General features: G+C 39.2%; 6 protein-coding genes, 2 long non-coding RNA genes, 1 other non-coding gene and 1 pseudogene across 48 annotated transcripts, besides 16 other annotated features; 6 read left to right on the top strand and 4 right to left on the bottom strand.

Moving 5' to 3' along the window:
* Positions 32,729-33,928: an enhancer, noted in NCBI's record as "MED14-independent group 3 enhancer chr5:36442158-36443357 (GRCh37/hg19 assembly coordinates)". NCBI's record gives its function as "activates an origin of replication core promoter dependent on BRD2, BRD4, P300/CBP and CDK7 cofactors, and independent of MED14, by STARR-seq in HCT116 cells {active_cell/tissue: HCT116}" and the evidence as "EXISTENCE:reporter gene assay evidence [ECO:0000049][PMID:35650434]".
* Positions 52,151-53,350: an enhancer, noted in NCBI's record as "CDK7 strongly-dependent group 2 enhancer chr5:36422736-36423935 (GRCh37/hg19 assembly coordinates)". NCBI's record gives its function as "activates an origin of replication core promoter dependent on BRD2, BRD4, P300/CBP, MED14 and CDK7 cofactors, with strong dependence on CDK7, by STARR-seq in HCT116 cells {active_cell/tissue: HCT116}" and the evidence as "EXISTENCE:reporter gene assay evidence [ECO:0000049][PMID:35650434]".
* Positions 56,183-56,477: a silencer, noted in NCBI's record as "tiled region #12809; K562 Repressive DNase matched - State 8:EnhW". NCBI's record gives its function as "represses a minimal TATA promoter and a strong SV40 promoter by Sharpr-MPRA in K562 cells {active_cell/tissue: K562}" and the evidence as "EXISTENCE:reporter gene assay evidence [ECO:0000049][PMID:27701403]".
* Positions 57,255-58,454: an enhancer, noted in NCBI's record as "CDK7 strongly-dependent group 2 enhancer chr5:36417632-36418831 (GRCh37/hg19 assembly coordinates)". NCBI's record gives its function as "activates an origin of replication core promoter dependent on BRD2, BRD4, P300/CBP, MED14 and CDK7 cofactors, with strong dependence on CDK7, by STARR-seq in HCT116 cells {active_cell/tissue: HCT116}" and the evidence as "EXISTENCE:reporter gene assay evidence [ECO:0000049][PMID:35650434]".
* Positions 115,935-116,770: an enhancer, noted in NCBI's record as "NANOG hESC enhancer chr5:36359316-36360151 (GRCh37/hg19 assembly coordinates)". NCBI's record gives its function as "activates a minimal SCP1, AML or CMV promoter by ChIP-STARR-seq in naive H9 embryonic stem cells {active_cell/tissue: H9 hESC(naive)}" and the evidence as "EXISTENCE:reporter gene assay evidence [ECO:0000049][PMID:30033119]".
* On the bottom strand, positions 124,873-234,082 carry LOC124900962 (uncharacterized). Of its 3 annotated transcripts, XR_007058732.1 has the most exons (4): positions 151,142-151,912; positions 148,169-148,340; positions 131,858-139,926; positions 124,873-125,252 (listed from the first exon to the last, which is right to left on the bottom strand). It is a non-coding gene; the product is annotated as an uncharacterized LOC124900962 (long non-coding RNA). The 3 variants fall into 3 exon arrangements; XR_007058733.1 differs by lacking the exons at positions 124,873-125,252; positions 151,142-151,912 and adding an exon at positions 233,956-234,082 and having other exon boundaries at positions 134,562-139,926; XR_007058734.1 differs by lacking the exons at positions 124,873-125,252; positions 148,169-148,340; positions 151,142-151,912 and adding an exon at positions 144,074-144,298 and having other exon boundaries at positions 134,562-139,926.
* On the top strand, positions 174,082-229,071 carry RANBP3L (RAN binding protein 3 like). 13 transcript variants are annotated; one of them, XM_006714453.5, is made up of 15 exons: positions 174,082-174,658; positions 204,673-204,731; positions 205,994-206,033; positions 206,577-206,594; positions 207,717-207,791; positions 210,464-210,535; positions 210,886-211,025; positions 213,942-214,045; positions 215,120-215,204; positions 218,428-218,530; positions 218,913-219,043; positions 220,394-220,514; positions 222,195-222,337; positions 224,485-224,671; positions 227,213-229,071. In XM_006714453.5, the coding sequence occupies exons 1-15, from the start codon at positions 174,568-174,570 to the stop codon at positions 227,341-227,343; spliced, it is 1,500 nt and encodes a 499-aa protein (XP_006714516.1). In that variant the 5' UTR covers positions 174,082-174,567; the 3' UTR covers positions 227,344-229,071. The 13 variants fall into 13 exon arrangements, with proteins under 13 accessions (XP_006714516.1, NP_001310204.1, XP_006714515.1 ...); NM_001323275.2 differs by having other exon boundaries at positions 226,287-229,071; XM_006714452.5 differs by having other exon boundaries at positions 206,517-206,594.
* Positions 233,535-233,734: an enhancer, noted in NCBI's record as "active region_22478". NCBI's record gives its function as "activates an Ori minimal core promoter by ATAC-STARR-seq in GM12878 lymphoblastoid cells {active_cell/tissue: GM12878}" and the evidence as "EXISTENCE:reporter gene assay evidence [ECO:0000049][PMID:35858748]".
* On the top strand, positions 233,705-283,395 carry NADK2 (NAD kinase 2, mitochondrial). Of its 8 annotated transcripts, none has more exons than NM_001287341.2 (13): positions 233,705-233,888; positions 248,419-248,507; positions 249,421-249,509; positions 250,361-250,442; positions 256,305-256,388; positions 258,100-258,236; positions 264,062-264,140; positions 267,294-267,359; positions 268,719-268,814; positions 274,823-274,878; positions 275,704-275,757; positions 278,320-278,443; positions 280,702-283,395. In NM_001287341.2, the coding sequence occupies exons 4-13, from the start codon at positions 250,372-250,374 to the stop codon at positions 280,838-280,840; spliced, it is 906 nt and encodes a 301-aa protein (NP_001274270.1). In that variant the 5' UTR covers positions 233,705-233,888; positions 248,419-248,507; positions 249,421-249,509; positions 250,361-250,371; the 3' UTR covers positions 280,841-283,395. The 8 variants fall into 8 exon arrangements, with proteins under 8 accessions (NP_001274270.1, NP_694558.1, XP_024310128.1 ...); XM_024454360.2 differs by lacking the exon at positions 233,705-233,888 and adding an exon at positions 233,965-234,021; XM_005248241.5 differs by lacking the exon at positions 233,705-233,888 and adding an exon at positions 234,059-234,485.
* Positions 233,975-234,994: a silencer, noted in NCBI's record as "silent region_15972". NCBI's record gives its function as "represses an Ori minimal core promoter by ATAC-STARR-seq in GM12878 lymphoblastoid cells {active_cell/tissue: GM12878}" and the evidence as "EXISTENCE:reporter gene assay evidence [ECO:0000049][PMID:35858748]".
* Positions 235,085-235,154: an enhancer, noted in NCBI's record as "active region_22477". NCBI's record gives its function as "activates an Ori minimal core promoter by ATAC-STARR-seq in GM12878 lymphoblastoid cells {active_cell/tissue: GM12878}" and the evidence as "EXISTENCE:reporter gene assay evidence [ECO:0000049][PMID:35858748]".
* On the bottom strand, positions 254,083-254,929 carry NADK2-AS1 (NADK2 antisense RNA 1). The gene is made up of 2 exons (NR_170324.1): positions 254,575-254,929; positions 254,083-254,446 (listed from the first exon to the last, which is right to left on the bottom strand). It is a non-coding gene; the product is annotated as an NADK2 antisense RNA 1 (long non-coding RNA).
* SKP2 (S-phase kinase associated protein 2) lies at positions 282,454-323,873 on the bottom strand. 5 transcript variants are annotated; one of them, XR_001742203.3, is made up of 11 exons: positions 323,714-323,873; positions 322,942-323,213; positions 312,228-312,339; positions 309,322-309,465; positions 307,537-307,671; positions 305,542-305,640; positions 304,251-304,381; positions 298,968-299,019; positions 298,692-298,799; positions 297,174-297,386; positions 291,955-292,144 (listed from the first exon to the last, which is right to left on the bottom strand). XR_001742203.3 is itself a non-coding variant. In XM_047417536.1 (10 exons), the coding sequence occupies exons 1-10, from the start codon at positions 323,719-323,721 to the stop codon at positions 283,285-283,287; spliced, it is 1,140 nt and encodes a 379-aa protein (XP_047273492.1). In that variant the 5' UTR covers positions 323,722-323,873; the 3' UTR covers positions 282,454-283,284. The 5 variants fall into 5 exon arrangements, 4 of the variants coding, with proteins under 4 accessions (XP_047273492.1, NP_005974.2, NP_001230049.1 ...); XM_047417536.1 differs by lacking the exons at positions 291,955-292,144; positions 297,174-297,386 and adding an exon at positions 282,454-283,363; NM_005983.4 differs by lacking the exon at positions 297,174-297,386 and having other exon boundaries at positions 291,665-294,166.
* On the bottom strand, positions 320,764-320,864 carry RNU6-1305P (RNA, U6 small nuclear 1305, pseudogene; annotated as a pseudogene).
* Positions 323,567-323,756: an enhancer, noted in NCBI's record as "active region_22476". NCBI's record gives its function as "activates an Ori minimal core promoter by ATAC-STARR-seq in GM12878 lymphoblastoid cells {active_cell/tissue: GM12878}" and the evidence as "EXISTENCE:reporter gene assay evidence [ECO:0000049][PMID:35858748]".
* Positions 323,830-324,813: an enhancer, noted in NCBI's record as "H3K27ac hESC enhancer chr5:36151273-36152256 (GRCh37/hg19 assembly coordinates)". NCBI's record gives its function as "activates a minimal SCP1, AML or CMV promoter by ChIP-STARR-seq in naive H9 embryonic stem cells {active_cell/tissue: H9 hESC(naive)}" and the evidence as "EXISTENCE:reporter gene assay evidence [ECO:0000049][PMID:30033119]".
* Positions 323,830-324,826: a biological region, named in NCBI's record as "H3K27ac hESC enhancer GRCh37_chr5:36151273-36152256".
* Positions 324,027-324,166: a silencer, noted in NCBI's record as "silent region_15971". NCBI's record gives its function as "represses an Ori minimal core promoter by ATAC-STARR-seq in GM12878 lymphoblastoid cells {active_cell/tissue: GM12878}" and the evidence as "EXISTENCE:reporter gene assay evidence [ECO:0000049][PMID:35858748]".
* On the top strand, positions 324,097-377,577 carry LMBRD2 (LMBR1 domain containing 2). Of its 3 annotated transcripts, none has more exons than NM_001007527.2 (18): positions 324,097-324,428; positions 332,578-332,808; positions 333,385-333,482; positions 334,782-334,877; positions 338,543-338,710; positions 339,465-339,675; positions 351,719-351,793; positions 353,023-353,136; positions 353,521-353,704; positions 358,068-358,249; positions 359,391-359,524; positions 360,864-360,969; positions 361,463-361,560; positions 364,726-364,829; positions 365,993-366,039; positions 367,345-367,450; positions 370,787-370,916; positions 371,878-377,577. In NM_001007527.2, the coding sequence occupies exons 2-18, from the start codon at positions 332,635-332,637 to the stop codon at positions 371,936-371,938; spliced, it is 2,088 nt and encodes a 695-aa protein (NP_001007528.1). In that variant the 5' UTR covers positions 324,097-324,428; positions 332,578-332,634; the 3' UTR covers positions 371,939-377,577. The 3 variants fall into 3 exon arrangements, with proteins under 3 accessions (NP_001007528.1, XP_011512464.1, XP_047273833.1); XM_011514162.3 differs by having other exon boundaries at positions 324,097-324,896; XM_047417877.1 differs by lacking the exons at positions 324,097-324,428; positions 332,578-332,808; positions 333,385-333,482; positions 334,782-334,877; positions 338,543-338,710 and adding an exon at positions 339,761-339,932 and having other exon boundaries at positions 339,584-339,675.
* Positions 324,767-324,826: a silencer, noted in NCBI's record as "silent region_15970". NCBI's record gives its function as "represses an Ori minimal core promoter by ATAC-STARR-seq in GM12878 lymphoblastoid cells {active_cell/tissue: GM12878}" and the evidence as "EXISTENCE:reporter gene assay evidence [ECO:0000049][PMID:35858748]".
* Positions 327,996-328,092, top strand: MIR580 (microRNA 580). The gene has a single exon (NR_030306.1). It is a non-coding gene; the product is annotated as a microRNA 580 (primary transcript).
* Positions 396,520-396,569: an enhancer, noted in NCBI's record as "active region_22475". NCBI's record gives its function as "activates an Ori minimal core promoter by ATAC-STARR-seq in GM12878 lymphoblastoid cells {active_cell/tissue: GM12878}" and the evidence as "EXISTENCE:reporter gene assay evidence [ECO:0000049][PMID:35858748]".
* UGT3A2 (UDP glycosyltransferase family 3 member A2) lies at positions 409,102-440,963 on the top strand. 4 transcript variants are annotated; one of them, XM_011513988.2, is made up of 8 exons: positions 409,102-409,288; positions 411,634-411,735; positions 420,923-421,003; positions 424,000-424,114; positions 426,564-427,095; positions 436,276-436,507; positions 437,968-438,187; positions 440,010-440,963. In XM_011513988.2, exons 1-8 carry the CDS (start codon positions 409,195-409,197, stop codon positions 440,284-440,286), a joined length of 1,653 nt encoding a protein of 550 aa, XP_011512290.1. In that variant the 5' UTR covers positions 409,102-409,194; the 3' UTR covers positions 440,287-440,963. The 4 variants fall into 4 exon arrangements, 3 of the variants coding, with proteins under 3 accessions (XP_011512290.1, NP_777574.2, NP_001161788.1); NM_174914.4 differs by lacking the exon at positions 420,923-421,003; NR_031764.2 differs by lacking the exons at positions 420,923-421,003; positions 426,564-427,095.
* Positions 415,539-416,039: an enhancer, noted in NCBI's record as "H3K4me1 hESC enhancer chr5:36060047-36060547 (GRCh37/hg19 assembly coordinates)". NCBI's record gives its function as "activates a minimal SCP1, AML or CMV promoter by ChIP-STARR-seq in primed H9 embryonic stem cells {active_cell/tissue: H9 hESC(primed)}" and the evidence as "EXISTENCE:reporter gene assay evidence [ECO:0000049][PMID:30033119]".
* Positions 434,721-435,221: an enhancer, noted in NCBI's record as "H3K27ac hESC enhancer chr5:36040865-36041365 (GRCh37/hg19 assembly coordinates)". NCBI's record gives its function as "activates a minimal SCP1, AML or CMV promoter by ChIP-STARR-seq in primed H9 embryonic stem cells {active_cell/tissue: H9 hESC(primed)}" and the evidence as "EXISTENCE:reporter gene assay evidence [ECO:0000049][PMID:30033119]".
* Positions 440,964-474,961: 33,998 nt separating the features above from the next.
* On the top strand, positions 474,962-524,978 carry UGT3A1 (UDP glycosyltransferase family 3 member A1). Of its 10 annotated transcripts, none has more exons than XM_047416708.1 (8): positions 474,962-475,016; positions 478,695-478,745; positions 487,433-487,534; positions 507,851-507,965; positions 510,067-510,598; positions 518,565-518,796; positions 520,120-520,339; positions 521,506-524,978. In XM_047416708.1, exons 3-8 carry the CDS (start codon positions 487,501-487,503, stop codon positions 521,780-521,782), a joined length of 1,410 nt encoding a protein of 469 aa, XP_047272664.1. In that variant the 5' UTR covers positions 474,962-475,016; positions 478,695-478,745; positions 487,433-487,500; the 3' UTR covers positions 521,783-524,978. The 10 variants fall into 10 exon arrangements, with proteins under 10 accessions (XP_047272664.1, XP_047272663.1, XP_011512261.1 ...); XM_047416707.1 differs by having other exon boundaries at positions 478,660-478,745; XM_011513959.3 differs by having other exon boundaries at positions 478,655-478,745.
* The last annotated feature ends 7,216 nt before the right edge of the window (positions 524,979-532,194 follow it).

Genomic DNA, 532,194 nt, shown 5'->3' with positions numbered 1-532,194 from the left:
TTATAGTAGCATGATTTATAATCCTTTGAGTAATACCGAGTAATGGGATCACTGGGTCAAATGGTATTTATAGTTCTAGATCCTTGAAGAATCACCATACTGTCTTCCACAATGGTTGAACTAATTTACACTCCCACCAACAGTGTAAAAGTGTTCCTATTTCTCCACATCCTCTCCAGCATCTGTTGTTTCCTGACTTTTTGATGATCGCCATTCTAAGTGGCATGAGATGGTATCTCATTGTGGTTTTGATTTACATATATCTGATGACCAGTGATGATGAGCATTTTTTCATGTGTCTGTTGGTTGCATAAATGTCTTCTTTTGAGAAGTGTCTGTTCATTTCCTTTGCCCACTTTTTGATGGGGTTGTTTGTTTTTTTCTTGTAAATTTGTTAAGTTCTTTGTAGATTCTGGATATTAGCCCTTTGTCACATGGGTAGATTGCAAAAATTTTCTCCCACTCTGTAGGTTGCCTTTTCACTCTGAAGATAGTTTCTTTTGCTGTGCAGAAGTTCCTTAGTTTAATTAGATCCAATTTGTCTATTTTGGCTTTTGTTGCCATTGCTTTTGGTGTTTTAGTCATGAAGTCTTTGCCCATGCCTATGTCCGGAATGGCATTGCCTAGGTTTTCTTCTAGGGTCTTTTATGGTTTTGGGTCTTACATTTAAGTCTTTAATTCATCTTAAGTTAATTTTTGTATAAGGTGTAAGGAAAGGATCCAGTTTCAGCTTTCTACATATGGCTAGCCAGTTTTCCCAGCACCATTTATTAAATAGGGAATCCTTTCCCCATTTCTCATTTTTGTCAGGTTTGTCAAAGATTAGATGGTTATAGATGTGTGGTGTTATTTCTGAGGCTTCTGTTCTGTTCCATTGGTCTATATATCTGTTTTGGTAACAGTACCATGCTGTTTTGGTTACTGTAGCCTTGTAGTATAGTTTGAAGTCAGGTAGCGTGATGCCTCCAACTTTGTTCTTTTTGCTTAGAATTGTCTTGGCTATGTGGGCTCTTTTTTGGTTCCATATGAACTTTAAAGTAGTTTTTTTCAATTCTGTGAAGAAAGTCGTTGGTAGCTTGATGGGGATGGCATTGAATCTATAAATTGCCTTGGACGGTATGGCCATTTTCACAATATTGATTCTTCCTATCCATGAGCATGGAATGTTCTTCCGTTAAGCAGAGGTTTGTAGTTCTCCTTGAAGAGGTCCTTCACATCCCTTGTAAGTTGGATTTCTAGGTATTTTATTCTCTTTGAAGCAATTGTGAATGGGAGTTCACTCATGATTTGGCTCTCTGTCAGTTATTGGTGTATAAGAATGCTTGTGATTTTTGCGCATTGATTTTGTATCCTGAGACTTTGCTGAAGTTGCTTATCAGCTTAAGGAGATTTTGGGCTGAGACGACGGGGTTTTCTAAATATACAGTCATGTCATCTGCAAACAGGGACAATTTGACTTCTTCTTTTCCTAATTGAATACCCTTTATTTCTTTCTCTTGCCTGATTGCCCTGGCCAGAACTTCCAACACCATGTTGAATAGGTGTGGTAAGAGAGGGCATCCTTGTCTTGTGCCAGTTTTCAAAGGGAGTGCTTCCAGTTTTTGCCCATTCATTATGATATTGGCTGTGGGTTTGTCATAAGTAGCTCTTATTATTTTGAGATCCATTCCATCAATACCTAGTTTATTGAGAGTTTTTAGCATGAAGGACTGTTGAATTTTGTTGAAGGCCTTTTCTGCATCTATTGAGATAATCATGTGGTTTTTGTTGTTGGTTCTGTTTATGCGAAGGATAAAGTTTATTGATTTTTGCATATGTTGAACCAGCCTTGCATCCCAGGGATGAAGCCAACTTGATTGTGGTGGATAAGCTTTTTGATGTGCTGCTGGATTTGGTTTGCCAGTAGTTTACTGAGGATTTTTGCATCGATGTTCATCAGGGATATTGGTCTAAAATTCTCTTTTTTTGTTGTGTCTCTGCAGCCTTTGGTATCAGGATGATGCTGGCCTCATAAAATGAGTGAGAGAGGATTCTCTTTTTCTATTGATTGGAATAGTTTCAGAAGGAATGCTACCAGCTCCTCTTTGTACCTCTGGTAGAATTCGGCTGTGAATCCATCTGGTCCTGGACTTTTTTTGGTTGGTGGGCTATTAATTATTGCCTCAATTTCAAAGCCTGTTATTGGTCTATTCAGGGATTCAACGTCTTCCTTGTTTAGTTTTGGGAGGGTGTTATGTGTCATGCCAGATTATTTTTAAGACTCCAGGCAATATTGAATTCTGCTCCAGTATATTCATGTATTTGAAATGACACACTGATATTAAAAGACACTACCTATTTTGTGGCCACAATCCATACCTATCAAACTATTATTTCCCATAGATCTCATGGTGACATACATTTTATTTGCCATTGAGTCCTGTTTGGTACTCTGCAAACCTACCTGAGGAAGGAACAGCATTCACAGAGTATCCGTTATATCAGGAATATATCCTCCAAGGAACTGCAGTTCTTTTGCGACTTTTTATTAGTGGAGTATTTACTTTCTGCCAGGGACTTCATTAGATACAATGAAGGTACCTGGGAGAACAAGACAGAACAAGATCATGGAGTTCATATTCTAGTTTAGCCAGGCAAAAATGACAGTGTGCATAGCAGATAATCAAATGTTCAGGCAAAGATTGTAAAGTCAAGAAAGAAAGGAAGAGCTGAGACAGAGGATAAGGTGTATGTGAAGTTGTTTCCTACTTGAGGTGAGGTGGCCAGGAAGGAAGGCTGCTGCAAGGTGTAAGGATATGTGAACTGAGGTGAAAGGATGACAAGGAGCTGGCCATGCCAGGACAGGTAGGAAGAACACTTATTTCAGGCAGAATGTTTATGTTTCCAATGTATTGGAAAGACCAATGGCTTAGTGGCAGGAAACTGCTTGCTAAAGAATTAAAAGCACATGGCTGATCTGTAGTCTTCATAAGGGCCACAAGATGAGGGAAGGGTGGCAGTCAGTGTGGGCGCAAAGCAAATCATTCAGGGGTTTTGAGGCCATGTATGGACTTTAATTGAGAGAGTGACGTGATCAAACTTCTGTTGCAAGGCACCTCTTCCAAAGCAAAATACACCCCCAAAACACTAACAATTTTGTTAAGTGAACAATGGGTATTAAAAAACACTTTTAACTACCTGAAAAATACAGATGACCTATTTATCCATCTCCCTATCCCAAATGCACAGTAGCCTCCAATGTGAACCACTGGGCCTTGATGAAGTGTTATTCTATTTTATATTTCATACAGCAGTCTCCACAGCTAGGGCCTCTATAGTTCTATGTTGGGGAGAACACTTATAGCCTGGGGCACATGTGAAGATTTTTAGGGCAGAGTTTACCCCCAACAGTCCTGAAGCTTCTTTTGAGGGCCTCCCCCATATCCTCCACCATGACCTCTGTTCTTCCAGGTCTCCAAAGCTTCCTCTCATCCATTCTACCCATTCTTTCATTTTTACCTTTTTAATTTTAATTTTTTAATTGATACATAATAGTTGTGCATATTTTCATGATAAATTTTGTGATAATACATTCACATAATTTGTAAAGATCAAATTATTGTAATTTGGATACCTATCATCTTAAATGTTTGTCTTTTCCTTATGCTAGAAACATTTGAATTATCCTCTTCTGGCTATTTTGAAATATGCAATAGATTATTATAAGTGGTAGTTAACCTACCGATTTATCAAATCCATTCTACCCATTCTTGAGCCTGGTTGCTCACACAGAATCCCTGTTCAAATGTTATAGATAATTATGGTGTGAAATGATCCCCTGAAGTGTGATCCCCACCAAAAGCATTCATACTTGAAAGATAATTTTTTAGGGCAATCCTGGCATTGGAGGTATAGTGAGAAGAACCGGAGGGTAAGTAGGTGAGATACACCCTCTCAGTGAGGCAAGAGGGGCTTCTGCCCTGAGTGCTTTTTGAGGGTTCTACATATTAGAAGCTATTACACTCAGAAAAGAGTGATTAAATCATAAGTGAGTGTCTTCATCACTTGGGATCCTGTGCTTGGTGCTGGCACCTTGCAATTCATAATCCTAAATACTGACTCTCATGACTGACACTGCTAAGGCCCCAGGGAAATGCTTGTCCACATTTCTTGGCCTGGGTGCCTGAAACAAAGGCAACTGGGTCTAAAGGTCTGTGGGTTGTTCTGCTGAAGTTAGAGATGGACACTACTTTGAAGTGCAGGGAGGAGTAAGCGACGGAAGATTTGAAGTAAGACAAACCAACATTTCAAATTTCTCCCTTTGGAAAACATGAATTCAGAAGATTGTTTCCCAGTAGTGCTGAATATTCATTTTCTTGCTCTTTTGTGTGCTTTAATTAGTGGCTCTGGGGGTACTCATGAATTAGCTTACAAACCGCAGTTGAGAGTATTTATAACATCAAACAATTCATATAACTCTGGAAGATGTATTTATGTTGGTATGGACACAACATACTTGAAGAGTGATAGTGATTCTCTTTTTTTTTTTTTTTTTATTTTACTTTAAGTTCTGGGATACACGTGCAGAACATGCAGGTTTGTTACATAGGTATACATGTGCCATGGCAGTTTGCTGCACCTATCAACCCATCATCTAGGTTTTAAGCCCAGCATGCATTATGTATTTGTCCTAATGCTTTTCCTCCCCTTCCACCCCACCCCTTGACAGGCCCCAGTGTGTGACGTTCCCCTCCCTGTGTCCATATGTTCTCATTGTTCAACTTCCACTCATAAGTGAGAACATGTGGTATTCAGTTTTCTGTTCCTGTGTTAGTTTGTGAAGAATGATGACTTCCAGCTTCATCCATGTCCCTGCAAAGGACATGAACCCATTCTTTTTTATGGCTGCATAGTATTTCATGGTGTGTATGTGCCACATTTTCTTTATCCAGTCTATCATTGATGAACATTTGGGTTGGTTCCAAGTCTTTGCTATTGTTAAGTAGTGCTGCAATAAACATACGTGTGCATGTGTCTTTATAGTAGAATGATTTATAATCCTTTGGGTATATACCCAGTAATGAGATTGCTGGGTCAAATGGTATTTCTGATTCTAGATCCTTGAGGAATTGCCACACTGTCTTCCACAATGGTTGAACTAATTTATGCTCCCACCAACAGTGTAAAAGTGTTCCTATTTCTCCACATCCTCTCCAGCATCTGTCGTTTACTGACTTTTTAATGATGGCCATTCTAACTGGCATGAGATGGTATCTCATTGTGGTTTTGATATGCATTTCTCTAACGACCAGTGATGATGAGCTTTTCTTCATGTTTTTTGGCCGCATAAATGTCTTCTTTTGAGAAGTGTCTGTTCGTATTCTTTGCCCACTTTTTGATGGAGTTGTTTGTATTTTTCTTGTAGATTTAAGTTCCTTGTAGATTCTGGATATTAGACCTTGTTACATGGGTAGCTTGCAAAATTTTTCTCCCATTCTGTAGGTTGCCTGTTCAGTCTGAAGATAGTTTCTTTTGCTGTGCAGAAGCTCTTTAGTTTGATTAGATCCCATTTGTCAATTTCAGCTTTTGTTGCAATTGCTTTTGGTGTTTTAGTCATGAAGTCTTTGCCCATGCCTGTGTCCTGAAGGCATTGCCTAGGTTTTCTTCTAGGGTTTTTATGGTGTTGGGTTTTACATTTAAGTTTTTAATCCATCTTGAGTTAATTTTTGTATAATAGGTAAGGAAGGGGTCCAGTTTCAGTTTTCTACATACGGCTAGCCAGTTTTCCTACCACCATTTATTTAATAGGGAATCCTTTTCCATTGCTTGTTTTTGTCATGTTTGTCGAAGATCAGATGGTTGTAGATGTTTGGTGTTATTTCTGAGGTCTCTGTTCTGTTCCATTGGTCTATCAGTTTTGGTACCAGTACCATGCTGTTTTGGTTACTGTATATTTGTAACCAAATAGTATATTTGAAGTCAGAATGATGCCTCCAGCTTTGTTCTTTTTAGTTAGAATTGTCTTGGCTATACGGGCTCTTTTTTGGTTCCATATTTAAAGTAGTATTTTCTAATTCTGCAAAGAATGTCACTGGTAGCCTGATGGGAATAGCATTGAATTTATAAATTACCTTGGGCAGTATGGCCATTTTCACGATACTGATTCTTCCTATTCAGGAGCATGGAATGTTTTTCCATTTGTTTGTGTCCTCTTTTATTTCCTTGAACAGTGGTTTGTAGTTCTCTTTGAAGAGGTCCTTCACATCCTTTATAAGTTGTACTCCTAGGTATTTTATTCTCTTTGTAGCAATTGTGAATGGGAGTTCACTCATGATTTGGCTCTCTGCTTGTCTATTGTTGGTGTATAGGAATGCCTGTGAATTTTGCACATTGATTTTGTATCCTGAGACTTTGCTGAAGTGCTTATCAGCTTAAAGAGTTTTTGGGCTGAGACAATGGGGTTTTCTAAATATACAATCATGTCATCTGCAGACAGAGACAAATTGACTTTCTGTCTTCCTGTTTGAATACCCTTTATTTCTTTCTCTTTCCTGATTGCCCTGGCCAAAAGTTCCTAACTATGCCGAATAGGAGTGGTGAAAGAGGACGTCCTTGTCTTGTGCTGGTTTGCAAAGGGAATGCTTCCAGCTTTTGCCCATTCAGTATGATATTTGCTATGGGTTTGTTATAAATGGCTCTTATTAAGATATGTTTCATCAATACCTACTTTATTGTGAGTTTTTAGCATGAAGTGATGTTGAATTTCATTGAAGGCCTTTCCTGCATCTACTGAGATAATCATGTGGTTTTGTCATTGATTATGTGTATGTGATGGATTATGTTTATTGATTTATGTATGTTGAACAAGCCTTGCATCCCAGGGATGAAGCTGACTTGATCGTGATAGATAAGCTTTTTGATGTACAGCTGGATTCAGTTTGCCAGTATTTTACTGAGGATTTTTGCATCAATGTTCATCAGGCATATTGGCCTGAAATTTTCTTTTTTTGTTGTGTCTCTGCCAGGTTTGGTATCAGGATGATGCTGGCCTCATAAAATGAGTTAGGGAGGAGTCCCTTTTATTCTGTTCTTTGGAATAATTTCAGAAGGAATGGTACCAGTTCCTCTTTGTACCTCTGGTAGAATTCAGCTGTGAATCAGTCTGGTCCTGGGCTTTTTTTGCTCGGTAGGCTATTAATTACCGCCTCGATTTCAGAACTTGTTATTCATCCATTCAGGGATTTGGCTTCTTCCTGATTTAGCCTTGGGAGGGTGTATGTGTCCAGGAATTTATCCATTTCTTCTAGATTTTCAAGTTTATTTGCATAGAGGTGTTTATAGTAGTATTCTCTGATGGTAGTTTGTATTTCTGTGGGATCAGTGGTGATATTCCCTTTATCATTTTTTATTGTGTCTATTTAGTTCTTCTCTCTTTTCTTCTTTATTAGTCTAGCTAGTGGTCCATCTATTTTGTTAATCTTTTCAAAAAACCAGCTCCTGGGTTCACTGACATTTTTGAAGGGTTTTTCTTGTCCCTATCTCCTTCAGTTCTGCTCTGATTTTACTTATTTCTTGTCTTCTGATGGCTTTTGAATGTGTTTGCTCTTGCTTCTCTAGTTCTTTTAATTGTGATGTTAGGGTGTCGATTTTAGATCTTTCCAGCTTTCTATTGTGGGTATTTAGTGCTATAAATTTCTCTCTTAACACTGCTTTAAATGTGTCCCAGAGATTCTGGTATGTTGTGTCTTTGTTCTCATTGGTTTCAAAGAGCTTATTTATTTCTGCCTTCATTTCATTATTTACCCAGTAGTCATTCAGGAGCAGGTTGTTCAATTTTCATGTAGTTGTGCGGTTTTGAGTGAGTTTCTTAATCCTGAGTTCTAATTTGATTGCACTGTGGTCTGAGAGAATGTTTGTTATGATTTCCATTCTTTTGCATTTGCTGAGGAGTGTTTTACTTCCAATTATGTGGTTGATTTTAGAATACATGCAATGTGGCACTGAGAAGAATGTATATTCTGTTGATTTAGGGTGGAGAGTTCTGTAGCTGTCTATTAGGTCTGCTTGGTCCGGAGCTGAGTTAAAGTCCTGAATATCCTTGTTAATTTTCTGTCTCATTGATCTGTCTAATATTGACAGTGGGGTGTTAAAGTCTCCCACTATTATTGTGTGGGAGTCTAAGTATCTTTATAGGTCTCTAAGAACTTGTTTTATGAACCTGAGTGCTTCTGTATTGGGTGCATGTATATTTAGTACAGTTAGCTCTTCTTGTTGCATTGATCCCTTTACCATTATGTAATGCCCTTCTTTGTCTTTTTTGATCTTTGTTGGTTTAAAGTCTTTTTTATCAGAGACTAGGATTGCAACTCCTGCTTTTTTTTGCTCTCCATTTGCTTGGTAAATATTCCTCCATCCCTTTATTTTGAGCTATGTGTGTCTTTGCATGTGAGATGGGTCTCCTGAATACAGCACACTGATGGGTCTTGACTCTTCATCCAATTTGCCAGTCTGTGTCTTTTAATTGGGGCATTTGGCCTGTTTACATTTAAGGTTAATATTGTTATGTGTGAATATGATCCTGTTATCATTGTGCTAGCTGGTTATTTTGCAAATTAGTTGATGCAGTTTATTCATAGTGTCATTGGTCTTTATATTTTGGTGTGTTTTTGCAGTGGCTGTTTTTCCTTTCCATATTTAGTGCTTCCTTCAGGAGCTCTTGTAAGGCAGGCCTGGTGGTGACAAAGTCCCTCAGCATTTGCTTGTCTGGAAAGGATTTTATTTCTCCTTTGCTTATGAAACTTAGTTTGGCTGAATATTAAATTCTGGGTTGAAAATTCTTTTCTTTAAGAATGTTGAATATTGGCCCCCACTCTCTTCTGGTTTGTAGGATTTCTGCAGAGAGATCAGCTGTTAATCTGATGGGCTTTCCTTTGTAGGTAACCTGACCTTTCTCTCTGGCTGTCCTTAACATTTTTTCATTTGTTTCAACTTGGGAGAATCTGACAATTATGTGTCTCGGGGTTGCTCTTCTCGAGGAGTATCTTAGTGGTGTTCTCTGTATTTCCTGAATTTGAACGTTGGCCTGCCTTGCTAGGTTGGGAAAGTTCTCCTGGATATTATCCTGAAGTGTGTTTTCCAACTTGGTTCCATTCTCCTCATCACTTTCAGGTACACCAGTCAATTGTAGGTTTGGTCTTTTCACATGGTCCCACATTTCTTGGAGGCTTTGTTTGTTCCTTTTCACTCTTTTTTCTCTAATCTTGTTTTATTTTAATAAATAATTTTGACTACTTCAGAAGAAAATAACATCTTTCAAAAACTTATGAAAAACATTTTTACCTTATTTCAGTAAGTTGATCTTCAATCTCTGATATCCTTTCTTCCACTTGATTGATTCAGCTATTGATACTTGTGTATGCTTCACGAAGTTCTTGTGCTGTGTTTTTCAGCTCCATCAGGTCATTTAAGCTCTTCTCTAAACTGATTATTCTAGTTAGCAGTTCCTGTAACCTTTTATCAAGATCCTTAGCTTCCTTGCATTGAGTTAGAACATTCTCCTTTAGCTCAGAGGAGTTTGTTATTACCCACCTTCTGAAGCCTACTTCTGTCAATTCGTGAGTCTCATTCTCTGTCCAGTTTTGTGCCCTTCCTGGAGAGGAGTTGTGATTATTTGGAGAAGAAGAGGCATTCTGGTTTTTGGAATTTTCAGCGTTTTTGCACTGGTTTTTCTTCATCTTTGTGGATTTATCTACCTTTGATTTTTGAGGCTGATGACCTCTGGATGGGGTCTTTATGTGAGGGTCCTTTATGTTGATGTTGATGTTGTTGCTTGCTCTTTGTTAGTTTTTCTCCTAACAGTTAGGCCCCTCTTCTGCAGGTCTGCTGCAGTTTGCTGGAGGTCCACTCCAGACCCTGTTCACCTAGGTATCAGCAATGGAGGCTGCAGAACAGCAAAGATTGCTGCCTTGCCTTCCTCTGGAAGCTTCATCCCAGAGGGGCACCAGCCTGATGCCAGCTGGAGCTCTCCTGTATGAGGTGTCTGTCGACCCCTGTTGGGAGGTTTCTCCCAGTCAGGAAGCATGGGAGCCAGGGACCCACTTGAGGAGGCAGTCTGTCCCTTAGCAGAGCTAGTGCGGTGTGCTGGGAGAATCGCTCTTGTCAGGATCAGCTGCTCTCTTCAGAGTTGGCAGACAGGAATGATTAAATCCGCTGAAGCTGTGCCCATAGCCGCCCCTTCCCTCAGGTGCTGTGTTCTAGGGAGATGGGGGTTTTGTCTGAAAGCCCCTGACTGGGGCTGTTACCTTTCCTTCAGAGATGCCCTGCCCAGTGAGGAGGAATCTAGAGAAGCAGTCTGGCCACTGCCACTTTGCCACACCCAACCCAGGCTTCCCAGCCTCCTTAGCACTGTCGGGGGGAAAACCGCCTACTAAAGCCTCAGTAATGGCAGACGCCCCTCCCCCGCCAAGTTCAATCATCCCAGGTCAACTTCAGACTGCTGTGCTGGCAGCGGGAATTTCAAGCCAGTGGATTTTAGTTTGTTGGGCTCCATGGGAATGGGACCCACTGAGCAAGACCACATGGCTCCCTGGCTTCACCCCTCTTTCCAGGGGAGCGAACAGTTCTGTATTGCTGGGTTTCCAGGTGACACTGGGGTACGAAAAAGACTCCTGCTGCTAGCTCAGTGTGTGCCCAAACAGCCGCCCAGTTTTATGCTTGAAACCCAGGGCCCTGGTGGTGTAGGCACATGAGGAAATCTCCTGATCTTCAGATTGTGAAAAGCAAAGTAACCCAGCTGGGTAGTACAGTCCCTCACGGCTTCCCTTGGCTGTGGGGAGGGAGACCTCTGGCACCTTGCATTTCCCAGGTGAGGCGATGTCCCACCCTGCTTCTGCTCATCCTCAGTGGGCTGTACCCACTGCCTAACCAGTCCCAATGAGATAAACTGGGTACCTCAGTTGGAAATGCAGAAATCACCTGCCTTCTGCATTGGTCTCGCTGGGAGCTGCAGACTCGAGCTGTTCCGATTCGACCATCTTCAAAAATTCCCAATAGTGATTATTTTCATTGGCTACTGGACAGATAGCAAACGGCAAACTCAAGAATAGCAAAAGTTTTGTTTTTATTATAATAGTTTATAAGATTTATTTAAATTATCACAAATGAAGAATTTTACTTTTATTTAAATAATTTTAATTTTAAATGTTGATAATTGTAATTTGTATTTTTATTTTAATAAATAATTTTGACTACTTCAGAAGAAAATAACATCTTCCAAAAACTTACAAAAAACATTTTTACTTTTCCAATTTTTGCATTTAATTTACAGATTTTGATGAAGGTCTGTTTAAATTTGTAAACTTTTGAATATTATTTGCTTTATTTGTAATCCTTTAGATCAGAAGTCCGCAGCCCTCAGGCCTGGACCAGTACTGGTATGTGACCTGTTAGGAACCAGGCCACACAGCAGGAGATGAGCAGCGGGCAAGCATGCATTACCACCTGCGCCCCACTACTGTCAGATCAGTGGGGGCATTAGATTATCATAGGAGTACAACCACTATTGTGAACTGCACATGCGAGGGATCTAGGTTGTGCTCCTTATGAGAATCTAATGCCTGATGATCTGAGGTGGAACAGTTTCATCCCAAAACCGTACCCCTCCCTGTCCCCTGGAAAAATTGTCTTCCACGAAACTAGTCCCTGGTGCCAAAAAGGTTGGAGACTGCTGCTTTAGATCATTGGGAATGAGTACAATTTGCAATTGTGACAAATTGAAAATACAAATGCAGAGTTCAGAAAAGAGGAAAAGCTGTAAAGGAAAAACAGTAAATCTTCAAAGAAGCAGTCTGCTTAAATTTTTAAAAATGACTAAAAAGGAAAGTGAGCAGGCTTTTATCAGGTATGACCCACATAAAATTTGCAAATACAACATTAACAATTCTTTTTACTAAAGTCAGTTTTTTTAGGCATCATTTACAGATAGCAAAAGTCACCCATTTTAGGTGTTCAGTTTTACATGTTTGACAAAATGTATACTATTACATAACCATGGCCACAGTCAAGCTATGGAATATTTCATCCAACCCAGAAAGCTCTTCTGTGCCCCATTATAGTCTATCCACACCCTCACTCCCCAGCCCCCAAGTCCTGGCAAACTTTTGTCTGACTTCTGTCTCTATAGTTTTGTCTTTTCCAGAATGTCATGTAAATGGAATTCATACAGTATATGCTGTGGTCTTTTGTGTCTGACATCTTGTGCTTAGCACAATCCTGTTGAGAGTCATTCATGTCGTTGCAAGTATCACCTGATCATTTCCTTTCATTGCTGATGTATTCAATTCCATTCCATATTGCCATATACTCTATTTTATAAAGGTATCCATTCACTGGTTGCTGGGCATTTGGGTCATTTCCAGTTTTGGATGATTATGAATAAAGTTGCTATAAACCTTCCTGTACAGGTCTCTGTGTGCACATATGTTTTTATTTCTTTCAGGTTAATACCTAGGCATGCATTGCTGGATCATATGGTAAGTATATGTTTCACTTTGGAAGAAACTACCAAAGTATGCTCCAAAGTGGCTGCACCATTTTGCACCTCTGTCAGCAGTGTATGAGGGTCTCCCTCTGTCTACATCTTTGCTAGACCTTGGTATTGTGAGTTTAAAAATTTTTTTTTCAATTTAGTGATTTTAAAAGATAGAAAATTATCTAATTACTGATCAAAACAATTAAATTGAGCAACAAAATTATTCTCATCAACAACACAACTCAAATAGGTCAGATACAATCCGGCAGCTTCATATTACTGGTTAAAATTATAAGAAATGTGTGGACCTCAATTAACATTCTTGCCCAGGGTCTACTATACCCTTTCCCCCTGCTCTGCAGTTTCCTCTTAGGGGAAGTGTGTTTACTCTTTGGTGTCTGTCTGAGACTCTGCCTTGTGAAGGACAGCTGGTACCTCACTCTGCAGCTCCTGCTAGAAGGGAAACTTCAGGATTCAACCTTTCCTCTCGTGCTACCCTGTCTCCTCCACACTAGGGATGAAAGAATAGTCAACACACCACTCTGAGAGGCTGCCAGCCACTAGTCTAGCAAATAGGACCTATGTTTAAGTCGCTTTTTGTGTAATGACCTTCCATGCCTCCAATGCTGCATGATGTAATAGTGACACTGAGAAGAGGCTGTGAGCAGTGGAGCCTTCATTCTGAAAGCTGTCAGTATGAGGAGTCTCATGGGGTGTAGCAAATGGTAGCATGCTGTATTCATCCCATCACTGCTGAGACCCTGAGTAGGGCTTCCAGTCTGTGATGAGTTCAGCTTCCGGATTCTTAAATCCTGGGGTGTGGGATTGGAGAAGATTGGTCTATGACTGGCATTGGTGGCCTTTCCTAGTAGGAGAGTGAGTAAGAGTCAGAAACTATCTAATTAACCTTGAATGACTCTATTAATCTTTTCAGTAGATTATAAAGAATACCTCTAGGGGAAAGTGTATTTCCTCAACTTCAGATTCAGCAAAAACGGCATTCAGTAGATCAAGATACTGCCTGTTCCTGACCACAAGAATGTGTCCTCACAGGAGCTGTGGTGTTTTGTGATCTACCAGCTGCAGGCTGGGGTGTAATATTTTCTGATCTGACATTTGGAGAACCTTCAAATATTTAAGGGCACTCATCTTTCCTCTCAGTTATCTCTTCTTTCGAGGATCATAAAAACCTTGAGAAATGTCAAGCTTCTTTTTCAGATTTTCTTCATTTAATGCAATATCTCATTTTGGTTTTTTAGCCCTTCTAATGAATTTGGGCTATCATCTTATATCCATTAGACTGGGAAGTCAACTTTTCCAGAAGGCTGACTATATGTAAAATATTCACAGGCAACTATATATTTTGTATTCATGTAATATACCTTAGGGATTGATCATGCAGGAGGTGGAGTTGGACAACCTGGGTTCAAAGACTTAGGCTATCATGCTGTCTTTGAACCCAGGTTGTCCTATCATACTGTCTCTTAAAATGTGAATGTCCTACAAATTTCCTTATTTATTTATTTTGGAAATTTCTTGACTGTTGATGTTATTACTTTCATGTACACAAATAGTTAAAAAGATAAGTACTTTAAAAAGTAAGTACATTTTAATAATTAGTCAAACAGTAATTTTTGTTGCATTTTCTTGCAATAAAATGCTGTATAATCTTGGGCAAGAAATTTATCTTCAGGGATGTTTTCTTTTTTTCTTTAAAAAAACTTTTAAATTGAGGTTCAGCAAGTATAAAGTATATTAATCATCAGTGTATAGCTTGGTGAATTGTTTTATGCATTCATGTAATCACATTAATTATTGTTACATTTTAGTGTCAGAAAAATACATGTACATTAAAACCCTAACTGGCTGGTAGAATTTCAATATGTAAAGCACACAAGGAGTGTTTTACTCAGTTACAGCTAGAATACTTAATTATATTTGAAAGTAAATATTCACATAATGCCAAAAATCCTCATGACAAACTTTGTATGACACACATTGTTACATTGATTCTATATGATGTTAACATAACATCATATGTTATGATGTTAATCTTGGTCTCTTGATTAAGTATACTACAAACTCTGACCAAATATTTCTTTTCTTATTTGTGTGTTCCACTGTTCAAATATATGATCTACAAAGTCTTAAATGCTACTACAAAGCCATTATCATATCAAATGTCTGTAAATTATTGAATCATGTGGCAGCCCCAAAGTAGTTCAGAACATATTCTGGTTCTGCCCGATTAACAGATTGTTGTTTGCTCAATTAAACTGTTAAATTTAATTGGCTTAAAGTTTTTTTTTTTTTTTTTTTTTTTTGAGATGGAGTTTCACTTTTGGTGCCTAGGCTGGAGTGCAATGGCACAATCTCAGCTCAAGGCAATCTCTGCCTCCCCCGTTCAAGTGATTCTCCTATCTCAGCCTCCCAAGTAGCTGGGATTATAGGCACGCACCACCATGCCCAGCTAATTTTGTATTTTTAGTAGAGATGGGTCTTCACCATGTTGGCCAGGCTGGTCTCAAACTCCTCATCTCAGGTGATCCACCCGCCTTGGCCTCCCAAAGTGCTGGGATATAAGGCCTGAGCCACCGTGCCCGGCTTTTTTTTTTTTTTTTTTTTTTTTGGTAGTAGGAATAAAATATCTCACTCTTGCTTGGAGGATTCAAGTCACTTTGGCACAGGGCAGTGGCCTTTATTGTCTACTCAGATGTTTGGCAGATAAAATGTTTGAATGCAGCATTTCACATTCATCTTAACTTTGTAGTTTCTTAGCAAACAGAACCCTTGGTTTTCTTTGCAGTCCAGACTTGATGTTGACTTCTTTGAGTTTATCAAAATATTACTCAGATAAATTTTACTTAACTCTACCCTTCCCCAAAACCCTGTTTAAAAATCTATCTTTTTTTCTCATTTGATGAGACGTCTTTCTGCTGTGTGGTCTTTGCAAAGATCGATGAATCTGCTCTGTTGGATTACATGTCTTAAGCTAATTATGGTAGGACATTAGGTTTTGTTAGTTATGTTTTTAAAGATAAGAAAACTGAGGATCAAGAAGATTAAATGAAGTATTCAAGATGTTATGGTAATACGTGGCCACAGAATTCAAACCGAGATCTGAAGCATAATGAAGCCCAATCCTTTTCCACAGCGCCACTCTGACCTTCCCCCTTTTGCCTTGTCTAGCTGATTATTGCATTACCTTTGTTTAACAACCACACTTGCTGTGAAGCCACAAAATCCACTCCAACCACTTTGCTCTTTCTCATCACAGTTAGTGTCCAGTTTGGATATAAGCCTCTGTTTCTCAAAGTATGGTTTCAGTTTCACAATGCTGCTCTCTGCCAGGATCCCTAATGAACCATACAACCATCTAACACTTAGTTCTGAGTTCCTTTCTTCCTCAGCCACACCAATCAGCAAATATCTCTACACACTCTGGATCTTCACACATTCATACCTGTCCTCGTGCTGTTTCCTGACCTTGCAATTCCTTTCCCCAAATTCTCTGCTTATACAAATCTTTTTTTTCCTTTTTAAATATCATCAAGCTTCCTTGCTGCAAACACCACATGCTAGTCTGTTTCATTAGATAAGTAATTTATAAAGGATATTAGGTATTTCACAGAAACTTTTTTTTTTTTTAACTTAAAGGCTACTTTGCAGGACTGGTCCAGTGTAGATAGCACTCCTGGTGCCTGGACGCAAATAACACAGTTTTCACCTCTGACACTAGGAGGTGCTAGACCATTTCCAGCTGCTGTATTGGAAGCTTGGTATCTCTGCTACCACCCTCATCAGGACTAACCAGATCGGTGCTTCATCTACATTATGAGCCTCTGAGGGAAGTCTTGCATGGGTACATCTGACTGGCAGAGCCTAGGTCACATGCCTACTCTGCAGCTACAAGGGAAGCTGGGAAAAGAGGTTTTTGTTTCTGTCTTAAGGAGACACATAACTCTAAAGTGGGAAAGTCCCTCTAAACAGGAAAGGCATTCAAATAGCAGAGATGCCAGGTAAGAATGATAAATGTTCATTACACTGGGGTCGAGTCAAAAAAATTTCCTGAATTGTAAAGTCTCTATAACAGCAAGACTTAAGAGCTCTTTGTGTTGTCCCTCAGGTATTCACCTTTCTGCCGAGTTACAATTGTAACAGATGTGATTCATACCTCTCCCATATCTCCTCATCCTTATTTCAGTTCATGATTTCCAACTGCCATGGCAGTACTTTTTTTTCTTGCCTGAGGGCTTTTTCTGGCCATTTAGCTTCATTACATTTGCCAGTGCTGTAGGCTGAAAGTATGGGGGAATTGACACAAGCCAGGAGCTGCCCTCAACCAATGACTAGGAGATGCTGGATAAATACCTCAGCTACGTTGCACTAGGGTGGGATAGCCCTGAAGCATGTGTTCAGTAATACCCCCCAGCATTTCCCTAGTGGGAATAAGCTCAGACACCTACACTGGCAACTGGCTTGATAACTCCTTTATTGGCTCTCTTCCCTTCCTGTCTCAGTCCTCTGTCAATGTCTCCTTCCTGTCCCAACTACTTGCACTTGAACTTTTGTTCCAGAGTCAGCATCTGGCTGAATCCTGAGTAGACAACTCTCTTCCTCTCTCTCTTTCTTTTTTTTTTTTTTTTTTTTGAAACGGAGTCTGTCTGTTTCACCCAGGTTGGAGTGCAGTGGCATTATCTCGGCTCACTGCAACCTCCACCTCCTGGGTTCACGTGATTCTCCTGCCTCAGCCTCCTGAGTAGCTGGGACTACAAGTGCACACTGCCATGCCTGGCTAATTTTTGCACTTTTAGTAGACACAGGGTTTGACCATGTTGGCCAGGCTAGTCTCGAACTCCTGACCTCAAGCGATCCGCCCACCTCAGCCTCCCAAAGTGCTGGGATTACAGGCATGAGCCACTGCACCCAGCCTTTTCCTTGTAATATAGATAACTCACTACTCATTCATCTCTCTTGTAAGATTCTTGATGGAAAAAAAAAGCATTGCCATTTTTTCCTGTCTCACACAATACGTAGTACAGGCCCTTGTATATAATAAGCACTAAAGAAATATTTGTTTGCATTTGTTGAGTTGAATTAAAATAGGGGTGATGGTCAGATTTTAAGTTTACATCACTGTATAGCCAAAAATTTTACTCTTTCCAGAAGAAGTCACACGTATGATTAATAGTGGTTATTTTTGATGATAGTGATTAGAGTTATGTTGTTGAACTTTCTAGAGTTATGTTGTTGAACTTTCTAACCTTTGTCCAGGTATTTTTATTGCTCTTGAAAATGTCAGCTATCCAGGAGGGTTGTGGCACCTTGTAACCACATACTACTGAATTATCCTATTACTCTGAGCCCTTCAGGGGTGAGTGGCCTGCCAAGACCACAGTCTTTGTGCAAAACGCCTCATGAGAAATGTTGGAAACAGCCAAAGGGATTTGACTGACTCTGTAGTGGCTCCTTAACCCTGGAGCCTCAGCCTGAATCCATGCCTGAGTAGAGTAATTCCTTTTCCCAGCTGCTTTCCTTGTTCCACAGGATGCACTCCCTACCCTAAGGAATAGCTCCCAGATCAGTGGTCTTCCAGTTATTTCATTCTTGAGTTTTTTGGTTTTGAATATGGGCCCAAGGGTCTTTGGCCAGTGGGTATCATTCCAATGGTTCTGATGGGTAATGACAAATAAAACAAATGGTGAATATTATGTAACAGCTGGCTGGCTCTGAATGGTTTTGGCCAAGGTTCTGGAAAAGAATGCAGGAGGGAAGTGGTCAATATACAGGAATGAAATTGGAACGAAGCCATTTTACATTCCTTTGGATGTCAGTCTTTCAGTAGGAGGTTAGAGTAGGATAGCACAGGGACCAATTGAGTGCCCCTCCCCCAGTCTTCCTGCCTCCATTGCAATGCTGAAGAAACTCCCAGACTTTCTTGCTTCTTTCTTGCAGGACCGCTGCTCATCCCTATCCATTAATGCCCACAGTCTCCATGGCATTATTTTCCTTGAGATCCTCTGGACTAATCTCATTACAGCCTTCAGCTCTGTGTAAGCCAATTACCACTTGAAGCCCTGGACTCCCTGGTCATTCCTCACCCCCGAGATGCTCCTTTCTAATAGATATGTATATCTGCTTTATTGACGCCATATCTCATCCCTCTGCAGCCTTCAAAACTCTTCCCTTGTACCTCTGGAATTCAATGTATAGACATGAAACCATCTCCATTCTTTTTTTCTTTCTTTTTTTTTTTTGGAGATGGAGTCTCCTCTGTCTCCTAGGCTGGGGTGCAGTGGCACAATCTAGGCTCACTGCAACCTCTGCCTGCCTCCCGGGTTCAAGCGATTCTCCTGCCTCAGCCTCCTGAGTAGCCGGGACTACAGGCACCCGCCATCATGCCCAGCTAATTTTTGTATTTTTGTAGAGATGGGGTTTCACCATGTTGGCCAGGCTGGTCTTGAACTCCTGACCTCAGGTGATCTGCCTGCCTCGGCCTCCCAAAGTGTTGGGATTACAGGCATGAGCCACCATGACCGGCCTCTCATTTCTAAAATACCTATTTCATGTCCTTGTTCTAACTGGCTCCTCCCTCAAGACACTGCTCCCCTGCAGCCCTCTATACAGGTCACTGGTTTTTCAGCCACGTGCCTGGCGCCACAGGGCCTGGAATAGGATGAGTGTCTTCCTTGCATCTCAGTGCTGCTCCCAAGCCATTGTCCCATATCCTCCATAAAAACACCCAGTTTCAACATGGGACTATGTTGTCTGCCACCTTCCTTCCTTTTGGCAACCATCTGCTGGCTCTAACATCACTTCCCTTCCCTCCTGGATCACCGTCATTTTTCTATCACTACACCCATTGTATTTTTGGTGATTTCAATATCCACACAAATAAGTCTTCCCATACACTGAGCTTTCAGTTTCTCAGCCTCCCCTCCTCCAACATCTCATCCTCCATTCTACCTCAGTCACTCACTCCTATGTTCATGCCTCCTGGGCCCTGTTTTTATCAGTAATCTTACCCACTCCAGAATCTCAACTTCAAGAATCCCAATATTTGACCACCATTTCTTATATTATTTGTTTTATTTACATCTACTTGTTTTCCTTTACCACATCATTTCCTTATCCCCTCTGCATGAAGAATTACTATCCCAAATTTTATGCTTTTAATTCTCTTGATTTTTAAAATGAATTTATCATATATGTATGTATTCCTAGGCAGTAGAGTGCTTAGTTATTTTGAACATCATAAAAATGATATTGCATGTAGTCTGTTGTAGTGCGTATTGTCTACTATATGCATGTGGTCTATTGTAACTTGCATGTTTTACGTATCATTATGTATGATACGTAAAAACCATACACACATTACGTATACTATATATTGTATTCATGCATACCATACATACAACATCTCCATGCTGTTGTGCATAGCTGAAGTTTGTTTTTACTGCTGTATAACATTCTATGGTGTGAATTTACCAAAATATATTCACTCATTTTTTTTTTCTGTGTACCATTTCCACATTTTTGGTATCATTAACTCTTCTTCTGTAAGTAACTTGTACTTGTCTCTGGTGCATATTTGCAAAAGTTTTTCTAGAAGCACAGTTAATGAACCAAAGAGCATAAGCATGTTCAATTTTGCACAATGATGTTACATTATTTTCTAAAATAATTGTACATCATTTTTCATTATTCCAGGTCACTTCCACTAAATTCTGATTTTTTTTTTTTTTTTTTTTTTTTGAGATGGACTTTCACTCTTGTTGCCCAGGCTGGAGTGCAATGGCACGATCTTGGCTCACCGCAACCTCCGCCTCCCGGGTTCAAGTGATTCTCCTGCCTCAGCCTCCCGAGTAGCTGGGATTACAGGCATGTGCCACCACACCCGGCTAATTTTTTTGTATTTTTAGTAGAGACGGGGTTTCACCATGTTAGCCAGGATGGTCTTGATCTCCTGACCTCGTGATCCACCCGCCTTGGCCTCCCAAAGTGCTGGGATTACAGGCGTGAGCCACCGCGCCCGGCTAAATTCTGATTTTTAAAAGCCTAGCCAAGTCTAGGACCTATAATGATTGATTGCACTGTCTTTTTACACTCTTCATTTTCAGTGTACCAAGGCTATATTCCATGGTATGTCATAATATTTATTCTTTTGCATACACCTTCAATTTCCTTGCCTCTTCTTCCTTTATCGTGCTCACCTGGCAAAACGCTAGTTCCAGCGACAGCCAAATCTCTGCTGGCTCTGTGCCTGCACTCACGCAGGGGAATATGGCTGCAGGTAACTACGCAGCTATGCTGACTGTTCTCACATTACATTTATGGCCACAAGTATCATTAGCCTCTAAGATACTTGTCAATCAGACTATACTTTCCTGGTCCATTAACTCTCCCATGCATCTATTTGGTATCTTCTTATTTCTCCTTAACCTCTATTACATCTTGCTGCACCTTCACTGTCAGCTGATGACCTTGTCACTGAGAAAATGAAAGCAATCAGAAAAGAACTACCATTGGCTTTGTTATAAATAAAGTTTCGGTGCTGCAAAAGAAATAGCACTTGAATATAAAATTTTCTTTTTAATTCTCAGCAAGGCAAGTTACTTCTATAGAAGGGTGCGCCCTTACAGATGGAGCAATGGTGAGTGCACACTTGGACAAGGGAGGGGAAGGGGTTCTTATCCCTGACGCACATGGCCCCTGCTGCTGTGTCGTTCCCCTATTGGCTAGGGTTAGACCGCACAGGCTAAACTAATTCCGATTAGCTAATTTAAAGAGAGTGATGGGGTGAGTGATTTGGGGGGATAAATGGTTATGACAGAGCAGGTAATGAGTCAGGGTTGAGCAGGTAATCAGAATGCGTCAGGGTGGAGCAGATAATTGAAAAAGGTTGCTTTATAAGGAAGTTAAGTTTAAAAGTAGAAGGCAAAGTATTGAACATACTGACATATTGATTTTTTGAAAAGAAATTTAGACCCCATATCTAACAGCTTCCACTTCTATATGGACTTCTCTACCTTCATCTGTGCCCATTGTGTTTTCTATTGCTGTGTAACAAATTATCCCAAAACTTAGTGGCTTAAAACAACACCAATTATTATCTCATAGTTTCTGTGTGTCAGGATCCAAGGCACAGCTTAGCTGGGTCCTCTGATTCTGCATCTCCTGGTATCTTTCTTTTGCAGCTGAGTGCCAGTATGCTTTGACCATTAAATAGGCAAGTTACGCCCTGGCCATTAAGGAAGGACTTACTACTAAAATGGACTGGATGGGAAAAGACACACATCTTCTCATCTTCCTATAGAATACACACTGGGTAAAAGAAATATAGTACTTTTAATAAATTATAAAACTCTTTGAAGTTAAACTATTTTTTCTTAAATTGTCTTTGCAGTATTGGGAAAATCTAAAAGACATCTGGAAAAAAGAAAATGGAATTCTTGCCTCAAGTAAGGCCAAAATTATTTGAAGATGGATCAATGATTTAACTAGAAAAAAAGAAAGTATAAAATTCCAGAAAAAAAAATTTTTCTAAATTATCTCACAATAAGAAAATTTTTCTTCCAAGTAGGACAAAAAACCTAGGAGTCATATAAAAAGGATTGATAAATTTGATTGTATAATAATAAAAATATCTACATGGTGAGAAAAAAATAAACAAAATGAAATGAGAAATTAAAACCAGGATAATATTTTCAATGCATATCAAAAACAAAGGGCATACACATAATTCTAAAAGAAGTGACAAATCAGTAAGTCAAAGATCATTAAACTAATAGCAAAACAGACAATTGAGAAGATGCTCAAATTCATGTATAATTAGGGAAATGAAAATTACAACTACAGTGAATATACTTACTTTGTGTTAGATATAATTTGCAGAAGGATAGCAGAAGTGCAAGAAATGACATAAGTACAAGGATATTCACTGGAGAGCCTGGCACAAAGTGAGTACGGGTAAGTATTGGCTAAATAGATGCTGTTTGTAATAGCAAGATTAGAAACAAACTCCATGATCTCCATGTTCCCAAAGAGGATACTGACAACACATGGTACAGTTCAAAGAATGAGGCACTGAAAGTACTGATATAGAATGATTTCCAAGGTTGAAAATTGAAAAAAGCCAGCCTGGACAACATGGTGAAACCCTGTCTCTACTAAAAATACAAAAATTAGCCGGGCATGGTGGCGCACATCTGTAATCCCAGGTATTCTGGAGGCTTAGGCACAAGACTCACTTGAACCCGGGAGGCAGAGCTTGCAGTGAGCCGAGATTGCGCCACTGCACTCAAGCCTGGGCAAGACTGTCTCAAAAAAAAAAAAAAAAAAAAAAGAAAGAGAAAAATAAATTGAAATTGAAAAAAGCAAGATGCAGAAACATATGTATAGCATGCATATTAATTACATAATAGAAAAGATATAGGCATACTTGTAAATGCATGGTCTATCTCTGGAAATATTCACTAGAAATAAGGAGGACTGCCTCCAGGGAGAACTAAGTGGCTGAATGACCGTGAAGGAATGTAGAATACTTTTCATTGCATACACAGCCCCGCTTTTGTCTTTCATGTGCATCTGTTATTTAAATGAATGAAAACACTTAAAAGTCAAATAGTTATCATTTTAAAAGAACTGAAGAAAAATAGTCTATAAGCAACAGCGTAGGAAAATATAGTATTGCTGAATGAGTTGCTACTTAATTTATGTGTTTAAGAGGACAGGGAGGAGTGGTTTTATATGGAAAAACACAGACATTGCCTAGGGTTATACAGGATGGAAGCCAGATATTCTGAATCCACCTCTTGCTTTTGACTTGGCTGCTGGAGCCTGAGGCAAGTGAATTAAGCCAGTCAAATCTGGATAATAGTACTTAATGATCAAGCTCTCCACTACATTGTGAAAATCAATTACTTGATGTTGGTAAAACGCTTTGAAGGTGTCATGCTCCAAGGTGCAAGACAGAGCCTGTTCAGACCTGTATGCTGTCATGGGAACTGAGGCTCTGGAGTCAAGACTTTGAGGAAACTTCCAATCACTGTTCAGTGAAACCAATGTTTTTAAAGTGCCAGTGCTCCCAAATGTGTCTTCCATGTGCGTGCCCAGAGAATCAGCCTATTTTATGTGTTTTTTTTTTCATTCCTGTCTTACTTTTCTACACAGTGCCAAAGGTCCATTAAGGAAATTGTAATCCAATGATTTCCAAAAAATGAGTTATTTTCAAAGAAGAGAAGCAAGGGTTAAGACCAGGCTGTGCAATTCAGTAAGAAAATTACAAACCCTTCCAGAAATTACAGCGAGTTAGGGATTAATGTCGGCTTTTGAACAATACGTATTAAATTAGTCTGTAGAAATACAACATTCTCAGAGAAATGCACAGTCTAAGAAAAGCAGACCTGTGGAAATGAGAATGTTAGTAGATAATTCTCCATCAGTCTCTCACATTTCTGTACATCTTGCAAGGAATGCGCTGATTATCCTCTTTCCTGGATTATCTTTTCAAATACATTTTTATAGTTAACAGCCTTAGAAAATAGAGTTAGTGTCTTTCTCCAGAGCAAATAGTAGGTTTGCTTACTGCACTTCATAAAAGATTTGAGTTCTCTACATTCAAAGTTTTTCTCCTGTAATGCAATACGCTACATGTATAGGTGTCATCTGGCCCTGTGGAAATTGGGGCTTGGTGAGGTGGTACAAATATGCTGATACTCTGGCTACCGCTATTGCTGTCAGTTATAAACTATCCTTTGTCTTTGACACAGGAGTCTGGTGTCTTCTACCGGCATCCATGAAACTGTAGATGGGTGACTTCTTAGCTTGCAAGTGGGATAAAATCTCAAACTCTTCACAGTTCTTAAGAAATAATTGTTCTCTAGACGACTGCTATGTGAAAGAAATACAATGCAGGCCACTCATGTGAACCAAAACATAATTTTAAACTTTACAGTAGCCACATTAAAAAGCTAAAAGAGGCTGGGTGCGGTGGCTCACGCCTGTAATACGAGCACTTTGGGAGGCCAAGGCGGGTGGATCACCTGAGGTCAGGAGTTACAGACCAGCCTGGTCAACATGGCAAAACCCCATCTCTACTAAAAATACAAAAATTAGCCAGATGTGGTGGCACACACCTATAATCCCAGCTACTTGGAAGGCTGAGGCAGGAGAATCTGGGAGGTGGAGGTTGCAGTGAGCCAAGATTGCACCACTGCACTCCAGCCTGGGCAACAGAGTGAGACTCCGTCTCAAAAAAGAAAACTAAAAGAAACAGGTAAAATTAACTATAATAATATATTTTGTTTAACACGATACATCAAAAATATTGCCATGTAACCCATATGAAATTATTAATGAGCAATTTTACTTCCTTGCCTAGCATGAAGTCTTCAATATCTGGGGCATTTTTTATACTTACAGCTCATCTCCACTGGGACTAGCCACATGTCCAGTGCTCAAAAACCATGAATGGCCAGTGGCTTCCATTAAGAACAGTGCAGCTCGAGTTTACAACATACAGTAAAATGAAAACAAAAGTTTGAAGGCCTAAAATAGGTTTTCCTTAAAAAAAAAAAAATCAAAGCCAGAATGTCAATGATATTGTTCACTGGGCCCATTGCTCCTGAGACTCTGAGGCATGTTCTGCATGTTCCAAAGTTTAAGCCTGACAGACTTGTCAGGACATTCTTCATCCATTACTTAATCCTCCTGTGCCCTTTAAGGTACATTCAGGATTGTTGTTTCTTTTGCAGCTGACTGTAATAAGATAGGAATGTAGGATAAGAGTCATTAAAGACAAATTTAATACCAATCTATCAAGCCAGAGATTGAAATTTAAATGTACCTTATTTCCCTTCCAGTTTTCTCCTTTGAGAGGTTTATCTACCCAGACAATGCGTGGGAGTGGGGGCTGGATAATCCTAACCTTAGCTCAAATTATATTAATGTTTGAATAGGAAATTGGGTATTCACCCAATTTTGACAAAGGAAAAATTTCAGTCTCAGAAAGCTTAGTCTCAGCTTGCTCATCTAACCTGCCTTGTTCACAGGATGACCACGTGATCATATGAGTGAGTAGCAGTGATGGGCATTGACAAGGGAAGACAGCACTTGACATCTAAGGTGCCATGATGCTGAATATAATGATCTGTCCTTACTAGAATTTTTTCTAAACAGCATTCTTCAGGACTCAGAATCTTGCATGGATTTGATTATGGTAAAATAAACAGCTGCCAAAACTTTTCATCATTTGGGCTGAGGAGATGTCAGCCCAAATAATGCCAGCGTTTAAAAATAAGAAATATGAGTTTATAGGAATCACATGCATTGCTCCTCACATGCTTATATCCTCCAAAGATGGCAAAATGGTAGAAGTTAAAGGAATTTTTTTTAATCCTCAAATCTCACAAAAATCCAATGTTTGGAAAAGACTTGGATAAAAATATTGCAATATTATAAGATTAAGTTCTAAAATATATACGACAGAATCCTTTTTGAGACAAAATTCACATAGGGAAGAGACGCTTCAGTTTCTTAAATAAATAAGCAAATCAATCAGTCAATCAATCTCTTTTTAAGGGTCCCATAACATTGGTAGTGGTTGAGTTAAATAATGATATAAAATGGCCAGGTGTGGTCAGGCACCTTGGAGAATAAATATCACCCTTTAGATCCTGGGCCCCAGACACTGCAGGGCCTCCCCATGGGTAGGTGGAAGAAGGAATCCTGAGTCCCAATCTGAGCACTTGGGAGGATTCACCTCCACGTATGTCTTCTACCTACCCATGATCTATCATTACCCACGTCATCCTGTCCCATTCATGAAGCCAGCATTTGGCCTAAGACCCTCACAGAGGTCCTGCCTCTCCCTCATACTTCTACTCAAGAATTATTATCAAGTCCCCTATGTCACATTTTGTGCCCTTCTTTTTTATCCAGTACCCTGACCAGCCATCGCTTGCCTCAAGTTTCTTACCATGTCTTCTACTGCCCTGTGTCCCAGTAGCACCAGTTTGTGTTTCACGCGTGGGCTTTGGCCAAATATGTCCCGTGTTCTGGACCACTCATCTTAGCACCTGGCCTCTTCCAGACTCAGCTTGCCCTACTTACAATTTGCCTTTAGTTACTGTGTGTCTGGGTAAGAGGCACCTCATCCTGAATCACCATCTAGTTGGGTATTATGGTAGGTAGCTATTGACTTTGCTGGTAGTCATTTGTTCCTAGTATGAGACAATGTTTCTCCCTCTCTTCTCCTCTCCTTTTCCTCCATCCAAATGACAGTGAGATCGAGTAAAAAGTCTATGGAATTTGGAGTTAACAAAAATGGTGTTGAATTGTAAAATGCCACCTTGGCAATTATCTCTAAGCTTGGTTTTTCACCTATAAATTGGGGATGATAACAATTAGTGCTCAGATACAGGTTTTTTTATGAGAATAAAAACATGTGAGGACAAGTGTGCAAGAGCCAGGCATAAAGTGATAAATGAACATGGCACGTTTGAGTGGCAATAAGCTTGGAGTCCTAAACTCCTTTGGCTTTTTGTCTGTCTAGCTCTGTTTGCCTGGTCTGTATGGTTTGTTTATTTTTATTTTTTAAAACATAGATATATACCTTGTAATAGATATATACCGTGTAATAGATATAAACATAGATATATATCTTCTGCTATATTGCATTAAGAAATCTTTGAGGCGATATACTTTATCATTCATATTCCTATCTTGACCATTATAGTCATGTATTTCTTGGCTTGGGTGGAACAGAGAGTTCCTGTTTGAGTTCTACACAGAAACTTCCCAAAGGAGAGCTTCAAATTTTGGGAACCCTGTTAGATTTTCTGGGAAATCCATCACATGAAAGTGGATTGTAGGAAAGTGGGTTGCATTTAGATACCACCTGGAATAGAACCACCTGGAGGCAGAGGGCTAGCGGTTGGAACGTTTGGCATGTGTGGCTCTTCCTCCTGTTGGTGGTGAGGTTTTCGACAAATTGTTTAGCTTGTCGGCTTCAATTTCAGTCAGCTTACTAGAGATTATAATGATATCGACCCCAAAGTGTTGATAGGAGAGGGCATGAGAGAATTCAGGATACTTGATTCTCAGTGTCTGGCACTCAGGGCTTGCTCAATACACATTAACGATGATGGTTTTAATATTTCTTGCAAACATCTTCTGAAGCGCTTCTCAATCTAGAGTGATCCTACTAAAATATCAATCAGGTTATGTCACTCTGCTGCTCAGAACTCTCTGACAGCCTATTCCACTCAGAGGAAAGGTCAAGATCCCTGCTCTATTTCCTTTTTCCCCTTAGCATTTAAAACCTCTTTAACAAACAAACAAACAAACAAAAACCTCTTTAACAAACATTTAATTGACTTACTTGATTTGCTTATTGTTTATACAGCCTGTCTCTCCCTGCTAGCTTGTGAGCTCCATGAGGGCGGGTCTGTTTAGTTCACTTTGCAGTTCAATGTCTTACACATTGAACTGGCCATACTAGGTACTGTTTATTGAATGAATGAATCACCCACAACCAAGATGATCTCTACCTCTCCTGAATTCCCACATTGCTTTGATGGCTATTCTTTTATGACACTTATTATAGTCCTAATACTGTACTTTTTTTTTTTTTGTTAGAGGGAGTCTCACTGTCACCCAGGCTGGAGTGCAGTGGCCCGATCTCAGCTCACTACAACCTCTGCCTTCCAGGTTCAAGCGATTCTTGTGCCTCAGCCTCCCAAGTAGCTGGGATTACAGGCACACACCACCATGTCTGGCTAATTTTTGTATTTTTAGTGGAGATGGGGTTTCACCATGTTGGCCAGGCTGGTCTCAAACTCCTGACCTCAGATGATCCACCAACCTTGGCCTCCCAAAGTGCTGGGATTACAGGCGTGAGCCACTGCGCCCAGCTATGTGTTTTTTCTTTTCTTTTCTTTTTTTTTTTGAGATGGAGTCCTGCTCTGTCACCCAGGCTGGAGTGCAGTGGTGCAATCTTGGCTCAGTGCAACCTCTGCCTGCTGGGTTCAAGCGATTCTCCTGCCTCAGCCTCCTGAGTAGCTGGGATTACAGGAGTGCACCACCATTCTCGGCTAATTTTTTATTTATTTATTTTTTATTTTATTTTATTTATTATTTTTTCTTTATTTTTGTAGAGATGAGGTTTCACTACGTTGGCCAGGCTGGTTTAGAACTCCTGACCTCCAGTGATCAGTGCCTGCCTTGGCCTCCCAAAGTGCTAGGATTACAGGTTTGAGCCATCGCACCCAGCCATATACTGTACTATTTTGATATTTGCCTTAGTCTCTTTACCTCCCTGAGTTGTAAGCTTTCTGAGTTGGAAGAATGTCTTATTTCATTTTGTTTTACCTGAAAATCATGGCACACAGTCAGCATTCATGCTCCTACTGGGAGAAATACAACTGGAATTCTGAGCTGTATTTCCTGTTTTCACCCACTCCTCTTGTACCATCTTTTCATTAACATGAAACTTTATTACCCATCAAATATTTGTTAAATATTTGATCTTTAATTTCTAAAATAAAATGCATTGAATAGACCGGGCGTGGTGGCTCACGCCTGTAATCCCAGCACTTTGGGAGGCTGAGGCGGGCGGATCACAACGTCAGGAGTTTGAGACCAGCCTGGCCAATATGGTGAAACCCCGTCTCCACTAAAAAAAAATACAAAATACAAAAATTAGCCAGGTGTGGTGGCGTGCGCCTGTAGTCCCAGCTACTTGGGAGGCTGAGACAGAAGAATCCGTCCCAGGAGGCGGAGGTTGCAGTGAGCCGAGATCACGCCACTGCACTCCAGTCTGGGCGACAGAGTGAGACTCCATCTCAAAAAAAAAAAACAAAAAAACAAAAAAAACAAAGAAACAAAAAAGAAGCATTGAATAAATGTCACTTAATCTATTAGTAAGTGTTCACACTTAATTTCTGAACATAATACAATATTTCCATTTTCTCATCAAGAGAAATACAGATTCCTGCTAGGATCATCTCGTCTTTAATGTGGCAGTCAGCAGTAGAATGACAACTCCCAGGTCTGTGGTGCAATGGAGTTGGTGACAGAAGAGGCTCAGCCGTGAATCCCACTCTCTCTGCTCCAGGCCTTCTTGGTGCGGCCAATCACAAGACAATCTGGCTTTAGGGCAAACTTAAAAGAAGTAGGTTAGAGCCACTTAAGAAAAGAAGCAGATGGAAAGACAATTTGTTCTTTTTCAAATTACTTATTGAGACATCCAAGTATAAAAGGTTCTCTGGAGAATCTCCGACAGGCCTGCGCACTGGGAGAAGACGGGGTGGAACCACAGAAGTTTGCGCCTTGCGGCGGGGAGGAGCCTGGCCCCTAGTGTTCCTGCGTGGGAACCTGGGAATTAGTCTGTGAGATGAGGGCCTGTTAACAGGAACTCCTCTCTCGCTTTGCTGTGTTGTTTCTCGTTTTCACCCGATAAATTCTGGCCCCCTCACCCTTCAAAGTATCTGCATAATCTTTCCTGCTAGTTTGACAATAACCCGGGTTTTCCTACAACAATATTATGTTGGTAATTTTAAAAATGTGCTTCAATGGACACTTGTTATTTGATCTGAATACTAAATTTCATCAGCTTTTAGCCCAATTCATGATCCCAGTTACTGATGTCTATTGAAATTGAGGGTAGAGAATGTCATTTTGGCTTGCGTAAATCTAAGAAGAAATTCCAGAACGGGGTTGGAACAAGCACCCCACACAAACAGTGCAGACATGTCCCCAGTCAGCTTCCTCTGCGGCACGGAGAAAGGGAAGAAGGCCCTCTCTGGCGCCTTGGACACAGCCATGGGAGGAATCCCTGAGGCCAGACCTCATCCGCCACAACCCTGGGGGCCTCCTGGGAGGTGACGGGACAGGCTGGTGAATATGTGGACACCATTTATTCAGCTGCTTGAGTCCTCAGGTTCTTGACTCTGAAGCCCTGTCACTTTTATGTGATGTTTCTCTTTAAAACTCATGGGTTCTCCTTGAGACCCTAAAGGGCACAGTGAGGTCTGCACACTTCCTTTTGCCCCTCCGGGGTACAGTGCTGTCTGTGACATGCAGGGGCGCACTCTTGGAGCAACATCCATTTCCCAGGCTGCTGGGCAGGATTCATGGCCAGAAAGGCTGCTGGCTTCAAAGGCCCAGAGGAGCCCCTGGAGCAGGTCAGACCCTGCAAGCGCCTCTGATGTGAACAGGCACCTGGACAAACAAAGAATGCAGGGTGGTTCTTTATTCCTGCTACACATTTTCCTGAGCAAAATGTGCCAGGACTGCCTTTTCATGCCTCACATCTTAAAGAGGTGTTTGTGTATCGGGGGCTGGGGAGGATGGTGGGTGTTGAATTAGACTCTCAGGGCTAGGTCTTTCATCTTCAGATACTCAGCAGGCCAGTACATCACGGTAGTCCCATAATCCTTTCCCTCGTCTCAGCTAACTCTGCCTGTCATGGGACATTCTCAGCCAAGGACCCATCTACTGATCTTTCACAGAACGCGTGTGTGTAGCTTTTCAGTGCTTGATTCAGTGCCTGCTCTTGTAGGAGCAAAACAAATATTTGTTGAATGAATAAATGAGCTACTTGGATCAACTGTAGAACAAAGCTATATCTTTAGAAGCGGAACCATTTCTCTCATTTTGGATCCCCACCAGAAGCAAGCTCTGAAACACGGATTTGAGTCAAAATAGTTTATTTGGGAAGTGATCCCAGGAAACACCAGTAAGAGAATGAGGAAGTGGGACGGGCAAGGGAAAGCAGCCAACAAAGAATGCCTCATTCAGCAAATCACCACTTTGGGCAACTGGGGCGTGAGCTGCAGGGCAACTCCAGGAGCCAGTGAAGAATACCTACCCCAGCACTACCCCATCCAAAGCGTTAAGGAGCCAGAGTGTGGCAACAGACTGCTTCTGGGGGGTTATCAATTCCAGCTGCTGTGTGCCCAGGCAGAGTAGGCACTGGGCACAGTGAAAACCTTCAGGCAAAGGTGTGCATTGGCAGTTGGAAGTCAGACTGGAGGTGCATAAATGATGGAGGGTGTTTGCCATGTCTCCAACACGATTCCACCAACTTTGGTTTCCATTCCCTCCATTTCTTATGTCAGTAGGAGACTGACAGAAGCTGTCAGGAGGAGACTGGGGGTTGCTGGTTCCTTCTGCCCTAGGGACAATAGTTAGTACTAGAGACTAGCTTAGCTCATAATCTCCATTATCTTGTTACTTGTTAGCTGTGGGCCCACGTGGACATGGGTTTCAGCAAATCACACACACTAATCTTGCAGTACATTCTGGTTGCCTGTGATTCTCTTGGCCTTTGTTTCCAAATCGCATTTTTGGTGTCTTAGTATGCATAGGATAGAGCCAACAATGACTGTGTTTGAGACTGAAGGGGTTGAGAAGTTTAAAGAACAATAGTGTCATAATTCAGAGTGGTTAAACTTAGTTAATGATATTGTTGTAAAACTTGTCACAAAACCTGGTGCGTTAGACCCATGAAGGACCTTAGATACCACCTCATTCAATGAGCTCATTTTACAGATGGTGAGACAGAGCAGCAGAGAGGTGAAAGGAATCGTCCAAGGTCGCACAACTGGTTAGAGTCTCCAACCCCAGGGCTGATTGCCCTCCCATGCTGCTGCTCACACTGCCCATTCGCAGGGGCTCTGGAGAACGCTCTCCGGAATGTATTGTGCAAAGTGTTAAAGAACATGGGACAAGTGCAAGATGGGAGCAAAGGATTTAAGGGGTGGAGAGGGAAATGGGGCAAGAAAACAGGAGTGTGGGAATCAGCAGCTGTTGAGCTCCTACTCTGTCAAACACCATGCTCTGTGTCTTACAGGCATTATCTTATTACTGGTCATGAAATCACTGGGAAGCAGGTGTCATCATTTTTAAAACTGTGTTTTAAAAGCTTTTCAAACTTTTTTTAAAAAAGTAATTTCTTGGCCAGGCACAGTGGCTCACACCTGTAATCCCAGCACTTTGGGATGCCAAGGCGGGTGGATCACCTGACCTCGGGAGCTCGAGACCAGCCTGGCCAACATGGTCAAACCCTGTCTCTACTAAAAATACAAAAAATTAGCCAAGCATGGTGGCAGGTACCTGTAATTCCAGCTACTTGGGAGACTGAGGCAGGAGAATCGCTTGAACCCAGGAGGCAGAGGTTGCAGTGAGCCGAGATCACACCATTGCACTCCAGCCTGGATGACAGAGTGAGACTCTGTCTCAAAAAAAAAAAAAGTAATTTCTTTAATTTTTTAGAGAAATGATCTCACCTCATTCTGAAGCTTCATTCCTACACAGAAGCAGGAAATAAAAAAACAAACAAAAACAAAGATGGAAACAACAACAACAGCAAAACCCAAAACCTGAACTTGTGAATGTAAAGTAGCTGGGTTGCCCATGGATTGACTCATGAGGCCGATAGTTTTACTTTGGCAGCAGCCCAAGACAACTTATTCACATTTCCTCTGTGCATGGATAAACACCTTCACTGGCCTCTAGTACACCAAGGCAACTCTGAAAATCTCTAGTCAGCAACATCTACTTTGAGCATCTTCTACCTCCCTGGATAGTTCAGGTCTCTAGTGACAACATTGGAGATCTGTTTAACATGAAAATACAGTTTTTGAGATAAGCATCTTTTTGAATAATTGTCATCCCAAAACACCACTAAAAGAATGAATTTATAAGATTGGGCCAAGCAGAGAGCTGGCTCTCTGCAAAACACAGGACCCGGGGAAGAGCAAGGGGGTTGGAAGCAGGGTGAGAGTGAGAGAGGGGAAAGAAAGAAACCAGTCAGCAGGCAGTTAGGGTGAGTCCTCGGTTAAATTCTTTCAAACAAACACCCTGCAGGCACAGATAAGGGAACTTGCACAGTGGGGCTTACCTAAGACATGCCCACAGACATACAGATAAGAAAGGCTACACAGGTGACTTGCCCAGACATGCCCGCAATGGAAAATTCCATCTCCTGACACATGCACAGTAAGGCGAACAAAGCAATATGGAGTAACTCAAACTAAGGGCCTGCACGTGCACTAGGAGAGAGGGGTATAGCTACCCGAAATTCGCACCTTATATAAATAAGATGCCCAGCTCTCATCAGTGTTTTATTAAAACCTTTGCATTCAATTGTAAAACAACAACCCTCTTTCAGGTCCCCTCTCGGCAGTGGAGAGCTTTCTTCTTTCACTTATTAAACTTTCGCTCCAACCTTGGTGTCTGCACTCCTTAACTTTCTTGGTCATGAGACAAAGGACTCTGGGTACTACCTCAGGCAATGAGAGACTGCAACAAGAGGGGGAAAGAAGAGGTGTGTGGTGGTTGTTCAAAACATGAGGGATTTCCAAGAAGGGCAAGCATAGCTGGGGCTGTAGCAGAATGTAGCATGAGGGCTCTGGGTACCTGAGAAGGAGCTAGGATTAGGATTGGAATCCAAAGGCACATAATATAGCCACTTCCTTTCCTAGTCTAGTGGCCTTTGGGGAGGGTATTCGCCAAGTGGGGAGAACAAATGTTGAGGCTGGTGCTGACTATCTTCAGAGCCAAAAGGTGACCTTCTTGTCCCCTCTGCACTCACTGAATCATGGGGACCACATCCCCATCTTCTGATCCCCATCCAAAGCTGGTTGTGCCAGTCACAGATCGCAGAGCCCATCAGTGCCCCAAGGGCCGAGGGGTACATTTCAGGCCTTGTGCAGCCTTCTCTGAGCTGTACTTTCCTTTGATTCTGTTGTTCTTGTTCCATCCGAGTGGGACCTCTGTTCCTATTCTGAAGGCCACTGTTAAGTCCTATTCACTCTGAATGGCTCATTTAGTTCAGTGGGGGTTTGGGTTTTTAGAAGGTTTTCTCTTTTAAATTCCTTTTTTTCCTTTTTTTTTTTTTTTTTTTTTAAGAAAAAGGGTCATAAAGAACTTTAAGATGCCATGCATGAAAAGCTCTGGATAAATGCAGCTTGTACTGGATTGTAAAATACTGTATTGTTCCAACCTTAATTCCTTGTGTGAGACTGGAATTGGTAATTTCCTGGTCCAGGGCAGAGGCTGAATACCAACAGACTGCAGACTGGAAGCAGGGGCGCTGTGGCCTGGGAGCACTTGGGGAGAATTTATGGGGAAACCAGAGGTCTCTACAAGAAATTCTCCTTTTGGCCCAGATTAATTTTCCTGACTTTTGCATTAAAGTAAAATAACATTTTTATGAAAAAGCACATCTCTGCTCTCTGCAGTGGCATTTGGGGGCTGGGGTGTGCCGCTGTCTGGGGTCACAGACCGTTATAAATCACATAAAAAGCTTCCTCAGCTCTTCTGCTCTGAAAACTCACTCTATCTGGGGTGTGAGCATGTTTGCTTAGCGGGCAGTCCTCCTTCTCTGAGCTATGGAGACTGTTTTGACCTTGAATCTCCCTCTCACCTCTCTTGATGCTTAGGTCCCAGAATCACCCAGTTTCATGCCAGCAAGACCGAGAGCCCCTCACATTCGCCACACGTGTCCCTGACTCCTCGTACCTGCCTCTATGCTTCCCTGGAATCCTCCGCTTCCCATCTGTTTCTCTGTAAAGACTGATCATACTTCCCTGCTTCCAAGCCATCTCCTCCTTAAACTATGACTACTTGCAACTTTGTTGGTCTCCCTGAGTCTCTGATCTCTATGGTACTCATAGTCATGAACACACATTTTAAACCCCTTTTTTGGTTTGAGTTTGGTGCCCAGGTTTGATTGTAAACTTCTTGAATGCCGTTCATTTCCTGTAATTTGTATCTGCCATATGTGCTTTCATATGAGCCCAGCATAAAGCCAGAGCCTCATAAATTCCCATTGGTTGGATTTCTGATTGATTGGTTGGTTGATTGATAGATACCCAGGCCCCATATGCCCAGATGTCTGAGGTAGTGCTTTGCTCATGGGGCTCCAGGAGTCAGCAGAGCTGTCCCTGACTCCTGTATTCACATGAGCTGATAATTTCACTCCCCCACCCCCACTTCATCTTAGGAGCAAGATACAGCCTCTGTTCTGGTCCCAGAAAAAAAGTTTACTCGCGCCACAGTTTTGTGAGGTTTCATAGACTTTTACTAAACATTTGCGTAGATGGTCGGGGAGCTACTTTGGCAGGGTGTAGCATCTCACCATCTTCCTTCTGTGTAACGATACACAGTCCTTGTGCATGAGGCTATGTGCTAGCAACCACCTTAAATGACTTATTAAAGTGTTTCTTCTGAACAAATACCATGCTTAGTCAAAGAATAATTGCAATAAATTCTCATTATTCTCCTGGTTTTTACAGCAGCAGTACCCAGAAGCGTTGAGTTTGCCCTCTGTGGATTCAACTACTAAAAGTGTTCATCAGAGAATGCAGCCACTAAGGGAACCTGGGGTTAAAGAGATTTCAGATATTTCCAAGCCTCCTAGTCAGTAGACGGTCACCCTGAGCCTTTTGCCCCTGTCTTAGCACTGTGGGAGACCAAGAGTGAGGTCTGGGTCCCCAGTAAACATTGCCAAAAGTGCCCCTCAAGATCTGGGCATGAAAAAGTAAACAGATCTCCCAGGCAGAGCTTGGCAGCTCAGACCCCCACCCCTCCCTGTCAGGAGCTGTTCACATGGGTGTCTGTGCATCTCTGGCCCCAGGCTGCCACTCTGCCCCAGCTTCCAGCCTCCTGCCTCATGGATATAGCAGGTTTTTAGTCATATACTTTCAGAACAGCATAGATTTCACTTTAAGGAAAAACAGACTTGGTGCTTGGGTCATTGCTGTATCCTTGCTATTACACTTGCCTGAAAGAGTCCCCCTCTCAACTTCTGCTCCCAGGCTTCCCCCTCTGGCTTGGCCTTTTGTGCCACTCTTCTGTTTTTTTTGCTCCTCAGATGTGCACACATTTTAAATAACATTCCTTCCTGAATTTGTCCCTTCATTTCCCCAGCTTCTGTGCTTGGGGACTCTCCAGCTCCCATTCTTTTTCGCGCTAATGTTCTCTTCTCCATCCTTTGTTGACATGCCAATTTATTCAGCGCTTGGCTTCCCCTTCCTCTCCTCACTCTTTTCCATTCCTTACACTTCTCCTAACTGACAAACACTCCCCAACAGTGTGTCTGTGTGTGTTTGGGGTCTAGACGAATAAACCTATTTTGGCCCTCATATCCTTGATGAGGTGGGGAGACAGGTTTCTTGTTCCCCCATATATTCTCCTAAATGTCAGTGCGGTCAATCTGGGCACAGAGCCAAGTTTATGCACAGGCCAATGACTGTGTGCTGTGCAGGGTGCTGGGAAGGCCATGGTAGCAGTCACTCTTGGTTCTTTGCCCACCAGCCATTTTGCCTTTCTTCTTCCTAACTGAACCCTGATTTTGTTTGGGCATATAGCCACCTGTGCAGTCATATGTTTCAGGGGAGGTGAGCTTCATGCCTATTCCTCAGCTGTGACTCTTGATTGTTCTAAGTAATCTTGATTGGTTTAGGCATAAGTATGAGAAACAGTCTAGCCAATGAGAAGGAGAAAGAAGCCTTCAGGGTGGGTTGAAGGAGGGGCATCTGCAAAAGGCTGTCCTCTATCTTTAAATGCTACACTGGGGAGTTAAAGTCCTTCCAATGCCCTGTATGTTGTCTCAAGGCTGGGATGGTGAAATCTACTACAGCCCTCTTGCAAACATGAGAGGTCAAGCCTCAGAAAACAAAAACAAAAACAAAAACGGAAACAAAATATTCTGCAGAGAATGGTAGAAAAGAAATATGAAAAGGAGCTGTGTCCTTGATGGCATCTTTGATCTGCTGAAGCTGCCTTACTCTGAACTTGTTGTGTTTAAGATAATAAATTTCCCTTTCAAGCCATTTGTCCTAGGGCTTATTGTTTCTTGCAACCTAAAGTATCTTAACAAGTAGCTCTTCTGACTGAAAAGATTCCATCAAAACATACTTCTCTGTTCACGTGGGTGTCTGTGCATCTCTCTGTTGCTTAGCTTGTCATACACAGATCATCATCAGCAAGTAGGTACACATTTCATATCACTTTTTATGTGCCAGACACTGTTCTAAATGCATTGCATAAGGTAAATAATCCAACCCTTTCAAAACATTATGAGGTAAATACTCTAATTATCCCCATTACACAGATGAAGAAACTGAAGCATAGAAAGGTTGAGAAAATTGCAGGGTCCCCAAGCAAGTAAGAAGCAGTGGTGGGATTTCAATCTGGACAGTCTAGCACCAGGGCTTATAATCTTAAAATCAATGTTAAACCATCAACTTTGAGTAATTCTAGACCCTGCTAATCCTAGGAGGGGGCACATCTTTCCTGTCCCCATGCAGGTTCGAGTTAGCCGCCTTGCCTTGAGTGTAGGGCACTGTCCACACTTCCTCCTGTGTGTCTCTTCTCCAATGGAAAGAAACTAATGCCAATTTTGTTGGACCCAGAATTGGTGGCTACCTCATCTTTCCACAGCTGAAGATGCCAGGAAAATGCCCCTAAGGTGTCAGGGAAATGTGTCCCAGGGGTCACCATTCTCATGCATGCTTTATTGCTGGTGCAACCAAGGGCTAACTTGATTAAGCCCCCCAAACTTAGGTTAACCTGTCTTGCTTGCTTTTAATCATCTGCTTCTAGTTGAGCTGAAAACCTGTATATACGGTTTGGCTAAAAGTCATGTAGCCACACAATACATAACAAACACCGCCACTAGATTCCATATAGGTAACAGCTCTGATGTATATGGCACTACACTAATGGCTGCTTGAAGTTGTTTCTTAGGACCTAGTTGTTTCTTAGGACCTAGCTGTTTCTTGTCCAGTTTGAACCAGTTGAGACCACCAACCCTTCAACTGGGCCTGTGCAAATGCCTAAGAGGTGACCTTTTGATGTCAAAGGGCCTAAAACTCTTCCCTCCAATCATGCTAACATCACCATTTTCTGAACATAAGTCCTGTGAAGAGCCATGAACATCAACTATGCTTGTGCAAACCACTAATTACCTAATTTTTCCCCACTACCAATCACATTTCCCCACACCTTAGACCACCCTGCTTCTTTACCCTACAAATAGCCTTAAGCCCTGTCTTCAAGGAGGTAGATTTTAGACCTGTTCTCCCACCTCCTTGCTTGGCTCCTTGTAAATAAACTCTTTCTCTGCTGCAAAACTCGTCTTCTCAGTGATTTGCATGCTGTGTGATGGGTAGAATGGGTCTGGTTTGGTATCACTGGCAGGATTGCACCAGGATGAGTAGAACTGGACACTGGGCAGCTTGAAGGCTTGCCAAGGGAAGGCAGAGACTGGGAACCTCCCCACCTTCCCCTGGGCCTCACACTGGCCCAAGTTCAGGTTATCTCAAGTCCCTTCTGCAACTTAGGGATTCCTGGCTTGGGAGAAAATTGCCAAGGTTCCCACAGCTAGGAAGAAGCAACTGTGGGATTTGAATCTTGTAGACTGGATTCCCAGTGACTGGATTTCCAGTGAATCCAGTGTACAAGAACATGGACATTTGTTGTCGAAAGGATTTTAATAATCTCCTGGTCCTACCCTCTTCCACCTCCTTGATAGCACTCAGTGTCAGAAACCACACTAATTATTTTGACAAAGAACATTTAATATGAATGATTATATTCTTCAACTAGGGTTGAAGAATTGAAAAGGCAAAAAGATGTATCACAGAGGAGGGACTGCAGGAAGCAGCTACCATCCTTAGGGCTGTGGAACAAAAGAAGAGATTGGAATTTCTAGAACTTAGAAACCTAGAGAAAAAGACATCTGAGATTGGAGTGCCTGTCTGCTGGTGTTGATGGGGAAAAGAAGTGTTGTTAGGGTTGTGCTGGCAGGACCATGAAGCCCATGGAAACCCAACAAGAAGCCATAGGGAGAAGCAAGTCAGTTCTTCCTCTGCCAACTTTGCAGTCATCCTCTAGTGCTAGCTACTGTAGAGTGTAACATGGTGTCAGATGACACAGCAGCATCACAGAACATAGAAGGGAGGGTTTGAATCTAGAAAACAATAGCTAATTCTCTCTCTGTCTCTCCCACAAGAGAGAATAGCCAAGACGATTGCAAGGGAGATGTTTATCAATGGGAATTCAATAAAGTAAGAAAGCTCTTATTTAACTTCCATCTCATTTGCACTGGAGGCATAAGAGGAGCAACCACGTGAGAATAATGCTCTAGAAAAGTCGGTGTGCATGAGGCTTAAAAGCCACATGGTAGGAGCAACTTGTATATGGTTTGTTGCAGGAAAGTTTAGTGTTTGCTGAGGGGATTGTCATTAGATCTTTTCTGAATTTTAGGTAAAATAAAGAAAGGAATTGGATAACATTTGATTATCTTCTTATTTCTTCCTTTGATGCCTATTATTCCCATAATATTAGCATTGTCCTTTAAAGGATCTTCTCTTCTCTCTGAAAAAATGCTGCCCTCATCTCTTGAGAAACTGGGGAGACTTCATCTCCACTTCTGGGGCAAAGAGTGATGTGTTCCTGGATGAATGAACACTTACTAAGGACTTTCTATGTGCCAAGCACTTAGAAGTACTCTTACCACTTACTACCAGTGTAACCTTGGTCAAATTACTTTTCACACTTATGAAATGGAGATACTGCCTATTTCATGGAGATAGGAAGAATAATGGAGACACTGGAAAGCTCCTAGCCCAGTGTTTCTCATGCCTTGTATCTCATTGTTTGCTTATGTGCTTAAACTCCTTTGATCTCAGCAGTCTTCATAACAACTTGGTGAGAAAAAGCATATCTACCTTCATCTCGCAAGTAAAGAGCCTGAAGCTCCAGGTAGTTAAGTGACTTGCTCAAGACCGCACAGCTGAGCCAACAAAGTGCAACTCGAATCCAAATCTTACTCTTCTAAAATCTGAGTTACGCTGAGGCCAGCATACCACCTTCTAATGACCAAATTGGAACTCAGATTACTGCTACCTATAGAATTGATCTAGAAGTAAATACAATTAGCCCAGAATAAAATGTTCATCTTCCTTAGTAGTCAAGGCAATGCAAATTAAAAGAGAAGCCATTTTTTTAGCCTTTTAAATTGGTAAAGATTTGAGGAAAAGTAGAGCTGGTTAAAATGCTCTGCTTCTGGTGTTAGTTGGCCTGGGTTGAAGTTTCACCTCTAGTACTCACTGGCTGTGTAGCCTTGGCCAAGTCCTGTAATCTGTTGAAGACTCAATTTTCTTATGTGTTAAAGGAAGATTATGGTTGTACTTATCTGATAGAATTGTAGAATTTAAATGAGATTATCTGTGTAAAGAGCTTAGCCTGGGGCCTAGCATATAAATATTTAAAGAATGTCAAAGAAAGGAGAAAGATATTTGATACTAGCGTTGGTAAATGTATAGTGGGACCTGTATTCTCATTTACTGGTAAATGCTCAAACAAGGGCAAGTTGGTCTAACTATTCTGGAGAATAATTTGCACTTTGTATAAGAACTTTAGATGTTCATATTCTTTGACCAAGCAGTTTTACTTCTAAGAATATGTTTTAAGTAAACAATTGAATACGAATGACGTTTCATTTATATAGATGTTCCTTTTAGTGTTAGACAAACAAAAATGGAAACAGTCAAATATCTAATTATTGAAAAAGTATTAAATAAATGTTGGCATTGTCACAGGTTGAAATACTACACAACAATAAAATGATGTTTATGGGACATTTTTAATGATGAAAGAAATACACATATTGTGAGAAAAAGTAAGATGAAGAGAAAGAGCATATGTTAGAATTGTCTTTTCAAATTAGAAGAAAAGGAAAAATTCGATAAGCATTATTAAAATAGTTTTTATCTTACACGTACAAAAATGTTTTATCCTATACCTTATCACTAAATTAAATGTACAAAATTAAAATGTACAAAAGATCTAAATAATGAACAACTGCTCAAGAATATTAGAAGGAAATATCAGCAATTTTTTATGACTTTGGTGTTTATAAATTATTCTTAAGACACACAAGAGCAAAAATCATTAGGGAAAAGGTTACTAAGTTTGATTACATCAAAAATTTAAAAATTCTCTTTAAAACAGAAGCATTCCCTTAGTCAACAAATATTTACTGGGCATCTATTATAATGCCAAGGACTGTTGAATATTCTGGGATATAGCAGATAATGTCTCTGCTCTCTTAAAGCTAATATCTAAGAAGAAGAGGTAGAAAAAGAACAAGTGATAATATAAATATTGAATTTGTTGAGTGGGAGCAAGAACTACTAAAAAAAACACATTAGAGTAAGAAACATAGCAGAAGTGACAGAAGTGAAGATTACTATTTTATTGAGTGAGCAGGAAAACCTTCTCTGAGAATACGACATTTGAGCTGAGGCTTGATGAAATGAAGGAATGAAACATATGGGTATCTTGAGGAAGAAAATTCCAGGCAGAGGGAAGAGCTAACGAAAGCCCTGTGTCAGGAGTATCCTTTATATATTTGAGTTTAGTAAAGAGACCAGCGTAGCTTGAGCAGAGTAAGCATGGGAAAAAGTAGGAGAAGATAAGGTGGGAGAGGTAGAAAGGTGGCAAGTGACACTGGATATCTGGTCCTTTGTATGAATGTTAGGTTTTATTCTGAGTGAGGTGGGAGATTACTGAAGAGAGAAACAGAATTTGGCTTAGGTACAATGAGAGTCACTCTGCCTGTAAGACTAATCTATAAGGTGGCAAGGGTGGTCATAGAGAGACTAGTTGGAGGAGACTGGAAATAATCCACATGACAGGTGATGATGACTTGGCCTAGGCTGACCATGGTGAATATGTTTTAGCTATTCTAGCTCATTTGCTCTTCCATATAAATTTTAGAAACAGCTTGTCTATACAGAATCTACAAAAAATCCTGCTGGTTTAATCTTTAAAGATCAATTAATGGTCTAACACTTTTTCATGATTTAAAAAACTCAAGAGAATAAAAACAGATGGGAACCTTTTCTACCTAATAAAGGGCATCTATGAGAAACCCACAGCTAGTATCACATGTAATGGTGAAAGACTGAGTGCTTTTCCTCTAAGATCAGAAACAAGACAAGGGTATCTGCTCTCACTGCTTCTATTCAACACTGTACCAGAGAATCTAAGCAGGGCAATTAGGCAAGAAAATGGGATAACAGTTATCCAGATCAGAAAGGAAGAGGTAAAATTGCCTCTATTCACAGATGGTACAATCTTGTATATAGAAAATCCTAAAAAATACACACACACACACACACACACACACACATTATTGGAGGTCATAAGAAATTTCCACAAGGTTGCAGGATACAAGACCAATTACAGAACCAGTTGTATTTTTATATTTTTATATATTTTTATACAATAGAATAAAAAGAATAAAACACTTAGGAGTAAATTTAACAACAGAAATGCAAGGTTTGTGCACTGAAAACTGCAAAACATTTTTGAAATAAGGAGTAAATGAACGAAAATGTGTTACATGTTCATAGGTGAGAAGACAATATTGTTAAAATGACAATACTTCCCAAATTTACCCACAGATTCAATGCAATGCTGTCAAAATCCCAGTTGACTTCTTTATAGAAATTGACAAGCAGATCCAAAAATTCATATGGAAATGCAAAGAACCACCCAGAACAGCTAAAACAACTTTGAGAAAGAACAGATGTGGAGACTATCACTACCTGATATCAAGATGCCCATCTCTCTAGGCTCGACTTATTCCTATAAGATATTTTAGCTTTGGGGGAATTGTTGGACCTGAACTCTGCAGGGAGGTTTTGCCCATGAGACGGGGCCATTTTGACCTGAGCACCCCTTGGTCTGCTGGCCTCTTCTGGGACCCAGCCTGGATGTGCCTGCTTGCAAGGCAGCCTCTGGTGCCTTGGGGGCCTGCATCATAGCTCCTGTGCTGATGGACCACCTGACCGGCAGAGTGCTCCAGCAGAGTGGGCCCCATGAACATGCACCAGCTCACCTGTGCTGCCCCCGATGCAGCCTCCCCCTGTGCCACTTTGCCTGCATGCACTTGCCCATGACCTCCCTGCACCATCCTTTTGCTGGTATGCGTACACCTGGGGCGACCTTGTCTTCCCTTCCCAACCAGTGTGCATGTGCACGTGCATCCTGCTGGTGTGACCATACCTTTCTTCCTCCCCCCTCCCCTCCCCCCATCCACCTCCCACTATCCCAATCCTCTGGCCACACCACCACTGTCATCAGAACTTTGGTGGGCATGGAGCCCACCAGCCCCATGCCTGCCAGCACCTGTCCCTGAGCCAACACTGCCACTGGTGCAAAACGAGTCATGGAGAACAGTGGACCCAGCCACTGCTGCCTGTGGGAATGCTCACAGAGGGTGCACACAGTCTTGTGCCCACCAGCACCCCACCCCTATGCTAACACCACCACAACTGTGAACACGTGCACAGTTGCTAATGGCATCCCCACCCAGCCGTGCTGCCCTGCAGCTGCTGTGAACACCCTCATGGAAGCCAGCAACCCAGCACCCACTAGCACCCAGCCACAGCTGATGAGCATGCATCTTACCACTTTTCTGCTGCCACTGCTGCTGGCACATGTGAACAAGGACAGATCCTGATGCCATCACCCTATGAAGTGCTTTGCTTGTCACCATCCATTGGCATGGATGTTGCGAATAGCCATTCAGTTTGGAAGCACTTTGACCCCTCCAGTGCAGCATGTTCCTAACCTTGAGGAGCCAGAGATAAAAGCCAGGCCCTGATACCAGTCCCCCAGAGTAACGGCATGCAGTCCAGGAATCCTATGCTGAGCCTGGGCCCCTTAAAATCTTCCAGAAATGAGACCAGTTGACTGAACTCACCTTATATCACAATCAAGCCTCCAATGTCATCAAGTAGGATAAAAGAAAAAAAATATCCAAAGGACAGCACCTTCAAAGATTGAAGGAAGATTGGCCCACAAAGATGAGAAAGAACCAGCACAAGAACTCTGACAACTCAAAAAGCCAGAGTGTCTTCTTTTCTCCCAGTGACTACACTACCTCTCCAGCAAGGATTCTTAAGCGGGCTGAGATGGCTGAAATGACAGAAATAGAATTCAGAGTATGGATAGGAGTGAAGATTATAGAGATTCAGAAGAACATTGAAACCCAATCTGAGGAAGCTAGGAATCACAATAAAATGATACAGGAGCTGGCAGACAAAATAGCCAGTATAAAAAAGAATGTAACCAATCTGATAGGGCTGAAAAACACACTAGAAGAATTTAATAATGCAATTGCAGATATTAATAACAGAATAGACCAAGCTGAGGAAAGAATCTCAGAGCTTGAAGACTGGCTTTCTGAAATAAGACAGTTAGACAAGAATAAAGAGAAAAGAATGAAAAGGAATAAACAAAACCTCCAAGAAATTTGGGATTATGTAGAGACTGAATCTACAACTCACTGGCATCCCTGAAAGAGATGAGGAGAATGGAAATAATTTAAAAAACATATTTCAGGATATCGATGACAACTTCCCCAACCTAGTTAAAGAGACCAACATTCAAATTCAGGAAATGCAGAGAACCCCCACAAAATGCTTCAAAAGAGTATCTCCAAGACACAAATCATCAGATTCTCCAGTTCAAAATGAAAGAAAAAAACATTAAAGGCAGCTAGAGAGAAAGGTCAGGTCACCTAAAAACGGAGGCTCATCAGGCTGACAGTGGACCTCTCAGCAGAAACCCTACAAGCCAGAAGAGATTGGGGGCCAATATTCAACATTATTAAAGAAAAGAAATTCCAACTAAGAATTTCATATCCAGCCAAATTAAGCTTCATAAGTGAAGGAGGAATAAGATTATTGTCAGACAAGCAAATGCTTAGGGAATTCATTACCACCAGATTAGCCTTGCAAGAGGTCCTGAAGGAAGCACTAAATATGGAAAAGAAAGACTGTTACCAACCACTACAAAAATACACTGAAGTACACAGACCAGTAATGCTATAAAACAAGTTGGCATAATATACAGCTAACAACACAATGACAGTTCAAATCCACAAATATCAATACTAACCTTGAATGCAAACAAGCTAAATGCCCCAATTAAAAGGCACAGAGTGGCAAGCTGGATAAAGAAGAAAGACCCATTGGTATGCTGTCTTCAAAAACCCATCTCACATGCAATGACACCCACAGATTCAAAATAAAGAGATGGAGAAAAATCAACCAAGTAAATAAAAAACAGAAAGAAGCAGGGGTTGCAATCTTAATTTCAGAGAAAACAGACTTTAAACCAACAAAGATCAAAAAACGGCAAAGAAGGGCATTACATGGTGGTAAAGTGTTCAATTCAACAGGAAGACCTAACTATCCTAAATATATATGCACTCAACACAGTAGCACTTACATTCATAAAGCAAGTTCTTAAAGACCTTCAAAGAGACTTAGATTCCCACATAATAACAGTGACAGACTTCAACATCCCACTGACAGTATCGGACAGATCACTGAAGCAGAAAATTCACAAAGATATTCAGGAACTGAACTCAACGCTGGACCAAATGGACCTGATAGACATCTACTGAACCCTCCACCCAAAACCAAAAGAATATACATTCTTCTCATAACCACATGGCACATACTCTAAAATCAACCACATAATCAGACATAAAACAATCCTCAGCAAATGCAAGAGAACTGAAATCATACCAACCACTCTCTTGGACCACAGTGCAATTCAAATAGAAATCAAGATGAAGAAAATAGCTCAAGGCCGGGCGCGGTGGCTCACTCCTGTAATCTCAACACTTTGGGAGGCCGAGGAGGGTGGATCACCTGAGGTCGGGAGTTCAAGACCAGCATGGCCAACATGGAGAAACCCTGTCTCTACTAAAAAATACAAAATTAGCTGGGCATGGTGGCAAATGCCTGTAATGCCAGCTACTCAGGAGGCTGAGGTAGGAGAATCACTTGAACCCGGGAGGCGGAGGTTGCGGTGAGCCAAGATTGTGCCATTGCACTCCAGCCTGGGCAAAAACAGTGAAACTCCATTTCAAAAAAAAAAGGAAAAAAATCGCTCAAAACCATACAGTTACATGGAAATTGAATAACCCAGTCCTGAATGATTTTTGGGTAAATAATGAAATTAAGGCAGAAATCAAGAAGTTCTTTGAAACTAAGGAGAATAAAGATACAACATACCAGAATCTCTGGGACACAGCTCAGACAGTGTTAAGAGGGAAATTTATAGCACTAAATGCACACATCAAAAAATTAGAAAGATTGCAAATTAATGACCTAACATCATAACAAAAAGAACGAGAGAAGCAAGAGCAAACCAAAGCAAGCAAATGACAAGAAATAACTGAACTCAGAGCTGAACTTAAGGAGATTGAGACACAAAAAACCATTCACGCCTGTAATCCCAGAAGTTTAGGAGGCCAAGGTGGGTGGATCACTTGAGGTCAGGAGTACAAGACCAGCCTGGGCAACATGGTGAAACCCTGTCTCTATTAAAAATACAAAAATTAGCCAGGCATGGTGGTGCATGTCTGTAATCCCAGCTTCTCAGGAGGCTGAGGCATGAGAATCACTTGAATCTGGGAGGCAGAGATTCCAGTGATCTGAGATTGTATCACTGTACTCCATCCTGGGTGACAGAGACTCTGTCTCAACCACTGCCTGCCACAACTGAAAAACAAAATTAGAAAGATCAACAAATCCAGGAGCTGGTTTTTTGAAAAAAATTGATAAGAGAGACCACTAGCTAGACTAATAAAGAAGAAAAGAAAGAAGACCCCAAATAAGCACAATTAGAAATGACAAAAGAAATATTACCACTGACCCTACAAAAATACAAATAACCATCAGAGACTATAATAAACACCCATATGCACACAAACTAGAAAATTTAGAAGAAATGGATGAATTCCTGGACACATACAGCCTCCCAAGACTGAACCAGGAAGAAACTGAATCCCTGAACAGACCAAGAGTGAGCTCTGAAATTGAATCAGTAGTAAATAGCCTACCAAAAAAAAAGTCCAGGACCAGACAGATTCACAGCCTAATGCTACCAGATGTACAAAGAAGAGCTGGTACCATTCCTACTGAAACTATTCCAAAAAGTTGAGGAGGAAGGACTCCTTTCTAACTCATTCTGTGAGGCCAGCATCATCCTGATACAAAATCTGGCAGAGACACAATAAAAAAAGAAAACTTCAGGCCAATATCCTTGATGAACATCCATGCAAAAATTCTTAACAAAATACTGGCAAACCAAATTCAGCAGCACATCAAAAAGCTTATCGACCATGATCAAATAGGCTTTATCCGTGGGATGCAAGGTTAGTTCACTATATGCAAATCAATAAATATGATTCATCACATGAAGATAATTAAAGACAAAATCCATATGATTATCTCAATAGATGCAGAAAAGGATTTTGATAAACTTCAACATAATTTCATGTTAAAAACTCTCAATAAACTTGGTACTGAAGGGACATACCTCAAAATAATAAGTGCCATCTATGACAAACCAACAGCCAACATCATACTGAATGAGCAAAAGCTGGAAGCATTCCTCTTGAAAATCAGCACAAAAGAAGGATGCCCTCTCTCATTAGTCCTATTCAACATAGTATCAGAAGTCCTGACCAGAGGAATCAGGCAAGAGAAAGAAATAAAGGGCATCCAAATAGAAAGAAGGGAAGTCAAACTATCTCTGTTTGCAGACGACATGATTCTATATCTAGATAACCCCACAGTCTCAATCCAAAAGCTCCTTCAGCTGATAAACACCTTCAGCAAAACTTTAGGATACAAAATCAAAGTACAAAAGTCATTAGCATTCCTATACACCAACAACAGCCAAGCAGAGAGCCAAATCAGGAAAACAATCCCACTCACAATTGCCATGAAAAGAATAAAATACCTAGGAATACAGCTAACCAGAGAGATGAAAGATCTCTATTATGAGAATTATAAAATACTGTTGAAAGAAATGAGAGATGACACAAACAAATGGAAAACCATTTCATGCTCATGCATAGGAAGAATCAATATTGTTAAAATGACCATACTGCCTAAAGCAGTCTACAGATTCAACACTATTCCTATCAAACTACCATTTACTTTGTTCACAAAAACTAGAAAAAACTGTTTTAAAATTAAGATGGAACCAAAAATAGCCCTTATAGCCATAGCAATCCTAAGCAGAAAGACCAAAGCAAGAGGCATCACACTACCTGACTTCAGACTATACTATAGGGCTACAGAAACCAAAACAGCATGGTACTGGCACAAAAACAGACACACAGACCAATAGAATAGAATAGGGAGCCCAGAAACAAGGCCACACACCTACAACTATCTGATCTTTGACAAAGCTGATAAAAACAAGCAATGAGGAAAGGACTTCCTGTTCAATAAATGGTGCTGAGATAACTGTCTAGCCATATGCAGAGATTGAAACTTGACCCCTTCCTTATACCATATACAAAAATCAACTGAAGCTGGATTAAAAGACTTAAACGTAAAACCCAAAACTATAAAAACCCTGAACAATAACCTAGGAAATTTCATTCTGGACATAGGAATGGGCAAAGATTTCATATCAAAAATGCCAAAAGCAATTTAAGCAAAAGCAAAAATTAACAAATGGGATCTAATTAAACTTAAGAGTGTCAGCATAGCCATAGAAACTATCAAAAAAGTAAACAGACAACCTACAGAATGAGAGAAAACATTTGCAAACTATGTATCTCAGAGAGACCTAATATCCAGCATCTATAAAGAACTTAAACAAATTTACAAGAAACAAACAGCCCCATTAAAAAGTGGGCAAAGGACATGAGCAGACACTTTTCAAAAGAAGACATACATGCTGCCAACAAGCATATGAAAAAAATGCAAATCAATACCACAATGAGATACCATCTCACACAGATCAGAATGGGTATTATTAAAAAGTCAAAAAATAACAGTTGCTGGCAAGGTTATGGAGAAAAGGGGACATTTACACACTATTGGTGGGAGTGTAAATTAGTTGAACTATTGTGGAAAGCAGTGTGGCGATTCCTTAAAGACCTAAAAACAGAACTGCCATTCGACCCAGCAATCCCATTACTGGGTATATACCCAAAGGAATATAAATCATTCTATCATAAAGACACATGCACTCATATGTTCATTGCAGTACTATTTACAATAGCAAAGACATAGAATCAACCTAAATGCCCTTCAACGGTAAGCTAGATAAAGAGAGTGTGCACATATAACCATGGAATACTATGCAGCCATAAAAAAGAACAAGATTACATCCTTTGCAGGAACATGGTTGGAGCTGGAGGCCATTATCCTTAGCAAACTAACACAGGAACAGAAAACCAAATACCACATGTTCTCACTTATAAGTGGGAGCTAAGTTGTGAGAACACATGGATGAGAGGGGAACAACACACACTGGGGCTTACCTGAGGGTGGAGTTTTGGAGGAGGGAGAGGGGCAGAAAAAAATGACAATTGGGTACTAGGCTTAATAACTGGGTGACAAAATAATTTGTTCAACAAACCCATGTGACAGAAGTTTTCCTATATAACAAACCTGCACACACACCCCTGAACCTAAAAGAAAAGTTTTTAAAAAATTAAGAAATTAAAAAAAAAAAATACAAGTCCCTCTCCACATTACCTGAGTTTATGCGAATGAAGTGACTCATCGTGAGGCCCCTAGATAGCTTCAGGATGAGACTGGTTACCAGAAAGACCAACACATGATTACAGGGTTGCAACTTTCAGTCTCTCCCTTCCCAACACGCCAACCTCTTGGGAGAAGAGGGGACTGGAAATTGAGTTCAATTGCCAACAGCCAATGATTTAATCAACTATTTCTGCATCATAAAACCTCCATTAGAAACCCCTAAACAACAGGAGTTTGGAGAGCTTCCTAGTTGGTGAGCACACTGAGGTGCTGGGAGGGTGGCTCTGCCCACCGCTCCCACCCCTTGCCCTACTCACCTCTTCCGTGTGGCTGTTTCTGAGTTGTTCCCTTTATAATAAATTGGTAACCGTAAGTGCTTTCCTGAATTCTGTGAGTTGTTCTAACAAATTACAGGACTTGGAAGGGGGGTTGTGAGAATCCCTGAACTTGTAGTCAGTCTGGCAGAAATGTAGTTGCCTGAGGACCTCATTTGTAGCTGGAGTCTGAAGTGGCAGCAGTCTTGTAGGATGAGTTCTTAACCTGTAGGATCTGTGCTAACCCTAGGTAATTAGTGTCAGAATTGAATTGAATTTTTGGACATCAAGTTGGTGTCTGAGAACTGAAGAATTGCTTGTTGGTGTTGGAAAAAAACATCACAAAGCCAAATATCCACTAATAGATGAATAGATAAATAAATTGTATAATTATTCAACAGAATACTACTCAGCAATAAAAAGAAATAAGCTATTGGTATAGGTTATCAGTGTCGATGAATCTCAAAAACTTACACTGAGTGAAAGAAGCTAGACAAAAAGAAATACATATTCTATAAATCCATTTATATAAAATTATAGAAAATGCAACCTAATCTATAGTGGGAGAAGGCAGATCAGTGTTTGCCTGGGGATGGGGACCAGAGGGAGCGCTTACAAAGGGATATGAGGATTTGCGGGGAGAGGTTTATGATCTGCTCATTATCTTGATTGTGGTGATGTGATAGTTTCACAGGCATACACACAAGTCAAACTTATCAAATTATACATTTTAAATATTGCAGTTCATTGTATGTTAATCATACTTCAATAAATCTGTTAAAAATGTTGAATAACTGGAATAAATTGTATTTTATGGTTATCTTTCGGTGGTGGACTTTGGGGAGTTTTTTCTTCATTCTTCATACTTTTCTCTATTTAAAAAATATCTTCCTATGAGGCTTATGGTAGAAAATGAATGTATAAGGCTGGGCATGGTGGCTCACACTTGTAATCCCAGCACTTTGGGAGGCCAACATGGGCAGATCACCTGAGGTCAGGAGTTTGAGACCAGCCTGGCCAACATGGTAAAACCCTGTCTCTATTAAAAATACAATAATTAGCTGGGCATAGTGGTAGGTGCCTGTAAAATCCCAGCTATTTGGGAGGCTGAGGCAGGAGAATTGCTTGAAGTCGGGAGGCAGAGGTTGCAGTGAGCTGAGACTGTGCCATTGCACTCCAGCCTGGGCAACAAAGCAAAACTCAGAAACACCATCTCAAAAAAAAAAAAAAAAAAAAAGAAAGAAAGAAAAAGAAAAAGAAAATGAATGTATATAGTGAAAAAAGCAAATGGTATGAACATATACAGGGCTAAGACAAGATGATTGATTTTACAGTAACATTGTGAGTTAAGTAGTCCTTTTTTGGCCCATCTGGGAACCCCATCACCATTTATAACTAGGCTGCTGTGCAAAAATGTGCTTTTCATTCCAAACACTGATCTTAAATTGAACTCTCAGAACAGTTGTATTTTCTTTTTAACTCTCTTAGCAGCAGGATCCCTTGTTGCAGGTTTTGTTCACAAGTTTCTCTTATTTCCTTGGGATTTTTTTTTTCATAGTAGAGTAAAGTCATTCCTGAAAAATTGAAGCAATATTTGGCATGGGAAATACAGGAGATGAGGATTGAGGCCTGAGAAGTTTTCTGCTTGATTCTCCAGGAAAAGCTTTCAATGTGGTTATGGTCAGAAACAAGACTATAAACATTTCACCTTATTACCGCAAATGCCTGCTTCCTTCTTTAGGTGGCCCTGGTGACAGAACTGCTGGCGAACTAACTGCCTTCTCTCCCTACACACAGCTTCCCTCAACCCCTCAAAGCAGCAAGATTTATGCAAGCCTCCTGTGACAGCAGAGCTTCTGTCCCATCAGTAGCCTTATCAAATCTGTCCTATAGCCCCATCAGACCTGAGCGAACACCTGCTTTCCAGGTAAGTTCTTACCATGGATCAAGGCAGTGGTGCACAAAACAAAACAGGCTGAACATTTCCAAATTGTTGGGACTCATGCCACTTCTTTGGGAGGGCACAACAATCAAATCCAACAGAATTTAGGCTTGCTAGAGCCTAAACAAAAATTCTTTAGTCCCTTTGGAACAGGAAAACTTAGGGAGCACTAAGAAAACTTTGCACAAACATTACAGTGGCTTTTTAGAATAACAAAGATAAAATTCCATTTCCCACTATTTATTGCCTTGGAAACCTCACACACTCTCAGAGACACAACCTGACCACACTTCAGTCTATTGAAAAAAGTACAACCCAGATGATAAACATTTTTCTCTGATTACCCAAAATAGGCTGAACTTGTTGTTTCTTCCTGCTGCACTCTTGTAACACTTACAGCATTATGTTAAACTTTCTTGCTTACTTCAAAGGGAAAACCAATCTCTTTCTTCTATGAATCAGCCCCAACATCTAGCAGTGATAATGACACATAATAGGCATTCAAAAAAGTACGTATGACTTATGCATACTGTTTTGTTGACAAATTCCAACTGCTTGATGAAGCATAAATAAATGCATCATTAAATCCGTCAAAGTAACTGATGGAATAGTGGAAGAATCGCTCAAGGGATTTCTCATTATTTAATATTATCCTTGTTGCTGTTACTTTTGCCAGTTTCTTAAGGTGCTAAAGGGAAGTAGAGTAAAATAGTTACATTAAGTTGTACATTTCAGCATTCTGTTCCCCTTCTCCCAAATTACCGTGACAGCTAACTTTTCAAGAAGTACTTTTTTGAAAAATAATTTCTGTCATTGTATCCATTTAAGAAGGGTGATGTTTGTGTCACCCAGCTTTTCAGTTGTAAGCAATAGAAACCGCTTGTAGCTAATTTAAGCAGAAAAGGAATTTATGAAAGGATATTGGTAACTTGCAGAATCTTGAGTTGGGCCAGAGAATCAGCCAAGGACAATGCTCAAAATGCCACAGTAAACCTCTCCCTCAAAGAGACCACGGTCCCTGGAATTGGGCCCACATGCTGCAGACTGTACAGCTAACATCTCTAATGCACACTGGGCACTGCTATCAAAACAGCCACCACTGCAGCCTCCGGAGGCAGATGGGAGATGTTGTCACTGTGGCCACGTTCGCCAGGACATCTTGCGAGTGGTCTTGCTCCTTTGTGTTACCAGTTTCCAATTCTAAATCCAGGGCAGAAACAAAACTGAGATTCAGGCCCTAGCTGCAAAGGTGCTAGGAAAGTGAGTATCTGGCATATTTGCTCTGTAAGTGGAAGGTGTTTGTGCCCTAATATCAGATGCCAGGGCCATGAATATCCTCTACAAGACTGTTTGGTTATTACTCTCTCAAGGAATAGAAGATTGAAAAATATCTTTAATGTGCAGCCGCTAAGCACTGTTAAATGTTGTCTCTGTGACAGTGACACAAGAAAAAATAAGTGAAACTTAGAATGTGTATAAAGGCAAGCGTTGGACAGTCATGTATAGAAATGAATAGATGGACATCAGGGAGCCTGTGAATGCTCTGAAAGTTTATATTAAATTACGTGTATTTCAAAGACATCTGTTGTTCAAAGAACTTTAGATCCTAGATCTAGATTCTGGTCTAAACCATCTCTACATAGAATAGGCCAATAAGCGAAGTGTCAGAGACAAGCTTATTCAAAGAGGCACAAGGTACCCTAGTAGAGGAAGGCCCAGAACTCACACCTCTAAAATTTGTCTACTGCACATCTTCTGAGTACAAGGCATACTTTAAGATGTGTCTGTCTTAGAACAACCATGTCAATTTGCACCAAAATTATCACATATTTAATGTAAATGCAGAAGCCTATTCCCAGGCTTCAATTTTAGCTTTGCTTTTTATTAGGTTGTCTTGTATTGATACGAATCTTACTTGCTTTCCTTACATTGCCTACCGGTGATGTAGACACATCATCTAAAAGAAGGAGGGAGATGAATCAAGCCAGAAGTTAGAAGCCCCCAGGTAAGGTAACCCCAGCAACACTAGCCATGTGCTGGCTCCTAAAGGGCTCTCCCAGTTGAAAGCATGTGCATAGCTATATAGGTCTTATTTAGAGGACTTTGCTTCCTGTGCTGAAACCACACCACCTCTCATAGCAAGTGGACTACCAGTAAGATTGCTAATTGCATTGTCCAGCCATTTGTCCAATAGTCCAGGTGTTATAAACTCAAATGTCTATTAGGGTGCCAAACAAGTAACACAAGTGAAGCTCTCTAAGGTAAGACAGTTGAAAGTGGAAGGGAACTGTAGTAAACTGAAAGCAGCTGCTAGAAAAAATAGATGCGTACCTTACTTTTTACACCAAAATAAATTCAGGGAATCAATTTAATCAATTTATATCATCAATCAATTACATATCTATCAAAGCAACAACTAAGTCTTTTTTAAGACCTACGAAATGAAGATATCCACAAGTAGATAAAGCCATGTTACATTTTCTTTATTTTTTTTGAGATGGAGTCTCATTCTGTTGCCAGGCTGGAGTGCAGTGGTGCGATCTCGGCTCACTGCAACCTCTGACTCCCTGGTTCAAGAGATTTTCCTGCCTCAGCCTCCCAAGTAGCTGGGATTACAGGCACGTGCCACCATGCCCAGCTAATTTTTGTATTTTTAGTAGAGACGGGGTTTCACCATGTTGGCCAGGATGGTCTCAATCTCCTGACCTCGTGATCCACCCGCTTCGGCCTCCCAAAGTGCTGGAATTAGAGGCATGAGCCACCGCGCCCGGCCCCATGTTACATTTTCTTACTGAGATACATGTAAAAGGATTGGCTGCCATACTCCAAGTGGTCCAACAGAAGGCAGGAAAAATGTCCAGCCCCTTAGAATAGATGAAACAAATTTCAAAGCAATGAGGGGCTGACTTGACTGATGTATGGATCAGGCAGGACCATCATTAAGGCACAATGTCATGATTTTATTGGAATTTTTTTTCTTAGTGAACACAAAATAATGGTGCATCTTGCAATTGATGGTGTCTTAGAAATACTGCATATGTTTTTGTAGTGTGTGGATGCAATACCTTTGAAAGGACACATAAGAATGGTTGGAGCAGTTGCATCTGGGGAACTGGGGAACAGTGTGTATAGACCATTTCATATCTTTTAGATTTTATGCCAAACACAAGGACCATCTATTTAAAAACCTGATACAAATAATAATAATAAAAATAAAATGGTAGCTTTTTATATGCTAATGGAGAATGAAATCTAAAATATACTATAAAAATTTTTAAGTACATACATAAATAGGCAGCACTGCTTAGCTCCAATTTAATTTGCAATGCAGGAATGTAGAGCCAGTGTGCCCAGATCTCATTTTTCAAGAAAAGCTTGAACTCTAGATTTTGTATGAAATCTCCTAATTTTTAAGGTTGACAAGCAATTCAAATTCTTTCAAACATCATTAGGGATAACAAAACCCATCTGTGGGTGGGCTGGGGCCCCGGACTGTCACTTTGGGACATTCACATTGTTCCTGATGGTGGCCCTGTTGCATACACTTATGCAGGTTGTTTGGGGGTGTCTGCCAACAGGACAAGTCAGAAATGAAATACAGACCTGTGCTTTTTTTCACTGAGATATGGACTGTGGCACAGAGCTGCGTGATCCTGGAGCAAAGGACACAAGCGTTACAGTCTGCTCACCAAGCACTGCACCAAACTCACTAAGTTTTCTCAAAAGGGGTGTCTTCTTCTAATTCAAGAAAAGGTGGTCTGTAGGTTTGTGATGGCTTTGCCTGATGAAGAAGTTCAGGAACCCTAGTTTTTAAAGATGAAACTGAAACCCAGATCTGTGTGTGTGTGTGTGTGTGTGTGTGTGTGTGTGTGTGTGTTTCCTGCTGTAAAACAGATAACTTATCTCTCTCTTGGGTTATGCACTCTTTGAGGTGAAAGATTTGCTAGCTCAGAACCAAGTGTGGTTCCTCCCCATGGCTGCATAGGGTTCTGAAGTCCTGTGACTGTCTTGGTTCATCAGGAGTTGACCAAGACGGACATGCAGGTTGTCAAGGAGACAGTTCTTTTTGCATTGTTTGATGAAAATCACCTGCCAAAACTTTTAAATTTATTCCACCTGTCTGTAGCTGAGTGCCCAGCCCTTAGCTGTCACCACTACCTGCTCATTTCCCCACAGGCCAATACGTTACATTGAAGCTAAAGGAAAACAATTTAAATTGGTAGGGCTGTTTGTTGTCCTGAGAATTAATTGAGATAATGCACCGAATGGGTTTGGCATGGTGTCTAGCACTTAGTAAACTCTGAAATGGTCACACTTTAAAAATAAATTGAGATGTAGGCTTCATATATAAAGTGCTAAAAGTCTTCACACCTTATCAAGTTAGAAGCAAAAAATCTTTTGCTATTAGATATCAAAACCCTAGTCTGCCATCCTAGACTCCCCCACACACTGGTTATTACAAGTTGTGGATTCACTTTAATATGGAGATTTCAGTCTGTATGCCCCTTGGTAGCACTGGAAAACAGAGAAGAGCAAGGGAAAATCAGAGGCAGAAAAGTTACTCCTGCCTTTTGGCTTTTTTCTCTCTATTCAACAGTGTCACCTCTACCCACGTAGTGCCCAAATTACTAAGAAACTGGCAATGGTGTAAGTTGAGACATTGACTCTGGTTTGGGACAAAGCAGTCTCCAGGTTTGCCACATGCTGCCTGTGGCACATCCCACATCAACAGGGTAAAAACCAACCTGCATTATAGCATAGTGGCTTCAAGTCTAGATCTTTCTTCATGTGAAAATAGTGATGATTCAAACAATAATGATGGCAATAGTACTCATTTCACAGGGTTGTTTTAAGGAGTAAATGCAGTAATACCTGTAAAGTGTTCAGCATACTCCCGGGCACTGGGAGCTATTATTAGGATCTGAAAAGTAGGACTTATGAAACTTTATTCGTTTATCATACACTAATCAGGTGCCTTTTGTCTCTCTCTCTGCCAGGCATGGTGCTAGAAAGAAGGGAAGACTGGGCCTTTGAGTAGTTTATGGCCTAAGAGATAACAACTTAGGATAGGACAAAAGACAGAGGACATGGTTGTATCTTCATGAGCCACCATCCAAAGGCAATGGGAGTGTGCCTGGCCTATGGGAATTTTGTGTTTTGCACAATTGTACACGGATCATGTTGCTACCTGTACTATAGCTTGAACTTTGCCTTCCATGTGGAGCCAAGTGGGATCAACAATTGAGTAATTTCGACGAAGCTATGACTCACAGAATGAAAGGAATCGAGCTCATTTACTTCATTCCTTGCACTAGTCCTCAGGAAGGTCAATGCCCAAATTATCCAAAATATCTAGGGCTGTCTTTTTCTTCCCAGGGCTGTCTGTGGTGGAGACTTAACTGTTCTCTCTGGAAAGCCACTTGTTTAAGAGCCTCCAATCAAGGGTACTTCTTTCTCATAAATAATCTCATTTTCCTGAAGTGAATCAAGCACATTTTCTCTTAATGAAGGGAAGTGAGCCAGGCAGAGTTTCTATAGGTCACAGGTAGCTCAGCACCCTTCCCACTCCTGCTGGTATTCATCCTCAAGAGCAGCTCATGGCCTTATCACTTTCTCTTTGAGGGAGGCATTAGAGTGCCATTCTGCTGCATTCCACAGGGAGAATATTCAGGGAAGCCCTTCCTGAGAATTTGGTTAAAGGTTAAAGCTTAGTTAACCTGGAAACACCCTATTGTTTTTCAAGAAGTCTCACTAACTTTTCACTACCTGGGGCGAGGGCGGGGGTGGAATCTGGGGAATCTGATTTCCTTTTTCCATTGGTTTCTATGACATAATTAGGGCAGCATCTGCAGGGGCACGGATCCGCAAGGTTAAGGAACCCCTCACTCATCTGTCTCTATCTTAGCCAGGGAGCATGCATACTTCTTGAGAGGGGGAGATCGCTCCTTCCAATAGATATTGTTTCACTTACCACCTACAGTTTTTTAAAGCATTAAACAAAATATTACAAATAAGGAAGCTAGGACATAGTACGCTTCAAGTAAATATTAATTCCTTTTCTTCTAGGTTGGAAAGTTCTTCCCTAAACTGATCTGAATTCAACCTCTGTCTTGCACTCAGATTTTTTCTCACTTCACCTTCTGAGTCAGCATGAGGCAAGCACACTTCTCTACATGACAACTCTTGACGTGTTTGAGATAGCTGCCTTCAGTCTCTCCACCATCTCCAGCCATATTTCATGCTCCTCGCTGTCACTATCTCAAGCACAGCCTGTTCTGAAAAGCCCAGCTAAAATAGACCCTCCTTTGCAGTTATTCTATCAATTACCTTGTTTGTTTTCTTCAAGCACTTTCCACCATCTGAAATTTTCTTGTTCATGTATTTGCTTATTTCTTTATTGTTGATGATAATAGGCTCTTTGAAGGCAGAGATCTTGTGTGTTTTATTCACTACTGGCTTTTGTGCCTTAAACTGTGACTGGAAAGCACTCAACAAATATTGGTTAGTTATTCGTTGAATGAGTAAATAAACAAGTCTGAAACCAAAGTCTTTCAGCCATTCCTTATAAAATTGGACTGTATTCTATTTCCTTGGCTCAGGTAACCAGGTAGCTCCATCCTGTAGATGGTAATGAAGGGTAAATGAGCAAAATCAGAGCAAGGAGCATCTGCTCTCCACTTCTCATTCTTCTTCCTTTGGATGCAGTGTGATACTGAGAATAGCAAAAGCTGTCAGAAATTCAGATCTGATATCTGCTGGTATTTTACTGTGTGACTTTGGAAAAGTCTCTCAACCTTTCTGAGCTTCAGGTTTTGCATATAGTGTGATGGTTAATATTGAGTGTCAACTTGATTAGGATTGAAGGATGCAAAGTATTGTTTCTGGGTGTGTCTGTGAGGGTGTTGCCAAAGGAGATTAACATTTGAGTCAGTGGGCTGGGAGAGGTAGACCCAGCCTTAATCTAATCAGCTGCCAGCACAGCTAGAGTAAAGCAGGCAGGAGAAGATGGAAGAGCAGACTTGCTGAGTCTTCCAGCCTTCGTCTTTCTCCTGTGCTGGATGCTTCCTGCTGTCAAACATCAGACTCCAAGTTCTCCAGCTTTTGGACTCTTGGACTTATTCCAGTGGTTTGCTAGGGGCTCTCGGGCCTTCTGCCACAGACTGAAGGCTGGACTGTCGGCTTCCCTACTTTTGAGGTTTTGGGACTCAGACGGATCCACTACTGGCTTCCTTGCTCCTCGACTTGCAGACGGCCTATGGTGGGACTTTACCATGTGATCGTGTGCGTCAATTCTCCTGAATAAACTCCCTTTCAGATATCCACATATCTTATTAGTTCTGTCCTTCTAGAGAGCCCTGACTAACACATATAGAAAACCTAGAAGTCAGACAACTTGGTCTGGAAGGTGCCCTGGGGCTCAGAAGTTCTGTCAATGGAAATAAAAATGCCACACAGGAGCCCCAGTGTGGCTCAAGTGCACTTATGATCTGGTCATTCTCCAGTAGCAAAGGATCAGTGGCTCCCAAACCCAGATGTATGTTTGAATCACCTAGGAAGTCTGTTTTATTAAATCAGCTTTATCAAGGTACAATTTATGTGCAATTAAATGTACATAGTTTAAGTGTACAGTTACATGAGTTTTGACAAATGTATACACCCATGTAGCTGCCACTCCAATAAAAATGTAGAATATTACTATCACACTGGAAAGTTCTCTTATGCCCCATTACAGTCAATCCACCTAACCTCCTGCCCTATACAACCACTGACCTGATTTCTATAACTATTGGTGAGTTGTATTCATTCTATAACTTTATATATATATATAATATATATACTCACATACTTTATATGTTATGTATATGTGTGTGTATATATAGATATGCGCACGCGCGCGCGCACACACACACACACACACACACACACAGTGTGTACCCTTTTGTGTCTGGTTTCTTTTGCTCAGAATCTTGTTTCTGAGATTTGTTCATGTTGCTGCTTATATCAGGAGTTTGTTCTATTTATATATCTGAGTAATCGTCCATCCTAGGAAGCTTCTTAAATGTAGATTCCTGTGCCCCGATGACACTCTTGACATTAGGATATCTGAAGTCCAGAAATCTGTGAGTTTAACATGCTCCAGAGCAAATTGTTATGCAGAATTTGGGCTTAGGTGCCTTTTAATTAGGGGATTTTTCTCTCAAGTTCAAATAGCTCCCACAATGCAGGTGTTTATGGCTAACAGCAACTTGGTCACAGGTTCTGCGCAGGCCTGAGAACTCTCATTTTTGTTGAGCCATCTTAGCTAGATTTAGTGGCCTGTCTTAGCTCATGAACTTCCTTGTGCCTGTAACACATCCCAGAGTGTAGGCTCTGCAAACACTCTTTCAGCTTCAAGGTATCTGTAAATTGAGTTATAGGTCCCAGTGTTCGCAGGTAAGTCTATAACCTTAATTTATAAAATCTCACCCCTGTCATGGAAAAGCAAAGGTGTTCTGAGTAGCTGTCCATTTCAGCTCAGCTGCTGGAATTACTCATGACAGTTTTATGAGATGTTTTACTGTCCGGGAAAGGTTTTTTTTTTTTTTTTTCCCTTAACAAATGAGGGAAGCATTCTTTGACCATGGTACACAAACGCCACCTTCAGGAAGGAAATATAATATTCTTATTAGACCACAAGGAACATAGTTCATTTTCTTATATGAAAACTTTCAAAAAATTCTTGAGTTTAACATGCAATTTTAAAAAATTTTATTCCAGATTTTTAAAATAGGCTTTCAGTTTTAGGTTCAGAGCAAAATTGAGTGGAAGGTATACAGATTTCCATATCCTCCCTGCCCCTTCATACATAAAACCTCCTCCATTGTCACCACCCCTCATCAGAGTGGCATATTTGTTACAATCAATGAACCCACATCATTATCTCTTAGAGACCATAGTTTCATTAGTGTTAACTCTTAACGTACATTCTGTGGATTCTATAAATATCTAATGACATGTATAATATCATACTGACAGGTGCACTGCCTGATATGGTTTGGCTCTGTCCCCACCCAAATCTCATCTTGAATTCCCACGTGTTGTGGGAGGGACCTGGTGGCAGGTAATTGAATCATGGGGGCAGGTCTTTCCTGTGCTGTTCTTGTGATAGTTAATAAGTCTTATGAGGTCCAATGATTATACAAGGGGGAGATTTCCTGCACGAGCTCTTTGCCTGCTGCCATCCATGTGACATGTGACTTGCTCCTCCTTGCCTTCCGCCATGATTGTGAGGCTTCCCCAGCCACATGGAACTGTAAGTCCAATTCAACCTCTTTTTTTTTGTAAGTTGCCCCATCTCAAGTATGTCTTTATCAGCAGCATGAAAACAGACTAATGCAGTGCACTAAAAATTCTCTGTGCTCTGCCTATTCACCCCTCTGTCCTCCCTAACCCCTGCTAACCACTGATCCTTTTACTATGTCTATAGTTTTGCCTTTTTCAGAGTGTCTTGTATTTAATAGTTGGAATCATACATTATGTAACCTTTTAAGATTGGCTTCTATCAATTAATATGCATTTATGCTTCCCTTTTGCCTTTTCATCGCTTGATAGCTTACTTTTTTAGTACTTCATAATATTCCATTATCTGAATGGACAATAATTTATGTATTCATTCACTTACCAGAGGATATCTTGGTTGCTTCTAAGTTTTGGCAATTATTAATAAGGCTGCTATAAACACTCATATACAGGTTTTTGGAAAAACACATTAAGTTTTCAACTTCTTTGGGTTAATACTAAGGATCATGATTACTGAATTGTATAGTGACAATATGTTTAGCTTTGTGAGAAACTATCAAACTGCCTTCCAAAGTGGTTGTACCATTTTGCATTCTCATTAGCAATGAATGAAAGATCCTCTTGCTTGACATCCTTGTCGACATTTGGTGGTTGTCAGTGGTTTGCATTTTGGCTATTCTAATAAGTGTGATATCACTGTTGTTTTAATTTGCAATTCCCTAATGACATACTATGTAAAGCATCTTTTCATATGCTTATTTGTCATCTGTATATCTTCTTTGTTGAGGCAACTGTCAGGTCTGTTGCCCATTTTTAAATTTGGTTGTCATGTTTTTTATTGTTGAGTTTTAAGGATTCTGTGTATATTTTGGATATCAGTCCTTCATCAGCATGTCTTTTGTATTTTCTCCAAAATTATTGCTCGCTTTCTCATTCCCTTGAGAGTGTCTTTTGAAGAGCAGAAGTCTTTAATTTTAATAAAGTCTAGTTTATCAATTATTTCTTTCATGGACTGTGCCTTTTGAAGTATCTAAAAAGTCATCACCATACCTGAGGTAATCAAGATTTTCTCCCATGTTATCTTCTAGGAGTTTTGTAGTTTTGGATTTTGCATTTAAGTCTGTGATTCATTTTGAATTTATTTTTGTGAAGGGCGGAAAATCTATGTCTAGATTCTTTTTATTCCTTGTGAATGTTCAGTTGTTTGACTCTATGTTGAAAATACTCTTTGTTCCATTGTGTTGTCTTTCTGGGGTCTCTCTTCTGTTCCATTGATCTGTCTATCCTTTCCTCAATACCCCAGTGTCTTAATCACTGTAGCTTTATAGTAAGTCTTGAAATCTGGTAGTGTCAGTCCTCTGTCTTTTTTTTTCCTCCAATTTTTTCTTTTTTTTGCTTCTTCTGGGTCTTTCACTTCTGCATGTAAACTTTAGAATCAGTTGGTTGATATCCACAAAAGAAATTGCTGGGACTTTGGGACTGCTATAGCAAGTAAGGAAGATCTGGCATGTTGGCAATTTTGAGTTTTCATATTCCACTCAATGTAATTTTTATTTCCTTTTCTAGTGTTATTGCACTAGCTAGGACTTTCAGTATGATGTTGAAAAGGAGTGATGAGAGGGGACATACTTGCCTTGTTCCTGATCTTAACGGAAGAGCTTCTAGTGTCTTACCATTAATTATGATGTTAGATGTAGGCTCTTTGTAGATGTTCATTCAGTTAAAATTGCTCTACGTGTCTTAAATATTTGGAAATATTACTCAAAAGTAGAAGCAACGAGCACTCCAGGCCACACTGAATTATGTAAAGAGATTTATCAAGCATCCCTTTTATAATTCAAATGGTTTGTTGTGCTTTAAATCAATTAAATAACAATTGCTCATAAGTAATTTCACACTCAAATCCAGAAAACACACTTCCTACCTGTCTGGTCATTTCATTTATTTTCTTTATTTCTTTTTTTTTTTTAGTACTGTATTATTTTTTCGTTAAATTTTAAAAAATTTTTATGGGTACATAATAGGTGTATAGATTTATAAGTTACATGAGGTATTTTGATACGGGTATGCAATGCATAATAATCCCATCAGGTTAAATAGGGTATCCATCACTTCAAACATTTATCCTTTGTGTTTCAAACAATCCAATTATATTATTTAATTATTTAAAAATGTATAAGTATGAAAAAATGCTCATCATCACTGGTCATCAGGGAAATGCAACTCAAAACCACAATGAGATACCATCTCACGCCAGTTAGAATGGTGATCATTAACAAGTCAGGAAACAACAGATGCTGGAGAGGATGTTGAGAAATAGGAACACTTTTACACTGTTGGTGGGAGTGTAAATTAGTTCAACCATTGTGGAAGACAGTGTGGTGATTCCTCAAGGATCTAGAACTAAAAATACCATTTGACCCAGAGATCCAATTACTGGGTATATACCCAAAAGATTATAAATCATGCTACTATAAAGACACATACACACATATGTTTATTGTGGTACTATTCACCATAGCAAAGACTTGGAACCAACCCAAATGTCCATCAATGATAGACTGGATTAAGAAAATGTGGCACATATACACCATGGAAGACTATGCAGCCATAAAAAAGGTTGAGTTCATGTCCTTTGCAGGGACATGGATGAAGCTGGAAACCATCATTCTCAGCAAACTATCATGAGGACAGAAAACCAAACACCACATGTTCTCACTTATAGGTGGGAATTGAACAATGAGAACACATGGACGCAGGGTGGGGAACATCACACACCGGGGCCTCTCGGGGGCTGGAGAGCTGGGGGAGGGATAGCATTAGGAGAAATACCTAATGTAAATGACCAGTTGATGGGGGCAGTAAACCAACATGGCACATGTATACCTGTGTAACAAACCCACACGTTGTGCACATGTACCCTAGAACTTAGAGTATACAAAAAAAGAATCAAAAAGTGGGAGAAGGATATAAACAGACACTTCTCAAAAGAAGTGTTTATGCAGCCAATAAACATGAAAAAAATCTCATCATCACTGGTCATTTGAGAAATGCACATCAAAACCACAATAAGATACCATCTCACGACAGTTAGAATGGCGATCATTAAAAAGTCAGGAAACAACAGATGCTGGAGTGGATGTGGAGAAAAAGGAACACTTTTACACTGTTGGTGGGAGTGTAAATTAGTTCAACCATTGTGGAAGACAGTGTGGTGATTCCTCAAGGATCTAGAACCAGAAATACCATTTGACCCAGCAATCCCATTACTGGGTGTTTACTCAAAGGATTATAGTCTATTATAAAGACACATGCACATGTATGTTTATTGTGGCACTGTTCACAATAGCAAAGACTTGGAACCAACCCAAATGCACATCAATGATAGACTGGATAAAGAAACTGTGGCACATATACACCGTGGAATACTATGCAGCCATAAAAAATGATGAGTTCACGTCCTTTGCAGGGACATGGATGAAGCTGGAAACCATCATTCTCAGCAAACTAAGACAGGAACAGAAAACCAAACACTGCATGTTCTCACAAGTGGGAGTTGAACAATGAGAACACATGGACACAGGGAGGGGAATATCACACACTGGGGCATGTTGTGGGTTGGGGGTCTAGGGAAGGGATAGCATTAGGAGAAAGACTTAATGTCGATGACCAGTTAATGGGTGCAGCAAACCACCAGGGGACGTGTATACCTATGTAACAAACCTGCACGTTCTGCACATGTATCCCAGAACTTAACATATAATTAAAAAAAAAAGTGAAGAAAAAGAAATATATCTGGTATATTATGGGAAAATAATTAAACCAACCCGAGGGGTGTATTAAAAAATGTACAAGTACATTGCTATTGACTATAGTCACCCTGTTGTGCTAGCAAATATTAGGACTTATTTATTCTTTCTAACTATTTTTTTTACCCATTAACCATCCCCTCTTGCCCCAACTCCTTCCTGAGTACCCTTCCCAGTATCTGGTAACCATCCTTTTACTTTCAATCTCCATGAGTTCAATTATTTTAATTTTAAGCACCCATGGGTAAGTGAGAACATATGATGTTTGTCTTTCTGTGCCTGGCTTATTTCACTTAACATAATGACCTTTGGTTCTATTCAGGTTGTTGCAAATGACAGGATCTCATTCTCTTTTGTGGTGAAATAGTACTCCATTGTGTACATGTACCATATTTTCTTTATCTATTTGTCCATTGATGCACACTTAGGTGGCTTCCAAATGCTGGCTATTGTGAATAGTGCTGCAATAAACATGAGAGTGCAGATATCTCTTCAATATACTGATTTCCTTTCTTTTAGGTGTCTATCTAGCAGTGAGCTTCCTGGATCATATGGTAGCTCTATTTTTAGTTTTTCTGAGGCACCTCCAAACTATTCTCCATAGTGGTTGTGCTAATTTACATTTCCACCAACAGTGTTCCCTTTTCTCCACACCCTCACAAGCATTTGTTATTGCCTCTCTTTTGATCTAAGCCATTTTAACTGGGGTGAGATGATATCTCATTGTAGCTTTGATTTGCATTTCTCTGATGATCAATGTTGTTGAGCAGCTTTTTGTATTCTTGTTTGCCATTTGCATGTCTTCTTTTGTGAAATGTCTATTCAGATCTTTTGCTCATTTTAAAATTAGATTATTAGATTTTTTTCCTGTAGAGTTGTTTGAGCTCCTTATATATTCTGGTTATTAATCCCTTGTCAGGTGGGTAGTTTGCAAATATTTTCCCTCATTCTGTAGGTTGTCGCTTTACTTTGTTGATTGTTTCCTTTGTTGTGCAGAAGCTTTTTAACTTGATATGATCCCATTTGTCCATTTTTGCCTTGGTTGCCTGTACCTGTGGGGTATTACTCAAGAAGTCTTTGCCCATTCCATTGTCTGGGAGAGTTTCCCCATTGTTTTCTTTTAGTAGTTTCATAGATTAGAGTTTCAGATTTAAGTTGTTAATCTGTTTTGTTTTGATTTTTGTATATGGCAAGAGAGAGGGGCCTACTTTAATTCTTCTGCATATGGATATCCAGTTTTCCCAGCAGCATTTATGGAAGAGACTGTCCTTTCTCTAATGTATATTCTTGGAAACTTTGTTGAAAATGAGTTCACCGCAGATATATGGATTTATTTCTGGATTCTCTATTTTGTTCCACTGGCTTATGTGTCTGTTTTTATGCCAGTGCCATGTCGTTTTGGTTACTATAACTCTGCAGTATAATTTGAAGTCAGGTAATGTTATTCCTCCAGTTTTGTTCATTTTGCTTAGGATAGCTTTGTCTATTCTGGATCTTTTATGGTTCCACATAAATTTTAAGGTTATTTTTTCTATTTCTGTTGAAGAATGTTATTTGTATTTTGATAGAGATTACAGTGAATCCATAGCTTGCTTTTGGGGAGTGTATTAGTTTGCTCTCATGCTGCTAATAAAGACATATGTGAGAATGGGTAATTTATAAAGGGCAGAGGCTTAATTGACTCACAGTTCAGCATGGCTGGGGAGGCCTCAGGAAACTTACAATCACGGCAGAAGGGGAAGCAAACATGTTCTTTTTCACATGGCAGCAGCAAGAAGTGCAGAGCAAAGCAGGGGAAAAGCCCTTTATAAAACCATGAGATCTTGTGAGAACTCACTATCATGAGAACAGCATGGAGGTAACCAACCCCATGATTCAATTACCTTCCATCGGGTCCCTCCCATGACACGTGGAGATTAGGGAACTACAATTCAAGATGTGATTTGGGTGGGGACATGGCCAAACCATATCAGGTAGTATGGACATTTTAACAATAGTGATTCTTCCAATCCATGAATATGGAATATCTTTTCATGTTTTTGTGTGTCTTCTTGAATTTCTTGAAGTAATGTTTTACAATTTTTATTGTAGAAATGTTTCACTTCTTTGATTAAGTTTATTCCCAGATATTTTATTTGTAGCTATTATAAATGAGATTACTTTCTTGATTTATTTTTCAGATTGTTCACTGTTAGCATATAAAAATGCTACAGATTTTTTATGTTGATTTTGTATCCTGCAAATTTACTGAATTTGTTTATCAGTTCTAATAGCTTTTTGGTGGAGTCTTTAGGTTTTTTCAAATATGAGATCATATCATTTGTAAACAGGGATAATTTGACTTCTTCTTTTCCAATTTGGATGCTATTAATTTCTTTCTGTTGTCTGATTGCTCTAGCTAGGATGTCCAGCAGGATGTTGAATAACAGTGGTGAAAGTGGGCATCCTTGTCATGTTCTAGATGTTAGAAGAAAGGCTTTCAGTTTTCCTGCATTCAGTATGATACTAGCTATGGGTCTGTCATATATGGCTGTTATTACGTTGAGGTATGTGGTCATTTCATTTTAATCCAGTCTTTTGGATTATAAAAAATTTATCTTAAATTAAAATGAATGTGCTGGTTTCTCTTTAGTCTATGTGTTGTTACATAAATTCTTTCTTAATTGGCTACCATTAAACATTATGAATTTTACCACTGTGGTCTACCTTTTTGTTCACTGTTAGTTTCATGACGGTTTCAACCATTTGTCGTATCTTTCAACATCTTTTATGTGGCTAATACTATAATAAAAATACAAAGGAGTATGAGTTACAGCTTCATCCTTCCAGGAACTTAGAGATCCATTGGGGAGTCAGGAGAGACATTGAGAATAGCCAAGAGACATTGCAAAGCAGAGTGTGATTAATCACCAAAATGAATAATGCTGGTTATAAGTGCAAAAGAATGTCTGGGAAATGGCAGAGCAGTGTGGTTTGGAGGTATTGGGGAAGGTCTTAGAATGAAGGCAGTAAAGAAATTGGTCCTCATGGGGTAGGCTGAATTTGCAACTGTGTGAAAGGAAGAAGAAAAGTAATTTCTTCTGGTCAGCATGAGCAATGACTTGGAGTTGGGAATAAGCATGGCGTGGGTAAGAACAGCATAAGCAGAGCATGAAAGGAATGGTCATGGGGTCTCAGATGAATGTGGAGGGGGTAAGTCTCTCCTTGAGGTGTGGTTCTTCATGGTTTTATTTTCTATAATGATAAAAGAAGGAATTTTTTTTACATTTTAATAAAATAAACCAGAACTGTGATTTAGTTTCATATAATATGTGGCTCATTAAAAATAATTATAGCTATCAGAAATATAACAGAATGATTAAATTGTCCTCCCTTAGGAAGTTGGGATATGGGATATCCTTTCCCTCTTTCCTATTACATTTTCGGAAAGTAGTAAGAGTGTTGGCCTGGCTGAAAAGTGGACTGCTGCATCGTATGTAGGAGGTAGGCAGATCCTATATCCCATTAATAATAACTGGCCTTCACTACTCCCATTTCTTCTGGGAATCCCCTTGCCCACCCATGAAGGAAAGGAACTACTGCAGAGAATGCGAGCCCTTTCCTATTGTTATAAAGACAGACTTGGTTGCTGCATCCATAGAAAAATGTTTAGTGTACTAAATATAAATACCTTTGAATTTCCTGCTGCTTTCAGTTGAGCCTCAGTTCCCCATTTGTCTGCTCACTGAAAATGTACTGCATATATGGCTTATCATTATCAGGTTTTAGTGCTACTAAGGAAACCTGCATTGTAGGGCCTTGTGGTATTAATGCCAGAGGTTGCTTCTGCTACCTATCTTTGGAGTAACATGGTAGAACGCATTATGAATGGTGCTCTCTGGGGTTGTAGGACACAGATCATCTCTGTAGTTCCTAGCCTACTCTGGAGAAATTTAAAAGTAGCAGCATCAGTTACAAAATCTATACAAAAGTTTTAATCTGAACTTCCAAAACCACTGCCCTTTTTCATAAAACAGCACAAGTATATTTCTCCCTCTTCAGCACTGACCACTTATAAAATCTCCCACTGTGAAAGATAATATTAATAATATGTGTATATATTCTCTTGAAAAGCTTTCTTGTTAATGTGAATTAACAATGCCTTTCACTTATTATTTTTTAACACATTCAACAAGTGTTTATTGAATACTCACTTTGCAAAAAGCCCATGCTTAGTGATGGGAGTACACCGGACAGCAAAACAGATAGTCATTACTCCCAGGGCATGTAGAGTTTAGTAGGAAAGGCAAGAAATACACCACAGCAATAAAATGCAACAAGTGCTCATATGGGAGGAATACAAGGTGGGGGCATATCAAAAACCTGTTCTGATGGATAAATAAGAAATTAGCCAGACAATGGGAAGAGGAAGAATGCTACAGGGAGAGTAACAGCCTGGGCAGAGGACCAGTATTGCTGGAGCAGAGAGTGTGGGAGAAAGGGGTGCAAGCCAAGACCAGAGAGAGGATCAGGGGTCTAATTATGATGGCCTCTGTGAGTCTTCTGCAGGAGTGTGAATTTTATCGAAAGGGCAATAGGAAGCCGTTGAAGAATTTAAAACAGAGGAGCAAAATGTGCATATTAGAAAAATGTGCCTTGTACTCCCTACTGAAACAGAGACACTGACAAAGGCTTGTTTATAAACGCTAAGCAGCAGCAAACATCCATATTGAGTCCCAGTTGTACCACATATTGAAATAGTCACCTGTTAGCATTATTTTTCTTTTCTTTTCTTTTCTTTTTTTTTTTTTTTCTCCGAGGCAACATTTTGCTCTTGTTGCCCAGGCTGGAGTGCAATGACCCAATCTTGGCTCATTGCAACCTCTGCTTCCTGGGTTCAAGCAATTCTCCTGCCTCAGCCTTCTGAGTAGCTGGGATTACAGGCATGTGTCACCACGCCCAGCTAATTTTTTGTATTTTCAGTAGAGATGGGGTTTCGCCATATTGCCCAGGCTGATCTCGAACTCCTGACCTCAGGTGATCTGCCCGCCTTGGCCTCCCAAAGTGCTGGGGTTACAGGCGTGAGCCACCGTGTCTGGCCAGCATTATTTTTCATTTCGGGTCAGAGTGAAATATGGAAAAGGAAACCAAAAGTAGTATTGGTACTTGGAATTCTGTGGGATTCAGCGATTTCTATGAGCCAGGAGAATTTAAAATGAGACTGATGCTTCAAAATCATGAAGGAAACTGTTTCGATAGTGTCCAGATCAAAAAGGGTGAAAGGAAACAGCCATAACATTGCCAGTGGTTATCTCTATTATGAGTGATTTTGTTTTATGCTTTATATTTTTTGGTAGTCTCCAGATTTCTATATTATTTTTATAATTGGAGAAAACATTACTTTCATTTTGAGTATGATAATAGAAATGAAGTTAAACTTTCCAGAATTTTTCTTCTTTCTTTTATTCTTTTTTCAAAATTTCATGTTTGCATATCCTCAAGGTCATGGAAGGCATGTTTAGATTCATTATTCATTACTTAGGATCCTGGGATTCTAGAGAAAAAGTCCTGAGAGGTCAGACTCACACAGAGGTGATAAATTCCAGTTCACCATTGATTTTTATAGAAGCTGCCTTCCTTCAGCCTCTTCTTCCCCTAAGCAGCATTAATAAGGGAATTCATGTCTTCTTTCAAATTTTAATGTTCAATCCTAGCCTGTCACTGAAGTAGGTTTGTGCAACTAATACAGCTTTCCTTCTAAAATCTTATTTTCTGAAATATCTCAGAAAACATATTTAGAGGAGGTGGTAAGGGATGGGCCGTTGTCAGATGTGCAACTTACTGGAACAACTTGGATGACTTGGTAAAGGCCTTACTTGAAAGTAGTGATGGGGGCCTTCATTTTATCAGAAAGGAAAATGAGACCCAGAGAAGTTACACAACTTGACCAAGGCCATGGAGCTAATTACTAGCAGAACTGGGTCTAGCTCACATTTTCCTACTCTTAGAATATTGTTCTCCCTCCACTACATTGCCTGCACATTAATGGTGTCCACCTGGGAAGGAGGTTTTCATAGGGGTAGGATGACAGGCTAGTCGTCTCATAACAGGGGCCAAGAGCACTAGGGAAGTGGAAGGAGTAGGGATGGAAATCAACAGGATAGGGGGATAGGTGCCAACCTCAGGGCAAGGCGCAAACAATGCAGTCTAATCCTAACCGGGCTGGCAAGCTGAATTTGATGGGTCCATCCGGCTGAGTTGTCCAAGCTGTAGTCCCTCCACTGCACCCAGCTGGCAGGATAAAAACCATTTGAAAAATATCCGGAAATTGCTACACACCAGGGAGCATCTGTGAAAAATACAGACCACAAATGAGCTGGCAGGGGCTCAGGGACTGCCAAGTCACCCAGCCTTGGCGGGTTTGTCTGAAGGGGTTCCGGAGTTGTTTCCCAGATGGGCTACTCGGCTGCTGAAACTGCTTGGGCCTGATGGACATTTTTTGCAGAATGTTTCTCTAATGCAGAAGATATGTTCCTGAAAATCTATGGGTATACCAGAATCTCTGACCTAGAATCATATTTTTCAAATGTAGTCATGAATAAGCCTGTGGTGATGCTCTACAGTTCTTCCTCTAAAGTGAAGAATTTTTCACAAATAATTTGCTCTTTCATAAATCTGTGTTTTTGATGCAAAATCCACCCAGGGTCATCTGAGTGAAGAAATTCCAGAGCACTGAGACATTTTGTGCTTTTTTATGTTGCTGCTGGGGAATGGGAAGGGAGAAGCAGAATTAGGCCCTTTTCCCAATGGGCTGGGATCAGGGGGATTGCCCCACCCTGTTGGGAATTTGCCCAGTTTCTTATTCCAATGGCTGCTTAAGAAATCAGAGCTGGAGATTCCTAACCCCAACACGTTAGCTCATCCTTTTCTAGCCCAGGCTATTCCCAACTTCCTTCGGTGATTTTTCTTGTTGTCTACACCATAATGTCCCCTCCAAACTGCCGATAATGTCCTCAACGAGATATGTAAATATTTTGGTTTGAGATCAGAGTCCATGGTCTTTTATCTTGTTTGGGAATGAGACTGCCTGCTGACATCTATTGATTGGTTGTTATTTTCTCTGATCCTTTCACCTGCTGGGTAGGATCAAGCAGTTCACCAGATAAGGGTGGTCTGAGTTTTAATAAAACAGTTGAAATTAAAAGAATAAAATGTGGCCGGGCACAGTGGCTCACGCCTGTAATCCCCAGCACTTTGGGAGGCCAAGGTGGGTGGATCACCCGAGGTCAGAAGTTCAAGACCAGCCTGGCCAACACGGCGAGACTCTGACTCTACTAAAAATAACAAAAATTAACTGGGCATGTTAGCTGGGCGTGGTGGCGGGTGCCTGTAATCCAAGCTACTCGGGAGGCTGAGGCAGGAGAATCGCTTGAACCAGGGAGGCAGATATTGCAGTGAGCTGAGATCGCGCCATTGCACCCCAACCTGGGCAACAAGAGCGGAACTTTGTCAAACAAAAAAAAATATTTGCTCAAATACACCAGCTGTTTTGTTCGTGAACTTCTACCTTCTTAGTGATCTGTCTGGTGGCTTCTGTTTATTTTAATCAGGTGCAAGACCATAGAGGCTGAGAAGGAAGAGAAGTCAGCAACAGAAATAACCTCACTAACAGCAAGACCCCCAGAGAAGCTAAAAACATTCCAGGCAGGGCTCACAACAGCTCTCAGAGCAGAATTCCCAAGGCATCACTTATGGTTTCTACAAGAGCTTTTGCCTTGCTGTTCCTTCCCCTACATGCGACCTTTCAGCCCCAGTGAGTCCAGAGGCTTTCTGCAGAGAGAACTGAGTCAGACTGTGAAGAAGAGGCTTTGGGCAGCTAAGAGGTATGAGAGAGAAAGAACAAGGGGAGAGACGATTTTAAGTAGTACTTAGTGACAGAAATGGAAGCTCCCTTAATTTCTTTAAAAAACAAAAGTAAAAAATGGAATTTCTTTTTATTACTTTTGGTTCCCGGATGTTTCTGAGTGCATCTAAGTATCACCTGAGCCATATGGGATTTCGGCGTTTATTCAATTTATATAAAAAATATTTTCTTTTAATAAAGGAGGTTGGGAGTGGGGATGAAGGGTTATTTTATTTCAGAAATCCTTCAGAGACACCGAGGACTCAACCCACTGGGTTTCAGTGAAAGCCCCATAGGAGACACTGAGTTTGGCAGAGACTACTTTGTCCCTTGTCAACACAGCCCTCAGATGGGTCCAAGCTAACATTAGGAATTCATCTTCCATCTTAGCCATGTGTTCTTCCAAATCAAAGAAAATCTAATGGTTGCAAAAAAAGGGCCAATCACCTCACTCCTTTATAAATCACCACTAGAGAGTCCCACTCAGAGGAATTTTCAGAACCTTTCAAAGGGGCTGTTACAAGTGTCCACTTACATTGCCTAGGCCAGCCCTGCCAACTACAGGATCCTTTTTTTCTTTTTTCTTTTTTAATCATGGTTTCCTATGTGATTGCTGCTAAGTTTCCTTGCCAGAACCTTTTGCTTTTCTTACATTACATCAGTATTGACAACCCCATTTCATTTAAAAATATTTCTTATTTATGTGAACTGACTCTAGTTGCCATCCACCAATGTGGATTTCACTATCCACATGGCAACTGCCATGCCACTTAAGCATGGCCTGCTTTAGTCCAGAGCCTCCCAAGCTTGAGTATGCATCAGAATCATCGCTGGATGGTGTGCTCATTTAAAAGTAAGGATTCCAGGTCTTATCCTAGGAATTCTGATCTAGGTGTTCTAGGGTGGGGCCAGGAATTCGCATTTTAACACAGCCTTCCACTGATTCTGATGCAGGTGGTTCCTGACTGCACTTTGAGAGAAGCTGCTAAGGGTACTTTCCATAGAGCCCATCCAGACACACCTGGTGAATCACCCACCTCCCCCAGGCCTGCAACCTGTGCTTGCTAGCATAGGTGAACATTCACAAAGGAAAAAGCAATGGCCAACTGGGGGTTCACTGCCGTGTTTTGGTGCATAACAGAGCACACGGAAGGCATATCCTATTTGGGTCTAGCTCAGCATAAATTCAGGAACCTTCTGGCTAGATAAGATACACAATTCATGGCAAAGGATCCACAATTAAAAGATTAAAATCAGGCTTCCTTTTTGCTTCCTGCAAGCCGATTGGTCATGATGGCATGGAAAAACAGCTACTTGGTGAGGGGTAGACACATAGTGACTGTCTTCATAAGCCAAGGGCTGATTTTGTGGAAGGGGCATTAGTTATCCCGTGTGGCTCTGGAGAAGAACAAGGAGCAGTAAGTAGAAGTTGTAGGGAAGTAGAGTTTAGATCAATGAAAGGAAGTTGATGATTGAAGCTCTTGAAAATGAAGTGGCCTCCACTATGTGGCAGGGAGCCATATTTGTATGTCTGTCATTTGAGAGCCACAATGAAGAGGTTATGTTAGTTAATCAACCGCTTTATGTATCCCACATTTATTGACATAATATGGGGGTAGTAGAAAGAGTCCTGGACTTGGAATCAAACCTGGACTCAAAATCCTGGATCCCTTACTTACTGTGTGGCCATGGGAATGTAATTTAACCTTTGTAAGGTTAGTGTGATAATTGAATAGATAGCATATGTCATCATCTGGCGCTGAGCAGGTAGCACCTGCTCATATGCATTTGCTCCCTGCTGCTTTCTTCTGTGTCTGGCATTGTTCTAGCCATCAGGAAAATAAGGATGAGTAAGACACTGTGTCTCCCCTCCAGGAGCTCCCCAAATAACAGTGGGAGACAACCAGCAACACAAATATGGCTTGAAATTGTAGTTGGTGTAATATAGTGCAATGTGGAAAGGCTAAAGGAGGCCCAGGATCGGGAGGGACTTGCAGGTCTCTGGGAGCTGATGTTTTCTGTCAACTCAGGCTCTTGGTCCTGTCATTTGAATTCTGCTTTCCAACTTGGAATAACTTCCCATCACTGGGAAATGCTAAGGGGCAAAGAGAAATTGTGCTATAAACCAAAGGTAAAATTCCCCTTAGTTATTTGTTTCTTTGAATCCATAAGCCCAGCAAAAGTTTTCTGAGCACCTACTGATGCCAGGCAGCAGCTTGGAATGTGGGACTAATAGACACAATTCTTGGCTGCATGAGGTCCACAGTCTAACTAGGGAGACAGGCAGAGATGGATAAATACACTCAGTCCACAATACCCTAATGTCCATTTCAACCAACAATGTCTTCTTGCTGTTCCACATTATTGTTAGATTTAATATCCTGGGCCAGCAAAACTCACTTTGGCCAACATGGCACTCCCTCTTCTAATGATGCTAAACTCACAATAGAACTTTTTTATTCATGGTTTGGTTCAAAAACTTTATTCTTGGAGCTTTATAATAGTACTATTCAAACTCTTTTGATAATGTATTTTTCTTAGTAAATAATCTTTGAACTTACATATATATATATAAGTTCTTTATATGTATGGCTACTATTAACTAACTTCTCAAGGCACAATATGCACTGCAGGCAAGGTCATCATTAGCAACAACATTTATCAATCTGTATATTAAATCGTCTTGATTACTTCTATTTTAGGACATTCAATTAATTATTAGATGTTATGAGTTGGTCATTTTTTTTCTTTGTATTGTTTCTGAAAGGGTCACATTAGGAGTAAATGAACCTCTGCCATTGTATTTTGATAAGTTTATGAGATCGCATTATTGCAAATATCTTCAACCCACAGTTCCATGTGGAACTCCACTTTGTGAAGACAAGCTTAGTTAAAACAAGATGATGCATTTGTGGAGTCACTTAACTGGGCACACAAAAACTGCAAATGTCTCAGCAGCTCCAAAGCAGAGGAAGGATGAAGGGTGGCTGCCAACCCCACTGCTTTGTGGAAGTTCCACACCTTGCTGAGGACACCTCATGCCTCTCATAGGATCCTGACCTGCTGACGTACAGACAGAATATGTGAGAAATACAGGTAAAGTTGGTTGGTTTTCAAATTTTAGATAAACAGAAATAGAAGTTCCAATTTTTTCTTTCTGCTTCCTGCTGGATGATCTTGTGCTCCCTCAGAGCATATGCTACACACTTGGAGCCGACTCTCCAGTCCATCTTGTTAAAATAAGCAGCTCCACACACAGACTGTGCTCAACAGTAGCCCCCTTGCTTGCCCAGGAACACCATAGAGCTCAGGTGTGTTTCTGCTGTTTCTAATGTAGAAGCATTTTTATGAATGATGGGAAATTTGCTAGTCTTTTCTTATTCCCTTTGTCAATTGCAATTCAGTGTCCAGGAATTATTACCTGATATAAAAATTAAAAATGAACTTCATAGTTTAAAAAAGACATTTTTTAAAAACTCAACTTTGTGGTGGGGGGTAGAGGGAGGGAAGTGAAGGAAAAAGGGGTAGTTCCCTTGACACAGTTTTGGGGTCCATTTTCACGAGAAGAAAAAGGAAAGACAAGCTTTGTACATTAATCATTATATAATATCAAAACATTATTTTATATTAAAATACTCTTGCCATTTAACTCTATACACAAGAACTAAAAATCATTATTTTAGTGAAAGAGAGATGTAGTTCTATATATTCTTTTGTCCTCCTCTATCCCTTTTAGAATGCATCTAGAACAAGCATTCTTAATCTTTTTTGTACCATAAACCCATAGCTGTTTCGTTGTAAACTATAGACAACTTCTCAAAATATTCTTTGTGTGCCAAATATTAATAATATATATAGATTTTCAAAGAAAACCAATTATGCTGAAATATTCAAAAGTCATAAGGTTAAAATAGCAAATATATGAAATACTAATGCACGTGTTTTATACTAACTCATTAAGTAACGAGATCTAATGACAGGTCTATCAGAATTTCAAAGTAATGGTGAGTGTAAACAATACTTTTTGATATCTGCAATAATTATAATGTGATTTTTTAAATCTATAATTTCTACTGTTGACAACATTACTAATAATACTACTATGGTTAGTTGTCCATATTCATAATTGAAGAAAATCCTAAATATTAAATAGCAGTTTATAGAAATAAAAATGCAAGATTTTGCCCATCTAACTTCATGTACCCCTGGCCTTCTCAATAGTGGACCAAGGGAACTAACTTGTGGGTGTAATAGTCACATGCTTTCCAGAAGGTGTCAGACTTGCATTTTGGAAAATTGAAATCTACTTCCTTCTCTAATCCCCCCAAACCAACAAGTCTCCTGACTCACTTTCAAGATAGGTAATCCAGCAGCTGGAATCATTCAAAATTAGATGAAATATGCTTATTTCAAAGACAGACTAAGCACTTCAACAAAACAAATTCTACAAGGGCTAAGAAAGTGCTGTTTAAATGAAGAAGTTTTATAGCAAAGAACCGTCTAAAGAAACAGAATTGTTTTCCGGTCTTTTCAGTATGAAGAAAGGATTTATGTTGTCAGCAAGGATAGACATTGTGAAGTTTCTGAAAATACATCACAGAAAACTTATGGCTGAAGATAGATAATTTATATCCTCGTAGGAGTCCATACAGAGGAGGATTATAGAACAGAAGAGATACTGAAAATCCAGGCTATAGGCAGAGGCTTCTGGATACAAAGCAGGGATTAGGCTATGGCTCTTCCTTTCATCTGAGAATTCTTCACACTCTTCCGGAAAACAAAAGAATTTATTGGAAATCCAGTGCACGGAGTGAAAGATGCTTCCTAAAGAAGTCACTGTTCTTTTATGAACTACATGGGCTTCTAACATATCTAAGGCATATATTATGAATTATTTAGTGGATTTTCTTACATGAATGGGTAATCTACAAATGGGTAGATTCTGATTATGCATGTTGAATTTTGGGGAACTACTTCCCTTTCCCCCTGATTTTTGTATTACAATTTCTGACTGATCTTCATTTGAAAATGAGCCCTGTAATGGTCTGCACTGTTGTTCCAATGATCTGCTGACTCTAGAAAGGACTAATGTCAACTAATGTCAAGCTTGGCCAAGTGACTTGATTTGTTAATGAAATCTAAGCAGCAAGTGACGTGTCAGGCCCAAGCAGAAGTTTTAATAGTCACTGAGTATCTCTGCCATCTCTTTTTCTTTTTCCTCTGCCTTAGGAATGATATATCCCAGATCAAACTGCTTCTTAAGCTCGTGTTATGGAAGAAAAAGACATATGCAACATAATGGCAGCTCACTGCAGCTGAAGTAATATAAGTAAGGAAAAAGCCTTTATTGCTTTAGGCTACTGATGTTTGGAGGTTGGTTGTTTCACAACAAAGCATAGCAAAAACTGATTAATATAGACTCTAACTCTTTAATTTTCCATTTTCTCCCTCCCTTTCCTGGTTCAAGTAGTTATTTTATTATTTTTTTGTTTGAGAAGGAGTCTCCCTCTGTTGCCCAGGCTAGAATGCAGTGGCTCGATCTCTGCTCACTGCAACCTCAGCCTCCTGGATTCAAGAGCTTCTCCAGCCTCAGCCTCCTGAGTAGCTGGGATTACAGGCATGAGACACCAAGCCCGGCTAATTTTTGTATTTTTAGTACAGACAGGATTTCACCATGTTGGCCATGCTGGTCTTGAACTCCTGATCTCAAGTGATCTGCTTCCCTCGGCCTCCCAAAGTGCTGGAATTACAGGCATGAGTCACCGTGCCTGGCCTCAAGTAATCTTGATCTATAAACAAAACAAAAAGACAAATTTATTATGAGTGGCTCTATTTAACAACCACTTCTAAAATAAATAAGAAGGCAAAATCTTATCTTTCTCCTTCTTCAATCTTTCTGTTTCTTTGAAGTTTTATTTGCTTGCTTTTTTCCCCCCAGTCACTAAATCCCATCTGTTAGTGTGTGATTGGCTGTGGAAACTTTCTGGGTTCTTGTCAAAGAGAACATAACTATTTTATTTGGGGACAAGTTGCTGGCTCCTAGAAAAACCTTCTAGATCTCTTAAACTGGGCAGTCACAGTCTTGCTCTTTTTTCTATCATCTATATCTATAAGTCTATCTAAAGATAGACTTTTTTTATAAAGAGACAAAATTTCACTGACTGTATGTTCTAAATTTCAAGGCAGTCCCTATTTCAAATATCTCATCTTATTGACTCAATGGTAAGCACAAGCACCCAATTTTTTCTTCTAAGAATGCTTTAAGAAAATGTATGATTTGGCCAGGCACGGTGGCTCATGTCTGTAATCTCAGACCTTTGGGAGGCCAAGGTGGGCGGATCACTCGAGGTCAGGAGTTCGAGACCAGCCTGGCCAACAGGTGAAACTCTGTCTCTACTAAAAATACAAAAAAATTAGCCAGGCGTGGTTGGGGTGTGGGAGGCTGAAGTCACAGCTGCTCAGGAAGCTGAGGCAGGATAATCGCTTGAACCCGGGAGGCGGAGGTTGCAGTGAACCGAGACCACGCCACTGCACTCCAGCCTGGGTGACAGAGCGAGATTCCGTATCAGAAAAAAAAGAAGAAGAAGAAGGAGAAGGAGAAGGAGAAATGATTCTACTTATATAAAGTTAAAAAATATGCCAAATGAAATTATACTGTTAAGTAAGCACAGTGTTTATCTTTTGAGGAAGGACTAGAGTGGTAATTGGGAAAGGGCATGAGGGGGCTTTGAGCAGTGGTAGTGTTTTATTTCTTATCCTGCACGGATGGACAGATGAGTGTTCACTTTATAGTAATTTGTTTATATTTTTCATTTATGATAATTCATATATATATATAATAGTGTATTTTTCTGCATGATATATGACACTTCAGAATAAAAAATTTTAAAATTATAGTAATTATAGCCAATAGTCTACTGAAAACACATGAAATTAAATGCTTGAGAATTAACAAACTCTAACTTAGATGCCGATTTTGTTGTGTAACAGAGAAAAACACAATCTCACCCATCCTGGCTTTCTTGAGCTAGGAATCAAGCGTAGTTCAATTTAGCACTCTTTTTTCTATATTGAGTGTTCTTGGTTTCTTACAGTTTATGTTTTTTTTTCTTCTACAGCTTATCTGCAGGAAAAACACATTAGTTATGTAATTATATAATAGGTAACTATATATTGCAGTGGATAATTATATGTTGTATAATTAGGTAATTATATATACTATATAATGAACTACACATGTAATAAGTACAGGTGGCCTTCCACATCTGCGGATTCACCCAAGCGTGAATCAAAAATATTTGAAAAAATTGCATCTGTCCTGAACACGACAGACTTTTTCCTTGTCATTATTTTCTAAACAATACAGCATAACAAGTATTTACATAGTATTTACATTGTATTAGGTATTATAAGTAATCTAGAGATGATTTAAACTGTACAAGAGAATGTGTGTAGGTTGTATGCAAATACTATGCCATTTTATATCAGAGACTTGAGCATCCTTGGATATGGGTATCCACAGAAAGTCCTGGAACCAATTTCCTGGGGATACTGAGGAAATTCTACTATTAAATACAGAGTACTGGAGATTTTAAACCTTATCTCTGCCCTGCTGTTATCAGCTAGCAGAGGAGAAACAGTCTAACATATATAACACTCCAATCTAGAAGAGAAAACAATTGAATTCATTAGTTTATTAATAAACTAATTATGTGTTAATGTAATACATGTAATAAATTCTGTATTAAGTACATTAATAAATGATCAATTTTAGAGGCAAAGCTAATGATGCCACACTAAGAGATGCAAAAAGTTTCAATTCTCCCCTTGCCTCTGGATGCTCCCACCATTGCTATCAGAAGTCATCCAATTCTGGGCAGAATCTGACTCTTCAGGGCTCACTTTGATCTTCAAATCTCTTCCATCTGTCTTTTCACACAAGCCTCTTTAAACATGGCTTCAGGCTGACTCCCAGAGCCCTCAGCAGAATGCAGTTCTTTCTATAACTACTAAAAAACTGAGAGCTGACTTTCAGAATTTTTCCTCAGTATGAAGTCAACCAGCTCTGAGCTTTTTGGACAGATCTGTCAGGCGGCTGGAATTCTATCTATGACACAGACAGCCGGGCCTCGGAGGCTCTGATGGTTAGAGGAAGGGAAGGAAATAAAGAGAATGGAGAGAACTGAATTCCCACCTCCCGAAGTTCGCTGAGGACCCATTTCCCAAACATTTTCCCCTACCAACCAACCAAAAAAAAAAAAAAAAAAAGTAGGTAAAGAACAGTCCAAGTTGTGATTTTAAATGAATTAAGCTGGGATCATGCAGCCCATTAGAAAGACTATCTTTCCCAGTCTTCTTTGTAGCTAGCTATGGTCATGTGACTAAATTCTGGCCAATGAGATGAGAGTGATTACATGAACCTACTCATCCCTCTCCCCTTTCTTCCTTCCTGTTGATTGGATGCAGTGGCAGACCAACTTGGACCAGCCTAGAGAAAACCCTGTGGATGGTAAAACAACAAGATAAAAGAGGTCTGGGTCCTTAATAACTTGATAGAGAAGAGCTGCCTTATCATCACTGACTTTGATATAAAAGAAAATTTCCATCCTGTATTTGTCCTTGTTATTTTCAATCTCGAAAACATGAAACCAAGCCTTTATTTCAACTGGTCGGAAGCTATCTAGCCCAGTGGTTTTCAAGAGAAGAGGGAGGTATAATTTTGTCCCCAGGGCATTTTTGGCAATCTCTGGAGACATTTCTGTTTGTCATACTTGGTGGGGTGGGGGTGGAGGTTGCTGCTGGCATCTAGTGGGTAGAGGCCAGGAATGTGGCTAAGCACCTTACAATGCACAGGCAGCCCCTGCCCCCGTGAAAGAATTATGCAGCCCAGAATATCAATAGCACTGAAGCTGATAAGCCACTGAAGCATCTCAATTAGTAGGGAAGAGAATCCAAGACCCAGAGAGAGTGAATGACAGGCCTCGTGAGCCACACAGTTTACTGGGGCTGGGCCATTGCCTTGGTCTCCCAATGCCCAAGCCACTGATTTTTATTTGTTTAATTTTTATCATTATTATTATTTTTTGAGACAGAGTCTCCCTCTGTCACCCAGGCTGGTGTGAACTGGCATGATCTCAGCTCACTGCAATCTCCGCCTCCCGGGTTCAAGCGATTCTCCTGCCTCAGCTTCCGGAGTAGCTGGAACTACAGGCATGTGTCACCACGCTCGGCTAATTTTTGTATTTTTAGTAGAGACAGGGTTTTGCCATGTTGGCCAGGCTGGTCTTGAACTCCTGACCTCGGGTGATCGCCTGCCTCAGCCCCCCAAAGTGCTGGGATTACATGCATGAGCCACCGTGCCAGGCCTTTAAAATTTTTTAATTGCACCATTTTACCAGCCCCCAAACTAGACCCATTTTATCCTCTATCTTGCATTACTTATTTAATGAGAGTAAAAAAAAAAAAAAAAAAAAAGGAGACATAGAGCTCAAAGACCTGAAAAAAAGTCACACTTTTTCTCTGCCTAGAGTCAGCAGTGTTTTATTGCCCAAATTTGTGAAACATCTGTTTGGTATGAATCCCTAGGCTGGATGCCAGTTTTAAACCTAGTTGAGGAATTAAGGCCTATGTAAAAACAGAGATCAAGCAATGCAGTGGCACAAATGGCAGTGCCCAGAGGGCTTCTGCTGTGAGTGGGTGGGTACTGAGAGGAGAGAGAGATTATAGTGGGCTCTGATGGGCAGAGCATTGGTGACAGAGTCAGGTCTTCCAGTCCTATGGACTTCTGCCTGGCAGTGATGTCTTTTGGATCTCAGAGCCTTTATCTGGTTGTAAAATTATCATGCTCAGGCCCTGGGCACAGGCTCCTTCCCTATAATTTGTAATGGGTGTTTGTTATGTTGAACTGCTCAGCACTTTTCTCCCTTTTTATGGTAGGAGCAACCTGCTTTTCCTTTGTAAGTCTTCTCTTCAAGATTCTTTATTCATGCTGGGGATGTCAATCATAGTACTCTATTGAATATATTCTAACTGCCCTTTCAGATCCTCTCTACACCTTCCTGGCTGGCACGGATGCATCAAGGGGTCCCATTCTCTCTGGCTTCCCTTTGGGTTTGAGCATGAAAGCTTTTGGCAGGAGACTGGAGGAAGGAAGAAGAGGGAGGTAGAGATATTTTTTTCTCCTAGTGATTTCTCTGCCAGCTTGGGGACAGTTGGCTGCGCTTTTCTACTGAAGGCCACAGCATCTGTCTGTCAGGGAGGCTTTCCATATGGTTACCTCTCCTCGTTCCAGGAACTTCCCCATCCCCTTGACCCTCAGGCTTCAGGATGGTAAGAGCTTTCCAGCCTTGAGATTCTGCACTCCCTTGGCTGGCTTCCTTGGATGCTGGCAACCTTTGTGAGCGGTCCTGTCATTGAACGATTTTGAAGTTCCTTAGTCTGAGTGAGCCATCTATTTACTGCTGGGAACTTGACTACCCTCATCCCATAAGCAAATACACATCCCAGTCTGGCCAATTTGAGTATTTCATGAAATTTGCTGCAGTGGTTGGTTCAGAGGCTGGATATCTGACTAAAACAGAGCTATTCAGAGCCCTGCCCTGAAATTTTCAGTATGACACTGGAAGGTGGCCGCTCTCTGCTTCCTCCAGGGTCACTAACTGGAATAATGTAGGCCTGCAGCCATCTGCAGGAGCTCATATTTAGTCGGAGAGAATGAGGCCAATCCAGACAGAAGCAGGGCATTGAAATGGACAGAGATCTGAAAGCATCCTCTAAATTTCTGAGTCTAGTCACTCTTGAGGTCCCCGTTCTTTCCAGTTGAGTGAACCAATACATTTATTTTTTGCTTATTTTGGTTTGATTTGGGTTTCTGTCACTGACAGAAAGAATCTTGTATATGTCATATTCATCCACCTCTTGGTCAAATGTGGCCTTTGTAAAAACCTCATTAGGCCATTGGTGCTAAGGAAAGTCTTTTTAGAGTCTTTGGGATAGCCCAAGCTATCCAACTTCCTTCAGAAATATCCCTGAGGGGGATACAACCCAATCCTTCCAGAGGAAAACAGGATAGCAGGAGGCAAACACTAATGAATTTTTAATTTTGCTCTGGCTAGCTGTAGCTTAGGCTGAAATGATGCTTCTCCTGCACCTCTAAGTGTCCCTGCGCTGCCCATCCACAGTCTGCCCCCTTTTTCCCTCTCCTCACGCACAAGAGCTGGCCTGATAAATTCACACTGAAGCAATAGGAGCTGTGCTGATGAGTAGAAAAAACAAAACAAAACAAAACAAAACAAAACAAAACAAAACAAAACACTGGCATCCATGTTGAAAATCCAGATCCAAATGCCGATTCTCTCAATGAGCTGCCTACCCTTTCTGAGCTTCAGTTTTTCTCTCTGGAGGTATGAGATAAACTTAATCCCAGGAAATGACTTTATCATGGGGGAGAATTTCAGGTGTCTAGGGGCTGCTGCTGCTGTTGCTGCTGGTGGGTGAATATTCTTTTCCTTTGGTGGTGAGTGGAGGTCTGGGAAGGTTTTGAAAAGGTTGATGTGCAGATCCACTTACAATTGCAGACCACAGCCATTTCCTGTCACACAGCTGATAATCCCGACTTGATTTGGAGGAAAGTTTAAAGCTGATGGCAGACGGAATCTGCAGTACTAACCCGGGGCCATCCCTGTGCAGAGCCAGCCTGCCAACTGCAACACGCCCCTCAACCTGAAAGAATGATTCTGAATGTGCTTCCAGCTAGGTCCCTCGCTGTGCCTTTGCGAGATTGGCCCTGGGAGGTACCCCCGACCAGGAAAGCCTGTAGCCTCCCCACCAACCGCAGGGAACCATGTTCCCAGAGCAATACGAAGAGCTCCAGAAGTTGTTTCATGTAGTAATTGCCCAGAGAGGAAAGCAGAACATTTCCTGACACTTCAGTCAGTTCCCCAAAGACCAAGACAGCAGCCCCAGCAGGTCAGGCAGGTACCTTCCTGCCTCTTTTCCATTCTTTCCCCTTTAGCCAAACTTCTACTCCACAGCTCTCCCCTAGACTGGCCCTCATATTAGCCCTAGACAAACTGGCCCCTACAGTTCCAGGATGTGCCATTTTCCTATTCTCGACCACACCCACAACCACCTGTGATTTAGCTGTAGTCTTCACCCTGGTCGGCATGCTCCTAGAGAAAAGGTAGACACTTATGGAGGCGTGTCTATTCTTTTTGTCCACACTTATATTGGTATTTATGTTCTGCAATGTTTGTCTTAGTGGTGCTGCTTCCCAAATAGAATTTAAACATGCCATATTGATATTTTTGTTTCCCAAACATGACTCCCTAAGGAAAAGAACCATGCTGTTTCTTAATTTGCAGGCCATGACTATAGTAGGTAACCACTGTATTCTTTTTTTTTTTTTTTTTTTTGAGAAGGAGTCTCACTCTGTCGCCAGGCTGCAGTGCGGTGGTGCAATACCGGCTCACTGCAACCTCTGCCTCCCTGGCTCAAGTGATTCTCCTGCCTTAGCCTTCTGAGTAGCTGGGACTACAGGTGCGTGCCACCACGCCCAGCTAATTTTTGTATTTTTAGTAGAGATGGGGTTTCACCATGTTGGCCAGGATGGTCTCTATCTCTTGACCTCGTGATCTGCCCGCCTCGGCCTCCCAAAGTGTTGGGATTACAGGCGTGAGCCCGCGACCGGCCACCACTCTATTCTTTATGTGGTTGACCATACATTTTTAATCCTAAAGCCAGACTTTCTAATTAGCTATGTGACCTTGGGAACATTGCTTCTTTTCTCTGTGCTTCAATTTCATCATCTATAATTTAAAAAAGGGCTTCGGTTCAAGTGCTATCCTGGGTTCCTAAGGGTTTGAACTATCATTCTGCATAAACTGTCAACTGACTTGGATTAATATTTCCTTTGTTGATACAAGCCAATATATATCTTATTATGCTTTTCTAAACACGGTTTCATTAATAAGTATAATAATGCATCTGCAATGGAGGTATTAATAGTCAGATAGTGGGAGTAGAGACATGTACCACAGAACATTGATCATATGGAAAACAAGCCACGCAAGGGCCCTCTGGTGACTGCAGGAAATGCTGGAAGACAGAGGAAGCTGGAAGGAAAACAGAACATGACACAGCATTGCGAAGGGTTGCTGAAGAGGCAGCACACATACACACACACACACACACACACACACACACGTGGAGACAGTACTTCCCCACTGTACAGCCCCTTCCACAGCAAAAGAAGCAGTGGAAATTTCCAGCACAACTGATAAGCAATTTCCAGTTGTTAAGTCTCTGCTTCCTGAACTTTTGCAAGGTTTTACGGTATTTGCAGTCTAACTGAAAAGTTAGCTTTAGAAATTGTAAATTTTCCATGTCCCTTTGCTATCTGAGTGTTCCTTGTAGTTTCTTCATGTTGGAAAACTTTCCTTCATAATATTTAAGCTTAACTGTCATTCTGTTAGAGACTAAAATGAGATAATTGGACAGATTTTTTAAAATTATATTTTAAGAACACTCATGTATTGTAGGAAATAGTAAATTTAAAACTGTGCCCCATGGCTCCTAGTATTGGTGTCAGCTTAGAAATGAGAATGTGTATTTTTGAACCAAAGAACAGACTTGAACAAAACTTTCACAATTATTCAGCCAGCTTCCCCAGTGGGAAATGAAGGCTCACTGAGGTTTCATTAATAGCTTTTTAATTTCCCTCCTTCCAAGCAAATAGCAGCTTGGGAGTGGAAATGGTCTGAGCCTTGGTTCAAAGCGCTCCTGTTTTCAGCTGCTATTGTCAAAGCTTTCTGGCCATGTGTAAACAGAGATGGATGATAGAGACAGTCATCCTAATAAAAACTATTAAAAATGATAATGATTGAACGTTTACTGCCAGCCACTGTGCTAACTAGTTCATAAGGTAGGCATTATTATTCTCATCCTTATTTTACAGTTGAGAAAACTGAAGTTTAGAGAGGTCAAATAGCTTGCCCAAGATAATAGTAATTTCAGTGCGGATCTGGGCTATGTCAAGGCCAGAGATGACTGAGGTCTTCACCATCCTGCTATGCTGTCCGTATTGAAAGCCTCTTAAAAAGCAAAAGCAAAAACAAACAAACAAAAAAACCCAACTTGTCAAGTAAGCGATTTTCAGCACTTCCCCTCTCCTTTTATGCCCTACGCCATCTAGTTATGCTAAGAATGAGGACTGAACCAAACAATCAATTCTATTTAAAAAAATATTTATTGAGCTCCTACTGTGTACTGAGCACCTTGCTAAGCTATGCCATGGGACCACAAAGATAAATAGCCAAGATCACAAAATATGCAGTCTTATGGCAGGGAAAAACAAATATAATTACAGCTGGAATGCAACTGTCTGCAGAATGTGATGGTATGATAGAAATAGCAATAAGCGGCCAAGAAGAAGAAGACACACGTTCGAATGATAGAGCTGAACTGTTTTCAGGAAACACTTGAATTGGATTTTAAAGGACGGGTGGGACTTCAAAATTCAGGGCTGCGTGGGGAAGGCCTTTCAAGAAGTAGAGCAGGAGCCAATGCCCCAGGGGCACAGTTGATCCCAAGCTTGCAATTGGGACATTCTTCTCTAGATTGGCCTCCCAAATAGGTAAACTCAGCAGTAATCTACAAAGCATGTTACATGGGCCAATTCATGAGAGAAAATGCAATGATTACATAAAATCCAGGATGCTGGAGCCAGGGGGAAACCAAGGAACCCCCTACATAAGGTGGTCCTCAGAACGATAGGGCTCTGAGCAGAGTTCCTTCCTCCCATCAGAAGCCACAGTGCTCTACGAACACCACCCTTGCGTGTGGCAGGCAAAACTATAGACCGACATAGGTGGTAAGTCATCTTGGTCCTAGAATCTCACGGGCTGCTCCAGGGACAAATAGGCCTCATGGGTAGCAGGACCCAGCTGTGTGGTACACCAGGTACCCTTGTATGCACTGTTGGCAGCGATTCTGATTAACTGGGCTTCTGTTCTGATTGGTAGGGGCTCAGGTAATATTAATTTTTAAGTACTTTCAATAGTCGGGGAGGGTCCCTTTTAAGGGGATCACAATATTCTGAAGTGAAGGAAACCCAGGCAGTTAAATTTGTTTATTATTTGTAGTTTGTTTTATATATAATACACACATATATACATATTATATATATTTATATTATATGTAAATATATATGTAAAACAAGCTACAAATATGCAATATATATATGAGCTTGACTGCTTCATAAAGTCATAGAGTTAATTCTATTAATGCATAGTTTGCTTATTCAAATAATTCTTTTTGTTGTCTTTATAGAGTCCCAAGTTAAAGAACCGCTTTAAAGGGGGGATAGGAATTGCATTTGGTTGCATGTGCCTTTAAAACGTCTGCACTGATTCACAAGAACATAACAAAAGTTACCTGATGGGGTGGGGGAAGTGGTGGTATAGCATGGAAACCAGGAAGAAGGCTAGGAACAGGGCTGGGTGCGTGACTTTTCACTGGTTATCTCTTAAATTTGTTAATTTTTGAACCACATGGATGTGATATATCTGAAAAAATAAGCAAATAAGCCTATCAAAGACTTCCAAATAACTCTGACTCTACTTTTGAAAATGCATAGACATCTCTGGAAGATGGATATTTAAGAAACTGATTGGTGGCTCACACCTGTAATCCCAGCACTTTGGGAGGCCGAGGTAAGCGGATTATGAGGTCAGGAGTTCAAGACCAGCTTGACCAATGTGGTGAAACCCCGTCTCTACTAAAAATACAAAAATTAGCTGGGCGTGGTGGTGCGCGCCTGTAGTCCCAGCTACTCAGGAGGCTGAGGCAGAAGAATTGCTTGAACCTGGGAGGTGGAGGTTGCAGTAAGCTGAGACTGAGCCACTGCATTCCAGCCTGGGCGACAGAGAGAGACTCTGTCTCAAAAAAAAAAAAAAAGAAAGAAAGAAACTGATAATAGAGGTCACCTCCAGGAAGAGTGTAACCAGGGAGTGGGAAAAGGAAGCAGGCTTACATTTTATTCAATCATGTGAGGTATTTTGAATTCTGTGCCATGTATATGTATTATCTGTTCCTGAGTAAACATGTGGGAAAATAACAGTAACTGCATTAGAAAGATCCTTCTGATGACCGAAGTGAAGGGTTGGAAGCTAAAGGACCATGCAAGGAGCACTCTGGCCTTCAGCAAAGCCTGAAGCTCTTGTTTTTTTTTTTTTTAAGACAGGGTCTTGCTCTGTCGCCCAGGCTGGAGTACAGTGGCACTATCTCAGCTCACTGCAAGCTCCACCTCCCGGGTGCAAGTGATTCTCATGCTTCCACCTCCAGAGTAGCTGGGATTACAGGAGTGTGCCAGCATACCTGGCTAATTTTTTCTATGTTTAGAAGAGACAGGGTTTCAAGGTGTTGGCCAGGCTGGTCTTGAACTCCTGACCTCAAGCGATCTGCCCTCCCTGGCCTCCCAAACTGCTGGGATTATAGGTGTGAGCCACCGCGCCTGGCCCTGTTGCTCATTTGGGAAAGGCCTCCTCTGGCCTGAAGAAACAGCACCTGCTCCGATGGCTGCTGCCCAAATCCCCCTAATTTGAGCTTTACTTATTTTTTTTCTACTTTTTATTGATATATAATATTTGTACATATTTATGGCTTGCATGTGATATTTTGTTACATGTACAGAATGTGTAATGGTCAAGTCAAGGCATTTAGGGAATCCATCACCATGAACATTGATCATTTCTATGTGTTGGGAACATTTCAAGTCCTCTCTTCCAGCTATTTTGAAATATATGATATGTTGTTGTGAACTCTAGCCACCCTACTTGGCTGTCAAACATTAAAACTTATTCCTTCTATCCAACTGTATGATTGTACCCATTTACCAAACTCTCCTCATCTCCACCTCCCCACGCCCACCCCAAACCCACTCCTTCCCAGCCTCCGGTTACCATCATTCTACTTTCCACCTCCATGAGACCAACTTTTTCAGCTCCCACATATGAATCAGCACATGCAATATTTGTCATCTGTGAGATTCACTTATGTTAGACATGACTTCTTTCCTGTTTTGCTGGAACAATCACATATTGACCTGTGGTGACCATTTACATCCTAGTAAACATGTGAATGTCACAGTGGAAAAATTTCAAGAAAAACAGAAGTAACAAGGAATCCTCCCCTGACCCTACCTCATCCCCTCACCTCCTGAGTTTTGGGGGTTTCTTTTTAAGGGAGAAGAAAAGGTCTTAGAAGAGGGCTGTATTGTATTTTTTTGTGTATCTCAATTTTCCAGGTTCCTCCCCACCCCCATGTGAGCATCTCCAGGCATTATGTGAAATAGTTAATCATATCCTTTTCAGGGCAGGGTTTAAAGCAGGATGTTAGGGATAGAGGTCACCAGACCCCTGGATAGGGAAGGGACCATTGAGAGACAAGGTACATAAAGGGGAGGGGATTTACTTTGGGGGAGCTCAATTGTACTGTTCTCAGAACAGTGTAACTAGAAAACAGGGTGCACTCAATTCGTTGGGCAAGAAAATCCTGCGTGTGTTGCAGGGGTTAAGTGGTTGAAGGCCAGCACTGTGTTGATCAGTGGGTGGGAAATGGGGAGGAAACTACACACACCCAGAAGATCCCCTGTAAACAAGCCCGGGCCCAGGAGGAAGGAAGTGGCTGTCAGAGAATTAGTAAGGATGAAAGTTGCCCTGGAACATCCTTGTGTTTGAGTTAAAGTTGATGTTAATTTTAATATTGAAGAATAAAATAGGTTTTTTCTCCAATACTAGGTGATCTTACTGTTTACTCCAGGAGCTAAAGACTTTGGCTAGAAATAGTAAATTCTGTTAAAGGCTCAGATTTCCTAACTGGCAGAAGAGGGCATATCTTCAACAAAGGGTACTGTGTTTGTCTTTAAGGGATCTACCTTTACACTGGGGAATAATGAGGGGAAGTGTAAAAACAAGCCTACATCATATCATCTGAAATATTTCTTTCTATTCACATTTAACTGGGCTCTCTTTCCTATTAAATCAAACATACTGTCATTTCTTACTTGCAGTGTCTTCCATAATCTGGCCCAGAATGTACTCAATCTCATTTCCCAACTTTATAGCAGGCAATCCCTGCTTCAGTCTTGGTCTCCTCAATCTCCTGAAAACCCACTTAGCCCTGTTTGCCAGCCATATCCTCTTTTTGCCTTTTGACTTGTCCCTCCCCTTCCTTTTGAGGACCAAGCCAAATCCTAATTTCCATGAAGACTGCCTCAAGAAGTGAAGGCTTTTTGTCCCTCCTCTGAAGAGCACACAATGCACGCATCTCTTCTGAGACTAAGACGCACCTACTTGGAAGATTCTGACATGCCTGTGTAGACAGACAGCTGGGTAGGTCTGTTTGCATGAACTAAAAACATGCTGCTTAAGAGAGCAGGACTGGAGTGCCCTGAAAAAGGTCAGAGTCGAGGCAGACAGACAAGGCTGGCTAAACCTTGGTTCCAGAGGGCAAAGGCGAAACTGGGAATGGCAACGTGTCTGCATTTGCATTTTTATTCTGGCTCAGCTCCACCCCCAGAACTCAGGGCTGAGTCTCAAAGAGGAGTGGCTAAAAGCTAAATAAAAAGATGTTTCATTGAACATGTATTAAGACAGTGAGGCACAAGTGACTTTTCTTTGGGATTGCATGAACATAGTAAAACAAAAGGGGAAGAGAGGTGTTCAGGGCAACCTTCTCATTGAACATCCTGGTGCTGTGGCATTTTGAGGTCTCCAGGCCACCTGTGGGGGCAGTTCCTTAGGGAAACAGTGGTCCCCGGAGGAAGTTGTGGCAGCACCCATAGAAAAGGTTGCCAGATAAAGACACAATGCCCACTTAAATGTGAATTCAGAGAAACAGCAAATAACTTCTTAGTATATCTCATACAACATTTGGGCATAGTTACACTAAAAATTATCTGTTGTTCCTCTGAAATTCACATTTAACTGGGTGTTCTATATTTTTATTTGTAAACCTGGCAACACTAACATAAGGGATGATTGTGCCTGAAAGAAGGTAGAGTGTCCAGGCCAAGCACCGTGGCCTGTAATTCCAACATTTGGGGAGGCTGAGGTCAGTGGATTGCTTGAGCTCAGGAGTTCAACCAGCCTAGGCAACATAGCAAGACTCTGTCTATAAAAAAAATTTAAAAAAATTAGGCGAGCGTGGTGGTGTGTGCCTGTGGTCCCAGCTACTTGGGAGGCCAAGGTGGGAAGATCACTTGAGCCTGGGAGATCAAGGCTGCAGTGAGCCATGTTCAAGCCACTGCACCCCATCCTGAGTGACAGAATGAGACCCTGTCTCAAAAAAAAAAAAAAAAAAAAATGTCCAGTAGGGTCCAACTATACTTGGAGGAGGGAATTCTAACATGATGGCTGGGTATTGGCAACTTCCCTTTCTCAAGAAAAAGACGAGGCATTGAGAAGAGAAAGCCTTTTGACCCTTCCACTTGCTTCATACCTTTCAATCACTCCTGATGCCTTCAGTGATGACAGCTGTCTAGAGGCTGTGAAGTACAAGCAGGAGGATGAAAGGCCAAGAGGCCAAAATGGTGAAGCCAAAGGTTGAAAAGAGCCTGGGTCCTTAAGGACGTTGCCAGAATCCATCCAGGGAGGCTCAACCTTTCTGAGATACACAGCTGCACAGGGCTGGCTTCAGACCTAAAGAACATTTGAGTTCTATTAAGAAGAAAAAAGAAGGGAATGACTGCTGGGTAGGCCGTCAACAATGTGACTGACAATCTAACCAGCAGCCACACAATATCCACAATATGTAGACATTGATTCTTTAAAGCTCTGATTATTGACCACATAACAGAGTTTTTAAATATATACACAGATATTAGGAGTCTAGGAAGAAAAAGAAGATAGGAAAGTATAGTGCAATAAAAGTGCCCGTACTCCCCTTGTTTGTTTTTTTCAATTGACTACCAATGTGGTAGAATGTCAAGCATAGTAGACATCCTTTTTTTTTAAGTACCAACCTAGTTTACGTATTCCCTGAAAGATCAGTGCTCATATTCTTTCTTATCTGCAACCGGGTCACTGGATTCCTTATTTCCCGTCTTCTCCCCTATGTACATGCCTGTCTCTGGAACATATTCTTTCAGTAGTCAGGGAGAATTTAAAGACCTATAACCTCATAGCCCCAGTTTAGTCAACTTTGCCATTTATCAGTCATTCTTAAACCCACATTAAGCTTTGCATCTGCTTGCCTCCAGATTTCTCCCGTTGTGAGACATTTAATATTTTTGTTGCTGGAGACACTATCGGATGCTCTATTACTTAGGGCCAAAAGAATGCCTAACTGATAGAGAAGCTGCAAGGATTTATTGATGACCTCACATGAGACACCTTTTTCAACTTTCAGAAATGCTTAGGCGAAACTTTCCAGGCAACTGCAGTCCTAAGGTATCAGGTCAAGGAGAGGGCCAGCCAAACGTAGGTTACACTTGGCATTTATCTTGAGAAGTTAATGATACTGGATGTGAGTATGCAGTGAGCCTCCATGTGGACTTCAGCTCCTGAGAGCTCAGAGGGTCTCCTTTATACTTTCCCCTGCTGCACTACTCAGTGTGTGATTATTAATTGACTACTTAAAGTATGTAATTGATTCGTGGATCATATCCAACGTAAGCTACATCTGGAAGGAGGGACTTGGAAGATGGTGTGGAGTAAGGAGCACATTGTGGGTTAGAAGGTGAGAACAGAGGTCCTGGAGCAAGTCATTAGCACAGCACATTTGGTGCATGGGGGGACTGGGTCACCTGCAAAGCATTGGTAAGGGCTTTGGTCTGTGGGGAGCAAATGGACTGTTGGACATGCTGCTGGGAGTTTGGAGCTAATGCAGTGGAACACTGGGAGCCACTGCAGTCCTTGAATAGTGGAAGAATATAAAGACAGAAATATCTTAGGGGAATTCATTAGCCAGCAGCCTGTAAGAAACATAAAAGTTAAAAGAAAGATATTAGAGGCACAGAGGGCAGTTACGAAGCTCTTAAAGTAATAGAGGAATGTATTAGTATGGTGCTAGGGAAGCAGGAAGGAAAGTAGTGAATATTAGAAACAGTTCAATTGAATAATTGACAGAAGGCCAGATAAGATAACTGTTATTTGCTTGATGTCTACTCTGTGCTAAGCACTTTACATATATTGCCCAATTTAGCCCTTGTGAGTTGTATTATAGCCCCTATCCAGTGGGTAAGACCAATCTGTAAACAGAACAATATTACAGAGTGGCAGCAGTTCTAATAGAGGTGGATATAGGAATACTATTGCGGGCATTCAGGAAAGAGCCACAGGTCTGGGGAAGGTCTGAAAGATGAGTGGAAATTTAACAGATGGAAAAGCCAGGAGAGACCATTCTGGATAGATAGGTGGCATATGTAAGGCATTTCTTTCACAAAATCCTTCCATGTCTTTTGCAGAGTCAAAGGAGTCCCTCTTGCATCAGGAGTCCCTTTTGCATCAGTACAAAGGAGTCCCTCTAATGATGAGATATTTGTGAGATACCAAAAGGACTTTTTGGTGCCCTTAAGTAATACCATGTAGGTAGCTGCCAGTTGGTCATGAAAGAAAAACTATAGCTATAAGCCAGAAGAGGAAACATCTGCAGAGATTCCTGCTGGAGTGCGAGCACTGCGATGTGGTGATGTGAGAGATGGAAGAGTCCTGAAGTTCTTCCCAGGTCCCTCCTACCTCCATCCTTCCCAGGATCACCCAGGGCCACCTGACTCCCCCACTGTTCCAACCCCTGCCTGTTCTCCTGTCCACACTAGGGCTACATGTGTTCTGAGCACAAAGATAGAACCAGCATCCTCTGCATCGCTCACCTATTCCCTCTGGAGGCTGACTGCTCTGGGGTCTCAGGGAGACCGGGAGGCTGCAGCTCTCTCCTCTGACACCTTTCTGAATAGCACAGACAACTCTTCTCAAGACTCTCTGAGGCTGAGGCTTTCTGACATTTAGTCTAAGGTCCCTGGGACACAACAGCAGAGGCTTCCTGCCCCTCACCTTTCAGTCATCAGGACAATGTTTTGTTGCTTGTTTGCTTCCTCAGCCACCCTTGGAGATAGGCAGGAGACCTCAGATAACCCCAGTTGTGAGAGAGATCATCGTGGTCTCAGAGAACAAATGCTGCAGATGCTGTCACGTCTCTTGCTCGACTGGTTAGAACCTTTTGGTTCCTTTGGGGATGATAAAAACACACCACGTTCTCCTCTTCTACAATTCATTCAAAAAGTTAGCATCGGTTTCCATGTTTTTGATTCTGCCACCACTGCGAACCTATTCTTCCAAGTGCCACAAATATTATAATAACATTTCTCTTCCTATTACTCTTCCTTCAAATAATTTCTAAGGAACATACCCAATAGCACAGGAATCAGGTAGTCAGGGGAGCCAGGAGCCTGCAGACCTGCACTTTGCTTTGGATTGTGGCTCTATCCATCCACTGTGTGCCCTTGAACAAGATACCACTCTTGTCAGCCTCGATTTCACCACTTGTTAAAGAGATGTACCAGAGTTTGCTCCCCCTTCCTCAGTCTTTCCTCGAGGACTGGACGAAGCCACATATATCACAGCGACATGGGATGTGCAGGGTATGATACATGCGCATTGTCATCAGGCAGCAGAACAAAATAGTTAACAGCGCAGATGCTGGAGCCACACTGCCAGTATTCTTCTCTGGAAAATCAGGATAAGGATGTAGATTGAAAGCTCTGAAATCCCCAAAGCCCAGAAAACCAAAAGCTTTTTCATAAGTGGCATACTCAAACTTATTTGGTGTCACATTCAATGTGATGGTTTTGGTGGGCTTTGTCTAGCCCACTGGCTGCAGAAATGTCCATGTGCTTGTTTACTAAGTGCTGCCCTAGACCCCTCTGGGAATCATTACACAATACACAGTGTAGGCACCATATTGTTTTTCTATGATATGAACAATTCAGTATTGGAAACACATTTGGCCTCAAGGATTTTGGATATAGGATTGTGGGCCTTCAATACTGAACTCACAGGGCTGCTATGAGCAGTCAGTTGATTCAGGTAAAGCTCTAATAAGAGTGTCTGGCCCACAGTAGGTGCTCAATGGATGTTACCTGCCATTACTGTTCCTTCTTTTATGCAACCCTGAGCACCTCGAACAATTTCCACATTGCCCTGGACCTCCTATTTGTGCCCTGGAACCATTAATGTCTGGATTTCTCTCTATTCAATCACACAGCACCAGACTCACCTGAGGTTCTGTCTTCTCAACTCTCCACCAAAATGCTCTCCTTGTTAGGAATGTGGAAATCCTCTCGGTAGCAACCCTCACACCCTTCCCTCTGCCTTCTTGGTAGTGAAGGAGGCTGGGAGAGGGCTCTGGGAAGAATCCCAGCAGTGTCTCAGACACCTAGCTCACCCCGACATACCTCCTATGGGCTGCATGGCTGAGATCCCATATGTGTGGGTGCAGCTCTTCTTCCTTTAGAGAAATTAATCCCACCTTTCTAGACCTCTGTTTCTCATGAATAAAACACAACAGTCAGCCTAGATGAGAATGACATGCCTTCTGGCCCCCTGAAATCCTACCTCCCGGACATCTTGGATGCCACTTCAGCAGTCAGGTGATGTGAGATGGGGGATGAAAGCTACCTCACTTCAGCTCCAAGTATGGTAGTACATCCAGCCCCAAGAGGGCCAAATGCAAAGCATTCTGGAACTTTGTTACCACAAGACATTAGATCCTCTTTTCCTGACTCCTGGGTACTGAAACCAACCTGACTGTAGAAACAGGCCTTTGGTCATCCTCTGGACAAGTTCAGACATGAACTGGACAGTCTCACATTCAAGGAGGTGCAGCTGGGAGCCAGAGGGCTGCAGGCAAGGATGCCACACACTGATTCAGGCAGAGACCAGGCAGCACACTGACCAGTACCGGGATCTGGTCCAAAGACAATAGAACCCTGATGTGGTGGTGAGAGAGGCTGAGGCAGGAGCAGGAGAGGGACTTTGGAGAGTGACTGTGGTTCAGGGTAGGGTTCTAGTTCAGGAGGGAGACACATATGAGGGAGGGTGTGTGAGGAGAGGGGAAACATGACAGAAGACTGGTGCTGTAGACTCGGTTACCCAGAGGTGGGGTGAATCACCATGACCCTAAAATCATGGGCTCCCAGGGCTCTTTCCTAGAGCACCAAATGCTGCCATATTGTGACAAGACACTGTTAGATGCCAGTCTCACCTCCCTGTTATCCTTATGAAAAGAACCCAATTTTATTTTAGAAACAGTCTAACTGATTAAAAACACTTACATCCCCAGAGTCCCAGGTATGTTTAGTAAGCTAAGCAGACATTCCTGCAAAGGGCTGCAGGAAAATGTGTTAAAGGGGTCAATTCAGTTGGCATTTGCTTTTCCCCTTTATCCTTTCCCCCCTTTTTTTGTGCATGGAACTCATACAGGATGCTGAAAGAAAAAACAGCCGTCTAGTGAGCAGGAAGCCCCAAGTCACAGGCTCAGCCTGGGGGATCTGAAAGCTAAAAGAAGCCGAAGACCCTGATGGCTCTGGAGAAGTCACAAGACAGCCCTGAATGCTCTTGCAGCCTCCTGTCATGTGAGAAAGATAAACTCTTCTTTGGTGAATCTATTGTATTGGGTTTTTGTTTTACACAAGCAAACCTAATCCTAATAGGCACACATACCTACCTTACACAATTGTCATGAGGGTTAGATGTATTTGGAGACTCTGAAGGGTTGAAGTGAACCCAGAAGATACAGCTTATCACCCAGAATCCTGCTTTGGAGACTTTATCCTTTCTTAAGGCCCTGTAGGTGGTGGAGACTTAAGCTACTGATAAACTTCCTGCCTCCAACATGATCTACTCAAGACTTAGTGGGGTTAGGGTAACCCTGAGACCACACTGGGAAGGTGTCAGTAAATCTAGCTGCAGGAAAGCGGTTAAAAACAGCAGGAGAAGCAAGTTAAAGGATGACATGGTGGCTTACTGCAAATCATCTGCACTTCTAGAAAAAATGTTTCTGAGTATGTCAATGGTGGGTCATTCATTGTAGCACCTTCATATTCCAAGCACACGTCATTCATTCACTTCCTGAATGTCTGTAGCATGTCAGACACTGTATTAGGTGCTGGAGAAACAAAGATGGATAAAAATACAGTCCTTGGCCTCAAGCATCTTCTCTGGGTCTCACACTTTTGGGGAAATGGAAACCAAAAGATGAAGGGTCTATTTGAGTTAAATATGAGGAAGAGAAAAAACTCTGAATACTGAAATTGCTGTCATTTTGCATCCTCTGGCTGACGCTGCAAAAATAACATACCCCAGCTTTTAGGAGGTGAGGGGATATTTCCAATCTAGACTGAAGTGGAAAGTTACTAGGATGCTAAGAAATCAGCTTACATAATTATGGGCTGATGTCAAACAAACTATAGAAGGTTCTTAATTTCTGGTATTTCCTTGGGCTGTAAATAAACTACCACTTGACTCAGGTAAAATGTGCTGTCTCCTTAAATGGAAAAATACTCAGATGGTGGGAATTTTATGCTATTTATCAACAAGAAGCTGTTGGGTCTTCAGTGATACCCACTGTACCACATTCTGGCCAGCTGACTAAGGTGGCTCCAGCCCACCATATTTCAAATAGCTGCTCCTGACAGAAAGGCATTAGAGTATACAGTATATCTGCTCTGTTCTAGGGCATTAAAAGGAGAGTATGCAGTGTAGGCCATGCTTTGGAGTTCATGCTCTGGAGTAAGAACACCTGACTTTGAATCCTAACTTTGCTACCTATAGCTTGTGAGAAGCCAGGCAATTCCTTGGCATCACTGAGCCTTGGGTCATGAATGGCATGGATATGATAATTCCTACCACATAGGCTTGTTAAGATGATTAAAAATATTGTGCAAAGGATGTTCAGTGCTTGGCATAGATTTAGAGCTCAAATGTTTTGATTGTGGGGAAAATGAGGTGGGGAAGCAAAATGAGGGAATGCAAAATCTTTTCTCAGAGGAATCATCCAGGCTGGAGCCAATTTACCCCAAATGGACCTCCTCATACCAGGCGTAGTCATATTCTCAACAGACCTCAGAGCCAGTTCAACCTCTGTTTTCCCTCATTCTGCCCCAGTCACTGTGAAGCTGCTGGAGAATGTGTGAGTCCCCAGTTATTTAACCAGAGAGCTGTATTTAGGTGGTGCTGAATGTTCATTGTGAGGGCAGACATGTGGGTAGTTCTGTAGGGTCTGTAGAATGAGCAGGTAGGTCCAATGCTCCCTGGGATGATTCTGCTTTGTGATGCTATTTAAAGGTTTTCATGAAAGGCTTCTTTATATAAAGGCATTGGCTTTCTCATATCTTCAGTGGAGGTGATTCTACCAACCTCATCTGATCATCATGGGAATTAAACCAAATGAAAAAGCACCCAGCATGCTGACTGGGAGGAAGTAGGCACTCAATAAACATTGCTTTATCCTTTCTCATGACCCGCCCTGGTGTCATGGTGCCCTCAACCAACAGTATTACTGTCAATGTGCTGACAATGTGTGGCAGGAGAAATAAAGGAATCTACTCTTAACCACTTACACTTTAGTTGGAATTACTCTTGCGAGCCAGGTCATCATTTCCTAATTCTTTTTTTTTTTTTTTTTTTTTTGAGGCGGAGTTTCGCTCTGTCGCCCAGGCTGGAGTGCAGTGGCGCGATCTCGACTCACTGCAAGCTCCGCCTCCCGGGTTCACGCCATTCTCCTGCCTCAGCCTCCAGTGTAGCTGGGACTACAGGCGCGCGCCACCATGCCCGGCTAATTTTTGTATTTTTAGTAGAGACGGGGTTTCACCGTGTTAGCCAGGATAGTCTCGATCTCCTGACCTCGTGATCCGCCCGTCTCGGCCTCCCAAAGTGCTGGGATTACAGGCGTGAGCCACCGCGCCCGGCCTCCTAATTCTTTTTAACTCTGGTGCACATTAGATTTACTGGGCAGAATTTTTAAAACTACTGATGTCCAGCACGCACCCCTCCTCCCACCCCAAGAGAATCTGATTTAATGAATGGCTCCTTAAAAGAATGAGCACTTCTCTGGCATTCAGTTTGTTTCTCTGTAAATTGAGAGGCAGAAAGGTAGAGCAACTTACCATGTCGCACAACCAGAGAACACCCCAGGTCCACTGGAGCCCAGACAAGGGTGTTCACTGCAATGGATACTGTCTTTAGTTACAATTAGAATATTTTGTCTATCATGGATTTTTTGCATTAATTTTGATTTTTAAAATATTGCATTAAAATATTATTTATCTCGATGATGGAGTTTTTTTTGGCACCCTGTTAATTTGCACTTGAGGCCATACCCAAATGTTGGGGGAAACTTAAGAAAAAACTCTCAGCCCATGTGTCTTCAGTCTTGATTCCCATCTCCTCACATATCCTCTCTCATGCTTGTCTCCCTCCTGAACTACAGCCCTAGCCTGAATCCCAGCCGCTCCCCAAATCCCTCTCCTGCTTCCCCATCAGCCCCTCTCATCCGTGTCCTTTTGTCTTTGGACCAGATTCTGGTACTGGTCAGTGTGCTGCCTGGTTTCTTTTATTTATTATTTTGTTTTTTTAAAATTTTATTTTAGAGACAGTGTCTCACTCTGTCACCCAGGCTGGAGTGCAGTGGCACAATCCACTCACTGCAGCCTTGAACTCCCAGGCTCAAGCGATCCTCCTGCCTCAGCCTCCCACGTAGCTGAGACTACAGGAACATGCCACCACACCTGGCTAATTTTTAAACTTTTTGTAGAGATGTCTGTCTCGCTATGTTGCTCAGGCTGGTCTCAAACTCCTAGCCTCAAGAGATCCTCCCACCTCAGCCTCCTAAAGCATTGGGATTACAGGCGTGAGCCACCATGCCTGGCCTGGTCTCTGACTTTAATCAGTGGGTGGCATCCTGGCCCACAGCCCTCTGGCTCCCAGCTGGACCTCCTTGAACTTGGAACTGTCCAATTCATGTCTAGGAATTACATCTAAAAAGGAAAATGAACTGGACATCCTGTCCTTTTCCCTTTGGAAGTTCATTCTAAGCACCCCCTTCAGTTTTGCACTATGTTACCAGGAGTGGTGATGACCAGTCACAAGAATGAGGATGAGCGGCTGGTCTGTGGCTGAGTGGGGCACAGGCCAAGTGAATTCCTGAGGCTTCTCTACAAGAAATCAGTTGAGAGTAAACTTAAGACTGGTGAGATTTTGGCTGTGTCTCTTTAGCAGCTTAGGCAGCAAATGAAATGGAAGAAGTACTCATTCTTTATCCTGCCACTGGCTTAGAGTGAGTTTTGACTTTTGGTAGCTTGAAATTTGCAGCCCTTAATAATCTGAACTAGGAAAGAAAGGAATGGCAATACTGGAAGAATGCCTTCAGATGTAATTAGACAATTAGCTAACTGATTTGTCTGGCAGGAACACAATGCTTATCAGGTTAGGAAACAAGTCAACAGTTTGCAAAGAAAGATTCAGAAAAAGTGGAGCCAGAACCAGGTAAAGCCTCTTCCTGGCAGGGTAGACAGATACTGGGGCTCATAGGAAAAGCCATACCCTGTCTGACATCATCTGCCTCACAGAGTCCTCCAGTACCCTCAAGGGCACCACTGAATTCTCCACAATTTCTCTAAACTCAATTTTCCTTTCCTTTGGTTTCAGTTCCCACTACAACAGAAGCTCCTTTAGGACGAGGACATTCTCAGACTGTGTTCAGTGCTGTATTCTTAGCGACTAGGATCATATCGCCCTCCTGATTATAACTTTGCATGATTGTTCCGTTTCCCTCAGAAGTAACACTGAAGTCCTTATGTGGCCTGCAGGCCTGCATGATCTACCCCCGCGTACTAATTCAACTTCCAGTCAAGTCACCTTTCCATCATTCACTATGCTGCAAGCTCTGCCCCACCAGGCCTTTGCCTGTTTTCTCCAGCCAGAATTCGCTTCCTCCCTATGAACATGTGCTTTCCTGTGTGCATTGACTCACCATGTTGCGCAACCAGAGAACACCCAGGTCCACTGGAGCCCAGACAAGGGTGTTCACTGCAATGGATACTGTCTTTAGTTACAATTAGAATATTTTTGTCTATGATGGAATTTTTTGCATTAATTTTGATTTTAAAATATTGCATTAAAGTATTATTTAACTGGATGCTGGAGTTTTTTGGTACCCCGTTAATTTGCACTTGAGGCCATAGCCAACTGTCGGGGGAAACTTAAGAAAAAACCCTCAGCCCATGTGCCTTCAGTCTTGATTGCACATGGACACGCATGCACACATGCACAACATAACTAGCTTCTTCTCAGCCTTCGTGTCTCTCTTTAAAGGTCCTGTCTCCAAGAAGCCTTCTCTGATGACCTGACCCATCCTATCCCTCTTCTCCTTTACTCTCATTTCTACATTTTGTTTCTTTCATAGCACTTTTCTCAACTTGTAATTGAATATTTTTAAAATTTCTTCCCCTGTTTATTGTCTGTCTGCATATTTGATTCAAAAATTCCCAAGGGAGAGACTATGATTCTGTCCTGTTGGGGATCAGAAAATGATACCCCCAGATGAAGGCCTCTAAAGCATCCCCCAGAGTAAAAGATTTTCTCTGACATTTTCCTGCCCTCCTGTCTGTGGCCTCTCATCCTCCCCCAAGACCAGACATAGAAACTAGAATCCATCTTCCCCAAGGTGGATTGTAGAAACCAGAGCCCCTTTTCCCCAAAGCCAGCCATAAAACCTAAAAATATTACTCTAACTTCCCCCCAGCCTTTTTGTGTAAAAACTGGCCATAAAAAAAAAATCGTCTAGGCCAGGCGTGGTAGTGGCTCATGCCTGTAATCCCAGCACTTTGGAAGGCTGAGGCAGATCACTTGAGCCCAGCAGTTCAAGGCCAGCCCGGCCAACATGGTGAAACCCTGTCTCTACTAAAAATACAAAAATTAGCTGGGTGTGGTGCTGTGGGTTTGTGGTCCCTGTTACAAGGGAGGCTGAGGTGGAAAGATCGCTTGAGCCCTAGAGGTTGAGGCTGCTGTGAGCTGAGATCACACCACTGCACTCCAGCCTGGGCTCACTGTAAGCTGGTGGCAGGATAAAGAATGAATACTTCTTCCAGGAGGAATTTCATTTGCTGCTTAAGCTGCTAAAGAGACACAGCCAAAATCTAACCAGTCTTAAGTTTAATTTTTAAAAATTTTTAAAAAATGATCTGACTTATCCTGTTTGATTGTAGGTCATAAGACCCCCATTTCAAGAGGGTCCTGCTGCATACCCAGAAGGAAGGAATACTGCACAGAGAAGCTAAGAGGAATTTAAACAGACAGACCTTGCTGGACTTTCCTACTCAGTCTATTAACATTAGATCATACCCTTTCTGCCCAGTTATTTTTCTCCATGGCTGTCCGTACTTCATTGAACCCAAGCCTAAAAATGGGCAGTTTCCCCGTATCTTTGGGTCTTTATTCTGAAGGCTCCGTGTAAAACTGTAATCAAATAAATCTGTATACCTTTTCTCCTATGAATCTGTCTTTTGTCAGTTGATTTTCAGTGAACCTACAGCAGATAAAAGGAGATTTTCCCCTGGCCTCCACAGTTCCAATATATCCATTCCCCTCTCAAAGACCCTGACATAGAATAGGTACTTACAAATTACTTGTTGAATGGATATGTGAATGAATGAATGAATGAACTTTTGTAGTATGTATGACCCTGTCCTAGACTAAAATATGAAGATGGGTCTCCCCATGCTCTCCCTAGTAGGTGTTCTTTCCTTGTTTGTGCCAGTGGCCAAACACTGCCCATTAGCTGCCTAGGCCTCCTTAAATGCTCCAGCCTTGGGTTTGACAGTCTAGATAGTGCCCCCATAAAATGCTAAAAGCTGAAATGTGAAGTGCTGCACATAATATTTAGCTTTTAACAGATGTACACCATTCTAAATACTACGGGAACATAGGGCATCAAGATAGTTTATGGGGAAATGATTTATGCGCAGACGTGAGTGGTCATTCACCCTACAGGGCAGCCACCTGGCCTGTCATCTGTGCAAGGGGCAGATCCTGGCATACCGATTATAATCCATTTAAACCGAGTTCATCTGGGGTTTTCATGTTCCCTTGATCATTCTGAAGATATATTGGCTGTCTTGCACTATTTTCGTTTCTAACATACAATGGAAGAGAAATAACTGAAAGAGCATATGTCACAATGTCAATAGTGCTTACATTTAGATGTTGAGATAGGAGTGTTTTTAGCATTTCCCTCTTACATGTGTCTATTTTTAAATTTATCTTTATTGACAATATATTATTTTTATAATTTTAGAATACTTAAAGTATTACTTCACTTGTTCTCTTTTGTGTTTATATATATTTCAATTGTGTAAAGCTGAGCTGTCCAGTAGTATCCACTAATAGCATGTGAGAACTTAAATGAATCAAGATGAAATTCGCTATAAGGAACTTAAACAAATTAACACGTGAAAAACAAATGACCCCATTAAAAAGAGGGCAAAGGACATCAAGAGATAATATTCAAAAGAAGACATACATGCTGCCAACAAGCAAATGAAAAAATGCTCAACATCTCTAATCATTAGAGAAATGCAAGTCAAAACCACAGTGAGATACCATCCCATCCTAGTCAGAATGACCGTTATTAAAAAGTCAAAAAATAACAGATGCTGGCAAGGTTGTGGAGAAAAGGGAACACCTATACACTGCTGGTGGGAATTTAAATTAGTTTATCCACTGTGGAAAGCAGTTTGGCAATTTCTCAAAGAACTTAAAGCAGAGGCTGGGCGTGGTGGCTCATGTTTGTAATCCCAGCACTTTGGGAGGCCGAGGCGGGCAGATCACGAGGTCAAGAGATTAAGACCATCCTGGCCAACATGGTGAAACACGGTCTCTATTAAAAATACAAAAATTAGCTGGGCATGGTGGCACGCACCTGTAGTCCCAGCTACTCGGGAAGCTGAAGCAGGAGAATCGCTTGAACCTGGGAGGCGGAGGTTGCAGTGAGCTGAGATTGTGCCACTGCAGTCCAGCCTGGTGACAGAGACTCTGTCTCAAAAAACAACAACAACAACAACAACAAAACAAAAAACAAAAAAAACAGAACTACCGTTTGACCCAGCAATCCCATTATTGGGTATATAACCTAAGGAATATAAATTGTGCTACCATAAAGACACATGCACATGTATCTTCATCGCAGCACTATTCATGACAGCAAAGAAATAGAATCAACATTAATACTCTTAACAGTAAACTGGATAAAGAAAATGTACATATACACCGCAGAATACTATGCAGCCATGAAAAAGAATGAGATACTATCCTTTGCAGGAACATGGCTAGAACAGGAGGTCATTTTCCTAAGTGAACTAACACAGGAAGAGAAAACCACACACCACATGTTTTCACTTATTAGGGGGAGTTAAACACTGAGTACATATGGACACAAAGAAGAGAACAAGAGACACCTGGGGCTACCTGAGGGTGGAGAGTGGGAGGAGGATGAGGATAAAAAAACTACTTGTCAGGTTCCATGCTCATTATCTGGGTGACAAAATCATCTGTACACCAAACTCCCATGACACACAATTTGCCTATATAACCAACCTGCACATCTACCCCTGAAACTAAAGTAAAAGTAAGCAAAAAATGAAATCCAATTAAAATGCAGTTCCTCAGTCACAGTAGCCATGTTTCAAGTGCTCAGTAGCACATAGAGCTAGTGGCTAGTATTTTGGACAGTGCAGAATAGAATATTTCTATTAGTACAGAAAATTCCACTGGAAAATTCTGGTGTAGAGTGTGTAGGTTTTAGCCATTTGAATATAAAGATAGAGACTTGCAGGTGGTGAAGAGTTATGTGCTGCAAACAAAGATTTGAAAAGAGCAACTGTCTGAGTTCTTTGTGATCCAAATGCAGTGGTATTGATTACTCATTGAAGGGAGACCTTGTTATGCTCACCAGTGTCCTTGGAAGGGTGCTTGATGAGGGAAATGTGTCCCTGAAATTTTATGGTTGCAGAGGCTGATAACTGAGTTTAGCCTCCTGAGACTTTTTACAAGGCAATCTGAAAAGCCTGGGCAAAATGCCCACCATGATGTGTCACTCCTAGGACCTAACTTGCTATAGGAAATTCCCATAGGCTTACCTGAAATCAGATTCCCTATTTCCTATTCCCATCAAAAGGCTTTTAGCGTCTATTCTTGGATGACTCCCTTTTGCTAAACTACAGGATAACCTAATGCTAAAGCAAATTTATTGGGCAACCAGCCCAGGAGGTCATGCTCAGTAACTTGTCCAGGCTTTTCTTTGAAAGACTTAGGGACTAAGTGACCTTTGACACAACAGAGCAAAATGTAAGCAGCTCTACTTGCTCTGTAATTATCAAAATTTGTTTGGTTTCAAGATGAATCCTCAAACCCACATTCTGGTGGCCTAAGGAACGCATCACATCTGCCTCAGCCTTTGTGAGAAAAGGGCACCTAAGTTATTAGCTGAGAAGTATAAGGATATAGGCATTCATGGTTTTTTTTTTTTCTCCAACAAATGTTTAGTGAGCCCCTGCATATCATGTGCTAGGGCAATAGGGCAGTGAATAAGACAGACCTGGAGACTGCCTTACAGAGTACCACCTCAAATCGTCACAACAGCAACTTTATCAAGGTTAAGAATAGTCTTAACCAGAAGTGAGCTGACACCCAAGGGTCTTTTATAGGCAAGAGTCAAGAGCGTCTCCAAAGTGCAGTAAAGATAAAACCCTAGCTACATGTCTAAAGCAGGAAGTTACAGAATGTATGGCTGTGCTTTCTATCAATTTGAGCTTCTCAAGGGAGCCCGTAAGCATCATTTAGGCCTGTACAAGAGAAGAGAGTCAAAATGTTTCTGTAACAGGGGTCCTGCAGGGGACATTAATTGCTGTTGAAACAGCGCTGTGCAGTGGACTGCCAAGGTCTACAGTGTAGCTCACTGCCCTTTCTCCAGGGCCCTAGGTTAACATGGCACAGGGAAGATCTACCGAAATGTCCATGATGAAAGGTCGAGTTTCTTCAAATAAATAAGATTATGGAAATGGCGTGGAGAATGTGTGGCAATATGAAGACAGAAGGACACAGCAAAATAAAAGGATGTCTTCTTAAAACATCTTCTTGCATATAAAAAGCAAGAAATCAAAGATTGGATGCCAATTCTAAGAAACAGACACTCAGAGGATACCCTGCAAAGTATATCTAATTGGCTAGAAAGGGTAGACTAGTAAATTTTACTGTAAATCTCTCCTTTGGTGGTGCAAGCTTTCAAATCACACACTGTATTGATTGATGCTGCAGTGATACCTGACTGAGGCACAGAGACAGGGGAAGGAGGAAACGACATGTAAAGGCCCCCATGCTCCTGAAATAAACTTATCTGAGGAAAGGAAGTATATGGACTGATGGTTAGAAATCAGCATCAGGCATGGTGGGGGAGAGTTACAGCACATGTGAATGTTGCTAGAAGCTCTTTCATACCAATTCACACTGGCTCAGTGGCTGTGCTTTGGAAAACATTTGTTAAGGACAAGAGTATGTAATGTTGAAACTCAAATGTAGGGAAACTTGTGGCCTGGGAAAGAGATAATAGGAATCATCAGTAGTTGTTATTTGTTAACACAAAGAGCATGCATGAAATCAGTGAGAAAGGGTGACACACAATGAGTAGATCCAAACATGAACAATTGAATATTCCCCAAATTTAAGGACAGGACAGAATGAATGGTCAAAGAGAACCAGAGAGTGTACTGTCAGAGAAGCCAAGGAAGTAAAGAATTTAGAGAAGAGACGCTTGGTTAAACACAGCCGAGGAGCACAGCCAGCTAAGGACCATAAACTGCTCCTTGGTTTGGCAATGTTTGCCAGAGAATTTGGAATGGAATGATGTGAGCAGAATCCAGATTGCAAGAACTGAAGAAACAGAGAGATGAGGAAATGTGAACAGGACCAACAATTGTTTTCTAGATCCCTGAAATGAAGACCTATGTGGATGTTGTTAATAAGCTCTTTACCTGAGGAACCTGGTTTGCTAAATTGCAGAGGTTTATCTTCAGAACTGACTTACCTGAGCTACAAGGGCAGGAAATAATTACATCTGACCCTTTGAACTGAGGAAGTGTTCAAATAACAAAGCATTCTGACCTTGATCTTATTTGATTATTAAAAGCGTTGTTTAGCCCTTAGAGAAATGATTTTTCTTGAAAATGTTCTCCATACCAATTCTTACCCTTTCCTATAGCGTAAAAATTCCCCACAAGAACTAGCTCTGCAGAGTTCAAGGAAAATGAGTTGGTATCTTTTCCTTTGAAAAGTGAGCTTTAGGGGTTAGTCAGAAATTGAGCCTTGCAAAGTACTTCCTGCAGAAACAGGAAAAGGTTATCCTTTTCTACAATACACAGACACTAGGCCCTATGTAACCTTTGGGTAAATAAAGATGACCAACAAGCTTCAGATCTGCAACATGATTAGAAGGCTGTGCATAAACAAACACCCTGGAGATGTTGGAAGGCAGATCTTGCCTCCTATTAAACAGTCACAACCTCAAGGTTGTTCATGTAGACCAGTTGTATAAATGCCAAGAAAAATATTTCAATGATTATTTGTTCTATTTCACAAAGCCAAGAGTCCTCGGCTATCACAACACCCTAGTGTTTTCAACTTTTTCTTAGCATTAAATTCATTTGGTGACCTCAATTGTTCACAGGTTGTGAATATGTATATTAGACAAAAAAGCTGGACTGCTGTGGTTGAAGCTGGGTGAGGAAGGGCTAAACTTACCTCCCTGAAACGCAAGATGCAATTTCAAAGCCTTAGCTCCAGAAAAGTGGTTCACAGCCCTGGGTATACATGAGAATCACCTAGAGATAATCCTAATGCACTTAGGGATTCTGATTTAATTAGTCTAGGTGAAAGTGCTCTGGGATAATATGTTTTAAAAGCATCCCGGATGATTCTATTGTGCATCAAGGGTTAAGAACTGTTGCCTGAGAGAAGGACTGTTTATGAGAAGCTTCATTTGACTAAGAAGGTTCTACTTGTAGTAAAATTGCTGTCAAACCAGCAGTTGGGGGATTCACTGCTGTTGATTAATCAAATAGTTAATTAGATTTGGCAAGTTTACCATGAATCAAAATCCATTTCACATGGAATTATAATACAATAGTATACATATATTACAAAATTCAGACTGAATATTTCATTCAGCCAAGATTCATTTAGAAATTATATATTTAGTGGCACACTCTGTGTAAGGTGTTAAGAGAGAAACGCAAATGATTCTTCTTCCAATCTTTTCTCCTAAAGAACTATTAAGTATTCTGTGCAAAGTAAACATTTCTAATATGAAACAAAATCTAAAAACCAAGAAACGTTGAAGGATCTTACATATCCTTGAAGTCATTGTCAGGTCATTGGTGGATTAAAAATGACCACAAATCCTAGCCACCCTTCCTATCAAAAGGTAGCATCTGTTTTCCTCTCCCCTCATATCTGGGTTGGGCTTATGAACTTCTTTGACCAAAAAATACAGCAGAAGTGATTCTGTGCTAGTTATAGGCCCAGGCTTTAAGAAACTTGGCAACTTCTACCTTTGTTCTGCTGTAGCCTTCAGCTACAATGTAAAGTTACTTTGCTGGAGAGAACATAGGGAAAGTTAGATGCCTGGCTAATGTTAGGATGTTAGCCATCCTGAACAAAATGCTAGATATGTGAATGGAGCCATCTTGAAACGTAGCCTTGAGAGCACTGTGTGAAGGAACCCGTGTTAGCCATGTGGAACAGCCATGTGAGAACTAAGGCATCTTGGCCAGCAGCCTTAGATCAACTGCTAGATCAACACAGTCTCATAACTGAGTAAGTGAGACCACTGGAAGATCACTCTTTCAACTCACTAAATCCTGAGAAACAATATATATATATATGTAGCTTTTTAAAAAAGACATTAAGCCTCAGGGTCTTTTGTTATACAGCAAATATAACTGATGCAGAAGTTGGTAACTAGAAGTGCAATGCTGATGTAACAAAAACCTAAAGCAGGCCAGGTGTGGTGGCTCATGCCTGTAATCCCAGCACTTTGGGAGGCCAAGGTGGGGGGATCATTCAAGATTAGGAGTTTGAGACCAGCCTGGCCAACATGGTGAAACTCCATCTCTAATAAAAATACAAAAAATAGCCAGGCGTGGCGGTGAGTGCCTGTGGTCCCAGCTACTCTACTTGGAGGCTGAGGCAGGTTAATCGCTTGAACTCAGAAGGCAGAGGTTGCAGTGAGCCGAGATCGTGCCACTGCACTCCAGCTTGGGTGACAAAGAGAGACTCCGTCTCAAAACCAAACCAAAACAAACAAACAAACAAACAAAAACTAAAACTAAAACATGTGGCATCAGTTTCAGATCATGTAGAGTAGGCAGAAGTTGGTAGGATGGCAAGGAGACTACTAGTGGAGGTTGGAAAAGCAGTGAAGTATTTGCTATCAGAAGCTGGAGAAAGCGAAATTTATGTAGTGCTAGAATTGTTTGGCAACATTGTTGCCTGTGGTTACCTGGAAGATAGAAAACACATCAATGAATTTATGGATCTGGCCAAGAAAATTTTGAGGCAAAGTGTCAAAAGTGAAAGTCAGCTTATTTTAGCCACCTATAACGAAGCATGGGAAAACAGAAATGAGCCAAAGAAGAAATTATTCCTTTTTAAAACAGAATTGAGAGAAAATGTTTCCATCCCTGGACGTAGTAGTTTGGAAAATAAAACTGATTTTCATTGCATCTCCATGAGGAAAAAAGTTCCCAAAATAAGGAATGGTCTCAGGGTAAAGATTAAATACATGATGCTGACACTAAAATAGTCTCAGAGTAAAGATTGAATCAAGGTTATATGACCTTGACTTGTGATTGTGCAACCCTTTGATAAGACTTCAGAAAAATGTAAGATCCTTAAGAGCATTTCCCCACAGCACCCTGACTTGCGGTTCAAAGGAGGGAAAATGTCTATTTTGAAGATGTTTATAGGTGTGATTTTTTTTTTTGAGACAGAGTCTTGCTCTGTCACCCAGGCTGGGGTGCAGTGGTGCCATCTCAGCTCACTGCAACCTCTGTCTCGCGGGTTCAAGCGATTCTCCTGCCTCAGCCTCCCAAGCAGCTGGGACTACAGGCATGAGCCACCACGCCCGGCTATTTTTTGTATTTTTAGTAGAAACGGGGTTTTACCATGTTGGCCAGGCTGGTCTCGAACTCCTGACCTCAAGTGATCCGCCTGCCTCTGCCTCTCAAAGTGCTGGGATTACAGGCATGAGCCACTGCTCCCGGCCAGGTGTGATGTTTATTTAATAAAGTGAATTTGCTATTTGATGAATAGAAAATATACAACATTTTAAAGAGAATTTTATTGGTAAAAGCCTTACCAGTTTTGACTAAAAGGGACAGAAAAGTACAAAATAAAATGAGGCTTCCAGGCTGTAAACTTTACAAAAGCAGAAACCAGGCAGAGAAGTTTACTCAGCTGTTAACAGTAGATTGGGAAAAATCAGCCAAAGAGCCAAATGAGAAAGGAGAGAGCAGACATGGGCCCTAATCAAGGAATAGTCTCCGTGCTGTAGTAGGAGACCTGACAACCTCTCCCCAGAGGGATTTCATAATTACTGTGGGCCAGAGGCTGCTATGTGCTTCCCTTTCCTCCCTTTTTGAATGGGAGTACCCATTACTGTGTCATCTTTGTAGGCTGAGTGTCTGGGAAGAAAAAGAACTTGTGTTTTTAATTCAGAGATCTTTAGATAGAGAAGAGCCACAGTGATTGGCTGTACTCAGGGAACTGCACCTTCGGAACCCCATTTATATCTGGACCTGATTTAGATGAAAACATTCTGGATCTTAAGTATGAGCCTGATGCCATAATGGAATAAGCCTTTTGAAGATGTTAGGAAGGAATAGTGTATTTTGCAGATTAGAGGAATATAAATGATTTAGATTTAGAGCTACAGAGATAGCCACAAATTCTATACTTTCTTTCCACTGAGAGATGGAGCTTATTTGTCCCTCCTCCTTCAATCTGGGATGGTATAGTGAATTTCTTTGCCCCACAGAATGTAGCAGAATCAATTCTAGTTCAGGCTAGACTTAAAATAAGCAGCCTTTGCTTTAATGGAGTTTTGAGCCACCATGTAAAGAGGTCCAGGTACCTTGCTTGGGAGGACACATGGCTGATTTCCAACTAGTCTAGTTTCCCAGCCAAAATGCCAGACATGTGATGAAGCTGTCTTGGAATGCTGTTTGGAAACCATCATGTTGTGTGGAAGCCCAAGCTAGCCATAAGGAGAGGCCACATAGAGGAGAATGAAGGTATCACAGCTGACAAGCCCCGCCTGGCTCCCAACTGACTGCAGTTACAGAACTGACCCCCACAAAACTAGAACTATTTATTCAACTCACAAAATCATGAGAAATAATAGATTATTATTGTTTTAAGCCACTAAGTTTTGGGGAGATTTGTTGTACAGAAATGGGTAATTTAAACAGTTATGAGCCACAACTGGAGCACTCTAGATACACAGAGGAATCTTAAAACATAGAATCCTAGTTGAGAGGCCAGTTAAACTATAGTGGGGGTTTTTTTTTTTATTAGCAGATTTTTTTTCTTTATCTAAGGATGACATTAATAAAAGCAATATTAGGATGCTTTCAAATAAGTAAACCAAAGAGCAATGCAGCCTAGAGAGAGGACTTTGATTCCACTTATTATGTAGTTATGTCTAGATGGGCAAAGTGCTGGAAAAACTCAATAGATATTTATCAAGAATCTCTACTATGAGTGTCAGTATAACCTAAGGAGAAAAACTTATCACCAACTTCTAAGGAAAGGTGAAATTTTTAACACTTAAATAATAATTAAAAAATTAGCCAATTTTAAAGTTTACCTAGCTCGGAACATCAGAGAAGTGTTCTCTTCTTCTATTTTCTGAAAGAGATTGTGTAGGATTGATGTTAATTTTTTATTAAACATTTGGTAGAATTCTCTCGTAAAACCATCTGATTCTGGAGTTTCATCTTCTGGGAGTTTTGAAATTATGAATTCAATTTCCTTAATAGTTAAGGGACTATTCAAATTATATCTTTCATGTTGGGTGAAGTGTGGTAATTTGTACTTTCCAAGGAATTGGTCTACTTTATCTAAGTTGCCAAATTTCTATGTAGACTTCTTCACAGTATTCCCTTATCATTATTTTGATGTTTGTAGGGTCTGTAGTAATATTCCTTATTTTCTTTCTGATGTAGGTAATTGTGTCTTCTCTTTTTCTTTGTCAGTCTTGCTAGATCAATTTTATTGATCTCTTCAAAACACCAACTTTTTATTCATTGATTTCCTCTATTCTTTTTCTGCTTTAAATTTCATTGATTTCTGTTCTTTATTTTCTTCTTTCGGTTTGCTTTGGAATGATTTTGTCCTTATTTTTCTAGTTTCTTGAAGCCTTTTATTCTACAGGAAAATACTACTTCAGTTTATCATCTATGTATGTGTTTTACTACATTCAGCACAGTCATGCACCGAAGAATGACGTCAATGGCATATATGGACCACGTATACAATGGTGGTCCTATAAGATTATACTGGAGCTAAAAAGTTTTTATTGCCTAATGATGACATAGCCATCCTAATGTCATAGCATTATGAACTACACGTTTGTGGTGAAGCTTGTGTTAACAAACCTACTGTGCTGCTACCAGTGGTATAAAAGTCTAGCACACACAATTATGTCCATGACATAATGCTTGGTAATGATAATACATGACTATGTTACTGGTTTATGTATTTATTATACTATATTTTATTGTTATTTTAGACTATACTCCTTCTACTTACAAAAAAAAAAATAACTGTAAAACAGCCTCAGACAGGTCTTTCAGGAGAGATTCCAGAAGAAGGCATTAGTATAGGAAAAGACAGCTCCATGCATGTTATTGCCCCTGATGACCTTCCAGTGGGACACGATGTGAGGATGGAAGACAGTGATATTGATGATCATGGCCCTGTGTAGGCCTAGACTAATGTGTATATTTGAGTCTTCATTTTTAACAAAAAAGTTTAAAAACTAAAAGAAGAAATAAATTTATAAAAATAGAAAAAAGCTTCTAGAGTGAGGATATAAAGAGGGCAAATATTTTTGTGTAGCTGTAAAATGTGTTCATGTTTTAAGCTGTGTTATTACAAGAGTCAAAAAGTTAAAAAGTTTGTAGAGTTAAAAAGTTACATTTAGCGAAGGTTAAGTCATCGTTGAAGAAAAAACAATTCTTAAGTAATAAATTCAGTTTAGTCTAAGAAAACAATGTATGTGAAGTCTATAGTAGTGTACAGCATTGTCCTAGGCCTTCACATTCACTCCTCACATACTCACTGACTCACCCAGAGCAACTTGCAGTCCTGCAAGCTCCATTCATGGTAAGTGCCTTATACAGTCTAGCATTTTAAAAAATCTTCTATACAGCATTTTCACTGTACCTTTTTGATGTTTAGATGTGTTTAGATGCACAAATTCTTACTATTGTGTTATAATTGCCTGCAGTATTCAGTATAGTAATATGCTGAACGGGTTTGTAGCTTAAGAGCAAAAGGCTATCCCATTTAGATTTGTGTAAGTACGCTCTATGATGTCCTCTCAATGACAAAATCACCTAATAACACATTTCTCAGAACATAGTCCCATTGTTAAGTGATGTATGACTGTACATATATTAGATTGACAAATATCTAGCTATCTAATAATTATGATTATCTAACAACTATATACTTTCACATAGCCCATATAACATGCTTCCCCCATATTCTTGTGAAGCCACCTAACTACACCTGAAAATAATAGTAAAACTCACAAAATGTGTGTGGATTAAAAAAAAACAAACAAACAATCAGACTAGCTGCTATATCCCCAGTGTGCTTAGAGGTGCCAATCATGACTTATGCCAGTAACAGGAGCAAATCATCAATGTTTTTTCCTGCTGCTCTAAAATTTTCCCCTAAGCAGTAACCAAGCAGTGGAAAATCCCCAGCATAAGGGTTCATACAGGAAGTGCACTGGTCACTAGATTTATCTTTCAGTGATGTGTTTCCAATAATAAATGGCTCTCAGAATAACAAAGAACCTGAGTGTGAAAAGGCTTAGGTTAGCCACGCAGCTGCAGAAAGACCAAAGTGTGGTTCAAAAGTGATGACTGCCATATTTTCTTCTTACATTTGTATGGTGTTCATTTGAAATTACCTGGTGTATTTTTAAGAGGCATGCAACAACTCACCCAATTGAATTTTAAAATCACACAATTATTTTTACAGATGTACAGACGCCAAGAGGAATCTGAGACCAGAGTGGTGAAGTGATTTACCCAACATTGTCTACCTGGGTGTCAGCACAGCCTGAGCTCAGACTTCCCTGCGTGGTTCCATCGTTTAGTCAACAAATATTTATTGATTGCCTACAACATCACACAGACCATTTAGGTACTAGGATGCAAAATTTTTTTAAAAAACAAAAAACCTTGGCCCCACAGAACTGGCAGAGGAAGAAACACAATAAACAATTAATGAATTAACAAAGTAAATTACATAGTATAAAAGGTGATGATAAGTGCTCCAAAAAAAAAAAAAAGTTACAACAGAGGAAGAGGAATTGGGAGTGCTGGCAGAGATGCACTTTTTGTAAAGGGTAAATTCTAAATAGGGTGGTCTGGTAGGCCTCTTTGAAAAGATGTGGAGGTAAAGTTAGCCTGGGGGTAATCGTGTTGGAGAGAACATTCAGCAGAGGATAGAACCAGCCCAGAGGCCTCACAGCAAGTGTAGGCCTACAACAGCTTCCGGGATGAACCTGGCATGCTTGAGGAACAGAAGTCACCTTTCTGCGACATGTCCTCTAAAAATCACAGAACTATAGACTCTTGAGTTGGGAGAGCCTGAAAAATTGTGCAGTCCAACCTCCCAGCTGAAGCAGGAATGCTCCGGGCAGTAGCACAGATCTGCACTTGTCTGAGTTTGAGCAAATCCCTCTAGGCCACGAACTCACTGGCTTGCAAAATAGCTCATCCCATTTTTTTGGCCACCTCCCGTGGTTAAAAGTCTTGTCTTACGCTGAACTGAAATCTGCCTCCTTTGGCTTCACCCTGTGATTCCACCTCTACCCTTTGAAGCGACACAAAATCCCTCCTTTCAACCAATGCATATTATTTCTTTGGTCAAGGGCGCCTGGGAGGCAGTTTGGCACAGAGGCAAGAATGTGAACTCTGAAGTCAGGCAGGACTGGGTTCAAACCCACTTTCCAGCTGTGTGGGCTTGAGCAAGTTCTTTCATCCCCTCACACTTTGGGGTCCTCATCCCAGAAGACTCTTGGGGGCGTTAGAGACTATACAAGTGCACATTAAATGGCAGTTGTTCTGTATATTTTTTATCTGCAGGGTGACTTATCTTTCACTTAAACGCTGTCTGCAGGGCTTAGCATATACCACCCTTTGAGGAAAGCTAATTTAGATTCAGAAAGTCCCTGAACGTTTCCCACTTGTGCTCTCCGTATACTGGCTGACCTTAAGGAAAGGAAAATCAAGTGGTACCTGCCTGAGGTAGGTCATCTGTGATGGCAAAGCACATAAACCAGATGGTATCCAGCTGCATTTACCAGTTAGTTGGGGCAGAAGTTCTGAAATCAGAAGCCAAAAATCAATGAAGAAGAAAAAAGCCCTGTGGAGTAAAAATGTTTCAGAGTAAATTTGCTGGGTACTAGCACATACTAGGAATTTCCTACGGGAAGAAATGCAGGCAAAACAACTAGACACAGGGCCAATGAATCGGAAGCACAGGATTATCTACCCAGATGCACTAATGCCCTTGCACACTGGAAGGTCATGGGGCCACCCCTGCTGACCAACTTCTTCCAGGAACTCAGGTATGAAGTTGGCTGAGCCACTTTAAGAGAAGTCTCCTAGCAGTGATGATGCCATGAAAGATTATGCATCTGCAAATAACAGAAGAAGCTATTATCATTTACTGGGTCCCACCTGTATGCTGGCATTATGTATAATAAACATTCTCTCACCTGGAAACAACAGGTACCTGACCTTTTGTTTTGGTCAAATTGTCCTTCTAAGAAGTAGCAGCCAGCAGTCTGAAGACAGATTTACTAACGACCACCCTAGCCCCCTCTCCCCTTTTCCAAACTCTTTCCAATCGTCTCAGCCCTTCTTTCCACTGGGAAGGTTACCAAAATTAGCAAAGCAAGGCTGAATTCAGCCGGATTAAATCAGTCCATATAAAACCACTCGGCATAAACAAGTGTGGCAAACACTTGCCATGCTTAAATATCTTTGAAAGATAATGCTGGGTTTAAAAGAATCATTCTAGAACTTTCCATGCAGCGTATACGCATTGCAAAGTCACCAAGCGGTGATGTGCAAATATAAATCTCATTTTGTTTTTATCAGTGTGCACATTTCTTTGACTAGTCCTCATATCTGCCTAGAGAGAGGAAAACTGAATTCAGGACAATTTAGACAGCTGAGGCCAACCCTGTCATTTTTTTAGCCCCTTTGAACTGAACTGTAACAGGATCTCTCTCCAGTATGCATTCGGTCAAGTACAGGCATTATTATTATTATTATTACTACCAGTTTTCATCTAGTTTAACACTCCCTCTGAGTTTCTGCTTGCCCCTTCCTCCCGTCTGACTCTTAAGCTCCCACAGGCCCTCACTCTGATCATTTCCTGGCAGCCTCAGCCTCAGAAAAAGAAGGAAGAGGCCTCAGGAACCTGGCTGAATATTGGTGATGGGGAGGTTCTGCATCTGGCTTTTGGTCTGCTTTTTGGCTGCCTCCAGCCGATCTGTCCTTGTCTGTTGCAAGCTGTAATGTGTGGTGCACTTAATGTGCTCCTCTGCATAGCTTTTAGATATGGACAGACCCACAGGAATGCACTTCCTTCCCTTGCCCCCAGAAACCCATCTCTAGTCATCCCGCAGCTATAGGCCTGGGTAGCAGCCAGATTCTAGGGCTCACCAACTTCTATAGCTCATGCTGAGCCCATGGAAATCTCACATGCCTTTGCCACACCGCACAGTGGGGACGTGGGCTATCTCAGACATGTTTTTCCTGTCTCTCAGCTGTACTGGCTGACACCAGCTTTTCAGAGGATTCAAGATGAGAAATGCACACCAGCTCTATCTTCCAGAATGCTTCCTTCAAAAGTCTCTGGGTGGATTCTCCTGGTGCCTCTTCCTTGAGATTGGGCAGGTCCAGTGCCTGCATCCTTCCATAAGGCTAGAAGGCTCCACAAAGCCTCATCTGTCCAAAAAGAGCCAGTCTCATCCCTCCCAGTCCCTTTGTATAGATCCTAGTGGCAATGCTCACAAACCAGGTCTTCTTGTTTATGCAAATAAATTTTGTTTTACACTTGGCAGGGTCGCCACTGAACCTGGCCATTGATAACCTAGATTATTTGTTCTTGGCAGTCACGATGGAATGGTAGAGTGTGGGGAGTGATGACAAGGAAGGAAAAAGAACAGAACTGTGCTTTGGTGACTTGAGTCATTGCCATATGTAAAAACAAAATACCTAGCAGGCCCCTACCTTACACACACCTATATTCTACTCTTCCATGGGACAAGTGGCTACTCACTCTACTCATTATGATTATGAACTCAAAAACACTGCATTTAAAAAGGACTTTAGAGATAATGTAGTCTAACTTCCTAAATTTGCAGATAAGAAAATTAAAATCTATATGCATGAAAATATGAAAAACTTGTTTTCTCCTATAGCTTATTCCTTTTGCCAGAAATTCTGGAGCATTTTAAGTGGAAGAAAATAGGTGCTAGCTATTTTAGTACAATCTGCAAACTCAAGATAATTAAAATTACAGACAGAAATATTTTAGGCTGCACTTATAAACTGATTATTTCCAAGTTCCTGAACAAAACCTCTTAAATTCAAAGAATTTATCTGAGTGCTGCATTTTCCTTTGAAGAAAATCTTAATTCAGCTGACAGAGGTAGAAAAAAGTACTTGGAAAGCTAGACAGCTCCTTAGGGACACCTCTGTCCTCCTATTTGGAGAGGCTCAGTAAAGGGGAAGTGTGATTTATTAATCAGAGGATGTGATGGTTACCATTACGTGTCAACTTGTCTTGGCTATAATACACAGATATTTGGTTAGACATTGGCCTAGATGTTGCTGTGAAGGTATTTTTAAGATATGTTTAACATTTAATTCAGTAGGCTTTTTTTTTTTTTCTTTTTTTTTTCAGAGATTGGATCTCGCTATGCTGCCAAGGCTGGTTGCAAACTCCTGGCCTCAAGTGATCCTCCCACCTTGACCTCCCAATGTGCTGTGATTATAGGTGTGCATCACTGCACCTGGCATTGATTCAGTAGACTTTGAATAAAGCAGATTATTCCCCAAAATGTGAGTGGGCCTCATTCAATCGGTTGACAACATTGAGAAAAAAAAAGGTCCCTCAAGGAAGAAGTTCTGCCTCCAGACAATCTTCAGGCTCAAGTTGCAACAGCAATTCTTCCCTGAGTCTCTAGGCTGCTGGACTTCCCTGCAGAATTCAGATTTCCCAGGCCCAATACTTTCATGAGCCAATTCCTTAAAATAAATCTATCTATTGATTGATAAATTGATCCATATCTATCTATATTATAGCTCTATCAATATTATACATATATATAAAGACAAATATCTATCTATTATCTACATATCTGTCTATCTACACATCCTATTGGTTTTGTTTCTCTGGGGAAGTCTGACTAATACAGGGGGTATCACAGTAACTTGATCAATTTGCAGTGAGTGACTCACACTAAGCCCAAAGAATGGTTCAGTCCTATCTGTTCTTATCACCTGGAGAGACTCTGACCTTCCCCACAAGGTCAGCAACAGGAAGTGCAAATTAATAAGACTGAGACTCACCACCTGGCCAGAATTCCCAGGGAAACCTGAACATCATAACTCATTTGCCACCCTTTGTGCCAATGATGGTGTTTCTGAAAAGCTACTAATTGTGAGAAGGAAAAGCCAGGGAAGTCGTAAAGCTCAGGGCTAGGGTCTTCTATGCTTACCGTCAATTTATCCTCTCAAGACTCAAAATCAACTAGCCCACTGTAGTGAAGACCCTCTATTTTTATAGAAACCAATATGAAATTTTATAGAAACTAATATGAAACAAGCTCCATTTGGTGCTTTCTCTGGTTTTTGAGGTGCAATGGTGAAGCCCTGCTCTTCTCTGTTTCACGCAAGGCTCATCCATACCTGGCTGGGACCTCCAGGTTTAATGAAGATAAGGCAAATGTGTGAACTGAAGGACCAGATATAGAATTGCTCTGTGCTTTGGACATGAAGACCATTTTCTCCTGAAGTTTAGTGATGCAGAAAGTGTCACAAAGTGAAGTTGGCCTCATTTCAGAGGTTCAACATTGTCAGGACCAATACCCCTGGGATTCTTTTGACTTTTCATCCATGGTCACAATGTGGCTGCTTCCATTTCAGGCATGACTTTCACTTTTAAGGCAGGAAGGAAAGGCACAGAACAGCAACAGCAGGAAAACAAATGCTTTCCAATAATCCCAGCAGATAGTTGCTTAGGTCTCATTGGTCAGAACTTGGACACCTGGCCCCTCAGCTGAATAGCTGTAAGGGAGTCTGGCGAAATATTTAGCTCTTCTAATCTTGTTAGTAGAAGGAAGAAGAAGATTATAGTGTATTGGTATTTGATATGAATCAGAATTATATATATTTTAAGAGCTATGATAAAATATTTTTGCATATAGTGGAGAAATATTTATGTAATACAACTCTCCCAAAATAAATGTTGCTTTTAAGGCCACCCTGTAGGTCAGAGTTTTCCAAATTGTGGGTTATGAAATGTATTTAGTGGGACTCCACTAGAAGGAAGAGCAGGAGGAGGAGTAGGAAGAGGAGGAGTAAAGAAGAGGAAGGGAGAGATGGAGGACAAGGAAGAGGAAGATGATGAACAAATGGAAAATAACAATAGAAAATATCAGAGTGAAACTTTTGTTTCAGATATGTTTTTCTTACTCTTGGTTACTGTCAACAGAGTTTGAAAGCTACTATTATAGAGCATGTGATTAGCAGGTTTTAAGAGATTTTTGCATACACAGCTTTGCTCTTACCACAGCGAGTTTATGCATGTTGAACGCGCCCTGCACTTGTTTAGAATCTTTATTCTTAGCGTCTTTCCTGGTCCCTTCTTCAAATATGTATTTCCTGCTTAAACATCTGCTTGATCCTGCTACTTTCTCTCCACTTCATTCTTTCCTGGAGCAGTCGATCACCTATAACTGAGTAGTCTACGTTCACAACATCTTTTCTTCTGCACTTCCTCCTTGGAAATTGGATTCTGTTCCCCACAACTCCCACCTCCCTTCTCCCATACACATTCTCCAAAGATCCTTAATGCTAAGTTCAGCCTTTCCTGGCCAGCCAAAGTTCTTCATCACTTTGTTGAAGGGTGTGTTTTTTGGCCATGTCCTCCTTGAAACTCTCTCCTCTCTCTACCTCCTCCTGACTGCCTTTCTCCCTCCCTTTCCATCATCGACTCTGTTTCCTCCTGTCCCCTGAACCTGGGAAAATATCCACAGAACACAGCCTTCTGCCCTCTGCTCTCTTTTCTTGCAATCTCTCTCTGCCTCTTCCTCTCTCTCAAAGATACAATTATCATCACCTTTAGCTAATGATTCTACTCCTGCATTTGCAGTTCTGATCTCTCACTCTTACAACCTGTACTCCACTCTTGCAAGACTTGAACTCAGAATATCTGAAAGGAGATGAATCACTTCCCAACGCAAAGCTGCTTTTTTCTACAAATTTTTCTGTCTCTGTAAACGGGACAACAATTCTTCAGTGATCTAGGTGGACATTATCAAAACCGTCTTCACCTCTTTGCTCTCTTATCCTTTATTTTTTATTTTTATTTTTATTTTTATTTTTATTTTTGAGACTGAGTCTTGCTCTGTCATCCAGGCTGGAGTGCAGTGGAACAATCTTGGCTCACTGTAACCTCCACCTCCAGGGTTCAAGCGATTCTCCTGCCTCAGCCTCCCAAGTAGCTGGGATTACAAGCATGATTTTTGTATTTTTAGTAGAGATGGGGTTCCGCCTTGTTGGCCAGGCTGGTCTCAAACTCCTGACCTCAAGTGATCTGCCTGCCTTGGTCTCCCAAAGTGTTGGGATTACAGGTGTGAGCCACCGCGCCCAGCTTCTTTTATCCTTTACATCCTTCCCCAAAAGCAGTCCATGCTGGGGGGAACAGAATGCCTTCCACTTGCCGCCTGTCCTGGGCTCTGGTAAGAGAGAAATATTTGAGGGAGCAGGCGCTACCACCCCGCCTTTTTCTCAGCTAGGTTAACGCTTAATTCCTGGAATTTCTTCTTTGAACAGAATCATTCTTTTTAAATTTCTGTATGTTGAATCCATTATTTTTTAATGAGAAGAACATCATTTTTTTATTCCATTAAGCATTTATTTTCAAAATTTAAATCAGTGCTGAGAGGCATTAAACATGTAAATTATTTCTCTCCATTTAAGAAATGATTTGGCAATGCATCTACAGAACCATGAAAACATTTATACCACTTGATATAATAATCAAAATTCTAAGGAAAGAAAAGGCTAGAATGCAAAGGTGTTCATTATATATCTATGGAAAAATCAAAAGCAGCTTAACAGTTTAACAATTAAAGAATGGCTTGGCAAATTATTCTTAAGAAATTATCACTTTCATTAGCTATGATGCAGCCATTAAAAATGATCATTACAGAAATTATGTAGCAATCTGGAAACATAGAAAAAAGCAGAATATAAATTGCATTTCTGCTGCGATTATAGCTATGTTAAAATTAGGCATGTCTTTTGGCAAGAACTAGAAAGAAATGTGAGTAACTAGGAAGAACCATTAAAACCTAAGCTTAATCCTTAGCTTGCAGGTACAAAGCTGATTTTTTTCCAGAGTTTTCTGAAGTAGTTAGGATTAGATGGACTTAGTCAGCTGATAAAATGCAGAAGAGACTCATGCCAGAAAGCTAAGTTAATTACTTGCAAAAGGAAATTACCAAGCACACAGGAATAGCATTATTGCTTTTTCTGCCTATGAATAAAGTTATATGAAAAGCCAAATTGTAGTCAAAATGCTGTTTTCTGAGAATGGAATCAGAGGAGCAACTGAATGATCTCAATGGCTATTGTCAATAAAGGCCTGGCATGTCATCTCCACCTGGGTGCGTGCCTACAAACCAAACCAAATACCCATGGTCATCAGTCAGCGTCTTCTCCACCTGGTGCTAAAGAGAGATGACGCTTTGTTAATTTGGGGGTTTTTCCTTTTTTTTTTGATTCTGTACCAACCTCTCTCATCTCTCTATTCATACTTGTTTGCTCATGTTTTCTTCAGATGCTAAAACCAGTCATGTTATGCAAAGTACATCCCATAGAATAACACGTAAGCTTGGAAAATTTGGGGTTAAGCAATGTTAAGTGCTTATTCCTGCAAGACTTCTGCAGAGTCTTTATGTATTGATGTGAATTATGAACCTACTTCATGGCATGTTTCAAGCTAATCTGAGCACCTTTTATTTCTCAAGTAATTCCCTCAGCATGAACAGCAGTAGAAATGCTGGGGTCCAGTTTTCTGGCCTTCACATTTGTTTAAGTCTTGATTACATTATAGGTCCTAGTCCCACATTCAGCCTGAGGAAATCCTACTTTGTTGGAATCACTTCTGTATAAAGGTAATCTTACCTGTTTTATATTGAATCCATTGTTTAAATTTCTTAATTGTGGTGGGGTCACCTAACTAACGTATACACATACTAGCTATTTATTATATAATTTATATATATATATACATTATTTTTACTAAAAAGGGTTAGTGACATTTGAAAAAAATTAGCAGGAAAAAAAGCATTATCCATATCCCCACTATCCTAATTTGACTATGTGCAAAAAATGCAAGGATTTATTTTGTATATTCTTATAGTTTCTCCACAATTAATAAGCTTTTAAAAAAATACCTTCCCTCAGCCGGGTGCAGTGGCTTACATCCATAATCCCAACACTTTGGGAGGCCAAGGCGGGCAGATCACCTGAGGTCAGGAGTTCGAGACCAGCCTGACCAACATGGAGAAACCCCGTCTCTACTAAAAATACAAAATTAGCTGGACGTGGTGACGCATGCCTGTAATCCCAGCTACTCAGGAGGCTGAGGCAGGAGAATCGCTTGAACCTGGCAGGCGGAGCTTGCGGTGAGCCGAGATCGCACCATTGCACTCCAGCCTGGGCAACAAGAGCAAAACTCTGTCTCAAAAAAAACAAAAAACAAAAAACAAAAACCCAAAAAAACACCCTTACCTCAATCATTCATTTAAAAATATAATTAAAATCAAAAGTACTGAGTGTTCATTGTTTCAGCATTCATGTCTTCCTTTAAAATTACCAATTTAAAAATAAGTTCCAGGAGGTTGTCTAATCCTTTCCCATGCATATAGAAAATAGGGTGCCTAATCCATTTGAAATATGATAACCTGCTATTATATTCAAAAACTTTTCCAGGAAAGAGAAAGATACAATAAGAGAATGTATCTCCTCTCCCACAGTGGTTACCTTCCTGCAGTATTTGGGGAAAAGACAGCATGTCTCACGTCCTCATCTAAGTAAGTCAGTGTGGCTTCTCCATTGTTCTCTGGCTCCTACCCACAATTTCCAGGGTCATCTTGCTTATTTCACTCTTGGTCGCTAGAATTCTGGGCACCAGCGGGGTCAAGTTGAGGAGGCTACAATTCCCTTATTGCTATGCAATAGAATTTTACTGGATGTTTGCAGGTTAAAGAAAAAAAAAGAGAGAGAGAGAACAGAAATTTCAGTTCAGGACAAAACAGAAAACAATTTTAAATTTACAATTTTATTAGACATTACTCTTCTTATAAAACCAACGACTTCCCTATCACTGGGATTTTCTCAAACTAGGCTTGGTATGTTGCTGGAAGCTAACCTCTTCCTTACGTTTCTCCCTAGATGCCAGGTTAACCTCCCCAAATTGCTGTTACTTTCTAGTGCTTTCTAACTACAGTTAGGCAGTTAACCCGTGTAACCCAGTGGTTCTTGACTGGGGGTAGTTTTGCTCCCTTGCTCCCAGGGCACATTGGCAATATCTGGAGACCTTTTTGATTGTCACTACTGAGCAGGGAGGTTCTATTGGCATCTAGTGGGTAGAGGACAGGGATGCTGCAAAACTCCTACAATGCATAGGACAGCCTCTCATAGCCAAGAATTATCCAGCCCCAAATGTCAATAATGTGCAGTCGAGAAACTGACCTAACTACAATCCATTGGAACCAAACTAGGATCAGGTCACTTGTCTCCAAATCTGGAGATTGATTAAGGTGTTTTGTTAAACAATTTACTCCAAGACCATCTCTAGCAATCTAAAGAATCAGTGAACATTTTGAAATTACTTGTCTTTCTTTAGAAACTCCTGATTCCATTCTTGAGCAGGATTATTATACCTACCTATTTCTGGAAAGTAAGAGGGGCAATAGAAATATTTATTCTTCCCTATTGAGAAAAAGTCCCTCAGAATTGGGGATATTTTATTCCAGTTACAATTACATCTAAACTACTTTTTACGTTCCTTTTTCTAAAGCCTTACTGATATAGAGCATTTTGCTGGTGGCAGAAAAATGAAGACAAGGCTCATTGTTGGGTGGCTCTGCAGCTGTAGAAGTCAGAGGATTGGTGTTGTGGTTAGAAAATGGGTCACCTGGCCAGGCATGGTGGCTCACACCTGTAATCCCAGCACTTTGAGAGGCCGAGGTGGGCAGATCACGAGGTCAGGAGTTCAAGACCAGCCTGGCCAACATAGTAAAATCCCGTCTCTACTAAAAATATAAAAATTAGCTGGGCGTGGTGGCACGTGCCTGTAATCCCAGCTACTCAGGAGGCTGAGGCAGGAGAATTGCTTGAACTGGGACTCGGGAGGCGGAGGTTGCAGTGAGCTGAGATAGCCCCACTGCACTCCAGCCTGGTGACAGAGTAAGAATCCATCTCAAAAAAAAAAAAAAAAAAAAAGAATAATAATAAGAAGAAAATGGCTCATCTTTGTGTTAATAGTTTATTTCGTGTGAGTATTGTGCACCTCTCATCATGATGCTTGCCCTGTTGTGTTATAATTTCCTACTTACCTAGATGACTTCAGTACTCCCTTGACCACATCTCCCCTTAATTTTTAAGGTCCTCAAAAGTATCCCCAATCCTAGCATAGTGCCTGGACCATAGTGACCCTAAACAGTTGTTTGGTAAATAAATACATAAATAATTACTCAATGGAATCAGGTAGAATAAAATAACATAATTCAAGTTGAGGTTGAAATATAAAGAAGGACTTGAATTAATATGCAAATATGGGGAAAAATCACTAAAAGTTCCAGTCATATGACCATGAAGTTTCATAATACTAATTTCTTTAAAGAGTCATTTTTAAAAAGTAATTTATAAAGGTAATTTTTTAAAAAGTATTTTTTAAGTGTAATTTCTCCGGTCCTATATACTCAGATAAACAAAATGACTTATGTGTAGATACAAATATATTTTCCCTGTGTTTGGGACTGTGTTTGGGACCCTTAAGGATCTCAAAACTTGAGTGTGTATCAGAAATGCATAGGATGCTATTAAAATACAGATTTCCAGGTCTCAACCCCAGCAATTTTGAACCATATGATGTGAGGCCCAGACATAGGCATTTTAAAGAAACTCAGCAAATGATCCTAAGTTTGGTTAGAGTCTTATTTTAAGAAACATTCTTGGCTGGGCGCGGTGGCTCACGCCTGTAATCCCAGCACTTTGGGAGGCCGAGGTGGGCGGATCACGAGGTCAGGAGATCGAGACCATACTGGCTAACACGGTGAAACCCCATCTCTACTAAAAATACAAAAAATTAGCCGGGCGAGGTGGCGGGCACCTGTAGTCCCAGCTACTCGGGAGGCTGAGGCAGGAGAATGGCGTGAACCCGGGAGGCGGAGCCTGCAGTGAGCCGAGATCGCGCCACTGCACTCCAACCTGGGCGACAGCGAGACTCCGTCTCAAAAAAAAAAAAAAAAAAAAAAAAAAAGAAACATTCTTTATTATAGCATACTTCTAAAAATAACAACAATAATAATAATATACACCCCAGACCTTAGCCTAATGATATTTATTTTCATTCATCAGTAAAATATGACTTCAGGCTGAGTCCTGGGTGGAGAGAGGTGGCTAGAATTTCTTAAATCCTTAAATACTGTCTGAATTGGTCATGTTCTGGAATGAAAACTGGGTAAGTCTGCAGGTTGATTTAAGTGGTCAACTTGGGGAAGAGGGGAGCCAATGAAAGTATGATAAGGAGTCAGATGGAGACTTCCTTAAGGAGAATTCTACATGCCTGTCAGGGCTTTTTGGTGAGGTTGCTGTCACTGTTTATTAATTTTAGCTAATTTTATTTCAAAACACAGATTTTATTTGGGCTTTAAAATGTTTTATTCATACTACTCTAATGTTTAAAAGCCATCAGTAGGTGAAATGAAATGAAATCAAGAGGGAAGTGAAGAATAAAAGAGAAAGGAAAGAAGTTTTTCTCCAGTAAACAGGTAAGGGCTGGTTTAAAGAAAGAAAGGTAAAACACGCTTAAAGAGAATCTGCCTGGAATCAGTTTATGAGCGCTGCAGCCCAGCTTGTCTCTGTTGTGGTCCCTACCCTGTGAGATGAAAACAGTGTTACAAAAGTGAGACACCAGCTGAAGTCCCAGCAAAAGCTTGTCTGCCACTCTAGTCCTAAGGAACCTGGATCCTTCCACTCCACAAGGCTCCCTACTACGGACTGAATGCTGTGTCACCCACACCCTAACTTCATATGTTGAGGCCTAATCCCCAGGGCGATGGCATTTGGAGGTGGGGCTTTGGGGAGATATTACTTTTAAAAATTGCTAAAACCGAAATTACTTTTGCAACAACCTAATAATTACATCATGGCAGTGAGAAGACTGCCATCTGCAAGCCAGGAAGCAGGCCCTCGACAGACATTAAATCTGCCAGCACCTTGATCTTGGATTTCCCAGTCTGCAGAACTGTGATAAATAAGTGTTTGTTGTTTAAGTCACCCAGTTTATGGTGTGTGTGTTATAGCAGCTCAAATGGACTAATACAGTCCCTAGGACAGAACTGAGTACATATGAACCCCTTCCTAATGTATGGTTGATTATTTACATTACTTCACACTCATCATCTAAAGAAAGCTCCAAAGAGCAGGGACTTTGTCTGCTTACTGCTGTATCCTTAATTTTTAAAAATTGCCCAAAGATGTAGTTCTTGATGTTTTGAATAAAAGATTATATAAACAGCAAATCCAACATCTCAGGAGCTCACAGCCAGGAAGAAAGATGTTGTTTCAAGCAACGGGCAGTGAGTTCTGACAGAGACAGCTGGAAAAATATGAAAAAGACCATGCTTTTCTGGTAAGCTTTATTTTTCTTATCTCTAGTATAAACATACTTAATTTGGTAAAGAAAAACTGAATTCTAGCAACTTATAAATTATATGCCGGCATGTACAAGTCTAAAGAGCCAAAGTCATTGTAATATATGCTAAGGGCAAAGGGAAATAGTCAATAGCTTTGTTAGAATGTCTTCAGGTCTTTGAGTTTGGACAAGGTAAACCTCAATATAATAATATTTTCTGAAAAGTGAACTTCACAAAACAAATGACAAAGCAATGATTCATTCATATACTTCACATTCAGAGTTTATTTACAATTGAATATGTTGACATTACCTCTGCTAGAATGGCTTTTTAGACTTCTTTGAGAGGTCTGTGAGAAACCTGTTTAGATGAAATGAGAATTTATGCGGTCAAAAATATTTTTAAGGCCTGAAGACACCCTTGATGCAGCCCCTTTCCTTCATCACTAAAATGTATCTCTGTACTTCCTGCTTCTGGTCAACAGCCAGAGAAAGATGGGGCAAAAGGTGTTGCCCCAGCACAAGCAGAAGGCAGTCAGTAATTGAAGCTGTGTAAAATGCATGTTCTGCCTTACAGTCTTTCTTAGTTTAATATTTAGAATCCAGGGCATTACATTTTCCTGATAACAACAGCAAAATGGGCGTTTTATACAGGCTTGCAGCTAATCTTATTAAAATGAGACAAAGGCAAAATTTCCACCTATTTTTCCTGGAAAAGAAAATACCTGGAGAAACTGTACTTAAAGATGTAATGCAAAAGCATTAAATAAAACCATTTGGTCAATAAAATTTAGCAGCTAAAATTAAGGTGTGAAGACACATTTGCTGTTTTTTTTTAAGTGCAGAAAAGATTTAAATATTTTGCAAAGTGTTCTTTCCAGTAGAATTGACAATATAGACCCCCTACAAATCATAGGGCTGTTACTGTTTTGTCATACAAACTAGACATCTAAACATTGTCCTAGACTTTGTTTCTGGAATTTCTAAATTTACATCCCTTCTATTGGGAGAATTTAGCCCTGGTTCAGGCAATAATGCTTTAAACCTGAGTCCAATAGCTAGCCAGACTGGTGTCGTCCCTGCTAAGATCCACAACCATGGTGTGTACAAAGCCCCAGAAGCTTTGCCAATGATACATGGATGGACGACCTAAAAGTCTCTTGTGTCATTGAAGAACATAGGAGCAACAGGACCTCCAGACCACTTAGTCCATTAACTGAAGATTACAACTCTTGTAGAATCCCCAAGCAATGGGAGAATTTGATCTAGGCTTCTTGGTTCACAGTAATTTTTTTCTGCATTGCCTTACGGTTTTCCTTCCTAATATCTGTGATTGTCATAAAGTAATGTAGCACTATAATACGAAGTATGGGTAATGAGGCCAAATATATCCTCAGTATAGATCAACCATTCAACCCATTGATTTTTGACTTTTCAGTTATACTTTACTATCTTGAGGATTTCTTACTTTATTTTATTTTAGATTCAGAGGGTACGCATGCAGGTTTGTTTCTTAGCTGTTGTGAACACATCCTCTCCTTACCTACAGAGAGAGAGACAGCGCAACAGTGAGGGTAAAGTAGCAAATACTAGTTCAACAGGGATTTTTACCTTATTTTTGAGCTCAGGAGGCTATTTGGAAGACATAACTTACATGTTAAGAAAGTGCAATTTTAAGAATATTCTCGGCTTCTCTGCCTATGGAGTAGTCATTCTTTCATTCCTTTACTTTCTTAAAAAAAGAGAATATTCTCATTGGCTTAAGAGGATTGGGGCAAAGTATTTTTAATTTTAATTTACTTGCATTTTCTGGATGTGTTTTATATGCCATATTATGCATATGATGACTTCAGGCTTCTCTACATCTTCCACATTCCTGTAGATGAATGATGCCCTCCCCATTCCCAACTCTCAGGGATGTCCTTGATGTCTTCATGAGTGGTACACAGAAGTGCTGAGCACGTGTTTTTTATCGGTATTTGTCTACTCTTCAAAAAAGCTTTTTTTTTTTTTGCATCAGGTTATTAAGTAGCCAGTAGAATATAAGATATTATCAAATACATGTTAAGATCCAACTCATTCTATTAACATTCTGCATATCTCTTTGCAGTTGACTTGGCTAAAACTATTATTTTAGTGAGTAACTATATATTTGTTTATTCAGTTTTAACCCCAATTCTAATTGTTATTCTTCTATTTTCTTGTAGCCACAATAGTTTGAAAATTGAGGTAGAGTTTATTTGCCAAAAATTCTAGGTCTAGATTGTCTTTTCCTAGTGATTTGTTTTTTTTAAAGACTTGTTTTGCAAAATTAAAATTAATCCTAAAAAACTGGTTGTTTTCTTGTTATTAAATTTTGAGAGTTTCTTATTATATTCTTATACATTCTTTATCAAATATATGATTTGTAAATATTTTCTTCCAGTATGTAGTTTGTCTTTTTATTCTCTTAAAATCTTTTGAGGAGCAAAAGTTTTTAATTTCGAAGTTCAATGTTTCAAATTTTTCTTTTATGGTTCATGCTACCTTTCATATCTATGAAATCTTTGCCTAACACCAGGTCACAGAGGTATTTTTCTATGTTTTCATCTACAAGTTTTATAGTTTGGAGTTTAGCTTGTCAGTCTATGACCATTGATGTTAATTTTTTTATGTAGTGGAAGATATTGATCTAAGTTCATTTATTTTTGCCTATGGATATTCAAATGTCTCAGTACCATTGTTGAAAAGGCTGTCTGCAATGGATTGAATGTTTGTGTCCCTCCAAAATTCATATGTTGAACTTTTCATCCTCAGTGTGATGGTATTAAAAGGTGGTGCCTTTGGGAGGTAATTTGATCTTCAGGATGGAGCCCTCATAAATGGGATTAGCACCCTTGTAAATGGAACCTCAGAGAGCTCTCCTGTCCTCTTCTACCATGTAAGGATACATCAAGAAGACAGCAATCGGAAGCCTGGAAGAGGGCACTCAGCAGAATCCAACCATGCTGGCATCCTGATCTCAGACCTCCAGCCTCTGTAACTACAAGAAGTAACTTTTTATTCTTTATAAATCACCCAGCTTGTGCTAATTTGTTAGAGCAGACTTAACTATTCTTTCCCCCACTGAATTGCCTTTGTACCTCTATCAGCAATTAGTTGTGTATATATGTGTTGGTCTATTTCTGGGCACTTTATTCTATTCCATTGATCTGTTTGTCTGTATTAATGACAATATCTCACTGTCCTGATTTCTGTAACTTTATAATTAAAGTCTTGACACCAAGTAGTGTCAGTCCTCTATATTGTTTTTTTCTCAAAATTATTTTGGCTATTCTAAGTCCTTTGCATTTCCGTATGATTATTTATTTATTTGCTTTCCACCTTGGTTGAATGCCATCCATATGACTTTAGAATCAATTTGCCAATTTTTATTAAAATGTCTGCTGAAATTTTGATTGGGATTGTGTTGAATCTACAGATCAATTTAGAAAGAATTGCAATTGTAAAAATATTGAGTCTTTCAACTCATGAACGATAATGTATCTCTATTAATTTAGGTCTTTAATTGTTTTTAGGCAATGTTTTGCAGTTTTCAGTGTATAGGTCTTTCACGTATTTTGTCAGATTTATACAAGAAATGTATTTCCTATTTCTTGATACTATTGTAAGTGGCATTGTCTTATTTCAATTTCTAATTGTTTGTTGATACGATATAGAAATACAATTTAATTTGTGCATCAATCTTATATCATGCCACCTTGCTAAACTCATTTATTCATTCAAGTAGTTTTTTTTGTAGATGTCATTATATTTTCTACATAAAGGGCCATATCATTTGAAAAAAAATAATCTACTTCAACCTTTTCAATCTGGATAACTTTTATTCCTTTTTCTTGCCTTATTGCATTGACTAGAACATCCAGTACAATGTTGACTTGAACTGGTGAGAACAGACATCCTTTTCTTTTTTCTTATCTTGGGGAGAAATTATTTGGTCTTTCATCATCATGTGTGAGGTTAGATGTAGGTTGTTCATCGATGCTCTTTATAAGGTTGAGGAATTTCCTTCTATTTCTAATTTGTTGAGTGTTCTAAAATCACCATAAATAAAAATTGCCTTCTCTCTTGCATTGTTCCTAATATGGAATCTACTGTTATCTTTATTTTTGCTCTTCTATGTATAGCATGTGTTTTCTATCAGAGTGCTTTTAAGACTTTCCCTTTATCACAGGTTTTGAATAATTTGATTGTGCTGTGTGGGTTTGAAACTTTCATCAAACTTGAAATAATTTTAGTCATCATTTTTTCAAATATTTTCTCTGCCCCTTCCCACTCTCATCCTTCTGAGTGATTCTGATTAAACATAAATAAATCCACTTGAAGCTGTCCAATAGTACACTGATGTTTTGTTCATTTTTATAAACATCTATTTTCTCTATATATTACATTTTGGATAGTGCCTATTACTCTATCTGAAAATTCACTACTTTTTTTCTTTTCTTATGTTCAATCTTCTGTGAATCTCATCCAGTGAAGTTTTTTCATCTCAGAAACTGTAGTTCTCATCTCTTGATGTTCTATTTGTTTTTTAAAACCATCTTTTGTGTCTCTGTTTAACTTTTTTGTCTGTAAGCAATACAGTTGTAATCACTGTTTTGTCTGTTATTTCTTCCATGTATCTAGATCTGTGTTTATTTTGGTTGATTGCTTTTTTCCTATTATAGTTTATGTTTTTCTTTATCCCTAGTGATAATTGGCATGCCTGGTAATTATTAATTCGATGTAAACAATTGGGAATTTTTGTTTGTTTGTTTTTGTTTTTTTCTTTTTATTTTTAGTTCTGGAGTACATGTGCAGGATATGCAGGTTTGTTATGTAAGTAAATGTGTGCCATGGTGGTTTGCTGCACCTATAAATCCATCACCTAAGTATTAAGTCCAGCATGCATTAGCTGTTTTTCATAATGTTCTCTCTCCTCTCACCCCAACCCTCAACAGGCGCCAGTGTGTATTGTTCCCCTCCCTGTGTCCATGTGTTCTCATTGGTCAGCTCCCACTTATAAGTGAGAATATGCGGTGTTTGGTTTTCTGTTCCTGCGTTAGTTTGCTGAGGATAATGGCTTCCATCTTCATCCATGTCCCTGCAAAGGACATGATCTCATTCCTTTTTATGGCTGCATAGTATTCCACGGTGTATATGTACCACATTTTCCTTATCTAGTCTATTGTTGATGGACAGAGATATAAATAGACACTTCTCAAAAGAAGACATTCATGTAGCCAATAAACATATGAAAAAAAGCTCAACATCACTGATTATTAGAGAAATACAAATAAAAACCACAATGAGTTAACATCTCATCCCGGTCAGAATGGTGACTGGCAGATGCTGGCAAGGTTGCAGAGAAATAGGAATGCTTTTACATTGTTGGTGGGAATGGAAATTAGTTCAACCATTGTGAAAGATGGTGTGGTGATTCCTCAAAGATCTAGCACCAGAAATACCATTTGACCCAGCAATCCCATTACTCAGTATAAACGCAAAGCGATTGGGAATTTTACCTTGTTGCAAGCTTTATATCTCTGTAAATATTCTTGTGTTTTTGTATTAGTTCATTTTCATGCTGCTAATAAAGACATATCCAAGACTGAGTAATTTATAAAGGAAAGAGGTTTAATTGAGTCACAGTTCTGCAGGGGTGGGGATGCCTCAGGAAACTTACATTCATGGTGGAAGGAGAAGCAAACATATCCCTCTTCACATGGCAGCAGCAAGGAAAAGTGCCAAGCAAAAGGGGAAAAGCCCCTCATAAACCATCAGATCTCATAGAACTCACTCACAATCATGAGAAAAGCATGGGAGTAACGGCCCCCATGATTAAATTACCTCCCACTGGGTCCCTCCCATGACATGTAGGGATCATGGGAACTACAGTTCAAGATGAGATTTGGGTGGAGATACAGCCAAACCAAATCAGCTTTGTTCTGGGACACAGTTAATGTATGTGAAAATAGTTCAATCCTTTCAGGTTTTGGTTTCATGATTTATTAAATGGGACGAGAGCAGTCCTCGTATTACAGGGCTAATTATCCCCCATTACCAAGACAAGACCTTTCTGAGTATTCTACCAAATGCCTTATGAAACATGAGGTTTTCCAGTGTGATTTCTGGGTACAGGCACTATGTTGACTCTGTGTGAATGCCAGACACTGTTACCTCTGTCCTTCCAGGTGATTCTGTTCCTGGCCTCAGGTAGTTTCCTTCCATGCATGTGCTAATTATTGCTCAGCTTAAAACTCAAAGGGAGTTACAGATCTTCAGATATCTTGCCTGGTAGACATTCCAGTGACTCTTGTCACTTTATTCACTCCCAACTTTTAGCTCTATTTCTAGTCAGGGAGTCTTCCAGGCTCGACTTGGGTTCTTCCCCCCTGCACTACAGACTGGACTCTCTCTCAAAACATTAAACCGGGGTAATCACAGGACTCACCTCATTCATCTCCTGTCTTTCAGGAATCACTGTTTTTGTCTGATATCCAGTGTCCTGAAAACCATTGTTTCATATACTTCTAAAATTTATTGGTTAAGGTGAGAGGGTAAATCTGGTCTTTTTCTCTATCTTGGCTGGAAGTGTAATTTGATCATAGAATATTTATTTGGAGAATGAGAACAGGTACTGCTCATTAGAAAGAAAAAGAAAGGGAAAAAAGAGAAAAGAAAAAAGGAAGAAAGAAAGAAACAAAGAAACAAAGAAAGAAACAAAGAAAGCAAGCTTTAAACAAGAAAGGAAAAAGGAAGTAAGGAAGGTTTCAAACAACTGCTTGTTAGGAAGCAGCAAAAGGAGAAAAAAATTGTATAGTTTTTCATGAAGCTAAATTTATTTAATTTAAATTGCAATTCCTTATACTGAGATGATCTATTTGCTACTTTTTGTGTGTCAAAAAATCTTTCATTTTGTTTTTTACCTTGCACAATTAAAACTGGTAACTCTTCTAACTAAAAAGATTACTGACCTCTCAAATTCCAAAGTCTAGAAAAGAGTCGTTGAAATTCAGGGGCTTTTAAAGTCTTAAAAGCAGTCTGAGAGAAAACACATGCTATATACAGAAGAGTAAAGATAAAGATAACAAGATTCCATATCAGAAACAATGCAAGAGAGAAGGCAATTTTTTAAAAAATAGGCAGGTGAGAAATTGATTTCCGAGGTGATAAAAAACTGAGAGTGCTTTGAAAGTTGTTGTTGTTGTTGTATCTGTATTTATCATTTTATTTCCAGTGTCCAGCACATAGCTGGCACTAAATATATGGTTGTTGAGTGAATGAATGAATTTGGTGCCTAACAACATAACACCCTAGGTCTGGCAGGCCTGGGAATTTTCCAGTGCAGCTCTCCTCTTAATTGATCTCCTTTATTAAAGTGGAAACAGTGTGACTAATTGGCTTTGACACAGGCTAATTTCCCCAGGTCACTGATGTGGCTGTCACATACCCCTCAGTAAACAAGCTCTTGTGCAAGGCACCTGAGGCAGGGTCTTGGACCATGACAACACAGCTAGGGAAAGAGGAAAGAGTACAGCATTAACTGGTGAATCTGTGAATATCTGACAGCACAGACACAAAAGTGGCAAACAATTGACCAAGCAGGTATCTCCTGTGGGTTACAACACCATTTTCTCATTAGAATCACTAGGGTTGCTTTTAAGACATATAGAATCTGTACACAGAGAGATTCACACTCAATTATTCTGGGATGGGGCAAAATTGGAAATTGAAACATTTTTAAAGCTCTCAGTTATTCTATCGTGCAGCTAGAATTACAAGTCACTGCATCAAGCCAACAAATGAATAATCCCAATCCTTCTATCTTTGATGATTTCAACAATTAAAAAAGTGTCCTATTTTCTGGCATGGTGCTACCAGTAGAAGGTAGGCATTAGAAGAACCCAAATATCAGCAAACATGAAACACTTCATTTTGGTGCCCATTTTTCTTTTATAAGTTCCCACTCATGTTCTATAGCAGGAAAATACTGCAATCTGTTAAGCACTGGTTTAATGTAATATATCTGTAGTCAAATTCAAGTATTATCATTTCAATTACTATCCAGTTCAAAATTCTCTCTTCACACTGCCTTCACTCCCTGCATTCAACTGCAATTCAAACTGCATTCAACTCTTGGTGAATTTCCAGGGAAGGAATCTCATGTTTGACTTCTTGTGAAGGCAGCAGGGAGAGGGGAAGATGAGGAAGAATGAGCTGACTGGTGCAGGCAGTGGGGCAGGTGGAAGTGGAATAGCTGATTTCAGTCACCTCTCTGCTGATTCCAGCTGCCAATATCATCACCCAGTCTGGTCGATGGGTACCACCTGCTGGCTCAGTGATCCTTGGATGCCTATGGCATTTTGACATTCACTTCGGCTTCATCCAGTCTCAGGATAGTGGTCTACCGTGAGCCTCTACAGATGGGATTCCTTCATGTCCACCCAAACTTTACAAGGCATGGAGCAAATGGAGACCCCATTCCCTAAGTATATATTTTTTAGAATTATAAATCAAACTAACAAATTGCTAAATGAAATATGTCCTGTCATCCTCACTTGACACACATACCTTTATGAGGACAAATTAGAAAAATATATATAAAGCCCAGAATTAGCAAAATATCAAAGACTATTGAATTTAATTTGTATTGCATGTACCTGGGCATTCTCTTCATGGGCTGGCAATGTTTGGATGAGTAATAATTCAGAAATTAGTATGTACTTACTTGCTAGAATCAAAATTTTTTGGTCATTTCTAGCAAAGTCACTAATTGTGTTGATAAAATTAATATTTTCATATATAACTTGTATTCTTGTGTCAGCAGTGATCAAATGGATTAAAAATTAAATGTAATTATATTAAAAATATATGCAATTTGAATGCATTAAGAAAATTTAAATTGGAGTAAACAAATATAAATAAATTTACTTTTCCTACATTTCTGAATAATTAAGATTTCATGTCAAATATTCAAGATTTATTAAAATTAAAAAGCCTATTTTATAAAAAAAAAACTATTTGCAATTCTAGGATTTAATGTCCATCAAATTGCCATAGTAAAGAACAGGAATTATGCTTCAGGCATATAACTAAACCTACATATATACATATTTAAGCATAATATGAACAATACTGCTATCCTCTTCACACTCCAAAGCAGCCTCTGTAGCAGCACAGCCCATAAACCTTCAGAGTTTTGCATATAACATCTTTTATTTACAGGATCTAATGCAAGTGGAGATTTCCCTGGGGCCTGCATAATGTCAGCTGGGAGAGCAAATATTTAGAGTTTTAGGTTGGTCTGTGCCAGCTCTGAGCTCTGATCTCAGACCCAGAATGGCAGCAATGCGTGTTCTTTAGTAAATGTATTTGTTGGCAAAGGCAGGACCCTGTAAAGCATGGGGTCCAGGACAGGGGACCCTTTAGCCTGAGACTAATATTACTACTGAGTCCCTTTGCTTCCTGTGTGTCCAGGGAACGGAAGTTTGCTTAGAATTCAACCAGCCAGTCAGCCATCTTATGGGGCCTCTCGGGCCCCAAGAATCTTAGACTCCCTATTACAACCACCTTGGGTGTTTGAAGAACTGGGAGGTGATTTGTGCCCTCTCCTGACTTGTTCTGCCCCCCTTTCTGAGGCCCTCTGCCTATGTCCAAAGCTCTCTGGTGGCCTTTGCGTGGGGCTTGGCATGTGCCAATGGGTTCTGTCACTTGGCACACTCCAAACGAGAAACTGGGGCCAGTCCCTATGTTCAGATGTACCCTTGAGCTTTGCGGGATTGTCTCTAGGGATCCTCTCTATGAGGGACCATGGCAAATGATCCCCTTTCTCAAGGAGCGAGGGTGTGAATAGAATGACTCTAATATCCCAAGATGTCTTCAAGAAGTCTCCCCAGTCTTACTCCTAAATCACTTCTAAATCACCACCTTTGGCAGGTAGGAGGAGGGCAAATCACTTCTCCTGATACACTCCAGTGTTTTTGTATCCTGCCTGGTGTGGTCCTCATGGAGCCTACACATTCATATCTATGTCTATTCTGGTGACCCAGGAATGAGTTTGGAGCAAGGAGAAAAATGTAAATTGAGGTCTCAGTTATTGTCATAGTTAATAGCGTATGAACTTCTCCAGAACTTATCTTTGGTGGGAAGATGACAAGAAGCAAAAATTTCTTCCTAAAATAGCTTTGAGAAGTTGCTATAACTGGCTAGATGACTGGCTTGAATCAACAAGTAATATTTGTGATATTAGAAAATAAAACCCCACCTTTCCACAAAACCTCTGGAAGGATACTTAAAATTTTTTTTAAAATTTTCATGGGTACACAGTAGGTGTATATATTTAAAATGGAGTACATTAGAAGGATATTTTAAAATGTGATTCTTCTTTACTGCTATTTGTTTAGTTGAGAGGGTCCCTAAAAATCCCTGGGAAAAATGTTGCAATCTTGCCACTCTGAGTAATCTTCCCCAGATTTACCACTTTCATTAGTGGTGATATCTTCATTGATATCCAGAAACTAAAAGAATTGAAAGAGAAGTCTTCATAATGTAGCATTCTTCACTGAAGTACGAATTCTGTTCAGGCAAGCCAGATGTTAAAAATCTTTGCTTTTCCCAAGCATCTCTTTGGCAGGATCGAAGAAAAAATAACTGAATATAATTGTTATCACTGTGCCATTAAGATAGTGTCTGCTTTTAAAATAGGAGTTTGGGAAAATGTGCTTTTCAAATTCAACTTTGGCTTCAATATCCCGGGCTGGGGGGCCAAGAGGATGGTAGGAATTGCTGTGTGTCAAATCCTCTTTACTTTGTATTCTGTTTTGTTGTAAGGAATCGTTAGGTATGGTCCTGCATGTTGAGGGGAAAATCAACCTACTGTGTCCGATCGCGGCAAGGCTCCAAGCATCAGCTCACTGCTCTCCCAGCTCCCAAACTCTCATCAATTACCCTGCTCACTCATTTCAGCAGCACCTAGGAGCTGGAAGGTGTTAGGACAAATGGCAGAAAGAACAAAAGCACTGTAAGTGGAAAGTGTGACAGATATCTTACTTCTTATAAGCATTTTACATTAGACATTAAAATTAAAAAAAAAATCCCTGAGGACTTGTCTGGATTGTGAAGCAGCTAGATGTATCAATCCATCCCTGCAGGCTTCCTTCTTGTATCAATATAAAAAAATCTCTGCATCTCACAAGCTTCTGACTAAAAATCAAGGTCACGTGTGCATTGAATGCCTAAATTACTATGGCTTAAGTTCCCAGCAGGTTGATTTTGAAACATTATCCCCCTTCGATTGAAGTTCAGTCCAGAGTTTTGTGCCATGTCCTAGAAATTAGCTGCAATCAAGTCTATGGGGATTAGATTTAAGAATGAGGAACTCACACTTTGGCCCAAGGGCGAGTCAGTGAGTGCACATGTCAGGTTGGGTGTACTTCATCTTTTTTCTGTGAAGTAAATTGGTGCATCCAAAGATGACAGATCATCCTCCTGTCATCTTTGGATGCACCAATTTCTGAGTCCTGTCCCAAACCCTCCCCTTTCAGATAGGTAAGCACTTTTCTAACCCTTGTGATCTCTCCTCTCACCGCCATTCTCTTCCACTAGATTTTCAGCCAATGACTGTCCTCTTCGGTTTGGCTGAATTAAAATGTCTAGCCAATTTTAAGGAAGCTTCCATGTCTATGTTCACAGTTCATGAAATTTTAACAACTCACAGTGCTATCCAAAGGAAATAGAATGTGAACCAGAAATATATATCACCTATGTAATTTTACATTTTCATATAGTCACATTAAAAAACTAAGATGAAGGCTGGGTGGGGTGGTTCATGCCTGTAATCCCAGCACTTTGGGAGGCCGAGGCGGGTGGATCACCTGAGGCAGGAGTTCGAGACCAGCTGGCCAACATGGTGAAACCCCGTCTCTACTAAAAATACAAAAATTAGCCAGGTATGATGGTGCATGCTTGTAATCCAGCTACTCAGGAGGCTAAGGCAGGAGAATTGCTTGAACCCGGGAGGCGGAGGTTGCAATGAGCCAAGATTGCACCATTGTACACTCCAGCCTGGGGAACAGAGCAAGACTCTATCTTAAAAAAAAAAAGGTGAAACAGGTACAATTAATTTTGATAATATATTTTTGTTTAATCCAAATACAGCCAAAATCTTATTTCAGCATTTAGTCCAATATAAACATTATTAACAAGGATAAGTTTCCCAGGAAGATTAATCAGATAGCTAGTAGTCTGAGTTTCAGAAGGTCATGATTTTCTCTCTCATTGCTTTAAAATATTTTTAAACATTTATTAGGTTTGCTTTGAGAAGACAGAGAGAAAAAGAGTGGCAAAGAGCTCTTTCAGTCTTTATCCTTTTTTTTTTAAGTCTTTTTAAGGCATTTGGACGTTTTCTCATGATGCATTTACAAAAATTCTGGCATAAATGCCTGTCTAAATAAAAATGTCCCCTAGAAAAATGTGGACAACAGCTTTAACTGACTTGTCTCCATAAATCCTCTTGGATTCTTTCCCAAGAAACAAGGTTTACTACTGTGGTAATCTTTTCAGTGTAAGACAGCCCACAGTTTCATCTCTAAGAAATTTAAGAATGAATAATCTAGAGGCAGAGCTACTCTAAGGATATGCAAGGCCCAGGCAAATATTTGTTGTGTGGACCCTGTTTATCTAAATAATTTGAGTCACTCAAAATGAGCACGTCGGCCGGGCGCGGTGGCTCACGCCTGTAATCCCAGCACTTTGGGAGGCCGAGGCGGGCGGATCACGAGGTCAGGAGATCGAGACCACGGTGAAACCCCGTCTCTACTAAAAATACAAAAAAAAATTAGCCGGGCGCAGTGGCGGGCGCCTGTAGTCCCAGCTACTCGGGAGGCTGAGGCAGGAGAATGGCGTGAACCCGGAAGGCGGAGCTTGCAGTGAGCGGAGATGGCGCCACAGCACTCTCGCCTGGGTGACAGAACGAGACTCCGTCTCAAAAAAAAAAAAAAAAAAAAATGAGCACGTCAGCACCATTCTGTAGGCATACTCTCCCATGATCTCAGGAGAGAAACATTTTTGCCAGTGGTGGGGGCAGTCTACTGGCCAGGCTCCTGGAACCAGTCTACCCTCCTGGAACCAAGGCCCTGGGATGACCCTGTACATTTGAGTCCTCGAGCTCCTGGAGGCATCTGGTTGTGCCCCATGCAGGGTAGAGTGTTGAGGAGGGAAGAAACAGAGGTTCTACCCTGGGCTCCAGTGCCACACCCAGAAGGCCCTGCCATCCCCAGTTGGTCACAGGCACTGGAAAAGATGGGAAATTTTGAGAAAGGCACTCCCAAGTACAGGGTCCTACTTGTCTAGGTCTAAGTGACTAGTATGCTAACTGCCATGGGACCTAGTTAAATAAGTGCACATACATATGGACAAAATTTAAAAAGGAAAAAAAAAAAAGGTGCTTGGAGAAACAAAAGGAGGACTTGCAGCAGCTACACTGCAGATCCCACTTTAGAGGGAAATCTTTGGTTTTTTACTATGCTTTGTTCAACCCAATACCATTTCTCATGTGCCATGAGCTGGGTATTATACAGTACATGCTTGATGAGCAGTGGTGAATAAGTGTGCCCTCAAGATACTCTAGTGTTGTGTTTCTCAAGTCCAGGTGTCCATTAGAATCACGTTGGAGAGCTTTTAAAACACTGTTGTTCTCAAGCTCCACCCCAAACCAATTTATTCAAATTTCCTAGGGTTGGGGCCCAGACATCAGAATGTTTTAAAATTCTCCAGGTTATTTTAATGTTCAGCCAGGCTTGAGAAGTCCTGGTCTAGTGGATGACTAGTCCTGGTCTCTCTCCTGCCTCTGTTTTCCATGGCCTCTGATCTAACCCAGCAGATGCTGAATCCCTTTAAGAATTTAGACTGGCTCGGGCTACTCTCTTTGAGTCCCCTCCCTTTGTATGGGAGCTCTGTTTTCACTCTATTAAATCTTGAAACTGCACACTCTTCTGGTCTGTGTTTGTTACGGCTCGAGCTGAGTTTTTGCTCGCCATCCACCACTGCTGTTTGCCGCCATCGCAGACCCGCCGCTGACTTCCATCCTTCTGGATCCAGCAGGGTGTCCGCTGTGCTCCTGATCCAGTGAGGCACCCATTGCCGCTCCCAATCGGGCTAAAGGCCTGTCATTGTTCCTGCATGGCGAAGTGCCCGGGTTTGTCTTAATAGAGCTGAACACTAGTCACTGGGTTCCATGGTTCTCTTCTGTGATCCACGGTTTCTAATAGAGCTATAACACTCACTGCATGGCCCAAGATGCCATTCCTTGGAATCCATGAGGCCAAGAACTCCAGATCAGAGAGCACAAGGCTTTCCACCATCTTGGAAGTGGCCCACCGCCATATTGGAAGCAGCCCGCCATCATCTTGGGAGCTCTGGGAGCAAGGACCCCCCTGGTAACATTTGGTGACCCAGATGGGACCTCCAAAGCGATGGGAAGTGTTCCCCCGAAGGCAAAAACACCCCTAAGATGTATTCTGGAGAATTGGGACCAATATGACCCTCAGACGCTAAGAAAGAAACTACTTATATTCTTCTGCAGTACCGCTAGGCCACGATATCCTCTTCAAGGGGGAGAAACCTGGCCTCCTGACAGAATAAATTATAACACCATCTTACAGCTATACCTCTTTTGTAGAAAAGAAGGCAAATGGAGTGAAGTGCCGTATGTACAAACTTTCTTTTCATTAAGAGACAACTCGCAATTATGTAAAAAGTGTGATTTATGCCCTACAGAAAGCCCTCAGAGTCTACCTCCCTTCTCCGGCATCCCCCTGACTCCTTCCCCAACTAATAAGGACCCCCCTTCAACCCAAACGGTCCAAAAGGAGATAGACAAAGGGGTAAACAATGAACCAAAGAGTGCCGATATTCCCCGATTATGCCCCCTCCAAGCGGTGGGAGGAGGAGAATTCAGCCCAGCCAGAGTGCATGTGCCTTTTTCTCTCTCAGACTTGAAGCAAATTAAAATAGATCCAGGTAAATTCTCAGATAACCCTGATGGCTATACTGATATTTTACAAGGGTTAGGACAATCCTTTGATCTGACATGGAGATATAATGTTACTGCTAGATCAGACACTAACCCCAAATGAGAGAAATGCCGCCGTAACTGCAGCTTGAGAGTTTGGCGATCTCTGGTATCTCAGTCAGGTCAATGATAGGATGACAACAGAGGAAAGAAAATGATTCTTCACAGGCCAGCAGGCAGTTCCCAGTGTAGACCCTCATTGGGACACAGGATCAGAACATGGAGATTGGTGCCGCAGACATTTGCTAACTTGCATGCTAGAAGGACTAAGGAAAACTAGGAAGAAGTCTGTAAATTATTCAATGATGTCCACTATAACACAGGGAAAGGAAGAAAATCCTACTGCCTTTCTGGAGAGACTAAGGGAGGCATTGAGGAAGCATACCTCTCTGTCACCTGACTCTATTGAAGGCCAACTAATCTTAAAGGATAAGTTTATCACTCAGTCAGCTGCAGACATTAGAAAAAAGCTTCAAAAGTGTGACTTAGGCCCAGAGCAAAACTTAGAAACCCTATTGAACTTGGCAACCTCGGTTTTTTATAATAGAGATCAGGAGGAGCAGGCGGAATGGGACAAACGGGATTGAAAAAAAGTCCACTGCTTTAGTCATGGCACTCAGAGAAGTAGACTTTGGAGGCTCTGGAAAATGGAAAAGCTGGGCAAATCAAATACCTAATAGGGCTTGCTTCCAGTGCAGTCTACAAGGACACTTTAAAAAAGATTGTCCAAATAGAAATAAGCCGCCCCCTCGTCCATGCCCCTTATGCCAAGGGAATCACTGGAAGGCCCACTGCCCCAGGGGACGAAGGTCCTCTGAGTCAGAAGCTACTAACCAGATGATCCAGCAGCAGGACTGAGGGTGCCTGGGGCAAGCGCCAGCCCATGCCATCACCCTCACAGAGCCCCGGGTATGCTTGAACATTGAGTGCCAGGAGGTTAACCATCTCCTGGACACTGGCACGGCCTTCTCAGTCTTACTCTTCTGTCCCAGACAACTGTCCTCCAGATCTGTCACTATCCGAGGTGTCCTAGGAGAGCCAGTCACTAGATACTTCTCCCAGCCACTAAGTTGTGACTGGGGAACTTTACTCTTCTCACATGCTTTTCTAATTATGTCTGAAAGCCCCACTCCTTTGTTAGGGAGAGACATTCTAGCAAAAGCAGGGGCCATTATACACCTGAACATAAGAGAAGGAACACCCGTTTGTTGTCCCTTGCTTGAGGAGGAATTAATTCTTCTGAAGTCTGGGCAACAGAAGGACAATATGGATAAGCAAAGAATGCCCGTCCTGTTCAAGTTAAACTAAAAGATTCTGCCTCCTTTCCCTACCAAAGGCAGTACCCCCTTAGACCTGAGGCCAAACAAGGACTCCAAAAGATTGTTAAAGACCTAGAAGCCCAAGGCCTAGTCTTTATATGTCACAGAAAAAACAGGAATAGCTCTAGAAGTGCTTACACAGGTCCAAGGGATAAGCTTGCAACCCGTGGCATACCTGAGTAAGGAAATTGATGTAGTGGCAAAGGGTTGGCCTCATTGTTTATGGGTAGTGGCAGCAGTAGCAGTCTTAGTATCTGAAGCAGTTAAAATAATACAGGGAAGAGATCTTACTGTGTGGACATCTCATGATGTGAATGGCATATTTACTGTTAAAGGAGACTTGTGGCTGTCAGATAACCGGTTACTTAAATATCAGGCTCTATTACTTGAAGGGCCAGTGCTGCGACTGTGCACTTGTGCAACTCTTAACCCAGCCACATTTCTTCCAGACAATGAAGAAAAGATAGAACATAACTGTCAAGAAGTAATCGCTCAAACCTACGCCGCTTGAGGAGACCTTCTAGAGGTTCCCTTGACTGATCCCAACCTCAACTTGTATACTGATGGAAGTTCCTTTGTACAAAAAGGACTTTGAAAAGTGGGGTATGCAGTGGTCAGTGTTAATGAAATACTTGAAAGTAATCCCCTCACTCCAGGAACTAGCGCTCAGCTGGCAGAACTAATAGCCCTCACTCAGGCACTAGAATTAGGAGAAGGAAAAAGGGTAAATATATATACAGACTCTAAGTATGCTTACCTAGTCCTCCATGCCCACGCAGCAATATGGAGAGAAAGGGAATTCCTAACTTCCGAGGGAACACCTATCAAACATCAGGAAGCCATTAGGAGATTATTATTGGCTGTACAGAAACCTAAAGAGTTGGCAGTCTTACACTACCGGGGTCATCAGAAAGGAAAGGAAAGGGAAATAGAAGGGAACTGCCAAGCAGATATTGAAGCCAAAAGAGCCGCAAGACAAGACCCTCCATTAGAAATGCTTATAGAAGGACCCCTAGTATGGGGTAACCCCCTCCAGGAAACCAAGCCCCAGTACTCAGCAGGAGAAATAGAATGGAGAACCTGACGAGGACATAGTTTCCTACCCTCAGGATGGCTAGCAACCGAAGGAGGAAAAGTACTTTTGCCTGCAGCTAAGCAATGGAAATTACTTAAAACCCTTCACCAAACCTTTCACTTAGACATTGATAGCACCCGTCAGATGGCCAAATTATTATTTACTGGACCGGGCCTTTTCAAAACTATCAAGCAGATAGTCAGGGCCTGTGAAGTGTGCCAAGGAAATAATCCCCTGCACTGCAGGCCATACATTTCAATCCCTCTATCTTAAACCTCCTTGTTAAGTTTGTCTCTTCCAGAATCAAAGCTGTAAAACTACAAATGTTCTTCAAATGGAGCCCCAGATATAGCCCATGACTAAGATCTACCGTGGACCCTGGACCGGCCTGCTAGCCCATGCTCTGATGTTAATGACATTGAAGGCACTCCTCTCGAGGAAATCTCAACTGCACGACCCCTACTATGCCCCAATTCAGCAGGAATCAGTTAGAGCAGTCGTCGGCCAACCTCCCCAAAAGCACTTGGGTTTTCCTGTTGAAAGTGGGGACTGAGAGACAGGACTAGCTGGATTTCCTAGGCTGACTAAGAATCCCTAAGCCTAGCTGGGAAGGTGACTGCACACATTTAAACACGGGGCTTGCAACTTAGCTCACACCCAACCAATCAGGTAGTAAAGAGAGCTCACTAAATTGCTAATTAGGCAAAAACAGGAGGTAAAGAAATAGCCAATCATCTATCACCTGAGAGCACAGTGGGAGGGACAATGATCGGGATATAACCCAGGCATTCGAGCCGGCAATGGCTACCCTCTTTGGGTCCCCTCCCTTTGTGTGGGAGCTCTGTTTTCACTCTATTAAATCTTGCAACTACCAAAAAAAAAAAAAAAAGAATTTAGGCTGGCTCTGTTATTGGGCTGTTTGCTTGGTCATTTCTTTCTGTTACTGGAGGTGGACAAGGTCTCTCCTGTGCCATTAATGAAACCGTCCAAGGACTGTTCACCAGCTGACTGTGGTAGACTAAGCCTGACATCACATCAGGTCACTGAGGTAATCACTTCTTTCGTGATTCTTTTTGGCCCAGAGGCTAGAATCAGGTTGACTCCAGTCTCCATGAATCAGCTTCCCAAACCATACACAGACTTTTTTGGAACGTGATAGCTCACCTGAAACAAACATGAAACCAAATTTTTGCCATGTTCTACTAAACAATATGGGTGCCTTAATTTTCTGTCAGCCTTGGGAATTTAAGTAAATAGGACTCTTTAAAATATAAAATACCTGCCTAATTCTAAACTCGAAATGACGTTTAAAAAGTTTGTTTCAAGTGGGCTTCAAAAGAGGAAAAATATATTTTTACTTAATAGTTGTTAGACAGTTCCCACTTATGTACACAACTCTATTTCATAATTTTAATTCCTTTTCCTAAAAAGGTTTTTTTCTCATATCAAGCATGACTGATGCTCTGCAATGCAATGCACATAATATTGTTTGTTATCTTCCAGGTTTGTAATTTTCTGGGGCTGCCAAATGCTGACTAAATTATTTGTAGTAGTCAGTTCCCAGTGGGGTTTCTCCTTTTGAGTTCAGACGGGACAGCTATCTCTATGTTTTCATTGTATTTGTGTACTATCTTTTATGCTTTGTGTGATTTTAAACAGTATTTTGTCTAGAATTGTATAAATCATAAAAATGACAAAATTTTAAACATGCAGTTAGTAACCCACAAAAAGTCAGCATAAGAGAAAGCAAAAATACCTGTATTTTTGGAGGAGAAGCAATTCTTTTTATATTCTTCTCTTTCTTTTTTTCTATTTTTTTGGATGGGAAGAGTGTAGGTGGTTTCTTATGAAGCTCTTTCTCATGCAACTGGAAAGCTCACCCAGCTGAAAGGCTGGCTGTCTCTCAGTCACAAAGCTGAAAAAGTTTCCTAAGATTGAGAGAAAATGGGAATGTGACGAAAGTCAAGAAAAATAAAGTCCACTTGTTTCTTGCTTGATGTTTATGCAGGTTTTAAAAAGATGACATTAGAGCAAAATTCTACAAGGAGTTCTGGGCTTTGCTGTTGATGTAAATTTCAGCAGTTTGGCTCAGACAGGGTCTTAAGTGTGGTTTCATGAATTTGTTCTTCCAGTGAAACTCACTGACCACCTCTGTGCCAGTCTCTGCTCCACACTTAGGACTTAATGTTAAATTGGACAAGGTCCTTGCCCTCAGCGAGTCTTCCTGTCATCTTGCAGAGGTGCCTATAATCTACAGGCCTCAAATTACGTGGATGAGAAACTGTATTTTACCAGTTTTCCCTGGAATCTTCACTGTATGGAGAGTTGACTTATCCCAAACAAAATCCCAACAGACTAATTATAAATCAGAATATGTGAGAGCTGGTAGAAACCCTTTCACAACTCATTTCCTACTTACCTCCCAGGCCAATTCCACTTACCCTGATCTAGTGTCCCACTTCCATCATGGTTCCTCCCCAGATCCCTGGGGAGAATACACACACACACACACACACACACACACACACACACACATATATATGTTCTAAAATATAGATAGACAGACAGTTAGATAGATAGATAGATAGATAGATAGATAGATAGATAGATAGATATTTAAGTCAGTACTTGCTATGCATGGAAAAAGAAGCTAATATCTAAACATCCAAATGACCTGGGCCTAGCATTGAGCTAGGTGTGGTTATCTCATTTAATGTAGACTATATAACAACTATAAGGTAAGTATTTTTATGCTCATTTCATGTAATGTGGAAACAGAAGCCTGTAGATGGTAAGTTGCCCAAAGTCATAGAGCTGGCAAAGGGTGAAGCTCAGATTCCAGCAGGCTTGTCTGATTTCAGAGGCCTTCCAATTTCATGATCATAATCTCATTATTAAGATCATCTTTCCCTCTTAGGTCAGTAGCAGTTAATTCTTTCTACTTATTCCAGGTGTCAACTACTTACTTAAAGTCATCTAATTTACCTGTCCCAAACAATTTTTCAAAAAAAAAGTCAAATGCATTTCTTCCATTTGGTTTCTTAACCATGGAAACAGCAGACATTTTCCCAACTTGGGGCATAATTTCCAGGATCCAAACATACCACAAGTTGGTTATTTCGTCATGGTCCCATTGAGCAAAAAAAGGAAAAAGAAACCATAATATTTTTTCCTTTTTTCCCTTCCTCCTTCCTTGCCTCCTTTCTTCTATTCTTTCTTGTTTCATTTCCTTTCTTCCTTCTATTCCTGGTTTACTAAGCACCATGTACTAGGCAAAGTGTACTCATATCTTGGTGTAAAAAAACAAATGCAAACATATATTTATCAGGAAATAGGATATGTATAATAATAGAAATACACTCAAAATATAGTTCCAGCCTAGATGAGGATGTGATTAACTCCATTCTGGAGAACATGGAGCCAGAAAAATTTTCACAGAGAAGATGCTTGATCTAAACATTGAAGGATGAGTAAGCAAGAGAAAGGGTGGTTTAGGAAAAGAGGACAGAGTATAACAAGCTCGGGGACATCTCTGGTGGCTACAGATTCCTATATTAGTGACCACTATTACAATATCAGAAGAAGAAAGAGGATATAGAAAGGTTAGAGCTGAGCAAATATTGTATTGCTGTTGTCAAACACTGTATTGCTAATGGCAAAGTATCCAAAACCAAGTATCCTGTTGCTCTCAGCACTATTACAGTGAAAGGTGAGGCAGCAGCAGGAATGGCAGCAAGCCAGTCCATGTTGCTGGAATGGCTTTTCTTTCCTGGAAATTATGATATGAAGTACTTAATTTTTATCAGAATAATTTCTGTTTGTTATAAAAAAGTCAGTCGACATGGTGCAAATTAGAGCAAGGCTGTATTTCAGAGCACTTATTTTCTGGCAAATATTTGTTTATGTAGCTGACATTTCAAAATAAAATCTAAAAGTTACTTTTATGTCAGCATTATCACTCTTGTCATAACTTTATATTTTATGGCCAAAAAAAGTAGGTCTCTATTTGCTGTAAATCAACTTAGGTAGGCAAGCTATGAAAATTACAGTAAATGACTATACATCCAGAACATAATATATTGTATTTTCTTTAAGCCATAGTAATTTAAATTTTCTGGTAATGGTAGACTAACTTGTTCCAGACCAGTTTTTTTTACTGAGAGTAATTATGAAGTTCAACAAAATATAAGACATCTGTTGGAAGGGAATAGAGAGCTACTAAAGTAACAAGGACTTGGGAGCACAAAAATCTCAGAGAGAAGGCAAGGTCAAAGGAATGACCCCAACATTCAGTGTAGCTAAGTGGTGGACAAGAGGTTGAGAGCTGAGCAAATTCTAGGGACAGGGTCTGTAGGGATCACCTAAGAGGATCCCTTGATTTTGGCTGATACCACCAAAGGTCTTAACTCTAAAAGTAGAGTTGAACTGGAAATAGACTAACACTCACAAAGATAGTGCTCAGATCATTTCAATTCTTGGTATAAATAAATAATCTGCATACCAAGAAACAAGATGATCTGGCCAAAAAATAAAAAATAAAAAAATCCCAGGAAGAAATGGACAATGGAAACAGCCCCACATGGATCAACATGTTGCTGCTGGGAGGCAGAGCTAGACGGTGGAAGAGAAGACTCCACCAATTGTGCCTCCCTGCAACACCAATTTAACAACTATCTACACACAAAAAAGCACCTTTATAAGAACCAAAAATCAGGTGAGCACTCAATACCTGGTCTGGTTTTGGCTTCATATCACTGAAGGAGGCACTGAAGAAGTAGGACAGTCTTGAATCACCAGTGCAACCCCTCCTCCATCCCCTGGCAGTGATGGTGTGGTGCAAAGAGCATTTCTGTGCTTTGGAGAGAGGGAGAGCCAGCAATTGTGAGGCATTGAACTCAGTGTGCTTTCCTGTTATAGCAGAAAGGAAAACCGGACCGCACTCAGCTGACACCTGCCTACAGAGGGAGTATTTAAACCAGCCCTAGCCAGAGGGGAACCACTGATCCCAATGGTCAGAATTTGAGTTCCCGAGAGGCTTGCCACTGCAGGTTGAAGTGCTATGGGGCTCTAAATAAACTCAAAAGGCAGTCTAGGACACAAGCACTGTAACTCCTAGGCAAGTCCCAGTGCTGAACTGGGCCCAAAGCCAGAGGACTTGTTTGGGTGCAGAGGACATGTGACCTATTGAGACACCAGCTGGGGTAGCTAAGGGAGTGCTGGCATCAACCCTTTCCTAACCTAACCCCAGGCTTCACAGTTCATGGTCCAAAAGAGATCTCTCCCTCCCCTTTAGGAGTGGAGAGGGTAGAGTGGGAAGCGCATAGTCTTGCCTCCTGGATACCACCTCAGTCCCAGCAGGACAGGGACAGGACAGCCCTCAGAGTTGTGAGGCCCCCATTCCAAGCCCTAGTTCCTGGATGACTTTCCTAGACACACCCTTGGGCCAGAAGGGAACCTGCTGCCTTTAAGGGAAGGACCCAGTCCTGGTAACATTCATCACCTGCCAGCTAAAGAGCCTTTGGGCCCTGAATAACCAGCAGCGATACCCAGATACTACATCAAGGGCCTTGGGTGAGACTCAGACTTATTGGCTTCAGGTGAGACTTGGCACATTCCCGCCTGTGGTGGTTACAGGGCAAGACTCCTGCTTGAGAAAAGCAGAGGGAAAAGTAAAGAGGACTCTGTCATGCACCTTAGAGACCAGCTTGGTACCTAAGGTGACAGACAAGTGGGCTTTTGGGGACCCTGATTTCAGGATTTGGCCCTTGGACAGCATTTATGGACCAAGCCCCAGGGCCTTGAGGGGACACAGACAGCAGCCAGGAAGTGGTTAAAGCAGGCCTTGGGTGAGACCCAGTACTGTGCTGGCTTCAGGTCTCGCCCTGTGGTGGTGGCCATAGGGGTGCTTGTGTCACTCCACCCCCAGCTCCAGGTGGCTCAGAACAGAGAAAGACTCTGTTTGTTTGGGAGAAAGTACGGGAAGAGAATGAGAGTCTCTGCCTGGTAATCCAGACAATTCTCCCAGATCTTGTCCAAAATCATCAAGACAATAGCTGTATGAGTCTGCAGGACCACAGCATTACTAGGTTTGGAGTGCCCCCTAAAACAGATACAGTTTAGATCACAACACCCAAGTACTTTCAAATATCTAGAAAGCCCTCCCAAGAAGGATGGGTACACACAAGCCCAGACTGAAAAGACTACAATAAATACCTAACCCTTCAATGCCCAGACACAGATTAACATCTACAAGTATCAACACAATCCCAGAAATCATGACTTCATCAAGTAAACTAAATAAAGCACCAAGAACCAATCCTGGAGAAAAAGAGATATCTGACCTTTCAGACAGAGAATTCAAAATAGCTGTCTTGAGGAAACTCAAAGAAATTCAAGATAATGCAGGGAAGGAATTCCAAATTATATTAAAGAAATTTAACAAAGAGATTGAAATAATTAAAAAAGAATGAAGCAGAAGTCCTGGAGCTGAAAAATGAAACCGGCATACTGAAGAATGTATCAGAGCCTTTTAATGGCAGAATTGATCAAGAAGAAAGAATTAGCAAACTTGAAGACAGGCAATTTGAAAATACAGTCAGAGAAAACAAAAGAAAAAAGAATTAAAAAAAAATGAAGCACACCTATAGGATCTAGAAAATAGCTGCGAAAGGGCAAATCTAAGACTTATTGCCCTTAAAGCAGAGGTAGAGAAAGAGATGGGGGTAGAAAGTTTATTCAAAGGTATAATATCAGAGAACTTCCCAAACCTAGAGAAAAATATCAATATCTGAGTACAAGAAGGCTATAGAACACCAAACCTGTCATGCACCTTAGAGACCAAGCAATTTAACCCAAAGAAGACTACCTCAAGGCATTTAATAATCAAACTTCCAAAGATCAAGAATAAAGAAAGGATCCTAAAAATAGCAAGAAGAAAGAAACAAATAACATAAAATAGAGCTCCAATACATCTGACTTTTCAGCAGAAACCCTTTAGGCCAGGAAAGGGTGGGAAGAAATATTTAAAGTGCTGAAGGAAAAAAACTTTTTACCCTAGAATAGTATATCTGGTGAAAATATCCTTCAAACATGAAGGAGAAATAAAGTCTTTCGCAGACAAACAAAAGCTGAGGGTTTTTATCATTACCAGACCTATCATATAAGAAATGCTAAAAGGAGTATTTCAATCAGAAAGAAAAGGACATTAATGAGCAACAAGAAATCACCTGAAAGTACAAAACTCACTTGGTAGTAGTAAGTACACTGAAAAACACAGAATACTATAACACTGTAACTGTGGCATGTAAACTACTCTTATCCTAAGTAGAAACACTAAATGATGAACTGGCAAATCAATAACTACAACAACTTTTTTTTTTTTTTTTTTAATTTTTTTTTTTTTTTTAATACTTTAAGTTTTAGGGTACATGTGCACATTGTGCAGGTTAGTTACATATGTATACATGTGCCATGCTGGTGCGCTGCACCCACTAACGTGTCATCTAGCATTAGGTATATCTCCCAATGCTATCCCTCCCCCCTCCCCCGACCCCACCACAGTCCCCAGAGTGTGATATTCCCCTTCCTGTGTCCATGTGATCTCATTGTTCAATTCCCACCTATGCGTGAGAATATGCGGTGTTTGGTTTTTTGTTCTTGCGATAGTTTACTGAGAATGATGGTTTCCAATTTCATCCATGTCCCTACAAAGGACATGAACTCATCATTTTATATGGCTGCATAGTATTCCATGGTGTATATGTGCCACATTTTCTTAATCCAGTCTATCATTGTTGGACATTTGGGTTGGTTCCAAGTCTTTGCTATTGTGAATAATGCCGCAATAAACATACGTGTGCATGTGTCTTTATAGCAGCATGATTTATAGTCCTTTGGGTATATACCCAGTAATGGGATGGCTGGGTCAAATGGTATTTCTAGTTCTAGATCCCTGAGGAATCGCCACACTGACTTCCACAATGGTTGAACTAGTTGACAGTCCCACCAACAGTGTAAAAGTGTTCCTATTTCTCCACATCCTCTCCAGCACCTGTTGTTTCCTGACTTTTTAATGATTGCCATTCTAACTGGTGTGAGATGATATCTCATAGTGGTTTTGATTTGCATTTCTCTGATGTCCAGTGATGATGAGCATTTTTTCAAAAATCAATTCAAGATGGATTAAAGATTTAAACGTTAGACCTAAAACCATAAAAACCCTAGAAGAAAACCTAGGCATTACCATTCAGGACATAGGCGTGGGCAAGGACTTCATGTCCAAAACACCAAAAGCAATGGCAACAAAAGCCAAAATTGACAAATGGGATCTAATTAAACTAAAGAGCTTCTGCACAGCAAAAGAAACTACCATCAGAGTGAACAGGCAACCTACAACATGGGAGAAAATTTTCGCAACCTACTCATCTGACAAAGGGCTAATATCCAGAATCTACAATGAACTCAAACAAATTTACAAGAAAAAAACAAACAACCCCATCAAAAAGTGGGCGAAGGACATGAACAGACACTTCTCAAAAGAAGACATTTATGCAGCCAAAAAACACATGAAAAACTACAACAACTTTTAAGACACAGTACAATAAGATAGCAATAGAAACAACAAAAAGTTAAAAAACAGGGAGACAGAGTTAAAGCATAGAGTTTTCATTAGTTTTCTTTTTGCTTATTTGTTTGTTATGCAAACAGTATTAAGTTGTTATAAGCTTAAAATAATGGGTTATAATATAGTATTTGCAAGCCTCAAGATAACCTCAAACCAAAAAACATACAATACATGCACAAAAAATAAAAAGTAAGAAACTAAATCATTTCACCAGAGAAAAATCACCTTCACTAAAAGGAAGACACTAAGCGAAGAAAAAAGGCAGGTAAGACCACAAAAGAACCAGAAAACAAATAACAAAATGGCAGGAGTAAGTTCTTACGTCTGAATAATAACATTGAAAGTAAATGGACTAACCTCTCCAATCAAAAGACATAGGGTGGCTGAATGGATGCAAAAACAAGACCCAATGATCTGTTGCTACAAGAAACATATTTCCTCTATAAAGCCACACACAGAATGAAAATAAAAGGGATGGAAAAAGATATTCATGTCCATGGAAACTAAAAAAGAGCAGGAGTTGCTATACTTACGTCAGACAAAATAGATTTCAGAGAAAAACTTTAAGAAAAGACAAAGACAGTCACTATATAATGATAAAGGGGTCAATTCAGCAAGAGGATATAACAACTTTATATATGTACCCAACACTGGAGCACCCAGGTATATCAAGCAAATATCATTAGAGCTAAAGAGAGAGAGAGAGAGACTATAATACAATAATAGCTGGAGACTTCAACACCCCACTTTCAGCATTAGACAGATCTTCAGTCAGAAAATCAACAAAGAAACATTGGATTTACTCTGCACTATAGACCAAATGGATCTAACAAGTATTTAGAGAGAATTTCATCCAAGAACTACAAAATACACATTCTTTTCCTTAGCACATGGATCATTCTCAAGGACAGACCATATGTTAGGTCACAGAACAAGCCTTAAAACATTCCAGAAAATTGAAATTATATGAAACATCTTCTCTGACTACAATGAAATAAAACTAGAAATCAATAACAAGAGGAATTTTGGAAACTATACAGATGAATGGAAATTGAACAATATGCTCCTGAATAACCAGTGGGTTAATGAAGAAATTAAAAAGAAAATTGAAAATTTTCATGAAACAAATGATAATGGAAACACAACATACCAAAACATACGGGATACAGCAAAAGCAGTACTAAGAGGGAAGTTTACAGCTATAAGTGCCAACATCAAAAGAGAAGAAAAATTTCAAATAAACAATCTAATGGTGCATTTTGAAGAACTAGAAACGCAGGAGCAATCAAACTCAAAATTAGTGAAAGAAAGAAAGAAAGTTCAGAGCAGAAACAAATGAAATATAGAAAACAATATAAAAGATCAATGAAACAAAAAGTTGTTTTTTTGAAAAGTCAAAGAAAATTGATAAAATTTAGCCAGACTAAGAGAAAAAGTGAGAAGATTCAAATAAATAAAATCAGGGATGAGAAAGGAGACATTACAGCTGATACTTCAGAAATTCAAAGGCTCATTAGTGGCTTCTAAGAGCAACTATATGCCAATAAATTGGAAAACTGACAAATTCCTAGATACATACAACATACCAAGAATGAACCAAGAATCAACCCAAAATGTGAACAGACCAATAATAAGTAATAAGATAGAAGCTGTAATAAAGTCTCCTAGTAAAGAAAAGCCTGGGACCTGATGGTGTTACTGCTGAATTCTACCAAACATTTAACCCCTTTAATGTTTAGAAAAAAAAAAAAACACAGCTCGCTGCCAACAGTAATTTAATTTTACATAAATACACTCTTTGAGGCTGAAGCAAATCTGACTGATTTTCAATATGAAAGCTTTTGTTTGTCTGGGAAAGACTTTATTTCTCCTTCATGTTTGAAGGATATTTTCACCAGATATATTATTCTAGGGTAAAAGTTTTTTTCCTTCAGCACTTTAAATATTTCTTCCTGCTCTTTCCTGGCCTAAAGGGTTTCTGCTGAAAAGCCAGATGTATTGGAGCTCTATTTTATGTTATTTGTTTCTTTCTTCTTGCTATTTTTAGGATCCTTTCTTTATTCTTGATCTTTGGAAGTTTGATTATTAAATGCCTTGAGGTAGTCTTCTTTGGGTTAAATTGCTTGGTCTCTAAGGTGCATGACAGGGTTGGTGTTCTATAGCCTTCTTGTACTCAGATATTGATATCTTTCTCTAGGTTTGGGAAGTTCTCTGATATTATACCTTTGAATAAACTTTCTACCCCCATCTATTTCTGTATCTCTGCTTTAAGGGCAATAAGTCTTAGATTCGCCCTTTCGAGGCTATTTTCTAGATCCTATAGGTGTGCTTCATTTTTATTTTCAATATGAAAATAAAATATGAAAACTGTTCTTGGAGTTATTTCTAAAGAGAACTAACATCAGGATCATCAGAATAATATATTTAGGAAAAATTGGATTCATCAAATCAATCTTCAGCCAAGTATTTGAGAACAATGTTAATGTCACACAGAGGAATGCTACATTTTCTAGGATATGACATTTCAGCGATTGAGAATTACTATATTTTGTTAATAAAAAATATCATTACTAAAAACAGAATGGTATAAATAGGGTGATGTCTTTTGTTTCCAAAGTAGGTATACTAAAGCAATATGAAAATCATAGTAAAAGTGAGATATTTCATGGCAAAGTTATCTCGGGGTAAGTGCTGCAGCCACAAGTGCTGCTGGCAAGTATTCTCAGGGAAAATGGGGAAAGGGTTAAAGAAGAACAATCCTACTCAAACTATTCCAAAAAATAGAGAAGGAGGGAATATTTTCAAACTCATTCTAGGAGGCCAGTATTCCACTGATACCAAAACAAGACAAAGACACAACAACAACAAAAAGAAATCTATAGGCCAATATTTCCGATGCACACAAAAATCCTCAACAAAATGCCAGCAAACTTTATTTGATAATACATTAAAAAGGTCATTCATCATGACCAAGTTGGATTTATCCCTGGAACACAAGGATGGTTCAACATACATAAATCAATCAATGGGATTCATCTTATCAATAGAATAAAGGACAAGAACCATATGATCATTTCAGTTAGTGCTGAAAAAGCATTTGATAAAATTTAACATCCCTTCATGATAAAAACCTTCAAAAAACTGGATACGGGAGAAACATACCTTAACATAATAAAAGCCATATATGACAGACCTACAGCTAGTATCATACTTAATGGGGAAAAACTGAAAGCCTTTCCTCTAACATCTGGAACATGACAAGGATGCCCACTTTCACCACTGTTATTCAACACAGTACTGGAAGTCCTAGCTAGCACAATCAGATGAGAGAAAGAAATAAAGGGCATCCAAATTGGAAAAAAAGAAGTCAAAATATCCTTGTTTGCAGGTGATATGATCTTACATTTAGAAAAACATAATGATGCTACCAAAAAACTATTAGAACTGATAGACAAATTTAGTAAAGTTGCAGGATACAAAAGCAACATATAAAAATCAGTAGCATTTTTATATTCCAACAGTTAACAAACAGAAAAAGAAATTAAGCAAGTAATCCCATGTACAATAGCTACAATAAAATACCTAGGAATAAACTTAACCAAAGAAGTGAAAGATTTCTATAATCTAAACTATAAAACATTGCTGCAAGAAATTGAAGAGGACACCAAAAAATGGAAGGATATTCCATGTTCATGAACTGGAAGGATCAATATTGTTAAAATGCCTGCACTACCCAAAGCAATTTACAGATTCAATGCAATCTCTATCAAAATACCAATAACATTCATCACAGAAATAGAACAAATAACCTTAAAATTTATATGGAACCCAAAAGACCCAAAGTTGCCAAAGCTATCCTAAGCAAAAAGAACAAAACTGGAGAGGAATCATATTACCTGACTTCAAATTATACTATACAGTTATAGTAACCAGAAGAGCACGGTACTAGCATAAAAACAGACACATAGATGAATGGAACAGAACAGAGAACCCAAAAAACAAAACCATCTACAATGAACTCATTTTCAACAAAGGTGCCAAAAACATACACTGTGAAAAGAACAGTCTCTTCAACAAACAGTGTTGGGAAAACTGGATATCCCTATGCAGAAGAAGGAAACTAGACCCCTATCCCTTGCCATATACAAGAATCAAATCAAAATAGATGAAAAACTTAAGTCTAAGCCTTCAAACTTTGAAACTACTACAAGAAATTTTTGAGAAAAATCAACAGGGCATTGGCCTGGGCAAAAATTTCTTGAGTAATATCTGAAAAGCACAGGCAACCACAGCAAAAAATGGACTAATGGGATCACATCAAGTTAAAAAGCTTCTGCACAGCAAAGGATACAGTCAACAAAGGGAAGAGACAACCCATAGAATGGGAGAAAATATTGGCAAACTACCCATCTGACAAGGGATTAATAACCAGAATATATAAGGAACTCAAACAACTCTACAGCAAAAAAAAAAAATAATAATAATAATCCAATCAAAAAATGGGCAAAAGATTTGAATAGACTTTTCTGAAGATATACAAATGGCAAACAGGCACATGAAAAGGAGTTAACATCATTGATTATCAGAGAAATGTAAATCAAAACTACAATAAGATATCTTCCCACCCTAGTTAAAATGGCTTATATCCAAAAGACAGGCAACAACAAACGCTGGTGAGGATGTGGAGAAAAGGGAACCCTCGTACACTGTCGGTGAGAATGTAAATTAGTATAACAACTATGGAGAGCAGTTTGGAGTTCTTCAAAAAGCTAAAAAATAGAGCTACTATATGATCTAGCAATCCCACTGCTGGATATACACCCAAAAGAAAGGAAATCAGTATATTGAAGAGATATCTGCACTCCCATGTTTGTTGCAGCACTGTTCACAACAGCAAGATTTGGAAGCAACCTAAGTGTCCATCAACTGATGAATGGCTAAAGAAAATGTGGTACAGATACACAATAGAGTACTATTCAGCCATAGAAAAGAGTGAGATCCTGTCATTTGAAACAACATGGACAGAACTGGAGATCATCATATTAAATGCAATAAGCCAGGCACAGAAAGAAAACATTGAATGCTCTCACTTATTTGTGGGGTCTAAAAATCAAAACAATTGAACTCGTGGACATAGAGTTCATAGAGAAGAATGGTTACCAGAGGCTGGGAAAGGTAGTGGGAGTGGGTGTGGGAAGGAGAGTAAATGGTTAATGACTACAAAAAAATTAGAAAAAATAAATAAGACCTACTATTTGATAGCACGACAGGGTGTCTATAGTCAATAATTTAATTGTACATTTTTAAATAACAAAAAGAGACTAACTGGATCATTTGTAACACAAAGGATAAATGCTTCAGAGGATGAATACCCCATTCTCCATGGTGTAATTGTTATGCACTGCATGCCTGTATCAAGACATCTCATGTATCCCATAAATATATACACCTACTATGTACCTACAAAAATTAAGAATTAAAAGACATTGCTTGCTGGTACAAGAAACAGAAGTTAAAATAGCCATGATTCATATATTCAATAATTAGAAAATATGATGGGAAACTCCAGCAGATAAATTGTTTTATGGGAAACTGTAATAATAAAAAATCTGAAAATCTTCAAATTAAAATACAATAACTGAAACTCTGAGCTTAAAGAGAGGTTTAACAACAGGTTGCACAGAGTTGAATAGAGGTTTAGTGAATTGGAAGATGAGTCAGAAGAAAATATCCAGGCTGAAGGACAGAGAGAAGACAGAATGGAAATACAGAAACAAGTATAAGAGACATATAAGACGTGATGTTAAAAATCCCACAAATGTAAAATAATTATCTGTTAGAAAAGAGAGAGAATAAGCTTAAGAAAATATTTGAAGTAAAAATTTTCCAGAATTAATAGAAGACATCATATCATTGGTTCAAGAAGTGCTATGAACCTCACACAGGAGAAATACGAAAAATAAACCGCACACACTAATTTACATTTTGGTAAAACTGCTGTTAACTAAAGAAAATGAGAAAATCTGAAAAAGCAGCCAGAGAAAAATCACAGATTACTTTCAAAGGTGCAACAATATGACAGATGACTTCTTAGAAATAGCAGAAACCAAAAGCAATATAATGACATCTTCAAAGCTGTAAGAGAAAATAAGTACAATCAAGAATTCCATACCCAGCAAAAATTCTTTGAAAGTAAAAGTGAATAATTAGATTTTCATGAGAAAAAAAAAGTAGAATCTGTCATGGTCTGACCCCTTCTACAGGAAGTTTTAAGGAAAGTTCTTCAGGGAGAGAGAAAATTTTTCCAGTTGGAAGCATGAAGATAACAGGAGGAAATAAAGAGCAGCAGAAAGGGTAAATATGTAGACAAATCTAAATATACTGATACATAAAATCAATGTATTATAAAATAACAAATCACACATTGTAGGATTTAAACTATATCTGGTATTAAAACACATGGAAACACTAGCACAAAAGGCAGAAGGTGCCTACATGAAGTTAAAGTGTTCCAAGGTTCTCATATTGTACAGGAAGTGATAAAGGATTAATTTATATCAGGCTTTAATAAGTCAAGGGTGTATGTTATAATCTTTAGAGTAACGACTGAAAGAATCATTTCTGAAAGCTAACTAACAAGGTAATAGGAAAAAGTGAATAATAAGCAATCATTAATCCAAAAAGGCAAGAAAGAAAAGAAAAAGGAACACAGAACATGTTGGAGAAATAGAAAACAAATATTAAAATCATAGTTTTAAAAAATGTATATACATGAATGACATGAAAATCTAGGACTAAATGCTCAAATGAAAAAGATTCTCAAACTAGGTTTTAAAAATAATTTGTACATTGCTTATAAGGAATATACCTGAAATATAATGATATCGATAAATTGAAAACAAAAGTTTGTGGATAAAAGATATACCATGCACACCTTAACAAATACAAAATGGAGTTACATTGAAAGCAAATGAAGTAGAATCTTCTAAAACATTTCCAGAGGTTAGAAAAAGGACATTTCATTGTTAAAAGGGTTACTCCATGAGAAAACAATTGTAAGTGCAAAAGCAATTAACAGAGCCTCAAAATATAAAAAGTAAAAATTAGGAGGAATGAAAAGAGAAAGAATAAAAAGGGTAACCATAAAGGAAATTTTAATATTTAATTTAAAGGGAACTCAAGAGGATATTTTAATATACTTATCTCAACAAATCATCTATGATTTGGTCTAGCTGACCAAAAATGTCAGTAAAGATATAGAAGATTTAAAAAATATGATTAACTGACTTGACCTAATGGACACATATAGAATGTATATAGAGCTAAAAAACTCTAGGATACATTCTTTTCAAGTATATAGAGAACATTTGTCAAAACTGACCGTATGTTGAACTTAAAATACATAAAAATTTCAAAGGATTAAAATAATACAAAGGATATTCTCTGACCACAGAATCAATAGCACAAAGATAACTTGAAATTCTTTGCATATTTGAAAATTAAGCAATACATTTCTCAATAAGCTATAAATCAAAGAAGATATCAGAATACTTTAACTCCTATAATGATGTGAAAGAAAACAAAGCTCTCAAATATTTTTATAACTAACAGTTTACCAAAATCCTGGGTATTCTTTCTTTAAGATAATGACTTTTGTGCCATCCTTCTCTTTCTATTCCTATTTCTACCACCAGCACATCTCACACTTATTAGTTATTGAGATATTGCTTTGTGCTAAACACTGTGTTATTTCATTTTATATTCACTACAGATCTATGAGGGAATAGATCTGAATATTCAGGGAATATTCATCCCTGTTTTGAAAATGATGAAACAGGCTCAGAGAGATTAAATAACTTCCCCAAGGTCTTAAGTCCAAAAGCATCAAAGCTTGAATTTGAACCTACTGTCAGACCCAAAGACTATAGCTACATGCAGGTAGGATCTATATCTGTATTACTTACTACTGAATCTCCAGTACTTAGTTCAATGTCTTAAATACAGCAAATGCTTGCCTCAGAATGATTTTGACTGCAAGTAACAGGATATCTTACAATAAGTGTTTATGATCTCACATTACATTTCCAGAGGTAAGTGACTTCAAGATGGTTTTAGTGGTTTAACATTCTCACGAATAACTAGAAAGAAACTACCCATCATTCTGCCTCAGTGTCCTCAGCACATATCTCTCATAACATTGCGTGATGGCTACACCATCTGAAGCATCACATTCTCACACAACCTCATTTGAAGACTAGACAAATTTTGGGTGAAATCCTTCCCATATGTTTTCCTTCTTCTTCTTTTTCTTTTTCTTTATATCATGGAAAAAATATTTCCCTCAATATCCCCAGCAGTCTTCCCTTGTATTTCATTGACAAATTCAATCTTATGGCCTCCCCTAAACCAAACACTGGCAAAAGCAAATGGAATTATAATTATTGGCTTTGGCTAAGGTACCTTCCTTGGCGGCTATTTCCACTCAACATCTGAAAAAAACAGGGGTTCTCTTGAGGAAGAGGACGTGGCTGTTGGATATCCATCTATAGTGTCTATCATGGTGCTCAATAAATTCTTATTGAACAAGCATAGAAATCTTCACCACTGAGCTACACTGCATTCTGGAATAACAGAAAGGATATCTGGCCTAATCTCCCTGACACACCAGAGCTTATACAGCAATAGGCAAGCTCAGGCCAGAAAGAATTCCAATAGAAAGTTCAGCTCATCAGAACTGCAGCTGGCAGATGTCTTAATTCAGTGGTCAAATCCAGACAAGGGTAAGAGGGTGCATGCTGTGCTCCATTCTCAGAAAACTGCTTGTCATCTGTAGACTGCCTCATTCTCTTTCACGGCTTTGCCCAGAATGTCTCTATCCCTTCCCCTCATATTGTCCATTTGACAAATTCTTGTTTTTTTTTTTTTTAAAGATACAGTTCAAAAGTCACCTCCCCTGAGAAGCTTTTCTTGATAGTGGAAATCTTCTCTGTTCTCTATGGCACTCTGTAGTTCAGCACTTACCACATTATAGTGTACACGTTCCTTTTGCCTTGAGTTCACAGTAAAAAAAAATTGAGCCCTATAATCAGAGTAGGAAAGAGTATGAAAATATGAACCTATTATCTTTGACTAAATTTTTAAATTACAATAGAAATAGTGAGTTTACTGTAAATAAAATTAAATAAGCGTAAGTATAATAGGAAATTCATCCTCTCCAGTTTCATTCCCCAGCGGTAATTGCTAATAATAATTTGAGTATATACTACTGAAGACAAAGATACAAATAAGCACATCATTTTTGGAAAAAAAAAGATCCTACCCTAGGTTTTTATCCCAAATGGGGAAAAATACTCATTAAGAAATAAATACCTTGCAAACACACACACACACACACACACACACACACACACACACACACACACACTTGTTTATGTTGGTGTTCCTCTTGGAATTAGTCCTACATATTTTTCTCCCCCTCGATATAAAGAGATTTATAATACCCTCACGTTTGGCTACCATGCATAGGAAAGCCTATGGTTAAGCTAGTAAGTGTTGTTGGTAACTGACTTCCTACTGAGTCCTCTCCAGTGCTACTTTTATATATTAGTTTCCTGTGGCTGCTGTAAAAAATTACCACAAACCTGGTGGCTTAAAACAACAGAAATTTATTGTCTCACAATTCTCAGGAGCCCCGAAGATCAAAATTGGGGTGTTGGCAGGGCTGTGCTCCCTCCATAGGCTCTAGGGGAGATTCTGTTTGTGCCTCTTTCAGCTTTGGGGAGTGGTTGGTATGACTTGGTGTTTCTTGGCTTGTGGCTGCATCCTTCCAGTCTCTGTCTCTCTGGTCACAATGCCTCCTCCTCTTCTGTCTGTTAGATCTCTGGGGTGTGTCTCTTACAAGGATACTTATCATTGAATTTAGCACCCTTGCCCTGCCGTAATCCAGGAAGATTTTATCTCAAGATTAACTTAATTGCATCTGCAAAGACCATTTTCCAAATAAGATAACAGTCACAAGTTCCAGGAATTAGGATGTGGACATGTCTTTTTGGGGAACACCGTTAAACACACTACTTTTTAGTAATCAGGTAAGGAAAATGCAACAGAATTTTTAATAAACTGACAAAGAAATATGCATTGGTTAGGATGCTTTTAGTGACAAGCAAACTTAAAGTTGAAGCTTCCACTTAAGTACATAAGCAATAAAGCAATTTATCATCTCACATTAAAAGAATTCCAGAGGTGGGGCGGCGCTTAGGTTGGTTAATTTTGTGGCTCAACAGTGTCATGCGAAGACCCAGGAATGTCCCACCTTTTCTTCAGACTAGGTCCCTGTAAGCCATTTTAGAATTTCATATCCTAATGACAATATCCAGAAGCAGAAAAATGAACCCATTTCTTCTCATTGCCTCCTTTTTAACAGTGAGAAAACCTTTCCCAGAGCTCCACCACTTAGTCCAGTAGATTCCCTTCTCATATCATTGGCCCGACAGCATCCTATGTCCTGCCTAAACCAGTGACTGGCAAGGAGGATGGGGTCTTCATCATGAGTCAGACCAATCCCTTTTGAGGGGATGAGGACCACCTCTCCTGAAGCAGATGGCTGCACAAGATCAGAGTTCTATCCGAAAAAAGGAAGTAGGAAATGGCTGTTGGGCAGGCACTCAACAATGCCTGCTTCAGGGTGAATAAGATTATGAAAGGAATATCGAATAGACATTTGCTATTAGTACAAACAAGGCATCTATGTACATATGAATAGGTGCACCTTATATTTCTCTCTCTTCTTTAGCACCATCCATGTCATTATAGGTTATATATAATGTTTTGGTGAAAACTTTTTGTTTGTGTCTGTTTTGTCTTACCATATCTCTATCTATAATTTTTAAAACAGTGCATGATAAATTTTAAGATTGCCTGTAATCCTAGCATTTTTGGGGGGTCGAGGTGGGTGGATTGCTTGAGCCCCAGAGTTCGAGTCCAGCAACTGGTGAAACCTGGTCTCTACAAAATATACAAAAATTTAGCCAGGCATGGTGGTGTGCCTGTATTCTACTCAGGAGGCTGCAGTGGGAGAATTGCATGAGCCTGGAAGGGAGGCTGCAGTGAGCCCAGATTGCGCCCCTGTACTCCAGCCTGTCTTGAAAAAAAAAAAGTCATATTTTGTTGATTTAAAGGAGTACAGATTTAGTGGTTTTATATTTCTATTTATCATCTACTGGATGCAGGAGATTTAAATTTTCTCTAATTTATTTAATATATCAGTTCCCACAAAAGGAAAAGAATTTGTTTTCTGGCAAAGACAGTAATTTTTTAAAATCCAAAATATTAACAATAAGTAAATTTTTTTGGAGCAAGAAAATAGAAGCAACCAAGCTTCCTGGATAACTTTAGATACAGCCACCTATCCACTCTGGACCACTTGAACATCTCTGGACTATTTTGTAAGGAAGAAAGAAAAGTTTATCCTGTTTGAGCTACTGTGTTTTAGAGCCTATTACAATGGCTTTTTGGGAAGGAGGTACAAGTAGGGGGTCTGATTTTGTGATGAGAACCTGAAATTTAGAATTTTATATAAAATCTATAGGTCTTTAAAAATATTCATTGTTAATTGAATATTATTTGAAGCTCTGTTTAGGCTAAAACAATATGTCAGTGGATTACCACTGTCCCTGTGGCATTGTCTCTTGTCTCTAACATTTCTTGGCTGTGTGATTAGATGATTCTATGTTTGTGCCTTTTGTTTCCCTCTACTACAGGTGCAGCAATATTTTTAGGGAGAGAGAGAAAGAATCCCTGGCTAACATTTGAAAGGAGGGATGGAGGGTAAGATGCAGACTCTATGTGACTCATTTAGTACCTTGTAGAGAAACTAATTTATCGGATGAAACCACTGCAAAGCACTCAGCTCCTGAAGCCAGGGTTATGGTAGATCATGGCATCTAGAAATATATCCATCAGAGGTCTTACGGCACTTCTGGCTCTGCTTCTCTTTCTGGTTCCTGTTTAAATCCTTTCCCAGGCAGATAACTCACATTCTTAATAAATAATTGCCAGTTATCCTACAGATAAACATGACTGTTTCACAGGCATTTCTTTCATTAATATGCAATGATATGCATACTTATTGGCTCCGAGCATTTTCTTTTACTAGTTTATTCCACTCTTATTGTTCAGGTCCTATCTCTTTTTTACTTTAGTAAGTCCTTTTAATGATCCAATGATGGCAGATACTTAAAGATAACTTTCTAATGTATGTTCATCTATATTTTTTATCTCTCTGTATAACTTTTTATATCATTTAAATGTATTTGGAAGTCTATGCTCAGCCTGCTATTTTGATTAGTTTTTCCAGTGAGTAATTTTAAAACACCTTTTCTCTACTGCTTTATTAAAATTTCTATTTAAGATTCAATTTCTCTTTTTAGTTTTATTTTAAGTGACACAGGATATTGTATACATTGTATAATGATCTCCAGGGTCATCTGTTTTGTTTGCTTATCCTGATCCTAAAAACATTTTTTACTTTGAAAAGCTGACAATGAAGAAGTATATGTTTGCTGATGTAGCTGATATCTGTAAAACACAGAAAAGGGGAGCAGAAAAACATGCAGTAGTTTTGTCTTATTGTGCCAATAACACTTAATTCTAGGTTTCAGAGGTCCTGGGAGAGCTTCAAGCTCTATTTGAGGAGCAATTTAAAGGATTATAAGTGGAAGGTTGATTCTTCCTTGATTTATTCACCACCACTTTCATTTGGTTACCCATACTGGACCACTAAGGACATGAAAAGGATCCTATATTCTGACCCTTCCAGTTTCTCCAAGCCCAGTCTCTCTGGGTCCTCATTGAGCAATGAGGGAGGACTTTGATGGCCATGCTACTGATACAACTGTTCAAGGAGCTTTCTTGCGTTCCTAGGATTTCTCACCTGCAGCTCATTAGGCAATGTTGTTGTTTGAAGCCAAAGATCAATATCTAAGCTACAACACCTAATCCTCACATGCCGGTTGCAAATGCCAGGAAGAGAAAAGGAGTGTGTGTGTGTGTGTGTGTGTGTGTGTGTGTGTGTGTGTGTGCGCGCGCGCGCACTCATGTACAGTATCTATGGGCTAGGATGCAAGTAGTTTTAGTTCAAGAGTAAGAAGCTAGGGAATCTAAAGAGCTCATAGACATTTTTTTCTTCAATGGCCCATTATGGAGCTGAATTTGGATTAAAAACTCTCTTCTACCCTTGAAAAGGGAACTTGTTAAATACTAAATCTTTTGTGCCCTCTCTCTCAAATTATTACATTGAAATCCTAATCTCCAATGTGATAGTATTAGGAGGTAAGCCTTTGGGAGGTAATTAGGCCATGTGGGTGGAGCTCTCATAAATGGGGTTTGTGCCTTTATAAAAGGGACTTCAGAGAATTCTCTGACCCTCTCCCCATGTGAGAATATTAGAAGATAGCAGTCTTCAGTCTGGAAGAAGGTCTTCACCAGAACCTGACCATGTCCGTGCCTTGATTTTGCACTTGCCAGCCTCCATAGCTGTGAGAAATAAATTTCTGTTGCTTATAAGCCACCTTGTCTATTATAATCTTCTATAGCAGCCTAAACTGGGTAAGACACAACCCAATTTTATTTTAGAAGTAAAACTGATAAAGTACTAATAAAATTAGAAGAAGGATGTAGAAAAGAATAGCTACACAGTTGAGAAGGAAGAAGTAAAATGACGGTTTGGTTTTCTTTAAATGAGTGCATCATCCTCCCATAAGGTTCAGCCTTCTTCCTCTCTCATGGAGGTCTCTGAACTTGATGGTCATGCACCCCTAGCAACAACAAATGCTTGAGAATATACCCCGATGTGGGTTTGTTTGTATGTTTATAAATCGTATTCATGTAGTACTGCCACACTAATTTGAATGTTAACATTTCAAAATATTTTGTGTGTGAATTGTATAATGTAAAAAGTAAAAAATTAGGAAAAAAATAAAGAGTTTCTGTACACACTCTGATAAATCTAGCACATTGCCTGTTCCTTGTACCCTTTCAATCAGGTTCACTAAAAGTAATTATATTTTAAAGTGCTTTATCACAAAAATTGTAAAAATATGCAAAATTAGACATGAAAGCATTATAAATCCCCATGCACTCATGACTCAGTTTTAATAATTATCTGTTTATGGCCAAATTTATTTCATCTCTATCTCCCCAAATCTCACTCTCCTAGGCTATTTTGAAGCAAATCTCAGATATAGAATAATTTTATTTTTAATACATCAAAATTACATTATAGTCCGCCTAATTAATATAAAAGAAAATCAGTGAAAGAAGAAATGCAAAGAAAAAAGGAAAGAAGGAAGGAAGAAAAGAAAGAAGCAAATAACCAATAAACCAACTAAAAAGGAAAGAAGAAATTATGAGGAAGGGAGTGAGAAACATGGTTTGCTATTATTTTATTCCTGTAAATGCCAATTCAAATGAAGTAGTAAAATTTTGATTTGGTGCAAGCTAATTTGCTTTATTTTGAAACTGATCCCAGTTAGTGCATATTTACCTTCAAAGAGTTAAGTTGTGCTGTAAACCCATTGATTCCAATTCCCAGGTGCTTCAAACACTTCTAGATGGAATTCAGACTCTGTGGGATCATCTGTTCCTACCCAGAGGGTGGTCATTATAGAACCAGAACCACCTTACTCTAGGTTTCCTTGTCACTAAAACAAACAAATAAAATAAAATCTGGCATTTTTCTGACCTATGGTTTTATTTCGTTTTGTTTTCACTGTAGCTAAAACACTTCAATAAAGATAGAAAAATGTAAAACTTCAGAAAGTTAAATACCAGCACATAGCAGTAATCACATTTCACTTACAGGAGGATAATCAGGTAACTTTCCTCCAACCTCAGATACAGACAATCATCTTCTAAGCTCACAAATACAGGACCCCATTCTTGTGGGCACTGGATGAAAAGACATGGGTTTATCTTGTGCCAAGGCCAAGGCTATTTTAATATTAACTGACCTTGGACTCTGCCGACCTCCAGAGGGAGCCCTGAGGCAGCCAAATCTAAGGCTCAGCAGCAAAAGGGCCCAAATTAGTCTGAACTGCCAACGCAATGTTTATGTAGTGAGGCAATATTTATGATAAACATGACCCAAATGTTGGTGTTCAATGGGTTAAAGATCAATTGTAGCAATTTCAGGATAGAGAGCAGCTTTGATAAGTAAGCAGTTTGGTGCTATGCCAGTGTAGTCTCTTGAATCCACGGACAGGAGCAAGTATTCAAGTGAAACTATCTCTACCATTATTTGTGTTTCCTATGTTTTTACAGATGGCAGTTATGGGAATCCAGCCAACAGTGCCACCTGGGAAACTCTATGAGCTAAACACTATAGTACATTGGGGTAATAACATGGCTCTGAATAGCCACGAAAGCCTACCTTTGTGGAGGCTTTACAATATACACCATACATAAGCCACTGTGAGATCCTGAAACTCAACATTCTCATCTATAATATATCTGATTGTGTATTAAGGAAGAGTAATCTGGAAACAAATCAACCACTGCTTGATATAAAGGAGCAGGGGATCTGTTTTTTAAAATCAACAGAAAATCTAAAATCTTGACACTAATTCATCAGCCTTCAACTATAATGATCATTTAATAATTCCTGTAGTACTTTGGGGATCATAATGAGGCTAATCCCAGCCACAGTTTTCATGTTTGCCTGCTGATAGGGGTCTTTAAACTTATTCTCTAAGAATGAGAGTGATAAATTCAATAATATTGCTTTTTATTTATATAGCACCTATCATTCCAAGCAGTCCAAAGGCCTTCAAATAATAGATATACTTGCAGACTAGACATCACAAATGCTTTTGAAACATGGCAGGTTATTAACTAAACAAGTAACTCACTTGTGGACTAATTTTAAATGCATGTGTCCTTGCTTTTTGAATATGGTAACTGAGAAAAGTAAACCCTCCTGTAAACCTAATACCATTTAGCTTGTTCAGCCACACACTGTGCTTTTTGAGGTATAAATTCTAGCAATAAAATATCAATTTTTTGAAGTATCGACCCCCAAAGTGCCAGCTGGTATGATTGATTATCTGTGATGCGCCATTTCACTCTACTCTTCCGGAAGTACAAAGACACAGGTTAAGCAGAGAAGATATGGCAGATAAGGAAAACCCCAGGAAAAGGAAACCAGTGGTATCCTTTTGTGGGGATCACAGAGACTTGATAAGGGAAGAAGTTTGGCCTTTATAGGATTCAAATTCATTTTTAATCAATTGTAAGTAAAAATGCCAAAGATGATTCACCTCTTTCTTGACCCAGCCAGACTTCTGCAATCTGATTTCTTGTTTTCATTTATGCAAAAAAAAGGAACAATATGCCCACTGTGAACTAATTTGGTGATGTTTCTGGAAAGTAAGTGGGGAAAGGGGGAAGCAAAGTAGTCCCCCATCCCACTGTAGCTGATATATCTGAGGTTATCTTATGTACTCCTGTAACGTGCTGCTTTCTGCCATGCTGGATGATTTCCAGTGGAAACTGGTAAATCAAACCAGAGACTCCTTCGAGAACAGCAATGGAACTTAACAGGCAGTGTAGGAACCCAGGATTCCCTTGACTCAGCTAATCCCTCACAAGGCCACTGCCTGGGACTGCCTCGTTGATGCACGAAAGAGGAACCAGTAGCATTCCTTTGTATCCTCCCTGTCCCCTTACGTTGTGGCACTTGAAATTACTGTTTAAGGAGGGTTTGGTTTCTTCGGCCCTCAAGAAAGATGTAATGAATGAAATAGTGGAACAAACCAGCTCCGTTTAAGCAGATAATGCTTGTTTATTTAGACTAGAGGACTTATAAAAATATATAGATTCCAGATTGCACCTTAGGCATCAGACTGTGCAGTTGGGGCTCGGGAATCTACATCTTTACAATATGGCCTAGGTAATTATGATTCTTAGCTAAGTTTGAAAACTGAGGGACTAGATTTTCAAATATACCCCTAAATCCTACCCAGATTTTAGTTTTAAATCTATTTCTTTCTCCTTAGGCTCTAGTCAGAGACAAAGTAGGATACTCCTCCCTTTCCCAGGCCTTTATATCCATAGAATGAGTGTTGAATAATTTATCCCATTGCTTAGCAAACATTTGTTTCATATGCTAAATGAAGACACAAACCCAGAAATGTTAAGTGGCTGGGTCAAGGTTGCACTGTATATGAATGAGAACACCATGGCAAGAAAGCTGGATGTCTTAGCCTCCATGGCCAGATGACCACCCTTTTTTTTTCTCTTTTTTTCCTGAGTAAGAAAAATGGAGGCATCTAGGGGGCTTCCTTGAAAAAATCAGACATAAATTAGGGTAAGTGTAGATGTTCATCTCCAAGCAACATTTCTCTCTGAGATGAACCTATAGATTAAAAAAGACTTGAGAAACATATCAACCAAATACAATGTGTGGACCTTTGGGTCCCAATTTGCAAAAAATGTAAAGATAAAAAAGTTTATGAGACAATCAGGAAAATAAGAACACTGTGTGGATGCTTAATTACATCAAATAATCATATTTAATTGTTATGTGCGTGACTATCTTATTATGGTTATCTATTTTTAAATCCTCACATTTTAGAAATATACACTGAAATATTTATTAATGCAATGATGTCTGGATGCTTCAACTCCAGTGGTGTAATAAGGGGGAGAACAGCTATAATGAAACACATAGTTTTAAGACACGATTGTCTATGAGTTGATAATATTGAAGCCAAGTGATGAGTATGCAGGGCTTATTGTGCTATTCTCTCCTATTCATGTATTTTTAAATTTTTTCATCATAAAACATTTTAAATGTATTTCTCAAAAGGGCTGGCTTACAGTTTTGTAGGTTATTTAACTTACCTGTATAATAATATGCTTATTAGTGAGGTACATAACTTGATAGAATAACAATAACTTTACATATTCAGGAAAAATCACCTTGTCTCTCCACCATGGCTTTTGTGGAAGATGAGATGAATAGCAGACATTTAAAGTAGAAACTATGACTCTCCAATAACAAGACTCTCTTTCAAAGTAGCACAACACTTCTGTCATCTGTTACACTGTGATTAGCCTAAAACTGCAGTAGATAGACTACTGAAACAATTAAAGCATTCAAGAATTATAAAAGATCAATCACCTACTTCATAAAAATTTTCATAAACCAGACTATACTTGGGGAATTGTTAATTGCCTCAAAGTAAAATGAGGGCAGCCACCCAGATCTGGTTAGGAGGTAAATTCATTACAGTGTCAAGTTTAACACCAATTTCCAAATGCACATAAGAAGCTGCAGAGTCCAGACTTCGAGGCTAAACAGCTCTGCCTTTCTCCTTAGTCCTGCCCACTACCTTCTTTCTGAATCTGCGAAGAGCTGTGACTCTTGAAGGGCAGGACCTACCAGCATTCATTATGACTTCAGTTATGGCAAGCTCTCAAGTTAAATTAATGGTGTTTGGGGTTTATGTTTCCAAACAGTAAGGAAATAGCCAACGAGTAAAACTGGAAATTACTTTCTCCTATGACCTAGAAGTAGCAATAAGAACTCTAAGTGGGAAACAGAAATAGGACTCTGGAAAGATAATGTTTTGTGTGTTTATTTTTCTTCCAGAACTCCAAATAGTTGCCTTGGCAGGAAGGCTGCCCTCTAACTGCTCCCTTCCGAAGACTAGGAGGTGTTTACAGAAATTGAAAGTTCCAGCAGTACATTTCCATGAGCTCATTACCAGTTCCATTTATACCTTTTAGATTTCACATGCACAAATGAATGTCCTTGCAGTATAAACTCCTGCTTTCAGCTTGCATTTTAATTACAAACAAAGTAGCAGAAATCAGGTACTCAGTTACTGTAACATAAGGGCAGGGCATCTTTAGAATCTGTGCTTTGTTCACTATTATTCAAAGCAGCTCCAATGCCCGTCTTGCCTGCCTCTTTATGCTAATCATCCTAGCCCACTTTGCTCCTCCTCCTTCCAGAGTCCCTTAAGAACTGTACACTTTCAGCTGTCACAGAGGGTAACTCAGATCAGGCTTAGAAATCACTTGACTTAACTCAGCAGCACTTTTTCTTTTCTTTGTGTCTGTATTATTTTAGCAGCCTTCTCTAAATACTGGAGGCATTGGATTTCATGTCGCCAAAAGGAATTTAAAAATGACAAAAGTGTAATCTGTTAGAAATAGTTAATTTGTAGAATTTTACTCTATAAGGAGGTTTAGTTTCAATTTGTTTTGAAATGAAGGAATTAAGTTGTGTTTTTAACCAAATGAATTGGCATCTTTATATTTAGGAGAAGTAACATTGGTGATTATTTATTTCAAGAATCATGACTGGAAAAAGCTTGGAAGTTTAGTAGAGGAGTATATGTTGTACATGCAAAGACAAGATCTGCATGAATCTATGTATTTCTGGGTGTCTGGTGAAGGCCACTTTAGGTGACTGGCCAGAGAAGGAGGTGCCCTAGTGATCCTTGAGTCACAGCCATACTGCTAGGACCATGACTACCATACCAAGAAAAGGCAGCAGCCACCTGCCTGGCAGTTTGCACACCTGTAAACTGAAGCTGCAGGAGGACCGGCGACAGCAAGGTGAGTCCGTCCAGCTCATGAGTTGCATATTCTGTGACCTTCTGTGCATTTGCATTCCAGGAAGAATGGTGGGCTGGTGAAGGACCCGGGGAAGCTCTGACATAATAGTGATGCATAAGGGTGGGTTAACTTGGATTCACTATTGATTTTTAGAGGACTATGGAAGACTGTCAAGAATGCATATTCCTTGGAGCTGTCATTCTGAAACTTACATGCTTAAACTTCTAGCCACTGTGTTTTTTAGAGTATGCTAGATTTTGTCTAATTCAAAACACCCATCTGAGCAAGGCTGAGTCAGCTACAAGGGGGATTTCAGCTGAGAGTAGCTTTAAGTTAGCCTGGAGCTTTCTCTACCATAGTACCACTGGTGGGACACTTTTTTCACTTTGTTTAAGCCTAAGTTTGTCTGGATCTCTGGCTCATTCATTGTGGGAAAAATAAATATATTCTTGACTCTTTCCTTTTTATGGTCCAGGGACATCTGGAGACAGTCAGGGAAAAGTGTCACATTTCACTTGCTGGGCACTCATTCAAACTAAACTATCTACCTCCCAGCCATTTTCACCATCAGTCTTTTTAAATTTTCAAATCCACTCTCCAGCCAGCTGAGTTAGTGTCAGATGGTTGACATGAATAGACAAGATGATCCCTCCAATCCACCCTGTCAGGGACAGCAAATGACACTTGTGGGAAAGGCTGGGTCTCTCATGGATGACATCATCACTCCACAGAGGTTAAGGATTCACCAGACACTTCTAACTTCTCCTCAATAACCTAGGATAGATCTTTTTATGTGTAGGTCTAGGCAATGAGCTCTTTAATTATTTTTCTGTAGACGCAGTTTTAGATTTCAGTGGTGTGGAGAGTGTTGGCTAAAGGGCCAAAACCTCCCATTTCCAAGATGGAATCTGTGTGCTAACAGTCACATGAATGTGTCAGGCCACCTCTCTGCATCGGTTCCTGGAGCTGTATAACATGACTTCATGCTCTACAAGGCTTAGCATAGTGTCGGCAGAAAATACTTCATGGTAAATGAAAACAATGTGAACTTTTAGACCATGCTTTACTACTAGTGCTCAAATAAATTTTGAACCAAGTACCCTAGAATGTAAAGTCCTGGAATGTGTCAGGGTTAAGGCATAGCACTGTAAAATGCTCTTGCTTCTCTGTTAGTAAACAATTCTAGTTTATCAGAGGTTTTTGTTTTCTGTTGACTTTGTATGAAATGTTAAAGTGACTTCCCCCCACTTCAATTGCTAATATGATAATTTTAATAGAAAATTTGGTGGGGGTGAGCCTAAAGAAGTCACCTGTAACCCCACCACCCAAAGATAATTGCTATTAACATTTTAATGTATAAACTTCTAGACTTTTCTTCTATGCACTTGTATGGATTATTCCTTTGCTTGCTTTTTAAACAATATAGACTTGTTCTGGATACTTTTGTAAACAGTGTTTTGTAAACTGCTTTTTAATTTAATGACAGAGGATGAACAAATTTCCAGGTCATTAAATATTCTTCTACAACCTTATTTTTAACAGTTGCACACTGTTCCTTTATATGGATGTAGCAAAATTCCCTTAGGCAATTCTCTACTGTTAGATATATTATTTATTTCTAATATTTTAACTATTATAATTAACACTGGACTGCACCTAAACTAATGAATAGATCTTTGCACTGATATGGGATTATTTTCTTCGCATAAATTCTTAGAAGTGAAATTGTGGAGTCAAAGGATTATACATTCTTAAAAATTGTTTTTGGCCAAGTGACCCTCCTATCAGCAGTGTTGGGGTATGTTCTCAGTAATACTATTATTTTTTAAACTCCTTCTCAATTTTATAGGTGAAAAATAATACCCCACTATTGTTTTAAGCCAGGCTATCCTGAAGATCTCTCCTTTACTGGCTGTATTAATCAAAGTTCTCTAGAGGGACAGAACTAATAGGATATATACACACACACACACACACACACACACACACATATATGTATGTGTATATATATACAGATATACGTATGTGTATATATGTGTGTATATGTATATAAAGATGAGTTTATTAAGTATTAACTTACACAGTCACAAGGTCCCACAATAGGCTGTCTGCAAACTGAGGAGCAAGGAGAGCCAGTCTGACTCCCAAAACTGAAGAACTTGGAATCCAATGTTCAAGGACAAATAGCAAGAGAGAAAGATGTAGGCTGGGAGGCTAGGCCAGTCACCTTTTCACGTTTTTTTGCCTGCTTTGTATTTGCTGGCAGCTGATTAGATTGTGCCCACTAGATTAAGGGTGGATCTGCCTTCCCCAGCCCAGTGACTTAAATGCTAATCTCTTTTGGCAACGCCCTCACAGACACACCCAGGATCAATACTTTGTATCCTTCAATCCAATCAAGTTGACACTCAGCATGAACCATCACACTGGCAATATCCAGAGAAGCCTGGAAATAATCACTATGATGACATACTTCCCAAAATACCCACAAGACTGGTCTTCTTTCTCAGACTTAGCTTTTTGCCTAGAATGTTTTGAAAGCAAGCATATTCTTCCACACCCAAGTCTCAAAATATCTGCCCACATAAGCCACAATCCATAAAGTTGTGAAGCATGCTAATGCAGTCCAGACTGGCCATTGATTGCTGCAAGAAATATCATCTAGTGATTTGAGCTGGGTAGTATTTGCTGTGTTGCTAAATTGCATTCCAGTTACTGTCCTGGAGTTTTAAAGTATTCATTCAGAGCAGTGGCCCTGCTTTTTCCTCCAAGCTATTTTTGCACCTTGCTATTATGTGAAGTTCAGCAAAGGTCCCAGGAAGCAAAGCCATTTGTTTTAGAGAGTGAGGTCTGGCTTTATTCATGGAATCATCCTGGGTTCACGGCTTTGGCCTTTCCCCAGCCAGCCTAAAGTTCTGCCTCTATTATTTAGCATACAGACTATGATTAATTGACATTCGACACTTCTGTAGGCGTGACTAGCTTCAACACATACATATTTTCTTTTCCTTTTTTTTTTTTTTTTTAAGATGGAGTCTCACTCTGTCACCCAGGCTGGAGTGCAGTGGCATGATCTCGGCTCACTGCAACCTCTGCCTCCCGGGTTCAAGTGATTCTTCTGCCTCCGTCTCCTGAGTAGCTCGGACTACAGGCACACTCCACCATGCCTGGCTAATTTTTTTATTTTTAGTAGAGACGGGGGTTTCACCATATTGGTGAGGCTGGTCTCGAACTCCTGACCTCATGATCTTCCCACCTCGGCCTCCCAAAGTGCTGGGATTACAAGCATAAGCCACCGCACTGACCTCAACACATATATATTTTCTAACCCCCCATGCCATATGCTAAAATGCTTCGTGTCCTTCCACCTAGTCACTCACAGAAGTGTAATTTTGAAGTGATTACATAGATAAAAATCACTTATTCTTCAGCAGTTATCTGGGCAACAACAAGGTGCAAAGTGTTGTGCTAGATGCTGAGTATGCAAATTGAACTAAGACAACTAAGCCATGGTTTTCTGTCCACGTGGAGTTTACTATGACAACAAATGCTCTATCAGTCCAGAACACAAGTCCAGGAGGCTCATCTCCCAACTTGTTGCTATCTTCTAGCTTCTCCTGTGATATTTTTAATCCATTTATCTCTAATATTGATTCTATGAACACATTTGTAAACGTTAATTTACATGTCTATACAGCCTCAGCAAAGCTCATTACACATTACATGTACTAGGCAGACAACCTTCCTTATGTATTATGGTGCTTTAAAATTTACAAATGGTCTCATATACATTATTTCATTAATTTTCACAACAACCAAATGAAATAGTGTAGTCAAGCTTCTTCAGGGAAACAGAACCAATAGGATGTGTGTGTGTGCGTGTGTGTGTGTGTGTGTGTATACAGGTGACTCCTGAACAACACAAATTTGAACTGTTCAGATCCACTTATATGTGGATTTTCTTCCTTTGCCACCCTTGAGACAGCAAGATCAACCCTTCCTCTTCCTCCCCCTCCTCAGCCTACTCAAAATGAAGACAATGATGAAGACCTTAATGACAATCCACTTCCACTTAATAAACAGTAAATATATTTCTCTTCATTATGGTTTTCTTAATAACATTTTTCTCTAGCTTATTTTATCATAAGAATACAGTATATAACACATATAATATATAAAATATGTATTAATCGACTGTCTTATGTTATTGATAAGGATTCTGGTCACCTCTAGGCTATTAATAATTAAGTTTTGGGAGCAGCAAAAGTTATATGCAAAATTTTAACGAGAGAGAATAGAGAGAGAGAAGAGAGAGGGTGAGAGAGAGGGGGATTTATTTTAAGAAATTCACTCCCACAATTATGAAGGCTGGCAAGTCCAAACTGCAGTGTAGACTGACAGGCTGCAGACCCAAGTGAAGAGCTAATTCTGCAGTTGAGTCCATTCTTGGTTGCTCTGGGGTAGTCAGTCTTTTGTTCTATTCAGGCCTTTGACTGATTAGATGAGACTCACTCACTAATGAAGGGCAATCTGCTTGAGTCAAAGTCTACTAGTTTAAGTGTAAACCTCATTCAAAAACATCCTCACCGAAACATTCAGAATGTTGACAAAATATCTGGGTATCATGGAACAGCCAAGCTGACACATAAAACTAATAATCACGAGCAGGTATTGTTATCCTTATTTATAAAGATGTGGAAACCGTGAATCTTCAAGGTCAAGATGACTCTTCCAAGGTTACACAGTTATTAAGAGCTGCTTTCAATGTACTTTCTGCCACATACAGCTGTCTCGTAAAATCTATGATTTCTAGTATTACAATGTTTAATTTTTTTAAATTGATCTATACTAGAGAAACTTCTCCATGGATAACCAAGACATGTTGGAATTCCTCATGATTTTCTTTTTGTCTTCTGACACTTATTCTCTGAGTGTCGTACAATTCAATTCAATTCTGACACTACCCAGAATTAGTGAAGACCCACAAATGAAGGACTTAGTCCCATAAGACTGCCCCGTTTCAGATTCCAACAACAAATTTCAGGTGTCCCCAAGCAATCTGCACTTCTGCCAGGACAATTACAAATTAAAGACGTCCCACAACCCCTCAGATTTGATAATTCACTAGAACAACTCACAGAATTGAGGAAAGCTCTGTACTTTCAATTTCCATTTCATTATAAGGTATACAAATGGTCAGCCAGATGAAGAGGTACATGGGAGGAGGACTGGAAGGGTCATGAGCACAGGAGCCTCTGCTTCCACAGAGTCAGGGTGTGCCGCCCTCTTAGTATCAGGAAGCTCCCCTGAGCATGGTGTCCAGGGTTTTTAATGAGGTTTCATTATGTAGGCATGATTGATTAAATAATTGGCCATATGACTGAACTTAATCTCCAGTTCTTCTCTCCTCCTAGGAAGTTAGGGGAATGGGGTGGGTTTGAAATTTCCAATCTCTAATCACATGTTTGGGCTTTTTGATGTGACAGCCCCTTCCTTGGAACTATGTAAGGATCCCTTAGATAGTTCCATAATAAGCCTTCCTAATAGAGTCCACTAGGAAACAATAAATAAATAAGTTTAATGGCTGAAACTTCATTTTCCCACTTCACAAATATTAGGATGGCTACTATTTGAAAAAAAAAAAAAAAAAAACAGGATATAACAAATGTTGGTGAGAATGTGGAGAAATTGGAACCTCGTGCACTGTTGCAGGAGATAAAATGGTGGAGCTGCTGTGAAAAGTACTATGGCAATGTATTAGTCTGTTCTCATGCTGCTATAAAGAACTCCCTGAGGCTGGGTAATTTATAAAGGAAAGAGGTTTAATTGACACACAGTTCCACAGGGCTGGGGAGGCCTTAGGAAACTTATGATCATGGCAGAAGTGGGGAAGCAAACGTATCCTTCTTCACATGGTGGCAGGAAGGAGAAGTGACGAGCAAAGACGGAAAAGCCCCTTATAAAACCATCAGATCTCATGAGAACTCACTATCATGAGAACAGCATGGGGGTAACAGCCCCCATGATTCAGTTACCTCCCACTGGGTCCCTCCCATGACATGTGGGGATTATGGGAACTACAATTCAAGATGAGATATGGGTGGGGACTCAGCAAAACCATATCACGCAGTTCCTCAAAAAATTAACAAATAGAATTACTATGTTACCCTGCAATTTTACTTCTGGATAAAATCCTAAGAGAAGTAAAAGCAGGGATTCAAACAGATACTTGTGCACCTATGCTCATGGTAGTATTATTCACAATAGCCAAAAGATGGAAACAAACAAATCTCCACTGACAAACGAATGGATCAACAAAATATGGTGTGTATATATATGTGTGTGTATATATATGTATACATACATATATAATATGTAGTGTACATATGTATATATGCATATATTATATATGTATATATACACACATATATGTATATATAGTGTATATATACACTATATATGTATGAGTATATATATGTTTATATGTCATATATATGTATATATAAACATACATACATATATACACTATATATATACACTATACATACACACTATATATATACACACACTATACATATATATATATATAAAACCAAATAATTTTCAGCCTTAAAAATGAAGGAAATTCTGACACATGCTAAAACATGGATGAACCTGAGGACATTAAGTTAAATGAAATGAAGGCAGAAATAAAAATGTTCTTTGAAACCAACGAGAACAAAGGCACAACATACAAGAATCTCTGGGACTCATTCAAAGCAGTGTGTAGAGAGAAATTTATAGCACTAAATGCCCACAAGAGAAAGCAGGAAAGATCCAAAATTGATACCCTAACATCATAATTAAAAGAACTAGAAAAGCAAGAGCAAACACATTCAAAAGCTAGCAGAGGGCAAGAAATAACTAAAATCAGAGCAGAACTGAAGGAAATAGAGACACAAAAAACCCTTCAAAAAATTAATGAATCCAGGAGCTGGTTTTTTGAAAGGATCAACAAAATTGATACACCGCTAGCAAGACTAATAAAGAAAAAAAGAGAGAAGAATCAAATAGACACAATAAAAAATGATAAAGGGGATATCACCACCGATCCCACAGAAATACAAACCACCATCAGAGAATACTACAAACACCTCTACGCAAATAAACTAGAAAATCTAGAAGAAATGGATAAATTCCTCGATACATACACTCTCCCAAGACTAAACCAGGAAGAAGTTGAATCTCTGAATAGACCAATAACAGGATCTGAAATTGTGGCAATAATCAATAGCTTACCAACCAAAAAGAGTCCAGGAAGAGATGGATTTACAGCCGAATTCTATCAGAGGTACAAGGAGGAACTGGTACCATTCCTTCTGAAACTATTCCAATCAATAGAAAAAGAGGGAATCCTCCATAACTCATTCTATGAGGCCAGCATCATCCTGATACCAAAGCCGGGCAGAGACACAACCAAAAAAGAGAATTTTAGACCAATATCCTCGATGAACATTGATGCAAAAATCCTCAATAAAATACTGGCAAACCGAATCCAGCAGCATATCAAAAAGCTTATCCACCATGATCAAGTGGGCTTCATCCCTGGGATGCAAGGCTGGTTCAATATATGCAAATCAATAAATGTAATCCAGCATATAAACAGAACCAACGACAAAAACCACATGATTATCTCAATGGATGCAGAAAAGGCCTTTGACAAAATTCAACAACCTTCATGCTAAAAACTCTCAATAAATTAGGTATTGATGGGACGTATTTCAAAATAACAAGAGCTATCTATGACAAACCCACAGCCAATATCATACTGAATGGGCAAAAACTGGAAGCATTCCCTTTGAAGACTGGCACAAGACAGGGATGACCTCTCTCACCACTCCTATTCAACATAGTGTTGGAAGTTCTGACCAGGGCAATTAGGCAGGAGAAGGAAATAAAGGGTATTCAATTAGGAAAAGAGGAAGTCAAATTGTCCCTGTTTGCAGATGACATGATTGTTTATCTAGAAAACCCCATTGTCTCAGCCCAAAATCTCCTTAAGCTGATAAGCAACTTCAGCAAAGTCTCAGGATACAAAATCAATGTACAAAAATCACAAGCATTCTTATACACCAACAACAGACAAACAGAGAGCCAAATCATGAGTGAACTCCCATTCACAATTGCTTCAAAGAGAATAAAATACCTAGGAATCCAACTTACAAGGGATGTGAAGGACCTCTTCAAGGAGAACTACAAACCACTGCTCAAGGAAATAAAAGAGGATACAAACAAATGGAAGAACATTCCATGCTCATGGGTAGGAAGAATCAATATCATGAAAATGGCCATACTGCCCAAGGAAATTTACAGATTCAATGCCATCCCCATCAAGCTACCAACGACTTTCTTCACAGAATTGGAAAAAACTACTTTAAAGTTCATATGGAACCAAAAAAGAGCCCGCATCGCCAAGTCAATCCTAAGCCAAAGGAATGAAGCTGCAGGCATCACGCTACCTGACTTCAAACTATCCTACAAGGCTACAGTAACCAAAACAGCATGGTACTGGTACCAAAACAGAGATATAGATCAATGGAACAGAACAGAGCCCTCAGAAATAACACTGCATATCTACAACTATCTGATCTTTGACAAACCTGAGAAAAACAAGCAATGGGGAAAGGATTCCCTATTTAATAAATGGTGCTGGGAAAACTGGCTAGCCATATGTAGAAAGCTGAAACTGGGTCCCTTCCTTACACCTTATACAAAAATCAATTCAAGATGGATTAAAGACTTAAATGTTAGACCTAAAACCATAAAAACCCTAGGAGAAAACCTAGACATTACCATTCAGGAGATAGGCATGGGCAAGGACTTCATGTCTAAAACACCAAAAGCAATGGCAACAAAAGCCAAAATTGACAAATGGGATCTAATTAAACTCAAGAGCTTCTGCACAGCAAAAGAAACTACCATCAGAGTGAACAGGCAACCTACAAAATGGGAGAAAATTTTCGCAGCCTACTCATCTGACAAAGGGCTAATATCCAGAATCTACAATGAACTCAAACAAATTTACAAGAAAAAAACAAACAACCCCATCAAAAAGTGGGTGAAGGACATGAACAGACACTTCTCAAAAGAAGACATTTATGCAGCCAAAAAATACGTGAAAAAATGCTCACCATCACTGGCCATCAGAGAATGCAAATCAAAACCACAATGAGATATCATCTCACACCAGTTAGAATGGCAATCATTCAAAAGTCAGGAAACAACAGGTGCTGGAGAGGATGTGGAGAAATAGGAACACTTTTACACTGTTGGTGGGACTGTAAACTAGTTCAACCATTGTGGAAGTCAGTGTGGCGATTCCTCAGGGATCTAGAACTAGAAATACCATTTGACCCAGCCATCCCATTACTGGGTATATACCCAAAGGACTATAAATCATGCTGCTATAAAGACACATGCACACGTATGTTTATTGCGGCATTATTCACAGTAGCAAAGACTTGGAACCAACCCAAATGTCCAACAATGATAGACTGGAGGTAAGAAAATGTGGCACATATACACCATGGAATACTATGCAGCCATAAAAAATGATGAGTTCATGTCCTTTGTAGGGACATGGATGAAATTGGAAATTATCATTCTCAGTAAACTATCACAAGAACAAAAAACCAAACACCACATATTCTCACTCATAGGTGGGAATTGAACAAGGAAAACACATGGACACAGGAAGGGGAACATCACACTCTGGGGACTGTTGTGGGGTGGGGGCAGAGGGGAGGGATAGCATTGGAAGATATACCTAATGCTAGATGACGAGTTAGTGGGTGCAGCGCACCAGCATGGCATATGTATACATATGTAACTAACCTGCACATTGTGCACATGTACCCTAAAACTTAAAGTATAATAATAATAATAAAAATAAATAAGATACAGCTAAAACTGAAAAAAAATAAAAATAAAAAAATAAAAAATTAAAAAATAAAAAAGTTAAATGAAATAAGCCAGTCACAAAAAGATAAATACTGTCTGATTCCACTTACATGAGCAATTTAGAGAGACAGAAAGTAGAATGGCGCTTCTAGGGTTTTGGGGCAGAAAGGATTGAGGATATGTTGTTTAATGGTACAGGGTTTCAGTTTTGCAAGATGAAAAGAGTTCTGGAGATTGGTTATACAAACATGTGAATACAGTTCACACTACTGAGCTGTACATTTACAAATGGTTAAAATGATACATTTTATGGTAAGTATATTTTACCACTACAAAAAAGCCGGGCCAGGCATGGTGGCTCACGCCTGTAATCCCAGCACTTTGGGAGGCTGAGGCAGGTGGATCATGAGGTCAGGAGATCGAGACCATCCTGGCCAACATGGTGAAACCCTGTCTCTACTAAAAATACAAAAAAAAAAAAAAAAAAATTAGCCAGGCATGGTGGCATGTGCCTGTAGTCCCAGCTACTCAGGAGGCTGAGGCAGGAGAATCGCTTGAACCCGGGAGGCAGAGGTTGCAGTGAGCCGAGATCGCGCCACTGCACTCCAGTCTGGGCAACAGAGTGAGACTCCATCTCAAAAAAAAAAAAAAAAAAAAAAAGCCATGGTTGTCCAAGGCCATCCCTAATTACACTTTTGAAGTTGGACTTAACACACACAAAATAAAAAAAAAAATCCTTTATTTTTCCATTCCTAAAAACAAAGTCATGAGAAAGTAGTCTGCTCCTCCATGATTCCCCAAAGCTACTTCTTTCAAAATATTAATAAAATTAATAAACCCCTACCTAGATTAATCAATAAAAAGAGATATGGCCGGGTGCGGTGGCTCACACCTGTAATCTCAGCATTTTGGGAGACCGAGGTGGGCAGATCACTTGAGGCCAGGAGTTCAAGACCAGCCTGGCCAACATGGTGAAACCCCATCTCTACTAAAAATACAAAAATTAGCCAGGTGTGGTGGCATGTGCCTGTGATCCCAGCTATTCAGGAGGCTGAGGCATGAGAATTGCTTGAACTGGGAGGTAAATGTTGTAGTGAGTCAAGACTGTGTCACTGCACTCCAGCCTGTGCAATGGAGTGAGGCTCTAAGAAAAAAAAAAAAAGGTGAGACAGAGAGAGAGAAACCACCAGTATGAGGAATGATGTAGAGGGTGTCATTACAGATATTAAAAGGATTGTAAGGGAGTGTTATGAATACCTTTGTGCCAGAAAGATGTAGAGGAACATAAAATTCAACACCAACTGATATAAAAACTCAAGGGATTTGGAATAGAGCAACTTCCTCAACCTGATGAAAAACATTTACAAGAAACCCAGCAGCTAACACTACTCGATGTAGAAGATTGCACATTTTCCTCTTAAGATTAGGAAAAATAAACAGAGATGTCCATTATCATCACTTCTATTCAACAGTGTACTGGAGATCCTAGCCAGTGTATTACGTTAAGAAAAAGAAATAAAAGGCTTACATATTGGAAATAAAGAAGTAAAACTATCTTTTTTTTTTTTGCAGATGATTGATGGTATTTGTAGAAAAATCCTGAGAAATCTATCAAAAAATGCTAGAACTAATAAATGCATTTACTAAGGTATCAGGCTACAAAGTCAACATACAAAAAATATCGTATTTCTATATATTAGCTGACAACAAGTGGAAATTAAAAATATTAGAGTACTCATTTAATAGCATAAAAAGGAAATACGGATTAATTTAACAAAATACGTGCAAGACTTGTACACTTAAACATTGCAGTGTGAAGCTGAAGAAGACTGAATTATAAGAAGAGATACATCCCAAATTCATGAATTGGAATGCTCAATATTGTTAAGATGTCAATCGTCCTCAACTTGACCTATAGAGTCAAGGCCATCTCAATAAAAATTACAGCAGATTTTTTGTTTTGAAATTGACAAACTGATTTTAAAAGGATAAGGAAATATTAAGGACCTAGAATAACTAAATCAATCTTGAAAAAGAGTACAAAGTTGACAACCTACATTTTTGGATTTCAGGCTATAATAAATCAAGATGATATCAGTGTAAGGATAGAAAAATCTATTATTGGAACAGAATATAAAGTCCAGAAATTGATCTATTAGTACATTGTCAGTTGGTTTTTGACAAAGTTATCAAGATAACTCAAAGGGAGAACGGATAGCTTTTCTGTAAGAATCCTGGAACAAATGGGGAAAAATATTTCTGAAAATGAACCACAATACCTACCTCACACAAAAATTAGTTTGAGATAGAATATAACTGAAACACAAAAGTTAGATATACAAAGCTTCTAGAAGAAATGTAGGAAAATATCTTCACCATCAAAAAGGCAGCTTTTTAGACTGACAAAAAAGCACTGACCATAAAATATAGATAAGTTAGACTATCAATATTAAACATATCTGTTCTTCAAAAGATACCACCAAGAAAAGACTGGGAGAAAAATGTCAAATATATATTTGAAAAAGAACTTTCAATCAGAATATGTTAAAAACTCTTACAGCTCATGATAAACAATTTGATTTAAAAATGGGCAAAAGATCTGGCAAACACTTCAAAAAGAAAGTATATAAATGGCCAAAAGCACATCAAAAGATGTTCAACGTTATCAGTTATCAGGGAAATCCAAAATAAAACCACCATGAAATGTCACTTTACATCCACTAGAATGGCTAAAATTTTAAATGGTGATAACATGATGCTTGGAGAAGATGTGAAACAACCAGAACTCACTCGCTGCTGGAAAGTGGTAAAAACCACTCTGGAAAACAGTTTGGCAGTTTCTTATATAATTAAACCCAAAAGTACCCTGTTATCCAACAGTTCCGTATTTAGGTATTTTTCCAAGAGAAATAAAAATATATCCACGAAAGCCTTGCACAAGAATGCTCGTAGCAGATTTTATTCATATGAGCCCCAACATGTGAACAACCCAAAACTGTTCATAAGCAAGTAAACTGGTAAGCAAATTGCGGTATATTAACACACTGGAATACTACTCAGTAGTAAAAAGAAATGAATTACTGATACATGTAACCATGTAGGTGAATCTCAGAAATGTTTTATTGAGTGAAAATAAGCCAGACACAAAAGAGTACATATTTCTACAGGCAAAACTAGGCCATGGTGATAGACATCAGAACAGTTGTTGCCCAGGGAGGAGAACTGGAACAGGACACAAGGAACACACTGGGGCAATAAAAATGTTTTATATCTTGATAGGGTTTTGGTTACTTGTGCACACACATTTGTCAAAAATTCATCTGTGCATTTTATTCTATGTAATTTAGGCCTCATTTTCTAAAATGTGAGACTGCCTAGGAGGCCTCAGACTCCAAATTTTCCTCTAGGCCTCTACTAGTAATTCCACAGAATAGTGAAGAGACTGAAATATCTCAATGAATTAGAATAACTTGCCCAAGAACATAACGTATCCTACTGGCAGAGTACCCACAGCTCAGGAAATATCACACCTTCAAGAGAAAATGTTAGTATAACTTTAGTCAGCTTTAATAATAGTGGTATTTTATTGTTGCTTTTATTCCTAAAGCTTAGAACTTCTCTATTAATAACATAGTCACCAAAAATTAGCTAATCAATGAGATTAGCACAGGATAAATTGAGGTATAATAAAAAGAACTATCTAACACCTAGGGCGAGACACTAACTCTTTTTGTCAAGCATCTGTCTTTTCATTATTGAACATCCTTTAGAATCAACGATTTATCTTAATTTTCTTTAGAATTCAGTGTTGTATTGTTTTAAAGCCACAACTGACTCATGAGTTATCGTTTAATAAACACCTAAAATGGACTACTTCATGAATATTTTTTCACCCCATCTCTACTTCATCTTGTTTGCATTTACATAGCACTTCATTTATTTTATTTAACACATACTTAGTGGCTGCCATTTATCAGGCACTGTTCTCGACTCTAGTGAACAAAGCAAACAAAAAATCCTGCCCACAAGGAGCTTATTTTCTCAGAGGCAGAAAGGCAAACAATAAAGAAGATAAATGAGCAAAATATATAGTGCAAACAGGGGTCCATGGCCTGTTAGGAACTGGGTCACACAGCAGGAGGTGAGCAGGGCGTGAGTGAGCATTACCACCTGAGCTCCGCCTCCTGTCAGATCAATGCACATTAGAGTCTCACTGGAGCGTGAACCCTATTGTGAACTGTGCATGTGAAGGATCTAGGTTGCGTGCTCTTTATGAGAATCTAATGTCTGATGATCTGAGGCGGGGCAGTTTCATCCCCAGAACATCCCCACCCACCTTCCCACCATCTGTGGAAAAATTGTCTTCCAGTCCCATGGGCCAAAAGGTTGGGGCTCAATGGTGTAAATGATAATAATGAAGATAGGAATTATGGAAAAAAAATTAAGCAGGCAGCATAGAGTGTCATAATGGAGATCTGATTTAAGCAGGGTGCTCAGGGAAGACCTCATTAAGAAGGTGAATTTGAGTAAAGACCTGTAAGAGGTGAGGGAGTGGGTCATGCCACATCTAGGGGAAGAGCAGTCCAGGTAGAATAAAGAGTAAGTACAAAGACTGAGTTTTAGAAATCACACTTGGTCTACATTTGTTCTGACGTGGTTATTGATTCATTTCAGTTAGAGCAATATTTTTATCACAGTTATCTAGGTTAGTGATTCTCAAACTTTAGCATCACCTGCAGAATCACCTGGATAGCTTATTAAAACACAATTGCTGGGTCCCATTCTGACTTTCTGATTCAGAAATTCTGAGGGGAATGGAGGGAAGGAGTCAAGAATTTTCATTTCTAACAAGTTCTCAGAGAAATGCCATCATTGCTGCAGTTGCAGAGATCACACTTTAAGAATGACTGTGTTGGAGGGACAAAAGGATGCCAGTATGATCAAGTTAGCTTAAGTGAGTGTTAGGAAGTGATTGAGAGATAAGGGAGAGGGGAGAGGAAAGAGCAGTTACATGGTCATGTCTGCCCTGGTAAGTCCTTTGGCTTTGACTGTGAGAGAGATGGGAAATATTACATGCCAATTTGAGTTAATTTGATCATTTACACCTTTCAGGTTCTTTTGGGGAGCTAGAAATAACCAACAAAAAGTTAGGGATGCAGTAAAAGTAAGCTACTCCTCTCAACCTCAATACCATGTTAAAATAAAGCAAATCTTAGGGTAAATTCTTCCAAATGGACAGATATTTACTAAACAAACATTAATTAGCAAACAAGCATAAAACACTGCATACAATGTCCCAAACTCTTTGTTCCTTAAGGTTTGCTCAGACAAAACGACATTCCCCAGGCAGTATTCTGTGTAGTCAGCCAGTAACCACGAATTATCCTGCTCATTAATGGACACTGGGACCTTTCAGTATAAAGCTTTGGGCACTGTACTTAAAAGTACAGGGTACAGGTCTTGCCAGATTCTTCTGTCCAGGTTGTGTAAGACTAGCAAGTGTCCTTAAAATATTTCAGGCAATCCAAGGTCTTGAATGCCATTAATTTCACCAATGAAAATTCATTTCTGATGTTGATGATGCTAAATCTCAAAGGCTCGGATATTGATTGAGAAGGAAAGATGACAACCTTGTAATAAGAAGCCTCTGAATGTGGGTTTCCTGGTGCTGGTAACCATACCTGAGGTACAAATTCCCCACTAGGTCAATAGATACAACTTTAGATGGTATAATTTAATCTAACATTCACATACTAATTATGCTGTCTTTGCTGGTGTCTTCTAAAGTCAATTACAACTGTGATAACCAAAAGCAGCACTTCTCTACATTTTTTAACAATAAGGCATATGTTAGAAATGATACAGCACTTTGAGGTAAATTCAGGAGGCTGATCCTGTGGGATGAAGGGCCAAGATCCTGGCACACATGTAGCCTGTACACTAGTGTGCTCCACACATGAAGTAAGATCTGGCAAGAGCAAACATTTGAACCCTTATTGATATTCTTTGTTATGGAAGGCCATCTACTGAGGATGCTCTTGACACCTTAGATGATAAGTTCCACTAGGAGACCTATAAAATCACTTTCAAAACTGAGATTCTGAGATTTGCCAAGAATTATTCTTTCGTGGTAATGCTGCCTCAGTTGTGTTGTACAAGTTATTTGAGACAGAAAAATGGATTCATACCCTAGACCATACCACAGTGCTAACATGTCACTTACAAACAAATCACATTTATGAAGTGTTTGTTATATACCAGACACTGTTTTTCAGTACTTTTGATGTATTAGCTCATTTCTTTGTGAAAGCCCCAGGAGGTCTCAGAGCTGGGGTCTTCAGCCAAGCTTGTAATCCAAGATCCGGACTCCGGAGACTGCTTTCACTCATGCTCACTGCCTCTTAAGCTGGTACAAAATAGATGTTCAGCTAAGTACCTGAGAAGGACTTGGATGATGGCTGGCCCTTAAACTCAATTTGTGGTTCAGTTGTTTAGAATAGGTTGCTATTAAATCACTGGTTAATTTCTATATGAATTACCAACTACATCCAACTGTCTCCCAAAAGGGTATATTTGACTGGAAAAGAAACAGTTGCAAAAATACAGATGTATCAGTGCACACCTAGCAGCTCAGAGCAAGTGGCTTACTGATTAGGCTAGCAGTTTTTGCTTAACTTTAAATAACTGCCTAGCCCCTATGTCCCACACTGCATGAAATGAGAAAGATAGCAATGTACCATTTTTGGAACAGGACTGATACAGCCTTGGAGAGCAGTTTGGGTTTTTGACAAAATAAAGAGGCAGTATGCAAAACCTCAAATTAAAAAGGGCTAAATAATAGTCACTATTATAATTCACTTTGTATTTAAACTAGGACTTTATTTCACGTGGTGGCTCAACTATTACACTAAATCATTAACTTGACTTAAAATTTTAATTAACATTTAGGGAAGGTAAGTTTCACACCTGAGTTGCTTTTTAATGAAGTCTGTTGGCAAATCTAGCAAAATATTCAAAAGTCAGGATTTAAAATGCAGTAAATACCTGTATTAATTAAAAAGCTGCATTCCTTCTACCCAATGATCACATACCTCACACCCTGTGGATGGCAATAAACAAACAAAAGGTCATAGGAATAAGATCTAGACTTTTAACAAGGGATGCTGGTGTGAAGGTATCTTTTGATACTAACTAAAGCCACCTCAAAAGAACATAAAATGTATGTCTGTGAGTTGATTCAGAAGGAGAACAGGGTTTAAAATGGGAAGTGAGCTACTTAGGAGGCTGAGGCAGGAGAATCACTTGAATCCGGGAGGTGGAGGTTGTGGTGAGCCAAGATCGTGCCATTGCACTCCAGCCTGGGCAACAAGAGTGAAACTCCATCTCAAAAAAAAAAAAGGAAGTGAGGAGAGGGAACCCAACCTATATACTCAAACAGGAGAGATAAAGAAGAGATTTTTAAGTATGACCTGTATCGTGGCAGGATGGGCTGAAGCTGAAATAACTCAATGCTAATGAGATTCAAATTTATTTCCCTCATCAGATTCAGAGAAACTTTCAAACCTGCAGCAACTACAGCTCAATAACATGGTCATCTCTCTGGAGTGGGGCTCCATGTAGATGTAAAAACCATATTTCAGATTTTTATAATGACCTGTTTAAGGAATTGTTCTAATAAAAGGAAGGATATTGCTATTGAAAGAGTAAGAGTAAAGAGGAAAGTCTGTGAATGCTGAAAATGGATTATTTTGGTCTACGATTGGCTGTATTCAACTTTACTTGTCTGCAGAGACATAAAGTGGCAGATAAAGATGTGTGTGTGTGTGTGTGTGTGTGTGTGTGTGTGTATTTTTATATACAGAGCATAGGCAAGACCCATACCAGTACTACAGATTATGAGGTTCTGTTTATTTAACAAGACAAACTTTTGTTATAAGAAGCTTCATTCTCAAATATGGATTAAAATTTTGGTGTTTTTTTTTTTTTGTAACATTTTTCATTTTGAAAACTGAGTAAGGTTAAATTAACGTGCTGGGTGTGGTGGCTCATGCCTGTAATCCCGGCACTTTGGGAGGCTGAGGTGGGTGGATCACCTGAGGTCAAGAGTTTGAGACCAGCCTGGACAACATGTTGAAACCCCATCTCTACTAAAAATACAAAAATTAGCTGGGCATGGTGGCACATGCCTGTAATCCCAGCTACTCAGGAGGCTGAGGCACGAGAATTACTTGAACTCAGGAGGCAGAGGTTGTAGTGAGCCAACTGAGCTAGCCAGGCATCCTCAGAAATAGATAAATTTACAGGACTGTTTTCAGTTTTCCTGGGAATTTTTCAAGTCATATAAATTTTAAAAGTAAAAACTTTTCTCTGCTAATTTTTATTAGCTTGGTGAACAAAACGTTTCTGGTAAGTGTACAAATTACTACCTGGCCTTTACTTCCTCCAAACTAGTTCTGATATGGTGCAATAATATATATCACTGCAGAACCATCTGCCACAGGCATCATGTTATTCCTGCTACATTTCTATGCCTGAGGGCCAGGAGGGCAGTTCAGCCCTCAAACACAAGGAGAAGAGGAATGATGGGTCTCCTGGGGGTTCCCTAGAGGAGAATGGGGACCAGGCCCCTCCTGGGCTAGTCGGGCTTTGGATGGCAGCTCAGCTCCTTCTTCCTGAATAGACTGCCAAAGACTTGTTCTCCGTGGAATAACATCCACTTATTCCTGTGGAAATGGAGAAACAAGGAGCTTTTTCTTCTATGTGCTCAAAGGCTCAAGACAAAGAGGAATTAGTTTAAAGAAATGAGTTTTAGAATTGGAAGAAGTTGGAATCAAGCTTCTCCATCCGGCCTGTGTCCTTGGAATCCATGAAGAAATTTAAAAATAGTATGTTTCTTCACCAAAGGGGAAGGATTTAAATTTATCTGGACTCAATATATGAAGCTATATTTCAGCTGTATTAACTTATTAGTAGTCTTTTTGAAGAGTGATTTAGTTCTTACTGATATGATATTTTGTGTCAAAAGTACCTCTTCAATGTTAGCAGTAATGAAAAATCTACTAATTATTATTTAAAATTAACTTTGAGAAGACACCATTTTAGACTTGCGTATGTGCCTGCTCAATGCATATTTCCAACATCCCATGAAACCTAGACTTTGTTCCCCACTCCCTCAGCGAAGCAGAGACCCATTTTTAACATATGGGAGCATTTTCACACTGCGAGTTATTCTGAGTGAAAAATATGTGATTTACAAATGCTGTCAAATTAAATATGTATTTCCAAATGGTATCAGGTTGACCAAGCACATCCTAGGACACATTCTGCAACTTTCTGAGCCCTTGGGCCTAAATAAGGGAGTAGTGTAGAGAAAGAGCAAACAGTTCTTTCTGTCATTATCAATCCAGAAGTCCCACATTTGCTCCTAATAAGCATATTCAAGTAAACATTGCAAGTAAATTTTGTCACAAAAGAACACAATAGTCTTATTTATAGACAAAGTAACGCCTTCAAATTATGCAGAAATGGGTGTGCCCTGTCAAAAGTAACACATTCTTCTTAGTTATTGCTGCCAGTGTCTGAAAAGAAATATTTACATGGAGATTTTACATTGCTAGGATCACTATGCCACTTGCCTGCAGACATTCTTGATCAAATCTCTTTAGAGTCAGAATGTGTACAAATAATGGCAAGAATAACAGAAGCATCTTGCAGTGTTTTATAGACGGCAAAACTGAAGTGCAGGAAGACTCACACAATATAGGATCATGTCCCAACCAGGTTTATACAGAACCATGAAAGGCAGGAAAGAGCCATCATAGCCCAGGCATGTCACCTTTCAGAAAAGAAGAAGCTGTAAAATAGTCGTTTAACTCACAATGGAAGCCAGGAAGAAAGCTAACTTAGAGAAAAAAGATTTGGAGTCAGCTCTCATGCATTATAGTCTCAGATATCTAAGAATTATCTGTGTGACCTGAGACAGGTCCCGTAATTTTAGAGCCTTAGTTCTCTCATGAGCAAAAGGGTTCAATAACTAACTTCTTGAGGATCATATCATGTAATAAGAGCTGCAGCTTACTGAGCATTTCTTATGAGGCAGGCACTGTGCTGAGTGTTTTACATACATGACCTTGCTGAATCGTTACAACTCTATAAGGTAGGTCTAATGATCCCCATTTCACAGGTGAGAAAACCTGGACTCTAGGGTTCAAATGACATGCCCCAGCTCACACAGTAACTTGAGGAGATAAAATTTTAATCCAGTCTGTTTTTCTCCAAAGCTCAGGTTTTTAAAACCATACCTCTAGTTCCTAGCAGTCATTCTTTTATTTACCAAATATTAATATATGTAAATATGTCTTATAAAGTATGGCACAAATGTAAATTTTTATATTATGCCAGGGCATAAAGAAGCATCCTTGGTGATCAGCCAGATCTAACTTTTCATGGTACTTCTTAAAGTCATATTAAGTTAAACATTTCAAAAGGCAAAAGAGTAAAGACTAGTCATGATGGGTATATGCATTTCATATGGTAGCTATTATCTTTAAGAAGAAAGAAAAAATAATAATTCAAAGAGTAATGTCCTGACACTAAAACAATAGTAAAATATAATGGAGCATGCTGTGATAGTCATTGAAAAAGATCTATTAAAAAACAAAGAAAGTCCTTATAAAACCATTCTAGTCCCTGATCACCCCCAAATAAAAAGCTAGCACTGCACGTGATGATCATATCTTTGGGGATCAATTACAAAACATTTTCAAAATACATATATAAATTCAGTTTCTTCAGTCACCACTGTATTTGATTGATAGGGTGATCTGCCTGATGTTCTATGTGAAACGATTTAACAAAAATTCTGTTTTTAGGACTCTGTGAACTCCATAAAGATGTTAGTGAAGTAAATAACTTTAAAAAATGAGAAGAATTTTTCTTCAATTGAATTATTGCTGCTGAAGATCCCCAGTTTCTTAAATGCAAATGAAATTAAGTCACTGGCTATGGCCCACTATCACATGTGGCTGGATTATAAATGAAGCAGCACAGTTTGGAGTTACGTTTGGGGTGAGAAGTGCCTTCAACCCAAGAGTTTTCAAGGGTTTGGTCCTGCTTTCAGAAGGGTAGCAGGTCTGTGTTTGATACAACCTATGAGTCTTCTTGCCTCTTGTTCACATTAGATATTTTCTTATCTCTATGTCTTGGTTTTTCAAAATTGTTCAGTGTCTAGATCTAGAACAATGTACAAATCAGTGGAGGAGAGAGTTGAGTCTTTAGAACTTAAAATGAATGGTTCCCTTGAAGATTATCAGCATGAGAATCAGATGTGTTCAGAAAATGAGAAGGATTAGACAAAGCTCTGGATAATAATGGTTGTAATCAGTCATATTGACAGAGAGTTTTCTCATCTTCTCCAATTTCTTCTTGTGAAATGATTTCCATTCTGAAAATAACTGCTTTCTTTATCAGCTTGGTATTGATGAGAAAAGAGGAATAACTTTCCTTATTTTTTTCACATGTTGATTCTTTTTTCTCTAGTGGGTGTTAGTCATAAATGAATATAAACTAAGAAATGCTAGATTTCCCAGAGTTGGCAGTTTATAACTTCATTCTGATAAAAACTTTAAAGCAGTTAAGAACAAGTATAGTTAAAACTGCAGTTAGATCAAAAGGGATAAGTGTTCCTACCCTTTTACTTCATATACATCTGGTATAAAGATCTGAACACAAAATTGGTTACATCTTCAACATGTATGATCAGGGCTGCAATCGTTTCAGCAGGATCCATTCATCTTGCTTCTCCAGTTGAGCTAGTGCTTTGTGAGTCAGCCTGGAAACTTTCTGTATAAATTGCCTCTCTTTTCCCCAGAGGCCTCGTTATCTTACCTTCAAATTGGTACAAAGTATCTCAGGAAATAGAACCAGAGTGTCCCATCACAGTTAGTAATGTCATGCTGTGGCCCTACCACCTCCTTCTGTAAAACATACTTTTTAATCTTTTAGTAGATAGTTTGTTGTTTATTTCATTAAAAAAAGTTTTTTAGAGTTCCCCCACATATGGCTAGAAATAAGTAGAAACAAGTACAGAATGTCTCATGCTTGTGGTTCCTTTGTGAATTGGCACACATTCCTTCTTCCTCTGGGGATACAATTTGCCCCTTCTCTAACTATCTTAAAATACTTCAACATAGGTTGGGTTTTTTGTTTGTTCTTTTTTAAAAAATCAAGATCGTGATTCTGACTTTCTGTATCTCCTCTTCCTTGGGCTCCATGCAGAGATTGAGATCCCCTGCTATGATTTGTCTATTTTTTTTCTGCAGATAATGTCAGTTTTTACATTTGAAACTTCAGATGTTTCAAATTTTTGTTGAGGAATTTTAGAGCTATGGCCAATGTTTTTGATGTAGTTTATGCTTCCAGCTTAAATTTTTGCTTTGCAGCAATGAACATTTTAATCACCATTCAATAATCTCAACCGGTGACCTTTTCCAAAAAAATTTGTTCATGTAAATAAGTTAGATTTTAGGTATATCATTAAAACAGAAAGCGAACTTTTGCATGTGAGAAGAAATCATTAATTGCTTCAAGCAGAATATCCGAATGACTAATTTTAATATCAATATCAATATTGACATTTCAATATCCTTACCACAGAGATTTCTTTGCAAGTACTTAGGGTAGCCCTTGACTTCACCTTACACTGAATTGTAGTAATTATAGTATACGGTTTGAATAGTAATTATTTTCACATTAATTGTGAGCTTACTCAGAACATCCCACAGGTTTAGTCTCTACTAGTTAGTAGTCACTACTCTAACTAGTGACTACTAGAGTAGTCCAGGAATCTTTACTGCCATTTTCCTAAATTTGATCTCAGTTGACAGAAATCTGAATGTGCTCTAGAGGACTGCTTATCAAGTATTAGCATGTCTACAAATCACCCGGGAACCTTATAAAATGTAGCTTCTGACTTAGTAGGTCGGGGGTGGAGACTGAGATTCTGCATTTCTCATGAGCTCCCTGTCAATGCTGCTGGTCCATCTGGATCACACTTTGAGGAGCAAGGATCTCTAAGACTATTTATGGGCCACATCTGAATTTGGAAACTTCCTGATATCAAAAAATAAAAAGAATAAAAAAGATGGGAGAGAAATGAGAAGCAAGCTAGGGGTAAGCATAAGGTAATGAGTGAAAAGAAAAAGAAAGACTTTTGGGGAAGAATGAGGCACTTCCCCCAGAGCTAACATAGAGTAGGTAAGTGATATTGTTTGGCTGTGTCCCCACCCAAATCTCCTCTTGAATTGTAGCTCCCATAAATCCCATGTGTTGTGGGAGGGACCCAGTGGGAAATTATTGAATCATGGGGACGGTTTCCTTCATGAGCTGTTCTCGTGGTAGTGAATAAGTCTCACGAGATCTGGTGGTTTTATAAAGGGAAACCCCCTTTGCTTGGCTCTCAATTCTCTCTTGTCTGCCTGCATGTAAGATGAGCTTCTCACCTTCCACCATGATTGTGAGGCCTCCTCAGCCACGTGGAACTGTGAGTCCATTAAACCTCTTTTTCTTTACAAATTTTCCAGTCTTGGGTGTGTCTTTATCAACAGCGTGAGAACAGACTAATATAGTGAGTGCATATCACACAGGACAGCAGAGCAGGAGGGAAGTGAATCTAACTTTTATTCAGTGTCTCCTATGCAGACTGTAGCCTGACATATTGCTACATGTTTATGTTTATGTATGTGTGGATAGATGTCTACATCTGGATATATGGAGAGAAGTGTGCATATACAGAGGACAGATGAATAGACAGATACAGATAGATATTCTGCTTTGTTTCAAAAGGTTAGAAGAAGAAGCTGTAGGTGTTCTGGCATGCATATACTGCTTAAATCCTCATAATAGTTCACACACACACACACACACACACACACACACACACACACACATATATATATATATATATAGAGAGAGAGAGAGAGAGAGAGAGATGAAAAAGCTGAGGCTCGAGTCCTTTATTTAAAATACAGCTCTAGGACCATCTAACTTCCAAGCTCTAAAATCCATGCTTTGACAAGCCAAAGAACCAGACACGGTGAAGAAGGGTGAGAAGACAGGGACATAAAGGAAAGTCCTGGAGATTGGGGTGAGACAGTGCACAAGGAGCAGAAATTAGAGAAGAGGATGTGGAAGAGACATGTGGAAAGGGCCAGGAAGAAAGGGAGAAGAAAATGCAGGGACTGCCAGGGCTACAGTTCAAGTGGATAATTCCAGTCCTGGTAGCAATTAGAGCTGACCCATTTGGCAGTGCCTGCCCCTCTGCAGGGGTTTGTTGCCACCCTCTTTCCTGCCAAGACTGTTTACACAACCTTTTTTAGCCCTGGCTAGAGTAGCCTGGTTCTATCCAGCATGGAGAATTTGGTTTCCACCTCTACTACACTACCAAGTGGAAAGAAGAGGTGTACTGTAATCTAGGTGGGGGAAGCTGTGTAGCAGAAACTTGGGGACTTCTAGAAGCTGCCTGTCCCTCATGCCCCCTGGAGTACAATGGAGCCAAAGGTACTCCATTCTCAGCATCTTACTCTATCTTTGACATCTTCTTTTGACTCAGTAGATCCTTTCAAATCCCCATCTCTGAGAGGATCCAGCAAAAAAATCCTCCAGTTACTTTCCCAGTTGAAATAGGTTTATTTGTCAGAGACCAGGTGTCAATTAAAGATATGGAAATAAAAGGTAGGGACACCTTATAACCCACCCAAAATTAGGGGGGGTATATAGTACATAAAATAGAAAAAAAAAGTTTATTGTAAACATTGATTGTGATAGTATAATACTTTAAAATCCTGGAGGACAAAGCAATTAAATATATGCATAGCATTCAGCTGAATTTTTTTTCCCCTATACATACCTATGATAAAATTTAATTTTCAAATTAAGCACATCAAGAGATTAAGAATAATAGTCTAGGACAATTTTAACAATATACTGTAATTTTATGTGAATGTTCTCTCAAAATATCTGAACTGCAGTTGACCATGTGTAGCTGAAGTCACAGATAACAGGGACCACTGTACTGGGTTTTCTTCCTAGTGAATTCCTGTCTACAGACTCAGATGAGTGTTTTGAGTAAAGGTGAAGGCCAAGAACTAAAGCAAATGTCTTTCAAAGGTTTAGATGGCATCATAAAAAGCAGATCTTCAGTTATTCTGGGGAAGTTTTGATTGCTTTCTGAACTCAGTGACTCCATCTTACTTATACCTTTATTTCCACTTATTTTAATGTGAAGAACAGTTAAGCCCAGGAAGCAAGGTACTGTATGCTTGCTGGGCAGGATAATTCAATAAGAAGTCTATTTTTGGCAAGCAGCATGGGGTTTGTCCTCTAATTCTGGGAGTCTGACTATGGTAGAAAGGGGATTATTTTTTAATTTAGTTTTTATATTTTCAAAGTTATACATATTCATGTGATTTAAAGAATCAAATGGTTTTATGAGGCTTTTCTGGAAAAACAGGAGACTCATCCTTGTCCCCTCCTTTGCTCTCCCTTTTCTTGATCCCCAGAGACAACTATATCCAACTCTCACCACTGTTTCTTTCGGCATTAATCTCCGTATCTCCACACACCACGGTATTTCTTTATTTTTATGTTTAAGCTCTATTAGGCTGCAAAGTCAGTTACCACTTGTCCTTCTGCCTCCCAGCTTCCAAAATTTTGTTGCTATTATTTCTCTTCATTTTTCCTTGTATTTGTGGTGGCTTCCTCTTCCTCCCCTACACCAAGAAAACCTTATTATTTTGTGATTTCTGATTTAAGGAGGGAGTCGAAGTTCACGTGTATGGTCAATCAACTTTGACAAAGCTGAAAGTCCTGTTATTTTATACTGATTTTTCCTTAGCATAGTGCTGGATTATGTCACATATCATACATTTGGGACTAATATGTGCCAGTAGAGCCATATAGGATAATACATGAGTATGATGCATTGAAGTTAAATCAATGGTTTTGGAGGCAGGAGGCCTAGATTTAATTAAAGGCGTTGCCACTTACTAATGGTATGCATTTAGTGAGGCACTAAACCAAGCCTTAGTTTCCTCATCTGTAAGTGGCAGAAACCATATTTAATCCACAGAATGATTAAAATAATTAATTTAGACCAGATGATGGATAAAAGCACTTGACCCACAGTGTACCTCCCTTGTGGAGCAGAATTACAAGTGAACTGAGATTGAATTAAATAGATAGTACTTCGTGTTCTTTCTTGTAACAAGTACTCAATATAATATTTGTGAGGTGAATGAATGTCTTCTCTTAATGAAGTATTTCAGAAAAAAACAACATTGAATATTGAGATTCATGAAATGCTACATGAATCTCAAAACAAGCAAAATAGCAAAATTAACCTTTAAGTTTTAAAGTATTTCTTTCTAATCCCCTCATTTTCTTTCACTGCCACAGAAGACTGTATTTTAATCTTTTAATTATTCAATTTCTCTAAAAAAAAAGTCATGGATGCATGATTTTAAACAAAGAAAAAAGAGCAGCCTCATCAGCTCTTTTCTAGAACTTAGACTAGCCTCTTAATTAGATTCTTATTTCCTCTCCCTTAGCCCCTTCCCCCCAATACCCTTTCATCACCGCGGGAGGGGTGATCTTTAAAAGAAAAAATGCATATCAAAGCAAATCACTCCCCTGCTTAAAATCCCTCTTCGACATCCCATTTTTCTTGGAATAAAAACAGAACTCCCTGATAGAACCTGCAAGGCCTTGCAAAGCTCCAGCCTCATCTCCAGCCCTGTTTTGTAACCCTTGTCCACTGTTTTCTTAGGGTATCAGCTACACTGGTTCCTTTCATTATTAAATGTGCCAAGCTCCAGCCTTCCTCAGAGACTTTCCTCTTGCTTTTCCCTCTGCTTGGAATGTCCTTCTTCTACGTTTGCCTGGCTAACCTCTACTCATCCTACAAGTCTGTCTAAATATCACCTCTCCTGGAAACCTTACCCTGACCCCAAAAACTAAGATTCTCTTGTTGGTTACCTGTTGAGAGCCTGGTACTTCCCTTTGATAATGCTTACCCCAGTTGAACTTCAATAATTGCGTAATTAATTACTTAGTTCTGTTTCTCCTCCTCAGTGTAAGCTCTATAAAAGGCAGGGACTACATCTGTTTTCTTTTCTGCTTTATCCATGTTAAAGGAAAAAGTTTAGAAAAATTAAATTTCTTAGAGTTTAATCGAGCAAAGAACAATTTACGAATCAGGCAGCCCCCAAACCATAATGGGTTGAGAGAGACTCTGGTGCTGGCGTGTGGTCAGAAAAAGGAAACAGAAAAAGGAAAGTGACCTGCAGAAAATGGAAGTGACATACAGAAACAGCTGGATTGGTTACAGCTGGCTTTTCCTCTATTTGAAGAGTTGGCCTCCTGTGATTGGCCAAAACTCAGCGATTGGTAGAGGAGTAGTTTCCAGTCTGTTTACACATCCAGTTCACTATGAACAGGGAAATCTTTAGGCAGAATTTATAAGAAGGTAGCTTTAGGCTAAACTTAATTTTAACATCCACAATACCATGCAAAATGTCTTGTACATTGTCATTTCTCAATACATATTTGTTGAATAAATGGATTAATGACTACAGTAGAAAGGAAAAAAGGCTACATTTTAAAAATATAATTTTAAGGACTCTGTTTTTATTTTCAGATTCTCCTACTGGGTCAGGTAAAAAAATCTGCTGTAGACCCAATGGCTTGACAAATGCTTACTTTTGACTCAGTCTTTGGAGCTAAGAGAATTGTTTGGGAGAAGGGGAGAGCATCTAGGTGGAAGAAGTATGAAGGTTATCTCTTTGCTAACCAAGTTCTGGGCAGTGTCAAGGAGGGAAGGTGGCTCCGCTGCCACTAATGCACCTTCAATTAGACCATGTGTCCCTAGTTCCCAGCACAATGCTTGCATAAAAAAGATGCTCAATAAATATGTGTTGAATTAATGGATAAAGGTGGCCTTTTTACTTTGCTATATGCCCTCCAAGCTGCAAGTACTCTTTGTGACTTCCTCTTTAATGTTGCCATTGAAGATCACTTTTGCACATTTTTAGTTATATGCTTGGATAGAGGGAAGGTCAACATATTATTTGTGTAGGCTTAGATCAAGCCATGCTGTTTAGGGATGACTGTCCTAAGCCCAGTTTAGAAGAGTCACATTTATTATTCTAACTGATAAATATTCCACTGCACATTCACGAAAACTATTTCTTTTTCAAAGTCTCTGCAAATCTCACTGCTTAAATCTAACATAATTTCCGGAAAAGGAGCTTGTCTTGAGAAACAACAAAGAATTGAGCTATAGTTTCATATGAATGGTAATGCCAATATATTAGTGAAGATTTTCTGCTGGGGATCACTTGGCTCCAAGGGAAGACAGCATGGTAAGTGCTTGCATAAAAAAACTACACAAGGCCAGGTGTGGTGGCTCACACCTGTAATCCCAGCACTTTGGGAGGCCAAGGTGGGTGGATCACCGAGGTCAGGAGGTCGAGACCAGCGTGGCCAACATGGTGAAACTCCATCTCTACTAAAAATACAAATTAGCTGGGTGTAATGACACATGCCTGTAATCTCAGCTATTCGGGAGGCTGAGGCAGGAGAATCGCTTCAATCCGGGAGGTGGAGGTTGTAGTGAGCCAAGATTGAGCCATTGGCCATTACACTCGAGCCTCGGCAACAAGAGCAAGACTCTGTCTCACAAAAAAACAAAAACAAACAAAAAAACCCCACTAAACACAAAACAGTTTATTTCACTGGACTGAAAAGAGGTATCCAAATTCACATGGCTCTAGGAAATTCACAAAGGGTGTTTGCAGACATTATGAAACTCTTATGAGATAAGATTGTGGAGAAATGGGGAATCCCTTTCTGGCATTTAAAAGTTGTATATGTCTGGTAGTTTCTTGAAATTTGTCAGCTACAGCTTTATTTATTCAGCTCAGGGATGGCAAATTACCTCAGTGTATGCCAAGACAATATGTTGGTAATGGTTGCTATACTGAGAAAAGTTCTGAGGTCTTACTTGGTCTCATCCAGAATGTGTTGTCATCATTTAGCAATGATAGCTATGAGTTTTAGAATGGGGATTGGTGGAATGCCAGGTAACCTTTCTTTAAGGCTTTTTTGTTTTTGTTAAAATTTAAAAAATTATATCTAAAAGTCTCATTTAATCTTCACATAAACTCTATGAGGTAAGTACTGCTTTAATCTTGATTTTTTTTTTTCAGATGAGGAAACTAAGGTAAAGATACATTGTTTCCCAAAGTAGTTAGTCAATTAGTGATGTAACTTATATTTGAACACATGCCTATCTAAACTAACTTCAGAGCCCAAGCTCTTAACTACCACATAGTATTTCTTAAGAATTCTGGAGCGTTGATATTTAAAGCTGTTATCACTTATGTATACCCTAGAATGAATGAGTTTCTCTCTATTGCCATATCTAAGATAAGAAAATACAAAATATTAATAAGGCTGGCAAGGTTGAAGACAAATTTTACCTACTTTATAACACTGTGTAAGACTAATTTTTTATCTAAATATTAAAAATAAAGTGTGGTGTATGACTAGTGAAGAAAATATGAATTATTTCTGGATATTTTAAGGTTGTAATGCAATGCATACATATCATTTCTACCTCCACATCTAACCTAAGTGGAAGTACTACTCCTAGATTAGATTTTTCACTCATTGAAACTTTTTATTCTTAAAGCAATGGTGTTAATCGCTATGCTCTGATGAGATTCTAAAGGTACATAATTATATTTTGTTTTCCTTAAACACTTAAAGCATGTTCTTTTAATGGGATTATCTATTTATGGAAACATACTGCTATCATTTCCCCCAAGTATTTATTTCTGTAATTAACTGTTAAATTATTTATAAATGTGCAATTGATAGTATTCATGTAAAATAGCTTGGCTTTTACCCAAATGCAGAGAAAACAAAAAACAAAAAAAAAAGTCTTCAAATATTTTTAGATGATGTAAGAAATGTCAGAGTATGCTTTGATTTCTTGCCTGTTTTCTTTTTTTTCACAGAAAAATCTGTCATTGCTCAACCCATATTTGTTTTTGAAAAGGGAGAACAAACTTTTAAGGTAAGATTGACTACTTCTTTGTTCAATTTTACTTTGACAAAGACAATTATATTTCAGGAAGCTAGTTATCCTGAAAGATATCACGGCTGCATAGGTTTATCCTGTTCTTTACTAGCAGAGTAGTGCCTCCAGATTATTTATATAGTCAGGATTTACAAACTTCAGTTTGGCTGGAATGGGAAGCCAGAGGCCTTGTCTTGCAGCTATGGATAACATACTGTTTCGCTATGGTAATATCTTTATTTGGAGTAACTTGAAAAGGGGAGGAGCTGAAAGAGATTAGGAGGACTATAGCTCCTCATATGAGTCCTCACCACTGACCTAGCCTAAAACTCGGTAAAAAAACACATTCTAAATTACAATATTTGATTTAAAAGGGATCTTCTGAACTCTGTCTGCTTTTTTTGGCATCATAATAAAATCATTCGTTTTGAAAGACTAACAGTAAGATTAGTTGCTGGGCATGATGGCTTGTGCCTGTAATCCCCGCATGTTTCGAGGCCACGGTGGGAGGACTGTTTGAAGCCTGGGGTTCGAGGCCAGCCTGATCAATAAAGCAAGACCCCATCTCTACAAAAAAATAAAAAGAAATTAGTCAGGCATGGTGGCATGTGCCTGTAGTCAGTCCCAGCTACTTGGGAGCCTGAGACAAGAGGATTGCTTGAGCCTAGGTGTTAGAGGTTGCAGTGAGCTATGATTGCACTGCTGGTACTGCAGCCTGGGTGACAGAAAAAGACCTCATCTCTAAACAAACAAAAAACTCCACTAGATTCTCATTTTACCTTATTTCTTGGTATTCATTCTTACCCATGCAGGTAATTTAACCTACTACCCACAAAAACACTAAACAAAAGAAACACTCAACCTCCAAGCCCTTGTTAAAAAAGCAGATTCCTGGACCCCATCCCAGAACAACCACTTCAGAATCTTGAGAATAGGTGCCTCAAAATCCACATTTTAAACTAACTTCCACAAGCGAATCTGCAGCCATTGAACTATAAAACCACTGGACTAGACGTTGTTTTTTCTTGACTATGTGCTGAACAAAGGAAGGTGAACTGCTTTGTCCTGGCCGGGCTTATTAGCCCTGGCTTCTGAGAATTCTGTAAAGTGGCAGGGTGGAAATCTGATGTACTAGGTTGGTGCAAAAGTAATTGCAATTTTTGCCATTACTTTTAATTGCCAAAACTGCAATAACTTTTGCACCAACATAATACAAAGGCAAATACTCAGCTCTCCTCAGTGGTTTTGTTTCCTTTCAGAGACCTGCAGAAGACACCCTGTATGAAGCAGCAGAACCAGGTAATGATTTTCATCCTGTATTCCAAAATCAATCTTTATACAAACAAAATTAGCAGACACAAGTATTTTGGCATGTGGCACAGACTATGTGAAAGTTAATGTTTTTTCTTTTTTTAAATATGCCAGTAGATTCACTTTTGTTTTGAAAGATGACATATAGGTCCCTGAGAACACTGATGTTAGTGACTAAAATTCATTGTGCTCCACTCCCTGCCCCTTAGCCTATCAAAAGCATTCTCTGTAGACCTCAGAATGCATATACAAATTATTGCTGACACCACTCATTTCTAATTGTTTCATACTAGTATGATATGCCTATAGGTTTATAATCAATCAGCAAACTATTAACCCCAATATTTAAAATGTGCTATCAAATGATGGTCTGTGTAGACAAAAGAAAATTCTGTTTATCCTACCCTATCATGAGTTGAGGATAATTTATTATCACAAGTAATTTTAGCCTTTCCATTGCTTTTCTTGCAGAATGTAATGGTTTTCCAACAAAGCGTGTACGGTCTTCATCTTTTACTTTTCATATTACAGATTCTCAGTCCCAGGGAGGTATGTATAGCCTTGACTGTTGACTATTCACTGTTATGTTTATTCTGAATGCAAAATTACTGAGAAACTTTTCAAAAGGGTAATGTTAAAAGCTTGCCAGCTGAATAGTGTTTATAATATATTGTTACGTGAAAACAACAAGCTATACAATGGTACAGTTAGTCAGTATTTAAACATTCCATTTATCAGCATTGGAAAAAATACCAAAAGGACATAAGCCACAATGATAGCAGTGGTTATCTTAAGTAGAGGAGTTGCAAGTGATTTGGTCTCCTCCCTGTACCCCATGCCTCTGTATTTTGCTATGTTTCCAAAGTTTCTGCATTGAGCTTGTATTAGCTTTGTAAGCAGGAGAAAAGGCCATTTTTAAAGTAACCACAGGCTGGGCGCGGTGGCTCATACCTGCAATCCCAGCACTTTTGGAGGCCAAGGTGGACAGACCATGAGGTCTGGAGTTTGAGACCAGCCTGGCCAACATAGTGAAACCCCATCTCTACTAAAAATACAAAAAAAATTAGCTGGGCATGGTGGCAGGTGCCTCTAGTCCCAGCTACTTGGGAGGTTGGGGCAGGAGAATCTCTTGAACCTGGGAGGCGGAGGCTGCAGTGAGCCGAGATTGCTCCACCGCACTCCAGGTGGGGTGACAGTGTGAGACTCCTAAGAAAAAAAAAAAAAAGTAACCGCCTATTTAAATAAATGGATGCCTACCCCTTGAAAATAATTTTATCATACACTGTATTCTGAGTAAACCAGTAACTTAGTTTGCTTGTCTTCTATGCTGAAAGCACTCCAGGGATTCCTTTCATAATGAGCTCTATGCCTTCCACCTTGTAATACAGCATCTATGTATATATTTTTCCTCCACTGTGAGTTCCTCGAGGTCATCTTCATGGTTGATAGTGTCTTACATATGGTGACCACAAAATAAATATTTACTGTTGAATGGAATTGAATGGAAATTAATTTATCATCTTCATCAGATGTACTCATTTTTATTAATAGAAATAAAAAGATTTTTCTAAATTAGTGATACAGAAATTTTTCCAAAACAGCAAAACTCCAAATGAAAACAAAACAAAAAACCCACTTTCTTACTGACTTTAGTTTGCAATCTGCTTTTAGTGTCAACCTTGTCTCAGAAGCAAATGAGATGTTCATCCGTCACTAACCTCCCAACCTTCCCCCATTCTGGGCCAGGTAATAAAGAGTTTCTAGAACCTCAAGCCTGACACTGACTTTTCAAAATCATTCTTATTAATGATGACTTTTCTTTTTTAGCGATCATAAAATGCTGACACTTTAGAAATAAACAGAGGCCTTAGCAAAGTATGCATCGAAGAATACCTTATGAATTCTAACTTCACAAATTCTGAGTATATGTTTTTACCTTTGGTAGAAAGTTTGAACTTCATGTTTTTTTAGGATTTCACATTTATAACAGTATTATTTTATTTAAGGCAGCCCTATAAAAGTAAAAACAATTTGCATTATTTTACTTACTATTGTCCATCTACATAGTTTATAATGTAATAGCATTTAAAACATGCAATTATGCTTTAGATTCATATTTTAAGCTTAGCATAGAAATCCATTAAAATTTCCACTAATTAAAACATTACTCCTCTTTACTTGAAATTTATAATGTTTTGCTTAGTAAAACTGTTTTATCATAATAAAATATTTGAAATGGTTGGCATTTTCTCCACATTAAAATGATCTCTATTCTCATGTTTTTATTTCTACTAAACAATCAATTGCCTTTTCCAAGTTAAGTTTGCCACTAAGAAAGAAAAATTACAAACTACTCACTTCATTTGAATTGATCCCCCTCTACCCAGGAACTACAGAGTTTTTTCTTTCTTTCTTTCTTTTTTTTTTTTTTGAGACGGAGTCTGGCTCTGTCGCCCAGGCTAGAGTGCAATGGCGTGATCTCAGCTTACTGCAACCTCTGCCTCCCGGGTTTAAGTGACTCTCCTGCCTCAGCCTTCCAAGTAGCTGGGACTACAGGCGCACACCACCCATGCCCAGCTAATTTTTGTATTTTTAGTAGAGATGGGGTTTCACCATTTCGGCCAGGATGGTTTTGATCTCTTGACCTCGTGATCCGCCCACCTCGGCCTCCCAAAGTGCTGGGATTACAGTCGTGAGCCACCATGCCTGGCCTGAACAACAGAGTTTTTCAATGAATAAATCTGTATTCTTATTAATAATTGCAGGCATGACTGAGCAACAGTATATCAAGTAACTTTCAGATGCAGAAGAGACACCTTTTAGTGTCTCTAGTCCTTCTAACCTGACTGACAAGCTCAGACATTAAGAGAAACAGAGATCCTGGCTGGGCGTGTTGGCTCATGCCTGTAATATCAGCACTTTGAGAGGCCAAGGCAGGCAGATCTCTGCAGGCCAGGAGTTCGAAACCAGCGTGGCAAACATGGTGAAACCTGGTCTCTGCTAAAAATACAAAAATTAGCCGGGCATGGTGTTGCACGCCTGTAGTTCCAGCTACTTGGGGCGCTGAGGCAAGAGAATCGCTTGAACCCAGGAGGCAGAGGTTGCAGTGAGCCAAGGTCATGCCACTGCACTCCAGCTTGGATGACAGAGAGAGACTCAATCTCAAAGAAAAAAAAAAAAAGTGAGAGAGACATAGAAATAGAGATCCTAATCCCAGAGGCAAAGGTGTTCTGTTTTATTGTATTTATACATAAAACAAAGGAACGACTTTAAGTTATCTATGCACGTGCTTTAATTCATTTTTTACTGGACACTCACACAAAAAGAAAGATTATCATTCTGTTTTATGTTGTGCAGAATGTTAGTGGTGTTCAGCAGGAGAAAAATATGGCTCTTTTTTTGTTGATGTTCAATAATAAAGATCATAAAAAACATTAAATTGAACTCTGAAGTAGAGAAGGGATTCTACCCCAACATTTATAACACCTTAAAGAATACTTTGAAGAAGCAATTATTCTTTTCTCATTTTCATTAAATGCCAAAGGTTGCTGTTTCTGCAATTTGCAATGAAGAGGAGATCCCTTTGAAATGTATAGAAATTCTATACTCGGAGCCACCACCACAGTCTTACCCCACCAACATGTTTGTAGAAAAATAACTTAGCAGATTTGTCATCTTTACTTCTTTCTTCAGGTATACTCATTAAAAAGTCAGGGAGTGTGGGCAGACTTTGCTAACAGTTTTATAATATTCTATAAGAGCTATATATTAATGCCGGAGGGTTCATTACCAATTCAGATTTTGTAGTCTGTAGAATTTCTGACAGTGCACTATTTAAAGATTCAAAAAAAAGACTGCCTTTTCTGCTAGTCACCTAATTTTCACTTAGATATCTGAAAGTAAACAGAACTATGTAGCAGGACGCATCCGGCAATATCTTTTTTTTTTTTTTTTTTTTTTTGAAATGGAGTCTCGCTCCTGTCACACAGGCTGGAGTGCAGTGGTGCGATTTCAGCTCACTGCAACCTCCACCTCCTGGGTTCAAGAGATTCTCCTTCCTCAGCCTCCCGAGTAGCTGGGATTACAGGCACCTGCCACCACGCCCGGCTCATTATTTTTTGTATTTTTAGTAGAGACGGGGTTTCGCCATGTTGGCCAGGCTGGTCTCGAACTCCTGACCTCAGGTGATCCACCCGCCTTGGCCTCCCAAAGTGCTAGGATTACAGGCGCGAGCCACCGCGCCTGGCTGGCAATCCCATTTTTCGCAGAGCCAGTGCTCCAGAGGGCACTACCTACTACTCTGTTAGTGCCAATTGCGACATCTGCTGGTGAGTTCGGAATGGGATTGTTAAGCCCCAAATAGTGTAGAATCTGACACTCTTCTGTATTTAAAAAAATTTAAATATTTTTTCTTACAGTGAGGAAAAACAATGTTTTTATGACATCAGCTCTTGTGCAAAGTAGTGTTGATATAAAGAGTGCTGAACAAGGTATGTAGCTTCTATTTCAAGAACCTCAGAAATTGTATATTTTACCACCTATATTTTCATCTCCCTATATGTGTGCGTGTGTTGGGGGCATGGAGGTAGGTCAGAGTGACAAAACATGAAGAAATAATGCAAGTAAGCCAGGTTTCATGATCAAAATGAATAGTTATTGGGCAAAAGCTAGGCAGGGTGTGAATGTTGGGGAACTCAATGGTTATTTTGACTTGGATTAATTAACGCTAGTCCCTCATTTAAACATGACTTTAGAAAATAAGAATTATATTAATTAAAAATAGGGAGTAAAGGAATATTTCAGTAAACATATATTTATCCTTTAATTCTATTCTTTTAAGGTCCTGTGAAACATTCTAAACATGTTATTAGACCTGCTATTTTGCAGCTACCTCAAGCTCGAAGTTGTGCAAAAGTAAGAAAAACATTTGGACACAAGGCACTGGAATCTTGCAAGACTAAAGAAAAAACAAATAATAAGGTGAGAAAGCCCAGGATAACGGAACTGACCTCAATCCCTCATCTTTCTTTTTGCAGGTTGTTTGGGGCCCCCATATCCAGAAATAGGAGTTGTCTGAGCTTTGTTTTGTTGTTGGGCTAGATAGCATAAAGCCCTTGGTAAACTTTTCAAAGTTGTACTCTGACATTGGAGAGTTGTAGTCTCACAAATCTGTGGTCTCTCTAAAGTTGTAAAGTTGAGTACTGGGTAGTGGAAATCTGGGGGTCTTGTGCCAGAGCAATGACCCTGTGTGAGAATGGGGACAGCAATGAGGGAGCCAGGGGCCAGAGTCAGTAGTCAAAAAAGAGGCAGGGATTTTCTCTACATCGCCAACTGGTCAACATCACAGTGTATCGTTGCCAGTTTAGGTCATACCAGAGGTTCATTTCAGAGCCAAATTCCAGTATAACAGGAGCAGAGAACTCCCTATACAGTGTAGTTGGGAGGGTTTGGGAAGCCTCTAGAGACAGATAAGAATTCTAACTTCCAACTATGTAGTGTCTGAATCACTCTTTGTAGGCCTTTCTAAACAGACAGTAACTTACACAAGCCGTGCAGATATGGGTTTGGGGATATATTCAATTGCTGTAGTGCTACCTGTCTTCCAGCAGAAGCAGACACAGGAGGAATAGGACTCAAGATAGGTAGGTTGGAATTTGAGAGTTATTCCATCTTAGCCATTTGTTTCCAGCTGAACTACTGAGGATTGGTCACATAGTTTCGCTTTGTTTTCCCTTAGTGAACATAAGGACAGAAACACGGAAGTGTAAAAAAATACCAGATTGGTACTAATCTTGCCTCTGCTGCTATCTTTGTTTATCTAAACAAAGCACCCATTCAACATCTTTTTATATCAGCAAAGTAAGGGACTTGAACTTGATCAGCACTTTCCAATATTTTTATATTCCTAAACTCTTTACTTTGTAAGATATTATTTGGAGAGATCCATTATGAATTTAAAAAATCATTTCATCATTTATGCATGCTATATAAGTAATTTTTAAGTAAAACATGTCTTCAATTTTAGATAAGTATATTATTGTTTTCACTTAAATATAATGTAATAATTATCACCATGTTACATAATTCCTTACTTTTATTTAAGAAGTGAAGTGGCCAGGCGTGGTGGCTCACTCTTTTAATCCTAGCACTTCGGGAGGCCGAGATGAGTGGATCTCTTGAGCTAAAACGTTCCAGACAAGCCTAGGCAATATAGTAAAACACTGTCTTTACAAAAAATACAAAAATTAGCTGGGCATGGTGGCATGTGCCTGTAGTCCTAGCTTGAACCCGGGAAGTGGAGGTTGCAGTGAACCGAGATGGTACCAGCCTGGTGACAGAGCCAGACTGTCTCAAAAAAGAAAAGAGAAAAAAGAAGTGATGCATGGTGTTTAACTTGTTTTAAATTATGTAATAGAAAGTATAATATGTTGACTAATTTCTAAAAAGTTATATTGCATTTGATTTTAAAATGGCATGCACTATAAATATAGAGCAAGATTTTAATTACATGTTATGACATCAAAAATACATCAATATTTCTTTCTTGGCAGAATTTTTGTAAATATTGCATTGCATATTTTAAAATAAAATTTATTAATATATTTCTTCCATTTTCTTCTTAAATGATCCAAGCTTAAGAGAAAATTTCAAGCTATTGTTTATATTTATTTTTGAATAAATTATAAGGTCTAGGGAATAAACCTTATTTCCAGTTATTGAAAAGCCCTACTGTATATGCCCATCATTAAAAAGAAAATTTAATGCCCATCATTAAATTTTCCATTTATTGATCTTTGAAGATCCAGAGACACACTGTATATAAGATCCTATGTAAGAATTTTGACCAAATGAATGTAATTTAAAGATTTTGTGAAAACTATCTCTAGGTGGATTTTGTAGAACCATTATCTTTATATTTCTTATTATCTTGTATATCAAAATCAGATAAATTATTTTCATCCTATCATTAATCAATGGTTACTTACTATGTATAGATTAAACAATATATGCCTAAATAACTATTTTAACCAACATAGGAGTGAAAACTACCATTTTGGCTGAGAGATACATTATCTGAATGACTAGGTAATGAGCATGTACTTCGATCTTTGCCAACCATGGCACATGCTCTCTTGATACATATTTGTCAGTTGTCAAACTCTTGTTAAAAAAGAAAAAGTACTCAAAATTATTTTTATTGATTGAAATAAAAATTTAAGTGGAAACATAACCCATCTGGCTTTAAAAGACACAAACGCCCTGAAACATCTTTGCAAATTCCTGGTCGAGGAAGGAATTGTAAATACTAGATCAGATAATGTATAGGGTTCCTTCCAATTCTAAATTTCCTCACTCTTACATTTATATATTAATTCAGGTATTGTGCATACACATATGTACATAAGGCAAAGTAACTGGATAAGTTACTAGTTGAAAATTTCAAGATAAATAGATGAGTGGGGTTTTCTCTCACATTGGGTGACTAGGATGGTGACATTCTTAGGGTGTTTCCCAGGATTAAATAGTCCTGAAAAGAGCTTTACTAATCCAGAAATGAGAATTAACCCAATTTGACTAAAATGGCAAAAATAAACAAAACATGGTGGGATTTCTGAATATTATGATATTCCGGTATTAGACAGATCGCCACTGTATGTGACCTGGGCAAATTATTTAAGTTTTTTGTGTCAGTTTACTCACCTGTAAAATGTGGACAATAGAATTACAAAGTGTTAGAGTTGTAAGGAGTAAATGAGATCGTACATAAAATGCTTAAGGCAGTACTTAAACATAGTAAGCTTTCAATATATTTAACTATAACTATTGTTTCCTTGTCTGATGGTCCTATAGTAAGGTAGTCTTTATAAACTTTTTGATGGATTTCTTTACTTTCAGATTTCTGAGGGAAATTCCTATTTGTTAAGTGAAAATTTATCAAGGGCTAGAATTTCAGTCCAGCTGTCTACTAACCAGGACTTTTTAGGTGCAACATCAGTAGGGTAAGTTAATGAGAAAATAGAAGCGTTGTCCTTTCATTCTTGCATTCTTTCATTATTATAACCATTCATGGAAAATAATTTTCTGACCTTGTACGGATAAATTGCCAAGATTCCCATTTGAAAGGAGATTTTATAGGAAACACAAGTTTAAAATGTTTTTAAAAATATTTCGATTCTTAAATATTATCATATTAATACTGGATTGTCTTCATTGTTTCATTAACTTGGGTGAGAACTTTTTGAAAATGTATGGCTAAACTTTTATTTAGTTGGACATAAATTATCTGATTAGTAGATTAGGCTCTCTTCCTCTCTCTCTAGCATTTTTTTCTTTTATTTTGGCATTATACATTATTTATTGGCATAGGTTAGATAAGCAACAAGGAAAGCAGTATAAATCTGCAATATTTATTAGTATTACTAGTGATGGATAAATGTTTGATCTGAGAGGTTAAAACTAGCTGTGGATATAAACTGACTCACATGACTGGGCTCTGTCCAGGTGCGGTAGCAGGTGCCTTCTATGTGCATTGGGGATGCAATGCCGAACCCTGAGCACATCTGTCTACAAAGAGCGGGCTTCCGGTCTTCGAGTTTCTCATCATGAAAAACACTTTTAACATTAAAAAAAAGTTTCTGGGAGGCAAAAAATTTAAGCCAATGCACACTCAATTATAACAGACAGGGTTTCGCTTTTGCCCTGGAGATCTCTGGTTGCTAAAACATCAGCCACTTGAGGAAGAGAAGAGGGGAAATTAGATACTAGACAGGGTGTGTTGGAAAAGCAAAAGGGGTTGGGAAGCCCTCCTGGCTGACCACACAGCCAGTGCAGTGATGGGCATGAGGCAGTCAGGACTGGTCTCTGCCAGTGCTGTAAGAGCTGGAAACTATTTTGACAATCACCTCTGGATGCCACTATCTGAATTTTTCCTTCATTTTTCATTAAATTCACACTAACAAAAGTGAGCAGTAAATTTGATTTACATAAATCTATTAAATTATCTGATTATTTCAAGGTTTAAAATGGCTTTATCTATGTATTTAAAATAGTAAATGCTTATTTCATTTTCTTAGATGTCAACCAAATGAAGATAAATGTTCTTTTAAAAGCTGCAGTTCCAATTTTGTTTTTGGAGAAAACATGGTAGAAAGAGTTTTGGTAAGATTTTGGTATATGTTTCTATTACTATATACAGAGCTGTCACTTTAAATTTCTAAAGGTAAATTAATTAAAAGTAATATTAAATTGAATTATACTTTTTAACTCCTGAGTTCAAACGCACATTTTCTTTCTTTAACTGGAAAGATTCTCCTGGGAAGCATGTCCTAGTTGTTAAAATAATAGAAACCCACAGAGGAAGGGAACTGTATAATTATAACATTATTACTGATGTGAAATATTAAATAGTTCTTTGACTTGTGTTAAACCAAAAGTACCCAAGGAAATCCCAGAATCATCTGCAATAGTTAGATAAGCTCAGTTGGTAATGATAGTTTAATAGTTTGTCGATGTCATCATTTTGTAACAAGATGCATTTAAAATTATTTGCCAGTTTGGTTTTTTTTTTTTTTTTTTTTGAGACAGAGTCTCGCTCTGTCACCCAGGCTGGAGTGCAGTGGTCCGATCTCTGCTCACTGCAACCTCCGCCTCCTGGGTTCAAGTGATTCTCCTGCCTCAGCCTCCTGAGTAGCTGGGACTACAGGCGCGTGCCACCACACCTGGCTAATTTTTTTTTTTTTTGTATTTTTAGTAGAGATGGGGTTTCACTGTCTTAGCCAGGATGGTCTCGATCTCCTGACCTCGTCATCTGCCCACCTCAGCTTCCCAAAGTGCTGGGATTATAAGCTTGAGCCAATTTGTTCTTATCAGTTAACCACAACCCTAACTTCAAGCTCTTACATCAAAAAGCATTATTATAACTTTCTTTTGCTAGCTTTCAGAGAAAATTCATAGTGCTTTACTTGCCTAGGAGAATATACTTGCCTAGTGAAAACCCCTCACGTTATTACCATCATCCTTATTTAATGTTCAGCATCCTCTTGCAATGAGGTAACTGCTTCTCTGATCCCCACAGAACTCTGATCTACAGTGGAAAATTTTACAGAAAAGTGAAAGCTGTGGAAAACCATGCCTATGGTTTTATCTGGTCCATCACATCTTCATACCTTTTCCAGCTTTCACTCAAGTCAGGAAAGTGGCTGAGATAGCTCGAACGTGCCTAGCTTGTCTCAGGGATACCAGTTACATGAAGAATCCCAAAGAAGCTGCAGAGATTTAAAAACCCATGTACGGATTTAGATTAATAAAAGAACCAACTCGTTAAGCCAGTTCATTCCATTTTTTTTTTTTTTTTTTAAGATGAGGTCTTGCTCTTTCACCTAGGCTGGAGTGCAGTGGCACGATCTCGGCTCACTGCAACCTCTGTCTCCCTGGCTCAAGGGATCCTCCCACTTCAGCCTCCCGAGTAGGTGGGACCACAGGCACGTACCACCACACCTGGCTAACTTTTTGTATTTTTGGTAGAGACGGGGTTTCACCATGTTGCCAGGCTGGCCTCAAATTCCTGAGCTCAAGCGATCCACCCGCCTCAGGCTCCCTAAGTGCTGGGATTATAGGCATGAGACACTGCGCCCAAACTCATTACAAAATTTTTAGGGCTTTCATATGTTAGTCATTTTAAAGGCTTAGTTTATTTAGGAACCCTTCTGTCATTCCCAAAATGAAGGTCAACTCACCAATCCTAGAGCTGTGACCTATGCCTTTGGATGTGAACCAAAATGGACCAGCCTCCATGGTGAATTTACAGGCAGTATATTTAGGCACATTTATTCCATATCATTTATTTCTAAGTTTGACACCAGATTAGCCACAGTGTCTGTAAAATGTCAGACAATGCTTTCCAAACCTCACAGGATCAACTTAACATTCAACTCAATTTACCAAACATGTACTGAGTTCTTACGGTATATAAAGCATTGATCTCAAATTTGGCTGCCTGTTAGAATCATTCTTTTAAGGATTTCCTATGCCTGGCCTCATCCCAGACCAATTAGCTCAGAATGCCTGTGGGTGAGGCCAGGTGTCAAGTGATTCCAATGTACAGGCAGGTTTGAAAACCACCTAAGTGGTTATGCAAGCTAAAGGAGACACTGGGCCCTAAAGGTGCTTATAATCTAATAAGAGCAGGCAGAGAGATACCTATACAAATAAACTATAGTCAGGACTACGGGTTTTGTTTGAGAAGGCACTTGTGCACATTTCCTGTGGGCATTTTAAATGCTTAAAGGAACCTCAACTTATAAAGGCTTATAAAGGAACCTGAACTATCTCTTTAAGTTGGTAATATCTTAAGGATAACAGGAATTATAGAGATAATTTGTGTTTGTCCTCTAATCCTGTAAATTTTTGGCCTTGTGATTTGGGGGCCAGGATGCACTCTTGGCTTATTGGCTGACTATGTGTTTTTAGAGTGAGTCATTTAAACTTTCTGTGCCTCAGTTTCTATTTTCTTAAAATGGAAATAATTATACCCATCTCTACCAATTTTGAGGGAATATCTTGATGTCTAGTTAAGTAATGTGAAAGAATTTTCAGTTCATAAGGGAAAAAATGTAAGCCTAAGTTCTTAAGTATCATTGTTCCAGTTCTCTGTGTTTTGCAGAGGGCTACACATTATCACAAATGTCATGTCAATTAGTCTTTTTTTGTGCAGGCCTTGATTACAACAGACATACAGAGCCCCAAGTAGCCTTAAAAGCTACTGTTGGCAAAATCGTCTGGGAGGAAAAGTTAGGATTTTTTCTAAAAAGATGTTCTCTGAGACATCTTGTGGGGGTCTCTGGATAACTTTTTTGTTTTTTTCCATAAAGTGGATAGCAAGAGTAAATTTCTGGGGATACTGAAATACCTTGGTATATGTTTCTATTACTATATACAGAGCTGTCACTTTAAATTTCTAATGGTAAATTAATTAAAAGTAATATTAAATTGAATTATACTTTTTAACTCCCGAGTTCAAAGGCACATTTTCTTTCTTTTCTTTCTTTTGTACCTCCTGGGCATCAGTTTAGTCTAGTGAGAGTGTGGAACATCTATTACCTTCTTTTGTGCCCTTAGACCTTTCCCATTGCCTCCGGGACTAGATCCCACCTGAAGTAGGCTGGTGGTAACTAGATTATGTTTTCTGAGGATTAGAACTAAGGCTTTCTAACAATAGAGACGATTTCTCTGTTCAGCACACAGAAAGTCCAAAACAAAAACATACCAGCTAGGTTTGCTTGCTGTGTTGAAACAGAAAAACGGAAGTGTCTTACTGCAAACATAGTAGGGATAAAATTAAAACTTTTATTAAATAAAATAATGCATCTTTTTCCGCTCTCAGGGTACTCAAAAACTCACCCAGCCTCAACTTGAAAATGATTCATATGCCAAGGAAAAACCATTCAAATCCATTCCGAAATTTCCTGTCAACTTTTTAAGTTCAAGTAAGAATTCTTTCATTTGTAAAACATTAGATTCACCTAGTTTGTCTCCTGTTTTTTATTTATTAACATTAATATTTAATATAAGTAAAATTAATATTTACTATAAGATTTAAAAAACCAATAATCCAGTGTTTCAAATATTTTGGTAAAGGTTAAAGCATATAAATATGATTATCTGATATATAAGCTTTAAAAATTTTTTGAGTTAATGCTATGGGGGAATTGATAAGGAGATTTTACACCAACTCAAGCAGTCTGAATTTTTAGAATCACTTACTACTAGAAGAAGCCAAGTAGATATATGTGGTAATAGGGGCAACAAAGAACTTTCACAGTAGAGAAAATGGGGACTTTTAAGTGTTTTTTCCCCATTTTCTCTTAGGAACAGACTCTATTAAAAATACTTCCCTAATTGAATCAGCTGCTGCATTCTCTTCCCAACCATCACGAAAATGCTTGCTGGAGAAAATTGATGTTATAACAGGGGAGGAAACAGAACATAATGTGTTAAAGGTCTGTATATCATGTTTTACTCTTTCTGGTAGCATTTACATACTTGGAATAAAGTTAACATGAGAAGAGGCATCTTTAAAAATACAGACAGAAGTATAGTTTTCATGGAGACTAAGTTGCTTAAATAAAAATGTTGGATGCTCTCAAAAATTGAACCAATAATTTATTTTCTTCTTGTGTTTGTATGTGTACCTGGCAGGAAAATGGGTTGTTAGGTTTACAACTATTCACATTAGTCCCTTAGAAATAAGACAGCCAAGTATCCTGCTTTAATACTTGCTTTTACAATTGGTGCTATTATTGTGATTAAATAATTCTACTTACACGTTTAACAATGTTGATAACTTGATTTCAGTCCAATAAGAATTTCGTTTTCCTTCTAAAAAAGTTTAGAATTTCATATAAAATTTAGCTTCCTTTAAAAAAGTTTAGAATTTCATGTAATTCAAGAATTTCACAGATACACACTACAGTATCACAGGATTTTAATGTTGAGTAGTATCACCATCAGCACAAGCACATGAAATGTAATTACTACAACTTTACCCTTTCCCAACAAGGCAGAAATTTCCCTTTGCCTTTCTCCATCTGCTTTTCTCTAAACTCTCTCCATTCCTCTCCACTTCCTCTATGATCTACAGACACTTTTATTTTAAGTGTGTCTCAAAGCATAACCCTTGGATTAGATTAATTCCAGTCTTATTGAAGTAATTGTTAGGGGTGAGGCTCCAGGATGCTATATTTTTAACAGGCTGTCTAGGTGATTCTTGTACACAGTAGTAATGATTGCAGTAGGGTAACCTGTGGTATCACATCCTACTTCTCCACGTTATCATGCTCTCTTTAAAAATATTGAAGCATGCAAATGGTTCAATGATTCTTTTACTTTCAAATAACATTATATAGCTCAAATAATTAATATAAAAATTGATGTATATATAGACATAGTGTTAAAAAATCAGAAAGTATGTATGGCATTCTACCATTGACAGAAAAAAAGAGGGGGAACATTTATATGTATTGGCATGTATGTATGTACAAATATCTCTGGAAAGATAAACAAAATATTTACACCAGTGGTTACTTGTTGCAGGGGTGGAAATTGGTAGATGGGAAATAAAAGCTGGGGGCCCTTTTCACTTTGTATGTCTTTTTACTTTTTGATGTTTGAACTATCCGAAAGTTATATGTTTCTAAATGTTAAATATATTTTAAAAGCTGGTTTATAAATCATTAACAAAGATTATTTTGGTAAAAGACTAGACACATATAAACGTGTCATAACATAGGAAATAATTTACTTTGAAAAAATTTTCTATATATTTGACATTTTAAAAAATTGTCATTTAGATAAACTGCAAGCTTTTCATATTCAACAAAACAACACAATCCTGGATTGAAAGGGGCAGAGGAACGTTGAGACTGAATGACACAGCAAGCACTGACTGTGGAACATTACAGTCAAGACTAAGTAAGGAATCCTTTTGTAAAGCAAGCCATAATTTGTCAGGATTTCTCCTGTGTACTTATAATAATATAGGTACACATCATTTTCTGGAGATGTGCTATAAAATACACCAAAAAATCAGACTGTTGAAAATATTTCTATAGGAGCTTCCCATTTCAAGTAGGCTCTCCTGTTAGACTGCATGGGCTCCAGTTCTGGCTCCAGCAGTGACTAACTAGTGACCTTGATAAGTTTTTAAATCTCTTTCTCTACTCTACTTATATCAATTTAAAATGGGAATAACTGTAGTTCATGACTTATTGAGTGACTGAGAGATTTCAATGAGATAAAGCATGTAAAGCACTTATATCAGAGCCAAGCACATACCTAAATAGTAATCTTATTATTATTTGAAAGAATATGATGCAAATTATTTTGTGAAGTGAAAAGATCTTCTAAAAGAAAATACTTGTCCCATAATTTATCCTTGGCATCCCAGACATGGGATGGGGGTCGGGATGAAGGATTAGTCTCTAAGGAAAGAGATTAGTTCTAAGGTGTGTAGTTATTGAATCCTGCAGGCACAGTGATGTTCAGAAGCTGGAGCCAGTCAAACCTAAAAATACAAGAGAGCTAGCATTCAAAATAATGCAATGGGCATTGTTCAGAGGTCCAAACTGAAAGAGAGCACAGGGAGAGATCTGGGCAGGATGAATGGATTTATTGGTCAATTTTGAGAGGTCAGGACTTTGGAGGAGACCACAGGTAGACACTGGATCCAAGAATAAGGTTATTTGTTGAGTTTTGGATATCAAACTCAAGAAATGGTTAAGAGATATAATTCAGATTAAAAGGACAGAAAGTGTCTTCAGTTCTGTAACTGGCACACAGATTTCTAAATCACCCAACCAAGTAATAGTCCCAAGGCAGGTCCAAGTTATTTACTACTCTGGTTTGATTCCACTGCCTGCCAAAGAAAAAAAAATACCCCCAAAGAAAAACAAAAAACAAAAAACAAACCCCAAAAGAAACTTTCTTTTTATTATGCAGGTAATACACATTCATTGTAAAAAACAGAAAGCATGGATTGAAAAAATTTTTTTTAAAGTCACTTAAAGGCCTATCTTCCTGAGATAACATCTATTAACAGAATATATTTTTCTGGCCTTTGTTTTCTGTATATATAGATGTACACATAGATTGTAAAAGTTCTGATTCATGGTGTTTATTTTGCTTTGTAGCCTAATTTTTTCTTTTACATATTACACCATGATTTTTCACATCAATAAATTTATTTTTGCAGTATTCTTAATGGGTTCATAATATTCTCTTGAATGACTACACCACAATTTATTTAACTAATTCCATTTTTTGGACACTTAAGGTTTTTGTTTTGGTTTTCTTCATTGTAGACAATTCGTGGACAAATATTCTTCAGACCATCAGTTCTTAAAAGGAGTTCTAAAATTTTAACCACTTTTAAATATTACAGTAAAAAAGTGTAATTTCAGCATTTAAGATAAAAAAGTTCTCCCAACATAATAAAGTATGATTTGAAAATCAAGTTTTAATCTAGTCAAATCACAAGTTAGTATTGAATCTACAGTCTGAAAAACAACTACAAGATTTATTTTGCTTTTGAAAATGGTAAATTCCTCCGTGTCAACTGTTCTGTGGCCTGATGTAGTCACCTTCCTATTTTAGTTATGCGCAATCAAGGCAGTCTAAGGCTGATCCTCAACAGCAAACTCTGGGCCCAAATGAAGATTCAAAGAGCAAACCACAAAAATGTACGAATAACAGCTACTGATTTAGAAGACTATAGCATCAAAATATTTTTAATTCAGGTAAGGGAGAAATTTCAGTGATAGAAGATTATCCTACTAAATTAATAGACGTCTGCAATTACTAATTTGTTTTTTCATTAGGTATAATAATCTGTACCATTGGCAAAAACTCAGCCATTCATTATGTCTGTTTATAGCATAAGACATAAATTTTATGTGAAATTCAGAAATTAACACCAAAGTCTATGTAATCAATTGGTACTCATTCCAAGACATTTGTGTGATACATGCCATCAAATCTCTAGCCTTTACTTTACTATTGAAATTTTGTGAACAATCTTACTGTTACCAAAGTGACTATTGTCAGGAATGGTTCCCAGGAAGAGGTTAGCAGACTTTGAAGCCTAATGCTTATCCTGCAAGCTGAGATTGAAAAAAGCCTTTAGGTCACTGGAAAAGAACCAGTGGGAAATGGAAAAACACAGAGCTAGCAAGTTAAAACAACCAGTCCAACAGCAAATTCCAATTCTGGACATGAGTAAATCTCCAAGGTAACAGGATGGGAGCACAGCTTTAGCTGTTCCTGGCAGAGGAATACTTGACCTCAAATACAAGATCCAGACCCAAGAGAGCTGGCAAGAATAAAGCTTAAAAAAACAAAACAAAATGAAACGCAAAAACAAAACCACAACCTCCCCTCAAAAAAAACTGGATTTCCCCATGGACTGACTGGAGAAGACTGATTACCCAAGTTCAGGCAGAAGGTGACAATACAAATAAATTGGCTTCCATGTAGTAATATGGAAAAAAACCTGGCAGGTGCCTGTGATGAAAAACCAAAGTTTATTAGCTACCAGTAAGTGTACTGTTAGGTGTAAGTGATATTGAGCATTAAAATGTTCTGGTAAGATGATGTACAAACCCCGTTTACCATTTAAGGTATTAATACTCTTGCCAGTCGTCTGGGCCAGATTCCCCCTTGGTTTTAGGTGGGTAAAGTAGCATGCCAGAGACTGAGCCTGTTAAACATGACTAGATTCCATCTTCAGAGATGGTCACTATTAACATTTTGGTCTTATATTTTAGTATACACATACAACTGTGTGTAAGAATATACATACATACATATATGTAGCATAGCGTACATACCGTATAACCTTCGGGAAAGCTACTTAGCCTTCTTTAAACTGATTTTATTCATCTGCAAAATGATGGTAACAATAGTACATTTTATTTATACATTTTATTATTGGCTTTAGAAAAGCTGCTGAGATTAAATAGCTAATATGACTGTGAAATACACATGTTATTTTACTTATCAATGTTAATGAGTGTCTTCATGACATTAGTTTATTCTTCAAAAATTGTTTCAGTAGGTGAAATAATTCTATTCTATTATGGACCATAATTTATTCCATTAATCCCACTAATGCGAATGATAAAACCTGGGATTCAACTTTCAGCCAATTTGCTGACTGGCAACTCAGACAAGTCATTTTACCCTTCTGAGCCATAATTTCCTCATTCATAAAGGGAAGAGGGAAACAAGCATATATTTAATACCTGTGCTGCTTATATTTTGCTAATATAAACGAAATTAATAACCCACAGTTTTACTGAAGGAATTGAAAAAAAGAATATTTTAACAGTAAATGTTATGCCAACTTTATTGTTACCATCGTTTTTATATTTTCATATGAATAACAACCATTAAAATAGCATAGGAAAATACTGAAAAGCAAGAACTTCTGCTGTATTTATGGTACAATACCATAGACTGCTCTAATGAGCTCAGCATATCCACAAAGCTATGTAGTTTGGAGGAATGTCCAAGCAAAGTGATGGACAGGAAATGGAAGTCTTTATTCTCTGCAATCCTACAATTTTCTATAGTGTAAAATAGTGAAAGAGGGATGGTCTTAACTAATTTAAATTCAAAAATTCAAATAGAAATTTTATATAACAAAATTTCACTTTCTAAATTTAAAATGTGTACATTGGGATTGCTTATAAAAGTATACATTTTAGGATTCAATTTGGTTCAAGATTGTCTTTTTACTGCTTAATTTTTAGGGTTGTTAGCACCTATGTACACTGTAGATTTATGCCATGTAATTCCTTCCTTATTAGTAGTGAAAGATTAAAAATCTGTAAAATGTAGCTAACATATTAATGATTTTCTTAACAATTTAATGTTCCTCATGCAGGCCAGTGCCCAAGATACAGCATATTTGTATGCAGCAATACATCATCGTCTTGTTGCACTTCAAAGCTTCAATAAGCAGAGAGATGTCAATCAAGCTGAAAGCCTGTCAGAAACAGCCCAACAATTGAACTGCGAAAGCTGTGATGAGAATGAGGATGATTTCATCCAAGTCACTAAAAATGGATCAGGTAAATAGCTTTTGTTTTGTTAGTTCAGAGGTTTAAAAAAGAATTCTTAAGCACGATCCTAATATATTAGGTAGATTTTTTAACAAGTGGAACTGCTCTGTTTAAAGTTAGTGGTGGCTAGAGCCTTAGTTGTTTGGATCTGAGGAGTGGGTTTGAAAATCACTGTCTTCTATAAGTGGTCTTCATTTTATCAAGTCAGCTTCATGGTGATGCCTATGTCATTTGCTTATAAACTGCATAAAAAACTATTACATTGCTACCCTGAAATTAACCCTTCATTTTTATTTCTCTTCACTTATTTTCATTTTATTATTGGCTATACTAGGAAGAATTATAAATACATATAATAAGCCCACTTGGTAAACTTGGCTTGATACCCTGAAAATTCGTTTATTCCCTTTTTAGAATTTGACTGCTTGTAAGAATAACTAGATTGTACAAATACTATTTTCAAGGACCTATTTTATCTAGGGGAAAAAGTACTATTTCTTTTATTGTATCAGGATTCACAAATAAAGTAAGGTTGAAGTGGAATCAGTGATAAACAGACTGTTAGGTTTTAGTGCTTATCTTGATATGTGGATTTAAAACTAATATTCGTACTTCTCTTTGGAGAAAAACAATGTCAAACATAGTAAGCTCAACTTTGTTATACAGATGTAATTATTCCAATAAAAGTCATCCAAGCGTTTTCACTAACAGTTTCACTTAGTCCTGAATTCTGTTTTACAGAGGACTGAGTAATACAATTACAACGATAGTGTGGTAACAAGCATTTTTTTCAACTCTTAATCATTTTGAAATATTAAAGCTGCTTTAATCATATGTAATTTAAGAATCTATCAAAGAACGTACATAACTGGATGAAATATCTTCCTTTGCTTAATATTAAAGCTATAATCAAAAGGAAAAATACACAAAACATGCAGATCAGTATTATAACCTGCTTGACCCAGTGATTCAGAAAACTAAGTGAATATGATTTTTTTTGCTACTTTAAGCAAATCTATTAAACAAATGGTTTATTAGTCTTTAAAACATATAAAATAAAAAAATCTTTTATTTTATAATAATGTTTACACTGCCAACAATAAAATGGGGTCTATCAGAGAACTAGTTGGTACACATTAACAATGTCAATTTGAAATAAGGATTAAATAGCAAATTCTCTCACTAACTAATGACACATGTTTATGATATCTATATTCTGTTATATTCCATTTTAGGAAAGGGGTGCTATGTAACTATCTTAATAAAAAACAATGAAAATAAGGCAAAGCAAATGTCAATCATATGAACCCCCTTTCCCCTGCCATTTTTTCCCATTTTCACTTAGTATCTTCTCCAGGAGGCAGTAAAAACAAATGCTAAAATGTTATGGAAGCAATAAAAGGTCTAATTTTTTGCACTTTGTTGCTTATAAATTATCTAAAAGAGGCATGATTAAAATTTTAGCAACATCTCTAAATGTTGCTTGTAAAAATGTATATTCTGTAGCTTTTATTTCATCACCAATGAGTATATTCATTAATATTCATGTTTAGTTGCATTCAATATTAAAAATCTACCCTAAATATAATATTGTATAATAAAACATTTTAAATTTATATCACAGATCCTTCTAGTTGGACTCACAGACAGTCGGTTGCCTGTTCATGAATACTACCTACTATAAACATGACATCTACAAAAAGAGGGGTCACCCTACTGAAAATACTAAACCACCCTAACTAATGAGAAGATTCTATTCATTCCTTGAAGAGTTTTTATAGAAAAGTTTAAGAAATGTAATTTGTTGCAATTAACATTTTTATGTTTTACATTTTACATTTTGATTATTGTGCAGAAACTGACAGAATTTAAAAAAATGGACTTCAGAAGTTCAAAATTTATCATTTTTGAAGAAGTTTATTTAGAATAGGATTTTATAACTAATTTGGACTCTTCATCACATTGATGGATATAATACTTAGAATTATAAATTGCTAGATTTGATAAATACCTAACAAAATGTTTATTTTTTTCAGTCATACTTGACCACAAAACAAATATTTTACTAAATTTCCAGAGTCATTTCTCTGAAAAATAGTATAATGGCATGATAACATTTCACTAAATCCTATTTATCTTCTGGGAAATATTTTAATTTAGCTTTTGGATTTCCTAATATGATAAGCTTATATATTCATGGTATGAATTCCTTTAAAAAGAGCATCTGCTCTTGGACTTGTATCTGTTGCATCTTGTCAATGTTTGACTCATGGTCAGCATCCAATAGTTGTTAAATGAATAAATAAAATATAATACATTACCTATGTATCAAAAAGCATGTGTAAGAAAGCCAAATATGTTAACTGTTCTACTTTATTTATGTAATTATATTTTCATTAGTATTTTAGTAGATGGGGCTGTATAGAAAAACAAATGTATCATATGTAGCCAAATGAATCTTTTTCTTAAATGATATTATTATAGTAGGCTACAGTAATTTCAACAATTTTACAATAGAGTTTTGATCCTCTTCTTTGCGATTTGTTTCAGAGACACCTCATGAATCACACAAGAAAATTAGTCTCAGTACTTATAGCCCTATTTCATTTTTCAATTCAGTTTTATCACACCATGGCTTCGAAGTGACTTTGATTGTGACCCCTAAGCAATTATCTGATTAGGGGATAAAAATTCATAATTCCAAGATGTTTCTGAAAATGTTCTGAACAATGACAACATATTTGGAATGAGGGCGTAATTTCACTAAGTGATGCTTCGAAGAACAATATTCATTTGGATATGCAAACACACATTTTCAAAAGTTATATTACTGTGTTACCATACCTGTTATAAAATAATAAAAATATATAAGTATTTATTAAGTCAAACTTCAGCTACTGCCTGAAAGTTTAGCATATGAAATTTAAATTAAGTCTTTCAGATTATGATTATGACAATTGTTCAACATTTTGTCCTTCCTTATAACTGAGAAAGCATAACTTAATATAACTACTAAGAGAGGCCCATTCATTCTTCCAGTGATTCTAGAAGAAATATGGCACATAATATCCTTTACTTCTAAATAAAGGAGTCAATGACTCAGAAAATAAAGAGGAAAAATAAAGTAAATGTGAGAGAGATGAAGAAAAGATAGAAGGGGAAAAAGAGATTTAGTACGAAAGAAAGGACAAAAAGAATGGACAACAGAAATACTCTTTTTTAAAATCAAGAAGAGTGACTCTGATGCGGAACACACTCAGCAGAAAATTTTCATTAGAAACATAACACAGAGAGATATTTGGAGAAGATAATAAAGCACTGGTTCTCTTTTATTGTTAAGATCTCAGCTGATGTGGGAACATTGTGATTGCACTATAAATTGCTAAAGTGAAGAAGAGAACAAATAACTTCATTTATTTATTTTGTTTGTTTTTTAGACAGAGTCTCGCTCTGTCACCCAGGTTGGAGTGCAGTGGCACGATTTCGGCTCACTTCAACCTCCCCCTCCCGGGTTCAAGGGATTCTCGTGCCTCACTCAGCCTCCTGAGTAGCTGGGATTACAGGCGCCCGCCATCATACCTGGCTAATTTTTGTATTTTTAGTAGAGACGGGGTTTCACCATGTTGGCCAGGCTGGTCTTGAACTCCTGATCTCAAGTGATACACTTTGCCTCAGCCTCCCAAAGTGTTGGGATTACAGGCGTGAGCCACCACACCTGGTCATCTTTATCTTTTTGACATGTTCATCCTCGTCCCCACACTAAGGTAGAGATAAAGCAATTATCTTCTCAATGCTTGAAACATTTTAAGTTGAATTCATTCTATGATTTTCTTTAGATTTCTCCGCATATATCAATGGAAAAAATTAACTATCTTAATTTCTCATCTATATAGAAATGCCAGTGCAACAAAACCAAATGTAGGGTTAGAATATCAGCAAGGCAAAGAGAGAAGAGAAAATTCCCAGATTATGAAATGGAGAAGAAGAACAGAAACATGATATTTAGCTCACAACTCTTTCAACCCATTTTCTATACACTCCATTATTCTTTCTTAGAATTCTTACACAAATATTTAGTACAATTTTGGAGGAATAGTAGAAACATTTTATAGTTTTTCCTTGTCCTGTATCTTCATCTAGCCTTCTTTTCAGCTTTCCTATGTCCTTTGTTCTCCTTTTATAAGGAGAGATGAGTTGTACAATAACATCCATTTTCATAAGTTATTTAGGTAAATTATTTTGAAGTATACATGTTGGATTTCCAAAGCAGCTGTTTTTAATTAAAATTTAATTAACTAATTTATGTCATTATATATCTTGTGTTAAGACAACCTTAACTTTCTTTTAGTAAGATTTTACCCAACTGTTTACCCTAATTATAGACAATTAAAATGTTCTCTCTTAAAAAATATTATTTTCCATCCATTACTGCCAAAACAAGGAACGCTTTTTCGCCAGGAGAATACATCCTATACAGCAGTGGTAACCAACCTTTTTGGCACCAGGGACTGGTTTTGTGGAAGACAATTTTTCCACAGGCTAGGGGGTGGGTAGGGTGGGGGTGGTTTTGGGATGAAGCTGTTCCACCTCAGATCATCAGGCATTAGAGTCTCATACGGAGCGTGCAACCTAGGTGCCTTGCATGAGCAGTTTACAGTAGTGTTTGCATCCTATGAGAATCTAATGCTGCCTCTGATCTGACAGCAGGCAGAGCTCAGGCAGTAACGCAAATTATGGGAAGCAACTGTAAATACAGATGAAGCTTCACCCCCTTGCCTGCCGCTCCTCTCCTGCTGTGTGGCCCGGTTCCTAATAGGCCAGGGACCGATACTGGTCCACAGCTCGGGGGTGGTGGACCCCTGCTATACAGGTCTTAGAGTATTTGAATGTCATAAAAAGAGGTATATATGTCTTTCATAGAGTCAGAATGAACATGAAGTGGGGGTGGGAAGGGTTCTGGGGGTTGGGAAGGATATATTTTAAAACCTCTGTAAATCTTCAAGTTGTGAATACCACAGTGATATATAATTTTCCCCATAAAATGTTGAGAACAGTTAAGCTTGCTTGAGATATGGCTATCACATGGTTGGCTAGACTCATTTACTAGAAAAGCACACCAGCCTCACCATAGATGGAGTCTGAGTTTAAAACTCAAAAATCCATGAATGCCAGCAGTTTTGTTTGGGAGGGTGAGGTCGGCGGATTGCCTGAGCCCAGGAGTTCAGGACCAGCCCGGGGAACATTGCACAACACCCCATTTCTACAAAAATTTCTAAAAATTAGCAGGGTGGCTGGGCGTGGTGGCTCACGCCTGTAATCCCAGCACTTTGGGAGGCCGAGGCAGGCGGATCATGAGGTCAGGAGTTCTCAGGACCAGCCTGGCCAGGATGGTGAAACCCCGTCTCTACTAAATATACAAAAATTAGCCAGGCGTTGTGGCATGCACCTGTAATCCCAGCTACTCGAGAGGCTGAGGCGAGAATTGCTTAAACCGGGAGGCGGAGGTTGCAGTAAGTCGAGATGGTGCCACTGCACTCCAGCCAGGGTGACAGAGCGAGACTCCATCTCAAAAAAAAAAAAAAATTAGCAGGGCATGGTGACACGCATCTGTAATCCCAGCTACCTGGGAGGCTGAGGTAGGAGGATTGCCTGAGCCTGGGAGGTTGCAGCTGTGTGAGCCATGCGGTGCAGTGCCACTGCACTCCAGCCTAGGGGATAGAGTAAGACCCTGTCTCAGGAAAAAAAAAAAAAAAAGATATTTGTAAACTATGGCACTGGAAGGAAGAATTATTGAAATGATTAGCTAATGTTTAGCCTAATCAAGACTTGATATGGATAAGTTTTCTAACAGAGTGTTACCAAGATTTCTTAATTTCTACCAATCTAGTGGATATAAAATATTATTTCACAATGACATTATTTGTATTTCTCTAATTTCCAATAAGGTTATCTTTTCAAGTATTTATTCACTGTTTGTGTTTCTTCTAAAAAATTCCTGCTCACGCCTGGGCACAGTGGCTCACACCTGTAATCCCAGCACTTTGAGAGGCCGAGGTGGGTGGATCATGAGGTCAGGAGATCGAGACCATTCTGGCTAAGATGGTGAAACCCTGTCTCTACTAAAAATACAAAAAATTAGCCAGGCCTGGTGGCACGCACCTGTAGTCCCAGCTACTCTGGAGGCTGAGGCAGGAGAATCCCTTGAACTCGGGAGGCGGAGGTTGCAGTGAGCTGAGATTGCACCACTGCACTCCAGTATGGACGACAGAGCGAAACTCCATCTCAAAAAAAAAAAAATTCACAATTTTTGCAAAGCTAATCATGTCATTTTCTCCTTTTGGTTGCCTCCTAATATATGCAGGATAAAAGGCAGGTTCCTAAGCATGGATTTAACATTTTCCATTGTCTTTACCCTTGTCTACCTCTCTAGCCTCACTTCCCCATGTTGCCTGCCTCTCTCTAAATTCTCTAAAATTTCAAAATTGCTAGTTCATTGCTTCTATGCATTTGTTCATGGTGTTTCTTCTGTGGAATTTCCTTCTCATTCTTGCTGATAATGGCTAATATTGAATTCATTACTTAAGGCTTAGCTCTTCACATTCCCAAAAAGCCTTCTCTAACTCTTGTTAGGTTGACTTGAGACTTGCTCCTCCAAATTTCTCAGCATTCTGTGTATAACTCTATCACTGCATAGACTTTAGGCTCCTCAAGGGCATGGAAGCTTTTTATCATTTCATCTGTAGCACCTAGCAGGATGCCTGGCCTACAGTGACACTCAAATTTAATTTAATCTCCACGAATGTGTGTTACATGTGTAAGATTTAAGAGACATTATCTAAAAGGAAACTAGATAAGGATTGGAAATTCAAGAGAAAGATCTGGGCTAAAGATGCCAGTAATAGCTGAGGTCATGAAAGGGGCTAATATTTGCCAAGTGTCTACTGTGTAATGGGCACAGTGCTAAGCATCTGTGCATATATTCACAATTTTACAAGGTAGCAATTATATTTTATAAATGCAGAAGTAGTCTCAGGAAGGTTAAACAACCAGTTCAAGTTTCACAAAGCTAATAAACAATAAAACTGAGATTTGAACCAAGATCCTTCCATTACACAACACTGAATGAACTCAGGAGCGTGTGTGTGTGACAGAGAGAGAGAGAGAGAAGGAAAAAAGACGGAGAAGAAGAGACAAGGAGACGAGGACAGAAGACATCTTGGAGATGGGTTTAGGAAGAAGTCAAAAAGGGACATAGAGATGGGAGAAACACTGTTAGGGACTGGTATGTTGGGAGACAGTAAAAGATTTCAAGAAGAAATGATAACCATTTCAAATTCTTTGGAAAGATCAATCAATTAAAGAACTGAAAAAAGTCTTTTGAGTTCCAACAAGATCTTTTGGTCACCTTGGAAACAGCAGTAATTAGCAAAGTAGTGGGGAGAAGCTAGTGTACAACAGGTTGAGGAATGACTAGGAGGCAGGGATGTGGCAATGATGAACAGACTACTCTTTCGAGAATCAGCTGTAAAGGTAAGGCAGGCAATATGTAAAAACAAAGGCTTAGAGGTTGTTTTGTTTTTTTAGAAAAATTTTAAAGATGTCATAGACATGAGCATATTTAAATACTGAAGAGGCAAACTCATTTGGGAGGGAAAATTCAAGATACCTGTGAGAGGATGCCTTCAGAAACACTATTTTTGAGGAGGTGGAAGATGAGACGCAAAATAACTATGGACAAAGGGCTATTCCAACTGAGATGTCAATGTATATGTTTGCAGCTGAAATGAGAGTCAAAAATCTGGGTTTTTATCTGTGAAATGGGAAGAAATGAGGTCCGAGATTTCAAATATGAGCAACAAAACTCAGACTTTGATCCCAAACAGTTTCTCCCTACGCATTTTTTTTTCTCTATCGAATGGATCAATTAACATTCCCCTGTTCACCCTGGCCTCAAACCTAAGCGTCATCTGTGATTTCTCCCTTTTTTTTTTCCTTCCTAATGCTAATGAAGTTTAAAATAGTAAGACTACAAAGGAGTCTGAGGATAGTTATAGATGTTACCTCTAGAAGCTCAGGTTATTAAGGTTGTTACACTACACGTCACTATTAGCAGCTGCTGTGAGGGAAAGTTCTTGGTGAGAACGGGTCAGTGGTAGAACTTTACCAAGTAAACACCTATCGGGCTTCATTGTGTATGCTCCCAGTCCAATACACTACCTGGCACACAGCAGGCACACCGCGGGAACCCACGAATGAACGCTGGTGCTGGTGGGCCCGTGAGGAGAGTCATAGATTCACTGAATCGATTTGGACTTGGTAGAACCTTGGGGTCACCCTAACCCCCTTTTTACAGATGAGGAATCTGAGGCCCAGAAAGATGAGGTAACCTGCCCAAAGTCCAGAAGCGACGTAGCGCCAGGACTACAAAGGAGCAAACACAGTGCCAGGGGAAGGGGATCTAAGGAGCTGCGGAATTGAACAGCAGGATGTGCACTGCCATGTGGTTCTCCCCTTACAATGGGACGTTTCCTTCTGTTCTCGTCACACCCCAGCCCAGGTCCTGATCACTCCACGGGTCATTATCCCAACAGCATCCCTTCCTCCTCTTCTTGCCTCCCAAGCTACCCAAGATTCCAAAGCCAGATCAATAGTCATCAAACATTGCTTTAACTCACTCCTTTCCAGTTAAAAGCTTTCAAAGAACTAATTCATTTGGACTTTGTCCTATAGGTAGGGCTCTTCGGGGGGGCAGGGGGCAGCGGGGCGGGCACTGGGTCCCACGCCGAGAGGATTTCGTGCCAAGCCACGCACACGGTGCAGCAGGAGCCGGGTCCGCCTCCTCAGCCCCCAGCCCGGCCCCAGACACACCAGCTATCACACCGACCCTGGTCAAATAAACCAATGGGCACGTGGTCGGCCTGCAGAACAGAACCCAAGCGAGCATATGCCAGGAACCTGCCTTCCCGCCAGCCGCTCAAAACCCCACCCGCTGGCCCCGCGCCGCCTCAGACCGGATCCAGCTGGATTCCTCAGGGCGACGCAATCGCCTAACAGAATTCTACCTCTTTCTCAGGCCGCAGCCAATGGCGCGGCCCCTCGGATCCGGAGCCGCCGCGGGCTCTGATTGGCCGATAGAGTTAGCCTGGGGGCGGGAGAAGAGCGACCTCGGGGAAGCGTGTGGTGCGGGGAGGTCGCCCCCGGGCGGCGAAGCAGCCATTATGCAGGCGTGAGTGAAACGAATAAACAAACAAACAAAACCCACTAGCTGGGGCCTCCATTTCTTCCCCGCCCACCTTTCTCCCGCGTGGGGTCTCCCGTTTCCCAATCGCCACGCTTTCCCCGCCTTCGTCAACGCCTGGGTACGTCCCCCTAGCCGCGTGGGCCACGCACGTCCTGGCACTTAACCTCTGCCCGTCCGGCGCGAAGTTAGAGGCCCGGGCGGCGCGGACGGCGCGCACTCCCGGCGGTAGGGAGCTGAGGCAAGGGGCCCGAGCCCAAGCCCGCGGCCGCGGCCCGGCCCACGATGACTTGCTACCGAGGCTTCTTGCTGGGCAGCTGTTGTCGCGTGGCGGGCGGCCGGGCGGCGGCGCTGCGGGGACCGGGTGCGGGAGGCCCCGCCGCGCGGCCCCGGCTGGGCGGTGACGGTGGCGGCCGGCGGCACCTGGGGCAGGGGCAGCCGCGCGAGCTGGCGGGCTGTGGCAGCCGCGCGGACGGCGGCTTCCGCCCCTCCCGGGTGGTGGTGGTGGCCAAAACCACCCGGTACGAGTTCGAGCAGCAGCGGTACCGTTACGCGGAGCTCTCGGAGGAGGACCTGAAGCAGCTGGTGGGTCCTGGCTCGGCCCCGCTTCGCTCCCGGGCTCGGCCGGGGCTCTGGTGGCGGCTGCGCCCCCTCGGGGGGACCTCTCGGGACGACTCTTCCCAGGGCACCGCAGATGCCGGTCCTGCCTCTCTCGCGGCCCCCAGGTCCTCTGGCTTCTCCCTGGGCCTCCTTTGCCTTTGGGCGTGTGTGCGAGGGAGAGGCAGGGCCGGGGAGAGGGGGAGAGAGAGGGACAGTGGTTCATGCAGGGACTTAGGAGGCAGGGGCGCCGCGGGGAGGGCGAAGAGGGGCTGCCGAGTGGCCTCAGAGTGAGGGGTTTGAGGATTCGTTGGTGCCCTCGCCGCCCCCGCCCTCGTTCCCTGGTTGGGACCCACTCCAAGAAAGTGAGCCAGTGGCCTGAGGTCTGGACGCCCTGCGAACAGCTCCCCTGGCCGCCGCGAGAAAGGGGGCCCAGGGCGCCGCTGAGGGCTGCCGGGGGAAAAGGGCCGAAACAACCGCGGACACACCCCCTTTTACTCTGCAGGACTGCGAGGCCTAGGGCACTCCGGAAAGTCCTTCAGCGTGAGCCTTTTCCTTGCTGGAACGTGGTCGTTGGACACTACGAGCTTGTTTTAAAAGCACAGGTCTTTGGTGCTAAGAAGGAAAAGGGAGAAAATTTGACTTGTATATGTACGTTATTAAGGAGAAATGTCAGGACAAGGGGCTGGTATACTGGGTAGTGTGTGAAATAAAAAAGCCTGCGACTCTTGTGCAGCAGTATCTCCACAATATACCATATTTGATATGTTTATTAATATATCTGCAAAGATACAAATCCAAGGGAAAAACCAGAGTTTGAATCTTCCTGTTGTCATCCCCCCCCACCAACTTTAAAAACAGTTTCTGATCCCATACCACCATCCACCAACTTTAGGAAAAGGAGAGTGCCCGGTGCTACCATGAGCAGTATGTCCAGAAAAATATATTGGAAATCTCTTAATTGTTGGCACTGTGCACCAAAAGGTTTTGGAATTAATTGCACATAACTGATTTAGTTTAATTCTGTGCAAGACTAGACAACCTGTTGGAAACTTCTGGTATCGTGTGATCTTAGCGAAGTTATTTTGTAGAGGCATCAAAATGAAATTGTAAATCATCTTTGCTTAAGTGCTGAATCTGTTGTCAACATTAAACATCCTGCTTCTTTGTTGGGTTTACTGAAGAGGGCTCCTGCATTCACCTGATGGGAGTCTAGATGTGTAGATTTGTTTTCTTTTTCCTAAGTGTTTGAAAATGACTGTTTATAGAATACACTTGCATCATTTAAAGAATAAAGGGTTTGAACAGGAGGTTAGAGTAGTTGAGTTTGTATTAGGGAGTGAAACTAGAGGTGAGATAGGGACTAGTAATGTTCTAAGAAAGCACAGTGTTACTATTTGGGGAAAGTGGTGTGCCCTTTGGGTTGTACTAATTTTGCAAAGTCTAGCTTGTAGGATTTGTCAAATGCCATGTATGCATAAATATGTGCATACAGTTTTATCGAAGCTTCCCACAACAATTTAAAATAGCTCACTTGGCATGTTCAGAGTGTGGGATTAAGAGTGAAGAGCTCAGTTCTAGGCCCTGGTTCTGTGTGGTTAACTTCCTATGTGTGTTCTTCTCTGGGCCTCATAGGTGGAAATGATACTTTTTGTATAGTAGTGTCAGTTTTCAAAGTGCTTCACCTAATTCAGTATGTGAATTGCAGAGGTAGTACCAGATAGCCTCCAAGGCCCTTTACAGTACTGGCATTTTGAAACTGTGGATAACGTTTTCAAGGCCTCAAGAAAATGGGTGGCATCTCAGTTAGGATTAACTCTTGGACCTCTGAACTAGATTACCACTTAATAAAAAAACTTTTAAAATGTAGGGAAAATCAATAAGTCTTAAAAAGTCAAACTACCTAAGTGTACCCGTTCTGAGTGGAGAAATCTCTAATAGGTAAATATTTGTCTATTGCTAGGTAATGCTGTTTGGGATAAGCCAGCTTTGAAGTAAAACTCGTGGGCTGTAGAATACACAGTTTTGTAATTGCCAGGCAGTGGAATAGTTTTTGTTGGTGGTGTTGTCATTACAGTTTTATTGGATAAGTTCCTTACTGATTTGAATTTGTGTTATAGTTTATATAAAGGCCCATACTCAGAATGCAATAGCATTAGTTGTAGACCAGATGAGAGATTATTAACAGGCCAAAGAATACTGGGCTGTGTGAAGCTGTCCTAAAATGGGATTCTGTAATAGGAGTGATAAGATGATAAGTATTATTTGTTATATTGCTGGGGTAGAAAATACTAAGTTATGTGAATCATGTGAATTGGATGGATATAAAAGAAAGTGGCCAAGTGCTTGAGTCTCACCATGGCTGCTGTGTCTATAGTGTCATGGTAACTTGGTTTTTTGTCAAAGCATTCTCTTTTGTTGTCGTGGTGGTGGTTTTTTGATGTAAAACAGGTCTGTTTTAGGCTATTTGTTAAAATGCAAATGGAAGATGAAGGATAGAGTGCCAGTATAATTTTATACCCTGAAGGCTGATGATTTTCTAACTTTGTAGAAATGTAAACAATTACAGGAAATATTTTTTAGTTGATAAGGCATGCACAGAATAGGTTTACAACCTTCAAGCTAGTCAAAGTTTTGACTTTTATTTACCGTTTCATATTGGTTACATTGCTTTATTTTAAAATCTTGTCTTTTTCCCCATTGATTGACCAGTGACTTATTTTGTGATATCAGATTTCTGGTCAAACATTTTACCTCTACTGTCTCATGACCTTTCAAAGGCCAGTAAAACTATTATTACAATTTACTTGCATCATTAAGAGATGTAGCTGTTGGCAAATGTGCAATTGCTATTAACAGGGTCCTTGACACAAATTAGAACTCTAGATGAAACAAAACTGACTTGGAAAGGATTTTGACACCAGAAACATACCTCATTGGTCAAAAAAAGGTTTTATTTAAAGCTCTTTTTCACCTGTCACCAGGGATGGGGAACTGAATAAGGAAAAAAAATTTTAATGTAGAACAAATAAGAAGTCAGCAGTTTCTGCCCTCCTCTCCATCATTCCAGGTCTCACAACTCGGCAACCCTTTTACTGGTTCCTATTTTTAGTTTTGTTTTTTAAAATTCATAATGGGATAGAATAATTTCATTTAACAGTCTGCCGTGTTATTGGATTAAACTAGATGACTTGGAAGGTGTAGCACCTTGGATTTCCCTTTTGTTTTCTGAAGATTTTGTGGCTTAGGTTGTAGCACTTGGGCAGATAATACTTTTGCCACAGGGTATGCAATAAGCGTACCATGGTATACTTTTGTCAGGTGGTATACTTTTGCTACATTGTATGCAATAAGTATATTACATACAATATGATTGTTAATCAAATTAAAGAGCATGATTTGGAGTACTGCCAGAGCTTTCTAACTGAATCCTTGCTCCTCTCAAATCTTCTAGACACAGTTACCAGAGTGTCTATCTAAAGTGAACATCTGGCCCTTTCTCTCTTTTGCTTGGAACTCCACAGAAGCTCCCTGTACCCTTTAGTCACCAAGAGTACTTGTTAAAATGCAGACACCTGAACCTTAGCCCCGCAAGACTCTGACTCAGTTTGTGGAGAATTCCCAGACTTTGGTTTTATGAAGCACACACCTGAAATTAATGACTCCGGCTGAATTCCAGGGATGTGTTTTATCCCTGGTTGGCATGTGGTCCCCAGTTAAACTGAGAAACACAGTTGTGGGCTCAAGTTCATGATCTTTAGAATGGCAGATAAGTCCCTTCATGAACTGGCTATCTCTTGAGCTTCACTTCTGATCACTTCTTGTCTTAAATTTCATATTCTAGCAATTTCAAACTGTGTTAATTTCCATTAGATGTTGTACTGATTTAGTTTAATTTATGGATCAGTAGCACATAAAATGATTCAAAATATAAAAGATACAAAATATTATACAAAGAAGTCTTTCTGTTACTTGTCATTTGTCATTCAGTTTTGTCCCTGGAAGTAACTGTTATCAATTTCTTGTGTTTTCTTCCAGAAGCAACCTATACCTACAAATCAGCACAGTGAAATATTCTTTTTCTTTGCCTCATCTCTTTTTATTCAATGATAATATACTATTTAAGCTATTATGTGCCTTTTTTTTTAGCCTAACAGCATTTGTGGAGATTGTCATAAAGAACATTCCCATTCTTTTTAAAAATAGTATGTATGTTACTTTATTTTGTGTCCTAATTTATCTTCTGCTATTAAACACATTCTGAAATGAATAACATTTGTGTTTATATGCATGTAAATCAAGCTCTAAGACAAATACCTAAAGTTGAAATTGTTGAGTCAAAAGCCTTGTGCATATAAAGTTTTAACAGATTTGGCCAAATTGCTTCCCTTAGAGATTATACAGATTTTTACTTTCACCAGCCCTGTATAAGGGGACTTATTTTTCCATACATAGTTCATTAAATTGTTGGGTCTTTGCCAACCTGGTGGGTGAAAGATGGTATTTCAGGGTGGTTGAATTTGCATCTCTCAGTGTCTATGTGTCTACTTTTGTAGCCTCCTTTGATTTGAATGCTCTTCTTCCTCTATCCAATTCCTGTTTTTTTTTTTTTTTTTTTTGAGGTTAAGCTCAGACATTACTCTCTCAGGATGCCATCCTTGGTAACCTTGCTGTGCCTCTGCCTTTCTCTGGCTACCAAGATTGTGTTAGGCATTCTTCACTTCATAATACTTATCTGTGATTATTTTCTTTTCTAAACTGTAAACTCTTTGAGGGCAAGAATTGCATCTCCTTTATCGTCCTCTCCACCCCCATACTTCCACTAAAAAAAGTAGTAAAATGTTTCTGATGTTCTGTTAAGATCATTTTTAGGTCTTTTCTCCTTGAGCCTGGGGACCAGCTTCCTTCTAGTCCAGGGCCTTATTACCAGCTGTCTGTCTTTCCAGATGTTAGCTGCTGAAAGCTTAAGTCAGAGTTTAAGCCTTAAGCTTTGGATTCTTTGATAGAGGTTTCGGGTTAAATGTCTTTGAAAAACATGAGCCCAAGCAAAAGATGATTTTTATTTGACTATGGGATTCTTTTTGGTGGGAGGGAGCAGAAAATGTTTTAAATTCTGTGGAACACAACTTGGAAAACAGAGGTTTAAGGTATACTCCCTTTCTATAAATACTTGCAGTTAAATAGGAAACTCACAAAGATGTAGAAGAATTAAATATCACAGTAGCTGAAGTGTCACCATTAGAGAATCATTGACCAACATGCTTCACAGCCCTGATGTTCAGCCTTCACTGTATATAAGCATTATCTAGGGGGAGGTTTTAAAAACTACAAATATGTGACCAGCCATGAGATTGCAAATAACAAAATTTTTCACTGTTATCATTTTACTATATTTTTAATTATATAAATTAACTTCTAATAGTTGTGTTTGATGCACATTAATCTCTTCTCAACTAGTAAAGTGTAAATTGACTTTATTTGTCACTATCAGTGAACTTTGTAATGTACAACGGAAATATATAATTTCAAAATATCAGCAAGTGTGCCAGTTATTTCACGCTTTAGGAAAATTTATTTTTTATATATATATATATATATATTTTCTTCATAATAAACCACTAGATATGGATTATGCAGGAAAATAGACCAATCTTTGTAAAACATTTGCATTGAAGGAGGGTTCATCCAATTGGCTCTCCTCTTCCTAAATGAAAGGTGGTAGAATTAGGTCCTGATAAAGAACAGAATAGTTGTTGAGTTATGTAACTTAGTCATCACAATTGAGGCTTAGTGGCCTAATGAGTATTCACAGTTCTCAAGCAGGAGTAAGATATATGGCTAATGTAGGAATGTTAGTAGTATGTGGCTGCATGGATATAACAGAGTAGACAAATCCTGCTTTAACAGCAGAAGATCAGAGTTTTGATCCTGAAAGCACAATCTGATGTCTTTGTAATCTTGAGCAAGTAACCTAACCTCTCTGAATCAGTCTCTTTGGCTTTGAAATATTTATAGTAATACCTGCTTTTCCTTTCTCACATAATTTTTAGAAAGGTGAAATAATTTACAATTTACATAATTTAACTTAAAGCTGCATAATCTAATTCCAGTTTAGCCACAATAATGATCATTATGTAAATGTTACATATATTTAAATTATGTACCTGAAATAGCATTGATTTGGTTAACTCCAAAGTAGATTCCTTTACTAAGATAGATCACTTAAGTGAACTAAAAATATGTTGATTTTTAACTCTGCTTGCGTAGTGTTTTTTTAACCAAAATTTTAAAGAAGTTATCATTTCAAAGTAATAGAGAAAATAATTACAAAAATTATGATCTGCATTAAAAGTACTTGCTACAGTGTCACTATTGGCAATATCCAGGAAGTCTGTTAGTTAATTTGTTTAAAGTGTCACTTTTAAATATTTGTTCACAAAACCGTTTTTTGAGCCCCTGCTAACTGCTAGGCATCCTGCTGGATCCTGGAGAATCAAAGATTAGTAAACAGTTTCCAAATACATGGGAAACATCTATTACATTATATTATAAATATTTATAAGTGATCCATGGGAGTACAGGGAAGGGAGAGAACAATTTGGGAAGGGTAGGGATGAAGGGGAGAAAAGACTCCCCCACTCCCAACTTTTGAGTAGATTTTCAGTGATCTTTTTAAAGTTTAGATTTTCAGTTATGAGATATTTCAAACATATAGAAATGTTTCAGAAAGTAACAAGACACCTGTGTATTCAGCTACCTAGACTTAACAGCTATTAATATTCTGCCATATGTGCTTCAGAATTTTAAAAATGGAAATATTACAACTAAAGCCTTATGCATCCAACTTTTCCCACTCCCTACCTCACCAGAGGTAACCACTGCCTTGACGTTAAGTGTATTGTTCTCATACATATGCTTTTACATTTATTAATATGACAGTATCCATAAACAAGTGTAACATCATGTGTGTCTTTTAAAAGTTAGTCAATGATAATTCTGTTCTTTAGAATATGTGCCTATTCTTTAGAAATTTGCTTCTCTTATTTACTATTGGTTTCAAAACTTATCTGTGTAGATACGTGTTAATTCATTTTTTTTTTTTTTTTTTTTTTTTGAGACGGAGTTTCGCTCTGTCGCCCAGGCTGGAGTGCAGTGGCGCGATCTCGACTCACTGCAAGCTCCGCCTCCCGGGTTCACGCCATTCTCCTGCCTCAGCCTCCCGTGTAGCTGGGACTACAGGCGCGCGCCACCATGCCCGGCTAATTTTTGTATTTTTAGTAGAGACGGGGTTTCACCGTGTTAGCCAGGATGGTCTCGATCTCCTGACCTCGTGATCCGCCCGTCTCGGCCTCCCAAAGTGCTGGGATTACAGGCGTGAGCCACCGCGCCTGGCCCATTAATACATTTTAACTGCTGTGCAATATTTCATTGTTTGGATAATTAGGTTAGTCACAGTTTTTCCATTATTAAAAAAATATTGTAATTAGAAGTACAAATAATTTTTTCCATAAGCATTTAGTGGGTTCCTGAACAGCACTTAGTAGACTTTAACATTTTTGCTAATATGAAGGTGAAATGGTATCTTTTAATTTCAGGATGTTTGAATTAAATATTGAAAAATACAGAAGAATTTTTATGTGTGAAGGAGAGAACAGCAAGACTTGCGTGAAGTTCATCTTGTAGCCAACCAAAAGAACTCAAAACTGACTGTGATCCATAATCAGAGATCTCTTACATTGTGACTCAGTACATAAATTTGAAATAAAAGATAACAGGGAAGAATTTAGCCTTGTATGTTTTATAAAAACATCTTTAAATAAAAGATAACAGGGAAGAATTAAAAATATATTTTAAATAAAAGATAACAGGGAAGAATTTAGCCTAGTATGTTTTATTTTCTAGTTAATGATAATGCTGGCTGTGATCGTTAAATTGTGACCAGCTTATAATGCACTTTAAGACAATTTGAAAATCATAGTATATTGAGGCCAAACAGGTAGAGTGGACCTTATAAAGGTGGTAAGTCTCTTGCCAAGGAGTTAGCTTTATCTCCTAGTGGTTTTCAGACTCTTTATGGTAGAACACAACCCTTGCTCAGCCTGTCTTTCTCCATAGGAATTGGGTGATGAGGGTCAATTTTTCTGAGATTTCAGCATTTTGGACGTTGTATGAAAACTGGCTTTTGTTTTCATACGACGCCCAAAATGTGGTGGTGTTAAGGTTAGTTAGGGGATGGGAATTAGTCAAAGACTTTTGAATAAGGAACTAGTTTAGAAAATCTGGAGGCAAGCTTTTGCATTAGACCAGATAAGAGTTGGTGTTGTCCAGAACTCAAGCAGTGGCAGCATGAACTTAAAGTACATAGATTGTCAAAACACTTCACAGATGTAATTATTTGACTTCACTACTGACTGGCTGTGGACATTGAGTGTGAGGAAGAATTAAAGGTGACACGGATTTATTAAGTTGCTCATGTAAATGATGCTATTGTTAACTGATAAATTGGACTCAGAAGAGCAGATTTGAGGGGGAGTATATAATCAAGTTTTGATATTTTTGGAGAGAGGTACCTGAACTATTTGTGGATGGATGTAAAGGTAGCATTTGAAAATTCAAGGCTGTAGATCAAGAGACGTGGACTAACAGTATAGATTTCAAGGTTACTGGGATATACTTGGTAGGTGAGTTTCCTGGAGTGGGGCGATAACTCAGAGAAAATGAAGTGAGAGCAGATAAGAAAACCAAAGTTGGAACCTCAAGCAATATCAAGGGAGGAGGTCAACAGAATTAACAGAGGAATGCAGAAATAGAGAACGTTGGGGAAAATAAAGGTGAGAGCCTGGGAGAAAGTAAGTGGAATAGAGATGATCTAAGATAAATACCAAATATATGTGAAGAAGTCTTTAGGGTTCAGTGCACTAGGTCTGATCATGTTAGGTGAATGGTTGAGTATCTAGGTGTTGATTAGGTGCTGTTAACCTTTTTAAGGCAATTTTGAGTAACACTTAGAGTACCATTTAGTTAAATGTGTATGCTTTTAAGGGTGCCTAAATTATGCCTAGTGGATTGACATACTGAACTGTCATTGTCTCAAAAGTTTGTGCATTTATTATGTGTTAAATTTAAAAAAACTTAACTCCTTCCCTTATTAAGCTATCATAGAAATTACATAGAGTACAAAATAGCAATACTCAACTGACTGGTAAAACAAGTCTTAAAAATTTGTAATTGCAATAAATTTAGTTTTAGATAAGTAAAACCATCTGTGATAATTTAATAAAGGTGTTATAAACCATTTAGGTAATAGCATAACTATCACATCTGGATCTTAAAGTGTGCTAAATCTATCCATTCAAAATCTTGCTTTTTTCCTTACATGTTGTGCTTTATTTTAATATCAGAGCTGTGTGGGGAGACATGATCTTGGCTTTCGGAGATTCTGTAGGAGAAACTCTTGCTTATATTGAAATGTGTCTGTCTGTCTGTAGATCTCATGGAGTCACCTGCTTTTTCCAAGTGTCCTGGTGAATCTTTATTTATTTATTTATTTATTTTAATGGAGAGAAGAATTAACAGGTTTTTGGGGAAAATATTAAAGACTGTTACTAATAATGTTGTGTAACATTGCAGAGAATTGGGAATGTGTTCTAAATTTCAGTAATTTCTCTAACCTTTTAATGGTAAGACATTGTCTAAGAAATCATGTGTTCTTATTTTTGTCTGATTAAAGGAGTGTTTTAAGATATTTGAAGTCATGTTATTTTCAAAGGTTTAGCAAGAAATTCTTACCAGCTTTTGCATATGCCTTTTAAACAAATATAATTATTGGACTTCAGTACTCACTGGCTGTGGCGATTGAATGTAAGGGAAGAATTAAAGCCAGTTGAATAGTGATTTAAGCCTTTCTAATTGATGCTGTTTATTAAGTGATTTTCTTATTTTTTATCTGTCTCATTTAGCCAGTTCATGTTAATAAAGCTTAATAGCCCAACCAGCGAGGCCTTTAAAGAAAATAAGAACTTACATTCTCTAAATGAATGTTGAGGATGACTTATTAGAAAGTTAGTTCACAAGAAGAAATTTGAGTGGGAATAAGAATTTATGAACTGACATTTCTGCTTCAATGTTAAGTATTCTGATGCTGCCTGAACTTTGTATTTAGATTTGGAATTTTAGGAATTTTATTATTGTTAGCAATCATAGAAAACTTGAAGTTTTTTGTTAGTTCTCCAAAACTTTTTCTCCCACAAATTCAGACCCTTTCGCCATCTCAAGCCAAAGTTCCCTAACAGTCAACGCCATGTATCTTATTTTCCTGGGGCTTGCCGAGAGCCAGGAAGTAAGCATAAAAGTTTCTGAACTACCAGACTAGCATTTACAGGGCTTACACAGTAAGGTTTATGTGCTTTTTTCCTGGGTACATGTTCCATATTGTCCAAACCAAAATTTGGAACATAAGGTAAAAATCCTGGATAGGGAATTGAAGTATGAGGGCCAGCTACCCTTGAAGTTTTATTTAAAGTAGAAGTGGTAAATTAGATATAACTGTTGTAATAGGCTTATTGTGCATTTGAATTAGTTATCATTGTCTTTGGCAGTTTGCAGTGCCTTGTTTAATACATTTGATTAAGTTCAACTAGTAGTTAAATGAACACAGTAGTAGGCAGTCAAATATTTAGATGAATTTTTTTTAGAGCTTAACTTCTAGCTGTGTAAAGTGTTCACGCCTAAAGTGGAATTGTAAGAGATAATTATAACAAAATAATATACTATAGTAACTAATCTAACTCTCCTCAGTTCTAAGGGTTGGTTTGCACACTGTTGTCACTTTCTGGGTTATCTTCTGTAGCATCTGCTTCTGCACTATTCTTGCTTTTCTGGAAAATGTATGCATGAGTTCATTCAACAAATACTTAGCTAGTACTTAGGCCCTGAGGAACAATGGCAAACAAGATAAGTAAGATCACTGTTCTCCCAGCACTTATATTCTAGTAAGGAGATTCAAAGGGATTTTTTAAAAATACCAGGAAATTTTAGGTGTGGTAAATGCAAAAAAGGGAATTAACAGGTGTTGGGATGGAGTAATTGGCAGTGGTGGCTGTTGCAGCTGCAAGGGCAGCACTAGCAGCAGCTGTTTCAGCAGTCCTGGCACCCCAGGGTTAAAAAGAGTCAGAGTTAGGTGGAGGGATGGAAAGCATTCCAGCAAGTACAAAGGAAGAGCTTGGTGAAAATAGACCAAAGAGATTAGAGTGTTGGGAATGGGGAGGAAAAATGAGGTAGGAGAAAGGAGCAGAAGTCAGGTGGCATAAGCCTGAGAGTTGGTAGGAAGAAAGTGCCATTTGTAGAAGGGCATTAAGCTGAGGAAGAGACATGCTGTGGTCTCTCTGGTTTCTGTGTTCGGAATAATCTATAGGGTGCCAAGAGTGGAAGTAGGGAACCCCTGTCAGAGGCTTGTGCAGTGGTTCACGTGTGAGATCATGAGTGGTAGAGGGGAAGAAGAGAAAAGTGCTTGGATCAAATATAAGATTTAGTAATTGGATGTGGAAATAAGCAAAAAAGGAGGCATCGGCTGTGACTCTAGACTGTTGGCTTAAGCCATAGGTGGGGAATTCTTGGGCCAGAAAATCAAGGGCTAGATATTGAACATGCTAGATACTGAATGAATAATAATAGCATTTCAAGTATTCAGTATCTAGCATGTTCAATATCTAGCCCTCTAAATTTGAGGTGCCTGTTAGATAGCCAAAGAAAGATGTCAAATAAGCAGTTGAATAAATGTATTTGAGGCTCTAAAGATAGGCCGGGTTGGGAGATAGCAGTTGGGAATCATCAGCATCAGCATATAGATCTCTTTTAAAGCCGTGAAACTAGAGATTGCCAAGGGAGAGGGTAGTGGTCCATACTCACTGAGAGGTGGTTAGTGCCGTTTTAGTCAATCTGTAGCTGGGTAATGATAGTGGTAATCTGAATATTCATGCTCTGTTGGTCCATATTAAGAAATTCTACTCTAAAATAGTTTTTCAAACCTTACTGACTCATGTTGATTTGTTGATTAAATTAAATGAAGGATTTTTCTAGTTATTATCATAGTCAGTGCTTTCCTTTAAAAAATTATTGACATTGGTTGCTTAGTCTAAGTTTAATGAGGCTTTTGGCTAGGCATTAAATTTTGGCACAGGCTGTCTAATCTATTATAGTATATCTTGGTAAGTTAACATCTATTAATTAATTTTCACAATAGCCAAATGCTTCCTCAGCTTCTCTTTTGTGAGAACATAACGAAAATTACAAAGCAAGGACAAAACTATTTAAAAACTCTTAACCCAGTATTCGTAGGCAAAAGATGGGGAAGGTAGGTATCAAAATATTAACACTAATGATTTTGAGCCATAAGATTATATTTGATTTCAATTTTCTTTAAATATGCATTTTCCATATTGTTAGTGTTTTCTTTATAACCTTTAAAAAGTAAAATATGTATTAAAATGCTGTCTAAAAATTAGTTTTACTTTATAGTTCAGTAAGTAATGATTTAAAACAAAATATTTGAGATTGTATATTAGGCTGGGTGTGATGGCTCACACCTGTAACCCCAGCTTTTTTGGAAGCAAGGTGTGTGGATTGCTTAAGCCCAGGAGTTCGAGACTAGCCTGGGCAACATGGTAAAACCCCATTTCTACCAAAAAAAAAAATAAAATAAATTAGCTGGTTGTGGTGGTGTGCACTTGTAGTCCCAGCTGCCTGGGAGGCTGAGGTGGGAGGGCGGCTTGAGTCCGGGAGGCAGAGGTTGCAGTAAGCTGAGATCACACTACCACACCCCGGCCTGGGCAACAGAGCCAGACCCCGTCTCAAAAAAAAAAAAAATCATGTCTAGACAGGTATTTGAAAGACTGATTTTGTTACATAAAGAGGAAAGGTATAAGCTGGGCACAGTGACACGTGCCTATAATCTCATCTACTTGGTAAACGGAGGCAGGAGAATCATTAGAGCCTAGGAGTCCAAGACCAGCCTGAGCAACATAGCAAGACAGCATCTCAAGAACAAAAAAAAGAAAAGAAAAAGGGAAAGGAAAGGTATAAAGGAATTCGGAGGAGCAAAGAAAGTACAAATAACACACTTTTGAATTCTAGCATTCACTCTAGTGGACAAATTTCCTACTTGGTGATTAAATGGGTGTTCACTAAGGATATTTCTGAACTTTTTTCTCTACATTTTACTTTATGGATTATTCATAAGAAACATAGTTAAAAAAATTTTAATGGTAAGATAGTTATAAAATGTTACTCCAACTAGGAAAAATAATTTTTGAAGGATATATGTATATATAAGTTATCCTTTCTAAGGGAGCTAGTCAGCCCTTTGTTTAGATTTCGTAAGGTAAATTCCAAATAGAGTTTATAAATCTGAGAACAAGAGAGAAGCAAATCCAAGTGGAACAAAGGTCATCTAACCGCCTCTACAAGTATTAGTTTATCTTTGGTCATCAAGTAGCCATATGCAGTGTGTTAAAAAGTCATCAAGGCTGAGGCAGGAGAATGGCATGAACCAGGGAGGCGGAGCTTGCAGTGAGCCGAGATCACACCACTGCACTCCAGCCTGGGCAACAGAGCGAGACTCCATCTCAAAAAAAAAAAAAAAGTCATAAAAAAAATAAAAAACTTAAGCTGTAAAACATAAGATTTTGAGATCCTGGTGACTATATGATTCAGAAAACATAATGCTGTATTTGGTATTAAAGCCAAATTATAATTTTCTGATATCAGGCTTTCTAGTTCAATTTGTACTTGTAGGTTTCACAGGTAGTTATTAAAATATATTTTCAAAAAATTATATTTTATACGGGGCTTTTAAAAATCATAATATTAGAACATCATGTGTAATATATATTAGTAAAACAACGTTTCTTTTGTTTTGATATAGCTTGCATTGAAAGGCTCTAGTTACAGTGGACTTCTTGAACGACATCATATTCACACCAAAAATGTAGAACATATTATAGATAGTTTACGGTAAGTCTATGGGATTGGGTCTTGGGTTGGATTTTATATTCAGGACTTCCAGTTTTTATTTTGTACTAGCAGCCCATTCTTAGATTTTTAGTGATGATTGTTATTATAAAATCATTTTCAGAAAATTATATCAAGGTTAATGGATCTGATTTTATAGCATCTTTAAAGAAAAATTTATTGTTCTCTGAAAATGTCACAGGTGTTTTCAATTATTTGGTCTTCCAGAGAAATGCATCTTCTGTAGAGTTAATTCAGTTACACAGCTGGCTTCAACTGTATAATATTTTATTTATTAAAACAGACTAGTGGATTATATGAGTGTTCATTGTAATAATATTTTTGAGTGTTTGAAAATTATAGAAACTTCTGTCCAAAAATTACAGAAACTTCAGTTAATTCAGAACTAAACACAATTATATGTGTACAAGAGAGTCAGTGTGAGAAACATGCGAATTACAAAGTATTTAGTCACTATTCCGGTGTCTGGTACTCAATGAATATTTGTTGGATTTAAAATAATGGCCATTCAGTTTTATAGTTTAAAAAATTGTCACTCTAAGGTGTTAGTCTTCTGGACCATTTTTGTATTATGAATTTAAGCATTAGAAGGAGTAGAGAAAATGAAATTCTAACCAATATTGCTATTCACTAGTGGTTATAAAAGCTTTTAAAGCACATGGAGATTTGGGATATAACTTTCGATTTATTCATATGCTTCCTTAATTATCATAGTTAATTGGCTGTTGTAATTAAATGAAAACAAAGATAATGTTATAAAGCTCCATGTAAATTTGTTTATAAGACACAAATTTATTTTACATCTCTATTGTAATCATCTGCCTCTCAGAAAACATACCCCTGTTATATATATTATTAGTGGAAATTTCATATAACCTTTCCTTTTTTATCCTAGGAATGAGGGAATTGAGGTTCGTCTAGTAAAGAGGAGAGAATATGATGAAGAGACTGTTCGATGGGCAGATGCTGTCATAGCTGCAGGAGGTAATAATTTGACAGAAGTAAAGATGTTGGCATATACAAATGTTTAATACACATTATTTCCAGATACCCTAGGGTCTAGCTATATTGAAGCCTTCAGAGTCTTACCATTAAACACATTTTTGGATTGTTACGATCAAGTTTAAAACTTCTGTTTTATACAAGGCTACATTTTAAATGAATGACGTTACTATGAGGTTCCTTGTGCATATTTAAGGTATGCATTTAACTTCAAATATGATTCAAAGGATCAGTTATTGTATTTTGGTATAATTATGGCAGTTTTAAGAAAAAAATGAAGTTGATAAAGAGTTTAATGAGATGAGGTAAATTCTATTCCTCTTTGGTCCCAATATACTTGTACTTACTTTTTTCTGAACTTTATCATTAAGTTAATGGCTACTGTTTCTAAAGCTTTAAGTTGACAGCAGGTGTTGAAGAGAAAAATTTGAAGTTGGACACATTGGATATGTTTTTATTAAAATAATTTGTGAATTTGGACTGGTGTTATGGGAGAAGGAAAGAAGATTGGCTAATAGAAATTTTTGGATTAGATTAGTGGTTACTAACTGTGGGGTGCTACTAGTATGTAAAGGGACTACCTCTAAAACATTCTACAGTGTCCCCACAACAAAGAATTATTCTGCCTAAATGTAATCTTGCCACTTATGAAATCCTGGATTAGAGTGGGAGAGAGAATCCAAAGGTATAATAGGTAGAAAGGGAGTGGGATAGGCTATAGCGGTTAGCAGGGTGGGGTATGATTGTTAAAACTACTGATTTTCAAAATGGCCAAAAACTAGATTTATAACAGAAATTTGGTTATGTCTTGTATTTTGTCTTATGTTCCTTAGGTGATGGCACAATGCTGCTGGCAGCGAGTAAAGTCTTGGACAGACTTAAACCAGTTATAGGGGTAAACACTGATCCAGAACGGTAAGAAAGAACGTATACATTTTGTTTGATTTGTGTGGTGTGCTTTTTAAGTTTTTTTTTAGGTTATACATACATGCATTTCTGCTTTGATTGCATAGTATCTTTTTATGGTCTGTCTTAAAATTTGGAAGCTATTTTTTATTTTCTTGACCATGTTCACATTCTTGGGCTCTGTTGCTACAGACATTTTACTAGGTGTATGGTGTCTAAGTGGAAGCATCATTGTTCCTGGCCACCATGAACATTAGAACCATGTTCCAGAAGCATTCTAGTAATCAAATTTAGGTATGTAGAACTGAGTAGGATTGTCTTTTATGTAGTTGTTTTCAAGGATATAGCTCTAGTTTTAAGCTCAGGCATGAAAAATATATATACATCTAGCTGGCATTGGTGGTAGGAAATTATGTTATAGGATGGACCAGTTCTCACATTTTAGCTTCCCAGGTAGTTTGGGAGTAGGATCTGTGGCATAATAGACCTGAGTTCTTGACCCAGGTGAGTGTTGGGGACCTTTGGTATTGCTGAGGAGGGACAAGTTAATAATGATCCATTTTCTACCCTTCCTTATGGCTTGTATTTATATTCCTCATTATGCTACCACTGATTTTTTTGGGGGACAGTGACTTTACTGACTTAATAAAAAGACCTATCTTAATAAAAAGACCAATAAAAACACTATTGGCACTTTTTGTTTCCTTCCTTAGCTTCGTGATATTTACCCTCATTCTGTTCTAGCCACCCACAGCCATGACTGTACCTGGACTTTATGGTGATCTGGAATTCCCTATCTCTACAATCCTAATTAATTCCACTCTGACTGTAGCCTTCTACCTTAACAGCAGCCTTATTACTTTATCCCACTAAATCTGCCCTTTGACTTTCAGTATTTTGATCACCTCCATTTTCTCCACTTATTTCTTCCTCACTTCATTCACTTTCTTAAATATTTCTTTCTTGCTTTCTTTCTTTCTTTTTTTTTTTTTTTGAGACAGAGTCTTGCTCTGTTGCCCAGGCTGGAGTGCAGTGGCGCACTCTCAGCACACTGCAACCTCTGCCTCCTGGGTTCAAGCAATTCTTCTGCCTCAGCCTCCTGAGTGGCTGGGACTATAGGCATGCACCACCACACCTGGCTAATTTTTGTACTTTTAGTAGAGATGGGGTCTCACCATGTTGGCCAGGCTGGTCTCAAACTCCTGATCTCAAGTGATCCACCCACCTTGGCCTCCCAAAATGCAAATGTTTCTTCATCATTATCTTTCTGCACAATTCTAGATCAATCTGACCATCATCCTTTCTACTTCTGCATCAGTACTGCTATGGTCATCTGGGGAAAAAAAGATCATTGGGTTTGGTGGCACTTCCAGTTTGTAGTCTTCAGCACTTGGCGGTGGACTTAGAGTTGCACACAAACTTCCTATGTAGCCCTACTCATCTCTCTTCCCCATTCTCTGTGGTGGCTGCTTCAGTAGTTCAACTTTTGCATTCACTTTGCTTCCCTTATCCTTCTTTCTTCAATAAACCCACCTTGTTTTCACAGAGGAATTGAAAGTCACTGGATTAGAACTACTTCACCTTTTCTCTTGCTTAAAAAAATCTTGTCCTGTCTTGTCTTTTTTTTCTCTCCCTTCACACTTGACTCCTTTTAGCCTAAAAAGACTTGTTCAAGACTCCTGTTTTTCAAGAAAATTTTAAAAATCCTTTACCCTGTGTCACTCTCTTGGTTATTATCTCTTTTCCTTCCACTTATCCCCAAGCTTGGTATCGCCACTCCTTCAGTTCTCAGTTATTTTCTAAAACTTTGCAGTTTTTTTATGGATTTGCCCCCAACCAGTTCATTGACGTTGCTTTTGCCTTAGAGATCAGTGATATCCTACTTACCGAATCTACTGGATATTTTAGTCCTTGTCTTACCTGATTTCTGGGAAGTTTTGGTGCTAACTGCTCCCTTATTTCAACTGTACTTTGTTGGCATTTATGATACCTTTTTCTTCCTATCTCTGTGACTACTTCTTTGTCTGTATTTCTTTTGAAGGATCTTACTATTTGGTTACTGGCTAAATACTGGTGTTTTTACATATTGTGCTCTGGGCCATCTTTTTTCTTCTTCAATTCCTATATTGTCTCTAGGGAGGCTGATTAATACTGTGGTATTATTGGAGTCCCCTGGGACTCCAGAATCTTTATTCCAACACTGATCTTCTTGCTTCCATTCTTACCCTTATAGTTTCTTAGTTCTTCTCCCCACTGCAGCCAGCGTGATTATTTTATGGAAGTTTGATAATATTATGTAACTTCTCTGCCTAGATTTTTTTTTTGTCGTGGCTCCCCATCTAACTTAGGGTAAAATCTACCTTTTTACTATGAATAGGGTGACAAACTTCTCCTGGTTTTCTTGGAACTTTCCTGGTTTTAGCACTGAAAGTCCTGTGTCCCAGGAGAATGTCAGTCCCAGGCAAAGCAGGGAACAGTTGGTCACCTTAAATGTGACATACAGGCTGTACATTATCTGGCCCTTTACCAGTTCTGTCCTTATTGCCTATTATTTTTCCCTTCATTCTATTCTAGCCACACTGGCCTCTACTTTGGATATATCCAGTGGTATTAAAATTGTAACATGTACCAATAAACTCTCCTTTCCTCTCTCCCATCATTCTTGATGAATGAAATCATCTGTGCTGAAGCTGTAACTACCTCTCCCTCACTCTATCATCAAATTGGTCCTAAGTTCTAGGGAACTTACTTTTGAGTCCATCTCTTGCCATCCTCGCTGCCACTAAAAATAGCTCAGCCCTTTATAGTTTGTTTAAATTACTGAACTAGCTTACAGTCTCTCTCCTTCTAACTCATCCTTTACACATTGCCTTAGTCTTCTTTCTAAAGTGCAGATCTAATTGATTATATCCACTTCTTATTAAATCTTTTAGAGTTTCCCATGACCTTCAGGATACATTGTAAATTCCTTAGCATAATACATATTATCTTTCACTGTCTCTTGCCTGTTTGCTTTTCTAGTTTCACCTGTCCTCATATGTCCACAGGCATGACACATTCTTTAGCTTAAAAAATATATTTTTGGAAACTTTTCTAGGATCAGCCTGGGATCCTTTCTAAAAGGCTGTTCTTAACTGCAAAATGTAACTATATGAGTGTCCACCAACATGCTGGTTAGAGGCTCACACAGGGATGCTTTTACTCTGGTGGGGAGCTTTGTTGATATGATGACCCAAGGCGTGATTTGAGAGTAGGTGAAAGAGTTCTCCAGAAGGCCTATGTCCCCCTAACCCACCCACCCATGCCTTTGTATGTGCTTTTGTCAAAAGTTCCCTTATACCACTTACTCACTTCTGTGTTTCTTGTTTGTTCAAGACTGGTGTTTCTCCTGGGTTGTAATTCCCTCTACAGAAAGCACTTATCCCTATATATTTATTTTCTGTTTCTTTTTCTCTTTCATTAGACTATAAATTCCTTGAGTATAGGACCTTGTATTTTAATTTCTCTGTCACTAGCATAGTTTTATACATAGCTGGTAGGCAATAAATGAATTGAAAAATGAATGATTGATTCAGTGATTTTAGGGAATAGGGATAGAACCCCAGTCTAGCTGAGTAAATATTCCCTGAATGTAAATAATAGAGATCATTGGTTCAGTAATTAATTTTTAATTGCCATCAGTGTTGATGCATTTGGGTTTTAGAACTTCTTAATGGCTTATTTTTATATCATTAAGGTAAAAGATCACTTTAGTGATCATATGTTACACAGTTTATTGAACTATATTTTCTTTTGGAAACTGGCTTCATATTCATAAATTTGTGGGAATTTGAAGCTGGCAAGCAATTGTTAATATTGTCATCTCTTCTCTATTTTCTAGCTAGAAGAACAGGTGTTAGAAGTTCTTTGGTTTCTCTTCTTGCCTCCAGGCAGATATGTTAAATTGCCTTCTGGTTTTGTGTATGCTTCAAGTTGTCTGATTTCTTTATCTTAAATATAGTGGTGTCTCAGTCCTTAAAAAAAGCCCAGAAGTTAATGTTCAACTTAAGTTTTTTCTCCTATTTATTAGTTGTCAAATGCTGCATAACTAATCACCCCAAAACTTAGAGGCTTATGACAGTAACAGTGTATTATTTCTTACGGGTTGTGCATGTCGGAGTTCAGGAGCAGTTTGGCTGGGTGGTTTTGGCTTGAGATCTCTCCTGAGGATAAGTAGATGTCAGCTTGGTCTGTAGGCATCTGAAGGCTTGACTTGGGCTGGAGGATCCACTTTCAAGATGGCCCACTCACATGGACTCATCTAAATCAAATGTGTAATTTCTATCCATCTCTTCTGTATTCTATAGCCACTCTACCGAGCCTGGTAAATAATTACAACATTTGAAAGCTTAATATTCAAAATGGGATAGAGGGCATGTGGTAGTCAGCCTCCAAGGTAGCTTCCTAGTATTTAGGTACCCTTTAATGTACTCCTCCCTGCCCCCCAATATTCAATCAAGGATGGCCTGTGTGACCAGTAGAATATGATGTGAGAATGTGTAGGTTCCAAGGCCAGGTCATAAATGGTATTGCAGCATCTGTATTGGTCTTTAGGATTGTTCATTGTGGGGTAGGACAGCCACCATGATGTGAGGATACTCACAAGCAGCTCTGTGGAGAGGCTCACGTAGAGGGTGATTGAGGCCTCCTGCCAATGGCCAGCACCAATTTGCCAGCCATGTGAGTGAGCAACCCTGGAAGTGGTCGTGCTAGTCCAAGTCAAGCCTTCAGATGCCTGCCGCCCTAGCTGATATCTGACTGTAACCTCATGAGAAAGTCTTCTCTCTGCAAGGGTTTTAGACTTGCAGTTGACCTCAGCAGGTATTATTCTATCAAATGACTGTTGATACCTTTTATATACTTAACATTGTGTGAACTATTACAATGAATATAAAAATTTAAAAACCTAGGCCTTACGCTTTCTTAACCTCAGTGTTGACCTGCTTAGATAAAGAAGTTGACTATTCACAACTTTGTAAAAACACTTTTCTGTGCCCTTCACGCTTACAAGTTGATTTACATTTATTATCAGGAGTTTGTTTTGCTAAGCCTACCCTCAGCCTTTTCTTCAAGATTGGAGTATCATTAAATGATGATGACTGAGCCTTCTGGACATCTTTAGGTGCCACATACTCTCATCTACACCAACCAATAGGCAATCTTACCACCTTATAATTTGCAATGGTTTGTTTTAATTTGTCTTCCACATCAAGCTATGAACTCCTTAAAGGAGTTTCATTATTTATGTATTTTTGAATAAATGAAGGATTACATTGGATTAAGCTTTCTCAGTTCTTTTTTAGTGACTTAGGATATCTTAAATGACATTTCAGAAAGGATTATGGTTCAAAACATTTCACATAAATATTTTGATTCCTTTTGAGATTGCTGGTTTATCCTGATTTTGGAGATGAGGAAGCTGATGCTAAAGTGACTTGCCCAAAGTTAATAGTTAAATAATTTAAAGGTTAGAATAAAAATTGGAAGGTTAGTAGTTAAATAATGATTTGAACAACACTGTACCATTAAATAACTTTACAGGGTAATTAGTAGCAGATTTGCTGCTATTTTTAGTTTCATTGTAACGTAGAAACTCACATATTATTATGTATTATGGCATTAAAGCTGGATGTAGACTACTAATTCTATCTGGTCTTTTTTGTTTTTATTTAAAGAACACAATTTTGTGGCAAAAAATGGAATATAGGGTAGACATTTTTAGAATTTCATTTCTTATTTTTATAGCTTAGTGATACCTTTTGATTAAATTTTTTTGCTTCACCTTTTTTCTTTTCCTCTTTATATCACCAAAAAATTCCTGTTAAAATATAGGTCTGAGGGTCATTTATGCCTGCCCGTTCGATATACACATTCCTTTCCAGAAGCCTTACAGAAGTTCTATCGTGGTGAGTTCAGGTAGGAATTTCTTACGGTTGTTCTTATGTAAGTATCTTAATAAGTATGTGCCATTAATAATGCTGTTAAAAAACAGAACAAATCAGGCAGGGCACGGTATCTCACGCCTGTAATCCCAGTACTTTGGGAGGCCGATGCGGGTGGATCACTTGAGCTCAGGAGTTTGAGACCAGCCTGGGCAACATGGTGAAACCTTGTTTCTACAAAAAATACAGAAGTTAGCTGGGCATGGTGGCAAGCACCTGTAGTCCCAGCTACTTGCGGGGCTGAGTTGAGAGGATCACTTGAGCCCAGGAGGTAGAGGTTCCAGTGAGCCGAGATCATGCCACTGCACTCCAGCCTGGGTAACAGAGTGAGACTGTGTCTCAAAACAAACAAACACACAAAAAACCAGAACAAATCAGATAATGTTTGGATTACTCCATAGATATAACAGTAGCCATTAAAAGTAATGTATTAGCTGAGTCACAAATAGGTCTAATTTACCTTCTCCTAGTCCAGTTGGAATTGTGGAGAGAAACCCTGACAAATATTGGTTGGCCTATAATATAACTGCATATAGAAATTTTTTTTCTCCTTCAGTGAGATAGCAGGCATGTCTCTACTTTCTTAACCTCGTTACATGTCCTTATCAGTTTAGTGGAAAGGTAATTAAAACTTTGGCTAAAATTGTTTGAATTTTCAGATTTTATATTTTTTATCTTTATCTCCCATCTAGTAATGATTGAGAGCTGGATTTAATCCAACCATGCTGAGATTCCTGGTATCTGTCTCACATAAAAGTATTTCTTAAGCAGTGGGGATGGGATTTTTAAAAGTTTCTTTTACTTAATGTGTTCAGTGGTCAGACCATCAGGAAAAGAGGAAGGTGGAGGAAGGAGCATGAGGTTGGCCAATTATATTTGAGAGAGCTAAGTTGGACTACTTTTTATTTCCTGACTTGGACTAGATTTTATAGTTGGGGAAAGCTTTTCCCACAGATGTTTGTGAAGTTGTATTAGATCTTCTTTTCAAGAATCATTTCATTACCAGTAATTCTAGTTTCTAGTCATTTCAGAAGTTTGACAAGAAATGGCTAATTTATAGCTACCAAGTGGAAGTATATTTTTGTATACTTACCTAGCAGAATCTGTCCCATTGACTTTCGATACATTGATTATCAGTTTTGAAATCAATTAAACCTGATTGTTTTTTTCCTTTTACCAGAGATGTTATTTAAATTTTTAGGTGTAATCAACACTTTTATTTATTGTTTCTTAATCCTTTTTTCCTTTTATTGTTTTAAAAAACCTCCATTATAAAATTTGTGGAGAGGGATTTTTATCTAATCCAGCCATCTGAACACAATATTATTTTAATTTAAGAATGCTTTCCTTTTTGTATAATATTTTTTGCTGAGCAAAGCACAAGCTATATCTAGCTCAGTATCTTGGACTTTATGGGTTCTTGATAGAGTTTGACTTAATTTAAGTTACTTGGGAGATTTTGTACAAGCACATTAGGTGTTTCCGTTATAATTGAAAAGAGAATAAATATTCAAATCTGTCATTGATAAGGAAGCTATAGGCTTTAGGTGTTTCTGATATAATTTATTCATGGAATAACTGGTAACTAGTTTTTATTAACTATTTAATTTGGTTAAATTATTATAATGTCTACTCTTTAATTTATTCTATTTTAACATAATTTGCCTTTTCTTCATTTTTCTAAGGTGGTTGTGGAGGCAGAGAATCAGGTTATACCTTGAAGGGACTGGCATAAACCCTGTACCTGTGGACCTTCACGAGCAGCAGCTAAGCTTGAATCAGCACAATAGAGCCCTTAACATTGAAAGAGCTCATGATGAAAGTAGGTGGATTGGGCATCAGATGTGTTTGGGGAAATATTTAACTCATAGCTCCTTTGACCTCAAATTTTTTGATGTAATAATTTACTTGTTTTTAGTGTCATTAATAGCACTTAACAAAGTACAGTGAATTACTTCAGTTGTAAAGTTTATTAGAATCTGAAGTAAATAATAGCATATTTCTAGAAATGTTTTCTAGGACAGATTTGAAAACTAGCTGATTAGGGAAGGATTGTAAAGTATCTGATAAGATAGTTGATGTTTGAGAAAAGATTCTTGGCCTTAATCTTTGAAATGTCAAAAAAAAAAGCAGTAGAGATGAAATGAGCTAATCTGTGGAAGATTATGATGGTTATACATGTTATATAGTTATACTTAAATATATTTATTGGGAAATTTTGCATTCCAGCCTTAGGATTTGTGCTTGAAGTATTTGTGTAGCTTAGAGAATATTAGCATAAGGTGATTTGGCAGCTTTTTTTGTTAGGAGGGTTAAAGCAAATTCTCCATTTTGAGCCATATTTTCCCACTTTTTATAGCAAATGTAGGACTTTATTGATGCAAGAATATCCCAAGAGAAATCTTAAATATTTGTAGACTGTTTAAAAAGATACAGTTTTCTCCTATGTTTTATTTTCTGGATAAATTTATCAGGAAAAGCTACTTTTACATTTTTGCTTTCTGCCTCTGCTCTCTCATGGTACCTGATGTTTATATCCCCTTATTCCAGAGTTTTTCATGGTGACTTATAGCTTAATAGGTTAGCATGTTTCTAAGATATGTGTTTATGTTGTGTTTTAAAGGTTCTCCTCCAAAAAAAGAATTCTATTTAAAAAAATCTTAAGAAATTATATGCACATGAACTTCTATTACTGTTTTTGAAAGTCTGCAATAACTATTAAGTACAATTTAAAAATAATAGTTAGAAATTTTAATCCCTCACTGAAAGAAGTTACTTCTACCACTAATAGATGGTAGATTTGACTGTCTTCACCAGCAGTCTTATAAAAAGATATAGATTGGTATATAAAGAGTCACTGCTCAGATTCCTCAGATTCACTGTGTTTAGTTTATAAATGAAGTTAATATTTCATATATAGAAACATACAAACTTAGTGAATCATAGCTCAGCATCTAGGATGTTCACATCTGATTAATGGTAGTTCGAGAAAAAGAACAGAAAAATGTTCAAAATCAAAAGATTATACATGATGATTTCTCAAAACAGGCAGGGGAAATTATTCAGCACGTTGGTCTAGGCAAAGATTTTATGGCTAAGACTTCAAAAGCACAGGCAACAAAAACAAAATAGACAAATGGAACTATATTAAACAAAAGCTTCTGTATAACAAAGGAAACAAGAGTGAAGAGACAGCCTATAGAATTGGAGAAAATACTTGCAAACTATTCATCTAACAAGGGACTAATATCCACAATATACAAGAAATTCAGACAACAAACAAACAAATAATCTCATTAAAAAGTGGGAAAGTCTCTGAATAGAAGTTTCTCAAAAGACATACAGATGACCAACAGCTATATGAAAAAATGCTCAACGTCACTAATCATCAGGGAAATGCAAATCAAAACCACAATGAGATATCATCTCTCCCCAGTTAGAATGGCCGTTATCAAAAAGACAAAAATAACAAATACTGGCAAGGATGTAGAGAAAAGGGAACTCTTGTACACTGTTGGTGGTAATGTAAATAAGTAAAGCCATTATGGAAAACAGCATGAAGGTTTCTCAAAAATCTAAAATAGAACTCCCATACAATCTAGCAATCCCACTACTGGCTATTTATCCAAAGGAAAGGAAATCAGTATAGCAAAGAGATACTGGCGCCTCATGTTTGATGCCGCCCTATTCACAATAGCCAAGTATGGAGTCAAAGTGTCCATCAGTAGATAAATGAATATGGAAAATGTGTATATATACACAATGGAGTACTCTTCACCCATAAAAAGAATGAAATCCTGAGATTTGCAGCAACATGAATGGAACTGGAGGTCACTATGTGAAGCGAAATAAGTCAAGCATAGAAAGACAAATATCATATGCTTTCATTCATATGTGAGAGCTGAAAAAGTTGATCTCATGAAGATAGAGAGTACAGTGATAGTTACCAAAGCCTGGGAAGGGTGAAAGGTGGGATAAACAGAGGTTGGTTAATGGGTACAAATATGCACTTAGATGGAAGGAATAAGTTCTAACGTTCAATAGCATAGTAGGGTGATTATAATTAACAATTTATTGTATATTTCAAAATACCTCATTTCAAAATAGCTGGAAGAGAAGATTTGAAATATTCCCAACACAAATGACAAATATTTGAGGTGATGGATATCCTAAATACCCTGATTTGATCATTATACATTGTATGCATGTATCAAAATATTACCTGTTCTCCATAAATATACACAGTTAGTATGAATCAGTTAATACTTTTTAAAAATTTCAATTAGGAAACTTAGGCAAGAGTCTTTGAATTGAAAGGACCCACAAAGTGTTTCACATAATTAATGGTAAAATGTTCTACACCAAGGTTTGTCAGAATACAAACAGCTACTGCAAGCTTCCAGAGAGGAGGAGGAGATGACTGGAGCAGATTATTTCATATACACTTATCCCTTGGTGTCTGAGGGGGATTGGGTCTAGGACCCTCTGCAGATACCAAAATTCGAGGATGTTCACATCCCTCATATAAAATGGCATAGTATTGGCATATAACCTATGCACATCCTTCCCTATACTTTAATAATCTCTGGATGATGTATAATACCTAACACAATGTAAATGCTATATAAATAAAGACTGGTTTTATTAATATAGAGAGATGAATTGGTTTAATAAACAACCCCAGAATTCAGTGACTGAATGCAAAAGCTTATTTTTAACTCATCTCACTGTCCAAGGAGTTTTCAGGCAACCAAGGCTGCTGCCAAATAGTGGCTGCTACCGTATTTTAAGGCCTCTGAGTCTTCTGTTGGATCCTCTGCATCTTGTGGGGAGAAAACAGAGAACATAGAAGATCTTATGGGAAGTTTTAGGAACTAGGCCTTTTCATTACTTTTGTCCACATTCTGTTGGCCATTACTAGTCACATGGCTCCACCTAGTGCAAGTAGACCTGGAAATAAAGTTTAGCAATATGACAGTGTGAGAGAATTACACAGTGTAGTAGTTTGTGTCACTAGTATTACACTTCTGTGTTTAAAAATACAAATTATAATTTTGTAATCTATTCTCTTGGATAAAAAAGTAATCAGTGGCTGGGCACGGTGGTTCACGCCTGTAATTCCAGCACTTTGAGAGGCCGAGGTGGGCAGATCACCTGAGGTCAGGAGTTTGAGACCAGCCTGACCAACATGGTAAAACCTCGTCTCTACTAAAAATACAAAATTAGCCAGGCGTGGTGGCGCATGCCTGTAATCCCAGCTCCTCAGGAGGCTGAGGCAGAGAATCTCTTGAACCTGGGAGGTGGAGGTTGCAGTGAGCCGAGATTGTGCCATCGCACTCCAGCCTGGGCAACAAGAGCTAAACTCCATCTCAAAAAAAAAAGTAATTGGTATGGAGTCTTATCTTTTCATGTCCCATTGTGGCAAGTTTTAAATGAACACAGTTCTGTGATTAGATAAGGTTTAGTAGTCAATTAGTATGAAAAAATAAGCAGAATTAAGATGATTAATGAGATTTGAAACAATTTTATTTATTGTCAAACTCATTTGACAAAAGTTTTGAATTGAAATTGAACAAGCACATGTAATAAAAATGTAATATGGAGAGATAAATTAGGATGAGGGAAAATGGGAATAGAGGTGGAAAGTCAAGACCGCATAAAAGGGAAACATGGTTACAGTTTGATGGTGAGAGCTCAAATTTACTGGTAATATTTCATGAGTACCTATTGTTGAGCATTTGTAGGAAATCTGTGGGGATAGTAATCTAAAACAAATTTCATTAGTAATTAAGGAAAAGTAATTTAAACAATAAATTTTAGCCATTTATGTTTGTAAAACTGTCAAGAATGAGAATGTGAATATATGTAGTACCTAAGACAGTTTAAAGCCAGTTTTATTCTTATGTGCAATCAAATTTGATTAAACATATCAAATCCATATATATATATATGCATGCATATATAGCTTTTTGTATCAAGGTCTTTCTCTGTATTATGAAGTTGAGCTGATAATTTAGGTAAACAACAAGTGCTCCAAGGGTACTTGGTATTGTAATATCAACTTGTTATATTTGAAAGAATAATTGGGTTGCCTTTAGGCAGTTATAGTCCAAAAGAAATGAGAAAAATATAATGTTCCATTTAATAAACATAATAAACAGAAGAATATAATAATTAGGCTACAAAGTCAAAGGAGAAGAATAGATCAATGTTGTCTTGGTGACAGTGGTGGTTTTATTAGTGTATTTGGTAACTATAGTGTATTAGGTAACTATTGTTGTATAACAAATCACTCAGTTTAGCATCTTAAATGTAAATATTTATGACCTCACACAGATTATAAAGGTCAAGATTCTAAGAGTAGCTTAGCTAGTTACTTCTGGTTTAGGCAGGAGGTGACAATCAAGCTGTTGGCCAGGACAGCAGTATATAAAGACGACTGGAACTGGAGAACACACTTTTTTAGCTCATCACATGGCTTTTGGCAGAAGGCTTCAGTTCCTCACCATGTTGGTCTCTCCAAAGGGTTGTTCATGTTATCTCTTCCTCTAGAGCAGGTGATCTGAGAGAAAGAGAGTGGCCAAGGTGGAAGCAATAGTGTCTTTTCTAACCTGATCTCAGAAGTGATATGTCATCACTGCTGCCATATTCTGTTGGTCACATAGAGCAACCCTAGTATGATGTGGGAAAGAGAGTGTGAGTATATGTATTCACAAAATTGTGAATACCAGGGAGGCAGGAATCACTGGGGACCAGCTTGGAGCCTGCCTACCACAATTGGGATGGATTTTTAAACATTAACTTAGTAGGAATTGTGGAGGAGACAGAAAAGTGAACTTGTCTGACAGCAAACTTGTCACAAGATGCTTGCCTAGTGGGAGATACTTGAGTCCAATAAATCTGATAGTTGTGACATTGAGGATACAGAGTTGCCATTTCCAGTTGGAAACTAATAAAAGAAGTAAAGGGAACCATTTGAAGGGGACAGTCACAAATTTGAACAAGAAAGCACTGGGAATCCTTTGGAGGATTTTATATGATGGTGTAATGTTTAAGTAATTATGAAGGAAGATTACTTTAACTGTGCACACAACCCTATAGATTCAAAAAAAGAAAACATTTTTTTAGGAGTTATGAAGGGGGATGTGGAAATATTCCACCAATGCTGCTGTTGCTAAAAACACTCTTGAGGTTTCCTTATTTGGAAAAAAAAGTCTGATTTCTTAACATACCTGATTTGGTTTCCATCATCCAAGCCATGCATGTCATTTGCTGCTTAAATCCAAAATAGTTCTCTTTTTAATTGGTAAGTTATATCTCTGAAGCTTCCAAGATAAAATTAAGTGTAACAACAAGAATCTTTTGAGATGGATAAATATAGTTCATCACTCTTGAGAAATTGCTTCAAGAAGAATTAAGGTTTATTTTGCAGAGAGAGGGCCTTCATTACAGGTGTAAGTTTAGGTTCCTTTAAGGTTTATATTGTGGATGCTTTAAGTAAAAGATAATTTAAATGTTAACTGTATTAAAGTATGTGATTCTTTTAAAAACAAAAATATAAAAGTTGTAGTGTTTTATAAAATTTTTATAACATTTCTAGAAATCAAGGAGCTATCTTGGATTTTCTTTGTCTTAAATTACATGCAGGGTCTGAGGCTTCAGGACCCCAACTTCTGCCAGTGAGAGCACTAAATGAAGTCTTCATTGGGGAGAGTCTGTCATCCAGGTACTTTTAAACCTGTGATCTTGAGCATGGAATTTAATGTTTTAGTGCTTTTGGATATTTATTCAGTTTCTACAACCTGGCTAAGATTTGTGAATAATATTTTGCAAGTAATGGCAGTTCATTATTTAATGAAATATTTCCAAAACCTTCATAGATGTTAATATGTATTAAGGGGAAAGAATATTCTATGACAAAAAAGTTTGTGAAACCCTAGATTAAATAAAGTTATTGTACTGTGTCCCAGAGCCTTTAATCTGTTTATATAGATGCTTTATTATTTTTTTTTTTTGAGACTGAGTCTCACTCTGTCGCCCAGGCTGGATTGCAGTGGCGTGATCTTGGCTCACTTCAACCTCTGCCTCCCAGGTTCAAGCAATTAGCCTGCCTCAGCCTCCCGAGTAGCTGGGACTACAGGTGCATGCCACCACACCTACCTAATTTTTTATTTGTAGTAGAGATGGGGTTTCACCATTGTTGCGGGAAGTCAGGGACCCTGAACTGAGAGACCGGCTGAAGCCACGGCAGAAGAACATAAATTGTGAAGATTCAATGGACATTTATCAGTTCCCAAAATTAATACTTTTATAATTTCTTATACCTGTCTTTACTGCAATCTCTGAACATAAATTGTGAAGATTTCATGGACATTTATCACTTCCCCAATCAATACTCTTATAATTTCTTAAATATTGGGGGCTGGTTCCCCTGATACACCATGTCGGCCAGGCTGGTCTCAAACTCCTGACCTCAGGTGATCTGCCTGCCTCGGCCTCCCAAAGTGCTGGGATTACAGGTGTGAGTCACTGCGCTTGGCCAGGTGCTTTATTAATGTTTTATTTTTATTCTTTAGAGATGGCATCTTACCATGTCTAAATGTTGCCCAGGTTGGCCTTTAAATCTGGATTCAAACTATGCTCCTGCCTCAGCTTCCTGAGTAGCAGGGACTAGATGTGCATGTCACTGTTCCCAGCTTATAAATATTTAAGAGAGTAATATAGTAAGTATAAATTTGCAGTTGATAGAAAACTTTTATAGGCAGTTCATATTAAGATTTCCTATTAGTGCTTCTTAAAGCTGATTTGTTTGCTTGCTTGTTTTTATAATTTGTTTACTTGTTTTTAACCAGGATCCAATTAAGGATCACACATTGCATTTGGCCATCATGGCCTTTTAAATTTAAGAACACTTCCTTAGCTCCATCCTGTTTTGTCATTCATGATATTAATATTTTTGAATGGTCTAAGCCAGTTGGATTGCAGAATATCCCTTATTTTAAATTTGTATGATTTTTTTTCATGTTAGATTCGGACTAGGCATTTTTGACACAAATGCTCCATAGGTGATGTTGTATCCTTTTTAGTGTAACACATCATAAGGCAAGTGCATTGACAGTTCAAGATTATAACCATTATTGCAAAAATTAAGGTTAATGTAGTTCCTCATTAGGAGTGTAAAAATGTGTGTGTTTCATTACCGGCAGAAGCTGTTTTGTGGGACTTGAATATAACTTAGGCTTACATTATCAACATAATTTTTTTGGAAAACATTTTTGTGGAACACAGTGACGAGCTGTAAAATGACTACTGTGATATAAAGTTAACTCTTGGTAGTACTTTAGAACCTGGCTTCTCATCCTTGTAGATGTAAGTAAATTAAGGGTAGAAGATTAGAGATGAGTTTTATTTGCTACTTTCCTGCTACTAGAACCATGTGAGTGGCCCTTTGAAGATTATGTTGTTGGATCCCTAGTTTACTAAGAGTTCCATAAATTCTGAAATTTTGTTTGCTGGAAGTCATATCCTTTCATAAGAACTTTAATTATAGTGAGAAAAATTTGTCTTAACTAAAAAAGATATTCACATTGTAGCCAATGACTCAACTCGGGTTGTGCCGAAAAAGAGTTGAAGTTTGATTCAGCGGAAGGGTTTGAACAGTTTCTTTGATTTGTAATTAGTTTGTTTATGTAATATTTAACAAAAATACCTCATGCATGTGCTATGTGTAATATGTGAGTCACTAGGGATGTAAAGATGAATAACAAAGATAGTGGTATCTTAATTTTTTGGAGAGTAATACATAATTTAAAAAAGAGTTAAAAGTATAGTAAAGTATAAAAATATACTTTAACACAGCAAGACTTATGCTATATATAAAGTTTTCTCTTTTGCTACATATAAAGTTTGAAGCAATATGGACATGAATTATAGATACTATGTGGTAGTTGAGAGAAGAAAGAAAATTTAACTCTACTGATACAATCTAGTTATTATTCTAAAGACATAAGATAGAAAAGAGAGGAAGAACTTTAAATGAGATTGGAGAAAGTCTACCTTAAATAAATGCAATGATAAAAATGTTTTGTGAGTTTATGCTTACTTCAGGGAAGCCATTTAATGGCTTATTTTATTCTGTTTGTGTATTTTAAAGGTAACTGCTGAGAGCTAGCTTTGCTTTATAATTTTGTACTTACTAAAAAATTAAATAACTTATAAATGGAGGAAAACTTGGATCAGTTGATAGATTTTGGGGGAGTTAGTGAAATTTCTTGAGGGGATTTTCAATCGAATGCTTTTATTTTCTGTGGCAGTAATGATCTGGTTGGTTTATCTCATAAATAACTGATGCTGCTGCTTTTTGTGTTCTTTGATGTCTCACCTTATGTTTTTACTAAGTAAGGACAGCAATGGATTGGCTTCTGATGCTGTTGAAAATAGTTTAACTACTGCAGGTATTAGAACTCACTTTTAAAGATTTTATGACATAGACCATTAGGCAGAAAGGAAATGGACATTTATTGGATGCCTGCTGTGTGTCAGGCACTGCGTATATTGTGTATGCTATCTCATTTAATGCTCATAGCAAGCCTGTGAGAAAGGTGGTTGTATTTATTAGTGACAAAATTGAGATTTGGAGAGTTCAAATAACTAGCACAAGGTCATATAATTAGCTAGCATCAGAACTGTAACATAAACCCGGTGTTTCTGATTCTAGATCCTGTATTGAGGCTTCACTATGCTCTGAAAACTTAAGTGCCTTGCTTGGAAAATATGAAGTGCAGCAATATTATTCCTGCCTCATTTATAATGTTCTTAGATTTAAGAACATTTTAAAGGCCCAATTTTGTTTTCTTTTCTCCTATTTGTTCTAACCTAGAATGTCTTATTCTTGGGCTGTAGCAGTGGACAATTTAAGAAGAAGTATACCCACTCTAAAGGGACTGTGAGTTTTATTGCTGCCTTAAAAAAATAATTTCCCTGAAACAAAAATTCTATGAACTGACTAATCTTGATAAATCTTGCATGTGAGAATGACACTAAATTTGCTCATTATTTTGGGCTGAGCATCTCTCACCTGACTGTACTTGTCTTTCTCTCTGCCTCTGCTTCTTTTCTACCCATGCCCCCTTACCTCTAATCTCTTTTGTTTCTACTTGATTCTGGCATAGTAGCAGCCACTTCTATGGATTTGGCTGGCTTGTCTGTACATAATAGGCTCCTAATGTGTGTTTTCTAGGAAGACATAACAAAGCTATGAAATAGATTAAATGTGAATATTAGGCCTGCTATCTTTTATTTTTAATAAGAAATTCTGACTATAGAGAAAAAAGTGAAAAGGAGTTGTATTATGCAAAACCCTTACAAATTAAGAGCTTACAGGATAAACTGTAAAGGTTAGAATAAGAGATAAATTATCCATAGTGTTAGTGTTTGCAAGCATGTCCAGTAATTATTTTGAAAAGTTGTATTTTATTACGGTTTTATCGTAACTTTTTTATTTGCTGGAGAAAAAAATTCAGTGTTGATCAGTGACACCATTATTTTAAGATAGAGTTTACAAAATAGGCTTTTAGACATTGCAAAAGTTCTTTGAATAGTTACAAATCATTTATGTGTTCATGGAGTTAAAGAATAGTGCCATTTTTGCTGGTGCCAGAAAACCCATTTGATTTCATATTAATGAAATATTTTAAGAAATGTAAATCCCAAGAAATTTATAGTTCTGGTTTATTTCTAGTTTTGTCCACTAATCCAGTATTGGTTGAGAATTTTCTTTACAGCTTTATTATCTAATCTCTGTTAGCTTACTACCAATTCAAAAGGTACATTAGCATGTAACTTAAGAAACAAGAGTTTAGTAGAAACTATTAATAACTTTAAGAATTAGAATCAGCTTTAAAATATATCAAGGACTAGCTACCAAGAATGAAACTCACTTAAGAATAGTATTTTCTTTTTTTGGATTCAGAAATGAGGCTCTGTATATGTTAGATTCCATAAGAGCAAAAGCACAATGCTAGCTAAAAATTTGCAAGAAGCTCCTATTTGAAATATTAAAGTATTGACAGAAAGGAATATATAAATCAGACAGGCATGCAGACATGTAGTTTTTTTTTTTTTAATTTCTTCTAACTTTTTCACTTAATCAGTATTGGAATTAGCATCATGATGTGTGTGCCTACTAAGTCAAGTATTTCTTGGGTAAGCTGACTTACTTAAGATTTCCTTAGTTCTGAAGAAGACTCTCTTATTTACCTTGAACCATAAGCTCAGCAAACAGTTTTATATTCTCAATTCACAGGGCTTCCTACTATGAGATTTCAGTTGATGATGGTCCATGGGAAAAACAGAAGAGTTCAGGGCTCAATTTGTGTACTGGAACAGGATCAAAGGCCTGGTGAGTAACTTGGGATGTTGCTTATCAAGTTTTGTGAAATACTTTTAGTAATGTAATATTTTGGCCCATCTAAGGCCTGTAATATGCAAGAGGTGTCCTGGTGGTGTTATGTAGGTAGGCCAAGTTTCTGTTTCATTCATCATTTGGGTCTAGTAGTCCTGCCTTGACTTCTTGGATTACAGTTACAGCCTGGATTTGGTCATTATTGAGCACTAGGTTTGCAAAGGAAAGGAAATGAGAAGTGGTTTTGGGACTATCTTTTCTTAAAAATGAAAAATATTTTAAATAACTGTAAGGAAATGAATACAAAGTACAATAAAAAAAGTAGGCTGGAGGTTTGTATATTAAAAGCCTAACTGGAGATAACCTGGTGCATCCCTATGTCCTGTTTACTCTATAATCTCCCTCTGGGTAATCTCGTCTACTTCTTAGTACATTCCACATAAATGCCTCCCAAACATACCTTTTCTCCTGAGTACAAACTCATATTCTAAAATTACATGCCAGATAGGATGTTAGTAGCACTTCAGATTCAACAAATTCAGAACTGAATTTATTGTCTTCAGTTTTTCTTTTTGTGTTCTTTATATTGATGAATACCATCAGCATTTACCCTGACTCCATGCTCTAGAGAAAAAAAGCATTTTTTTTTTCCATTCTTCATTCTCCCCTCTATATATCCCAGTCTCTAAATCCTATTAATTGTACTTCTGAAGTCTTAGTCCACTTTTTTGGGTTTCTACTGCTGCTGCTTTGGTCCAAGCCTGCACCTTTTTAGTGAATATTCTTTGTGCCTCACCTTTTATTCTTCAGGCTGTCATCTGCACTACAACAGAGTAATATTCCTTTTTTTTTTTTAACTTTAAAAAAAATTATTATTATACTTTAAGTTCTAGGGTACATGTGCACAACATGCAGGTTTGTTACATAGGTATACATGTGCCATGTTGGTTTGCTGCATCCATCAACTCCTCATTTACATTAGGTATTTCTCCTAATGCTATCCCTCCCACAGTCTCCCACCCCACAAAAGGCCCCAGTGTGTGATGTTCCCCTCCCTGTGTCCATGTGTTCCGATTGTTCAGCTCCTACTTATGAGTGAGAACATGCGGTGTTTGGTTTTCTGTCCTTGAGATATTTTGCTGAGAATGATGGTTTCCAGCTTCATCCATATCCCTACAAAGGACATGAACTCATTCTTTTTTATGGCTGCATAGTATTCCATGGTATATATGTGCCACATTTTCTTTATCCAGTCTGTTATTGGTGGACAATTGGGTTGGTTCCAAGTCTTTGCTATTGTGAATAGTGCCACAATAAATATACATGTGCATGTGTCTTTATAGTAGTATGATTTATAATCCTTTGGGTATATACCCAGTAATGGGATGGCTGGGTCAAATAGTATTTCTAGTTCTAGATCCTTGAGGAATCGCCACACTGTCTTCCACAATGGTTGCACTAATTTATGCTCCCACCAACAGTGTAAAAGTGTTTGTATTTCTCCACATCCTTTCCAGCATCTACAACAGAGTAATATTTCTAAAATGTAGATAAATCTGTCTCTCTTCTCTGCCTTATAACTTTCATTGACCTCTGTTCAGATTGCTTAATCTGTCATTTGAGGCCCTTTAACATATGACCTTAGCGATCTTATTGGCCTTATTCCTGCCCTACCCTTACCCCCACCTATGGCACACTAGAATTGGCACAGCTACTTGCAATTCTCAGCACACTTTTTGTTCTCGCTTGGCTTTTTATTTTTGCTCAATGCAACTTCTTCCTGCCTTGAATGCCTGAACACTCCACTTTCTATCCACTGTCTGAAAATCCAGTCTTGAAATGTCATTCTCTTTAGCAAATCCTTAACACTCACCTGTTTCATAAAGACAGTGAATTAATCATTTTCATCCTTCCCTAACACTTTTTCTCATAGCACTATTATAGCCGCTATTACATTATTAGTTATCTAATATGCTAGTACCCAGCTAGTTAAAGCAACTTTATGGATTTGGGATGGCGACTAGAGGGGTTTTTTTTTCCTGCTTAATCTTTTTATGCACAGTACCTTATATATATTCACTCAAAAAATATTTTTTGAGTAAATGACTATATGCTCACAATTGTATATAGCTAAAACAATGCTTATCAAACTTTTAAATTTGTATAGTTTAATTTAGAGTTTTATTTCCTACTTGTTTAACATGACTTCTTAAACTATTTTATTATGCAAAATTTTTAATATGTATAAGAGTGACAAAATAGTGTAATGAATCCCCACATACCATTAGCTAGTTTCAGTAATTATCAACACATGCCCAATCTTGTTACCTCTGTACCCCTATCTACTTTTGTCCTATTTATTCTGAAGTTATTTTCAGATATCATATCATTTAATTCATAAGTATTCAATAAAAAAACTTAGCCAAATAGTCTTTTTGAAAAAATAAGAAGTATCATTTAAAAAGATAGGTTAATAACTTATTTTCCTGAGGGCCAGTGAAAGGAACATTTCTAAAATGAATTTTCCAATAATTTTATGAAAAAAACTTAATCCTTTAATATGTTATAAAATTATTTTGTAACCATCTTATAGATTAAATTGAAAACATTACAGTTAACAGCTTTCTGTCATTTATGATGATAGTATTTTTCCTGTTGAACATGCTATGCTACTTGTTGAAAACTAGAGTGAAATTAGAAATAGAAATGGAAATTTCTGTTAGAAATAGAGATTGTATTTACCCAGTATTCTTACCATAAAAAATAGGCAAAGTGGTATAATTGAAAAGAGTACTGGCCTGCAAGTTATGAGACCTGATTAAACCACAGACTAGCTTTACAACTATGTACAAATTCCCTTGCCTGCCAAATGCAGGAATTGGAACTGATAAAATAGTAAGATTACTTTGCCTTCTGAACTTCTGTGATTCTGTATGTTTATTTTTTATGCATTGTAATACAAGCTATCAGTTATATAGCCCCTGCTACTTTGTACTGTGCTAGGTACGTTTATATATTAATTAATCCTTTTAGAAATCCTGGAAGAAAGTAGTAGCATTCCCATTTTATAAAGGAGTAAGTTAAGGGTTAGCAAGGATAAATATTTAGGCCAAAGTTATACAAGAAGTAAGAGTCAGAACCTGGATATAAGCACAGGTGTGCTGGACTGCAAAATCAGTGCCCTTTTCACTGTCATTACTACTTGTGCTGCTTCACAAGGGAAGGTCAATTTTTAAATGGAGAGGGAGAGGGGTTCTGAGGTGTCTATAGAGGTCACATAGTTGAAAGAAAAGTCACTACGTTGTACTGAAGAATTATCAAGATAAATTTGCTAATTAATCCCAGTGAAGTAGTGCTTCTGCTAGAGGCAATGGGGCTTCTGTCTGGGGAGGGGTGTAATTTTGATAGATTTTGATAGTTCAAGTTTTCAGCCTTTCAGAGCATAAGGAATGACAGCCACTACAATGCTTTTAAAGCATTCCTCGCCTCCCACATGCACCCAGTAGTTGAGTCCTGTGTTGATGTTGCATTTCGATAAGTATGGGTTAGATTAAAATCTCAGCCTTCTCTATGTTGCTTGTTAAAGTCTTCTATTATTTCCTGTGCTCTAGTATAAAAGTCTTTCTCACAAGCTATATCCTATCCCTGACACCTTCGTTGCTCAGTCTCTTCTCTACCAAGCCCCATGCAGCTTGCTTGCATCTAACATGTTCTCCCCTCTTCCATTACTGATGATTCTTTTGCTATGATTGCAATTCCCATTCATCTTTTGTCCTTTTTGCTTCAAAAAATGTAGGAAGAGAAGAGAAGCCGAGGAGCCAGAGGGGCTGGGGAAAAGCTGTATATTTCTATACATTAATAATTTTTGTTTTTATCATACTACTATCTCTGAGCACATTTTTTGTTCCAAGCTAATTAGATGATCTTGTTTAAATTCTCACAAATACTCTGGAAGTAGGTGATTTTATTTTCATAAGTAGAATCCAAAAAGTTTCATAAGTTAACTGACTTTCCCAAAGCTATGTGGCTAATAAATGGTGAAGTCGTGATTTAAATTTTAAACCTATCTGTAAACCATAGACCTCTGAAGAATCATTGGAAAGAAAATATTAGGATAGTCTATTTTTCTCTCTTTTAATTCTTGATAGAGAGGGGCTTTTTTTCTTGTATGGAATTCTTTAATTAGTCTTTGCTTTCAATATGAAATGTGGAAATGTATGACTCATGGTAAGCTATTTGTTATAAAAGATAAACCACCAATCTCAGTGGCTTAACACAGTATAAGTCTATTTCTTGTTCTTGTAAAGTCTGCAGTGAGTATTCCTGATTGGCAAGTGGCTTCCTGTAAGTGGTTATTGAAGGAGCCAGAGTTCTTCCATCACGTGGCTCTACCACCTTCTAAACATAGCTCCTCCGGTTGCTGTGCTACAGAAGGTGGAAGAGCATGGAGGGTCCCCATGGGAGGCTCTGAGCCAGGCTTTGAAGTATTGTTTATCATGTCCACTCTGATTCCATTAGCTACAACTCAGTCACATGACTATATGGCATGAAGAGCTAGAAAATATAACCTATGCGTTCAGGAAGAAAAACAGGTTTGGGGAATAGTTATTCTGTCTCTGCATCTCCAAAAATTCTTCCACAGGAGACAGGATATAGGGGTGGTATTACACAGCAAATGTCTCTGAATTGTCCCATTATCCTGTCAGTTCTCTGTTCAGTGGGGAATAAGGTTTACTCCATACACTGGGAGAAATACTACAGAGCCAGATCACCATATGTTTCAATTAGTTTCTTCTTAAGATTATTCTCAGTCCTTTTTCTCCATACATGCTGCCCTACCAGACTTAATTAAGGATGAAGATGTATGTTTAGGAGATGGAGCTTTAGTAGTTGATGAAGATGTGATACTCAGTTTGTCTTCCAGTTTGGTAGTAGAGGTTATGTCTGATTTTAAATGAGAACTCTTAGAATGGTGAAGGTTGTAGACCTAAGAAAAAAATTCTCATGTTTTTGCATTTCTCCAAACATGAAGGGTACAGGGTTAGCAGGTATAAGAGTATCTCTTACTCTCACTCCCCCAAAACGTTAAGAGCCAGTAATTTAGATTTAGAATTGCGTTGACTCATATGTTATTCCTGTTCCTTGGGATTATATATTGAGATCATGTATGAAGAGTTATGAGGCAGTAGAAGAATTCAAAATTACTGGGAATATATTTTTTTAAAAAAACAACCTTTTCTTAGTGATCTTTATAGACCCCGGGACAGAACTATTTTGAAAAGTTATCCATGTTTGTACTAATGCTTGTTTTTTAGTGGTTAAGCAAGGCATTGCACATGTAAAAGATTTCTTACCTTCAAGGAAACTATTTTATAATTTAAAGAATACTTGCCTAGGTTAAAAAGTACAAAAGGGTATACAGCAAAAAGCTAGTCTCCCTTTCATTTCATATCTCTAGTACTTATCTCTAGAGTCATACTATATATATATTTTTTGTTTTTAAAATGAAACAACATATACACTATATGATACCTTTTATTTTTTAACTTAATATTTTGGTTATCCTTACATATCAGCACATATATTTGTATTATTTTTAATATCAATGAGTAGCTATAATTTATTCAGTCAGCTTTCTATGGGTACCTATTTGAGTTGTTTTGCTGTTATAAACAGCATTTCAGCTAATATTTTTGTACCTATCTTTGTGTATTATAGATGGAGGTATATTTTAGGTTAAATTACTAGATTGAAGAATATGTTCATTTTAATTTTGATAGTGCATAATTGCTCTCCAACTGCAATATCTCTGTTCCCATCAATGTATGAAAATACTTGTCTCATCATACCCATACTAGCACATTATTTACCAGTTTTTAACTTTGTTCATTTAGAACTTCCTCCTAATTTCTAAGAATTTTCTATATTTTAAGTAGGTTATTCCTTTTTGATTTTTAGCATGTTTTTAGAATTAAAACTAAGAATTATGTGATTTTTGTTTCTAGGTCATTCAATATTAACAGGGTTGCAACTCAGGCTGTAGAAGATGTTTTAAATATTGGTGAGTACCAAAACAGCTATTGGAGTAGTCCCCTCTTATCCGCAGGGGACAAGTTCCAGAACCCCCAGTGAATGCTGAAACCTTGGATACTACCAAACCCTTATACTATGCATTAATTTCTTTTTCTTTCTTCACAATATCACTGATAGAAGATTCATATATCTGATTGTAAATCTTAGCAACCTCAGCATATGACCTTTTTCTTTGAAAACTTTCACCTGTTCATGTAAAGGAAGCATTTTATGGCTTCTCTTTGGCATATCTGATTTGCCGACATCACTACTTGTGCCTTGGGGCCGTTATTAAGTTAAATAAGGGTGACTTGAACACAAGCACTATGATACCATGACAGTCGATCTAATAACCAAGTCAGCTACTAAGTGACTAATGGGCCAGTAATATGTACAGCATGGATAAGCTGGACAAAAGGATGACTCATATCCCAGGTGGGTTAGAGCAGGACTGCGTGAGATTTTACCATGCTACTCAGAATGATGTGCAATTTGAAACATGAATTGTTGATTTCTATAATTTTCCATGTAATATTTTTGTATCATGGTTGTCTGCCAGTAACTGAAACTGGAAGAAAGCAAAATCATGGAAAGCAAAAGTGCTAATAAGGGCGAGGGGGGGCTACTGTTTATTTATGATAATATGCTATATAATGTATACATGTTGTTTTATATTAGCTATTATGTTACATAATAACATATATATATATAACACATATACACTTTAAGCATTTTTCCCCCTTTTTCAAGGAAAATATATATATAAGATATATATATTTATAACATACATTTTCCCCCTTTCCTTTTTCAACAGCAAAACGACAAGGAAATTTGAGTCTTCCATTGAACAGAGAATTGGTAGAGAAAGGTCAGTGACAAATGATAATAATCACTAACAGTTTAGTTCTGTTTCAGTTTTAAGGATGATAGTGTGAAGTGTTGTTTAATTAGCAAAGTACTTTTTTTTACTCAAACATGCTTTTAATACAATATCCCCTTAAATGTCTTTAAGCAACATAAAGATTAAAGTTGGACTTTTGTTGTGATTTTTAGTCAACCCTGAAATATAACTCTTAAGTCAAAGCAGTATAACTGCAAACATGTCCTGGGGGATAGGGAATTACAGAAAAATCCTTATCTCACAAATAGGAAATGCATAGCTAAATTCAGTAAGCCATTAATATCCTCTGAATGAGATGGAATTCACTGAGCTATGAGTGCTTATCTTCTTATTCACTCAAATATTCTTTTTAACATTCTTCTCCCTAGTTTTGCCTGATTACCTCACGATTCCTGTAAGAGAATTAGTGCTGTTAGAGAAAGAATACTTATGAAGAAATCTGAAATCGTAGGTTCCATTTCCAGATCTACTACATCAGCTGTGAAACTTGGGCAAGGCTGTGATCCTCTACAGTTGTAAAAAGAGGGGGTTAAAGTAGATCATCTAGCTGGTGTTTGTAGAAGTTCTTCAAATGTATTCTTTAAATTCTGTTTAAAACAATTTAAATTTTTAAACTGAAAAACACATTCATTTGATTTGCGTATCAGATTGTAACACACTGAAGTCTACTATCTACCAGGATCATTCTTGTACACACCTCAAAGTAAAGCTTTTTTTGCTCTCTGCATTGAAGGATATCCTAAAATTTCAAGCTAGATTGTTTTTTATAAAACTCCAAACCCAAATGTGTTTAAAGTTACATCTACCAACCTATGTATTTTCTCAACATATATGACAAAAAATATATAGACACCAAGTGAATATTGACACATGTAAGACTGCAACTGTCATCCATAAACACAAATGCTTGGATTTATCAGAACGGCCTCATTCTCATTGGTTACCTTAACATGAGTTAGCAATATCTTTTTCTTTTTTTTAATTTTATTATTATTATACTTTAAGTTTTAGGGTACATGTGCACAACGTGCAGGTTTGTTACATATGTATACATGTGCCATGTTGGTGTGCTGCACCCATTAACTCGTCATTTAGCATTAGGTATATCTCCTAATGCTATTCCTCCCCCCACCCCCTACCCCACAACAGTCCCCAGTGTGTAATGTTCCCCTTCCTGTGTCCATGTGTTCTCATTGTTCAGTTCCCACCTATGAGTGAGAACATAACCTGATACAATATTTGAACAGTGTCAGTTTATCTTTATTGTTAGGTTTCCACATAAGACCTCCTTTGTTGGGGGGACAGTTTGCCTCTAAAATAGTTTGAAAAAAGAAGCAAATCTCTCAAGCCCCGTTCAGCCTTCTAAAATGGATTCTGGTCTCCTTCACTCAATTTGAGACCTACAAGATTATTTTAATCATGGTTCATGAATTAGCACCAGCAGTAAATCTGTATCAAAGGAAAGTTAGGTATATATAGTAATTGCTTCTTAATTATATAATTCAACTTAAAAAATAATATATATAAAATAACTGAAATTTATATCAGGTATATATATAAATTAAGGATGTATATATATATTAATTTATATTATATCTATATATATATAAAAATATCTGTGACTTTCTTCTTTTAGTAAACATACCAAAGCTTTACTTTAATGAATGGCATTCCTTTCAAGATTTGACTATCTTCAGAAGCAACAGTGAATGCCAGTGATGCAATCACTGTTACAGACATTTATGAAATTACTCTTGAAATTTCCTTCAGAGCTAGCATGCTTTTTTGTGGTGTGTTCTCATGAAGCCAAATTTTATTTTTGTGGGTGAATTAGATTTTTTTTAAAGTCAGTAATTCAAATGAAACTTTTATAAATAAGGTAGATTATCTGACAGTCTTTTAATTTTTTTAATGTAGTACTCAACTAAACTTTCAAGCCTGATATCTTTGTAGTTTTCTCAACCAATTTGTGCTTTGTATTCCAGCCCTCCTGTACCTCTTGATTAGAGAGAAAGCAGGTCCCAAAGATTTCTAGAAAATATGTTGAGTAATGGGGGTGTATTGGAGAAAGGATATTGCCTGTCATTGTTTGAGACTGCATTTTATATCAAGCTGTTTGCTTATTATCATCGTTATGAGCTCTTTGACATGGTATTTTGGAAAGAACTTGGTAGGGCCATATGGCAACTCAAGTTCCTTTTTTGAGTGCATCTATCTAATTCCTCTATTGTTTAATTACAAGTTTTGAAGCTAGTGTTTTTTATTTTTTTCTTTTTCCCCAGTTGTACCTATTCCTACTGTATTGTGGGTGATGTATGTTTCTGTGGGCAAATCATGGTACCTAATTCTTATTTATAAGGTTTTTTGTTACTGTGTTTTAATGGAATATGTGTTACGAGTTTCAAGAAACTTGTTCCCAAATATACTTTTGGAACAGAATTTAAATGGGGGATGGCATCTATTTTTTGTTTTGCCCTTCTCAGAAGTGACCATCTTTTATTGAGTGTGCTAATTTTTTTTTCTTTGTAGTAACAAATGAATATAATGAATCACTGCTCTACAGTCCGGAAGAACCAAAAATACTTTTCAGTATTCGAGAACCAATAGCAAATAGAGTTTTCTCAAGCAGTCGTCAGCGTTGTTTCTCCTCAAAGTAAGCATCCTCAATCTGACTTCTGACTGTTTTCATCCCTTTCATTGTTACAAAGCCCACTTGGTTTGAAAACTATTTAATTTCATTAAATTTGCTCATTCAAACTTAATCTAGCAGGAAAAGTAGAACCTGTGAAAGTAACAAGGTATCATGCTAACCCGGCTAAAATCATATTTTCTTTTACACTCATTGTGCCATTTTAGAGAAGCTAAAACTTAAGTGACTAGAAAGGGTACAGTTATTTATTTCAGTGATTTGTTGGTTTTTAAAAAATGAACGAAGACACAATAATTGTAAAAGAAGCTGAATAGAAAGCCCCTTCTTTTTCATAAGCTGTAGAATAAAAACACAATAAACACTGATAGAAAACTTAGATTGCATAGCAATAAACCTTTAGAATAGTATTCATTTCTTCTAGGTTTTCCCTAAAAGTGACCTCCTGCCTATTGAATTTGCTTCATTTTATTTTTGGGGAGAGAGGATATAAAAAAGTGGATGTAATTTCTTATTTTGTAAAGGTTCCCCAATTTTCCAAATTAACAAGAAAATCTAAAATTCGGAGAAAATGTCATCTATCTCATGGCAAGCAGAAAACAGCTTAAGCAATTAACAAATTGCTGACCTTAGTGTACATATTTTCTTTTTATAGACATACAATTAATTTTTTCCCCAGGTTAGACACAAATAAGGAAATTTATCTTAACATTCATGTTGTCATTTGAGAGTTAATTTGATTAATCCACAGATGTGTACTCAGTTTGGGTGAGACGACAAAGACTCCTTCAAAGATATATACTACTTATATTTAAGTTTTTGCTAATAGGAGAATAGCTTTGTGATTTTGACATGGAAAAGATTTCTTAAACATGTCATAAAAAGCACTATAACAACAAAAGATTGACAAATTGAACTACACTGGAAGTAAGAACTGCCAGTAATCCAAAGATACCATTAAGAAAACAAAAAGGCAGAGCGAGAAAGATATTTTCAGGACCTATATCCAGCAATGGGCTCATAGCCAGAATATTTAGTATATAAAAGTTCCTACTGACAGTAAGAAAAAGGCAGGCAACATGACAGAAAAATGGCCAAAGTCAGGCATTTCACAAAAGGTGATATTCACATGGCTAATAAACACAAAAAACATGATTGACCTTATTATTCATCTGGGAAATGCTAATTAAAACTACATAATACGCTACCATATACACCCACCAGAATGGCTAAAGTACCAATTGTTGGCAAGGAGGAACAACTACAACTTTCTATATATTCCTAAATTTCTGTTAGGAATATATAGCTTGGAAAATTGTTTGGCAATTACCTAGCAAACCTGCACATAGCATACACGGTGATCCAATAATTCCCCTTTGAAGTATACATCCAAAAGAAATGTAAGCACCAACAGAAATATGTGCGCAAAGACATTCAAGAATATTCATAGCAGCTCTACTCCCAATAGCCAAAAACCCAAATGTCCATGAATAGTAGAAGAGAGATATAAATTTTGGTGTTTTCATATAACAGAAGTGATTTCATACAGCATTAAAAATGAACACACTACTATTACTATTACATGTACTAATATGGCTGAATTTCACAAACATACTTTTGAGGAAAAGACAGGCACCACTGTGCATATTATATTCTTCCATTTATATAAAGCTCAAGAACAGACAAAGCTATTACTACTGCAGTGATAGAAATTAGGAAGGTGCGTATGCTTGAGGAGGGAGCAGGGATAGTGACTGGGAGAAGGCAGTGAGGGAGCTTCCAGCAAGCTGGGTAAGAGTTGATTCCTGAGTTGGGTGATCATAAGTGTGTTCACTGAACTGTACATTAATAATTTGGGTGTATACCTGTATACATAATTACATGTACCCAACTCTTCTGTATATGTGTTATACTTAAGTAAAAATTTTAAGTACAAATTTTACATGAAAATAGTTAACACTCTTATTCAATACTTAATATTTGTAATGTTAGTAATTCAGCATTTAATCATATGAAAACAGCCTGTGAGTTCAGTCAGGTCTGCACTTCTTTACTGCTAAATGCTTGAGCGAATGGTGCCATCCTGAACGTTTTGAGACCTTCATAATATACCCATATATTTACATAGTGACTAATTTTCTCATACCAGAGAACAACTTGATTTTTAAAATGGAGGCCAAATGATCTGCTAGGTTAAAATTCAGGATTAAAATAACCTATTAAGAAAACTATTACTATTTAATGAGATATTTCCTTCTGCCTAGGGTTTGTGTTCGTTCTCGTTGTTGGGATGCCTGTATGGTTGTGGATGGAGGAACTTCTTTTGAGTTTAATGATGGTGCAATTGCTTCGATGATGATCAATAAAGAAGATGAGCTTCGAACTGTGCTTCTTGAACAGTGAAGGATTTCCTCATGACAAATTTTGATTACTGGCGAGAATATTTTTACTTCAGAAACAGACTACCAGTCGTAAAGTGACATTTTTTGGTTATTGTTGAGACTGCTTGCCCGTGGGCTCAGAAGTGAGATTTGCATTATTCTTCTGTTGGATTCTGATAGAAAAAAAGACATTCACTGTATAAGAAAATGGATGGACTGAACCAATTAGAATTGATACCAGTGAAATTTTTATATTGCTTACAATTGGTAACCAAGAGTGCTGATACCTTTTTAAATTTAGAGGGGCAGGCTTAAATAAAGGACTAAATATTTAGGATTTGAAACTTAACTGTATAAGTGTGTTTTCCTTCCCTTTCCTCCTAATTGTGGGATTGTCAGAACTGAACACATATCATTTGATTAGTGCATATTTTTTATAGTACCTGAAAACCAAGATTTTGAAAAAATTTTCAAGACAGAGAATTTTGATAAATCCTGACATTGACCTAATTGACATAGGTAAATATGTTTGTATATGTGCTAATAATTTTCTAATTTCGGAACACGATGATGTTATGACTATTGATTTAAAAATTTCAAATAATAATTTTTGAAATTATAGATGAATGCTTTCATTTGAGTTTCATTCTGTAATTCAGCAGTTCTGGGTGAAATACAGATAGCAAAACAAATCATGATGCTGTTACAAATGTATTAGTTATCCAATAAGTGTTTTAAGTCAATTTTTTTAAAATGATATGAGTCTTACAGGTTTCTTCCATCTTTAAAATGCTCAAACATGGATTCAGGGACTAAAAGGATGAACTGATTAGACATTTTCTATTAGGAGTTTGGTAAAATATTGTAAAAATATCTTCACCTGTGTTAGGAGTATTATCAGAAAGAATGGATTCTTTAATAAATATGTAAAACACAGTAGTTTTGGAATTGCCTTCCTTAGTATTGTGGTTTTCACCTAGCTTATATTCCAAGATTTACAGAATAGCTTTTAGGATAAGATGTTAGGACTTTTTTTTTTTCCCCATGAGAATTCCTTTATTTTTGGAGGAAATTATTATCTAATTATTGATCTACTTATAAGTAATCCTAGAATTTTTGCCAAAAGATCCTGTCGTTGCATAATCAAACAGTTGGTATTCTCGTGCCGTTGTTCAAAGTCATGTGTTTCTTTCATTTGGTGCTGAAAATTTCTGTTCAATCATTGACAAATATTTATTGAACACCCACTCTGTGCCATGTAAAACTATGTCAGGTGCTGGATATGTTGATGAATGAAACAGACTCTATCCTTATACAATTTGAGTCTTGTGGGCTCAGAAGTAAATTCTGTGAAAGCTGGACGGATAGTCGAATTGAGTGCTCTTAGTTTTGCCAATATTTAACATGTTGTTCTTATCAATTTTTTAAAATAAATGTTAATGTACAAAGTTAATCTAGGTTTTGATGTATATCCAGAGAATCAATTTTTCTTAAAGTATCTGCGTAGACATTCATAGCAAAGAATTTATGACATATCAGATAGAAATACATTAAAATGTAGTGTTTTCCCAGAGATTGATCTGGCTTTTTTTTTTTGATATACATAAGATACCACTTTATAAAGAAGCTCCATACTATAGAACCTCCCCTAACAGGCTTAAAATACCTTCTTTTTTTTTTTTTTTTTTTTTGAGAACGGAGTCTTGCTTTGTCACCCAGGCTGGACTGCAGTGGCATGATCTCGGCTCTGCAACCTCCATCTCCCAGGTTCAAGCGATTCTCCTGCCTCAGCCTCCCAAGTAGCTGGGATTACAGGCAGGCACCACTATGCCTGGCTAATTTTTTGTATTTTTAGTAGATATGGGGATTCACCATGTTGGTCAGGCTGGTCTCGAACTCCTGACCTTGTGATCTGCCTGCCTCGGCCTCCCAGTATTGGGATTACAGGCATGAGCCACCATGCCCGGCCTTAAAATGCCTTCTTAAAGGAAAAATGCCAACTCCATCCTTAATCTCAAGGAAATCTGATTGTCCAAATAGATCTGTTAATATGTAACATATTAATAGGTAACTTGCTGTGTAAAATTATAAGCCATATTTTAAAAGGTTTTAAAAATACTTATTGTGCTCCATTTGTGATATAATTTCTAACATTTCTGCTCTGTGATGGGGGTTTATTTGTAAGAATAAGAGGCAAAGGAATGTTAGCATAGCAAAAATGTGTTTGAATGAGTTAACCTTTTAATCGCAACCCTATGTGAATAAAATTACTCCACTGTTACCTCTTCTTTTTAACATTTCTTATTTCCCTCTCAAGGGGTCATTATTTGAAAACTAGTTTTCACAAAATGTTATGTTTCAGAAGTGTTTCCCCACTGCTGTGTATTATTATTCTGTGCCCTGTTGACTTCATTCACTGTTAACATTTGACATAGAATGATTAGTTATTAAATCAGGGTGAAGTGCTTACCTGGTCAGTGTAGGCTCTTCAGATAATTTTGACTTAATATTTTTGATACTCCTTGTGCATTTACATTCATGGCCCCTGTACATTAAATCATATTACATGTTTTACTACATTGATTTCACTTTTTAATAAGCAGAAAGAGAGCCAGGTAACACATTTTTATTGTAAAATATCCACTTGAGTTGAAAAAGTTGTCAAATACAAGTTTAAGGATACGTTATATATTTTGCTTAGTTGTGAAAATAATGTACATTTAGAATTTAAATCACTTAAATTCATTCCATTGTACCAATATTATTTATGCATCCTTATACTTAAGAATAGCATCTACTAAGACAATTATGCAGAAAAGATCCCAGGGATAATGCAACACCTAAATATAATGGTGGGGGAGATAAGAGTAAATGTACTAATGAGTTGTCTAACTAAAGAATAGTTCAATTTTATTTTTTCAAAGGCATTTTATTCTTGACTTTAACATTAAAAGTACTCAAGGGATTGGGGCATAAGTCAGTGAGAAGGCTTATTAAGTTTTCTACATTAAGGTATGAAGAGTTTTTAAGTCTTACGGGCTTTAAGACTTTTTTTAAAGAAAATCACTGACTACATGAGCTAAAAGTAGAAAAGCATATTTTAAGTGTTAATCTGAATACCTTAAATATAGTGATTTTAATGCTCAAAATTACAATTTAGATATTCTGGTATTTAGAGAAATGTAAAAATACCGGCATTTTAGTATTTAGATTTGCTAAAACATAGTAACTCAAAGCAGTTACGTTTTGAGTTATCCATAATATTAGTATAGGCTTTTAGGGCTTTGACTTGTATCTTGAAGGGTTAGTCTCTTGGTGAAGAAAACTTTGATTTTCTGGGATATTTGGCTAGGTGGGGAGGAATAGTAAAGAAAGAGGAGGTTGTCATCTTGCTTGTTCCATGGTTAGGGTATGCAGTGACAAGAGGTTTCTTTCTAGTTTGCCCAGTCTCTAGACTACTTGCCTTTGTTTCCTCATAGGCTCTGCATCTTCTCCTGGGCTGTTGTATCCTGCACATTGTGGATGGTCAATAAATGTTGAAGTGTAATTGGGTTCACCAGGATAGGACACAAGCGCTTTATCCAGAAATAAAGTTTTGCACTTGGCCAGTGTCCCTCATGTCTCTGGAGCTTGTGGATAGGGTCTATTAGGAATCAAGAGCCCAAGAGCAGGTAAAGTGACAGCAGTGAAAATGAAACAGACAGGTATGTATCTGAATAGAAGAACAGGATATTACTTATCAAGTGTCTCCTGGCTAAAAAAAAAAAAAAAAAGAACTTGATGATACAAGCCTCTGGAGCACTGACACTATTGACATTTTGTCCAGACAATTCTTTGTTGTAGGGGGCTTTCCTGTTTTCGGATGGTTAGCAGCATCCTTAGCCTCTATTGCCTGTATGCCAATAGCACTTCTCTTGTGACCATCAAAAATGTCTTCAGATGTTACCAAGTATCTCCTGGGTGGGGGAAAATCACCCCTGGTCTAGAGCTTTTTGTTGCTAGATCTAACCACCAGTTTATGGGAATAGGGGAAAGATTAACCTATTACTCCAGGGATAGACGCAAAATCCAGAATGTAGAACACAGGACAGATAACATAGTTTCTTCAATAAATAAATTACAAGGAAAGAAAGGAAGAAACCCTAAATTTAAGATTTAGAGAATTTAAATCAAATGCAGTATGTACACCATGTTTGGATCCTGAGCAAAATAAACCCATTGAAGAAAACACGAGACAACTGAGGAATTGTCAACACCATCTTGATATACAATGCTTCAGGATTCACGCAGGAAAATCCCTAACTTTTAGAGGTATATACCAAAATAGTTATGATATTATGGGTCTGGGTTTTGCTTCAAAATTATCTGTATTGGAGGGGAATGGTTGAGATCATGGATTCAGTGAGATTGGCCAGGAATCAATGACTGTTGAAACTGGAAGATGGGGTCCATCATATTCTTTTTTTTTTTTTTTTTTTTTTTGCATATGTTTGACGTTTTTCATCATTTAAAAAAAGGCATAGTGGTGATAGGACCAGCACAATTGGGTGATATTCAAGAATCACCATTCTACCATTCGAATGGAAGGGTCCAAAAGGAACAGAATTCCTGGAAGGCCTCTGGGCATACAGTGAACATTCAAATAGTTTCTGAATGACAATAAAACACATAGTATAACCTGATCAAATATATTTTTAAAATGCTGCTGACTTTTATTGATAATACTCCTTTGTCACTTGAATTCAAATGTTTTGTAAATATATTACTACTGGAAGCACTTTAAAGATAACAAGCCTGGTGAGGTGGTTCCAAGATGGCCGAATAGGAACAGCTCCAGTCTACAGCTCCCAGTGTGAGCGACGCAGAATACGGGTGATTTCTGCATTTCCAACTGGGGTACCGGGTTCGTCTCACTGGGGGTGTCGGACAGTGGGTGCAGGACAGTGGGTGCAGCACACCGAGCATGAGCTGAAGCAGGGTGAGGCATCGCCTCACCTGGGAAGTGAAAGGGGTCAGGGAATTCCCTTTCCTAGCCAAGGGAAGCTGTGAGAGATGGCACCTGGAAAATCGGGTCACTCCCACCCTAATACTGTGCTTTTCCAATGGTCTTAACAAACGGCACACCAGGAGATTATATCCCGCGCCTGGCTCAGAGGGTCCCATGCCCATGGAGCCTCGCTCACTGCTAGCACAGCAGTCTGAGATCGAACTGCAAGGCAGCAGCGAGGCTAGGGGAGGGGTGCCTGCCATTGCTGAGGCTTGGGTAGGTAAACAAAGCAGCCAGGAAGCTCGAACTGGGTGGAGCCCACTGCAGCTCAAGGAGGCATGCCTGCCTCTGTAGACTCCACCTCTGGGGGCAGGGCATAGCCAAACAAAAGGCAGCAGAAACCTCTGCAGACTTAAATGTCCCTGTCTGACAGCTTTGAAGAGAGTAGTGGTTCTCCCAGCACAGAGTTTGAGATCTGAGAATGGACAGAATGCCTTCTCAAGTGGGTCCCTGACCCCCGAGCAGCCTAACTGGGAGGCACATCCCAGTAGGGGCAGACTGACACCTCACACGGCCAGGAACCCCTCTGAGATGAAACTTCCAGAGGAACGGTCAGTCAGCAACATTTGCTGTTCAGCAATATTCGCTGTTCTGCAGCCTCCGCTGCTGATACCCAGGCAAACAGCGTCTGGAGTGGACCTCCAGCAAACTCCAACAGACGTGCAGCTGAGGGTCCTGACTGTTAGAAGGAACACTAACAGAAAGGACATCCACACCAAAAACCCATCTGTACGTCACCATCATCAAAGATCAAAGGTAGATAAAACCACAAAGATAGGGAAAAAACAGAGCAGAAAAGCTGAAAATTCTAAAAATCAGAGCACCTCTCCCCCTCCAAAGGAACAAAGCTCCTCGCCAGCAATGGACAAAGCTGGATGGAGAAAGACTTTGACGAGTTGAGAGAAGAAGGCTTCAGATGATCAAACTTCTCCGAGCTAAAGGAGGAAGTTTGAACCCATGGCAAAGAAGCTAAAAACTTTGAAAAAAGATTAGACGAATGGCTAACTAGAATAACCAGTGTAGAGAAGTCCTTAAATAACCTGATGGAGCTGAAAACCATGGCACAAGAACTGCATGATGCATGAACAAGCTTCAGTAGCCAATTTGATCAAGTGGAAGAAAGGGTATCAGTGATTGAAGATAAAATGAATGAAATGAAGTGAGAAGTTTAGAGAAAAAAGAGTAAAAAGAAACGAACAAAGCCTCCAAGAAATATGGGACTATGTGAAAAGACCAAATCTATGTATGATTGGGGTACCTGAAAGTGACGGGGAGAATGGAACCAAGTTGGAAAACACTCTGCAGGATATTATCCAGGAGAATGTCCCCAACTTACAAAGGCAGGCCAACATTCAAATTCAGGAAATACAGAGAACACCACAAAGAAACTCCTCGAGAAGAGCAACCCGAAGGCACATAATTGTCAGATTCACCAAGGTTGAAATGAAGGAAAAAATGTTAAGGGCAGCCAGAGAGAAAGGTCGGGTTACCCATAAAGGGAAGCCCATCAGACTAACAGTGGATTTCTCGGCAGAAACTCTACAAGCCAGAAGAGAGTGGGGGCCAATATTCAACATTCTTAAAGAAAAGAATTTTCAACCCAGAATTTCATATCCAGCCAAACTAAGCTTCATAAGTGAAGGAAAAATAAAATCCTTTACAGACAAGCAAATGCTGAGAGATTTTCTCGCCACCAGGCCTGCCCTGCAAGAGCTCCTAAAGGAAGCACTAAACATGGAAAGGAACAACCGGTACCAGCCACTGCAAAAACATGCCAAATTGTAAAGACCGTTAATGCTAGAAAGAAACTGCATCAACTAACGAGCAAAATAACCAGCTAACATCATAATGACAGGATCAAATTCACAAATAACAATATTAACCTTACAGGTAAATTGACTAAATGCTCCAATTAACAGACACGGACTGGCAAATTGGATAGAGTCAAGACCCATCAGTGTGCTCTATTCAGGAGACCCATCTCACGTGCAGAGATACACATAAGCTCAAAATAAAGGGATGCAGGAAGAACTACCAAGCAAATGGAAAACAAAAAAAGGCAGGGGTTGCAATCCTAGTCTCTGATAAAACAGACTTTAAACCAACAAAGATCAAAAGAGACAAGGCCATTACATAATGGTAAAGGGATCAATTCAACAAGAAGAGCTAACTATCCTAAATATATATGCACCCAATACAGGAGCACCCAGATTCATAAAGCAAGTCCTTAGAGACCTACAAAGAGACTTAGACTCCCACACAATAATAATGGGAGACTTTAACACCCCACTGTCAACATTAGACAGATCAACAAGACAGAAAGTTAAAAAGGATATCCGGGAATTGAACTCAGCTCTCCACCAACTGGACCTAATAGACATCTACAGAACTCTCCACCCCAAATCAACAGAATATACATTCTTCTCAGCACCACATAGCACTTATCCCAAAAATTGACCACATAGTTAGAAGTAAAGCACTCCTCAGCAAATGTAAAAGAACAGAAATTATAACAAACTGTCTCTCAGACCACAGTGTGATCAAACTAGAACTCAGGATTAAGAAACTCACTCAAAACTGCTCAACTACATGGAAATTGAACAACCTGCTCCTGAATGACTACTGGGTACATAACGAAATGAAGCCAGAAATAAAGATGTTCTTTGAAACGAATGAGAACAAAGACACAACATATCAGAATCTCTGGTACATTTAAAGCAGTGTGTAGAGGGAAATTTATAGCACTAAATGCCCACAAGAGAAAGCAGGAAAGATCTAGAATTGATACCCTAACATCACAATTGAAAGAACTAGAGAAGCAAGAGCAAACACATTCAAAAGCTACCAGAAAGGAAGAAATAACTAAGATCAGAGCAGAATTGAAGGAGACAGACACACAAAAAAGCCTTCAAAAAATCAATGAATCCAGGAGCTGGTTTTTTTGAAAAGATCAACAAAATTGATAGACCGCTAGCAAGAGTAATAAAGAAGAGAGAAGAATCAAACGCAATAAAAAATGATAAAGGGGATATCACCACCAATCCCACAGAAATACAAACTACCATCAGAGAATACTATAAACACCTCTACGCAAATAAACTAGAAAATCTAGAAGAAATGGATAAATTCCTCGACACATACATCCTCCCAAGACTAAACCAGCAAGAACTTGAATCCCTGAATAGACCAATAACAGGCTCTGAAACTGAGGCAATAATTAATAGCCTACCAACCAAAAAAAGTCGAGGACCAGATAGATTCACAGCCAAATTCTACCAGAGGTACAAGGAGGAGCTGGTACCATTCCTTCTGAAACTATTCCAATCAATAGAAAAAGAGGGAATCCTCCTTAACTCATTTTGTGAGGCCAGCATCATCCTGATACCAAAGCCGGGCAGAGACACAACAAAAGAGAATTTTAGACCAATATCCTTGATGAATACCAATGCAAAAATCCTCAATAAAATACTGGCAAACCGAATCCAGCAGCATATCAAAAAGCTTATCCACCACGATCAAGTGGGCTTCATCCCTGGGATGCAAGGCTGGTTCAACATATGCAAATCAATAAATGTAATCCAGCATATAAACAGAACCAACAACAAAAACCACATGATTATCTCAATAGATGCAGAAAAGGCCTTTGACAAAATTCAACAACCTTCATGCTAAAAACTCAATAAGGTATTGATGGGGCATATCTCAAAATAATAAGAGCTATTTATGACAAACCCACAGCCAATATCATACTGAATGGGCAAAAACTGGAAGCATTCCCTTTGAACACTGGCCTAAGACAGGGATGACCTCTCTCACCACTCCTATTCAACATAGTGTTGGAAGTTCTGGCCAGGGCAATCAGGAAGGAGAAAGAAATAAAGCGTATTCAATTAGGAAAAGAGGAAGTCAAATTGTCCCTGTTTGCAGATGACATGATTGTATATTTAGAAAACCCCATCGTCTCAGCCAAAATCTCCTTAAGCTGATAAGCAACTTCAGCAAAGTCTCAGGATAGAAAATCAATGTGCAAAAATCACGAGCATTCTTATACACCAATAACAGATAAACAGAGAGCCAAATCATGAGTGAACTCCCATTCACAATTGCTTCAAAGAGAATAAAATACCTAGGAATCCAACTTACAAGGGATGGGAAGGACCTCTTCAAGGAGAGTTACAAACCACTGCTCAACAAAATAAAAGAGGACACAAACAAATGGGAGAACATTCCATGCTCATGGATAGGAAGAATCAATATCGTGAAAATGGCCATACTGCCTAAGGTAATTTATAGATTTAATGCCATCCCCATCAAGCTACCAATGACTTTTTTCACAGAATTGCAAAAAACTACTTTAAAGTTCATATGGAACCAAAAAAGAGCCCGTATTGCCAAGACAATCCTAAGCAAAAAGAACAAAGCTGGAGGCATCATGCTACCTGACTTCAAACTATCCTACAAGGCTACAGTAACCAAAACAGCATGGTACTGGTACCAAAACAGAGACATAGATCAATGGAACAGAACGGAGCCCTCAGAAATAATACCACACATGTACAACCATCTGATCTTTGACAAACCTGACAAAAATAAGAAATGGGGAAATGATTCCCTATTTAATAAATGGTGCTGGGAAAACTGGCTAGCCATATGTAGAAAGCTGAAACTGGATCCCTTCCTTACACCTTATACAAATATTAATTCAAGATGGATTAAAGACTTAGACCTAAAACCATAAAAACCCTAGAAGAAAACCTAGGCAATACCATTCAGGACATAGGCATGGGCAAGGACTTCATGTCTAAAACACCAAAAGCAATGACAACAAAAGCTAAAATTGACAAATGGGATCTTATTAAACTAAAGAGCTTCTGCACAGCAAAAGAAACTACCATCAGAGTGAACAGGCAACCTACACTATGGGAGAAAATTTTTGCAATCTACTCATCTGACAAACGGCTAATATCCAGAATCTACAAAGAACTCAAACAAATTTACAAGAAAAAAACCACCCCATCAAAAAGTGGGCAAAGGATATGAACAGACACTTCTGAAAAGAAGACATTTATGCAGCCAAGAGACACATGAAAAAATGGTCATCATCACTGGCCATCAGAGAAATGCAAATCAAAACCACAATGAGATACCATCTCACACCAGTTAGAATGGCGATCATTAAAAAGTCAGGAAACAACAGATACTGGAGAGGATGTGGAGATATAGGATCACTTTTATACTGTTGGTGGGACTGTAAACTGGTACAACCATTGTGGAAGACAGTGTGGTGATTCCTCAAGGATCTAGAACTAGAAATACCATTTGACCCAGCCATCCCATTACTGGGTATATACCCAAAGGAGTATAAATCATGTTGCTATAAAGACACATGCAAACGTATGTTTATTGCAACACTATTCACAATAGCAAAGACTTGGAACCAACCCAAATGTCCATCAATGATAGACTGGATCAAGAAAATGTGGCACATATACACCATGGAACACTATGCAGCCATAAAAAATGATGAGTTCATGTCCTTTGTAGGGACATGGATGAAGCTGGAAACCATCATTCTCAGCAAACTACCGTAAGGACAAAAAAACCAAACACCACATGTTCTCACTCATAGGTGGGAATTGAACAACGAGAACACCTGGACACAGGAAGGGGAACATCACACACCAGGACGTGTCATGGGGTGGGGGCAGAGGGGAGGGATAGCATTAGGAGATATACCTAATGTAAATGACAAGTTAATGGGTGCAGCACACCAACATGGCACATGTATACATATGTAACAAACCTGCACGTTGTGCACATGTACCCTAGAACTTAAAGTATAATTTAAAAAAAAAGATAACAAGACTGTATTAGCCCCTTTTATAAAGGCATTATAAACTTTTTTTTTTAATGTGACAAGCATATGAAGTAGATGGGTCAAAAAGGACCATCTCAGGGCTCTGTTTTGAAGAGTCTTATTTAGAGGTATCTAAGCCAAATGGCATACCACACTAAATGCTTTCAAATTTTAACCACAGCACTTAAAAAAAGAGAAAGAAAAAAGGAATACAACTTAGTTTAAGCACTCATTTTTATAAAAATGTGTTTTATTGTTTTAAAACAAGTCTATAAAAGTAGAAATCACATACAAAAATACAGATTACTCTGACATGTTGGCAAAATAGCTTATGGCTGGACTTGAGTTTGGAAGTTCTGTATGTTTGAGGGCATCCGATGTCAGAGTCCAACCGGATCCTAACCCCAGCTCTTGTCACTAATCTGTAAACAATAATTTCAAGTAGTATTTAGCACTTTTTAACTATTAAGAAATTGAAGCATCATCATTTCCTGTGCAACCCAACTTTAAAATCTTCCTTAGGTCTAAGCAGATAAAGGCACTTCATAGTATGTTTCTAACATTAACAATTTTTGATTTAAAAAAAAAAAGTTAATATAAATGACTGGTGTTAGCTTTTTTTGTTGTTACATTTTGAACATACGAACAAGTCATCAATTTAAACTAGTTTTTGTGATTTTTAAGAAGTAGAATTTGGCTGGGCGCAGTTGCTCATGCCTGTAATCCCAGCACTTTGGGAGGCCAAGACGGGCGGATCATGAGGTCAGGAGATTGAGACCATCCTGGCTAACATGGTGAAACCCCGTCTCTACTAAAAATACAAAAAAATTAGCCGGGCGTGGTGGTGGGCGCCTGTAGTCCCAGCTAGTCGGGAGGCTGAGGCAGGAGAATGACGTGAACCTGGGAGGCGGAGCTTGCAGTGAGCCGAGATCGCACCACTGCACTCCGGCCTTGGTGACAGAGCGAGACTCCGTCTCAAAAAAAAAAAAAAAAAATAGAAGTAGAATTTAATCTTTTCACTTCTCTGTACCAGTTTAAAAAAATATATATCACTGATGGTATCAAAAGGTCCCACATCTGGATTTTAACTCTTATGTAGGTATAAGTAGTGCTTACTACTGAAACTGCATGGAAGATATACCTGCTTCTACTGTATATTTCTGATTGAAGAGAACATGCAGTTCCTCTTAGGGAACTGTAGGTCTGATAACCTTATATATGGATAGTTTCAAACAATTATTGCTGAGAGATCATTTAAAAAAAAAATACAATTTAAAATACTTGATTCCAGAGTAATATAAAAGTAACCTTAAGAACCTCAGCGCTAAAGGAAAACAGCAGGCAACTTCAGAATTCTCCCATCCAAATTTTCAAGAATAGAGAGTGGATTAATACCACCTTTCTAAAACAAAGCAAGTCATTTTAAAAGCTAAAGGACCCATGTTAACATAATTTGATTATCAAGTTAGAAAACCACAATTATATTTCTCATCTAATTTAGATTCTGGAAACACAGTAACTTAATGAACATTACAGGATACTTCAGATTAACCTGTCATAGAAAACTGTCTGCTGGGCCTTCAAATCCTATATTGATTCTATATCTCTGGGTTTTGTAATGTTTGGTCTTTTGTTAAGTTTTAAGGTGAATTACATGGGGTTACTTATTTCTATTAACCTAATTTCAAATCTAAAGGCAAAATTCAAATACATTTTTCTCTTTCCTATTCCTAGAAAAGATGGCCTCAGACGCTACTATCCTATGATTCTCTTTTTGTTCAGCTCATAATACAAATAGCTTATTGTTCTTCTAAGCTGTCTTATAAAGCAATACTATAAAATTAAATAGATAAAAGTTATATGGGCTATGAAGATTGTTTGCTGGTGGTAATTTTTAAGCTTGATTCTGAATAGACTTAGTAAGAAGGGCACTTGGAAGAGGTGGCTCAAATTTTGCTCTTTAAGGTATCTTGAAATTATAGGCTCACTCTCCTAAAATTTCAAAAGGCCTACAACTTTGGCTCTTAAGAGCAAAGCAGTGATAGAAGCTTTTAGAATCATTTCAAAAAGCAAGATTTCATAGTTTTCCCTCTCAAATGGCTCCCTAGTATACTTGCAGAATGAAGGCAAAGGGAAAACCAAGAATAAAACTAGCTAAGTACTCCAGCAATTGGGCTTCCTGCCTATTTTCCCTGTTCTAAAGAAGAGACACCATCCTGCAATAAATACTTCATAGACAACTGGGCTTTTGCAGTGTCAGTCGGCATTTGATGCCCCATATCTCCTGGTTCTTTTTGTTGCCAATAGTTGGCCTGGCAATGGTGGTGAAATGGGAGCAATTAATCTGTAGATGAGGAAGGGCTTCCTTTAACAGTTGAAGGGTACCATCTGGCACGATTCCAAAAACTTGTAGTGTTTTTAGTGTGGGAATTTCTCCAAGTTCACTGGAAAGGAAGAAAAAGACTTTCAGAATAGCAGTATCTATGGAAACTGTTTGACTAGAGTTATATGACCCAAATTTTACAATTTGTGTCATCTACAAAATGCAGTCTGAAAGTGTAATTTACAATAAATGATTTGAGAAAATAGCAAATTAAACTGGAAAGCACAGACCATATAGCTTGAGCAACATGTCATTAGGAAACACACTGCTGCATTTTATTGAATGAGGTTCCTAATAACCTTAGAAACTCAGATTTATTTAAGAATCCAACCATATTTGCTTCCTTTCTCCAGTTGTGATTTATACAGTGATCTGAATGGGGTTACTGTGTTATGAGAAGAAACTAGCAAGTGAGTGATGGTAAAAGCAAATGTTTTACTGCGGCACCAGTTGGAACCACCACAGGTTACATGCAAATTAAGGATATGAACTTGACCTTTATTTGAACTAGGCTCATCTCTTAAAGGGAGATGCTGTCAGGACTGATGAACTTCTTAATAATGGTTCATAGTCAACAAGTCCATTATGTGTGATGAAAACTACCACTGACTTCCCTAAGATATTTTAGATAGGGTTATACAGTTGGGTACAGGTAGAGACAATGGGTGAAAAATCACACCCTTTATAGGAGGTAATAGCCATCTTACCTCCCTACGTATTACCATTTTTTTTCTGCATAGATAAGCCAGTCCCTTTAGGTATTTCACATTAGATGAAATTCAACCCTGTTAACAGTGAAATTCTGTTTCACAAATTCTGTTTCTCAAATTCTGTTTCACAAATTCTGTTTTTCCAAAGTAAATACTGTTTGGTGTTGGTAATGATTTTTTCCTTCTTAACTCAGATCTATGTGCCTAGAAATTCATCTCTCTCATCTCTGTTTGCTCAAGGTTGGGACATACAGTACAAAGTCTCAGGAAAGGGAACATTTATTTTGGAATTTCAACAAAATCCTACTACAGATCAATGAGCACATCAATTACCTAAAGTCAGAAACATCCTTTATATTTTCACATTGTCAATAATTATTTTTAAAAAGCCCCAAACTTTCCTTATAACTGTCTTTCTTCCTTCTAGCCTATTCTATATACCAATTTCCAAGGCATCCTCCTAAAGCCTAGCTCATGTTAGTCATTCATCTGCTCCAAAACCTTTGATGCTTCCCTTGTGTTTACAGAACCCAGGCTGTTCAGCTAGTCTGAAGACCTTCCGTGTTTAACCTGCTCTTCCAGTCTTCCCACTACTCCCCTAAATGTATTTATTCTACATTCTACAAGGTGTCTTAAACCCCACAAATGTTTAATATACGTTAGCTGAGTACAAGATGAAGGCTAATTTATAAAATAAAAGCATTATCCAAGGGAAATAAATATGCTTGTTCACAAGGGGACAATAAGATCTAAAGGTATATAACCAAAGAAAATCAGAAAGAACAAATTGCTGTCATTAAGTAAACTGCTTTCTGGAATGTAGAAACACTGTCGAAGTAAGATCACAGTATACACAGATACTTATACTTAATCACTTACGATGACAGCAATCCAGCTCCAACTTTGAATCCCTCATGTGAAACTTGGGAAACGTTGTAATTACTATGAGAATTCTGGTTCTGGTATATCCAAATTAGCCAAATTGTGAGCCATTCTGCACTGGAGAATATTTAAGGGAAGAAACTGTAGGTGGAGTAAGAAAAGGAGGAATGGCAGATGGCAGAGGAGGACATGTTCTTGCAACAGCATTGGGAAAGAGATTTGGTGAGGAAAGAAATTAAGAACAGACTCTCAGAACACACCCGGGTGTTATATATAAGGGGGTTATATAAGATAAGATGATGGATGAAGAACCAGTTCCAAGTCAAAAATCCAGAAAGTCTCTAAAATTTTAAGGAGACAAAAAAAAAAAAATGCCCCCGGTATGTGCATTACCTACAACTCAGAATAAAAAATTTGCAAGCATCTTTTAAAAACTACAATGGAAGAGACTGAAGAGCAAACTAAGGGATAGCAAATAGAAATAAGTAGTTCAAGAGCCATTATTTCTAATGTAAGAAATGTAAAATCACACCAATGTCTTATGTATATTGAATTTTAGAAAATAAAAGATATTTATGAACTCTTTCACAGGATTGCTCCTTACCTTATCTGTACAATAATCCTGTTTTCCTTATAAAATCTTAAATGCCTCAACTACAAATGCTCCTACCACAGAAGTCTTTTAGTCTTATCTTAGATTAGTTTACTACCTCCAGCTTGGGTTTCTTACTTGAATGAGAAATAGGGAAGAATTAGAAGGAAGTTTAGACATAGAGAAGAAGACCAATTAAGAAGTAAGGGAATAAATATAATGGGAATAGGTCCTGGGGAAGAAAACTTTATAGTTTCCCAAGTATTTTAAAATATTACAGAAGAAAGACATTCAAATTGTATTTTCCCACTTCCGAGAAATAAATAGCCTTAAGTTCTTTAGCATAGATGGCTCTCTTGAAATTATTATGGAAACATCCTGGAATTTTTATTATAAACCTCAAATATATCAGCTGCCAAAATGATTGAAATTAGAGTCATTCTAATTCTTATTTTATCTCAAGAAACTTTTAAGCATAAGGTACCAACAAACTCATCCTAAAGGATTCACAATGCAAATCAGTGTACTATTTACACAATACCTAAAGAAATATACTCTTTACCTTAATGTTCAAGGACAGGATCTTTCTTCTTCTCTATTCTAGTGGTCTGACTTGTAACTAAACTCCTAATGCCCCTGTTTGTCTTATTTCATAAGATTTGTACAAATAAGAAATAATAATACAGTGAAGGTTCACAACAGGTCTGTGACTTCAGACCCGTGTTTGTAACTATCAATTCACACTGCCTCCAAGTATTACCATGCCATTATTATGCAGGTATCGCAATTACTATTACTATTATCCCACTGGATAAAAATATTAAAATGAAGAGCTCACAGCCTTCCCCTCGCCTCTGCTTGAGAAAAAGCATTTGGGTCATTACCTGCTTAGCTTCTTTCTTTCTGCAGAGAAGGAACAAAAGCAAGACACATGGATAGATTCTCTTGAGAAAAGCAACCCAAAAAGAATGATCACCACACTCCCCAGGGGGCTGCACAGGCAAAGAAGCAGGAGGCCAGATGGCAAGGACAGGAAAGAATGGATGACAAAGAAGCCTTTTTGGGTAGACGCTAGAAGCTCCTAGGAGTTCTGGATGCTAGAAAATAGAGAGGGCAGGGATTTTAATAAGAGTTTCATGCGCATGAATTTAAACCCCAACATTTGAGAGCTGGGAAAGTAAATCCTGCCATCCTATTTTAGGCAGTCCTTTCCCAAATGAGATACCAGCTCAGACCCTGAACCCCAAGATTAATTTAAAAATGATTAATTAAAATGCGTAGCTGCCAGATTTCCTAACTCTACTAGTTAACTCTGTGTAGCTGAAGTATCTGATTTATTCATTAATACTTGAAACTAACTTAAAAGATTCAAACTATGATTCTGAGGACTAAAGTTCTTTGTTCAAATTCACCACCCTTCCTACCTAGGAGCTGGAAGCTAAATTAACTTTTAGTTCATGAGCTACATAAATGAGTCCAGCAGCCGCATTCAAGACATGTTGGGCACCTGATCAACTCTAAGATACTGACCTCTTGTGGTTTTTAATAAAATTGCTACACATGTACATTTGCCATTAGGGAGACTTTTCCAGCCCTTTGGAATGAAATGCAGAAAACCTTTTCAAACAAGATATGATTCCCAGGATGAGTTGGGTATGGTGTTTCCCAAAGGAAAGATGGACCAGGCTGCTGCTTTCTTGCACTCCCTTGATTCTGTGGAAGTTGCTGAGCAGGTAAAACTAACCCTTGTATAAACTATTAGATTAGATAGTGACTATTTTGCCTCTGTCCAGGAGACCTAGGATTTAGATCCAGGTCAGCCACCAACTCACCATCAGGTTTGAATAAGTCACTTCACTTCACTTTTTAGACCTTAACATGCCCCTGTTCAAAAACAGTATCAGACTTACAATACATACCATCTACAGGCTTATATCTTTCCAATTTCTTCACTATCCAGGACTTACATCACTAGAAGATACAGAACTTTAAGCCCAGATGAAAGTTTTGGAATCAACTGGAGTTAATCCGAAAAATTTGGAAAGAAAAAAAAAAAAAGACACTAACCCACATTGGGTCTGCCTTCCCAATTACACTTCAAGTTTCCTGGAGGAAAAGGTTATCTTCTGCTTCTCTGCTAAGTCTTCTCATAGATACTAAGACAGCAAGCTAGTAATTAAAACTGCTTACAGCTAAACAATAAATGTTTAGTGAACAATCTGGATCAACTCAATTTCACCAGTTTAAGCAATACTCTGCTGGTCTTTCATAGCCAGTCTGTGGTATACTTATTACTAATGTTTCGGTTTCATATGTCTATTAATAAAAATGGATTTTCACACCAAGGGGCATCTCTGTTGTTTCCTGCCTTCTATTAAGCATTAAAAACAAAACATACTTACAGTAAAGTTTCAGGTATTATATCATAGCACCGACTGAGTGATAGGTGTTGGAGGTAGTTGAGCTGGAAAAATTCCTGAAAGCAGTCATTCTTTAGCATGACACTATCACTGTTAAGAAGGCAGAAGAAAAGATATTGAAAATCACACATTGATCCTAGATAAAGAAGACAGAAATAACCTACTGTTTAGTTGCTTCAACATTATGATCCTTTCCCAATTTAATGAGAAATCAAGATTTTTCAACTTTTGATCTAAAATAAACAAATAAAAAAATACCTTAAGTCTAGATGGACAAGATTGGGGCATCTTCTAACTAAAGTAGAGAGATCTAGGAAAAGCAAAAAAACATGATGGTCACTATTAAATGAGGAACAAGACAAGGATATTTGTTATCACTACTATCATTGAACATCATGCTGGAAGTTCAGGGCAATGCAATTAGAACCACACACTATTAGAAAGAAAAAATGATCATCTTGGAACATAAAATTTTCTACCCAAAAAGCCCAAGAGAATCATCCGAAAAAGAAAACTGTGTAAAATGACAATCTTTAGCTTATCTATGTATCAGCAATAGCAGGCTGGAAAAATAATAGGGAAAAAAATCCCATTCACAAAAGCAAAAAGTAAAATTAAACACCAGTATATATAAGCAAACAATATATTACAAAGGTAGCACCTCAGATCAACAAGAGAAATAATGGATCAGTAAAAAGAAATATTGCCACTACAACTGGAAAAAAATATTTCTCCAACTCAAATAACATATTTAAATACATTCCACATAATAAGTTCTAAATACAAAAATAATATTTTTGTATTTAGGGTAATAATATATTAAATATTAAAAATTACTAAATAAATAATTCAGGGTAATTATTTAATTGAATCTTGGTATAAGGTATTTCTAAACATAAAAGAAAACATAGGGAACACATAAATTTACTACATAAAATTTTAAAACTACCATATTAAAACAATTTAAAAAGTATCAGAAAACTGGGAATGTTTTCAACATATATTAAACAGTGAGTTAATCTTATATAAAGAGAAAAAAGATAAATCAAAAATAGGCAATGAACATGAACAAATCTACATTGCAAAATACCAAGATAATAAAAAGGAGCAAGAAATACCAAATAAAATTAGAAATATTTCTTCTCAGCCATCAAGTGAAAAAAAATTCTATTATAAAGTAGGTCTACCATAAAGTAGGTCTTCCATGTACCACAGGTAGATATTTAATTTTATTTGCAGGCTTTCAGGAGCCTGAACCCTGCGTTTTTTGGATAGTGAACTGATTCCTGCTTTTTTTGGATAGTGAACTGATTTTCTTTTTTTTTTAAAGAATTCAGAGAATTATACAGTTTACTTTTGGCCCAGTAATTCCACTTTTAGAAAAATATAGATGTGTATGAATATATTCAATGTGGCAACAGTTATATTAGCCCCTCCTCCAGTTAGTTTAATATGTTAACCTCATCCATTCCGTGAAATACACTGCTAATCATTATGAAAACGCTTTCTGATAACATTTCATACATTTAAAAAAATACTAGGATAGCTTGTAAACAAAATATATACAATGCGTTATAATTTCAACTTGGTCAAAACACACTCAAACTCACATTTACACACAAACACATACACAGAAAGAAAGAGAGAAGAAAAAAAAAAGGCTGCAAGGAAATACATCCAAAATGTTAACTGCAGTATTCAAGGGTGTTTGGATTACAGGCAACTTTTCAGAATTTGGAAGAAAGTCATGTAAGCTACTTGGCAATCAGAAAATGAATCAATAAATGTTACTTATTTAGAACAACAGGCAAACTTCATTAACATTTGAGGGTTTTTTCGTCTCACAAGTATATCCCCTCTCCTAAATTCTGGACTTGCATTTTCAACTGCCTCCTCAACATACCGTTTGGATATGAGATAGGCCTCTAAATTTATGTCTAAAATCAAATACTCAATTTCTCCCCCAAATTTCCTCCTTCCCTAAACTCTTTCCCATCTCAGCAAGTGATAATTTCACGAATCCAGTGGCTTCAGCCAAAACCCTTGAAATCATAGTGGACTATTTTTCTCACATCCCACGTTCATTGTGTCACCAAATCTCATGATGTTGGTTTTTAAAATGTGCCCAAATCTGATCATTTCTTACCACCTTAAGTGTCACCAGCCTAGTCTGCTAACTGGTCTCCCTGCTTCATACTTCCCCGCTACAGCCTTTTCTCAACACAGCACTAGCGTGAGTCTTTTAAAATGAAGTCAGTCATATTGCTCTGCTCGAAATACTCCAATGGCTTCCCATATCCCATGTCACTTAGGAAAAATTCAAAGCTTTTGCCTTGGCTTAGACAGCCCTTGGCCATCTTTCTCCTCTCACTGTTCTCCCTGCTCCCTCTCACACATTGGTTCCATATCAAGGTATTTGCACTCACTGGTCCTTTGTTCTTGAATGTTCTTCTCTCACATATGCATATGGATTCCTTCTTCACTCAGTCAGTTCTCTGGGTCCAGTACAGTCTCCTCAGAGAGGCCCTGTCTTTAACCATTCCATCTAAAAGTAGTCCTCTTTCTGCCACATTCTATCTGGTTACTCTGCTTTGCTCTTCGTCCTTGCATTTTTACCTCCTTTCATAACATTTATGAAATATGTTCACTTTCTGGCTCCCCCACTAGAAAGTAATCTTCATAAGAGTGACTTTCTCTGTTTTGTTCAAGGCTCTGTTTTGTTCAATCACTGTAGGTGCTCAATAAATATTTAATAAATGACCAAAAAATGAAAAAAGTACACAATAAAATTTTGAGGGACCAATCATCTAGCCAGCCAACTAGCCATCAGCAAAATCTGATGCAATCATACTTTGACACCACTGGAGAAAGAACGAAACATTGGGGGATAAAGGGTTAGTTTCCTCTGGCCCACACTTAAGCTCTGTCCTCCCTGGGCAGGAAGTAGTTAGTAAACAGTAGTCACTGCCAAGGTTTCCTTTTCACTGTCCCCTTCATTTCACCATAAACAGTAGACCCAACCTGAGCTAGAAGGATCTTAGAAACCACCCGTTAATCCAACCCGTTACTTCAAAGGAGAGATGATTTCAGCTACAGAAGTCAAGGTCAAATCCAAGACCAAATGTTTCTGTGCTTCATCCATTGCTCCATGGAAAGGTAGTGATGGGGGTAGTGGGGGAAGGAACAGTATTAACAGCCAACACTAATTGAACTCTTACCATGTGGCAAGAAATGTTCCACATGCTGTACATGTCTTAACTCATTTATTCTTTCCTGTAACTCTAAGAGATGGGTTCTACTTATCTCCATTTTACTGCTGAGAAAACTAAGGAACAGGCAAGTTTAGCAACTTGCTCAAGTCTACCCAGTAAATGGCAGAGTGGATATTTGAACCCAGGCCATCTGGTACCAGTCTATGAGCTAAAACCAAATCCATATTATCTCATATATAATGAAATGGTGTGTGCTATTGTTAATGACATTAAAAACTTTTTATCCCCATGGTATAATTAAAAAACTAACACTTCAATTTACAGTCTGTCTCTCTGTCCTGAATGTGTCTAGCAAGCAGCATTTTAATACCTACTATTTCTGCCAAAACTCGGTAAACAGGCTCTCTGTTCTTTCTTGGAGGAACAAAGGGAAAGATTTTAAGCCAAATTTGGACAAAACCAACAGCACTTTGCCTACAGCAGTTTCTCAACCTTGCACCCAGAGCCTCGATTCATGTCAGAAAATCTTTCAGTAAACCAGTGAAAGATCCAGATGTGGGAAAGAAATATAAACAAGGCACTGCCTTCCCTTCACCTGCAGACAGAGAAGAACCAAGAGTGATGGGATTTCACACTAAGAGGATGCTCGTGGGTGAAGAGTTTAAACTTCTTGGAGGAAAATTTGGCAGAAACTATCCAAAACTTGAGAATAGTACTTAATGCTGGACCCAGCAATTCCACTTTTAAGAATCTATCCTTAGAAATGCATCTAAAGATTTGTCTCTGTCACTCATAAAATTGTTTATAGGAGAGAAAAACTGGGAAGATTCTGAAAGTCCATTAGAATTCTGATCAACTGCATATATTGTTATTGACTTAATATAAATTATTGCATATCTATTTGATGGACTATCACATAGCCACTGATGATGACATCATGTAGTCACTGAAAATGGGGTTAAAAAGCATATTACGAAGTATTTAATATACCATGTCCCATTAAAAAAAAAAACAGTTTTTGTACAGGAAAAAGCCTAGCAAGATGTTAAGATTATTGATAATTTGCTTCCCTTTGTGTTTTTCTGTATTTTACATTTTTTTTAAATGACTGTATAACACTATGATCAGTTTTAAAATAGTAATTATAAATACTGGGTGGGGAGAGTGGTATGAAATGAAGACATGATTGCTGCTTTTACAGCTTGCTAAAGAAAGTGTTCACCTTGTCTGAAAATGCAAGTGTTTGGAATGGCAGTAGTCCAAATTTGAGTCCTTGCACAGGTGAAAGACTCGAATTTCTACCCACTCATGAGATCCTAGCAATTATTTTCTATAGCTTTATACATCTTACCAGAGGACATCTGTCCTGGAGCAGTAGTTTTATACTACTTAAATTTTAAGATCTATTCTGCAGATGTTTGATTCAAATCTTTTTCAGAATAATAAAAACTATAATAAACAAAACACACTCAAATAAGCTAGTACTAACATCAAGATATGGTTGATGTGTGTTGCTGGTTTAACTAGGTTTTGTAGAGCCCACAAACTGAATGTTGGCCTGAGACGGTGAAGCCATTTAAAAAACTTGCCATTTGTAATCACTTATCTTTGCAAATCAAGATTTTCTCATTAACATACAAGTAAAATAAAGCGTAACTGAATATTAAGGTTTTTAAAGACTGCTCCCTGCTACCTTTGACTTCTAATGCCTGTTTTCATCTAAAAATCCTCGTTGCCCTCTTGGACTGAATAAAAAGTAAAAGTCATAAATATGAACTTATTAACAGAGTTTATAATAGTTTTTCAACCTTGGAACTGATGTTTGGACCAGATTATTGTGCATGCTATTCTCCATCCTATACACCGTCCACCAGCATCCTGGCTTCCGCCCATGAGAGACCATCAGCACTCCTACAGCTGTGACAATAAAAAATGTCTCCAGACATTGACAAATGTCCCCGTACAGACAAAATAGCCCCTAATGAACAACCACTACTTAATACTAATCAAATGCTACATTTATGTATTTTTATGTTGGGGTTTACCTAACCATTTAGTTGATTAAAAGTTTTTCTGCTTAAAAATACATTGTTTTCAAGTGTAAAGGTTTCTACTGTTAGATCCTGAATTCAAACCTTGGCTCTAGCTCACTAGCTGTTTACCTTTACCTAACCATTCTGATTAGCAGCTACCTCATCTGAAAAAGGGGACTAACACATGCACTGGATTAAATGAGAAAACTTATGTGGAGGAATGATTAGGAGAAGCTCAATGAATCTCATCTATTATGTTGTGAAGGCCTCAGTGGTCCAGGCTTGGAAGCTCTAACCTGATTTCTGGAGATTCTTTCTGTAGCCGCTAAGATTCAGCTGGGTGATGGTCTCTGACACATGCGCAACAGCCACCTGTACATGCTTTTCAGTGAAATCAAAACACCAGGAGAGGTTCAGCTCATCCAGTCTGCACAAAAGAGGGGTAATAAACAAAATATGAAACCATCACACGGGAATGAGTTTGCCTCAAACTGCAAACAAAGAAAATATAAAACCATGGATTCCTTATCATTTCATGCACAGAACACCTGCTTCTCTAACAGTAGCTACCTTTAGTCACCTAAGTATACCCTGTTTGCCCCTGAAAGTTGCCAGGGGATCAGAAGGGCCTTAGTGAATGTGCCTCCTCCTCGAAATGGAGAGAAGCACCTGATGGCTCAAACCTTATTCCAGTACTGCAGGTAGAAATGCCAGTCTTTTATGTTTGCTTTCTCAAACTACCAACCACCCAACACAGACTGAACAATCACTCAGGATGTTTTACGCAATTGATGGATTGCACTGAGGATTCCTAATAAAGAGATGCTGATATTGCAAAAAGCCACTTCGTCTTACTGTGCTTCTGCTAACTGAGCAAAAACGAGGGTTTCAGAGACAAAATACAACCATTAATCCCCACTCCCCACTTCTGGCACTGCTGACTAAATATAGGGCTATACATTTGATCTCACTGATAACACGCATATCCAGAGGCAATCTATTTTAAATGGACCATTAACAAGACACAGATTCAAATGCTGTACCATGGAGACCAAGGGATATTTTTAAAAAACACACATATGCCTAGTACTGTGTATTCCAAAAAGCATGTACTCCCCTCACTTAGCAATATCTGTAACTCTGTACCCTTTATGTGCTGACATTATTATGAAAGATATTGTTAATAGAATTGCCCAAATTTACGGTCTATATTTATAAAACACCAAATTTGATAAAAAATTGTAAGTTAGGTCTACAGATACCATAGGGGAAAAAACCTGAATGTACAGTTAAGTGTGAGCAAATTTCTTACAACCATACTGTTGATAGACACTACTACACTTCCCTTATTTTAACAGTTCCAAATAAACAAAAAAGAGATCACTATACAAGTATCACTTGCAAACTCAATTGACTTGGCTCCTGAGTTTGGACAGAAAGTTAGGAGGGCAAAAGATTTTGCATTCACCAAATCAAGAGCCTGGAAAGTACAAAAAGCTCAAAAAGTTCATCCCATTTTATACAGATGTGAGGGATAATTTTACGTTTGACATAAGAGTCTATAATCAAGTCTCACATCTTTCATACCTGGAACAGCTGCTTAGCAAAGTCTGCAGGGCAAATTCAGAGAATCCAGAACACCCAGAAAGGTTAAGTCGCACTAAATTTGAGTTTTTTGCGAGAGTACTGGAAAAAGAGAAAAACGTCAGAAGAAAAAGACCAGTAAGACACTATTCATCAACAACATTTAGATGAAAGCAGGCGAGTGTAGTTAAGCTCACAGGTCTTTGAGTCAGTGAGTTTAAAATGTATATCACTATCTCTCAGACATCAAACAGGATAATTTGCCTCAGTTTACTCATTTGTGAAATGGTATTATCAAACTTCTTGGCAGAGTTATTAAGAAGATTAAATGATATAATGTAATAAAAGACTTACTATGAAGCAAATACACAAGAATATCAATCAATGTACTTTTTGAATTAAAAAGACAATGGAATAAACATATATCCATTTCACCCATAATTAGAATTAGCTTGCAAACATCTACTTGTAAAATCACCAGGTTCTTTTGATTATACATCTCTCAAATTTGCCATCTTCTCTAATACATCCCCAAATGCCCTGTGTTAGTAAAACTTAGTGATTAAGAGTAAGAATTCTGGAATATTGTATCACTAGGTTCACATGTTGGTTCAGCCACCTACTAACAATGTGACCCTGGAAAAGACTTACTCAGTCTCCCTGTGTCTCAGTTTCCACAACTATAAAAAGGAAACAAGATCACACTTCATAGGGTTGCTGTCAGAATTAAATGAAAATGCATTTACAAAATTCACTATCTGGCACATAATACATGCCCCAAAACATTAGCTGCTATTACTGCTATCTGTTTTATATCAGACTTCACCTTTTCTCACTTGAACGAACACAGCAGTATCCTTAACTACTCTAGCTTCTTCTATCCTCGATGGACCCTCCATGGTACCTGGCAAGTTAATTTCCTAAATTTCAACTCTTGACTTGTTCCTTCCATTCTCAGAACAACTCTCTCCACCATCCTTCCCTTTTTTTATTTTTTTTTCAGATGGAGTTTTGCTCTTGTCACCTAGGCTGGAGTGCAATGTTGTGGTCTCAGCTCATGGCAACCTCCGCCTCCCGGGTTCAAGCGATTCTCCTGCCTCAGCCTCCTGAGTAGCTGGGATTACAGGTGCCTGCCACCACACCCAGCTAATTTTTGTATTTTTAGTAGAGACAGGATTTCACCATGTTGGCCAGGCTGGTCTCAAACTCCCAACCTCAGGTGATCTGCCCACCTTAGCCTCCCAAAGTGCTGGGATTACAGGTGTGAGCCACCACACCTGGCCCATGCTTCCCTCTTAATGGAAGAGTCCAGTCCATTCTTCTTACAGCAAGGCGTAGGGGCCCATTACAATCTGGTCCCTGACTCTCCTCACCTTGTCACTCTCCTCCCTTAGTCCTGTGCTCCAGCAACTTCCAACTACGTAAGAGTTTAGAACCACACAGGAAGTTTTACCTAGACTGGTTGCTTTGTCTTATTACCTAGAGATCTCCTACCTAGATATCTTCAATACTCAAGAGTCACTTCCTCTAACAAGGCGGCTCCTCGTGTGTTGCCACATATTCACTGAAACATTTAATAAACACACTGCATGGTAATTATCTGTCTTGCTCATAAATAGTTTACCTTCTTGCAAGAGAAAATAGACATGTCTTGCTCAATGTTTCCTCTTGCAAGAAGGTAAACTATAGCTTAACCAGCATTCACTAACAAGGTGGGAAAAGTTTTAGAGCATTCATTTTCTTCCCAAATAATACACATGCATTGTTCATCCTTGTACTTGTATCTCTAGAACCTAGCACAGGGCCTGGCATATAGTTAGCATTCAAGCTTTTGTTGCTTCAATGAGTCCTGAAAAGTTTTGCAGAAGCTAGAGCACTGCACTAGATATTTTCTGTATCCACCTGGATATGGCTAGAAGGGCACCCCAGTTATATACAGGGAAAAAAATTCATACACATAAAATCAACTGCCTTTGTGACACTCTGCCTGCCACTCACTTGACAATGGGATCCGAAAGCCGCAGGCCTTCCAGGCTTAGATTCTGCAACTTGGAACACTGAGACAGTATGCCGTGGAGGGTGGACACTTCTATAACTGAGTTCGATAGGTCCATGTGCTGTACACGAAAAGGGCTAAACACGGAGAGAAAAAAGGAGCTCCATAGGTGGCTCTCACGGGTACATCCAATTTCAAACCAGACCCCTCTTCTCCCCAAATGAGCAGCCAATCACAAACAAGACTCTAAATACATACTTCAAGCATTAACTATAGGGTCATAAAACATATTGCTACTAGTGTATTCCCATCTTCATTCATTTTAAAATGCAAGAGGATTTTTGCCAAGTACAGATGTTGCTGCCAATATAGTCCCACTTAGAAAATAACGAGTGGGCATCACAACAATGAGCTGGATGTGGGTGACAAGGAGATTAAGACCATAACGGCTCCTGGTTTCTGGCAGGGGTGAGTGGGTGAGCAGCAATAGAACAGGGAAGGTAGCGGAAGAGAAAGTTTTAAAGGGAGACCAGGCTGGGCGCAGTGGCTCACGCCTGTAATCACAACACTTTGAAAGGCTGAGTCCAGTGGATCACGATGTCAGGATATCAAGACCAGCCTGGCCAGCATGGTGAAACCCAGTCTCTACTAAAAATACAAAAAATTAGTTGGGCGTGGTGGCGCACACCTGTAGTCCCCAGGTGCTCGAGAGGCTGAGGCAGAATTGCTTGAACCTGGCAGGCAGAGGTTGCAATGAGCCGAGATCACGCCACTGCACTCCAGCCTGGGTGACACAGCAAGACTCCGTCTCAAAAAACAAAAACAATAAAAAAAAAGGGAGGCCAAATTTGAGTTATGCTAATATTGAAGTCCTTGTAAGAAATTCAGGTACAGACGTTTTTAGGTAATTAGAAATTTGGGAATTTGAAAGGGAGGGCCAAGCTATAGATGAGGAACTGAGAGTCCTGGGCATAAATGTGGGTGTAGAGGACACAGCTTGTCCAGGGACAGCATTTGGATTTGAAAAAGGTGGCAGCCAGGAACCGACCCTGGAGTGAACAGAGGAAATCACATATGTGAAGGAGACTGAGAAGGAACAGCCACAGGAGGAACAGGATAAAAAGCAGTGGGAGAGGCGGTCCTGACTACGGAAAGAAGGGAAAAAGTACTGGAGTCAGGAGACATGTTTTATCTTTAGCTTTGTTGTCTTCAGCTTGTTTTTCTGTTCAGTACCTAGTTATTCTACTATGTGATAGCAGTAACCTCAGTATTGCAAAATTATCAGAACAGAAAATTCTTTTTCAAAATATTCTACAAAACAAACAAAAAGAGGGCATTTTTTTCAGGTTCCAAATTTCTCCAAGACAAAAATCATAAACCCCAAGCTACAAACATGAAAAGACTCCTCACTTTTTTTTATTTATCAGAAATGGGCATTGGGGAAGTAACTGGGCACCCTTGCATCTGCCAGTGAGTGCTTTACTTGTGCCTGCCTTGTGGGACTCACAGTCCCCCTATCAGCTGAGGACTTGAGAAGACAAATGTGCCTCTTTCACCCTGGGAAGAGACTAACAGTAAACTTGAGTGAAATGGGAACAGTGTCATTGAAATCTATGCTAGGTTTTAGCACAAAGGCCCCATAGCAAAGTATGGAATTAACATCCCACACTGCACAGATAACCTACCATAGGCTTTAAGGCTGAAGAAAGAAAAAAAAAAAAAAAGCTTTGATCTGTTTCTACCTCGAAATTTAGAAATAGTCTTTTCCAGGGATTTTTCATCTTTACCTGAAATGTTCAGCCAATGGTTGGTCCATAAATGATCGTGGGCAGCGGAAGGCAATCACCCCTTGAGACAGCAACCGACCAGTCACATCCGGGTGCAGATTTTTACCTGTGAGGTCTAAGGTCTGCCATAGAGACTCATCAGACCTATAAAAGAGGAGATACTTAATTTGGCCAGTCGGTCACACTAAATGCTGGAAGCCCTCAACAACATTACTAACAGGTAGGACACTGCTGCTAAATCTCCTTGAAGCATATTCTAAAAGAACTTTTGTTTTTAAGTTGGCTATACAATTAGCTATGATATTTTTAAGGCACTAGAGAATTTTTCTTGATTTCACCAGGGATAAGCTTCCATCTTTCTCTTTCTATATACTTCCAATTTAGATGGTTCAATGTGAACATTAGCACTGCCGTGATCTAGAACCAGAGAATCATATTCCAGCATTCAAGTTGACAAATTTAAAAAATGATTGCTCAAATCAATTAATTATTATATTACTAGGCAAATAGGATCCTCTAAGAAGTTTTAAATCTATTTGACACTTTTGTCAAGCAATTATGATTACTGTAGCAACATGGAAAATTACTAAAGGAACGAAAGTTAGCATTATTTTATTATGAAATAAGGCTGTCATAGATATTCAATAGCAACAGTCATGGTTCAGCTGTGCCTTATAATATATTTGAAGCTTAAAACATACACGTGTATATGTATGTGTACATATGTGTGTGTATGAACTAATGTGAAATAAGGGAAAAATACAACGGATTATAGATGGTGTTTCTAAAACAAAAGGGATGTTCTAAAAACGTACTGAATAGCACAGTAAGAGGGTTTTAATATCCATAGTTTAATTCAATTTAAAAAAAGAAAATGTGAAATATAAGCACATGAAGGAACATTTTAAATGCTTAGGTGTACTAGAATTTTCTTTTTTAATAGTGCTTGAAATAAGTGGACCACTGGCCAGAGTTATGAAATAACTTCATCATAAAAAAATTGTCAGTGTGATTTGTGTGACAAATCTATCATTAAAAAGGTGGACTGTAGATAAGATATCCTTAAGAGAGTGGCACACTTTTGTATCTTTCTTGCCCAGACAGAAATCCATTTTGGCCTCCAAGGTATTGGTATTGACACCAGATCAGCACTGCTCTGGTTGTCTTGAATCTCATGCTTGATGTTTCCTCTTGCAAGAAGGCAAACTATAGCTTAACCAGCATTCAATAACAACAACCTGGGAGAAGTTTTGGAACAATTCATTTTCTTTCCAAATAATATACATTTTTTAGGAAGATGAACACCTCACAGAAAAATGAATTTGGGAGCTACCTGAACCCTAAGCCAAGCATAACTAGATATGGTATGATGGTTAAGACCGTGGAGTTAGCCAAACTTTAGATTCCTGCCTTTCCACTTATCTCTCAACCTACTATTCCTGACCCTGCAGTTTCCTCACCTCTGAAGCTGAGATGACACAAACACCATCACTTAAAATCATATGGAGGATTAAATTGCAAACACTGCACCTGTCACAAAGCAAGTGCTTAATAAATGTCAGTAATTACTTTTATGACAACTGAGATGAAGTTTAACAGACTCTAAGGGAGATGTAGGTCAAAGAATACAAAGCCACAGATATGCAGGATGAACACATCCCAAGATATAGTATACAACAGGAGAACTAGAGTCGATAATACTGTATTGTAGTCAGAATGTTTGCTAAAAGAGTAAATTTTAGGTGCTTTTGCCACAAAAAATAGGTAACTATGTGAGATAATGAATATGTTAATGATAGCAGCCATTTCACATACTTATAACAAAATATCATGCTGTATACCTTAAATATATACAATAAAATTTTAAAATGGGATTAACAGACTCTGCAAGAAGAGGATAAATGCATAGCTGGCAGAAAAAGAAAACCAAAGTGGGGTTGAGTGCGGTGAGGGTAAGTGAAACTTGCCTGCCACTTGCACCAGCATTCCAGGTGTGCAACCCTCTCTGCGGCTCTTCTAAGCAAACAACCCACACCTGTAAATAGCAGCACGCCCTTGAAGGCAAGAGGCTCCTGCTATCTCACACAGGGAGTTCTAAGTATGTGGAGGGAGAAGCCAGACGGATGGCCTTTAAACACAAAGCAAAGAATGACCAGGAGGTAGGATAGGGATGAGAAGGCATGAAGATAGTAAAAAGTTCCAGTTGATAAACATAGCCTTTTTCTTGCTCCAGGCCTGTTATTGCCTTTCCAGCTCACCAAGTCTTTCCACATGCAACTCACCTTCCACACTTGAAAAGTGTTGCCAAAAAAAGAGCACAACCCCACCAATGGCTACTCTGTGTGGAACATGTCTGTGAGTCAGGCATTACACCAGCATCTTCACATTTCATCCTCATAACCAGTGGTTTCCTCCTCATAACCATTATCCCCATTTACATATGGGGAGACTGAGGCTCAGCAGTGTCAACTAACTCACTCAGGTCATGCAGAGCGTAAGCAGCAGAGGCTGGGTGTGCACTCGGGTCTAACACCAAGCCTGTGTTCCCTCTCCCTATTGTGCTCACTGCTCAGCCCAGCGGCGTGAGGAACCGCTGTCTGCATGCACCTCTGTAACTCTCTCCGCACTTAAAGCACACCGCCTGGCCTACAGTCAGCATCCCATAAACACATGCTGCACTGAATACAGGGCAAAGAGGTTTCCAGACATTGGTAAGTTTATCCCTCCCAGGAAATTCCTCTTCCACTGTGAAATGAGGACACTGATTAATAAAAATATGAAGATACCTAGTTTGCTTTGCGCTGCTCTATTTTTCTTGGTTTTTAGTTTCATCAGACCAAAACGAATAAATAACCTTCCTCTCCTCTTCCTCCCCTACGTTTGCCAAAGGGGTGAAAAATACTTACGCTAGGCGATACCACCTCTTACAAACACCAGAGACCTTTAGCAGCTCAGGGAGGCACAGACAGGAAAAGATTCCCAAGAGCAGCTCATCCGGAAGGGAGTCCCATGAAACACCTTTGGAGGGAAAACAAGTGTTTGCCATCACCATTCTTTCACCCTATCAAGTCTACTGAGTCTTTTCAAACACATAAAGAATATACAACATTTAGCTTAAATGAGGAATTTAGCACAAATTAAATTACTCATCCTCACAATTATTTTTGTTTGAAAAATCATTTCTGTTGAACAGAAAAATAATTGTGGTGATGAGTAATTTAATTCGTGTTAAATTCCCCATTCCATCATCTATGTACCCTGAAGTGACCACCACACTCTCTCAGCAAATCAAAAAGAGAAACCCAGAACACTTTTCCTATTCTTCCCTTCAGCTCTAGCCAGCCAATCGGAGGCTGTGGCATGAAGAGTGGTACAGAGCAAGTCCCACCCTCTCAAATGTCATTCAATGACATTGTCAATTCATTGACATCAATAAGATATTGTGGTGCTTCTGGGTGCAAAGGAAGGCCTTGTTTCTCTCTGATGTGGACTCAGTAGTGACCTTATTTAAAAGGCAAATAAATCTTCTTCCCTTTCTGCTATGGTTGGCTGTGTCCCCACCCAAATCTCATCTTGAATTGTAGTTCCCATAATCCCCATGTGTTGCGGGAGGGACCCAGTGGGAGGTAATCAAATCATGGGGACGGTTACCTGGTGATAACCGCCCCTGTAATTTGATGCTGTTCTGGTGATAAGTGAGTTCCCACAAGATCTTATGGTTTTACAAGTGGCTTCCCCGACCCCTTTGCTCTGCACTTGATGCCGCCATGTGGAGAAGGACGTTTGCTTCCCCTTCCACCAAGCTTGTACGTTTCCTGAGGCCTCCCCAGCCAGGCTGAACTGTGAGTCAATTAAACCTCTTTCCTTTATGAATTACCCAGTCTTGGGTATGTCTTTATTAACAACATGAGAACAGACTAATATGCTTTCTTTCAGGTTTACAAAAGGCACAGTTTACCTAAAAGAGCAATACAAAAGGGTATTGTCATTTCTTAATTCAACAAATATTTACTGAGCTCCTACTATGGTGCCAGGTATCATTTTAGGTGTTGGGAAGGAGTAGTAAATCAGACCCAAAACACTACCTTCGTGGGACTTCATTCCAGTAATGCGGAACAGATAATCACACATCAAAAAATAAGTACATTATATGATATAGTAAAATTGATCTGTGCTGTGCAGAAAAATTAAACAGGGCAAGGGAGAGAACAGAGAGTTCAGAGCAGATGTTATTAAGTTTGAACATGGTGGTCAGGGAAGGCCATACTGAGATGACGATCACTAAGCAAAGGCTTGAACAAAGTGAGGGAGTGAGCCCTGTGAGTATCTGGTGTACGTGTTCTAGATCCAAGGAACAGCATGTGTGTTTGAGGCATAGCAAGGAGGCCAGTGTAGAGCGCAGAGGTAGGTGGGTAGAAAAATCAGAGAGCAGCCAGGTCATGCAGGCTTCCTAGGTCATGATAAAGCCTTTGGCTTTGACGCTGAATTCTATGAGGCACCACTAGAAGATTCTGAGCACAGGAATGACAGGCCCTCACGTAAGTTCAAAAAGGATCACTCTGGCTGCTGTGTTTAGAACAGAAAGGTGGATGCAGGAAGCGCAGTTTTCTTTCATAGAAGCAATCTCTAAATAACTATTCAACAAGTATGAAACTCTTACATATGAATACATAGAATAATCCCACAAGCTCAGGATAATGTAACAATTGCCAAGAAGGAAATAAATGCACAATGAAGGAATCCTAAAAAACAGTCAGATGAGTTCAATGATTGCCTTCCTAGGCTTTCCACCTCTGATGGATCTTCTACACCAATTCTGGTGATATTCTCTCCTCCTACTCCCATTTAAAGGTGCCAGTCTTTACTGAGCATGTCCTTTGTACCAGGCCCTGTATAAGTGGGTTTGAGGACACAAGGGAGAAAAACACCGAGGAGTGTGACAAACACCTGCTGCCCTGGGCAGTCTTTCTAAACCAGCATGTCTTTCCCCCAGTTAGAATCCTTCAGTGGTACACCCCAGGTATTTAGGCTAAAGTCCACAATGCTTAGTACAAAGTTAAACGCTTTCAGCCAGGTCTCAACTAGTTTTCCTAGGTTTGTTATCTAGAAATGTGTTCCAGCCATTTGGAGCTACCTGTAATTCTTAGAATGAGTCATTCTGTGCCGTATCTCAATGCTTTTGCACATCCTGTGCTTGCCTCCAACTACTATTCATTTAAAATCAAATGGAAGCCCCAGTTCCCACAGAAGGCCTCCCGTGACATCAACAAGGACAGGCCACTTATGTACCATAATTTCATTATTTACTTACTCATCTCTCTAGACCCCCAGGAGCTCTTGAGAAACAAAAACGCTTTTTTTTTTTTTTTTAACAATTTTTGTATTTTCAGGAACTAGCATAAAATTGATACATTCATCCACTCCCATATTTATAAAATATGTACTATACACTGAGGTCTATTCTAGGTTTTAAGGACACAATGATAAATAAGGCACAATCCTGACCCTTATTCTGCTCAGAGTTTGAGAGATATAGACAAACAGGAAACTTCAATAACCTATCCTGATGGGCTACAGTAGGATTCGGGGTGCTGTGCAGCTTATGGGAATGGCGCAGGGGTTAGGGAAGCCTTTCTGGAGGAAGTGGCCTCTCTTGAAGAATGAGTAGGAGATACACAGTTGTTCAATGAATGCCTGTTCCCCTAGCCTCACGCCCTTCAGGGGACAAAATTAAAGGACTGACTGAGGCCCTGAAAGCTAGGGGTAGAAAGCTGAAGGCAGATCACCCCTGCTGATCTGGGGAGGCAGCTGGAGGTTGTGAGGAGGCTCCTCGACGTGGCAGCTGTTCCATCACTGCCACAAAGTTCCTCCAAAGTCAACATGGGCAGGGGACAAAGGTTCTCAAACCAGGCTCTTGCCCTGCTCCCCAAATTGAAAACAAAGTTGAATGACAGGCTTTTCTCAAGTTTTTCTCCCATTAATCCAACTCTCTCAGACCTCTGCTGCCTCTTACATATCTAGATCAGAATCTAGTAATTGATTGGGCATAACTATATTTAGCTATAAGTATAGTCATCCACTCACGTATTTATTAACCATGTACTATATACACTGAGGTCTGTTCTAGGTTTTGGGCCACAACAATAAGTAAGGTACAATCCTGACCCTTATTCTACTCTGAGTTTGAGAGATACAGACAAACAATTAAACAGGAAATTTCAATAAACTATCCTGATGGGCTACAGCAGGATTCAGGGTGCTGTGCAGCACATGGGAATGGTGCAGAGGTTAAGGAAGCCTTCCTGGAGGAAGTGGCCTCTATGGAAGAGTAAGCTTAACTATACTTCAATAACATACTTAGCTATTTTGAATCTAATATGTTGAGATTTTACTATAATCTGTAAAAATCATACTGACACCATACGCTGGGCCTCCTCAACACATTTGAGGACTACTGGACTGAGAAAGCAGCACAGTTTCTATCAGAATCCTGGCTGTGTTGCCCCAAGTCTGTGAACTTGGGCAAGTTACTTAATCTTTCTGGCCTCAGTTTCTTTACCTGCAGGAAAGGAAATTGACAGATTTATCTTGCAAAATTGTTCAGTGAAGAGTAAATGAGGTACAAGAAAAGATTAAATAATGCAGCAGGGAGTAAAACTTTCTTTTCTATATTCCTCTCCTTTCCCAGTTAAGTCTGGGTATTTTCTTCATGCAATGACCTTTTCAGTGCTGCTCTGAATTTTCACCCATGGGCAGACACTGGACAAGGTCTGCATGGTATGACTTACCAAAACCCCGTATCTGCCCTTTATTTAAGTTTGGGTCCCCCAGAAGCAGATTCTGAAGCTCTGACTTCAAGTAGTTTATTTGGGAAGTGATGCCAGGAAGCACTAGAAAGAGTGGAGAAGACAGAGGTGGAAGGGAAGAAAGCCAACCTGGAGTAGGCTAATAGGCAGGTTATCCCTATGGGCAATTGGGGTTCAAATCTTCTGGGGACTCCAGTAAACCATCTAGAAACTACCCCAGAGCTGTCTCAACCAAGGGCACGAGTGCTGGGGTATTAATCCATCAATTGCTGTTGGTCACTATTTGGGGACTCCCCAGTATTCCTGCCCAGAGAAAGCCCTCAGGCATGGAATCTCATCTACACGTAGGCAAAAGCTTTGGCATGTAAGGGAATGGGGGGCTTCAAGGGGCTATAGATAGGGCACCAACAGAAATTATGGCTGGGGAAAGGAAATTAGAAAAGCTTGCTATGAAGTACAGGGCAGGAGAAATAAATTAACAAACTTGGTGCTTTCTATTAGGAAGACATAAGAAATCAGGACCAATTAAAAGAGCAGTAGCAGCCAGGTAATTAAAGTGCTAGAGGAAAATCTGGCATAGTGATGAATGCAGAGGTCAGTAGACCTAACCAATGAAGACTGCATGTGAGACTCCAAAGTCTGGAGGACTTTGTGTTGCAACTTCCATCTTTGCCTTCCCAACTCCTCCAGATTTCAGCTTAAATGGCACCTGCTCAAAGAAGCATTCCCACCCAGGATACCACCACAGGCCCCATGCCCAGATTTGCACATCCATTACCTAACAATGCCTGGCACATAACAGGACTCTATAAATATTTGCCAAATGTATTTATTAGCCCTCTTCATTCAAATGGTGAATGTGCTAATTCTTTATTAGTGTGAATGGCTAACCCTTATTAACCAATTAACGACTATGTGCACAGCACTGTTGGCATATGGAGGGGATGAGGCTGAAGACAAAAACCCAGAGCAGAAGGGAATGTCCTCTATCAGTATAGCTGTAGTCTCTGGGAGATGGGGGCTGGGGCTTCAAGAAAACATGCAACTATGATAAAAGAGACAAGGTCACACAATCAGTAAGTGGCAGAGGGGGAATTTAAACTCAGGTCTGATTTCAAATCATGCCCTTTCCATCCTAGTGGGTTCTAATATTCTATGCTCTCCTCTGTTGTAAGTACAAATTTTGAAAAGGTGAGAATTAAACCCGGACTTGCTATGGAAACAGAAATCAATCAGGGCTAGGGAGTGAGTGGAGGAGGAGAGAGAAAATAAAACAAAGATGCTATCAATGGGTTCACCACCAAATGGAAGGAGCAAGGTCCTAGAAAACACACATACTCAGCTAGCAGCCAAGTACCCAGTGCTCTTACTCAGCTGACCACAGAATGACACTAATCCTAGGGGCCCCGGGTGGGGGTACCACAGCCTGATATGGGCTGCTGTCCCAGCAGATGGGGCAGAAGTTTGTCTTTAATAGCTGCTCTAGCAATAGGCATCCAGGCTGTGATATGCTTAATCTAATTTTCCTTGCCATATTTAATTCTCAAAACATTAGCCATCTGTTTCCTGAATTCATGATGAAACTGCTGCCTGGTCTGTTTGCAGAGAGCGGAAGGAAAAATCCAGAGGTCTTTTCTCCACTTGTCTCTGCTAAATCCAGCAAGGCTGTAGCTGCATACCAGACCCACATTAAAAGACATAATTACTGAGCCCAAGGTCTCCAGTCTTCAATGACATGGACGGCAGTTAAATATACTTCAGGGCCAGGAAAGGGCAAAAACTGGGCCAAACCAGCAAACCTACTACAATCACCCTCACCTACCACTGTTTCCAATTATTTCTCAGGTGCAAACCCAGTTTCCCACTTCTGTAACCTTATCACATCTCATGCTTCCTGAAATTCTCTGGGAAGAGGGCCTTGTTGGAGAGTTTTCTATGCATTCCATCTTTGCAGTGTAGGTAACTCATCTTACTTGACATATTTATTTCTCAGAATATCACTCCACTCATTTATTTCTCAGAACATCACTCCACTCCACTCAGATTCAAGCTGAAAATCCAAAGTAATGCTAATCATAATCAAACTTTTGACTTAAAAAATTGCTGCTCTTTAAGCATAATCAGATTATACTTGCAGAAATGTATACTGAGGACCTGGTACTCATACTTGTTTTTGTGTGTGTGTGCATTTCTTTCAGGGAGTTGGGGGGTGCTCACCTCAGAATTGCTTTTGCTGGCTTGTTTTAAGTAGCAATACCCCATGCTTTCTTTCTGGGGAACTACAAACAGATTGTGCCATCCCAGATGAGTTCTCCTTCCTCTTCCCACAAACCATAAATAATACATTTGAGGCCATGTTGGCTTTGGGTGTTTTTGTTTTTTTGGCTAAGGTGGGCAAAACTGAAAAAAACAAAACACAGCCAAACTTAACAAGGATTCCCCCATGTACCCCTTCAGTCCCACAACCCTTTATTTCTATGAAAGACTTGCTCAACCCTGAGGTGTAGGGGGTGTAATGAAGAAACAACAGAAGCTGGGATTTGGAAAAAATATGGAACAGTGTATAAGCACTATGAGGGCAGGGTCTCTTGCCTGTTATGTTCAGTATTGTAGTCCCAACCTCTAAAACGGTGCTTGAGAAATATTTGCTTAATGGATGAATGAAAGGAAGCTATGGAACAAAGAAAGATGACTGGGAAGATCCCATAAAGGCTCTTCCAGTGCTGAGTTTAGTAACTGTAGACTGAGACTCACATAGATCATGAAATCAATTTAGTGGGTTTGACTAGCATATATGTACATATAAAGAATGAACTAGAACAGAATAGAAAATATCTTAGTAAGGGGAAATACAGTTTTGTAAAACTGCTGTTTCAGATACATACCCAGGATTGCAATGTAAAATATGTTTCTTACTGGTTAAAAAAAAAAAGTTGGAAAAAATGCTTGCCTAAGGGTATTAAGACACAGATTCCCAGGCTCACTCAGGCCAGGACTCCCCGGATCAGAATCTCAGGAATTTTACACTTTGAACAAGTTCCTGTGGGGATTCTGATATACAGTAAATTTTAGTATCTCCAGTCTGACAACCACTTTAGGGTCTGGAATTTCAAGCATTTAAGAGTCATGGAAGAGCTGATCAACAAATTAGTTCACCTCCATTTTCATGGCTATCACCTGTTTAAAGGGTGGGGTGGGGGACAAGCATTTCATGACCATAAATAAAATGCAATTGTCCCCTTTCCGCCTGTTACTGACCTCATTGCTGGGCCATTTCCTCCCCAACTCTTTCCATACACTCACTCCAAGGGCCAATCAGACCTGTTCTAGTACAGGTTGGCCACAGAGCTTTCATCTTCCCAGATAAACGGATGAAGAGGATTTAGTTGCCAGATGTACGGCTGGACTGGGGCCTGCAGGGAGAAACTGCTTAGCAAAGAACCAACAAAAACTTGCAGCCCAGAACCAGTCATCAGATATCTATGTACAGCAGGTGTGGCCTGTTCTACCCTAATCCTGGCAAAGCTAGTAGCCACCTGTCCTGACAACTGCAGACAAAACTCCTTGGAATGACAATCCGGCTCCACTGGAGGCCCAGGCTTCCAAAGGCCCATTGGGAATCCTCTATACCAGCTGTCCCTCATCCTGCATCACTGATTTCACCCTTCCCCACTCCACACCAATTAAGCAATCTCTGTTGTAAGTCCACGTACATTGGTTTCCCTCTGTGCCTCTCCTTAGGTAATAAACATAAAAGTCACCATTCTTTCTCTCTCCCTTCAGATATATACTTTTGAAGTCAGCTTTAACCATCAAGACACTGATTACACCATTTTCAGAGCCCTCTCTTTCCTCAGAATCTCCTTTCTTGCTGAGTGGAAGGAGGAAGATCTTCCACATCCACCTGAATGGGAATCACAGCTCTTATTTTTTATTGTATTTTCTCCTCAACTTGACTTGCAAATTCCTGGGAAATAGCAAAGACTCCGGAAACTTCTGTCTTGTTCCCACAGTGCCTTGCTTAAAAAAAATTCTTTTTCACTTGTGGAAGGGCATATAGCAATCACACTCTATGTCAAAAGCTATCGGCACTGGACAGGTTAATAAAAATCTGTTCATCTTAGCAGGAAGTATCTTTCGCCATATTTGGTTGGTCAAGCACCAGATTGTTAGGGCTACATTCCAGACACAAAGAAGAGCGGTGAACATTAAATTTTGAAGAAAAAAAATTTTATACTAACAGGGTCAGAGTAACAATATTAAAAACAAAAGATAAAAGTCCACTAGCCTCCAAAATTGGTGTCAGGAATTTTGTTGGCTTATGTATTGTTACGTGTCAGTGGCATGCTAAGGGTTTTACGTCATTCTCATTTAATCTTCACGACGACCTGTGAAGTGGGTATTATTACAGCACTCCATTTCACAGATAAAGGAACTAAGGCAAAGAAAGCTCGAATAACTTTCCAAGGCTGATAAACGCAAGAATGAGGATTCAAACCCAGATCTGACTTCACTACAACCCTCTACTGCTTTTCTAACTAATCCAATTCCTGATGTATATTCCCAGACCATAAATTGGGCAAAGTTCTCTTTCCTAAAGAAAAGGCTGAAAACAAACGTATTTATTTTCTTAATTAAAAGTGGAATGCATCTCGAATCCGCATGTCTTCCTGCGCAGGGGCCATGCTAATCTTCTCTGTATTTCCAGTTTCAGTATATGTGCTGCCAAAGCGAGCAACCAACCAATCAACTAAACAACCAATCTATCAACCCTTCTGCAAAGGAAACCAGATGGGAGAATTTATGAATATACTTAAATTACCTTGGGTCTGCAAGACTTCATCTTTAAATGTTTAATCTGTTTCTTCTTCGCCATCATCCCCCACCTGATTTCAATTTAGACTCTGATCACCTCTTCCACAGATGATTTCAACAGCCTCCTAAATTCTGTTGACTTTAATGTGGGAATATATCCGGAATCTGACCACCCTCACCCCCAACAAGACTTCAAGCTTTGGCCAGGTGTGGTGGCTCATGCCTGTAATCCCAGCACTTTGGGAGGCCAAGGCTGGAGGATCGCCTGAGTCCAGGAGTTTGAGACCAGCCTGGGCAAGATGGTGAGAACGCCCCCGCAACCTCCATCTCTACAAAAAATAAAAAAATTGCTGGGCGTGGTGGTGCATGCCTGTAGTCTCAGTTACTTAGGAGGCTGAGGCAGGAGAATCGTTCGAATCCAGGTGAAGACAGTGAGCCAAGAGCAGGTCACTGCATTCCAGCCTGGGCAACAGAGCAAGACTCCGTCTTGAAAATATGAAATTTAAAAAAGACCCTAAGTTTCTACCCTTGATGCCCCTGCAGCTGAGTCTCAACACATCAGTGTGTCATTTTTAGAAGGTTAAATCAGGTCCCATCACAACTCTGCTCAACATTACCTCCAGCCTGATCTCCCCCGACTCTCCCTTTCGCTCATTCCACTCTTAGAATATGGCTTCCCTGTTCCTGGAACAAATACGTCACATTTATGCACCAGGGTCTTTGCAGTGGCTGTTCCTTCTGCTTGGAGCTCTTTTCTCCAAGATATTTGCATGGCACACTCCTTGCCTCCTTTATGTCTTTGCTTAAAGGTCACTGTCCAATTGAGGCTTTCTCTCAATACCTGGTTTAAAAGTGCACTCTATCTTCCCACCCCAAGACCTGCATTCCCTCTTGGCTTGTTCTATTTTTGTTTTTAGCCATAGCTCTTATCACCTTCTAACATACTATATAAAAATAGTTATTGTGTTTATTGTATTCTCTCACTAGAATGGATGCTCCCTGAGAGCAGAAATGTTTGTTGTGCCCACTCCTCTATCTCCAGCACCTGGAACACGGCCTAGCACATGGTATGTGCTCAGCAAATATTTGCTGTATTACTGTTTTAAATAGCTTACTAGTAAGAAAAACTGATAACCCCAGGTCAATGCCCTGTTTATCCTATGGCTTTTGCATACTCCAGGGTTCTGGTTCACTCTGGGAGGCACTCGTTCGCCTGCTTGAGGAACTAGGGGATGGGGAGCTATTAAGGAGGGAAGATACAGTAAGTTCTACATTTCAGTCAATCCATTCTAGTTCGGGGGATAGATCTGGGGAGAAGAAGGTTGGAATTATGAATCCACTCCAATAGTTCAGGCAAGAGACGACGAGAACTTGAGAAATAGTTACCAGAGAAGAGGGAAAGATGCGATGAATGACTGGATGTTGGGGGGCGGTGGGAAGCTGACTGACTCTCAGGTTTTCGGGTTGGGTGATTAAACAGATAGTGTCAGCAGTAATGGAGACAGAACATACCAGGAGAAGCCAATATGGGGGTGGGAGTGGGCCTGGGGAGATGTCTCCCCCACTTAGGTGAACGTTCACTTCGCAGTCCACTGATAAATAACTAAAGTGATTAAGGCAAAAAGATCACTCAGGGGTACAAAGCAAAAGGAATCCTACAAGAAGACCACTGTTTATGTTTCTGTTAAACGGTGAAACTGAGCTGGCCTTGAGGCAGGCAGATTCCCTTCTAAGGAAAAAGGCAGGAATGTCTTCTCATGGGTTAAAATTTTCAAGGTGATTATGCACCAGAACATACATATATATATATATATATATATATATATATCTACCAAGATTCCTGCATACTTGACGACTTGCCCTATTTTGTTGAAAAATAGCTTCAGAATTAGGCAATCTTAAAAGGAACCCATGCTAAAGATCTCTGAACAAAGGTTTCCCAACAACATAGCTAAATCCACCCTTTGCATAACTGACATTTTTACCCTCATGTCCTTACCTGGAAAGTTCTCTCGATTTAGCTTAGGCCTGCGGACAATCACAAAGTCTTTGTCACTCCCTTTGCTCTTCAGCCGTTTCCGTGGGGGGCTCTCCGGGTGGCCCAGGTTTGAGAGCAGTTCCTGGGGGATGTTCTCACTGTCGGGCTCCTCTTTCTCCAGGGCGGAGACCCCCATGCCTGACAGCAGTTCAGAAGTCTTGCTGGAATCCCATCCCCACGTGAAGCTGGTGGCAACGTTGCTACTCAGGTCTGGAATCTCCTGGAGGTGCTTCCTGCAGAAGTGCACAATACCCCCGGTTCCTTTCGAAAACACACCCATAAATAATTTCAAGGCAATTAAAGAAGCTGCAGTTTATGCATTGTAGGAAACCTTCACAGCAGCTAACAGAATCGCATTTTTTATGTGCCTGCGGCGAGTTACCAAGAAAACGAAGAAATGAAAAGAACAAATCGAGAAGGCTTTTTGACTTACGATCCTGCAGAAGGCCTCAAGAATTTCTCCCAGTGGAGGGAACAGACAAGGAGAGAGACAGGGCAATCATACACTGATTGAAAACGGTGGCAGAAAAGCCCAATTAGGGAAGCCAAATAAAACCACACGCTGATCCCCGCACTAAGGCATCCATCCATTCACACTTTCCCCAAGAAGGGGCTAAGCAACCATTCACTTAACAGCATTACTAACAATATTAGCCAGTAGCGATATTCGCGGCCTAAAAGAATTATTAAGAGGGTCCATTTCATGCTCTTCCCCTTTTTGCAATCCGTTTACCTGTGCATAGCGTCCGCAGGCCCGGGAGTTTAAAATACGTGCATTAACTGCAGAGCTGCTCGCCTCCCAGATTCCCGCTTTGGCGCGCGGCGGCTCCGAGCGTGCTGCTCGGGCCCCCAGCAGCCAGACCCGCTAAGCCTAGCAACGTTCCATCCCCACTGCGCGCGCAAGGCTCTACAGCCCGCTCTGCTTCGCGGCCGCACTGAGGCCCAAGGCCTGCTGGGAATTGTAGTTTCCGTCCCGCTTCGTAGTCCGACGGGCTCGCCCTTACTTCCTTCCCTTGCAGCTTTACCCGCCTTCGAGATACCCACAACCCCCCGCGGGAGCGGGACTGGTCGGCCCACGGGGTAGGCGGGGAGGCGGAAGCGGGCGGCGCTACGGCTGACTGGGAAATGTCAGCCGCTGGACTGTAGACGGATTTTCCTTTCTCGGGAGCCCGCAGGCCTTCTGGTGATCGCCAGCGCTGTCGTCTCTGAGCGTGGATCCCAGAACCTGGACAGCTGTGGCGGCCGCCGTTTCCCGGTCCCGTCCAGACGCTGTCTGGCGAGATCGGACGGTGAGCCTAAGGCGGAACGCGTGAGGCGCTTTTGAGTCTGGGGTCCGGGGCCGAGAGCAGGCGGAAAGAGAGGGGACCCGGCAGACCCCGAGTGGCCGCCGCTGCGGGGCCCAAGTCCTTGGCTGCTGAGTGGTGACAGTAGCCCAGCCCGCCGGCCAGGTGAGAGGCTGCGAACTGCTGGCGTCGCACCTGTTCGTCCTTTTGCCAGGAAGCTTCTTCCTCCGTCGGGGAGAAGGCGGCCCTAAGAATTGGGTCTGTGGACGGGATCCTTCCTTTATCTGTAAAATAACGCACAACAGCTAAACACGCCGTTGGAACGAGAGACAATGGTTTAATTTTAGGGGAGCCGGAGACCCCAGCGGGTCCTGTGTGGTGGGAAGGCTGCGCATGCCCTTGCAGCCTTGACAGGTCTCATAAATAGCAACATGGGAATAAATGAAAGGACTGTATTTTGCAACGAGCTTTACCCGTGCACGCAGGGGGCCTCCAGCAAAGCCATTTGGTTGCTTGCTGTCGCTCAGCTGGCTACGTGTGTTTGCGTCGCCGCCTAAAAGCGAGCTGCTTTCAGCCTATCTCTGCTGAGAAGAGTTTGGGGGCAGTAAGAGTAGGGAGCGTGACATATTCCAGGTACAATGACCATGCGAAATCCATTGGGCAAACTATACTACAACTGTGACCCCGGGAAAACAGTGGAAGAGGGAAGGGGGATGAATTCTAAGCCTCATAAAAATGAAGATTTATAAAGTTCATAAGGAAGCATAACAGCTTCATCGCATATTAGAATATTCAGTGATGCTGTATGACACACCCTCTGGTTTCCTTGAAAAAATGATTCGCTCTGTAGTGAAATTAAACCTCCCTTGTGCAGGTATATGCTTGTTTCAAGCTTGGTCCTTAGCTTGAAAAGTAACTGCCTCTTGAGGAAGGAATTCATGAACCTTTAGCTCGTTCTTGAAAGATGAGATTGGTGTAAAGAAGGGATCTGTTCACAACTTGGTTTTGATTGGAACTAGGTGCAGAATCCTAGGCTAAGCCGTTCATCAAACTAATGTTATATGGAAAGCATTTTAAAATGCAATATCCTGATGTTTTACAGAAAGTGACCTTTATGTTACTTTGGCTAAGGAGAAAGCATTTGCCTTTGTTTGAAGCTACGTCCTTTCCCTGAAGATTGCAACTCATAGGAGAAAATATTTTTGACACAAAAAATTATAGTTTCCTTCAGGAAAGGGAACAAAACAGAGAGAGCCTGTAAGCTAATGGAGGAGAAAGAATAAACAAAAATATTTAAGATGCCATAATGAGAATAAACAGTTTTGAGATGTAAAATAATTGGGAGAGCCCACTTCAGATATAGATCTCATAGATAGGAAGGTTTAATCGATGAGATGATTCTAAATTTAAAGATGAGAAATATCTTTGTTCAGTCTTGGTTTTACTAGGAGTTACCTGGGAACTAGAATACTTGCAACATCTGAATTAGTGAACACAAGATCCTCTCTAGGACTTCAGGGAGAGCCTGTCAGTTTTGAAATTCAGTTTGATAGTTTGCCCCGGTAACAGACATACTTCATCTTCCTAATATGGGAATAATTTTTTTTTGCCTTCCTTCTAATCATGACTATTGCCTTAATATAATAAATGCAAGTTTAAATTGGTACATTAGATTCTTTTTAACGTAAGGAATTGTGTCCATTGAAGACGAGATTAGTAGGTACATAGAGGTTGCTATCTGGTCATAAAGAACTGCATTGTGATTGCTACTGATGTATCTTATTTTTTCTGATTAATTTTATTTTTATTTTTTGAGAAGAAATTTCACTCTTATTGCCCAGGCTGGAGTGCAATGGCGCAATCTCGGCTCACCATAACCTCCACCTCCCATGTTCAAGCAATTCCCCTGCCTCAGCCTTCCTGAGTAGCTGGGATTACAGGCATGCGCCACCACGCCTGGCTAATTTTGTATTTTTAGTGGAGACGGGGTTTCTGCATGTTGGTCAGGCTGGTCTCGAACTCCCGACCTCAGATGATCCACCCACCTCAGCCTCCTAAAGTGCTGAGATTACAGGCGTGAGCCTCCGTGCCCAGCCGATTCTTACATCTCTTTAAAAGGAAGACGGTCCACCCTTCTTTGTTTCTCCATCCTGCTGTCTAGATGATGATAGGATTCCTGGAGTTCCAGCATCTGTCCTGGAACATAAGGATTAAAGCCACCTGCTAAGGATGTGGACTATAGAAGGGGCCTGGGCCTCTGATAATCTGCTAACTTGCCATAACCACCTATCTCAAGACTTACACGAGAAATAAATTCTGCATTGTATAAGTCTGTACTATATTGGACTTTTCTGTTATGTGTAGCCAAACTAATCTTGAATAATGTATTTCCAGAACTGATAGTCTCTGTGGTGGTGGCAGCTACCTGTTTACATAACCCTTATCACCCCCTAATGTATTTTTTTTAATTGCCTGTTTCTTCCCACTAGACTTTTTAAGGGCAGGGACTTTGCTTGGATTTTTCTATCTCCAGCCCCTTGAACAGAGCTCACCATATAGTAGGCGTTCAGTAAATATTTGCTAAATGAATGAATGGTGCTTGGAACTAAGTAGATCTTTAATTCATTGTAATTTAATGCTCTAAGATAGGCAGCTTGGGGCAAGAACAAACGGATTCTAATTTACTCTATGTTTTCCACTTTTCCCATGTAGAGTACAGTCATATATTACCCTTAAATCAAGTAATAGTAGTATAATCTGTAATGTAAAAAGTTTGCGTTAAATTCTTTATTAAACATGACTAAGCATTCTGTCCTGATATATCTAAAAGAAATGGGAGAAAGTTTCTAATTTGTTCCCTGTGAAGACTGAACAAAATAAATCATTAAGCAATTTAAATTGCATTAAGAAACTATGTCTAGATTAGAGAAGAGACATGTAATTATGATCCAGGCTCTGTAGTAAAGATGCCTCTATTTGAATCCCAGCTTTACCATTCACCAGCTCTGTTAACTTGGACAAGTTACTTAACCTCTCTGCACTGTTTTTTTTCTGTTAAGCAAGGAAACGAACAGCCCTTTCTTACTAGGTTGTGAGGTCTAATTTGATAAAGCTTGGCAGGTACTAGTATTAATACAATGCTTAAAATTTAGTGAACACATTCTAAATGTTAGCTATTCGTTTTTTGAAATTATTTTATTATTAGGAAGGACTTTACAGATTATTCTCTATCAAAATGTCTTGCAATTTCTATGTATGAAATCTTTAAGAATTCAGTAAAATTTTAGTTCTTTTTTCTTATATGCTTACATGATTGCTACCTCTTCTCTTCATGCCTTGCAAAAGGTAAAGCAGGACAGTATGCCACTGTCCTCAGGGGCTTGTCACATTTTGGAATTCAGGTTACCTGGTTGGTTCGCCAACTCAGCTCTTAGGTACCTTTAAAAAATATTATGATGGTTTTTTTTTTTTTTTCATTTTTCGAGTGGGAGTAATAGTCTCTTGCAGTAGTCTGTGTCCTAAACTGAACTCTCTCATACCTGAAATCTTTAAATATGTGAATAACGATTATGTTTGGAAGATTTAAATTTAATTATTGGTGGAAAATTGTTGACTTAATCATTCACTTCTAATTCTGGTTCTTTTGATTTTTCATAATTAGGATTTTGAGTTGTCTCCTGGTTTTTATTATTTTGCACATATCTGAGTAAAAATACAGATATGTGAAGTTAGATAAAATTTCCAATTGGAACCTAATGATTCATCAGACTCAGATATTTAAGTTAACAGTATTTGAGAATGATGAATCATTAGGTTCCGGTCAGAAATTTTTCATTCAGTTTCAGAATCTTTGGTTTTGACAAAATTGTTGTCAGTGTTTTGTTTGTGTTCTGATCACTTGGTACCCATTCTCTCTCTCTCTCTCTCAAAACATTTGGAATTCTTCAAACTACAAAATTATCTTAACCTCTGAAGTTCCATCAAAGGGTATTTGGCCTGAAAAACTATTATCAGCCGTAAAGTACTCAGGAAACAGTACTTTAGTCAGTAACATTAGTCAGTAACATTAACACGCTAATTGTGAAACCATTATAAAGGCATTTGAAAGTAATATTGAATAATATTTTGATGATTGGAAAAAGATTGAATTGGATTTTAAATGTTTAAGACTTTCAGAACTGGTGTTTTGAAGGGTACGATATGCCCACACATCGGGCACTAAAATCTGGTAGTTTTAATGAATTGCCATTTTGATTTCGAGTATAATCAAGTTTTGCTACTGTGGTGCTTAATCACATGGAACTGAATTTTTATTTACCTCCCCATTTTAGTATCACCATCATCATCATTATCATCATTATCATCCCCTTTCTTCTCCTTCTTCCCTAAACCTTGCAACTCATCACTTGAATGTTGGCACAAGGTTAAAGATATGGACTTTGAAACTATTATTTTCTCAAGTTAGGAAAACCCCAATTTTTATCTCCAGTTTCATGGGATCACTGGTCCTAATCTGTGTCATAATAAGGCAATATAGTTCGGCCTCAACAGAAATAGATGGTATGGTAAACAGAATAATAAACCCCTAAGAATGTCTATGCTCTTATCTCTGGAACCAGTAAAAATGATGAAATTATTCAGGCAGGCCCAGTGTAATCAGATAAGCCCTGTAAAACAAATTTCAAGTGTGAGAAGAATTTGACAAGCCATTGCTGCTTCTAAAATATTCAGGACCACAGACACACACACACACACACACACACACACACACACACACACTCACACACACACACACACACGCAGAGAGAGAAGTGAGTGAGGAGATAGATATGTTAATTTGTTTGACTATGGTGATTATTTCACTGTATATGTACAGTATATCAAAACATCACTGTTGTGCACTTTAAATATATACAATTTAAAAACATATACAGAGCCACATGCAAAGACTGGGGAGAGGCCTCTAGAGCTAAGGTTAAATGCCAGCTGTCAGTTTGCAGGGGAACAGGGATCTCAGTCCTATAACCATAAAGAACTGAGTTTTGGCTTGGCTAGGTGGATCATGCCTGAAATCTCAGTGCTTTGGGAGGCCAAGGTGAGAGGATCACTTGCAGCCAGGTATTTGAGTCCAGCCTGGGCAACATAGCAAGACCCTGTCTCTACAAAAAAAATTTTTTTTTAAAATTAGCCAGGCGTGGTGGTGTGCACCTATAGTCCTAGCTATCTGGAAGCTGAGGTGGGAGGATCAGTTGAGCCCAGGAGCTCAAGGTTATGTTGAGCCATGATCATGCCACTGCCCTCCGGCCTGGGCGACAGTGTGAGACCCTGCCAGTAGCCTGAATGAGATTAGAAATGGATTCTTCTTCAGAGAAAGATGCAAACCTGCTGACACCTTGATTTTAAACTTGTGTGACCCTAAGCAGAGAACTAAGTTGAACTATGCTATGTTTGAACTTCTGACCTACAGAAGCTATAAGATATTAATACTAAATGGATGTTGTTTAAAGTCACTAAGTTTGTAGTAATTTGTTACAGCAGTGGTAAGATACTAACACATGAAGTGTGGGAAGGTATGTAACCAAATCATTTATTACTAGAATAAAGGATCCATAATTCTATTTCTTCATCTACAACCCTTTAAAGTGCTGACTATGAATCAGACTGAAAAACAGAGTGCCATAGTAAAAAAATTAATAGCTAGTGTCAGGTTTATAACTGATTTTGTTGTTTGCTTATTATGCCCATAATCTTACCACCTAAAGACTATTGATGTTTTAATATATTTCATTGTTACCTTACTCTTTTTTATGCTTATGTAAAAATATGTGCCAAATTTTCAATTGCTGTTAGGGTAATTTTCTGATGTTATTAAATAATCTTAACAAACATTATTTCTTATACTACAATAATATTTCATCATTTGGCTCTGCCATGCTTTATTTAGCATTTCTTTGGTAATCTCTAATATTTAGTCTTTTTTTTGTATGATTGTCATATTCCTTGCACTGGACAATTTCAGGTCTAGTTCAAGTCATAAAAGGATTTTCAGTTAATTATGTTATATTTAAACTCACATCAATTGGGTTTTTTTAAAGAAAAAAAACCCTAGATCTCGAAGATGGTTTTGTTATCAGCACATTCTGCATTGAGCTTTCAGCCAACTACTTAATCTATGCTTAGCTTAAAAATAAGATTTGGCTGGGCGCTGTGGCGCATGCCTGTAATTGCAGCACTTTGGGAGCTGAGGCAGGTGGATCACTTGAGCTCAGGAGTTCGAGACCAGCCCAGGCAACATGGCAAAACCTTGTCTATTTTTTAAAACATAAGATTTGACTTTGTTGTGGTATAAGTTGTTTCATAGAATATGAAATTTGAAAATTTGAGTAGTATTTGGTAATGTTCAGAGTTTTAAGCCTTTTGAGTTGTAATAAGTATTTGTTAAATCAGTTTACCATTACACGAGTTTTACATTGCCTTTGAAGTCGTCAGTAATAGAAAAATAGTGTATGTACTAAACTACACAGTATTTTTTATTATTTCAACAAATATTTCTTGATACTACTGTATGCCAGGTACTAACTACATCAGACAACTGGAATATAGTATGGAATAAAATAGTCAAGTCTCTGCTCTCATAGAGTCTCTGGGGTAAGGGGAGAGGTGTGGAGAGACAATAAATATAAAGAATGTGTATTATATCAGATGAATAAATGCATTGAAGGAAAATATAGCAGGATAAGAGGGTAGAGATTGATGAAAGAAGTTCAATTTTAGATAATTAAGAAAAATGAAAATATTGACAGTTGAAATGGAAACTGTTTACCAATATAAAAAATAGTGAAGAAAATTGTTCATTAAATGTGATTTTTCTATGTGATAGTTCATGTAGGAGTATTTTGTATATAAATTTAAATTTAACCATTTAAAGTACTTAAATTGTCTTTTCTATTATTCTAAATAGTTTTAGTTAAAGATGTTTGTTGATTTGAAGTATTTCATTGGTTCTCCCTTATTTTGTTATTTATTTATTTATTTTGAGACAGAATTTTGCTCTTGTTGCCCAGGCTTCAGTGTAATGGCACGATATCGGCTTACTGCAACCTCTGCCTTCCAGGTTCAAGCGATTCTCCTGCCTCAGCCTACTGAGTAGCTGTGATTACAGGCACCCGCTACCACACCTGGCTAATTTTTGTATTTTTAGTAGAGATGGTGTTTCACCATGTTGGCCCAGGCTGGTCATGAACTCCTGACCTCAGGTGATCCGCCTGCCTTAGCCTCCCGAAGTGCTAGGATTACAGGTGTGAGCCACTGCCCCTTATTTTATTTTGTTGGGTTGATCACACTCTTGATTCTCTGTGTTAGGATATTAATCAATTCCTTGAAATACTGTAGTATGTAGATAAACAAAAGTCTAACATTGATTTTACAAAGGAGAAAAAGTTCATATTGCCTTTGATTAGTAAATTTTTTTAAGTATAGAGAGATATCAAATTTTTCAATTTTAAAATAGAGACTTTAAATCTCTATACTCTAACTTTTTTGAGTAGAGAGATATCAAGTAAACTATTCGCTGATGACTGTATCATAAAATTAAGAATGTTTTCAAATGTATGACTTTAATAGTCATTGATAAATTTTCTGCATATAAAATAGTAGAAAAATTAAAAATGAGAATTTATCAAAGTAAGTTTAAAGATTTATGTAGATAAATGGAAGTGATAAATATATTTTGTAAAGCAGTGAGTAAGAATTTCATGAAAGTTGAGTTGTTAGGTGAAATTAACACAAAAGAAAAATACTATTTCAAAAAACAAAAGGTTACTTTTAAATGGTCTCTTTCCGTTTTTTCCTTCCTCTCTTTTAGAAAATCTTAAATTATAGAGGATGAATAATCTTAGTAAAATGTATTTTACTAAGTATCTAATTTCCTAGGATTTAGTTAACAGCTTATTTGCATAAACTATTCTGTTAGGACTTATAATATTAAGAAACAAACTCCAGATGACACTGTATTAAAACTGTTCACATCTAAAATAAGAACTTCTTAATTTGTAATATTGTAAGAACTAATAATTTTTGTTAAGTTTTTGAAAATACAAGGTACGTGAAATTTTTTAAGTGTGCTTTAAAAATAAAATATAAGTACTTGAGGATAGGAATTACCCTTTTAATCTTATTCATAGTCCAATGTGAAGCATGACATTTCTCCAAAGAGTTGATTAATGTATTAATGTACTAATAAATATTCAGATGAAATTTCCAAATGTCATTTCCTGTGTTAATGATGCATTTTAACCTTCTTTTTACTTTATAGATATGGTCCAGACCTGTACATGAATAACTTTGGTTAGTCAGAGTGAAATATTCAATAATGAGTGGTGCAGCTTTGGGACTTGAGATTGTTTTTGTCTTTTTTCTGGCATTATTTCTGCTTCATCGATATGGAGACTTTAAGAAACAGCATAGACTTGTGATTATTGGAACACTGCTTGCTTGGTATCTCTGCTTTCTTATTGTCTTCATACTGCCTCTGGATGTTAGTACGGTAAGGAGTGAAATTTATTTTCACAATTTAAAAGACAAATTTTAATCATACAGCATGTTGGAAATAATGTTATTTCTTAAGACAGCTAAGTTATGTCAGTTTTGAATTAAAAGATTATATGGCCATTTGATCATTAAAAAGCATAGCCAAGGGCCGGGCGTGGTGGCTCACGCCTGTAATTTTAGCACTTTGGGAGGCCCAGACTGGCGGATCACAAGGTCAGGAGATCGAGACTATCCTGGCTAACACGGTGAAACACCGTCTCTACTAAAAATACAAAAAAAATAGCCGGACGTGGTGGCGGACGCCTGTAGTCCCAGCTACTCGGGAGGCTGAGGCAGGAGAATGGCGTGAATCCGGGAGGCGGAGCTTGCAGTAAGCCGAGATCGCGCCACTGCACTCCAGCCTGGGCGACAGAGTGAGACTCTGTCTCACACAAAAAGAAAAAAAAAAAAAAAAGAATAAAGCATAGCCAAGAAGGTAAGTTTAGATAGATAGATTTATAAACTCTGATGTCCTTTAAGTACTTGGTAACCTTTTGATTCTCATTTTTAAACCATACATTCGTTGCTTTAGACAATATACAACCGGTGCAAGCATGCTGCTGCAAATTCAAGCCCTCCTGAGAATAGCAACATTACAGGATTGTACGCAACTGCTAACCCTGTTCCAAGGTATTTCCTTTTTTAAAAAAAATATATAAACATTGTAGGGGACACATTGTTTAAAAATTGAAAGTTTTTACCATCCAGACTTTATATTTATGTAAGTTATCCTCATTCTCTACTAATTCTCCCCACCTCTATTCTTTCCTAGTAGACTTTTCATTACATCATATTCTAATTAAATCTAATTTTTAATATTTATTGGTCCACAAAGCCCTTCAGTAGACGGTAGTGAGAAACTTGAAGAAGTCCTGATTTTTTAGTCCTGGTTCTTCTTTACCAAGTATGTAATTTCTAAAACCTGTTTTTCCTCTCAGCCTATCTCAGATTTAAAAACGTGGGATGTATTTTCACTTTTGCCTAATTTACAAGGTTATAATAAAGACAAGTATTTCTGAACTTATGGTATTCCTTTCATATTGCACATCCTTCAAAAGCATTATAGATTTACATAAAAAATTAATAAAGTTCAAATTGTCCAAAGATTATATTGAATTCATATCGAACTTTTAAGTAAAAAGCTTATATATGTTGACTATAGCCTTTATGAATGCTTTCAGTAGTATTTGCATGCTTCTTTATGCATATTTTTAAAAAATCTAACTTCAGAAAAGGTAAATTTAAAATGCAGGTGTTACTTCCATTTGAAGCACTATTAAAAAAACTGGATAAAGATCAGCAGCAGCTACAGATTGTTGCAAGTTCTTGGGATATCCTTCTAGCTTAGGAATATGGCTCCATGGCAGAATTTATGATCAGAGACTCATCATGTCTTCAAAAATTTAAACAGAATTATGTATAATTGCTAGCATGCATCTCCATAGAAGCTATGTTATAGTGAGTGATTTAATTAGCATTACAATTTTCAGGAATTAATTACCTAATGTTTTCCCCTCCCAACCCCTATAACCTGAAAAAAAAAAAACCCAACCTATAAATGGATTGTGTATTTTAAAGGTAATCATTAGAAATTTTATTTCATAATACATTTGCTTTTAATGATTGTTGCACTTTTAGTCTATTAGTTGAACATTAAGTTTTCTTTTTACCCAATGACTAAAAATACACTGAAAGTTGAAAACTTAAATGACATTTTCAGAACAATCTATTTTGTTGCTTTTGTGTGTTTTTTTAGTTTGGCAGTCAGCTTTGAATTTTAAAATTTCTTTGAAATTTTATGGGTTATTGATTATTAGAGTCAGTAATTTAAAATCTGAATGTAAATTAACTTGGCCACATGCAAATTAATTGTATAATTCATTTAAGTAGTCATTTATGATTAGTTGGCTTTAACTTTTTATTCAACAGCCAGCATCCTTGTTTCAAGCCATGGAGTTACATTCCTGATGGAATCATGCCAATTTTCTGGAGGGTAGTGTATTGGACGTCACAATTTTTAACATGGTAAGTTACAGTAAATGATAAAATTTTTAAAATTTTGGCTAAAGGAATAAAATGTTTTTCAATCAATATAGTTTGGAATTTATTTATGTGTCATATGCATTCTGAATCTTTCTACCCATTATTTTTATCTTTCTGCTGTGCTCCAAACTCATAGTTATCCACTGTCTACTAAGCATCTCTTAGATCTGCAAACAACTGCACTCTAAAACTGGAGGCACTGAACATTGCAAGAGAAAAATTACATAGCAGAGTAGTGCTTTTGTAAAGTCATGTCTATTAAATTCAACTGGGCTCTCAACATTGCCAGACTTTCCTTCTTTGTTTTTTTTAGTTTGCTTTCTTTCCATTTTCTACAAGAAATATTTCCATTCACTTCAAACTTCCGTCCTCTTTATGGCTTTCTCTCTTGTGCTCCCTAACAACAACAACAAAATCATCTTTACTCTTAGCCTCTTAGCAGATGACTACTTTCCATCCAGCAGTTAAAACAGGAGTCATCAGACGGCAGCTCTTTCAGCTTCTCACCAACAAATCTACATACCTACCCATCTTTTTTTCTTTCCCCTCCAAAGATGGAAGAGTCATGCTTGTTAAAGCCAATACTTCTGTCACAGGATCCTTAGGGGTGTTGTTTTGCCAGCTGGAAACCTCTATGGCCAGTAGCACCTTTGCCTGAATTTTACTCAGGCCCGCTGGGCTTATTCCGCTTACTCAGCCTGGCAGGTTGCACTTAGCTCATGCTCCTGGCTCTGATCTCATGACTCCCAAGGGCGAGCCAGGCATGGAGTGGTGAGGGGTGTGTGAGTGAGTGAGCATGGGATCCAGCCACTGAGCACAGCCAGACACGCTGGCTGCTGTGGCAGGGTGGGCAGCTCCAGGCATCGGCACAGGTGTCGGCTCTGTGAAAGCCTGTGGCTGGGTCAGATGCACTGCAAGCAGCTTCTGCTGTGGGCACCTGCATCTGGATGAGAGGAATGTGGTGGTACCCAGAAGCTTGGAGATGCCAGAAACCTCAGAGCTCCAAAGAGGGTGTCACAGCCCTAGCTTGGGGAGCCCCTAGATCTGGGCTCCTGGAAGGGCCACAGCTCTTCTCTTCTCGTCACCTGCAACATGGCAAGTGGCAGGGCCATGTTTCAGCCCTGTTTGTGTTTCAGCTCCTTCAGTTCTGCCATTCAGCAGGTCCTGAGTTCTTGTCCTACATCCAGGAAGAATGAGGTATGCAGACAACTGGAGGGTGAGCAAGGTGAAGAGGTGCTTTATTGAGTGATAGTACAACTCTCAGGAGACCCAAAGTGGATAGCTCCTTTCTGCAGGCAGGTTGTCCTGACAAGTATAGCTCTCAGTGGAGAGGAGCCCCAGAGTGGGTAGCTCCTATCTGCAGGCAGGTTATCCCAATCGTCTGTGCAGCCCCCAGTAGAGAGGAGACCTGAAGTAGATAGCTCCTATCTGTAGTCAGGTTGTCCTGTCATCTACCTAAGTGGGGCTGAGTCTGGGGTTTTTATGGGCTTCAGAGAGGAGAAAGTGTGCACTGATTGGGCCATAGGCAGACCTGGATAAAGCACCCTAAGTTCTCACTCTGGTCCACAGAGCTGATGGCCTGGCCTCCATGCTTCAGGCTGTCCCTGGCTTGAAGGTGGGGCTTCACCGGGGACCTGCCCACTTCTGCCCAGGAGCCTATCTGCCTCCTGCCACCATCAATCATGTCATTTATGGCACCCAGGCTGTTCATGCCAACCAGTGCCTGCAGGCCCATGCTGAGCTGCCCTCAGCCCCACTGTCAGCCTCCCTTCTGTGCTTGTTGATGTCCAAAGTCCAGAGTGGGCTGAGGCAGCCGGGGGCTGGTGTCAGTGCTGCCCTGAGCATGTGTGCACACCCAGCTAGGTTACAACAGTGCCTGGATTCAGTCACAACTTTTCTCCAAAATCAGAGCAGGTGTCAGGAGCAGGTACTTCCAAGCCTGTAGGGGTATGGGGGCTTTCTGGGTCCCCGAAAGTGCAGGGATGCCTGGGTCCACAGCCACAGCTGGGCAGCTGCAGCTATGCCCAGAGCAGGGCTCCTGCCCCGCCAACTCGGAAGGGGGTGGGGCTCCCACCTCTTCCCAGCTCCTGCTAGCTCCATGGAGTGCACAGTCCCCGCCAGTCCCCCCACACTGCGGCCAGCAACTTTGCTGGGGGCCACTCCAGACAAGCTGCTGCTGCCATCACTTCTTCCTAAAATATGGATCCATCCCCTTCAGCTCTTGTTACATACTTGTAGCTTTCAATTTCAACGAAGCATGCACATTTCTCTCATCTTTTGAAAAGAAAACAAACAAAAATGAAAGTCTCTCAATTCAGATTCCTTTCCAGCTTCTGCCTTGTTGATCTGATCACAACTAAATTTTTTTAGAAACTTTTTAAAATTGAAGCATAAGTTCGTACCGAAAAATGCATAGATTGTGTTTAGTTTGACTTTTTTCAAAGTGAATACACCCATACACCAGCACTCAGATGATGTTATAGAACATTAGCAATGCCCCCAGAAGCCTCGCTCACGCTTCCCTGTGTAGTCATCCCGCACTCCCCAGAAGTAACCATGATTCTGACTTCCGTCACCATAGATTAGTTTTTGCCTGTTTATGAACTTTATAAGCATAGAATTATACATTGTGAACTTTTTTGCATCTCTCTTTGCTCACATATTTGGGAAATTCATCTATGCTGTGCTGTATGTATCAGTATTCTGTTCTTTTCCATTTCTGTAACATACCCCATTATATGTATATGCCATAGTTTATCCTACCCAGCCAAACTTCTTAAATAAATTCTCTATATTTGATATCTCCACTTGCTCATTGTTTACTTATTTCTTAACCATAGTACTCTGCTTTCTATTCTCCTCCACTTATACATACAGGTTCTTAATTTACTTCACCTCTTGGCGGCATTTGATTCTCTCTCTCCACTTTAACTTTCCTCTCCTAGTTCCTAATCCATATGCTCCTTGGTTTTCTTCCTTGCCCCACTATTGTTCTGTCTCAGTCTCTTTTGCTGGTCTACCCTCCTTCTGTTCTCTACCTCTCTTAAAAGTTGATATTTCTCAGAGTTCTGTCTCAGTTCTTTCCTTCACATTCTCCATACTCATTCTTACAGTTGAGTATCTACTGATGTTATTTCACTGCCATTGATACAGTGATGACTTCGGAAGCTATCCATATTTTTAGTCCGCTCTCCTGAACCCTGAAGCTGGGTTTGTGTGCAGCTCCTCTTGGATGTCTCCTAGGTACTACTTCAAAGTCAGTATGCTGTCAACTGACCTTCTCCCTTTTTGCTTCTTACCACCATCATCACCCTTCCCCCTCCCAACTAGTTCCAATTTTGTTCCCCTTTTATCCATTCTCCGTGTGAAGCCTTAGGAAACTAAAATTTGATCAAAAATGTTTTCTTTGAATGTAGTCCAGACTCTTCATAAAGGCTTTAAAGACCCATTTGCTTTCCCTAAAATTTTATATTACAAAAATACTCAGTCATCTATTATAGTTATTAAGTATTCATGATTACTTATAAACATTTATTAATGAGAAGACCTATTCATTAAAATTGAGATTCATATATTTCTGGCACTTTGAGATTATACAGACATATCAATTATTTGGGTTTTTAATCATATTTTTTCTATCCATCTAGGATTCTCTTACCTTTTATGCAGTCATATGCAAGATCAGGAGGGTTTTCCATCACTGGAAAGATCAAAACTGCACTAATTGAGAATGCAATCTACTATGGCACCTATTTGCTGATTTTTGGAGCATTTTTAATTTATGTAGCTGTAAACCCACATTTACATTTAGAATGGTAAGAAAAGTAGTCTTCTTAACATTGCTTTAATGTATGTTTGCATTTTTAAAAAATCATTTTTAATTTCATATGTGCAGGTAAAAAGACATTTCATTGAGAAATATATTGTTACATATTTTATGGATTTCCCCAAAAGAATATGTGAATAATCCATATTACTAAGAAAATATGGAATGACATCTTTAAATATAGATTTTAGGCAAAAGATTAATGATTAGTCTAATGGCTATATATTAAAAGTAATAACCCTTATGATTTTTGGATAGAATTTCAAAATTTTTATGATAAAATAACTGGTTTTATTTTTCATTGGAACTTGTGATTTTTTTTGTTTTGATTATAATTTGAAGGCATATTTGTTCTTAATGTTACCTTGGATTTAGATATTTCAATAAAATTGAAATCTGTTTTATACTTATGATTTGTAATATATGTGAAGGTCTACATCTGAAAATTTAGGAATAGATCAGCAGTGCTAGGTCTCACTATTGTATTCCTGAGATTTGCTAGGTCAGCAACACAGGTTAATTTGAAACATTTTCAAACTTCTTTTGTTTAATATAGAATAAGAAATCACCTAATGAAAAATGTTTCCTTTGGGAAAATATATACATATTATTGCCATGAATTATTCTAGATGCTAATTTTAACTGCAGTAGAAACAGTGTCTCCTGTGTTAAAGTCTATTTATGCAGTCGCATTTTATCTTTCCATTAAAATATACATATTATCTGTTGTTTCCCTTTCTTAGGAACCAGCTTCAGACAATTGGGATAGCTGCTGCAAATACATGGGGTCTGTTTCTTCTTGTGTTGTTGTTGGGGTATGGCTTGGTGGAAATTCCTCGATCATACTGGAATGGAGCAAAAAGGGGTTATCTACTTATGAAAACGTATTTTAAGGCAGCCAAACTGATGACAGAGAAAGCAGATGCAGAAGAGAATTTGGAAGATGCCATGGAGGTAAGCAAGTTTGAACCTTATAAGCAATAGTCACTAAGTCATATGTATCCCCTTTTAGTCATTTTTGGTTTGTTGTTGTTGTTAGTGCATTGATGGGCTTCAGACTGCAAAACTGGTGTTGTGCAATCCTTCAGGATGTCTCATCCAGGATGACTTTTTAGCAGTTCAGCCTCATGATGTGTCTTGTCCATCTTCTGTCTGACAGAGATTCATGGAAAATATATTCAATAGTGCAGGGCTACGCCTATTATTTTGAGGTAACTTTTAATAGTACCCTCTTTAATTTTCAAAAGTCTCCGAGATTAAATGATAAATTGTATGGTTACCCTAACATAGTAGAACTGAGAATAATGACCAGAGGACACTTATTTCCGAAAGGTTAACCTAAGGTAATCCCACCAATTCTGGAAACCTCTTTAAAGAACAATTTGCATGGGAGTTTGTATTGGTAAGTTTTGTTTCCTATCTGTAATCTTAATAAGACACTTCATTTTACTTGATGACTTAACCTAGTTTCACAAAGTTGTTGAAAGTATAACTTTCAATACTGTACATAAAAATATACAACAAATTATAAAATTTTTCTGTGTTAAATAAAAATTTTGTTATGGATTTAAAGAGATTATTGTAGTCACCTCACATTTTTGCTTCCCAGGGAAAATATGCTACTCAGCTGATGATACTCTCCAAATTAAAACTCCTGTTGAAGGCTTTTCATTCATGTTAGAATAAACTCCAAAATGTTTTAATGCAGCCTACAGAAAAATAATTTGGCCTATGTTTAGCTCTCCAGCTGTATCCCAAGCCTCTATTTTCTTGCACTGGTCATCTTTGGTTTCTCAAACTTGCTAATGTTGATGAAATAATAAACAATTCTATAGACTTAATATTTACCTAACACTCAACTTTCGTTCCTCAAACTTAGTAATGGTGATAATTATAGTAAACAATTATATAGACTTACTATTTGCCTAAGAGGGACTTTCTAAGCACTATACATATATTTAATTCTCATGACTTTATGATAGAGATTTTTGTAAATCCCCATTCTATAAATGAAGAATATGAGGCACGGAGAGATTAAGTAACTTTCTCATGTCTACATGGCTAGGAAGTGATAAGAGCCAGGCAGTCTTGCCTTAAACAGGGACTGACAAACTTTTCTGTAAAGGGCCAGATAGTAAATATTTTAGGCTTTGTGTGCAATGTCATTTCTATTGCAACTACTCTGTCATTGTAGGATGAAAGCAGCCATAGCCAGTAAATAAATGAATGAGAGTGGGTGTGTTCTAGTATGAGAACAAGTAGTGGACTGAATTGATCTGGCTTGATGACCATATGCTTAATTATTACACACATTGTCTTTCTTTTCTATCTTTGAGCATGCTATTCCCAAACTATTAGAATGCTCTTTTCAGCACTCTCTTCAGCTAATTCCTATTTCATTTTCAAGTCTTAACATAAATGATAATTCTTCAGGGAAGCTTTATTAGCTTCCTAGGACTGCTGTAACAAAACTACTACAAACTGGGTGGCTTAAACAATAGAAAATATTGGCTCACAGTTCTGGGGACTAACGTTCAAGATTAAGGTATCTGCAGGGTTGGTTCCTTCTGAGGGTTCTAGGGAAAATCTGTTCCATGTTTGTCTTCTGTCTTCTGGTGGTCTACGATCTTTGGCATTCCTTGACTTGTAGACCCCTGCCTTCATCTTCACATGGTGTTCTCCCTGCGTGCCAGTGTCCAAACTTCATTGTTTTGTAAGGACACCAGTCATATTGGATTAGAGTTCATCCCACTCCAGTATAACCTCATCTTAACTTAGCTAATTAAATCTGCAACAACCCTATTCCAAATAAGATCACATGTTAAGATACTGGAGGTTAGGTTTCAGGGGACACAATTCAACCCATAACATCTTCCCTGATTGTCCAGACTCTTAAACACTCAGCAACCATTTTTTAAATGAATGAATAAATGAATAAATGAATGTATACTGTGATTCGAAAATTTTACGTTGGCTTTGCAGCATTTATTCTCTACAAAATGTAAGAACTACAGCAGAAAATATTGATTTAAATGTAGGAGTGAGTCTGTAAATAGTATTATTTAAATTGAAATGAATAAATTTCCTGTTATATTCAACATTCCCATGATGAATGTTATTATGTCTTTTGAAAGAACATTATTTATATTTGATAAATTTTACATTTATATTTGAAATTTTGAATTTTTGAAAAAATTGAAAACTGATATTTCAATAAGATACTTATATTTGATAAAAGAAATTAATTTAAGTTTAAGTTTGATAGCGTTCCATCCAAAAGTTGGTATTAAATTCAGTTGTTTCAGATTTGAGGAATTTGGATTTCACTAATTTATTCAACATTCCTGCAAAAAAAATAAACCCAGCTATTATTTGAGTTATGGATTTTCCCTAGAGGAAGCTTTGCTGTCTGAATAAAATAGATTTTGTTGTTGTTATTTTAAAATAGGAGCCCTTTGCTTAGAAATAGGATGTGGAAAATTAAGGACCAGCATTGGACTTCTCTGCTATTTTAGTATAGTATTCTTAAGTTTTAAGCTGTGTAAAAAAGTTTAGATAAGAAACTGCTCTTTAAAAATGGATGTTTTGAAAATAGCAGTAAGTACACATAGATAGCAGGAGAACTCTGAACCTCTTTCCATCAAAAACAATGCATGATTTCTCAGGTATGAATTTCTTTTTTGTTTGTTTTTCTGGGGTTTTAAAAAATTTTCGTACATGCTCTTCACCTCAAGCATTTATTTTTCTTTATGTTACAAACAATCCAATTATATTCATTTAGTTATTTTAAAATGTACAATTACATTATTGACTGTAGTCACCCTGTTCTATCAAATACTGGATATTATTCACTCTAACTATATTTTTGTATCCATTAACCATTCCCACTTCCCACCCTCCCCTCTACCCATAACCCCTCCCAGCCCCGTAAATAAGTGGGAACATGTGAAGTTTGTCTTTCTGTGCCTGGCTTATTTCACTTAACATAGTGACCTCTAACTCCACCCATATTATTGCAAATGACTGGATCTCATTCTTTTTAATGGCTGAATAGTACTCTGTTGTGTATATGTACCACATTTTCTTTATCCATTCATATGTTGATGGACACTTAGGTTGCTTCCAAATCTTGGCTATTGTGAGTACTGCTGCAATAAACATGGGAGTGCAGACATTTCTTTGATATAGTGATTTCCTTGTTTTGGTTATATACCTAGCAGTGGAATTGCTGAAACACATGGTAGCTTTTTTTTTTTTTTTAATTTTTTTGAGGGGCCTCCAAACTGTTCTCCATAGTAGTTGTACTAATTTACATTACATTATTGTCTGTCTTTTGGATAAAACCCATTTTAACTGGGGTGAGATGATATCTCATTGTAGCTTTGATTTACATCTTTTTGATGATCAGTGATTCAAAAATCAGTAGCATTTCTATATGTCAACAGCAAACAATCTGAAAAAGAAACCCCATTTACAATTGCTATAACACAAATAAAATATCAAGGAATTAGCCAAATAAGTGAAAGATCTCTGCAATGAAAACTATAAAATGCCTGTTTTTGCCTGTTTGCCATTTGTATGTCTTTTTTTTTTTTTTTGAGAAATTCAAATCTTTTGCCCATTTTTAATCTTATTATTAAATTTTTTTTCTCATGGAGTTGTTTGAATTCCTTATATATTCTGGTTATTAACCTCTTGTCAGAAAGATAGTTTACAAATATTTTCTCCTATTCTGTGGGTTATGTCTTCATTTTGTTGATAGTTTCCTTTGCTGTGCAGAAGCTTTTTAACTTGATGTGATCCCATTTGTTCACTTTTGCTTAGATTGCCTGTGCTTGTAGGTTATTACTAAATAAATTTTTGCCCAGTCCAATATCCTGGAGAGTTTCTCCAATGCTTTCTTGTATTAGTTTCATAATTTGAGTTATTAGATTTAAGTCTTTAAATCATTTTGATTTGATTTTTATATATGGGGAGATAACTGGTCTAGTTTCATTCTTCTGCATATATCCAGTTTTCCAGTTTTCCTGGCACCATTTATTGAAGAGACTATCCTTTCCTCATTGTATGTTCTAGGAGCCCTTGTCAAAAATGAGTTCACTGTAGATATATGGATTTATTTTGGAGTTCTCTATTCTGTACCATTGGTCTGTTTTTATCCTAACACCATGCTGTTTTGTTTATCACTTTATTATGTAGTTTAAAGGCAGATAATGTGATTCCTCCAGTTTTGCACTTTTTACTCAAGATAGCTTTGGCAGTTGAGGCTCTTTTGTGGTTCCATATAAATTTTAGGATTGCTTTTTCTATTTCTGTTAAGAATGTCGTTGGTATTTTGATAGAGATTGCATCGAAATTGTAGATTGCTTTGGGTAGTATGGACATTTTAACAATATTGATTCTTCCAATCCATGAAAATGGAATACCTTTTTATTTTTTGTGTCCTCTTCAATTCCTTGCATCAGTGTTTTATAGTTTTCATTGTAGAGATCTTTCACTTATTTGGCTAATTCCTTGGTATTTTATTTGTGTTATAGCAATTGTAAATGGGATTTCTTTTTCAAATTGTTCACGGTTGACATATAGAAATGCCACTGATTTTTGAATGTTGATTTTGTGTACTGCAGCTTTACAGAATTTGTGTATCACTTCTAATAGTTTTTTGGTGGAGTTTTTAGGTTTTTCCAAATGTGAGATTTATCACCTGAAAACAGGATAATTTGACTTCTTTCTTTCCAATTTTGATGCCCTTTATATCTTTCTCTTGTCTGATTGCTTTACCTAGGACTTCCAGTACTATATTGAATAACAGTGGTGAAAGTGGGCATCCTTGTCTTGTTATGGATCTTAAAGGAAAGGCTTTCAATTTTTCCCCATTCAGTATGATACTAGCTGTGGGTCTGTCATATATGACTTTTATAGTGTTGAGGTATGTTCCCTGTATATTCAGGGTTTTTTAGGGTTTTTATCATAAAGGGATGCCGAATTTTATCAATGCTTTCTCAGCATCAATAGGAATGCTCATATGGCTTTTTTCCTTCATTCTATTAATATGATATATCACATTGATTGATTTGCATATGTCAAACCATTCTTGTATTCCTAGTATAAATCTGAATTGATCAGATGGATGACCTTTTCAACGTGTTCTTGAATTCATTTTGCTAGTGTTTTCTTGAGGATTTTTGCATGAGTGTCTATCAGGGATATTGGCCTGCAGTTTTCTTTTTTTGATGTGTCTGTTTCTGGTTTTGGAATCAGGGCAATACTGGCCTCGTAGATTGAGTTTGGAAGTATCCCTCCTCCTCTGTTTTTCAGAATAGTTTGAGTAGGATTTGTGTTAGTTCTTTAAATGTTTGGTAAAATTCAGCAGTGAAGCCATTGGGTCCTGGGCTTTTCTTTGCTGGGAGACTTTTTATTATGACTTTGATTTTATTACTTGTTGTCAATCTGTTCAGGTTTTGGATTTCTTCATGGTTTGATCTTGGTAGGTTGTATGTGTCTAGGAATTTGTCCATTTCTTCTAGGTTTTCCAATTTATTGGCATATAGTTGCTCATTAGAAGTCTCTAATAATCCTTTGAATTTCTGCAGTATCAGTTGTAATGTCTTTTTTATCAATTCAGCCACTCTGTGTCTTTTGATTGAAGAGTTTAGTTCATTTACATTCAGTGTTATTATTGATAAGTGAGGACTTACTCCTGCCATTCTGTTATTTGTTTTCTGGTTGTTTTGTGATATTCTTTTCTTTCCTTCCTTCCTGTCTTCCTTTTTGTGAAGGTGATTTTCTCTGGTGGTATGTTTTAACTTCTTGCTTCTTATTTTTTGTGTATCTGTTGTATGCTTTTTGGTTTGAGGTTACTTGAGGCTTGTGAGTAATATCTTATAGCCTGTTATTTTAAACTGATGACAACTTGACATTGATTGCAAAAATAAACAGAGAAAACTAATAAAAACTCTAGATTTCACTTCATCCCTCCAATTTTTAACTTTTTGTTATTTCTATTTATGTATTATTATACTATCTGTGTCTTAAAAAGTTGTTGTAGTTATTTTTCTTTATTTTATTTTATTATTATTATACTTTAAGTTTTAGCGTACATGTGCACAATGTGCAGGTTTGTTACATATGTATACATGTGCCACGTTGGTGTGCTGCACCCATTAACTCGTCATTTACATTAGGTATATCTCCTAATGCTATCCCTCCCCGCTCCCGCCACCCTACAACAGACCCTGGTGTGTGATGTTCCCCTTCCTGTGTCCATGTGTTCTCATTATTCAGTTCCCACCTATGAGTGAGAACATGCGGTGTTTGGTTTTTTTGTCCTTGCGATAGTTTGCTGAGAATGATGGTTTCCAGCTTCATCCATGTCCCTACAAAGGACATGAACTCATCCTTTTTTATGGCTGCATAGTATTCCATGGTGTATATGTGCCACATTTTCTTAATCCAGTCAATCATTGTTGGACATTTGGGTTGGTTATTTTTCATTGGTTTGTCTCAAGATATGAGTAGTTTTCACACCGCAGTCATAGTGTTAATAATATTCTTTGTTTTTCTGTGTACTTGCTATAACCAATGAGTTTTGTACCTTCAGATGATTTTTATTGCTCATCAATGTCCTTTTCTTTCAGATCGAAGAACTCCCTTTAGCATTTCTTATAGAACAGGACTGGTATGGACGAAATCTCTCAGCTTTTGTTTGTCTGGAAACGTTTATTTCTCTTTCATGTTTGAAGAATATTTTCACTGGATATGTTATTCTAGGATAAGTTTTTTTTTTTTCTTTCAGCATTGTAAATATATCCTGTCACTCTCCTGGCCTGTAAGGTTTCCACTGAGAAGCCTGTTGCCAGACATATTGGAGCTCCATTGTGTGTTATTTGTTTCTCTTCTCCTGCTGCTTTTAGGATCCTTTCTTTATCCTTGACCTCAGGGAGTTTGATTATTAAATGTCTTGAGATAGTCTTATTTGAGATAAATCTTCTTGGTGTTCTATAATCTTCTCATGCTTGAATATTGATATCTTTCTCTAGGTTTGGGAAGTTCTCTATTATTATCACTTTGAATACACTTTCTACCCTTATCTCTCACTCTACCTCCTCTTTAAGGCCAAGAACTCTTAGATTTGCCCTTTTGAGGCTATTTTCTAGATTTCGTAGACACTTTTCATTCTTTTTTATTATTTTTTGTCTCCTCTAACCATATTTTCAAATAGCCAAATTTTCAAGTGTCTTCTAGCTCACTGATTCTTTCTTCTGCATGATCATTTCTGCTGTTAAGATACTCTCATGCATTCTTCAATATGTCAATGCATTTTTCAACTCCAGAATTTCTACTTGATTATTTTTAATTCTTTCAACAGCTTTGTTAAATTTACCTGATATGATTCTGAATTCCTTCTCTGTGTTACCTTGAATTTTGTTGAGTTTCCTTGAAACAGCTATTTTGAATTCTCTGTCTGAAAGGGCACATATCTCTGTGTCTTCAGGATTGGTCCCTGGTGCCTTGTTATTTATTTTATTTAATTTTTTTGAGGCAGGGTCTCACTGTGTTACCCAGGCTGGAGTGCAGTGGCATGATTTTGGCTCACTGCAGTCTCCACCTCCTGGACTCAAGTCATCCTCTCACGTCAGCCTCCCAAGTAGCTGGTAGCTGGTACTACAGGCACACACCACCACCCAGCTAATTTTTGTATTCTTCTAGTGACAGGGTTTCACCATGTTGCCCAGGCTGTTCTCAAACTCCTGAGCTTAAGTGACCTCCAGCCTTAGCCTCCCAAAGTGCTGGGATTACAGGAGTGAGCCACTGTACTTGGCCCTGGTGCCTTATTTAGTTCATTTGGTGAGGTCATGTTTTTCTGGATGGGCTTGATTCTTGTGGATGTTCGTCGGTGTCTGGACATTGAAAAGTTAGGTATTCTTTATAGTCTTTGCAGTGTGGGCTTATTTGTAGCCATCCTTCTTGCAAAGGCTTTCCAGGTATTTGAAGGGACTTGGGTATTGTAATCTAAGTTTTTGGTCACTACAGCTGTATCTATATTAGGGGACACCCCAAGCCCTATAATGCTGTGGTTCTTGCAAACTTGGAGATGTGTGCCACCTTGGTGGTCTTGGATAAGATCTGGAAGAATTCTCTGGAGCACCAGGCAGAGATTCTTGTTCTCTTCCCTTACTTTCTCCCGGACAACTGGAGTCTTTCTCTTTGTCCTGAGCTGCCTGGAGGTGGGGGAGGGGTGTCTCAAGCACCCCTGTGGTCACCATCACTGGGACTGCACTGAGTTAGACCTGAAGTTATCATGGCACTGTGTCTCGCCCAAGGCCCACGGTAACCACTGCCTGGCTACCGTCTATGTTTGCTCAAGGCCCTGGTCCTCTACAGTCAGCAGGTGGCAAAGCCACCCGAGCTTTTGTTCTTCCCTTCAGAGTGGCAAGTTCTCCCTGAGTTGGGGTGTGTCCAGAGATGCCATCTGGGAGCTAGGGCCTGGAGCCAAAAACTGTAGGAATCTACCTGTGGCTAAACTGGTACCCAAGCCACAAGACAAAGTCCTTCTCACACTTTCCTCCCCTTTTCACAAGCAGAGGAGTCTCTCTCCATGGCCACTACTGCCCCAGGGCCACAATGAGTATATCCTCATTACCTCCAGTGTTCATTCAAGGCCCAAGATCTCTTCAGTCAGCTTTTGGTGAATGCTGCCATGCCTGGGACTTTCCCTTCAGGGCACTGGACTCCCATGTGACCCAGAGAAGGTTCAACAATGCTGTCTAAGAGCCGAGTCCTGCAATCTGGGGCCCCAAGAGCCCACTTAGTACTATAGCCAACAGTGGCTGAGGTTGTACCTTGTTTTTTGGTTTTTATGAAGGCACTTTTTTGTGTGGATAGTTGCTTAATTTGGTGTTCCTGTGAGGAGGACAATCAGTGGAGACTTCTGTTCAGCCATCTTGCTCCACCTCCTGTGTATGAATTTCTCTGGCCATATACTTCAAGGTATTTTGGGATTCTTTCTGCTTTTCTGAATATCTGGAAACTTATAAACTTGAGGAGAAATGTATTTATCATTTAAAAAATATTTACTGTCTTCCTGCCATGTTAAGTGCTATGCAGAACTGGCCAGAATAGAAATTCCTATTCTACTGACTTTCTAGAGTAGAAAATTGGACAGAGTCCCTTACAGTTTATGGTAAATGTGACATGAATGATGAAAATGCTCTAGTATGGAGAGGTATCACTACTGAATAATGGTCAAAGGACATGAAGTATGGCCTGGGCCTTGCGGGATGGGTAGAATTTTGATAGCTGATAACATTCTGGGCAGATATCAGGAAGTTTTAAAACCAAATTAGTTTGAGCATAAAGTTTACATTGGAAAGATAAAGCTATATCTTGGCTTTGAATGCCATACTGAGAAGTCCAGTCATTTGACAGATAACAAACTTCAATCACTTTATTGGTAATTATTTTTTCAGCTATCCATTTAATCTCCCAAATGTAGTTTTATAAAAACTGTTTGGTATTTTTATGATATGTTTCTCTCTGAAATTGATATATGCATTTGTGTGTCTATTACCTTTCTTTGAAGCATTAATAAAACTTATAAACTATGTCAAATCATTCAAAAGGTATTTGCTAGATGGCCAAAAAGGTCACCTCTACCTTTTATCATTTTTCTAGATAGAGAATTTTAGGGAGGGAGAAACAGCTACTTTTTTCCACTGAAAACTGCCTGTTAGCCTCCCTTCACGAATGCTGTCTGACCTGCTTAGAAAAGAATTTGACAAGACACAGTAATGAAAGAGCTCAAAGTTACATTATTTTGTATGAAGAAGGCAAACAGTATATTTCAAATACTTTCCATGCTTTATTAAAATTATGAACTTTTGAAGGAACCCTAAATTTATAATAGATATAGCAAATGTTAATTAATTGTTTCAGTACTTGTTTTTTAATATGGCTAAATAATTTAAAGAAAAAAACATGGTATTTCACATATAATATATAAACAAATTGTTTAGTTCATATTAAAAGTATGATAAATTTGTGCTAACAAGTCAAGAAACTTTAAGGCAGCTTAGTAATGGAAAATAGATGTAATGATGCTTCCAGGTAACCTCTTAAAAACCCAAGTCTTATCTTGTCACTGTCATGTATAGGCATCACACATTAACCTCAAAATAAACCATGATTAAGGGCTTCTAGGATCACTTTGATCTTGCTCTTTCAGCCTGAGCCAGTGCTATGCAGACCCTTAATCTCCCTTTCCCTGTAATCACACTGGACTTTTTCAGTCCCTTCAAATAATGTACTCACTTACGCCTGGAGGCCTTTATGTGTCCTGTCCCTGTCTCTTTGCCTGGAATATTCTAGTCTCTCCCTTTGGTTGACTGACTTCTATATATTTTGTTTCATCTCATTTTAAATAATCAGTTAATCAGAATCTACATTCTCCCCTCTCAGAGCACCTCATACTTTGACAGCAGTTTCCACATCATTTTTATTTATGTTTGTTTTCCTCATTAAGCTAAATTCCTTGACAGGAATAGTGTCTACTGGTACAGATTATTTATAAAGTATGCATATTCTAAATTTCAATAGATGTTGTGAAATTACCTTTAAATAGATTATATCACTTTTTGCTGTGTATAGGAGGGCCTGTTTTCCCAGTCTTACCTCTTTACATGATATCAATTTTGAAAAAAGCTTCTTATTTTTAAAATCTGTAACTGTTTTTAGCGAGCTCAGATATCTTTTTAGACATTTATTGGCCAATTGTATTGTTTTCTATATTCCCATTTTTCTGTTGATTTGTAAGAGCTCATCACATATTAAGGATAATGAGTCTGTCATATAAATTACAAATATTTTTTCGCAATTTTGTCTATGTGCTAGATGGCTTCTCCGCCTTGAGTTTTGTATCCCTTAAAACCCTGCTCTACTCTATGCCCCAGAATGTTCTTCTAAATATCCTGCTCACTTCTCTTATGCTTTCCAGGCTGTGAACATGCTATTTCACCTGACTAAAACAGTGGTTTCAACTTCTTAAAAATTTCATGAATATTATAGAATATTGTGATTCCTTAGGAACTACTGGTTCTAAAGAGTCTTCTCTTTAACCCTTTTGTGCCTTTTATACTCAGAATTGCTTATTTAATTATCCATTACTGGACTGAAATTTTAAGACTGACAATTCCTTGTCTTCTCTCCCCACCCTCCAGTATGGATTACGGGGGCCTTACACCTAGCACAGTACTGGCAAATAGTATGCTGTTTTGTTTGTTTGTTTTTAAGTTATTCTATTTTTAAATTTTAATCTATTTATTTATTTATTTATTTATTTAGAGACCAGGTTATGAGACTGGCTAATGTTTGTATTTTTGGTAGAGACAGGGTTTCACTGTATTGCCAAAACTGGTCTTAAACTCTGGGACTCAAGTGATCCACCTGTCTCAGCCTCCCAAAGTGCTGGGATTACAGGCCTGAGCCACTGCGCCCGCCAGTAGATAGTGTGCTCCTGATAAGCAAGTATGGAGTTAATCAATCATGACTGCTCTAGAGTACTCTTCTATTGGAAAAGAGCTGGCACTTTGTGACATTTGTAGCCTTTTCTGCTTCCTCTGGTTTTTCACTGTATTTTATATAATGAGATCATTGATCTTGGTGAGTAAGGCAGAGGAACATATCCCTATTCTTTTAGGACCATAAAGTTTGTCTGATCTTTTGTGGACTTTTAAATAGTGCTTATTCTTTTTTGTGTACCAAGTAATGAAGTGATGAGAGAGTGAATCTAGAAAGTAAGGAAAAGTTCAGGGTATAGAAATAGCTATTCAGTGACTTTGTATTTTTACTTGTGTTCTTAAGAACCTTTATTCATGTAATGCAAAGTAATTTGTGTTGAAGTTGAACTTGTGAGAAAATATATAGTACCTAATGCATTCTCATTTGGAATATGTGATCTGTAGAAATGGAAATATTTTTATTTATTTTACTGTTTTTATAGGAGGTTCGTAAAGTGAATGAAAGCATCAAGTATAATCACCCATTGAGAAAATGTGTTGATACAATACTTAAAAAGGTAATGAAATCATCTTGTCTGTTTCCTTTTGAAATATACACTTATATAATATTATACCAAAAGTACCAGAAAAGTATGAAAACAGCCTATAGCTGAGGTCTTCTAAATTCATTTTCATAGAAATATCAACCCAACACCATTTGTACTTTGAATTTTTTTAATTACTGCAAGTTTAACACTAATTATTGGCAGTATTTTCTATTGAAATATGGAGATAGAGGTTGAGTAATATATAAGGATTGTCATGACAATGATGGAAATAAACCTTTAAAATGTCATTGTATATGTTCACTAAAGGCATATCTCCTATAAGAAAATAAACCAAGGCCTCAGTAATATCTTACAATCAGCTGCCTACACGTTATTTTACAAATATATTTCATTAATATATTCATGACATATATCATAAAATGAATGATGTTAACATAGACATTTAATAAACTATACTATATTTAACTATATTTATATTTATATATTTACTATATTTATAATAAACTTAACTATATTTAATAAAGTTAAGGTTTTGATGCATTGGTATTGAATTAGGGGTATTCATATACTTCCAAAAATGGTTATTTGCAGTTCCCCAATTGTCTTTTAAACCCACAGAACCATGGAAACATTTATTTTCCTAGATTTTAAATCTGTTATACTGATTCTTGTGTAGTGTTCTGTTTGGCTAAGATAATACTCATGGAATCACTTTTCTAACTATTTATCTCACATTTGCTACTTTTTGAGAACTACTAAGAGAGGTTAACTAAGTTGCCCAAGTTCATATAGGTAATAAGTGAGTAGTAGTATGGAAGATGACTTTAAATGCATGTATTTATTTCTCTGTGCTATGCCTTTCAAAAATTCAGCATCTTGGATTTGTCATGATTTTGCTTCATTCTTTAGCTAGAAAAATAATTTATCCTACTTAGAATAATCTTCTCAAATACTAGTTGCTTCCTGCAGGTAAGCTCCCCTGCCTATAGCCATCTATACCTATCTGGTATATATGAACACAAAGATTAATATTATAAAGGTGAGAAGAAACTCAGTACATCTTTTAAGACATTTTCAAGAAAATATCAGCAAATGAAGTCTAACTAGAGATGACAATAAAGTAGGAAGATGTTTTTGAGAAAATTAGAACTGCTCAAGAATGAAAGATTTTTAATAAAAATAAATTTTTATCTTTTTACAATTAAGATTTTTAAAAATCTACTTTTTTTTTTTTTTAGTGCCCTACAGAGTATCAGGAAAAAATGGGTAGGAACATGGATGATTATGAAGATTTTGATGAAAAGCATAGTATCTATCCAAGTGAAAAAAGTCTGGTAAAACTGCATAAACAGGTAACTTTGTTAATTATAAGTATTTTACTTAATGATGATTTTAATTAGACTTCTAATCATTGCTCATAAAAAAAGGAATTTTTAGTGAATGTGTATTTAAAACTTCCTTTAATCCCGTCCTTATCATTCTTTGAAATATTTTATCTCTGTGTATACCAGCAGGGGTATTATTGGCGTTTGGGGAGGGAGAATTCTTCACTGAGCATAACTGTTACATTATATAAAACTGTTACATCATTTTGGAACATTAATATTCTCAGCCTGACCCAGTAAATGCCCTAGCACTTTCCCATTGTTATGACAATCCAAACATGCTCCCTAGTGGAGAGTTGAACCACTGTTGGATCAGAACACTGCCAGGTCTACCCCCATTCTCTTTTTTAGGTGATTTATTCAGTTCAGAGACACCGTCGAACTCAAGTACAATGGCAGATTCTTTTGGAACAAGCATTTTATCTAGAAGATGTAGCAAAAAATGAAACTAGTGCTACTCATCAGTTTGTTCACACCTTTCAATCGCCAGAGCCAGAAAATCGATTTATCCAATATTTTTATAATCCTACATTTGGTATGTAATTTGATATAAATTTCAAACTTTAATGATGAAAAGTTTTCTGTAGAAAGAAGTTATGTATTTTCACCAATGCAAAGTTGAATTTTATTTGTATTATTTGATTTATACCATGTGATATTAAGTATCTGGTAACATTTCCCCAAAATAACTGTTTTACTTATCATATAACATATAATCCATCAGTTTCCACTGTTACTTCACAAATAATAAAAATTCTATTAAAAAACATGTATACATCAAGCATATTTTTTATAATGCATAATATATACAATTATGCATTGCTTAATGACTGGGATTACTCTGAGAAATGTATTGTTAGGCAATTTCATCACTGCATGAGCATCATAGGGTATGTACTAAACCTAGATGGTATAGTACAGGTAGGCAATATGGTATGGCTTATTACTCCTAGGCTACAAACCTATACAGCATGTTACTGTACTGAATAGTGTAGGCAGTTGTAACACAGTGGTTTTTGTGTATATAAACATAGAAAAGATAATAGTAAAAATGCAGTATTGTAATTTTATGGGATCACCATTGTATATGCAGTCCATCATTGACTGGAATGTTGTTATGTGACACATGACTGTACTTAAAATAGTTAGAATTTTAAGTAATTTTACATCACAAGCTTGGGTCTCTTCTTCAGTCTTGACATACTACTGAAATATTTGCTTAAGTAGTCCTCTTTGATTATTAACATTTATTAGTCTTATTATAAAACCTATACTTTGTAGTTATCATTTTTCTCCTTTTTGCTAATTTATGGCAATCCCTTCAAGTATTGTCAAATTTAGTGTGAAGAAACTTAAAGCAAGTACCAAAGTGTCATAGTATTAAAACTTCTATTTACCTTATTTATTTTAAAAAAATTGTTATATTCACTTGATTCTCCTTTGCATGTTTGGTTTTGAGTATGAAGACTTAATGGCTATAACAAATATCTCAGAAAACTCCTTTAACAAAAATCCTTCCTAATTAAATGAAGGAATGATGTGTTATCTGTTTTCATTCATTCAACAAATATTTGGGTACATTAGTGCTATGTATTATTGGGTGCTGGGTAGCTTGGTATATATCAGTTTAAAAAGACAGAAATTCCTGCCCTTGTGGAGTGAGAAAAACAGACAATAAACATATAAAGGCATAAAGATTCTGAATAGGCAGTTGATTATAGAAATTGAAATTCAAGGGAGGAGTCTGAATTGCAGATATGAATTAGGGTACCATCAATGTGTAGGGAACCATGGGGTCAGGATAAAATCAATAAAGAAGTAATTGAGATAGAGAAAAGAGAAAAGTCTGAGGACCAAGCCTGAGGCACTCCAGAATTTAGAGATTAGGTGGATGAGAAGTAACTAGCAGAAAAGACTAGAAAAGGAGGGGCCAGTGAGATAGGAAAATTAGGACAATGAAGTGTTTTGAGGAAAAGAGTATATAAAGTACCTTTTCAAATGTTGCACATAGATTAAGGATCATATATATTAAGACCTGACCATTGGATTTTAGAGAAGTGAGGGGAGAGGATAAAAAAGTCTGACTGTAATTTAAAAGAAATAAGAAGAGGAGCAATTGGAGACAGACTAGAAAACTCTAAAAATGTTTTCCTTATAAAAGGGAACAGAGAAAAGGGGTAGTAGCTGAAAGAGGATTGGGGGCATAGTCAAGAGAAATTATCACATGTAATTAGTAAATGATATAATAGAATTTGAGGCCAGGCGCGGTGGCTCACACCTGTAATCCCAGCACTTTGGGAGGCCGAGGCGGGCAGATCACAAGGTCAAGAGATTGAGACCATCCTGGCCAACATGGTGAAACCCCGTCTCTACTAAAAATACAAAAATTAGCTGGGCGTGGTGGTGCGTGCCTGTAGTCCCAGCTACTCGGGAGGCTGAGGCAGGAGAATCACTTGAACAGGAGGCGGAGGTTGCAGTGAGCCGAGATTGTGCCACTGCACTCCAGCCTACCTGTAGTCCCAGCTACTCGGGAGGCTGAGGCAGGAGAATCACTTGAACCCAGGAGGTGGAGGTTGCAGTGAGCCGAGATTGCGCCACTGCACTCCAGCCTACCTGTAGTCCCAGCTACTTGGGAGACTGAGGCAGGAGAATCGCTTGAACCCGGGAGGCAGAGGTTGCAGTGAGCCAAGATTGCACCACTACACTCCAGCCTGGGGACAGAATGAGACTCCGTCAAAAAAAAAAAAGAAATAAAGAGAGAGAGAGATGAAAGAAAAGAAAGACAAAAAGAAAGAAAGAGAGAAAGAAAGAAAGAGAAAGAAAAGAAAAAATTCATAGAATTTGATAAGACAATAGAGAATTTCTAAGACAATGTTCATGACTAGTAGAGATGAGATGGTGGGAAATAGTGAACAATGAAGAGAATGGTGGAGGTAAGGCACAGATGTAACTAGCTGAGAAGGTGTAGTGTTAGAAACTTGGGAAAATTCTCTGATCGCTTCTGTTTTCTCAATGAAATGTGGAGAGTAAGTATAGGAGAGGAGATTTTAGAGATTTGAGGAGGGAAGAGAAGGTGCAAAATAGTTGCCTAGGAGAGTGGCATGGGAGAAGATTGGGGAATTATAGTAGGCTAGTGAGGCAGTACTGAGGACCCACTTGAAGCTAGTGATTAAGAATTTAAAGTGAGGCCAGTCAACAAGGTGGGGTGTCTTTCTCCTGCAATGTGCAGCTGTGTGGATGCAGGCTGAGAGTAGCCAGCGAGTTGGATTTAAACAGGTGTGATTTAGCTTAGCAGGTACAGTGGAGCAAAATGGGGCAAAGTAAGTGGGATACTGTCCTCAAAGACTGGAATCTGAGCTGCATGAGGAAGGAAGGGTATCAAAGTGTTAAATAACGGTAAAATGTGATAGAATAAATTGATTTTTCATCCAGGTATGGTCAGTTAGTGGAGTTGAAATACTGTACTAGATGAAGGTATTGTTTGAAGACAAGGATGCTGGAATGTGATTATATGGAAGGGCTGGAGATATTGATAATAAAAGGTTTAGGCATCACTATAGCAACAAGTAATTGAGGTAGGGTGGAGGGAAAGTTCATTAGAGGAGAGGAGGTCAAAGAAATGAGAGATAAGGGTATTGAAAGGGGAATCATTTATGTGGATATTGAAATCACTAGGAATTATGAGAGGAAAGTTGTAAAGAATTACAGTGAACCAGAAGCTAACTATTCAGTAAATGAACTAAAAATATAGCTTTTTAATTTATTGAGCTTTCTTTTTTAAATTTTTATTTATACCTAAATTCAGACTTAAAACCAAAATAGTGCTGGGAGTGGTGCCTCACACCTGTAACCCCAACACTTTGTGAGGCCGAGGTGGGTGGATCATGGGGTCAGGAGATTGAGACCATCCTGGCTAACACGGTGAAACCCTGTCTCTACTAAAAATACAAAAAATTAGCTGGGCATGGTGGCACGTGTCTAATAAAAATACAGAAAATTAGATGGGAGTGGTGGCACACGCCTGTAATTCCAGTTACTTGGGAGGCTGAGGCAGGAGAATCACTTAAACCCCGGAGGCAGAGGTTGCAGTGAGCCGAGATCATGCCACTGCACTCCAGCCTGGGCGACAGAGCGAGACTCCATCTCAAAAAAAAAAAAACAAAAAACCAAAACAGTACAAAATATTCCCATATACCCTTCAACCAGGCTCTCCAATGTTAATATTTTGCCATATTGATTTGCTTTTTCTGTATGTATTTTTTTATTACTATTTTAGAGTTGTATCCAGACATGATGCCTCCTTGTTCCTAAATGTTTCCGTGTATATTTTCTAAAAATAAAGATATTTTCTTACATAGCCAAATACAGCCATCAAAATAAAAAAATTAATATTTATACTCTACCATTATTTACAGACCTTATTCAGATTTTGCTATAATTATCCCAATAATATTTTTTGTAAAAAATCCCAGATCATGCATCGCATTCAGTTGTTGTGTCTCCTTAGTTTCCTCTAATCTGACACAGTTTCTCAGTCTTTGTGTTTTATGATATATCAGAAATGTTTTGGGGAGTATAGGCCAGTTTTTTGTTGAATGTCCCTGAATTTGACTTTGATGTTTCTTTAAAATTAGACGCAAGTTCTGCATTTTTCACAGGACTACCACAGCAGCAATGTCACATTCCTATCAGTACATCATAGCAGGAGGCACATGATGTCAGTTTGTCCCATCATGGGTGTCATTTGGTTAGGTTCGTATCTGCCTGGATTCTCCACTGTAAAATTGCTGTTTTTCTCTTTGTAATTAAGTATCTTATTAGGAGCTATTTTGAAACAATGTAAATATCCCATTACTCTTTTGTAGTTTTCCTAATCATTTTTTTCTTTTGTCTTCTAGAATGGTACTGGGAATGTCTTTTGCGACCATGGTTTTACAAGATACTTGCTGTGGTTCTGTCCATCTTCTCTGTGATTGTTGTGTGGTCAGAGTGCACATTCTTTAGCACTACTCCTGTCTTATCCCTCTTTGCGGTCTTCATACAGCTGGCAGAAAAAACATATAATTATATTTATATCGAGGTCAGTTTATTTTATGTCTGTCATAAATAGATGTCACTTCATAGTATAATCCTTAACTATTTTCTCCATGTATTTCTTCTAGTAAAAATGAAAGCAGTGAGGTTTTCTGCAGTGTTGTTATTCAAACTTCCAGAAATGTGCTTCATTATTTTACCCACACTATAGAAATTAATAACTGTATTTGAGGAGAGATGAAAAGTTGCAAGATAGTGCAGAAATCTGAGATTTTTTTTTTCTTTCTGTTTTTTTTGGAGGCAGAATCTTGCTCTGTCACCCAGGCTGGAGTGTGGTGGCATGAACATGGCTCACTGCAGCCTCAACTTCCCGGGCTCAAGAAATCCTCTCACCTTCACCTTAGCCTCCCAAGTAGCTGGGCCTACAGCCATGCACCACCATCCCCTGCTAATTTTTGTATTTTTTGTAGAGTCAGGATTTTGCCATGTTGCCCAGGCTGGTCTGGAACTCTTGCACTCAAGTGATCGTCCTGCTTCAGGAGGATCCATCACACTTGGCCCTGGGAATACTTTGATTATATTTATGCCAGTAAAGCTACATAACTTATAGGCCTCATGTGAAGAGTTGCCAAGGGAATGGGAAAACAGGCTCACATTAGAAGGTAGATTCGAAACTTTTGGATCTAGGATGTTAAACAGTTTGAAGTGTTGGGTTTTTTTCATAATCTTAGTGGGTGATTAAAAAATTCTCTATTACTGTATTTCAATTTTAGAGCATCAATAAATGTTAGCTAGAAATGAAGGCCAGGCTGGGCGTGGTGGCTCACACCTGTAATCCCAGCTCTTTGGGAGGCGAAGGCGAATGGATCATGAGATCAGGAGTTTGAGACCAGCCTGGCAAACATGGTGAAACCCCATCTTACTAAAAATACAAAAATTAGCCGGGCGTGGTGGCACATGCCTGTAATCCCAGCTACTCAGTTGGCTGAGGCAGGAGAATCACTTGAACCCAGGAGGTGGAGGTTGCAGTGAGCCAAGATCGCGCCACTGCACTCCAGCCTGGGTGACAGGGCGAGACTCCATCTCAAAAAAACAAAAGAAAAAGAAATGAAGGATAATGCCTGTAATTGTTAAGTGCTAAAGTCTGTTTGTTTTAAACAAACTGCTTTGTTTTTGTTTTTTTCCAGATTGCCTGCTTCCTTTCCATCTTCTTCCTAAGTATCTGTGTTTATTCTACTGTGTTCAGGATTCGTGTATTTAACTATTATTATTTGGCCTCACATCACCAGACTGATGCTTATAGCCTTCTTTTCAGTGGCATGTAAGTAGGATTATGTTTAGAAACAAGAGAAATGTCATCATTGAGTGTATTCTTATGGATCTTTTATTTTTTGTTGTTTACAGGTGTTCCACTAACATCTATATTTCTATCAGCTAATTGATTAGTTTCAAATATTAAATTGATGTTTGTTGATTGCCAGCTACTTCCTGCTTGAGGTTTAAGGTTAAAATAGGTGTGCTAGGTTAGGCTAGAAGGCAGAAGAAGCATACTTAGTGAGCCCGGATTTACCAACCAGAGATTAGCAAGCAGTAGAAACAATGGACAGTTTAGAGACTAAGTCAGACCTAGATGGTGTTCTAAGATTCAGCGGTCTCTCACTGAGTTGAGGAGGACTGAGAAAACCAACAAGAACAATTTTTCCTGAGGAATTCAGAGAGGATTTAGAGAGATGTCTTCAAGTTGGGCAAGATTGTACAATCTATTACCTGTTCTTATTGTTAAATGAGTCCTATTAGGTATTTATAAAGGATGAACTTAGATAATTTTATAGAGGAGTTGACATCCAAAGTATTTTTAAGCATCTTTTTTGTTGTTTTCCAAATAATTATGGACTCATGGGAAGTTGCAAATGTAGCACAAAAAGTCCTATGTAACCTTCACGCTACCCCCAGTGATATCAAAACCAGGAAATGAGAGTAAAACATTACTATTAACTACAAACTACAGACTTTATTTAGTTCTCACCATTTTTTATCCTTCATTCGTGTGTGTGTGTGTGTGTGTAGATTCCTGTAGCCACCAACACAATCAGGATTCAGAACAGTTCTATCACCACAAAAGAATTATCTCATATTATTTTTTTTTAATTCATACCCACACTTTATTCTCCCCAGCCCCAATTATCCAAGTGTGTGGGTTTGTAAGGCATTCTTTTTATTTGGACAGAATTGAACAACTTTATATCTGTGCTTGTCAGAATGACATATGTTGATACAACTTCAGTTCTTTTATGTACTGAATACAATTCACCTTGAGGATGTTACTGTCCTTGTCATGCTGTGAGATGGATTTTACGGATGGCTTAGTTGTAGGAGATGATACAAAGGCACTCCACAACTTGTGGGGATAAAGCAATGGCAGAAACCATAAAAGCAAGGAGCTTGAGGCTGTAGTCACGTAGGCATTGATGTGGCAATTTTCAGAATATCTCCCAAGTAAGTGAGGGCAGGTCACATTAAGAATTCAATATATATATAAAGCAAATAGATGAAAATTTTAGCTATAATTATCTGAAATGTTTTTAATACATCTCAGTATACTATAAAATGTATTTTGCTGCTTTACTTTTTATATACATATTTTTAAATGTTTGTTGCAGGCTATTTTGCCGTTTGACACCTCCTTTATGTCTTAATTTCTTGGGTTTGACCCATATGGATTCATCTATCTCTCACAAGAATACTCAACCAACTGCTTATACATCTGTAAGTACGGTCAGAAAATAGAATTCCTTAGGTTCACTATCTATATGAGGTGCTGTTATTGTGAAATTTCTTTTAATGCCAGCAGAAAAGTTCTATAGTGTTATTGGTAAAATTTTCTCTTAAAGATTGTATACGTATTACTATTGACTAGATAAAAGTGATTTTCCTTCTTTTATGATAAAAATGTTTTTTTTGGTTCATATATGTTGTCTAGCTGACCAGTATCAAAAGAACTGACCTATACTAATATTAACTTTATATTTGTAGTCAATGTATGTGATAATTTTGAGTAATAATTATATTAATTTTCTTTAAGAGAAAACCTCAATAAAAAGCAGATTTTAAAAAATAAGTCCATTTACTGCTTTTTTTCTACTTTTTAAAAAGTTCAAATGGATTGATATAACTGGTTATAGGCAAATTTTCTAATGATGGAAAGGAATGGAAATTATAGAGCTATTCCAATTTAACTTACTTTTTTCTTGCTCTTCAGATTATGGGTTCCATGAAAGTTTTATCCTTTATTGCAGATGGATTCTATATATATTATCCTATGTTGGTGGTAATTCTCTGCATTGCTACTTATTTTAGGTAAGAAACTTAACATTGTTTTTTCTTTTGCTCTTAAATCTGGATATCCTTTCTCTTTAAAGCTCTTTTAAATATTTACTGATTGAGTTTCAGTTTGTTTCATTGTAGCTTTGGAGAAGCTGGGGATAGTTTGAAGGGACTACTTGAGTGATCAGGTGCGAGTCTCCCTCTAAAAAATTTAAAGAAAAAAGAGGTAGAGTTATTATTCTATTATAATAAATAATACTATTTTAACATTATTCTATTTAGGCTAAAAAATGATAGGATTAATTACAGAATGTTAACTCTAAGTCCTGGCCTTTGACACTGACAGCTATCGTAGCCTGCAAAACACCCTTATGTCCAGCTTTTTTCTAATGACATAAATTAGCCTTAGAGCTTTCCAATAATTATTGCTGGGTGTCTAAATGCTTCAGACCATGGCCAGCACAAAGGGTCAGGTGAGGACCGATTGTAATCAAGCTGTACATTAAGATTAGAGGAGAAATTTTCTCCTGTGTCATAAAGTACATGGCATGCTGTTTTCATGGAATTAGAATGAATGGTAGAATCTAGGCAGGAGTGAGATTCAAAAGGGATTAAAGGATAGGTGTACTTGGCTTCTCGCATCTGTCTTTCCTTCTTTTTACATGTCAGGCCTCCTCATCCTGTACTCTGCCCTCTTTCATTGCTGAAGTGCTCCATAACATACCCAAAATACCACTTTTTCAAAAATACTTAAAAATGTTCATTGCTTACTCTTCTGAGAAAAATAAATTTTATCTACCCACTTTATTTAAATCTTCCAATACCATTTTATAGTTGTTACAGATAATATCTACTAACATTACAGTAATGAGTAAACAGATATTGTTTAAAATACATTTTCTATTGAATTTTTGAAAATATATTTTACTTTCTTATAAGTAAAATAACTAAAAGATTATAACTTCAAATTGTAGCAGGATGAGCCGCAGACAAGAACCCCTCAGACACCGAGTTGTAGAAGGAAAGGGCTTTATTCAGCTGGGAGCATCAGCGGACTCACATGTCCAAAAACCGAGATCCCCGAGTGAGCAATTCCTGTCCCTTTTAAGGGCTTACAACTCTAAGGGGGTCCTCGTGAGAGGGTCTTGATAGATTGAGCAAGCAGGGGGTACGTGACTGGGGGCTGTATGCACCGGTAATTAGATCGGAACAGAACAGGACAGGGATTTTCACGATGCTTTTCCATACAATGTCTGAAATTTATAGATAACACAAGCAGTTAGGTCAGGGGTTGATTTTTAACTACCAGGCCCAGGGCGCGGTGCTGGGTTATCTGCCTGTGGATTCCATTTCTGCCTTTTAGTTTTTACTTCTTTCTTTGGAGGCAGAAATAGGGCATAAGACAATATGAGGGGTGTTCTCCTCCCTTAAAATAATACTTTTAATATGAACTGATAGCAAATCTGATATTTTTAGTGTTTTCTTTAGGTGGAGACAGTAACAGATCTACAGTGTGAAAATGATGTATTAAAAGAAGAGACTAGTCATACTTTGTGTGCCTAAAACTATGTTTTTATTATGTGCTTAATCATTTGAAAAGTTAATAAAGTGGAACATTAAGAACTTGTATAAATTTTTTTAATGTTACAGTTATGCTGGCAAGATTAGCATTTCTTCTTACCTTATTAGATGGTTATATAGATCAAGTGATATGGGGCAGAATAGTGCTCTGTCAACTATAAAATCTTAGCTATAAGGAATCACTATGTCCGAAAGCAAAATTGTTAAGATAATCATTAAAAGTGTCTTTCTAGAGTTAATCAGGATAAACTTTGAGTGCCATTTTATCTTTAAGGGAAAAAAAAGGTTGTATTCCTTAATTTTCGGATTAACTCACAAAATAGATCTTCTGTTATAGAAACACCTGAAGCAATGCCTTACTGACATTTCAATGATAGGTTAACTTGATAAGTTCATTTTCATTTGAAATGCTGCCATAATTAGTCTAATTCCCACACTATTAGCAACACAGCCACACCCAGAGTTAATATTCAGACCTACCTGCCTAGAGAGCATAAGTTGTTTCCTGATACTTCAGACAAAGAGAAAACTTTCCCAGAGACAGTGATCTAATTCTGAGCTTCTCATCCCGGAGTATAGTACTCCCATAAGGATATGAAGATGGTAAGGAAATGTTTGAAGTCAGAGAATTAACATGATCATCTACAAAACCCCAATTTTACCCAATGGTAATGCATAAAAAACATTTTTATATGAATGAAACAAGTAGATATATTATGGATTAGCTAGATATTTACACATTTTTACTGCAAAATGGAATGGAGATCTTCACTTTTTCTAAATTGCTTTCCTGTTTTCCCTTCGTCTCTCTCTCTCTCTCTCTCCTTCACCACTTTCTCCTCCTCTTCCTCCCTCTCTGTGTAGAAGTACATCATTGAAAAAGTTTGAGAACTAATATAATAAAAAGAGCTGCTTGGTTTTTATTTTCTCTGGGATTTAAATTCTAGGTCTGTCATTTATTAAGGGATCTTTAGCAAAGTATTTAACCCCTTAGGCCTGTTTTCTTATCTGTAAAGTGATATTTATCTCTTAGAGTGATAGTTAAAATTAAATAAGAAGGCATCTGTAAATTATCTGATGTATAGTTGGATCTTAAGAAATATTAATCCTGCTTATTCACCTATCATTTCCTTCCTTGTGTTCCATATTTTCAGTATTCTTGTCTTGTACAACAATCAAATTTAAAGTAAATAGCAAATAAGATATAAGGTAGTAGTCTTCAGATAAGATATAGTAATCAATTTGTAGTGTATAAAAGCTATTTAAATAGTTAACTAGATCAGAGGAAAAAAATTGCTCTTACATTATTACAGTTATCATTTTAGCATCTTGGTATAATTGTTTTCTGAAGGTATGCTGATAACTTGACTTAACTGACATCTATAAGAAACCTGAATATAGTGCATACCCTAATCAGTGAAGTACAGGGCATACACTTCTTAGAAAGGGAGATAAGTGGTACTTCCTGAAGCATGTCAGATGTGACAGTAGATAACTATATGATAACAGATAATGAAGCATAGTCTTCTTTTGGAGTGACAATGCTAAAGAACAATTCATCTAAATATTTACAATGTGAAATAATGTTTGTCTTTTTAAAAAATCTGCTTTTATTAGTTTGGGAACCCGTTGTTTGAATCTGCTCGGTTTCCAGCAGTTTATGGGAGATGATGATATGACATCAGACTTAGTTAATGAAGGAAAAGAATTAATCAGAAAAGGTAAGATTTGTCTTTTAAAATAAATGAAGGGAAAATACTAAGTGCTAAGACTCAAAATACAAAATTAATATTTGTGTAGTTTGTGAATATTTTTTAATCTATTCTAAGAAATTATGAATTAATGCACATTTTTAGCTAAAAATGTACAATGGCCTTTCTAGCAAAAATAATTTGAAAACATGAATAATTGTTTTATCGGTCTTTAAGAAATTCTGAAGCTTAAATTATTAGTATGTCTGCAGCGAGATAACACCCTTGTATGGTCTTGGAATCATTTTCATGTTTACCTTGAAACATATTTGCGAAGCTCTGTACAACTATAAAACTCATTAATTTAAAGAATCATCGGTTTGATACTGCATGGGAAATCATTCAAACAAAGGCTACTTTTTTAGAACGTGATCATTAACAGCCTGTTAGAATACATGGTACTCTAGTAGAATCAAATCACAAAACTGAGTGTATTAAATTTACTGATGTTCAAAGTGATGATAGCATGGAGGGAAAAAAACTTGACTTTTGGGACATTGGTTCTTAGACATTCTCCCTACTTGAGTCTGGGGCTTTTGTGTAATTATGAGTTGAATGTAAGACAAAATGTATTGCAGCTCCAAAATAAGCCAGTGTAGCCTTCACGTGCTCTCCTATTAGACCTCATATGGCATAGCACATCCAGTCCTGGGTAAGATTTTTAAGAATAAGACTGATAAATTAGAAGGTATTTAGAGAAGGACAGCTAGAATTGTGAGTCTGTAGGGCATATCCTGGGGGAAAAAAAGTGAAAACATCTTGTCTGTAACCTAAAGAGAGTAACAAGGAAAGCGACTCATACAGAAAGAAAAGAAGTATGAACTTAACTTAGAAGACAGGAATAAAAGAATAGAATTTACAGAGAAACAAATTTCAGGTCATTGTGAGAAAGAAATCTTTCTTCCCTAAAGTTATTTAAGCGGAGACTACAGGGCCATCTGCAACAAAAATAGAGAAGGCATTCACTACTGAGTAAGGTAACCTCTCAAATTCCTTCCAGCAATAACCTATAACATTTGATTTTGTGATAATTTAAAAGAAATACTGGTCATTGCCCGCTATCTTTACTTCAGTTGCACTATGTCTGATTAAACCATGTTATGCCATATTTGAGATCATTTTTCTGTCTTTAGAGAAGAGAAAAAGGCAAAGGCAAGAAGAAGGTGAAAATCGAAGAAGAGTAAGTACAGTATTAATTTCTGTAATCTGAAGATTAATTTGAAATTTAATTTCTTAAGAATCTTACTAATTTGGAATAATTAGCTAAAGACAGAAAAAAACAGTGGAAAAATGTTATAAGATATATTTTTAAAGAAAGGGAATTTTAATACTTTCAGGTATATACGCTAAGTATCCTGACAGACCTGTTCTAAAAGTCATTAGTAATAAATTTCTTTGTGTTTAGCATCGAGCAGCTTCTTGCTAAAGTAGGTGCTCCATGAATATTTGTCGAATGAATAAATACATAAATTTGTGTATTCTTGCTATTAAAGTGGTTTTGATTGCTTTAAAATTGTTTCTCTTTTTTTGGTGCTGTGACATTAATTTTATTCCTCCTTAATTTTTCTTTAAGCCTCCATTTTCTGAGGCAAACTACCCTCCTGAAGAAAATGAAAAGGCAAAAAATGAGTAAAATCTAATTATAATTACCACACATTTTTTTAACAAATGGGTGTATATACTGGCAAAGTAAAAACTAACAGGAAACTTAATAGTTGTCTTTGTGTATCTTCATATATGTGTATCTTCTTTATTTTAGAATGCAGAACTAGAACCAAAGAGTAGAAGTTACTAGAGATAGATTTCTCTTCTCTATGGGAATTTCTAAATTACACAATTTACCAGAATTGCAATAGGCTTCTCGGACATAGGAAATTACATGCTATCTAGTCAGAGAGCCAAAAAGCATCTGGCAAGGATGTTTTAGAATGAGACCCTGCACTGCATGGAAAGTTGCATTAGGTGACTTCTAATGTCCCTTTCAATTCTAAGAATTTAATGAGTAGAATCCAGTTAATATGGTTTGACTGCATTTAAGATAACACACAATGCCGTGTGAGTCATAGGCTAATTATGTTTGTATACAACTTTAACTGTTGACTTTTTGGCTCTCTAATATTTGTAGTTTATTTGAGTGAAAGAAAATCTTGTTAACGTCTGTTAGTCATTATGGGTTCTCTTAACTTTTACATGGTCAAAGTAAGCTTGTAGTAATATTGTTTTACAATTTAGATAGATGAGTAACAACCAAAGTTAGCAAAAATATCTCTATGTCATTTGTAAAAGTTGAAGTTTATAGAGACTGTGACTTCAATAAATCATGTAAAAATAAAAACATTGACCTATGATTTTTAAAGATACTAGGATAATTATATTGATTACTAATGAATCTCTGATGAAAATAAATTATATTGCATATGTAATCTCTTGACATTAATGAATTATTTTCTGTTCTATTATATGATTATTTGTGCTTCTTTTCTAGGAATGGAAAGAACGTTATGGACACAATAGAGAAGATTCCACTAGGAACAGAAATATTCATACTGACCCCAAAGAGTCAAACTTCTCAGATGTTAATACCAACCGTTGTAAGTAGTTTATCTTCTAGTTCACTTGGAAATTGTTTTCTTATGCTTTCTTGCATAGAGATTGAGTGTTAGAATACACACATCCAGAAATGCCTTTGTAGAATTATAAATGGTATATTTGCAGTGACTTCTTTTTTTTCTGCATTCCTCAGTATATAGAAGGATGGGGAAGCTCAAATATGTACTGTGGTAGGGAAAGGAGAAACTGGGGCATCAAATGAATAGTTCTAAGTATACTAACCCTAAATAATGTAAGCACTTATCCCAGGTATGTTCTAGGCAGGTGTTTATTTCTACAACTTACCTTGATGTTTTTCTTTCCTATTAGTAGGTGTAGGTTATTTGGTCATTTTTATAATAATTTATTGACTGACCCATATAAGTTAGGCATATTCCCAGGTATACAGCAATACAAAGAAGGTATATTTCTTGTCCTCAGGATGCTCATAATTGAGTGAGGGACTGATACCAGACAGAAGCCATCTGCTACCAGGGTGGGTTAGGAAACTTTGTATCACTGACCCCACACTGACATGATGCAGAAGCTATTTAGGAGGTGCCAAGAAACCAGTTTTTGCCTAGGACCTTGAACTGAGTAGAAGGAAGAGGCTGTTTTTGGGAGAGATGCAAGATTGCTGAAAAGCTCCACCACTGAGGCTTCAGTACACAGGGTTTAAGACTGAGGATGGAGGAGAAAAACTGAGCACTCTCACCCACTCAGCTACAAGTTTTGCACTGAGCACCAAGCCATAGTAGTCAATTGTTGGAGGAGGAATAGAAACATGGAGAAGACTCCCTCTGTGGCATATCCATATCCATGCAGGGACTACTGAAATCTGAGAGTGGAAAAAGAATACTGAGAGAAACCATCTGACACTTGAGGCCCTACTAAGTACAAGGTCATAGGATTTCATTACTAGAGAAATGTGAAGTCTTTGGGGACTTAAGGAAACTAAAGCAACAACCAAATCCAAACTCAGATCAACTATAGGTTGAGTGATTCAAGCCATCAGCAATGATGATCTAATAGAAGAGGTGTGCCCATTCTGGGCATAAAACTATGATTTCTCTCCATCTTTTCCTTCTTTTACACATAATGTCTAGCTTTTAACCCAAAATTATGAGATATACAAGAAAGTAAGATAATATGAGCCATTTTCAAAACATAAAATAGTGAACATAACCAGACCCAGAGGTGGCTCAAATGTTGAAATTATCAGACAGTGCAGTGACTTTGAAATAACCAATTGATATGTTAAATGATCTGATGGAAAGGTTGGACAATGTGCATGAACAGATAGGGGGGAATTTCACCAGAGAGATGGAAACTATACAAAAGAGCTAAATAGAAATGTTAAAAATATTTTAATTACAGACTATGTATGATATTGTAGATTTCTCATGACAGCTCTGATAGAAGGATGCACACCAGATGCAGAAGGAATTCAGCTTGGGGATTGAAAAAGAGGGCTTATCTTAGGAAAGAGTTTTTATAATGAAGAAATATTTCTGTAATAAGGACATGTTTAGCTGAGTATTTAAGAAGGAATAGTACCTAGCCAGGTGAAGGGTATTTTAATTAGAAGGGAGACTAAGTGCAGGACGTTGTGGCATGAGAGAACCTTTGGGAAAATGCATGTTTTTCTCTAACTAAAGCCTAAGCATGGGGAGGCTAATAAGAGAGGAGGCCACAGAGTAGTTGGGGAACAGATATTGTCATTCTCCAATGTTTGGATTTGGGGCCAGGCGCGGTGGCTTATGCCTGTGAAGCTGAGGTGGGTGGATCACCTAAGGTTAGGAGTTCGAGACCAGCCTGGCCAACATGGTGAAACGCCATCTCTACTAAAAATACAAAAAGTAGCTGGGCATGGTGGTATGCACCTGTAATCCCAGCTACTCAGGAGGCTGAAATGGGAGAATTACTTGAACTCAGGAGGAGGAGGTTGTAGTGAGCCGAGATCATGTCACTGCACTCCAGCCTGGGCAACAGAGCAAGACTCCATCAAAAAAAAAAAAAAAAAAAACGAAAGAAAAAAAAGTTGGGATTTTGACCTAAAGGTAAGATTTCAATCTGGGAAGAAGCATGATAAGATTTTTGGTTTAGAAAGATGAATTTGATGGCAGTATAAAGCATAATTCTTGGGGAAGTGAGACTAGAAACCATTTCAGAGACTGTTTGGTAATACAGTCAAGAAATGATTATGGTCTAAAATAAGGCAGTTGTCCTGGAGATGAAGAGAAAAGGATTTATTTGAAGGACTTTAGGGTATAATAAATAGGAAAGGGCTAAAGGCTTAGTTAAAACTAGGAAATAGGATTCTGTAAAGGGATTTGGATGCTTGCTTACCATAGAGTGGAAGAAGTTTACAGAATAGAAAGACCTGGCAAGACGGGAGAGTGCTTAAAAGAAGAGGAGTCACAAAGTCATAGGATGATGAATTAGAGAGAATCTAGCATGTATTGGGCAATTGCGATTTGCTGAATGAGTGAGAGAAAAGATGAAGAGATTTGCATTTGGGACAGAGTCCAAGCTTACAAAAATGTAAATATGATAGAATTGGCTTGCATTAAGTTTTCAGAAAGAACTATAGCATAAAGCTGTTGTAAATCTACTTGGACTCCTCTGAACAACATTGTGAAAATTTGGTTTGTTTATATAGAAATCCCTATCCACATAGAGAAGGGAGAGTTAGTTTTCTTTATCTGCTGTCTGGTATGATAATCATTAGCCACACGTGGCTATTGAGCACTTGCAACATGTTGAAATGGTAATATTTTGGATATATTGTGTTTAAATATATTAAAATTAATTTCACTTGTTTCTTTTTACTTTTTAATATAGCTACTAGAAAATTTCTAATTAAATATCGGCTAGTGCCGATGTTGGCTAGTGCTACCCATACTCTTGCCTTATGGTAAAAAGACACACCTTTTTTTAAGAGTTTGAGCTGATTACACATTAAAGTCCTAGCCAAGAAATGAGGTTTACTGTAAAACCAACTCAAACTACTTTTGTTAATAAACAGTTTCACCATTGTGATACCATAGTTAAATGTTAATTCTGAGTTACACTAATGAAATGTTTGCACTGTGTCTGCTTCTGAGCTTAGAGAGCTTCTTAGCTAACTACAAGCCTAGAGAACTTTTCCTTGCTATATTCTATTATACTGCTTATAATTTTAATCTGATTTTAAGGAACCATGTAGTTATCTTTTCTTATGTTCTTTGTCTTCAGATTCCTTGGAATTTTGATTTTTCTTTCTGTACCTCCATAGACTGTGACCCATAAGTTAAAAGACAGTAGGGAAGTAGACATTTTTCCCCCTTCCTTTGCAGCTGCATTCAAATATACCAGGGCTAATAACAGGACTGAAAGGGACCGGATAGAACTTCTCCAAGATGCAGAACCTTTGGATTTTAATGCAGAAACATTCACTGATGATCCTCTTGAATCTGAATCAGGAAGGTAAGTTCTGGCTGTGACATTTTAGCTCTAGCATTCCTCTACACTTTTAATAACACATTGACTTGACAAGATTGAAAATAAGTAAGTAAAGGTGAAAGTAAACAAGTGATAAGTAAAGGAAAATGTTCATTTTCACTAACAATAAAAAATATATTAAGTAACTTTTGATACCTTTTTAGACTTTCTAATGCTTTTATATCATCCAGTAATGGTAACTAAAATTGTTATCTTCATACAATACTAGTGGTATTATAAATAAGAAAGAATAATTGAAATATATAGCAAAGGATCACAACAATATTTATATGCCTATTTCTGATTGTCCCATTTGTGAAATTTATTATATTTAGTAACTGCTGCATAGCAGTGTCTAGATGCCAGACACTATTCTAAGTCCTTTAGCAAAAATATTGTAATTGTATGGTTGCAAATTCAGCTGGATTTAAATCCAGAGAGGCTCAGTAAAGTGCCCAGAGTCACACAACTTGTAAATGGCAAGTCAGGCATTCAAAGTCCAGTATTCTGGCTACAGAGTCTGTACTTTTAGCCATTATGCTATAAGCACATAATTAAATAAAAGCAAAATATCATGTGCACGAAAATGTTTACTATAGTATTGCCTATATGCAGTAAAAACCTAGGTTATATTTATTTGCAACAATTGAGAGTGGTTATTGAATTGATTAATCTCCCAGATGTGTCTTACATCCCCTGCCCCCTTCTTTTTACATCTCTCACTCTGTCATGCATATATTCTAGGGTCTAAAACCGTTGCTGGTTGATTTATAATTAAGTCCTTTTGGATAATATACTTGGAGGGTAAGTTTCTGCTTTCAGCTACTGACTAGATTTTACAGTACTTACAAATTATATGGCCACTCCCTTTTAATGTATTCTTGTTTTCCTCTCTTCCTTTATTATTTTTGATGCCTCAGATCATTTCTTTATGTTCCCTTTTTAGGTATCAGCCTGGTGGACGATATCTCTCGATGTCTCGCAGTGACATATTTAATGATGTTTAAAGTCTGAAAAAGTTTGTGGGACCACTAACCAAGGTCAACACATCAGTTCAGTCTTGATGAACATCTGTGTACCCTAGAATTTCCTCTATACACAGTGAAAAGTGTCAAGATAACAAAAAAGGCACTGAGAATTAATTATATCTTAGGAATAATAGTTTAATGTGCATTGAATAGAGTATCACCTTTTTCAACAAGATTTATTACATATCATTTCCTAAGCATCTGCCTTAGAAATACAGTTACAGTGGAAGGACTTTAAGAAAGATCAACATATGTTAAGAACATGCAGTTCAGTTTGTTTCAGATTAATTTTTTTTCAAGAGAGTTATTTTAAAGATTCAAGGAAGCCATAAGTCATACTAAATAATATTATATACAGTTTTGTTATTGTGACTTACATTTTTGTTACTTCTAAAAAGTATATTCAACCTGTATTTCCCAAAGAAATGTAAGTGAATGGAGACCTCAAATAATAACTGTATTCATAAAACTCGTGTCTTAAAACAAGGCTTACTTACTAGACATAACTGAATGTAAAAAGTGCTTTTTCAAATCTGTTTGCAAACTCGTGGGGGATTTTTGCATGTATAAGATTAAGATTATACTTCAAGTGATGCGTGTCTGTGTATTTAGCATGTGTACTATAATCAGGTGATATAGTATTCCTTCAGTCTTTGTAGTAACTGGATTTTTTTATGCTTCTGGTATTGCTTTATAAAAGATTTTCATTTCAGAAAGCTATGTTCACATTTATCATTTAACATATTGATTTAAATGTTGATTATGATATTCAAGGATAAATCCTAGGCATTAATGAAAAATAGTTTTTTTTTAAGTAGTCAAAGAGTCCAACAAAATCCTTCAGTATTTAAAGGTACCTGCTTATACTTTTTGAGAAAAAAACTGGTTATTCAAAGGTAAAAAGTGAATCCATTTACTGTTATTACTGATACTTAAATCGTGGTTTATAGAAAACAAAACTATATTAGAATGGAAATGTGTAATAACTTGTTGGTTAAACATTCTTACTAAATAGACTGTTTTTAACCTTTGTGTTTAAGATAAATTTATGTATTATATTTTAAAGCACTAGTGTTTTATTGAAAAGTGAACATGTTTGATTGCAGCATGCTTGCAGAGAGTTTTCTTATGTCCCTAGAATATTTGCAACTCTTACTGAATCCATGCTACATTTGGTGACCATACTTCAGCTTGCCTAATACAGTCTCAGTGTAACACCTAGTATCCTGTTTATTACTAGTGATTACTTTCACCCTCAAGTATCCCACCCAGTTTGAAGATGAATTATATGGTTCCCCTAACTTGAAGTTAATCTTTCCCCAAGACATAAATTTAAAATTTTTATTTTTATTTTTAATAAATATTATCATGTAAGTTTTTTTTTAAAACACAGCTCTATGCAGATATTGAAAGGAATAGAGCATCATCCTCATTATCTGAAAATTTTGATCTTTGAGTTTTTATGATCTTTGCAATTAGATCCCTTTTAAAATAATTATCAGTGGATAGACTTACTCTGAATTGAAGGTCATATAGACTACACTTAAGAACACACACATACAGTCTTTTCATGTGAAGTGTGGCCAGAAAGCAATAAGCCAGGAGCAGAGATAATTTGATCCTCTTTGTAATTTAATGATTGACTAATTGAATACCTTTGGCAAATCATGTAGCTCTTCAGTGCCTCAAGTGCTTCATTCTGCACTTTCATTTGCAGAATGAAGATGATACTTGCTATTTACCTGCTGATCTACCTTACAAAGCCATTGTGAGGAAGTTGAATTGGTGTTTATGTACTGGAGTTTATAACTGTGCTATTTTTCCTAGTGATACTTGAAGGTATTGGATGGGGAAATGATCATCCCAGAAATGGGTCCAGTTTCTTATTATTACAGAAAAGTTTACAAGTACTTAAAGCAAAAACGCTTTTGGACTAATTCATCAAAAGTCCTGTGAAAGTAGTGTTGTTTTATTTAGTCTTTGGGTTTACTTTGGAATAATTTCTTAAGTATAATGTTTCTCATCAGGTTTTGTCATGAAATTAAGATGCTGTTGTTGAAACAGAAGCAGAAAAGGAAAAGAAATTAGCCAATTACTTTTATAACTAACTTTTATAATGCCCTAAGATAAATTGGTAGGAACGTGTAAGGTAATGTTACCACTTTCCTTTAGTATTAAATTTTTTATGGTTATAATAATTGAAGTGTATACGTGCATACACTTCACAACCGGTATAGATTCCTTTATGACTTTCAAGTTATATTTAAAATATTTGGTTGTTTCAGTGATTCAGAATATTCAACTTTAAGCAGAATTTGTCTTACAGAATGTTATATACAATCATATAAAAATGTTATTTTGTTGGATAAATTTGAGTTCAGAAGGCAATGACTTGACCCTGGAAGACTCAGTTTATTGCTGGGGAACCAAGTTAATATTTGTCAAGCCACCCTGTGTAAAAAACTGTAATGGGTAGAAGTTTTCTCTTTTGAGAAGCTTATTGAAATATAATGACATCTACTGCAAAATAGGACTACTAAATACATATACTTTACATGCAAAGTACATTTCTTAAAGAATTATTTCTGGTAATTTTTGATGACTTTATTACTTGATAATAAGTATTAGTTTAAAATTTTCCAAATTATTCTTTAAATAGTTGTTAGGTAAGAATATTCAGTAAGCCAGTAATTCAGAATAACTATTGTAGAAAATAATAATAATCTATTAATTTAATGAATCACCTCTAAATTACTAATTAACTTCTTTTACAACATAAATAACTTGTTATCAATAGAGCATTTTTGTAAAAAACAAAAGAAAGAATAAGTTTAATTATTAAAATTTGCTCTCTTACCAAATGAATACAAGGGCTTTTGAATAATCTCATTGCATAAGAGGCCCTCATTTCACAGAAATGGTAAGAACTAAATCAAAAGATTCAAGGGTTTTCCCTTTATAAAGAATAGATCAGAAAATTTGACAATCCAGACATTCAAAAAAACATTCTGCCAGTTGATTTTTTTGGACTACTATTTGATTAGATGATCAGTTCTGAAATTTAAGCTGCATGTATGCCCAAATTAAATTAGCATAGGAAAGTCAATGTGTGTGGTTTTTTAAAAGTATATTTTAGCATATTAATGGAGCAATTTAATTTACATTCAGTTACAAACCTCATTCTTATTAATAGGTTTAGGGAATGTTCTTGCTGGTGTGCTGATTACCATATTAGAGAAAAAATAAACTCTCCATATTATAATTCACCTGTTTAGTAAGGTGAGTTTCTTACTTGTGATTTGAGTGGATTATGCCTAAAAATTACAAGTATATTTGCACTAAGCGACAAAATATGTCCCTGAAAAATCTTAGCGTACTTGAATCATCAAATGTAATGGATTGTATTGAATTCTAAATGTTAAGAAGTAAGTGGATTTAGGGTTTTGTCTTTCTTTTCTTATGTCCTCTCTCATTCCTTTATACCTTTCTTCCTTTCTGAGGCCTATGTTTATAGCATGACTTTTAATGTGCTGAAAGATTTTCCTTCTGTTTTGTGTACAGAGTTGTTTTTGATGAGTGGTACGCTCAGAAGGAACTAGTTCTGACTACAAATCCCACTACTTGAAATAGCAATATTGTACCTAAAGTAGTCAAACAGATTTTGCTAGACAACTAAGCAACATCTGAATACAAATGTAAAGTATGCTGGCTCAGTGTATCTTTTAGGTCACTAAAGAGGACACATCAGTAAATAAATTGTTTTCAGTGTAATATTTTTACATAAAAATAGATTTCCCCCCCAAAATTTAAGATTTATTTAGATTCTTGAGACATCTTTTTATGAAAAGGAATTAATAACATACATCATCAAAACTTTTCTTAGGAGCGTTGAAACAATATAAGAAGGTTACAGAAGGCCTTCTAAAATATGAATTCCCATCTGTATGAGGTACTTCTTTCCAACTCAGTGACTTTTTGCCCAGAGACTTGGAAGACTGGGCAATGTTTTCTTTCCCCTTTCCCAACTCCTGGAGACAAGGCCCTAGGAGCAATTTCCTCCAGTAGGGCAGGCCGTAGTCCTGCTCTGTCTTACTTCCCACTGCAGCAGGAACATGTCCTCGCCTCTGATTCCTTCTGTACCAAGCCATTGGTCCATTGAGGTCAATTGAGGACTCACTGTAAATTTTAAATCTGTTAATAAAGCAAGGATATTGGCATGTTCCTCTTCTCATCAATATCCTAAAAGACATTTATTTTTTACACACTCCTTGGGAAAAATTAACTTTTTTTCACTGAAAATATTTCCTTTTTTGGTTATCTTGATCTCAGATTATTTTGTGAAAGAATTTTACTGTACTTAGTTCAAAAGAGTAGAAAGAATGATTTACTATTGCAGACATATGTAGGGTAAAATCATAATTTATTTAAACTGACTGTACAACACCATTTAGAGTTGATATTGACATAAATGTTATTAGCCTACTAATTTGGAACTGCATTTCTCAACAATGCTGGCAAGCATCTTCCGTACTTAGCATACCAAGTTGTAGGGGAGAGACTGTGTATATATTTTTTAAAAGCAATCCAATGGATTTGTTTTTGTTCATATTTTGAAAACAACTCGAAGGATTTTTCTTATTTTAGAAGGTAGAAAATATGTGGACCTGTGTTTTAAATTAATATGTATTTATAAATTATAACATTGAATGATACAACAGAGCTCTAATATTGATGTTCTCACTTTCTGATATTTAATTTTTATAAATGTTTTTGTAAGTAACTAATTGTAGTATTGCTTTTAAATAGTTTTAAAATCTATCTCAAATAAGTTCTGCCCAGACCTATTTCCTTAGGACAGTATTCTAAAGTTCAGTAGTCCAGTGTGAGCTTGAAATACTCCTAGATCCCGTCAGTGATTTTTATATATACCAATACACAAGCAAATTATTAATATACCAAAAACCTAATTTCTGCATTGCATTAATAAAATACTTGTTATTTTGCCTTTATCCAATTCAGTTGATTAGGTGAAATAGAAAATTAATCTTTTCAAATGTGCATATGATCATAATTTTTCAAAATGTTACTGTGGTCATTTTTGGTGCATGATGCCAAGTTTATCTTTAGTTAGCCATTGCCACCTGATATGTAATGACAAATGTTTTACTATCTGATCATTGGGTTGTAGATTAAACTATTTTTTTTCTCTGTAGATTCTCACTACATTTTCAAATATGTACTTGGAAAAAGCTGCAAAGTGCTACCTATAAGCAAATTAGTAACTTTGGCCTTATCTATGCATAGTGTTCGCTCAGTTTGGTTTTGATAAATTGATTGACTTGCAGTTCCTTTGTAGTATTTTAACTTATTGTGATGTAATGAATTTTTTGAAATGTTTATTTGATTAGCTGTTAAAATATAGGAAAGAATGTAGCTTTGCATGAAATAAATTACATTTCTACAAGTTAATAAGAATTTTGCTGATTGTTTATATATTTTACTTCATTTGAGATTAAGGTTCTTTTAAGTAGATTCAGGCGTTCTTTGTTCCTTATCAATTTATTAGCAAATATGACAAATGTTTTAAAATAAATATGTGTACTTTAGTTTTCACATTACTTTTTCTTATGTTTGAAAGTAATTATATATGTATTGAAACATACTGTACCCCATAAATATGGACACTTATGTATCAATTTAAAACTTATTTTAAAAATTTTTAAAAAGAGAAGTAACCCCCTCACTACAAAATGTTTAAAGAAAATTAGATCAGAAACCAGTGAAATTGAAAATGGGAGAACAGTGGAGAAAATCAACAACACCAAAAGCTGGGACTTCAAAAAAAAAAAAAGGTCAATAAATTTGATGAAATTTTAACCAGGCTAACCAAGAAGACAGAGTAGGCTGCTTTCCTGTATACCAAAAATGAACAATTGGAAATTGAAATTTAAAACACAACATTATTTACATTAGTCTTAACTAATAGAGTAAGAGAAGAAAGGGAATAAAAAGTGTACAGATGCTTTTTTGTTCACAGATGACATAATTATCTATGTAGAAAGTCCAAAAAATTTGACAAAATAACTCCTAGACTATAAGCAGTTATAGCAAGGTTACAAGAAACAAGGTTAATATAGAAAAGTCAATCACTTTCCTATATAGCAGCAATGGACAAGTGGAATTTGAAATTTAAAACACAATATCTATATTGGCACTCCCAAAAATGAAATACTTAGGTATAAATCTAATGAAATTTGTATGAGATCTGTGTGATGGAAACTACAGCTGATGAAAGAAATAAAAAAACTAAATAAATGGAGAAATAGCCCATGTTCATGGATAGGAAAACTCAATATTATCAATATGTCCGCTCTTCCCAAATTGATCTATAGGTTCAATGTAATTCCATTTAAAATCTCAGCAAGTTATTTTGTGGATATTGACAAGCTGATTCTAAAATTTATATAGACAGGCAAAAGACCAGAAGAGCCAACACATTGAAAAACAAAGTCAGGACTAACACTACTCAATTTCAAGTCTTACTATAAAGCTCCACTCCAGTAGTTAAGACGTTGTGGTATCGGCGAAAGAATAAACAGATCAGTGGACCAGAATAGAGAGCCCAGAAATAGACCCATAAGTAGTCCATTGATCTTCGACAAAGGAACAAAGACAATTCAATGGAGATAGTCTTTTTAACAAATGGTCCTGGAACATCCACATTCAAAGAGATAAGTGTAGATATTGACCTTTCACAAAAATTAATTCAAAGCTGATCATAGACATAAAAATAAAACACAAAACTATAAAACTTCTAGAAAATAAGAGAAAATCTAAGTGATCGTGGGTTTGGCAGTGAGTTTTTAGATACAGCACCAAAATCACAATTCATGGAAGAAAAATTGGATGTTGGACGTCATTAAAGTTAAAACTTACTTATGCTCCACAAAAGACACTGTTAAGAGAATAAAAAGCTAAAAAGCCAAGCCACAAAGACACTGTTAAGAGAATACAAAGCTAAAAAGCCAAGCCACAGACTGAGAAAAATATTTGCAAAATATATATATCTTATACAAGATTTGTATCCCAAATATGCAAAAGAACTCTTTAAACTCAAAAATAAACCCAATTAAAAAGTGGGCAAAGGATCTGAACAGACACCTTACAAGATATACAGATGGCAAATAAGCATATGTAAAGATGCTTAAGGGACTATGTCATAAGGGCATTGTAAATTAAAACAACAATAAAATGCCACTTACTAGAATGGCTAAAATCCAAAACACTAAATAACACCAAATGCTGGCAAGGGTGTGGAGCAACAGATACTGTCATTCATTGCCAGCCACTTTGGAAGACAGTTTAACAGTTTCTTACAAAGCCAGCATGCTCTTTCCATATGATTCAGCAATCAAGTTCATAGGAATTTACCCAAATGAATGGAAAACTTATGTCCACACAAAAACCTGCACACAAGTGTTTATAACAGTTATATTCATAATTGCCCCAAACTGGAAACAACCAAGATGTCCTTCAATGGGTAAATAATTAAGCAAACTGTTGTACATCCATAAAATGGAATATTCAACCTCAAAAAATGAACTATCAAACTATAAGAAGACAAGGAGGAATATTGAATGCATATTACTAAGTGAAAAAAGCCAGTCTATACACTGTGTGATTCCAACTATATGACATTCTGGAAAAGGCAAAACAATGGAAGCAATAAAAGGATCAGAGTTCCAGTGGTGGGGGTGGGTGGGAGAGAAGGGATAAATAGGTGGAGCTTGAGATATTTAGGGCAGTGAAATTATTCTCTATTGATACTGTAATGGTAGATGTGTGATGTTACACATTTGTTAAAACCCATAAAATTTTACAAAGCATGAACCCTAATGTAGATTGTGTGCTTTAGTTAAGGTATCAATATTGGCTTATCAATAGTAACAAATATACTAATGCAAGATGTTAATTAACAGGGAAACAGGTGGGGGTTCTCTGAACTTTCTGCTCAATTTTTTTGTAAACCTGAAACTGGTCCAAAAAATAGTCTCGGCCAGGTGTAGTGGCTCATGCTTGTAATCTCAGCACTTTGGGAGGGTGGGGTGGCTGGATTGCTTGAGCTCAGGAGTTCAAGACCAGCCTGGGCAACATAGTGAGACCCCATCTCTCTCTCAAAAAAAAATACAAAGTTACCTGGGCATGGTGGTGCCCGCCTGTAGTCCCAGCTACTTGGGAGGCTGAGGTGGGAGGATGGCTTGAGTCCGAGAGGCAGAGGTTACAGTGAGCAAAGATCGCACTTCTGCACTTCAGCTTGGGTGACAGAGTGGGACCCTGTCTCGAAATTAAAAGGAATAACAATTTAAAAATCTCTTAACTTTTTAAAAAAGTAATTTTAGTGATACTAAAATCCAATATAGGCAAACCAGACTATTAACTTCCATATACATCCTTTTACATCTCTTCGAGAATAGTATAAAAAACGTATAAAGTTAGTCAAAATTGCTAGATTTTCAAGCCACAAAATCCTTAGAAAAAAAAATTTTTTTTTTTTTGAAACAGTTTCGCTCTTGTTGCCCAGGCTGGAGTGCAATTGTTTTGTCTAGGCTCACTGCAACCTCTGCCTCCAGGTTCAAGAGATTATCCTGCCTCAGCCTAACAAGCAGCTGGGATTACAGGTGCCTGCCACCATGCCTGGCTAATTTTTCTATTTTTAGTAGAGACGGGGTTTCACCATGTTGGCCAGGCTGGTCTGAAACTCCTGACCTCAGATGATCCACCTGCCTTGGCCTCCCAAAGTTCTGGGATTACAGTTGTGAGCCACTGCGCCCAGCCTAGAAAACAATTTTTAAGGGGAGGTTAGTGTCATTGTTCAGAAAGTCCTGTGGCTATAGTGGCAAAAATAAGGAGAAAATATGACTACTATTTGACCGTTACCCAACTTTCAAAAGAACATTGCTTTTCTGTCTAAAAGAAGTAAGAATAAAGTTATTTTCACATTGAAGATAGCCAACAAAAATTCCTGAAAATGGATGTATCTTTAACACACACTTAAATAGCTAAAGATACTATGTGACCTAATTCACCAAAAAGAATTCTAAGAAATTTGAAAAACTATATTCTTCATTCACACTTGTGGTTTTCTGACCAGGAAAAAAGAAATTTTTGGTCTCTGTCAACCTGTTTCACATATCATCTCTTGCTAAAGAAAAACACAACTCTTTGGCTGGTGATAGCTCAGCCAATGCCCAATAGATGTTTGTCAACATCTAATAGATTAAAATAACTTAGTACTTTGAGTTCTAAGGATTTTTGGAGACAATAAATGTGAATAGGCTAGGTTTGCTACAGCACAAACAAGGGCTCAGTCATCTATACATCCCTAGAAACTAACAGTGCCTTTCATGAAGTATATGCTGACTGAAGGATGGTTAAAAGGTTAAAAGTGAATACAGAAGTTATAATAGTGAATATTATGGGAAAAGTCATGTTTAGTCGTATACATATATCTTGCCCCATCCTTTTATAAAAGCCATGCATTTTATATCCTGAAAGGACACAATGTTTTATCTTATGTTGAATTTACAGGGGAACATGATCTTTAATGTTAATTTTGATGAAGGTGTTTACTGAAGCATTTAATTTTCAGAGTGAATTTGAAGACTGTAGATAAATGTCACAAGTGCGTAGCCTAAAGTAGCATGGGCCATAGACATAGTTTTAACCTGTTTGAAACTGTTCATAATTGATTATGAAAGTGTTTCTGCTTATTTTAATTCAGTGTATTTTCAGCTACCAAATAATTTTAGTGTTTCATTCTGGGTGAGGGTTTTATAAGAATTGTGGGAATTAAAACTTTCTTTTTACAAATAAATAGTTTATGTCAGTGAAATAAGAGATCTATCAAAACAGGCATTTTCAGAGATCTTAACTCTGGCCAATTTCACTCAGGTACCTTGTTAATAAAAATAACTGAATAAAGCACAAGTCTGTAGACATATCTTAAAGCTCCACTGTTCTACCTCACTTACACCCAGGTGGAGATGACTACAGTAAGTCTTAAATCAACTTGGTAGAAGTCCAAGGGGTTCTTGGACTTTAATAGGGCCTTTCCTAAACTACATCTGAACAGTCAATCAATTTTGTAGAATAATAAGCTACAAAGAAGCGTAGCTATTACCCATGCTTTGTGTGCGTATGCGTGTATGTATAAGTATACATAATACATACACATGCACGTACATAATCCTCTACATGTGGACTGTTAACAATGAGATAGAACTATACTTCCCCATCTTCTGGCTGGCTAATCTACTGACTGAGCCTGGACAGAGTTTTACTTCTGAGAAACAAAGCAAGAGTTGTCTCTAACACTGGGATGAGACAAAACCGTTCTTTCTCCCTCAGTCTTGTTATTTGAGGGATAATGAACCTAAGGACATTTGCCTTTGTACACTTTCTCACCAGACTTAGGAGGTGTAACTCAAGTGATCACACCTTGCTCACTGGAAGCAGGAGGGAGAAAGGATTAATGTCCTAACAATCAGCCTAATTAGGGAATTGTCTCCCTACCACAGCTGAAAGGTCCTGCAGGTAACTGACTGACTGTGGCTTCTGGCCAGCCTGTTTCATTCTTACAGCGTAAAGACTTGTGAGCACCAAGCACCTAGCCTCAAAGACTTTCACAAAGTCCTTGGTTGGTTGGTTATTTCTTGACGATATGGAAATTGTCACAACTGATGCTTGGCTTTCCCTTGATGATGTCTTAACTGGTTTCCTTTTCTCTCCAGTATTGAAACTGACTTGGTAATTTCTTGGCTTTTCCTGTTTTCTTCCTCTGCCCACCCATCTCTCCATCCCTGAGATGGGGAAATTCACGTTTCCATTAATTATTTATTTATCTTTTGAACTTCAAGAATGGTTCTTAGCCACCAAAAGATTCAACAGTTATGGCTTGCATTAAGCTTCTGTGGTCTCTGGACACCTAGGTTATAGAATTCATAAAGTGAGGAGGGAGGAGCCTTTATTATTTACTTCTGATTTGGACACTCGATTCTCTATATAAAACATCTCCCCGTGGCCCTGGAATACAGAAATATTTCAGTTAAATTTTTGACTTATATATTGAGGATGTGTTCACATCAATATCTCAAGCTTAGAGTTTTTCAAGGGTAATATATCTGGATATGATCAAGAAAACAGAAATGATGCCAGGTTTAACAGAAGTGATTGGTTACATACATGTTAGAATGCTGAAAGAGCAGCAATGGAGCTATATAGAAACCTAGAAAGAAAATCTGCAGAAAGCAGTCACCCCTATGGTTGGGAAAATGGAAGTGAAGAGGTTGGAGTTACCAGATTGTAGAGCTTGAGGAAGAAATATTATGGAATTGGTGCTCCAACCTCTGAGGAGGGAGCATTGCCAGGCTGCTGCTGGTACCTAAGCAATGCTGTACAACCACATAAACATCTATTTGTTCTGCTTTCTGTTGTTCAGGGCCAGCAAATATCTACTTTTTATTCTGCAGAAGAAAGTGAACATTCAGTGTGGATTGGGGATTGTATTAGGCCATTCTTGGATTGTTATAAAGAAATACCTGAGACTGGGTAATTTATAGAGAAAAGAGGTTTAATTGGCTCACAGTTCTGCAGGCTTTACAGAAAGCGTAATGCTGGCATCTGCTTGGCTTCTGGGAAGGCCTCAGGAAGCTTATAGTCATGACAGAAATCACATCACACAGTGAGAGCTGGAGCAAGAAGTGGGAGGGCTGCCACACACTTTTAACCCTTTCCCCATCTGCACTGAGAATACTCACCTGCAGCACTTGCAGCTGCAGCATGTATGCCAAGATAACTTTGCCATGAAATGTCTCACTTTTATTATTATTTTCTCATCACTCTAGTATATCAACTTTGGAAATAAAAGACATAATTCTATAATTTTGTTTTTAGTAGTGGTATTTCCATGTATAAAATATAGTAATTAGTAGCGGTATTTCCATTTATAAAATATAGTAATTCTTGATCGCTGAAAATGTCAAATTTGAGAAAATGTAATGTTTCTATGCATGATGTTAACATCATTCTCAGACAATTGTTGGGCGAAGATTCATTTGATGAATCCAATTTTTCTAGAATAGACAATTCTGATGATTCTAACAATTCTGATGATTCTGACAATTCTGATGTTAGTTCTGTTTAGAAAGCACTCCAAGAACAGTTTTTATATTTTATTTTTACATTGAAAGTCAATCATATTTGCTTTAGCCTCAAAGAACATGTTTATGTAAAACTAAATGAGTGCTGGCTGCAAGCTGCACTTTTTTTTTTTTCCTAAATGGTTAAAGGCTCAAACAGCCACATCTCTCAAGATCTCACTCACTATTGAGAGGGCAGCACCAAGGGGATAGTGCTAAACCATTCGTGATAAACCCACCCGCATGATACAATCACCTCCCACCTCCAGCATTGGGGATTATATTTCAATATAAGATTTGAGTGGGGACAAGTATCTAACCTATGTCAAGGATGATCCTATGCAGGTCAGGAGGCCAAAGCCAAGTCAGCTGTGTAAGCAGTGATTATCATGGTAGCAAGGCTTCATTACATATGACCAGAAATAGAATTACATGACAATCTCAGTAAATAAAATCATAGAAATATTTTAATGAAATTCTTTGTGAAATAAAAACTTGCAAATTTGGAATATAGGGAAATATTTTTTATTTGTTAGATGATATTATTGTAGTGACTAGTAAGTGCTCAGAAAACTCATTTTTTCTTCTTCCTGTGCACCACAGCTAGCTTACATTCCCAGGATCCTTTGTATCTGGTGAAATCATGTGACTAGTTGTTACCAACCTTATGTAAAGAAAAAGTGATATGTGTCTCACATCCTACAATATATGAAGAACTCTTAAAAGTCAATATGATAAAAACAAACCAATAGAAAAACAGGCAAGACACTTGAATAAGCCCTACATGAAAGGGGATTCCTAAATATATATGTGCTTGCTTTTCTTAGAGTTTTTTTTATTTCTATTTTTTAGAGACAGGGTCCCACTCTGTTGCCCAAGCTGGAGTGTAGTGATGCAATCATAGCTCGCTGCAACCTCAAACTCCTGGGCCCAAGGGATCCTCCCACCTCAGCCTCCCAAGTAGCTAGGACTACAGGTGCACACCACCACACCCAGCTAATTTTTATTTTATTTTTTATAGAAACACTCTCATTATGTTGCCCAGGACTGGTCTTGAACTCTTGGCCTCAAGTGATCTCATCTTGTCCCCCTAGAGCTCTGGGATTACAGATGTGAGCCACCGCACCTTGGTTAGAATTATTGAGAAGCAAATTAAAGAACAAAATACCTCAGCCACACCCATCAGAACAGCTAATTTAAAAATAATAATAATGACCTAAAAGGAAGAGGCTGAGACACTAAATATAATTTAAAGAGTTTACTTGAGCCAAAATGAGGACAGCTGCCTGGAAGACTGAGACCCAAGTAAGCTTGAAAATAAGCTCCTTTTGGGCTTTGTTACAAGCAGGTTCATAAAGGCAAAAAAAAAGGGGGACAGGGAGTGGGCTGATACAAAGTCATTCATCAGGAATTCTCAGTGGCTTACAGAAATAATATTGATTAGTGATTGGCTATACATTGTAAAACTATAGGTGAGGTGGGAGACTGGCAGGACTTGTTTTCTTGTCACAACACTGCTGACCAAAACAGGATCTGGTTCAGACAGGATCAAGTGGAGAAACCAGCAAGAACCAGCAGATGGCGATGAAAGTGATCCCCAGCTGTCCTCTTTGCTCATTAGCAGAAGACACTCCCACCAGCACCATGACAATTTACAAATGCCATGACAATGACCCAGAAGTTACCAACCCTTTCCATGGCAGGAAGTTACTGCCTCCTTCCAAGACAGTTCTAAATATGCCTGTCCCTTAATTTGCATTGGGCCACCCCTTAATTTGCATGTAATTGAAAGTGGGTATAAGCGAATACAAATGCAGTTGCCAAGAGCCCATACATTGCTGACTCTGGGTGTGCTCCCTATGAGTTTGTCCTTCTCTTGAAGGAGCAGTACCGTTCAATAAAAGACTGCTGTCTAACCCCACTGGCTTGCCCTTGAATTCGTTCCTAGGCAAAGCCAAGAACTCTCCTAGGCTAAGCCCTAAGTTTGGGGCTTACCTGTCCTGCATCATAGGGTTTGGGTTATAGTGTCTGGTGGGGCATTATTAGGTTAATTTGTGGCTATTTGTGGCAATAGCAAGCAGTTTCTATGAGATGAGTACATAGCTCAAGGGGAGGATAGAACGTGATTACTGTCCCATTTTAATGTTTCTCTGGGCCTAATAATTTAAAAAGACTCATATTCCTCAGATAAGCACTCTTTTCTTTTCTCATAAGTATTGGCAAGAATGTGAAGCAACTGAACACTGGGTATAAATTGGTAAAACCACATTAAAACGATTTTGGTAATATCTACTAAAGTTGAAGTACTCATACTCAGGAATTTTACTGTATATGTACATATATATATATATATATCCACATGTGTATATGTGCACCCAGAGATATGTAAAATATTCTTCATAGTAGCATTATTCATAATAGCCCAATCACAAACAACTCATTCAACAGAATGAATTTTCCTAAAAGGATGGATAAATTCACTGAATAAATGGAAATGAATTTGTTACAGCTATACAACAACATGGATAAAACTCACCAACATAATATGGATCAAAAGAGGCAAAACAGGAAAAAATAATCGAATATAATTTTATCTACATACAATTCAAAAGGAGGCAAAATAAAATTGTAGAGTTAAAAGAGGAATGCCTAGTGGTAAAAACATTTAAAACATCAAGGAAGAGATTACCATACATGTCAGGCTATTGCTTACCTTTGAGGGGGACCAAGGGATTAGTGATTGCAATGATGCACAGAAGAGCCTTCTGGATTGCTGGCTACGTTCTATTTTTTGACTTCGGTGGTGGTTTTACAGGGGTTCGCTTTGTAGTGAATTATTAAGTAGTACCTTCTTTTGTATGTGCTTTGCTGTATGTACATTTTATTTCATCATAAAAAGGCAAAACTTACATATAGAGAGAATTAAATTACACAACTCACCATATAAATTGGGAGTGGAGGAAATAGTGTTATAGTGTTTTTAGGTTGCGGTAATATTCAGAAAGAGGGTAAAGATATTGCTTAACGTAGACTTTGAGAAGTTAAGGACACTTGTTAGAACCTCTGCAATCATTAAAAGAATAGAAATGGGATATAGCTTTAAATAGAAGAAAGATAGAATGGTTTAAAATATATATCCAATATAGCCAAAACAGGAAAACTACCAAAACCTAAACTTTATTGTTTAGAAATACATACATAGTTGGGCAAATTATAAAGAAAGTCAAGTGAGGGGACTGACTATAAAAGTCAGTGCTTCCGATTCAGAGATATCACTCAAGGGGCAATGTTTTGTTTCTTCACTTGAATATTTTTTACAAGTATGTTTCTATTCATCCTTATTCACTATACTGTATATTTATATTTTATGCACTTTTTTGGATATGGGTTACATTTCAAAATTTGAAAGGTTTGTTTGTTTGTTTGTTTGTTTTGAGACAGAGCCTTGTTCTGTTGCCCAGGCTGGAGTGCAGTGGTGTAATCTCGGCTCACTGCAATCTCCGTCTCCTGGGTTCAAGCGATTCTCCCACCTCAGCCTCCTGAGTAGTTGGGACTACATGTGTGCACCACCACATCCAGCTAATTTTTGTAATTTTAGTAGAGATGAGTTTCGCCCTGCTGCCCAGGCTGGTCTCAAACTCCTGAGCTCAAGTGATCCCCCCACCTCAGCTTCCCAAAGTGCTGGGATTACAGGCATGAGCCACCGTGACTGGCCGCAAAATTTAAAAGGGTTTTAAAAAGGAAAATAAATTATTATAAATCACATTAATGGTGGAAAAGAGTAAAGTCACATGACCATCACAAATGGATGCAGGAAACATTTAAATAAAATTCAATATTTATTTATGTGTTTTAAAAGTCCTAGGAAACAAGGAATAAAAGTAAACATTCATTTTCTAATAAATGTTTATCTATTTATCTATCTACCTATAAGTAAATATGTATTCGTAAACAAGAACACAAAACTACTGCAAGTATCCTTAATGCTACATTCTTTCCCTCTGAGATCCAGAACAAGCCAAGGATGCCTGCCTTCACTACTTCTGTTCAACATTGTGTGTCCCAAAATAATAAGACAAGAAAAGAGAACTGAAAGACCTAAGGATAAGGAAAAAAAGAAACAAGCTTTTATTTCTTATGACATGGTTATGTATGTGAACAATTTTAAAACTACTAATTATTAAAATTGATAAGAGAGTGGTATCTCTTAATATGGTGTTTGGGAACTTTGGTTAAGTCAGTAAACCTGAACCTCAAACTCATTATTTGTTTAAAAAAAGAGAAAGGGGTGTCTTATCATACAATACTCCTCACGGTTGCTGTGAGGATCATAATCAGATAATGCCCTTGCAAATGCCAACCATAATGCTGCCCCATAGCAGGGACTCATTTGTTAAGAAACACTGAACATCTGCATGGTTAGCTCACCCTCTTCCTTCAGGTCTTTATTGGGAAGTCATTTCTCAGAGGGGACTTTCCTGCTTTATTTTTTTCTCCTTATCACTGCCTAATATACTATATACTAATGCTCATCTCTCTACTCAAATACAAGCTCCACAGGGGATGGTTTTTGTTTGTCTTATTTGAAGAATCACCCCTGCCTGGCTCATAGTAGATGCTCAACAAATTTGTGTTGACTCAACAGATAAATGGGTGCATTTCTTTAACTGGCAGGATCAACCAGGTATAAATGAGTGAATTTAGTGAGTCACCATCCTGCCCTGATCTGGGCTACTGCATTATAATAGGTACAGGTGTATTCATTAGTATACTAGACAGGGAGACCCTCGTGCTGCTTTTTAAACCTCACCACTTCTCTGTCTCTTCCCTGTGAGTTGGGGTGGGGTGGGGAGTACAGAATTAGTTAGAATTCGTAAGAAGGGTGATGGGGCACCCAAAAATCGAGAGAAGGTTCAGAAAGGGAGACATGTGAACATCGAAGGTGGACTCTGTGTATCTCAAGTTGGTGTACTGTGTCAGTGCTGGTCAGGGCATCACTTGCCCACTTCAGCAAAGGGCCTGTCCCCTATGTGATTTCCATGGAGACCTGCCAGTCCTGGACTTCTAGGCAGGGCCAAGATGAGAGGTCAGCAGAGCAGAGCAGGAATCAAAAGGTAGAGAAAGGGCATAGAATGATTTATATTCCTCTGTGTATAGACCCAGTAATGGGATTGCTGGGTCGAATGGTAGTTCAGTTTTTAGCTCTTTGAGGGACCATCATATTGCTTTCCACAATGGTTGAACAAATTCACACGTCCACCAACAGTGTATAAGTGTTCCCTTTTCTCTGCAACCTCACCAGCATCGGTTATTTTTTTTTCTTTTTAATGGTAGCCATTCTGACTGGTGTGAAATTGTATCTCATTGTGGCTTTGATTTTCACTTCTCTATCAGTGATATTGAGCTTTCATTTCATATGCTTGTTGGCCGCATGTATGTCTTCTTTTGAAAAATATCTGTTTATGTCATTTGCCCACTTTTTAATGGGGTTGTTTTTCTCTTGTAAATGTGTTTACCTTCCTTATAGATGCTCGATATTAGACCTTTGTCAGATGCATAGTTTGCAAATATTTTCTCCCATTATGCAGTTTGTCTGTTTACTCTGTTGATAGTTTCTTTTGCTGTACAGTAGCTCTTTAGTTTAATTAGATCCCACTTGTCAATTTTTGCTTTTGTCATGATTGCTTTTGGTGTCTTTGTCATGAAGTCTTTGCCCATTCCCATATTCAGGAGGGTATTGCCTAGGTTGTCTTCCAGGGTTTTTATAGTTTGGGGTTTTATATTTAAACCTTTAATCCATGACTTGATATGATTTTGGTTCTTTTGCATTTGCTGAGGATTATTTTATATCCAATTGTGTGATTAATTTTAGAGTATGTGCCATGTGGCAATGAGAAGAATGTATATTCTGTTGCTTTTGGGTAGAGAGTTCTGTAAAGGTCTATCCGATCTATTTGGTGCAATGTTGAGTTTAGTTCCTGAATATCTTTGTTAATTTTCTGCCTCAGTGATCTGCCTAATACTGTCAGTGGAGTGTTAAAGTCTCCCACTATTATTGTGTGTGAGTCTATGTCTCTTTGTAGGTCTCTAAGAACTTGCTTTAAGAATCTAGGTGCTCCTGTGTTGTGTGCATATATCTTTAGGATAGTTAGGTCTTCTTGTTGAATTGAACTCTTGACCATTATTATAAAATGCTTTGTCTTTTTTTATCTTTGTTGGTTTGAAACCTGTTTTATCTGAAATTAGGAATGCAGCCTGCTTTTTTTTTTGTTTTCCATTTGCTTGTTAGATTTTCCTCCATCCCTTTATTTTGAGCCTATGGCTGTCATTTCATGTAAGATGGGTCTCTTGAAGACAGCATACCATTGGGTCTTGCTTTTTTTTTATTCCAGCTTGCCACTCTGTGCCTTTTAAGTGGGGGCATTTAGCCTGTTTACATTCAATTTTAGTATTGATATGTATGTATTTGATCTTATTGTGGTGTCAGCTGGCTATTATGTTGGCTTGGATGGTGTGGTTGTTTTATAGTGTCACTGGTCTGTGTACTTCATGTGTGTTTGTAGTGATTGGTAACAGTATTTTCTTATATTTAGTGCTTTTTGCAAGATCTCTTATAAGACTCCCTCAACATTTGCTTATCTGAAAAGGATCTAATTTCTCCTTCGTTTAGGAAGCTTAGTTTGGCTGGATATGAAATTCTTGGTCGAAGATTTTTTTTGTTTAAGAATGTTCACTATAGGCCCCCAATCTCTTCTGGCTTGTAGGTTTCAGCTGAGAGATTTGCTGTTAGCTTGATGGTGTTCCCCTTGTAGGTGACCTGCCCTTTCTCCCTAGCTGCCTTTAACATTCTTTCTTTCATTTTGACCTTGGAAAATCTGACCATTATATGTCTTGGGAATGATCTTCTTGTAGACCCTTTAGGAGTTCTCTGTACTTCCTGAATTTGGCTGTTGGCTTGTCTAGCAAGGGTGGGGAAGTTTTCATGGATGATATCCTGAAATATGTTTTCCAAGTTGTTTGCTTCCTGCCCTCCCTTCCCTGCCCATTCAGGGATGCCAGTGATTCATAGATTTGGCCTCTTTACATAATCCCACACTTTTTGGAGGTTTTGTCCATTCCTTTTTATTCTTTTTTCTTTATTTTTGTCTGGTTTTCTTATTTCAAAGAACCAGTCTTTAAGTTCTGAGATTCTTTCCTCAGCTTGGTTTATTCTGCTAATTCTTGTGATTGCATTGTGAAATTCTTGTATTGTGTTATTCAGCTCTGTCAGATCCATTAAGTTCTTTTTTATACCAGATATTTTGTCCTTCAGCTCCTGTATCACTTTATCTTGATTTTTATTTTTTATTTTTTTGGATTAGGTTTTTCCATCCTCCTGAACCTCAATTATATCTGTTCCTATCCATATTCTGAATTCTATTTCTGTAATTCCAGCCAGTTCATCCTGGTTAAGAACTCTTGTTGGTGAACTGGTGCAGTTGTTTGGAGGACAAGGTTGTCCTCAATCTTGTTTCAATCACAAACAGCATCTAGAATTACTAAACTCATACAACACTTTGGTCATTTGAGTAACTGGAGTTTTTGCGTTGGTTCCTTCTCATCTCTGCATGTGGGTGTTCCTTTAACTGCAGTGTATGTTAAGTACAGCCAATAGACTTCTTTTCTGGATGTTTTCATTGGGCCATGGCTTCATGCAGGGTCTTTATTTGTAGCTGACTTCTTGTCTCTGGTTTCAGGAGGGTATGTTAGTGAGGTATTTTTGGTGTTGAAGCTTTAGGGTGTGATCCAGTAGGTGGAACTTAGGCTTATTGGTTAGTTGGTAAACTCTTACTTGGTTATGTGTCTCCCTTATGTTTCCTCATGGTTACAACTGTGTTCCTTCTTAATGCTCTGAGGGTGTGGGTTTCTCTCCCCATTGAGTGCTGGCTGTAGATCATGGCTTGGCATTCTTGGGCTTTCCACTACAGCTCTGGGGTGATCTCAGTGTTTATGTTCCTTTCCCAACTTGAAAGGAGCAAAAGAAGGGATCTTAGTAGTGGTTGTGGCCAAGGGCATTTTGCTTGTCTTCTAGGGGTTCCACCCCAGAGAGATGCAAGTCAGCAAATGCTGAGTGCAATCAGCTCAGGATGAAGGGTCTGTATTGTGGACCAAGCCAGGGGTTCCCTGTCTTAAGATGAGCAGTGAGGGGTATGTGGGACCCATGGGAGATGGACTGGCCTCCTCTCCTTAGGTCAACTGCAGCTTATTGGAGGTGTGAACAAAGCACTTAGGGTCTTTGCTTGTTTGTTAGTTGAAGGGTAGCAAAGGCAGTTCTACTGCAGAGGCAGTGGCAGAGAGGCTTTCAATTGCCCCTGGAGGCTCTGTCCAGAGAGTTGCCAGATTGCTACTGGCTTGATAGCTCTGGGGTTGGGGGCAGTTGCTGGAGGCCGAGGGCTGGAGGACATGCCTGATGAGGAGATATCGGAAAGGGCACCCATATTACGGTCTGGCCACTTTTCCATAGGGCTGTTGCAGTATGCTGGGGGTGCACTCCAGTCTGCAGTCACCTCAGATTTTCCAGTACCTAGAGGTATCACCATTGAAGGCTGTAAAACAGCAAAGATTGAGCTCTGTCCTAGGGAGGTATGGACCTGTTGCTGGCCCATACACACCTATAGGAGGTGGCTGGAGATCCTGGTTGGGAGGCCCTGTCTGGTGAGGAGGAAAGGATCGGGGACCTGGTTAAAAAAACAGTCTGGCCACATTTTCGTAGAGCAGCTGTGCTGTGCTGGGGGTCCACTTCAGCCCCTGATCGCCTTGGACTCTCCAAAATCTAAAGGCCAGAACAGCTAAGTCACCCAAACAACAAAGATGGCAGCCCCACTGTCCCTCTGGGAGCTCTGTCCTAGGGAGGTTTCAAAACTCTGTTGGCTGGAGAGCACTGGCAGGGGTGGCTGGAGACCCTGGTTGGGAGGTCCTGCCCATTGAGGAGGAATGGGATTAGGGACCCATTTTGAAAAGCAGTCTGTACAGGTTTTCACAGAGCAGCTGTCAAATTCTTTTTTTTCTACTTGCTAGATTTCTATCAAGCTGTTGAGGATTTCTATTGAGTTTTTCAGCCAGATATTGTATAGAATTTCTGTTGGCTTATTTTTATGGTTTCTGTCCCTTTGTTGCACTTTCCATTTTGTTCCTGTAGTGTTTTTCTGATATCACTTAGTTGTCTATCTGTTCTCTTGTAACTCACTAAGCTTCTTTAAAATGATTATTTTTTGTTTTTTTTTTTTTGGTCAGGCCGTATGTAGATTTCTATTTATTTTGGGTCAGCCACCAGAGCTTTATAGTGTTCCTTTTGTAATACCATAATTCATTGATTCTTTGTGTTCTTTGAGGGTTTTCTTTCTTTGTTTGCATTTGCAAAAGTAGTCACCTATGTCAGTCTACTTTCTAGCATTGCGAGAGATAGACCTTCCTCAGTAAGTCCCACTAGAGATTCTGGGGTCTCTCAGACCTTTTCTATGGATGCATCTGCTTCACTCCTCTTGTTCCCTCTAAGGGAGGAAGTCTTATGATTATGTTCTGTCTCTCAGTCCTGTAAAACCAGACCTGGTACTGAGAGTTTATCTGTTTTACCCAACAATGCCCCAAAGTTTTCAAGGTTGTGTGCTTCTTTTCACATTCCAATGGAGTTGAACCTGCTGCTAAAATCTGCATCTGCTATTCAGATCCATGTGCCATTTGCAGGAGTACTTAGGCCTTGTGCACAGAGATGCACAGGGCAACATCCTGGATGGACACACAGTATGTTTAAGGCATGCATTAGTTTGTTAATGGGGGAGTCTGCCAGCAAGTTTTCCTTGTGTGGGGTTTATGGGTGGGCCTTTTGCTAGAATCCTCAAGCCACTTAGCAGAATCCATGTCCAGCTATTGAGAATCACACACCAGTTGCTGTGTACTTCTTCCCCTTCTCAATGCTTCTAGCTGTCCCAGACATTTCAATTTTCCTGATCCCCTTAATGTTCTGGGTGGGCAGTGTACCACAGGCTGAGAAAACTTGTAATTCAGTTTTCATTTTCTCCTTTGGGAGAAACTGTGGGCTAAGAAGGACTCCCTGGGCACTGAGCTGTGCCACCTGCTACTTAATTTCTATTCTTGTGTCTTCTTTGGGTGAATTAGAGGTATACTGTTATTACACCGCTTTATTTCCCCTATTGACTTTTTAGTTTGTATGTGTGTGTGTGTGTGTGTGTGCATGTGTGTGGGTGGGTGTGTATGTTCATGTGTATTTGTATGTGTATGCGTACGTGTATCTAGTGGTTCCCTTAGGGATTATAACATGCATTTTAATTTATTGATCTATATTCAAAAATTGTCTATTTCATAACTAGATATAAAGAAATCTTCCTCATCTAATAAAAAGTATTTACAAATTCTAAACTGACGTAGCATTCAATGGTGAAAAAATAACTCTATTTCTTTTCCCTAAAGTCAGGAACATGACAGGCAGGTCCACTCTCGCCATTTCCTTTCAACATTATATGGAAGTCCATGGAATGCAATTAGGCCAAAAAATAAAATAAAAAAGAAAGAATAAAACTCTTGGCAGATTATGCATTTAGGTACATGGAAAATCCAAGGGAATCACAAATGGTTCAGTAAACTCTCAGTACCAGGTCTGGTTTTACAGCTATTACTAAATGAACCCAACCTTGTCATAGGATAAAAGGTCAGTTTACAAATATCAATTGTATTTCTATATACCAGAAATAAACAATTGAAAATTGACATAAAATGTCATAGTACATTTTATAATAATCATAAAACAAAATCTTTTAAATAAATTAAATGATCTGTACACTGAAAACTATAAAACCTTGGAAAAAATTGAAGAGGATGTAATTAACTGGAGATGGATTGGAAGAATTAACATTGTGAAGAAATCAATTTACCCAAATTGATGTCTAGATTCAATTAAATCTTGAGAAAACTATAAAATTACTATATAATTATACTATAAATGTCTTTGTTAAAATTAACAAGTTGTTTGCAATGTGGAATAGGAGAACTTCAGAAAAATTAGAATTCCAGATTTCAAGATTTACTTTAAAGCTACTGTGATTAAGGCAGTATAATATTAGAATAAGGCTATCAAGGTCGATCAATGAAACAGAATAGTAGTATTCAGAAATAACCCCACAAAAAATGATCTTTTGTTTTATGACCAAAACCCCAATACAATGTGGAAATAAAAGTTAAAAAATTTTTCCCAATAAATGTTGCTGAAGCAATTATATACCCACATGGAAAAAATGCCCAGCACTGTACATAGAAAATTTGAAATGAATCATAGACTGAAGTATAATAGATAAATCAATAAAGATTCTGGAAAAAAACAAGCGATGTATTTTTGAACTCAGAATATGCAAGGTATTTTTTATTGGACAGTATGAAAAGCACTAATCTAAACATAAAAAAATAAATACCTTAGAATTATGAATAGGAAATTCCATTAATCAAAAGATACCGTTAGGCGAATAAAGGACCAGTCATATACTGGGAGAAGACAGCACCCAATGTATATTGAACAAAGGACTCTGATCGAGAATATATATAAATTCCTACAAAAAATAAGACAAAACAAAAAAAATCCCACATAATTTGAAAAATGACAAAATACTTGCTTAGGCATTTCATAAACAAGGCTACCCAAATTGCCAATAATATATTTCAAAAGTATGCAACATCATTGGTAATCAGGAAAATGCAAATTAAAACAAGGAGATATTAATAACTAACACTAAAAAGACTTACTGACAATTCCAGATTTGGGAAGGCTGTGGGGCAAGTTGAACTCTCATACATTGCTGGTGGTAGTGGAAACTGGTACAATCCTTAGAAGAACTCTTTAGTAATATCTAAGAAAGCTTAACCTACCCTACCTTGTGATCAAGGAATTCCACTCCTAGATTCATACCAAGATAAATGAATGCACATTTCCAACAAAAGGCATGCATAAGAATGTTCATTGTAGCTTTATTTATGATGGTAAGAGCTGGTAACAATCAGATTCTCATTAACAATAGAATGGGATGAAGGGTGGGGTCCAACTTCCCCTCCCTATATGGAGCAGCCGTGCCCCGGCAACTGAGGACAGACCATGAAGTTTCCTGCTCTGGACTGGGGGAAGAAATTCTGCCCTGACCCCCATACTAGTGGTATCCCTCAGAGAGGTCAATCTGTGGTGTACAGCTACACTGTGGCCGGGAACCAAAGAACAAAGCCTTTGTAAACAGGTCATGAGCCCTGTGACGGGGCATGATATGGAAGCAGATCGTGTTCCTGCCAGCTCAGGACAAGGAGCTGATGCACTTTCTGCTCCACCTTCCCGTGAGACTTCAGCATACTCCAACAGGATCTCTTTCTGCCATCCTCATCAGGGAGGGCACGTACACTAGGCATCAGCCTACCTGGTAGCTCTTACTTTTTATCGCCATCTACTGGGCTCCATCTGAACTCCACCACTAAACAAAAAATACATAGCTACAGCAAACAGCATCTGAGATAGCTTGTGGATAGGTTCCACCGCCTAGAACCCATCCACAACCAAGGAACCCGTACAGAATACTTGTCTCCTGAAAGCACCTAGAAACTAAGCCAAATGATCATACACAATATGCACCACAGTCATACACCCCCAAGGGAAAAAATTAAAAAATGAAAAAGCCTCACCCAAATGATAGCAAATTCAAAAAAAGAAGTTACAGCATCTTTGGATGAGAAGGAATCAGCACAGGAACTCCAGTAGTACAAAAAGCAACAGTGTTTTACACTTCCAAAGGATCACACCAGCTACCTAGTAATGGATCCTAACTAGACGGAAATGTCTGAAATGAAAGGTAACTCAAAATATGAATTGCAAGGAAACACAATGAGATCCAAGAGCAAGTTGAAATCTAATACAAAGAAACCAGAAAAATGATCCAGGATATGTAAGTTGACATAGTTATATTAAGGAAGAACCAAACAGAATTTCTGGAATAGAAAAATTCACTACAGAGATTTCAAAATACAGCTGGAAGACATAACAATAGAAAAAACTAAGCAGAAGTGATGGCAGCGGCAGCTCCAGATGGCCTGCCGCTGCCATCACGCAGGCTGCAGTAGAGGGGTGTGGACGGGGTTGCACGACCAAGGAGCAGGCAGGAGCCGCAGCCCCACGGAGCAGGCAGGAGTCGCACGCCCCATGGAGCAGGCAGATCTAAGCCTCCCTGTGCTCTTGAGGTCCAGGAGCAGGCAGGAACCCTGCCCTCCTGGGTGCCACTGCAGCTGCCCAAACCACAGCTGCAGATCCAGGCTAAAAGGAGTTCTGAGCATGGAACAATACCTGCTACAACAAAAGCACGTGTAAGTAAAGCCCATAGACTCTACATAAAACAACTACATAATAGAAACTACAAAGCAACTAGCTAACAACTAGCAACTGGCTAATAATACCACAATAGAAACAAAACCTCACATATCAATATTAACCTTGAGTGTAAATGGCCTAAATGCGCTCCTTAAATGACATAGAATGGCAATATGGATAAAAAACAGATTTAACCCTCTGCTGCCTTCATGACATCCATCTCACGTGTTCAAAATAAAAGGATAGAGAAAGATCTATCACTGAAATGGAAAATGAAAAGAAGCAGGGGTAGCAATTCTTGTATCAGATAAAACGGACTTTAAACCAACAATAGTAAAAGAGAACAAAGAAGGGCATTATGTAATGATAAATGGTTCCATTCAACAAGATGATTTAACTATCCTAAATATATAGGCATTCAATATTGGAGCACCCAGATTTATAAGACAATTACTTCCAGAAGTAAGAAAGGAGATAAACAGCCATATAATAACATAATAACAGCATTAGACAGATCACAGAGACAGAAAACTAACAAAGAAATTCTGGACTTAAATTTGATACTTGACCAAACAGAACTAATAGACATCTGGTGAATACTCCAGCTAACAACCACAGAATATATGTTATTCTCATCTGTGCACAGAACTTTCTCAAAGATTAACCACATGCTCAGTCATAAAGCAAATCCTAACCAATTTAAAAAAATGAAATTGCACCAAGCATCATCATGCACCGCAGTGGAATAAAATTAGAAATCAATACCAAGAGGAGCTCTGAAAACCACACAATTACATGGAAACTAAACAACTTGTTCCTGAAAGACTTTAGGGTACATAATAAAATTAAGAGAGAAATAAAAAATTATTTGAAATGAATGAAAATAGAGGTATAATATACCAAAATCTCTGGAATACAGCAAAAGCAGTGGTAAGAGGAAAGTTTATAGTGCTAAATGCCTACATCAAGATAGAAAAATCTCAAATTAACAATTTAATGTTGCACCTGAAAGAACAAGAACAAGAACAAACAAAAGAACAAGAACAAACATACAAGAACTAAACTCAAAGCTAGCAGAAGAAAAGAAATAACTAAAATCAGTGCAGAAACAAATGAAATTGAGACCCCCAAAGCCATAAAAAGGATCAATGAAATAAAAAGTTAGTTGTTTGAAAGGATAAACAAGATTGATAGACCACTAGCTAGATGCAGGGAAAAAAGAGAGAAGATACAAATAACTACAATCAGAAAGGGCAAAGGTGACATTACAACTGATTCCACAGAAATATAAAAGATCCTCAGAGACTGCTATGAACATCTGTATGGGCACAAACTAGAAAATTTAGAGTAAATGCATAAATTCCTGGAAATACCCAGCCTCCCAAAGTTGAACCAGGAAGAAATGGAAACCATGAATAGACCAATAATGAGTTTTGGAGTTGTATAAGTAATAAAAATTAACCCACTATAAAAAATTCGGCCAGGTGCAGTGGCTCATGTCTGTAATCCCAAAACTTTGGGAGGCTGAGATGGGTGGAATGTTTGAACCCTGGAATTTGAGACCAGCCTGGGCACCAATGTGAAATCTCATCTCTACAAAAAATACAAAAATTAGCCATGTATGGTGGTGTGTGCCAGTAGTCCCAGCTACTTGGGAGGCTGAGGTGGGAAGATTTCTTGAGCCCAGGGAGTCAAGGCTGCAAGAAGCTGTGATCACTCCACTTCACTGCACCCTGGGTGACAGAGTGAGACCGTTTTTTTGTTGTTTTTGTTTTCGTTAAAAAACAAAACATCCTGCTCCATCCTGGAGCAGATGGATTTATAGCTGAATTCTAACAGACATACAAAGAAGAGCTGGTGCCAATGTTACTGAAATTATTCCAAAAAGTAGAGGAGGAGGGATTCCTCCATAACTCATTCTAAGAAACCAGTGTCATCCTGATACAACATCTTTCAAGGACACAACAAAAAAAGGAAACTATAGGCCAATATCGCTGGTGAACAAAGATGCAAAAATCCTAAACAAAATACCTGCAAAGCGAATCCAGCAGCACATCAAAAAGATAATTCACCATGATCAAGTGGCGTTTATTCCTGAGAAGCAATGATGCCTCAAGATGTGCAAATCAATAAATGAGATTCACCACATAAACAGAGTTAAAAACAAATACCATTTGGTTATTTCAATATATACAAGAAAGCTTTTGATAAATCCAACAACACTTCATGATAAAAACACTCAACAAACTAGGCATTAAAGAAGCATACATGAGAACCATCTATGATAAACCCACATCCAACATCATACGGAATAAACATAAGTTGGAAGCATTCCCCCTAAGAACCGGAAAAAGGAAAGGATATCCACTCTTACCATTTCTATTCAACATAGCGCTGGAAGTCCCAGCCCGAGCCATCAGGCAAGGGAAAAAAAAATAAAAGACATCCAAATTTAAAAAAAGGAAGTAAAATTATCTCTCTTCAATGACGATATGATTCTATACCTAGAAAACCCTAAAGCTTATTCCAAGAGGCTCCTAGACTAGATAAATGACCAGTAAAGTTTCAGGATAAAAAATCAATGTACAAAAATCATTTACACTTTTACACATCAACAGTGTTCAAGCTGAGAACCAAATCAAAGATGCAATTCTGATTATTATGCATATTATGCATTGCATGCCTGTACCAAAATACCTCATGTATCCCATAAATATATACACCTACTATGTGCCCACAAAAGTTAAAATTTAAAAATAAAAAAATGCAATCCTAGGCCGGGCATGGTGGCTCACGCCTGTAATCCCAGCAATTTGGGAGGCCGAGTGGGGCAGATCACTTGAGGCCAGGAGACCGAGACCAGCCTGGCCAACATGGTGAAACCCTGTCTCTACTAAAATACAAAAATTAGCTGGGCATGGTGGTGGGTGCCTGTAATCCCAGCTACTCAGGAGGCTGACGCAGGAGAATCGCTTGAACCTGGGAGGAGGAGTTTGCAGTGAGCTGAGATCGTGCCACTGCACTCCAGCCTGTGTCTCAAAAAAAAAAAAAAAGGCAATTCTATTCACAATCACCAATAGAACCCCACAAAATACCTAGGCATATATCTAAACAAGGAAATGAAAGATCTCTGCAAGGAGAACTACAAAACACTGCTGAAAAAAAAATTGTAGACAACACAAAACAAATGGAAAAACATTCCATGCTCATGGATTAGAAGAATCAATATTGTTAAAATGTCCATACTTCCCAAAGCAGTCTAGAGATTCAAAACTATTCCTATGAAATTACCAACATCATTTCTCATTGCATTAGAAAAAAACTGTTCTAAAATTCATATGGAACCAAAAAAAGAACCCAAACAGCCAAAGCAATCATAAGCAAAACAACAACAAAGCCAGGCATCACATTACCTAACTTCAAACTATCCTGAAAGTCGACAGAAACCAAAACAGCATGGGGCTGGTACAAACATAGACACATAGATAAATGAAACAGAACAGCGAATCTAGAAATAAAGCCACACACCTACAGCCAACTGATCTTTGAAAGGTGGACAAAAATGAACAATGGAGAAAGAACACCCTATTCAATAAATGGTGCTGGAAAATTGGCTAGCTGTATGCAGAAGAATGAAACTGGACACCTACTTCTTTCTATGTATAAAAATTAACTAAAGATGGATAAAATGCTCAATATAAGATCTATGACTATAAAAATCCTAGATAAAAACCTAGATAAAACTTCTGGACATTGGCCTAGGCAAAGAATTTATGACCATGTCCTCAAAATCAAATGCAATAAAAACAGAAATTGACAAATGAGACCTAATTAAACTAAAGCGCTTCTGCACAGCAAAAAAACCCAAAACAAAACAACAACAACAAAAAACTATCAACAGAGTAAACAAACAACCTACAGAATGGAAGAAAATATTTGTAAATGATTCATCTGACCAAGGGCTAATGTTCACAATCTACAAGGAATTTAAACAAATCAACAAGAAAAAGACAAATAACCTCATTAAAAATTAGGCAAATGACATGAACAGACCTTCTCAAAAGAAAACATACAAACAGTCAACAAACATATGAAAAATTGCTCATCATTAATTATCAGAGAAATGCAAACGAAAACTACAATGAGATACTATCTTATACCAGTCAGAATGGCTATTACTAAAAAGTCTAAAAATAACAGATGTTGATCAGGCTATGGAGAAATGGGAAGCTTATACACTGTTGGTGGGGATGTAAATTACTTCAGTCCCTGTGGAAAGCAGTTTGTCCTGCCTAGGGACTTAGACTCCACACACTTGACCTACTGCATCACCAGCCAGACACATTCCACAGCCCACTCTGACTCTTACAAGCACAGGGGATTGGTATATCACCGGGGTGTTGTGGGTCTCCTGGTGATTTAACCCTCAGCTGGGACTGGCCCTAAGGTATAAGGTATGAGGGAATTCCAAAGTCCCCCTTGATGCAAAGGAAATGTGGGTGCAGTGCCTGTAGTTGAAGGATATGTCACCAAGGCCTGGGAGCAGACTCAGAAAAGATATCAATTCTCGCCCCTGCCTCTCTTCTCCAGGGCACTGTTGCATACGTACTGTAAAACAAAAGGGGCACCTGGCTGAGGAAGAGCCTATCTGTGGGCCTTACATTAAGTGCCATCTACTGGATTGCAGCTTGAGTTACACCACCAAACAATGCAATGCCTCTGAAACCCACAGCAGGAAACCATCTACAACCTAGGAACCCATTCAGAGCCTCAGCCCTCTGAGAGCACCCAGCAAAGAAGCCAACCAACTAAACACAACATTAACAGCAGTCAAACCCTCAAGGGAAAAAAGAATAGGAAAACAAAAAGACCCATCCAAATTCAAAAAGAAAATGAAATCCCAGGTCCCTCAGATGATAAGGAACCAGTGCAAGAACTCTGGCAATTCAAAAAGTCAGAATGTTTCATTATCTCCAAAGAATTGCACTAGCTCCCTAGCAATGAATCCTAACCAGATTGAAATGTCTGAAAAGATAGACACAGAATTCAGAATCTGGATAGGAAAGTTCAACAAGATCCAAAAGAAGGTTGAAATTCAATCCATGGAAGCCAGAAAACTGACCCAATATATGAAAGACGTCATAGCTAGAAGAAAGAACAAAATTGAACTTCTGGAATAGAGAAAACCACTACAGAAATTTCAAAACATATTTGGAAGCCTTAACAACAGACTATTCTGAACAGAGGAACTAATTTAAGAGCTCAAAGATGGATCCTTTGAATCAACCCAGTCAGACAAAAATAAAGAAAACAATTTTTCTAATGAACAAAGCAAAAGAATTTATGACTAAGTCCTCAAAAGCAATGGTAACAATAACAAGAATTGACAAGTGGGGCCTAATTAAACCAAAGAGTTTCTACACGGCTAAAGAAACTATCAACAGAGTAAACAGACAACCTATGGATTGGGAGAAAATATTTGCTAACTATGCCTTTGACAAAGGACTAATATTCAGAAGCTATAAGGAACTCAACGAGATCAAAACAACCCAATTAAAAAGTGGGAAAGGACATGAACAGACCCTTCTCATAAGAAGACATGCAAGCAGCCAGCAAACATGACAAAATGCTCAACATCACTAATCATCAGGGAAATGTGAATCAAAACTACAATGAAATACCATTTCATACCAGTCAGAATGGCTATTATTAAAAGCTCTAAAATAGTAGATGTTGGCAAGGCCATGGAGAAATGGGAACGCTTATATACTGTTGGTGGGAACGTAAATTACTTCAGCTTCTGTGGAAAACAGTTTCTCTTCGAGAAAGAGATTTCTCGAAGAACTAAAAATAGAACTACTGTTCAACCCAGCCATCCCATTACTAGTTATATACCCAAAATAAAATGAATAATTCTACCAAAAAGACACTAGTTCTTGCATGTTCATTTTAGCACTATTCACAATAGTAAAGACATGGAGATAGAGACATAGAGATTTATGTATGGAATATCTATATGCACATCTGCTTGTATACATGTCCTAGCTCTATCCACTGAGAGAACTACAAACAGCAGTGCTTCCTTAGCAAGAGCACACATAGCAACTGTATAGGTATCTCTTGGTCTAGTAGATCATAAGCTCCATGAAGGCAGGGACTGACTCATGCACATCCTTACTTTTCAGCGTTAAGTTCAATTTCATGAACATAGGAATCTTTAGAAAATTGAACAGTTTGTAGGCACCCAGCTAGTAAATTTCAGGGCCAGGCTACAACTGTCTGAAAACCAGCCTTTTGTGTCAAGCCTAAGCTGCTGATAGCTGTCATTGAATGCTGCTTCCACCCTTCTGTTTCTGCAAACAGGTACAAGTCTGCAGCCCTGGCCACCAGCATCATCAGGTGCTCCCAAACCCTGAGCCCACCAGTGGCCGGTGGGCTGAATCGACTACATCCTCCAGATGGGGTGGGGACAGGGGGCAGCACACCTCAAGCCTTATGCCTTCCTGCAGCCCTGGAATGAGCAGAACCTGCTCGACGTCTTTGTGTTCTTCCTGGGGCTCACTCTGGGCACTATGTAGCTTTGTGGAAAGCTGCTGGGCATGGCATGGCAGCTGGGTGGCTGCCTGGGGCCAGAAAGGTGGAGGAGATGTGAGACCATGTACAGCCTTGGTGGGGTGCGTTTGTTGGGCAGTGTCACCATTTCTTGGGGGCTCCCCACCAGTTCTGGCAACCCTGTTCTCTACATCATCTCTGCTTGCTAATTTTGCTACAAATTCATCCTTACTAGCTCCTGCCTGTTAGCAGAATTCTTTCCAGTCCTCTTGTCCTCCTTTATTTGCCATCAGCAAGGGCTGTGCTGTGATTCTGTCTCTGAGTGACTTGGACCACTGACCCTTAGATTTCCAGCCTTAAAATCCTCCTTCCTTCTCATGTCCCTCTTAAATCACAGCCTGACCATTCCAGACTCCCTGTCCAGATCTTCTCAGCCTCTTTCACTCACTCATGCCCCTACCATCTATCACGGAATAACATCTGAGAACGATACCTTGCATATTCTTTCAGTTTCTGTTTTGTTCTCCCGCATATTCTCTTCAATGTTCAGGAAGCCTGCCCTGTGCTTGAGAGTACAAGGCTGGACACAGGCTCGTGGGTCTCCACATTGGGTCCCTGTCTCTGGTGCCCACAGTGAGCTCCTTCTTTGCTGAGCAGGCATGGAGACTGTAGGTTTCCAGATTTCCTGAAAAATAAAAGTTTACAGCATTATCTTTCCACAACCTCACTAAACGATTGGCCAAGAGATTTCTGTCCTAATTGCCCAGAATTCTGTCATCTGGCTACTCAAGGCTATCGGGGAATGGGGTAAGTCTGCACTGGCACCTGGCCAGGGTGAAGGCAGCGGGAAGTGGGTGGAGGGTTAGCTAACCTGTGGGGTCTGAAGAAAGAGAAAAGTGGCCAAAAATCCTCCAGAATGCTTGACCTGCTGAACCAGAATATTTTGCTATTTAGCCTTGACCTATATTCATGCACTTAAGCAGCAAGCTATCATGGGCATGCTGATAAAGAAACACTTCTGTTTCCTGGTTACAGTCTCTGGCTGGACCTGAGGAAGCACTGAGTTTGCTTTAATGACTTTCCTTTTTTTTTTTTTTTTTTAATTGAGATGGAGTCTCGCTCTGTTGCCCAGGCTAGAGTGAAAGTGGCACGATCTCAGCTCACTGTAACCTCCCCCTCCCAGGTTCAAGTGATTCTCCTGCCTCAGCCTCCTGAGTAGCTGGGATTACAGGCATCTACCACCACACCTGGCTAATTTTTTTGTATTTTTAGTAGAGATGGGGTTTCATCATGTTGGCCACGCTGGTCTTGAACTCCTGAACTCAGGTGATCTGCCCACCTAGGCCTCCCAAAGTGTTGGGATTACAGGTGTGAGCCACTGCACCCAGCCTTCAGTGACTTTCTAAGTGTGATGGGGACCACAAGGTAGGCAGCCAGAGCAGATGATTTCAATCATGGAGCCCCAGATCCATGTAGATGAGAAGGTGGAATGCAATTGTAGCTGTGGTTCCAAGGACAGCACAGACAGGACTGTGTGTTATCCCTTGAGGGACCATTGCTACAAACCAGTTGGCACTAAACCTTAAGTCGTATAAGGAGGATGAAACCCACTTTATTTGGGTTCTGTAGAAAATTTGCAAATGGACTCTTTTTTCAGTCTGTATGTTTCTGAAGTTCTCTGTGCAAAGGATTTTGTACTAATGAGTAGGAGGTATGTATCCACATCAAAATGTCTCCACATGTACAGGAGAATGGAGACTTTAGGCTTTACTAATAGGTGCTAGAATTAATCTGGGTATTCATGTGTACTGTTCCTTTGTGACGCCTATGACACTCTTTGCTTTTGACTGGCATTAAGGTTTAGAAAATGCATAGGTTGGTATCGGGATAGAGTAAAGAGAGTACATCATAGGGAGTTTCCCCTTCTGGGGCCTCCACAATCTGCATGTAATTAAATGCTGCATGTAATATAAACATAAACAAGAAGATCACATAACACCCACAGAACCCATAGCTTCCCATAAGTAGAAAAGAAGACACCAGATTGTAGCAAAGCTATCTCCTCAACTCCTGCTGCAAGCCTTTATGGAGACCTAATGAGTCTGGAAATATTGTACATAGGAAGCAGGTTCACTGTGAATGGGTTATCAGTTTGTCTGACTCCAGTGAGATGGAGCACCACCCCCGCTCCAAGTTATATGAAGGGAATTAGTGGTCTAAAATACTAAAGTCTTCAAAGAAAGCCAAAAAGTAGAGGAAATGTAACAGAATAAGTGGGAGAAATAGCAACCTGGTAGATTTAAACACATGCATTCGGACTGAAATACAAGATTGACAGACTTGAATAAAAATTTCAAGCTGATTGCTGTTTCAAGAGACACACCTAAAATATGAGGATACAGGAGGGTTGAACATGAAAGGATAGGAAAAGATAGATCTTTTTCCACAATGGAAGATAAAATCTGAATGGTTAGTAGTAATGGCAAACAAAATAGACTTTGGGTGAAAAGTGTTACCAGAGACAAAATAGGTCCTCATTATAAAACGAGGACTAACTGTTTCCCTGGAAGGTATAATACCTGAAACTATAATTGTTCATATATATGCATTTAATGAGTAGCCTTATGTGTATACAGGAAAAATTGCTATAACACCAAGGAAAAATAGAATTATAGTGGAAGAGCTATAAAAACATCTTAATGAAAAATTTCAAACATTCACAAAAGTAGAACTTCTTTATGCTCAGGATTTAGCTCCAGTGATTACTAACTCCTGGCAATTCTCTTTTCTTATCCTGCCACCCACATTTAACCTTGTTTACCCCCACAACCTATTATTTTGAAGCAAATCTGAGAAATCATAAGACAGAATCTGTAAATGTTTCAGAATGTACCTTAAGAGCCAATTTCCTTCCTTCCTTCCTTCCTTCCTTCCTTCCTTCCTTCCTTCCCTCCCTCCCTCCCTCCCTCCCTTCCTCCCTTCCTTCCTCCCTTCTTTTTTGACAAAGTCTCACTATGTTTCCTAAGCTGGAGTGCAGTGCTGCGATCTCGGCTCACTGCAACCTCCATTTCCTGGGTTCAAGCGATTCTCCCACCTCGGCCTCCCGGGTAGCTGGGACCACAGGCACATGCCACCATGCCTGGCTAATTTTTGCATTTTTAGTAGAGACGGGGCTTCACTATATTGGCCAGGATGGCCTTGAACTCCTGACTTCGTGTTCCCCCCACCTCACCTACCAAAGTGCTGGGGTTATAGCATGAACCACTGCACCCAGCCAGAATTTCTTTATAAGATGTTTATAACCACAATTACATAGAACTCTTCTCCAAAGCAACAATAACTAGTTAATATTTTCAAAATTTGGGTTCATATATCTCTGATACTCCTATAATATTTTAGAGTCCATTGGAATCATGCTATGTAAAACGTTAACGAATCTGATACCTGACTCTTCATATCTCTTTCCATTTGATTTTTCTTAGTAACATTTGCCATTAATGTACTATATATTTTATTTCTTAGTGTGTTTAGTATCAGTTTGCCTGGCAGAACAATGCCTGGCATAATAAATAGCTATCAGCCAGGCGTGGTGGCTCATGCCTGTAATCACAGCATTTTGGGAGGCCAAGGCGGGTGGATCATGTGAGGTCAGGAGTTCAAGACCAGCCTGGCCAACATGGTGAAACCCAGTCTCTACTAAAAAATACAAAAATCAGCCGGGTGTGGTGGCAGGCACCTGTAATCCCAGCTACTCGGGAGGCTGAGACAGAAGAATTGCTTAAACTTGGGAGGCAGAGGTTGCAGTAAGCTGAGAGTGCACCACTGCACTCTAGCCTGGGTGACAGAGCGAGACTCTGTCTCAAAAAAAAAAAAAATCTATCAATATAATTGTTGAATAAATAAAAATCTTGGAGTTTGATAACAAATCCTTTATTTTGCTAATGCATTATGAAAAGTACAAGAATAAGACGAACTGGAGCCTTGTGATGTCTGGTAAACCTCGCCCTTCCCACACTTTTCTCTCTCTCTCTCTCTCTCTCTCTCTCTCTCTCTCTCTCTCTCTCTCCTCTTTCTCCACAATAGGCATGGCTAGGTGAGGGATGCACAAATGCATAAGAATGTAATGCTTTAAATTCCAATGAGAAAAAATAACCCCTGTAGACTGAAGAAGGCAGGAATAGAACACGCAGAATTCAAGGACCCACTGCAACCAAGGATTTCTCTGCTTATTTAGAGTTGCACTGAAAGCCTTTCCTAAAGGAAGTCTTAGTTTGAGGATAGAGAGTAAAGGGGACTACCGGACCTGGTGATCCCTGACCTCACTGGGGCTGACATTGCACGGAGGCAGAATTACAAGCTGTCATCAGCATGTGCTCTTGGAAATTATGGAAAGATTCACCAGTCCTATTTCAGGATACTCATTCAGAATGATAGTCTCAGCTTTTGAATTTCAGTCCTCCAGGGACAGACCTGGACTTCCAGAGGTAGGACTCTAGCCTCTTTTCAGGAATGTTACCTTCTAAAGAGACACTAAGAGATAGATTCCAGGGATGGTAGATTGATTTCCCTTGGGGATTCCCTTCCAGGGAGGTCTTGGGCTTGGAACATCAGCTCAAGATTTTAAGCAAGTCTCTCAGGAAATAGATCGCGGGGCTGGCAGTATGAGGTAATAGAGGCAGTTAGAAGGGAACTAGAGTAGGTAAATTCACACAGCCTTTGCAAAAGAGAGGTGGGTCCCATGGAGATAGAGCTTTCATCAGCTCGATTTACTGAGGTCCCTGCCATTCCTCACTCACAGTAAGGATTTTCCAGGCAGGAGGGCTGTGATCACAAGGGCAGAGCAGGGTTAAGTATGGGCTCACCGACCCCTCCTACTGACTGCTGGTAGTTTGGTAGAGCGAGGATAGATTATCCAATGGAGCACGAGGGAGGAGGGGCAGAGGGCAAGAGGGGATGGACAGAAGAGAAGACTGGCAGGATCCTTACTCCTACCTCTACCCACAGCCAGTGCCTTTGGCGCACTGAGGTGCACAGGGTCCCTTAGCCGGGCGCAGGGCGCGCAGCCCAGGCTGAGATCCGCGGCTTCCGTAGAAGTGAGCATGGCTGGGCAGCGAGTGCTTCTTCTAGTGGGCTTCCTTCTCCCTGGGGTCCTGCTCTCAGAGGCTGCCAAAATCCTGACAATATCTACAGTAGGTGAGTGCTTGGCCGGAGAATTCCCAGACAGGCGCGTCCCGGATACTCGCACTGCCAGGGCTCCAGAGAACAGCGCTTGATCAGAGTCATCCACGTGATTTTCCAGGCTGGGCTTGCGGACCCGGCTGGAGGAGGGAGAAGCCCATTCAGCTGTGGGGCAGAGAGGGGCCTCTATTGCTGAGGTGGGGAAGAAAGTTTTGGAGAAAAGAGATTCTCCTTTACTGTCTTCTTCCTGTTCAGGACGCGCCCCCATCCCGCAGGGCTGGGGCCAGAAATTTGAGACTCATCCCAGAGCTTGAGTTCCTGGGCTGCCTTCTCCAGGGCGCAGTGGGACTTTCAGAGGCTCACCTTAAGCTCCGGAGGGTGCGTGTGTGTGGGTGCACAGTAGCTTCCAGTAGAAACAGTGGTGAGCGTTTTCAGGCTCTTGGAGACCAGGGAAAGGCCCTCCTGAGGGCAGCACTGCAAATGTTGTGAAGCTGCATCCGGAGCCAGGGTGGCGCAGGCAGGTATTTCATGGCTGCAATGCCAGTGGAGTGTTTTCCACCAGGGGAAACCTGGAGAACTGCCGAGGGCTGAGGAGAAGATCCAGGTCATTCGCATCTTTTGGAGTATCTTTCCTTTTACCTGTGCCGCTGACCGTTATTTGAGGGATTCATGGGACTGTTAATTCTGCATTTTGGGTCTCAGTTTTACTTCTTTTACTTTTACCCCAAAGGGAATAGAAGATAAAAGAGAAACATATATGAACATAAAGGGATCATCTCAGGATCGAGCTTCCCCAAGACTTTATTTCAACCCATAGTGGGTTCTAATGGATTCCTTTTAGATCATGGAGAATTAGGGCTCGTAGGGCTGGGAAGAACCACAGATCATCTAATTTAGTGCCCATTTTCATTTCCTGAGAGGGCAATTGAAGGATGGGGAGTGAGATGCCTTCCTTAAGAGCACTTGTGGCCTCCCTGATGTCCCATGAGGAATTAACTCAGGGTTTTCTTACTGCAAGACCATGCTCACCACAACTTCCACTCTGAAGCCCTTTTCACTGGGGATTTTCAAAAATCACTGTTTAAGAAACAGTGCAAGTCCATTTGAAGACTTTTTCCCCCTCTTTCTGAGTGTTAGTAGCAGTGAAGCAACAGAGCTTCTTAACTTCTTGAAAGTACACAGCCCTCCTTCCTCAGGCTCCAAGAAGGAGTTGATGTCATTTCTGAGGTGCTAGAATGCTGATTTTTGCCCCAGAAAGCCACCTGACTCCCCAAGATCCACCGCTAACAGCTGTTTCTGTGGGGACCCCTTCTTCCCAGCTCCCTGTTCTTACGTGGATTAAAATGTGAGCAAGACCTGTTGCAGATTTGTACTTTATACGTCCCTTGTTGCTCCAGACTATTCAAGCCTGGGTATAAGTAAACTGAGTCATTCAGAGAGCTGAACACTACTTCTCTACTCCCTTCCACCCCCACCCCGCAGGCTTTTGGTATTTACTATTACATTACCTTCTCTTCTGATCTTCCTTTCTCTGCTGCTGAGAACCTTAGATTCAAGCAAAGGCTGTGTATTAGAACATGTACTGAGAAGACATTGATTTCGTGGAACTTGTACCTCTTTTGAGGATCAAGCTTCTCTTTCCTTAGGATGGATGTTTCTGGAATCAATGATTCCCTAGTCTCTCGTGCAACCAGGATCCAGCAGGCCCACCCCAAGCGCCCCACAGTTGTCCTCAAATGTCTTAATTAGAACTTGATCATTGTGTGGCCTAAATTAAGTACATCCTTTCAAAATACATTGGAATCTTAAGGATTTGGATTCTAAGTAGTGGCCCCTCATTCCTTCTGTTCCAGTGATGATTTCTTGGACCAATCTCTTAAGGTTTCTATCTCCTACAGCAGCAGAAATGTCCAAAGAGCAGGATCCCAGAAACAGCTCTCATTGTTTTTTAGGAACTATTCACACTCATATGTACAACACCATACCTGTATTTCCACCAGTGCCGTGATTTCTTTTGGACTCTGTGTCTCCATAAGGCCTTAGTTAAAATATACATGTACCTCAGGATGAGGAACTCCCATGGCTAAGCACATAGTAGCTCATTACACTGACATGGATACCGTGATTCACAAGAGGCAATCTCTCACGGACCAGAGCCACAGGTAAAAATTTGGGCGGCCATGCTCTGGGTGAGTGGGCTGGGTTTTACCCAGAGGGACATGAGGAGACTGGCAAAACTCATCTTCCTCCAATCACTATCCACTTCTGTTTCCTTACCTTTCCTCTCCTGGATTGATCACTACTGACTTCAGACACTGTATTCTCATCATTCCAGAACTGAAGTTGTGCATTGTTCCTAGGTGGAAGCCATTATCTACTGATGGACCGGGTTTCTCAGATTCTTCAAGATCACGGTCATAATGTCACCATGCTTAACCACAAAAGAGGTCCTTTTATGCCAGGTATCTTTTCTCACTTTTCTTGATTTCTCCTACTCCAAGCAAAGAGCAAAATGCTGTTTGCATAGAAAGGCTTAGCAAAATGTTTTTTAAAAATCTAATTCAATTGGAAGGATGAAAAGCTTGTGTGTGTGTGTATGTAAAGTGCCAAAAAACTTCTTAGTCTCTAATTACCGGGACCTGACGTTCCATACTCCCATATTTTTTTTTCCCCTTACTTGACTTCTACTCCATCCCAAGCAACCATCCACTCATTATTATGGATTATTTTAACAAATACTACTTTATAAGATGGCTTAAAAAATATATTAAACATGGTGGGGCAAGGTGGCTCACACCTGTAATCCCAGCACTTTAGGAGGCTGAGACAGGTGGATCACTTGAACCCAGGAGTTTGAGACCAGCCTGAGCAACATAGGGACACTCTGTCTCTACAAAAAATACAAAAATTAGCTTGACATGGTGGCACCCACTTGTAGTTTCAGCTACTTGGGAGGCTGAGGGTGGAGGATCGCTTGAGCCAGGAGGCAGAAGTTGCAGTGAGCTGGGAATGCACCACTGCACTAGAGCCTGGGCAACAGAGTGAGACTCCACCTCAAAGACTCTCTGTATATAGATAGAACAGAAATATTCAGCCTTATTTAACACTTCTTACATGTAAGAATCACTGTTCTTTTTATAGATTACTTTTCCTCTTTTTATGATATCGGAATTTAAGTAAGCTTTTGCAGGGAGACCCTTATTTATGCAGCTAAGTTAGGAGTCTATGGCTGAGATGGTCTTGCATTCTTGAAAAATAAGTGGCTGCCCACGAGTTTGTGCATAGTGATTTCAGATGTTCTTAATGGAGTCATTGAGTCCAAAGAATTTTAGCCAAAATGAAGCTCATAAATCTTATCAACACTTCTGTTGATCCACAAGGAAACAGAAACCCTGAGAACTTAACAGATTTGCTTGATAACAGAGTTGGGTGGATTTAGGACTTTATGCTCCAAATTGCTCAATATGAAAGTGTTGCTCAGGGAAAAGCCCAAACTCCATCATCATGCAATACACCTGGACATGCACCCCCTGAAGCTATAATTTTAAAAAAGAAAAAAAATCCAAAAGCAAGCATCTTGGAGGGAGAAAATTCTGAGATATTTTCAACCTTTGAAGATAATATCAGGCCTTGTCATTGTTCAGATTTCTAAAACCATTTTTTTTTTTTTGAGACAGAGTCTCGCTCTGTTGGCCAGGCTGGAGTACAGTGGCATGATCTTGGCTCACTGCAACTTCCATCTCCTGGGCTCAAGCAATTCTCCTGCCTCAGCCTCCTGAGTAGCTGACATTACAGGTGTGTACCACCATGCTCGGCTAATTTTTTGTATTTTTAGTAGAGATGGGGTTTCACCATGTTGGCCAGGCTAGTCTCGAACTCCTGACCTCAGGTAATCCTCCTGCCTTGGCCTCCCAAAGTGCTGGGATTACAGGTGTGAACCACTGCATCCAGCCAAAACCATTTTTTAATCTACATTTTCTCATTTAAATTTTGCCAAGTCAATCCTAAGCCAAAAGAACAAAGCTGGAGGCATCACACTACCTGACTTCAAACTATACTACAAGACTACAGTAAACAAAACAGCATGGTACTGGTACCAAAACAGAGATATAGATCAATGGAACAGAACAGAGCCCTCAGAAATAACGCCGCATATCTACAACTATCTGATCTTTGACAAACCTGAGAAAAACAAGCAATGGGGAAAGGATTCCCTATTTAATAAATGGTGCTGGGAAAACTGGCTAGCCATACGTAGAAAGCTGAAACTGGATCCCTTCCTTACACCTTATACAAAAATCAATTCAAGATGGATTAAAGACTTAAACGTTAGACTTAAAACCATTAAAACCCTAGAAGAAAACCTAGGCATTACCATTCAGGACATAGGCATGGGCAAGGACTTCATGTCTAAAACACCAAAAGCAATGGCAACAAAAGCCAAAATTGACAAATGGGATCTAATTAAACTAAAGAGCTTCTGCACAGCAAAAGAAACTACCATCAGAGTGAACAGGCAACCTACAAAATGGGAGAAAATTTTCGCAACCTACTCATCTGACAAAGGGCTAATATCCAGAATCTACAGTGAACTCAAACAAATTTACAAGAAAAAAACAAACAACCCCATCAAAAAGTGGGTGAAGGACATGAACAGACACTTCTCAAAAGAAGACATTTATGCAGCCAAAAAACACATGAAAAAATGCTCATCGTCACTGGCCATCAGAGAAATGCAAATCAAAACCACAATGAGATACCAATCTCACACCAGTTAGAATGGCAATCATTAAAAAGTCAGGAAACAACAGGTGCTGGAGAGGATGTGGAGAAATAGGAACACTTTTACACTGTTGGTGGGACTGTAAACTAGTTCAACCACTGTGGAAGTCAGTGTGGCGATTCATCAGGGATCTAGAACTAGAAATACCATTTGACCCAGCCATCCCATTACTGGGTGTATACCCAAAGGACTATAAATCATGCTGCTATAAAGACACATGCACATGTATGTTTATTGCAGCATTATTCACAATAGCAAAGACTTGGAACCAACCCAAATGTCCAACAATGATAGACTGGATTAAGAAAATGTGGCACATATACACCATGGAATACTATGCAGCCATAAAAAATGATGAGTTCATGTCCTTTGTAGGGACATGGATGAAATTGGAAATCATCATCCTCAGTAAACTATCACAAGAACAAAAAACCAAACACCGCATATTCTCACTTATAGGTGGGAATTGAACAATGAGATCACATGGACACAGGAAGGGGAACATCACACTCTGGGGACTGTTGTGGGGTGGGGGGAGGGGGGAGGGATAGCATTGGGAGATATACCTAATGCTAGATGACGAGTTACTGGGTGCAGTGCACCAGCATGGCACATGTGTACGTATGTAACTAACCTGCACAATGTGCACATGTACCCTAAAACTTAAAGTATAATAATAATAATAATAAAATTTAAAATTTCATTGTGGTAAAATATATATAACATAATCTACCATTTTAGCCATGTTTTTTAATTGAGTCAGAGTCTTCCTCTGTCTCCCAGGTTGGAGTGCAGTGGTGTGATCTTGGCTCACTGCAACCTCCGTTACCTAGGTTCAAGCGATTCTGGTACCTTAGCCTACCAAATAACTGGGACTACAGGTGCGTGCTATTAGGCGTGGGGCACCACGCCTGGCTAATTTTTTTGTATTTTTAGTAGAGACAGGGTTTTGCCATGTTCGCCAGGCCGGTCTTGAACTCCTAATCTCAGGTGATCTGCCTGCCTTGGCCTTCCAAAGTGCTGGGATTACAGGTGTGAGCCACCGCACCTGGCCCCATTTCCAATGTACCGTTTAGAGGCTTTAAGGACATTCACATTGTTGTAGGACCATCTCTGAAATTTTCAGAAGTTTTTCATCATCGTGAAGTGGAACTCTACTTATTAAACAGTGACTCCCTGTGGCTGACAGCCACTATTACTTCTTGAAACCATCACTAGGACAGTTATTACTGTTACTACTTGAGACCATCATTACGAGACTGAACGAAGGATGACGAACGTAAAAATGAAAACTTAAAAGAAACGGTTGTAAAGGGGCCAGGGGAAGAAGAAAAGAGCTCCCCGCTTCTAGTGAGCAAAGGCAGCCGCTGAGCTTCCACAACCCTTTTTATTGGGTAGAATGAGCAGGGAGGAGGAGGTAACGATTGGTCAGCTGCTTGATTGATCACAGGTTCATATTATTACTAACAGGCTTCAGATTTGCCTAATCGTAAGAAATATTGCACTTGGGGCGTGACTGCCCTCAGCATTCCTTCTGGGTGGCAGACGCAGTTTGTCAGTTTGCCAACATTCTGCATTTTATGAGAAACAGTCTGCTGTTTACTCATATAGCCTCCAGTGGTATACTGAGTTGATCACAACCCTCACTCTTTTGGCCTCCAACATTTCTCCCTTTTTGTTTTTGAATTAATTTGAGAAAGGCAATTACTGGCTGTGCAGCCCTCAATTGCTGGTTGGTGGTCCAGCTTATCTTACAGATGCACAGGAAACCATGGCCAGCATGGCCACAAACATGGAGTCAGGGGTCTTTGCCTGACCCTGATGCTCTAACAGTTTCTCAGCTTCCTGTGTGGTTTTCTTGATCTGTCTGCATGTCATGGGGGTTGATGTGAGTGTGACTCCAGTTGGTCCTCATTCCATCTTCACATTCAGATTCAACTGGCTCATGGCTTGTACTGGGGGAACCAGGCCTGTGATTGGAATCCATGAGTCCCTCCAGTCTCCTGTTCCATGGTCGCACACACCTTGAGAGCACCCACACGGTTTGTTCATTTTCTGTGAAAACACAAACATACCCTGGTCCCCACCTTAGTAAATCTACCAAAACAAAAGCAAAGGTTTTTGTAGCTGTAGCCAGGAGGCATGCTGTTGCTGAAGCATCTGCTCCACAAGCTACAATTCAGCTTCTGCCTCTTTTGGTTAATTGCTGCGGGGTAAAACATTCCACTGATAACAAGAAACAGGCTCTTTCTGATTAACAGAAGACACAGAGAAAGCAAATCTGAGGCTTATCCTTGTGCTCAGTTCCCACATCTTGACAAGCTCTGAGAAAACCTCCCAAGTCCTCTGCACATCTCACAGGTGCCAGCAAATGTTTACAATCCACGAAAGCCAAAGCTAAAGTTAGCCTTTCTGTAGCCGCAGAAGACGGTACAAGCCAATTTTCATCCTCCCTCTCCTGCTCACCACCCTCAATAGGTGTTATAGGTGGGGCAAAAAATTCTCTCAAACCCTGAAATAACAAAAAGATGATATGTACCAAACTCCAAAAAAAAAAAAAAAAAAAGAGAAAAGAAATAACCAAATTCTTCCCCATGTTATTTTGATTCAAAAACTTCTCATTCTTTGGACCTCTAGGGCACTAAACAGTACATGTTTTAGAACACTGACCTTATGTTGCTGCCAGCAGACTTGTAATGGGGTTTCTCGTTCATCTGGTTGGTTTTAATTTTTTCTGGGCTTTAGTTTTTTCTGCTCCCAGACCTTCCTCACTCAAGTCCCTGTAGGATGCTATGTGTCCCTATCAGTGCCTGCAAGTTTCTGCTAGTCTCTGCTAGTCTTTATCTATCCCTATTTGTCCCTGTGGTCCCTGTTAGTTTCTGCAAGTCCCTGTCTTTCCCTATTTCTATTTGTTTCTATCTCTATTTATTTCTATTTATCCCTGCTTATCTCTGTTTGTCCCTGCAGGCCTCTTCAGGTCCCTGCAGGTCTCTTCAGGTCTCTGTTTGTCCCTGAATGTCCCTATTTATCCCTGTTCAGGCACCACTTGTGGTAGACTGCCACAATTACTACTTGTTACTGTCATTATGAGAGACATTACTCTTACTACTTGAGACCGTCATTACGAGACTGAATGAAGGAGGACAAACACAGAAATGAAAACCTAAGACAAAAGAAACTGTTATAAAGAAGGGGGCCAGGGGAAGAAGAAAAGAGCTCCCCGTTTCTAGTGAGCAAAGGCAGCTGCTGAGCTTCCACAACCCTTCTTATTTATTGGGTAGAATGAGCAGGGAGGAGGAGGTAACGATTGGTCAGCTGCTTGATTGATCACAGGTTCATATTATTACTAACAGGCTTCAGATTTGCCTAATCACAAGAAGCACTGCACTTGGGGCGTGACTGCCTTCAGCATGCCTTCTGGGTGGCAGACGCAGTTTGTCAGTTTGCTAACATTCTGCATTTATGAGAAAAAGTTTGCTGTTTACTCATATAGTCTCCAGTGCTATCCTGAGTTGATCACGACCCTCACTCTTTTGGCCTCCAACAACGCCCCATTACCCTCCACCTTCAGCCCCTGATAACCATATTCTATTTCTCTGTTAATTCACTATTCTGGGTACAGCGTATAAGTGAAATGATACAATATTTGTCCTTTTGTGTCTGGCTTGCTTTATTTAGCATAATATCTTCAAGGTTCATTCATATTTAGCATGTGTTAGAACTTTTTTATGGCTGGATATTCAATTTTATGGATACATCACATTTTGTTTATCCATTAATCCATTGATGGACATTTAATTTTTTCCACTTTTTGACTATTGTGAACAATGCTGCTATGAACACTGGTATACAAATGTCTTTTTGAGTCCCTGCTTAAAACCATTTTAATATCTTTTACATTAGTTTTCATATTCTTCACTGCCTTCGTATCTGCCTAAACTGGATATCTGATTAAATAGTTGTAGTATATTCATTTTTAAGACAATTATTTCTTAATTTCAAAAATTGTAACTAAATTAAATTGATTTAAATTAAAATGTAGGTGAAAAATTAATGATGACATTTCCAATAAACTTTGAGAAACTACTGGCTGGGTATAGTGGCTCACATTTGTAATCCCAGCACTTTGGGAGGCTGAGGCAGGAGGATCACTTGAGCCCAGGAGTTAAAACCAGCCTGGGCAACATAGTGAGACTTCATCTCTACTAAAAATAAAAATAAAACATTAGCTGGGCATGGTGTCATGCTCCTGTGGTCCCAGCTACGTGGGAAGCTGAGGCAGGAGGATTGTGTGAGCCCTGGAGGCTGAAGCTGCAGTGAGCCATTATCATACCACTGCGTTCCAGCCTGGCCAATAAAGTGAGACCCAGTCTGAGAAAAAAAAAAAAAAGAGAGAGAGAGAGAGAGAGAAACTACTGAAAGCTACAGACCTTTTACTCTTTAACAAATACAAGCAGAGCAAAATCTATAAACAATTCAAGGAATGTGTGGATCCTTTCTGTTTTTTCATAGGATTAGGAGTCTAGAGTTTCTTTTAATAATTCCCTCATCATGGATGTCTCTGAAACTTTGAAATAGAATTCCCATTTTTCATTTCATCCGTAGAGCTTGGCTGAAGGTCTGCAAACAAGGAAACACATGATTGGGTTATTATTTCTGATCAGATGCCCAATTTAATGAATTGAAACATTTGAGCCAATTATTAACTCCTTATTTGGAAACACTTTCCCATACTGTTTATTTATTTGCAACTTTAATAAATGACATCAGAGGCACTGAAGAAGCAAAGGTTTCTAATACTGACATGTACTACTGCTCCAACCAATCAATATCTGGAATCACAATTGGATTATACATATTGGCTAGAAGAATATTCAAGAGATATTCACGAGCATGAGAGAGAAAGCCTAAATTGCTTTGAACAGACTGTGAGTAGAACTGGAGATTCTAAGAACTCTGCTAGTGATGACTCAGAAGGAAGGAAAGAACATGATAGAGAAAATCTGTATTGTCTTAGAGACTATAAATCATCATACACAGGCTTTTTGTAGAAATATAGATGTTCAAGTGTTCTTACTGTCTATAGTAAAATGTGAGAGGAAAGATAAATTGAGAAAATAACTATGAGGCAGAAAACGAGGACTTTATGGTTTTGGAAATTCTCAGCCTATTAGGATGATAAAATATTTTAAAATTGGGGAATTCAATGTCAGGAAAGCAGTGTATCCTGTTGTCTTGTAGAGAAAGCCAATTGTATGGCTGGACAGCCTTTTGCTATTGCCTCTGCAGGATTAAACGGTCAGAGTATTCAGTCACACAGAAAGCTCACTGAAGAGATTAGCATGAAGCAGGTTTGGTGTGCACTGGTTACCAACTTGCCTGAGTCTGCTAAGAAAGAACACCCACATAACGCAACAAATTCCATGAAGTGGATTTATTACTTGCACGTGCGCAGCAACCAAAACCTAAAATTCATTGTGAGCTGGTCCTCCAAGGTTCAGAAAGCTGCCCGGGATGAATGGAGTCTCAACTGTACATGCCCCACTTGCCCTGCAGATAAAGGACCACGAAGTGCAGACCACCTTGGGTTTTATACCCTGGAGAAACATGACGTACTAAGCTAAGTGTTGAAGGACATCCTGTTTCTAGTGGAGACTGTAACAAAGCCTGGGCTATTCCACCCAGTACCTCTCTATCTCAGAGTGTTACATTTCCAGCACTTTCTGCAGTTATTCTTGATAACTACAAGTGACAAGCAGAGAGGAAAACAGGGTCAGCCCAAGGCCACCCTGAGAACTGTCCTGCAATTAGATGTATGTCTCATGGATTCCTTCAACCATAATGGCAGAAGCCACCAATCAAGATGAAACTATCTCGTAAAGATGTGTGGAGGCTGGGCGCGGTGGCTCATGCCTGTAATCCTAGGAAATGAAACAAAGGAAAAGGAAATGAAACAAACAAAGGAAAACATGGAAAAGATGGATAGGACAAGATAATGACTAGTCTACACATAAAATAAAATATCTATTTCCGCAAATAAACATAAACAGAGGATCATCACTATCTCACAGACCTGGTGAAAAGGAATGAGAACATGTCCCTGAAAGGATATTTATTCTTGTTCAAAATAAACAGGTTGAAATGAAAAGGAAAAGGAATAGAAGTAAAATATTATTGCTACTTAGATCAGCAAGGTAGAGAGGAGGCACATGGAGTTGGGGATAAAAGAAAAGAAGTAAATGAGTAAAATAATTGAGGGGATATTACTATAAGGCAGCCAGCCAGATAAAAGATTTTAATGGTCCACATTACAGAGGCAACATATTAAAAGGATGATGAGGTGAACATCTAGACACTAGCTGGTGGTCTTGCTCTTCTAAAAGTCAGTGGATCCTAGGCCGGGCACAGTGGCTCACACCTGTAATCCCAGCACTTTGGGAGGCTGATGCAGGCGGATCACCTGAGGTCAGGTGTTTCAGACCAGCCTGGCCAACATGGTGCAACCCTGTCTCTACTAAAATACAAAAATTAGCCAGGCATGGTGGCTCGTGCCTGTAATCCCAGCTACTCAGAGGACCGAGGCACATGAATCGTTTGAACCTGGGAGGCAGAGGTTGCAGTGAGCCAAGATTGTGCCATGCACTCCAGCCTGGGTGGGTGACAGAACGAGACTCTGTCTAAAAAAAGAAAAAAAAAAACAAACTGCAGAGCAGCCTCTTGTTTAGTGGAATGAATTACTATGACATACCCACGAGGGTCACAAGGTACCCCCCCAAATTTTTTTTTTTGAGATGAAGTCTTGCTCTTGTCATGCAGGCTGGAGTGCCATGGTGTGATCTCAGCTCACTGCAACCTCCTCCTCCCAGGTTTAAGCGATTCTCCTGCCTCAGCCTCCCGGTACCCAAGAATTTTATACCTTCAGAAGTACTGCCAATTTGGACTAAAAGGTATGAGGAGAATATGACAGGGAGGAGAATATGACAGGAAGGAGGGCTGTTGAACTCCCCAGATTCTGCAAGTAGGAAATAAACTGACAAACCACTCAGCTGTAACCACATGCAACGATTCATGAAAAACGAAGGAAAACTCTGAAGGTGAAGCAATGAGCCCAGATGGCAGAGCTTCTAGCCCAGAAGGCTGAGCCAAACCACAGGATTATTTCCAGTCCTTAAAACCTAATTTTGTTTGCCCAGTTGGAGTCAAAATGTCTTGGGACTGGCACCTCATTTTTTTTTTTACTTTCTTTTTGCCCCCATTAGAATAATGTCTATAATTGGTATCCTATGCCTGTCCCACTATTGGTTTTGGGGAGCAGGTCATTTTTTCCTAGTTTCATAGATCCACAGAAGGAGAGCAATTTTGCCACTGAATGGATTACACCCAGACTCTCACCCACACTTGATGTAGATTATTTGGATGATGTGATTTGGGAATTCCGAGCTGATGAGCTTTAGATGAGATTTTTCACTTTGAATTGATAATATAATTGTTTGGGACTTTGGGGGATGTTGGGACAAGATGAATACATTTTCATTCCAAGAGGGGTGTATATGAATGTCTGGGATCTAGAGAACACTCTGTGGTAGGCAAATAATGCTCCCTCCCAAAGATATACATGTCTGAATTCCTATAATTATGAATGTGCTATTTTACATGTTCGAAAGGCAAAAGGATCTTTGCAGATGTGATTAATATAAGGATTTTGAGACAGGGAGACTATCATGGATTACCCAGGTGAATCCAGTTTAAATGCAAGAGTTCTTATAAGGCAAGCTTGTCTAACTCGTGGCCCACCAGCTGCATGTGGCCCAGGACAGCTTTGAATGTGGCCCAACACAAATTCATAAACTTTCTTAAAACATTATGAGATTGTTTTTGCAATTTCTTTTTAGCTCATTAGCTATCATTAGTGTTACTGTATTTTATGTGTGGCCCAAGACAATTCTTCTTCTTCCAATGTGGCCCAGGGAAGCCAATAGATTGGACACCCCTGTTATAAAGGAAAGAAGATGGTAGGAGAGTTAAAGAAGTGATGATGGAAGAAGAAATCAGAGTGATGTGATTGCCTGTTGGAAGGGGGCCATGAGCCAGGGATGCAGGTAGCCTTGAGAAGCTGGAAAAGGCAAGAAAATGGATCGTTCCCCAGAGCCTCCAGAAGAAATGCAGCTCTACCCACACCTTGATTTTATTCTAATGAGACCCATTTTGGACTTCTGATCTCCAGAACTATAAGACAATACCTTGTGTTGTGTTAAGCAACTAAGTTTGTTGTAATTTGTTAAAGCAGCAATAGGAAACTGAAACAGCCATGATAGGTGCTCAGAAGAACTCCAGGAGGCATGAAAGGAGGATGCTAAAGCCTTTACAGTGCAGGTGTCCCTGGCGGGCACTAATGAGAGAGCCTGTTGTATTGCAACTTGGACAGATTCTAGAGCCTTCTGTTACAGGGGTTCCTATGCAATGTGGGCTGATTTTCAAGTAATAAACATGAGTGGACCTAAGTAAAATTTATAAATAAGGAATATGTTGTCTTTAAAGTGTAAAAAAGGCCTAAAAGATGTTGGGCTTGTAACATTATGGGCACAGAGATGCTCAATAATTGTTTCTTAATAGTATTGGGGATGGAGAGGTCTTCAACTAACCAAATGATCCTTTGGAATTTAAGTGAGGGACTGGGTCTGATACTTTGCATGGGACAATGGCTTATCCCCTTTGTGAGCTCCTTTTTGAATGTTTCTATGTCTTAAATGAGTGTGGCAAATGAATCTCCTCAGAGGAGGACACCCTCAATGTAATGTTATATCTGTACTCCTGGAGAAAGCTGGAAGCAGTGGCTCTTGCTGGCAAAGATTGTGGGCAATAGTAGGGCTGTTGAAGTATACTATGAGTAGCCATGCATTGTGTTTCTTCCAAGGTAAAGACACACTGTGGCTGAGAGCCTGTTAAAATCAGCATGGAAAAAAACATTCTAGCCAACTCTATGACTGCAAAGTATTTGCCAGTAGATACTTGGATAGAGTCTTTCATTTCAATTAGCTTGAGTATGAGGGCCTTAATATGTGGGGCTATCTGTTAACATACCCCCAATCCTTACACAAAATTTGATTTGGATGTGATGAAGGCACACATGCATTAAGAAGATATGAGAGGTTTATGACTCATAGGGTGAGGTATTTTTTTTTCTTTTTTTCAGAATAGCAGGACAGGCTCCCAGGCAAATCTGAAAAATGGCTTTAGAGAGCAGGGAGGGATGACTGGCTTGAGTTTTTACTGTGAGGAGGGGTAGGATGGGCTGAGGATTTCCTTTCATTGTCCTGACTTGCATGGATTGAAACTCCTACCAGGGATAAGAGAGAAGGTGTGTGTGAGTTTTCTTACCAATTTACTCAGATGAAGCATGGGGTTGGGAAGGGGAAATGGGGCTTGACATTTGTCAAGAGGCAAAGAGTGAAAATGGAGTCAGACTTCTTATTACACATGGATAATGAAGAAGGGGCCAAGCAGGCAAGTTGAGATGTAGGGGACTACTCTATTAATGAAGTCTTTTAGTACTTTTTGACTGAATTTAAAAATTATTTGCATGTATCACTTTAAATAATAAAAATGATTGTTTTTGTAAAACAGAAAGAACAGAGGCTCTGGAATCAAACAAATGTGTACTGTATTTAAACACAAACTATACCAATGTCTCACACCTGTAATCCCAGTGGTTTTTAAGGGAGCTGAGACTGCAATGAGCTAGGATTGTGCTATTGCACTCCAGCCTAAATGACAGAGCAAGACTCTGTCTCAAAAATAAATAAACGCATACATTAAAAAATACTTGAAGCAATCATTCAAATACATACATAATCTTTGAAATAAGTTTTGATATTGTTATGCTAATGTTACTCTTTTGTGTAGCATATTTAACTTTTTTTTTAACCCGTTGCTGTTTTCTTAGATTTTAAAAAGGAAGAAAAATCATATCAAGTTATCAGTTGGCTTGCACCTGAAGATCATCAAAGAGAATTTAAAAAGAGTTTTGATTTCTTTCTGGAAGAAACTTTAGGTGGCAGGTAATTGTTTTTTTATTCTTTGAACAAAAAGGTCACCATTTTCATAATACAAATGGATGGATGGATGCATGGATACTTGGAATGAGGATAAGAGAAAGTGACGAATGGATGGATGGATGGATGGATGGATGGACGGATGGATGGATTGATAGATGGAGAGACAGATGACAGGGGGAGTAGATGAGTACTGCATGCCACATCATCCAGTAAAGTCCCTGGAAATTCTTCCTTATACCGTCTTTCTTACACACTATGAGCATGAGTGCTTTTCTGCAGAAAGTGGGAAATTGTTTCTTCTGGGACTTCCTTGCAACACTTCACCTACAACAATTGCCTATAATCTCCCCAACACAGAAATTGGGATAGGCTCCTCAACTTTTCACTGTTGGTGGGAAAATTAGAGTCACCTTTTCCCACTTACTGTCTTCCCTTCTTCTTATATATATTCATAAATAAAGGGAAGGCTTATGAACATTGGGTTTGTAGAAGTTGAACATATAGCCATGCAAAGTTCTTTTAAAAAGCAATCAACCTGGTAAAAATGAAACATGAAACTGACTCCTTTTGCTTAATCTCGATGGGAAGGAACACATAACTTTTTAATCTTAGACATAAAAGAGGAAACAGAAATCTATGCCTATCTTGGTCAATCGCAGTGGCCTTACCTACTCTTCTTTCCTGGAAAATTCTACTCAGTAGTCAAGGTAGTGCTCAAATCTGACTTTTTCCATAAAGCCTCCCTCCTCACCCAAGCTGGAACACCACGTTCTCTCCTCTATACGTCTGATCTAATCCACCCATTTGACACTTAGCCTATATCATCTCGCAGAGTTAGTTATATATTTTGAGCATATGCCTTGTCTTTTCTTACCCAGTTTAATATTTTTAAGGACAGGTATAGTTAAGAGTGCATTCTTAAAATACTTTAATTTATTAGCTTAATTTTAAATATGATTAATGAACTACAGTCTAAACATTCTTACTACATTACTGGCTTTTTTTTTTTTGAGACGGAGTTTTGCTCTTGTTGCCCAGGCTGGAGTGCAATGGCGCGATCTCAGCTCACTGCAACCTCTGCCTCCAGGGTTCAAGCGATTCTCCTGCTTCAGCCTCCCAAGTAGCTGGGATTACAGGAGTGTGCCACCATGCCCAGCTAATTTTTGTATTATTAGTAGTGACGGCATTTCACCATGTTCGCCAGGCTGGTCTCAAACTCCTAACCTCAGGTGATCCACCCTCCTTGACCTCCAAAGTGCTGGGATACAGGCGTGAGCCACCGCACCCAGCCCATTACTGAAATTTTCAAAAACGTTTGGCAACTTTTCCTTTGTTATGTGAATCTTTAAAAATCTACAACAGAGGATGACTTCAGCCAATCTGCATATCACTAGTGAGGGACCTTCTCTAACTGGAGGGCAATGTACAGGTTACAGGTGTGTCAGGGAATTGATTATCTCAGTCTTCCTTGCAGCCAGTATGTTTCTGATATCTAGAGCTCTTGCACTTACTGCAGCTGGCCTAGGCATCCTCATCTATTTCCCCAAAATTCTGTAAAATAGGATCATATTCTCTGCAGGCATTATTGGGAATACATTGCAAAAGAATCGTCCCTTTGCATAGGCATATGTCAGTAAAGCTTTGACATTATCTTATCTGAATACCCCAGCCTGCATTGAGGTGGAAAGAAATAATAATAAATAATTAAATAAAAATAATAATATAAATAAGTAAACAAATATGTAAATAAATAATATATAAAATATGTAAAATAACAATAACGAATAAAAGTCAATAATAAAGGAATAATAATAAAGAAAAAAATAATGCGTTTCAAAAACCAGGTTCCTTTTGCTTTTATTTTTTCCATTGCTTAACTCCTAGGGGTAGAAAGGTGGAATTCTCATTTTCGGCTGAGATTTTTGGCTGTAATATAATCAAAGAGTTCCTTGACTGAGGCAATCTCTCATTGCCTCACTATGTGCAAACACATAGTGCTAAAACGTAGCACATATCATCAATATTGATAAACTCTATCATCAAGTTACTTACACAATTTGGTTGGATAAATAAGAAAATCACTCATAAAAACTCCATGTGTAAATGAGGGCTAAACAGAGTGTCACCTAATTTATCAATGAGATAGAACTCTGAGATCTGCTGCTCTGAGAGATGGCTCCCAGAGTAGAAGACCTTGAGTCGGCATTGATGGTGGTTGGGATTTGGATAAGGAGAGAAAAGGGGAAGGGAGAAGGGTACACTCTAGGGAGTAGAAACATTTAAGCCAGGATAATTATGGCAGAGGGTATTTGTGGGAAACTGGTTGAATTTGTGGGTGACTGCTAGAAAGGTTGTTGCTTTCCTGGGATATTTTCTTTGTATCTCAAGATACTTTTATGTACTGTAAATTTAACACTTCCCATGAATATTTATTATCATTTTTTTCTTACAGAGGAAAATTTGAAAACTTATTAAATGTTCTAGAATACTTGGCGTTGCAGTGCAGTCATTTTTTAAATAGAAAGGATATCATGGATTCCTTAAAGAATGAGAACTTCGACATGGTGATAGTTGAAACTTTTGACTACTGTCCTTTCCTGATTGCTGAGAAGCTTGGGAAGCCATTTGTGGCCATTCTTTCCACTTCATTCGGCTCTTTGGAATTTGGGCTACCAATCCCCTTGTCTTATGTTCCAGTATTCCGTTCCTTGCTGACTGATCACATGGACTTCTGGGGCCGAGTGAAGAATTTTCTGATGTTCTTTAGTTTCTGCAGGAGGCAACAGCACATGCAGTCTACATTTGACAACACCATCAAGGAACATTTCACAGAAGGCTCTAGGCCAGTTTTGTCTCATCTTCTACTGAAAGCAGAGTTGTGGTTCATTAACTCTGACTTTGCCTTTGATTTTGCTCGACCTCTGCTTCCCAACACTGTTTATGTTGGAGGCTTGATGGAAAAACCTATTAAACCAGTACCACAAGTAAGTGAACCCTCAGCATTCAGTTTGGGATTCACGCAGAGGCCTTCAGTGCATAGTTGGTGGCTGCCACTTGCCAGTAGGATCCTGAGGCTAAAGTCGGGATAGGCAAGGGAGGCACCTAGGGCATGCTTTTAAAGGAAGTGATGAGTTTCAGTGTTGTGCAAGTATAATGTTAGGCCTTGCACCATCCTGAGATCAAGGGCATCTTTATATGGATTCTTCTGGCTCCTCTCTTGCCACACCCTAGTCCTAGCCTTGATAAAATAAGCCCTGTATTAAAGTTTCATTTTTTGTTTGCATTTTTATTTTGTGTGATCACATGTACAATAAACATGTAGTTAGTGCCCATTACATGCAGTAATTGTTAAGGAGATAAGCTGCTCACAATGAAATGACAACACTATGGATTCGGAGTAAGCAGGGTGGATCTGTTTGGGTCTGACAGCAAGAACTGCCGGTGTTATCTCCAGGGTTCCCTGCCTGTAGAGCCCTGGCTCCTGGCTCCACCTAGATCTTCTGGCTTGATTTCTCTGGGGTGGACCCCTGCCACTGTAATTTGCATATGCTGCTCAGGTGATTTGAATGCACAGCGCAATTTCACAACTCAGAACCTCTGCTATAGAAATTTTTCAAAAGGAGGAGAGCTAAGATGAGTTGGCTGCCTGTTGCCTCTGAGCACTGGGTTCCCATTTTACAGAAGTTATCATATTTAATATCCTGCCACCTGTAGGGAGGTGTGATCATCTTCATTTTTATAAATGGAGAAGGACAGAAGCTCAGGTGATGTAGGTGTCCTTCCCCCACCATGTATTTCAGAGGTCCTAAGGGCCTGGACTTTGCAGCCACCCAAGCGTCTACTCTTTTAACTTGCACTGAGTGAGCAGGAAGAGTTGGGGAAAGACCTATGGGTGATATGGGCTTTGCATTTGTGGCAGGAAGTTTTAGGAATGGAGCTGAGAGGGAAAGCACCCCAGGTTGGGGAGCAGGGGTCCCAATACGTGGAGATGTAATTGAGATGGCCATAAGGCTGGCTTCCCTGGGTGGCACTGGCTACACTAGTGGAGTAGAAGGTTCAATTGCATGAGTAAAGCTGTGGGGATTTACCAGAAACCTTAGCTATCAGGTGGGTGGATCAGGCCTCCACCATGGAGTAAGGGGAGGACATTGTTAAGAGGATAACAATGGGAGTAAGGGTTGTAATGGCTGTGAGACAATATACACTTAAAAAAAATTATGTTTCTTCTCTGCATTTTCCAATTTTTATATAATGGTCTTATGTTGCCTTGTCAGTATAAAAATGATGACAAGGCTGTTTTAAAGAAGTCCTTGGGAATGGTAAGTGGTATGCTGGCTGGAATCCAGTAGAGTCTGAACCACGTAATAGAATGATGGGTTGGGAGCTGGGGTGAGCCCCTGTAGGGCAGAGAGAATCAGAATCAGAGTTCAAAGAAATATTTGGAAGTAAGAATTGGCAAAATTGTGCCAAACACAAAATGAAGACATTAGATATTGTGAGCCCAAAATATATGACGCTGGTCTCACCAATTTAGAAACTTTATTTGCCAAGGTTGAGGATGCACCCATGACAGCTTCAGGAGGTCCTGATGACATGTGCCCAAGGTGGTTGGGGCACAGGCTGGTTTTATACATTTTAGGGAGACATGAGACACCAATCAATATGTGTAAGATAAACATTGGTTTGGTCCAGAAAGGCCGGAGAAGGGGATTCTAGGTCATAGGTAGACAAGAGACAAACAACTGCATTTTTTGGAGTCTCTGACTAGCCTTTCACTGAGTGCACAATTTACAGAAATAATCACTTATGCCTTAGTCTGGGTTAGTGAAACAATAGGACAGAGGAAGCGAGCCGACATACACTTGTTTAGGAATGGAATGGGAGGAAGTTTTGCCTGATGCAGTTCCCAGCTTGACTTTTCTCTTTGGCTTAGATTTGGGGATCCTGAGATTTATTTTCCTTTCAAAACACTAACTTTGTTAAGAGCTACCTGGGGGACTTTAAGATATAAGCTGTCCAGGCCTGCTTTTGGGACAGAGCATTACTACTTTATTATTATTTTTTTAATCCACCACATCAAGGCATTGATCATTTCTTTATGTTACAAACATTCCAATTATATTCTTTTAGTTACTTGAAAATATACTACAAATTATTGTTGACTGTAGTCACCCTGTTGTGCTATCAAACACTGGACCTTATACATTCTAACTATATTTTCGTACCATTAACCATACCCACTCCCCCAGCCCCTAACTACCCATCCCAGCGTCTGGTAACAATCGTTCTGCTATCTCCATGAGTTTAATTGTTTTAATTTTTAGCTCCCATAAATGAGTGAGAACATGCAGTTTGTCTTTCCGTGTCTGGCTTAGTTCACTTAACATAATGTATTCTAGTTTCATCCATATTGTTGCAAATGACAGGATCCCTTTGTTTTTTATGGCTGATGAGTTCTCCATTGTGTACATATACTATATTTTCCTTATCCATTCATCTGATGTTGGAAATTTAGATTGATTCCATATCTTGGCTACAGCGAATAGTGCAGCAATAAACACGGAAGTGCAGGTATCTCTTCAGTATAGTGACTTCTTTTCTTTTGGGTGTATACTTAGCAGTGAGATTGCTGAATCATATGGTAGTTCTAGTTTTAGTTTTTCGATGAACCTCTAAACTGCTTTCCATAGTGGTTGTACTGATTTAAATTCCCACAAACAATGTGCGAGTTTGCTTTCTCCACATCCTTGTTATTGCCTGTCTTTTGGATGAAAGCCATTTTAACTGGGGTGAGATAATATCTCATTGTAGTTTGGTTTGCATTTCTGTGATAATCAGTGACACTGAGCAAACCTTTTATATGCCTGTTTGCCATTTGTATGTCTTTTGAAAAATGTCCATTCAGATCTTTTATTTTTTAATCAGGTTATTAGATTTTTTTTTCTCGTAGAGTTGTTTGAGCTTTTATGTATTCTAGTTATTAATCCTTTGTCAGAAGAAGAATTTACACACATATTTTTTCCCATTCCGTGGGTTATCTCTTCTCTTTGTTGATAGTTTCCTTTGTTGTATAGAAGCCTTCTAACTTGATGTGATCTCATTTGTCCATTTTTCCTTTGGTTGCCTGCATTACACAAGAAAAAGAAATCTGTCCAGATCAACATCCTGGAGCGTTTCCCCAATGTTTTCTTTTAGTAGTTTAATAGCTTGAGGTCTTAGATTTCAGTCTTTTTCTTTTCTTTTCTTTTCTTTTTCTTTTCTTTTTTTTTTTTGAGACTGAGGACTGAGTTTTGCTCTTGTTGCCCAGGCTGGAGTGCAGTGGTGCGATCTTGGCTCACTGCAACCTCCACCTCCTGGATTCAAGCGATTCTCCTGCCTCAGCCTCCCGAGCAGCTGGGATTACAGGCACCCGCCTAATTTTTTGTATTTTTAGTAGAGACAGGGTTTCACCATGTTGGCCAGGCTGGCCTCAAACTCCTGTCCTCAGGTGATCCACCTGCCTCAGCCTCCCAAAGTGTTAGATTTAAGTCTTTTAATCCATTTTGATTTGATTTTTGTATATGATGAGATATAGAGGTCTAGTTTTATTCTTCTGCATATGCATATCTAGTTTTTTTTTAGCACCATTCATTGAAGAGACTGTCTTTATGTTCTTGGCACCCTTGTCAAAAATAAGTTCACCGCAGATGTATGGATTTATTGCTGGGTTGTCCATTCTGTTCTGTTGGTCTATGTGCCTTGTTTTTTATGCCAGTACCATACAGTTTTGGTTACTATAGTCTTGTAGTATAACTTGAAGTCAGGTAATGTGATTCTTCCAGTTTTGTTCTTTTTGCTTGGGATGGCTTTGGCTATTCTGGGTCTTTTGTGGTTCCATATAAATTTTAGGATTATTTTTCCTCATTCTGTGAAGGATGTGATTGGTATTTTTATAGAGATTGAATTGAATCTGTAGATTGCTTTGGGTAGTATGGACATTTTAACAATATTGATTCTTCCAGTGCATGAACGTGGAATAGCTTTCCAGTTTTTAAAATGTCCTCTTCAATTAATTGCATCAATGTTTTATAGTTTTTATTGGAGAGATCTTTTACTTCTTTGTTTAACTTTATTCCTAGGTATTTTATTTTGTTTGTGGGCATTGTAAATGTAATTACTTTCTTGATTTCTTTTTCAGATTATTCACTGTTGGCATATAGAATTGCTACTGATTTATATATATTGATTTTGTATCCTGCAACTTTACTGAATTTGTGGATCAGTTCTAATAGTTATTTTGGTAGAGTCTTTAGGTTTTTCCAAATATAAGATTATATAATTTGCAAACTAGCATAATTTAACTTCTCCCCTTCCAATTTAACTGCCCTTTATTTCTTTCTCTTTTCTGATTGCTCTAGCTAGAACTTCCAGTACTATGTTGAATAACTGTGGTAAAAGTGGGCATCCTTGTCATGTTAGAGGAGTGGTGTTCAGTTTTTCCCCATTTAGTGTGATACTAACTTTGGGTGTGTCATATATGGCTTTTATTGTGTTGAGGTATGTTTCTTCTATAATCAGTTTTTTTAGGGTTTTTATCATGAAGGGACTTTGAATTTTATTGAATGCTTTTTCAGCATCAATTGACATGATCATATGGTTTTTTTCATTCATTCTGTTGATATGATGAATCACATTGATTGATTTGCATATGTTGAACGATCCTTCAGTCCCTCAGATAAATCCCACTTGCTCATGATGAATGATCTTTTTAATGTGTTGTTGATTTTGGTTTGCTAGTATTTTGTTGAGGATTTTTGCCTTAATATTCATCAGAGATATTAGCCTGTAGTTTCCTTTTTCCGATGTGTATTTGTCTGGTTTTGGTATAAAGGTAATACAGGCCTTTTATTCCCCTCTCTTCTATGTTTTTTAGAATAGTTTGAGTAGGATTGGTATTAGTTCTTTAAATGTTTGGTAAAATTCAGCATTGATGACATTGGGTCCTAGGCTTTTCTTTGCTAGGAGACTTTTTATTACAACTTTAGTCTCGTTACTTGTTATTGGTCTGTTCAGGTTCAGGATTTCTTTAAGGATTAATCTTGGCAAGTTGTATGTGTTTAGGAATGTATTCATTTCTTCTAGGTTTTCCAATTTATTGGCATATAGTTGCTCACAGATGTTTCTAATGATCCTTTGAATTTCTGTAGCATCAGTTGTAATGTCTCTTTTTTTAGCTCTGATTTTATTTGGGTTTTCTCTCTTTTCTTAGTTTGGCTAAAGGGTTGTCTATTTTCTTATCTTTTCAAAACCAAACTTTTCATTTCATTGATCTTTTTTTTAAATTTTAAATTTCATTTATTTCTGCTGTGATCTTTATGTCTTTCTTCTACTATTTTTGGGTTTGGTTTGCTCTTGATTTTCCAATTCTTTAAGATGCATCCGTAGGTTGTTTATATGAAGTCTCACTCTTTTGATGTAGGCACTTATAGCTATAAATATTCCTCTTAGTATCGTTTTCACTGTATTTCATAGGTTTTGGTATGTTTTCTTTTCATTATCATTTGTTTCAATACATTTTTAAATTTCCTTCTTAATTACTTCATTGACCTACTGGTCATTCAGGAGCATATTGTTTTTTTCCATGCATTTGTATAATATCCAGAGTTCCTCTTGTTATTGACTTATAGTTTTATTCCATTGTGGCCTAAGAAGGTAGTTGATATAATTTCAATTTTTTTGAATTTCTTAAAAGTTGTTTTATGGCCTAATGTATGGTCTATACTTAAACATGGTCCATGTGCTGAGTAGAAGAATGTCTTTTTTGCAGTCATTGGATGAAAATTTCTGCAAATATTATTAGGTTCACTTAATCTGTAGTGCAGATTAAGTTCAATGTTTCTTTGTTGATTTTCTGTCTGGATGATGCGTCCAATGCTGAAAGTGTTGCATTTTCCATCTATTATTTTATTGGGGTCTATCTCTCTCTTTACCTCTAATAATGTTTGCTTTCTATGTCTGGGTGCTCCAGTTTTGAGTGCCTATATATTTATAATTGTTATATGTGCTTGCTGAATCAACCTTTATAAAATTATATAATAACCTTCTTTGTCTCTTTTCATGGTATTTGTCTTGATATCTATTTTATCTGATGTAAGTATAGCTACTCCTTCTTTTTTCTTGGTTTCCACTTTCATGGAATATCTTTTCCTATCCCTTTATTTTCAGTCTATGTGTGTTTTTATAGGCAGTGTGTTTCTTGGAGGCAACATGTTAAGTCTCTTTTTTTATTCATTCAATCACTCTTTCTGTTTTGATTGGAGAGTTTAGTCTGTTTACATTCAATGTTATTATTTGTAAGTAAGGACTTACTCCTGTCATTTTGTTATTTGTTTTCTGGTTGTGTTGTGATCTTCTCTTTCTTCTTTCCTTTCTTCTTGTCTTCCTTTTAGTGAAAATGATTTTCTCTGGTGGTATGTTTTAATTTCTTGAATTTTATTTTTTGTGTATCTGTTTTAAGTTTTGTGATTTGAGGTTACTACAAGGCTTGCAAGTAACATCTTATAACCCATTATTTTAATCTGATGACAACTTAACTTTGATTGCAAAAAGAAACAAACAATTAAGCAAAAAAGAACAGTAATAAAAATTCTACACTTTATCTCCCAGTCCGCTAAGTTTTTGTTGGTTCTATTTATATCTTATTATATTGTCGAAGCTCACTTATTCTTTCTTCTGCTTGATCAATTCTTCTGTTAAGAGACTCTGAGGCATTCTTCGTTATGTCAAATGCATTTTCAACTCCAGAATTTCTACTTTTTTGTTTTTAATTCTTTCAATCTCTTTGCTAAATTTAGCTGATAGGATTCTGAATTTCTTCTCTGTGTTATCTTGAATGTCACTGAGCTTCCTCAAAACGGTTATTTTGAATTCCGTGTCTGAAAGGTCACATTTTTCTGTGTCTCCAGGATTAGTTGCTGGTGCCTTATTTGGTTCGTTGGGTGAAGTCATGTTTTCCTGGATGGTCTTGATGCTTGTAACTTGTTCATCAATGTCTGGGCATTGAAGAGTTAAGTATTTATTCTAATCTTTGCAGTCTGGGCTTGTTTGTACCTGTCCTTCTTGAGAAAGCTTTCCAAGTGTGCAAAGGGAATTGAGTGTTGTGATCTAAGTCTTTGGTCACTGCACCTGTGTCTGCATTAGGGGGCACTCCAAGCCCAGTCATGCTGACTCTTGCAGCCTTGTAGAAGTACCACCTTGGTGGTCTTAGGTAAGAGCCAGGAGAATTCCTTGGATTACCAGGCAGAGTCTGGTTCTCTTCCCTTACTTTCCCATATACCAACAGAGTTTCTCTCTCTCCCTGTGCTAAGCTGCCTGGAGTTGGGGGAGGGGTGACACAAACACTCTCATGACCACCTCCCCTGAAATTGTGCTGGATTACACTTGAAACCAACACAGCACTGGACCTCATCCAAGACCTATGATAACTATTGTCTGGTTACTGCTGATGTTTATTCAAGGCTCAAGAGCTCTTTAGTCAACAGGTGCTGAATTCTTTCAAGCCTCTACCTTTCCCTTTAGGGCAGCAGGTTTCCTTCTGTCCCAGGTTGGGTCTAGGAATTCTGTCCAGGAACTGGGTCCTGGAATTGGGAATTGTAGGGATCTACTTACTCTATTCCCTCCCTTCCTAAAGCAGGAGTCTCGCCCATGGCCACCCCACCCCAAGCCTGTGAGAAGTACTGCCTGGCTACTGCTGATGTTTATTTTAGGCCCGAGGGCTTTTGAATTAGCAGGTGGTGAATCCTGCCAGGCTTAGGTCTCTCCCTTCAGGGCAGCAGGTTCTCTTCTGACCCAGGGCATGTCTAGCAATGTTGTCCAGGAGCTAAGGCCTAGATGTGGAGATGTTAGGATTCTCCTTGGTGCTTAATTTTACTGCAGCTAAACTAGTACCCACATTGCAAGACAAAGACTTTTTAACTCTTCCCTCTCCTCTCCTGGAGGAAGGAGTCTCTCCTGGAGCTCTGAGCTGCCCTGCCTGGAGTTGGGGGAGGGGTGACACCAGCACTCCCTTGGCTGCCCTGGCTGGTGTCTCACCAGGTCATGTGCACTCCAGGGATTTTAGTTCTTGTGGCCTAGATTGCCTTTCAAGTTTATTTTGAACCCCAGAGCACTTTAGCCTGCGGTGCTTGGTCTAACCAGCACTGAGGTTCCTACTGCTGAGGTGGATGATTCCATTCTAGCAAGGGCTGGTCTAAATGCTCCCTGCATGGGTGCCAGCTGAATTCTTCCCTGTGTTGCTTTGCTCTGTGACTGCAGAGCACTGACTTCCACTGCAAAGTCTATAGTCACTGTGCTCTGCCTCCCCTAAGCACACAGATTCTGTCTCTGCACCACATGGTAATTGAAGACTGTCTTTCCTACCTTCTCAGTGCCTTTTTCCTCGGTATGATGTTAAAACCAGGAATGGTGATTGCTCACCTCATTTTTTTTTGTTCTTATGAAGGTGTTTTCTTGTGGATAGTTGTTAATTTGGTATTCCTTCGGGGGGCAAAATCACTTCAGGGTTCTATTCTGCCATCTTGCTCCACCTCCCTATGGCATTGCTGCTTTTAAAATATATTTTTCTGTGGTTATAATTTGCAGTCCTGTGGGTGAACTACTGAGGTAGAGGATGAAGCGTGTACAAAAAGATCAGTGACCGAGACTATCATAAAACATTAGAGGAAAACACACTGAAAGGGTACATTTTGTGTAGATGAAGAGGAGCCTTACCCTATGCTGCCACCATTTCTGCCTGCAACAGAAGTGTTCTCCCAGCATCTCCATTCCAGCCTCCAGAAGTCCCACTCCTTGTGTTGGACCCTGGCCACCTACTAGTACTCTTCCAGATACTATTACCTCTAGTCTGACCTTAGAAAACTCCTGTGACTCCCTGGACCTATAATGGGTGGAAGGTCAAGAAAGGCCTGATAGTAGGGTCAGGGTTTCAAGAAGAAAGATGTTCCCACCAACACAAAGGACATGACCACAGTGCAGCTAGTATCGAGCTATACTAGGAGCTATAATAATAGCTTTGGGACAGTGAGGACAGGGCACTGTGTTAGTAAATACTCTGGCTTTCATTTTCTGGTCAACTAGGCTTTCACCAATAATTTTGTCACCTCTTTACCTTGGTAATCTTTCTCCAGGACTTGGAGAACTTCATTGCCAAGTTTGGGGACTCTGGTTTTGTCCTTGTGACCTTGGGCTCCATGGTGAACACCTGTCAGAATCCGGAAATCTTCAAGGAGATGAACAATGCCTTTGCTCACCTACCCCAAGGGGTGATATGGAAGTGTCAGTGTTCTCATTGGCCCAAAGATGTCCACCTGGCTGCAAATGTGAAAATTGTGGACTGGCTTCCTCAGAGTGACCTCCTGGGTAAGGGCTGCCCAGGACTGCTCCTCTCCTTCCACTGACCTGTCTTTGGGGCTCATCACGGCTCTGACCTTTAGCTGGACATTTGTACCCACTGGTGAATGGTACAGGTAAGGCTCAGTGGGCAGAAAAGTAGCAGCCAGCTGGAGTTCTTGGGAAACCAGGCTATACTTCCAATGGGATCAGATGCCAAAGCAGCCAACTTTCCTTCATTCTTTTCTATCCCAGACCTGATGTCTGCAGTCCTATGTGATATTCCTGTCAAGTCTCTTTAACCCTACTGCATTTGGTCTTGGACAAGGTCACCCAAACAAAATTAAAGACAACCTATCAACTCTGAATGTATATACTAGGGGTTGGGAGAGGTGCCACAAATTTTAGTTACTTTGTGAGCACCAGTTCAACCACATGGACTTACACAAACACACATCCACACATAAATATGGACACATCCTCTTAATTTACTAAGGGTCTGAGCAACTTCTACCATCACAAGATTAATGCCAATGATGTCTTTAGGATGTGCCAACATACCTGTGTGCCAAGCTTAGCAACTTCACAGTTGGTGATTTGGTCTACCGAGTTGTCTGGGACCAGAGAGCTCCCTCACCCCCAACAGGTTTTCTCTGTGCTCTGTGCTGCCATAGACACTGACTAGAGCAGAGATTCACAACGAAGATCATGGCTGAAAAGAATCTGGGCAATTTAAGAAGTAGATTCCTGGTCCTACTTCTGTGAATATATTTTTTAAAATTCTGGGGTAGGGCATATGCCTCCCATTTCAAAGAAGAGACAAGGAGTCTGATGCACATTGCAGTTGAGTGACCCAGGTTGAGATGTGCTTGTCATTATCAACCATCACTTTAGTTAGCTCTAAGTAACGCTGGCATGGAAAGACAGGAACTGGAAATACAGAGGCGAAGGATCCAGTCTACTTTCAAGGCACTTCTCTTATAATTGAGGACACCATACGGTCAATACAAGTTTTATGAGTGACATATGAGTTGTGATGTCAACAAATATGTCAGGAATACAAGAAAAGGGAAATCAGCTGTCAGTGGATAAAAGAGGGCTCAATATAGGCAGACAGAGGAGGTAGAAACAGAGAGACACACAGAATACAGATGAGAGAAGCAAAGAAAGGCACAGGGAGGACAGAGAGAAGGAAGAATGGATGGACAGAGAGATGTATGCCTTGCTTAGCACTCTTCTCTACAGAATTCACTCAATTCTAAGCCTTAGCTGAATTTCTGGCTGAGGGAAGATGTTTCCATACGATAGCAACGCTTGGAATCTTGTATCTTGGAACTGTAACATTGGATGTGTCCCAAGCACAGTCATTAGATACAATGTCTCCAACACACCACTAGATCCCCTTGGCACTTTCTTATCCCCTTCATCTCTGCCTGATGTTTTGAAATTTTCATCCTGAAGTGTCCCACCCTCTTTCTTATTTACAACAGCTCACCCAAGCATCCGTCTGTTTGTCACCCACGGCGGGCAGAATAGCATAATGGAGGCCATCCAGCATGGTGTGCCCATGGTGGGGATCCCTCTCTTTGGAGACCAGCCTGAAAACATGGTCCGAGTAGAAGCCAAAAAGTTTGGTGTTTCTATTCAGTTAAAGAAGCTCAAGGCAGAGACATTGGCTCTTAAGATGAAACAAATCATGGAAGACAAGAGGTATGCAGCTCCTTGGGGTTGTGGTCATAATGACGAATGAAGGCAAAAACACTAAGGGCACTATGGGAGTCTGTTTTTTTGGTTTTGTTTTGTTTTGCTTTAGATTAAAACTGTATTTTCCAGGACATGGGATAATATGTGTGTGATGCCAACAGCTGACCTGTGTCCTCTGAGAGCAAGACTAGAGCATTTAAGTTAGATGCTAAGAATCACTTCCTACCTTTTCATTTTGGGGAACCTGGACTATGTACAGGGGGTCTCTGTGAGCTATGTTTCAGGTCAATTGGAATTCAGGTCAGCGGGATTCCAACTGAGGCAGGAGATTGCCTTTCTGTTACCCAAATACTCCGCACTCTTCTCCCCCTTGGCTTTTTGTTTGTGGTGCTCCCTCTTCACATACTGGCTCCTTTGTTGCATTCCGGTCTCATCTCCAACTCATTTCTTCTTAGAGTTCGCCTCTGACAGTCCTGAGTAACTTCTTCTCCCACCTACCCCAGTTACATCATTTCCTTCTTAACACTTCTTAAGGTCTGTAATTACCTCATTTATTTATGTGTTTGTTTGTTTACAGTCTCTTTATGTTGCCCAGGCTGGTCTCAAACTCCTGGGCTCAAATGATCCTCCTGATTCAGCCTCCCGAGTAGCTGGGATTACATAAGCCACCATGCGCAGCTTGTGTTTTCATTTATTATTTGTCCCCCTCACCTTCCAACCAGAGAGTGGAGAGTTAGCTTAATGAGGACAGCAGCATGTGTCTCTTGTTTTCTGCTATCTTCTTAGCACCTAGCACAGGATCTGCCACAAAGTAAATGGTTAATGAATTTTAGTTAAGTGAAGCAATAGAAGGGGCCCAGTGACCTCCAAGGTAACTAACTGCATATCCAGCACAGTGATCTCATGTGAAGAGAAAAATACACCTCATGTAATAAGTAAAAAGGACTGAATAATTTATTAGAGTTTCAAGGGCACAAACCAAAATCGGACCTCAAGGCTTAACATGTACTAGGAGACACTCAGCAGTTCTAGCTAGATGACTTAAAACAACCACGTAGCTCATGGTTCTTAGACTTAGAAGAGTCATTAAATTCCATGGGTTGGTTAACTCCAGATCAATTTTATATATTTGCAATTTCATGTATTGCAGTTGGTCATTTTCTGAAAAATGTGTTTGTAGCTTTCGTTGGATTTTTCAATGACCTAGACCCAAAATGACCATTCTGAGCTGGGATGGTCCTCAGACATTGTACATAAATAGGGCCAGCTTCACAATTTGTAGGACCTGGTGTAAAATAAAAGTGTGGAGCCTCTTATTATAAAGTTTGAGAACTTCGACATGGTGAAACCAAGTACAGGATGCTACTAATTATGTGGTACAAATATGCAGCCTGCAGCCCAGGAAGCCAGCCCTGGTCAACATCATGTTCTGATGGTGCAGGAATGTGTAGGCTTTAGCCTGTGCCTAACATTCCCCAGAGTGAGACTTGTCACCCCATCTAGAGACTGGCACATGGAGGTGCTCCATGTATATGTATAATAATTACATCATATATAATTTTCCTAGGGCACATCATAAGCCTCCTTGGAGTAGGGACTAGTCTTTGTGGACTTAGTCACTTTTTTTAAGTTTAAGACTTTTAGCATTATACATGGATCTTTGCTTGTAGGTGTCATGATTAAATTTCAAGGGGAACCAGGTAGATTACTGCAAAGCCAACAGAATTTCCTTGGAACTCAGTCTTTGGTGCATCATATAGAACGGATCATACATTCTAACTCTTGTGAGGTCACATTAGTAATGCCCCCTCTCTATCTCTCTCAACAGATACAAGTCCGCGGCAGTGGCTGCCAGTGTCATCCTGCGCTCCCACCCGCTCAGCCCCACACAGCGGCTGGTGGGCTGGATTGACCACGTCCTCCAGACAGGGGGCGCGACGCACCTCAAGCCCTATGTCTTTCAGCAGCCCTGGCATGAGCAGTACCTGCTCGACGTTTTTGTGTTTCTGCTGGGGCTCACTCTGGGGACTCTATGGCTTTGTGGGAAGCTGCTGGGCATGGCTGTCTGGTGGCTGCGTGGGGCCAGAAAGGTGAAGGAGACATAAGGCCAGGTGCAGCCTTGGCGGGGTCTGTTTGGTGGGCGATGTCACCATTTCTAGGGAGCTTCCCACTAGTTCTGGCAGCCCCATTCTCTAGTCCTTCTAGTTATCTCCTGTTTTCTTGAAGAACAGGAAAAATGGCCAAAAATCATCCTTTCCACTTGCTAATTTTGCTACAAATTCATCCTTACTAGCTCCTGCCTGCTAGCAGAATTCTTTCCAGTCCTCTTGTCCTCCTTTGTTTGCCATCAGCAAGGGCTATGCTGTGATTCTGTCTCTGAGTGACTTGGACCACTGACCCTCAGATTTCCAGCCTTAAAATCCACCTTCCTTCTCATGCGCCTCTCCGAATCACACCCTGACTCTTCCAGCCTCCATGTCCAGACCTAGTCAGCCTCTCTCACTCCTGCCCCTACTATCTATCATGGAATAACATCCAAGAAAGACACCTTGCATATTCTTTCAGTTTCTGTTTTGTTCTCCCACATATTCTCTTCAATGCTCAGGAAGCCTGCCCTGTGCTTGAGAGTTCAGGGCCGGACACAGGCTCACAGGTCTCCACATTGGGTCCCTGTCTCTGGTGCCCACAGTGAGCTCCTTCTTGGCTGAGCAGGCTTGGAGACTGTAGGTTTCCAGATTTCCTGAAAAATAAAAGTTTACAGCGTTATCTCTCCCCAACCTCACTAAATGATTGGCCAAGAGATTTCTGTCCTAATTGCCCAGAATTCTGTCATCTGGCTACTCAAGGCTATCGGGGAATGGGGCAAGTTTGCACTGGCAGCTGGCCAGGATGAAGGCAGCGGGAAGTGGGTGGAGGGTTAGCTAACCTGTGGGGTCTGAAGAAAGAGAAAAGTGGCCAAAAATCCTCCAGAATGCTTGACCTGTTGAACCAGAATGTTTTGCTATTTAGTCTTGGCCTATATTCATGCAACCTAAGCAGCAAGCTATCATGGGCATGCTGATAAAGAAACACTTCTGTTTCCTGGTTACAGTCTCTGGCTGGACCTGAGGAAGCACTGAATTGGCTTCAATGACTTTCTAAGTGTGTTGGGGATGCTGAGGTAGGCAGCCAGAGCAGATGATTTCAATCATAGAGCCCCAGCTCCATGTGGATGAGAAGGGGGAATGCAATTGTAGCTGTGTTTCCAAGGACAGGACTGCATGTTTTTCCTTGAGAGACCATTACCACAAACCAGTGGGCACTAAACCCTAAGTAATATAAGAAGAGTAAAAGACACCCTATTTAGTGTTGTGTAGAAAATATGATTTGCAAATTGACTCTTTTCAGTCAGTGTGGCTCTGAAGTCCTCAGTGCAAAGGAATTTTTTTTTTTCGCTCTTGTTGTCCAGGATGGGGTGGAGTTTCGCTCTTGTTGTCCAGGCTGGAGTGGAGTGGAATGGCACGATCTCAGCTCACCACAACCTCTGCCTCCCGGGTTCAAGCTATTCTCCTGCCTCAGCCTCCCGAGTAGCTGGGATTACAAGCGTGCGCCACCACGCCCAGCTAATTTTGTATTTTTAGTAGAGATGGGGTTTCTCCATGTTGGTCAGGCTGGTCTTGAGCTTCCTACCTCAGGTGATCCGCCCTGCCTCGGCCTCCCAAAGTACTGGGATTACAGGTGTGAGCCACCATGCCTGGATGGTGCAAAGGATTTTGTACTAATGAGTAGGAGGTATGTATCCACATCAAAGTGTCCCCACATGTACGGGAGAATGGAGACTTTAGGCTTACTAATAGGTGTTAGAATTAATCTTAGCATCCATGTTTACTGTTTCCTTGTGAAGCCTACCCACTCTTTGCTAACCTCCTCCCTTTTGACTGGCATTACGTTTTAGAAAATGTGTAGGTTGGTGTCAGGGTGGAGGAAAGAGCACACCATGGGGACTTTTCCCTTCTGGGGCCTCCACAATCTGCATGTAATGAAATGCTGCATGTGTGATAAAGATAAACAAGAAGAGCACATAACACCCACAGAACCCATAGCTTCCCAAGAGATGAAATACCAGATTGTAGCAGAGCTATCTCCTGAAATCCTGCTGCCAGTTTTTATGGAGTGCTAATGAGTCTGTAAATATTGTGCTTGTGAAGCAGGCTCACTGTGTACTGGTTCCCACTTTTTCTGAGTATAGTGAAACAGATCATTTCTCCCCATATGAGTTAGATGAAGTGGACCTATTATTTATAGATTGGCAGCAAGGGACAACAGAAGTCCAGGATTCATTGCCAGCTGATCCCCCAAGGCTCAGGGACTTCCCCAGGGTGGATGGCATCTCATCTGCCTGTGCCCCACTTGCACCACAGCTGAGGCACACAGGGAAGCAGCCCACCCTGGTTTTGTACCTCAGGGACAGCATGACATACTGGGCTACAGTATTGAAAGACCTCCTGTTTTGGGGTGACTGGAACAGAGCCCTGGCTGTTTCAGCCAGACTCTCCCTATATCCAGATGTTGCTGATCCAGCACATTCTACATTATTCCTGTGACCTGCAAACCATAGCTACAATACTTTTTACCATGCCCAAGGTGACTACTACCACAAGGAGGATGAGCAGGCCTGCCCAGGGCAGTAACCTAAGTAACCTAGCCTGGGATCCCCAGGATCTAGGTTAGAAGTTGCTAAAGGGCTCAGAGAAGGTTCTTTCAGTGGCCCCACTGTCTGCAATCAGATCTTCTCTACCTGTGTTTCAGCAATACCTGAGTTGTTTATCCAGGTACAGCAGGAGGTGTAGGCAGTTGCATACACTCCTCCTAGTTGGGCTAAAAGGCGGTCTAGAGTGATTCTGTTGTCTAAAATAATCTTCCCAAGAGAGTTGAGGGATGTCTGCTGGGCTACCAAAGCAGTGGCAGTAAAGGAAGCAACATCTGCCATGGTCAGGGACAGGCTTATGATTATTTCTTTAGGAGTACTGACTCCTATTCATGCTATTAAAGATCTCATAAAGAATGTAAACCCAGATTGTGATGAGGAGATATACCTAATGCTAAATGACGAGTTAATGGGTGCAGCACACCAACATGGCACATGTATACATATGTAACAAAACTGCACATTGTGCACATGTACCCTAAAACTTAAAGTATAACAATGAAAAAAAAAAGAATGTAAACCCAGAGTCACTTATACCTTCTGATATATCTCTAGTTGGCTGGGTGTACAGCTTTAGGCTGTTGGCCCAATGATGAATCTCATTCCCAGGAGTGGTATATAGGGAGGGGCACCCCCAGCATGCAGGACCCAGCCATCCACTGGATTTCCAGGCACAGACATTGCTCATCCCATTTTTGGGTCACCCTCAGACTGCCCATAAAGAAATATGTAGCTATCAGGGGTACATAGCACCCTTTATCCCATTTTATTGTTCAGTGGCCTACTAATGGGTATGGAGGCACAGCCATTTGCAGCTAAGTCATAGTTGCATGAGCTCAGTTTCACCCTACACTATTGTTTATAATGTCCCTTCAGAAAGGGCTAGCATTATTGCCGTCCTTGTTTTCGTCATTGCCACTGGGACACTTATCTTTCATGTAATCAAATAAAAGTAGTGTGTCAGGCCAGGCATGGTGGCTCACGCCTGTAATCTCAGCACTTTGGGAGGCTGAGGTGTGTAGATCACCAGAGGTCAGGAGTTCAAAACCAGCCTGGCCAACATGGTGAAATCCCATCTCTACTAAAAATACAAAATTAGCCAGGCATGGTGGCGGGTGCCTGTAATCCCAGCTACTTGCGAGGCTGAGGCAGGAGAATCACCTGAACCCAGGAGGCAGAGGTTGCAGTGAGTTGAGATCATGCCACTGCACTCCAGCCTGGGTGACAGAGCAAGACTCCGTCTAAAAAAAAAAAGAAGAAAAGAGAGAAAAGAAAAGAAAAAAAGAAAGTAGTATGTTAAACTATTAGCCCACCAAGGCTTTACTAATTGTGGTCATGACATTTTGCTACCTTAGGCCAGTTAAGTTAAAACAGGGCACCTCTGGTTCCCTTTCATGGCAGGATGAGAGGGCCACTGTGGTCTGTGACAGAATAAGATCTAGGGTGGCCGATCCAGCACTTCATCAGTTGACCCATTGTATTAGGCCATTCCTGCATCACTATGAAGGAATACCTGAGACTGGGTAACTTATAAGAAAAAAATGTAATTGGCTCATGATTCTGCAGGTTTTACAGGAAACATGGCATCAACATCTGCTTCTGGGGAGGCCTCAGGAAGCTTTCACTCAGGGCAGAAGTTGAAGCGAGAGCAGGTACGTCACATAGCAAAGCAGGAGTGAGAGGGTTGGAGGGAGGCGCCACACTCGACAACAACCAGATCTTGTGAGAACTCACTCACTATCGCGAGGCCAGCACCAAGCCTTGAGGGATCTTCCCCCAACATCCAAATACCTCCCACTGGGTGGCACCTCCAACAATGGGGATTACATTTTAACATAAGATTTTGTGGGGGCACAGATCCAACCCATATCACCCATAGTGACCACAGCTTGGGAGGACCTAAAGAAGGCATTGTGCTTCCAGGCCTCTGCTGCCATGTCCTTGTGGAGAAAATAGAATGACAGGTTGGTGCCCCACCCCCACACCTTCTGGAGTATCTTGTGTTCCCTACTTATTGGATAGGAGTTGGGCTCAGTTGGTGCAGCACCCAGTCCAGAGGCTACTACCTCTTTGGCACCCACTGTCCTTGTTGCTTAACCTAGACCTGTCAGCCTCTGTTTTTCAGTCCAGAAAGGGAGGAAACACCCTGTAAAAACTTGACATGTCTGAAAACACCACTCACCCGACTGGAAAGATCAGATGTCCCTGGAGCCAACAGAGGGACCTGTGCATGGTGGTATTCCTTGGTCCTATCCATTACTCTATGAGACTCCATATAGGGGAGTTAACAGGTGGAAGCATCATCTCCAGTTTAGATTTTGTGAGCCCTGTCTGGGGTACTATGGAGGCCCAAACCACAAGCCACCCCTGGGAGGTGCATTCTAAAGGCAGAAAGGAAAAAGAGCGGTTGAGAATACTGTTATTGGGATTTCACAGGTGTAGCCTAATCAAGCAGCTGCCTGATCCACCTCCACACTCACCAAGCCTAATGTTTCCCGACATGCTCTCAGGGCTGTGCTTCCCTGGCACTGGAGAGCAGTGTTTAGTGTCCTTATTGCCCTAGTCAGATAGGGGTACTATCCCACTAGCAGACTGTTCCTTGGTCAGAGTGAAGTCCTGCAGTGTATCCAAAAAGATGATATAAATTCTTTTCATGGGTTGCCATGGTAGTCCCAGCATCCACACAAGTGACAGATATTTCTCCCTTTTAGGCAGCGAGTGGTTGTAGTCTTTGTTCCCACTCAGAGGTCCTTTAATAGTTCAGTCACTTGGTTGACATTTTCGTGACCTGAGAGTGAACAGCCCATCAGTCAAAACATATGTATTAAGATATGGTAGCAGGGGTGGCTGGCATGGCCATCACCACTGTGTGAAGTTGGCCCATTGGGCAGAACATCTATGTCCAGTATAAGTCAAGAGATGGCCATTCACTGGCTGGCCAGCTGTAAGTTACATCTGGGAAACCACAAGAGATCCCATCTGTTTGTAGTTTCCCAGAGCCATCTGTAAACCAAGAAATGCCAAGTGGCCTTGGCATTCAGCCTGCAACAGTCCATTGTTAGTCTTCATGCCCTGAAGGCCTTTTTGACCAGTCAAACTGGGCTGTTACATTGCAATAGGATGTTTTGTATCAAATCCAGAATTAAAAAAGCAATGTGCACTTCTGCACTCAGTATGCGGTACAGCTTTTGTTGAATAACCCACTGGGACTTGGGTAGCTTAGGTGATAGGCAGGAGTGGATATGTCCCATTGTTATGGCTCAAATTCTTGGCTGTGAGGGGCAGAGCTTCTCAGGCAGCCGTGATGTTCTGTACCAGAGCAGCCAACATGTCAATGCCTGTAATAATGCACTCAGGGGTAGGAACTGCAGTCACTGCCACACAAAATGGCACAAAAAGCCTTATCCAAAGCAGATAAACACCTTCAGTCACTGTGTTCATCCTAAAACTTCCTGATGTCATCGGTTTAATTTTTTCCCTTTCCTCCTTTTAGCTTGACAGCAGTATAAGACCACTGGTCTCTGGTGGGTACCTGGAGACCTTAACCTTACCCCTAATTGCACCATCCAGCCAGACATTTGGGTCTGCATTACCCCTTCTTCAAACAACCACACTAACCATGCTGTGTGAGACTTCCCTGGGCTTTCTCCGTATCTGCCCTTTGAAAAGAAAGTCTCCCTCTTAGTCAGGTCCCACATCTCATGTTGGTTCTCACTCAGAGACCTCAGGGATCAGCTGAGACTGTCTTTCCTCTTCCCTCTCAAGTGCCTCAGGCTGCTACTGAGTTCCCACTCCTGGAAGTTTCCAGCCCCAGGAATGAGCGATTACATAAGTGCCCCCAAACCAGAGGATTACGAGCTGCAGTCACATTTCCACATCCCTTTCTGCTGCCTATGTTCATGCAGCCAGCTTGTTCACATCTTTGTGGGTGACTTTTGTTCCACTTCTCACTGTTCCATCCCCAGAAAACATCCAGATGCATGTTCAGACCCTGCAACCCAGACTGGCCTTTCCACCATGTGTTAGAAACTGGGGGGTATCACCCCTCCTGTTTCACTAATAAGCCATGCTTCTGTCAGACCGAACCGTGCTTGCTGTGCCAATTTTGTTAAACAGGTTCACTGTGCACTGGTTAGTAACTTATCTGAGTCCAGTGAGACAGAACCCAGCCTTCACCTCGAGCAAGTGACATGCAGTGGGTTTATTACTTACAGATAGGCAGCAAGGAGGCCTAGATTCATTGGGAGCTGATTCCCCAGAGCTCAGGAAAGCTGCCCAGTGTTGATGGAATCTCCATTTAGTGTGCCACACTTGCACAGCAGATGAGTGACCCCAGAGAGCAGCCCAGCCTGGGTTTTATACCTGAAGGCAACATGACACACTGGGCTAAGGCACTGAAGGACATCCTGTTCTAGAGGTGGGGGCATGGGAACAGAGCCTGGGCTGTCCCAGCCAGTTCCTCCCTGTCTCAAGATGTTGCTTTCCCAGTATACTATTCTACAATTATTCTTGAGATCTACAGGACAGACATGATACGAGAACTGGATCAGCCCAAGGCCATCTAGAGAACTGTCCTTCAGTGTAGGAAAAGAGAAAAGGACCATGGACGGCCTACAGATGAGTTAAATGTATGCCCAGGAAGAGACAATCTACACTGCATATGAAAATTCTGAGAAAAAGTCCTCGGAGATCCAAGCTTTGATGACCGGAAAAGGACATGAAAACATTAGGGACCCTTGGTGACAGTCTGGAGAAGTCTTCATTTCCGAGGGAGGAAAGGGTGAAAGAGAAGGGGGAGGCATTCTTTGGATACTGGATGATGAAGAAAAAATATGCAACAGGAGGGAATGTGTGTTTCTGCAGAGGACAGTCAAGTAGGAAGTTGGACAATGCAACCTCCTAACCCCAATCACCAACAGCGAAATCCACGCATTGAGATCGCAACTCACCATACTCCACCCTACCATATAGAAGAGTCTTAAAATTGAGGGAAAAGCACTATGGAAAATCCCAAGTGGAAAATGGGCAAGGAGCCAGGCTCCTTGCCACCACGTCTCAGAACAAAGCAGCCACCAGAGCTTTGTGAGTCCTTGAATCCACAGGAATGCCCACCTCGCCATCCACCATGTCCCAGAGCCTGCTGGAGCCACTGGGGGCTTCCGGGGCCTCAGGCCTGGCTCGGTGCAGGCCTCCTCCTTTCTTTGTCACCCCAGGCTGGCACGAATGCCTTCCCTCCTCCAGGATGGTAGGCAGGGGTGCTTGATTGTCTCCTCATTCCTGTGATGGAGATGGGGAGTCAGGAATGTGAGGGTCACAGGGAGCTCCCCGGGCTCCCTGCTAACTTCTCCATAAAACGGTTGTTGGTGTTCGCATGTTCTCACTCATAGGTGGGAATTGAACAATGAGAACACTTGGACACAGGAAGGGGAACATCACACACCAGGGCCTTTCATGGGGTGGGGGGAGAGGGGAGGGATAGCATTAGGAGATATACCTAACGTAAATGATGAGTTAATGGGTGCAGCACACCAACATGGTGCATGTATACATATGTAACAAACCTGCACATTGTGCACATGTACCCTAGAACTTAAAGTATAATTTTTTAAAAAAAGTTGTTGGTGTTGAGCAAGACAAAATAACTAAACGCTGGTGGGTCTGTTCTATTCCATTCTCTTCTGTTCTGTTTTAGGGGTATGTAAGGGTGGGAGAGGTGTGATCTTGCTATGGTGTGACTCTGAGAAGAAAGCAGCCTACCAGACCCCGTTTCAGAATCTTGCTGGATTTTGCTTCCTCAGGCCGGACGCTGAACTCTGCTTGGCCTTATGATTGAGCTGAAGTAGGCGTTTGGATGGTCCAAGCAAGTCTGCTTTCCACAGCTTTCAAGTTCACTGAGCACAGAGACCATCTGTTTTCTGGACACTCTGTTTATCTAACTGCAATTGTACTCTCCTTTGAGGATTCTCGACACTAGTGTTATTCAGATATCCCAATAGACTAACAAATGAGAAGAAACTTGAAAAAAATGGGCAAAATCTGAGAGCATAAAATTTACACACACGTCTGTGCACACACATGCATCACATAAGTGACCCTTAAACACATAAAAAGATGCTTGCCTTTGCTCACTTTCAGAGGAAGGCAAGTTAAAACTACATTATGATACCATTTCTCATTAGATTGGCAAACATTACAAAGATTTAGTAACACTCTGTGGTGAGGCTGTGAGGATACAGGCTCTGTCAGCATTGCTGGTGGGGAAACAAAATAGTAGAACCTTATGGAGGAGGATTTGGCAATATTTAAGAAAACTACACAACATTTATTTTTTGACCCAGGATTCTCACATCTAGGAATTTTCCTTGAAGATTATCTCCAACAAGATCCAAATACATCTGCTTATTGCAGCATTATTTACCATACATTGAAAAATATTAGGAACATCCTAAATGCCCATATGTAGGAGATTAGTTGAAGAAACCATGGCATAGCCACACAATGGAATACTATACAGCCATGTAAATGAATTAGAAAGATTTCTATAGAGTGAAGGGTTGTGGGTTCTAGGAGATGGTTTATTCTTTGAAAGAATTTATAATACCTTTTGTGTATCTGCTTATTTTTGCAAAAAGAAATAAGGAAGGATAAATTAGAAAAGAAAGAGACTGGTTATCTCCAGGGGCTGGGTAGAAACAGGGAAGGGATTGGGGAGGAAGTGACTTTTCCTTTCTAGGTAGGTTTGACATCTAGAATTATGTTATTATCTTACGTAGTTTTAAACCTAAAGGATGGAGACTAAATGGAATCAACATAAAAATAAATTGGCTATATTTCAATAAATAAGACAACCATACTTAAAAAGAAGATAAGTAATATATGTAGATTTTGAATCTATCTATTATCTATCTATCATCTATCTATCTATCTGTCTATCTATCTATCTATCTATCATCTCTCTCTCTCTCTCTCTATCTCCCCAGTCTAAAGACAAAAACAAGTACAAATAAATCTTGAAGTCTAACCGGTGTTGTAGCATTGTTTAAATCATGACGAAATATGGATTACTTAGAATTTACTACTTCAACTATTGAAAAGTGCACAATTCAGTGGCATTGCATAGAGTCTTCTTGTTGTGCAGCCATCACCACTATCTATCTTCAGAACTGTTTTGTCACCCCAAACTGAAACTCTTTACTTATTAAACAATAATTCCCCTTACTTCTTCCCCCTAGCTCCTGGTAGTCTGCATTCTACTTTCTGTCTCCATGAATTGACTATTCTCCATACCTCATTAAGTGGAAGTAGGTTTGGTTTTACCAGTAGCATGAGTTAGAAAATTTGGCTCTGTGTTCTGATTGTAGGATTGAGCAAATGTGTAAATATATTGAAGATGTCAGGAGTCAGGTTGCTCACTGTCAGAAAGAAGACACAATATAGGAAGAAAGAAAACTGGCAGGAACCCTGTGGTATTGAATTGAAATAATGGAACTTGAGTTATTAGTATGAACTCATGGTTTTTAATAAATACATAGAAATAGATGTAAATATATTTGTGTATCTGTACACTTCAGGGCCTAGAACTTCTTTTCTGGCTAAAAAGTAAGAAAGTGCTTAAAAACAGAATAAGGATGTAAACAAACCTAACAAAAAAACACACAGGCAGGCCTGTTTTGTGAGGCTACAACAACTCAAACCTGGGACAATTTTAGCATTAAAATAAATATGATAGTTCTTGCAGTGCTGGCTTAGTAGTGGTGAATTCTCTCAGCATGTATTTGTCTAAAAAAGACTATCTTTTCTTCATTTATTAAGTGTAGTTTCTCTGGATACAGAATTCTTGGTTGAAAATTGTTTTGTTTCAGGAGGCTAAAGATAGGACCCCAATTCCTTCTAATAGCTTGCAGGGTTTCTGCTGAGAAATCTGCTGTTAATCTGATAGGTTTTCCTTCATAGGTTACCTGATGCTTTATCCTTATAGCTCTTAAGATTCTTTCCATCATCTTAGCTTTAGATAACATGATGACTATGTGCCTAAGTGATGATCTTTTTGTGGTATATTTCCCAGGTGTTTTTTAAGCTTCTAGTGTTTGGATGTCTAGATCTCTGGCAAGGCTGGGGATGTTTTCCTCAATTATTCCCTCAAATATATTTTTCAAACCTTCAGATTTCTCTTCATCCTGAGGAACACCAATTATTCTTAGGTTTAGTCATTTAACATAATCCAAAACTTCTTGTAGGCTTTGTTCATCTTTTTAGGTTCTTTTTCTTTTGTCTTTGTTGAATAGGGTTAATTTGAAAGTCTTGTCTTCGAGGTCTGAAGTTCTTTCTTCTACTTGTTTGATTCTATTGCTGAGACTTTCTAGTGCATTTTGCAATTATCTGTGTCCTTCATTTCCAGAAGTTGTGATTGCTTTTATTTATGCTATTTCACTGGAGATTTTTCCATTCATATCCTGAATCATTTTTTTGATTGCTTTAAGTTCGGTTTCACTTTTCTCTGGTGTCTCCTTGATTGGCTTAATAGCAACCTTCTAAGTTCTTTTTGTAATTCAGAGATTTCATCTTGGTTTGGATACATTGCTTGTGAGCTAGCGTGATCTTTTGGGGGTGTAAAAGAAACTTGTTTTGTCATAATACCAGGATTCTTTTTCTGATTCTTTCTTATTTGAGTAAACTATGTCAGAGGGAAGATCTAGGACTCAAGGGCTGCTGTTCAGATTCTTTTGTCCCACAGGGTGCTCCCTTGATATGGTACTCTCCCCTTCCCCCTAGGGATGGGGCTTCCTGAGAGCCAAACTGCAGTGATTGTTATTTCTCTTCTGGATCTAGCCACTGAAGAAAGCTACCAGCCTCCAGACTGGTACTGGGGAGTGTCTTCAGAGTCTTGTAATATGATCTGTCTTCAGGTGTCTCAGACATGGATACCAGCACCTGCTCCAGTGGAGACAGCAGGGGAGTGAAGTGGACTCTGTGAGGGTCCTTGGCTGTAGTTTTGTTAAATGCACTGGTTTTGTGTTGGTTGGCCTCCAGCCAGGAGGTGGCACTTTCAAGAGCACATCAGCTGTGGTAAAATAGGAGGGATTGGGTGGTGAGCGAAGCCATAGAAGTCTCAAGAGATCATGTCCTTTGTATTCTAAAAGAAGCTCTAAATCTTGAAACAAATCCTTGAAATACACCAAAGTAGAATCTCCTTAAACAACACAATGAAGAAAAAAGAAGCCAAGGTATACAGGCAACAAATAATGTGATGAATAGAATAGTATCTCACATCTCAATACTAATGTTGAATGTAAATGGCCTAAACGCTTCACTCAAAAGATACAGAATGGCAGAATGGATAAGAATTCACCAACCAAGTGTCTGCTGGATTCAAAAAACTCACCTGACACATAAGGACTCACAGAAACTTAAGGTAAAGGAGTAGAAAAAGATATTCTATGCATATGGACACCAAAAGTGAGCAGGAGTAGCTATACTTATATAAGACAAAACAGACTTTAAAGCAACAGCAGTTAAAAAAAGACAAATAGGCACATTATATAATCATAAAAGGACTAGTCCAACAGGAAAATATCACAATCCTAAATATATATGCACCTAACACCGGAGCTCCCAAATTTATAAAACAATTACTATTAGATCTAAGAAATAAGATATATGGCAACATAATAATAGTGGGGGACTTCAATACTCCACTGACAGCACTAGACAGGTCATCAAGACAGAAAGTCAACAAAGAAACAATGGACTTAAAGTATACCCTAGAACAAATAAACTTAACAGATATTTACAGAACATTCTACCCGACAACTGCAGAATATACATTCTATTCATCAGCACATGGAATATTCTCCAAGATAGACCATATGAAAGGCCACAAAACAAGTCTCAACAAATTAAAAAAAAATTGAAATTATAGCATGTACTCTTTCAGACCACAGTGAAGAAAATTGGAAGTTCATTCCAAAAGGAACCCTCAAAACCATGCAAAAACATGGAAATTAAATAACCTGCTTCTGAATGATCATTGCGTCAACAATGAAATAAAGATGTAAGTTAAAAAATTATTTGAACTGAATGATAATAGTGACACAACCTATCAAAATCTCTGGGATACAGCAAAGGCAGTGCTAAGAGGAAAGTTCATAGCATTAAATGCCTACATCAAAAAGTCTGAAAGAGCACACATAGACAATCTAAGGTCACACCTCATGGAGCTAGAGAAACAAAAACAAACCAAACCCAAACCCAGCAGAAGAAAAATAACAAGATCAGAGCAGAACTAAATGAAATTGAAACAAAAAAAATACAAAAGATAAATAAAGCAAAAATCTGGTTATTTGAAAAGATAAATAAAATTGATAGACCATTAGCAAGATTAACCAAGAAAAGAAGAGAGAAGAACAAAATAAGTTCAATTAGAAACAAAACTGTTGGGAAAAAGCTGAGTGTTGGGGAGAAAACTGAGGCAAGGCATGCATGTCTGACATAATGTCCTCTGGAATGTGTCTAGACTTGCTGACTCCTTGCTTCTAGCCCTCCTAGGCTCCTAGATCGATTGTATTCCCATTATCTCAAGTAGCAGAACATGTTCCTTATAAATGCTAAACCGTCACAGCTGTAGATCATGCTACTGCCCTTTTGACCCCCACATTCTCACCACCTGTTTCTTTGTTGGATTACCAATAAATAGCGCGGGCTCCCAGAACTCGGGGCCTTTGCAACCTTCATGATTGTGATGGCCCCCTGGTGCCCACATTTCTCTATCTAACTGTCTTTTCTGAATCCTTTGACTCCACCAGACTTTGTCACCCCCAGGACCTTGTGTTGGATCTGATCACTCCAACACAAAACAGCAGATATCACAACGGATACCACAGAAATACAAAAGATCATTCAAGGCTACTATGAACACCTTTACACACATAAAATACAAAACCTAGAGGAGATGGATAAGTTCCTAAAAATATACAACCCTCCTAGATTGAACCAGAAAAATATAGCAATTCTGAACATACTAATAACAAGCAGTAAAATTGAAATGGTGATTAAGAAATTACAAAAAAAAAAAAAAAAAAAGGCCAGGACCAGACAGATTCACAGCTGAATTTTATCAGACATTCGAAGGGTTGCTACCAATCTTATTCACACTATTCCAAAGACAGAGAAAGAGGGAATCCTTCCTAAATAATTCTATGAGGCTGTTATTACCCTAATACCAAAACCAAGACAGGACATAGCAAAGAAAAGAAAACTACAGACCAGTATCTCTGATGAACATAGAGATGCAAAAATCCTTAACAAAACACTAGCTAACTGAATACAACAGCATATCAAAAAGATAATCCACCATCATCAAGTAGGATTCACACCAGGGATGCAGGGATGGTTTAACATCTGCAAGTCAATAAATATGATACATCACATGAACAGTACAAAAATCACATGATCATCTCCATAGATGCAGAAAAAGCATTTGACAAAATCCAGCCTTCTTTTGATTAAACCCTCAGCAAAATCGGCATAGAAGGGACATACTTTAAGCTGATAAAAACCATCTATGACAAACCCATATTCAACATTATAATAAACAGGGAAAAATTGAAAGCATTCCCCCTGAGAACTGGAATAAGACAAGGATGCCCACTTTCACCACTTCTATGCAACATATTACTGGAAGTCCTAGCCAGAGCAATAGGACAAGAGAAAGAAATAAAGGGCATCCAAATCAGTAAAAAAGAAGTCAAATTGTCCATGTTTACTGACAACAAAACCCTAAAGACTCATCCAAAAAGCTCCTAGAACTGGTAAATGAATTCAGCAAAGTTTCAGGATACAAAATCAAAGTACACAAATCAGTAGCCCTGCTATACATCAATAGCAAACAAGCCGAGAATAAAAGCAGTAACTCAATCCATTTTATAACAGCTGCAAAAAAAGGTACTTAGGAATATACTCAACCAAGCACGTGAAAGACCTCTACAAGGAAAACCAGACAACACTGCTGAAAGAAATCATAGATGACACAAACAAATGGAAACACATTTCATGCTGATGGATGAGTAGAATCAATATTGTGAAAATGACCATTCTGCCAAAAACAATCTGCAAATTCAATGCAATTTCCATCAAAACACCACCAGCATTTTTCACAGACTAGAAAAAATATCCTAAAGTGTATATGGAATCAAAAAAGAGCCCACACAGCCAAACCAGGACTAAGCAAAAAGAAGAAATCTGAAGACATTACATTACCTGACTTCAAACTATACTATAAGGCCATAGTCACCAAAACAACATGACACTGGTGTAAAAATAGACATATAGACCAACGGAACACAATAGAGAACTCAGAAATGAATCCAAATACTTACAGTCAACTGGTAGTCAACAAAACAATCAAAAACAAAATGTGGGGAAAGGACGCCCTATTCAGCAACTGGTGCTGGGATAACTGGCAAGTCACATGAAGAAGAATGAAACTGGATCCTCATCTCTCACCTTATATAAAAATCAACTAAAGATGCATCAAGGACTTAAATCAAGACATGAAACCATAAAAATTCTAGAAGATAATGTTGGAAAAACCCTTCTGGACATTGGCTTAGGCAAAGACTTCATGACCAAGAACCCAAAAGCAAATGCAACAAAAACCAAGATTAATAGATGGGACCTAATTAAACCAAAAAAGCTTTTGCACAGCAAAAGAAACAATTAGCAGATTAAACAGACAACCCACAAAGTGAGAGAAAATCTTTGCAATCTATATATCTCACAAAGGGCTAATATCCAGAATCTACAAGGAACTCAAATGAATTAACAAGAAATAAACCAAACAATCCCACCAAAAAGTGGGCTAAGGACACAAATAGAAAATTCTCAAAAGAAGATATACAAATGGCCAGCAAGCATATGGAAAAATGCTCAATATCAGTAATGATCAGGGAAATGTAAATGAAAACCACAATGTGATACCACCTCACTTCTGCAAGGATGGCCATCATCAAAAAATAAAAAAAAAATAGGCCGGGCATGGTGGCTCACTCCTGTAACCCCAGCACTTTGGAGGCAAAGGCAGGCAGATTGCCTGAGGTCAGGAGTTCGAGACCAGCCTGGCCAGCATTGCAAAACCCCGACTCTACTAAAAATACAAAAATTAGCTGGGTATGATACTACGTGCCTGTAATCCCAGCTCTTTGGGAGGCTGAGGCAGGAGAAACGCTTGAACCTGGGAGGCAGAGGTTGCAGTGAGCTGAGATTGCACCACTGCACTCCAGCCTGGGAGACAGAACAAGACACCATCTCAAAATAAATAAATAAATAAATAAATAAATAAATAAATAAATAAATAAATAATAGATGTTGGCATGGATGTGATAGATGTGGTGAAAAGGAACACTTTTTTTTTTTTTTTGAGATGGAGTCTCACTGTGTCACCAGGCTGGAGTGCAGTGGTGTGATCTCAGCTCACTGCCACCTCCACCTCCCGGGTTCAAGTGATTCTCTTGTCTCAGCCTTGCGAGTAGCTGGGACTACAGGCACATGCCCAGCTAATTTTTGTATTTTTAGTAGAGACAGGGTTTCACCATGTTGGCCAGGATGGTCTCGATCTCTTGACCTTGTGATCCGCCCTCCTCAACCTCCCAAAGTGCTGGGATTACAGGTGTGAGCCACCACGCCCAGTCAAAAAGGGAACACTTTTACACTGTTGGTGGGAATATAAACTAGTACAACCACTATGGAAAACAGTGTGGAGATTCCTTAAAGAACTAACAGTAGATCTAACGTTTGATCCAGCAATCAATCCCTCTCCTGGGTATGTACCCCGAGGAAAAAAAGTCATTATACAAAAAAGATACTTGCACATGCATGTTTATAGCAGCAAAATTCACAATTGCAAGAATATGGAACCAGCCCAAATGTCCATCAACTGACAAGTGTATAAAGAAAATGTGATATATATATATATATATACACACCATGGAATACTACTCAGCCATAACAAGGAACAAAATAATGACATTTGCAGCAACCTGGATGGAATTGGAGACCACTATTCTAAGTGAAGTAACTCAGGGATGGAAAACCAAATATTGTACGTTCTCACTCATAAGTGGGAGCTCAGTTATAAAGACACAAAGGCATAAGAATGATACAATGAAATTTGGGGACTCAAGGGAATGGTTGGGAAGGGTGTGAGGAATAAAAGCTCACACATTGGGTACAGTGTACATCGCTAGGGTGATGGGTGCACCAAAATCTCAGAAATCACCACTAAAGAATCTATTGATGTAACCAAACAACACCTGTTCCTCCATAAACCTATTGAAAGGAAAAAAAGATAGTAATATATTATACCTCATTCAGTGAATTTAATATCCATGGTTTGCTACTGATATGAAATAGATAGGTAAATAGATGAATTGACAGACAGATAGATGAGGGATAAGGGAAGCTCTTCCTTACAGCTGAATGCTAATCTAATAAATATTGAAGGAATAATGGGTTTAGAAAAATCACCATTTTGCAACCATCATCCTAATAGCTAACTTTGCAAGAATCATTCATGGATGCTAAATGTAGTGGATACAAATTTGATGATATTTCATAATTTCAAAATATCTCTTCACTCAGTAATTGTAAGAGGGAAAATAATAACTACCAATAAATGGACTTAATGAATGTAAACCAGTTCAACAGTATCATCAACATCAGAACAGACAGACATCACGTGATTGGGCTGTTGAGTGAGGTCTCTTCACTGTGGCTCATTGGAACTTCCCTGTTTTTTAGCACTGAGATTCATAGAATTTCAAATCTTCCAGGGCTGTTATTGTAGAAATACTCATACACAAAAGTTTCAGATTATTTGCTATAAAGTTTATAGATATAGACAGGTATCTCTATTTTATAGATATAGACAGATATCTATATCTGTCTACTACTTGATAGCTATATTATTCACTATGACAGGGAACATGAATGAAATTGTGACTCTTTTCCCACAATTTGAAAACTTCAATTAGTAATACATGTACAGACTCGTATATCTCCTAAGCTTCATAACTGTCAAAAATTAGCAACTATAGAATATTTTGACTATGCTTATAATTTGTTTTTGATAAAAATCCCACCCTGCACTTCTGCAATCTATGATTTGGTTTAAGCTTTAAGGAGACCTGAATACATATTTATGCATGCATGGCAGTTTTCTCACTGGTATTTCTGCCCAGCAGTCCTGGACTTTGATATCTGATTTACCAGTTCTGCAAGTTCACTGTACTCTGCCTGGGTTCCTCCTCTCTGCACAGCAGTCTGGAAAGAGCCTCCGGGAAGAAAATGAGAGCCATTGCGAGGCTCTCCTCGAGTATTTCCCTCTTTTCAGGCATCATAGTTCTGCACCACTTGCTGTCCAACATTTGAAAACAATCGTCTGCTAGGTACCTGACTAGTTTTGTAGGCAGCGATGGTAGGAAGGACAATCTGGTTATAATAAGTACTCTGTTGTGAATGAAAGGAGAAATGTACTTGTTTGAGTTTTAACTAAAACTTAATACTTTCGTAAGGTTCTAAGTGAGGTTTCATAGGTAAAACAAAAGAAGACTGTACTGGTTTTCTCCTGCTGTGTGATAAATTATCACTAACTTAGGAACTTAAAGCAATGCAAATTTATTATCTCATGTTTATAAACTCAGACTTCAGTTTGGGTGGGTCTAGAGTCTGGAAATGGTTCAGTTAGGTCATCTGTTCAGGGTCTCACCAGGTGAAATCAAGATTTTGGTCAGCTGTATCCTTATTTAAAGGTTTAATTAGGGAAATGTTCAGTTCCAAGCTCCCTTAGGTTGTTGGCAGAACTTAGTTATTTGCTGTTGTAGGACCAAGGCCTTCAGCTGTCTAGAGGATGATATCTGTTCCTGGCCACATGCCCACTCTACAACATGATAGGGTGCTGCCTCAATGCCAGCAGGAGAGTGTCTGCTGCTGCTTTCGATCTATATTAAGGACTCACTTAATTATTTCAGGCACATCCAAGATAATCTCCCTTGTTATTAACTTAAACTCAACTGATTAATTTCATATGAAAAATTCTTTTGACATATAAAGTGACATAATAACATGAGTAATGTCCTGTTATATTCACAGATTCTACTTACATTTAATTGAAGGCTTTATAAGTCCACTCCTACATTGCTACACAGAAGTATATGAGACTAAATAATTTATAAAGAAAAGAGGTTCAATTGATACCAGTTCACAGTTCCTCAGGACATACAGGAACCAAGATTCTTCCATCTGCCTAAATTCTGGGGAGGCCTGAGGAAACTTACAATAATGGCAGAAGCCAAGGGGGAAGCAAGGCATCTTCACATAGTGGAAGCAGGAGCAGGAGAGAGACTGGGGAGGTGTTACACACTTTTAAACAACCAGATCTCATGAGAACTCATTGTCACAATGATAGCACCAAGAGAGATGGTGTTAAACCATGAGAAACCACCCCCATGATCCAATAATCTTCCACTAGGCCTCCAACATTAGAAATTACAATTCAATATGAGATTTAGAAGAGAACACAGATCCAAACCATATCATTCCATCCCTGGCCCCTTCAAATCTCATGTCCTTCTCACATTGCAAAATACAATCCTGACTTCCCCACAGTCCCCCAAAGTCTTAACTCACTCTAGCATTAACTTCAAAGTCCAAAGGCTCATCTGAGACAAGGCTAGTCCCTTCTGCCTATGACCCTGCAAAATAAAAAACGTTAGTTACTTCCAAGATACAATGGGGGAATAGGCATTAGGTAAATACTCCTGTCCCCCATGGAAGAAATCTGCCAAAAGAAAGGGGCTACAGGCCCCATGAAAATCTGAAACCCAGCAGGGCAGTCATTACATCTTAATGTTCCAAAATAATATCCTTTAACTCCATATCTCCATATCATACATCCAGGGGATCCCAAAGCCTTGGGCAACTGCAGGGCTGTGGCTTTGCAGCATTCAGCCTACAAGACTACTCTCACAGGCTGGTGTTGAGGGCCTGTGGCATTTCCAAGTACAGGGTGTCAGATGCTGGTGGATCTACAATTCTGGGGCCTGGAGGACAGTGGTCCTCTTCTCACAGCTCCACAATGAAGTGCCCTGGTGGGCACTCTGTGTGGGGAATCCAATCCCACATTTATCCTCTGCTTTACCCTAGTAGTGGTTTCCAGTAGTCCATCCCATGAGAGCTCCACCCCTTCAGCAGGCTTCTGCCTGGACATCTGGGCTTCTCCACACATCCTCTGAAATTTACACAGAAGCTCCTAAGTCTCAACTCTTGCACTCTGCTTACCTGCAAGCTTAACACCACATGGAAGCTGCCAAAGATTATGCTTGCATGCTCTGAAGCAGTGGTCTGAGCTGTACCTGGGCCTGTTTTAGCCATAGCTGGAGCTGGAGCAGCTGGGATGAATGTACCAGCATCCCAATCGTCCCAAGGCTTCACAGGGCAGTGTGGCCCTGGGCCTGGCCCACAGAATCATTTAGTCCTCTTAGGAGTCTGGGTCTGTGATGGGAGGGGCTGCTGCAAAGGTCTCTAAAATGCCTTACAGGCCTTTCCTCATTGTCTTGACTATGAGCACTTGCCTTCATTTTAGTTATGTAAACTTGTGTAGTCTGCTTGAATTTCTCCCCTGAAAATGGGCTTTTCTTCTTTCCTACATGGCCAGGCTGCAAATTTTTCAAACTTTTATACTCTGCTTCCCTTTTAAATACAAGTTCCAGTTTTAGGTAATTTATTTGCTCATGCATATGAGCATAGGTTGCTAGAAGCAGCCAGGCCACGTGTTGAGTTCTTTGCTCCTTAGAAGTTTCTTCTGCCAGTAACCCTAAATCATCACTCTCAAGTTCAAAGTTCCACAGATCCCTAAAGCAGGCTCTTTGCTTAAGCATAGCAAAAGTAAACTTTACTCCATTTTTCAGTAAGTTCCTCATTTTGATCTGAGAGCTTCTCAGCCTGGACTTCATTGTTCATATCACTACCTGAATTTTGGTCACAATAATTTAACAAGTCTCTAGGAAGTCCTGTATCAGTCCATTTCTCACTGCCATAAAGAAATACCTGGGCTGGGCATTGTGGCTCATGCCTGTAATCCCAGCACTTTGGGAGGCCGAGGTGGGTGGATAACCTGAGGTCAGGAGTTCAAGACCAGCTTGGCCAACATGGTGAAACCCTATCTCTGCTTAAAAAAGAATCAAAAATGAGCTGTGAATGGTGGTGGATGCCTGTAATCCCAGCTACTTGAGAGGCTGAGGCAAGGGAATCACTTGAACTGGGGGGTGGAGGTTGCAGTGAGCCAAGATCACACCACTACACTCCAGCCTGGGTGACAGAGGGAGACTCTGTCTCAAAAAAAAAAAAAAAAAAAAAAGAAAGAAAAAAAAAAAAGAAAAGAAAAGAAAAGAAAAAAAGAAATACCTGAGACTGGGTAATTTATAAAGGAAAGAGGTCTAATCAACTCACAGTTCTACATGGCTGGGTAGGCCTCAGGAAACTTACAATGATGGTGGAAGGTTAACAAGGAGCAAGGACATTCACTTGGTGGCAGAAGAGAGCAATGCAACAGGGGAGATACCAGATGCTTATAAAACCATCAGATGTCACGAGAACTCATTCACTATCATGAGAACAGGATGGGGGAACTGCCCCCATGATCCAATTACCTCCCTCCCTCGACAAGTGGGGATTACAAATTCCTCCCTTGACACATGGGGATTACAATTTGAGATGAGATTTGATTGGGGCCAAAGAGCAAAACTGTATTATTCTGCCCGTGGCCTCTCCCAAATCTCATGTTCTTTATACATTTCAAAGCCAAGCCTGCCTTCCTGACAGTTCCCCAAAGTCTTAACTCATTCCAGCATAAACTCAGAAGTCAAACTCCAAAGTCTTATCTGAGACAAGGCAAGTTCCTTCCACCTATGAACCTGCAAAATCAAAATCAAGTTAGTTACTTCCAAGATACAATGGAATTATAGGCATTGGATAAATGCTTTTATGCCAAATGGGAGAAATTGGCCAAAACATAGGAGCTACAGGCCCCAAGCAAGTTCAAAACCCAGAAAGGCAGTCATTAAATCTCAAAACTTCTAAATAATCTTTGACTCCTTGTCTCACAGCCTGGTCATGCTGACACAAGAGGAGGGCTCCCACAGTCCTGGGCAGCTATGACCCTGTGGCTTTGCAGGGTAAAGCCTCTCTCCTGGCTGCTTTCATGGGCTGGTGTTGAGTGTCTAGAGCTTTTCCACATGCACAGTGCAAGCTGTTGGTGGATCTATAGTACTGGGTTCTGGAGGATGCTGGGCCTCTTCTTACAGCTCCACTAGGCAGTGCCCCTGTGGGGCTGCTGTTTGAGGGCTCCAGCCCACATTTCTCTTCTGCACTCCCCTAGCAGAAGTTGTCCATGAGGGAACCACCCCTGCAGCAGACTTCTGCCTGGACATCCAGGTGTATTCATACATCCTCTGAAATCTAGGTGGAGGTTCCCTTACCTCAATTTTTGTCTTCTGTGCACCTGCAGTCCAACATCATGTGAATGCCACCAAGACTTGAGGCTTGCATCGTCTGAAGTCATGGCCCAAGCTGTACCTTGGACCCTTAGCTCTGGCTGCTGGCACACAAGGCACCAAGTCCTGAGTCTGTACAGAGCAGTGGGTGACTGTTAACCTAGCCCAGGTCATCATTTTTTCCTTCTAGGCCTCCAGGCCTGTGATGGGAGGAGCTGTTTCAAAGGTCTCTCACATGCCCTGAAGACATTTTCCTCCATTGTCTTGGTTATTAACATTTAGTTCCTCATTATTTATACAAATTGTTGCAGCAGGCTTTAATTTATCCCAATAAAATGGGTTTTCCTTTTCCATCACATGGTCACGCTGCAAATTTTCCAAACTTTTATAGTCTGTCACCTCTTGAATGCATTGCTACTTAGAATTTCTTCCACCAGATATGCTAAATTATCTCTCTCAAGTTGAAATTTCCACAGTTTCCTAGAGAAGGGGATCAATGCCTCCAAGTTCTTTGCTAAAGCATAGCAAGAGTGACTTTTGTTCCAGTTCCCGATAAGTTTTTCATCTCTGTTTTAGGCCACCTCAGTCTGGACTTCAATGTCCACATCACTATCAGCATTTTGGGCAAAATTATTCAGCAAGTCTCTAGGAAGTTCCAAACTTTCCCATATCTTTCTGTATTCTTTTGAGCCCTCCAAACTCTTCCAAAACCTCTGCCTGATACCCAGTTCCAAAGTTGCTTCCACATTTTCAAGTATCTTTATGGCAATGCCCCACTCCTGATACCAGTTTATTGTATTAGTCCATTCACACTGCTATAAAGAAATACTCAAGACTGGGTAATGTATAGAGGAAAAAGGTTTAATTGACTCAGAGTTCTACGTGGCTGGGAAGATCTCAGGAAACTTCAAATCATGGCAGAAGGTGAAGGAGAAACAAGAATTTTTTTCACATGGTGGCAGGAGGGAGAAGTGCAAGCAAAGGAAATCCCATATGCTTATAAAATTATCAGATCTCATGAGACCTCACTCACTATCATGAAAACAGCATGGGGGAAACAACCCCCATGATCCTATCACCTCCTTCCCTTGACACATGGGGATTACAGGTCCTCTCTTGAAATGTGGGGATTACAAATCAAAATGAGATTTAAGTGGGGATACAGAGCCAAACCATATCAAATCCCAAATTTTCCCCCATCTTCCTATTTCTGAGCCCTCCACACTTTTTCAACCTCTGACTGTTACCCAGGCTCAAAGTTGCTTCCACATTTCAGTTGTAATGCCCTATTCCTTGGTACCAATTTTCTGTATTAGTCTGTTTTTGCATTGCTATAAAGAAATACCTGAGACTGGGTAATTTATAAAGAAAAGAGGTTTAATTTGCTCATGGTTCTGCAGACTGTACAGAAAGCATGATTCTGGCATCTTCTTAGCTTCTGGGGATGCCTCAGGAAACTTACAGTCACTTTGCAGAAGGCAAAGGGGAGCAAGGCATTTCACATGGTGAGAGCAGGAGCAAGAGAGAGAGTGGGGGGAAGCTACACACTTTTGAATAACAGATCTCATGAGAACTCACTATCACTATACAGCACCAAGGGGGAATGTGTTAAACCATGAGAAACTGCCCCCATGACACAGTCACCTCCCACCAGGCCCCACATCCAACATTGGGAATTATCATTTGAATGAGATTTGTGCAGGGACACAGATTCAAACCATATCAGAGGGCATAATACAGGATGTGGGCACCAGGGAATGGTAATCTCCAGAGCCATTTTTATACTTCTTCCTACAAGAAATATGAAAAAAAATCACAACTATAAAAGCTGTTACTGTAAAAACACACACACAAGTTTCAGATTATTTGCTATAGAATTCTGTATATCATTACATATCTATATCTGTCTGTCACTTATTTTGTTCTCATACTGCTATGAAGAAATACCTGAGAATAGGTAATTTATAAATGAAAGAGTTTTCATTTATTTCTGGGGAGGCTGCGGAGGCCTCAGGAAACTTACAATCATGGCAGAAGGCAGCTCTTCACAGGGTGTCAGTGAGAGAATGAGTGTCAACAGGGAAAATGCCAGATGCTTATAAAACCATCAGATCTCATGAGAATTCACTCACTGTCATGAGAACAGCATGGGAGAAATTGCCCACATGATTCAATTACCTCCCTCCAGGTGTGGATTATGGGGATTACAATTGAAGACAAGATTTAGGTGTGGACACAGCCAAACCTTATCATACATTATTCACTGTTATGGCAGGGAACATGAATGAAACAGTGACTCTTTTTCCACAATTAAAAAAATTCAGTCAACCATGTATGTAGTCTCATGTCTCCTATTCTTCACATCTATCAAAAATTTACAAATTTAGGATATACTGCTTATGCTGATAATTTGTTTTTCATCAAATGTATAATGGAATATTAAGCTTGTGGGAAATGATTCCATTAACAGATATCAGGATGTACTGGAATTATGAAAACTAAGAAATTAAAAAATTATGAAAATTGGTTCTTTAAGAAAGGAATTGACCAAATATCTTTTTTCCTCACAATTACCTTATTCAATATTTTCAAAAGTTTAAAGCTGTGAGTAAAATTTTATCATGTTCAAATGCAAATACAGTCATAAAACTACATATTCTATATACTTCAATGGCAATTATGGAGAATTATCATATAATACAACTAATTTGGTTTGGATCTGTGTCCCTGCCCAAATCTCACGTCAAATTGTAATTCCCAATGTTGGAGGTGGGGCCTAGTGGGAGATGATTGGATAATGGGGACAGATTTTCCCTTGGATAGATACTGTTTCACAATAGTGAGGAAGTTTTCATGAGATCTGGTTGTTTAAAAGTGTGTGGTACCTTCCTCACCCTTTCTCCTACTCTGACCATGTAAGACTTACCTATTTCCCCTTCAACTTTTACCATAATCGTAAGTTTCCTGTGGCCTCTCCAGAAGCAGAAGTCATCTAGTCATCACGTACAGCCTGCAGAAGCATGAATCAATGGAATATCTTTTTTCTTTATAAATTTCCCAGCCTCAGGTATTTCTTCTGTTTCTTTTTTTCTTTTCTCTCTTTTTTTTTTTAGATGGAGTCTCTCTCTGTCTCCCAGGCTGGAGTGCAGTGGTGTGATCTCAGCTTACTGCAAACTCTGCCTCACAGATTCAAGCAATTCTCCTGCCTCAGCCTCCCCAGCTGAGATTACAGGCTGGGATTACAGGCATGCACCACCATGCCTGGGTAATTTTTGTATTTTTAGTAGAGATGGGGTTTCACCATGTTGGCCAGGCTGGTTACAAACTCCTGACCTCAAGTGATCCACCTGCCTTGGCCTCTCAATGTGCTGGGATTACAGACATGAGCCACCAATCCTGGCCTCAGGTATTTCTTTATAGCATTGCAAGTATGAACTAATATAGAAAATTGGTACTGAGAAGTGGGGCATTGCTATAAAAGTACCTGAAAAGGTAAAGGTGACTTTGGAACTGGGTAATGGGCAGTGATTGGAAGAGTGTGGAACTTCCTAGAGACTTGTTAAATGGTTGGACCAAGATGCTAATAGTGATAGGGACAGTGAAGGCCTGGCTGAGGAGGTCTCAAATAGAAATGAGTAACTTACTGGGAACTGGACCAAAGGTAACTTTTGTTATGTATTAGCAAATAACTTGGAGTTCCTTTGTCTAGGAAACTGTGAAACTTTGAACTTGAGAGTGATGATTTCAGGTATGTGGTGGAAGAAATCTAAGCAGCAAAGTGTTCCAGAGACAACCTGGCCTCTTATAACAACCTATGCTCACGTGTAAGCAAGTAAGTTACCTTATAAGGTAATTTAATTTGTAAACCTTATATAAGGAACTTATGTTTAGAAGGGAAGCTGTGGGAAAATTTGGAAAATTTGCAGCTTAGCTATGTTGTAGAGAAGAAAAGATTTTCAGGGAAGGAATTCAAGGAGGCTGCTGAAATATGCACAATTAAAAGGATGGAAAATGCCGGTAGTCAAAACAATGGGGAAAAGGACTTGAAGACGTTTCTTAGACCTTCATGGAAGCCCCTCCTATCACAGGCAAGGAGGCCTAGAAGGGAAGAATGGTTTCATAGGCCAGGTCCAGGGCCTTACCATCCTGTGCAGCATCAAACACTGCTTCCTGTGTCCCAGCTGCTCCAGCTTCAGCCATGGCTAAAAGGTGTCCAGGTACAGCTCAAACCACTGCTTCTGAGAGTGCAAGTAAGTCTTGGCAGCTTCCACAAAATGTTATGACTGGGTGCACAGAGTGCAAGAGTTGAGGTTTGGGAGCCTCTGCCTAAATTTCAGAGGATGTATGGAAAAGCCTGGATATCCAGGCAGAAGCTTGTTGTAAAGGTGAAGCCCTCACAAGGAACCTCTACTAAGGCAGTGCTGAGGGGAATTGTAAAATTGAAGCACTGTCTAGTGGAGCTGTGGGAGGAAGGCCACCATCCTTCAGATCCTAGAATGGTAGATCCACTGGCAGCTTGCACCCTGCCCCAGGAAAAGCTGTAGGGACTCAATGACAGCCCAGGAAAGCAGTCTTGGGGAATGAACCCCACAAAACCATGGGGCTGGAGCTGTTCAAGGCATTGGGAGCCCACCCCTTGCACAAGTATGACATGGATGTGTGATATAAAGTGGAAGGAGATTATTTTGGAGCTTTAAGGTTTAACAACTGCACTGTTGGGTTTCAGACTTGGTTGGGACAATTAATGTTTTTGTTTTGGCTGATTTCTCCATTTTGGAAGATGAGTATTTACCCAATCATTGTAATCTCATTCTGTCTTGAGAGTAACAAACTTGATTTTGATTTTACTGGCTTATAGGTGAAAGAGACTGCATTGTTTCAAATGAGACTTTGGACATTGAACTTTGGTGTTAATGCTGAAATGAGTTATGACTTTGGAGGACTGTTGGGAAGACATGATTGTATTTTGCCATGTCAGAAGGACATGAGATTTAGAGGAGTCAAGGGGTGGAATGATATAATTTGGGCCTTGTCCCTACACAAATCTCATGTCAAATTGTAAATCCAATGTTGAAGGTGGGGCCTGGTGTGAGGTGACTGAATCATGAGAGGAGATTTTCACCTGGGTACTGTGTTGCAATAGTCAGTAACTTCTCAATAGATTTGGTAGTTTAAAAGTGTGTGGCACCTCCCCCTGCCTTCCTTTTTCTCTGCCCATGTAATTATTGGCTGATTCCTCTTCACCTTCCATTGTGATTGTAAGTTTCCTAAGGCTTCCTCAGAAGCAGAAACAACTATGCTTCCTGTACAGCCTGCAGAACTGTGAGCCAGTTAAACCTCTTTAAAAAATTACCCAGTCTCAGATATTTCTTAATAGCAGTACGAGAATTTTCTAACATAAAAAATTTTGATGGGGCATGGTGGCCCATGCCTGTAATCCTAGCACTTTAGGAGGCCTAGGCTGGTGTATCACTTTAGGTTGAAAGTTCAAGACCAGCCTGGCCAACATAGTGAAACCTTGTCTCTACAAAAAATATAAAAATTAGCTGTGCATAGTAGTGTACACCTGCAATCCCAGATACTCAGATGGCTGAGGCATGAGAATCTCTTGAGCCTGTGAGGCGGAGGTTGCAGTGAGTCAAGATCATGCCACTGCGCTCCAGCCTGGGTGACAGAGCATGACTCTGTGTTAAAAAAATAATTGATACTGAGGAGTGGGGCATTGCTCTAAAGATATCTAAAAATGCAGAAGCGATTTTGGAGCTGGATAATAGGCAGAGGTTGGGAAGATTGTGGAGGACTCAGAAGAATATAGGAAGACAAGGGAAAGTTTGGAACTTCCTAGAGACTTGTGGAATGGTTGTGACCAAGTGCTAATTGTGATATAAACAGTGAAGGCCAGGCTGAGGAGGTCTCAATAGAAATGAGAAACTTATTGGGAACTGGACAAAGGTAACTTTTATTATGCATTAGCAAAGAACTTGGAGGCATTGAGCCCCTTTCCTAGAAAACTGTGGAACTTTGAACTTGACTATAATGATTTAAGGTATCTGGTGAAAAAAATTTCTAAGCAGTAAAGTATTCCAGAGGTAGCCTGATGGCTTGTAACATCCTATGCTCATGTGTGTGAGCAAATAAATTACCTGAAATTGGAAATTATATTTAAAAGGGAAGCAGAGCATACAAGTTTGGAAAATTCTCAGACTGGTCATGTTGTAGAGATGAAAAGCCCATTTTCAGGGGAGAAATTCAAGCAGGCTGCACAAATTTGCATAATTAAAAAAGTAAATGCTCACAGCCAAAACAATGAGAAAAAGGCTTTGAAGTCATGTCAGAGACATTTGTGGCAGTCCTCCTATCAGGGGATGAAGGCCTAGGAGGGAGGAATGGTTCATGGACCAGGTCCAGGTCCTCACCACCCTGCGCAACCTTGGGACACTGCTTCCCACGTTCCAGCTGCTCCAACTCCAGTTGTGGCTAGAAGGTGCCCAGGTACAGCTCAAGCCATTGCTTCAGAGGGTGCAAGTCATAAGCTTTGGCAGCTTCCACCTGATGTTAAGCCTGTGGGTGTGCATAGTGCAAGAGCTGAGAATTAGGAGCCTCTGTATAAATTTCAGAGAATGTATAGAAAAACCCGGATGGTCAGTCAGAAGCTGCTGGAGGGATGGAACCCTCACTGAGAACCACTATTAGGGTAGTGTAGAGGAGAAATGTGCAATTGGAGCCTCCACACGGAGTCCCCACTGGGGTACTGCCTAGTGGAGCTGTGAGAAGAGGGCCACCATCTTCCAGATTCCAGAATGGTAGATCCATTGGCAACTTTCACCCTTCCCTGGAAAAGCTGTAGGCACTCAATGCCAGCCCATGAGAGCAGGCTTTGGTGTTGAATCCTATAAAGTCACAGGGGTGGATCTGCCCAAGACTTTAGGAGCCCACCCCCTTGCCCCAGTTTGCCCTGGATATGTGATGTGAAGTCAAAGACGATTATTTGAGATGTAGTGACTGCTCTGCTGGGTTTTGGACTTGTATGGGGCTAGCAACCTTCAATTTTGGCTGATCTTTCTTTTGGGATGTGAGTATTTAGCCACTGCCTGCCTGTACTCCCATTGTATCTTGGAAGTAACTACTTGCTTTTGATTTTACAGGGTTATGGGTGGAAGGATTTTCCTTTTCTCAGATGAGTCTTTGGACTTTGAACATCGATGTTAACTTTGACATAAGTTACTGTGGCAGGCCAGGCCTCACTAACAACTGTTTCAGTACTAAGTGGTTAAGTTAAATATTAAAAGCCAGTGCCCTTATACAAAGGCTGGGATGTAATGAAAGCCCATCAGGAGTTTTACCTAGGCCTTTTCTGGGCCTTAAAGCATGGCAAAATAATGATGGAATTCTTAACAGGACCCATTTAGGATTAAACAAGTTTTATTGTGGGTCTGAAGAACCCCCCAGGCCTCCACAGTCAAGTTTATTGGGGGTCTGAAGGAACTCCTCAAATCTCTGTGATTTAGCAGGAGACAAGATAAGGATAATCACCCCAGCACCTGGACCCATTTAGATTAAGTATTTACTGAGGCTCCAGAAGAAGGTCTTCAGGACTCAGAGCTTAGTTATAGATTAAAAGAAGTTAATCACTTATGTCTTTAGATGAATGCACAGTTACATGTAGACATATAGCTTAGAATGTATATAAGCTCTGGAAAACTTTGAATTTTGAGTTGGTCTGGTGATAATTTCCAGGACTTCTCTCTGTAACCAGTTACAGATATAAAAACTCTCTTCCTCCCCAGTTCATCTCCATCTCATTATTGGGTCACGAGAAATAGCAGCCTGACCCTCAGTTTGGTCCGGGAACATTACGACTTTGGAGGACTGTTGGGAAGGCATGACTGTATTTTGCAATGTGTGAAGGACATGAGATTTTCATGGGCCAGGGGTGGAATAATATTGTTTGAATTTGTATCCTTGCCCAAAACTCACTTTTAATTGTAATTCCCAGTTTTTGAGGTGGAGCATGGTGGTAGGTGATTGAATCATTAGGGTGGATTTTCTGCTGGGTACTGTGTCACAATAGTTAGTAAATTCTAATGAAATATGATAGTTTAAAAGTGTGTGGTACCTCCCCTGCCCTTTCTTCTTTCTGTTCTGGCCATGTAAGATGTGGCTGCTTCCCCTTTACCTTCCACAATGATTGTAAGTTTCCTGAGGCCTCCTAAGAAGTGTAAGCTGCTATGCTTCTTGTATAGCCTGCAGAACCATGAGCCAATTAAGCCTCTTTTTTTTTAAATAAATTACCCAGTTTCAGGTAATTCTTCATAGCAGTGCGAGAGTGGACTAATACAACTATATTGCCCAAAGTGACTTAGCTGGATTTCTGGCTCCAGAAACATCAGGCCAGTTACGTCAGTAATTGAGCTGTTGTCTCTCAGCTTTGATCCCACCTTTCCATGTCCTACTCTACATCTTCAGCCCATGGGGGGAAGACTCTGAAGATTGCATCCCAGCTCACTCCCTATTGGGCTCTGCTAATAGTGGACATATAGGGATACTGGAAGGCTTCAGGGGCAAAAAAGGACTTGTTCCTTCTTGCTTGCTCCCTGTTCTTCTTGTAAACACAACAGCTATGTTTTTTTTTTTTTTTAATTGTAGCAGTGATGGTTTTAAGACCAGGAATTGTTTTCTGTTTGCAGCTTTTCTAAATAACTGGAGCTAGCCTCACTGGGCCCCTGCACAGATATAAGGACTGGCAGGCTGGTGATCCCTCCTCAGAGGTCTAATTTCAGCTCTGTGGATTCCCTCTCTGAGTTCCTATGACGTTAATACTAGCTAAGCAGGATTCTTCTTCTCCTTCCCCACAAGCCTTGCACAACCCCCACCTGCAACGCTCTAACTTTTATCAATTCTTTCTTCTTCCTTTTGTTTCCTTAGCCTAGGAGTGGTAGTTGCTTTCCTTAGCTACTAACTATAATATCTCAGTGTCTCTCATTTGCCTTCTCAGTTCTCCAGTATCTGGTTAACAAGTCTTTATTTTCAATTTCCTTGGTTAGAATAATTGAATAGTTAAATAACTGAATGTGACTTCTGTCAATGAAATAAGTCAAACTCTGTAAAACATGTAAAGAGATTCATTCTGAGTCAAATATGAGTGACTGTGGCCCATGACAGCCCTCAGGAGGTCCTGAGAACATGTGCCCAAGGTGGTTGGGGTGCAGGTTGGTTTTATACATTTTAGGAAAGCATGAGACATGAGACATCATTAAGAAATGCACTGGTTTGGTCCAGAAAGGCAGGACAACTTGAGGCAGGGGTGGGGGATTGGGGGGCGCCGGGATAGTGCTTCCAGGATGTAGAAACATGTAAACATTTTCCGGTTTACAAATGGTTGAGTTTGTTTAAAGACCTGGGATCAAAGAAAGGAATGTCCGGGTTGAGGTTGTGGAGACCAAAGTTTTATCATGCCTCCAGGTAGCAGGCTTCAGAGAGAACAGGTTTTAATGTGTTTCTTCTCAGACTTAAAGTCAAAGTTTTGTCAAGCCTCCAGGTAGCAGGCTTCAGAGAGAACAGGTTTTAACGTGTTTCTTCTCAGACTTAAAGTCGGTGTTGATATTAATGCTGGAGAGGTATAATGAGGCATGTTGGACCCCCACTTCCTGTCATAGCCTGAACCAGTTTTTGAGGTTAAGTTTTAAAAGAACCCTGGCTGAGGAAGAAGTCGATTTAGATGGTTGGGAGGGCCTTATAATTTTATTTTTGGTTTATACTTCTCCTTCCATACTGAAGTTCAACTGACATATCAAGTTATTCAGACCATTTTTCCATAGGAAATAAATTTTAAAACTGGATTAAAAAAGAAAAAAATCTTAAAAGCATCAAAGAGCTAACAGCATAATAAGAAATTACCAAGCCAAATTCAAAAGAAAAGCTGGAACACTTGGAGGCAAAAGGAGGAAAGAATCTTTTGCTCCAAGGGTTTGTTGATCCCCGGTAGACTTGGACTTACGTTTTGGTTGTGAAAGGGGTAAATGTCAAACCCAGAGATGAAAAGGCTGCATATTCAAATTACTGGTGAACTAGAGACAATTCTATCCTTCCTCCCCTACCCCCATGGATCTGCACGGCATGCTGCCTTGGTGCTGAGCAGAGTAGGAGTTTTAAAAAAAAGATAAATAGATAAATACATAAAAAGAAAAGAGAAGAAAAAAACAAAAGGAATCTTATCCCTGAGAAGCTGTCATTATGGGTGTGGAAGGAAAGATAAAATGGGACAGAGAAATATGTAGAGGAATAATGAAAATGTTTGGATAATTTTCTAGAACTGATAAAATGATACCAATGCATAGATTCAAGAGTTTAAAGTAAGAGATACATTATACAGAAATTTTAGAATCCCAATGACAAGAGAAACATCCTTAAAGCTGCCATGGGTGGGGACTGAGGGAGATAGATTAAATTCATGGAGTCCCAGTTAGACTCCCAGCAATTTTTTATGATACACAAAAATGGAAACAAAAAAGATGGTGGAAAGATATCTTCAATGTGCTAAAAAGAAGTAGTAAATTTATCTTTTAATTATGAGGATGAAAAAAGTCACTATCAGGGAAAAGAAAAGGAGAAAATTCTCACTCTCTGATTCTCAATAGAGGAAATGCTATAGGATGTACTTTAGGAAGAGGTGATTCCAGGAAGAAGGTCAGGGTGGAAAGAAAATACAAAGAACAACAGGAATGGGCTGGGCACCGTGGCTCACATCTGTAATCCCAGCACTTTGGGAGGCCGAGGTGGGTGGATCACTTGAGCTCAGGAGTTCAAGACCAGTCTGGCTAATATGGTGAAACACATCTCTACTGAACATACAAAAAAAAAATAAGCTGGTTATGGTGGCGGGCACCTGATATTCCAGGTACTTGGGAGGCTGAGACAGGAGAATCTCTTGAACCTAGGAGGCAGAGGTTGCAATGAGTCACTGCACTCCAGCCCGGGCAACAGAGGGAGACCCTATCTTAAAAAAAAGTAAAGGGAATGGAAAATACATGGATATATCTAAGCAAGCATTGGGAATATAAAATTTAAATAATAATATATGATGAATAAAATTATTGTTATATATAATTTGATTGGGTGCAGTAGCTCATGCCTGTAATCCTAGCACTTTGGGAGGCTGAGGCAGGTGGATTGCATAGGCTCAGGAGTTTGAGACCAGCCTGGGAAACATGGTGAAACTCTGTCTCTACAAAAAATACAAATATTAGCCAGGCATGGTGGCATGCACCTGTAGTACTAGCTACTCGGGAGGCTGAGGTGGGAGGATGGCTTGTGCCTGGGAGAGGGACGTTGCAGTGACATGAGATCACGCCATTGCACTCCAGTCTAGGTGACAAAGCCAGATCCTGTCTCAAAATACACACACACACACACACATACACACACACGTGCACACACACACACCCCTTTCACAATATAGTTCATAATAAAGTTTACACATTATATATTCCCATGGTATGATCACTTAGCTTCAATCTTTGTACCACAGATAAGTATTGAAGATGTTAAATGGCATATAGAGGCATTAATAAACTACACCCAAAAAGCCCTAAATGATAGCTGCACGAGTATCTCTTTGCTAAATAATGAAGTCATGTTTATGAGGAAAGCTGTGCTGCCAAATCTTGTGGCTTTAAATATACTTAAGACAGCCCAAGGGGGAACCCGCACTATCATAAAAACTGAATGTTGTGTTTATATTCCAGATGAATCTAAGAACATAACCTAACTTATGACTAATATGAAAACCCAGATAACCAACCTGTCAGATCCAAAACCCTCACTAATCAATTGGTTAAATGGTTGGTTTGAATCTTTGGGAACTTGGTGGCAGAAGCTAAGTGATCATATCATCGGAATACTGAATGTATCCAACAAGATTTAAAGAAAAAAGGCTTGCTGATTTTGGCAGGGTTTGAATTACTCGTCCTTGTACCCAAGCATAACCTAAAAAACATCATCCTAACCACCCTGGAAGTAACCACAGCCATAAATTAGTGCCACACAGCCAATATGTCCCATCTGGAGCTACTCAATAAATACCTAGTCCCTGCACCCAATCAGTGGCATGCCAGTCAGTGTCTCGTAATATGATAATGTGGTCACAGCATTCTCCAGCTATCCACCCCATATCTCCTGTACTTTTTGGCCATAGGTTCTTCGTGTGGTTTCTTTGCTCCCAGTACAAAGAAGCATTTTGGCTGAATTGGCCAAATGAAGGGGTGAGACAGATAAATCCATCCCAAATTTGCATTATCCCATTTTGAAAATGCGCTGTTGTTTGGGGTGTGGTTACCACTTCCTGTTTTTGTTGAGAGGATGCTAAAGTGAGAGCTAATGAGATGATCCTTCCCATTGAAATACTTTTCCTATGTCCCTTGTTCTTAAACATGTTTTTAATGGGCCAATTCTATATATTGTCTTTTGTTATGCCGTTACTAAGGATACCAGACCCTTTCTGTGATGTAATAAATTTTTGGTATTCTATCCAGTCCTGACCTTGGAAGGGGGATACCCACCATGGTAGACCAGAGCCACTGGAAAGAGGCATGAGTCCACATATCCAGTAGGTGTCCTTTTATAATCTGTCTGCATAATCCTGAGCCCATTATAGAAACAGGTTCATTTCATTGGCATCTGTGATTGGCAGTGGCAAGAAGATGTAGGGACATAGGATCAATGATAGCAAGGTTGTGAAATTCACTTCAGTTACTAAAGGATATTAAATCAGATAGTTTAAGTGCCTGTTCTTTCTAAGACAGGAGTTGCTGTTATATCCTATATATAATTGTAATGGACAATAATTGTAATGGTTATTGTACAATAAACACAGGCATTCCTTTGTATACATGCCTGGTCCTGTGTCTTGGGGTTAAACAGTCCACAACAGCTGTCATCTGCTTTTAATCCTGGGTTGAAGATTGATGTTTAGTAAACTGGAGGTAAAGGTCTTTGTTGGGAGTTACAGTCCACTCAGGAGGTTGTGCCTTTCTAAGATGAGAGATGTGAATCCATGAGTCTAAACCCTCTAATTTTGCAGCACATGGATTTGTCAATGGTACCTGGTATGGGACCTTCCATTGTGGTTGAAGGGAATCCTTTATTAGATGTCTTTTCCAATAGACAAAATCTCTGGGTTGCAGATCATGATGAGGCATCTCATCTTCTGGGAGCACACTGTAAAAGGAATTCTTTACTAAATCTTGGCTTTTTGAAGAGATGATAAATGAGTCCCTCACAATATTGCAATATATCTCCCTTGAGAAAAGTTGGATTGGTTATCTTCATTTCCATACACATGGCCTTCCTGTTCTAATTTCATAAGGGGACAGTTAATGTTTACCGAAAGTGGTGGATTGGGGTGTAAGCAGCACTAGGGGGAGTGCTTTGGGCCAGGGGAGGTGAAATGCCTTCGTGAACTTAGATATGTTTTAATTATTCCATTGGGCCTCTCCACCAGGCCTGAGGACCAGGGATGGTAGACACAATGGAAATGTTAACATATGGGCTGAATTTTACAAATATTTTGAATAACCTGGCCAGTAAAATGAGTTCCTCTGTCACTGTGAAGTTCACAGGGGACTCCCCACAATGGCATAATTTTTTTCTAGTAGATTTTTTCCAGCTGCCATAGCTGTTACTTGCCTGCAGGGAAAAGCTTCAACCCAATGGAAAAACATGCAGACCATTACTAAAACATACTTGTAATTTTGAGATGATGGCAGCTGGATAAAATCAATCAATACCTTAAAAGGTCCAGCTGGAAAAGGAAAATGACCCTTGGCCCCATGGAGGGAATTTCCTGGGTTATATTTGGGACAAATGTCACATCAAGAGTAAACTATTTGCCACCATGAAGGACGGTTTCCAGTAATATTTTTTTACACCAGGGTTTCATTTTATCTGGATTCCAATGGGTTTGATTATGAATATATTCCATAAGGGCACCTGATATGCCATTGGAATAATGGATTTATTATTAGGTCCACACTATATTTTAGTTTCGGGAGTCAAGTATTCCCCTGCTTGTTTCCAAGTGGATTTCTCCTTTGATGGAGCTGTGCTCTCAGTTTCTTTCAACATGTTTTTAAGTGTTTCAGGTTTTATGGGCATTTCCTGGATTGGTGCTGGTGGCTTGAATGCTGCTCTTTCAGCTGTGGCATCAGCCAATTGGTTACCCTGATTCTGTGGAGTCTAGTTTTGAGTGACCTGGGATTTTTATAATTGCCAAACGTTTTGGTTTTAGAATAACTCCTAACAGCTCTGACACTTATTGTACATTTTTTTTTTTTTTTTTGAGATGGAGTCTCTCTCTGTGGCCCAGGCTGGAGTGCAGTGGTGTGATCTCGGCTCACTGCAAGCTCCGCCTCCTGGATTCATGCCATTCTCCTGCCTCAGCCTCCCGAGTAGCTGGGAATACAGGCGCCGGCCACCATGCCCGGCTAACTTTTTTGTATTTTTAGTAGAGACGGGGTTTCTCCATGTTAGCCGGGGTGGTCTCAATCTCCTGACCTCCTGATCTGCCTACCTTGGCCTCCGAAAGTGCTGGGATTACAGGCGTGAGCCACCGCGCTCGGCCTATTGTACATTTTTTATGGGTTGCTTTGAGGAGGTTAAATATTCTCTCTCTTTCCATAGCATCCCAAAGTCATGAGCAACCCCAAAATCTGTCAATGTAAATGTTTGAAGCCTTCTCTTTTGCCAGTTGACAAGCTCAAGTCAGTTAGGGCAATCAATTTGGCAACTCCACTTGAGCTGATCTGGCTTAGGGAAGAGGACCGGCTTCAATTACCTCCATAAGGAAACCACAGCATATCCTGCTCTAAAATTTCCATCCTCTCCTCTTAAATAAGATCCACCTGTATACCATTCTATTTTGGCTTTATCCAGTGGCATCTATTGTAGGTCTGCCCTGGGGGTAACAAGTCAGTCAATCATTACAACATAGTCATGAGGGATTTTGTCGAAAAGTCCCAGCAAGAGAGTGGCTGGATTAAGATCACTGTAGTGGGAAATAGTTATATTGGGAGATAATAAAAGCCAAAATTTATAAGAGGCTGACCAGCTGACAGATCTTGAGTATGATGACAGTTTAGAAGGGTATCCAGAGAATGCAGCACAAAAATGGTAAGGGGGTAACCCATAATAATTTCTTCAACAGACTTGTACAGAAGGGCAATTGCTGTGATTGCTGTCATACAAGGAGGCAGCCCTTGAGCCACAGCGTCCAGCTGTTGGCTACAATTGCCAATAGGTCTCTGATAATCACCATGTTTCTGGGTCAGTACTCCAAATGCAGTACCCACAATTTCGTGTGCAAAAAGGGAGAAAGGAAATTTGTAGTTTGGGTTTTCTAAAGCTGAGGCATCAGTTAGAATTTCCTTTATTTGTTGTACAGCTGATTGTCCCTCTGGAGTCCACATGATGGGATCAGGTTGTTCATTTTTTTAGGTAGGCATACAGAGGTTGAGCCATAAGGGAGAAAGTTGGTATCCAGTTTCTGTAATAGCCTGCCAGGCCCCAAAATCCTCTAAGTTGTTTCTTAGTGACAGGCATGGGGAAAGCTGAAATTCCTCTTACACTGTCAGGGTTAATACTCAGTCCTTTGACAGAGATAATATGCCCCTAATACTTAAGTCTCAGTAAATATAGCTGAAGTTTGTCTTTGGACACTTTGTGTCCCTTGATGGCTAACTGTTTGAGTAAATATAGACTATCTTCTTGAGAGGAAGACAGTGTGTCTGAACAAAGGAGAAGATCATGCACATACTGGATGAGTGTTGAGCCCTGGGTAAAAATTAAATCCTCTGGCTGGGTGCTGTGGCTCATGCCTGTAATCCCAGCACTTTGGGAGGCCGAGGTGGGTGGATCACGAGGTCAGGAGTTTGAGACCTGCCTGGCCAACATGGTGAAACCTTGCCTCTACTAAAAATACAAAAGTTAGCCAGGCATAATGGCAGGCGCCTGTAATCCCAGCTACTCTGGAGGCTGAAGTAGGAGAATCACTTGAACCTGGGAGGCGGAGGTTGCAGTGAGGCGAGATCCACCATTGCACTCCAGCTTGGGTGACAGAGTGAGATTCCGTCTCAAAAAAAAAAAAAATTAAATCCTCTAAATCAGCTTTTAATATTTGGGAAAAGTAAGTGAGACTTTCTGTATACTCTTGGGGCATTACTGTCCATGTGTATTGTTGTTCTTTCCAAGTAAAGGCAAATATCCAAATATTGGCTGTCTGGACCTACAGGAATACTAAAGAAGGCACTGCAGAGACCCACAACTGAGAAATACTGGCTGTGTGAGTACAGTTGATAGAAGGGTGTGTGGGTTGGGGACTGCTGGGTGTCTGGGTATTATGACATTGTTTATTGCCCTAGCATCCTGCACAAGACTCCATCTTCTCCTGCTTGGTTTCTTGACAGGGAATATAGGGCTATTGCAGAGGCTTGTGCAGGAAATAATGAGCCCCTTTTTCAGATAATCTTGTGTGGTAGGGACAGTTTCATCTATGGCTCCCTGTCATAGAGGATATTAAGATTGAGTAGGGGTTTCTTTGGGTTTTTCTCTACCTTTATTGGAATGGCTGAGAATATATTCCCTATATCTGTATTTGACTGAGACCATAAGTGGGATGGGACATCCTTTAGCAAGTGCTCTGCTTCTGTTGTTAACAGGAAGATTGGGGAAGCTAAAAGGAGTTTTACTGCTTTCTTCTCTTTATTCCAATGTTCTTTCTTCTCCCCTAATATTTCCTTCTCTGCTCCACTTCACTTTCCTTGTCACAAGATGATGTTTTAACATTATTGGTGCTAAATTGTGGTACATTGTCAGGACAGTTTTTAATTTGGTATTTTTGGTCCCCTGACTCCAATTCTTAAAAAAGTTCACCTTTTGATGAAAAAGAGATATGGGCATTATGGATGTTGAGGAGATCACAGACCAAAAGATTGACAGGGGCCCCAGGGCATATTAGAAATATATGGGACCTACTTAACGTGTCACACTTAGAGCCTGGGTCAAGGGGGTGATTCCATTGAAATGATAAGGTACAAGTTTTGACCTAAAACATGAGATTGTTTTATTAGACACACCCAACATGTTAATTATTTTATTACTCTGAAGAATGAGGTTTCTAAATAAGGTGGGGTTTATCAGAGATATAGTCATGCCTGTGTCAATTAAGGTAGTTGTAAGCTCATGGTTTATTATTATATGAATCTCTCCCAATTTGTTTGTCAGGATAGAATATTTGGAGAAGCGAAACCCCTGCACTTTCTCGGAGCATCCCTAGTCTTCCTGAGTTGCATTCTCCTGCCTTTTCTTTTGTTTCAGCCTAAGGCAGCCTCGCTTAAGGTATCCTCGTCTTTTACAGTAGTAACAGACTGGGAGGCAAGAGTCTTCAGATGGAGAGAGCTTAAAGTCTTTCTGGGGCTGAGAGGTTTGAGAAGTTAATTGCTTTAGCTGTAAATGCATAACCTGGGCAATCTTCTATTTCTCCTTTTTTTTTTTTTTTTGTCATAGCGCAGGATATTTGATCAGCTAAGTTAACTAGTTCATTAGTCTAGTCATGGCCCAATTTGTCATGTGCCATTTTACAAGGGTGGCTAAATCATCATCTAGTCTGTTTAAGAAATTTGCATTTTATAATGTATTATTTTTTATTGTTTTCAAAGCAATCAACTGACATCCTGCAATACTTAAAGTTTTATCAAAATATGTTAAATAATTTAAAACTGATTCATTTGGGTTCTGGCAGCATTGTTGGATTTTATTCCAATTCACAACCCTTTGGAGCACTGAAGGAATAATATTTAACAGAGCAGTCACTCATTCCCGTGACTCTTTATGCCTGTCTTCTGGATTTCGGGGGCTGGTTGTTGGCTCTATTGGGCCTTCAGGGGTTAAATCTGCTATAGGGTCTGACCACTGTGCTTTTTCCAGCCATTCCTTAGCTTTAGCTTCTGAGACCAACATGTAGACTAGCTGATAAAGGTCTGAATGACCTGGGTGATAGGTTCTGATAATGAGCTCATATTTTTGGGCAAAACCAATTGGATCTTTATGGAGGTCAGGAAATTCTTTAACTATGCCTCGTAATTCAGCCTTTGACCAGGGTTGGTAGACAATTGGCAGGGATCCCTTACCTGTTACCGGTTGTTCCTGAAATGGGGCGATCATGAGAGATGTCCCTGTAGGGTCCCTCATTTTCACATCTTCCAGATGAGATGCTGCCATTGGGGCTGTCAGGGAATCATCAGGGAGTGGAGTCTTTGAAGTCAGACTACTGTTGAGTGGTAGACATGGAGGAGAAGGGGGGAACAGATCTGACCTGGGAAGTTCAGAGAGGTCAGGGTAGAGTGAGGGTGGAGGTGGAGGTAGGGGAGATGCCAATAGCTCTTTAAGAGAGATAAAAGATTACAGAGTTCTTGATGAGCATTTCTAAGTTGTTTGTTGGCCTTCAGTCTTCCTCCCTTTTGCTACTCTCCAGATACCATTGAAAGTAGCTCCTCCATTCTGGCTGTTTAGTTTTTGTGCCTGCGTTTTCCATCCTGGTTCACAGTTACACTAATTTGGGCATATCAAAAGATCCCCATTTAGGCCATTGTAACTTAGAATCTGCTTTAGTTATAGTGGTCCACTTGGTTAAATATTTGCATGACTATTTGCCACAATACCCATCCGGAGTTTCTGAAGGGGGAACTTTATGTTCCTCCGGGGTCTTAGAGACCTTATTCCCCATAACTTAGAGTTCCTTTTTGGATTTCACCAAGTTGGGATGTGTGTTGGACCCCAAATGTGCTGCTTGCAGACCTAGCTTTTCAGGGCCATCACAACCTAAACTGGTTCAGTCCACACATGTTGCGGCTACCTGGCATATGTGTCAGGGGCTGAAGGTGTGGGAGGGGTCAGCTCCTTATATGCACCTGTCAGCTGAGATTAGACCCTAAGTATGTTCTCCTGAGGGGGAAACCTATTCAGAGGCACTGAACATCTTAGGGAGTGCTTCTCTCCATCACCCTCATGTGATTCTCAGTCACCTGAGAATGCCACAAAAGGCTGAGAGGAGCAAGGTGCTCCTATTTGTTTTTCAGAGTGGAGAATTCCACCCTCATGAGCTAGAGGGTTTGGAGTTGGTCAAACCTGATAGGGGAAAGAACCGAAACACACACACACACACACACACACACACACACACACACACAAACAAAACAAAACAAAACAAAACTAGAAACAACAAAACCGTTAAGCAAAACTAACAATAATGACACAAATTATATGATTTCTGAGTGCTCTAAGTGTAAGTGGGAAATTAACACCAGCTGGTTGTTGATGCTAATTTTAGTCATTTAAAAGAATTTGTAAGACAGAATCCCAAACCTGTTCTTTACCTAGTGATGGAGGTCCAAGCTGAAGTCTGCTTTCTGCTGATACAAAAGCAGACAGGCTCACCTTCCTTGATGGAAATGAGTGGAAACTCCCACAAAAAAGGAGTTTTTTTTTAAACAGCAAATAAACCTCAGACCGCAAGATCCCTGATACAGAAGCAGATAGGCTCGCCCTCCTTGAAGGAAACAAGTGGAAACTCCCATAAAAAAGGAGCTTTTTGTTTGTTTGTTTGTTTGTTTGTTTAATAACAGCATATAAACCTCAGACTCCTAGATCCCTGAAAAACTTTGGAAGATCAGGGATCCCTGGAGGAAAGAGATCCTGGACTTCAGAAAATTGTCCTATTGGTTTGGGCTATAAGGTGCCCAAGCCGGAACCAAACACGAGAGATGAGAGGCTGCAGGCTGGGTCACTTTCACTCAGGATCCCTCCATGGTTACTAGACGTCAATAGAGAAAAATGATGAGACAAGCCTCAATCATTTTAGGAGATTTATTTGCCAAAGTTAAGGACGCGCACCAGGAGATAGGTCTATGCCTTTCTCCAAAGATGACTTTGAGGGTTCTAAATTTAAAGGGGAGAGGGTGGGATATTGAGAAGTACACAATTTTCATGTAAGGGGTGGGTAGGGAAAAATAGTCATTCATGCCTTTGTCTGGCTCAGTGAATCTGCATTTTTTTTTTTTTGAGACGGAGTCTCGCTCTGTCACCAGGCTTGAGTGCAGTGGCGCGATCTTGGCTCACTGCAACCTCCGCCTCCTGGGTTCCAGCGATTCTCCTGCCTCAGCCTCTCGAGTAGCTGGGATTACAGGCACGTGCTACCACGCCCAGCTAATTTTTGTATTTTTAGGAGAGACGGGATTTCACCATGTTGGCCAGGATGGTCTTAATCTCCTGACCTTGTGATCCACCCGCCTTGGCCTCCAAAAGTGCTGGGATTACAGGCGTGAGCCACCGTGCCTGGCCACCTTGCATTTTTTATATAAGATGATATAAAACAAATGGAGCAGAGAAAAAAAATGCAGGGAATCTGCATTTTTACATAAGATAACATAGACAAAATTGGGCAGATATGCATTTATGTCTGGTGGGCTGGGGGTGACTGCACCTGTAAAAATAAGCTATCAATTTGCATTGCCACGGTGAAATTTTAAGAGCTCACTAGGAATTTCCTTGTGGGCAACATATGGGGGAGGTGTGTAGCTTTCCATCTTGTAGCCATCTTATTTAGGAACCAAAAGGGAGACGCAGGTTTGTGTGACCCAGTTCCAAGCTTGACTTTTCCCTTTGGTCAAATGAGTTTTGTGTCCCCAAATTTAATTTCCTTTCATAATAACATAAAATTCTCCAAAGCAACAGTAACTACTTAATATCATCAAGTTTTGTGCTCATTTTTCTCTCATACTCCTATAATTTTTTAGAATTGGTTTAAATCATACTATTTAATATGTTAACACTTCTAATACCTGACCTTTCATATCTCTTTCCTTGTTTGTTTTCTCTTGGCAGCATTTCTCATGAATATATTATGTATTTCATTTCTTATTGTGTTTAGCCTCTGTCTGTCCAGCAAACATATCTGGTGTAATAATTAGCTGTCAGAATAATTGTTGAATAAATGAAGAGCTTGAAGCTTGATAGCAAGTCCTTTATTTTGCTAATGCATTATAAAAGGTATAAGAATAGATGGACTGGAGTCTTGTGAAGCCTGGTAAACCTTCCCCCCTCCACACTTCTCTTTCCCCTTCTCCCTTTCGCTCCCCCAACCCAGTGTGTGTGTGTGTGAGTGTATGTGTGTGTATGTTTGTGCATCTGTCTGTCTGGCTCTCTCTCTTTCTCATTTCCTCCCTCTCCACAATGAACATGTCTAGGTGAAGGATGCACAAATGTAATGCTTTAAATAAAATGTAATGCTTTAAATTCAGATTAAAAATGTAATACCTGTAGACTGAAGGCAAGAATAGTACAAGCAGAATTCAAGGGCCTATTACAGCCGGTAGATATAATCCATTGAAGGATTTCTCTGTCTGTCTAGAATTGCACTGAAAGCCTTTCCGAAAGTCTTGGTTTGAGGATAGAGAGTACAAAGGTGACCATACCTGGTGTAGTGATCCCTGTCTTTCCCAGGGTTGACCCTTCAAGGGGGCAGAATTACAAGCTATTCTCAGTTTGTGCTTTGGGGAGATTATCAAAATATCCCTAGTTCTATTTTATGATACACATTCAGAATCATAGTCTCTGTGTTCGAATTTCAGTCTCCAGGTACAGACCCGGAGTGACTTTCAGAATTAGAACACTACTAGCTCCTCTTCATGAATGTTATCTTCTAAAGAGGCCCTCAGAGAGGGTAGATCAGTTTCCCTTAGGGATTCCCTCTCAGGGACATCTTGAGCTTGGGACACCAGCTAGAGATTTTCAGCAGGTTTCTGGGGAAAATGGGGGCATGGAGATGGCACTATGAGGTAATAGAGGCAGCTGGAAGGGAAGCAGAGTAACATAAGTTCAGACAGCTCCACGAAAGACAGGTGGTTTCCTTGGGGATGGAGCCTTCATTAACGTGATTTACTGAGGCCCCTGTCATTCCTGGCTCTTAGTAAGGATTTTCCAGATAGGACAGCTGTGATTACGCAGGCAGAGAAAGGTTACAGATCAGGTTACCAACCCCCTCCTACTGACTTCAGGTAGTTTGATAGGGTGAGGGCAGATTATCCCATGGAGCATGCACCCAGGGAGGAGGGGCAGCGGGAAAGAGAACGAACAGAAGGGCGAGAGAATTGGCAGGATCCGTCTCCTACCTCTTCCTAGGCCCACAGCCAGTGCCTTTGGAGTACTGAGGCGCGCACAGAGTCCTTAGCCCGGCGCAGGGCGCGCAGCCCAGGCTGAGATCCGCTGCTTCTGTGGAAGTGAGCATGGTTGGGCAGCGGGTGCTGCTTCTAGTGGCCTTCCTTCTTTCTGGGGTCCTGCTCTCAGAGGCTGCCAAAATCCTGACAATATCTACACTGGGTGAGTGCTTGGCCGGAGAATTCCCAGACAGGCGCGTCCCGGATCCCCGCACTGCCAGGGCTCCAGCGAACGGCGATTGATCAGAGTTATCCAGGCGATTTTCCAGGCTGGGCTTGCGGACCTGGCTGGAGGAGGGAGAAGCCCATCTAGCCGTGGGGCAGAGAGGGGCCTCTATTGCTGAGGTGAGGAAGACAGTTTTTGAGAAAAGACACTCTCCTTTCTTCTCTCTTCTTGTTCAGGACGCGCTCCCCGTCCCGCAGGACTGGGGCCAGAAATTTGAGACCAGGACCAGAGCTTGAGTTCCTGGGCTGCCTTCTCTAGAGCGCAGTGGGACTTTCAGAGGCTCACCCTAAGCTCCATGGGGCCGGGAGGTGCACAGTAGCTTCCAGCAGAAACGGTGGTGACCGTTTCCAGCCTCTTGGAGACCAGGGAAAGGCACTCCTGAGGGCAGCACTGCAAATGTTGTGAAGCTGCATATGGAGCCAGGGTGGCGCAGGCAGGTATTTCATGACTGCAATGCCAGCGGAGTGTTTTTCTCCAGGGGAAACCTGGAGAACTGCCCAGGTCTGAGGAGAGAACCCAGGTCATTCGGATCTTTTGGAGCCTCCTTCCTTTTACCTGTGCCGCTGACCGTTTTTAAGGGATTCATGGGACTGTTAATTCTGCATTTTGGGCCTCAGTTTTATTTTATTTTTATTTCAAAGGAAGTAGAAGATGAAAGAGAATTATATATGAGCTCGATCCCAGGATCGATCTTCCCCAAGACTTTATTTTAATCCGTAGTGGGCGCTAAAGGATTCCTTTTAGATCACGGAGAATCAGGGCTCTTAGAGCTGGAAGGAACCACGGATCATCTAATTTAGTGCCCATTTTGATATTCTGAGAGGGCAACTGAGGGACAGGGAAGTGAGATGCCTTTCTTAAGAGCACATGTGGCCTCCTTAATGTCCCATGAAGAATTGTTTAGGGTTTCTTACCCCAAGACCACGCTCACCACAACTTCCGCTCTGATGCCGTTTTCACTAAGGATTTTCTTTCTTTTTTTTTTTTTTTTTGAGACGGAGTCTTGCTCTGTCGCCCAGGCTGAAGTGCAGTGGCGCCATCTCAACTCACTGCAAGCTCCGCCTCCCGGGTTCACGCCATTCTCCTGCCTCAGCCTCCCGAGTAGCTGGGCTGGGACTACAGGCGCCCGCCACCACGCCCAGCTAATTCTTTTGTATTCTTTTAGTAGAGACGGGGTTTAACCGTGTTAGCCAGGATGGTCTCCATCTCCTGACCTCGTGATCCGCCCGCCTCAATCACTAAGAAACTGTGTTAGTTCATTTGAAGTCTTTTCCCCGCTTTCTGAGTGTTAGTAGCAGTGAAGCAACAGAGCTTCTTAACTTCTTGGAAGTACACAGCCCTCCTTCCTCAGACTTCAAGAGGGAGCTGGTGTCGTTTCTGAATCCAGATGCTGGAATCCAGGTCTTTGCCCCAGAAAGCCATTTGAGTCCTTAAGACCCACTATGAGTGGCTGTTTCTGTGAGGACCCCTTCTTCCTGAGTCCCTGTTCTTACATGGATTAAAATGTGAGCAAGACCGTTGCAGATTTGTACTTTATACATCCCTTGTTGCTTTAGACTATTCAAGTCTGAGTATAAGTAGAGTGAGTCATTCAGACAGCTGCGCACTATTTCTCTACTCCCCTTCCACCTCCATCCTCAAACTCTCGGCATTTTTCCATTAATTTCTCTTCTGATCTTTCTTTTTCTGCTGCTGAGAACCTTAGCTTCCAGTGAAGGGTCTGTGTTGGAACATGCACTAAGAGAAGATATTAACGTGATAAAACTTTTACCTCTTTTGAGAACCAAGCTTCTCTTTCCTTAGCATGGTAGGATTTTCCTAGAATCAGTGATTCTTTAGTTTCTGGTGCAACCAGGATCTATAGGCCCACCCCAAGGGCTCCACAGTTGTCCTCAAATATCTTAATTATAAGTTGTACATTGGCCCAAATTGAGTAATTTCCTGCCAAATACATTTTAATCACAAAGATTTGGGCTCTAAGTAGTAGCTTCTGTCCAATGGCAGTTTCTTAGACTCACCTTGTAACTTCTGTATTTCTGTCTCCTACAGTAGCATACTTTTCCAAAATAGGATGAAAGATAGCTCTGACTGATTGCCCATTAGGAACCCTTCATACTAATGTACACACTACTGTGCTGTATTTTCTATCATTGCAGTTATATTTTGGAGACAATATCTCTCTAAGGCCCCAAGTAACATGCAGCACATACCTTAAGATGAGCAACTTTTACAGGCGTAATCACAGAGAAGCTCATTACACTGACATGGAGTCTTTGAGCCACAAGCGGAAATCTTTGATGGAGGATTGCCACAGGTCCCGAACATAGGACAGGAAGGCTTTGGGTGCATGTACTGGGCATTACCCAAAGTGAGATTGAGGAACAGGAAGCGCTTATCTCCATCTTCTCACTGTTCACATTTCCTCTTCCCTATGCTTTTTCTGCTGAATTTCCATTCCCTCCTGCCTACTCCCATATTGTCATCAGAAACTCTATTTTCATCTTTACAAAAGACATTGTGCATTGTTTCTAGGTGGAAGCCATTACCTACTGTTGGACCGGGTGTCTCAGATTCTTCAAGAGCATGGTCATAATGTGACTATGCTTCATCAGAGTGGAAAGTTTTTGATCCCAGGTATCTTTTTTAAAAACTAATTTTTATATTCTTTTACTCTAAGCAAAAAGTGATAATATATTTTTTATACAGCTGCATAGTAAAAACTTCTTTGAATCTAGTCTTATTTCGGGATGAATAAATGTGTGTGTGGATGTGTGTTCATGTTAAGTATTGGAATTCTTATTGGGTCTGTAGACTAAGACTTCACATAACATACTTCTGTATTTTACCACTTACCTGGGTGTCATTCTATTCTAGACAACTCTCCACACATTATTATTAATTATTTTGAGGAATACTACACAATGGTATGGCTTAAAGTTTTTTTGAACAGAAATGTTTAGCCATATTTCAGGCTTTTATTATGTAAGTATAGAAGTTCTTCTTATCCCACAGGTTACTTTCTATTCTTGAGAGACTTGAAATTTATGAAAGATTTCCCAGGGAGCCTCTTAATTATTAACTAAGATGAGAATATATGATTAACACGACCTCATATGCTTGAAAAATTTGTAGCTATGCATAAGTTGTACATAATGATGTCAGAAGTTTTTAATTGATTCATTTCCTCCAAAGAATTGTAACTAAAATGAAACTCATAAATTCCTGTTGACAGACAAGGAGACGGAGGTCCAGGGAACTGAAAAAATTTGTTTAATGTCAAATGAAAAATTAATAACAGAGTTGGGCGAATCTGGGTCTTCAGGCTCTGGGTTTCTCAATCTGAGGGTTTCTGAAGCTTTGAACAACATCAAAAATTAACCATCTTGGGAGAAAAAGTCTGAGTCATTATAAAATTCTGAAGGTAAACTTCAGGCCTTGTTAATGTTTAGATAGTTTTAATGCACTTTTGATCACCTTCTAGATTGAGTTTTGGAATGTTCACTGAATATCCTTTTTATACATTTTCCTTTGTATCTGCCTTATAGTGTCTGATTTCTCAGCAGTAATATATGGTCATCTTATTTTGGTGGTTCCAATAGCTTTTGACAAACTGCTGAAAGCTATAGACCCACTACTTTAACAGACCATGCACACCAAAATCTACAAATGATTCTGTGGATTCATGAATCTGTTCAGCTTTATCTTTGGGTTCAAGTGTTGGGGTTCAAGTGTTCTAGAGTTTCTTTCAGTATTCCTCAATCTTTGGACATTTCTGCGGTTGAGATGAAATATTCTTCCTTCTAGTTTGCAGTAGTATTTGGGTAGAGCTCTGAAAGTAGGAAAAGCACTTGATTGGGTTGTTTTTGATAGTCTGATAGCCAAATCAGTGTATTGAAATACTTGTACATTTGTTAACTACATGTTTCCATCACTTCCTTATTTAAAACTTTAATAAATAAATGACTTCAGGGATACTGAAGAAGTGTAGGTTTTTTGTGCTCACGCGCAGTATTTTTCCAACTCATAACTGAAATCTCACGTATAGGATAGCAGCCTAAAGGAGAACATAATTATTTGAGGTTCTGACTCTTTTTCCTTTTTAAAAAATTTATACATTTTTATTGCTGCATAATAGATGTACATATTTTCAGGGTGCATGTGATAATACATTTATATAATTTGTAAGGATCAAATCAGTGTAATTGGGATATGCATGACCTTAAATATTTGTTTTTTCTTTATTCTAGAAACATTCAAACTATTCTCTTCTAGCTACTTTGAAACATACAATAGATTATTGTAAACTATAGTCACCCTACTGATCTATCAAACACTAGATCTTATTTCTTCTGTAAAGCTATAGATATGTACTCATTAATCAACCTCTATCCATATCCCCTGTCCACTACCATTTCCGGTCTCTAGTAATCACCAATCTACTCTCTACTTTCATAAGATCCTCTTTTGTAAGCTACTGCATATGGGTGAGAACATTGGATATTTTTCTTTCTATGCTTGGCTTATTTCACTTAATATAATGGCCTCTAATTCAATACATATTGCTGTAAATGACACAATTTCATTATTTTCTATAGCTGAATAATATTTCATTGTGGATTTAAATCACATTTTCTTTATGCATTGTCCACTGATGTGCACTAAGGTTGATTGCTTTACTTTGGTTATTGTAAACAGTGCTGCAATAAACATGGGAATGAAGCTATCTCTTCGATATATTGACTTTTTTTCTTTTGGATTATATATCTAGTAGTGGAATTGCTGCATCATATGGTAGTTCTGTCTTTAGTTTTTTGAGGAATCTTGATAGAGTTTTCCATAGCAGCTGTACTAATTTACAGTGTATGAGGGTTCCCCTTTCTTGACTTTCGTGTCAGCATTCATTATTCCGTTTTTCAGATAAAAGCCATTTTAACTGTGATGAGATGATATCACATTGTGATTTTGATTTGCATTTTTCTGAGGATAAATAATGGTGAACATTTTCTTATGTATCTGTTGGTTATTTTGAGAAATGTCTATTCAGATCTTTTTCCCATTTTTAACTATTTATTTGCTATTAAGTTGTTTGAGCTGTTTATATATTCTGGTTATTAATCCATTGTGAAAAGAATAGTTTGCAATTATTTTCTCCATTCTTTGGGTTGTCTTTTCATTTTGTTGACTGTTTCCTTTGCTGTGCAGAAGCTTTTTGGCTTGATGTAATCCCATTTGTCTATTTTTGCTTTGATTGCCTGTACTTTTGATGTCTAACTAAAAAAGTCTTTGCTGAGACCAATGTCTTGGAATAGTTCCTCAATGTCTTCTTCTAGTAGTTTCATAGTTTTAAGTCTTAGAATTAAGTTTTAAATCCACTCTGACCTTATTTTTTTGTATGGTGAGAGACAGTGGCTTGGTTTTGTTCTTTGCGTATATCCAGTTTTACAGATTCTCCAGCACCATTTATTGTAAAGACTGTCCTTTCCTCATTATATGTTCTTGGCCTCTTTGTTGAAGATAAGGTTGCTATACATGTGTAGGTTTTTATCTGGGCTCTTCTGTTCCATTGGTCTATGTGTCTGTTTTCATGCCAGTACCGTGCTGATTTGGTTACTATACGTTTGCAGTATATTTTGAAGTCATGTAGTTTGATGCCTCTGGCTTTCATCTTTTTGCTCAGGATTGCTTTGGTTACTCAGGATCTTTTATGGTTCCATATACATTTTATAATTTTTTTCTATTTCTGTGAATAATGTCATTGATATTTTGATAATAATTGCATTGAATTTGTACGTTTGCTTTAGGTAGTATTGGCATTTTAACAATATTTATTCTTCTAGTCCATGAACAAGGAATAGCTTTCTATTTATTGTGACCTCTTCAGTTTCTTTCAGTGGAGTTTTATAGTTTTCCATATATATCTTTTACATCTTTTGTTAAATTGATTTCTAGGTATTTTATATTTTTTGTAGCTATTATAAATGGAATTTCTTTTTTTTTTTTTTTTATATTTTATGTTTATTTTCCGGTAAGATTCATCAGTCCATTAATAGTAGATTGGTTCAGTCTAAAAGTTTGTCTCTAACAATCTTTATTAGACACATTATAAATTCTTTCCCAATCTAGAACTTTACATTTGAACTTATAGAATATATCTTAAAGCAGCATTAGTAAAAGTAAGAAGACTTGAAAATATAAACTAGCTTTGAGTAAGATTCAGATTCCACATTTATTGAGTGCCTACGCTGTCAGGGGCTGTGCTAAGTCTTTTAAAATAAAAATTTGTCTAGAATTTATAAAAATTCTGTGAGATTGGCTGGGCGTGGTGGCTCACACCTGTAATCTCAGGACTTTGGGAAGCCGAGGTGGGTGGATCACCTGAGGTCAGGAGTTTGAGACCAGCCTGGCCAACATGGCGAAACCCTGTCTCTACCAAAAATACAAAAATGAGCTGGGTGTGATGGCACATGCTTGTATTCCCAGGTACTCAGGAGGCTGAGGCACGATAAGTACTTGAACTTGGGAGGCAGAGGTTGTAGTGAGCCGAGTTTGCCCCACTGCACTCCAGCCTGGGTGATAGAGCAAGATTCTGTCTCAAAAAAAAAAAAAAAAAATTCTGTGAGATTGAATGGTAGCCCCATTTCACAAAAAGGAAACAAGCTCAGAAAGAATGAGGGTGATGTAATGATTAGATAATGGGCTGCTAAATACCGAGCAATACAGTTAAGTATCACATAACTAGGGATAGAATAATATAAATAAGACTGAGCATCAATTCTCAAGCCATATAAATGGAATTTCTTTATTGCTTTCTTTTTCAGGTTGTTTGCTGTTGGCATATGGAAATGCTACTGGTTTTTGTACTTTGATTTTTTATCATGCAACTTTACTGAATTTGCTTATGAATTCTAATAGTTTTTTGCTAGGGTCTCTAGGTTTTTTAAGTATAAAATCATGTCTTCTGTGAAAAAGGCTAATTTGACTACCTCCTTTCCAATTTGGATGTCTTTATTTATTTCTCTTGCCTAACTTCTCTGTCCAGAACTTCCACTATGATGTTGAATAAAAGTAGTGAAAGTGGGCATCCTTGTCTTATTTCAGATCTTAGAGGAAAGGCTTTCAGTTTTTTGCTATTTGATATGATTTTAGTTGTGGTGTGTCATATATAGCCTTTATGATTTTGAGGTATGTTCCTTCTATACCTAGTTTGTTGAGGGTTTTTTTTTAAATCATAAAAAGGTGTTGAATTTTACTGAATGCTTTTATGCATCTATTGAAATTATCATATGGTTTTTGTTCTTGGTTCTGTTTATGTGATGTATCATGTTTGTTGATTTGCATATGTTGAACTACTCTTGCATCCCTGGGATGAATCCCACTTGATCATGGTGAATGATCTTTTTAATGTGTTGTTGAATTTGTTTTGCTAGTATTTTGTTGAGGATTTTTGCATCTATCTTCATCAGTTATATTGGCCTATAGTGTTTTTTTTTCTTATTATGCCCTTGTCTGATTTTGGTATCAGAGTATGGCTGGCCCTATAGAATGAGTTTGAAAATAGCCCCTGATCTTTAATTGTTTTGAAGTCTTTGAGTAGAATTGGTTTCGTTATTTGGATGTTTGATAGAATTCATCAGTGAATTCATCAGGTTTTGGGCTTTTCTTTAATGAGAGACTCTATTATGGCTTTGATTTCATTCCTCATGATAAGTTTGTTGAGGTTTTCTATTTCTTGATTGCTCAGTCATGGTAGGTTTTACGTGCCTTGGAATTTATACTTTTCTTCTAGTTTTTCCAATTTGTTGGCATATTGTTGTTTGTAATAATATAGAGACTTTTAATGCTTCTTTGTATTTCTGTGGTCTCTGTTGTTATATCTTTTTTTCTGTTTCTGATTTTTTTTTTGGATCTTCTCTTTTTATTTTTTAGTCTGGTGTATTAATCTGTTTTCACATTACTATATAGAACTGCCTGAGACTGCGTAATTTATGAAGAAAAGAGGTGTAATTGACTCACAGTTCCACACGATGTATAGGAAGCATGGCTGGGAGGCCTCAGGAAACTTACAATTGTGGCAGAAGGTGAAGGGAAAGCAAGCACATCTTACCAGGGTGGAGCAGGAGAGAGAGAAGGCAAGGGAGGAGGTGCTACACATTTTCAAACATCCAGATCTCATGAGAACTCAATCACTGTCAAAAGAAGAGCAAGGGGAAATCTGCACACATGATCCAATCACCTCTCAGCAGGCCTCTCCTCCTTCACTAAGGATCACAACTTGAGATGAGGTTGGGTGGGAACACAAAGCCAAGCCATGTCATTCCGCCCCTGGCCCCTTCCAAATCTCATGTCCTTCTTACAACTCAAAACAAAACCGTGCCATTTCAACAGTCCTCAAAATCTTAACTCATTCCAGCCTTAATTCAAAAGTACAAGTCCAAAGTCTCATCTGAAGCAAGACGAGTACCTTCTGCCTATGAGCCTTTTAAATCTAAAACAATTCAGTTACTTCCAAGATACCATGAGAGGATAGGCATTAGGTAAATATTCCCATTCCAAATGGGAGAAATTGTCCTAAACAAAGGGGCTATAGGCCCCATGCAAGTCTGAAACCCAGCAGGGAAGCCATTAAATCTTAAAGCGCCAAAATAATTTCCTTTGATTCCATGTCTCACATCCAGGACATGCTGATGCAAGGGGTGGGCTTGCAAGGCCTTGGGTAGCTCTGCCCCTGTGGCTCTGCAAGGTATAGCCCCTATGGCTGCTTTAATGATCTGTTGTTGAGTGCCTGCAGCTTTTCCAGGAGGATGGTTCTACAATTCTGGTTTCTGGAGGACAGCTCCACTAGGCAATGCCCCAGTGGGGACTTTGTGTGAGGGCTTCAGCCCCACATTTCTCCTCTGCACTGCCCTAGTAGAGGTTCTCCATGAGGGCTCCACCCCTGCAGCAGACTTCTACCTGGACATGAAGGCATTTTCATATATCCTCTGAAAACTAGGTGGAGGCTTCCAAATCTCAACTCTTGCCTTCTGCACATGTGTAGGCCTAACTCCACATGGAAACCACCAAGTCTTGGGGCTTGTACCCTCTGAAACAATGACTTAGCTGTACCTGGGCCTCTTTTAGCTGTGGCTGGAGCTGGAACAGCTAGGGGTGCCATGCCCCAAGGCTGAACAGAGCAGTGGGGTCCTGGGCCTAGCCCACAAAACCATTTTCCCCTCCTAGGCCTCTGGGCCTGTGATTGTAGGGGCTGCCATGAACTCTCTGGCATGCCCTAGAGATATTTTCTCCATTGTCTTTGTTACTAACATTTGGCTCCTCTTTACTTATGCAAACTTCTGCAGGTAGCTGCTTGAATTTCACCCCAGAAAATGGGTTTTTCTTTTCTACCACATGGTCAGGTGGCAAATTTTTCAAATGTTTATGCTATATTTCCCAGTGAAATATAAGTTCTCTTTTCTTATGCAAATGAACATGGGCTTTTAGAAGCAGCCAGACCATGTCTTGAATGCTTTGCTGCTTAGAAATTTCTTCAGCCAGATATCCTAATCATCTCTCTCAAGTTCAAAGTTTCACAGATCTCTAGAGCAAGGTCACAGTGCCACCAGTTTCTCTGCTAAAGCATAGAAAGAGTGACCTTTTTTCAGTTCCCAATAAGTTCGTCATTTCCATCTGAGACCACCTCAGCCTGGACTTCATTGTCCATATCACTATCAGCATTTTGGTCAAAATCATTCAACAAGGGCCACTCTTCTGTGGCCCTTGGAACTGTCTCATTCTCATATTTGAGTTCTGGGATATTGCTGGTGATAATCTCAGCATTGTATATTTATTTTTGGTTTTCTGTAATTGCAGAGTGAAGCTAGCTTGATTCTATGATGCCATTTTGGAACCAGAAGGCCTCTTTTTCTTTCTTTCTTTCTTTAAGACAGTTTTCTGTACCTCACCATCTACCTGGTATACTTTTCTCCAAGCAACAGGTCTTCATTGTTTTTGGGTGACTGCCCGAGTTACATCAGTGATCTTCATGGGCTGACTCCAAACACTCAGGCCAGTGATTTTCTTCTCCTGACCAGAAAATTCTCATCCTGACCAGCAGGTCAGTTTTGACTTTTTTTAGTAACTAGGTAGGAGAGCAGATCAATAGCTAATATAAGGAAATCCCTGATTTCAATTCAGATTTCTAATTCAGCCACTGGGCTTTTCTCTTTATAAGTGGTGTTCACCATAGCCCTGAGGAGTGAAATGTACAACATCTTTATCTGTCATAAAAGGTAAAGTAAATTTCATATTGTTAAGATTTATGGAACTTAATAAAGTAAAATTGTCTTTCTTCTGAATATCAGAACCCATGGATAGATAATGACAGGAGTTAGACAGATAATGATCAAAATGGCATACTTTTTCCAGCTGCTTGGAAAGCTTATCTTTAGATCTTTACTAAATATCAAGAGTTGAATCAAAGATGAGTAGGGATTTGGAGAGAGGCCTTGTATGATGTCTGGGTATTATTCTACTTGATTATTTCTGGTAGTCATTCCTGGCCATGGTAGTGTTCTGACATATATGTACTGAGCTGTTCTCTGGAAGATCCCAACTTGACTTTTCTCTCTGCAGCTCTCTCCCCTCTGGTATTGTTTTGTGAATTCTGTCTGCCTTGTTTTCTCTGAAATCTGAATCCATTCTCCTCCATTTAGGGAGAAGGCCTGGCCAGATGTGGCTACCTTCTCCATGAGCTCTATTATGAAAATGTTATCCAGTCAGTAATAAATGTTCTGCACTGACTGGTGTCCAGTATTTAGAAACAATTTTTTTTTCATAGATTCTGTCTTCTTTATTTTTAGTTGTTTAAAGTAGGAAGGTAAATCTGCTCTATTACTTCCTCATGGCCACAGATTGAACTTCCTTTTCTTCATTTTTAAAGCATTTTACAGAAGTAATATTGACTTGTAAATAATAAACTGCATATATGTAAAGTATACAATTTGAAGCTGGGCACAGTCTGATATGTTTTTGACTGTGTCCCCACCAGAATCTCATCTTGAATTCCCATATGTTGTGGAAGAAACCTGGTGGGAAGTAATTAAATCATGAGGACAGGTCTTTCCTGTGCTATTCTTGTGATAGTGAATAAGTCACATGAGACCTGATGGTCTTAAGAAAGGGGAGTCTCCCTGCACAAGCTCTCTCTCTCTTGCCTGCTGTGATGTAAGACATGCCTTCTGCCTTCTGCCATGATTGTGGGGCCTCCCCAGCTATGTGGAACTGTGAGTCCATTAAATATCTTTTTCTTTGTAAATTACCCAGTCTCAGGTATGTCTTTATCAGCAGCATGAAAGCAGACTAATACAGTAAATTGGTACTAGTAGAGTGGGGTGCTGCTGTAAAGATACCCAAAAATGTGGAAGTGACTTTGGAATTGGGTAACAGGCAGAGGTTGGAACAGTTTGGAGGGCTCAGAAGGAGACAGGAAGATGTGGGAAAGTTTGGAACTTCCTAGAGGCTTGTTGAATTTTTTTTAACAAAAACAATGATAGTGATATGGACAATGAAGTCCAGGCTGAGGTGGTTTCAGATAGAGATGAGGAACTTATGAGGAACTGAAGCAAAGGTCACTCTTTGCCCCTGCCCTAGAGATTTGTGGAACTTTGAACTTGAGGGAGATGATTTAGGGTATCTGGTGGAAGAAATTTCTAAGCAGCAAAGCATTCAAGATGTGACTTGGGTGATTTTAAAAGCATTCAGTTTTATAAGTTTGTAAGGGAAGCAGAGTATAAAAGTTCAAAAAGTTTGCGGACTGACAATGTGATAGAAAAGAAAATCTCATTTTCTGAGGAGAAATTTAAGCTGCTGCAGAAATTGCATAAGTAAGGAGAAGCCAAGTGTTAATCCCCAAGATAGTGGGGAAAATGTCTCCAGGGCATGTCTGTGGAAAAACCACAGACACTCAACCGCTGCCCATGAAACCAACTGGGATGGAGTCTATACCTTGCAAAGACACAGGGGTAGAGCTGCCCAAGACCATGAGAACCTACCTCTTGCATCAGTGTGACCCAGATGTGAGGCACGGATTCAAAGGAGATCATTTTGGAGCTTTTAGATTTGACCGCCCTGTTGGATTTTTGATCTGCATGAGACCTGTAGCCCCTTTGTTTTGGCAAATTTCTTCCATTTGGAATGGCCCTATTTACCCATTGCCTCTACCCTCATTGTAACTAGGAAGTAACTAACTTGCTTTTGATTTTACAGGCTCATAGGCAGAAGGGACTTGCCTTGTCTCGGATGAGACATTGGACTGTGGACTTTTGAGTTAATGCTGAAATGAGTTAAGACTATGGGGGACTATTGGGAAGGCATGATTGTTTTGAAATGTGAGGACGTGAGATTTGGGAGTGGCCAGTGGCAGAATGATATGGGTTGGCTGTGTCCCCACCCAAATCTCATCTTGCACTTTCACATGTTATGGGAGGGACCTGGTGGGAGGTGATTGAATCATGGGGCAGTTCTTTCCCATGCTGTTCTTGTGATAGTGAATAAGTCTTATGAGATCTGATGGTTTTGTAAAAACTTGTGTGTTTCCCTACACAAGCTCTATCTCTCTTGCCTGTTGTGATATAAGATGGGCCTTTCGCCTTCTGCCATGATTGTGAGGTCTCTCCAGCCATGTGGAACTGTGAGTCCATTAGATCTATTTTTCTTTTCTTTTGGCAAATTACCTAGTCTTGGGTATATCTTTATCAGCACCATGAAAATGGACTAATACAGAGTGGTTCATGCTTGTAATCCCCGCACTTTGAGAGGCTGAGGCAGGTGGATCACTTGAGGTCAGGAGTTCAAGTCCAGCCTGGCCAACATGGTGAAACCCCATCTGTACTAAAAATACAAAAATTAGCCAGGCCTGGAGGTGTGCACCTGTAATCCCAGCTACTCAAGAGGCAGAGGCAGGAGAACTTCTTGAATCCCAGGAGGTGGAGGTTGCAGTGAGCCAAATCACACCACTGCACTCCAGCCTGGGTGACAAAGTGAGACTCTGTCTCAAATAGAAAAAAAGTAAAAATTGAAACATATGTACAATTTGATGTTTGAACATATGTATATACTTGTGAATCCATCAACATAATTAGGATATGAATATTTCCATCATTCCAAGAAAATTTCTTTTGTCCCTTTGCAATCCCCACTATGTGTCATCCCACCTTCCAGCTCCCATTGCTAGTTAGTCACTAATATATCACTATGAGTTAGTTTGTATCTTTTAAATTTTACGTAAATGGGATTATAAGGTATGTATTCTTTTATTTTGCCTTGTTTTAATTAACGTTATTGTATTAGTTCATTTCACATTGCTATAACATAATGTCTATTGCCTGAGGCAGCATAATTTATAAAGAAAAGAGGTTTATTTGACTCACAGTTCTGCAGGCTGTACAAGCATGGCACCAGCATCTGCTCAGCTTCTGGTGAGGCCTCAGGAAGTTTACTGTCATAGCAGAAGACAAAGGGGGAGCTGGCTAGTCACATGATGAGAGAGGGAGCTAGAAAGAGTGGGTGGAAGTGCTAAGCTCTTTTAAATAACCAGCTCTTGTGTGAATTCACTACCATGGTGACAGCACCAAGCTGTCCATGAGGTATCTGATCCCAAGACTCAAACACCTCTCACTAGGCCCACCTCCAACTTTGGAGGTCACATTTCAATGAGATTTGGAGGGGGCAAACATCCAAAGAATATCAATTATTATTTAAAGATTCATTCATATTGTGTTTATGAGTTATTTATTTATTTTTATTGCTTGCTAGTATTCTATTGTATTCGTTACTAAAATGTGTTTATTTAGTTTTCTGTTGATAGACATTTGGGTTATTTTCAGTTTGGGACTATTACAAATAAACCTGCTATGACCGTTTTGTGTACACGTCTGTTATAACTTACTTTCTCTTCCTTCCTTCCTTCTTTCCTTCCTTCCTTCTTTTCTTTCTCTCTTTCTCTTTCTTTCTTTCTCTTTCTTTCTTTCTTTTCTTTCTTTCTCTTTCTCTTCTCTTTCTCCCTTTCTCTCTTTCTTTCTTTCTCTCTCTTTTTCTTTCTTTCTTTTCTTTCTTTCTCTTTCTCTTCTCTTTCTCCCTTTCTCTCTTTCTTTCTTTCTCTCTCTTTTTCTTTCTTCTTTCTTTTTCTTTCTCTCTCTCCTTCCTTCCTTCCTTCCTTCCCTTCCTCTCTCCCTCCGTCCCTTCTTTCCTTCTTTTTTCTTTCATATTATTTTTGAGGCAAGCACTTGTTCTGTTGCCCAGGCTAGAGTGCACTGGCACAATCATGGCTCACTGCAGCCTCAAACTTGGGCTAAAGCAATCCTCTTACCTCAGCCTCTTGAGTAGCTGGAACTACAGATGTGCACCACCAATCCCAGCTAATTTATTTTTTGTAGAGTCGGTATCTCACTATGTTGCCCAGGCTGACCTCAAACTTCTGGCCTAAGGTGATCCTCCCACCTTGGCCTTTCAAAGTGCTGGGATTACAGACATGAGCTACTATGCCTGTCCTACATTCTTTTCTCTGGGTTAGCAACTAGAAGTGCAGTGGCTGAATCATATTGTTTAACTTTTTAAAAAATTGACATACTTTTCCTAAAGTGGCTGTACCATTTAAAATTCTTACCAGAAGAGAAAGTAGGGAATGAACCATTAGTTATCCTTCTTAAATTGGGTTGTTGCAGTTTTTCATTAATTTTAATCACAGGGCATATTAATACTTAGAGATGCCCTAAGAGATCTTCTATAATGCAAACTAACTCTTTTTCTACCTCCAATGTGTAGGAGCAACACAATTTCAACTTCATAATCAGGATCACCAATTTCAATCAGTACAGTAACTTCTTTCTTTGCCATTTGATTCAGAGGCATGGGGAACCAAAAGTGGCTGGATTGCATTCTTACTTTTCTGTTTAATAGAATTATTTTTGTGTCTCTTGGTGGAAACATTCCTTCCTTTGGAACTAAAATCCTAGTCTGAAAGAGCATAAGGCTGCAGGAACAGGAAGCAAAAATATTGATAGTGGATCACTAGGGGAAATAGTGAGTGGTGATGCTGCCATTTCTACCCCTTGATACCTGAACCCATGAATCCTTGCTATGGGAGAAGAAACATCATATATTAGATGTGATTAAGCACATATATAGTCTCCTGGAGAACACTGCCCCAGGCTTGCAATGTATTTCCACCACCTGTAGCTGTAACTGTGTCTTTTAAAAATTCTTCAGGGAGGGATAGCATTAGGAGATATACCTAATGTAAATGACGTGTTAATGGGTGCAGCACACCAACATGGCACATGTATACATATGCAACAAACCTGCACGTTGTGCACATGTACCTAAAACTTAAAGTATAATAAAAAAATAAATAAGTAAATAAAATGAAAAAAAGTAAAAAAAAAAATGCTTCACTGTTTCATTAAGTCAGCCACTTTAGGATGGTGGGGAACATGGTAAGACGACAAATTCCATAATTATGCACTCATGCTGCAGTTTATTTGCAGTTAAGTGAGTTTCTTTGTCAGAGTCAATGCTGTGTAGAATTCCACATCAGTAGATAAAGCATTTTGTAAGTGCATGGATGGTAGCTTTGGTGGAAGCATTGCATGAAGGGAAAGCAAGTCAAATCCAGAGTAAGTGGCTTTTTGAGTAAGAATAAAGCTCTATCTCTTTCATAATGGAATTGGTCCAATGTAATCAATCTGCTACCTGGATAGCTGACTAGGTTACCCTGAGGAATGATGCTAATCAGGCAATCAATGTTGTTCTCTGTCACTGGCTGACTGAGTACTCTGCAGTGGCAGTATCCAGGTCAACTTGGTGAGTGGAAGTCCAGTTTGATATGCCCATACATAAACTCCATCCCTGCTACCATGGCCACTGTGTTTATGAAACCATTAGGCAAATGACAGGGTTGGCTGAGGAAGGAACCTGGCTGTTATCCACAGAACAGGCCAACTTCTCCACTTGATTATTAAAGTTCTTGTCTGCTGAGGTCACCCTTAAGTGAGCATTTACATAGGACACAAATATATTTATGTTTTGCCCATTCAGATAGGTCTTATAACATACCTCTTCCCCAGAACTTCTTGCCACCAATTTTTAAGTTATGTTCCTTGCAAGTCCATGATGATCTAGCCAAACCATTGGCCATAGGCAACGCAACGGACAAGTGTGGTTTGTTGTGGAAGAGAAATGTGAATAAGTTTCATGCAGACTAAATGGTGTCACAGGGCTGGAGCATTGATGTATCCTTGAGGTTAGAGAGTGAAGGTGTATTGCTGACCTTGTTAGATAAAAGCAAACTGTCTTTGATGGACTTGACTAACGGGTGTCAAGAAAAATTTGCCAGATCAATAGTTGCATATCAGGTATCAGGGATTGTGCTAATTTGCTCAAGCAATGAAACTATTATCTGGAAGAGCAGCTGCAATTAGAGTTTCCTGTGTGGTTATGTTTATGACATCTATCATTCTCCAAGATCCACGTGTTTTCTGCACAGGTCAAAAATGCAAGTTGAATAGGGATGTGATGGGAATCACCACCCTTGCAATCTTTAAGTCCATAATTGTGGCATTAGTCTTTGAAATCTCTGTAGAGTGCAATATTGCTTTGGTTTTCTGTTTTGCCAGATACAGGTCATTTTAGTGACTTCCACCTGGACTTTCCAACCATGCTAGCTTACACTCCACACTTCAGAGAAGCAGCATGATTATTCTGCCAATACCGAGTATATCTATTCCAATTATGCATTTCAAATCTGGGGAAATAATCACAATCAGTTTGGGGAATTAGACCCTTGGAATTAGGGTCTAATTTCAAGGTCCAATGTTCAGCAGTCTCTGAAAAATATAATTATTTTTATTTCCCCAATGCCTAGCCACACTAGTAAAAAGCTGTAGGTTCCTTTGGAGAAAGCTGGAGAAAGATTAACAGTATATATTTCTGGTAGTGTAGTGGGGTCTTTTCCCAAGGTACTTTGCCTCCTCTTGTTTCCAGGGCTTCTGTGTCCATAAACTGTCTGAGGTCTGTGTTTTTGTAATTGAAGTTATACTTTTGTTTAATCTATTTAGGACTCCTTTGCTTGTACTGATCAAGTAACAATTTTGTAAACTGCTCATCTTCTTTTCTTTTAGGGATGCCATGATTAATTAGCTAATGCTCTAGGTCTCCATGAATCAGATTATTCTAATTATTGCTTTGACTCTACTATTCCTCATGGTAACCATGCCTACCTTGATTTTGGTGCTTAAGTGCTACCACTTGACCCCAGCCACCCCAAGATGCAATTAAATCCATTATATTTAGGGAATCTCACTTCAAGGGCATCATAATTTCTGACCCATGAAGGAGAACAAACACAGAGCCTCTGGTGGTGCTGGGAAGCCCCTTGCAAATTTGTTTCTCACAGTCATGGTGAAAAAAATGTGTCCTCTTTTTCTGTTTCCTTCCTGCACTGGGTTAGCAGTCCTTACATCTTCATTTCCCTAAGCTGTTTGATACTTTTCAGGGTACCAAGACAGATCTGGTATTATATTTTTATTTAGTGTAGTCCACCCTTTCATCCATGTTTAATTCAATTAACCAAACAGAGCCCCTTTAACCTATTGGGCTACAACGATGAATCAAGAATCTCTGTCTAGTGGCCTCATATCAATAAATTCAATCTAATCAAACTTTACATACCTTTCACCATTACCTCACATACTCTTCTACACATGTACCCCAGATTTTTGTCATACATATTGTTCTTTTGGTGTATAGTGAACCTTCTTATGGGTAACCTTTGACACTTTCTGGAGCTCGAGTCTATTTTTGAATCTAAAAATAAAGAGGGATGCTAAAACAGTATCTTTCAGCAAAATAACTCAGAAAGAGACTGTACAGTTTCTCATGCAAAAGAGATTAACTTCTCCAGATGGGTGTAGAAAAGTTGCTTCTACTGATAAAGAAGATTCAACAGAAGTTAGGGGTTCAATAGCCCCAGATTCATAGGATCTGCCCATATGTCCCTATCTCAGTTTTTAGGATCTCCTTTCCTGATCATTGCCTTGACTTTAGCAGAAAATACCTTGCAAGGTGGAGAATTAAATTGCACCGTAATTCAGTCTCAGGAGGAGACTGGGTTTGATTTTCACAAACATTCAACCCAGTAGCTATAGGAGATTTTTTTTTTTTTCAGGGCAGACAAAGAAGCTTTCAGGTCATTAATGTGGAGACAGAGCTTGGAATTTAAAGCCTTGATCTCATTCTTTTCTTTCCATGCTTTCTCTATCAAATTAGAAGAAACCAGCTATCTTCATTATACTCATTAGTTTGATATAAATATCCCAGAACATTGCCTTTTAGAAGCATTTGCTTAGGAGTATCCAATGATTGCCACCTAATGCCACAGGATGAGTGCCCTCTTTACCACTGAAAAGAGTTATCGGTTTCAAATATAATCAATATTTGAATCACTTTGTTCTCATAATAGAGAACCAATCCTAGGAAACCAGAATCCTAGGAAATCAGAAAAACAGTACCAATTGGACACACACACACACACACACACACACACACACACACACACGTATTTCAAGGACTTGGTTTACATAATTTGAGATGTTAGCAAGTCCAAAATCTATAGGTCAGGTAGGCAAGCTGGAAAGTCTCAAGCAAGATCTGATGTTGCAGTCTTGAAGCAGAATTTTTTTTTTCCTCTGGGAAACCTCAGAGTTTTTTGTTTGTTTGTTTTTAAAACCTCTCAACTGATTGGTTAAGACCCAGCTACATTACTGAGGGTAATCTATCTTACTTAAAGTCAACTGATTGCAGATAATAAGCATACTATAAAATATTTTCATATCAACACCTAGATTAGTGTTTGATTAATTAACCGTGTACTCTCTCCTAGCCAAGCTTACAAATAAAACTAACTATCCTAGAAGCAAATTTGGAGTCCTCTGTTTTATGGCTTCCTTCTCTGCCTGGGAAAAAAATCTTTGAACGACAGCTCTGGACTTGAGGGTGGTGCGCTTCTCTCTGAGTCACATCACTACTTTGGGATCTGAGTGCTATGTGGAGGGGTGGGCAGTAGGCATAGGTCTCCTTGCTTTCCTCCCGCAGCAGGAAACCTCACACTTACATGGTGGGTCATGGTTAAGTGGCACCCCACTATTTGCAACAGTGCTGTGCCCAAGGTCGAGCTCATGCTTCACAAGTGGGGTGGTTGGTAGAAGGGAGCCCCCACCTCTTGGACACATTTGGCCAGAACTTAGCTACAGCAACAGGCAGAAAAGGGCAGGACGAGAAATGTTTACAGTTTGCCCCTCCCAGAAAAATACCTCTCTGGCTGAGAGCTGGGGTTGGAGCAAGAGGGAGGGAGCCTGCCTTCTTGGCTGCAGTTTGGGAGTTGGTGGGAGCAGTCAGAGGACATTGGCCTCTCAGGGTTGGTTGAGTAAAGGGAGAGAGTGGGTCTTCATTCAAATACCACAGACCCTAGGCTCAGTTTTCAGTGAATTTTGGTAGATTTTCTTGAATAAATATTTCTTCTTTTTCTGTATGCCCTAGAACCATTTCCAACATTTGTGTATGTGTGTGTGTGTGTGTGTGTGTGTGTGTATGCGTGTGTCATTTTCACCAGTTTTGGTGTGAACAGTGTCTGGAGAGTTACTCATGCTATTATGCTGGGAATGGAATGTTGGTAATGATGGAGCATTGTTAAACTTACCAAGCAATTCTTCTCAGGAATGTAACTGAAGCACCATGCCTTCTACTTTGTGTGTGGCAATGGCACATCCCTTTTTGTGCGTTCCTTTGTATATATAATATGTCTTGAATAAGCGCACCCTGTGTATGTCTTGAATGATTGTGCTTGATGAGTCTCCTCCAAGGAGGACATCCTCATTATAATGTCATAACTGCTCCTAGGGAAAGTTGGATATGATGATGGTCTTGCTGGCAGTGATTGTGGGCCAGGATATTGAGGTTCCCCACAGTCATCCAGTTACAGGTGATTTATGGCCTTTTAAAGATAAAGGGAAACTGACTGAGATCCTATTGAAATAGGCCTTGAATGGAACATATTTGTCAAATCTATGATTGCAAAGTATTTGTTAGTATTCAAATGTAGTAAGCAATTTTTAATAACCATGGGTATGAGGTTCTAAATGTGATGGATCCTGGCATTAAGGCTGTAGTAAAATGTTGTGAGGCATCATTAATTCTTGCTAGGTTTAAAAATAGTCCAAATTGGGATTTTAAAGGGAGAAAGAATGGAGACAATTAACCCTTTTCTAAATAGATCTTTCATAATGGAATTTAATCCGTAAAGGCCCTGCTTTAATCTATTTTGGGCATTGTTAATAATTTTAATATACTGAAGCAGATCCACAGCATCCCTTTTTGTTAAGCCAATTCTAAGTGCCAAAGAAACAATTTTATGTTAGTTTTTTAATTGTTAGTTAAGAGTAGCCATGCCCAGAATGCAATGGAATATTTTAGGAAATGAGTCTTAAGACTATGGAGTATTGATATGGTTTGGCTGTGTCCCCACCCAAATCTTATCTCGAATTCCCACGTGTTGTGGGATGGACCTGGTGGGAGGTAATTGAATCATGGGGACAGGTCTTTCCTGTGCCGTTCTTGTGATAGGGAATAAGTCTTACGAGATCTGATGGCTTTTTTTTTTTTTTGAGATGGAGTCTCACTCTGTCACTAGGCAGGAGTGCAGTGGCGCTATCTCAGCTCACTGCAACCTCTGCCTCCCAGGTTCAAGTGATTCTCCTGCCTCAGCCTCCTGAGTAGCTGGGACTACAGGTGTGTGCCACCACGCCTGGCTAATTATTTTTGTATTTTTAGTAGAGATGGGGTTTCACCGTATTAGCCAGGATAGTCTTGATCTCCTGACCTCATGATCTGCCTGCCTCAGCCTCCCAAAGTTCTGGGATTACAGGAGTGAGCCACAGTGCCCGGCCAAGAAATGATGGTTTTATAAGAGAGAGTTTCCCTGCACAAGCTCTCTCTCTCTTTGCCTGCTGCCACCTATGTAAGACATGACTTGCTCCTCCTTGCCTTCTGCCATGATTGTGAGGTCTCCTCAGCCATGTGGAACTGTAAGTCTATTAAATCCTTTTTCCTCTATAAATTATCCAGTCTCAAGTAGGTCTTTATCAGCAGCATGAAAACAGACTAATACAGGTATTTAGTACCAATGCTTAAGATGGGGCATATATATTTGCCGTCTATATTATATTGGATAACTCCTTAAGAGTACAGAGGTAATATTACTTAAATTTAGTGAAATATTCTGATATACCTGTAACTTTTGCCCAATTGTTGATTAAGGTTATTACGGTTCGCAGGGGTGTATTTGATCTGATGTTAATCTAGAACTTACAATGTAGAGAGAAAATAGCCAATCAGTGTCCTTTTAATTTTTCTGTTAAAAAATAAATGTTAAATTTCCAAAGGGTTAAGTTGTAGACCTTTGTTTTAGTTTTTGTTCTTGCATCCCACCCGTCCCCCTCCCCACCCCTTTTGACTAACCTAATTCTCTCTTTCTCTTTTTGGTTGTTATCAGGTGTACTTTGGTGGTGGTGGGTGGATGGGTGTCCTTTCTAACATGCTCATCTTTGTAAGTTTCTTTCTGAGAGAGTTCCAATGAGTATCAGCAAGGTTAGAGACCTTCTTTCTGGTAATTTTGAGAGACCCAAGGCTTAAATTGGGTTTGAAGGATCTCTTTGGCTGTATAGTGTTGTCATGGGTGCTTTTCCTAATAATTCTGTTCATCTGGAGCATTTTTAGCTACAGAGATATAATCAGCAATAGTAGCAAAGGCATTTTCTGAGGTCCCAGTGGACCATCTATTTTTAGGATTGTGGATGTGAGCATGCCACACAATGATTACCATTCTTCACACCATTTGGAGGGATCATATATTGCACTGATGTCAGTCTTAACCCTGAGTGCTCTTTACAATGGTGTGTGTGTGGGAGGTGATATATGATTGGGACACATAACCAGTGCTCATAGGGTAAGAGTTATTCCACTGAGTTACTGTCAACCACAGCTCATGCTGTAGTTGAGAAACACAATTCCATCTGAGACATACAGATAGCTTTGGTTTGAGACACATGATCCAGGGCTACTGAAAAGAGGATCCCTGTTTGTCATTCCTGTCTCACAATGCAAATTATTGAAACTTCTGATTGAAACTTGAATTGAGGTGAGGATTCTCCCACTTTGGCCTGGCTTGCTTGGTTTGGAGTTCTCATTAGTAACAAGGGAGAATGAGTTGAAGTTTTCTTCTCAGTTTGACCAGATGAGGCATAGAAAGTGAAGTAGGAGCTGGGGCTGGAAAGGAGTCAGCAGTCAAACTCCAAGAATGGAGTCAGACTTCTTATTACACATGGGTGATGGGGGAGGGGTGGGGCTGGTAAGTAGAATGAAGGGGACTACCATTTTTAAATTTTGCTTTTTAGAACTTTTTGACTGAATAAAAACCTATTTGTAGGTATTATTTTAAGTCTTGAAAATGATTTTTTCTAAAAGAGAAAAGAGCATGGGCTCTGAAATCAATCTGACCTACATTTAAACACAAGCCCTACAGCTCATTATGTGTGCAAAGGAGACAAATTACCTCACACTGCATTAGTTTCTGTTGTCTCATCTATAAAATAAGTGTAATAGCTGTTCCTTTAAATGAAAGCTTTAAGTGGAAACTTTTATAACTTTAAATTGAATAAAAGTGCCTGGATAATGATAAAGTCTCAATATTATCAGGTTGTGCATTTGAATGAATGAAAAAGAAAAACAAAACCAAATCAACATAAAACTTTAAACATTTCCATAAATGTAAAATTAATAGAATAAAACTTTAATATCATCATGCTAATGTTAATCCATGTTGTATGATATATTTACCTTTTTAACCAATTGGTGTTTTCTTAGATATTAAAGAGGAGGAAAAATCATACCAAGTTATCAGGTGGTTTTCACCTGAAGATCATCAAAAAAGAATTAAGAAGCATTTTGATAGCTACATAGAAACAGCATTGGATGGCAGGTAACTTCTTTTCATTCTATGAAGCAAAGAGTCACTATTTTAGTGATACAAATGAATAGAGAGATGCATGATATTTGGAGTGAGTTTTAGAGAAATAGATGGGTGGGTGATGGATAGATGGAGAAATAGATGATGTGTGAGTGGATGAATGGATAGATGGATGGACAGTTGGATAAATGAGGGGATGGAGAAATAGAGGACAGCTGGGTGGTTGAGTGGATAGAGTAGACAAGGTTTGCATTCCCAACAATTGAGTCTATAGTGTCCTTCTTCTACCGTAAGGGTTCTATAGAAAGCAGGGGATTGCTCCTCTGAGCCTTGCTTACAACACTTCACCTATAATCTCTGTATGCATTCTCCCCAACAAAGAAGCTAGGATCTTCAACTCTTTTGTTTGTCAAGAAAAAAGAAACACCTATTCTCACTTATTTTCCCTCCTTGTCCTCTCATAAATTCACTAATGGAGAAAACTCTTATGAACATTGATTTTTCACACCTTGAACCTTCACCTTTTAAACTCCTTAAAAACAATCAAATGCCATGATGGTATACAATGAGAGATGAGCCTGAGACTTCTTGCCCTCACCTGGAATACAAAGAATCTCCTTCATCTGCCACATAAAAGAGGAGAAACACAAATCCATGCCATTCTTAGTTAATTATAGTGGCTTCATCCTCTTTGCTTTCCTTGAAAATTCTACTCAGTAGTCAAGGTGGTGCTCAAATCTAATTATTCCATAAAGCTTGCTTCCTCACTCAAGCTGGAAGACCACTTTCTCTCCTCCATAGGTCTGGCATATAGCACTCATTTGATACTTAGTCTATGGCATCTTGTGTTGTTACATATTTTTAAAGTATATGTGTTGTCTCTTCTCTTCCAGCTTGATTTCTTTGAAGACAGGTTCCAGATACATGTTAAATATTTTCTAAGTTACTGGGATCAGTGCCTTCCTGTGATTTTTTCAATTTATTTACTTGAAATATGATTAATGTTATACTTTTGGGAAGTTCATACTGTATATATTGAATTTATCCACAATATTTAAAAATCATTCTTTATGTAAAATTTTTTTTAAAAAATGAAATAGTGGATAATTTCAGAGAATCACCATTGTTGTAATTTAAAGTTGATTCTTAAGAACAGGCAGAGATCTGCATATCACTCATGAGTTCTAAACCTGTAGGCCTTCTTTATGTGAAGTGACATGATATGATGGTGTCTGGGTTACAGGCTTGCTGGGCTATTGCTTCTTCCATTCTTCATGTGATTAGGAGGTCTGTGGTCTCCAGAGCACCTGTACCTATTACCACTGCTCAGGATCTATTTCATCTCTTCTTCTGTATTCTATACAAACAGGATCATTTTCCATGCAAGCAATTATGGGAAGACATTGAAGGGCAGTAGCTTCTGGAATAGTGCCATAGGGAAGAGTCTTAACTAGGTGTCAGTAAAACTTTAGCATGTTCCAGCCAGCATGAAGTGAAAGACTGATAATAAATTTCAAACCAGGCTTTTATTTTTATTTTATTTTTTACTGTTTAACTCCTAGGCTAGGAAGAAAAATCTCGTTTCAGCTGAGATTTTGGATTCTAATATTGTCATCAAAAAGTTCACTGCATGAGACAATCTGTCAAATGCAAGATACACAGTATTTTTAAAAAGACTACATCATCAATATTTAAGGAGCCTGTCAAATTACTTACATAGATTTCTGGAGAAAAGACAGTCACTCACAAAAAGTCAGTATATAAATGAAGGTTAACAGAGCATCACAGGATTTATAAAGGAGACATATAACTCTGAGATCTGCTGTGGTCAGAGATGGCTCCCAGAGTAGGACGTTGAATTGGCATTGATGGTGGTGGGAATTGGATCAGGGGAAGAAATAGGATGGGAGCAAGTGGGGACATTTTAGAGAGCAGAAATATCTGGACCAGAGTGACCAGAGCTGAGAGTATTTGTTGAAACATTGTAGAATGGGTTGATGGATACTGGTTATATTCTTAACATACCTGAAATATTTTTTTGAGTCTAACATTCTCCCAAATACTGTAAAATTACACTTTCCCAAATATTTATTATTTATTTTCTTTATTACAGAAAAGAATCTGAAGCCCTTGTAAAGCTAATGGAAATATTTGGGACTCAATGTAGTTATTTGCTAAGCAGAAAGGATATAATGGATTCCTTAAAGAATGAGAACTATGATCTGGTATTTGTTGAAGCATTTGATTTCTGTTCTTTCCTGATTGCTGAGAAGCTTGTGAAACCATTTGTGGCCATTCTTCCCACCACATTCGGCTCTTTGGATTTTGGGCTACCAAGCCCCTTGTCTTATGTTCCAGTATTCCCTTCCTTGCTGACTGATCACATGGACTTCTGGGGCCGAGTGAAGAATTTTCTGATGTTCTTTAGTTTCTCCAGGAGCCAATGGGACATGCAGTCTACATTTGACAACACCATCAAGGAGCATTTCCCAGAAGGCTCTAGGCCAGTTTTGTCTCATCTTCTACTGAAAGCAGAGTTGTGGTTTGTTAACTCTGATTTTGCCTTTGATTTTGCCCGGCCCCTGCTTCCCAACACTGTTTATATTGGAGGCTTGATGGAAAAACCTATTAAACCAGTACCACAAGTAAGTGAACCCTCAGCATTCAGTTTGGGATTCACATAGAGTCCTTGGGTGCATAGTTGGTGGCTGCCACCTGCCAGTGGGATCCTGAGGTTGAAGTAGGGATTGGCAAAGGAGGCACCTAGGGCACGTTCTTAAAGGAAGTGCTGACTTTCAGGGTTTGGCAAGTACAGTGTCAGGCCTTGCAGGATCCTGAGATAGAGATCTCCTTAAATTGGCTCCTCTCTTGCCATGCCCTGGTCTTAGAATCAGTGGGATGAGCCCTTTAATTAAAGTTGCTATTTTCATTTTAATTTTTATGTTGTGTGATTATGTGTAAAATAAATACGTAGTTAGTGCCCATTACATGCAATAATTGTTAAGGAGATGAGCTACTCACAGTGAAACAGACAACACTGTGGTTTCGGGGTAAGCAGGGTGGGACTGCATGGGACTGACAGCAAGAACTGACAGTGTTATCTCCAGTGTTCCCTGCCTGTAGAGCCCTGGCTCCTGGTTCCACCTAGACTTTCTGACTTGATTTGTCTGGGGTGGGCCCCTGCCATTGTAATTTGTAAATGCTGCCTGGGTGATTCAAACAGCGCAGACTCAGAACCACTGCTATAGAAGATTTTCAAAGGGAGGAGAGCTGAAATGAGTTGGCAGCCTGTTGCCTCTGAGCACTGGGTTCCCATTTTACAGAAGTTATTATATTTAGTATCTTGACATCTATAGGGAGGTGTGTTCATCTCCATTTTTATTAATGGAGGAGGACAGAAGCACAGGTGATGTAGGTGACCTTCCCACCACTGTGTAGTGCAGAGGCCACGAGACCCTGGATTTGGCCTGGACTTTCCAGGTACGAAAGTGACTGTTCTTCCTTCCCTGATCTTATATTGAGTAAACAGGAAGAGTTGGGGAATGATCTATGGATGAGATGGACTTTGCATTGGTGGTAGGTGTATTTAGGAATGGAGCTGGGAGGGAAAGCACCCCAGGTCAGGGAGCGGGGGACCTAACATGTGGAGGTGCAAGTGAGATGGCCATAGCACTGGGTTCTCTGGGTGACGCTGGCTAGATTAGTGTAGTAGAAGATTCAATTGCATGAATAAAACCATGGGGATTTAATTGAGGTCTTAGCTACCAGGAGGGTGGGTCAGGTCTTCGCATTGGGGCAGTTGTGGAAATTGTTAGGAAGAGAATAATGGGAGTTGAGATTATGAGATAACAGATGCTTGTTTTCAAATATTTTTTCTCTTTTTGATTATTTTAATTGTGGACAAATATTTATAATATAAAATATACCACTTTAACCATTTTTAAGGGTATGCTTCAGTGGCATTGAGTACACTTATATTGTTGTGCAACTAACTATCGTTACCATCTGTCTCCAAAACATTTTTTTATCTTCCCAAATTGAAACTTCCTATGCATTAAACAATATGTTAAATAGAATGAGCATTTGGCTCAGCCACTAAAGGTGCGATTCAGAACAAAGTGGTTTCCATTTTTTGTTAGAGGTGCCATCCCCACCCCCCATTCCGACAACTACAGGCATGAGCAGTGCACAGCACCTCTCCTTAACCCCTCCCTTCCCAGCTCGGTACCTGGCTGTGTCCACAGCATGTACAAGCCATGCCCAACAGCCACAAGGGGTGGGAAAAAACTGGGCCTGCCATTGTGGCCCCATGAACCAGCTGGCCAGCGCCTCCCAGTGGAACTTTTTCTCCCCTGGCCAAGGAGTTCAGCCTGGCCTGAACCGGGGGAAGGCTATAATGATTAAAGGAACCTATTTGCACAGAGCAAGAGGTTCTTTCCCCAGGACCTCCCCTTTTTGCCCCTTAAGCTGTGTTTTTCTTTCTTTTATTTTTTTCCTTTTCTAATCGAGAGGGTTCCTTTTCCCAGCACGCTGCTTCTGATAGAGAAAATAATGGAGGAGCGACCCCTGCTGGCTGATAACTGCAAATTCGGCAGGGCCCATTTGAGACAATCTAAACAAGATACATGCAGCCCCTGAAATCCGTTTTTGTCCCAAACTCAATTCCAGGTTTCAGGCTGAGGGCCTAGAAAGGAAAACCCGATCTGCCCGATCTGAGGGATCAAAAGTCAGGCAACAGGCACAATGTAAATGGGCAGGACAAATTCCTGCTGACTAAACCCCCACTTCATGGAGGGAGGCCATGCTCCAGGCATAAATGAGGCCCAGGGAACTCAAAGGTTTTCAACAGCAGGGGAAATAGAGGCATAGGTGAGGGGAGATAATTCCTATTCTCTAGCCCCACCCTGCTTCACGGGTGCAGACCACAGTGGCACCTGTGGGTGGCATCCATAAAGTTGCCAGGACTCAGGGACAACAGATGGAAGAGAAAGTCCCTTGCTTTCTCTCTCCCTCACACCCTGAGTTTTCATTGAAAGAAGGAAGGGAAATGAGGGACACCTCTATTTCCCTGTCTTTCAGAATGGGCAACCAGCTCTCTTCACCACCCCCAGCTTATTCTCCTCTGGAGTGTATCCTGAACCACTGAGATGGCTTTGACCCTCAGAATCTGGAGGAAAAACACCTCCTAGCCTGTGTATCCTGAACCACTGAGTCTGCTTTGACCCTCAGAATCTGGAGGAAAAACACCTCCTAGCCCTCGGAACAAAGGTTTGGCCAAATTATGAAGGACTGGCTTGGTCTCAGGAAGGAACCATTCATTGTGATACCATCTGGCAGCTGGACATTTTCTGTAGGCGTGAGGACGAATGGCCTGAGGCCCCACATGTGCAGGCTTTTTATACCTTGCAGGGAAATCTAGATCTTTGCTGACAGTGTAGGATTGATCCAGCCCTCCTGCTTTGTCATTTCAGGAGAGGCTGCAAAGGGCAATTCCAGGGAACTAAAGAAACAAATCCCAGAGGCACTCCCAGCAGAGAAGCCAGCTCCCTCCAGCTCTGCTCCTCTGGGTCCACCTCAACCTCTCTATCCAGCTTCAGTCTCTCGCTTGCCTAATCCTAGAAATCCTCACCCTAGACAAGCCCCAGTCTCACTCCTCCTCTTCCAACAGATGCCAGGTGAATTTGGCCCCAGTAAGGTGCAGGTCTCCTTCCCCCTACAGGACTTAAAGTACATTAAGGGGGATTTTTGGCAAGTTTTCACATGACCCTGACAGATAGATAGAGGCTTTCCAGAATTTAACCCAGGTATTTGAACTCTCTTGGAGAGACATTGTGTTACTTTTGAATCAGATCCTGATGAACACTGAGAAGCAGGCTGCTCTGCAAGTAGCAGAGAGATTTGGGGATGAGCTTTGTTTCACATATAGTGTCAGGAAAGGGGGCAAACTTTATCCGACTGGAAGAGAAGCAGTACCAGTAAATGACCCTGGATGGGATGGATCCCAGTGTTGAAATGGGAGACTGGAAGAGGAGATACTTTCAGGTATGCATCATGGAGGGATTACGTAGGACTAAGACCAAGCCTCTTGATTATAGCAAGCTATCTATGATAGACCAGGGATTTAATGAAAATCCCACTGCCTTCTTGGAGAGGCTAAGAGGGGCCTTGGTAAAGCATACCCCCGTATCTTCTGATTCAGTGAAGGGACAACTAATTCTGAAGAATAAATTTATTACTCAGACAGCCCCTGATATCAGGAGGAAGTTGCAGAAATGGGCCCTGGGACCAGATAATACTTTAGAGGTCTAACTGAAAGTGGCCATCTTTGCCTTTTACAATAGAGATGGGGGACACAAGAAAGAGGCAGAAGCATTAATGGTCACCATGCAAGCCCATAAACCCCAGAATTCCCAGGGTACACTTGTTAATTGCTACAGATGTGGCAAGAACAGTTGTCTCTCTTCTAAAGTTGAACCGCTTCTATACAAGGTTTAATTTCTTTCACCAGGGTGAAACAGCTCAAAGCAGAATGGTTTTAGTATTTTCACTTGTTATTTCTGTGATCTTTGGCACTAGATTATTTTCTTGTATAATACACTTGTTTAACCCATGCCTACTTAACCTTATAAAACTTGTTTTTTCCTCTCACTTAGAGGCCATCAAACTCCAAATGGTCAGGCAACCGGAGCCTCGGACAACGGCTCCCTTTTGCAAGGACCCTTAGATAAACCTCTGGGAGGAATCTGACTGCTGTTTTCTCCAAAATAGTGCCACCTGTCAGCAGAAATTAGCTAAGATTGGCCATCGTCCATATTCTAATGGCAGTTAGATTTGCCTCTGCAGAGAGGGGAGATGATACGGCTAGGAGACAGAGAAATACTGGGTAGAAGAGGGCAGTTCCCTGGCAAAGGTCCCAATTTCAAGCCTGGAAACCTCTGGCCCTAACTGAGAACATGCATTCCTGTTTTCACACACAAAAGTTGCCTTTTGGCTCTCCACACGCCCCTCTCCTGTACTCATATAAATCTGAGACCTCAGGTTCCAGAAGCAGATGAAAAGGAGATGAACAGAAGAGCAGAAGAATGGCATAATGGTGTGGCAGAGAGAAGAGAAGGAGAGTCTGAACACCAAGAGGAGTTCAGCTGGGGGCGATTGGAGAGGAGATCAGCCACTGGATGGCTGAACTCCAGGAAGACCATCTTCCCATTCCGTCTCCTTTCCAGCTCCCCATGCATCCCATCCCCACCACTCAATAAAACCCCCACATTCACCATCTTCAAGTCTATGTGTGACCTGGTTCTTTCTGGATGCCAGACAAGAACCTGGGTACCAAGAGGGCGTTGAGCTGGTTAACACTTAAGCCGTCTGTAGATTGCAAAGCTAAAAGAGTGCACTGTAACACACACCATGCTCACGTGGGCTTTAGGAGTTGCAGGCACCCACCCTTATATACTGCTGTGGGGCCAGAGCCCCAAAGCACTCACCCAGGCTCATGCACCTGCCCGTCTGCATGCTCCCCCTTCTGTAAGGAGTTTGAGCAGCAGCGGAGGCTGCGGCCAAACTGACAAGCCACACCCTTGTCACATACCCTGTGAGGGGGGGTCAGGGAACTTTCCCATTTCACTGTCATCAAAATTTATTTGACCATAATGCAAAAGTCTATTTCCGGGCTCAGTCTTCTATTCCACTGGTCCATGTGTCTATCTTTATGGCAGTACTACACTACTTGGATTACTGTAACTTTGTAATATGTTTTGAAATCAGCAATTGTGAGAACTTCTTCTCTGCTCTTTTTCAATATTATTTTGAATATTCAGGGTTCTTGATATTTCTTACACATTTTAGAATGATTTTTCTGTTGCAAAAGAAGTTATTGGGATTTTGATAGGGTTTGTATAGAATATGTACATCCCTTTGGATTGTACATATTTGACATCTTAATAAGTGTCCCAATTCATGAAGCCAGAATGCCTTTCCATTTTTGTGTGTGTGTCTACTTTCTTTCAGCAAAATGTTCATGTTTTAAATGTAAAATCTTTCACCTCCTTGGTTAAGTTTATTTTATTCTCTCTGATATTATTGTTGAAATTGTTTTCCTAATTTCTTTTTTGATTTGTTCATTGTTAGTGTATGGAAATGCAGCTGACTTTGGAGACTTGACTTTTTTCCTTCGACTTTGCTGAATTTGTTTATTAGTTCTAATAGATTTTTAATCTTTAGTGTGTGTGTGTGTATGTTATTTTTAAAGTTTTACATATATAGAATCATGTTATCTGCCATTATTTCTTCAAATAGCCTTTCTTTCCCTTTCATTTTCTCTCGTAGTGCACATATTGATCCACATGATAATGTCCTATTGTCCCTTACATTTTGTTCATTCTTTTTTTCTTTTTCTTTCTCAGACTTGACAATTTCAAATAATTTGTCTTCAAGTTCACTGATTATTTCTTTTGCCCACGAGAAAAAAATTCAATTTAATGATTTCATATTTGAGCTCCAAAAATTTCCTGTTTTAAATTGAAAGCTTTCTCTTTGTTGATATTCTAAATGTGTTTACATATTGTTTTTCTTGTTTACTTTAGTTTTTTTCCCATGTTTTCCATGAGCTCCTTGGGCATATTTAAGAGAGTTTCTTTAAAAATATTTGTGTAGTAAGTCCAATGCCTGTGTTTCTTTAGGAAGGGTTTCTGGATATTTATTTTGTTTTTCAAAATTATGCATTTTGACTATTTCTTTGTATGCCTTGTGATCTTTTGTTGAAAATTGGACATTTGAACAATTAGTTACTTCTGTCAGTCTTTGCAGTCTGGCATGGAAGAGCATGTTTTGAGTGTTTTGATCAAGATTAAGGTCTTCTCAGGTATTTTTTGGTTATGTGTCTCATCTGGACTTTTGTGTGTGCTTTTCTTCCTCCAATTCCCTCTGTATGCTCAACTGTTTTTGAATGCCTTAATTTCCCAATGAACCTCGCCCAGACTCTTCTTGGACTTTAGATGTTCTATTATATTCTTCTGTCCATAACTTCTTGACCCAAGCCTTCATAGGTCTGCAGTATCCCTTAAGCTTTCATACGTCATGGTACCTACCACTGCTTTCTATGACTTCTGTCAGCTTGAAATCTGAGCTATGTCACCATTCCCAGTGTGAGCTCTGAATTAGGTGAGACAAACCAGTCACTAAGTAGCCAACAGACAGGTTAGAATGTTGTAAATAGTTTCTATTCTGCTCCTTCTGGCTGAGGGAAAGAATGCACAATTGAGCTTTTGCCTGTGGACTGTGGTCTGCCACTCCAGGGCAAAGGTAAATAAAATGGATTAGAAATTTATACTGTTTGAAAGTGGCTTTTTCTTGATTGGGCATTTGGTTGCTTGCTGTGTATCTTTGACTGGTTTTCAAAACTCTACGGAGTCATTTGAGTCAGTCTCCAGTTGATTTTCAAATGTTTCTCTGAAAGAACAAGGGCATGCGGCTGCTGATTAACATTATTGCTCTGCTTCTTTTGATTTTATATAATGATTTTATAATTACAAGAACAACAAAGCTGTTTTCAGTTTGTTAATTGAGATGGTAGTTCAGGCAGTGTTATGCTGGATGGAATCAAGTTATCCTACACAATGACCCAGTAGAATGAGGGGCTCAGGACTAGAGACAGTCACAAAAATGCTGAGAGAGGAAGAGTCTGAAGAAATGTTTGGAAGTAATAATTGATGAAACAGTGCTAGAGCTAAGTTTTAGGGCATTAGATCATAATCTTTCTTAAGAATTACCTGAGGACAAAAATAGGCTAGGTAGCTATGCAAATATCAGACAAAATAGACTATATGTCAAAAATATTTACAAGAGACAAAGAAAGGCATTACACAATATAAAATTTTATGTTTGCATTCACATAATTATAATATTATAAGTATCATTTAAAAATAATATATGAAATATCATCAACAATATATAAGAGCTATAAATATATATGCACCAAACAACAGAGCACCAAAATATGTGAAGCAATAATTGATGGAATTGAGGATGAAATAGACATTACTACAGCAATAGCTTGGGACTTCGATACCCCATTTTTAGTAATGGAAAGATTATCTACACAAATGATCAATAAAGAAAGAGTTATCTTGAACACCATCATAAACCAACTGGACCTAATAGAAATTTAGAGAATACTCCACCCAACAACAGCAGACTACACCTTCTTCTCAAATGCACACAGAATATTCCCCAAGATAGTCCGTATGTTAGGCTACAATATAAATCTCAATTCATTTCAGAAGACTGAACTCATCAAAGCGTTTTCTGTGATCCCAATAGGATGAGCTAGACATCAATAACAGGAACAAAAACTTAAAAAAATCACAAATTTATAATTTATATGCAAAAACGTGTCCTCAGGTATCAGAAAAATGACTTCTAGGTCATCCAGACACAATATGAGCACAGTGCAGAGGTCACTGAGCTGTGCCAGGAGCCATAATAATAGCTTCGGGAGAGTGAAGACAAGGCACTGATGGGAGGGTATGTTTAGTAAATAGACTGGGTTTCATTTCATGGACACTTAGGCGTTCTCAATTTTGCCACCTCCTTTCTTTTGTCATCTCTCTCTAGGACTTGGACAACTTCATTGCCAACTTTGGGGATGCAGGGTTTGTCCTTGTGGCCTTTGGCTCCATGTTGAACACCCATCAGTCCCAGGAAGTCCTCAAGAAGATGCACAATGCCTTTGCCCACCTCCCTCAAGGAGTGATATGGACATGTCAGAGTTCTCATTGGCCCAGAGATGTTCATTTGGCCACAAATGTGAAAATTGTGGACTGGCTTCCTCAGAGTGACCTCCTGGGTAAGGACTGCTTAGGTCTGCTCTTCTCTTTCCATTGACCTGCCTTTGGTGCTCGTCAGTGTTCTGACCTCTAGCTGGGCATTTGTATCAGCCTACGTAGTAGCTACTCATAGGTAAAGGTAATGCTCAGAGGACAGGAAAAGAACAGCCAGCTGGAATTCTTTGGGAATCAGGCTGTACTTCAAAAATGGTGAAAACAGCCACTTTCTCTTTTTCTTTCTAACCCAAGCGAGGCCTGAAGTTTCCAACCAGAGGTGATATGTATGTGGTCATGTTGCCTTGACCCTACTACATTTGACACTGAACAGAGTCACCCCAACACAATCTAAGATAATATGTAAACTCCAAGAGCATATATCTGGGAGTATGTTGCCCCTGTTCTGTGGCCTTCTGACCACCTGTTTAGTAATGTGCCATTACACAAACACACGTATACCTATATAAATACATCTTTTTATCTACTAAGGATGTGAAAGACTCATACATTCACAACATTGATGCCAACATTATCTGAAGGATGTGCCACAATATTAGTGCCAAGCTGAGTAATCACATAGCCAGGTATTGAGTCATTTGGTAACAGAGCTCCTTACAGTTCAATAGGTTTTACTGTCCTTGTGATACTTTTTGGAGACCTCTCACTGACATCCTCAGTGACTGGATCAGAGATTCATAACTAAGTTTATGGCTCAAAGTCAGCTTGGTAAATTAAGATACAGGTTTCTGTATATTTAATTTATAAGACATGGGACAAGGAAAAATATTTTCATTTTCAAAGGAACACAAGTAGATTCGAATCCACATTTCTGTTGAGAAACACAGATTTAACTCTTCATTATCAAAAGTCACTAGCTTGCTCTAAATAAGGGTGGGACAGGCAGACAGGAACTAGAAATACGGAAGTAGAAGTGTATGGTTTATTATTCCTTGCTTTCACAGCATTCTTCAAATGGAGAAAACAGCACATACAGTGTAGGTACTATGAAGCAACAGAGAGCAGGAAGTAAATGGAGAGATGAGGTGAAGAGAGAAGGATGGCTGCATGGATGGAGAAATATGCCTTGCTTATCATTCTTCTCTCCAGCTTTCCCTGCATTCAGAGTCTTAGATGGATTGGGGCTGAGGTGAGGAATCTCTACAGAAAGGGAGGCTTGAATCTTGTATCCTGGAATGTTCACACTTGTGTGTCCCAAGCAAAATCAGTGAATTCATTTTCTCAACAGACCTTGATTTCATTGGTGTTTCATCTGACTTTTCTGCTTTACCTGGTATTCCAAAATTTTTCATCCTGAAGTGTTCCACTCTCTTTCTTATTTGCCACAGCTCACCCCAGCATCCGTCTTTTTGTCACTCATGGTGGGCAGAACAGCGTAATGGAGGCCATCCGTCATGGTGTGCCCATGGTGGGATTACCAGTCAATGGAGACCAGCATGGAAACATGGTCCGAGTAGTAGCCAAAAATTATGGTGTCTCTATCCGGTTGAATCAGGTCACAGCCGACACACTGACACTTACAATGAAACAAGTCATAGAAGACAAGAGGTATGTGGCTCTCTAAGCATGTGGTCACTAAGGCTGAATGAAGATAGAAAACACAAGGGATACTGTGTATGTATTTTTCACAATAATAGCTGAAACTTCTGTGACATGGAATAACATGTGTGTGATGCTAACAGCCCACCTGTTTTCTCTGGTAAGTCTCTAGGAAGACTAATTTAGGTTAGATGCTGAGAATTACTTTCCTACCTTAAGGCTGTGATGGCGACAAATTATATACACATGATCTCTTTGACTGATCTTATATTTGGGAGTCCCTCTAGTGGAATTCCAACTGAAGCGGGGGGTTTCTTTGTGTGTTTCCCCAGTGTGCCTGCTCTTCTCACCTCTGGCTTCTTCGTCTGTGCTGCTCCCTAGAACACCCTTCCCTTCTCTTCACAGGACTGGCTCCTTCATGACATTTGGGTCTCTTCTCCAATGTTTCTTCCATAGACAGGGTTGTGTCTTTGACAATCCTAACTAGCCTCCTCTCCCACTCAGCCTAATCATAATATACTATTTCCTTCCTAACACTTTTCAAGATTTGTAATGACTCCATTTATTTATGTTTTTATTAATTGTCTGGCCCCCAACACAAAAGAGTAGAGAGTCAGCTTCATAAGTACAGCAATGTCTCTCTCTTTTTTTCAACTCTGTTCCCAGTGCTTACTGCAGAGCCTGCCACAAAATAAGTTTCCATGAATTTCAGTTAAGTGAGGAAATAAAAGCGGCATAGTGACCTTCTTGGTTACTGCCCATCCAGCCAATGATCTTATAATCAAGAAGGACTGAATACCTTATTATGGTTTCAGAAACACAAACCCTGAATCAGGTACATATTCTCTCATATATGGTCATATATATTTTTTCCTTTAGTATACCATAAGCATCCTAGGGATATGGACTAGTTCTTAGAGATTTAATCACTTTCCTACAGTTTAACACTTTTAGAATTAATCATTGGTCTTTGTATGTGGGTGTTTTTATTGAACTTTTCAAGAGGATTCAGTGAGACCGTGGCAAGGCCATGCCAACAAATTTTCTTTGCAGCCCAGCCTTGGTGCATGTGTTAGAAAAGTGTTTGTATGCTTGTGTGTGTGCTCATGCAATACAAAGTCTGTAAGACTTGTGAGGCTACGTCAGTAACACACCCTCTCTGTCTCCGCCAACAGGTACAAGTCGGCAGTGGTGGCAGCCAGTGTCATCCTGCACTCTCAGCCCCTGAGCCCCGCACAGCGGCTGGTGGGCTGGATCGACCACATCCTCCAGACTGGGGGAGCGACGCACCTCAAGCCCTATGCCTTCCAGCAGCCTTGGCATGAGCAGTACCTCATTGATGTCTTTGTGTTTCTGCTGGGGCTCACTCTGGGCACTATGTGGCTTTGTGGGAAGCTGCTGGGTGTGGTGGCCAGGTGGCTGCGTGGGGCCAGGAAGGTGAAGAAGACATGAGGCTAGGTGTAGCCTTGGGTGAGGGGAGGGCATCCCTGGTCCTTTGAAGGTTCTCCCCACCCCAGCACACGCCACCCCTCTGTTCTCTCTTCAGCTCCACCTGCCACTGATCCTGCAACTTGCTTCTTTCTATTCTCTGCCTCTGTTTAGAAATCTTCACGCACCACTGAGGCTTCTTGACTTGCCCCTTGTGACTTGAAACCCCAGCTCAGATACAAATTTTCACCTGCCAGCCCTGCCTCCTCCTTTCTCCCTTTTCCTAGACACAGGACTCTGACAACTTCATCCTCCTTGTTTAGATGACTTCCCAGTTTCCAGTCCCCATTTCTCCTTCTATCACTTTTCATAAAAAAACTCAGGAAATATTTGACATATCTTCCATTTCAAATTCTTCCATTTTATGCAGATATCTTGCCCTTCCTATAAGCTCTCCTCAAAGCTCAGGAAACCTGGTCTGCTCTCCTGCATTTAGGGAAGGAGAACCCCTGCCAAGACCTTTGCTCACTGCCTGAGACCCCTTCCTTAGAGAGCACCTCCTTTGCTGGTCAGACATGGAGCCTGCAGTTGGTCACAGATGATACTGCTTTATTTCAGTTTTTACAGTTGTCTTCTTAAGATTCCCGTCTTATAAATGGAGTACAGGGAACCTCAAGTAGTGAAGTGGAAATCCATGTGTAAGGCTTTGTGGCTTCAGGTACCAGTGGCTAAGGTAGTTTTAAAGACTTTGTTGATTTTAGAAAAAGTCCATCTTCCATCCCCGACATGGCAGTTAATACCCTTCTATATGGTAAAACCTTAGAGATTACCTTAATCTGCTAGGAACAGAAGCAAGAAAAACCATGGCGTAAACACCCCCAGAGTTTTTGTTCATTTGTTTCATCTTTCTTGATAAAGCCCGAAGGTAGCCCATTCAGGGCTGTTGTGGTTGGTTGCTCCATCATGTCATCAATAGCCCATATCTTTTCTTTTTTATCTTCCTTAGTGTAACACCAAACTACCTCTCTGATAGCTGGTGTTCATGAAATATTTTACCTTCAAATGATTGTACCTTTTTATTTGCTTTAGAGTTCTGAAATAAAATGAAATTCCACTGTAATAAAACTGTCAAATGCATGGTGTCTGATGAGTTAAAAACACAGAGTAGAAAACAGGCATATGGAGAGGCCCTGGATGAACCATAGTTTTAGATTGTTTAATTCTAGAATTGTGAAACAGATCTTGAAACAATTCAGATCAAAAGATGAAACTGTTACAAATGCTCCTGCAGAAATAGAGAATGCCCCCCACCAAAAACTTTGCCAATTCCATGAAAGGATTTGCTTGCGAGTCTGCAGAGCTGAGTGCTGGATGTCTATCCATTTTGTGAGTTCTCATGACACAAGAGCCAGAAGCATGAAGCACGCAGAAGTACATTAGAGTGTGTGTATCTGTGTGCGTATAATACAAGGTTTTATTGCTGTAATTCTTATGAAACCACATGAATTGATTGATGGCCATACTCCCATGAAGGGCAGACATGGATGCTTCCCTGTGTTTTCTGTTGAATCAACAGCCATGATTTCATTCCCCTCATGAGCAACATAAGGTCTTAGGGATAAGCCTCCCTGGCCAGTAACTCCCCCCTCACCCCAGAACATAGCCTTTCTCTAACACTTGGTAATTCATTGAGGTCAACTTTATGCCACTTGTATAAACTTGCATCCCTAAAATCTGATCATAAGCAGCCAATGAGCCAGAATGATGCTTCTAATCTTGCTCTGTCCAAGCACCCTCCACAGGGCTGCAAGCATGGCTCTGACAACCTAGAAATCTGGTGTTATCCCTCACTGTTTAAAATCTTTGTTCCCATTGTGTGGAATATAAGGGCTCTATGATTTGGTCCTGGCTACCAATCTAGGCACACCTGGAGCAGTTCTCCTCCCACTCTTTTCCAAATGTTCGCTACACCCCCTCAGAACACATTTTGCTGTTTTTAACCTCTGAGGTTTGTCTATGCCCTTCCTTCTCTCAGAAATACCATCCTATTCTTGCTGGAATGAGAAACTTCTGCTTATCTGTCAGTATCCAGTGTCATTGTGTTCACATTGGTAAGCCTGTGCCTGACCACTACACCTGAAATGGAGCTCACTGCATTCTCTTTTGAAGCATTTTTCTTACTATATCGCAATTATTTATTACAATATCTGTTTCCTATTTAGAAACCATAAGGTCATAAAGACAGGGACTGGTTCCTATTTATCTTGTTATAGAACCTGGCATAGTGCCTGGAACAAATACTGCTAGGACAACTGGATAATATTGAGAAAAAAGGCAATATTTGATCCAGACTTCACACTATATCAAAAACTGAATTCCTATACACCAGATATCTAGGTACAAAAAATGATACCATGCTGAGTCTAAGAGAAAAAGTGAATTTTTCCATAGCCTGTGTATAGGGAGAGACTTTCTAAATAGGAAGAAAAAATCCTGATACAACAAGAGAAGTGTAAATTAATTTGACACAAAAAACTTTGGCATGGCAAAAATCATGGTAAGAAGATTAGCGATCCAAATTAAAAAGTTGGAGAAACATAGCTGCAGCATATATCTTACACATAGACCTAATATTTCTGATAAACTAAGAACTATTAAAATTGAAGAAAGAACCTATGATACATATACATACTGAAATAATATTCAGCTTTAAACTACAATAAACAAAAGCAGAATAAGCTAATATGGAGCAAATTCCAATATGGTTAAGTAAAAAATAGCAAAGAGTAAGAGTAACTATAGGATGTATCCTTTTTTTTATAAGAAAAAGGAAAGTATGTGTATGGGGGATAATGAAAAAAATACATATCTATGTGCATTGCCTTGCAAAAACAGTGCAGAGGGAATAAACCAGAGTGTGATAGATTATCTATGAGGGTGGTGTTTGAATAGGGTGGAAGGATCCATGTGTTTATGTTTTTACATAGTTTGGATTTTGGAAACGTTAATATTTTGCATACCAAGTATATGTTTAAATAAACAAGGAGAGAAAAGCCAAGAACTGAAATACAAACGGAAACAAATGAAATCAATTTTTTCCAAATGAAAATGTAACTATACTGTAGTGAAAAAAATTAGCATCATTACCTTTTAAACACAGTACTTTTACTATATACTGTATACAATCAATCAACAGAAAAAAAAAAGAACTCCAAACGAATCTTGTAGTCTATTGAGTAATTGTGTTATTCTCAGTTGGCAAATTAGTGTATCTGAACCTAATTTCTGTACTTGCTAAGATTGAGTAAATGCATCAATGACAGTGAGATTCAGGTTTCTTATTTTGGAAAAAGGAATTAGAAATGTGAGGAAGGGGAAGATTAGAATAACCCCTGTAGTGTTGTATTGGAATTAGAGTTATCAGTATAAATTTATAATTTTTCATAATACAAATATAAATATAGGTATAGGGAGAAATATAGGTATGTATTCTTTATACCCACATTTATATATTTATGTTTCTTAGCTCTGTCTATGGAAGAGGAATTACAAACAGTGGCACTTCATTAGCAATGAACACACCTAGGCAACATACCCTGTTTCTGAATATCACTCCTCACTAAAAGGTTTCCTTAGGAAATTGTAGGTTCTAAAATTGGGACAGGGAAAGTGCAAGATAAGCCTAGAGCATCATGTGCAAGAAAGAAATAAAAAGCTCCAAAATAATGGAGCTTCCACAGGAGCAACACTATGAACAATGACAGTAATAGTTTATATCTTACTGAATAAATAAGAATTCAAGAGATAATACTGATAATTAAATAGATTACATAGATAGATAGATAGGACTGAAGACAAATGTTAAAACAAAATGTGATATAAAACATAGAAGGGATGTTAGAGTTTAAAAAGCATTAATTTGTCACCGTCATCTTGATAATTGATTCAGAGAAGAATCCTAAAGGATGATAAAATGTGAGTGGAAGTTTGATAAGGAATAGGATGCTTATACAGTTTCAAATTAATTACTAATTATAGGTGGAAAATAGTAACTTTACGGTTGAGAATTTTGGTGGACATGACCTTAGCCAAATGATCAAATTCAGTATCGCGAATAATGGGACCATCTCAGGTCATGTGCCTTCTACTGTGATTCACTGAGATAGAGATGATGTACCTTTGTAGCATTTTCAGCAAAACTACACAACACAAAGTGTAATGAAAAATCATCAGACAAATCCAAACTGAGAACCATTCTACAAAATAAATGGCCTGTATACTTCAAAATGTCAGTGACATGAAAGACAAAGAAAGGCTGAGAAATCAGTCTTTACTGAAGGGATGAAATCTTCAGGATAACCAAATGCCCTGAATAATCCTGGATTAAATTTTGCACCAGAAAAATAATATTACCACATACCACATTGGATGTTATTGGGACAATTGGCTAAATTTGAATAAGGTCTATAGATAAGATAATGTTATTATATCCATGCTAAATGGTACCTTCGTCATGAAGATTGTTTGACTGGGAGGCTACAATATCTGAAATATAATAATTGTCAACATGTATGCATGTAATGCCATGGCTTCAAAGAGTATAGCACAAAAATGCAGAGAACTACAAGAAAAAAATTGAATAATGTGAAGAGAGTTTTAAAAGCTTTACAGTGAAAAATTTCTAATATTTATAAATGCAGTACTTGGGCTGAGCACGGTGGCTCATGCCTGTAATCCCAGCACTTTGGGAGGCCGAAGCTTGCAGATCACGAGGTCAGGAGATCGAGACCATCCTGGCTAACACGGTGAAACCCTGTCTCTACTAAAAAAAAAAAAAAAAAAAACCACAAAAAATTAACCAGGCGTGGTGGCGGGCGTCTGAAGTCCCAGCTACTCAGGAGGCTGAGGCAGGAGAATGGCGTGAACCCGGGAGGCGGAGGTTGCAGTGAGCCGAGACCGCGCCACTGCACTCCAGCCTGGGTGACAGAGTGAGACTCCGTCTCAAAAAAAAAAAAAAAAAAAGGCAGTACTTGGTGTCTCCCATCCAGCCTCAATGATTACCAACTCCTGGCTGATACAGTTTGGCTCTGTGTCCCCACTCAAATCTCATGTTGCATTGTAATCCCCAATTTTGGAGAAGGGACCTGGTGGGAGGTGATTGAATCATGGGGGCTGATTTCACCCTTGCTATTCTCATGACAGTGAATGAGTTCACATGAGATCTGGTTGTTTGAAAGTGTGTAGCACTTCCCCCTTCACTCTTTCTCTCTCCATGCTCTAGCCCTGTGAGACATGCCTGCTTTCCCTTCACCTTCCACCATGATTGTAAGTTTCCTTAGCACCCCCAGCCATGCTTCCTGTAATAGCCTGTGGAACCATGAGTCAATTAAACTTCTTTTCTTTCTAAATCACCCGGTCTCAGGTAGTTCTTTATAGCAGTGTGAGAATGGACTACTACGTTGGCCAACTTTCTTTATACTTTCAGTGCCCCCACTCATTTTCCATTCCTTGTCACCCAAAGAATTTTGAAGCAAATTCCAGATATCATAGCATTTCATCGGTAAATATTTTAGAATGTATCTCTGAGAGTCTCTCTTTTTCCATACCACAGTAACATTATAACACATCCTTAAATCAACAGTAACCTCTTAATATCAAATACTCATTGTTCAGAACTCTCTGACAGGGATATGAGATTTTTAAGAGTTCAGTTGAATCACCCTGATACCCCACCCTTCATGTGTCCTTCCATGTTATTTATCACCAACACACCACATATTTGATTTATTTATTTTGTTATCATTTGACTCCCCCACAAGGATGTAAGTTCTGGGAGGCAGGTGTTTTGTCTTTGTTGTTCAATGCACTCCGTGCAGCAACTAAACAGTGCCTCACAGATGATTACCTATTAGTATGCTTGTTGAGTTAAAGAATAAGTTTAGGATGAGAAAACAAATTCTCTGTTTGCTAATGCATTATTGGAGGTCCAAAAATACTAAATGGGCTGGAGCCTTGTGATGCCTGGTAAAGACCTACCCCTGCCCTCTGCACCAGCTCCTCAGTGACCAATGGACATGGTTGTGTTGCAGAAATGTCTAAGGATGCAATACTTTAAATTCAGATTTTTTTTTTAAAAAAAGGCTTATAGACAGAAGATATGTAATAGTGCAAAGCAGAATTCAAGGGCCCACTTTATCGTGTAGGCATTGAAGGACTTTCTCTGTCATTTTGTTGTTTGTTTGTTTTTTAGATACAGGATCTCAATATGTTGCTTAGGCTGGCCTCAAACTCCTGGGCTCCAGCCATCCTCATGCTTCAGCTTCCTGAGTAGCTGGGATGACAGGTGCATGCTATGGTGCCTGGCTCTGCCTGTTTGAGAATTGCACTGAAATCCTTTATTAAAGGCAGCATTATATTGAGGATGGGGAATGCAAAGATGATATTTGGGAGTAGTGTGCCCACCCCTTGCCAGGGCTGACATTTCAAGGGGGTAAAATTGTAGGCTGTCTTCAAATTGTCCCTGAGAAGACTGTGGAAAAAGCACCAATTCTATTTTATACTTATTCAGGATTATAATGTAAACTTTAGAGACTTATGCTTTCAATGAAGAAATGAAAATACAAGGGGGCTTAACCCGTTTGGACACTAGAATCATTTTATGGATATGATATCTTCTAAGGAGGCTGCCTGAGTAATAATCGTAGGCCATTTCCCCTTTGTAGATCATTATCTTTTGGGGATTGGCTTCCAGAGTTCTTGAGCTTGCGACACTAGCTAGAAATTTTATGCAGGTATCGGGGGAAATGAAGCATAGGGATGTCAGTATAAGGTTACGAAAGTTGTCAGAATCAAAATGGAGTTACCTGTGTTAAAACCCTGATCAGTGGAGCCAGGGAAGGCGGTGAAGGGAGGTTCTCACACAGTATCCCTAATAACAAGAACTATTACGTAAGACTGTAAAAACTACAACCTTGGTTAGGCCACTGCACCCTTACACAAAAGAATACTTCTGTGAGGATATCTGTCCAGCAACTGCCTATCCTACCTTGGACTGATGTCACCCTTGTTATTGAGGCTTCTAGCCAAGGATAATTGTCTAAAAATGACCTGTGTAACCCTCTTCATTTTTCATTTAAAAAGCCTTATTGTCTTCCTTTATCTCCCTGAATATGCCCATGTGTATTCCCACTGGAATGACCATTTCTTTTAAAGAAGGTCTCCAAAAGGTTTCTTTTAGAGAGAGCGTCTCTCAATGTAAGCTATTTGGGTTTGACAAGGTCATCAGAATAAGAAAGGAAGTGTGGCACCATAAGGTCAAGGAAGGATCCATAAAAGGGAGATGGGTTCTCGTCACCTCAAGCTGCAGCTGTCATCCACGTGATTTCTTAGGGTCCCTAGTGTTCTTGGTTCATACTGATTTCCAGGAGGGGAGAGTGGTGCTTACATGGTTAGGGCAGGGTTCAGGGTTCAGTTCACCAATCCCCCCTTTCCACTGCCGTTGGTTTGGGAGAGTGAGAATAGGGTATCTAACTGATCATGAATTGAGTAAGAAGGGGCAGAGGGTGAGAGGGAACAGACAGAAGAGAAGATAGACAGGCTCTCCTCTCCTACCTCTTCTCAAGCCTATAGACAGTGCCTTTGGTGCACAGGGTCCCTTAAGCGTGTGCAGAGCACACAGCCTAAGGGCTGGGTTCTGGGGCTTCTGCAGGAGTGCGCATGGCTGGGCAGCTGGGCTCTGCTCCTAGTGGGCTTCCTTCTCTTTGGGATTCTGCTCTCAGAGGCTGCCAAAATCCTGACAGCATCGACACTGGGTGAGTGCTTGGCGGGAAAATGCAGAGACAAGCATGTTCCAGGCACCGCGCATGGGCACTGGCAGTTCTGTCAGAGGGTCATCCAGGTAGTTTTCCACGCTGGGCTGGTGTCTCGGGCTGGAAAAGGAAGAGAGAGGCTGGCAGGGGCCGTGGAGCCAAGAAGGGCCTCTAACCAAGGGTGGAAAAGACAGTTCTGGAGAAAACGGAAGTTTCCTTTCTTCTCTCCAGCTCTGGACGTGCGCTGCGTCGCGCAAGGCTGGAGCCAGCATTTAATTTCCCAGTCCAATACGTTCGCCCCGGGCCTCCTTCCTCAGTGCTGGATAGACGTTTCGTTGCTCATTCGTTTCTTCTAAGGGGGTGCACGGTAGCTGTCAATAGAAATTGTAGCAAGCATTTTCAGGCTCTTAAAGACCGAGGAAACGTGCTCCTGGGCGTGTCACAGCAAATTGGGGTTGTTTTCGTCCAAAGGAAATCCGGAGAACTGACTGGGGCGACGAGAGGACCCCTGGACAATTGGGTCTTTGGAAGCCCTTTTATCTTTCATTCAAGCTCCTGGAAAGGTTTTGAAGGATAAGTGGGGCAGTTAGTTTTGCATTTTGTGCCCCTATTTTTATTTCTTTTACTTTTACCCCCAAAGGAATAGAAGATAAAAGAGAAAATATATCAAGGGAAAGGAGGGAGCTCCCCAAGACCCTTCTTAAGCCCATCCTGAAAGGACGGTGGGCTCTCTCTTAGATCAGTTTAAGATCATTGAGAATCTGGGATTCCTGGAGCTGGATGAAACCAAGGAGTTCATTTAATTCGGCCTTTCCCTTTTGTTTTCCTAAGGGGGATACTAAGGATTAAGGAAATGCAGGCACCGTTTGCAAGAGCGCACCCAGCTTTCCTAATGGCCCATGAGGAGTTGAATCAAGATTCCTTACTCCGAGTCAGGCCCGGTGGCTCACGCCTGTAATCCCAGCACTTTGGGAGGCCGAGGTGGCTGGATCACCTGTCAGAAGTTTGAGACTAGACTGACCAATATGGTGAAACCCTGTCTCTACTAAAAATACAAAAATTAGCCGGACGTGGTGGTGTATGCCTGTAGTCCCAGCTATTCGGGAGGCTGAGGCAGGAGAATCGATTGAACCCGGGAGGTGGAGGATGCAGTGAGCCGAGATTGTGCCACTGCACTCCAGCCTGAGCGACAGAGTGTCACTCCATCTCAAAGCAACAACAACAAAAGCAGTTTTAGAAAGCTGTGACTCCGTGTTAATCTTTTTTTGCGTGTTCTTTTTTCCTGATCATTAGGAGAAATTAAAAGCTCATCTCTTCAATTACACGTTTCCCTGCCTCAGACTTCAAGAGGGAGTTGATGTGGTTTGTGAGGTGCTAAAATCCCAGGGTTTGTCCTAGAATGCACTCTGGCTCGAGACCCACCATGAATGGATGCATGTGTGGTCACCCCTTCTCTCTGCTTCTTACATGGATAAAATGCAAGTAAGAGCAGGCAGTCTGAGGGGTAGGGGATTTTCACTTTATATATTCCTTATTACCTCAGACCACACAAGTGTGGGTGTTAAAAATAGTCACTCCCACAGATACACACTATTTCTCTAGCACCACAGCCTCCACTTCGAATCCAATGGCTATGGGACTTCAGCTCCCAAATAACACTTGCTTCTAATTTTTGGCTATTGCCATACCTTCTTTCCTGATCTGGCTTTCTCTGCTGCCAAGACTCTTAGATTCAAGAAAAAAGCCCATGTTGAAGCATGGTTTAGGAGAAGACATATGTAAAATTAAATGATTCAAACTTAGAGCTGTTGAAACTTTAACTTACTCTGAGCCTTGAGAGGAATGTGAGTTACACAGCATGCAGTCAAGTAGCATGCAGCTACAATTTATGCTTCTCTGATTATAGATTAACCTCCTTCCTTATTCTTCTGTGATAATTAGGAAGACCAAGAGGTGCCAGAGATAAGACTCCCTCAGGTCCTAGCCCCTTCTTAAGCAGTAACAAAGTAATCTTCCTGGGGATGTAGCAATCTGTAAACAATCAAATCGCTGTAATGTATACACTGGCCTTGTATGGCAAATGTTGTAATACTGCTAAAACTTCTCTGTTCCTACCTTTTAAGTGAAATCTTAACTTCTCCATTTCAGAACACTGACCCCATTTGTTTGGAGTCAGTGTTTTCTGGGTGGTCATCCTCAAGTTTTGCACTTGAATAAACTCTATACCTAATCATGTTTTCTAAATGTCATTATGTAAGGTTGACACATTAGTGTGATGGAACTTGTACCTCTCCTGAGAATCAAACTTTTCTTTCCTTAGGATGCCAAGATTGTTCTAGAATGGGCGACGTCCTAGTCTCTCTTGCAACTAACAGTTGCAAGAGAGACTAGGACGTCGCCCATTCTAGAACAATCCCACAATTTTCCTGAATGTCCTAATTTAACTTTGCACAAAATTCAGGCCCCAAATAAGAAACATCCTGCCAAATATTGAAAGTAATGGCAAAACCGCAATTACTTTTCCACCAACCTAATACATTTCAATCTCAAGGATTTTGGCTGTAAGTGTTGACTACATATTTCTCCCTCCAATGGAAGTTTCTTGGACTCACCCTTTAGCTCCTATAT

Source organism: Homo sapiens, chromosome 5 (assembly GCF_000001405.40).
Source record: "Homo sapiens chromosome 5, GRCh38.p14 Primary Assembly".
Classification (NCBI taxonomy): Eukaryota; Metazoa; Chordata; class Mammalia; order Primates; family Hominidae; genus Homo; species Homo sapiens.
The sequence above is the reverse complement of the archived record's forward strand: the minus strand, read 5'-3'. Positions and strand labels throughout refer to the sequence as shown.

Excerpts from the sequence above, each read along its gene's own strand:
- RANBP3L (XM_006714452.5), top strand. The coding sequence starts at position 174,568 with ATGACTACCATACCAAGAAAAGGCAGCAGCCACCTGCCTGGCAGTTTG. Across the intron at positions 174,659-204,672 it reads GGAGGACCGGCGACAGCAAG|AAAAATCTGTCATTGCTCAA; the intron begins GTGAGTCCGTCC and ends TTTTTTTCACAG. Across the intron at positions 206,034-206,516 it reads GTATGAAGCAGCAGAACCAG|AATGTAATGGTTTTCCAACA; the intron begins GTAATGATTTTC and ends CTTTTCTTGCAG.
- UGT3A2 (XM_011513988.2), top strand. The coding sequence starts at position 409,195 with ATGGCTGGGCAGCGAGTGCTTCTTCTAGTGGGCTTCCTTCTCCCTGGG. Across the intron at positions 421,004-423,999 it reads CTGCCAATTTGGACTAAAAG|ATTTTAAAAAGGAAGAAAAA; the intron begins GTATGAGGAGAA and ends CTGTTTTCTTAG. Across the intron at positions 438,188-440,009 it reads CAAATCATGGAAGACAAGAG|ATACAAGTCCGCGGCAGTGG; the intron begins GTATGCAGCTCC and ends CTCTCTCAACAG.
- LMBRD2 (NM_001007527.2), top strand. The coding sequence starts at position 332,635 with ATGAGTGGTGCAGCTTTGGGACTTGAGATTGTTTTTGTCTTTTTTCTG. Across the intron at positions 338,711-339,464 it reads CCACATTTACATTTAGAATG|GAACCAGCTTCAGACAATTG; the intron begins GTAAGAAAAGTA and ends TCCCTTTCTTAG. Across the intron at positions 359,525-360,863 it reads AGCCTTCTTTTCAGTGGCAT|GCTATTTTGCCGTTTGACAC; the intron begins GTAAGTAGGATT and ends TGTTTGTTGCAG.
- UGT3A1 (XM_047416707.1), top strand. Across the intron at positions 510,599-518,564 it reads CTATTAAACCAGTACCACAA|GACTTGGACAACTTCATTGC; the intron begins GTAAGTGAACCC and ends ATCTCTCTCTAG. Across the intron at positions 520,340-521,505 it reads CAAGTCATAGAAGACAAGAG|GTACAAGTCGGCAGTGGTGG; the intron begins GTATGTGGCTCT and ends CTCCGCCAACAG.
- NADK2 (XM_005248241.5), top strand. The coding sequence starts at position 234,186 with ATGACTTGCTACCGAGGCTTCTTGCTGGGCAGCTGTTGTCGCGTGGCG. Across the intron at positions 250,443-256,304 it reads GTAAACACTGATCCAGAACG|GTCTGAGGGTCATTTATGCC; the intron begins GTAAGAAAGAAC and ends GTTAAAATATAG. Across the intron at positions 264,141-267,293 it reads GGGGAGAGTCTGTCATCCAG|AATGTCTTATTCTTGGGCTG; the intron begins GTACTTTTAAAC and ends GTTCTAACCTAG.
- SKP2 (NM_005983.4), bottom strand. Across the intron at positions 307,672-309,321 it reads CCATTGGCTGAACATTTCAG|CCCTTTTCGTGTACAGCACA; the intron begins GTAAAGATGAAA and ends CTCCGTGTTTAG. Across the intron at positions 305,641-307,536 it reads CTTTCGGATCCCATTGTCAA|TACTCTCGCAAAAAACTCAA; the intron begins GTGAGTGGCAGG and ends CTCTTTTTCCAG.